The sequence below is a fragment of the Pimephales promelas genome, chromosome 24, assembly GCF_988280905.1.
Source record: "Pimephales promelas chromosome 24, fPimPro1.hap1.1, whole genome shotgun sequence".
NCBI lineage: Eukaryota > Metazoa > Chordata > Actinopteri > Cypriniformes > Leuciscidae > Pimephales > Pimephales promelas.
Genome location: NC_142792.1, coordinates 4,868,466 through 5,403,909, shown reverse-complemented (window position 1 = coordinate 5,403,909; position 535,444 = coordinate 4,868,466). Strand labels below are relative to the sequence as shown.

At 37.9% G+C, this 535,444-nt stretch overlaps 26 protein-coding genes and 7 long non-coding RNA genes across 63 annotated transcripts in view; 20 read left to right on the top strand and 13 right to left on the bottom strand.

The window, feature by feature from the left end:
* Window positions 1–2,876: 2,876 nt before the first annotated feature.
* Window positions 2,877–4,774, top strand: LOC148965148 (uncharacterized). The gene is made up of 2 exons (XR_016150036.1): window positions 2,877–3,330; window positions 3,542–4,774. It is a non-coding gene; the product is annotated as an uncharacterized LOC148965148 (long non-coding RNA).
* Window positions 4,775–21,958: 17,184 nt separating this feature from the next.
* Window positions 21,959–23,856, top strand: LOC120476718 (uncharacterized). Its single transcript, XR_016150037.1, has 2 exons — window positions 21,959–22,412; window positions 22,624–23,856. It is a non-coding gene; the product is annotated as an uncharacterized LOC120476718 (long non-coding RNA).
* A 3,116-nt stretch (window positions 23,857–26,972) lies between these two features.
* LOC120476715 (uncharacterized) lies at window positions 26,973–28,870 on the top strand. The gene is made up of 2 exons (XR_016150029.1): window positions 26,973–27,426; window positions 27,638–28,870. It is a non-coding gene; the product is annotated as an uncharacterized LOC120476715 (long non-coding RNA).
* A 2,894-nt stretch (window positions 28,871–31,764) lies between these two features.
* LOC120476563 (uncharacterized) lies at window positions 31,765–51,642 on the bottom strand. 4 transcript variants are annotated; one of them, XR_016149754.1, is made up of 6 exons: window positions 51,416–51,642; window positions 38,720–38,885; window positions 35,319–35,418; window positions 34,001–35,160; window positions 32,814–32,913; window positions 31,765–32,635 (listed from the first exon to the last, which is right to left on the bottom strand). XR_016149754.1 is itself a non-coding variant. In XM_089126666.1 (4 exons), the coding sequence occupies exon 2, from the start codon at window positions 46,721–46,723 to the stop codon at window positions 41,096–41,098; it is 5,628 nt and encodes a 1,875-aa protein (XP_088982792.1). In that variant the 5' UTR covers window positions 46,724–46,780; window positions 51,416–51,642; the 3' UTR covers window positions 34,951–35,160; window positions 35,319–35,418; window positions 38,720–41,095. The 4 variants fall into 4 exon arrangements, 2 of the variants coding, with proteins under 2 accessions (XP_088982792.1, XP_088982793.1); XR_016149755.1 differs by lacking the exon at window positions 38,720–38,885; XM_089126666.1 differs by lacking the exons at window positions 31,765–32,635; window positions 32,814–32,913 and having other exon boundaries at window positions 34,951–35,160; window positions 38,720–46,780.
* Window positions 51,643–55,416: 3,774 nt separating this feature from the next.
* On the bottom strand, window positions 55,417–78,476 carry ttll12 (tubulin tyrosine ligase-like family, member 12). The gene is made up of 14 exons (XM_039667714.2): window positions 78,256–78,476; window positions 77,905–78,053; window positions 75,904–76,102; window positions 73,792–73,951; window positions 66,193–66,326; window positions 65,932–66,008; window positions 64,587–64,703; window positions 64,131–64,325; window positions 61,979–62,090; window positions 59,296–59,447; window positions 58,817–58,898; window positions 58,669–58,737; window positions 56,484–56,622; window positions 55,417–56,126 (listed from the first exon to the last, which is right to left on the bottom strand). The coding sequence occupies exons 1-14, from the start codon at window positions 78,388–78,390 to the stop codon at window positions 55,975–55,977; spliced, it is 1,872 nt and encodes a 623-aa protein (XP_039523648.2). The 5' UTR covers window positions 78,391–78,476; the 3' UTR covers window positions 55,417–55,974.
* Window positions 78,477–78,892: 416 nt separating this feature from the next.
* pnpla3 (patatin-like phospholipase domain containing 3) lies at window positions 78,893–87,123 on the bottom strand. The gene is made up of 9 exons (XM_039667747.2): window positions 86,747–87,123; window positions 85,622–85,854; window positions 84,015–84,080; window positions 82,078–82,287; window positions 81,335–81,395; window positions 81,023–81,223; window positions 80,375–80,507; window positions 80,151–80,258; window positions 78,893–79,840 (listed from the first exon to the last, which is right to left on the bottom strand). The coding sequence occupies exons 1-9, from the start codon at window positions 86,931–86,933 to the stop codon at window positions 79,579–79,581; spliced, it is 1,461 nt and encodes a 486-aa protein (XP_039523681.2). The 5' UTR covers window positions 86,934–87,123; the 3' UTR covers window positions 78,893–79,578.
* Window positions 87,124–88,167: 1,044 nt separating this feature from the next.
* sult4a1 (sulfotransferase family 4A, member 1) lies at window positions 88,168–97,786 on the top strand. The gene is made up of 7 exons (XM_039667809.2): window positions 88,168–88,490; window positions 92,285–92,415; window positions 92,529–92,609; window positions 93,169–93,295; window positions 93,390–93,484; window positions 95,045–95,183; window positions 96,418–97,786. The coding sequence occupies exons 1-7, from the start codon at window positions 88,322–88,324 to the stop codon at window positions 96,528–96,530; spliced, it is 855 nt and encodes a 284-aa protein (XP_039523743.1). The 5' UTR covers window positions 88,168–88,321; the 3' UTR covers window positions 96,531–97,786.
* On the bottom strand, window positions 88,975–160,462 carry mpped1 (metallophosphoesterase domain containing 1). Of its 2 annotated transcripts, none has more exons than XM_089127063.1 (7): window positions 160,277–160,462; window positions 158,815–159,180; window positions 157,644–157,825; window positions 145,554–145,779; window positions 125,774–125,889; window positions 124,035–124,148; window positions 88,975–89,520 (listed from the first exon to the last, which is right to left on the bottom strand). In XM_089127063.1, exons 2-7 carry the CDS (start codon window positions 158,979–158,981, stop codon window positions 89,441–89,443), a joined length of 885 nt encoding a protein of 294 aa, XP_088983189.1. In that variant the 5' UTR covers window positions 158,982–159,180; window positions 160,277–160,462; the 3' UTR covers window positions 88,975–89,440. The 2 variants fall into 2 exon arrangements, with proteins under 2 accessions (XP_088983189.1, XP_039523741.1); XM_039667807.2 differs by lacking the exon at window positions 88,975–89,520 and adding an exon at window positions 121,785–123,483 and having other exon boundaries at window positions 160,277–160,460.
* Window positions 137,475–141,006, top strand: LOC120476729 (uncharacterized). 2 transcript variants are annotated; one of them, XR_005622248.2, is made up of 4 exons: window positions 137,475–137,721; window positions 137,853–137,975; window positions 138,062–138,227; window positions 139,463–141,006. It is a non-coding gene; the product is annotated as an uncharacterized LOC120476729 (long non-coding RNA). The 2 variants fall into 2 exon arrangements; XR_005622247.2 differs by lacking the exon at window positions 139,463–141,006 and having other exon boundaries at window positions 137,478–137,721; window positions 138,062–138,648.
* Window positions 160,463–161,057: 595 nt separating the features above from the next.
* On the bottom strand, window positions 161,058–231,140 carry scube1 (signal peptide, CUB domain, EGF-like 1). Of its 4 annotated transcripts, none has more exons than XM_039667668.2 (23): window positions 230,834–231,140; window positions 229,042–229,164; window positions 220,742–220,867; window positions 211,195–211,329; window positions 197,433–197,558; window positions 194,727–194,843; window positions 187,429–187,518; window positions 182,160–182,276; window positions 173,933–174,055; window positions 172,653–172,769; window positions 172,442–172,564; window positions 172,238–172,357; window positions 170,719–170,829; window positions 167,994–168,110; window positions 166,470–166,631; window positions 166,157–166,360; window positions 165,884–166,045; window positions 164,950–165,117; window positions 164,706–164,867; window positions 164,425–164,622; window positions 164,188–164,340; window positions 163,337–163,416; window positions 161,058–163,260 (listed from the first exon to the last, which is right to left on the bottom strand). In XM_039667668.2, the coding sequence occupies exons 1-23, from the start codon at window positions 231,042–231,044 to the stop codon at window positions 163,108–163,110; spliced, it is 3,198 nt and encodes a 1,065-aa protein (XP_039523602.2). In that variant the 5' UTR covers window positions 231,045–231,140; the 3' UTR covers window positions 161,058–163,107. The 4 variants fall into 4 exon arrangements, with proteins under 4 accessions (XP_039523602.2, XP_039523604.2, XP_039523606.2 ...); XM_039667670.2 differs by having other exon boundaries at window positions 166,470–166,628; XM_039667672.2 differs by lacking the exon at window positions 187,429–187,518 and having other exon boundaries at window positions 166,470–166,628; window positions 230,834–231,138.
* A 1,390-nt stretch (window positions 231,141–232,530) lies between these two features.
* samm50l (sorting and assembly machinery component 50 homolog, like) lies at window positions 232,531–239,696 on the top strand. The gene is made up of 15 exons (XM_039667748.2): window positions 232,531–232,703; window positions 232,904–233,014; window positions 233,355–233,456; window positions 233,799–233,886; window positions 234,221–234,327; window positions 235,161–235,291; window positions 235,409–235,496; window positions 235,578–235,706; window positions 235,785–235,856; window positions 235,995–236,081; window positions 236,914–236,984; window positions 238,025–238,092; window positions 238,171–238,317; window positions 238,657–238,798; window positions 239,092–239,696. The coding sequence occupies exons 1-15, from the start codon at window positions 232,683–232,685 to the stop codon at window positions 239,135–239,137; spliced, it is 1,410 nt and encodes a 469-aa protein (XP_039523682.1). The 5' UTR covers window positions 232,531–232,682; the 3' UTR covers window positions 239,138–239,696.
* A 1,052-nt stretch (window positions 239,697–240,748) lies between these two features.
* aldh1l2 (aldehyde dehydrogenase 1 family, member L2) lies at window positions 240,749–255,423 on the top strand. Its single transcript, XM_039667691.2, has 22 exons — window positions 240,749–240,968; window positions 242,050–242,194; window positions 243,488–243,722; window positions 244,091–244,256; window positions 244,340–244,441; window positions 244,532–244,621; window positions 244,774–244,908; window positions 245,022–245,147; window positions 245,228–245,319; window positions 246,446–246,713; window positions 248,133–248,260; window positions 248,417–248,567; window positions 248,651–248,721; window positions 248,810–248,915; window positions 250,071–250,158; window positions 250,462–250,555; window positions 250,648–250,747; window positions 251,456–251,554; window positions 251,643–251,808; window positions 253,913–254,018; window positions 254,221–254,420; window positions 254,503–255,423. Exons 1-22 carry the CDS (start codon window positions 240,921–240,923, stop codon window positions 254,556–254,558), a joined length of 2,772 nt encoding a protein of 923 aa, XP_039523625.1. The 5' UTR covers window positions 240,749–240,920; the 3' UTR covers window positions 254,559–255,423.
* A 346-nt stretch (window positions 255,424–255,769) lies between these two features.
* Window positions 255,770–257,433, bottom strand: nopchap1 (NOP protein chaperone 1). Its single transcript, XM_039667852.2, has 4 exons — window positions 257,276–257,433; window positions 256,891–256,962; window positions 256,647–256,780; window positions 255,770–256,547 (listed from the first exon to the last, which is right to left on the bottom strand). The coding sequence occupies exons 1-4, from the start codon at window positions 257,343–257,345 to the stop codon at window positions 256,353–256,355; spliced, it is 471 nt and encodes a 156-aa protein (XP_039523786.1). The 5' UTR covers window positions 257,346–257,433; the 3' UTR covers window positions 255,770–256,352.
* Window positions 257,434–258,015: 582 nt separating this feature from the next.
* On the top strand, window positions 258,016–282,818 carry slc41a2b (solute carrier family 41 member 2b). Of its 2 annotated transcripts, none has more exons than XM_039667731.2 (11): window positions 258,016–258,148; window positions 259,003–259,619; window positions 259,953–260,060; window positions 262,291–262,362; window positions 262,627–262,771; window positions 262,928–263,074; window positions 266,037–266,184; window positions 266,268–266,347; window positions 270,937–271,068; window positions 272,980–273,128; window positions 279,239–282,818. In XM_039667731.2, exons 2-11 carry the CDS (start codon window positions 259,122–259,124, stop codon window positions 279,260–279,262), a joined length of 1,503 nt encoding a protein of 500 aa, XP_039523665.1. In that variant the 5' UTR covers window positions 258,016–258,148; window positions 259,003–259,121; the 3' UTR covers window positions 279,263–282,818. The 2 variants fall into 2 exon arrangements, with proteins under 2 accessions (XP_039523665.1, XP_039523664.1); XM_039667730.2 differs by lacking the exon at window positions 279,239–282,818 and adding an exon at window positions 276,852–277,954.
* Window positions 281,754–322,033, bottom strand: chst11 (carbohydrate sulfotransferase 11). Of its 2 annotated transcripts, none has more exons than XM_039667788.2 (3): window positions 321,899–322,033; window positions 301,895–301,980; window positions 281,754–285,008 (listed from the first exon to the last, which is right to left on the bottom strand). In XM_039667788.2, the coding sequence occupies exons 1-3, from the start codon at window positions 321,999–322,001 to the stop codon at window positions 284,154–284,156; spliced, it is 1,044 nt and encodes a 347-aa protein (XP_039523722.1). In that variant the 5' UTR covers window positions 322,002–322,033; the 3' UTR covers window positions 281,754–284,153. The 2 variants fall into 2 exon arrangements, with proteins under 2 accessions (XP_039523722.1, XP_039523724.1); XM_039667790.2 differs by having other exon boundaries at window positions 321,884–322,018.
* LOC120476730 (uncharacterized) lies at window positions 291,090–321,884 on the top strand. Its single transcript, XR_005622251.2, has 3 exons — window positions 291,090–293,293; window positions 317,266–317,366; window positions 317,758–321,884. It is a non-coding gene; the product is annotated as an uncharacterized LOC120476730 (long non-coding RNA).
* A 2,281-nt stretch (window positions 322,034–324,314) lies between the features above and the next one.
* On the top strand, window positions 324,315–327,061 carry nfyba (nuclear transcription factor Y, beta a). 2 transcript variants are annotated; one of them, XM_039667838.2, is made up of 7 exons: window positions 324,315–324,418; window positions 325,114–325,207; window positions 325,308–325,441; window positions 325,658–325,855; window positions 326,121–326,199; window positions 326,378–326,457; window positions 326,560–327,061. In XM_039667838.2, exons 2-7 carry the CDS (start codon window positions 325,114–325,116, stop codon window positions 326,590–326,592), a joined length of 618 nt encoding a protein of 205 aa, XP_039523772.1. In that variant the 5' UTR covers window positions 324,315–324,418; the 3' UTR covers window positions 326,593–327,061. The 2 variants fall into 2 exon arrangements, with proteins under 2 accessions (XP_039523772.1, XP_088982860.1); XM_089126734.1 differs by lacking the exons at window positions 324,315–324,418; window positions 326,121–326,199; window positions 326,378–326,457; window positions 326,560–327,061 and adding an exon at window positions 324,430–324,576 and having other exon boundaries at window positions 325,658–325,993.
* An 816-nt stretch (window positions 327,062–327,877) lies between these two features.
* Window positions 327,878–334,826, bottom strand: hcfc2 (host cell factor C2). Of its 2 annotated transcripts, none has more exons than XM_039667704.2 (16): window positions 334,551–334,826; window positions 333,789–333,937; window positions 333,289–333,449; window positions 332,992–333,200; window positions 332,814–332,898; window positions 332,430–332,536; window positions 332,111–332,338; window positions 331,831–332,034; window positions 330,980–331,014; window positions 330,829–330,895; window positions 330,687–330,731; window positions 330,570–330,601; window positions 330,331–330,471; window positions 330,056–330,241; window positions 329,689–329,980; window positions 327,878–328,824 (listed from the first exon to the last, which is right to left on the bottom strand). In XM_039667704.2, exons 1-16 carry the CDS (start codon window positions 334,708–334,710, stop codon window positions 328,745–328,747), a joined length of 2,181 nt encoding a protein of 726 aa, XP_039523638.2. In that variant the 5' UTR covers window positions 334,711–334,826; the 3' UTR covers window positions 327,878–328,744. The 2 variants fall into 2 exon arrangements, with proteins under 2 accessions (XP_039523638.2, XP_039523639.2); XM_039667705.2 differs by having other exon boundaries at window positions 330,980–331,008.
* A 6,431-nt stretch (window positions 334,827–341,257) lies between these two features.
* avpr1ab (arginine vasopressin receptor 1Ab) lies at window positions 341,258–344,665 on the bottom strand. Its single transcript, XM_039667755.2, has 2 exons — window positions 343,432–344,665; window positions 341,258–342,264 (listed from the first exon to the last, which is right to left on the bottom strand). Exons 1-2 carry the CDS (start codon window positions 344,297–344,299, stop codon window positions 341,807–341,809), a joined length of 1,326 nt encoding a protein of 441 aa, XP_039523689.2. The 5' UTR covers window positions 344,300–344,665; the 3' UTR covers window positions 341,258–341,806.
* Window positions 344,666–345,721: 1,056 nt separating this feature from the next.
* On the top strand, window positions 345,722–372,186 carry LOC120476734 (uncharacterized). 2 transcript variants are annotated; one of them, XR_016150067.1, is made up of 6 exons: window positions 345,722–345,806; window positions 347,185–347,308; window positions 369,238–369,501; window positions 370,924–371,286; window positions 371,575–371,668; window positions 371,801–372,186. It is a non-coding gene; the product is annotated as an uncharacterized LOC120476734 (long non-coding RNA). The 2 variants fall into 2 exon arrangements; XR_016150065.1 differs by lacking the exons at window positions 345,722–345,806; window positions 347,185–347,308 and adding an exon at window positions 365,909–366,717 and having other exon boundaries at window positions 371,575–372,186.
* A 2,696-nt stretch (window positions 372,187–374,882) lies between these two features.
* srgap1b (SLIT-ROBO Rho GTPase activating protein 1b) lies at window positions 374,883–409,705 on the top strand. 2 transcript variants are annotated; one of them, XM_039667664.2, is made up of 22 exons: window positions 374,883–375,521; window positions 386,174–386,369; window positions 388,222–388,384; window positions 389,790–389,852; window positions 392,130–392,309; window positions 393,936–394,064; window positions 396,193–396,414; window positions 397,746–397,847; window positions 399,351–399,548; window positions 399,984–400,068; window positions 400,555–400,582; window positions 400,742–400,772; window positions 401,677–401,737; window positions 401,829–401,906; window positions 401,985–402,119; window positions 402,368–402,473; window positions 404,071–404,295; window positions 404,386–404,456; window positions 404,551–404,728; window positions 405,871–406,005; window positions 406,097–406,463; window positions 407,553–409,705. In XM_039667664.2, exons 1-22 carry the CDS (start codon window positions 375,455–375,457, stop codon window positions 407,967–407,969), a joined length of 3,237 nt encoding a protein of 1,078 aa, XP_039523598.2. In that variant the 5' UTR covers window positions 374,883–375,454; the 3' UTR covers window positions 407,970–409,705. The 2 variants fall into 2 exon arrangements, with proteins under 2 accessions (XP_039523598.2, XP_039523597.2); XM_039667663.2 differs by having other exon boundaries at window positions 374,885–375,521; window positions 404,386–404,465.
* Window positions 409,706–411,191: 1,486 nt separating this feature from the next.
* On the bottom strand, window positions 411,192–417,650 carry kics2 (KICSTOR subunit 2). The gene is made up of 3 exons (XM_039667753.2): window positions 416,997–417,650; window positions 415,495–415,783; window positions 411,192–412,461 (listed from the first exon to the last, which is right to left on the bottom strand). The coding sequence occupies exons 1-3, from the start codon at window positions 417,235–417,237 to the stop codon at window positions 411,642–411,644; spliced, it is 1,350 nt and encodes a 449-aa protein (XP_039523687.1). The 5' UTR covers window positions 417,238–417,650; the 3' UTR covers window positions 411,192–411,641.
* A 50-nt stretch (window positions 417,651–417,700) lies between these two features.
* Window positions 417,701–433,966, top strand: ipo8 (importin 8). Of its 4 annotated transcripts, none has more exons than XM_089127147.1 (25): window positions 417,701–417,899; window positions 418,807–418,888; window positions 419,072–419,228; window positions 419,305–419,463; window positions 420,292–420,448; window positions 420,539–420,628; window positions 420,707–420,801; window positions 421,207–421,291; window positions 421,413–421,547; window positions 421,626–421,725; window positions 422,454–422,530; window positions 422,979–423,095; window positions 423,183–423,269; window positions 423,728–423,893; window positions 425,544–425,704; window positions 425,783–425,908; window positions 426,043–426,118; window positions 426,508–426,633; window positions 426,856–426,953; window positions 427,043–427,138; window positions 427,720–427,940; window positions 429,031–429,236; window positions 431,384–431,605; window positions 432,418–432,547; window positions 433,389–433,966. In XM_089127147.1, coding segments are annotated over exons 1-25 (3,054 nt in total). In that variant the 5' UTR covers window positions 417,701–417,815; the 3' UTR covers window positions 433,390–433,966. The 4 variants fall into 4 exon arrangements, with proteins under 4 accessions (XP_088983273.1, XP_088983274.1, XP_039523615.2 ...); XM_039667681.2 differs by having other exon boundaries at window positions 417,702–417,899; window positions 423,180–423,269; window positions 426,043–426,109; XM_039667680.2 differs by having other exon boundaries at window positions 417,702–417,899; window positions 423,180–423,269.
* A 2,506-nt stretch (window positions 433,967–436,472) lies between these two features.
* tmtc1 (transmembrane O-mannosyltransferase targeting cadherins 1) lies at window positions 436,473–475,425 on the top strand. Its single transcript, XM_039667692.2, has 20 exons — window positions 436,473–436,910; window positions 445,688–445,865; window positions 451,416–451,489; window positions 452,239–452,415; window positions 457,621–457,702; window positions 459,172–459,275; window positions 459,661–459,739; window positions 459,820–459,930; window positions 465,011–465,132; window positions 468,041–468,208; window positions 468,526–468,639; window positions 469,428–469,571; window positions 469,645–469,753; window positions 469,847–469,949; window positions 470,127–470,262; window positions 470,367–470,511; window positions 470,792–470,929; window positions 472,454–472,576; window positions 474,241–474,318; window positions 475,157–475,425. Exons 1-20 carry the CDS (start codon window positions 436,597–436,599, stop codon window positions 475,304–475,306), a joined length of 2,649 nt encoding a protein of 882 aa, XP_039523626.2. The 5' UTR covers window positions 436,473–436,596; the 3' UTR covers window positions 475,307–475,425.
* On the top strand, window positions 439,774–442,987 carry LOC120479368 (uncharacterized). Of its 3 annotated transcripts, none has more exons than XM_089127084.1 (5): window positions 439,774–440,050; window positions 440,755–440,847; window positions 441,131–441,212; window positions 441,783–441,872; window positions 441,978–442,987. In XM_089127084.1, exons 3-5 carry the CDS (start codon window positions 441,186–441,188, stop codon window positions 442,248–442,250), a joined length of 390 nt encoding a protein of 129 aa, XP_088983210.1. In that variant the 5' UTR covers window positions 439,774–440,050; window positions 440,755–440,847; window positions 441,131–441,185; the 3' UTR covers window positions 442,251–442,987. The 3 variants fall into 3 exon arrangements, 2 of the variants coding, with proteins under 2 accessions (XP_088983210.1, XP_088983211.1); XM_089127085.1 differs by having other exon boundaries at window positions 440,755–440,851; XR_016150028.1 differs by lacking the exons at window positions 440,755–440,847; window positions 441,131–441,212.
* A 1,888-nt stretch (window positions 475,426–477,313) lies between the features above and the next one.
* ovch1 (ovochymase 1) lies at window positions 477,314–481,980 on the top strand. Of its 4 annotated transcripts, XM_039667727.2 has the most exons (13): window positions 477,316–477,473; window positions 477,558–477,620; window positions 478,015–478,201; window positions 478,292–478,367; window positions 478,450–478,639; window positions 478,723–478,862; window positions 479,874–480,027; window positions 480,094–480,132; window positions 480,211–480,430; window positions 480,494–480,648; window positions 480,713–480,817; window positions 481,577–481,713; window positions 481,790–481,980. In XM_039667727.2, exons 1-13 carry the CDS (start codon window positions 477,410–477,412, stop codon window positions 481,949–481,951), a joined length of 1,692 nt encoding a protein of 563 aa, XP_039523661.2. In that variant the 5' UTR covers window positions 477,316–477,409; the 3' UTR covers window positions 481,952–481,980. The 4 variants fall into 4 exon arrangements, with proteins under 4 accessions (XP_088983193.1, XP_088983192.1, XP_039523661.2 ...); XM_089127066.1 differs by having other exon boundaries at window positions 477,315–477,473; window positions 480,094–480,430; XM_039667726.2 differs by having other exon boundaries at window positions 479,874–480,132.
* Window positions 481,981–482,609: 629 nt separating this feature from the next.
* Window positions 482,610–494,185, top strand: lmf2b (lipase maturation factor 2b). Its single transcript, XM_039667703.2, has 14 exons — window positions 482,610–482,872; window positions 486,559–486,812; window positions 487,331–487,359; window positions 488,030–488,223; window positions 488,539–488,720; window positions 488,814–488,961; window positions 489,175–489,309; window positions 490,276–490,381; window positions 490,754–490,850; window positions 491,699–491,872; window positions 492,030–492,198; window positions 492,275–492,386; window positions 493,259–493,367; window positions 493,489–494,185. Exons 1-14 carry the CDS (start codon window positions 482,716–482,718, stop codon window positions 493,813–493,815), a joined length of 2,193 nt encoding a protein of 730 aa, XP_039523637.2. The 5' UTR covers window positions 482,610–482,715; the 3' UTR covers window positions 493,816–494,185.
* A 1,425-nt stretch (window positions 494,186–495,610) lies between these two features.
* Window positions 495,611–503,592, top strand: kitlgb (kit ligand b). Its single transcript, XM_039667814.2, has 8 exons — window positions 495,611–495,947; window positions 496,157–496,264; window positions 496,549–496,605; window positions 496,979–497,137; window positions 497,217–497,388; window positions 499,640–499,740; window positions 499,934–500,088; window positions 500,185–503,592. The coding sequence occupies exons 1-8, from the start codon at window positions 495,924–495,926 to the stop codon at window positions 500,225–500,227; spliced, it is 819 nt and encodes a 272-aa protein (XP_039523748.2). The 5' UTR covers window positions 495,611–495,923; the 3' UTR covers window positions 500,228–503,592.
* LOC120476631 (CD82 antigen) lies at window positions 503,005–506,464 on the bottom strand. The gene is made up of 9 exons (XM_039667784.2): window positions 506,302–506,464; window positions 506,056–506,154; window positions 505,751–505,829; window positions 505,424–505,539; window positions 505,253–505,327; window positions 505,034–505,135; window positions 504,767–504,931; window positions 504,573–504,656; window positions 503,005–503,593 (listed from the first exon to the last, which is right to left on the bottom strand). The coding sequence occupies exons 2-9, from the start codon at window positions 506,119–506,121 to the stop codon at window positions 503,210–503,212; spliced, it is 1,071 nt and encodes a 356-aa protein (XP_039523718.2). The 5' UTR covers window positions 506,122–506,154; window positions 506,302–506,464; the 3' UTR covers window positions 503,005–503,209.
* A 648-nt stretch (window positions 506,465–507,112) lies between these two features.
* On the top strand, window positions 507,113–509,386 carry lsm8 (LSM8 homolog, U6 small nuclear RNA associated). Its single transcript, XM_039667870.2, has 4 exons — window positions 507,113–507,271; window positions 508,765–508,805; window positions 508,885–509,012; window positions 509,122–509,386. Exons 1-4 carry the CDS (start codon window positions 507,241–507,243, stop codon window positions 509,210–509,212), a joined length of 291 nt encoding a protein of 96 aa, XP_039523804.1. The 5' UTR covers window positions 507,113–507,240; the 3' UTR covers window positions 509,213–509,386.
* An 852-nt stretch (window positions 509,387–510,238) lies between these two features.
* tymp (thymidine phosphorylase) lies at window positions 510,239–516,773 on the bottom strand. The gene is made up of 10 exons (XM_039667754.2): window positions 516,668–516,773; window positions 515,822–515,997; window positions 515,141–515,337; window positions 514,797–514,895; window positions 514,586–514,715; window positions 514,396–514,514; window positions 512,747–512,909; window positions 511,955–512,182; window positions 511,613–511,753; window positions 510,239–511,104 (listed from the first exon to the last, which is right to left on the bottom strand). Exons 2-10 carry the CDS (start codon window positions 515,955–515,957, stop codon window positions 510,971–510,973), a joined length of 1,347 nt encoding a protein of 448 aa, XP_039523688.2. The 5' UTR covers window positions 515,958–515,997; window positions 516,668–516,773; the 3' UTR covers window positions 510,239–510,970.
* A 2,005-nt stretch (window positions 516,774–518,778) lies between these two features.
* Window positions 518,779–535,444, bottom strand: part of shank3b (SH3 and multiple ankyrin repeat domains 3b) — a 28,541-nt gene continuing 11,875 nt past the window's right edge. For 5 of the 9 annotated variants that reach the window (XM_089127098.1, XM_089127097.1, XM_089127102.1 and 2 more), the window contains 16 exons: window positions 533,986–534,063; window positions 533,426–533,492; window positions 529,624–529,876; window positions 529,067–529,230; window positions 528,180–528,293; window positions 527,738–527,813; window positions 527,366–527,448; window positions 527,142–527,266; window positions 526,228–526,363; window positions 526,014–526,094; window positions 525,658–525,678; window positions 525,100–525,236; window positions 524,501–524,597; window positions 522,445–524,320; window positions 522,217–522,246; window positions 518,779–521,551 (listed from right to left, as the gene is read on the bottom strand). In XM_089127098.1, coding sequence (XP_088983224.1) covers window positions 520,984–521,551; window positions 522,217–522,246; window positions 522,445–524,320; window positions 524,501–524,597; window positions 525,100–525,236; window positions 525,658–525,678; window positions 526,014–526,094; window positions 526,228–526,363; window positions 527,142–527,266; window positions 527,366–527,448; window positions 527,738–527,813; window positions 528,180–528,293; window positions 529,067–529,230; window positions 529,624–529,876; window positions 533,426–533,492; window positions 533,986–534,063 — 3,906 coding nt within the window. In that variant the 3' untranslated portion in view covers window positions 518,779–520,983. Of the gene's footprint in view, window positions 521,552–522,196; window positions 522,247–522,444; window positions 524,321–524,500; window positions 524,598–525,099; window positions 525,237–525,657; window positions 525,679–526,013; window positions 526,095–526,227; window positions 526,364–527,141; window positions 527,267–527,365; window positions 527,449–527,737; window positions 527,814–528,179; window positions 528,294–529,066; window positions 529,231–529,623; window positions 529,877–533,425; window positions 533,493–533,985; window positions 534,064–535,444 lie in introns of all 9 variants that reach the window. The other 4 variants (XM_089127105.1, XM_089127104.1, XM_089127100.1 and 1 more) reach the window with 4 other exon arrangements.
* LOC120476732 (uncharacterized) overlaps window positions 529,148–535,444 on the top strand; it is an 18,699-nt gene continuing 12,402 nt past the window's right edge. Inside the window, exon 1 of the long non-coding RNA XR_005622253.2 lies at window positions 529,148–529,279. This is a non-coding gene — a long non-coding RNA (uncharacterized LOC120476732). The remainder of the gene's footprint in view (window positions 529,280–535,444) is intronic.

The window sequence follows — 535,444 nt, the reverse complement described above, 5'->3', positions numbered from 1 at the left end:
ATGTGTGTAAGTGGGAATGCCTTTCAAGTGCTGGTTGGTTTCCCCATGAAAGCAACAGCTGAGATTTGAACCTTGATGGAGTGCAGGTACAATCAACAGTAAAGGGGAGTGTCCATAAGCCATGACAAAAGGGGGAGTGTCCACAAGCCACGCCCAGATGGGGGGAGTGTCCATAAGCCACGCCCAAAAGGGAGGGGTGTCCATAAGCCACGCCCAAAATGTTGACTTAGGCTTTTTGGGAAAAATTTTACAAGTAATTTTTCGAAAATTTGGACTCCTTTTACATAACCGCTGCTCGAGATTGTCTTGGAAGTCCCAGGGGGAGCGGTTGGGATATGTACTCCCCCCTTCGTGTCCTGCCTTCTCTCATCCTGGTCATGACCTGATCCGCTCAGTTTTGCAGCTTGTCACAGCTCACGACTGGATGTCCTTCACGCAACCATGCTTCACATACCAGGCTGGGGTTTGAACCCAGATCCTTCTGACCCCAGGAGGACATGCTCAGACCACTGAGCCACTGGTACTTCCACTCTTACTTATGAATTTTTGGTAATTTTGTCTTTTTTATTTGTTGAAAAACCATTGAAGCTAAACACCACAAGAGAGAGACTCGAACCTGGGTTGCCCACACCAAGATCAAACACTCAGACCACTGAGCCACTGGTACTTCCACTCTTATTTATGAATTTTTGGTAATTTTGTCTTTTTTATTTGTTGAAAAACCATTGAAGCTAAACACGACAAGAGAGAGATTCGAACCTGGGTTGCCCACACCAAGATCACACACTCAGACCACTGAGCCACCAGCACTTCTACTCTTACTCACCAATTTTTGGTAATTTTGTCTTTTTTATTTGTTGAAAAACCAATGAAACTAAACACCACAAGAGAGAGACTCGAACCTGGGTTGCCCACAACAAGCTCTACCGCTCAGACCACTAAGCCAACAGCACTTCCACTCTTACTCATCAATTTTTGGTAATTTTGTCTCTTTTATTTGTTGAAAAAACAATGAAACTAAACACCGCAAGAGAGAGATTTGAACCTGGATTGCCCACGCCAAGATCTAACGGTCAGACCACTAAGCCACTGGCTCTTCCACTCTTATCTGTCAATTTTTGGTAAATAAAAATGTCTTCATGTGGTGATTTGTGTGAATTACACCTTTGCAAATAGAGTCTAAATAAACTTAAAAATATTTTGCCCTCCTATGGTGATTTGTCTGAATTACACCGTTGCAAATCGACACGAGTCTAAATAAACACAAAAGTGTTTCACCTTCTTGTGGTGACATTACTGCAAATCGGCTTAACCCACCTGCCGAGATCTTCGTGAACTACATCGTCTAACGAGCTAGTGTAAATGCGCTACACTTCTGTAAGAGGGTGAGAGGAGAAAAACGAACTTCCAAACAGAACTATTTACACTATCTATGTTCCGTCCTGTCTTCTGTTCAAAATTCAAATAGATATATTTGCAAATAAAAACACCAAAACAATATAAGTCCAATGAATGTAAAAGTGTTTCGCCCTCCTGTGGTGGTGATTTGTGTGAATTAAACCATTGCAAATCGAGTCTAAATAAACATAAAAGTGTTTCGCCCCCCTGTGGTGATTTGTGTGAATTACACCGTTGCAAATCGAGTCTAAATAAACTTAAAAATGTTTCGCCCTCCTGTGATGATTTCTGTGAATTACACTGACGCAAACGAAGTCTAATAAACATTAAAGTGTTGTGCCCTCCTGTGGTGGTGATTTGTGTGAATTACATCGTTGCAAATCGAGTCTAAATAAACTTAGAAATATTTCTCCCTCCTGTGGTGATTTGTGTGAATTACACCATTGCAAATCAAGTGTAATAAACATAAAAGAGGGTCGCCCTCCTGTGGTGATTTGTGTGAATTACACTGACGCAAACGAAGTCTAATAAACATTAAAGTGTTGCGCCCTCCTGTGGGTGATTTGTGTATATTACATCGTTGCAAATAGAGTCTAAATAAACTTAGAAATATTTCTCCCTCCTGTGGTGATTTGTGTGAATTACACCATTGCAAATCAAGTGTAATAAACGGGGTCGCCCTCCTGTGGTGATTTGTGTGAATTACACCGTTGCAAATCAAGTGTAATAAACATAAAAGAGTGTCGCCCTCCTGTGGTGATTTGTGTGAATTACACCGTTGCAAATCGAGTCTAAAAAACATGAGTGTTGCGCCCTCTTGTGGTGATGTGTGTGAATTACACCATTGCAAATCAAGTGTAATAAACTTAAAAGAGTGTCGCCCTCCTGTGGTGATTTGTGTGAATTACAACGTTGCAAATCAAGTGTAATAAACATAAAAGAGTGTCGCCCTCCTGTGGTGATTTGTGTGAATTACACCGTTGCAAATCGAGTCTAAAAAACATGAGTGTTGCGCCCTCCTGTGGTGATGTGTGTGAATTACACCATTGCAAATCAAGTGTAATAAACTTAAAAGAGTGTCGCCCTCCTGTGGTGATTTGTGTGAATTACACCGTTTCAAATCAAGCGTAATAAACATGAAAGAGTGTCACCCTCCTGCAGTGATTTGTGTGAATTACACCATTGCAAATCAAGTGTAATAAACATAAAAGAGTGTAGACCCTCAGTGGTGATTTCTGTAAATTACACCATTGCAAGTCAAGTCTTATGAACATAAAAGTGTTGCCCCCTCATGCGGTGATTTTAGGCCTAACAAATTCAGTCTTTTTACCGCAAATCAGCTTAACCCACCTGCGGAGACTTTTGTAAACTCCGTCTAACGAGCTAGTGTAAATGCGCTACACTTCTGTAAGAGGGTGAGAGGAGAAAAACATAAGAACTTCCAAACAAAACTATTTACACTATCTATGTTCCGTCCTGTCTTCTGTTCAAAATTCAAATAGATATATTTGCAAATAAAAACAACAAAACAATATAAGTCCAATGAATGTAAAAGTGTTTCGCCCTCCTGTGGTGATTTGTGTGAATTACACCGTTGCAAATCGAGTCTAAAAAACATGAGTGCTGCGCCCTCCTGTGGTGATGTGTGTGAATTACCTAGTGTAGCGGATGGAAAACTGCGCTTCAGTTTCAATTTGACGAGTCTTTATTTTATTAGTGCAAAGAGACACAAAGTTGATTCAGCTTCAGATTGATTATATTACAAAGCGTCGCACATACTTTGACAATGAGACAATGACTTTGTGTAGTTTTGGCAGCAGATTCGTGCAGCACTTATAGTCAATCTTGGCTGTATCTTCGTCTGTCTGTCACGTGATGAGGAACCATGTTGTGAGGAGCACGTGAGTCTCTGGATCTCTGGACGCTCGTGAGGTATGGATGTTGTGAATGGAGGAGCGAGACTCGCTTTTACAGACTCAAAAACACAAAAATTATACTGATTTTACATTTATAGTAAAGATTGTTTAATATTTGGGATAAAATATTATTATTGTGGTAAAACAGCTGACTATAAATGTGTCTAATGGCCGCTTTTTACTGCCTAATATAACAGACACAGTGTCCTGTGTTTCTCTGCCTTCAGACAGACTCCAGCTTCTCTACATAGGACAAGTGTTTGGAGAATCCTGGATGGAGAGCAGGCATGTGTGCATGAAACCAGAGACCAGATTAATGTGTTCATGTACCCCACCTTGTGGACACTAAGTGTATCTGCATTAATATATGAAAACAGCATGAAGAGGAAAGAGATTTTAAAAAAAGTCCCTAATCCTGCTCCTGACGAGCCACTTTCCTGAGTTTATCTCCAACCCTGTAAAAAAACGCTCTAGCAGCTGAACAATAAATTGTTGTTTTAATGAATGCTGTTGCTAAACTAAAAAAACAACCACAATGAACCATATCAAACATCACAAATGCCGTGGCTCAGTGGCTAATCATTTGTCTTTCATTCAGTTCTTGGTCCAAATCCCACAGTTGCTAATATTTTTATCACAGAAAACAAAGCCCTCAATAAACTCAAAAGAGTTCAATAAATAAATGGTTGCGTTTGAATCTTAGATTGCCTATGTTAAAATGCATATCCAACAAACTGCACCAAACAACAGATGATATTGTGAAAGCCACGATGGTGCAGTGGTTAAACACAACACATTTTCCAACTCTTCCTAATCAATCACACCTGAATCGACTCATCAGCTCGTTAGTAGAGACTCCAAAACCAGACATATATGGGTCAGATAAGAAAGACGTCGAGGGGTGTGCAATGTTGGTGTGGCTCTTGGAACAGGTTTGTAAAATACTTGTAAAATATTTGTAAAATACTTGCAAAATACTTGTAAAATACTTGTATAGCTCGTAGAAGGAGTCTGTATGTTAACTTGTTGTTTTGGATTGACATCAAAGTGACATTTAATTCTATTTTGTAGCTTGATTGATATCTTACAGATGCTGTTGCATTGGTTTAATTGCTCATAAAATGAGCATGCGTTTTCACCTCCTATGATCTATATTTATTCTATAAACAATCACTTTGTTTCTTTCTGAGATTTGTAGCTTCCTAGGGGAAGTTATTAGTGAAATTTGAAGTGTTTCTGATTGTCTCACTGCTGTCTGTTTGTAGGGATCTCTTGGTTTGAGCTGCTGGAGGTCATGAGGAAAAGCAGTGAGTGACTTTGCATGGAGTATTTTGAGAGGAGCAACCGCCGAACTGTTATGCATCTGAGCCTTTTCCTGACTCAACCTGTTTCTGTTTTGAACTGGCATGTTTTTGACAATGATCTACTTAAGTTTGTGTCCAATAAAATGGTAAATGTGACATTTGTGTGCTGTTCATGATTTCCAGCTGATCTTGGCTTTCTAAACATCAAAACCTGCTGTTACTGACTCTGTTGATCAGTCAATTAACTAATTATTCAGATGATGTGTGGTTTAGTTTGTCTATTAATTTGGACAAGCTGTGACTGATTTGCAATTTAATGATTGCCAAGATAAAACAGACCAGTTAAGATTTCCTCATTACAAATCCAGTTTATTAATGTATTTGTAGTCTGAATTTTTCAGCATGTGTGTAAGTGGGAATGCCTTTCAAGTGCTGGTTGGTTTCCCCATGAAAGCAACAGCTGAGATTTGAACCTTGATGGAGTGCAGGTACAATCAACAGTAAAGGGGAGTGTCCATAAGCCATGACAAAAGGGGGAGTGTCCACAAGCCACGCCCAGATGGGGGGAGTGTCCATAAGCCACGCCCAAAAGGGAGGGGTGTCCATAAGCCACGCCCAAAATGTTGACTTAGGCTTTTTGGGAAAAATTTTACAAGTAATTTTTCGAAAATTTGGACTCCTTTTACATAACCGCTGCTCGAGATTGTCTTGGAAGTCCCAGGGGGAGCGGTTGGGATATGTACTCCCCCCTTCGTGTCCTGCCTTCTCTCATCCTGGTCATGACCTGATCCGCTCAGTTTTGCAGCTTGTCACAGCTCACGACTGGATGTCCTTCACGCAACCATGCTTCACATACCAGGCTGGGGTTTGAACCCAGATCCTTCTGACCCCAGGAGGACATGCTCAGACCACTGAGCCACTGGTACTTCCACTCTTACTTATGAATTTTTGGTAATTTTGTCTTTTTTATTTGTTGAAAAACCATTGAAGCTAAACACCACAAGAGAGAGACTCGAACCTGGGTTGCCCACACCAAGATCAAACACTCAGACCACTGAGCCACTGGTACTTCCACTCTTATTTATGAATTTTTGGTAATTTTGTCTTTTTTATTTGTTGAAAAACCATTGAAGCTAAACACGACAAGAGAGAGATTCGAACCTGGGTTGCCCACACCAAGATCACACACTCAGACCACTGAGCCACCAGCACTTCTACTCTTACTCACCAATTTTTGGTAATTTTGTCTTTTTTATTTGTTGAAAAACCAATGAAACTAAACACCACAAGAGAGAGACTCGAACCTGGGTTGCCCACAACAAGCTCTACCGCTCAGACCACTAAGCCAACAGCACTTCCACTCTTACTCATCAATTTTTGGTAATTTTGTCTCTTTTATTTGTTGAAAAAACAATGAAACTAAACACCGCAAGAGAGAGATTTGAACCTGGATTGCCCACGCCAAGATCTAACGGTCAGACCACTAAGCCACTGGCTCTTCCACTCTTATCTGTCAATTTTTGGTAAATAAAAATGTCTTCATGTGGTGATTTGTGTGAATTACACCTTTGCAAATAGAGTCTAAATAAACTTAAAAATATTTTGCCCTCCTATGGTGATTTGTCTGAATTACACCGTTGCAAATCGACTCGAGTCTAAATAAACACAAAAGTGTTTCACCTTCTTGTGGTGACATTACTGCAAATCGGCTTAACCCACCTGCCGAGATCTTCGTGAACTACATCGTCTAACGAGCTAGTGTAAATGCGCTACACTTCTGTAAGAGGGTGAGAGGAGAAAAACGAACTTCCAAACAGAACTATTTACACTATCTATGTTCCGTCCTGTCTTCTGTTCAAAATTCAAATAGATATATTTGCAAATAAAAACACCAAAACAATATAAGTCCAATGAATGTAAAAGTGTTTCGCCCTCCTGTGGTGGTGATTTGTGTGAATTAAACCATTGCAAATCGAGTCTAAATAAACATAAAAGTGTTTCGCCCCCCTGTGGTGATTTGTGTGAATTACACCGTTGCAAATCGAGTCTAAATAAACTTAAAAATGTTTCGCCCTCCTGTGATGATTTCTGTGAATTACACTGACGCAAACGAAGTCTAATAAACATTAAAGTGTTGTGCCCTCCTGTGGTGGTGATTTGTGTGAATTACATCGTTGCAAATCGAGTCTAAATAAACTTAGAAATATTTCTCCCTCCTGTGGTGATTTGTGTGAATTACACCATTGCAAATCAAGTGTAATAAACATAAAAGAGGGTCGCCCTCCTGTGGTGATTTGTGTGAATTACACTGACGCAAACGAAGTCTAATAAACATTAAAGTGTTGCGCCCTCCTGTGGGTGATTTGTGTGAATTACATCGTTGCAAATAGAGTCTAAATAAACTTAGAAATATTTCTCCCTCCTGTGGTGATTTGTGTGAATTACACCATTGCAAATCAAGTGTAATAAACGGGGTCGCCCTCCTGTGGTGATTTGTGTGAATTACACCGTTGCAAATCAAGTGTAATAAACATAAAAGAGTGTCGCCCTCCTGTGGTGATTTGTGTGAATTACACCGTTGCAAATCGAGTCTAAAAAACATGAGTGTTGCGCCCTCTTGTGGTGATGTGTGTGAATTACACCATTGCAAATCAAGTGTAATAAACTTAAAAGAGTGTCGCCCTCCTGTGGTGATTTGTGTGAATTACAACGTTGCAAATCAAGTGTAATAAACATAAAAGAGTGTCGCCCTCCTGTGGTGATTTGTGTGAATTACACCGTTGCAAATCGAGTCTAAAAAACATGAGTGTTGCGCCCTCCTGTGGTGATGTGTGTGAATTACACCATTGCAAATCAAGTGTAATAAACTTAAAAGAGTGTCGCCCTCCTGTGGTGATTTGTGTGAATTACACCGTTTCAAATCAAGCGTAATAAACATGAAAGAGTGTCACCCTCCTGCAGTGATTTGTGTGAATTACACCATTGCAAATCAAGTGTAATAAACATAAAAGAGTGTAGACCCTCAGTGGTGATTTCTGTAAATTACACCATTGCAAGTCAAGTCTTATGAACATAAAAGTGTTGCCCCCTCATGCGGTGATTTTAGGCCTAACAAATTCAGTCTTTTTACCGCAAATCAGCTTAACCCACCTGCGGAGACTTTTGTAAACTCCGTCTAACGAGCTAGTGTAAATGCGCTACACTTCTGTAAGAGGGTGAGAGGAGAAAAACATAAGAACTTCCAAACAAAACTATTTACACTATCTATGTTCCGTCCTGTCTTCTGTTCAAAATTCAAATAGATATATTTGCAAATAAAAACAACAAAACAATATAAGTCCAATGAATGTAAAAGTGTTTCGCCCTCCTGTGGTGATTTGTGTGAATTACACCGTTGCAAATCGAGTCTAAAAAACATGAGTGCTGCGCCCTCCTGTGGTGATGTGTGTGAATTACCTAGTGTAGCGGATGGAAAACTGCGCTTCAGTTTCAATTTGACGAGTCTTTATTTTATTAGTGCAAAGAGACACAAAGTTGATTCAGCTTCAGATTGATTATATTACAAAGCGTCGCACATACTTTGACAATGAGACAATGACTTTGTGTAGTTTTGGCAGCAGATTCGTGCAGCACTTATAGTCAATCTTGGCTGTATCTTCGTCTGTCTGTCACGTGATGAGGAACCATGTTGTGAGGAGCACGTGAGTCTCTGGATCTCTGGACGCTCGTGAGGTATGGATGTTGTGAATGGAGGAGCGAGACTCGCTTTTACAGACTCAAAAACACAAAAATTATACTGATTTTACATTTATAGTAAAGATTGTTTAATATTTGGGATAAAATATTATTATTGTGGTAAAACAGCTGACTATAAATGTGTCTAATGGCCGCTTTTTACTGCCTAATATAACAGACACAGTGTCCTGTGTTTCTCTGCCTTCAGACAGACTCCAGCTTCTCTACATAGGACAAGTGTTTGGAGAATCCTGGATGGAGAGCAGGCATGTGTGCATGAAACCAGAGACCAGATTAATGTGTTCATGTACCCCACCTTGTGGACACTAAGTGTATCTGCATTAATATATGAAAACAGCATGAAGAGGAAAGAGATTTTAAAAAAAGTCCCTAATCCTGCTCCTGACGAGCCACTTTCCTGAGTTTATCTCCAACCCTGTAAAAAAACGCTCTAGCAGCTGAACAATAAATTGTTGTTTTAATGAATGCTGTTGCTAAACTAAAAAAACAACCACAATGAACCATATCAAACATCACAAATGCCGTGGCTCAGTGGCTAATCATTTGTCTTTCATTCAGTTCTTGGTCCAAATCCCACAGTTGCTAATATTTTTATCACAGAAAACAAAGCCCTCAATAAACTCAAAAGAGTTCAATAAATAAATGGTTGCGTTTGAATCTTAGATTGCCTATGTTAAAATGCATATCCAACAAACTGCACCAAACAACAGATGATATTGTGAAAGCCACGATGGTGCAGTGGTTAAACACAACACATTTTCCAACTCTTCCTAATCAATCACACCTGAATCGACTCATCAGCTCGTTAGTAGAGACTCCAAAACCAGACATATATGGGTCAGATAAGAAAGACGTCGAGGGGTGTGTGTAGTACTCCTGTTAAAGACAAGACAATGAAGAGAAGGACGCATTTGTGATTGCTTCTCGTCTCTGCATTTACTACTAATCGATAAAAGTACATGCATATTACAGCTGTAAACATTTTGCATAATCAGGGTTTACAATTGCCAAAGTGACACCCTAATAGATAACTTTTATATACAAACACTTTAACTTTAGCACATATCCCCTTTATCTAAACAATAATATGAGTGATGATGTAACATACATTACGAATCCACTCCCTTTTCTCAATTTAGAACACATACAAGTCTGTTGTCTGCATGTTACATTGAATGACAAGACACGTGAAATTCACTCAACTACAGTCACTAAAATGTAACACATTACACAGTTTACAGACATAACCGCCGATTAACGACCACGTTTATAAACTAAGAATGATTTATAACACTAGACAATATTACCCCTTATGGATTAGAACAGTTTTTATACTTAAATCAGTTATTTGGCGGACTTTTGGCGCTAATCGCGGAGCATTTATGCTAACCATGTGCTCGACGTGACAAACTCATATAACTCATTATTCCTATAGCAAAACAGCTGCGTTAAACACACACACAACTCGTCCAATATTATTAACAGTGTGTTCATGCTTAAATCGGAGGTGGTATTTGCAGTTACCTGTTAAAGACAAGACAATGAAGAGAAGGACGCATTTGTGATTGCTTCTCGTCTCTGCATTTACTACTAATGGAGCATCACTGGCGCGTGCGCGGGTTACTATGCGACGCACGCGATGACGTCATCACGCTGGTATGCCAAGCGGAATTATTTATATGAATAAATGCCCATAAAACACACTCCTTTTTAAGCATAAAGCACAGATAAACATTATAACCATATTTAACAGTATTAGAAAATTAACAAGCAAAGAAAGGCCTATAGGACTCACTATTACACTCCCCCCTACAGGATAAAATGTCGTCCCGACATGTAAACACTTATGAGACAATAAACACATTCAACAATCCCTTTATATTTCCATAGATACTTATTATGCAATACTAATTAGTAGCGTTACTAAACAAATATCTGATTTCTGTATACATTGTCATTTTTTTTTTTTTTTTACATTCTCTCTTTTTCTCAGTCCATATCAATGGGATAGAAAATGGTGTAACAGTCCATTTGAAGCGTAGGCCGGCTTAACGTGGCTGTGTTCAGAGCCCTAAAACAGTCCATGTTATTTGTTCTCACACAAAAAATGGTAAAGAGATCTTCAAGGAAGAAAGAGATTCAAAAAATGTCAAAAAGAAAGTCTCAAAGTGATCCCAAGTGTCCACATTTTCAAACCTGCACAACAGTCCATTTTAGCAATAGTTTCTCACTATGGGCAATAACAGTCTCTGGGTTATGTCCTGTAAAGTGGCATTTCACGCCTTAGACACAGGGACTAGTTATGGGGGTGAAATTCGCGTGAGTGCAATTTAAAGTTAATAGCACACATATGACTGCTGGGGGCGACAAAGGGGTGTTGACCAGGGTGTCGCAGCGGTCAATCCACTAGATGCAAAGTGTGGGTAGTGGTTGTTGCCCACTATCTGCACAGTGTAGCATGATGGGGACCCAAGATTGTCATAGGTAAACTTTTTAGGCGGTCGTCGTTTCCTCCTGGTAAGCTGGTACCCGTTTTCCCCCTCGGAGGTCCTGTCTCTGGGCCAAGGCACTGCAGCTGTTTCATCAGGTGAGTCTTGTTGCGTTAGGTCAGCAGTTGGTTCATTTTCATTCGGTCCTTTTCTTACTTCAGGTACAGACTCTGGGAGGTCCATCTCTGACTCAGCTGGGAGTGACTGTGGCCTTGGTCCCACCACTGGAGAGTTAGATCGAGGCTCAGAAGGTACTAACTGTGGTGATATCGCATTTCTTTTTTCTAGGTAATCACTGCTTTCCTGTGGTCTCATCTGGAAGGGCTCCACTTGAAAGTAGTATTCATCCTCTTCGCTTTCATTATCGTCCTCTGACTCACATTCTCTTCCCCGGGCGGGCTTCAGCTGAGTCCCTCTGTTTCTTGGTTGCTGTCCTTGTTTTGGTTTAGTACTTGGGGCTGGTGTGATCTCTAGAGGTAGATGGTCACATGGAAGGAGAAGATTGCGATGTAAAACTCGTGATCTACCTTTACTCTGTTCAGGTTTTACTTCGTAGACTGGAGCGCCATCTGCCACCTGGCGTGTGACAACATGAACCTCATCCTCCCAGAAATTTCTCAGTTTCCCGGTCCCACCTCTTGGAGTCAGGTTTTTTACGAGGACCCTGCTTCCTGGGAACAGGTCAGTACACCTCACTCGTTGGTCATAATTCCTTTTGTTTCTTTCTGCACACTTGTTTGCCTGTTCTCTCGCAATCTCACAAGCTTCCTGCATTCCTTTTGTCCATCTCTCCATGTACTCACTGTAACTTTGGCAGTTCTTGTCGGATTCAAGCCCGAAGAGAGCATCGATGGGCAACTTTGGTGAGCGTCCGAACAGCAATTGGAAAGGTGAGAAACCAGTCACGTCACACCTAGTACAGTTATAGGCAAAGATCAATTTGTTCAATGCATCTTTCCAATTAGCTTTTTGTCTTTCAGTCAGGGTTTTCAGCATCTGCAATAATGTTCGGTTAAACCGTTCCACCTGCCCATTCCCCTGGGGGTGGTAGGGGGTGGTCCTTGAGCCGGCAACGCCGCTGTACTTTTTGAGTTGGGTGAGTAGCTGATTTTCAAATTCTCCCCCTTGATCGTGGTGAATTCTAGATGGAAACCCAAACTTCAGGGCGAAATCATTGAATAACCGGTCAGCTACTGTTTTTGCTGATTTTGAGGTGGTGGCATATGCCTGGGCAAATCGAGTGAAGTGGTCGACGATTACCAAAATGTACTCATAGCCCCCTTTGCATTTGTCCAGATGGAGAAAATCAATGGACACCAATTCAAATGGGTGGGTCGTTTTGATATTTTTAAGAGGCGCTCTTGTCTCACGACAGGGTTTTTTCTGTTTGATACAGCAGCAGGTTTTCAGAACATAATTTTCAATGTCTTTCTGCATGTAGGGCCAAAAAAAACGATCCCTAATGAGGCTTGTGGTGCGATCAAGTCCTTGATGACCCATCTCATCATGCATCTCTCTCAGAACAGTTCTTTTGAATTGTGTCGGTAACACCAGCTGTTTTCTTTGTGATGTCTGGCGGAACAGAATGCCATGTTCGTCTAACTTTAGCTTTTCCCACTCTCTCAGAAGAACTTTGGCTGGCGAGTTGACTGAACGCCACTGCTGAGGAGGTCTAGATCCTGCTTGTAAGTGTTCACTTATTACTCTGATGTCCTTGTCATCCTTTTGTGCTTGTCTGATTTCCTCTTTTGACAGGGGTTTGAGGTGTCCGTCATTTTTCTCCGCACTTGCCAGTACACTCTGACAGACTACTACGAAATTCACATCTGGATTCCCTTGGGACTCCACAGCTTGGATCACGGCTCCCACACAGTCAGGTGAGAACTGCTCAGTACATTCTCTCATCGTCGTTTCCAGATCCGCTGGCATTCTGGAGAGTGAGTCAGCATCTATGTTTTCTTTTCCTGGGCGGTAGCGGATGGTGAAGTGAAAATCTGCGAGCTCTGACACCCACCTACACCCGGTGGCGTTCAACTTTGCAGTGGTCAGGACATAGGTCAATGGATTATTATCACTGAAAACTGTGAAGGTTGGTGCATAGTACAGGTAGTCTCTGAACTTTTCAGTGATAGCCCATTTCAGAGCTAAGAATTCCAACTTCCCACTGTGCAGATGGTAATTTTTCTCAGCTGCCGTCAAAGTTCGAGAACCATAGGCAATTACTCTCAGCTTGCCATCCTGCTGCTGGTATAAGACAGCTCCCAACCCTTGGTTGGACGCATCCGTATGAAGGATGAACGGTTGAGAGAAGTCGGGGAATCCAAGGATCGGAGGTTGAGTCAAGCAGTTGATCAACCTTTCCAGTATCTCCTGATGTTTTTCTGTCCACTCAATTAGTTTACTCGATGGAACCACATGATTTCGTTTGTTATTTCTTGCTTTGTGTCTCTCCTTTCTCTGAGGTCCAGCACCTTCCGTGTTACTTTTTAGCAGGTCATAGAGGGGACTGGCAATTCTGGAAAAGTCTTTAATGTATTGCCGATAATAGCTGAGCAGGCCCAAAATCTTGCGTAGTTCCCCCACCGTGCTTGGTGTCTGTTCCTTCAGTGCCGTTACAGCGACGGTGTCTGCGGGATCAATACGACTGCCTTCAGCTGACACAATTCTCCCCAGATATCGCACCTCTTTCTTAAAGAGCTCGCACTTTCTTGGTTTTAACTTGACTCCACGGGACTGCAACCTCTGCAGTACTTTCCTCACCGCTTCCACTTGTTCATCGAAGGACTCAGTGAAGACTAGGATGTCGTCTAAGTACGGTATGCAAATTTTGTCTCTTAACCCCTCCAGGCTCTCTTCCATAAACCTTTGGAACGCTGCAGGCGCATTCATAAGGCCGAAAGGAATACGAATCCATTCGTATAGTCCCCACGGGGTTGCGAATGCAGTCAGGTACTGGCTCTCTGGGGACATGAAACCTTGATGGTAGGCCTTCCCTTGATCTAGCAGTGAAAACCACGCATTACCTCCCAGCCCGTCCAGGATATCCTGCACCCTGGGTATTGGCTGGCGATCAGGGATTGTTTTGCTGTTCAGATCCCTGTAATCGATACATAGCCTGAGGCTGCCATCCTTCTTACGGACGCAGACAATCGGGGACGAGTAAGGGGAATGAGACTTGGCCACCCACCCTTGAGCAATCAGGTCATGTAAGTAGTCCTTCATCTCTTGATATAACGGTTTGGGGACTGATGTGTATGTGCGGGCAACAGGGGTGTTATCATTTAGTAAGACACTCAAATGCAAACCTGGGACACAGCCAATATCGTCATCTGACCTTGAAAAAACGTGACACTCTTCACGTAACATCCTCTTGACTTCTTGTTGTTGGGGCAGAGTTAAATGGCTCACATCCACTGGAGGGTCCCATCGATCTGTTTCGGGAGATGCCTCAGTGATCTCTGGTAGGGCCTGTGTAACAGATGCTGTGGCTTCACACTGTGCATTTGACATTGGTAAAACAGATTTAACTGGCTGCAGAATTCCTAGCTCTGTTCTACCACCGAGCGTGATGTCGTGATCTGTTCCATTCTGCACATTCATAGTGATTATTGGGCGGGCCCCTTTTTCCAGAAGGAAGAGAGTGTCGAAGAGTTCAAGGCCATCTGGATACATCGGGTTAACGTGTGGCTCAAACAGTAGCACTGTATCTAGTTTCACGTGAGGCATTTTTACCAGACACTGAATTTGCATAATGGTGTGCTTCTCTATGTTCACAGGTTCCTTCCTGGTTCTTACTACGTACTCGCTGAGCCTCTCAGCAGTTACCAAATTGATGAAGGTATGTACACTTTTCTTCTTTATGCTAGGGAAAGCACTTCTGACAGTTTTGTACAGACAAGCATTAGTCACATCTAGGGATCCACTTCCGCTTTGTCTCATTATTTGTTCTATCACGTTATACCCGACGATAGGTCTGGGCAATTCTTGGCCCTTCAAAACAAGCACAGGGATGTTTAACTCTTTCTCATTGGTTACAGGGGATGCCAGTTTGAAAGTCAACTCCACCCATCCACTGTATGGCATGTTTGTTCCATTTGCTGCCACCAGGCGTAGACTGTCTGGTGCTTCGGTCGCCTCGGAAATATTTCTCAATGTCACTTCAGGTGCATGTTTGGTTTTCCACTTCTCGTCTATAATGCATACTTGGGAGCCTGTATCCCATAATGCTTCAGTTTTTTTTCCCTGTAGATAACAAGTAACAAGGCACTGTTTTCCCACTAAGGACGTGATGGCAGAATGCTGGTTTACTTGACAAGGGGCAGTTAAAATACTATTAAGCGTACTATCAAGTGACTGGGACTCAAACTGTCTCTGATGGCCAGTGCTACATTGCTCATGTTTTGGGGACTTCTCTGCCGCTCGGGTCACACCCTGTCCCTTGGGGGTAACCCGCTCCTGTTTAACGGAGCTCCACGCTGAGGTCTGGCACCTTTAGTCTTACAGCCAGCTGAGAAGTGTTCGCTGCTTCCACAATGGTAACAATGGGTGCAGGGTTCCTCTGCGTTGCGCTGCTGGCAATGGAAACATTGTCTGGCTCGTGAAGGACGGGACTGGCGGAACGGATAAGGATGCGGTCGGGGTGGCTCCACATACTGCTGTGGATAATACTGTGGTGCTGCAAAGTTTGACGGCTGAGTTACATAGTTGACGGACATGGGGTGCTGCTGAGAAGGATACATATACGGCTGTCCATGGTGCGTCTCTATCATTGAATAGTGTTGACGTGACTGGAGAGGATGTTCTGGTGGAACAGTGGACAACTGAACTGGGTTGGCAGGTGGGGGAGGTATTTTCTGTTCCCTCACCTGTTGTGGGCTTTGTGAAAACTGGTGTGGAGACATGTATGGGCTTCCCTGCCGTTGGTATGTGGTCGTCTCGGGTTTCCAGGTCTGATGCTCTCGGACTTGTGTCCATCCCGATGTCTGTTGGGACACTGCTGATGCTGGGTCTTTGTCGTAAACTGCAAAACACTGCTGAGGGACAGGTAAGGGTTGCTGGATAGACTCTTTAATCTGTATGATATCATCACTCAGGCTTTTTAGTTGTGACATTAAATCGAACTTTGACTGTTTGGACTGAAGCTTTTGTTCAGGGGCAGGCTCATTCAACTGTACAGCATGAACAGTACCACTTTTTTCAAATTTTCGCTTATTTTGTCTTTCAGATTCGTTGGAACAAGCTACATTGAGTTTCTCCAACAACAATTCGTCTGGAACAGCGGGATCTGAAAGGTATGGTTGAAGGTGGCTTTGGATGCGGTCATTTTGTAGCCCAGTCAGGACGGTGTGCAAGAACATATTCTGAACTAGGGCGGGATCATATTTCAACCCGGAGTCATCCTCCTGAGAAGCGAACAGAATTTTCTGTCTCAGGTCAAGAGCTCGAATTAGGAAGCTTTGTGGGGTTTCTCTAGCGTGCTGCACTTCTTTGGTGAGCTGTTTATATAATTCAGTCGCATTTTTCTCCTGATAATGAGAACGAAGTATCCGCCTTAGCGTCGGGAGTGTCAGCCCCGCCTTCCCCTCAAGATAGCTCCGCAGCTGCAGCCCTGGTGTGATAGCCCTGATGACAGAATCTACTATTTCCTGTTCTGCATAGCCCTTCTTAAGTCCACCTTCTATCTGCCGTGCCAGACTGGAGAATGAGAGGCGGTCCTTCTGCCCTAGATCTCCTATTAGACCAGAGATTTTGAAGTCTTTCTGCCATGTCGCGTTCACTTGTCTCTGATATGTGGGTGAAGAGTAAGCTGGGTTCTGCACTGCATATTTCTGTCTATCTGCTGTATTTTGTAATGCTGTGGGGCTAATATGCATGGTAGAAAACAAGTCAGCTGTACTCTCTCCACTTTCTGGTATTTTCCGATGGGCTGTGTTAACATCTCCCAGTTCAATTTCCTCCCTCTCTGTTTCAGGAACCTTACTTGTTATTCCCGTGAGCTGGATCAGTTTGTCATTTATTGCTAACAATTCAGCCATACCGCCATCTTCTAAATCCTCTAGCTCAGCTCTCAGTAAATGGTTACTAAGGAGGCGCAATAGGAATAAACGAGTCACGTTTGCCTCATCTTCTCGTGTTAGGTGAAGAAAGACACTGAGTTTTGTCAGTTTTTCCAGTGATAGTGTGCATAATTTATCACAAATTTCCTCTTGAAGATGTTTAAACTCCTCCATTTCTGCTGCTATGTGGGCCGGCCAATGAGAGTGGTGTTTCACTTACTGACTTGACTTGACCGCCGCTGGCATCAGATCACTCCAGCGCACGCACTGCTCAATCAGATAACTTTTTTTTTTTCCACCCGTCCTGAACGTCTCACACAGTCGCTCGCCTGGATCACTATAATGGGAATGATGTTGCTTAGTGGGCTCTGCCAGTCAGGGAGTCACTCCACCGAACATTCATCCCAGCGGTGCCTCCAAATTTGTAGTACTCCTGTTAAAGACAAGACAATGAAGAGAAGGACGCATTTGTGATTGCTTCTCGTCTCTGCATTTACTACTAATCGATAAAAGTACATGCATATTACAGCTGTAAACATTTTGCATAATCAGGGTTTACAATTGCCAAAGTGACACCCTAATAGATAACTTTTATATACAAACACTTTAACTTTAGCACATATCCCCTTTATCTAAACAATAATATGAGTGATGATGTAACATACATTACGAATCCACTCCCTTTTCTCAATTTAGAACACATACAAGTCTGTTGTCTGCATGTTACATTGAATGACAAGACACGTGAAATTCACTCAACTACAGTCACTAAAATGTAACACATTACACAGTTTACAGACATAACCGCCGATTAACGACCACGTTTATAAACTAAGAATGATTTATAACACTAGACAATATTACCCCTTATGGATTAGAACAGTTTTTATACTTAAATCAGTTATTTGGCGGACTTTTGGCGCTAATCGCGGAGCATTTATGCTAACCATGTGCTCGACGTGACAAACTCATATAACTCATTATTCCTATAGCAAAACAGCTGCGTTAAACACACACACAACTCGTCCAATATTATTAACAGTGTGTTCATGCTTAAATCGGAGGTGGTATTTGCAGTTACCTGTTAAAGACAAGACAATGAAGAGAAGGACGCATTTGTGATTGCTTCTCGTCTCTGCATTTACTACTAATGGAGCATCACTGGCGCGTGCGCGGGTTACTATGCGACGCACGCGATGACGTCATCACGCTGGTATGCCAAGCGGAATTATTTATATGAATAAATGCCCATAAAACACACTCCTTTTTAAGCATAAAGCACAGATAAACATTATAACCATATTTAACAGTATTAGAAAATTAACAAGCAAAGAAAGGCCTATAGGACTCACTATTACATGTGCAATGTTGGTGTGGCTCTTGGAACAGGTTTGTAAAATACTTGTAAAATATTTGTAAAATACTTGCAAAATACTTGTAAAATACTTGTATAGCTCGTAGAAGGAGTCTGTATGTTAACTTGTTGTTTTGGATTGACATCAAAGTGACATTTAATTCTATTTTGTAGCTTGATTGATATCTTACAGATGCTGTTGCATTGGTTTAATTGCTCATAAAATGAGCATGCGTTTTCACCTCCTATGATCTATATTTATTCTATAAACAATCACTTTGTTTCTTTCTGAGATTTGTAGCTTCCTAGGGGAAGTTATTAGTGAAATTTGAAGTGTTTCTGATTGTCTCACTGCTGTCTGTTTGTAGGGATCTCTTGGTTTGAGCTGCTGGAGGTCATGAGGAAAAGCAGTGAGTGACTTTGCATGGAGTATTTTGAGAGGAGCAACCGCCGAACTGTTATGCATCTGAGCCTTTTCCTGACTCAACCTGTTTCTGTTTTGAACTGGCATGTTTTTGACAATGATCTACTTAAGTTTGTGTCCAATAAAATGGTAAATGTGACATTTGTGTGCTGTTCATGATTTCCAGCTGATCTTGGCTTTCTAAACATCAAAACCTGCTGTTACTGACTCTGTTGATCAGTCAATTAACTAATTATTCAGATGATGTGTGGTTTAGTTTGTCTATTAATTTGGACAAGCTGTGACTGATTTGCAATTTAATGATTGCCAAGATAAAACAGACCAGTTAAGATTTCCTCATTACAAATCCAGTTTATTAATGTATTTGTAGTCTGAATTTTTCAGCATGTGTGTAAGTGGGAATGCCTTTCAAGTGCTGGTTGGTTTCCCCATGAAAGCAACAGCTGAGATTTGAACCTTGATGGAGTGCAGGTACAATCAACAGTAAAGGGGAGTGTCCATAAGCCATGACAAAAGGGGGAGTGTCCACAAGCCACGCCCAGATGGGGGGAGTGTCCATAAGCCACGCCCAAAAGGGAGGGGTGTCCATAAGCCACGCCCAAAATGTTGACTTAGGCTTTTTGGGAAAAATTTTACAAGTAATTTTTCGAAAATTTGGACTCCTTTTACATAACCGCTGCTCGAGATTGTCTTGGAAGTCCCAGGGGGAGCGGTTGGGATATGTACTCCCCCCTTCGTGTCCTGCCTTCTCTCATCCTGGTCATGACCTGATCCGCTCAGTTTTGCAGCTTGTCACAGCTCACGACTGGATGTCCTTCACGCAACCATGCTTCACATACCAGGCTGGGGTTTGAACCCAGATCCTTCTGACCCCAGGAGGACATGCTCAGACCACTGAGCCACTGGTACTTCCACTCTTACTTATGAATTTTTGGTAATTTTGTCTTTTTTATTTGTTGAAAAACCATTGAAGCTAAACACCACAAGAGAGAGACTCGAACCTGGGTTGCCCACACCAAGATCAAACACTCAGACCACTGAGCCACTGGTACTTCCACTCTTATTTATGAATTTTTGGTAATTTTGTCTTTTTTATTTGTTGAAAAACCATTGAAGCTAAACACGACAAGAGAGAGATTCGAACCTGGGTTGCCCACACCAAGATCACACACTCAGACCACTGAGCCACCAGCACTTCTACTCTTACTCACCAATTTTTGGTAATTTTGTCTTTTTTATTTGTTGAAAAACCAATGAAACTAAACACCACAAGAGAGAGACTCGAACCTGGGTTGCCCACAACAAGCTCTACCGCTCAGACCACTAAGCCAACAGCACTTCCACTCTTACTCATCAATTTTTGGTAATTTTGTCTCTTTTATTTGTTGAAAAAACAATGAAACTAAACACCGCAAGAGAGAGATTTGAACCTGGATTGCCCACGCCAAGATCTAACGGTCAGACCACTAAGCCACTGGCTCTTCCACTCTTATCTGTCAATTTTTGGTAAATAAAAATGTCTTCATGTGGTGATTTGTGTGAATTACACCTTTGCAAATAGAGTCTAAATAAACTTAAAAATATTTTGCCCTCCTATGGTGATTTGTCTGAATTACACCGTTGCAAATCGACTCGAGTCTAAATAAACACAAAAGTGTTTCACCTTCTTGTGGTGACATTACTGCAAATCGGCTTAACCCACCTGCCGAGATCTTCGTGAACTACATCGTCTAACGAGCTAGTGTAAATGCGCTACACTTCTGTAAGAGGGTGAGAGGAGAAAAACGAACTTCCAAACAGAACTATTTACACTATCTATGTTCCGTCCTGTCTTCTGTTCAAAATTCAAATAGATATATTTGCAAATAAAAACACCAAAACAATATAAGTCCAATGAATGTAAAAGTGTTTCGCCCTCCTGTGGTGGTGATTTGTGTGAATTAAACCATTGCAAATCGAGTCTAAATAAACATAAAAGTGTTTCGCCCCCCTGTGGTGATTTGTGTGAATTACACCGTTGCAAATCGAGTCTAAATAAACTTAAAAATGTTTCGCCCTCCTGTGATGATTTCTGTGAATTACACTGACGCAAACGAAGTCTAATAAACATTAAAGTGTTGTGCCCTCCTGTGGTGGTGATTTGTGTGAATTACATCGTTGCAAATCGAGTCTAAATAAACTTAGAAATATTTCTCCCTCCTGTGGTGATTTGTGTGAATTACACCATTGCAAATCAAGTGTAATAAACATAAAAGAGGGTCGCCCTCCTGTGGTGATTTGTGTGAATTACACTGACGCAAACGAAGTCTAATAAACATTAAAGTGTTGCGCCCTCCTGTGGGTGATTTGTGTATATTACATCGTTGCAAATAGAGTCTAAATAAACTTAGAAATATTTCTCCCTCCTGTGGTGATTTGTGTGAATTACACCATTGCAAATCAAGTGTAATAAACGGGGTCGCCCTCCTGTGGTGATTTGTGTGAATTACACCGTTGCAAATCAAGTGTAATAAACATAAAAGAGTGTCGCCCTCCTGTGGTGATTTGTGTGAATTACACCGTTGCAAATCGAGTCTAAAAAACATGAGTGTTGCGCCCTCTTGTGGTGATGTGTGTGAATTACACCATTGCAAATCAAGTGTAATAAACTTAAAAGAGTGTCGCCCTCCTGTGGTGATTTGTGTGAATTACAACGTTGCAAATCAAGTGTAATAAACATAAAAGAGTGTCGCCCTCCTGTGGTGATTTGTGTGAATTACACCGTTGCAAATCGAGTCTAAAAAACATGAGTGTTGCGCCCTCCTGTGGTGATGTGTGTGAATTACACCATTGCAAATCAAGTGTAATAAACTTAAAAGAGTGTCGCCCTCCTGTGGTGATTTGTGTGAATTACACCGTTTCAAATCAAGCGTAATAAACATGAAAGAGTGTCACCCTCCTGCAGTGATTTGTGTGAATTACACCATTGCAAATCAAGTGTAATAAACATAAAAGAGTGTAGACCCTCAGTGGTGATTTCTGTAAATTACACCATTGCAAGTCAAGTCTTATGAACATAAAAGTGTTGCCCCCTCATGCGGTGATTTTAGGCCTAACAAATTCAGTCTTTTTACCGCAAATCAGCTTAACCCACCTGCGGAGACTTTTGTAAACTCCGTCTAACGAGCTAGTGTAAATGCGCTACACTTCTGTAAGAGGGTGAGAGGAGAAAAACATAAGAACTTCCAAACAAAACTATTTACACTATCTATGTTCCGTCCTGTCTTCTGTTCAAAATTCAAATAGATATATTTGCAAATAAAAACAACAAAACAATATAAGTCCAATGAATGTAAAAGTGTTTCGCCCTCCTGTGGTGATTTGTGTGAATTACACCGTTGCAAATCGAGTCTAAAAAACATGAGTGCTGCGCCCTCCTGTGGTGATGTGTGTGAATTACCTAGTGTAGCGGATGGAAAACTGCGCTTCAGTTTCAATTTGACGAGTCTTTATTTTATTAGTGCAAAGAGACACAAAGTTGATTCAGCTTCAGATTGATTATATTACAAAGCGTCGCACATACTTTGACAATGAGACAATGACTTTGTGTAGTTTTGGCAGCAGATTCGTGCAGCACTTATAGTCAATCTTGGCTGTATCTTCGTCTGTCTGTCACGTGATGAGGAACCATGTTGTGAGGAGCACGTGAGTCTCTGGATCTCTGGACGCTCGTGAGGTATGGATGTTGTGAATGGAGGAGCGAGACTCGCTTTTACAGACTCAAAAACACAAAAATTATACTGATTTTACATTTATAGTAAAGATTGTTTAATATTTGGGATAAAATATTATTATTGTGGTAAAACAGCTGACTATAAATGTGTCTAATGGCCGCTTTTTACTGCCTAATATAACAGACACAGTGTCCTGTGTTTCTCTGCCTTCAGACAGACTCCAGCTTCTCTACATAGGACAAGTGTTTGGAGAATCCTGGATGGAGAGCAGGCATGTGTGCATGAAACCAGAGACCAGATTAATGTGTTCATGTACCCCACCTTGTGGACACTAAGTGTATCTGCATTAATATATGAAAACAGCATGAAGAGGAAAGAGATTTTAAAAAAAGTCCCTAATCCTGCTCCTGACGAGCCACTTTCCTGAGTTTATCTCCAACCCTGTAAAAAAACGCTCTAGCAGCTGAACAATAAATTGTTGTTTTAATGAATGCTGTTGCTAAACTAAAAAAACAACCACAATGAACCATATCAAACATCACAAATGCCGTGGCTCAGTGGCTAATCATTTGTCTTTCATTCAGTTCTTGGTCCAAATCCCACAGTTGCTAATATTTTTATCACAGAAAACAAAGCCCTCAATAAACTCAAAAGAGTTCAATAAATAAATGGTTGCGTTTGAATCTTAGATTGCCTATGTTAAAATGCATATCCAACAAACTGCACCAAACAACAGATGATATTGTGAAAGCCACGATGGTGCAGTGGTTAAACACAACACATTTTCCAACTCTTCCTAATCAATCACACCTGAATCGACTCATCAGCTCGTTAGTAGAGACTCCAAAACCAGACATATATGGGTCAGATAAGAAAGACGTCGAGGGGTGTGCAATGTTGGTGTGGCTCTTGGAACAGGTTTGTAAAATACTTGTAAAATATTTGTAAAATACTTGCAAAATACTTGTAAAATACTTGTATAGCTCGTAGAAGGAGTCTGTATGTTAACTTGTTGTTTTGGATTGACATCAAAGTGACATTTAATTCTATTTTGTAGCTTGATTGATATCTTACAGATGCTGTTGCATTGGTTTAATTGCTCATAAAATGAGCATGCGTTTTCACCTCCTATGATCTATATTTATTCTATAAACAATCACTTTGTTTCTTTCTGAGATTTGTAGCTTCCTAGGGGAAGTTATTAGTGAAATTTGAAGTGTTTCTGATTGTCTCACTGCTGTCTGTTTGTAGGGATCTCTTGGTTTGAGCTGCTGGAGGTCATGAGGAAAAGCAGTGAGTGACTTTGCATGGAGTATTTTGAGAGGAGCAACCGCCGAACTGTTATGCATCTGAGCCTTTTCCTGACTCAACCTGTTTCTGTTTTGAACTGGCATGTTTTTGACAATGATCTACTTAAGTTTGTGTCCAATAAAATGGTAAATGTGACATTTGTGTGCTGTTCATGATTTCCAGCTGATCTTGGCTTTCTAAACATCAAAACCTGCTGTTACTGACTCTGTTGATCAGTCAATTAACTAATTATTCAGATGATGTGTGGTTTAGTTTGTCTATTAATTTGGACAAGCTGTGACTGATTTGCAATTTAATGATTGCCAAGATAAAACAGACCAGTTAAGATTTCCTCATTACAAATCCAGTTTATTAATGTATTTGTAGTCTGAATTTTTCAGCATGTGTGTAAGTGGGAATGCCTTTCAAGTGCTGGTTGGTTTCCCCATGAAAGCAACAGCTGAGATTTGAACCTTGATGGAGTGCAGGTACAATCAACAGTAAAGGGGAGTGTCCATAAGCCATGACAAAAGGGGGAGTGTCCACAAGCCACGCCCAGATGGGGGGAGTGTCCATAAGCCACGCCCAAAAGGGAGGGGTGTCCATAAGCCACGCCCAAAATGTTGACTTAGGCTTTTTGGGAAAAATTTTACAAGTAATTTTTCGAAAATTTGGACTCCTTTTACATAACCGCTGCTCGAGATTGTCTTGGAAGTCCCAGGGGGAGCGGTTGGGATATGTACTCCCCCCTTCGTGTCCTGCCTTCTCTCATCCTGGTCATGACCTGATCCGCTCAGTTTTGCAGCTTGTCACAGCTCACGACTGGATGTCCTTCACGCAACCATGCTTCACATACCAGGCTGGGGTTTGAACCCAGATCCTTCTGACCCCAGGAGGACATGCTCAGACCACTGAGCCACTGGTACTTCCACTCTTACTTATGAATTTTTGGTAATTTTGTCTTTTTTATTTGTTGAAAAACCATTGAAGCTAAACACCACAAGAGAGAGACTCGAACCTGGGTTGCCCACACCAAGATCAAACACTCAGACCACTGAGCCACTGGTACTTCCACTCTTATTTATGAATTTTTGGTAATTTTGTCTTTTTTATTTGTTGAAAAACCATTGAAGCTAAACACGACAAGAGAGAGATTCGAACCTGGGTTGCCCACACCAAGATCACACACTCAGACCACTGAGCCACCAGCACTTCTACTCTTACTCACCAATTTTTGGTAATTTTGTCTTTTTTATTTGTTGAAAAACCAATGAAACTAAACACCACAAGAGAGAGACTCGAACCTGGGTTGCCCACAACAAGCTCTACCGCTCAGACCACTAAGCCAACAGCACTTCCACTCTTACTCATCAATTTTTGGTAATTTTGTCTCTTTTATTTGTTGAAAAAACAATGAAACTAAACACCGCAAGAGAGAGATTTGAACCTGGATTGCCCACGCCAAGATCTAACGGTCAGACCACTAAGCCACTGGCTCTTCCACTCTTATCTGTCAATTTTTGGTAAATAAATATGTCTTCATGTGGTGATTTATTACACCTTTGCAAATAGAGTCTAAATAAACTTAAAAATATTTTGCCCTCCTATGGTGATTTGTCTGAATTACACCGTTGCAAATCGACTCGAGTCTAAATAAACACAAAAGTGTTTCACCTTCTTGTGGTGACATTACTGCAAATCGGCTTAACCCACCTGCCGAGATCTTCGTGAACTACATCGTCTAACGAGCTAGTGTAAATGCGCTACACTTCTGTAAGAGGGTGAGAGGAGAAAAACGAACTTCCAAACAGAACTATTTACACTATCTATGTTCCGTCCTGTCTTCTGTTCAAAATTCAAATAGATATATTTGCAAATAAAAACACCAAAACAATATAAGTCCAATGAATGTAAAAGTGTTTCGCCCTCCTGTGGTGGTGATTTGTGTGAATTAAACCATTGCAAATCGAGTCTAAATAAACATAAAAGTGTTTCGCCCCCCTGTGGTGATTTGTGTGAATTACACCGTTGCAAATCGAGTCTAAATAAACTTAAAAATGTTTCGCCCTCCTGTGATGATTTCTGTGAATTACACTGACGCAAACGAAGTCTAATAAACATTAAAGTGTTGTGCCCTCCTGTGGTGGTGATTTGTGTGAATTACATCGTTGCAAATCGAGTCTAAATAAACTTAGAAATATTTCTCCCTCCTGTGGTGATTTGTGTGAATTACACCATTGCAAATCAAGTGTAATAAACATAAAAGAGGGTCGCCCTCCTGTGGTGATTTGTGTGAATTACACTGACGCAAACGAAGTCTAATAAACATTAAAGTGTTGCGCCCTCCTGTGGGTGATTTGTGTATATTACATCGTTGCAAATAGAGTCTAAATAAACTTAGAAATATTTCTCCCTCCTGTGGTGATTTGTGTGAATTACACCATTGCAAATCAAGTGTAATAAACGGGGTCGCCCTCCTGTGGTGATTTGTGTGAATTACACCGTTGCAAATCAAGTGTAATAAACATAAAAGAGTGTCGCCCTCCTGTGGTGATTTGTGTGAATTACACCGTTGCAAATCGAGTCTAAAAAACATGAGTGTTGCGCCCTCTTGTGGTGATGTGTGTGAATTACACCATTGCAAATCAAGTGTAATAAACTTAAAAGAGTGTCGCCCTCCTGTGGTGATTTGTGTGAATTACAACGTTGCAAATCAAGTGTAATAAACATAAAAGAGTGTCGCCCTCCTGTGGTGATTTGTGTGAATTACACCGTTGCAAATCGAGTCTAAAAAACATGAGTGTTGCGCCCTCCTGTGGTGATGTGTGTGAATTACACCATTGCAAATCAAGTGTAATAAACTTAAAAGAGTGTCGCCCTCCTGTGGTGATTTGTGTGAATTACACCGTTTCAAATCAAGCGTAATAAACATGAAAGAGTGTCACCCTCCTGCAGTGATTTGTGTGAATTACACCATTGCAAATCAAGTGTAATAAACATAAAAGAGTGTAGACCCTCAGTGGTGATTTCTGTAAATTACACCATTGCAAGTCAAGTCTTATGAACATAAAAGTGTTGCCCCCTCATGCGGTGATTTTAGGCCTAACAAATTCAGTCTTTTTACCGCAAATCAGCTTAACCCACCTGCGGAGACTTTTGTAAACTCCGTCTAACGAGCTAGTGTAAATGCGCTACACTTCTGTAAGAGGGTGAGAGGAGAAAAACATAAGAACTTCCAAACAAAACTATTTACACTATCTATGTTCCGTCCTGTCTTCTGTTCAAAATTCAAATAGATATATTTGCAAATAAAAACAACAAAACAATATAAGTCCAATGAATGTAAAAGTGTTTCGCCCTCCTGTGGTGATTTGTGTGAATTACACCGTTGCAAATCGAGTCTAAAAAACATGAGTGCTGCGCCCTCCTGTGGTGATGTGTGTGAATTACCTAGTGTAGCGGATGGAAAACTGCGCTTCAGTTTCAATTTGACGAGTCTTTATTTTATTAGTGCAAAGAGACACAAAGTTGATTCAGCTTCAGATTGATTATATTACAAAGCGTCGCACATACTTTGACAATGAGACAATGACTTTGTGTAGTTTTGGCAGCAGATTCGTGCAGCACTTATAGTCAATCTTGGCTGTATCTTCGTCTGTCTGTCACGTGATGAGGAACCATGTTGTGAGGAGCACGTGAGTCTCTGGATCTCTGGACGCTCGTGAGGTATGGATGTTGTGAATGGAGGAGCGAGACTCGCTTTTACAGACTCAAAAACACAAAAATTATACTGATTTTACATTTATAGTAAAGATTGTTTAATATTTGGGATAAAATATTATTATTGTGGTAAAACAGCTGACTATAAATGTGTCTAATGGCCGCTTTTTACTGCCTAATATAACAGACACAGTGTCCTGTGTTTCTCTGCCTTCAGACAGACTCCAGCTTCTCTACATAGGACAAGTGTTTGGAGAATCCTGGATGGAGAGCAGGCATGTGTGCATGAAACCAGAGACCAGATTAATGTGTTCATGTACCCCACCTTGTGGACACTAAGTGTATCTGCATTAATATATGAAAACAGCATGAAGAGGAAAGAGATTTTAAAAAAAGTCCCTAATCCTGCTCCTGACGAGCCACTTTCCTGAGTTTATCTCCAACCCTGTAAAAAAACGCTCTAGCAGCTGAACAATAAATTGTTGTTTTAATGAATGCTGTTGCTAAACTAAAAAAACAACCACAATGAACCATATCAAACATCACAAATGCCGTGGCTCAGTGGCTAATCATTTGTCTTTCATTCAGTTCTTGGTCCAAATCCCACAGTTGCTAATATTTTTATCACAGAAAACAAAGCCCTCAATAAACTCAAAAGAGTTCAATAAATAAATGGTTGCGTTTGAATCTTAGATTGCCTATGTTAAAATGCATATCCAACAAACTGCACCAAACAACAGATGATATTGTGAAAGCCACGATGGTGCAGTGGTTAAACACAACACATTTTCCAACTCTTCCTAATCAATCACACCTGAATCGACTCATCAGCTCGTTAGTAGAGACTCCAAAACCAGACATATATGGGTCAGATAAGAAAGACGTCGAGGGGTGTGCAATGTTGGTGTGGCTCTTGGAACAGGTTTGTAAAATACTTGTAAAATATTTGTAAAATACTTGCAAAATACTTGTAAAATACTTGTATAGCTCGTAGAAGGAGTCTGTATGTTAACTTGTTGTTTTGGATTGACATCAAAGTGACATTTAATTCTATTTTGTAGCTTGATTGATATCTTACAGATGCTGTTGCATTGGTTTAATTGCTCATAAAATGAGCATGCGTTTTCACCTCCTATGATCTATATTTATTCTATAAACAATCACTTTGTTTCTTTCTGAGATTTGTAGCTTCCTAGGGGAAGTTATTAGTGAAATTTGAAGTGTTTCTGATTGTCTCACTGCTGTCTGTTTGTAGGGATCTCTTGGTTTGAGCTGCTGGAGGTCATGAGGAAAAGCAGTGAGTGACTTTGCATGGAGTATTTTGAGAGGAGCAACCGCCGAACTGTTATGCATCTGAGCCTTTTCCTGACTCAACCTGTTTCTGTTTTGAACTGGCATGTTTTTGACAATGATCTACTTAAGTTTGTGTCCAATAAAATGGTAAATGTGACATTTGTGTGCTGTTCATGATTTCCAGCTGATCTTGGCTTTCTAAACATCAAAACCTGCTGTTACTGACTCTGTTGATCAGTCAATTAACTAATTATTCAGATGATGTGTGGTTTAGTTTGTCTATTAATTTGGACAAGCTGTGACTGATTTGCAATTTAATGATTGCCAAGATAAAACAGACCAGTTAAGATTTCCTCATTACAAATCCAGTTTATTAATGTATTTGTAGTCTGAATTTTTCAGCATGTGTGTAAGTGGGAATGCCTTTCAAGTGCTGGTTGGTTTCCCCATGAAAGCAACAGCTGAGATTTGAACCTTGATGGAGTGCAGGTACAATCAACAGTAAAGGGGAGTGTCCATAAGCCACGCCCAAAAGGGGGAGTGTCCATAAGCCACGCCCAAAAGGGAGAGTGTCCATAAGCCACGCCCAAAAGGGAGGAGTGTCCATAAGCCATGCCCAAAATGTTGACTTAGGCTTTTTTGGGAAAAATTTTACAAGTAATTTTTTGAAAATTTGGACTCCTTTTACATAACCGCTGCTTGAGATTGTCTTGGAAGTCCCAGGGGGAGCGGTTTGGATATGTACTCCCCCCTTCGTGTCCTGCCTTCTCTCATCCTGGTCATGACCTGATCCGCTCAGTTTTGCAGCTTGTCACAGCTCACGACTGGATGTCCTTCACGCAACCATGCTTCACATACCAGGCTGGGGTTTGAACCCAGATCCTTCTGACCCCAGGAGGACATGCTCAGACCACTGAGCCACTGGTACTTCCACTCTTACTTATGAATTTTTGGTAATTTTGTCTTTTTTATTTGTTGAAAAACCATTGAAGCTAAACACCACAAGAGAGAGACTCGAACCTGGGTTGCCCACACCAAGATCAAACACTCAGACCACTGAGCCACTGGTACTTCCACTCTTACTTATGAATTTTTGGTAATTTTGTCTTTTTTATTTGTTGATAAACCAATGAAACTAAACACCACAAGAGAGAGACTCGAACCTGGGTTGCCCACAACAAGCTCTACCGCTCAGACCACTAAGCCACCAGCACTTCCACTCTTACTCATCAATTTTTGGTAATTTTGTCTTTTTTATTTGTTGAAAAACCAATGAAACTAAACACCACAAGAGAGAGACTCGAACCTGGGTTGCCCACATCAAGATCTACCGCTCAGACCACTAAGCCACCAGCATTTCCACTCTTACTCATCAATTTTTGGTACTTTTGTCTTTTTTATTTGTTGAAAAACCAATGAAACTAAACACCACAAGAGAGAGATTTGAACCTGGATTGCCCACGCCAAGATCTAACGGTCAGACCACTAAGCCACTGGCTCTTCCACTCTTATCTGTCAATTTTTGGTAAATAAAAATGTCCTCATGTGGTGATTTGTGTGAATTACACCTTTGCAAATAGAGTCTAAATAAACTTAAAAATATTTTGCCCACCTATGGTGATTTGTCTGAATTACACCGTTGCAAATCGAGTCTAAATAAACACAAAAGTGTTTCACCTTCTTGTGGTGACATTACCGCAAATCGGTTTAACCCCACCTGCCGAGATCTTCGTGAATTACATCGTCTAACGAGCTAGTGTAAATGCGCTACACTTCTGTAAGAGGGTGAGAGGAGAAAAACGAACTTCCAAACAGAACTATTTACACTATCTATGTTCCGTCCTGTCTTCTGTTCAAAATTCAAATAGATATATTTGCAAATAAAAACACCAAAACAATATAAGTCCAAAGAATGTAAAACGGGGGTCGCCCTCCTGTGGTGATTTGTGTGAATTAAACCATTGCAAATCAAGTTTAATAAACATAAAAGAGGGTCGCCCTCTGTGGTGATTTGTGTGAATTAAAATGATGCAAATCAAGTCTAATAAACAGAAAAGTGTTGCGCCCTCCTGTGGTGATTTGTGTGAATTACATCGTCGCAAATCGAGTCTAAATAAACTTACAAACGTTTCGCCCTCCTGTGGTGATTTGTGTGAATTACACCGTTGCAAATCGAGTCTAAATAAACATAAAAATGTTTTGCCCTCCTGTGGTGATTTGTGTGAATTACACCGTTTCAAATCAAGCGTAATAAACATGAAAGAGTGTCACCCTCCTGCAGTGATTTGTGTGAATTACACCATTGCAAGTCAAGTCTTATAAACATAAAAGTGTTGCCCCCTCATGCGGTGCTTTTAGGCCTAACAAATTCAGTCTTATTACCGCAAATCAGCTTAACCCACCTGCGGAGATTTTTGTAAACTACATCGTCTAACGAGCTAGTGTAAATGCGCTACACTTCTGTAAGAGAGTGAGAGGAGAAAAACATAAGAACTTCCAAACAGAACTATTTACACTATCTATGTTCCGTCCTGTCTTCTGTTCAAAATTCAAATAGATATATTTGCAAATAAAAACAACAAAACAATATAAGTCCAATGAATGTAAAAGTGTTTCGCCCTCCTGTGGTGATGTGTGTGAATTACACCGTTGCAAATCGAGTGTAATAAACTTAAAAGAGTGTCACCCTCCTGTGGTGATTTGTGTGAATTACACCATTGCAAATCAAGTGTAATAAACATAAAAGAGTGTTTCCCTCCAGTGGTGATTTGTGTGAATTACACCATTGCAAATCAAGTGTATAAAACATAAAAGAGTGTATCCCTCCTTTGGTGATTTGTGTGAATTAGACCATTGCACCTCAATTCTAATAAATATAAAAGAGTTGCCCCCTCATGTGGTGATTGTAGGCCTTGCGAATTCAGTCTTATTCCCGAGAATCAGCTTAACTCATCAGCGGAGATCTATGTAAACTACATCGTCTAACGAGGTAGTGTAAATGCGCTACACTTCTGTAAGAGGGTGTAATTCACACAAATCACCACAGGAGGGCACAGTTTTTTAGACTTTATTTGCAACGGTGTGATTCATACAAATCACCACAGGAGGGCTAAAATAATTTTAGATCTGACTTTTTTTGCATTTATATAGAAAGACGATAGGACAACACAATTCACAACACACACACACACACACACTGATACAGTTGATACAAAGAATAACTTAAAAATAAAAACATTTTTTTATAAGAATAGATCTGAGTAGTCAATGAATTATTAATCAATGACGATAATCTTTTACATACGCTAAGAACTTTAAACTTGAAATCTAAAACAACATAATTGACTCACAGGCTCAGCGTATAGTTGTCAACCTTACCAACCAGAAAGTCCTGTTTCAGATCCATGTTTGTTAAAGTTATTCATCATTTAACACAAAACTCTGGATCAAACCGGTTGAAAATGCTCTTCATCTCAGCAGTCTCAGTGGCTCAGGAGAGAAAGAGTTGTGTTTCGATCACAGCGTCCTGAGTTCAAGTCCCACTATTGCTGACTTTCAATAGTTCTCATTAGACAAGGAGCCCCAAAAAACAGCCATAAATGTGAAATCCATGATGGGTGAGCGGATAAACACACACTCTCTGAGGACAAGACTGACGAAGACACAGGTTTGAATCTCACTTTAACTGCTTTATTGGAAACTCTCAGGATAACAGTGAAATATAAGTTCCAGCACATCATCAGTAAGAGATCTGTGGCTCACAGGTAAGAGCGCTGCCTCACGGGTTCAGAGGTTGCTGGTTTGATCCCAGCCAGATCTCCGCGATAGGAGTGGATGTTGTGTGAGTGGCGCGCCCAAAGGAGGGGGATACCAGTACGGCCTCCCCCCGGAGCTTCCGGGACAGTCAGCAGCAGGGGTTATGCTTTTTGGAAACAAGGACAAAAAAATATTTTTTTTTTTTATATAAAAATTTCGCCTCCTCGTCCCTTCCCCACCCGCTTAGGTTCCCATCATTTGCTTTTCAAAGGGGGAGGCCCTTCAAAAAGAAAATGATGGGAACCTACATGTTTAGCACAGTAAAACATAAGCATGTACATTACCTGTCCATCAGCAGAAGTCCATCATTACAGTCAATGTCTGTCCACACGTCCCACAGCTCTGCTTCTGATGACTGGATGTAATGGTCCAAACACATTCCTTCTGTAAGGAAAGACATGAAAAAAAAGATTTTTTTTTTTTTAAAGATTAAAAAGATAGTTTTAGAAATACTCTATATTATATATTCTACATCTATAAATGAGAATGTGAAAGTTAGTCTAAAGACTAATCAATAGAAGGAAATGGAAGAATTAAAAGTCTAAAGTTGTACAGTGTGAAAATATATAACTATTATATTAATATAGTATAGTTCAGTAAGGCTGTATCAATAATAATCTTTTAATTCAATTCAAATTAAAGTGTACTTTCCTTCAAATAAACACGAATAATTGAAAACAAAAATTGTATTGCTTAATGTTATTTTTTAGTATTTTTTCTTTATTAATATTCTTCATAATAATTTTTATATTATATTTTGAGAAAGCAGATTGTGTTTGTATACGTTTGCTGAGGAGAGATTTGGGATGAGCTATATTTAGTTTGCATAGAAGTATTGTGTGCAATGACACATCAATGTAACACAAAAATAAACAAGAAATCTCTTGACAAAATAACTGGTGTAGCTTCCGTGATTCAACCATAATTGGGACTAGTTTAAGTTTTAAATTTACAATAATCCTAAAAGGCTGGTTTCCAGCACACGGTTTTAACCCTGTTCTGTTCTGTTCTGGACTGTATGTATGATGGTTTTCATTAGAAGTAAAATCACTAAAGCTCTACACAAGCATGAAGCAGCAGAAACATCAGAGCAACTGACTCTATTAACAAACATCAATCCAGTATATTACCTACAGTAAGACTACAATAACAACACACATAAAAACAGCATTCCTCATCATTCTGATTATAAATGTAAAGCAACACCCGATTAATTTTCCCTTCTAAAGGTCTGAGAGTGTGTTGAGAAAAAAATACGAGTTTTTTCTCTTTTTATAGAAGACGCGAATGCTTTCATAAAAAGCTTAAACAACATTTAGTTTACAGACACCATGAACATTACACTGACGAGCCCTGCTATGATGACATTTCAGCAGAACGATGCATCAGTGAAAAATACAATTATACAAAACATAAAGCGTCGCGATATCATTTTACAAAAGAAATTCACTTTATGTCCAAAGTTACTTACCGAGAAGTTAAATGACACTCAATTCCCGCATGTTATCGGACTGTATGTCGGTTTATTTGCTGAAATATGTCCAGTTGTGTGTCTGTCATGTGCACATGTTGTAGCGTCTGTCATCAACAAGCGTCAATGTTGCCAAGGGCCCGAAGGAGTCGCTCTGACAGTGAGGCCCGCTCACGCCGCCTAGTGGAGCGGATGAAAACTGCGTTTCGGTTTCTGTCATTCTGCTAAATAAATAAACATAAAAGTGTTGCGCCCTCCTGTGGTAATTCGTGTGAATTACACCGTTGCAAATCAAGTCTAATAAACATAAAAGTGTTTCGCCCTCCTGTGGTGGTTTGTGTGAATTACATCGTTGCAAATCGAGTCTAATAAACATAAAAGTGTTGCACCCTCCTGTGGTGATTTGTGTTAATTACACCATTGCAAATTGGGTCTAATAAACATAAAAGTTTTGCGCCCTCCTGTGGTGATTTGTGCAAATTACAAAAAAAGAAAAAATACAGAAATAAATACACAAACAATCTTGCAGTTGATAAGTCGATAAGTTATCAATCAGCGATGACCATCTTTTAGCCAGCTTAAACATGGGTGAGGATGAAATACAAATTTAAATGATTGTCATTGCAGCACAGGTTCTGTGGCTCAGTGGATAGTTGACTCCCTTACAAATCAGCAAGTTCTGGTTCAAATCCCACATTCCCTGAAACTATTCATCATTTAACAGAAAGCTCTGGATCAAACCTGTTGAAAACGCTCAACACTTCAGCAGTCTCAGTGGCTCAGGAGAGAAAGTGTTAAGTTTCAATTGCAGTGCCTGGAGTTCAAATCCACTATTGCTGACTTTCAACTTAACTCATTAGACAAGGAGTCCTGAAAACCAGCTATCGTCGTGAAATCCAGGATAGGCATGTGGATAAATACACACAGTAATAAAGACACGGATTCAAATCTCACTTTAATGGTTTTATTGGAAACTCTCAGGATAACAGTGAAATATAAATTACTTCACATGAACTGAGAAGAGATCTGTGGCTCTCAGGTAAGAGCGCTGCCTCACGGATTCAGAGGTTGCTGGTTAGATCCCAGCTGGGTCTCTGCGAAAGGAGTGTGTGGTGTGTGTGAGTGGTGTGCGCCCAAAGGAGCTTCTGGCAGTGGTTATGCTTTTTGGACACAGGGGAAAAAAAGAATAAAAAAATGTAATAAAAAAATCCTTCTCCACCAGTTTAGGTTCCCATCATTTGCTTTTCATTTCCCTTCAAAAAGAAAATGATGGGTATCTACATGTTTAGCACAGTAAAACACACATTATATACATTACCTATCAATGAGCAGAAGTCCATCATTACAGTCAATGTCTGTCCACACGACTCAGATCTCTGCTTCTGATGACTGGATGTAATGGTTCAAACACATTCCTTCTGTAAGACATAAATAAAATAAAAAATCATAACTATATATATTCTACATCTATTGTAATGGCTAATTTTGCATTTACATTTATACAAGTTTCTTTTCTTTCATATATGATCTTTATTTTCTTTTATATGTTTTCTTTTATTTCATTAAGATGTGATAGATGTATGTGTAATTTTTACTAACGTTGGAGAAGATGTATTCATGAGCATTTAAAGGAAAATATTCATATCATCTAACATATACTCATAAGCATTTAAAGGGAGATGTTCATGTAATCCAAAGGACATTGTTAAAGATATAACAAGCTGTTAGAAATGCATAAGTTAGAGTAAGCTTAAAGGAGCAATGTGTGATTTATAGTGACATCTAGTGGTTCGGTTGCGAGTTTGCACCAGGTTTGCACTAAGGGCTCAGCCCACTGCTCACCCCTCCCTTTCGAAGAAGCTACGGTTGCTAAAACGGGACAAACATCTCGTCGGCTGAGACAGCAGAGAATAGCCAGAGTAAGCCAAGAGTGTGTAACATTGTCACTGTTTCTGTACCACAGTCCATTATAAACCACATCATGGATACTGTTTACAAAGCCATAGTCAGGTGAGGATCAAGGGTTTTAATATATAATTTAATATAATAATAGTAATCAGCTGATTGTCTCACAAACGTAACCAGCAGCACATTTCTCCACACATACTGTAGCAAACCCATAATACAGCGAGGGAGCAGCTATATATTTTTTCTAACAGGGTAGTAATAGTTTAGCTGGCTAATATGAGCTGTTACTGTGGCTGAGCTGGGACGCGTCCGCATCGCATGAGTCCAAAGGTCGGAAGTGCGCGCGCTGCTGTTACAATCATGTCATCTCCGCATCCCATAGATACTATTTACTACACACAATAGGCTTTTTTCTCTGATTTTGAAAACTCTTCGTGATCGACTTTAGTGATCTAAAAGTCTCTATCGATGGGTTAGTGATTCCTGTAACGTACTGTTTTACGGTCAATGACATGAATACTAATCATCAGCTGTCTCACGAACGTAACAGCACATCTATCCCCAACATAACAAACCCATAACACAGCGAGGGAGAACTAAGTTACATGAAACAATCCCAACTACATATTTTACACCACTCACAAGGGAAAAGTCACTACTCACGGAGTGTAAGGCTAGCTTCCAGCTTTCCGCTACTTCTCTTTCAAGGTAGTGATGAAACGCGTTCTGTAGCGCTGTTTGTTCGCGTTCGGCTACGGTAGGAATATGACGTCACAACATGGCGACCTTCATAGAAGGGGATTCCCGCGGTTAATGTCTCATTCTAAGGTAATAAATACATTACGGTTAATTAAGTAAGTTCTTTATACACCACTGAAAACATAGTTATGGATGTCATATTGCATTTCTGTTAATAGATACTCAACTTTTTACACATTGCACCTTTAAGGTATAACTAAACTGTTAGAAATGCATAAGTAATGTAAGCTTAGTGTGAGGACATAGTGTTCTGTGTTTAACAAAGAAGCAAGCAACATGGAAACATTTTAATAGCTCATTGTATCTCAAGTGTGAGTTATATTTGTGCAGGGTTTTGATCAAACAAAAGATAAAGCAGAAAGGTGTGAGGTCGAACAGAACTTGCAACCAAGAGATAAATTGAGCAGAAAGGTGTGAGGTCGAACAGAACTTGCAACCAAGAGATAAATTGAGGTGTGAAGTCAAGCTGTACTTGAACATAGGAAGATTAACACAAACGTCATTGTGCTGTCCAAATTAAATATACGGTCTACAAGAATAGTTAAGAGCAGCGCAAACATGTTTCCTTGCTAGATGGTGTAGGAGACAATCGGTAGCAAAACCAGACATAGCCTGCATGGTTTCCTGGGTTTTCAGGTATATAAGGATGATGAGAAGGACTAGCCTTCGCCTTCACATGTAGACACTGTTCTGTATGTTGAATGCCAAGAGATTGGATTTGTTTTCTTGCAAGAAAATAAACTTTTGATACTTTGACTTTTGAAAAGGTTTCCACTTGTCTTCTTCCTCCTATCTTTTCGAATAACAGAGAATCATTTCCACAACACTATAAATGAGAATATGAATGTTAGTCTATAAGTATATAATATAGTATACTTATATAGTGTATATATATATACTATATAGTATATAATATAGTATACTTCAGTAAGGCTGTATCAACAACACTCTTTAACTCAATTCAAATTAAAATGAGACTTCCCTTCAAAATCAACACGAGTAATTGAAGACTACAATTGTTTTGTTTTAATGTCATTTTCAGTATTGTTTTTCTTTATTAATGTTCATAATAATTGTTGTTATTTTGTGAAGTCAGAGTGTGTTTGCACTGAGGAGAGATATGGGATGAGCTATATTTTGCATAGAAGTATGTGTGCAATGCAACTTATGTGCCACTGATGCAAATATTTTCCAATGATGAAGTGTAAATCAACTGCTGGACAGTTGGCATGTTCTTTATAGGGAAAGGAATGTTTTCAACTGATATATATATATATATATATATACCATGAATGTAAACACTGAAGGACAGTTTTCTTTATAAGGAAAGTGGATTGTGTGAGCATGAGGCACACATTTATTTTAATCCAACATGTTTTCTACCTTACAAGGAATCAGTAAATTCCTCAGTGGTGTATATAAACTCAACACTTAGTGTACCACCCCAGAGAAACACATACAGCTGGCATGAGAGAGAGTGAAAGGAAAGAGGGGAAACACAGTCTGAACACACATCCTGAAAGGGAAACACACATCCTGAAAGGCTGGTTTCCTATGGTTTTAGCTCTGTCTGGTTTCCTATGGTTTTAGCTCTGGACTGTTTATACGATGGTTTTCATTACAAAACCATGAAGCAGCAGAAACATCAGAGCTTCTCACTCCAACTGACTCTATTTACAAACATCAATCCTGTAAATTATTACCTACAGTAAGACTACAGCAACAACAACAGACACACACAAACACCATTCCCCATAAATGTCAAGCAACACCAACAGATTAATTTGCTTTTCTGAAGGTCTGAGTGTTTCAAAAAAAGAAGAGCAACAAAGTCTGTGTTAAAACTTTCTATAGAAGAAGCGAATGCCATAATGTAATAACAAGCTTAAAATAAATTTAGATTACAGACATCATGAAAATGAAACTGACGAGCCCTGCTATGATGACGACATTACAGCAGAACGATGCATCGGTAAATATAATTATACAAAACATTAAGCGTCGCGACATTATTTTACAAGAGAAATTCACTTGATGTGCAAAGTTACTTACCACAGAGTTAAATGACACTCGATTCCAGCATTTTATCGGATTGTGTGTCGGTTACTTGCTGAAATATGTACAGTTGTGTGATATTAATAGCTGTCATCTGCTGCACGCGTCAATGTTGTCAAGGATCCAAAGGAGTCGCTCTGACAGAGAACCCCGCTGACGCCGCCTAGTGGAGCGGATGAAAACTTCAGTTTCTGTCATTCTGCTATTAATATTGTAGTTATAATATTATAATTATTATAATATACATATATAATATTATAGTAAGTAAACCTACTTAAATGTGGTCGGGGCAAGTGGATCTGTGGCCAGTCATAGGTGAGAGGGCTGAAATGTGCATGTTCATGTTTGAAAACTATAATCTATGGTTTTGTCAGATCAGCTCGCATTGTTTAAACTGGGATGCATTTGCAATTCCCTTCATGAGTTTTCTATTAATCTGTCTTGATGTTCCTTTGACACTCGCTACATTCATTACACGGCACCCAGTGGTGTAGTAATAATGAGGGAATGAATCTGTGAACTATTTAAACAAAATAAATCTTTTTAGTGATTGGCCAATTAAACTTTTTCTCAATGAGTCTGTTTTGTGGGTGTGAATGTATGATATATGTAACAATAACTGCTAAGTTGAATAATTTATGTGCAACATATTTATCTATATTTTTGGCAATCAGAACGAGTTAAGTTTTAATTGGTTATTAAAATATTTAACCTCAGGTTGAGGTATTTAAATACAATTCTAACAAAACTGTTATCTGAATCAATCAACATACATTCACCTAAAGGATTATGGACACCTTCTAATACTGTGTTTGACCCCCTTTCGCCTTCAGAACTGCCTTAATTCTACGTGGCATTGATTCAACAAGGTGCTGAAAGCATTCTTTGGAAATGTTGGCCCATATTGATAGGATAGCATCTTGCAGTTGATGGAGATTTGTGGGATGCACATCCAGAGCACGAAGCTCCCGTTCCACCACATCCCAAAGATGCTCTATTGGGTTGAGATCTGGTGACTGTGGGGGCCATTTTAGTACAGTGAACTCATTGTCATGTTCAAGAAACCAATTTGAAATGATTCAAGCTTTGTGTCATGGCGCATTATCCTGCTGGAAGTAGCCATCAGAGGATGGGTACATGGTGGCCATAAAGGGATGGACATGGTCAGAAACAATGCACTGGTAAGGCTGTGGCATTTAAACGATGCCCAATTGGCACTAAGGGGCCTAAAGTGTGCTAAGAAAACATCCCCCACACCATTACACCACCACCACCAGCCTGCACAGTGCTAACAAGGCATGATGGATCCATGTTGTCATTCTGTTTACGCCAAACCCACAGGACTGAAAGAATAAAGTAAAGAAAAAATCATTGTTTTCATAGATTTTATACACAAATAAAAACGGTAATTGCGACTTTTTTTCTCACAATTGCGAGTTTACTTCTCACAATTCTGACTTTATTTCTCATGACAAAGTCAGAATTGAAAGATATAAACTATCTGAGGGTGAAAAAAGTTAGCCTTTTTCCCCCCTTAGAATTGGCCTGATAACTCGCAATGAGATGTCAAAACTTGGACATATAAACTCGACATTGTGTTATAGTCAGAATTGCGAGATATAATGACAGTATTGCGTGATATAAAGTCAGAATTAGGTCATAATTCTAATAAAAATATTTGCTTGTGTGTTGCATTCGTTCTTATCATGCAGCCTAGACAGCATACACAGATAATGAAACACTGATCAGTTTTTTTTTTTTTTTTTTTGGAACTGCAAAAATAATTTCTAACAATTTGTACACTAAAAAAAAAAAAAATCACCTCTAAGGGATTATACAATAGCAGTATATTTTGAAACTGGATTTTCTGCATCATTGTGTCATTATTCTATACCAATCTGACTGTGTTGAAATTAAATATCATATATTATAGATCATAACTGCACAAAAAAAGTTATAAAGGAAAGGAATGTGAACTATAATGTTCTACGACTGAGCAAAATAAATAACCAAAGAAGCTCTAAACAAGTGGAAGAGAACATGTCATTTCAACAGATTTATTAAGTGACAGCTGCCTTTCCAGTAAACTGGCATGTATTTCCAAATACAAATGTTATATTTTACACTTTGTAACATCAAGAAGTACTTAAAATGATTATAAAAATACTCTTATAAAATAACAGATAGCAGTTTTTGCAGACTGAATTTTTCAGTCACATACTTTACAACGGTATATTACAATGGTGCTAAAATAAAGTTTTCTATTTTGCTTTCAATAACAGTAAAAAAAAAACATCCATCGCTGTCATCAACAGAAAAGCTATAACGTGTAAACATGTTTAAGTAAACATTATAAAAGCAATGATCAAGCATCTAGGTTAGCTTTGGATGAAAACCTGGTTTTCTAAAGTGATTAGTCTCTCTCTCACCACTGGACAGGAGCGAGGCTCTGTGAGTCAAATGGCTTTTTAATGCGGTCATGTTAATGCTGTCATGCGTTTTCTGTTTGTTTTTCTTCTGTGGTGATCTGGGAGAAAAGATCTGGGTCTTCATTTTAGGTATAAAGGTGCTGCTCCACTGGTTGTGAACTTTTTGTTTGGCAGAAAGCCCATCGGTATACTCTCTGCAGTTATCAGAGACCGTCAAGGTCACGGTTGCTGAAAAATGCCGCCCGGGAACATTGATCTGTTTTTCTCTGTTGGATCCAAACAAGTCAAATCTCACTTTCTTTGGCTCAGCGGTTTTAGTTTTATTCACTGACAGAATACCACACAGCTCAAGCTTCCTTTTGGACTTTTGGTGTGGTGTGTCCGGGCCGGGCACTTTCTCTGTAACTTTCTGTAGGTTTTCTCTATGGTGAGGTGAGGTTCTGTCAGGACAATCTTGTCTTTCTTGCCTGTGTTCTTTTAATTTTTTCACCTTGCTGCAGTCCTGACTCCCACCACTAGGGCGTTTTTTTGCAAACTTTTTAACCACAATATCTGGAGCGAAAAGCACAGAGTCATCGGAACCAGTCGTAGCGCGACCAAGTTTATGCTTTAAAAAAGCTGATTTATTTGGAGGTGGTTTGTTGCGTTGGTGCTTGGCCAATCGGTTTTTCTCCGTTTTATCATTTCTCTCCTGTTCAGCTGGCCTCTGAATTTCAGTCACTGATTTTACCTTAATGTCACTTTTTTGTCCTGTCAGTCCTTCATCTGCAATACAATCCTCTGGAGAAGCAACATTTGGCACCTTGACCTGTGTTTCAAGAGATGAACTACAATTTTGTCTCGGTCCTGCTTTTATAAAACGTTCACTTTTCTGTCCCATCAGTCTTTCATCTTTAGCGCGTTCCTCTGTGGAAGCAACAGATGCCTCATTGACTTCTAGTTCAAGAGATGGTCGACTACAATTTTTTCGTCCTGTCAGTCTTTCATTTTCAGTGCGTTCCTCTGTTGATGCAACAGTTGGCTCTGTGACTTTCAGTTCAAGAGATTGTGAATTGCAATATTGTCCCAGTTCTGGTTTTACCATGCTGTCACTTATTTGTCCAGTCAGTCCTTCATCTACAATGCATTTTTTTGTTGAAGTAACAGTTAGCTCCTTGACCTTTAGATCAAGAAATGGTGGACTACAGGTTTGTCTCAGTTCTGATTTATCCATAGTGTCTCTTTTTTGTCCTTCATTCTCAAAGCATTTTTCTGGCGAAGTAACCTTCAGCTCCTTGTCTTTCAGTTCAAGAGATGGCGAATCTTGACCCGGTTCTGATTTTATCATATGGCTACTTCTTCGTGTTGTCAGCCTTTCATCCACAATGCACTCGTTTGTTGAAGCCACATTTAGCTCCATGACTTCCAGTTTAACACATAGTGGACTACAATCTTGACCTTGTTTGCTTGATTTAGCAGGGGAGCCCAGTACATCAGCCTCATTTGTCATAGGAGAGCACGGCTGCTCTTCTAGCACCAGTAAAGGTGCCTGTTCCCAACACTGGAAGCAGAAAATATCAGCATCACTGTACGTCACATTAGTGGAATTGGATATTGCCATTTTGGTACCACAAAGAGAACAAATAGCTGGGCTAGGCTGACTGGGTACATCAAAGCATGCTACAAGATCTGGGTTGTCAAGTTTTGATGTAGTGGTTTTGATGCTGCATAAAGGTTTATCTTCCATCTTTTGGAAAAAAGTTTTAGCATCTTCAGATGATAGCACTGTGATTCCCAGTAGCAAGGGATCATCGTCCTTTGAATTTTCATCATTAGAAACATCTTCCACCACACATATGTCTGGGGAGTTACTACTAGTGTCCTTATTGCTTGGATCTTCACCATCAGAGATGTCCTCCATATGCCAGTTGTCTGAGGAGATAGGAAGAACCTCCCTATTTCCAGTGTTTTCATCATCTGTAATATCTTCTACCAGCCATATGTCCGAGCAGTTATTTAGAGCCTCAATATTGCCTGGATTTTCATCTTCTGAAGCATCTTCTACCAGCCCAATGTCCGAAGAGTTATTCAGAGCCTCCTCATTGCCTGGATTTTCATCATCAGAGATGTCTTCCACATGCCAGATGTCTGAGGAGATAGGAAGAACCTCCTCCTTATTTCCAGTGTTTTCATCATCTGAAATATCTTCCAACAGCCCGATGTCCGAAGAGTTATTAAGAGCCAACTTATGGCCTGGATTTTCATCTTCTGAAATAGCATCTACCAGCCCAATGTCTGAAGAGTTATTAAGAGCCTCCTTATGGTCTGGATTTTCATCTTCTGAAATATCGTCTACCAGCCCAATGTCTGAGGAGTTATTAAGAGCCTCCTTATGGTCTGGATTTTCATCTTCTGAAATATCGTCCACCAGCCCAATGTCTGAGGAGTTATTAAGAGCCTCCTTATGGTCTGGATTTTCATCTTCTGAAATATCTTCTACCAGCCCAATGTCTGAGGAGTTATTAGGAGCCTCCTTATGGTCTGGATTTTCATCTTCTGAAATATCGTCCACCAGCCCAATGTCTGAGGAGTTATTAAGAGCCTCCTTATGGTCTGGATTTTCATCTTCTGAAATATCGTCCACCAGCCCAATGTCTGAGGAGTTATTAAGAGCCTCCTTATGGTCTGGATTTTCATCTTCTGAAATATCTTCTACCAGCCCAATGTCTGAGGAGTTATTAGGAGCCTCCTTATGGTCTGGATTTTCATCTTCTGAAATATCTTCTACCAGCCCAATGTCTGAGGAGTTATTAAGAGCCTCCTTATGGTCTGGATTTTCATCTTCTGAAATATCTTCTACCAGCCATGTATCCTTGGAATTACAAAGAGTCTCAGTAGACAAAGACTCCTCAGAGTTTTTTACACCATCTGAAACATTGTCCTCAGGGCTAAGAGGAAGTGCCTCTGACACAGGCACATTGTGACATATTTGCTCATAATGATCTTGTCTGAATACTTCTATTTCATCACTGCAGGCTGTACGTATCTCTGTAGATCCTTCTGCTAATGGGACGTTCTCTGAAGGCTTTGTGTTAAAATTGTGGCTGTGTTTGATGTCCTCTTGTTTCTTGAATGTCTCTTTCTCACTGGAGACGCTGCCTAGAAATGTCTCATTCTCACTGGAGTTGCTGCTCAGAGATGTAATTCTAGACAGCCCTGCATATGAATGGCCATTGTTTTCTGTGGCTATTTCCTCAATGTCATTTCCTGACTGGGGTGTGAAAAGAGCTGTTGGTCTACACGTGTCTGGCTTTACACTTTTTTCATCGGATGAAACCATGGGCACATCTTTGAGGGAACTCACACCTAAATTGGATAAAGTGACAACAGTGTTCTCTGAAAATAACTGTGATGTCGTCTTGATCACGGTTATGTCATCCAACAGTGGTTCTGAAAGCACCTTGTCAATATCAGCTGGCTGTCCATCAACATTTAACCAAGAGGACCTATACTCCTCAGACGATGAATACATCTCATCGTTGAGATTGTCGCAATGAGCTAGCTTTTTTAGGTTTTCAGTTTCAATACTTTCAAATACCACAGACTCATAATCCCTTACGATTTCTACAGATGAGTGCAGTTCTACCTCTTGTTTAAATGATTTCAATGCCTCCACAAGATTGGCCTTATTCCCATTCCAACAGTGTTTCAAAATGCTCTCAGATATCTCTGCATATTCATTTGATAATTCCGTCATCTCTAAAGACTTCACTAAGTCCATTAAATTCCCTAGTGTGTACTTAACCACTGGCACACTAGATAAGTCAAATGAAGTATCACTTGAATCACAGTCACCTTGCTGAACATTATTTTGACATTCAACTGGGCTAGTAGAGCATATATCAGAGTCTGCAATGTTGCTTGTAGTCTCAATTTCTTGGCTTTTGTCCTCCTGTTGGGCAGTTGGTGAGGGGGATTCAGACAACTTGTCACCTGCAGTTTTTTGTGCATCAGACTCAGCAAATGACCAAACAGAATCAATCTTTAACGGTGGACTGTCAGCTTTTTTGGGGCTGGTATCAGCCATCTGTGCAGTGTTTGAGGTCTGCTGGGAAATGGGTGGAACGATGGCTATTGCCTTGTGAACTTGCTGTGAGACTTTCTTTAGCGCAAACACCGCTTCAAGACAGTCCGCCGGGTCCGTACTGTACTGTATGTTGTGTTGACTCATTTCTTTAGGTCGGTTCTTATTGCTCCCTGTCTGATGGGTACCAGGTCGGACAGATTGCACTCCAAAATCATTTCTGTCTTTGGAAACCCTTGTTTCTTTGTTCCAATAGTCTCTCTGAACCACAGCATTCTCCATAACCTTACTTGGGGGTTCAACTGCACACTGTACACTAGGTTCAGAAAAATGTGAATGGTGATCAGTCCTGTTGGTTGCACAAACCTCTGACTGTTCTGAACAAGTGTTATGATGTGCATTTCTTTCATCTGGTATTAGCTGCTTACCAGCTTGTTTATTGTCTTTTGAAGTCAGTAATTGATATATTAGCGAATTATTAAATCTATAATGGGTCTGAGGTGGGGCTTCATTAGTCCATGTCATTTGAGAGGCCTCATTGTTATATGTCCCACCGTTTGTGCCCTGAGACTGTTGCTCAGTGCTTTGATTATTCTGAGAATGGTTTGTAGATACATCTGGACCTGCATTTGACCTTAGTTCTGGCTGGTTATGGGTAACAGGACTTTGGTTTAAGTTATTGGAAGGCAATGGAATCTCGCTCTGTGCTCCAGAAGGCGGTGTCGTAGAGTTGCATGAGGTATAACTTGCCACCATTTGGCTCTGAGCTTGATTGTTGGAAATTCTCTGGGAAACTGCATTGTTATCGGCCCAAGAAGAGGATTGTGGATGGTGTCCTTGTGTCCGGTGGTGGCTTTTATGTTTTTTGCCTGAGTGTTGTCTAGAGAACTGTTGTTGTTGATGATGATGATGACGAGGAGCCGTTCTAGGAGGTTGAAATTGTTGCTGATTGTTCATGGAATAAAAGCTGTGACTGTTGTACATGTGGAAATTCCAACTCCTGTTGTTAACCACAGAGTTGCCATGGTTTGACTGTGGAGACCGATACATGTAAGCTTGATTACGGGCTGTTTCTCCATAGTTATGTGGGGAGGAAACGTTTGATTGTGTGCCAAATTGGGCATGATACCCATTTGTGTTTGGGTTTTCAGATGGGTAGTGCTGCTGTGTGTTGGAGGCTGCACACGGGTATTGGGGATGGGCCTGGTTTGTCTGCGGATTATATCCATGCAAGTTTGATTGAAAAGATTGGCAATGATTTGAAGCTTCTTGTTGTCCATTGGAATATCTTGTCGGTGATGTGGTATAATGTTGAGTGTTGAACTGTGCCTGGAACATATTGGATTGTTCATCCCTGACATCTTGGTACTTAGGCGGGAATTGTTCTTGGTACCGAATTGAAGGTCGTTCTTGGTACTGAGGTGGAGGTCGCTCTTGGTACTGAGGTGGAGGTCGCTCTTGGTACTGAGGTGGAGGACGTTGATTTGAACTCCATGTGTATCTCTGCATGGTAAAGGTTCCTCAATGGCTGCTGCCTTGGCTCTTATGCTGAGTCACTCAAGTGTTCTAAACCAAGAAAAATATGTTAATAAAAGCAATTATGTAAATCGGGTTACATAACAATAAAAAAATTCAAAGGAATAACACTTAGGTAGGAATTTCCCTATCTAATATGCAGAGCTATGGAAAAGGGGAAACGGTTTGATAACTCATTAAGTGTGTTCAACTAGAAGCAACGCTACACAGATTGATCAGTTAATGACATCTAGGGCCGGTCCAAATACCATTTTTTGAGCTTCAAAGCTTCGTTAGTAATTAATATTGAATATTCGAAGCTTCGGAATCTCTATTTGTCTGTCTGTCCGTTTGCATTTTGATTATTTCGAGAACCGTTCATCCAAACGACTTCACAAGGGAGTGCAGTGTCATATTTGGTGCAATATAGACAGGTGAGACACGACACGTTCAGAATTAATAAACTTTAATAAACTACAGAATAGCGCGAACGGGAAGCGGCGCGCCTCACGCGAGCAGAGCTTATATACTCCGAGAATGGACACTGCACTGGTGATATAACACACACACACACAAAGGTCTGTTAACTTAAGTAATGTTTTTAATAAGGTAGTCTAATATTTTTCTCACTAACAAATTACTGACAAAGTTGGGTAGATTTAAATAAAGAAGTGGCACGCCTAACGCGAGCAGGGATAATGCTCCGGGAATGGACACTGCACTAGTGATATAAAACACACACACACACACATACACAGGTCTTTTAACTTAAGCAATATTTTAATAAGGTATAGTCTTATAATATTTTTCTCAATGACAAAGTAGGGTAGATTTAAATAAATAAAAATGAAATTTAAATTAATAAAAATGCCCTGAGGATGGTTGTATTACCGAAATCTTGGCATTAAATTTTGCTTTAAGGACTCAAGTGTGCAAATAATTTATTTATTTTTTGGGTTGTCAAGTGGTATCTGTCTGGCACCTTGTTTGCCGTGAGTGCGGTGAAACTCTTTCAAATTTCAAACTCTTTGTGCATTTATAAGTTGTAATGCATTGATGGTGCGACCGACCCGTTCCTCAAACACTGGCAGCTGTTGTACAGTAATAGGATGCCCATATTCCTTTTCCCTTTGACCTGTGAGAAGTCATGACTTCTCAAAGGCTGTCTAACTATAGTTCAGCATTCTTTTTAGTGTAATATTAGGCTTCAGATTCAAGCTGTTTTCTGCGTTCAATATGTCATTGCATTTTATAAACAGAGCCTACAAACACCCTCAGCTGCATTTTAGCATTTATTGTAAGACGGATTTAACATGTATTCCTCCATTTGAATATTACTTGTACTTTTTCTTTTAAAAAGGAATTAAATATTGAGGAGTATTTTTTACAAGTCACTTTTCATTAGATACTAGTACTCTTTCCAATAGTGTGACTATTGGAGAGATACTAAATTTGTCACTAATAGTTAGCTAATACTTAGACTGACAAGTAACTTTCCCATTGTTACTGGTATACTGCAGTTTTTTGGGGGGACCAGAGACTAACTGAATATACTAATTACTAATGAAATAAGTATTAGAAGCTGATGAAAAAGTAGCACTAATATTTTTAGGGGCATGTAGGCAGAGGTGGATATCACTATGTATGTGTGTGTTTTTTAATCGCATGTTAACACACGTTTTTATTTATTATTATTTTGAAAGTCCTTTGCTGACTGGCTCTGAAGACACATAGGCCTACAGTCAAACCATGGGTCACAGGGGTGGGATGTTGGTCAGCCAGGCTGGCATGTGCGCACAACCACGACAGTTTCACTGGAACGCACCTGCTTGTCGCTGCACCTTGTGCCTCACTCTAAAAGGGAAACTTGCTACTGAACATAGTCTGTTTCTGCCGCTCCTTGATTAAAGATACATGATGAAAAAAACCCAAGAAAACAGGACTCTGACTGTAACTTGTTTTAACAAGCTAGATAAAAGGCAATGCCCAATAGCTTTGGTTTAAAATTTTATTACATTAACGTTTAAGTTGAGATTTACAAGAAATATTTTATTGCTATTGTGTAAAGGGAATACTGCTGGTAAAAAGTACATTAGGCTGTTTGTTAAAAGTTTTTGCAAACCACATTATTGCACTTTTGTGTATATATACCAGTACATTTAAATCAAAAGTGCACAATACCAACATGACATCATGACTTTTGCGTCAACATTGCGTTATCTATACGCATTTTGAGCTATCCACGTGTGCGTGTATGTCTATGCCGATAAATGTCCGAGCGAAACGAACCAAAATGTAGATCTACCTCTGATCTTTGGACCTTTTTTCTATATATAGACATGTACAAGGACTCTAGGTGTTTCTCCAACACCCGTTCTTTTCTCATGTCTCCCCTCATTCTTCAAAGTACACACTTATGTGAGACACACATATGGGGCAGTAGAATTCTCCAACACGTTGGATTAAATCATTTACTAGATTAATGGTCAATCAATGAACAAATTAAACTCACCCATACTGTCATAAATTATAAAACGTCATTCGAATTTGACAAATAATCAATTTTCTTGTCCCTAAAAGTCAACGTAATGCACTATTCAAATTTGCACTTAATGTAATTATTCGCAAAAAAATCATGCGATTAATTGCATAATTTAATCGTTACCCAGCACTATTATATATATATATATATATACACACACACACACACACACACATATACAAATACCATACTGATATATAGTAGTAGTAGTAGTATGTAAAGTAGTGGCCAAACTGATGTCCAGCCTAGAAAAATTTACATATTCACCGATTTTTTAAATGTTATTAAAAATGAGTTATTTTTAACCATATTATGTAGTTCTACTGTATATCACACAACATACAACATATCCACACCACGGTATTGATATATGGTCTTGAATTCGGCAGCAGTTCATTCTGCTCATTTTTCTCTCAAACCATATACCACAGACATATTGGATTCTAATACAAATACACTAAAATATTTTCAGGGTCATGAGTCTGTTTTTCCCTTACGGAAATTAACCATGGTTTTATTCCACATACATTTTTGGTGGATAAATTACCATTTGTATAATTATGTTTAAACTGTGGTTAGTGTAGTAAAACCATGGTGGTTCATAGGGCCTATGTGGTTAACATAATTTAACTGCAGTTCCCATGGTTTTATTTGTGGTAAAGCTAATTTGTTGTTGTTTGTCTGCCCTAGCTCACTCTAAACCTATTGTAAAGCGATGTGAATATTTGTCTGCTAAATTACTACAGGAACTTTACAATAGATAATGATGTCCTAAGCATACAGCATTTGAGTGATGATGGTAACGTTAGTAATGGGGTGCTAATGGTTAACTCTGCAAGCAGCAGCACTTTAATGCTTAACTAAATAAACAAAGACAAAACTAGCCGATTTTACAATTTTACAGAGGAAACTGACCTGCACTGAGACCTGAACAGGTCAGTAGTTGAGCTGCTTCTCTCGTTGCTCTCATTCCTTTCTCAAGTCTCAAACTCAAGTCTCTCGCTCTGACTGAAGGAACCCGTCTGGCGGATAGTGAGCGCAAGCGAGGCGAAGGCGTTGCCAGCCAGTCATGACTAACCGATTCATGATTTATTTTTGAATGGCGAATTCGGAAATAATCACTTTAGTGCATTCGGCAGGCAACAATAATAATAGTATACGATAATTTTCGTCAAGTGATGTTATAAGTTACATTTGCCAGTAATCTGCCCAACTATCTTTAAGTTAAATCGGCTCGTGCGACGGACAGCGCTGCTTGCATCTACTAATTTTTAAGAAAATACTCTCTAACTTAGTGATTAAAAGCTGGGTTAATAGTGACATACTAGTAAGTTCAAATGAATACACGTTTATGACTCGTCATACCTGTAAGACGATGCAAAGCAAAAATAAATAAATAGTGTCGAGGCAATCAGAAGTCTTGATTCAACATCAGCAGAGTCAAATCTGAATAGAAATCTGAAGAAATCGTGCAGAGTCGAGGTTTCAGGTCTCAGACAGAAGAATAACTTTATTGAGCAGTTCAACAAAGTGAGAAGTTGGCCATCGCATCTGAAGTTAAGTCGGTCTGACTGTCCAATTGGTGCCTTTACTCTTATCTCTTCTCTTCTGCTCCACCTCCCTATTTCGCTACCATTATTATTTAATCAACGTTATTTCTGTTTTACTTGTGGCGAAGCATCTGCTCACATGTTTTTTTTTTTTTTTTTTTAAAAAAAGCTAATGTATACATTTTATTTGCTTAACCATGAGCACCTAGGCACATTCTGTTTACATAACTGTGAATCTTAGCACATTTATTTGCATTGAGTCTATCTATGGGTACCATGGGTACGGCCTTCCGTCCCATGACCCTTGCCTTGCCCCTTGCTTTTAGGCACTTACACAGAAACAGACATGTGTACTCTCTTTTAAGGACTATGACAAGTACAATTCTTCAACAATAGCTAATTACGTAATATTATGCATCTCATCAAAACAACATGTGTGGATTAAGAAAAAAAGAAACATTTCCAAAAAACAAACTAGACGTTTTTAACATAGTTTCTAAACCTTTATAGGTCTACAAAGACCCCACCATTTAAGTGTAACGTTAAACTTTCCCAACTCCGTAGGCTATAGTTAGAGAGGCTAACGTTACTCACAATTTACAGTGCATCTCCGACATCGACTCCGTGTCCACTTTTGGGTCTCCAAACTTATCCTGCTCAAAACAAAGATTTAATCCACATGAGAATCCCGGACGCTCTTGGTTTTAACGCATTGCATTAAACTTGCAAAACGTCTATCGCACATCCATAATCGTCATGGAAGTAACTTGAGAAGCGCGCGGGTGGATCTCAGTTCGCGTTGTGAGACCGCAACCCAAATGTTGAATGTGCACATTGTGCAGTGGAAAGGGGCTGTCTTAAGACATCCTCCGCCCCGCCCCGCCCCTCACTTATCACCTATGAAAAAAAGCATATGCAAATTTCCACATGTAAGCAAAGGGATTTGTTTATTGTTCTTTTAAATCGTTATCTTCTTTCAACATAGTAAATAAACAGCAGCATATGCACACAGGAGCGTAAAGATCGATCACTATTGACATTCACGAGTTCACACTATACAAGAGGGGGTAAAGTTTAATGTGCATTTGGCTGAATCTACCTCTTGATCGCTGAGTGCTCCATCCGTGTTCTGAACGTGCTCCTCCCGAACTTTGTTAATAAAACATAATTTATTTTAATCCATAGCCTATTTACTAATAACTAATGCAGAAGTATGTTTAACTGTTTATGCCTCAATAATACAATCTAAAGGATGCATCATGATCATGCATATTTTAATAACAACGTTTTGAGAAATCGTTTTGCAAAAATTAAATGTCACGTTATTTTGTCTTGCTGTGTCACGTGATGTAACTGTTCTCTGCTTTAAACATGTCCTATTAGCATAATAGCATTTTTTTTAGCATAGGCTATAATACCGAATTGAATTGTAATGTGGTGTGTGAGCATGCACTAATTGTATGCATGTAAAGGGAAATGAGGGTGAAAACCACTACATCCTGCAGATGCAGACAAGCGTGTTCAGTGATGTAATCACAGCCCAGAAACATCAACTGACAAGTGACACAGCACCTGTGACTACATCATCCAAATCTAAGTCTTGCAAAAGAGCAACAGGATCCCAACATAACCAAGGATCCCAATATCTATCTATATAAAGAATAGAAAACGTCTGAGCATTTTAAAAGTTTTCTGGACAATTAGGCCACGTAAATAATGAATCTTCTTACACATGTGAAATTATGAGTAACCCAAATCTAATGTGTGATTTTCATGCATTTTGCTTTCAGTGCAATATTCTGCATGGCAGGCATGTTATTTTTAGTTTAAGATGTATGTGATAAATATGCAAACAACGTCCTTCACAACTCTGCTCACACATAATAATGCTTTCTCTTCAGCCTTGAGCACCAACTGAGCCCTCATAATGCATGTCCTCTGGCCTATTACTTACTGTATTATACTTACTGTTGTTTGTGCTGCTGCTTTTGGTGTAAAATCATATTTTATCCGCAAAAAATCAAGAAGTTCGACATGCCAAAGATCATTGTTCCAGTCAACAGAGTTGAGATGTTAACAATCTCAATGAAGCTTTCTCTTTTGGCATATGGTTACTTGCCCACCCCTATTGCTTTTTTCACCATTATTTATTAACTTTCTCAGCCACTTTTTAATAGTGGCGCACTGCCAGCAAATCTCTTTTTATAAACATTTGTCAAAAGAGCATAAACAACATTTAAAGCATAGACTATTGGAAGACTAATACTGTCAACCAACCATATACAACTATTAAATCAAGACAAATACTCTTGAAACTTTAAACCATGTTTTAGAAATGTTTTTGCTTGCATTCCTTTGTATGTATCTGTTTTATGTTAAGGACCCTTAGACTGCTGAGAGAGAGAGAGAGAGAGAGAGAGAGAGAGAGAGAGAGAGAGAGAGAGAGAGAGAGAGAGAGAGAGAGAGAGAGAGAGAGAGAGAGAGAGAGAGAGAGAGAGAGATTCAGTCCTTCCTATGTATTGTGTATTACAGAAGCATTTTCTAGAGGAGATCTGACCGGATATTTATCATTTATAGAATTAGTTGCTAAAAGCTAGGTGCTGTAAGCATTCTTTAGAAATGTTGGCCCATATTGATTGGATAGCATCTTGCAGTTTATGGAGATTTGTGGGATGCGCATCCAGGGCGCAATGTTTCTGATCCACCTCATCACAAAGATGCTCTATTGGGTTATGATCTGGTGACTGTGGGGGCCATTTTAGTACAGTGAACTCATGTTCAAGAAATTTGAAACTTCAACCTTTGTGTCATGGTGCATTATCCTGCTGGAAGTAGCCATCAGAGGATGTGTACGTTGTGGCCATAAAGGGTTGGACATGGTCAGAAACAATGCTCAGGTAGGCTGTGGCATTTAAACGACTCCCAATTCCCAATGCTAAGGGGCCTAAGGCATGCCTGCTGCAGGAAGACAACAAATGGGCATATAGGCTATTTATCACTACCATTAAGAAATGCATGAGTTTCTATATATATATATATATATATATATATATATATATAAACATATGGTGTAACAGAAAAGGAAAAAATATATATTCCTCCTGTTTGCTTTTTATCAAATGAGCAAACATATTGGGGAATTTCATTTGTCTCGTCTAAAAAGTCTAGATGTAGCTTTTTGCAGGTCATTAAAAAGCACTGGAAAAGGTTAGCAATATAAAAATAGAAAGAAGGCACATGTTGCCTGGTCTGATGTGTCTCGATTTCTGTTGAGACATTCAGATGGTAGTCAGAATTTGGCGTAAACAGAATGAGATCATGGATCCATCATGTCTTGTTACCACTGTGCAGGCTGGTGGTGGTGGTGTAATGGTGTGGGGGATGTTTTCTTAGCATTCCTAGCCTGGGTCCAGATGGGGGTTGGGCGTTAACATTCTTCAGTCGCTGATGGTGATGATGATCGTCTGGTCTCAGCCATCAAAAGTGAGAAGTAGCTCTTGTGCTGGCGCCATTTTGTCGCTAAATGCTCTTTCATATGCTTATGAGCCGCAGGATCTGCACATTGACGGCTATTTTAGATGATAAATAGATTTGTGCATGATTATTCGTATTCTCGAATCGATGCAACCGTTCAATCTGGTTAAAGACTTGCTTATTTTTTCTTATAATTAAAAAGTGATTATTACTCATGAAGTAGAATTTGTTTTATATCTCGTTTTGAGGTTTTATCACTTAATCAAATCTAACCAATCAAATCTTAAGTAACCATATAGTTTATTGTGTTTCCTATTATTATTATCATATGAAATGTATGTTTAATGCTCTATCTAAAGTTTCCATTAGACTTATTAAAGTGCTGAGATGTATTTTTAAATACCATGTAGGCAGAGAAAACATCTATGAGGAAAGGCAAACGCAGCTCTTGATACTGTATGGATTGAGACTAACAATTTTCTTTCACATATGGTCCAGAATGATATGACAAACTACCAGTTAGGTAGACTTTTGTATTTGTCTGGTGGGCGTACCTTGTTCCAAATGTACTACAACGAAAAGGGTAACTTGGCTTTGCTCATCCAAGTTAACTGTATAGGGGAGACAAATTTTCTGTATATTTTCCGAATAAATTAGTCTACATGCTCTTTTACAATCTGTTATAGATAGAGAGCTCTCGACCACTTTGCTTTTCCTTAGGCAAGAATATTTTTACACTAAGATTTTATTTAGACATATTATAAGTGATTTTAACTGTTCATGTTATGGTTCTTTATTAAACCTTAATTCCTTATTATTCCGAAATATTTTCTCTTTTATTATTTTATCATCTGCCACTGCCATAAAGATCTCACAGCATCAATAAATAAATGAACAACAAATGATTAATAATTTGAGTCAACGGGAATCAAACTTTTTAGTAAATTGAAGGAAAATAATACAGGAACTTTGCAGAGTAAATATAAGTAAGATACCCTGTGAATGAAGGGAAACACAAGATATCACAAGAAATCATTTGAGCCGATTCTTTTCAGTAAAGCAGTCAAATCGTTTTTGAATAGTTTTGCGAATATTAATTCAAATGGCAAAAGATCCCTGGATATTATTAAAAATAAATAAGTTTTATTTATTGCATATTGCTTTTTTTTGCATTAAATCATAATATACACTCTGTATGCATGTATTTCATCTAGGAAAGCAGGATGGAGTAGAGATTTTCCATAAAAGGACTTTTTATGATGTAATGTATATTCTTATTGGATGATCACCACACCACCCCTTGAACATGTAAAAAAAGCTTGCTTAAATGGCTAAATCTCTCAGCTGAATCATTCCTGACTTAAATGACAAAACCGAAATAAAGAAAAGATCTAACAAATATTAATAAACATACCGTTCTCATCAAACATATTTATATTAATATTTGTACTTAATTTCCCTCCGTTTCTGATCATTATACTACATTTTGCATTACAACACTAAAATCAAAGTTATCAGATTCAGGAGTGAACAATCCACACATCCTCACACAAGTGATTCATCTGTGTAACTGCTACATAGAGCACAACAACCTGATGACATATAAACACTGTGTTAAAGTGGCTTAAGTCATCTTTATTTACGGTGAAACGTTATTTTAGCACTGGAAATCTGGTTGGTCATAAAATCTGAGTGACAGGACACTGTTCTATCTGATCCAGGAACAGTGTTTGGAACATGTGGTTGTAAAAGCTGGGATGATAACGACAGGCCCGCTCACAGTCTGGGCTGAAATTAACCTCCAGTATCTGAGGCTGCATCACACGTTCTCCTGAAAAAAGAAAAATCATTCAATTTAACCAATGTGAGTCCTTTGCATTTTCACTTACAACTACGTTCCACTTCTTTTCCCATGACGCATGTCCTCGCTCTGAATTTATTTTGGCTCCGGGTCACAATGTTTTGTTTATGTTCATTATGTTACCACTACAAAACAAGGCAATTCAAATCTCACGGTCAAATTATTTTCTGCTGATTACACGTGTATTTAGACTAAATAACACCTTCATGTTTTTTTGTTTTTTGTTTTTTTGTACTTCTCTCCAAAACAAAAAAGTAAAAGGTGTTCTAATCTGAAATATATGTAGCATTAATATAGGGGAGTGTGTTTTGAGCGTCTAGGATGTACCTCCCACCGTCTGGTCCCATTTCAGCATGAGGTCAATGGCGTATATGGCTCTGGAGGAGGGGTTCGCACAGATCCCGTATGGAGCAGGACGGCAGGAAGCTGCTTGGAAGAGCTCCGAGAACGCTTTAAAGACATCTGCCTGCAACAAACAACATTCAAAAGAACAACAAATAACTTTGCACAATGACACTTACACTTACACCACAATTTAAAGTCCCTTTTAAACATAAATGCGTCCAAAACGAAAGAACTAATTATTGATTTTAGGAAACAGAGCCCATGTCTCCCCCTCACTATCATTGATGGCCAGCCCATCGAGGTGGTACAGGAATACAAAGTACCTTGGTACAACAATTGACAGTAAGCTATGTTTTGATTCTCACACTGACGCTGTTTGTGCTAAAGCCCAGCAGGGAATGTATTTTCTTCATAGATTGAGGAATTTTAACATTGACCCACTCTGATGAAAATGTTTCATTCTTGTTTTCTTGAGTCTGTTTTAACTTTATGTTTTATCTGTTGGTTTGGTTCCTTGTCTGCAAAGAACAAAAACCGACTAGAGAGCATTGTTAGAACGTAGCAAGATTGCAGGTATTAACTTCCCTCCCCTCTCCCACATCTACTCCTACTATTGCAGCTGACCCCAGCCATCATTTGTCCTGCCAGTTTAAGCTACTCCCCTCAGGTCGTAGGTACTCCATGCCCAGATGCAGGTCAAATAGATATAGAAACTCTTTTATCCCGACTTCGATCTCAAAATTAAATAAATTGTCAGAACTGCTTTAATGTACTTTTATAATGTACTATGTATTTTTAGAGACTATGTGTGCTTTATACCTTGTGGTAATGTTGTGCCTTGTGTTTTTCTGCTGGCTGTACAAATAATTGCCCTTCGACGACTCTAAAGTAACCTTGACAACAACTTTGACTTTGATTGGTTAGTTTGTTACCAGCGACACCCATGATATGACAAACCATACTTTCCCCCTAGGGACCACTAAACCACAAAGGCCAGATATCGGATCTTGCAGTTGTGTCTGGTGAGGTTATCTACTTTCAATTTGCAATTGAAAAAGGAAATTGGTTTTGCTCATCTAAATGAACTGTATAAAAAGGAAGAAATATTTTCTGTGTATAGTCAACCCTCTTTTAGACTCAGACCGTAGCTCCTTTACAACCTTTTCTTTGCAAGAGAGATCTCTCGACAACTTTGTTTTTCTATAGGCAAGAATATTATACTCGGAGTGTGACTTATATTTTATTTAAAAAGTATTAGAAGTTATGTTTCTTTATTAAACTCTTACTCATGATTATAGATGAAATATTATTTCGATCATCTGCTGCTGAGAAATAAAAATTGATTTTATCATCTGACTGGATCTCCTTGCATCAGTTGTTTTTTAATTATTTTGTCTCTTCTAGAAGTGCTATATGAACTTACACACACCCAAGTATGCACATTTTCTTGCGTTCACTGATTTAAGTGCTTACGATCACAGGTCAAGATCTGAGAGACTCCTTTCTAGTTTCTTCCCTTCCCCATGTGAATGTTCACTGGACAGATAAGGGCAGATAACAGTAACTGTCTGGAGTAACTTCACCTTGAGAGTTGTGTGTGTTTCTCTTCCTCCCTATTCTTTGTTCTATTCTTTCATTTTGTTTTAAACATCTTAAATTCTGAGGTTAGCTGGTGGCCTGAAATGAAAAACAAGGGAAATGAGCAACTATGTTGACCCTCTCCAGATAAACACTGCCATTGTTCATGACCCCTCCCCAAGCCCCAATTGGCCCACTTTGGACTAGAAAAAGTCCATAGTCCATAGTCATACCACGTGCCAAAACCTCCTTGAAAAGGCCCAAACAAGCCTTGGAAGTGACCATTGAAACATGAATGACTAATTTCATAGATCCTAATATACTAAATGAAGCAAGGGTGTTGAGTTACATCCAAGATATTTTAAGGCATGTTTCACAGGAAAAAAACATTTACATATGTAATTGTGATTATCAAAGATGACTTTCATTGGATACAATTATTGAATATTGGCTTCAATATGTTCATAAACGGAAGAATTAGGAAGTGAAACCTGAAGTGGGAACACTGTGTAGGATGTGTAGAATTTGTGTAACCAATCCTGAGCATATTTCACAACAGGACCACTGTATGGAAAATGTGAAGTCATACCTCAACCTGTTTCCATGGATATTGTGGATACTGGCTCTCAAACATGGGGATAAATTCATCATAGTGAATCTGATGGGAAATAAAAACATTGGTCATCTGAGATTAACCTTACAGACCTAAGCATAAACCCTGAGGAGAGTTTTTGTACTTGTTTGAGCTGCACGTCTTCGGCGTAGTTCATCACTGTGTAGTGTTTTTGATAGTCGTCAAAGTGATCCAGCGAGAAAGGCCTGGACAGAAAGACAAGCATTGTAATGCAGTGACGTATGAAAATATGCAGACAGGATGCTGTATGATTAATGTAAACGCATAGACATGTTTGCTGATTTCATGATGAACTAAAAGTACAAATAAAACACAATCACATATAATCAAATATTTTTCAATACCTTTATACTTTCATTCTTTCACGTTTTCTCATTCATCAAGCTAAATTCATGGTAAGAATCAGGACATACAGCTCTGTTATCTCCCTGACCGCGTTAGGTGACCTGGTTTCCCACTGTTTTTGGAGCTATTTCAACTGTCATAAAATACTTAAGCCACCTGCCATTTATACGATTAGTTCTGAACAAAGGGTTTTCAGATAAAGGATCTAAAGGATGTCGAATGTGTGTGGAGGTTTACTTGTTGGCAAAACGCAGCCAGAACACGTCATATGCATAAAGACGCAGCGGTTCCACAGAGCGCAGCAGCACCATGTAGCGGATGTCAAACTTCACCATGCCCACCTCATCTCTGTGAAACAGCACGGGGTCCTCCAAATACTTACTCACCACCTGAGAGAGACACACACAGGTTCAAGTCATCATAGGTGTGAAGGAACATAATGTCATCAGATGTCATTGCTTTTGCAATTTTCACAGACGTCTACATCAAATCACACTAGGCTTTGTTCACAACGCCAGTTTTTAGAGTGCGTTTTGAGTCTCCAAATATTCCGTTCACACATTAACTTATAAACGTGCAATAGGAGTCAAGCCTGTCTTATCTTATCGGTAACCAATGATCGAGAGTAATATCAAAGATGGCGACATCCATAAATCTGAAAAGTCTTATCACTTTAGATACGTCAAGAGTCCAATCGAGCCGCGAGTTCATCTGTCAAATCGTCTATACCTGACAGCAGCTTTTATTTCTGGGTGGGGAGTGGAGCATGTGTAGAACACAAAACCGATGGCAGGAGGTCTGGTAGTGAACAGTGACTGCATCTAAAATCTTCATGTAACACAAAACTCATATCTCCATTGCTTTAAGTCACCGAAACCACATATGAAAACCCGCAACACATAGCACACACACATTTGTGCAGCACAGAGCGAATCTCACACTGTACGAGTAACAGAAAACTAGTTGTCCGGTTCGGTTCACACAGCAAGGGGTTTCTGAGAATGCGTTTGTCCTGAAAAAGTACAGGTAAGGGTTTGGTTGTAGAATGCATTTGTCACTACTGTAAATAACTGAACAATGTGTGAACGTAACGGAATTAAGGACTCATACAGGACTGACAACTGTATTTGTTGGAGAAATCTACTTGTCTTAGTCATTAAAGAAGAATACACATGTCTGTTTCTGTGTAAGTGCCTAAAAGCATGTGAAAGGCAAGGGTCATGTTTGTGTAAGTGCCTAAAACCATCTGAAAGGCAGGGGTCAGGGGATGAAAGGCCGTATCCATGAATCCACTCATGTTATACAATTAAACGTGCAAGAATGTGCCTAAGTGCTCATGGTCATTCGTTTTTATTAGCTTTTTAGTTTTTATTAGAACATGTGAAAAAAAAAACATTTTTAAAAAACATGTGAGCATATGCTTCGCCGCAGTTAAAACAAAAATAAGGTTGAGTAAATGATAATGGTAGCGAAATAGAGAGGTGGAGCAGAAGAGAAGAGATACGAGTAAAGGCACCAATTGGTCAGCTCCGACAAGGAAAGAGTATAATATGGGGAGTTCAGACCAACTTAATTTCAGATGCTCTGGCCACCATGTCACTTTGTTGAACTGCTCAATAAAGTTGTTCTTCTGAGATCTGAAACCTCGACTCTGCGCAATTTCTGCAAGACCAAGATCTGACTCTGCTGAATTGAATTGACATATTCTGCTGCTGTGTGAATGTGGCCGTAGACCCTAACCCATACCCTACTGTTCAAAAGTTTTTAGTGTCTATGAAAGAAATCCCTTTATGCTCACCAAGGCTACAAAAATATTTGATTAAAAAACAGTAATATTGTGAAATATTATTACAATTTAAACTTTTTTCTATTTGAATTTATTGTAAAATTTAACGTATTTCTGTGATGCAAAGCTGAACTTTCAGCATCATTACTCCATTCAGCCTTGTCCAATAAAGTCTTATTGACTTCTGGAACTCTGCATCTTGAGGATTACGTTTGCATGATTGAGAAGACTTATCTCCACAACAAAATGCCAGTTGATTTTGTCTTTAAAAATCATTTGCTATGTAGTGACCATTAATTTGGAGAACAAAGGTTGCTGAAAGGGCACAAGGTGGTAAATATGAAGGGTGAAAACCACAAGTAAAAGCAATGTCGTCAAATAATACAAAGAAGGCAAAAACAGCGTAGACGGCAAGGAGTGAACAACTGGTAGGTCAGAAAGAAGTTTCAGAGAATGATTCAATTATAAAAGAAACAGTATGGCAAGAGCCTTGTCTTTCTTTTTTGCATAGCTGATTTTATTCTGTGATTTCATTATTATCCTTATTTTGCAATAAATGTAAAGTAGTTAATTCTTCCTCAGGTCTGTGTGAAAGAGTTACTTTGTTTCAGTGCCGTGGGACTATTTGAGGTCCTGCATTCCAGCTAAGTCCAAAAGACATTTAACCCTGAAGGGCGAAGATACTGTTTTCTGTCTTATTCTGCCCGAAGTGACCATCAAATGTTTTATAAAGCACGTGAAAGAGACTAAGCCTTCAGGGGAGACTCATAGAGAGAGGGACTCCAGCCCTCCCATGACTTACTACCAGCCTTCTTTTCTGGAGTACAACAGGCCATCTTTTGTGCTGCTCTTTCAATAGACCATGACAGATTACATTTTTGACTGTGTGTTAAATTCATTGTTCTGTTGTTTAATTGCCAATCTTTCCAAAAGACTTTCAGCAGACTCCAGGTGTAAGTTGTCACACTTGTAACAACAGGCCAGCAAATGTTGACCAAATGTTTGGGACAACTCTCAAGCTGTATTTTTTTCTTTCAACTCTCAAGCTGTATTTTAATATCTAATTCTGTAGGCTCAGACTCAGTACAGAAAGTGGGATAACAGGCTTGTGTGTGTGTGAGTGTGTATGTATACCTTTGGGGTGCTCTCTCGCTGTCTGATTATGTAGTTGAGGTTGTTCGTGGTGTGTGTGTCCAGACCGCGGGCCAGGTTCCAAGGTTTGCAGATCCAGTGGTTGTCCAGGCCTCTGAAATTATCATCGACACATTATACACTACAAATAATAACAGACAATAAATGAGCTTGACTTCATCTTAGGACCATCATTTATGCAGAATTTCATATTGGACTAAAATCGATTAATAATGATCATTTGCTTTGTATCCAGTGACGGAAACAGAGAACGGTCGACTAGGTACCAATGTGTTATTAGACCAAAGGTTCATTTTGTGCCGGAGTTCTCCTTTAAGGTACCTTTGTAGTAGTTTAACACTTGACTTAACCCTTCACGCGTAAATGCGTGCAACTAACGCAAATCAAGCAAGTGTGCATAGCAGTGATGCGTGGGTTGATCCAAAATGAGCACATTTGTGTTATACGTTTATGGCTCAATGATGCTAAGATGAGCAACTACTTTTAAAAAATGCGGGTCAGGAAGCAGGTCGGGTACAATATTTTCTTTCTTTTTTTTCGGTCCGAGTTGCGGGCGGGTTAGTTGAAAACCGGGTGCGGGTTGTTTATGCATTGACCCGCGCATCACTGGTGCATAGGCCACGAAGTGTTGGCGAAATAACACATTAGCGGACCGGGTTTTTCTTGCACAAAATAAATTAAAAGCACTTTCAAGGACCTTTATCTATGCATGTTTATTTTCAAGAACTTTCCAGGGCCTTGAAAAAAAATAATAATCAAGACTTACAAACTTTCAAGGACCAGTGGGAACCCTGGGCTATATTCTTATGTTGAAAGTGAAATCCGATATTTCAAAAAGTATTGTGCAATTTTTAGGAAGTTCAAAAGGCCGTCTAACAACAGCCACAAAAGTAAGTGGAGCAAGATGCTTTAATTAGATCTGTTATATGATTAAGACTTTTGGAAGTGGCTAACAATGGGAAACTGTCGATGTAACCAGTCAAATAGAAGGAAATCTATTCTGCGCAATGTACGGCAGGATGTAGATTTTAATGAATTTACAAAAACACATATGGACTTATATGCATGCACACATTCAGAAAACCCAAGACTCGTAAAGGGAGGAAAAATGCACACTCAGGGAGAAGTGTGTCTGCTCAGGAAGTCTCCAAAGAGGAACTAGGAGTCGCATGACTCTTGTGTCGCAAGTGTTATCTGTTGGAAAAACCCAGATGGTCTAAAAGATTGTGTCACACAGCCAGTATAAATAAGGCTGCTTTTTCAGTGTTAGTTGTTGCATCTTGATTCAAGATTTTTGCGTGCATCCCTGAAGGTAATCATTCTTCAGTCCAGCTTGCTGGAAAAGCTTTTTGATCTAACTGCTTAGCTGTATGATGTTAACTTAACATGCTCTTAACAAGACAAGGTTAAATTTTCATTTGATGCTTGAACTGTGTATGCTAAAACCTTTGTGACTGAACCACTTATACAGGACTGCCCTGTTAAGTTGGGAGATACTGAGGAATTATAATCTGTAACCTTTTCTTTTGTTGCTACTATTACCACACATTTTGTAACCAGTGTTATAATCGTTTGTATAAATAAATTTTCATTTTATAGAGACAAAAGTGGTATAGTTTTTTACCCCACGTCACAATACCAGTTCTATAAGCAACAATAAGAGCATTAGATCAATTCTTGCGAGAGCAAGAGGTCACCAGGACTCCACGGAAGTATCTCCACGGAGGGTGAGTATGAATTGTATTAATGGTTGTTGTTAGTAATGAGTTATTGGTTCACATGAATGTAGGGATACACCTAGATTTACTGGTATAGGTTAAATGAGCTAGAAGGGATGTTTATCCAGAAATTCTGACCTGACAGCAAAAGGCACCTGGCCACTTCGATACCAGAGTAGACTTTTGGAAGTGGCTAACAATGGGAAACTGTTGATGTAACCAGTCAAATACAAGGACATCTATTCTGCGCAACATTGTAATGTGTGTGCGTTTTTCTGTTCAGTCAGTCGCTGTCTGAATAGACTCCTGGACGTTTCTCTTTTACCCTAGCACGTTTAGTCTGATAACATAGTTTGAGAGAATTACCACAATCTGTTACAAATTAGTTTTGCAGCACTGATCGGACAGACGCTCACCTCTCCTGTCTTTGCAGGTAATGTTGGATAAACTGAGGCAGCTCAGTCTGTAGATTAAAGGTCTTGGGGAGCCACGGAGCCCCCTGACCTCCCCTGGCTCTCCGTGCCACAGATGCCAGGCAGTCTTTAGTGGTCAGCACCGTCTCACAGGGGAACTGGTTGAGCAGCACATGAGGCCGTTCCTCACTCAGTTTCCTATTAGTCAGTTGATCAAACCAAAGTATTTAAGTGCAACAAGAAAAGTAACAGATCACCAATTGCCAAGGGAGACAGACTAAAGTGTGTGGGCCAGGTTTTGCCCAAATTGTGGAACATTTCCATCCTCAACAAGGGTAAAAAACACCATCAAGTAAAACAATGTCTAAATTAAAATGCAAAATTGCAGAAAATGTTTGCATGAGGGTTAGGTTTAGGGATAGGATCGAAGTGTGCATGTGTGTGTGTAAAGCTGCTCACCGATATTCTCGGATATGGGAGAAGGTCCAGATTATGTCAGCCTCTTCCTCGTTTTCAGTGAATTGGAAACGTGGATGTTTCAGAAGGTCTAAAACTTGCTTCATCTCAGTGTAGACCCTGATTTGTGCATACAAGAAAAGACAAACTGAATACTATGGAATATTTCAGAATGTAAATTAATCAGGTGCGATCAATGTGAATATAGCCATTTATGTTGAGTTGTTATTCTATTATATATATGTTTTTGACAGTATGTGTGTGTGCAGATGCCTGTAAGAGAATGCAATGTGCTCACATATGGTGACCTGAGACACTCATTCTGCTATTAAGAGAATATATGTGATGAGTCGAGGCCTCTCGTTCCCAAAACTGATGCAAGGAGGAGATCCAGTCAGAGGATTAAGTCAAATTTATTTCTTCACGGCAGACATTTCGAATAATAAATGAAGTAAAATTAACTAATCCATAAACAGGATTAAAAGTTTAAGAATGAACAGTTAATATGACTCGTAATATCTCTTAAGGAAAATATAATTCAAAACCACTCTTGAGTATAATATTCTTGTTTAAAGGTACGTTGTTTTAGAGAGCTCTCTGAGAAAAGACAGGTTGTGAAGGAGCAGGGTTAGGACTGACAATTACAGAAAATAATCTCCTTCTTATGCAGATGCTTCAAAGCACCGGACTAAGTTCCTCTTTTCATATGATAAGAGCATGTATGCTTGCAAGGGACGTTTCAGTCCCCTGTGGTTTCACACCAGGAAAGGGGGGCCAAGCACACATTGTCTGAAGGTGTCAGAAAATGTATAAATCTTCTGAGGTGTCAGAAATGCATCAATCTTAATACCATACACAATACAGACATGTCATTTCTGCAAGATGTTCAGCTAAGATACAATCAGCACCATTTATTCTAAGACATTTTGAACTCTTTATGGTCTGTCGGGTGGTGCATAAGGCTTACGGGAGTTTGACCTCTTTAAGAACAGTAAAAAAGTTCACCTTAGGTCATGCAAAAAAAAAAAAAAATGCCTGACCATTTCATTACCCTTTAATGCCATGCAGTTTTTGTAAACCTCCCTGGCCTTGGAGAATGAAGGATCTAGATAGAGAACTCAACTGCCCACACAGTGACCCAAGATTTATAGTCGTTCATGAAGTTGCATGCAGAGACATGTTCCAGATCCTCATTCTCGTTCTGACTCACACACACAGCTATTTAAATACACATAATGTATTTTATACTCTACAAAATAATGTAGAAATAATTATGAAATGGAAATAAGACTTTAGAGTGGCAAAGACCACAATGAAACAATACTTGACATTCAACATAAAGGCTTACTTTAAAACTTTTCCATCTGGTACAACAAAAGGCTGGATGTCCACAGGAAGCGTCTCTTTGTTCTCTTGTAGAATCGTCTGGAAAAGTTCAGTGGTGTAGAGAGAAAATGGTACTTTTGATTTTTTGGATCAAAAAGAGGTCCACAAAAACAGCGAAACAGTCTGACATATTACAAGTAGGAATGCCAACAACCAAATAAGATGCCACATAGACAAAGTAACACTTCCAAATAATATTTTTAAGATGATTAAATTCACTCACTTCATAGTAAAGGTCAGACGGTTCCCGGATGTCATCGCTCACTGCCTCAAGGTCATCGGGTAGCCATGGCAACAGACGGCATCTCCTCACTAAAGCGTCTCCTTCTCCGTATGCAAAATCACGCGTCACCTCCTCTGATTAATGTCACAAATGTCATAACTCTAATCAAATCAAAGGCAGAAATTTGAATAAAACATCTTTATAATGAAGAGGTGAATTAAAATCTTTTATTATTTAATGGATGGAAATCATAGTTTCCTTAAATTCATTGCATACATTAATAGCAGAATGTATGCAATGAATTTAAGGAAAATATCTGTATTTTGTTATCTGCCAGATCTTCAGTTTATATTTATTTAATCTGGCTATTACAGAAATATGCAGTTATTTTGTAATTAACGGATTTGATCGTCATGCAAATGAATCAAAAGTTCTAAAGTTTGATGTTTTATTCTTATTTTGCTGTTCTCATGATAGCTGTAAAGCTGTAAAATTTTATATTTCTGCAAAGATTTAATAGGAACTCATTCACATTTGCTTGGGCCCAGGGATAGTGATCACTTAAGACTGGAGTCGAAACCACATTTGTTGTTCAAATTTATCCTGCACCTTGACATGTCACTGCTAGACATTCACATGACCTTTAAAAAGTTACAATTATGGTTGAAATAATCTATGCTTTTCAACAGTGTCAAAATAGGCCCATCCGAGAATGGCATTGGCTGTGCTTTCTCAAAATCTGAACCTCTGTCTTCATCCAAAGGACACAATAAGAAGCCTGAGACAACAACCCTGTCCGAGTTAATAGAAGCTCTGAAGATTTAGATGCATTATTGTATCTTGAACTTTTAATCTTGTGATGTTGTCTGAAACATCCTTTCTCCTTCTGCATCAGCTATTTTCTACTAAGAACATTGCTCATTATGAAATATCCTTTTTTATTACTCTGCATCAGCTATTTTGTACATACCTCATGTCTGAGACAATGGTCTTGCTTTGCAAACATGTAGTGTGCTTAGAGGGAAGTCAGCATAAAAAGACTATAAAAAGAGAAAGGAAGATTCATTTCCCGCAATCAACACTTTGACATGCCAGCAGTTGTCAGAGGCGAGAAGCTTCAAGGCTAGCTAGTATCTATCTGTTAGTTAGTACTCATTTATGATCTGTAACAAGTAATAATTTTTTATTTGATTATCGTACTAAATTTTGCAAACTTTTATTATAATCATCTAACTGGACCTTGGATCATTGAAGTCTTCTCATAGGGACAGAAGGGCCCTTTCTGAAAACACCGATTTCAGTGGGTGAGCATTCTTTTGAGAGAAGAATAACCACTGTGATATTTGATTGATCAAACAGCCTAGCCAAAGAGGCACCATATAACATGTGTGTATGTATAAGGATATATATAACAAGTTGTTATATTGCAAACACGGTTGAAGAGTACCAAAAGGGTATAGAGGGGAAATCTATTATTTCAATAACAGAATACAAATTTATATAGACTGATCACCTAACTCTTGAGGACACGACTAAAGGATAGGCTCTTTAGTTACCGCGAGATTATATTAATATCAAGGACGGGATATTTTATCATTTATAACAGTATTAATCGTGAAAATCCATCACAACGGGTACTTCTCTGTCACATACTCTAGCCTAGTATGAAGTGTCTAGGTAGACGTATTGCATTCGTCTTCTTTGTTTCTTTCAACTTATTCTTTTTTTCTTTGAACTTCATCAACTGAGAAACAAAATATTTGTTGCATCAGTTTGAGCAATATATGGCTACATTAATATGGATTGAAATACAGGTTTGAGTCTTGAAATGTTCGATTCAGTTATAGAATGTGATTGTCACTCCTATAAACAACTGAACTGTGTGTGAACAACATAACTGTATTAAGGACTCAAGTACAGAAATGACAACCGTATCTGTTGCTGTGTGAACGCAAACATGTTAAAATGTGACAATGAATCTTAAGTAGTAGTTTATATCAGCTCAAGTTTGCTTTGTGTGGATGTATTGCCGTGTTCCAGTGATGTGCTGCCACTCAACCTTGAAGGAAAAAATATAGTGTCTATGTTTTATCTAATGTTGTGTCTACAGGGGTTGTATATGTATATGATAACCATGTGAGGATGTCAAAACAACAGCCTTCAGGAGAATCAGAGGAAACAGATGAGTATGTAAAATAAATAAATAAATAAATAAATACTATGGAAGTCAATGGGGCCCCATGAACTGTCTGGTTACAGACATATCTTCTTTTTTGCTTAACAGAAGAAAGAAATACATACATGTTAGAAACAACTTGAGAGTGAGTAAAAGGATAGTTCACCCAAAAATGAAAATGTCTTTAATTATCCACATTTTCAAATAAAAATAATGTGTACCGTTAACCTATGATGTAAACTGGCCTTCCATAAGGCAATAGGTACTGGTGTTTCTGTAAGCCAAGTTAATGAGAGGTGGCATCCTCTTATTTTCCATGGATTTAGGAAATGTGGAGAACTCACTATGAACAGAACTTTGATTCACATATTTTCATGTGTGCTGAGAAATATACTTTTTGCAGCAAAATATTTAATAATTTCTACCAACTAAACGTGACTTTTATATGTGTTATCTCATGTTAAAATCTGAATATCAAATCACATCAAGCTCATATATCACTATATCACTTTCACAAGCCAGGTTTTACTCGGACGGCAGACGGCTTAAGCACCAAGCCGTAAAAGACCAGTAAAATGGTGTGAACGATGATCTCCTTTGTTTCCTGTGGACAGTGAAAGTCAAATGTGTCGTTCGAATGTGAAAAGCCCACTTAACATCTGATCTTAATATTTGTTTAGGGTTGCCATTTCTCCCATTCTCACTTGAATTTCTGACTGGTGGACTCAAGTGAGCATCTTTGATCTGCCTTTTATCATGATGCGCAGACAAGTGAAGCATGCTTATCTTCACAGCCTAGGGGCAGCCTAAAGTGGCCTGAGTCATTCCACAGAGGTATAATCCCCTTTGTTCCCAAGGGAGCGTTAAGGTCATAGAGATTGGAATCTATTTGATCCTGTCATTCAAGAGATAAAAAGGATGAGGTTGAGCACCCGCTCACTAAAACAGCCAGTCAATAAAGACAGACGTGCCCATTAAAGATGTAAGAATCAACCAAAGTTGCTTGACTTAAAAGAGCCAGGAAAAGCAGAAAAAGGAACATTTCTATAGGTCTTGTTTATGTTTAATCATTTAATCAAATCTAATTAATCATATAGTTTGTTTATCATTATCATCATTTGAAATGTATGTTCAATGCTCTTTTTACTTATTAATCCTGATGTCTCTTGACTGAGAGTTCATTCTGTAGGATATGAGCAGAAGTCTAAAGTTTCCAATAGACCACAGTAGAACACATGTTTTTGTTATAGTGATTAAATATATTATCTTAACTATCATGTCTGCAGTAAATACATCTTGCATGTGGGACTAAGAGCAGCTTCTTTCCTTTATGCATGATGTATTGAGACTAACAATTTCCTGACACATTTGGCCCAGAACATGTACTGAGATATACGTCTACAAACCCACAAATCACCAGACATGAGTCAAAGTATATTATTATTTAATTAAATTATTATTATATGCTGATAATTTACATTGCCCTTCAAAAGTTTGGGGTTAGTACATTTTTATTTTTTAAAATCAAATAAATAGGCTTATCATTTAATATTGCTTTTAGGAGTATTATTATTGTTTTATTAATATTCATAAGTAGTAGTAATGATAATAGTAATAGAATTCATATAATTCTAATAATTCATAATAGTAATAGAATAGATAATAGAATTCATAATAGTAGTAATCGAGTCCATACCTAACAAAAAACGTTTGGTTGATCTTACAGAGACCAATTTCAAAAACAGCATCCCATAACTAAGCCAGAGTGAAACAAAAGGTGGTATGCTTGATTTCCGATCAGGAAATATTCTTCTCTAAGCCAAAAGGCATGCAAAAGCACATGCAAACTGAATAAATTTGATTATGAAAAATGTCTCAGACACAACAGCTACCAAGGAAAACCCGCAATCCCAACATGAACGGTTGATGAAACATACAGAGAGTGCTCCTGATGAATAAAATGACCAGAATACCTGCATGCAAATCCTTTTCAGAAAACATGATACAGAGAATAATTAGTCCATAAATAGGTTTCTGGTTTTCTTTTCCTTGTTGGCCCACAAATAATCCCCCTGACCCATCTTGCTATAATAAAGGAGGAGAGAATCCCACCGTCTTTGCATTTACCTCCTGCAAAAGTACCAAAACACTTTGGAAGCACATATGCAGATAACAAAAAACAGATGTGAACATACAGAGAGAGCGAATGGCATGTTCCTCGCTTCCATCTCGACGCAAATACAGAAAAGGTCGTAAAGAAACCCTTAGGTCAGTGTGCTATAGCCAGTGTAAGGGAACTGGCTATTTAAAATGTGCTGCTGTAAGAGGAGCTTTTGTTCTGTTCTATACATCTCAGCCATGAGTCATTATTAGTCATATGCATGAGGGACTTCCTATCTCTGGTCTCTTTCTAAAGGCATGTCGCTAAAGGCAGTTAGACACTAGCTATTTACTTATGTGCTTTGCAGGAACAAAATCCAGCCGAATTCAAGACTATATAAGAAGAAGACCAAGAGGGACTCTTCGCTCTTCCTTGCAATCCCAGTCTGACACACCAGAAGTCGTCAGATGCGAGAAGCTTCAAGAGTATCCATCTGTTAGTTAGTACTCATTTATGACAAGTAACAAGTATTCCTCTGCGTTTGATTCTTTTAATAAATTCTGTTGAAAATCTTTATTATAAAACATTTATTATAATCATCTCTGACTGGATCATTGAGTGCGAGTCACATTCTTCCTAGAACTAGAACAAGCAGATTTCCCCAACATAAGCGCATAACATAAGACTAGGCGCGAGAGAAAGCGCAAGACATGTTTGGTTAGGGGAACTGAAACCCTGTGTACGTGCAGGAGCCTTAGTCCCAAGATAAGAAGAGGAGGGGGATCTTTTGGGTATATGAACTCTGTAAAGGGAGAAGACTTTTGCCCTTCTCATATCAGACTCTGTCTTGCCTTTCTTGCAAGAAATAAATATGTATACTTATGACTTTCGAGATTTGTTCTTTAATTGTTATTTAAGATCTACTGTAGGTACAAAATGTCCACAACAGATTGTTAATTGAATTTGTTAAATCCCAAATGCTGATATTAATCAGTTCTGGGGATAAATGCATCATATTCTCATTATAGAAATCATTACTAAAATATATACACTGCAAGAGCAGAATTATATGGAACCATGTGACTGAGAAGACAACGTTGATTAATGTGATGGAAGGAGAAAATAGTTACACCCCCAAATAAAGACAATGTCTAATTGGTCAATTGGCCTTATTCCATTGAAAATTTTGTTTTGTAAGTTAAGTTTAGTCACAAAGATGTCCTATAACAAAGCTGAAGCCTCAGCACGAGAAGAAAAATGAGACCGTGGTCTCATGAGGTCACAAAACCCAGAACATCTGGAAAAGATCTAATCAGACGAGAGGGGAGGGAAAGAGAAAGAGAAAGGGGTCCTGACTGGAGACTGGAGATGCAGGCTAAACTGGAGGAAAGGAGATACAGAACAATAATGACAAAGCCAGAAAGAGTTTTGGGGAGATCCCAATCTGGGAATTGAGACATTTTATAAAATGTATATGAAAATGTAACAATTTGACCTCACTGAATAAGATACAAACATGTACGAATTGTCTTTTTTTTTCTTGCAAGAAAAGGTCTACAGAGTGCCTGCAGAGTGCGACAAAGAAGGGAGGGCATTCTTCCTTCTTTATAGTCTCTAAATGAAGAGACATGACCCATAACTAACACATTGTTGCATCCTCCGTTCTCTAGTTGTTACTTCCTCTATGTTATCATAAAAAACACGTTCCATCCTCCTACCCTTGAATAAAGGCCCTTTGTCTCAGTCACATATTAGTCGCACATTTATTTTTGTCAAGTCACGAATACAAGGTCACGGTTCATGTTATGTTTCTTTATTAAACTTTTAATCCTGATTATGGATGAAATATTATTTATTATTTGATCGTCTGCTGATAAGAAAATAAAATAGATTTTATCACCTGACTGGATCTCCTCCTTGCATCATAAACTTAAACTTACTAAACAAAAAATATTTTATTTCAGCATTATTTAAATTAATAGAAATGTTTTTAATAGTTTTAACGATAATAACCCAGTTCCCGAAACATAATTCATATTTTTTTATTTTCAAAGAATCACAAGATTAGAAGAAGCCAACGAAAAATGAGTGTGACACATTAGTGAATATATAAACCATTAAGAGATTCATCAGAAATGCCTAATATATCCAAATGCACATGACAAAACGGTGGTTCTACTTTAAATACTAAAAACTTTTCAAATCAGATATCAATATCAGTACAACAGATATTGGTTTATTTCAGTAAATGACTCTTAAAAACAAATCTTGTTCACTCTAATGTAGATTTGTCATTGTAATAAAAGTAAAGAGCCCTACATAAACACAGTCTAATTATTTCTGCTAAAATCCTACAGGGAGAATCCATCAGGAAATGCTGGAGAGAGCTGAATTATCCCACCACAGCGCGCCTGGCACAAAGCTACAAAATCATGCAGACACCTGGAGATTGAGTATGCTCTCCCTTAAGAAAACAAGTTTCTGGAAGCTTGTTATCAGTGTAGACAAAGACAGGCCATTCATACTAGAAAAAGGCTGTTTCCGAAAACTTGGCAGATCAATGCCCTATCAGGCGATGACTTCACAGTTCACAGAGAGCGTTTGTGCACAAAGGCACCTCACAAAACTCATTTCTGAGGCAGCGTAATGGTTTAATGATCTACAGAAAAAAAAAAAAGAGCAAGCTAGAAAACTGAAACTGAAAACTGGTGAAAACAAAGCAAATATTTAGATCCATTGCACCTCCTTCTAGGTTTATTTCTCCAATGTTTTTTTTTTTTTCAGAATCGTGGAAGAATCACAATCTCCATTATACACAAAAAAATCGTAACACTCAATTTATCCACAAATGAGCGTCTCTTTACAGAGGATTTGACTGCAGACTGTTTTGTTAAAGAGTCAAGCTAATTTACATACAGCATCGGGATCATTTGAATTGCATGTTCGTGTTATATATTATGTTGCAGAGGGAATCCTGCAAAACCATTACTCACTGTGAGAATAAAACACCTTCTCTCAGTGTGTGTTGTGTATATCATTTATCTCCCTCCCTTCTCCTTATCTATGCTGGAGACATCAGGCATCCTTGAACATTCCTTAGCTTTTAGCTCATGACCTAAATTATAAGACAGATGGTCTAACACTCATGAATAAATTTAGGAAAAGACATTTATATATTGTTTGGAGTGTGGTGTACTCTGTGTTTTGGTATCTAGCATCTGACATTACATTTATATTAAAGTATAACAGAAAGTTGAGATGCAAAACTATTCTTATATTGTTTCTTTGCTCTGATTTTGTACTTGTTTTAGTGTTTGCATACCTCCATTCTCCAGGTCTTGCAGTGGCCACAGCACGGAGTAAGCGATCTGTTGCGGAGAGTAGAACAGAGGAGCCAAACAGCAGGTCGGCTGGGAAGAGTGCTGAATCTGAGATCCAAATTCATCCATGATGTACCACACAGGCACCTTTTCTTCTGCAGACTGCAACAGCATTGTTATAATCAAATCACAATCAGGAGCAACATCATATCTCACACTTAGAGATAGATTAAAGGGGTATATGTAGAATTCAGAAACCCTTGTTCACCAGCATCATGTCTATATACAGTATCTGGTTATGCGACCGAGACTACTGTATAGTTTGAATGAATTCCTTTTCTTTGAATGACATTACAGAATGGCTATTTCAGCATTATCCTGAACATAAGGATTCATTGTGTGTGTCTTAGAACGGAAGAGAGGATCTCGAGATGTAAACATGATAAAACATCACATGCTTATGATTTTCAAGACAAAAACCCTTCACATAAAAATCAGTCTATAGGCTTTCATGGACAACTTAGAAAGTCGTGTAAGGTCTCGATTTTTAGGTTACGTTACAAGCTGTTCACACATTAGAAAAAAAAGGCTATAATTACACAAATTTTCTTACATATTGTGAAAATAGGCCTTTTTGAGGATGGCACTGTCCTCAATTTCTCTGAATCTTCAGCAGAACCTCTGTATTCAAACGCAGAGGTAGAAAAGTGCACAATAAAAAGCATAATGAAACTTGTTTAAGGGAATTGTCTGAGCTAATAGGAGCTATGAACATGTAAAATATATTACTGTGTTTTGAGCCTTTCCTCCTCAGCTATAGCCATTAATCATATACACTAGGGACCTCATATCTCTTAACCACTTGTTGCTTTCCACAACAGCGGTCTAATGCAAGCATGTTACTTATTATAGACAATAGATTGCCTAAGTGATGACGTCATTTTGGAGGACAACACGGAAGTTAGCGGCGCATGGGTTCCCTCGATCGAAAAGCTATGCATTTTCCACATAGACTTTTGGAAAAATGGCAAAAAAAAAAAAAGATCTGTGTTCAACAAAGAGTTGAAGAGTGACCCTTGCACGTTTTGTCTATGAAAATAATCTTTACAAGTTAATCCAAAATGTATACATTTTTAAGCCTATATAAAGACACAAGAAAAGCCACACAATAAAGTTTAAAAAGCACAAGCAGGTTATAACTGTGTGTTTTATGTCATAGATCAAAACATGAAAATATTTAGAGGCTTTGTTCACCACAGACCTTATTTCAGGCGATTTAGCAAAAACCCATTCAAAAATCCCATAGACTTTAGGGCGAGGGAACCGGAAGTGCTAAAATGCTAACTCACTTCCACATTTTGGCCTAGAAAGTGACGTGATAACTTCGGCACTCAATTAGTTGCTTTTAGTGCACTTAGAGGGGACAAAAGCCAGCTGCATGAAAAGACTATATGGAGGAAGACGAAGAGAAATTCTCGCGACCACCAACCTGACACACCAGCAGTTGTCAGGGGCAAGAAGCTTCAAGCCTAGCTAGTATCCATCTGTTAGTTAGTATTCAGTTATGATCTATAACAAGTATTCCTTTTTCGTTTGATTATTTGAATACATTTTGTAACATTTATTATAACCATCTGACTGGACCTTGGATCATTGAGTGAGAGTCATTTTTTTCTAACTGGGCCAGAAGGACCCTTCCTGAAGAGAACGACTTCAGAGGGTGATCATTCTTTTGAGAGAAGAATAATCACTGTGATATTTGATTGATCAAACATCCTAGCCAAAGAGGAAGCATATATAACATGTATACGTGTATAGGATACATGCACAAGTTGTTATAGTGCGAGCACGGTTGAAGAGACTTATAATATAAAGGGGGAAGTCTAGTATTTCTATAATATAATAAAAATTTATATAGACTGATCACCTAACTCTGGAGGACACGACTAAAGGATAGGCTCTTTAGTTACCGCGGGATTATATTAATGTCTTGAACAGGATATTTTATTAAACGATATTAAAGATGGAAATCCATCGCAATTGGCAAAAAAAGGCTATTATTAAATGAATTTTTTTCGTACATGTAGCCCCTTCAATATTACTCCTTCTCTTACCCCTTGGGAAAGCTGATATGTTTGGTTGTATTTCCACATGTTGTCCAGGACGAGATCCACGATGTCCGGATCGGGTGCCTCTCCGTGGAAAGGCAGACCCATCAGACTGGCCATACGGATCAGCAATCCGGGAATCTCCAGCAGCTGCTGTCGGGCGCTCTCCACCCTGTACGTCCAGGCGTGATCTACAAGAAACACACTACAAACCAAAAGACAGAAACTATTTTAAAATCAACCAAAAAATCCAAGCATTCCTGCTATTGTTCATAGAGAAGAGCAAAGGCAAGGTTATGGGTTTGATTCCAAGTGATCATAAAAAAGTTAATAAAAAATAATAATAAATATAGCTTTGATACATGCAAGTCACTTTGCTAAATTCATAACTGTAAACGCATTCAAACGTAACTGTAACAACAACAAAAATCAACATGTCTGCACACCAAAAAACTCTAAAAAACCTTCACCACTGTAATACAATTTTTTTTTTATGGATATGTACCATGGTAATCGGACAAGGTTGAGATTTTTATGGACGATCTTATAGTTGAACACCTCTGGAGGGACAACGCAAGGAGAGAAAGGCGCAGGAGAAGATGCTGCAGGCAGCAGCCACATTTAATTTTAAAGGGGAACTCATCGTTTGCCTCAGACACAGAAAATGTGTGAAACTAGAGAAAGGTCTAAAAGGCTGCGATAAAAAAAAATTACCAAATAAAGCTTTTGTGTCTGTGCTGCATAAAATGGGTGTGAAAAGAAAATAGATATTTTTTAATGTGCTTCTGAAAGCATATGTAAATAAAGGACTAAGATAAGTCCAAAGTTTTATCTTATAAGGGAATTGGCTGTACTATAGTGCAATTGCAAAGTAGAAGGCGCAATTCAGGTGAAGACTTTGGATTTTTTTTTTTTTTTTTTAAATAAAACGAAATCATGTTGTGATGATTCATAAAACGTTTTAAACAAGTCTAAGATTAATTTTTCCTAATCAATATTTCATGATTTTTATAATGAAATATTGGCAATGCCCAGTGCATTCGAATCCAACATTGAACTGGTTACAGGCACTGGCGCCAAGGACCCAGAATCGACATCTTGCGTCTTTAATCTAAAGGTAAAGGGGAATATTTGATTGCAGCAGATTATGGGAATGTTTTAGAAGGATCTAGAGTTTACAATGGGATACAAATAAATACAATATTTATCAAGTTGTTAGAAATAAAAGTCTTCCAACCACGAAGTGCCTTTTTTTCTCCGTCCTTTTAGTTGTGAATGAACAACACAAAGTGAAAATAACCTGCACTGGGGAGCCAGAAAAATAGCTTAGCTTTCTAATACTTGGCATGCAAAATATAAATTGGAAATACAGTGGGAGTTATACTCATCTGACCAATAAGATCAGAGATGACGTCATACAGATATCAAATATACGTTATATAATATTTATACAAGTCCATAGTCAATATCCATCTAAATTTCCACACACTTGAAAGGCTCTCAAATGTATAACAATGTAAAGGAGAAAAGAAAGGGGAGAGGGAGGAATGGAGGTCCTTGTTAATATAAAACAGATGTTTGACTTACATAACATTAAATACTATACAAAGGAATGTGTCGACAAAGCATTTACTCTGAACAAAGCTGAGAAATAGAAAAGACATTTCTTACACAAGTCTAGCCTAATTAATAGCCTCCAGAATATTTGTGTCCAATCCATATGCTCTCCCCAGAAAAAAAAATGCTACTCGCTCTTGTGCCAAGAAACTGTTGTAGATTAGATAAAACCCTGTTTTCATCTCTGGTGAACTTTCTCTGGTGAACCTGGTGAACTTTCTCTTTCCTATGTGGGTTAATGACACATCACGGTCTGTTGGGTAGTGTAGTGTGTATATAGTGACTAAACAAGAGAGAGTGTGAGAGAGGGGAGGGTTGGTTACATAACAGAAAACTGAGAGCCCAATATATTTAAAGAGTCTCCGCCAAACGACTCTTTGCTGTCCTCACCTGGTGGGATCAGCAGCCTGCAGGACACTCTCTTTGGTCACAATCACTTTATAACCCATCTCAGTTTGAGGATTGGCTCTGTGTTCATCATCCTCATCTTCCTCTTCTTCCACATGCATAATCCCAAATACTTCACCAGCATCAAATACCTAAAAGAGAAAGAATTTACCTCCCCATACAAGTTCAAATAACACTGTAGTCTTGGTACTTGGTTTTATTCATGTGACAGTAAGACTATTATTTAAATACAACTATTTATGAATATTTACAGTTTCATAAAAATAAAACTACTTCCATACGCTGTCAAAATGGCACATATACATTCACAGCAGTGGTGGTTGTGTTATTTACCTCATTGGCTAGTTTTAAATGCAAACTCTTCCAGTAAACCGGGGGGATTCTTGCCGCTTTTAAAGCGGGACTGTGCAGAGAGAGGAAGACCTGATACTCTTCATCCTCTTCTCCGTTCACATCACCGTTCTGCATCTTTCTTTGCTAGTTTTCTTCAGGTTTTCTTTCTGTCAACTTACATGTGTGTACTGTGCAGGCTGCGGTGCATTGTGGGTAAAATGTTTAAAGGGCCAGCACGTCTGATTCAGTTTGTTGAGAGGAAAGTCTGATAAAAATGAAGATTTAAATCAATTTAATAATTCACACATAAAAAATAATTTATTATCTTTTCAATTTTACTTTTAATTGAAAAAATACATTGAATAAAACAATCTACCCAGCAACAAGACCAATACCGAACTATTTCGCTTTATGTATTATCATTACAATAAAATCCAAGTTACAAATGAACGTTTATTTCAAACGTTTTGATGATTCGTTAAACTTCTGAACTTCTGTTAAATGTATCTATAAAACGTTTTATGCTCAAAATATTTATTATTGTTTCGATTGACCAATCAGAAGGAAGCATTCCAGAAATCCGCAAGCAACACTTTTTGTAAGATTACTTTTTCCAAGTTTTTTTTTTTTTTCAATATTTTGTTTACAAATATTGATAGTGAAATGACGATATGGTCAAATGAGACACATATTCACATTAAAATCAATTAAAAATTAAAATGTTGCAATTAAATAAATAAATAAAACTTTTCCATGCAAACATATAAAATACTAAAAGTGTCTTTTTTATACATACACACACATACACAAATGACATTATTTTATATATTGAACTTCTTTAATAACAACACATTCTGTCTTTTATCATGTTCAGTACTTTCTTTTCTATTTTCTTTACAAATGTCACCATTTGAGACAATGGAAGGCTCCTTAATGCATAATATAAGAAATCAATAATAATGGGCTCAAACGGTTTATTTGATTGTACACATTTGTGGCATGGACTTGTGTGGCACATATCAAAGTATATTGAGGTCTTAGAGAGGTACTAGCACCAATTATAATGTAAACTCTGACATGCATACACTGTCCACATCAGAAAAACACAAGGCTGATACAGCAGATCAAACTACAAAACACATCTTTGGTTCTGAATAGAGAAAGGCACATTTGGAGATTGTTCAAAATATCATGAGAGGAGTGCTTGACATGATATATTTACTCTCGGCGCTGGATTCCAGAGCATTTACCAACCCAAGCTCATCTCTCTCTCCTAACCCTAAATGTGATATGAATGACCAGGGCAGTCGGGTATATAGTTTCCTAAGCTGAAAGGTTTCTGCATTGGTCCATTTGCTTCTCATCATTACTTTGTGAGCCAACAACAAAGCACACCTGCTCAGAGGAAGGGCTTGTGTTGTTAATAGAACTGTCCGGTGGGTTTAGTGAAGAAGCCGCATTTAAGTCTCCTGGAAAAGTCCAGTTGTAGCCATCAAGGTTGCTGGCAGAATGAAGTATGTGTCCGTTGTAGTTTGTGACAGGCACCATTGGCGGTTCACTCACACATCTCCTCAAGGGGGCGCCACTGCACAAGAAAAAAGACGACAAGACATTAAATACAATTTGATTTTGGCTGTTTTGTGTAATAACATTGATCTTTCTTATTCTAGGTATAACTTATATTTCACACATCTATTCCAAACACAAAATGAATGAACTTGGATTTATTAAAATTTGTGTAATATAATTTAGATTATCAGCATTCAAATATTTTACTCCAATTCTACACTAAAATCAATAGATTACACATTTGAAATAAAAAAAAAAATCAGACGTTCAGCCAAAGGTTTGTGACGTCTGAGAGTAACAATTGAACAATTCCTGAGGGATCTCACCCGCTCTTCTCTGACGCTTCACCTTTCCAAGCCAGTTTGTAAACACCGCCTGCTACCTCAACAAGCCAGCGCACATCTGCAGGGACTTCTGGGATCCACTCCCAAAACCTTTCAAACATGAACAGCACACAACCGAAGTTCAAAAAAAATCATCTGGACACAACACTCAGACATCCATACAGATATCAACAGAGCCACAAGAGAGTTCAAGTGATGTCCCTGACCTCTGAGCTGCAGAGTACGCTGATTCCACCGGCAGCGTGTACGGCATCAGCATGTAGGAGGCCACGCGCAGCGGCAGCAAATCAGTCACCTGTGCCAGTAGACCATGCTTTTCTCTGCAGGCGTCGCAAAACACTGTTAACACATGCACATAGTATAGATAAAACTAATATAGTCACAGTCACACTTTAAAGTCATCGTCAGTGTCATCTCGGGTCATTGTATACATTGTTTGCGGTCAGCCATTATGCAAATTTGGAAAAAATGATGACTCTTTTCGGCAGTTCAGAATCGGTTCTTTCTTTTGGACTTTTACAGAGCTTTTACAAGAGATTACAAGAGGTAAAAACAATATAAATACTGTTAGTTTTCTCACACAAACCGCTCATTTCGTGTCTTAGGCCATCAATGTGTACTTACATTTACGATTCATTGAATCATGTTTAATTTGGACTTCTCTGTGCATGCTCTTTGAGGTGGACCCCATAGAACTCCATTATATACATATATATAAATAATGGAGTGGCATGAGAGCGTGAGAATTTGGTCAATTGGGTGAGTCTCACGCTGAATGCGTGAGAGTTGGCAGCCCTGCACTACATGAAAGCTAATAAGAGGAATATCTGAGATTAAGTATAATTCAGTGCTACCTTTCTTAATGGGCGTTGGCAGGTTGTCGACAATCTGTTCATCCAACCACCAGTGGTGTTTTCTCAAAAGGCGGAGTCTCCGCAGCACCCACTCTTTTGTGGTTTCTACCACGACAGGATCCTGATTGCCTGGGCAGCAGCAGGTGGGAGACGCCTGAATCAGAGCCATGTCTGCTCTAGGACACGCCGCTTGTAGCAAATCTATAAAGAGACATCACAGGTTATCTTCTAAACCGCAGCGCATATCACATTTGGCATAACGTCTGAATGAACATTTGAGATAAAGAGATACTGAAGATAAAAAGCACTCACTGTTTTCCTGGAGAAATCGGAAGGCGTCTTTATACCCACTCTGACACATCTCTGCCAGCACCTGCCAAACACATGCAGAGACCATGATTTAACTCATTATTAAAAATGAAATTAATTAGATAAATATGAACATGAGAGACTCCAATGAAATAGGAAATACGGATTTCCTTACTACACTTAATTTTGAACTCCATTTAAAACCGGATAGAAATGATCATGGAAAATTAAATGGGTGAAAACTAATAAATTAAATGATCCATCAAAGTGAGACTGCTAATCTGACAGTAAATAAGTTTTAGGGTAACAATAAAATCTAAATGTGATATTTCTTTGTTTTTATGGAATATTGTAGTATGTATTATAAATGATTTATTTGTGTACATCAATAATTTTTTTTTTAATTCACGTGCCTTTGTAATATTTCATTAAAACAACTTCCCTCCCCACTGGTAGCAACATTTAATCTCTTCTCTGATGACATGGACAAAACCAAGTCCTCCCCTACATTTTTTCTTGTTCGAGAAGCTGTTTCACTCAGATAGCCGATCAATAAGCTTTAAATTTTATGCTTATGTTGAAATCTGAAATTTGGAAATGTACATTGCATTTTCTAGGAAGACCAAAAGCTGCATCTAACAGCCACTGAGCAATAAATATAAGGCATTTAAAAGCACGTTTCTCAAAGGCATAATGTAAGATGGTGATTGTGTAAAGGCATGTGAATGTGTGCTTGGTGTTCTTACTTTGGGCTCTGGGGGGAATAAGGCTTTGCTCAGTCTGTACATGTTGTCAAGATTGACTTGTATGCTAGTGTTTGTGAAACGCAGTTCGTGGAAGCTGGTGGAATTGTCGTTTGGACAGATGTCACTCTCTCCTGAGAATGGAGAAACGGTGATGGTGTTCTTCAGCTCCGACTGGGGCAGATTATCACTGATGCCACCATCCACATAGCGCTGACGAGAAAGAAAAAGAGAGATGTGCTATTTTAGGTCTCTCTATATATAGAGACACACATATAGACACAATTTATGGCTTTACGTATCAGGAAATCATCTGGTTCTTGGCAGGTCTGAAAATCAGGTTAATACAATCTCAAATGAACTACAACATGACATGACATATAACACTGTGTCATTATTTATTTAACAAATGTAAAGCCAAAATAGTGGAGACCAATACCAAATTATTCTAGAATCAAATGTGAGCCAAAATCGGGTCAAGCAACAGGACAATTATCACAAGCACACCAGCAAATATACACTAGAATGGCAGACAAAGAAGAATCAATGCGTTGTACTGGCCCAGTCAAAGTCCAGACCTCAACCCAATTGAAATGCTGAGGCGGGACCTTCAGAGAGCTGTGCATAAACAGATGCCCACAAGCCTCAAACAAATGAAGAAACGTTGGGCAAAAATTACAAAGATGTGAGAGAATTATAAATCCCATAAGACAATGATTACATTAAGTTATTTCTGCTAAAAGTGTTTCTACAAGCAATTAAATCATAGGGCGTACTTAGTTTTTCACACATGGCTTCTTCATTCTGGCTTTATTTTTGTTAAATGTGTAATATGTTCAGACCAGATCGTGTTTTATTATGTCCTGATACTTAAAACCATAGATTTCAAAAGGGTGTCTTTTCTTTTTCACATGACAGTATATGTATGTCTACATAATATGTATTTGTTCTATATATTTATAATTGAACATTTTATGTATAAAATATATATTATTTTAAATAATATATTTTTTATAAAGGTAGTAGACTTTTTTACAAATTACAAATATTACATGCAGCCTCTCAATTAATGTCAACAAGCTGAATATATAATAATTAGATATTTTGTAGAATGTCAAGACTTTTCCTTTGCCTCTCTTACACTGTTGTTTTTAAGTTTTACATTTAGAGACAATAAAATAATACATATACATTTTAGAACCACTATTTTGATAAAAGACTAAAAGAGCTTTACATTTTTTCCCCATTTATAACATTAAATATTGATATATGATAGCTAGCCAGAAAGCAGCACTTTATTGATCCCTGATGGGAAATGTACTATTTGTAATGAGAATATTGCGAGATGAAGGTGGGATGATACAGGACTGGTGGTGTGATCAGACCACAAGACTTATATAACAGCCTTTATTTGTCTTAATAGGTCACCTTCACAGCTTATATTTACTCAATGAACCAGTCACAGCTTAATCTGCTTAAAGTTTTGATAGACCTTCATTAATCTGGCTTTATTTCTTTTTTGATTTTGAAAGTCATGATTAGTAATTGGAGTAAAATATCATCTGCATTGCCTGAACACAGTCCAGGAATATTGTTCCATATAGTAACTACAGGGCTGTAACTGTAAACAGAGACGAAGCTTTACAGGAACTGTTTGACCTCTCAGCTATTTCTATACATCGAATTCTCCTCCCCTTTCTGAAGAACAAGTACACAATGTACGGACTATAGAGAGGAGGGTGGTTTACTGTATTTGCAGACACACTAGGTCACAGTTCTACCAGAAGATCTTGATCAAAACAATAAGCACGTTTAATACTCTTATTCAGGCCAATGTTGGGTCAGTGTGCCCCAGTGACTGAATTCTTTGAAGTGCAATGAACTCCAGTTGCAATGTCCCAATTCTTTCATGCGAAATAAAATCCAACTTTAATACTTACCACACCACGGTAGGCAGGAGGGATTAAACCACAATATACGGGAATGAAGCAGCTACAAACAAGAGCCTGGGAATGGAGAGAAAACAGAAAGTGAAAATAGAGTTAAAGCAGTGTTATTTATTAGGGCCGGGTTAAAAATATTGATGTCTCTATTTTAATCGGTTCTCATTTTGAATTCTTAAATCCCAAGAATCAATCTTTTAGTCTATGCTGTTTTCAGTTGATGAATAAAGAAAGCTTTGTAGTGCCATCCAAGAAATCGCAATTGTGCGATTTCTAGTCTCAGATTTTAAATTATTGTTTAATGAAAATTGAACAATAAAGATCGTTTTGGCGCTCTTTAATGTGCCGTGACAGATCGCTGTAACACCTCAGATCAAGAACTGATCGGCTCTTTCTCTTTACTATTAGTCACTGCACGAAATAAACATGATGAACATCAGAAGGTATGTTGAAAGATACTGTACAGCTTACTGAATCATGTCTCATGTCTCATGTAATCGCTCAATCAGTGTTTCAACCGTTGGAAAGACATCAATAAAACAGGTTGTAAATGTGACTCAATATTACATTTACCTCAGATAAGCCATTCACATGAATATAAACGTATTAATCAACTAGATAAATTAACTCTCTTTTTGCTAAATATATTACATATTCATTAATCTGTTCTTTAATAATAATGTTTTTATGACATCCATCATTTAAATGTTTATATTTAAAAACATTAGTAGAAACATATATGTTAAAAAGTTTTCCTAATGTGTAAATTAAATGCAAGAAGCCTACTAATCAGTTAATTCTAACCTTTAATACTATAGTGATGTAACATGTTCTCTGTAGTTGAGAAATATTTTTTTTCCTTGAGGAAATTTGCCATGTACTGTACCTGACAGGCCCCAATTAATCGATAGTGAATCAAATCACACGCTTGTGAATTGTGACTATATACTAGAATAGTATGTATTATGATTTTGAATGAGCTTTTAACTTTATATTTTAATGAGGTTTTTGTTATTTTGTGCTTTTTAAAAAAAATTTCTATTTTGCTTTAATTATTTTTTATTTCAGTTCTAGTTTTAGCCATTTTAGTACTTCAACAATGAATTATTTCATTTCAGTTAATTTTTTTAACGCAGCATTTTTGTATTTTCTTTAAAGAGTTTTTTTTTTTTACTTTATTTCTGCTTTATTTAAAAAAAAACACTAGCTCAGCTAAAGCTATAAATCTGAAGTTATTTTAAAAGGCATTTTTGATATTTTTATGACCCAGGCAGAATCTGAAGCCTTTTTGTAATTTATTTTGCACTACTTTTGAGGGAATTCTGATTCTTAAATGTGTTCAACTGAGCTCTTTTGTCAGCTGAAATCGAACCTCAATATTCAATAATTCAATAATGAACAAACACTAGGATTTGCCTAATGATTCTAGGGAACTCCTCCAATAAAATTTAATGACATCATTATCATCATGAGAATTAGTGTGATGTCATGTTATGGCCCCATGAAACCATTTTCATATAGATAAAGGTATATAAACGTGGGTTATTAAAGTTACACAGAAACATGATTTTCTGTCAACACTTTCATTAAAGTGAAGCCCTAACCTGGATGAGTTCATCTTTGGAGCTGAAGTCCGACACCAGAACATTTTGCCCGTCCATGACCCGTGTAAGTGACACACACAGTCGCCCAGAGGCCAGCGTGTGCGCATTAGACGGCAGGTCGCGATCCAGGCCTCCGCGTAGCACCTTTACTATGTTGAATGTTGGATGCAAAGGGCCCAGATTACGCTTCCGTGCCTCCTTGGCAACGTTGATGACATCTTCACAACACTTCTCTACAGCAATGAAAAGAAACGGACGCAAACAGTGATGTAAGAAATATGAAAAGGAAGTCAAGAACATAAAATTAACAAAAATTATAACTGCATGCAATACAGAAATTGGTGATTATTTTTTATCTTTGCTTTCAGTAATACACATAATCTCTGATCCTGTAATAAACCAAAGGTTGATAAGCTCCTGAATCAGCTTTCTAGTTCAGATATAAACCGAAAGTGAAAGAATACAGTCAAGCAGATGATATCAAACAGACTTCCACCTTTGAGATTTACCAAACATGATATAATGGTTTCAGAATTGTTTCATTAACTGAATTTGATTATGCATGGCTTGTGCATTGACAATTCTTCGATCTGACTTGGATACTGCAACAAGAAAACTTTTTGCAAAATATTAAGGTTGTCAAATAACTGAAACGTTCATGCAACCACTGATTCTTGCTTCAATAACCAATATAAAAAGCTTCTGAATTACATACTCAGAGATTTTATTGCTTAGAGATTTCTCTCACATTACTCTGTAGAGTTTAGTCATTTTTAATACAGAAAGAAAGTAAAGAGTTATCAAATGAATGTAGCATTGCTCAAATATTTTGGTCTTGTGATGAGATAAAAAAAAAAAAAAAATCTCTTTGTCTAGTAGGAATTGTGTGACTTGGTGAGTATACCAGAAGTAGATGATTTTAGAAAACATTAAATAAAAAAAAAATTTAAAAAAAGACTAAATTCAGTCTGTTTATCATATTAAGCAATCCTGTCTTCTATTCATTTAAGGTATGAAAATGCAGAAATCCCCTAAAAAACTAAAATCAGCAAAATGACTCAAAAGTCTAGTAAGTTGCCAACAAAGCCAGCACTTTTGAAAGGGGTAAGCCGATGATCTGCATACCTAAGCCCGCCTCAGTAGCGAGCACGGATGCAGTGAGAGCCCCAGCGGAGGCTCCGAAGATCTTACTGGCCCCGCGGATCAGATACGGCGCTTGCTCCAGAAGACAGCTCGCAACACCGATGTGATAGATCCCTAAAAACCCGCATCCAGCGAACGACAGATTCCACCCGTCCTTTAAATCAAACATGACTGCGGCAAAATCTCAGGCTGTTACTACTCGGTTATAACCATACACTGTAAAAAAGGTTATAACCAATGGCATGTCTTCTGTAAAGGTGTTTACTTGTCTCTGAGCAGAAGTTGCGCTGTTGTTTAGGAGTTTTGCTCTCTCGAGTTATTGCGTCTGTCAGCAATGGAGCCAATAGGAAACTTGCTGCATAATAAAGGTAGAAAAGGGAGTAAGCAAGTTCCTGAATGGGCGGGGCTTGTTTCTGCAGTCCACACTGCGCCTACTCTCCACAACTTTGTCACGTGGTTTGCGTTATATATATATATATATATATATATATATATATATATATATATATATATATATATATATATATATATATATATATATATATATATATATATATATATATATATATATATATATATATATATATATATATGTGTGTGTGTGTGTGTGTGTGTGTGACAGTATATGACAGTATGGCCCAATTTTACAGACAGGGTTTACATTAGCATTAAACCAGGATAAGGCCTTAGTTTAGCTGGCTTTTAAAAACGTGCCTTCGAAAAAAAACATTACTGGTGTGCATCTTGAGATAATGCCTTTGCCATATTTTAGTGCAAGTTGCTTTCAGATAAAAACAACTCTGCATTTGTTTGAAACCAGGGGTTTGCAATTTAATTGAGACTGCTTAGTCTAGCCTATATATTAAATATAAATAGCCTACTTCTAATGTTTAATTTTTTTTTTAATAATTCTTAGAATACAAATGTCTCCAGGCAAAAATCATCCTGAGAAGTATGCAGCTCAATAGATGCTTTTGTTAATGCTATGTAGGCTATTCTCCTTATGCACTTATAGTCAGGCCTATCAGTAGCATTTAAAACACTCTTGTCTTTAGTAATTTGGTTTTCATATCATTAACGAACATAATTATGCATTACATAATGCTAAAAATAGCTTAGATCGTATGATATACTCTTGGCTATAATACACTTATGTAAGTGTAGCCTACATGCAATGTGTGCTATTTGACTGAGAAATCAGTCAAACGTGATGTAGTCTATTAAAGCATGAATGGATTCAGCTTTCTCACTCAGCAACCACAATTCTATCGTTTTACTTGTAGAAACGCGTTGTTTATTTACATAACCGATGAAGAGCTGGCGTGCTCGAGGACCCGCCCCGGACGACTGGTGCTGATGCTGAGCATCACTGAGAGAATCCTATTACATCATCTCTACGCCACCTGATTGGCTGAAGGTCAAGGCGCAAGCAAAGCGACACGTCTTACCAAACAATCAAGGGCTGGTGGCGGATATTTAATGCGTCCTCTTCTCCCCAAATCTTTTTTTTTTTTAAACAATCCCTACGAGCTTTTCGTGCTGTAATCGTTTGAAGGCATGGCGGAAAGCGAGGTGGACACGCCGAGCACCCCGATTGAATACGAGAGCAAATACTTCGAGTATCATGGAGTTCGACTCCCTCCTTTCTGCAGGGGCAAGATGGACGAGATCGCCAACTTTTCGTTAAGAAGTAGCGACATATGGATCGTTACATACCCCAAATCAGGTATGAAATCAGTTTACATGCGCACGCTTTTCCTTCATAGCGGATGTAGAGGTGTTTTACCAAAATAAACGCACGTCACTTTTTTGCATATTTATTTTTAGACAATATGATTTAGAATGCATCAAAGCATGTTTCAGATAGCTTGTGAATATAATAAAATACATAAAAACAAACATACTAATATGCATATTTATGTTTGTTTAGTGAAAATACCACTTTTAAAAACACGATTAAAAATGTGTTTACTTTGATGTGTCTCACCAATGGCCTGGATTGTATTGCCAATATTAGTATAGGCTACTTAATATATTAGTATTATAAAAGCAGCCTGGCCCTAATCATGTCTGGTCCACCCTGAGAGTCTGATGGCCATGTTATCTTAGAGCTAATGAGTTTGATGAAAAAAAAGGTGCAAAGTTGCTTATTTTAGACATTTTGTGTGATGTTCGGTTAATAAGAACGACAAATCAGAATTCTGGGTGCATGTTTCTATTGTGTGTTGATGTGAAAAACAGCAAGATGAAATGTTTGCCATGCCCACACGTGTTCATTCACTGCAGAGGCGCTGTTTCCTTATATATTGCTCCATCTCCCACGCATGCTTGTCAGTTTACTTGTGTAATTTACTTGTTGTCCTGCATCAAAAAAAAGCAATTTAGACCGGAACATGCATTACATTGCATTCAATGATTCAAACCTGCTTTCACTTGAGAAGCCATAAAGAAATCCATGCATGGCTTGTAAACAACATTAGGACGGTCTATATAAATGAAAGCATTTGTTTAATACGATGATTGCTCCGTTATAAAGAGAAGATTTGAGAAGTAGACAGACAGCAGTGAGAGAGTGAGAAGGGTCTGAAATGACTTGGCTTTGCAGAGGATGATGTGTCGCACCAGCATCTGTGTAATTGAGTCCGGAGAGCCGAGGAAAGGCTGAGCTCTGCTGCGTTACACACTGAAATGTGTCTCCAGTGGGGCCGTGATGGATGGCAGGTCAACAGAGTCGCACGTTGCACTGTCAGTCGAATCTGCAGAGTAAACAGACATTGTCTTGTTGATACTGTAGGTGCACTGTACTGTACAAGCTTGATACTTCTCAAATAAAAACAAAATCAATTGAGGAAGCTTGCATTTTGTTTTCAAGTCCAGTGGGAGGAAGTGGCCATCAGGAGGGTAATGTGACCCTGTTGGTGTGTTTTCTTGAAGCGGATTGATTTTTTTTTAACAAAATTGGTCGCAAATCAAACACATTCTCATTTTTTTTATCACTTTTATTTGACTGTCAGCCAGGAAAGGAGTAAAATTGATTTCAAATGGATTAACAAACCCACGTCATCGTTACACTGACACATAGACCTTGTGTTTGTAAGTCCTGGATTCATAAAATTAATTCCAGATCTTTCAAGTCGCTATTTATTTCTGTGTGTTGTTCCTTTAAAAGCAAGCATGCAGAATTTAATGTTCTCTAATCATCATTAATGATGTACTGAATCCAATCAATGAGAGTTCAATGTACAGTAATGTCAAAAGTGATTTGTTTTAATGACCCTACAAGTTCGATTGAACCATCAAAAAGCGAGGAACATATTTTATTTAAAAAAATATTTTAAATATGAAGGAAGAACAAACCCCTAAACATGGTTAAGGTGTTTATCTGGCAAAATGATTTGGCAAAAAAGGCAAAAACCACAGCTACAGTGCACAAACAGAATGCATTGGAAAAACGACATGCTCACAGGAAAAGCATACATACTGTACAACATGATCAGTTAATAATATTTTGTTAGTTCTCTCTTGTTTTTGCATGCGTTCAAGATTTATTTGTATAACAGCTTGGCCAATAATGATATCCGCAAAATTTGGCATGTTTCATTGCGTTATCACAAAAAAATTGAATCCAAGCTCAACTATGCAATATGATTACATAATCTTTAACACATTTTAAATAAAGGGTGACGATGTCAATTTTCACAGGCTAGACATCACTTTTGGCCACTACTGTATATGATTTCCCTCCCAAAACAACAAGCAAAAAAAGAAAAGAAAAACAATACATTTAATATTTAAAGCACTTAGCTAATTCTGATGTTATATACACAAAGTCCAACCTAAAAAAATGACTAACTATAACTATTCCAATAGCTGTAAATAGATCAAATGAATGGTTATTGAATGTTTAATGGAGAACCTCAACTGGATATATATCATGGTTGATACCTCTGTTGTAGGATATATATATATATATATATATATATATATATGAAGAGTTCAGATGCAAAAGCCTCTAAGTGCCATTTGAAATTTTCTTCTAGAATGATAATTTTTATCAAGCTTGTATATTTAAGTTCAGTAATTTCACTTAAATGACAATTCATAGGTAATCTTCATCCCCATTTAAGTGAAATTAATGAACTTAAATACACTAGCTTGATAAAAATGATCATTTTAGAAGAAAATTTCAAATGGCACTTAGAGGCTTTTGCATCTGAACTCTTCATATACACGTTATATGGTTAAATTATATAATTGCATAATACTCAAATACATAAACTTGCACCAGGGCCCTAGCTATGGCCCAGTATATGATTACATGAAGAGTTCAGATGCAAAAGCCTCTAAGTGCCATTTGAAATTTTCTTCTAAAATTACCATTTTTATCAAGCTTGTATATTTAAGTTCAGTAATTTCACTTAAATGGCAATGAAGATTACCTATTAATTGTCATTTAAGTGAAATTACTAAACTTAAATATACGTACAAGCTTGATAAAAATGGTCATTTTAGAAGAAAATTTCAAATGGCATTTAGAGGCTTTTGCATCTGAACTCTTCACATACATTTTAGAATAACTTGATTGTCCTTTTAAGAGGAAGGGCCTGTCAGAAAGCATTGTGTGTTTATTCTGTTATTTAATGAAGTTAATTTATACTTATCTGCTCTCAAATCAGCCAAGAGTAAACAAAACTGCTCGATGAGAGCGAAAGAGACGCATTATGATCATTTCAAGGTCATTTTTGCATTATGCCCTTGTTGTGTGCTCCCATAAGGCCTGAAAACTCATAAAGAAATATGAGTTCTGCTGAATTGGCAAAACAATCTCTTCTACTAAACAAGCTCAACTAAACGGAAGATAGTCACATGCCGGCCTGTTCATTTCATCGAAAATGGGCAAAAATAAGAAGTGAAAGAGGACACTGATACGCCTCCACACAAACACACACAACAAAGAGTGTGAAAATAAAATCTACTTGATTATATACGATCAGTCCACAAACTTGCATTTTTCAGGCTTTTTAGAGGATCCAAATAAAACTGGCCAGGCTTTAAAGGCTCTTTTGTCAGTTGTCTAATGCTTGTCATGTGTTTCTGTCGTCCATAATTACTCTTACAATTAATTTGTTATGGCTTATAAATATTTCATTTGTACATTTTGTGCAAGATATTTTCGTGGAATATACTGACCTACATCTTCCAGTTGGTCAGTACATTAAACAAAATATCCTTTTATTAACATCAAAGCTAAATGTCAGAACAAACTTACATAACAAATAGATAAATACAATTAAAATATCCTCATTAGCTGGGATGGTCAAAAATAGAAAATAAAATAAAATAAAAAAGTCAACCAAAGAATGGTTTTAAAATGGTTTTGGGGTTGCAGGTTAGGCTATATTCAGGCAAATGCATTAGTTTTCTAATACTCAATTCAGTTAAGTATAGCAGGCAAAGTCATCTTTTAACCATCAATAATACATCCGATATGACTTTCCTTCCTGCCTCTCACACACACAGGAACGAGTTTGTTACAGGAGGTGGTGTATCTGGTGAGCCAGGGTGCGGACCCAGATGAAATCGGCCTCATGAATATTGATGAGCAGCTTCCTGTGCTGGAATACCCACAGCCGGGGTTGGAGATTATCCAGGTAAACTCTCTCTCACATGCACACATTTACCAAAACTATGGCCTTCAGCATGAGAACGCTGACCTCTGACCTCTTTAAATGACAAAATGACAGTTAATTTTTTGTTTATGTAGGAACTGACGTCGCCTCGTCTGATCAAAAGTCACCTGCCGTACCGATTCCTGCCCACAGCCATGCACAATGGAGAAGGAAAGGTCAGCTGGAACACAATGCAACATGTTAATCATGTCTTCCAATCGTTCATTTGGGTCCATTCCCTCAAAACTTTCTCTATTATTATACATACCATTGATACCTTTATTCAGCAAGGATGCAATAAAGTGTTTTAAAGTGACAGTCAAGACATTTATAACATTACAAAAGATTTCTGTTCTGATTTCGGAGTTATTTTGATATTTCTATTCAATCAAAGCATCCTGAAAAAAAGTTCCAGTTCCCACAAAAATATTAAGCAGCACAACTGTTTTTAACATTGAAATAATTAGAAATGTTTCTTTACCAGCAAATTAGCATATTAGAATGAAGGCTCATGTGACACTGGCGATTTAAATTAAACTATGCCATCACAGTAATTCATATCATTTTAAAGGCTATATTAAAACTATTTTTGATCAAATAAATGCAGCCGTGATGAGCACAATAGTGTACAATGAATTGCATTTGTATTTTACCTTGCTTATGGTGTAAAGAGTCTTTTCATCAGTGATTCACTTTTTGTACAGATTTTGATATGAATATGAGTATGTCCTCTAGGTGATATATATGGCCAGGAACCCTAAAGACCTGGTGGTGTCCTACTACCAGTTTCATCGCTCTTTACGAACCATGAGCTACCGGGGAACGTTCCAGGAGTTCTGCAGGCGATTCATGAATGACAAGTGTGAGTGAGAGACATTACACAAAAGTGACAGATTTGCTCAAAAGGAAAGTGTATGAGAATGAATTTTTTTTGTCTGGTTCCCGTTTCTGTGCAGTGGGATACGGTTCCTGGTTTGAGCATGTTCAGGAGTTCTGGGAGCATCGCATGGACTCTAATGTTCTCTTTTTGAAATATGAGGACATGTACAAGGTACCACCTGCATTGACACACACACACACACACACACACACTATAATGTACTATTATAGTATTTATGATTATTTTGAATAGCATTCATTCAAGTTTTAGTAATTCTGGTATGTGATTTTATATATGTATATACATACATACATACTTTTTTATGTATAGCTTTTAGTCACTTAGAAATGTTAGTACTTGTACCTCAACTTATTTCAGGCATTTGCCAAGGCAATATTTCTAATATTCATTTAAGTTTTTAAGTTGATGTTTTTCCATCTATTATTTACATTTAATATTATTTCAAGTATCGAAAACTATTTTTTAATAGTTTTAGTCGACAATAATAACACTTTCGGCTTTAATTCAGTTTCCTGTAAAGTGTGATGCAGAGATGGAGTGTTCTGCTTCATGCAATCTTTAAAAAATAGTAGTGTACAGTATATTCAGTGTTCACTATTTCTTATTTCAGTAAGTGGTGCATTAGTATTGTATTTTGAACACGCTCTCTTCGAAATTTGTCAATGTAGTATCAGTACAAACAATCACACATTATTACAGTTGGTAACAGTTCCTGAAAAGTTTGATAGTAGTGTGATAGGTATGCATAGGAGGGGAATCACAGATAGTCAGTCTGCTTGGATATGTTGTTTCCATAATCTTTATGGTGTAATGCGATTAAGAGAGCTCAGAGTCCAGAAACAGACAAACAGAGACACACTGCATGTGACAGAGGCAACAGACTAATGTACAGAAACATATAGATAGATAGGACACCATGTTCCAGTAGTCTGTGAAGAGGTCAGAGACTATGCTGAACATAAAGGATATTATGTATGTTAATATAAATTATGGTAACACTTTAAAATAAGCCACCATTTGCATTAACTAGCATGAACTAACAATGAGCAATATATATATATATATATATATATGTAACCTTTATTAAAAATGTTTGTCAGTTCCTAGTGCATTAACTAATGTTAACGCAGATACAACCTTTGTATTTAATAATGTATTAGGAAATGTTGAAATTAACATTAACTAACATTAATAAATGCTGTAGATATATTAATAAATGCTGAATAAATAGTATTGTTCATTGTTAGTTTGATAACTAAAGTAGTTAATAAATGTTAACAAATAAAACCTTATTGTAAGGAGTTATATATTTAAAACCATGGTTTTCATTGTTTCAGCATTTCATAAGTAAAAGAAATATGAATTAGATTGCTATCATTGTTTAAAAGTTTAACATGTTTTAATAACATATAAACAAATAGCAAAAGTTGCACATACATGAATTGGTCGCTTTGCATAATGTACTTTAGGAATTTAGTTTTTCTGGACACAGAACAGCTGGTAGATAAAAAGTCAGCTGCACCTCGAGGTCCCTAAAATCATTTGGCAAAGTTAATTATGTTGTAACAGACGTATTTTTAATAAGCCTATTACGTGTTCATGTATTTATCTGAGTAAGACCAAGGTGTGAGTCATAATTACATAACTGAAAGACTGTCATTCTCTCTTTCTCTCCACCTTTCCTGCTGCCTGTAATTGTTGTCTCTGGAGGATCTGGGGACCCTGGTGGAGCAGCTGGCTCGATTCCTGGGTATCGCGTGTGATAAAGCCCAGCGGGAGAGCATGGTGGAGAGCTGTAACCAACTCATTGAGCAGTGCTGCAACTCCGAGGCCCTGTCCATCTACCGGGGTAAGAAACAGACGACAGGAGAAAAAGGGGGCGCTCGAAGGTATAAACGGGGGGCGTAACAAGGCTAAGGGTCGGGATAGTGTACATTCAGAAGATTGCTATGCAAAATAAACCTCTTCAGTAAGTAAATAATTAAACACGAAATATTAATTTGACATTTTATTAGCTCATAACGATGGTATGCTGACTTCAATGGGGAAGTCAATAGACCTTATTCAGAGCTGCGATATGACAGGTATGAAAGTGAGGCTGTGAGGGATAGTACCGTGTTTCCAATGGCATCCGCTGTAAAAAGCTGAATAAAGCTCCTAGATTACTTACAATTTTCCACAGCTTACATTGTCGGGAGTTTTTTGTCAACTGAAATTTCTTGGAAAGATATTTTTCCAGTGTTTCATGAGCAGAACAATCCGAAAACACATTAAATAACAGTACAGCCCATTGAAGAGATGCATGACCATCCCTCACAGCCTCGCTTTCATTCTCATTAAAAATCAAAGATGGCGCTTTTTTGGGGGGGCCGTCAACTGTCTTTAAGAGACTTCACATCACAAACACAAAGAGAAGCTTGTTGAAGTTTGAATTTACTTAAGTACTGTATTAATTGCAATGTTTCAAGCAAGGTCATGCCTGAGAGTGTCTTTATGTGGGTGCACGTCAGTGGGGGGCATGCAAATACTTTCCTGGGCCTGCAGAAACGGTTTGGGAAACACTGCCATCATGTGGTGAATATGCATGGTGCATCTTTATTTCTATGGAAATTGCTGTTGCTATCTGTTGTCTTTGTCCTATTATTTTGTTATTATTAAACTTTAAGAGGATTTGCCATTTATTTGACATTATTTTATAATTTGCACTTTAGTTTTCTGTTTTGTTGTTTTCTTGTGTCTTGTTCTGTTCTTTTAGTGCATGGATTCTTGGCTTGCCATGATGCTGACTACTCACTACATACAGTACACTAGGGAGTACTTATTATATTAACAGTGAACATGAAGATGGAAAATGTGTGTGAGAGAGGTACAGAAGGTGAGTCTGGATGATGTCAAGTCTTTAAGCAATGTTCTGGATCCGATTGCCATAATATTGGGGTAAAGGTAGAAGGGGTAAAGTTCAAAGATTTTGAAAACACTGAGGAACTGAGGAATGAATTATTCTCTTGTTTAACTAGTGTTGAAACCAAAACTGTGAGGTAATTTTAAAATCAAGAGCCTAACTCTATTTTCATCTGCTTCAGGTCGTTTTGGGCTTTGGAAGGACGTTTTCACCGTGTCCATGAACGAAAAGTTTGATGGTGTTTACCGACAGAAGATGGCAAAGTCTGACCTGACCTTTGACTTTAACCTGTGAGGAAGCGACACTGGACTATCTGTTAACCGCTCAAACAACCAACCAATCACCTGCTGTGCTTAATGTCACCTGATGGACGTTCTCCATCCAGATTTTATCTTTCCATCCCCGCCATCTCTTGCTCATCAGTGCTTTCATTGGCCACCCAAAAGTTAATTCTTAGTACAGTAACTAAGAGTCTTTTTTTCTCTTGTGTATTTGTATTAACATTGCATTAGTGTAAGCACAGTGCTTGTTGCATTTGCACATTGTACAGAGCTATTCCATATCCCAAAGGCGCTTATGAAATGTGTATTTATTAAAAATTAGAAATGAAAATGATTTAGACTATATTCTATGCTTAAGCCCTTACGACAAACTCTCAGGAGGATTCTTGAAATCATTGGCTAATAGATGCACCAAATATGCAGTCATCCAATCACAACTCAGGTTGTAAAAACCTGAGCCTCATGATGAATGCTGATTGGCTCCTGGCCAAAAGATCTTAACGTATGTGTGGAATGTCATTTCGCTGCTTCTTGTGCACCTCTCTTAGTGGCTTCTAGACTTATATGGTATGTATAGTATGGCTATTCATTGATACCGTAATGAAAAGTAATTCACATTGTTGTTATGTTCACTTGATTACATCTATATTTTCATTTTTGAGTCTATTTGCATGATCCCCCAGGACCATACACTCTGTCGAAGAGTAGGAAGGGGATCTTTTTAAAACATTTCATTTCAAATCATACTTTAATGCATCAGAAGTGTTGTTATGAGCAGATATGAGTTTGTATTTCATCATTATGTTTTGGTCTAGATGCGTAAGGTGAACTCAGATACCAGCACTCATAACAAAGTGACTTGTAACCTCACATATCCAACAATTGCTGTCTTCAGAATGGAATACTAGCATACTATGTACTATACAATCAACCTGAGTGTGTCCCAATCAACCTGAATGTACCCTACAGTATGCTATTGTCAAAAATGAGTATGTATGCATTATGCCACTAAATAGTTCAATCAGTTGTATGCCACATTGTCACATGACCTCATTAGGTGCATGTTTAATTCAGAGAGCGATGGTTGTGTCAGAAAATAAAATAACTATTTTGCATTTTCCGATCCCAAAAATCTCTTGGCATTCTGATCATATAATGACACGATAACATATTACATCTGGTTCATTTGCAACACATTTTGAATTGAAGGTTGAGTGCATTCTGTATTATAGTTTCAGCCATGGAATAAACAACATCATTTATCTCAAAGTTCTGACTTTTTTTTTCTCTTGCGAGTTTTCTTGCTCACAATTTCGACTTTTTTCCTTCTACGTTTATATGCCGCAATTGGCTTTATGCACAGCTGCACTACTTATAGCAGAAGACACTAGCAGGGTTTAAACCCCAGTTGTGCTGTTGGGGCATGTTGTGACACTGTGTTAATGTGCTCCTATTAGAAATATGCTATTATATTCTATACTTTTATGAATTCTATTGAGAAAACAAGAGAAACATAAATAAAGACTGAGAGTCAATGTTCAGAAATTATTATGTTTTGAACTATGCTGCATAGCTGTGTTTTCCAGTGTGTTTGTTGTTATAATTAGTATATTTTTAATTGTTTAAAAATGTCATTATTTTATATGAAAAAAAGTTAATAATTGTTAATAATTAATAATTTTATAAAGAAAATATTTTGGTTTGACTTGTATATTTTTTATTTATTAGATCAGATAACATTTTAAGCTGTCATATGTTGATGTTACAATGTACCCCACCTATGGGGCATGTTGTCACATCTCACTTCCATTCTTTCAGGGTAAATAAAGAAAAAAGTATACACTATGTATTAATAAAACAAAACCACATAATTGTACTAGACATGTGGTAAATTAATGTAGGGGGAAAAAAATTCTCTAAACCCTAAAAGTAAATTTACACAAATTGACAAAGTCAAAAAGTGTTACATTGTCATCGCCCTCCCCTAATCTGATATTTTATGCATACAGAAATTGTGCGTATACTGTATACACACTGTACTGTATACTATAGACATAGTAAGAGTATAGTATGCTATTGAGCACATGGCTGAATTTGAAATAGCATACTATTACAATTTCTCCCCATATAGCAAATAGTATTAGTGTGCAATTCCGAATTCAGCCAATCATTTAATTCAGGAGAGCGGCTGTGTTGTCATAAAGACCTGAAACATCACATCCAATCACGAAGCTGCATTATCACAGTCACTGAATTTATTACTCTACACACTTTTCTCTTTCTTCACACTCACATATCACACTACCTTTCCAGTGCTTAATGTCTCTGGTATTAGCCGGATTCCCCACGTCTTCACTGTGTGGGACTCAACAGAAACTCATTGGCTATAGCCTATGTATCATGCTGTTTGATGGAACTCCACACATTGGGTTTTTCAGTCTTGCTTGCTGGTTTATTAATAAAGTGACATCTTCAGGTCTTGAATTTCAGTATGCCTACTGTTTGTTTCTGCTATTTTTCTTGCCAAGAGCGTAAATACAACGTGTCAGTCTTAAAAAGACGGCTAACACAGAGGCTTAAATCTAAGATGCTGGATTAACAACAGTTGGAAACTGAAGCATGCTGAGTACAAAGAGGTTTCTGAACAATCACAGATGGCACCAAAGGACAAGTTAAGTTCCTATGGCAACAAATCATTGCCTCTGATATACATGTGTCCTTTAATCGCCAATCAGGCATTAAAAAGAAAGCAGTGTGAGCACCATTTTTAATGTTACACCAGTACATGGTCTCATTGAATAGTGTTATTAAAGGAATAGTGTGCCCCCAAATTAACAAATAATCATTTGAGGGTATACTTTACAAGAGACAAAAGCCCTCATAATGCATTAAAAACTATATTTTCGGTTACATTTCAGGGTCCGGTGGAATATAAAACAGTCATAACTTATCATTTTCCAACTAAAACCATATTGTATCTAATCAGTACCTTCTCATCAATGAGTGAATGGCTGCACTTTTGAATGTTACCATGTTAATTCACCCCCTTTTAATTAAACAAATTGAGAACTAGTGTCATGTAAAAAAATATATATATTTTTTAGCATTATTCCTGAGAATTTTTTATTTTAATATATTATTAGATAGATTATTAAAATTATACCGGTTGATTTGAGTATTTTAATTTATTAATAATTCCCCTTATCTCCTATCACTGCATTGGTCTTTTAAAAACAATTTTTAAATTGCATTCATCCGGTGAATAATGAACCCCCTGAAGACCTTGAAATGTATAATTGCTCAAACATCATCTTCTCATACATGCCAGATGGATACAAATGATACAAAGAAGGCTCCATTATGCATTTAAAAAATATTAATAAAGCATTTATTTGTAAAAGACCACAGTGCTCACCCCTAAAGTGACTAATAATTAGTGATGAAAAGTCACACACTCTCAAAGCCAATAGAGGGCAGTGCAGTCTAAAGGCAGAAATATTGCAGAAACAGATTTTACAATTGATCTTTTATCATCTGAAACAGCTTGATAAGGTTGTTGGGGCATTTTTTCGGTAAGATTTTCAACACGTAATTAACAATATTCATTGTGCTATCTCAAGCTAAATTAAACACACATCGTCATCTTTATTGGGATATAATTGAATAAGGTTAATTAAAAAACGTCCTCTGGGAAAGAAAGTTAGTAAAACTGGGATAGAACTGGGTGAAAAGTAGAGACAGAGTGTGTGTGTGTGTGTGTGTGTGTGTGTGTGTGTGTGTGTGTGTGTGTGTGTGTGTGTGTGTGTGTGAGAAAGAGAGATGTAACACAGTGATATTCTGTTTGCAGTGTCAGTCTGTGCAAGCGCCCCAGGTTGCCCACTTCTGCTCTCTCCACATCTCTCGCTTCTCTCATCAAACACAGTGAGTTATGACTGTCAGAAAGCTGGTTGCTGCAATATTGTGCTCTTGAGTCCTGCTCATAAAAACTGCACTGTATTTACTGGGCTCAACGGGAAGGGTGGCCTGATGGCTTGGGCCTGGGATGGAACTGTCACTTGCTATTGCAAACTTTTCTTGAATATTTTGAATACTTATTTTGTGAATTCTGCTGATGTAATAATGGCACCACATTATGCTGCAAGGATAAGGTTAAATGAGGTTTGTTGAAATTGTGACTACTGATAGTCTTTAGTTTAGATGGGTTGTATATAATATAATGAACTATTTGATGTAAACAATGTGTACTGAAAAATAAGTAGTTGTTTTAGATTGTTTGCAATTTCTAGCAAAAGTTCTTATGTTTATAGTTTTCAGGGAGTTACAATATCACAAATTCCAGCTATTATTGCAAATTATAATGTCAATTAATGTGTAATGAAAATTTTAAATAGATTTTTTTTTCCTGGAACTAATATAAATAATGTATAATGTTGTTTGGTGCATGAACTGTGTAAATAAAGACTAAATGAAATCTAAATAAAATATTTATTTCAGGTTTTCATTCATAACAGGCTCTATTGTGTAAAATCATGCCTCATGTCACAACAAAGAGCCCTGAAAAAACAGCTCAAGTTTTTTTTATAACAATTTTTAAAGAATATGGTGTTATTTAGCAGTGTAACATGGTCAATGGACTTAATTCACTTCTGATCAGATATAAATGATCAAATGATCTATTCGATGTATCAGCCAATCAGATTCAAGAATTCAATAATGACGTAAAATCTTACTTAATACACAACTGTCTTCTTCCTTTCCCCCTAGAGACCATCACCAATCCTACCAACCGAAATGAACACACACATACACACGTATAATTGCTCCTTTCATTCCCTATGAAAAAAACTGGAAACACACAATTTTACCCAAATTGTACCCAAACGTGACAATAAAACTCAATAGAACCCTTTTAATATCTGCTGACAAAGTTGCTGCTTAGAAAAAAGTTTATACAAATATTATTTAGTGGCAATATATAATCTATAAGAGCACATGGCCTGGTACATGTTGATCTCAAAAAAAAAAAAAAAAAAAAAAAGTTAACCAACATGTGAGAGAAAATTAGTTGACATTGGAAAGCAATATTTAAAACTTGTCATCGACAGTAAAAATCAGTGTTGACATATTCTTAAATGACTATAAAGTTGTGAATTTATAGCACACAGTTTCATTTTGACTGTAATTACTTTGAAAGTATGAGAATTAATACAACTAGATCTTTATAAAAAATGCAGCATTTTATTTATACAAAAATATAATTCCAAACATTGCCATATATCATTTATAGCCTGCAGAATATTAAAACCATTTTACCCGTAGCCCTATTAAAGAGACAATAGATATTAAATTGTCCTTTACTTGAATTGGCCCTACAAGATAAACAATTATTTTTTTTTTCTCCTTAAACTGATCTTAAGAATACGGTGGCAGACGGAATGAAGATTACCAAGTTAATTGTTCATTTAAGAACAATCTGGACTGGTTATAAGTCCCCCACTTATGCTGAACACATGCACACACACACACACACACACACACACACACACACACACACACACGGTTTCCTTTTTGAGGGTGACTTTTCCTTCCTATAAATTACAACTGGGCTAAACCATATTGCAGAACATCTTATTTGCTCCCCCTTAAGGTGTCAAAGACAGAGAAGAAATATTTCCAATTATGCAGGTTCAGGTGTGCAATAATTTCCCTCATCCAACCGCACAAGGCAAAATGTAAGTGCGAGAAGAGAGCGTGTGTTTAAGCGGCGCGCATCAGTGTCACGTCAAGTGTGTGTTTGTGTGATTCTGCCGAGGCTCTGCTGCACGGTCATAATTGTCTTTCTGTACGTCTTTGTTCCGTCTGGCCGCCTCCTTCTGACAGTTTGACTGCTCGCTTCAGTCTGCCTCTCCATACTGATGTCCTCCGTAATATCAGCCCTCCTCCTCCCCCGTCTGAGGGAAGTTGGGGAAAGTTTACTTTACGGGCCCATATCCTCCTCGCTAACGTTAACAGCTGCTGTGCTCCTGACATTTTGATGCGCGTTATTGGAATCGCTTTGCGCTTCGGGAATGACATGCCATTGGCGTCTTGTTTCAGCCTTTATTATTATTTCTTTGATTTTTATAGCTCTGTCTCTCATGCTGTCGGCACTCTATAAAAATTGAGAGCTGTGCACACTTCTCCACTGATCAATTATTTAACATGCAGGTCATTGCAATAGATGAGAAAAGAACACATGTGCGAATAATCGCGGTTACAGAGAGAAAAAGGATGAATAGGTAGGCAATTCGACTGTGGATCGCAACCCCAAAATCTGTTCTGTGCTGTGGACAAAAGGGGAAAGCAAGGCAAAATAAAAAGCAACAACATAGTTCAGATAGAAAAATAAATAAGAGGAGAACGTGCTTCTCATTAGCCTGCTTTAAACGGCAAGGTCATGGGTTCGGTTCCCAGGGAATTTGTGAACCGATAAAACTAAAAAAGTATGTCAAATGTAAATCTTTTCTTGTTGAGGTCATGTGTCCATCAAGTAGTTTTTTGCACAAATGATTTCAGAAGCTCAAACAGTAGAGCTAACAACGCCAAAGTCATGGGTTCGATTCCCTGGGAATGCATGAATTGATCAAATATGCCAAATCCATAAATTTAAATCTTTAGTTGTTGAGGTCATAGGTCGCGCAAGTAGTTTGGCACAGATTATTCCTGTAGTTTCAACACTACAGCTACACTCTCAGAAAAAAGGTACAAAAGCCATCACTATGGCTGTACCTTTTCAAAAGGGAAAACGTTTGTCCATTTTAGGTGCTAATGTGTAGCCTACATTTTAGGTGCTAATATGGACATTTGGGTGCTCATATGAACATTTTGATTTTAGGTGCTAATTTGTATATTTTAGATGCTAATGTGTACATTGTAGGTGCTAATATGTACATTGTAGGTGCTCATATGAACATTTTAGGTGCCCATATGAACATTTTAGGTGCAAATATGTCCATTTTAGGTACTAATATGTACATTTTAGGTGCAAATGTGTACATTTTAGGTGCTAATATGTACATTGTAGGTGCTAATGTAGAGATTTAGGTGCTAATATGAACATTTTAGGTGCTAATATGTACATTTTAGTTGCTAACATGTACATTTTAGTTGCTAATATGTACATTGTAGGTGCTAATATGTACATTGTAGGTGCTAATATGTACATTGTAGGTGCTAATATGGACATTGTAGGTGCTAATATGGACATTGTAGGTGCTAATATGGACATTTAGGTGCTCATATGAACATTTTAGGTGCTAATATGAACATTTTAGGTGCTAATATGTCCATTTTAGGTGCTAAATTGCTAATATGTCCATTTTAGGTACAAATATGTACATTAATATGGATATTTAGGTGCTAATATGAACATTTTATGTGCTAATATGGACATTTAGGTGCTCATATGAACATTTTAGGTTCTAATATGAACATTTTAGGTGCTAATATGTCCATTTTAGGTGCAAATATGTACATTTTAGGTGCTAATATGGACATTTTAGGGGCTAATATGGACATGTAGGTGCTAATATGAACATTTAGGTGCTAATATGTACACTTTAGGTGCTATTATGTACATTTTAGGTGCTATTATGCACCATTAGGGTACCAATATTTAGGTACTTTTGAAAAGGTACAGCCCCAGACAGCTTTTGTACCTTTTCTTCTGAGAGTGTTACAACACCAAAGTCATGGGCTCGATTCCCAGGGAATGCATGAACTGATTAAGCTGATAAAAAAATATATGACAAATGCATAAATAAGCATGTAGTTTAGCACAAATGATTCCTGTAAACAGTAGAGTTGCTATATGCCAAATTCATGGGTTAGATTCCCAGGGAATGCATGAATTACAAAAATGTAATCCTTAAATGCAAGATGGCAATATAGACAGGATGCATGATGTCTGCAACCTTGAAAATATCAAGACTTACATGGTAAAGAAAATATGATCCAGGTTCACTTGCACCAATAATAAACATGGTTTGCACAGTTTGTGCAATATTAAAACATTCAAATGATTTTGTTTACTTTTGTACAATCATTTTAAACCCATTTTGGCTTGTCACTTGATGTCCAATCTGGGTCCCGAAGCAAACCCAGTAGAGAAGCATCATACTAGAGTAAAATGAGTGTTAATGCATTGTCTTGTCAGTCCTGGTGCATCACTGAATGGGAGAGAGGCTTCAGTCAGTGCCAGAACTGCCATCTGCCGAAGTCCTCTGTGAATGCGCTAGTGTTAAGAGCCCAGCCCGGGCTCCATTAGCCACACACACATGCAGTAGATACGTGTTAATGAAAAACTATGCGCTCTATTATAGGACCCACTCTGACTGACTCTTCAGGGACTTCGTGCGGTGGATTAGAGCATTTTCAGGATGTAGGGCGCTTCATAGGAGACTGTGCTTTGATTATGCGTGACTGAAATAGGTGTCTGCTTGTGTGTGGCTTGCTTTGCTTACTGTGCAGCATGTGTGTTTTGAGGTTGAAAGCCCTGTCCCTGGGAGCAAACCTGCAAAAACAAGAATTCCCATGCGAGGCTACTCTTAGTGTTACCCAGAGTTCTTAATACTTTTTACTTCCGCTCTAGGATCGCACAATATACACAGGTTTAAATAAAGACATGTCAGTTAGGAAGTTAAATGTGCACTCAGTCATCTTAGACTTCTAGTGACGTGGATGCAGCATCATATCTTTGCCATATCAGGCAAAGACAAACAGCATGGCAGAAAAGCACTATTTGCAGTCAGCAATGACTCATTTATTCTGTGAGAGAAAGTGTCCAATAAGAAAGGGGTTATTATGATCAAATTTATTTAGATGGTCACATGGTCACACTTTTTTAGGCTATAGTGTCATGGCTGGAGTCTTCATCTCATGTCTTATTACTGAATGAGAAAAAACTGAAAAAAACTAGCTTTAAGAAAAAATGCTTTCGCCAATTTATGATCAATATCCAATTCAAAAAAGATAAAAAAATAAATTAAAAAATGACCTGCTTCTGGCCCCAAAACAGTTTAGAAACATATAATTATGATTTGATGTGACAATGCAACCTCACTTTGAACTACCCGTTTAATCTCCATGGAACAAGTTCAATTGTACAGTTGGTAAAATCATTTCCTGCAAATTACGAATTAATTTGAAAAAAAAAAAAGAGCGTGACTCGATTATCAAATAGCATTTTTGTGTCTCAGTTATTTTTATTCAAGGGCTAAATGCATTAATCTGCATCAGGCAGAGTGAGCCAGGAAGCGTAGGTGGTTTAAAATAATGCATTCATACTTTTTTTTTCTTTGTTCATGTTCCCGATATTAAGTAGGTTGTTTGTTTGCCGCATAATGAAATTGAGAAATTTACTAAATTAAATCAAAGTAGGCAAATTAGACCTACAGAGACACTCTTTCATTCTCCCTTTTACCACCTTCCACTCGTTCTGTCTCTGTTTATCCATTTTGCACTCTTTTTTCCCCAATCCCTCTTTGAACCGCTTGTTCAATCTCTTTCTTTGTTCTTTTTCGTTGCTTTCCAAACAGCCTCCTCCCTCTTTTCAGAGTTTGTGTATCTGTAACACCTTTTTCCTCTCCACCACCATCACATTTGCAGTATAAAAAACAATAAAACAGACATTTTCATATACGTTTACCTAGATAACTTTATAAAGACATTCAGTAGATTTCCATTGTATTTATATAAGCTATAACTACTATAACATTTTTATATATCAAAATCATACTATAAAATACAATTTTATTTTATTAAATTTTATTACAAATTAAATTATGTTATATAATATTACATTATAGTCATTTTTTTTTTATCTCCAAAGTCAATATGCACAAAGTAAGGTTTGTGATCTACCAAAAACAGATCAGTTCAGGATCACTAGCCACAGTGGCTAGTGGTTTTCCAAAGTTACCAGCTAATCAGCATTTTCACTGGCCACAATTTTGACCATCGATACCATGTGAAAAAACTGCAATATAGATACTTTTAATATCATATCATAATTTGGCAGCAGGTATATTCGGCTGCTGTCACTTTAAGACCCGACACACAGATTCATTATATTACAAATGCATGGTCTTCCTCAACTGTTTACGTTTACGACTGGCCTTTTGGTATTATTTTGTGGATTTGACAGTTTAAAGTTTAAACACAATAAGCTGCGAAAATTAAATCTGTGGGAATGAGTAAAATTATGCGCAATACGTGAATACATATTGGTTAAAAAAGACACAAGGTTAGGGTTAGGCAGAGTGTAAAAAGCATATATGCTTAAAAGAACGCTGACTTCCATTCATCTCATGATAAAACATATAAGATAAAACACAAGTTATATCATAGCAACATAACATAAAACATAACACAACAAACACTTTAACTGACTGATCAACTGTCATAAAACAACATAACAGCACAACATACCATAAAACATAACATACTATAAAAAGTAACATAAAACATAACAACATATAACAAACACTTAGCAGACCAATTAGCCGTAATAAAACGTAACAAAACATAACACATAACATAAAACCTAACACAACAAACAGACTGATCAGCCGAGCATCATCGCCTGTATAATTTATTGCGACAGTAGAGGTTATGTAGTTTATATTCAGCTCTCTGTTGCATTGTGGGACTTTGTGTTAACAGACAACACAACAAGCGCTTTCTTATGTCTCTGATGCTCGTAGACTAAAAAAATTAAAAAGCCCTGGTGGATTTTAGAAGAGAAAAGACAAAGAAAAAGAAAGTGAAGATCTATTAGAGGTTGCGTAAGCTGCAAACACACACATTTTGTCACAGATGCCCTGTACCCTTGTTCCTGTTTAATTATGGACGTCTAATTGGCACATGGTGACACTGGCGATAACACTCATGAAAATGTTTTGAGGTCTGGTGGTCCTCTAGCCATTCACACACACACACACACACACACACACACACACGCTGTAATAAGGCAGGACGCCAAGCTCAAAATAAAGCCAGTAAGCGGACGAACGCTTAATGGAAAGCTGGCTCTGCCGAGATTGCCGAGAGAGGGAGAAAGCTAAAGGGAACACATGCAATGGGAACGACAAGGGGATCAAATAATATAGATGAATAGAAATGAGATGGGGTCTCTATCTTTCAGCTCATTAATTGTTCAAGATATCCGTTCTTTTCTCCTTTGTGATTTGAACACACTTCTAATTAGCTCCGAATTCAGGAAGTTTAAGCCTTGTGAACTATATCTTTTTTCTCTCTTTTTTCTAAACCAACTGTTTCTACTGCTAATGTTTCCTGAATTGTAAGCTAACTTAATGCAGCTGTAATTGTCCAGCTTGTAGGATATGAAACGTTTTTACTCCTCTCCATGCTACTACAGACATTTGTATTCAAAATGGCATGGTGAAAACAAAAGACAGACAAGACGATAAAAGAGATGATCTTCCTCGGGCAATGTCTGCGCAGAGGTGAAACCGAGTGATGACGCAGTGATTCGATCGCACGAGCCCTCATTTAGTCTCCTCTGAGCCGCTAAACAGAAGTTTGGGCGGCTGGTGGCAGCTGAAGGCACACGTGGGAGGAGACTCTCGTTTTCAGAGCTTGATTTGGCAGCGGACCTAATAAGAGTTCAATTAAAGCAGAAGTTCTTTGGGCGACAGCAGGATGTGATTACCCAGGAGTCAGTGGGGTATATATAGTAGCTGTTCCTCTTTCCGTTCTCGTGCCAGGACCTGAGGGATGATGAGGGAGGTCCATTTGCACGAGGCATTATGACTGACTCCTTTCCCTCTGCTAAAAAATCTGCCAGGTTTCACAGGCCAACTGCAGGTGCCTTGCTAATGCACATCCCTGCAGCAGAAACGTACTCGCACAGTCATTATCTGAGGGAATTCACTAAGAATGAATGGATAGCGTCACATTATTTACTTGTTTGTAGAACCATTCACTATAGTTGGGGTTTTCAAACTGCACTCTTGAAAAAAGGGTTCATTGGGGTTCTATATATGAAACATAGGGTTCTTTACTCGACTCCAAAGGACCTTTTATGCTAAAAAAGGTTCTATAATGACAAGAAAGAACCCTTTTGGCACAAAGGTTCTTTATAGGATATTATTCATTCATATATTACATTATTCTGCAACATTTTGTAGTTGTAATTAAATTATTGTTTATTAAACTGTTGTAGTAACTTAATATCACATTTTAAATGCTGATAATTTACTCACCCCCATGTCATCCAAGATGTCCATGTCATTCTTTCTTCAGTCGAAATAGAAATTAAGTTTTTTGATGAAAACATTCCAGGATTTTCTCCATATAATGGACTTCAATGGGAACCAAACAATTCAAGGTCCAAATGAGAGTTTCAGTGCAGCTTCAAAGGGTCTTATCAAGCGAAACGATGGGTCCTTTTAAATATGAATAAAAAAGTTTAAGTGTTATAAGCACAAATGGTCGCCTTTCTCTGTTCTGTGATGAGCGTTCGTGACTCTCCAGTTCAAACTCGTTTATCGAAATGAAAAAATCTTTTTTCGAGTCATGACTCGAAGGGTCCTAGATAAGACCCTTATTCATCATCTGGTGTCGCTTAAAGCCCTTTGAATCTGAATTGAAACTCCCATTTGGACCTTGAACCGTTTGGTTCCCAATGAAGTGCATTATATGGAGAAAAATGCTGGAATGTTTTCATCAAAAACTGATGAAAACAAAGAAAGACATGGACATCTTGGATGACATGGGGGTGAGTAAATTATCAGCAAAAGTTTTTTTAAAAGTGAACTACTCCTTTAAATATAATCCTTACAAAATCATATAAAGTAATTCATTTATGCAGCAAAAAATATATATTTTGGTCACTTGCAAGAGGATGATATTTGGGAGTCCTTGACATCATGTTTGAAAACCTCTGTATTACAGGAATCATGTAAAAACATAATGGTGCAAAAAAAAAAAAAATGGAATTTGACATATGAGATCAATTCACCACTGTGATCCAGACACCAATAAGGTCTTTTAAAATAACAAAAATCTGTGCGTCTGTATAAATATATTCACTTATAATGCTCTTCTCCTTTAGATGATCTTTTAGATTAATTACTAGAAAACGTATCTTAACTTCTTCAGTTTACCACCTGCGTATCTTCCCTGTATCCCTCTCCACCCTAGCAAGTATTTGTCTGATAGAGTTGCACTCACGACTGTGATGATCCCTGCTCGTCCACGCTTTAGGGAGCAGGCTCCACGCAGTGAGATCAAGGCGTACACATCAATTGCAGCATATATTTTATGAGATGAAAGGGATGGTAAGGGTGCAGAAGTTCAGCAGGCCCGAGGCAGTTTCACGAGCTCCCGCCCATGTGGCTTTTTAACTTTGCGGATTGAAGCTAACCTAAAGGCAGTGACCGGGGCTCTCCGCCTGCTCACCTAGAACAAATATGGACACGTCCTTCAGCTCGAGCCGCTGAGGAGAATCAGGAATCGCTGTTTAACGAGAAAGAGATGGAGATGGAGTGGGAAATGTGAGGATTTAGGCTAATGAATCCAACAGCTCTTACACTTCGGTTCTGCGGGTCAACGCATTAGGACACGATCTCAACTGGATTGTAACCAATCAGAGATCAGGCACCAGGGTGATTATGACAGAAAATGGAAAGTGACAGAAAAACCCTCCTTTCCATCAAAGACTTTTCCCCCTAAACTTTGTGCCTGGCAGTCAAATTTCCTCATCAGGATTTTGATGAGACTCATGGGCATACGACGTGACAGGTTCATTTCTACAGCGTCTAATTGCTTTCAGCTTTCACTCAGCCAGGTCCCTTATTATTCTGCATTTAGCACACATACAGTAAACCCAGGCAGCCAGCTTCACACCCTATCCGACTTGTAAAAATGATACTGTGCCAGTCCCATTTTGAAATCTTTTAGCTCAAATACTGAGATTTACTGCAAAACAATATATAGTGAGAAGCCACAGAAAAGTATGTTAACAGTTGAATGAATCAAATGACTTGAAAAAAGATTTGTTCATTTTGATGAACGAGTTCGAACAGGAGAGTCACGAACGCGCATCACAGAACAGAGCAAGGCGACCATTTGAGCTTATAAAACTTAATTTTTTTATTTATTTTTGAAATGAGCGATCGTTTCGCTTGATAAGACCCTTATTCATCGTCTGGTGTCGTTTAAAGCCCTTTGAAGCTGCACTGAAACTCTCATTTGGACCTTGAACCGTTTGGTTCCCACTGGAGTCCATTATATGAATGTTTTCATCAAAAACCTTAATTTCTTTTCGACTGAAGAAAGAAAGACGTGGACATCTTGGATGATATGGGGGTGAGTAAATTAAGGAATGGTTTACACAAAATGGCAATTCTGTCATCATTTACTCACACTTGTTATCCAAAACCCTTCTGTCGAAGACAAAAGGAGACATTTTGAATGATGTACTGGTCATTCTTTCCTCTGCAATTACAATGAATGTATCCCAGACTTCAAATTAACTTTCATTATACTGAAAATGTGTAAGCAATGACAGTCGGCTTGTTTTAAAGATCCAGATTTTACATTGACAACAACAAATCCTTTCACGATTTATACTGTAGCTTTATTAGACACACATAACAGTATAGGGAAAGAACTTTCTTTTAAAAGTTTACTTGCTTACTGATTTGTCCATTTAGCAAATTTGTTTTCTCCCCGCTAAATGTGACCCATTTTCCCCTTAACTATGCCCTTTTAGCAGGATTCTGACTAAACCTTCAGATCGAACTAAATTTGAGACAGTGGGAGGTTACGCAGTGAAAAGCAGCAGTGAAATAAAAAGATATGTCAGTGATAAGAGTAGAAAGAAGGCAGAGCTTTTGCTTGAGTGACAGTTGATATAATGCAGCGAGATGAATCTGAACATGACTATCAGAGAGGAAAGACTCCAGAAAGATGGGAAGTCAGATAATGTCTTCATCCAGACACAGACTAAAACACACACACTGTTTTCATGTTTTATGGGGACTTTCCATAGACATAAGGATTTTTATACTGTACAAACTGTATATTCTACTTCAAGTATGTATCCCCTTAAATAAATGTCATCAAATTCTTTGCTTTATTCTGTCCTTCCTTTTCCTCAACAACAACAAGTTGTTTTAACATCTGAGCACAATGCATTCAGGTGCTCACTCCAACTCCGCAAACATTACCCAGGGAGGGGGCGGACCGCTTTGGGGAACTTGCTGTTGTCCGAGGGCAATTGAGTTGATTGTTTGGGCCAGGAGAGAATCTCATTAGAACAAACACACTGTTTATTAATTTCCCTTTTTTTACCCCACTCGATCACCCTGTCCCCGCGGTTAGCCACCATCTGGGGGCCCCCCTTGCCGCGGTCCCTGCTTTTAGAGGACAGAGGGGTGGAAATTGGCACTAAGTGAAGAGATGGCATGCGCGCAACAGAGGGAACAATTTTAATTAAAATGTTTGCCCAGAAAATAATCTCTCGAGTAGCCTTGTTAATTATGACTAATGCCTGCAAAGGTAGCACACGCGAAACGCACGGCGTGTGGGGGTGTTCACCATGGAAACGCGCACGGACGGTGTTTTATCCCCCTCAAACGGAAGTGGGACGGCTCTCCTCCTCCTTTTGTTCCTCACTGAAGCAGCTTGTTTGGCCACCCGGTGATGTGACTTTGTTGTTAATTGGGTCATTGCCTTTACTGCAGCGCGCTGACTCTTCAACCCTGATGTGAAACCCCAGGTGGGTTGTGGCGCAACACAAACATGCACTCATATACACACCGTCCATATGTACACATCGGCGCATTATCGGAGGAGAAACTAACGAGGAGAATTAGAGGAGTTAAATGCTGATTACAAGCTGAAATATTAATTCACGCTTACTGAACTGAGACGTCTGCGGGTGAATTTGTTATGTGGTTTATGCGGAAGGCACACAATCTAGTTAAACAAACTTGATTTTTCCTCATGAACCTCTAGGACAGTTGAACTCGTACTTTGAGTGTGTGCGTCACAAGGTGAATGCTTGTGAAGTAATGGGCCAACGATTTATAAGAAACTGAAAGTCATCAGAGCTGGTATATAAAACCAGATATAGTTTATAACATCCACCATGATTCAAAAGAACAGTGACGTTCAATTTAAAAGTCATGCAGAATAATCTTACCTCATTATTTGACTCTCTATTGAGCGATAGATTTAGCCTTAACAGAATTTTAATAAACAAAATCACATTTAATTAGATATAAAGTTGTTAGATATAGAGCGTCAAATAAAACATTCTGTAAAGTTGCAATTATGAAAGGTATTGAAAAAGTCACATTGTCAAAAATAGAAATCATAATTGGTCAACATTTTTGCAATTGTGAGAAAATAACAATCACAGTTAAAAGAAAGCTGAATGACTTTAGAGAAGAAATCTAAGTAAGATAAAAGTCATAATTGTTAGAATAAATTGCAATTGTAAAATACAAAACAAGTTAGAAGACAAAGTCAAAATGAGTTTCTCATTTTTTCACTCTCAGTATCTGATGAGAGATATGATGAGGGTAGATGACAGATCTTATTAATTCTTTCTGTGCGACACAAACAAGAAAAAAACAACAACCAAAATGTGAGACTTTCCATCTTTTACATGAGTGACATTTAGAGGTCAGATTTCTTGCAAAACATAACAAGAAGCCATTTCACTGAAAATTAAAGCATCTAAAAAGTTTAAAATGATAAATCTACAACATCTGTTTGTCTGTAATCTTTAATCTCACTGTCTCGCACGCACAAATCCACAAACCCTTTCTCCAAAGCACCTCAAATATTTATTCAACGGATTGATGTTCTTTCGCTTTTATGAAATAATCAAAAATGTTTAAAAAGCATGCACTGCCTTTCTCGGAGAGGGCGCTCAATAGCGGGCTGGCGCTCCTTGTGTCTTTATGGTCTGTAAAGAGTGTGTGTGTGTGTGTGTGTCTGGTATCTTGTCTTAATAGTAAAGCCAGTGAGCCGCAGATCAAACAGCGGTTTGGTGTTACAGAAGATCATAATGAACCTCGGCAGCAGGTCTGGAGTCAGACAGAGCCGCATGCAAACACCGGGGAGGAGAGCGCAGGGCGCCGGGACGTGCTTCGATTCCTGATATTCCTGCCTGAGTGTGTGTGTGTGAACAGTGGTGCATGAGAGATCTGCATATGAGTTAAAGACGGAACGCTTTACCTTATTCATCAGAGCAACACAGGAGATCTCAGGGATATTTAGGTGTCAGCCTCTTTCTTGCATAATTTTTTCTCCTTAAAATATTGCATATAGGGTTTGATTGATGTCACTTCCTTCTTTACTGAAGACCACCATACACACTATAAAAAAAACTAGGGCTTTCAAATGATTAATCGCGATTAATTGCATCCAAAATAAAAGTTTGTGTTTACATAATATATGTGGGTGCACTGTGTATAATTATTTTATATATATAAATACACACACACGCTTGTATATATTTATGAATTACATGTATATACTGTATATAGATTTATATAAAATGTATAATATATATAAATATTTTATATTTTTTCTTAAATATACATGCATGTGTGTGTATTGAAATATATACAAAATAATTATACACAGTGCACCCATATATTATGTAAACACAAACTTTTATTTTGGATGCGATTAATCATTTGACAGCCCTACAAAAAAAAAAAAAAAAAAAAACTGCAAATTTCCTGTTTGATTTAATGTGGTACTTGCTGTTCCTTTGTAATTGTTTGTGAAATATACTTTTTACCAAATTGCTTTGGTGTGCCAGCACAAATTCACATGAAAAGTTCAAAATAAAGGAACACTGGCACATGTAAAAGTCACATTGCTTGATTTAAAATAATTTTGTGAGATACAAAGAAGTGTTTATGAAAAATAAAAGTCACAAATATGAGATCTATTGTCACTATTGTCGATATAAATCATATGGTCACATGTCAGTTTAGTAAAGTTGGTAAATCATCAAAGCCATGCAGAGCAGGAGCTTGAAATAGTCAATCAACATTTGTTGTTGTTGCTGGTTGACCAAGTTGGTCTTGTTGTGCTAGTTAAGTATATCATATGTCAAACATCTCTCCATCATGTATTCGCATCAACTACATGCTCACCAATAAGTGTCAGTGAGTTTTCTTCACTTGGCAAGATGGAAAGGCTCAGTGACAAAAATGAAGGGTGGAGTGAATGGAGTCCTCCATCACCATCTGAAAGTGTGTATGTGAATGTGAAGCATAAACTGCTGTAAATGTATTATTTCATTTCCAGCTATCTTTTCTACTTTGCACATTTGCCAAAATTTGGAAAGAGATGCTGATAAAAATCCAACAACAATGCGACTTCCACAGAAAAAGCGAAGTTAAAGTTGCATAATACGCACAACACATGCAGTTCACAGTAAAGAAGGGGGACAAAGACTAACTCATGCAGTGGAATTCAGAGGTGGCTAAACCTCCCGCAGAGCTATGCAGGTGTGAAGAGCCTGATATCAACATTCAGGGCACTCGTTCTGCCTCTAGAATGTGCAAGGTTCTCTGGAGAGCACACACACACACACTTCCTGAAAAGCATCCCATTTCTTGCTTCATGAGTCATTGGAGAAATTATTCGCTGCACAAATATAGCTTACATGTTCTTCGTATCTCATTAGAGCAAACAAAAGAACAGAAACACTGAATAATTTTGATTTCTCGATGTTCCAGCTAATTATATTCTTTGGAGGCTGCCTGCAAGCAGCAGGACATCATTTTAATTTGTATCCTCTAAAAACCCTATTAAAAGAAAGCCAGACAAAAAGTTCGCTATGTTCACAGCACTTGTTTTCCAGATTGGAAAAGTGAAGCAAGGTAATTAAATGTAAAGTGGGCAGCAGTACTAGTTTTATTGTATCCGTTGTATTCAAAAGGCAAACACAAACAGAACTCCCCTTTACAAGTACATCCTTAAATTTGCCGCTCTTGCTTTGTAAACAAGCAAATTACAGCAACACGCAAAGTAAATATTGGTTATATTTGAGATGTAATATGTGAGCTATTCAGAGATAATATATTCATAGGAATCACTGTAGGCATTATGTGCGTGGGCTACAGTACTGAAATCTTTGAGCGATTCATTAAAGGCTTTCGATTAATTAATACCATCACGGTCATGATCCAAACATGACACTCGGGTCTGTTCTGGCATGCCCTCGTCACGGAAAACCAAAACAAGACATGGATGGATAGAGAGACGGACACTCTTTGTACAATATAATACCAATTTTGGTATTTGATGTTCAAAGTGACATCTATGTCCTGAAGCAAAATCAGTTAACCAATTATCTAAATGCTAAAAATTATTGCATCATTTTTGGGATCATTCCAAATTTAAAATGAATATTTCTTTCATCTTTTAAAACAGACTTATCAGCCTTTTAAAATCACCACGGAATTTAGTGTATCGTTCTCGACACAGAGCTGGAGATATATCTTTGATATGCAGAGTTATAAAAATATGCAAAGAAATGCACATTCCACGCAAATATTCATATTAATGTGCATCTGTGCAACTGGTGATGGTGGAAAATCAGCTCTCTTATTCAAAGTGAAGAGTCACATTAAAAGAAAGACCAAGCACGCACACTCACAGACACACACACACACGTTTAGAGTCATGCGTTTTGACAATCTCTCTGCACGCTAATCTGATGATGGATTATATGTTGGAGGATGTGATGAGTTTTGGCAGACCATCTTCACTGCTTTCCACTTCACGGACAGAGAATCCCAACAAGACTTGTAAGACAGTTTGAAGTGTGTCGCTAAGGAAACCGACTCGCCGCACCTGCTGGAATTCAAACCTGGCACCAGCCCCAACAACTCAAATCAAGAGCGTCGGCCAATCCTACGGCATCTATATTGCATCTAAAATACGCATGTGTGTACATGTTTACAAGAGCAACAGAGAATACGTGTGAGAGTAAAGTGTAAATGTCAAATACACTCGTTCAGATTTGATTCAATAAGTTTTCCCTGAGCGCGCATCAAACCTGTTACATCAATATCTCATTTCAGGATCTCAGAACAGATGGCTTGACATGTCCAAGGTCTGTCAGCTGCGCTCCTTCATATTCTGTCATCAGCACGCCTGTATAGTAGCACTCACAATATGTGCATTTGCAAATGACTCTATATGTCCTTTCATTGCCATTTAGTCTCTGACTATATTTATTACATCATACGGCAGAGTTGATGTCATTATTGATCATGATGTACATTAAATCTTCAAGTGGATTTTAAATGCAACATACAAACAAGTATTAGCATCTTTGAAAATGAAGTTGCAAGATTATTCTATAGGTAAAACAGGTTTGTTAACACTATTTCAATAGTCCACTTTAGACATTTTACTAACTATAAGTAACTTTGTCAACAAACTCTTATTAGAGTATTAGTACTGTCTGCTTAATATCTGCTAACTCTTTATTGTGATGGTCCGCCAACAGACATTCGACTGATAAGTAACTTTGCAAGTACATGTCAACTTATTCTACTAACCCTAACAGTCTACAAATACTCTGACTGTTAATTGATGACCAATTGAGCTTAGCTCAAAGCTCACAACGATTGTCTTAATCTCAAGAATAGATCAGTTGATAGGACCAGATTTTCTCTTCTTTAAGACTAGAAAGCATAAACCTTAGAGGAATCTTCAACAGGAGCCATGTGTTCATTTTCATAACATCACAGAGCTGTAATAATTAAACTATATTGGCCATTGCTGTCTAGTGAGCGATAGAAGTTGGATCGAGTTAATTATTTGTGCATATGTTTCTGAATAATTATCACTCACAGCACTATTTGTGCATATTGCAGAGCCCTTCCAGATGTTGAGAATGGATTTTGCTATGAAGTTTTGGTTGTGCTACATGAAATGAGAAGTCCATTTACCTGCACTTTAGAGAGACAGATACCGTTTTAGAAAGTAAATAATGCAGGGACACTTTTACTTACAAGGCATCTGTTTTCAAGGTGTTTCTGTAACAGGTATTGAGTTGTATAATCAATGTTGTAAGATGTCGAACTAACTAATCATTATTATGACCCTGTCCCACAAGCATGATGTCATTGGTCGCCCTGTAACCAGAAGCATGCGACTTAGCAGACCAGGGCACAGAATATGATTAATAAATTATGAACAATTCATATTGTCACTTAGTAGTTGAAGGACCCCAGAGGATTTTGAATAGTCCATATATATATATATATATATACACACACACACACACTCTAAACAATGCTGGGTTGTTTGAAATATTGTTTGTCAAATACGGACAAACCCAAATGCTGTTAAAAGTTAAAATTTTAACCCAACTTCAGCTTTCACTTTCAACTGTAAATTTAAAAAAATAAATTAACCCAACATTTGGGTTTGTCCATATTTCACCCAAATTTGGGATGAAACAACCCAGCATTTTTTTTAGAGTGTATATATATATTTTCATTCTTTTCAATAAAGTCAAACTGTCTCCTACTTTACATCCGTTGTCAAAAGCATTATAAAGAGACAGTGAGTCAGTGAAAAACAAAGTTTGAGAAGAGGAATGAACCCTGACTTTAAAGGCCGAGTTTGATTCTGACCAGCAAAACCTGTCAGGAAATGCATGCAGTGAATATGAATTTGTTGTATTCATCTCGTGAGTATTTAAAAGGAAGTATTTAAACATTCAGCTCCATGTTCATTACATTCTGCTTTGTTTCACATTTGGGTCCTCCGAACATAAAGGGCATGTAATGCTAAAAAAATGCAATGCCACAGACTCAAACAGAGGACATGATAGGACATGCATCCAAGATCAAGAGGTGAAGAGACGGTTTTGGTACAGGACACTTTGGACATCATCAAAACAGCATTAGTATAATGGTACAAATGCCCTGCATGTTGGTAAGAAGAGAGCGGGCACCAGATTGGGTAAGAACTCAGCAGGGACCTCCCACCCCGAGGCTCTGTTCCGACACTTTGCTGATGACAGAAATGGGAGTTTTCGTCATTTTTGGCATGGAGAAAGAACCATCGCAGAACAAAAGAGCGAGGGGGTGTTCTGGTTTTGCATGACTCCCTACGGAGTGAGTCCTACACGCCCTAAGCCATGCTAAAAGTGGGAGGGAGAGGCTAAACCTGGCAACCCAACCTAAATCTGGCATCTTGGCGATTCTTAGACTATTCGTGCTGCCTTATGAGCAAATGACTTAACACTGATGTAAATTGCAAGGCTTATCTATATCAAGAACTAGGCCATTTGTATTCTGCAAGAAATAAGATGGCTACTATTGTTCTTTGTCTGTATTAATGCCCCCTGAGGCGTTATGTTTCATATGTTAATGAAGCCAGCAATAGGACAATGCGTCTTGACCTTGCAAACAATACATTCTACTTCTTGAGTTATATAGTTCTTTATGTAGGTTATAAAAGTTTTTAATATAGGGTAACATTCAAAAGTTTAAGGTCGGTAAGATTTTTCAAAGAAATGCGTTTTGCTCATCAAGTTTGATTTGAAAATAGTAAAATCAGTAATATTGTAAAAAATATTTGTCTAATACATATTAAAATGCAATTTATTGTAAAATTCTCAATCATTTCACATTAACAGTTATGCTGCTTCATATTTTTGGTGGAATCTGTGATACCCCTGTCCTTGATAAGTAAAAAGTATTAACTTATTTCATAAATTGTACTCATTGAAGCCTTAAAACGATGGTCATAAATAGATAAAAATGTTTTAAGCCCGTACTGAGACTTTTATTTTTAATGTTTAACCCAATCCAGCTGAGATCAAAGCAGTAGTTTTTCATCTCTCTCACTTTGTGTGATTCAAGTTTAATGCAACTATTGGAATCCATAACTTCAGAGAGGTGCCGCATACTTCATTTTCAATTACATTTATGATCCATCGTATTGCTGGATCTAAATATTAAATATACATCAATAAATATTCATTACACACCGGATAGTCAACTAGAGTCAGTCTTACTTCAAGGGAAAGATGGTAGCATTTGTTTGAAGCAATAAGAATATGTTGAGCGGTAAAGAATTATATAGATTAAAAATTACGCATAATGCGTCCATGAACTTATGAATGCATAAGGACAGAAGGTATATATTTAAGCCCATGTAACATCCAATGTGTTTGACCATATGCATTAAACAGTATGTAAAAGGCCATTTAAAGCACATTCTCCAGCAACTACTTAATAGAGAATATGACTCAGGGCTAAAGATATTCGCCCCGGAGGACATGTAGTCATTAAGGATGACACCGTAGCAAATAACAGCACTAAGTTCCCAAATTTTAAAATCTTTCTTCATAGAATAAGTCAACCAATTTCTCCTTCAGGATATGGGTAATTCAAAGGCGATGAAATTTAAACATCTTTGTCACAACAAACATTGTTCATAAATAAGCAGCATATGACAGTAATCAGCATGCATTGTTGCGGCTAATTGTTTCGTGTTTTCTTTTCTCCAGCGGCAGTTGCATACGCATTATTTCCACTCGTATTCCTTCGACTGGCATCAAGTAGTTTTAGAGTGAGCCAGACGGCACACCCCGGGACGTTTAACAGCGTTAAAATGCAGTACACCAGGCCTTTTATTCAGCTTTAAGAGCTTGAAACGGCTGACAAGAAGATGTCGAAGATGTATTTGTGAGTTTATAAGAGACACACAGAGAGAGAGGACATTGCTGTGTAAAGCACACAAGTCGACAGAGAGACAGATGTTGATGATGCGTACTAAAGAGGATTCACAGGAGTAGATGGCACAAAAAGATCTAAGAAAATGGAGGTGGACACATAAGGAGAGTAATAGGGAATATGTAGGTAAAAAGTGGCCAGAGATGGGAAGGATAACAGAGAACAGAGTCTTTAATGGCATAGTAAAAGCCAGCGCGGAATAAATTACCTTCCATCCCGCAGGATTACTCATGTGATTATTTGAATGAGGGATTTCATTAGGATGTGCAGAGGTGTGGAAGAAGGAAGGCCGAAATGATACAAGAGTGCGGACAATTTTTACCAACATGAATTAAGTTTTAGACACGTGCAGATAATTGATATGAAATTCACAGTCCTTTGATTCAGACAAAAAAACATTAATAATGGGAATCTACTCGTCTCACACACAGCTAGAGAAAAAGGCCGAGATGAAACAAAAGAGAGATTGAAGAAAAATGAGGACATAACCGATTGATGGGGGTGAGTTTTAATTTAAGAGGCACGACGAGAGATTGATGGAGAGAATGGGATATATCATGGTGGTCGTGACACATCTGAAATTTGTGTAAATCATCTTTGAAGAAACTACACAAAAAAAGTGTGCACATGATCACAATTTACAAAACTGAAAAAATAGCATGTTATATGGGATATATATATACATTAACGCTCCAACTTAAAACACTGTGAACACTGTGCTTTACCTCTAGACCATCATCAGAAAAAAAAAAAAAGGTATTCAGACCAACAGGTAATGATGACATCATCAGATTACCTGCCCACAGGAAGTCACATGTGTACACTTGTTTTTAATTTTGTGTAGTTATGTACCATATACTGATTAACAACTGATATTAGAGATATTTTCATTTATCTGTACCAGTTGATATTGAATATTTAATTTTGATTTTTTTTTTCATATTTTGACATTTTTATTAAGTGTCAGATGTCAGCGAAGGTAAAATTAATCTTATAAAACTAACACTGTTCTATAGTAAATCTTAAAATTAACTTATATTTTTCATACTGTATTACTATATTGTGGTGCCTAAATCCACTTATTAAAATGATTGTAAGAGTTTTATTTTAATTTATATAGACAAAAGAGTACAGAATTGTAATATTTATCAGTTATTAGCCATTGGTCAAACTTTTTATATTCTTAATTTGCGTATTTCTGACTATGTAACATAATATGATGATTTTAAGGTATGAAATAATGTTAATATAAATAAACATTTATAAATCATGTAACTTCCTGTGGAGGTACCCTGATGATGTCATTATGTCTTCAATGTGAAATGAAGCCATTGAGACATGTTGAGTTTGAAACGTTGAGGATGTTCAATACAATTTTGGACCATTAATATCAGTGTGCAAATATTTACCTAAGTTCCTCCCATAAATGATCTTTTCCAGAACAAAAATCAGTTTCAACAGTGAAATTCCTCTCTCCTAGAATTTATTCAACACCATAACTCTTTAGATGGCATAAAATTAACTAACCAAAACAAAAAAATCTCTCAAATAAAGAAAAATGTTATCTTTAGCACAACACAAGTAATTAACAAACAATCCACCAAATCTGTATGGAAATTCAGAACAGCATTCTGGGAAAAAATTAACTGGAGCACAGCAGTAAACCGATGACAACGTCTTTAAAAGAAAGGCCCACATACGGGCACGAATGAATGGAGAGAAAAAACAAGAGGAAAGCCACATGACAGTGAAGCACCTCTGACCGAATGCAAACAAGTGTACAAACAGCAAGAAAGATGAGAATCCATCTCCCAGGCATCAGCTCATCCTTCCTTTCCAAGTCCAATATTTTTCTTTTTATCCCTTCGATCTCTTCGTCCTCTGATGCTTTTTTTCCCTGGGCTATGAAAGAGGAGCAATTGATCGCGTATCAATGCACACACACACACACACACACACGCAGAGTGATAATTTGTTCGATTAGCTTTTTATTCATCCAAATATGGAAGAGATGAAAACCCTCTGCACATCTCACAGAAGAGTCATATTAGGCCTAATGCCACACACAGTTAATGCTGAAGAGCTGTAAAAACACATGGGAATAAATTATCGCCAGGAGGAATGTTAATAAATTATAGCGGGGAGCATGTGGATCAAAGTGCAATGTATTCTTGTTATGCAAAAGCGCACTTTGCGCGCATGACGAGTCTTTGATATTCAGAGGGGGGACATTTACGGCACGCTTTAGAAGAACTTTTAAATATTTGACCTTAAACACTTCAAACTACTGTAAAAGTCCACACTGCTTTAGTAAAGGACCGTTTGCTTGAAAACACACTCACAGTTTTACACGTTTACAGTAAATCGAACAATAAAGGAGGAGTATAAAAAGTGGAGAACACAGGAAAATATTCGGACACATTTTTTTTTGTTACCCCACCCTCCCCAATCACTATTTTTAAACATCACATTCCTGTTTAGGGCAAATTGATCTCTTCCAGTGTATGGCCCCAGGTTCAAAAGAGCAACAAATAACAGAGCAGTTAGGAAAATAGTAGGATGAGAGACTGAGACTCGGATAAAGAGAGAAAGAAATGGTAAAGACCCTGAACAAACTTGTTTGCACCATAGCACTGTTTCCTCTGTAACTTTCAAGAGTGGATCCAGAGCAAAAGAAAAAAAAGATTCTCTCCCCCGAGTCAGAGGTCCATTGAGGCTACAAGGTTACAATGTTCCTTAAATAAGTGCCAGCCAAATGAGGAGAAAGCTTGGCTTCCATGATCAGAAGTACATGCGATTGTCACGCCGATTCAAGTGCAACACAAGAGTCAAGTTCAGAAAAAGACTTCAAATGTCTGTCAGTGAGGCAGAATGCCACTCTTTTATGTCTGAGGGTGGCACACGGCACAAAAATGGGTGGAAATATCCTTGAGGATATCCAGATCGGCGTCTCTCGCTCGCTCTATATACACTACGCAGCATCTGTATACGCTCAAGAAAGGGGCCCTGAATGAAAGGAGGCGGCGATGGGCCGGTCTCGGTTCAATCATGAGCTCCTGGGATTGGGCAAGTCGAAAACGATGGGCGCGTTCATAGGCTGGAAGTTCACCGTGCACGCAGAGGCGTTAACAAACGTGGTGGTTCCATCTGTCATCATACCGTAACCTAGCTCACACAAACATAAAGGACAGAGATATTACCATAGCTGAAGTTGAAAAACGTGATGTTGTAGAGAAAATATACGTTTAAATACAGGTAAACGGGTGAAAAACCAGGATGAAAGTGTTGGTGGTAAGTACGAATAACCATGCAGTGTGTGTGAGGGATGAATACTTTTAAGATTTTAACCACTAAGACATTGCAAACAGCAAAAAAATACACATAATAATAAGTAAACAGCTGTCATTTTTATGTTATGGCACAGAAATATGGCAGAGTCAAACACATACATGCACAACGCACAAGCTTACACAAATGTATAATGCAACCACATTGCACTCTTTGAGATTGTTTCCTCTATTTATTATGAATATGAATGTGAACTAGTTCTTGCTATAGAGCTGTCAGAAGGCAGAGCAGCATGGGACAGACTCTGCCTTGCTAACCCCAAAACAGGGTGGATTGACGTGGCAGCATGAACAAGATCACAGGGCCGTGTGGATTTTCATGCATGCGATTTATAGACAGTTGGGAACATCATCATGTGATGTGATTACCTTCATGAATGTGTCCAAATACATGCAGTTTGGGCTGAACTCTCCTCTGGACGGTGTTCAATAGCTCCATACAGCCAACACGCTGCATCTTCCTGGGCACCCAGTCCAAGAAACCTACAAAAAAGGAGTATAATTACTAATATGAAGATCACAAGTCAAAGAAAAATCACAGATTTGTTTCATTTAAGCTTTTTGGAGTTAAAGCAGGACAAATTTCAGAGATGTAACCCACTGTAAAAATATATTTTCAAGATTTGTTATCACAACATATTTTCTTTGGTCAAATCAACTTTATAATAATTTATTTAGTTGAGATAACTTATTATTTTGAGTTTCTGATGATTAAATGAATCTCCTTCATTGTATTAACTCACTATTTCCAGTTCAATCAACTTAAAATTTTAAAAGCAACCCAGGTTACTTACTTTTTTAAGTTAAACCAACAATATTTTTTTACAGTTTAGTAATCACAACATTTTTTCTTTTGTCAAATCAACTTAAATAATTTATTTAGTTCAGATAACATATAATTTTGAGTTTCTAATGATTAAATCAATCTCCTTCATTGTATTAACTCACTTTTTCCAGTTCAATGAACTTTTAAGGCAACCAGGTTACTTACTTTAAGTTAAACCAAATCAATATTTTGTTTACAGTGTAGGGAATCAAATCGAACTTAACAACTGTGGTTCTGATTCAACTTAGCGGTTTGGGTTGCTTAATGATGTTTTATTCATTTTGAAGAAGAAATTTGAGATGTGAGGTGCTAATTTAAGAACTGTACCAGGGGTAAAGTCTTGACTCACTGAATTTTAATTAGATGATGTGACTGGATGCTCTAGAAAGGTTACAGAACTGATTAATATTTATGAGCTAAGCCTTAGCCATAGTAGGATTAGTAAATACACATCCTGGATTTTGATTTCCAAACCTACAGAGCACAATGACTTCTTTAAGTTTTTGACTTCAATAAAGGGCACATTCTTATGTCCATCTGTATTGTTTTTATATGCAAACAAAAATACATTTTTGTGAAGAGGCTGATGCTGCGTCCGAAATTTAATACATTCCTACTATGTGAAAAACAGAGTGGTATGTCCAAATTCATAGTATGATCTACAACTTCAGCCGGGACTCTGAAGTACGCATTTAATGGACACTTTACTATCCCACGAGGCCACGGGAGAGGATTTGTGAACAGTGGTGAAGCGAAGCAACTGGTCACGAAGTAAGTTTCAAACTATGTACGAATTGACTGGATCCGAGGTGATCATTAAAGACCACAAACTTGACTTTACACATGTAGTGTGACGTCTCTACATACATAACGCACAGACTTACCGTGAGTCTTCAGAGACCTCATTTGAGGCTAATGATAAACGCCCACATCTGCACGAATGTATAGTGAGACACGTCTTTACCATGAGAATTACACATTGTCACAATCGCAAAGCCCAAAAGCTTATTGTTTTAAACCGCAGCTGTCTTTATGCACAAACTTCCACTCTCCGTACATATGACTGTGTGTGTGTGAGGGTTTTCTTATGTGCGAAGGGATTTGCTGCACTGCGAACAGCGTCTCAGCGTTGCATGCTTTAGCAGCCTGCTGTAGCAACTCCATCTGCCAAAGCCTCAAAGCAAAAGACTTGTGTGTGCGCAAGGATGAAGACAACATAATGGGAAATAACCATCACCGCATGCTTTTGTGCGTGTGTATTTGTGTGTGATTTAGGTCTTACCCAGAGGAGGGCAGTGTGTGAGAAGAATATCCGTGGAATCTGGGATCTGATTCCACTTCTCCAGCAGAGCTTGTCCACGTGGTAGATTAAAACCCCAGCCGTAGTACCAGGGCTGCCTGAACATATAAATAAAGAAGAAACACAGTTAAAGCTGATGTGGCCATGACCATTACTTTCAATGTCTTCACTTGTGCTTCACTGATCTTTTACCCAGACTGCCCAACCACTGATTAAGGCAACATGACATTTCCATTTGGATCTGTATCTGTGCGATATCTTAGGTTTATGATGAAGAATCCCCAAATCTCTTTGAAATGACTGTCACATCTTTTACAAAATGACAAAAGTTTAAATAGAAGTGAAAAAGAAGCTGTGGCGGGAGTTACAGGTACGAGGCCGGATAAGATAATGTCCTCATCTCTCTGCTGTTGACTGTCCAAAAAAGCATGGGCGTGAGGACGATTTGAAAAGCTCAGCTCATGAATATTAATTAGGTGATGTAACGTTCGGCTAGTAGTCCAAAACGATCGAAAAGGCTGGTAAGTGGGCGCTTCACATAGAGGATTACCATTTGTGCATTTGATCAGTTCACTGCCAATGCACTTGATTGGCAGACGCTTCTCCTTGGTCTTAAAGTCATTTAAACAAAACAAAGTAGGCCGTCAACAATGTTTCAATCCGATTAATTAATACATTTTATTTAAATGAATTAATTATTAAACAGTTCGAATCATTTAATATTGATTCATATTTTTTATGCCTGTATGCATATAATATGGTCACATATAAATATATCACTTTAGATTAGGGTTCAATTCTCATTATGAACTAACTCTTAACTATGTCTTTAGACTCAAACTTCTAATTAGCGCTTATTAATAGTTAGTAAGGTAATTGTTAAGTTTAGGTATTGTGGGGATGTACAGAAGAATATCTTCATGCAGATTAAGGCATTGATATGTGCTTAATATGTAATAAACAGCCAATATCATGTCACTAAATAGTGACAATTGGAAACTTAAGTGTTACCATTTATATTTGTGTGTGTGTGTGAGAGAAATAAGTAAAGATCAGAAAGGCAGGCAGAGAACAGGTAGAGGGAGACTGTGTGTAAGGACAGAGAGGGGGGTTGATGGTTTTGCCTATGCCCCATCACTTTGATTGCAGATGCACCAAGCTTGAGTGACGGTATAGAAATTAACATGTCACTAACAATCTGTCCCCAGATCCATCTTCCTCTGCTGTGGCGGATTTGCACATTCATGTGTGCGACTATGTTGAAAGACTCTGAGTGTGTGTGTGTTACACATAAAGCTTCCCTTGCCTCTACGTGGATTTTGTCATTTATAGAGAGCAGTCGCTTGAAACATTTACTTTTATAGCTGGCTGACGCATCAGTGTCCTGCACTGCAAACACACACACACACACACACACACAGACCCTTTGAGGAGCTATCTAGATCAGCCCTGGGTTCCATCATCTTAAGAAGGTCAAGAGGAAAGAAGGGGCTCATGGGAAAGCAAATGCTATTTTCATTTGATTTCAACTGATTAATATTCAAATCACTTCTATCATCAGAGTCTAAACATTTATGATCAAACATCCGAAGGCACATTGACGCAGTCTGATTAATTCACATCTCTAATCTTAAAACATTTAAAATGGCCTTTGCATATTGATGGTGCTATTTAAATATTCATTTCCATCTTTACACGGACGTCTCAATTACACTGGATTGAGAAAGTACTCATTATTGGTGTCCCAAACAGCTTTTCTAACTAAGTAGAGGGAGATTAATAAACAGACGGAATGAATGAGAGAGAGAGAGAGAGAGAGAGAGAGAGAGAGAGGGTTGCATGTGAACACAGAAAGGGAAACACTTTGAAAACTGCTTTAAGCATGATTCAATCATGAAATTCAAAAACTCTGGCTCAGTTTAATGAAGATTATTTCAAGCCAGAAGATCAGACGTACACGTGTAATTCCTTAAAATGTGACACGGCAGAGCCAGTGATGTATCAAACCATCAGGGTATTTATCAGTTATTATCGGATGTTTTTTTCATTTGTCAAGGTAAGAAGCAGAAACAGCTGTTTGCTTTCATGCCTTTACTCCCATGATGCCACACCAGCACGAAAGTGGGAAAAAAATAAATACTTTGCAAACTAGGTTTCAGGATTTTATAAAACAAATTAAAAATGTTGCTATAAGGTGTTCTGAGTGCTGCAAGTGTATGTCGATAAGTTGTTGCCAAGTCAAAAAGGGCTTTTGCCCCGGGTAGATACAGGAACTCGGTTATAGGAACTAGCCACCAGGGCAGTCCACTCCGCAGAGAACTAAATTTCCCCGGCTGCATTCGCACCAGCGGTAACTCTGAAGTGCCGACCGAGAGTGACATCATTTAAGCACGAGGATGGTTTTCCACGTTAGTGGAGTAAATATATGTAAACTGTGTTTACATGGCTTTAAAAAATGGCAAATGATGGTGTTTCGTATAGCATGTGTTTGACCAATCATGTGTTTGTCACTGGTAGTTCCTGTTGTGCTGGGTTTTGGCGCTTTTCCACTGCATGGTACGGTACGGTTCGATACGGCATGCTTTGGCGCATTTCCACTGCATGGTACGGTACGGCTCGGCTCGGCTCACTTATGGCGCATTTCCACTGCATGGTATGGTACGGCTCGCTTTAAGTGGTACCTGGTCTGTTGAGGTTCCAAGCGTACCGTACCGGTACTAAAATGTGATGTGAAACACTGCAGATCACTGATTGGTCAGACAGAATCGTCACTACCAGAGTCATTGTATTTGCGACGCGAGAAACCAAACCTGCTAGATTTATTTGACATTTTTATTAAAGAGAAATAGCCCCTTGAGATGAACCATCTCGTTTTCGAGGGGGTCCTCGATTCTAGATTCAAATAAAAAATTGACCTCACAGCAGCTGGAATTTAACATAACAAATAGCAAAAAACAAAACCAAAAAACAAATAACAAATACACAAGAAAAACAAACAAACAAAACAAAAAAAAACATGCTTTACAGTAGTACTATATAGCTAAATATATAAGCCAAAACCAAACAAGACATTCATTCACACAAGACTCCCAAAAGATGACACACTCCTCCCTAAACAGAGTAAACCATATCATTTGTGCCAAGACAATATCAAAACACAAGTAAACTCATATACAGACAAAAAATATATATATGTACCATGCCAAAAAAATAAGTTACAGTGAGAAATAAATATAATAAAATAAAATAATGCTAATCAAAAGCAATTGCATGTATTCTGAAGATGATGAGCTAAATGACTTTTAAATATTGGAAAAGAAGTTAAATAGCCAGTCACAGCCACCGCTGTAGCGACTGCTTTTAAACGAATCCCACCCACTTTAAAGCGGTACTAACTGCAGTGGAGAAGCAACCGAGCTAAAGCGAGCCGAGCCGTGCCGTGCCGAGTCGTACCACGCAGTGGAAAAGCAAAGCGAGACGAACCATGCCGCGCCGCGCCGAACCAGCAGTGGAAAAGCGCCATTAGACCCTTCTATAAAGTAGCAGCTAATTAAGTCCCCCCAAAAGGTATTCCTATAAGTAAAATCGATCCCAGTTCCTGCAGTGTGAACACTCCAAAACAACTGGTATTTTCAGCGATAAGCATAGGAACTATGAAAACTTTTCTCTGGTGAGAAAGCCTGTCATAGATTAATCACTCAGAACTAATCAAATAGTTGGAGTAGAACTGCAGTGTGGTTAATGTCTTTTAAAGTAAGTCTATTTAAAGTAAGAGAACAGTCTGGGTCAAATCAGTGAGTGTGTCTGCATGCAAAACCTCTCTTGGCCAAATGATATCAGTCCAGTTTCGCCATAAATCTTTAAACGTAAGGCTGGGGAGAAAAGGCTGTCAGGCCTTTTTTGCTGATGGTAAGATGACGCACTTTGAGTGGAAAGATAAAATGCATGCAAAAATTGGGGAGAAATAGATGGAGCAGAAATATGAAGTGTCATTCACAGGTCAGTAAAGTAAGTCCTTTTTACGTCAAGTGCATACACAAGCGCTCTATTCCAAAACCTTTCTGACTACAGCCTACACGGCAGCTGCCTTCTAAGGGTACATTTACACATACTAAATACTAAAAACAGAAATGTTCTTCCTTTGTGTTTTTCACAAAAAGAGGACAACTTTGTTAAAACAGTCCCCATTCACACGGATCTACAAAAACGACTAAACGTGTTGTATTCTGATGCCAGGCCAGTAGATGGCGATGTCAATTTGTAAAGAAACACAATCGCACCTATAGACTAAACACGCAATTCATCACAGTTCTTACACATTTGTAGTTTAATTGGAGATGATAGCGGTATGGTTTTCAGAAACATGCATTTTGAAACCCATCAAAAATTATACAAATAAAAAGTGTTCGTTTTTTTTTTGAAAATGGCGTTGTGTAAACGGCCTGTCCTGGTGTAAAGGTGCGACATCCTGACCATCGTGTTAAAACCTTATAAGTGAACGCTTTGAAACACTCTCCTCTGTTCTCACACTTTCTGACTAATGAATTTTCACTTTTCCAGTCTTTTTGAAAATATTTTTAGAGATTTCTTTTAGGTAAAGAAATCCTTTGAGAGTATATATATCACAGAACTTTTCCATGATTTGATCAACTTCCATGGCTTTCTAGGATGGTGGGAACTCTGTTTCTCCCTAAGCAGCAACTCGCAGTTTAAACGCAATTGAAATTCCTAAGATAATACAAATCAATTTTTAATTACACTGAACTATTTTTATCAACACTTTTCATGGGTGAATTAAATTTGTTAAAACAATCCCACAATTTCTCATACTTTATTCACTTAGCTTGTAGCAATGCATTCTGGGATTGTTCTATGCACAAAGATTACACTGCCTTAGTATTAGGTTAAAATGAGGTATATCTTAGGAAGCAGCTTAATTAAGTTGCCTACTTTGTGAAACAAACTTCAAGATGGAAGCACTCCAATGTACCTCCATAGACTGTGTGAGCTTCTGTTCAACATCCTCACCTGTGGCTGCTGTAATTACAGATGATGGTGGTTGCCTGATGCTAATTACAGAAACGATGTACACATTATTCTCTGTGTGTGTTTAAGATACTGTATGTGCACGGCACAGAAGCAGGTACGAAAGTGAATAATTAGTAATGCGATGTTTCTGACAATGACCCAATTGTGTGTACGAAGGAGAAGAGGTTGGGAATCTACAGGGATAAGCTGTTACATCTCTGAAGAGTTAAGAGGCAATATCAGACAGCCCCTTGACAGTGCACACACACATACATAACCTCATTAAGAGAGCGCGTTTCAATTAATAGCTTGCAGGTCACAACAGTCCACTGAGATATACTAGCAGCGCATAAGAAGTGCTGGTAACATCACACGTGCTCACTCACACACTTGCACTATGAACGAACAATATTAAAACTTTTCATGACATGAAATTCCCGAAATGGCTTATCGAACAAGAAATTCAATGAAAAAGTGAAATAAAAACAAACAAAGTAATTCATCTATAATATCTCAAATGATTTTATCAGTGAAATAAAAAAAACAACAACTAAGAAATAGAGCCAGACCGATATTATCGGCCGATATTAGACATTTTCCATAATATCGGTATCGGTAGTTATAAATGGCCGATAAATGAATATTTAAAAAATAAAATAAAAACGGATGAAACAGGCTTTAATCATCTCTCCTTGGCCTGTTATATTGAAAATGTATGTTTTACAATTTGCAGTATGATGTTATCTATTGCTAAATTATGGCTCATCATAGACTAGCTAACCACAAAGCTAATGCCACTATCATCAGTGGAAGACCACTAACGTTAACATTAATGAGCTTGGAAACCACAATGAACTTTTTCTGCCTAAATAAAGTAATTATTACTGTATTTATAACTAGCATATCTCTAGTTGTCTAGTTGTAATGCAAGTTATACTTGCGAGGAGCGAACATTTAGACATAGAGAAAAAGTATCAAACGTATATTGTGCAGAAAAGTTAGCTTTTCTTTTACACGTGTGTGAAATCCAACAATATTTAATAATAATAAAAAAAATATCGGCCGATATATCGGAATATCGGATTTTAAAATCCCAAAATATTTGTATCGGTATCGGCCTTCAAAATCCTTTATCAGTCGGGCTCTACTAAGAAATATAAATTCACACACACAAGAAAAACAATGTAGGTCAGGACTTGATTTTTTCGATTTTTTCGTTGTTAAATAAAATGAAATAAATAAATAAAATAAAATATATTGATTAATGTGTTTTTATTGTATTTTATCAGAAAATAAAAAAACTAAGAAACATAAATAAGAAAAACAATTTAGCTAGTCATCAGCTATTAAAAATAAAATAAAGTAATAAAATAACTGTTGGTCAAAGATAAGTCACATGCAAAATAAAATAAGCTGTGAATTTCCATTTAATGTCAACTTTAAAGATTCAAAAAAGCTAAAGCATTGCATGCCGTGGAAGCTTACACTGATCTGAACTAACTAGTTGACCTCACGAATCAACTAAAGTACAAGTTGATCACTGTGATCGAGTGTTGTATATTCTGCACAGTGTGCCGTGTTGTATAGTTGTATTTCAGGCAGTGTAGCTGCATTTTTCAAGCCGTGTTGTATATTTAGCACAATGTGCTGTGCTGTTTTGTTCTGGACTACCGGCTGGACTTTGATGTTTAATCTGAGAGAAGCAAGCGGTCCATTCACGCGGGGCTCCAGTCCGAGCAGCACAGCGGGAGAGACACACACTCCACACAACGACAGAGAGGGAGAAAAACCCTGGAAGGCAGAGTATATCGGTCTCTGACAATAAAGGGATTAGCCCAGGCTTGAGCTGATATGAGTGTGTATCTGTTTATGTTTCTGTCAGACATAGCTGCACACAACTCCACTGTTTGCCTGATTCCCCCATTCGGTCTCGGTGTTAACATGTGGTAAATATGAGACATTTGGTCCCCAGCTTGACGTATGCAACACTCAGCATGCAAAAGTGAAACCAAGACTACTGGCCATGACATATACACACATTCACAAACACACACACATTTGAATTCGGTATCTGATGTGGAATTTATATTAAAAAAAGAAAATAAACAATAAAAGCAAAATATTTAATTAAAATATATGACATCAATTGAATGAGCACCACAGCTCAATGTGAGCATGTGTGTTTCCACCAACAATTAAGGACTAATGATAGTCTTAAGTATAAATTGAGGGGTGGATAATGACTTTGGATCCTGGGAGAACGTTTCTGGTCCATTGCATGCGATCCGGACAGTCCGAGAACCAGCAGTAACAAACCCATCTGTGTAATGAGACATCTGCCCACACAGCTCGACACCTCTCTCAAACTTGCACACACACACACACAGACGCGCACGCACTGGCCTGGGCACACGGCAGACTTCAGAACAGCTGTGTGGACTCACACTCATCAACGGGAACATTCACAGCACTGATTAACATAACGAGCCAAGAGCAGGGACACACACAGAAGTGTTTGATAGCCGATGCAGTGCTTTACAGGAATGGATTGTGCATGAAAATGAACATTCTTCCATCATTTACTCACACTCATGTTGTTCCAAACCCGTATGACTTTATTACAGTATGTGGACTATAAAAGGAGAATCTCATTAGCACATTAGCATATTCAGATTTGTCGCGTGACATGACCATGCCAAATTTAAATATGCTCGAAATCATTCTGTGTCCCATGGAAGAAATTAAGTCACACAGTTTTGAATGATATGGATGTGAGTGCCCATGCTTTCTTAAAAGCAGTTCTTAAACATCCATGGTTGCATGAATAAAGACCTCTGCGTCTGCAAAGCTACATTCGGCATTCCTTTTGAAAAATCAGGCTTGATAAAGGCTTACTGAGAGAAAAAATCCTCAATGGACAACGTCTGCAGTGTAGGTGTATGTGTGTCCGCATAAGACGAAGATGATGCTCAGTTGCAAGAAATACCCAATTAAACTTCTCATTAAAAGACAAGTAAACTTAAACTTTCCAAAAGAATCCCCATGGCCCTTCACAAAGAAGAGTAGAATAGGAAGGAGAGACCAAAAAAAAAAAAAAAGTTGATGAAGATGATGACAAAATTAGCCAAGAGAAAGAAAAGCAGGCTTAATATTGAGTTCTTGCAATAATACACACAAAAGCAAAAGCTCACACTCACATTGATTTTGTCTGCTTAAGCACCCTACGGTTTTTCCATACCTGGACATCATGGACAGAGAAAACAGTCTGAAATATACCTGCATCAGAAACTTTTTAGCTATTCTAATCTTAGCTGATCTTAAAATACTCTGTAGCAACTGACCAATCAGAATCAAGAATTCCAGAAAGCCTAACACAGTCAATTATTTAAGTGCATAAACACTGCTAAACTGTACAACTGACCATATTCTTCCTACAAAGCTATGCCCGTTTCATGATTCTGGCATCACTCTGGTTTTTTTTTTAACATTATCTGCTTTTAAATAATATAACCTGAATCAATACATCATGTATATTCGCTTATTTGTCAAGTAGCTGTGTAATAAGTGGCATAATGTGTAATTCAGCCAACCGATACAGCAAAATAAAGCCAAAATAAATAAATAGGTAAATAATTAGACCCTCGGGTGGTTCCCGAGTCTCTGGATGAAAACTACTGATTTAGGATGATGCGTATTTACGTGGATATTATGATCATACCCCTGCTGATCACCATTTTGTCAACTCGATAAGTGGATTTTGTTTGTTCTAAATGCTGTGGAATTATCATCAAAATTAGAGGTAATATTTAACATGTAACAGATGCATAGACATTAGCTTGAAAATAACCTAAAACATTTCTACAAAAAATTACTTTTTATAAAGCATTGAAAACATCTTTACTGAATCTTCTGATAAAACTAAAGACAGTATCCTTGAGCAAATCTGAATGTTTGCGCAATCGGCCTTTAAACTACAAAGCACACAGCGTCTGGAGATTCTCCACTGAACGATTACTTCTGTTTCTTGCGTCGGGTCCCTTTGGCTTTGTCTCTCGTCCTTCTTCCGGGAGGATTTTAGGAGCGCTGAGAGATATGTGCGACTCAAACAGACACGTGCACGCGGCGCTAATGAGCTCCCTCTGGAAGCCCTCAAACACTCTGTCATACGTTAGAATTGTATTGGCAATACGTTAGTTGTGTGTTAGCAGTTTGTATATGGCGTGAGAGGACAGGAGAGAGCGGGATAGAAATGGAGAGAGTTTAAAAAAAGATGAATGAGTTGATATATCAAGGCTGTGTGTGTTTGTTTGTTTGAGAGAGAGAGAGAGATGAGCCGTCGCCAGGCCCCTCTAGTCTGAACTGTGAGGAGCAGGTGCAGGACAGCAGCATCAGTGTGTGTGTGTGTCTATGCAAATGTGTGTCAGTGACCAAGTGTGTGTGTGAGATGAGGTTTTCATATATATTGGCATGGAGCGATGCAAAGCTATATCCTACTGGGTAATAAACACACACACATATACTGTACACACACAAATGCAAGGTGAGCCTGTCGGGTCATAGAAACTTGCTCCTGCTGTGTTAATGCGCTTTGTGTTGGCTTACCAGCAAAGCCTTCAGCGTTTACACACCGATTCGGTTTCAGCTTGACTTTCTGCTTCAACTTGCCCATCTGAAACTTTCTGTGAGATTCTGGGAGCCATTTAAACATTGTTTCAATGAAAATGCTTTGCATTTTTTAAAAGCAGCGGCTATTTACACTAACTCTTAAACGTACCGAAGACGCTGGATTGTCAAAAGTGACGATAGTGTAGCAGTCAGGCGCAGGGCAGAAAGTTTAGATTTTTTTTTTTGCCAAACTCGCTCTACTACCTTTTCCCATCACATATCAAATCGGAAAGGCATTTATTTTCAATAAAAATGAAGAAAACAATCGAAAAGTAAAGTGTCTAACACGTGTTAATAATGAAATGTTTATCAGTTACAGGGTTAGGTGTAGGTATAGGGAGGGCTTTATTGTCTCAACAAGGCAGAATCCATTTAATAAGTTTACTAAATATAATAATTCAAACAATGTTATTATAGGATACCGTTTAAATATATAACAACACTGAAGTCCAAATAGTATCTGCCACCATTTATAACTATTAATAGCATATCTTATTGCAAAGAAAGTACTGCTATTTTTACAGTGTCTATCGCTACGGTGTAAATGAAGAGTTCAGATGCAAAAGCCTCTAAGTGCCATTTGAAATTTTATTCTAGAATGATCATTTTTATCAAGCTTGTATATTTAAGTTCAGTAATTTCACTTAAATGGCAATGATAATTACCTATTAATTGTTATTTAAGTGAAATTACTGAACTTAAATATACAAGTTTGATAAAAATCATCATTAAAGAAGAAAATTTCAAATGGCATTTAGAGGCTTTTGCATCTGAGCTCTTCAAATACACTCTAAAAAATGCTTTGGGTCAAATATGGACAAACCCAAATGCTGTGTTAAAAATGTAATTAAAAAATGACAGTTGAAAGTGAAAGCTGACAAAAATTACATTTTAACCCAACATTTGGGTTTGTTCATATTTGACCCAAATTTGTAGCCACTGCCTTTAAGTGTTATTATTTATAATAAAAAAAATGCTCACCTAATATTAGGTGTCTTTAACTATGTACATATAAATTCATCATTTGATACAATGCACTTATTGTGTGTACATACATGTTTTTACATTGTACTTATAATTTAAAAAATTTAAAATACCTGCACTCTAAAAATGCTTGGTTGTTTTAACCCAACTTTGGATCAAATATAGACAAACCCAAAAGTTGGGTTAAAAATGTAATGAAAAAATTTAACCCAATGGCTGGGTTTGTCCATATTTGACCCAAAGTTGGGTTAAAACAACCCAGCATTTTTAGAGCGTGCATGTAATTACATCCATAATTACACTGTTGACCCTTCCCTTACCCCTCTACCCTGCCCATAAACGCACCCATATCCCTCCTCAATAGCAGAGAAAGTGTTTCACAATACAATATGAACACAATAAGTACAATGCACTTATTTTTTGATGTAACATAGCAGTTAAAGACACCTATAAAGTATGACCCAAAGTATAATACAATTCCAATGCTTTTTTTTTAAATGAGGATCATAAAAATGTTTAATACAGCTGTGATGCATTTTTTAAAGATTTGTAGGTACTGCTCATACCCCAGATAATCATATTTGTGTGAATGTGCATCTGTGTAAGGGAATACAATTTCTCCATCTCTAATTGGTGGCAGAAATACTCGCAAAGTTTTGCCACATGGTACCACATTTCCTTCCTCCACAGCTGTGCGAAGGAAATAAATAGCCAGTACAGACTAGAGAGCAAAAGAGGTGTAATGAACAGGAAAATGTAGAAACTGAGGTGGAGTAGCAGAGGAAACGCAGAAGTGCTTGTCTGGGATTGTGGTGGTGTTTCTAAAAAATCAGCATCTAATTCCGCCTGTGAAACTGCTGGACATTTTTTTTTCCTCCCTCTTCCCTCTCTTTCCCACAGAGTGATAGTTGCCTTAGCAACCGTGGCAAATCTTCCTTTTCTCAAACAGATGTCCCATTTAGTTGGAAATTAGAATGTGTAAAAACCCAGGAGACTCAAATTATTTCCAAGTTCTCCGGGAGGAGGGAGACGGAGAAGAAAAGAGGAGCGCAGAAAAGAAAGGAGTGGCGAGGGATGGAGAGAAAAAGAGGAAAAGGGAGGGAGAGGGTTACATATCCTCCTCCTCAGGAAGTGTGAAAGTGTGTTGATTAGCCATCGCTGTGGGGCAGCTAATTCTGACGCCCGACCAACACTGAAGAGGCAGCAGACGGAAAAAGACACAAGAAAGGGAGGACAAGATGAATACAGGATGGGTATGAACCATCGTACGGTCCGTCTTTCGCTTAATACCGTGTATAATTTATTCTACGACTATGCGACTGCAAAGAGGGTGAAGTCATGGAGAAGGACGGAGATAAACTGTAGCATCTCGCCTGTTTTGCAGGTAAACAAATTCAGCGTTTAAGAAAACGTAAAGAAATTCCCAAGAGCCGTGCGTGCTCACATATGTGCGAAGACACGAGCCCAGTGTGAGCGAGGAGTTTTCGCCTTGGAGACCAATTTACAGGTAACATCCAGATCCAGCCAAGACATGAAGCCCCACATTCAGCTGCTTTTAATAAAAAAAAGCTTTCTTTTCTCTTGCTTTCCCAGACAGAATGATTGACACACAGATAACAGCCTGAAAAGACTGGTGCGTTGGAATACCCGGCCCTTGATTCGTGTCAACGTTCCCCATGTAATGCTTTCAACTGCACGGAGCATTAAGCTACAGCTTACCTATTGGAGCAATGCCATTTTTTAACGTTTCGCAAAAAGGGTAAATCGCTGACATTTCAAAGCACCGTCAATGATTATGCATATAAATTAGTGCCATCACGGTCATAAATTCAAAAGTGTTTGGGGCACAGTGCCACAAATTGCCCTAGATAATTAAAGTGTGGAGAAAATTTTTAACTGTGATCTATATAGATATCAATATATTATAATTGTATATATTGTTATAGCCATAATATATTATTCTAGGGCCATCTATAGTTCGTTTTTTTTTACCCTTTTAATTCATATGTATTATTTGACAAAAAATTAGGGCTGTCAAACGATTAATCGCATCCAAAATAAAAGTTTGTGTTTACATAATATATGTGGGTGCACTGTGTATAATTACTTAATATATATATAAATACACACACATGCTTGTATATATTTAAGAATGTATATACTTTATATAGATTTATATAGTATTTATATTTTATATAAATATTCTATATATACATTTTTTTTTCTTAAATATACATGCATGTGTGTGTATTTATATATATATATATACAAAATAATTATACACAGTGGACCCACATATATTATGTAAACGCAAACTTTTATTTTGGATGGGATTAATCGCGATTAATCATTTGACAGCCCTACAAAAAATATAAATAGACAACAAACAGATTTATACACTAAAACAACAAAACCCTCATAGTGTTCATTTTATTTATTAACAAGAATGGTCAACAAACTGGGTGTTGTGCATCATCAAGGGAAAATTTCCCTCATAAATTATGAATAAATAAAGAAATGAATACATTTCTGACAATGACCAATACTATTCTGTTGTTGACCATTTTAATTATTAAATTCAACTCAATTACTTGCACAAAAAAAGACAACAAACTGTGCATTATGTGTAAGAAATATTAATAAATACACTCTAAACGGTGCTGGGTTGTTTCAACCCAATTTTGGGTCAAATATGGACAAACCCAAATGTTGGGTTAAAAATGTAATTTAAAAATGTAACCCAATGGCTGGGTTTGTCCGTATTTGACCCAAAACCCAACAACCCAGCATTATTTAGAGTAGAAAAAACTTAAAAGAACAACCAAACAAAACGAAAAAAACCCTGGATAAACAATTTCTGAATCCTACCAGTACCATTAAATTTCCAATTCTACTCTTATTCTGTCCAAAGCTGAAATTTATTTGATCTTTTTCCTACTCTTTCACTATTACTAATACTGTCACACTTCCTGCTTTCTTGCCATCTCATAAAAGCCCATAACACCCAGGTTTGGAAGTTGAAGCACAAGACATGAGCCATCTAAAAAGACCTTTAAGAAGAAGAAAAAACCCAAAGCAGATGAAAACAGATAAGGTCGAACAACTTCTCGGAGTTGTCAACTCGTGTGTGAGCGTGCGCGAGGGGTCTACATGACAGGACTAGGCCGTTCACACACCCCCTCTCCCTCAGGCATCTCAGATGTTAATTGAGGAGGTCCTCCAGTGGCCAGCCCTACATAGCCGAAGCGGTGAGCTCTTTTCCCCGTGGGGAGACACGACTGATACTGTACTAATCTCTCCTCTCTTCTCAAATCATTCTCCACATCAGCCGCCACTTTAATTAATTCACACAGACGCGCTTGACAAGGTCAAGCAGTTAAACGCACTGTTTTATATATATATATATATCTCCACCACCACACCGTCCTCTCGATCATTAGGCTCAGTTCCTCCTCTCCTCCTTTTTAATCTTTCGCTTCGTCCAAATAAAGGGCTGTTCATTAGTAGCTTGTGCCGTGTCTCCTTCGTCAGTGAAGAGGAGTCATCAAAACAGGGGAGGCAGGTACACCAGATGAGAAAACACGCATCCTTTCTGTCTTTCACTTTACTTTCTTTCTCCTCTTTCTTTTTTGTTTTGTGTTGATGAGCTTCTTTAATTGGGCCACTACAGAGGCGAAGCAAATCCTCAATAATTAAAAAATCTAATTACGGAGTCTTTTGCATCTCTGGCAATAATTATTCCTCGTGGAGTCACTGGATAGTGAACATTTCTTCTATTTTCATTTCAGTTTTACAGGGGGAAAAGTCTGCTTTCTCCTTAATGCTTTATCCCTCCTCTTTTCAGTCTCGTTTCCTCCTCCTTCCCCTTTGCAGCTTTCTCAGGACAAACTTTTTGATGGCTGTCACTGATCTTAAACAATAAAAACACTTAAACACCCACATGCAGTACACCTACACACATATGAGGTGAGCAGCAGTATGAGTAAACAAATTAATAAAATCACACAATGAGTAACTTTACATCATGTTAACAGTAAATGGGATTCTATAATCTTTGAATAAAACAAAAATAAAACTATAAACTTTTATGTATACATTCTCTTATATACATAATCCATATGCTATATTACACTACTTATGTTTAATCCAGTAAATTAAATACTTAAATACCTATTAATGACCAGTTCTCCATAAAATATAGCATGGCAATGGGCACATCATGCCGTCATGCAAACCTATATATATTGTTGGCAACCAGGTGTTCAAGAACATTGACGTTGATCATCTGTCTTTGCTTATGTACACCCTGCTGTGCTTTATAACAGTGTAAGAAGCCCCCTGCTGCCCCTCAGAGCAGGAGAACAAGACTAACTGAAAGTGATTGACAAAAAATCTGTTACAATTAATGTCCTTTGTGGTGTTCTTGTAGGAGATGCAATTTTTAGACCAGCTTGAGTCATTTGCTGATCCTGTTCCACACCTTTGCATCATTTTATACTTTCACTGTACACTAACACTGAAAATGAAAAATAAAAATAAAAAAATAAAATCCTCTAGAACTCGAGACATTTTTTCCCCAGGTAAAAAAATAGTCTTACTTTCATGACCTTAAGAGATGCAATTTGCTAATTTTCTCTCCTGAGTAGCCCTGCAGTGTTACAAATTAATTTTACAGAACAAATCCAGATTCAGAATGAATTTAATCCCATTTTTCAATTATCCATCACAAAACAATCCATTGTTCAAAGTAGTTTTAGATGATGTATATAGCATGACATACTGCTGCCACTGCTTATAAACTATTAAGGCGAGACACGGCAGGCAAAAACAGTTTTAAGATTTTGGGCTATTTGTATTCAATAACATGTCGTCTTTCAGACTTGTGCTGAAAAAAAAAGTCCAAAATACACATTTAGGTCTTTATTTTACTACACTTTGTCTGTTTGCGTGTGCAGATTTCACCTAAATTCCTCAAAAGTTGTCTTTCTGAATCATCCCGCTGCTCGATCCGCACCCTGTCATGTCATTGAACACACCGTTCTCTCCTCTTCAATGCTGTCGGATCCAAATAATTTCCTGTTTATCAGCAACCAATCATGAAAGTAAAATGGGCCATATAACTCGAAATGCGAAATCCCATAAAAATCTTTAAAGGCCGTTTTCTCAAAATGAGTTTTTTCTCACACTTAGTGACGATTTTCCACTTCTGTAGCACCTACACGAAACTTTAAAGCCGTTTTCCTAACTATATTGTGAAGATTTGTTCAGAGGGATTTGTTGATATATCATTCTTGGCCTGATTTATATGACATTTTACGCCTAAAAATAGAGCGGAAATCTATTTTTTAAGACTATTGGCAGTATTTTCTGACTTACAGGGTAACAAAAGGAGATATTCATAATCCCCTCTGAAAATGTCTTTTCATTGAATATATCAACAAAATGCAATAATTTTGAACCTAGTTTTTTTTCAATGGTCAGATTCGTCACTTATGGAAATTGGTGCATATTTAATTAGATATAGCCTAATTAGCATATTTAAACATAAAATTACAGAAAACTTGCAATACATTTTTTTCTCCTATTTATGCGAGTAATTAACTGGCAAAGTTTCATGGTGACATCTGTAAGTTAAAAATTTTATCCTATTCACCTGCAGTGTCTCACTGAGCAAAAAGGCCAAAAATGTCACTTTTCACTTTGTACAGTTTGCACATACAAAGATAAACCAAAGGCAAAGCCCAAACCTTTCAATCTCCTGAGTTTAAATGCACTTTTCTCGATTACCTTCAAATTGCTCTTACTGCCGGTGCACACACATTCAGCTTTCCACCCCCCCGCAGGGCACACAAGATGTGTTTGTGTTCACCAAGCCTCATTGTACGCATAACGGTCCATAAGAGCGCACATACATGGGAAACTTTAAGCAGGCTGTGAGCGAGTGTGTTTAGCTGAGAGCGATATGTGCAGTGGGTCCTACACAATTGTTTGTGCTTCACGCTCTTCTGAAAGGGACAGCCATCCTTAATACTTCATCCACCCACACCAGCTCACACACACGCACACAAATAGGCACAAACGCACCACGCGTCTCTGCATTTGCAGATCTGCGGATGACAAATGACTTGTAAACTTGCATTAGCGTCAGCAGAACAGAAAAACACGCCACATGTTTCCCCCATGCAGGTCTTTTCATTCCAGAATCACCGTATGACAAATAGTCAGGATTTAGGAAAGAATGCAGCGTGCCAAGATCTCATTTAGCCCGGTAGAGGAGAGTGAGCATGTGTGTGAGCACGCAGATTACGAGTAGGGATGTGCAACAGCGACTAGTCAATTATAGAGGTCGACTAGTCTTCATGTTTTCTTATTTATTATCATTTCTGTTGAGGAATTTCAGTGATTTGAAGTATTAAATTAGCGTTTCAGGTGCACAAAACAACGCTCTCGGTGGGTTATTGTCATCCTAAACCTCGATTTTAACCCTGGAGCGCTTCACACTTGTAATTTAGAAGCGTAGCAGCACTTTTGCGGTGTAAACCCAGCATTGCGGTGCAAACGTGTGCAGTGTGAAACGATCCTGTGTTAGAATGTTACAACTAAACCAATCGTGTGCTTCATATTCACTTTGGACAGTCATGGAAACACAACACATTGTATAAATAGTGTCAACATTTGAAGGGAGAACTGTTAAATGGAGATAAAAAAACATGACAATTGCTGTTAAGACGAAACCGTTTCATTCCTCCCTTCAGGAAAAAATAGAAAGCAGTCGGGAATATGAGAAAGTGCAAAGCTAGAACCTTTATATAAACAGGTTGCATGCCTAGTTTGTCCAATCAATGACACTGACATAGCAAATATGCAAATAAAAACAAAAGTTTACCCAGGATTTAGTGTGAAACGAAGCATCTTTTTTTTTTTTGGTTCATTCAATGAACGAAACGAAACTAATTGACTCAGGAAAAGATTCGACTCAGAGTTCGAACAGGAGAGTCACAAACGTGCGTCACAGAACAGAGAAAGGCGAGCTTATAAAACTTAAACTTTGTAATTTATTTATTAAATGAGCGATCGTTTCGCTTGATAAGACCCTTATCCATCGTCTGGAATCGTTTAAAGCCCTTTGAACAGGGCTTTGGGTCTTTTGGACCTTGAACCGTTTGGTTCCCATTAAAGTCCATTATATGGAGAAAAATCCTGGAATGTTTTCATCAAAAACCTTAATTTCTTTACGACTGAAGAAAGAAAGACATGGACATCTTGGATGACATGGGGGTGAGTAAATTATCAGCTAAAGTTTTTTGAAAAGTGAACTACTCCTTTAAGGGTAGATATAAGGTACTAAAGGTGTAACTTTCAGGGTACTGTCCCAGTGAAAAGCATTTGTTCACCTAAATTTTATCTGACACATGCAGGTGAACTTTAAAGGCAAAAAAAAACATGAGAAAAGAGAGATGAAGAGATGATCTGATGGAAAACATAAGCTCTTTTCCAAACCTATAGCCTCCTCTGCATACATAGATATCTGCCTTCTAAGCTTCTTAACTGAATCCGAACCTCAAAATTGACTGATTTAGAAATCATTTGGAATAAATTTTAGGTTGTCTTTTCTTTGAAGAATGCATACAATAATGAGAATCTAGCCAAAACGAGGTGTCGTAGAAGGCAATCCAAATACATAGCCTACCATTTAAAACAGCCTTGACACTTTATATGTCTTTAATAGACAGCTTTGGGAACAGAGCGGTAGATGAAGCAGCAGAGATGAACGACTTTACTGAGAAACGCAGTGCTGCACAGATCACAGACAGCCATCGCCCGCAGCAACACAGGACTCGGCCCATAAATCCCGGCGACTTCACCACAACAAAATCTCCATGGAGATGAGAGTTTTGCAACTGTGCCCGAGTGTGGCAGAGCTTCTTCAACTCAACAGTGACAGGAGGAGAAAATGGAAGTAGGACTAGATGGACTGACAGAGAGAGATGATGATGATAATAAAAAAGAGAGAGAGAAGCTCACAGACGCACTTTCTGTCCACCTTCCCCTGTGGTGGAACGCTGTTACCAGATCTCAGCAACTCATTTTGAGTGTTTTTTTAAGTCTGCATGGTGTAAACACACACATACACTGGCATGAGATGAGGATTTCTGTCACGTCATATCGGAGTGGATTAATACTTGAAGGTTTTAATCTAGCTCATGAGTTCATGACTGTTGTAAACACCATCAGCGTGACAAGCCACACACACATGAATAAATGCTTATTTATCAACTTTGATGTAAGGGCTTACTGTGATATTTGCAGAAGCCATCTGCCAGTGAACAACACACCTTAGATGGGACACACACACATAGAAACACACTATAAAAATGAAAGTATATTATAGACCTCTATTGTTGTACCAAACCAAACCCGTATCCCGTATAATGATGATAATGATAATAATAATTATTATTAAAACCCTATCTCTTAAAGAAAATGCTTTGCAATGAATAAATTACTATTATAATTTTAGTTTTTTGATAAATTATGATAAACATTACAAATTGTTTATTATATATTTATTCACATTTATTGCTTTTAACATACACAAATTAAAATGACTAGAGACAAACTCGAAATTGCTCTTATTTATGAAAGAAAACATAGATTAGCCCCTATATGAATCTGTTTTTCATTTTAGCGACACCTCCATGTGGTGTCATTGTGTTTTACTATTCTTGTAAGGACATTTTTGCTCCTGCAAGTTTAGAAAATACACCCACACACACTATTGTACAGGCCAAATTCATTAAAAAAAAACAAATAATTACCTGGCATGCGTTTACAATACATTATACTTAGAATTCAGTGCTTGCAAGTAACAAAGTTATTCGCACACACTGGCACAAAGGTAAATCGCAGGACATGGAGGGGTGGCAAAAGAAGTGTAACAAGAGAGATAGACAGAAAGAGGGAAGAAGGAGCAAAAACTGAGGAAGACTAGAGGGGGAAGGGACAACACAACAACATATGGTGACAAACACGGTGACAGGAAGACTTGAGAAAGCGTGCGCGCGAGAGAGAGAGAGAGACTCACCACGGTGAGCCGTAGATGCGGAAGCCCCTGACGGTCACATCAGAGTCCTGCAGGTAGATGCAGTTGGTGAGCAGGGACTGCACGTTCTCGTAGTTCTCCGGCTTGAGTTTGGAGGCCGAAGGGAAGTAGTAGAAATCCTGCTTTATCAGGTCTGCCATAAACTCCTGATCGAACGTCAGCTCGTGGTTCCCGGCTATAACGATTTTTATCTCGTAGGGCAGAGTGCCTGAGGAAAGAGAAAACAGCTGTCATGACACAGAGCCTTCGTGAGGATTATGATATTTATTTTATTATTTATCATTCATGCAATGTTGCCACGATAAGCAACTGTGGGGATTCCACCCACGAAACAAATTTCCATAACTTTCCGAGTCATTTGTGGTTACTAGATAAGGACTCATTTTGAAGACGCTGCACTCAAAAGAAACTTTATCTGATCTGAGATACGAACAACTAGAAAATCAATTTTCACTACAGCAAATTCCGCGGCTTTTTTAGATTTTACTGAAGATTTTATTGTTTTCCAGCACTTTTAACTTCTTATTTAAATCCTTGTTTTAAAAAAAATAACAATTTACATGTCATTTTTTTTTTTATCTCTGTGGGAACTGGGAACCCTTTAGCGACAACAATCTATCTGGAGCAAAGTGTCTCGATCAAGGAGCAAGTGATTACTCCTTGTATGGTTCAGACCTGCAACCTTTCACTTACAAGCCTTGAACCAAACTTCAGAAATTTTTGAAACAAAATTTGAACTTTCTTAATGAAACGGAAGGAAAAAAATGCAGAAAACTTTCTGGGAACACTTTACTTGAAGGGGTGTGCATAAGACTGGCATGACACCTTCATAACCATGACATATGAAATAGGGTTTGTGCATGTTTAATGACAACTGTTATCAAGTGTCTTTCGCTCAATAATGACATTTTAAATGCAAATATGACATTGTTTAAAATCTCTTTGTTATGACATCTTGACATAAACCAATATATCATCACCTGTCAGTGTCTTTGTCATGACTTGACATTAAATTAAGTTTAAATTAATACGACAGCCAATGTCAAAACCAACCACCTGACAGTTTAATATAACGTTAACCAATAAAGCTAGGTGGTTTCTTAAGTTTGATCATTAATCTGCTATGTCATGTTTATGACAGGTTGTGTTGTCTTAGTAACGTCAAGTTGTCATGACAAAGACACTGACAGGTTATGATGTATTGGTTTATGTCAAAGTGTCATAAAAACGACATCTCAAACAATGTCATATGCATTAAAACTGTCATAACTGAGCGAAAGACTAAATAACAGTTGTCATAAAACTATATCCTTAACATGTCATGTCATGATTATAAAGGTGTCATGTTAGTCTTATGCACACCCCTTCAAGTAAACTGTTACCAACTTTCTTAATTGATCTAAACACAGTCAAATGTGTTAAACAGAGCTTAGCGAGACTGCACTTTTATTGGTACCTAAAAGCATAGTCGATTAGCCAAAATATTTCATAAATGAACACATAAGGGGAAAGGGGGATGTGTAAGCACTGTAAATGACAGTCAGAGGAAATCTGCGCTGCTTTCTGTGGGCCCAGATGCCACATGGGCCTGCCAATAAGGTGGGCTACATCATTCTCCTTGAGGTATTAAGTTGGTTTATATTGGCACTGCAAGCAGAATACATTGCAGTACACCAGAACATGATGCCGGACTCTCAAGAACTCGTTTTCGGCTCCTCTCTCGAACAATGCAAATTAATATAGCACTTCATAATTCTGACATCAATAAACGCACAAATATTATTACTCTTCGATCCATCTCCATTTTTTCACGGTTCTATAAAATTTCCTCCACACCGGGGAACGAACCTGTCCACGCCTGACAAACACAAAGACAGTCTGTCCCCACAAATCTCCTCTCTCCAAATCGCTCTCCCCGCAGCCCTGCGGATCCGAGGCGAAATTACGACAAACATCTGGAAATGTTCCCTTTATTTGAAAAGTGTCATAAAAGAGATGAGATGCGTCAGAAAGTGTAAGGTTTGAGGTGTGACGGAGAGTTCAGTCAGCCTGTGTTTTGACAATTACGCAGCCAAGCGAGTCCCTGAAAAGCGGCAATTAAATTGTGGGCGGGAAGGATGTGTGTGTGTGTGGAGGGGGGGTTCTGGTTTTGAGGACCTGCAAAAAAAAAATAAAAAAAATTGACAGAGCACACACACGCACACACACGCAGTCCCTCGCACATGCTTATGCTCAAAACGTGTGACTTAACAGCAATTTTCCTGACACTTAACACACGCACAATACTCCACGGCACCTCTCAAAATCTGCGTCCATAAGCACAATTTTACCATCGCTGGGAGATGATCGTAAAAGTAAGACATGTGCAAAAATTAAGAGAGAGTTTTATGTGTCCGTGGCAGATGCTTTACAAGAATCTTGCGGATTTAAAGCCTCCTTCCAGAGGCACAGCTCTGATATCTTTCATGTTTGCTCAACAGTTTTGTAATACGCAATAAAGAACTATCTTCAAGCTCAGTCGTTCGCTCTGATTTCATTTCCAAGCAGATTTGAGAGAGTACACATCTACTTCTAATGCATGTCAAACCCTTCATAATTCAAAATACATTTTTCAGACACCTGTTAATACACCCTCTATATTACAAGGAATAGGCTACTGCTGATTGGTCTTAGCATTGTACTTTACTTCAGTGGTTCTCAACTGATTTTGCTTCAAGACCCAACTTTATATTCAAATTGGTTTAACATGAAAAACAAGCGAATGTCTTTAAATCCAGACTGATCTCATGAAGTAGCGTGTGTATGACACGCCAATTCGTATTTCCATTTTTGCCGTGCTATCAAGACGCATTCAGCGTGTTTATGAACGCCGTTGACTTAACGTTATATAAATATATGACTTACCTCAACCCCGTCCCTAAACCTAACCGTCACTGGGGTTAATGGCATTTATGACTGTTCCCTTACCATCCTAGGGAAAAAAAAGATCACTCCTCAGATGTAGATCTACATTTTGCTTCGTTTCGCGCAGACATTTGACGGCGTGTACAGACACGCGGAATCACTCGGACGTTAATGGCGTAGACATACACGCGGATAGCTCAAAATGTGTATAGATAACACGCCACTTGACTCGACAGTGGCGTGTATGTTTACGCAAAAGTCATGCTGTTAAATAAATAAATAGGCATATAAGCAAAACAGACAAAAAATCGTTTATGTAACTACCTTATATCGATAGTAGAGAGATCTTATGGTCAATTGGGGTGTGTTCACACCTGGCATATTAGTCAATTAAAACGAACCTTGGTGCGAATGCTCTGTTAGTGTGGTTCATTTGGCTTTTTGGGCCGAGACCCCTGAAAGCAGCAGAACCTCATTTGTGTGTGTGATGGAGGGATTCCTGCCGCTGTTTTTACTCCTTTTCTTTAGTAAGCTTTTCATGTGCTCTCAGCTGGTCAACATACCATGTAAGCTACGCACATACAAGCGCATTTAGCTCAGCATAACAGCATTGTTTTGGCCAGCAGATGTGTCCATACATGTCCCATACCTTTAGGTTCGGTATCTTTAGTGAATGCTAAGCGGACTAGGACTAAGGGTGTGTTCACACTTGTAGTTCGGTTGGATTGGTTCGTTTGATCCACACCAAAAAACAAACAAACAAAAAGAAAAAATTTAGTCCTTAGTGCTCAGATTGGCAGTATTATCACCGAACCTAAAGGCATAGGGATATGTTGGTCTGCTTTTATGAAGTATTGCCTATTTTGAGAGGGAACTTATCGAACATCCAAACCAATATTGTGTATGTGTGTAGCCTACATATGATGTTAACTTATAAGGGATTATAACATGTGTAAAAAAGGAATACCCTCCCAGTCACACACACAAAAGAAGATCTGCTGCGAGGAGACGTAGTTACGATGCCTGTACCGAACTGTAACATTGCGACTATGGCAAGAAAAAATAGCATTCTGTCCTTTTTAGATGCATTGTATTAATTTCATTTTAGAATTGTTTTTCAATGCCATCCATAACCCTGTATTTTGGGATCATGACCCACAGTTTTCCTTCTCACAACATACAGCCCTTTGTTTATGTGCGTCCTCGTATCAAAAAAAAGGGAGAGAGAGAGAGAGGGAAAAAAAGAGAAATTCCATATTGTGTTTATGTTATGCGCCATCAGTTTCACGTACATGTGTAGGCACTGCAAAAGTGTGAAAATCTCCCGGTGCATATGTTCATCTACGTGTACTCATTGCCTTTCCTTTCTCTCCTTTTCTCTCTCATATAGATTCCTCAAACGACCAGACTCCTTCAAAGGCAGAATTACAGAGAGAATCACCATTTTACAATGGAGTCATTCTCTTAGAAATACAAAGCAAAAAAAAAAAAAAAAAAATTCTTTGGAAGCAATCAATCACACAAATACAAAACGCCAGCAAGAGGGAGGATGGAAAAGACGAGCCCAAAGCTTTTGTGATGAGGAGGAGCGGGAAATGGAAAAGAAAAAAGCACGCCGATTTCAGCCCAAAATGCCTAATCCGGACACACGGACGAGTGTGCGCTGCTTGTTGTTATTAGTTTCTATCTTCTTGGGCTCTTTGTCTTTGATTTCAAAAGCACTTTCAAGGCGGCAATAGCTTAAATTTCACTGTGAATCTGACAGACAGCTTCTGTTCTTTTCACTTCAAAAAGAGCGCAATTAAAGTGGATGAATGCAGGCCGGTGCGTGCTCACACAGAGGCAAACGTGCAGCGAGAATAGCATGTTCAACAACTTAAGACACACACACACATACAAATGTCTCACTCTTAACATGTCTTGTGTGTGTGTGTGTGTGTGTGTGTGTCTGTGCTGTGGACCATTAAAATAAGGGCTTTAGAGGTGCATAAGCCCAGAGGAAGTGTCCGGATTTGAGTGCTATTGTCATTTCTGTTCTGGTGGGTGGTCTTTGGACTTTGATGGAGCAAATCCTCCAACCTCCAAAATTCAGAGCTCATTCAAGAGGATTATGGAGCTGTCTCAGTCTCACACTGTGTGTGTGTTGCTGGAGACGTTCTGCGAGACGTTTGCCACCTACGTGATACGTGCACTTTCTTGTAAGTTGGCTGACTGAGAAAGTTTCTGCCAACGGCGTAACTGTGCTTTTTACACAAATTAAATTTAATCAGGGTGTGTTGTGAAATATAAACGGACAACCACAGATCTTTAGAGTACAGATTTTGACAATGTTAGGCAAAAGACAAAAATATTTCAGTTTCCATCTCATTCTTCAGGTAAAACCGTCAGGCTGTCATGTTGCGTTTTGCAGTGTATTCATTGGATAAATAATTCAAGTCACTGCAATGCATTAAAAAGAATATGAAAATGCCTGCCTCTGTACAAAGTTTCTGTTAATATATATCTTTCAATGGTTTTTAACAGACTTTCTTACACAATGACGCTCATTAATCGTTTGTTTTTCATAAATAATAATAATAATAAAATAAAAGATTTAAGAACAAACTGTAGATGGGATCAAAATCTAAGACCATGACTGTGGTAATGCTGATTGGTTGATTTATTTGAACCAATAAAATAAGCAATTTTCTTTAAACAGTATTTAGTTTTTCCCCATTAAAAGCTTTTTTGGCCTCAAAATCTTTCATGGCCAAAGCCTACAGTAAATTACATTGAAAAAATACTCATAAAACAATCTGTGTGGAAACGTGGGGGAAGCACACACCAAGTTTTTTTCCAGCTTAGTTTCAATAGACAGTCTTTTGGACTGCTTTCAGAAAAAAACTGTTAGAGTTCGTGTTTTCATAGTGCATCGAATGCTTTTATTTCACAAGATCAAGGAAGATTTGATTTCTCATGATATGACCCCTTTAAAGCATATTTGTAAAATTTGATTTATTTAGTTCAAGCTTCTCACTTGTTTAAACCTTTCGGTTCACTCTCTTCCTTCTTTTTTTAGTCCTTAATCCCGGCTCAGAAAACAGTGAACAGAAAACAGTGACGCTTTGAAGAAGTGAAGTGAAGAATCTTTGGGCCAACATGCACACACACAAACGGTGTAGGTATTCTTTGTGTTTCTTCATGTGCCCATGTGAAACGTAAACACACAGAATTATAACAAGCACACACAGCATTCACCGATGCATTAGTAATCAGTTTTTCACACAAACAACACACAATTGTCTTGCCTCTTGAAATTAAAATTTTGTATGCAGTAATTTTAATTCTATGGAGAAATCCATACAAATGTTCTAATCATGATACAAAATACCTGAAGCATTATAGTGCTTTTTTCCATGTTGAAACTTGACAGGTCATGGATACTGTCAAGAGCAACACATTCTTCAAAATGAGGAAAAAAATTTAATCATAGAGGTAAATAATTAATAATTTGAAAGAAATTAGCAAGAAAGTCTGTCACCATGAAATCAAAATGATCAATTCTTTTTTTTTTATGGAATATTGCAGTGTTTATTATAAATGATTGACCCGTGAACATCATTATTTTTTAAAATCATATGCCCCCATACTCTTACATCAAAATAACTCCCCTCCTTCAGCAACATCTCTTTTCTCCTCTGATGACTTCCATTATGAAGGCGCCTACATTTAAAATAACAAACTTGAGCGCGCAAAAGACGCGACATGTGAGCAGGCCCTAATGTTAGTATTGTTTTGTCACTATTAGTATTGTTTTGACTCGATTACGCCAACTCTGAACGAACTCTCTGCTCCTCATCACGGTGCGTCTCAGGTGCTGCGGTAATCACTCCGCCCAAGTAGCAGTGCTTCGGCTTCTGAGAATATAGTTCCCAATATTTATACGGTTAAAAGATGGCTCATATGACCTTGTTATTTGTACACTCTGTGACCATACAAATCACAACATGTTGATAGGAAAATGTTTGCATTATTTTGTCACTTATTTGGGATTAGTATGCTAGCTGTATCCATTTACATCCAGTCTTTGTGCTAAGCTAGGCTAGCGGTGGGTGCGTCAGACAGAGTTAGAGATGTATGGACTTAGCTAAAGTCCCAAAAAGTCAGAGTGTTCCTTTAAGAAAGCAATAAGATGAAAAAGATATTAATATTAGTTACAGTAGTAAACAAATGATATGCCATACACATAGATCCATAGATAGACGCACTGTATTCAGCCACAAAACTACACAAAGATTTAATCTATGGCTGAGATTGTGTTAAACCATAACACAGTGTGAAGTTTCATTGTTAATAATCTACAGCTAAACCTTCAGCTGACTAAACCCATGGCAGGGTGAAAAAAAGCAGAAAAAAAGAGCTTGAAGGAAGAAAAAGGGAGAGCACATTAAAGTTTCATGACGGTTTTCTCTCCAGATACAGACCAGAAAGAGAGAGAGAATGGAGGGAAAATTCCAAAGTTGAGAGGAGAGAGATTGGGGGGGTGAAGCAGTGAGAAAGGTATAAACTTTTCTCCCAAGATTCTTCCACCCCACACACTCAAACACACATCTCACACAGCCCACGCAGCTGTCACATCACCATTGGGCTAATCTATTATTCATTACGTGGACAGGACAGGACAGAACAAGACGGGGAACTACCAAACCTTCCTGACCTGACAGAAAAGTAAGGATAATATCTACTATAATATCTATGACTTACGGTGAGAAACAATGCACCAACAGATTCACACTTAAAATTCAGCCTCACCCATTGTCTTAATAAAGTCTCAGAAAACACCTGTGAATCCTTAGAGAGCTCGAACAAGCAAACTTCTGTAAGAACTGAAGATGAAGAATGAGCTACTCTCTGAGAGAACAAAGGAAATTAACATTTGAACTCACTCCGGTACACCATTCGAGACGCAAGTCTCACCTCAGAATCATTATCTCTTTCCCTCTCTCTCTCATGCTGAGATCACCTGAAGTTCATCCAAAATCTATATGGTTTTAATGTGAATAATTATCATACAGTTTTACACATGTTGGATATCATTTGAAATGTCTCAGTGCGACTGGTACAACGGTCTCATTCCCAAAGAAGTCAAACTAAAGGTAATACGGTTTTTAGGATTTTAGACAAACAAATGGTCTCCTGAGGACTATCACTTGTGATTACTGGGAATTCGTTTAAGATTTTTCCTTTTACACAGTTCTTGCAAGAAATGATCCTTAAGCATGTTCTCCAGCCGGTGTAAGGCCTAAATGATACATGGGGAAAGATACAAGCTAGGTTTGTCATGCTAGTACAGTTGTTCAGCAGGCAAATACAAATGATTCAAGACCAACACACACAGAGACCAGTAAAGATACAGATTTGTATTTATATTGATAAAAAAGGTACTGAATGGCCATTAACCATTTCAACAGTGGTTGATCTGTGGTCAAATGGTCAAAAGACAAATAACGAAAATATAATTATGAAGGATGTGAACTTTGTTTTTCGTAATACTTTTAATCCACGAGGATATCTCATATGTGACAGTAGACATGTTATATAAAGTAAATTTCTATTTAAAATAAATGCTGTTCTTTTAAATTCATCAGATTTCTGAAGGATCATGCGACACTGAAAACGGCTGCTTAAAATTCAGCTTTATATATATATATATATACACATGCTTAAGAAATATTTTCATGTATATACTGTATAATTTATATTATATATAAATATACATTTTTTATAAATAAATAATATATTTTTTTAAATATACATGTGTGTGTATTTACATATATACAAATTTAAAGGGTTAGTTCAACCAAAAATGAAAATTAAGTCATTAATTACTCACCCCCATGCTGTTTCAACCCCGTAAGACCTTCGTTCATCTTCGGAACACAAATAAAGATATTTTTGATTGAATCTGAGAGCTGGATCACTCTTCCATAGACTGCATAAGGGACTGGGTCTTGACGGCCCATAAAGTCATTAAAGAAAAGGTTTAAATATTCCATGTGCCTACAGCGGCTCAATTATAAGTTTATCAAGGGACGAGACTACTTTTTGTGCGAAAAAAACATAAATAACGACTTTATTCCACTATTCTATTACTTCCTTATGGGCGCATGCGCGAGAACTGAGACGAGGACGTTCTCATTCGTCTACTTTTTGTTACCGGCTGCTCACCGCTTAGGAGTTTTACCGCCACCTACCGTATAAGATGATGATCCATATATAAGGCGCTCCGGATTATAAGGAACACTGTCATTTTTTGAGAAGATTAAAGGCTTTTAAGTGCACCTTATAGTGCGGAAAATACGCAAATTGAAAAGCGTATGTACAGCGCGCATCTTCCTCTGCTTGTAAACAGAAAGTTTTGCGCTTCCAGCTATATCAGCACATCATCTTATACGGTAGGTGGCGGTAAAACTCCTAAGCGGCGCAGCCGGTAACAAAAAGTAGTCGAAGGAGAACGTCCTCGTCTCAGTTCTCGCGCATGCGCCCATAAGGAAGTATTGGAATAGTGGAATAAAGTCGTTATTTATGTTTTTTTCGCACAAAAAGTATTCTCGTCGCTTGATAAACTTATAATTGAGCCGCTGTAGGCACATGGAATATTTAAACCTTTTCTTTAATGACTTTATGGGCCGTCAAGACCCAGTCCCTTATGCAGTCTATGGAAGAGTGATCCAGCTCTCAGATTCAATCAAAAATATCTTTATTTGTGTTCCGAAGATGAACGAAGGTCTTACGGGGTTGGTACAGCATGGGGGTGAGTAATAAATGACTTAATTTTCATTTTTGGGTGAACTAACCCTTTAGTTATACACAGTGCACCCACATATATTATGTAAACACAAACTTTTATTATGGATGCGATAAATCGTTTGACAGCCCTAATATATATATATATATATATATATATATATATGAATATTCACAGAGAAAAGCCTGAAAATGAAGATAAAGAAACCACACTATGAAGACAGGTGGTAAAAATCATTAAATAGACATTACAAAAAGTGGATTTAAAAGACTTTAGTTTCTTTCCCTATCAGTGAACCAGAGTCTATCACTCACCTACAGTCCACCCATTTCACAATGTTTTTGTCTCTTTAAACACACACACACACAAGAGTCAAGACAGATATCTTCAATCGCTATGACACACTGTTCTTTCCCCATTCCAGCAGTGCTAAAACACACAATATAGTAACAACTAGGACACATAGCACCAGCTTACTAAGCTACTACGTAAACCTCTGTTGTAGGTTTCTATACATGCTTCCACACCTCCTTCGAGTTGCATTAATGCTGTATTGCCATTTACCACACCTACTTTAAGGTCTAAGGTGATGCTCCATTATTGAAGAACCCAAACTGACAAAAATATTAATGCTGACATGTTCAAGCAGTCTCAAAATCAGTGTCGAAGCGAAAGAGAAACATAAAACTGACAAGGAGGGCTTGAGACTACAGTAGGTTAGAGTTAAGAGCATCCCCATATGAGGAAGTCCATGTGATAGTGTGTGTGTGTGTGTGTGTGTGTGTTGGCACAGACTATAAAGTATTGTGAGGTAAAAAGTAAATCATATCTCTGAGGATTGTTGCTGGATAAAGGAAGCATGTGCGCAGCGAGTTCTCTCAGATACACAGGAGCAAAGACTCAGAGATGAGAAAAAGAATCACGTTATAAATATTTATACAGAGACAAACGCGAGAACAAACACGCGAACTTCCTTTTTGGCACAGGGACGGTGTGCCAGAAAGAATGAGAGAGGCAGGACAGCAGAGAATCAATAGCGGGAAAGAGGATGAGACGCACGAGCGAAAGTCTTAATCTGACTGGTGTCTTCTGCACCCCGCTGACTAACCTCCATCCATCTATCCAGATCTATGCTGCTTTCTATTCCCTCACCTCAAACGCCAGTCATCTTTCTTATTCGATTTATTACTGAGCCTGTCTCACAGTTTTTGGACATGCGTACAATAAGTTATGAATACAAAAACATGCAACACATGACCTCAAGATATTCTGCTTGTGATGAACGGACTTGAATTTACATTCAAACTCACTACAATATTCTGAAATTATTTTATCAAAGCTTGACTTTAAAAAGATTTCTCATAAGATCTCTGTGCTTTATTTCCTATAGTGATATTAACAATAAAATTATAATAATCTGTATAAAATTATTAGGGCTGTCAAACGATTAATCGCATCCAAAATAAAAGTTTGTTTATATAATATATGTGGGTGCACTGTGTATAATTATTTTGAATATATAAAAATACACACGCATGCATATTTAAGAAAAAAATATTATTTATATATAAAATATTTATAAATTATATTTGAATCTATATACAGTATGAAAATATTTCTTAAATATATACAAGCATGTGTGTGTGTATATATATATATATATATAATTATACACAGTGCACCCATACATTATGTAAACACAAACTTTTATTTTGGATGTGATTAATCGCGATTAATTGTTTGACAGCTCTAAAAATTATATAACATTTAATTTATAAAATTTTACATAAAATTGAAAATTTTAATAAATAAAAATGCTAGAATGGTGATAAATTAAATATTTTAATGTTCAATGCCCAATGCATCCCTTTTCTCAATTTTAATTCTGCTTTATTACATGGTGTGAACAGAGCAGGTCATACATCATGAGTTTATGAAGCTTTATAAATATTACAGATGACATGTAACAACATATAGATGACATCAGAAATCTGTAAAAGTTTAGAATTAACTGTTTCCAATAAGTCTATTTGGACTGGTAGACTATGTTTTCATTCATGTTTTCTAGTACATGAACCCCTTTTTCAATAAATCTAGGCTTCAGTAGAATTTGAACATGCATCATTCACACATCCCACATATCTTGCATGTTCTGTATTTAATTTTTTGTAAGACTGCAGTTCTCTTAGCTCTGCTTAACATATTTTATCACTTAAATCCACAGAATCAGTGTAGAAAATGGCTTAAAGATATGCAGAATTAGTCAAATGATGCAGTGATCCATAAAAAGTATTGCAAAAAATTAATTCTCCAATTTTGAATTAGACAGCTGGCAAAAGTGATTTAAGGAAGAGTCGAGAACAAACAAAAAAACCTCTCACCGAGCCAGTCGTTAAACTTCTTGACTTCGCTGGGCAGGCCGAGCTCTGTGAAGTCTCCAGTGTGCAGTAAGACGTCACCGTACGGCATCTGAATAGTGTCAGTGCGCGAGTGTGTGTCGGAGATGCAGACAAACCGCGTGTAGCCCGGGGGCTTGGGGGAGTCATGGGGTAACGGATCTACCCTGTGGAGAGAGAGAGAGAGAGAGGAGTGGGAATACATAAGGTTATATATCGTTCTCTCGCGGCTTAAACAGTTGCGTTGGCAGAAACGGGTCTCTGAGGGACACGGCAGAGTTTTGAATAAGAATGGCCCACTTTAGAGCATCTCCTACTGGGTCGACCACACAGACTCTACCAACAACACACACGCTCACAGATATTCCTAAATATTTGCGAATAATAGCTGTGACCTGTTTTCCTTTATAAAATGGCAAGAAAAAAAAATATGGCCTATCTGAAAAAAAAACAAAAAAAACAACCTCATGGATAAAAGCATGTGCAAAATCCCATATTTTCAAAAGCAACTAGTTGAACAATTAGACAAACTAGTCTATTTTCAGTAGGGCTGTCAAACGATTAATCGCGATTAATTGCAGAATAAAAGTTTGTGTTTACATAATATATGTGGGTGCACTGTGTATAATTATTTTATATATATATATATATATATATATATATATAAATACACACACATGTATGTATATTTAAGAAATTTTTTTTTATTTATATATAAAATATTTATATTTATACATAAAATAAAAGATACATAAATCTATGAAAATATTTCTTAAATGTATACAAGCATGTGAGTGTATTTATACACATAAAATAATTATACACAGTGCACCCACACATATTATGAAAACACAAACTTTTATTTTGGATGCGATTAATCGCGATTAATCGTTTGACAGCCCTACTTTTCAGGAATCCCTTAATAATTCATATTCTCGAAATTCACATGAACCCAACTTCATAGGAAATATTTGGTATCTTAAAAACACAACTCTCATGGCGTAAGCTGCTTAAAAACAGCATGAATTTTGACTTAATACCCAAACATGTCCATCAGTTAAAGCAAGTCATGCTGTCAGCGTGCAAATTAAAGTGCTGCTTATTTAAAAACAAACTAGTCCACCATATACTAAACGTGCATATGCGAGTTCCTTACATGTGGACGTGGGGCGGCTGGAAGCGACCCTGGTTGATGTTGTAGAAGGTGAAGGCTTGAGTTGGGTTGGAGCTGTATTCGTCCACCTCTACCACTCCTCTTCCTCCTCTTTGAGACTGTTGCTGCTGTCGTCGGGCTGCCATGATTTCCGAAAGTGTGAAAGCCATGGCAACACACACACACTATCTCTTCCCCTCTTACAGGCACGTGCTTGTCCGGTGGTGTTTGGTGTTTAATAGGATTCCACTTTAGCTAGGATCAGATTGTCTTGTGCAAGTCTTTGGGATGTCCAGGACCGTATTCAGTGGTTGGCCCACCGTATGCTGGGATAGAGAGCCTGCATGCTTCTCCTCAATAACAATACACCTGAGGGACAAAAAGGTACGAGATACAAGATAAAGGGAGATGTGAGTGGTGACAGAGGCTTATTATCAAAACCCACAATCAGACACCCGGTTGGCGGCGGTATGTCCCACTCTACTGTGTGTTAGCGCCGAGATCTTACACAAAGCCATGGTAACCATTCTGTCATGATTTCTATATCTAACAATAGAGTTCCCTGCACTTTCAAGACGGGAGGGAAAAAAGATGCGTTGCAAGAGAGACAATTGTTTGGGAGGAAAGAGGACACAAAGCCCTGTGAAAGAAAGGGGAGCTAAAATGTTGTTTTTGACCTGAAATAACAAGTAGGGGAAAAGCTGAAAGCTTTCTACTCCATTACCTGAGAAATACATAAGTGCTCAAACAATGCACAACCAGAAAAAAAAAAATGTGTGTGAAAAGAATAATGATAACAATTCATAAAAGATGGATGACTAAGCACACTAGTAAAACTATGTGGGACAAAAGCTTTGAATAATAGTCCAGTAGATGGTCGGAGAAAAAAAAAAAAACAGAACTAAACAAAAATATATTACTCTTGTAAAAATAAAAACATGTAATGTGATGGTAACATATAGTAAAGTGATGGACTCACGATGGCACTTAGATATATTTCATGGAACTGAATGATTTCCATATTGATAAGCTGTAGTATTTCAAAGAATATCATGGTATTTATCATGCTGGTCATAAAAACATTATCATGTCCAAAAATGAATACCCATATACTTGTTGCCACTTTTACTGTTACTGTAACAGTGGTTCACAAAAAGAGCCAAAACGAACTACCAGTTTGATGGGCTAGATTGCATGATAATTTGCTTTTCATTTCAGGTGTCCTATGCCAGATAAACATGATAAGCCATGGTTTAAATAACACGGAATAAAACCAACACATAATATAATAACAATCAATCACTCATGTTTAGCAAGTATTCAAGAATTGGCTGTATCTATGGTAACTGTCTCTTCTTTCCAAACAGACGAGCATCATTTATAACAGCGCACTCTCTTATACATATTAATTCATGCATATTCAAAATATATGCGGTGCTCATTTACATACCAGAGATATACTTACCTTTTCAAACTCAAGAGTCTAACCCAAATGTGTTTTCGAAGATGTGCAGGTAAAGACTAATACACAACCGGCAGGAGAGGGAAAACGCAGCGGCTACTGTTTGCAGAGGCTCGCGCTGGTTTGTTTGAACTGGAGTCGCGTGGTGCCCCGGTATGCGTGCGTGTGTGTGTGTGTGTGTGTGTGTGTGTGTGTGTGTGTGCGTTTGTGTCGCTCTCAGAGACACTCCCCCTAGAGCTGCTCTGGCTCTTTTTCCCCTCCTCTTGGCGAAGACTGGCTTTAGAGCTTCGGTCATGTAACTTCATTAATAATAACAAACATAACATAAGCCAACCTTTTACTTTTGCAAACAGACCAGTTTGTTAACACATACCAGTGCCATCTATATCTGTCTGTGCTGTCTTATCAAAGGTTGTATTTTTGTCTGACCTTGATCTGTAAACGTATATCAGTCTAGACCAGCTAGTTGTAGTTAAACATTTAATTCTGAAACATGAATAACACCCTTTTTAGTTTTTAAATTAGTTCAAATATTTTGAAAAGCTAAAATCTTGGTCCATACTGCCCCTTTGTGGGGAGAAACGGCATGATTTTTGATGATAGGCCTATATGACCACAAGAGGACGACAAATCATTCAAAATGACGTTAGGTGACATAAGGGTGCTTTTTTATAACTTTGCTAATTTTTCCTCTTTAAAAAAACGATTTATCTAATAGGTTTCATAAATAATGAGAATAAGCAACAATTGTTTCAAACGAAACGTAACACCACAACAAACAGCGTGAGATTTGAATGATTTATTAATAAAGTGAGGTCTTAACAATAGTTCCCATTCTCTTCTACACCTTCTGGGGTTGACTTCACACTGCTGAATTGTTCATTCTTCTGAAATGTGGTCATTCACCATGGTGGAAAGCATTTAATTTAACAGAGCCTTCCAAAACAGTCCTGAAAATGTCAGACTGTGACTGTGACCTTCCCCAGCACATTGTCTCTCCTTCTACTGTAAATATTAACTTTAAAAAAACAAAACAAAAACAAAAAAACACTAACATATGTACATCATTTACAAATCTGTATTCATAAAGCTAACAAATCACACCAGCAGCAGTCTGAGTCACTCTCTCCATCTGAGGGGAAAAGTACTTAAATCTGTGTGTGAAGCCATCGAGGTGTGTGTTTGTGTGTGTATTGTATTAGTTAGTTTAGCAGTGACACTTTCTTCATCTTTGCTAATGGCAACTGTTCCCCAAACAGTCACATATGCCGTTGTTTAGTAATCAAATGAGACAACAATATGTGATTGACACACACACACACACACACATGATCAACTACAACCTGCGGTTTTCTCACAAATCATAAATTACTGTACTAGCATATTTTTGGGTGTGCATGCATGAATGTATGATTATTTATGAGCGGATGTGTTTCCCTGTCCATATGTGGATATTACAAATACAAGCATTAATAAGTGCTCATATAACAAAGCAGCTTTAGAACGATCACTCCGCCCCTCCCTCCCAAATAGGAATATATGTAAAACAACGCAGAACACTGTAAAATGACAGGTAATATTATCTGTATGTCAGTTACGTTATGGCTCATCTAGATTTATGTGGTTGTGTGATTTGATTTAATTGTGATGGCTATTTTTCACATACTTCAGGTATCAACAAACAGCCTCTAATCTTCATCCACAGTTCAACAAGAGCAAAATATGTGTCTTTGTGCACAGCACAAAGGTGAAATGCAATAGATATGATATAATTATGTAATACACCATAATAAGTCTCTAAATCCAAGTTCTTTGTTGTTCTGAATAAACTCTTCACCATTTCCATGAGTTTTATGACACAACAAGCTCAAGGAACCATATTTACAATTTCTCAAAATCTAAATTGCAGGTTAATGACAAACTTGTTGCATCATGTAATCTTATACTGGTCAAGCTGACAAAGAGGTACAATGGCACTTCAACATTAATACTTTTCTGATATTAAACTGAGATTATTATGAAGTGTGTTTAGTTTTCAGGAGAGGGAGAGGTGAGAATATCTTTCTGTATCCCTGTAGAGGGGCAGTACGGACATTTCTTGTTTCTACAACCAAGGTAAAACATCTCTATACAACAAAAACAACAACAAAAAAAGCAACTTATATTTCCTTATTCTCTACAATATAAAATTCAAGTGCAGTTGAAGCTCCAAATACTAGTTAAACAACGTACACGTAACTCTAACTCTCATACTGACAGGTAGTTTTTGTCTTTTATCCTGTTTTTTTTTTTATCTTTATCTTGAATTTTTTTGTGGTCAGAACCGTAAAGTGAATCCTTTCTCATTAAGTAACCACTTACTTTAAGTGCACTAGGATATTAAAACCCCTTGTGCACATCAGGGGCATGAAAATAACCTTTTCCAAACAAGAATATATATATATATATCTGTGTGTCTGTATGTGTCCTTATAAGCTTCCACATCATTTTTGTACACACAGACAAGCGCACACACACACACACGCACACACACACACACACACACACACACACACACACACACACACACACACACACACACACACACACTTACAAATATATACTGTAGATATCAAACATCCAAAGAGGGCTTTTGCAAAATCAAGCACATAAATATTAGCAAATAAAAAACAAACATACAAAGACAAAAAGGGACAAATGGACAAATCTCAGACGGGAAGAAGGCCAAACGTCTTTATCTTCTTGCAGTAGTTAGGCCTTCTGGGAGATAGTGGAGAAAAGACAGGAAGAGAGATGGGGATAGAGTCGGGGTCGTGGAAGAAATGTTCGGGTTTCTATTTATACGGCCGTAGAAACCTGGAGACTTTGGAGCGTAGCAGCTTGATAAAGGAACGTGGAAACATCTCCTTTGATTCCTGCACGGTGTATTTAAAGTAGTTATGAGGGTGGGCCAGCACATCAAACAGAGCTTTAATCAGCTTCTTATCCTGAAAAAACAGAGAAACGGGTTATTAAAGTTATGTCTGACGACCGCTACTTACTGTAGTGAAAATAAATGCTCACTTTTAATATCTCTTGGTGGTTTTCTGAGGCGTAAAGTCGACCGTCTCGAACAATATCCTCTATGAGTTGCTGGTAGTCTTCTATAATGACAAAAACACAAACTGATATTAATAAATGTAGTATATTATTTATGTACACTAGGGCTGTCAAACGATTAATCGCGATTAATCGCATCCAGAATAAAAGTTTATCTTTACATAATATATGTGGGTGCACTGTGTATAATTATTTTGTATATATAAAAACACACACATGCATGTATATTTAAGAAAAAAATATTATTTATATATAAAATATTTATATTTATATATAATATAAATTATATATAAATCTATATACAGTATATACATGAAAATATTTCTTAAATATATACACGCGCGTGTGTGTATTTATAAATATAAAATAATTATACACAGTGCACCCACATATATTATGTAAACATAAACTTTTATTTTTGATGCGATTAATCGCGATTAATCGTTTGCACACGAATAACTTTTTACAATTTATAGAATGTTTAAAGTATCTCATTTGTGTAGTTGCTGTCTAAATGCCTGGCCACTTTATTGAGGTAAACTTTTCAACTTCTTGTTAACGTAAATATCGAATCAGCCAATCACAGGGCAGCTCAATGCATTTAGGCACACATGGTCAAGACGATCTGCTGAAGTTCAATCTGAATAAAGGCCTCTGAACGTGGCAGGGTTGTTGTTACTTCAGAAACTGCTGATCTACTAAGATCTCTATGGGTTTACAGAGAATGGTCCGAAAATAATGAGATTTCACGGGCTCCATTGAATGTAGTGTGTGAATGTGTGTGGCTACATGTTTGGACTGTATCTGCAACTTACCATCATAAGTGACATATGGAACCTGAAATCCCTTTCCACTGTTACCCTCATTAGATTTGAACTGGATCCACAGCTTGCGTGAACGGGAGGTGAAGGCGATCGGTCGCTCATAAGTTTGGCATGTCTCATAAGTTGTAATGGAAGTGGGCAGGGCTAAAAAGAGAGAAGAGGAGCTCAATAATTTGCATTCCTGCTTGCAATAACTAACTAGCATCCAAAATGACAGGTATACCATACCACTCTTCCTCATGACAAGAACATCCCCGCACTCATCCTCGATGGGCAGGAAGATCTCTGGTACAACAATAAGGATGCGCCTCTTGTTCGGAGGGTTAATGGTCCAAACACAGTCCACGTTAGATGGATAGTCACCGGGATAGTTGGGAGATTCGATGTAGCCCATGAAATCTCCCAGTTCACCGCCACATAGCTGATCTGCGAGGGATGAGAACAGACAGAGCCGTGAATTCACAGCTTATCATGGGATCTGTGAATGGATTTGCATATATCTGCCTTACTTTTGCAGTGAGATACATTGTTAGCTCCGTCAAAATCTGTAGTGGTGTTTCCAGGGCAGGTGATGCAGTAGTTCTGTCCAGACTCAGACTGGTAAGTTCCAGCCGGACAACGGATGCACCGGTGCGTGCTGGCATTGTAATGATGCCCAAGAGCACAGTGAACTAGAAATATGGGGAAGAGAAAATACCAAGTAAATATGGACATGCATGAGAAATGTGCCTATTTTGCAGTGTTGCATCATACCTTTGGCTTCACAGTCTCTAAAGGACGTGCTGGCCGTGTGTTTAGTCAAGAGACCTCCTCCACAGGGGAAGCAGAGCACACGGCCCGGCTCGGGCTGGAAGGTGCCCAGCGGGCACGGCTGGCACGGGCGGAAACCATCAGCAGAGAACTGACCGGCAGGGCACTGGCCTACAACCAGAGAATGGCGTTTTGAGTATTTTGAGTATTGTTTATTTTAGATTGCTCTACACTGTAAAAAATATTTTCAAGATTTGTTATCACAACATATTTTCTTTTGTCAAATCAACTTTATAATAATTTGTTTAATTGAGATAACTTATTATTTTGAGTTTCTGATGGTTAAATTAATCTCGTTCATTGTATTAACTCACTTTTTCCAGTTCAATCAACTTAAAATTTTAAGGCAACCAGGTTACTCACTTTTTTAAGTTAAACCATCAATATTTTTTTACAGTGTACCATTCAAGATGAAATAACTGCTTTCTAAGTTAAAGGAGTAGTTCACTTTAAAAAAAAAAACTTTTGCTGATTATTTACTTCAATAAAGTCAATTGATCCAGCATTATGACACTGCAACACAAATATCTGTAAACATTTCGGCTTGACATTTTACCATGAATTTATTACCTAATAATCACCTAATAAAGGTTTCAGTAATGAGGTGTGTTTGTATGCCGTCAGTCAAATACCTTTCAGCTGCTCAAATAGTTCAAATGAGCTGCTACCAATTGATCCAGACTTTGCTAAGTCCTTTATTGGAAATCTTGCATTTGCATAATACTGAGAAATTTGGGGATTTTTTTTTACCCTGAATTTTAAAATCTATTGATTAATTTGCAAAAACGTGGTCTTGCATTAATCAGCTCCAATAATCAATAGGTGTGTCATTACCATCACAAAGCTATTCATTGATTGAGCGTATCCACACACACACCTCCACACTCAGAGACGTTCTTGGCCCCTGTGATGCCCTGTCCCTCGGTGCTGGGGCAGGGCTCGCAGGACAGCTGGCCCTCCCTGTCCTGATAGGTTCCTGGCGGACAGATGACGCACTGTTCCTGTTCTCCGCTGTAGAACGTTCCCACACCGCAGCTGACTGGGAGACACCCGAACACACAGAAACGCACCCAAACACACAGATACAAGATTCATGAAAGTGTCTTCCACCCCAGATCAGAAAACAAAACCCTTATCCCAAAATACTCACCGCACTTCCCGTCAGTGAGGACCTGTCCTATACTGCAGGTCTCATCTCCTTCTGTCTGTCGCACGGCACGCTGGGCCACCTCGTACGCCGTGCCGGAGAACTGAATGTAGAATTGCTGTTTACTAATGGACTTCCTCAGTGTGCGCATGGCATTCTGAAGCCTCTGTTTGGTCTTCTCACGCACACAGTCCACATTACATGATTCTGACACATAAAGACATCACATTTACACTCTGAAGTCACAGATGGCATGACGTGGGAACGCGACAGTCAACAAGAGAGAACTGCTGTACACACATGCAGGCAATGTTACCTGAGGCTTCCTCTTCTTTCATTTCCATCTCAAACTCTGCTGTGATGTGGGAGACTTCCTTTGATGGAGACTTCCGGCCACGACGCCGCTTTTTGGAAGAGTCGCACTTCAGATTCACGAACGTCACCTGACAGTCGTCTGTGCAAGGTAACTGACCGGCTGCTGAAAGGACAGGAATGGGAATAAGGAAAAGGAGAATAGTAAATGAAACGGGAAATAAGAAAGAGAGGATTAGGAAAAGGAGAAAGAAAGAGGAGAGCAGAAAAACAGGTGAAAAGAAAAGAGAAAATGGGAAGTAAATGGGAAGTAAACAAAAGAAAAGAAGACAAAATGGTAGGGAGAAGGAAAAGGAAATAGGAAAAACAAGATTAAAGGGAAATGGTAAATAAAAAACATGAGGAAAAGAGAAACAAGGAAAGGAGAAAGGTAGAAGAAAAATTTAAATGAGAAGTAAAAGGTAGAGGATGAAACAGGACAAAGGAAAAAAAGGAAAGAAGGAAAGAAAAGTAAAAAATATTTCAAAATGAGAAGAGAAAAGAAGAAATTTGAAAACAAAAATATACAAAAGAAGAAGAGAAAGGAAAATGTAAATGAAACAGGAAGAGCAAAATAAAAGAAGAAAAGGAAACAAGAAGAGAAAAAGGAAATCAAGTTATGAAAAGCGAAAATAAAAAAGAAGACAAGTAGAAGAAAATGTGAAAGACATTAGAAACAGAAGAAGAAAAAAAACAGGATGCAGGAAATGAAAAGGAACAGGAAAAAAGAAAGAAAAGAAAATAGAAAATGGAAACGAGGAAGAAAAAGAAAAGAGAAATGGGAAAAGGTCAAAAATGAGAAAAAGTAAACAAAAGAAAAGAAGACAAAATGGTAGGGAGAAGGAAATGGAAATATTTCAAAAATGAGAAGAGAAAAGAAGAAATTTTGAAAAGACAGGAAAATGTAAATGAAACAGGAACAGGAAAAGAAAAGAAGAAAAGGGAACAAAAGAAAAGAAGATAAAATGATAGGGAGAAGGAAAAGGAAATAGGGAAAAAATATTTAAAAAACAGAAGATTAAAAAGGGAAATGGGAAATAAAAAACACGAGAAAAGAAAAAGAAAAAAAGAAAAGAGAAAGGTAGAAGAAAAATGGAAATGAGAAGTAAAAGGTAGAGGAAGAAACAGGACAAAGAAAAAAAAGGAAATAAGGAAAGAAAAGTAAAAAAAAAATATTTCAAAAATGAGAAGAGAAAAGAAGAAATTTGAAAACAAAAATGTACAAAAGGAAAGGAAAATGTGAATGAAACAAGAACAGCAAAATAAAAGAATAAAAGGAAACAAGAAGAGGAAAAAAAAGAAATAAATCAAGGGAAAAGTAGAAAAAAGTGAAAGACATTAGAAACAGAAGAAGAAAAAAACAGGAAGCAGCAAAAAAGAAAGAAAAGAAAGGGAGAAGTGTAAAGGAAAGAGGAAACCAGCAAGGAAAGGAGATGAGAATCCTTGAATGAAGAGCTATTTGTGAAGGTGTGTTTGGTGTGTTCCTCACCCTGCAGGCTCTGCTTCCCCGTGTCCCGGTGTTTCTCCTTGTTGCGGGGTCTCAGGTGGCACTTGGCGTCTTTGATCTTAAACCGTGCTTTCTGCTTCACGGGCTGGGCCAGCATCTCTGATGGACGGGAAATCGCAGGGTTTGGACAATAATCATGGAAAACACCAAAATATGAGGCCTTTTTCAAATCCAACAGTCAAGCACACTAAATCTGTCCTGCGGGCTGAGCGGCCCATTCCAACGCATTAAAAATATGAGAGTCTAGTTTAACACAAGAAGCCCAAAGTCAGCGAGGGAATGAAGGGAGACGAAGGGTCAGGAGTTGAAACGAGAACACACTGCGGTCGAGGACTTCAGCTGGTCTTCTAAAAGCATATCGAGCGTGTGGCGGTTTTGGAGCCGACAGCGGGAGGTTTGGTAGTGAAACTATCACCGAACAGTGAATGTGTGAATCAAGCGAACTGTCTGTTTGCTCGTGGAGCCCCTGTGGTAGAAGCCCGTCTGTGTATTTCAAATCTGTCAGCATAGATGTGCAGCCAGCACAGAGTCATTTACTCAGGTTCACAGCATTCCTATGTACGCCGTCCAAAACAAGAAGCGGCGCTTGTGTATGCGAGAGAATTTCGAAGCCGTCTGTCTGTCTGTCTGAGTCTTGCATAGCTGTCCAAAATCCACACGACGAACCACATGGGGAATGTCGAATTCTGAGAGCCGGGAAAGAGAGAGCACTGGGGATAACGGTAGCGTGTCTGCGACCTCGGCAGGGTTGAATGATGGGACCTGTCCTAATTGTCCTCACAGATCTCTGTATCTGCGCCCTTGCAGTGATCCAGAGTCTGTCATGCGATGTAATGGACTGGAACACGTCACGCTCGTTTACAGCTGTCCTGTCTGATCTCTGCTGATCGGGCCAAAAAAACACAGAGGCGTCCTTGCTCTGAGCCAACCGAAACGAGATGTAGGGAAAGGAAAGGAAAGGAGCGCAAAGGAAAGGAAAGGAAAGGAAAAGTCAGTGTGCGTTCTGGTAATTAGATTTTCTACTTAAAGGAGTAGTTCACTTTTAAAAAAAACATTTGCTGATAATTTACTCACCCCCATGTCATCCAAGATGTCCATGTCTTTCTTTCTTCAGTCGAAAAGAAATTAAGGTTTTTGATGAAAACATTCCAGGATTTTTCTCCATATAATGGACTTTAATGGGAGCCAAACGGTTCAAGGTCCAAAAGACAGTTTCAGTGCAAACTGTTCAAAGGGCTTTAAACGATTCCAGACGATGAATAAGGGTCTTATCAAGCGAAACGGTCGCTCATTTAAAAGATAAAAAACAAAGTTTAAGTTTTATAAGCTCAAATGGTCGCCTTGCTCTGTTCTGTGATGCGCGTTCGTGACTCTCCTGTTCGAACTCGTTCGTCAAAATGAACGAATCTTTCCCGAGTCAATTCGGTAATTTCGTTTGTGACACGAAAAAAGATTTGTTCATTTTGATAAACGAGTTTGGTTCCCATTGAAGTCCATTATATGGAGAAAAATCCTAGAATGTTTTCATCAAAAACCTTCATTTCTTTTCGACTGAAGAAAGAAAGACATGGATATCTTGGAGGACATGGGGGTGAGTAAATTATAGGCAAAAGTTTTTTCAAAAGTGAACTACTCCTTTAAGCTGAGCCACTGTATGTGACTATTTTAACAATGTTTTTACTAACTTTCTGGGCCAGCAGGTTTCAATTACAATAGAAGCCTTTGGAGGAGTGAGACAGCTCTCAGATTTAATCAAAAATACCTTAATTTGTGTTCTGAAGATGAACGAAAGTCTTACAGGGTTGGCACAACAGGAGGGTGAGTAAATACTGACAGAATTTTAATTTTTGGATGACCTAACATAAAACTAAAAATCTCAAATTAAACCGTTTTTATTTTTATTTTTATTACTCTTAAGTAGAAAATGTAATTACCAGAAGGTACACAGACCAGGACAAGCAAAGAAAACAAAAAGTAGAAACAGGAAACAAGGAAACAAGGAAAGGAAGAAAGAGAAAGGAAACAGAAAATCTGGAAAGGAAGGAAAAAACATAAAGTAAAAGGAATAAAAAAGAAATAAAACAAACACGAAGTAGAAGAAGAGAAAAGGGGAGTACAGAGCCAATTAAGGGACATGGTGGATATTTCAATGCTTTTTGTGTTCGCTCGCAAAAAAAACACACAAAAAAAACAAAAAAAAAAACACGTAAAAGTTTTGCAAGCGAACACAAAAAGCATTGAAATGCAAACTTTCTCAGGTGAACACAAAACATTTTGTAAGTGAACACAAAGTTTCTTTTGCGAGAGGACACAAAGTCACTGGCATAATTTTCCCTCCCATCTCATTTTTTTTTCCTTCACCGTGTCCCTTCAGGTGAAGAGAAATAGGAAAGAATGGGAAAGAAACAAGAAATAAAAATGGAAAAAGAAAGGAAAAAAAATAGAGAATAAAAAGGAAAGAAGAGATACTGGATAGGACATGGCAAGTGTTCGATCTACCGAAGATTGAGAGGAGATTTATTTACTAGATTTTGTAGTGAATACTTGTTGTTTTTTTATAGCATATACTATATTTTACAATGCATGTTAGCTGTTTTAATATTATAGACTACTGTTTGTAGTGCATACTTGACTGTAGTACACACGTTTGTGAGAGTTTCCGTGCAGATAAACCACAATTCAGTAATTCAGAGAAAAGACACAGTACCTGTGCAGGTTTGCAGGGAGCTACTGCTGGATGTAGTGACGTTCTTCTTCAGTGGAGCTTTACCTGGCTGGACAGGCACCCCGCAGCTCAGAGTGTAACTGTTCTCGGAGTCTAAATCACACACACACACACAGAGAGAGAAAGCTTTTAAACAGATGTTCCAGGTGCTGCATGCACCTGAGTATTGTCTCGTAGTGTGTGTGTATGGTATACTGTGTGTGTGTGTGTGTGTGTGTGAGTGGAGAGGGTTGGCTGTCATCATGACAGAGTACTGTGAAGTTGTCTAGAGAGTCATTGGCCTGACTTCGGCCTTGCCACAAATCGTCCAATGGCAGGCTGAGTATTTCTGTTGGCGAGCGGCTACAGAGCGCGGGTGAACAGGATTAAAAGAGGTTTTATACATCAGGCTTAGTGCTCGAACCCAGGGAGACCATTAACACACACGTACAGAGAATCCAAGAGTCATAAAGACACACACACACACATACTCATATACTCAGATTCGCATTGATCTAACTTACAGATGACATTTAGATTTTATTCACTTGATTTATTCTAGTATATACAAGGTCACATTTCTGATTTGTGCATACTTATTATTGTAGTGCATACTAGACTTTATTGTGCATATTAGCTTTATTAACACTGCATTGCCAAATTGTTGACAAAATTCACTATATTTAATATATATATAATGCACACTACTTTCTGTAGTACAAGTTTTCTATAAAAAAGTCTACAACCTTTAAAAAAATTGTTTCTCGTTTTAAGCGAAAAACGTCAAACCTTCAAACAAGCGAGAAAAAAAATGTATTTAATAAATGTTCTCTGAAAATATTTTTTTAATACAGTGCAAACTCACCTGTATATATGTTTTTTAGACCGTAGTGAGTGAGAATGTAGCCCTTGTGTTGGACCAAAGTTTAGTGAATCAGGACTTGTGTGAAAGTTACTTCTGGATATTAATATGTTTACGCACATTCCTCTTAACCGATGGCCCTTGCATAAAATTTGTCAGAGACAAGTTTTGGGCGTCTAACACCTTAATACCTTTACCAAAGTAGTCCGCGGAGATGATAGATGTCCTTATGAAATATCATTGCAACATTCTTTTCCAGTCACTTTCCCACAGAATGTCAAATATCACATTCACATGATTCCTCTGGTCAGGCCAATTGAACGTATCTTGCCCTTTTTTTTGTTTGTTTGGTTATCTAACAGATATGACAATGCTAGCATGTTCAACGTCATTAATAGCAGTATTAATATGACTTATTGATTTGATTGAACCGAGCATGCAAATTTTGTGATGTAAGGTTTGAACCACTAGAGGGCAGCAGAGGGCAAAGACTGTTTGAGCCAATAACCATATCGCGCTGCTTCTACTTGATTTAAATAAATATATTCTTTTCAAATGTATATAAGAAAGTGAACAGATTTACAATTTATAACGAATGTATCCAAACAACATTCTGTTCAACTGACTTCCAGAGAAATCCCAAAAAGTAAGGTAACTAACCAGCCAGGAAAAGGGCGTTTGATGGACAGGACAGTGAACACGTCTCTCCTCCACCGGTCTTAGTGCAGATGAGCTGAGCACGAGGTGCCGGCTTCCCGTTCGGGAGGCATTTTACCGCCTCTGAGGGACAAACGAGGTACAGTGACCATGGAAACGACAAACATTATGGGATATTTAGGGACGGGGAATGAAACGAGGACTTACCAACACAGTCTTTCTTGTTCCAGTGGAGCTTTTGTCCAGGAGGACACACACACTCGTAACTGCCCGGTGTGTTCACGCAGCCATGTTCACAGCTCCCGTTATTAATGCTGCACTCGTCAATATCTGTTACGCACAGATGTCAGTTTGTCCATCAAATTGTGATTTTTTGTTTTTGTAAAACCATTGTCTGGTAGTGAGATTGTGAACTCACCGCCACAGTGTGTGAGGCCATAGAGACTGTAACCTTTGTGACACACACACTCAAAGCTTCCCGGGTAGTTGATGCAGATGTGGTCACATGTCCTCTCAAAGGAACACTCGTCAATATCTGCAGAGGACCAAAACACACATTTACACACACAAACCCATCAATGTATTGAAATACATATGTTGACAGGCAGGTAGGACATTGTGTTGATTGGACGAACATTTTTTGGCCCTGGGACTTCCACAGAAGATGTTTTAACCTTATTGATCAGGGTGGAAAGAGAGTTTCCAATGTAACAAAAGTGTTTCTAAAACAAATTGCCATTTCTACCTTTAATATTATTGTTATCTCTACCTTTAACCTGCCACACCCATAGAAAAAACTGCCAGCTATTTTCCCTTGATGGATTTTCTGGTTATGAAGGGAATAGAAAAGTTCAAAATTAAAAACCAAAGATGTACCTATAAACATAGCGGGGATAATATACAAAGAGACAAGCGTGACAGAAAGATGGCACATCCACAACATTGCGCTTCACCAACACACCATTCAATAAAAACACTCATACACACCCCACACACTGATTAGCCAGGAATAGGGTGGTGTGGTGTTTTGGTTTAATTTCTGTTTGTACTCCCACTCGTGCTCCGACATGCTTGTAGGAATCCGCCACCATTCACCTCCAGTAAACTCAACTAAACACACACACCTCATACGACGCCAAATGCTTGCCAGCATCCCAACCAAACAACAGCCTGAGCACGAGGTGCTTCTGATGAAGAGGTGTGTGCTTCTAAATCCACATCTTGCCCAAATGGCTTTAAAATATTTATCCCCCAAAATTGATGGGGTCTTCCAGAAAGTTTAACTCTTTTTTCATTCAAAAACAAGTCAAGTTGCTTTTAAGCCGTACAATAGCTTGCTGTATTTTAAGTTTACAGCTGAGAATGGAGAGGAAGATTTTCACTAAACATTTACAGTTCAGTCATACATTTTTAGTCATTTATGGTACTTGACATTTTATGTAAGTATCAGTGCAGCCTGAACATTTTCCTAAACATATCCTTTTGTGTGAAACAAACCACTTGTTCACTAAAACATGGGAACAGGGAAACAAATGATTACATTATGACCCTGATTTAGTAAAACGAGGGAACAAACTCTTAATTAATGACCGTGGTATTTATTTTGTGCTGCCGGGGCTCCGTACCCATGTAGATGTAAAATGTTCATTTGTGTTTCCATCCAGAAAGCAACAATTTGTAGTGTGGAAAGTGACTCACCTTGACAGGTGCGCTCGTTGGTCAGGAGTTTGTGTCCTTTCTGACAGCTGCACTCGAAACTGCCCACCGTGTTCCGGCAGAAATGATCACAACCTCCATTATTCTCCAAACACTCATCAATGTCTGCAGAGAAGAGAGAGAGATGATGATGATGATGATGATAATGGTGGAAAACACTCATACGGGGGTGTAAAACCAGTACCACTATTCTCATAAACAGCTTTTTGGATATATAAACAGTTTTCCTAAACAAGCAGCTCCACAACATCATCTTAAATATATCAGCCAACCCTGGCACACCGTCCACAAACCCAATAAAAGCTAATCCCATCAACAAATGTGTAGGAAAACTGTGTGTGTGGAGTTTGGGGTTTCCTCTGCAGTTATTTCAGTAGCTGTAGCAAACACACACTGGCTAAGGTTTGCACTAATATTAACTGAACTGTGGGACAGAAAGTTTCCACTAAGCTTAAGACCACAGATACACATGCTACTGTAACTGAACACACTAACGATGCTTTTGGGAAACACACTCCAGATTAATAAGTCAGATTATAAATGAGAGACTTTTGGATCCCACTGTATGAAATAGTTTAGCACTTTAAACAATGCAATTGTGAAATGTTCAAAACATATTGAATGAATCTCATTCTAAAGCTATGCTGGGTTGTTTTAACCCAACTTTGAGTCAAATATGGACAAACCCAAAAGTTGGGTAAAAAAATAAAAAAATAACCCAATGGCTGGCTTTGTCCATATTTGACCTAAAGTTGGGTTAAAACAACCCAGCAAATTTTAGAGTATATGATGAGCAATAGGGCTTTCAATTAAGGCAAGATGACGCATAAACAGCATTTAATTGATTTGATTAACAAGGCAAGGGAATTTATTTATAATAAACCACAATTAAAAACAACGAGTAGTTAACCAATGCTCTGCACAATTCGTAAACATATACAAAGAGCAAACACAAAACACACAAATATTATACAGCACATCCATCTAGCTAAACTGTAAAAATGCTGGGTTGTTTCAACCCAAATTTGGGTCAAATATGGACAAACCCAAATGCTGGGTTAAAAATGCACTTAAAAAAATTAACCCAATGGCTGGGTTTGTCCATATTTGACCCAAAGTTAGGTTAAAACAACTCTTCAATAGGGCAAGATGACGCCTAAACAGCATTTAATTGATTTGATTAACAAGGCAAGGCAATTTATTTATAATAAAGCACAATTAAAAACAACGAGTAGTTAACCAATGTTCTGCACAATTCGTAAACATATGCGAAGAGCAAACACAAAACACACAAATACAGTACATCCATTAGGCTAAACTCTAAAAATGCTGGGTTGTTTCAACCCACATTTGGGTCAAATATGGACATACCCAAATGCTGGGTTAAAAATGCAATTAAAAAATTTACAGTTGAAAGTGAAAGTTGGGTTAAAATTTGAAATGACATTTTAACCCAACATTTGCGTTTGTCCATATTTTACCCAAATTTGGGTTCAAACAACCCAGCATTGTTTAGAACGTACTCACAGTAAAACAATAAGCTAACAACTCAGCAAGTAGGGTGAGGACTAACAGACACGTTCCAAGCTGTGAAAATCAAAGTGCAAATCAGTTTTCCTGATTTAAAATATAAATAATGTTTTCCATCTCAGTCTGTCTGAATCATTTATCTCTGCTGCTCTATTTCCCCTAAAAAGATAATAAAGAGAAAGAGAATAAGCTCTCTAGAAGTTTGCATCTAAATCATAATATCTACTTTTCTCATCTCAATCTGTGTGTTAAGCATCAAACCTCTCCGTCGAGTTCAATGGTTCAGACGTCTCCAGAATCAGAAGACCTATCCTGTCTAATAAAAGCAAGTGTGAGCCTGTGCCGTGAGGTCTGTCGGTCTCCGTGTCCTAAAGGAAGTGCTCCATCATCTCTGATGGTTTATTTCCTGTCTACCCGTCAGATGTGTGTTCAGGTCAAGACGTTCTACAATCCCTAACCCGCACATATATCATCCGAATCTTTGCATTGAAAAGATGCTTTCAGATAACTAATATAACATCATGCGGATTCATTAACAGAATAAAAACAAATTATAGCGCAAATGACATAATGGAATGTTTAACAGTGATTTAGCAATCACACTTCCCTAAAAAACACACTCTCTCACACACACGCACTTTATTCCAGTGGCTCCTTAGCGCAGGCAGGGGGCTAATGATATTCCACATAATGAAGTTTAATGGGACTAAATAAGCTTTGAGTTTAAGCAAACATTGGACATTTTTCACATCTGTAAACGATAAACAACTGCAGGGGCGAAGACTGAGAGGCTGAGAGGATTCATCTACATCGATTTTCGATCGGAAACGGGGAGAGCAAACGCTCACACAGCAGCCAGAGACGTGCTTATAAAACAAGTGCTACGCTAAACTTGATCTGATTAGAAAGAAAGAAAGAAAGAAAGCTTGCAAGAAGAATGTGGAATCCCCATGAGCTCTGGAGCGAAGGTCTGTACTCAGGGATGTGTGTAGCCTCACCAAATATTTAGAGAAAAAAGCAATTAAAATTAATACATTTGTGGAAACATGAACCTCTACAAATAAGTCAGGACAGAGTTTTCAACAAAAGGAGCGTTTTTGCAGATTGTTTTCAGGCTGCTCACCTCAGGCTAGCTAATCTCTGAGAAATGCGCCGTTGAGCGCGCCAGTGTATTTTTTGGAGATTTAAATGGCCTGTTTTATTTGCTTTGTTCATAAAGGGATTTTGCCATGTAATAACACAGGCGCTGCTTGTCCAGGGCCGCCAGGAAAAACCAGCGTGGTTTCGGCCCCGGCACTAAAACTCTTCGGAGCGCGCGGGGGTCCGTCGTCGGGCCCGGTGTCATCCGAGGTGATGCCGCCTGGCTGCTATTGTGCGGATTACTGGGCTCTGTGTGAATTAACACAAATAGAGCTCAGTGTCCTGACGGAGAGAGAGAAAAATGGACAACTGATGGAGAAAACAGGCCTGCTGTATGACCCTATCAGTTTGGTCTTGTCACAGTGCTGTTTGGTGACTGTGAGGAAAGGTGAGCTTGCTAAAAAAAAGAGTCTGATGTGTCTGATCGGCTAGCAATTAGTAAGGTATAATCAGTCTTACCGTTCAGATTCAAATCAGACCATTCTGTAACTCACATTAAAAAAATTAGATGACAAACTTGTAAGAATAGTCAGTTTAAGCAACCAGCCGCTGGTCCAAACATCTATTTTTACTTGAGAATCACCAGCTTAGACAGGAAGAGATTGCCTGACATCACAGATCATATATTAGAACAGCATCTTTGTAAAATCTTGTGCAGAAAACGTAGGAAAGTAGTGAAAAATGTGCATGGATTTTCAGCAATCCAAAATTAAACTCAGAAAAACAATGGAGAATTTACAGTTCTTCTAACAAACATCTAGTTGTTTTGCTTCTGTGCCTCAACCAAACCTGAATGCCTTTTAGATTTAAGTTATATTTGACTGGAAAACTAAAAGAAAAGAAATCCTAATCCTATTCATTTACATTAAATAAACTAAATTGCTATTAATTTATTAGTTTGAATACAAATATACACACACACATAGGAGACGCACATAATAGGGTTGTCAAACGATTAATCGTGATTGATCGCATCCAAAATAAAAGTTTGTGTTTACATAATATATGTGGGTGCACTGTATAATTTTTTATATATATAAATACACACACATCCTTGTATATATTTAAGAAATATTTTCATGTATATACTATATATATATATAATTTATATATAAATATTTTATATATAATATTTTTCTTAAATATACATGCATGTGTTTGTATTTATATATGTACAAAATAATTATATTATGTAAACACAAACTTTTATTTTGGATGCGATTAATCACGATTAATCACTTGACAGCCCTAATTTTTGTTTTTTATTATTATTATTATTATTATTAGGATAATGTAATAAAAAAATATGGATTGTTCAGAAATTTATATTTTAATTAATTAATTTAACACTCGTTCAAATCAGCATACAGTACATTTTTCCAAATAATGTAGAAATAATGCAATTCATTCTGAAACAAGAGAACCCATTTTGATAAATATTACAAAGAATATGAGTGTGCATGTACTTATATAATTACATATAATAAAAGATATTGTCAAAACCAGACAGATTGGTGATTGCAAGTCCATCAGCTACTAATACTAGAACTGTAAGCTGGAAGACAAAAGCTAAACTCCTTTCAAGCTATTCGAGTCCCAAACACAAAAGTATGCAGGCCAGCAGAGACGTGCCTGGGGTCCCATCAGCTGGACCGAGGAAACATACACACACACACAAGACAAACTGTTCACTCCCATAATTCATTTCCCCCGATGACACCGTACACACACACACCTTCTAATCAAACATCTGGAAACTGTTCGCAGTCATTTCAATCACTCTCTCTATCCTCCCTCGCTTGCAATCTTCCCGAGTGCGATTGAGCGAGTGTCTGTCAGCGTGCTGGCCAAGCTCTCCTGCCTGTCATCGCACATGAAGGGCCTTTTATCAAATTCAGGCATTTAAACATGTCCTAAATAGTTTATATTGAAATAATTACGTTACAGAGGCAAGATTGGGCAGCTCCCCGCGAGACCACTCACCGAGGAGGGGAAAGAAAGTGTGAGGGAAGTAAAGCGAAGATGACAGTGGAAAAAAAAAATGAGGAAAGGTCACTTGTAGACATTTACACACCCACATACACTTATTATAGCAGCGTGATCTCCATGTGATGCACTTTTTGTTTAGTCTGTGGTTAACGTTGGTATAAGCGCAGAGTCGCCTGGGTTATTACATAAGTGGCACTTGTGCCTTTTCTGTTATGCGTAACATTTACATCCCAATTACATATGAGGGCTGCAACACCTATCATTATCGTGCTTTCATCTGTCCTTGCCTCCACAGACTAGTAGATCAGATACACTGTAAAAAATATTGATGGTTTAACTTAAAAAAAGTAAGTAACCTGGTTGCCTTAAAATTTTAAGTTCATTGAACTGGAAAAAGTGAGTTAATACAATGAAGGAGATTGATTTAATCATCAGAAACTCAAAATTATATGTTATCTGAACTAAATTAATTATTTAAGTTGATTTGACAAAAGAAAAATGTTGTGATTACTACACTGTAAAAAAATATTGTTGGTTTAACTTAAAAAAGCAAGTAACCTGGGTTGCCTTAAAATTTTAAGTTGATTGAACTGGAAAAAGTGAGTTAATACAATAAAGGAGATTAATTTAACATCAGAAACTCAAAATAATAAGTTATCTCAACTAAATAAATTATTATAAAGTTTATTTGACAAAAGAAAATATGTTGTGATAACAAATCTTGAAAATATTTTTTTTACAGTTTAGTCTGTTAAAGATGTAATGTTAAAGGGATAGTGCCCTTAAACGGCTTTGTTGCCCATAATATCTTCTTTTGTGTTCAGAATAAAGAAATTCATACAGGTTTGGAACAACTTGAGGATGATATAGTTTTCATTATTGTATACATTTTAATTAAAAATATATTTTAGAAATTAAATAACATTTTTTTATAGTACAAATACTGGCCTACAATGCTGCGAGGGAGCCAATTCGTACGGATTTTGCGATGTGGCTAATTCGTAACAATTCATACGACCTCACTCGTACAAATTAGTACGATTTTACTAAATCGTACAGATTTTTTACGAATTGGCAAATTCGGATGAATTCGTACGAATGACCTACCCCTGACCCCGCCGCTAAACCTAACCATCACGTGGGTTTATACAAATCGTATGAATTAATACGAATTAGCCACTTTTTAATCACTCGTACGAATTCCTACGAATTGGTTGTGAGATCGGGTATGGGAGCCCCATATCAAATTAGATGGTCACCACTGAGCTCTTTTAAGCCTGTTAGGGGTGTGTCCTCCTATATCTCCAGCCAATCAGCTTTAAGTCAGATGCGTTAGCCCATCCACTCATATGTTGATACCGATGATCAAAAGAAGCTCTATAATCACTGCTACTTACACTTGCTCCCTAACTGAACAGAGACGTCTAGAGTGTCAGATCTAGCATTCACAGCTAGAGTCTAATGTAACATCCTTGTTCTTGTTTACTAAAGAGCTTGATTACAAGCTATTTTTACAGAGTTCACTAACAGGCAGTAATAAGTGGTCACTGGCACAGCACACCTGTGATAATTGACCCAAAAGTATGTGTGCGAGTGCATGAGTGCGTGCGTGATAAATGGTGTGTCAGTGAGCAGATCTAAGACCTTGAGCTGGATTTATGAAGGCAGACCCTGAGGCGGGCCTAATTATTTGGGCGGGTCACAGCCAAACCAGACCAACATCCATCTTATCGTACGAACGCAGAGATACCCAAAACACCCCTTTAAAGCCATCCCATTAAAACTCATCAAAAAGTACACTTTGTTGAATGTTGACAAAATTTCCTGGTCGGAAAAAAAAGTTTAAAACGGTTTGCTGGTCTTACCTGGTCTCCCAGTTGGTTGCAGCCCTCAAACCGTATTCACTTTTTAGCCCTTAATCCTGTAATTGTGGACAAATGTTGGCACAAAGGACTCTTATTTGTTCTAAATGTTATATCACTGTTTTCGATAAAGTTTTGTATATCCATTTATGGTGTTTTTTTTTTATTTTGGGGGTATTTTTGAATTTATTTACTTCAAAAAGTAGCATATTTTCTATGTCAATTATGCTAATTTTTATATTTTATTTTATTTTAACTACATTAATATGTCATTCCAATAAGTTCTTAGAGCTAAACCCTAAAGATGAAGTGACTTTGCTGTCACCTGGTGTCTTATTTTGGCTTATTTTACAATGCTCAGTTTTTCCCATTCATTTCTACAGTATGGGTGCCCATTTTTGACCCAAATACAAGATACAAGAGTTTTTTTCACCCACTTAACATTGTAGAATTGAGTCAAAAAAAAAATGTGTGTGTTCAGGAGGCAAACGTAGGAAAAGTAGCCAAGTCTTGTACCACTCAGATTAAGGAAAGTATTTTTTAAAAATAAATCAAAACTATTTTGCCCACATTTGTCCAGAATACGGTTTTAGGGTTAAAGAGGTTTCAGCCACTTATCAGCTGGTCAGGTAAAGACAAGCTTGACTATGTTGGGACACCATCATAAACCAGCTTAAAAACATGCAAACCAGCTCAGATTTTCAGCAGAGCTATTTTCTTTCAAGCAAGTACAGCAGATTTCTTTTACATAATTGGATAAATGAACATTTCTACTGAACAGTATTGCACTATAGAGGTGTTTGTCCAATCAAATTCTTGCTTTCAGTAGCAGATCATGCTCTCGGCTGGGCTGTGATGCAAACTAAAGCCCAAATATGTCCAGCCCAAAATGCATCTTTAAAAGAAGAAAGGTCTTTAGAGGTCTTCAAACCTCAGGATGGTGCTCTGCGTGTGTGTTTATATGTGTGTGTGTGGTTTTGTATGACATCCTCACTAATCAAACAGTGGTTGGTTTGTGGAGGCGTCTTGCTGTACGGCGCAGATGGGGCTGTTTTAGGCACATACGTGCCACATTCTCTTCCTTCTTGAAGAAGCGGTCACATGACCACGCCTCATCAGTATGGCACCGTCCCAGGGCCAATTTCAGACACCTTCTAGTAGAGTGACCCAGAGGTGCCCACTCGTTCATCAAATTAAGGTACTAGAAAAGGAAGCGATTAATCTCTAAGTTTCTCCTGGACCGTAGTGTGGTCAGCGAGTTCTTGAGTGTGTTTGTTTGTAGAGAACCCACCATCATCCCGTGCCAAGATAGCTAGGCGGCAGTTTTACTTTGAAACCCCCGGTCATTGACGTCAAAGCTGGAATTTCGGAAGGAGAAATGCTTCGCAGCCAAAGCAACAACAACACGGCCATCACCGACCCATTCCACACGACAGGACAAACGGACGTGAAGCCAGTTGGTCTTGGCTTGGGATCACACACCCCCACACATCCGCCGATACCTGACCATTTTGAGCAGAAGAATTCATCTAATAACGTGTCTCCAATTTAATCCGAGCCTTGCAGTCTAAATACAGGAAATCTCAAATTGTTCCCTGACATTCAGAAGCACACAGAGGGAGGAAATCAGGACATGCTCCTTGCAACTTTAAACAAGTCATATACAAACAACACGCATCCACACTGACCTTTGCAGGTCTTGCCGTCGGGTTGAAGAGTGAAGCCCACCGGACAACTGCAGCGCACCCCGGTGGCCGTGTCCTTGCAGGTGCGATCGCAACCTCCGTTGTTCACCGCACAGGTCTCTGGGTAAATAAACACACGGGATGGGACAGACAGAGGAAGTAAGGGAGCATAAACACAATTAGAAATCAAGTTTTTGAAAGTCACTAGACATGGTTGACTAAGAACTAAGTGAGGATGTGCATTCGTTTTGAGAGCTAGGCTTGACCGCAACTATTTTGGGGGAAAGGTGCATGTAAATAATGAATCCCAATGGATGCAGTTGGTAGCCTAGTTTAAAAGGAATCACGAAACTAATACAGCACTTTGCCCTTAAACTTAGTAGGATGACAAGGTTCGTGACAGACATGAAACAAATACTTCATGAAAAAAGCTGGATTTTAAATTATTTCTGATAACACCATCCCTCTGCCCTTCCTTTAGCCAAAGATAAAGACTTCCTTGGCTACTTTGTCGGTCAAAATGTGAAATTAAAAAGACAAACAAAAGGAAAGAGTTGTGATTTTTTTTCCTGGGGATAAAGTTAATAGAAGGGAAATCAGAAAACGGACAGCGTTTCTGAAGGTGGAGGGTGGAAAGCGGCGGGTTAGTCTTGTCACGTGAATGACTGTGGAGAGAAAGTCAAAATAAGCAGTTAAACTGGAAAACATTGTGTTTTACTCGCATTCAGATGCACACGGGCCAAAGACTGCTATGGAGGCATGAATTTGAACACGTTTTGATTATTAAAAGACTTAATATTAATCTTTGAGAGTTCCACCATCTTATATGTGATGTCATCACACATTCATTGTGTTCAAATATGAAAAAAATGCTTTATTGATTATTTTATGCAACAATAAAAAAACATTCACATATTTGGGTCTCACTTTATTTTAAGGTGACGTAGTTACACATGACATTACTACTATGTACTTACTATAGTGATCACTGTAAAAAATATTTTCAAGATTTGTTATCACAACATATTTTCTTTTGTCAAATCAACTTTATAATAATTTATTTATTTGAGATAACTTATTATTTTGAGTTTCTGATGGTTAAATTACTCTCCTTCATTGTATTAACTCACTTTTTCCAGTTCAATCAACTTAAAATTTTAAGGCAACCAGGTTACTTACTTTTTTAAGTTAAACTTTCAATATTTTTTTTACGGTGATAACAGTAAATTATGCATAACTAAACCTAACAATAAACCCTAACCATAAGTAGTTAATTATTATTACTCACTACTTATTTGAGTAATTACAATGTAACTACGTCACCTTTAAATAAAGTGTAACAGTTGTCAGTTGCTCCGCCCACTGTGGCATCTCATTGGTCCAAACTCTCATTGCACAAAGCTATATTAAACATCAGACATGTTCTGATTGGACCAGATTATATGCCCACATAATCACACCTGTGTCTGATTCTCCAGGTCACGTTGGAAGCCAAGACGTCCATTTGGGAACAGTTATGGGATCTTTGAGTCATCATGTTTGCTTTTTGCTGACCACACAGTTAAAGGCAATTTGGTTGAGGACACAAAAGAGTAAAGGCGTAGAAGATTCTCATCTTCAACACCACATTTTTTTTTCTTTCTGTGGGATGGGGAGTGGGTGAAGTGGCTTTCTGTTAATGATTTATTAAGCATGTCAAAGTCCCTGTTATTAGAGTTTTATGCTATGGGCTTTTCAACTGCTCCAAGAACAGCTGGACCGTCTTTTGCCCAGGGACATGTAGCCTACATGGGACGTGCGTACAGGGTTTGATTAAGTTAGCTGTGAATGACTACACCAAATACCGGCACCAAGAGTTCTCGAAAAGGGGTGTGGTAACTCTAAATGGGCGTGGCTTTCTGAATGATGGATTTGTATGTTTATATACACGTATATCACTCCACAACGAAAGATGAAGATTCCTCAGACATCATGATCGTGTTTCCCGGCTCCTTTTGGCGAATGGCCAGTTAAAACTAAAAGCCCACAGATGACTGGAGAGATTTTGACTGAACGTCCCAGTGCTGAAAAGAAGCCCTTCTTTGGGAGGTGAAGGAAACCACACAGACCTTCCACACATCCAGAGCTTTGGTGTCTACAACAACTTTCAGATGAAGTCCAGACTTGAGCCGAGAGACAGCTGCCCAGAGGTGTGTGACATTTATTTGGATCACGCTCCGGAGGTCAACGAATCAGAGATCAGCCCCTTTCCACATGTGCCCGACACATGGCAGGTTATTTAGATCAAGTGACCACCTTTTTAAAACACGGTGTCTCGCTTTCTCTTCTTCGTCTTCTTCGTCTCCAGTCTCTGGGTTTCCCATCATGCCTAGGTACAATAGCAGCTTTCTTTTTGACTCCGACTTTCCAGTTTAATATGTCAGGATCGGTCACATCCTGGTGCTGTTGGCCTCGGCTGTGACAGGAGGGCAGGATGAAGTGGGAACACCGAGTGTCAAATCTAGCGTTCTCCTGTGGCTCCTGTGTGATAGAACACACACACTTGCACAAACACTCACATGCAAAGCCAAGCAACTTGTGTGAATCTGTCATAACGGGCCCATTTGTGCGTTATGAAACTTGGAATATGATCTCAGACGGGTGAAATAATGAGGTCAGTGAGTAAGACGGTGATGACATCACATGTGACTCTCAAAACCCTTCACAACCTCTCCATACAGTACATGGTGTGATCTAGTGTGCATACAAGTGCTACAGTTGAAATTATACTGTGTGTATATGTGGAAAAAAATGAATGAAATCTCAGCTCAAAGGGGGAAGCAAACACAAACTGAAATGAGGTAGAAACAGGAGAGTTAACATTGGGTCTATCTTCAATGCAGCTACTACAGGGAGGGGAAAGAAATTCATAAACCAAAGACACTATTTCAGAAATTATCAAAGAATCAAGAAGGGGATAACGGGTGGAAAAAACCTCTGTATCGTCAGGTTCCCGGGTGTACCTAAAATTGTCAAAAGCAATCAGTGGTGAGAGATGAACTAAAAACTGGACGGAATATACTTTCATTTTTAACCTGATAGAATTAAATGTTAATTTACATTGATAAGTTGGGTTTCATGTCACACACATAACTTATTTTTAAGTTATAATAATCATTTGAAAATGTATAATCTTTAGCCACAACCTAAAAAAACTAGCCTTTCTATGCCTCATCGTTCAAAAAAAGGTGTCTGGTCTGTCCTCCCAAATACTTTACAAACAGTTTTCCTGCCATACAAAGGCAGATCTGTTGTCTGTCCGACAACATCTTGGCCTTGGTTCATGAATTCAAGGATAAATAGCTAAATGGCTGATATATTTCTGAAGTTCGAGTCTGTGTGAGTTATCTTCTCTCTCGTAGGAGAACTAACTGAAGCAGATGGACTGGAAACTAAAACTTTATTCTGCATTTCTTTTCCGCACCCTTAAACGATAACTCCTCCATAAAAGACACATTAAAGTCAACACAAAATCAAGAACGACCCTATATACTTTCAGAATCTGGTTTTAAAGGAGAACTCCGGCGCAAAACGAACCTTTGGCCTATACATCGGTACCTAGTCGAACGTTCTCTGAGATTTGTTTTCATGATTATTGAATGTATAGAGTTTTATCTCTAAAAACTGTTTAGCGTATACGCTAGTATATGGGGGCATATAATAAGTAAAAAGAAATCGCTAGTTTATACCACTAACAAGGCTCAAAACAGCCACACACTAACACAGTAACATAATGAGGGTCCCTACATGCAAACCGAAGCATTGAGAACTTTGTAAGTGAACAGACCGTTTAATAAGAAGATATTTTAAGAAGACAGTCGTGTATACAGACAGAAGCCATCTTTGGCTTCATGATCTTTTGGACAAGTCGAACCATGAACGTCGTGCTAAGTGATCTGAACTGTATGAACAGCATTCGTGGTTTGACTTATCGAGACTATTTTCCAAAGATGGCTTCTGTCTGTATACGCGAAGTGAACCGTCTTTATAACTTAACTTCTTATTAAACGGTCTGTTCACTTACAAAGTTCTCAATGCTTCGTTTTGCATGTAGGGACCCTCATTATGTTACTGTGTTAGTGTGGGTCTATTTTGAGCCTTGTTAGTGGTATAAACTATAGCGATTTCTTTTTACTTAGTCAATGCCCCCATTACTAGCGTTATACGCTGAACAGTTTTTAGAAATAAAACTCTTTAGATTCGATTATCATGAAAACAAATCTCAGAGAACAGTTGACTAGGTGCCGAGTTCATTTAATGTGAACGATTCATCTATCACTGCAAACTATCATTAAAATAAAAAGATTATTTCAGATTATTCAATTAGAAACACTTGCTTGCCTCTACAACTTTCTTTTTCAGTCAAGGGGTCAAGAAATTCACCCTAATAGTCAAAAGTCAATTTTCTCATGACCAGCAAATTCCCATTTGACAAAATCAAACCCTACATTTTTCTCACTGAATCTTGTTCAATTGGAAACGTTACATTACGAAAGTAAAACAAGTTTGGCATTTTATGTTGACTTTAAAAGAGGGGAAGCATTGAAAATAGAAACATTTCTAATGGTCACAGACACTACATTTATGGAGCGCAGATGACAGAAGATAAATAAGGGCAGACGATAAATGCCAATATTTAATTTTTAGGAACACATACTATTAATAGAGCGTAAAAATGATGTCAGGCATCTTCAGCGGTGGTTCACCGCAGCCCACAGCCTCCTGATGTGGAAACGGTCTGGACCAACTCTCAAGTCATTCTTTACCCATAAAATTATCTGGCCATTATTTGTTCAGTATTCAGCCCACAAATGTTCCTCCAGTTCAACTAATCACTGTCTAAAAGTTGAAGTCATACAGTGAAATGTTCGACTGGAAAAGCGGGGATTGGTTTATCATCCAGTGTAGAGCAATCCAGTGTTGTTTTTGTTTCCGTCTTTGGAAATGGGAGTGGATGGAAGCGGTCAGTTGTTAGTTGTGTTGTTTTGGTCAAAGAGAAGAGGCGGCGGCATTGAAGACAGTTTGAGGAGAGTGCAAAAGGAACCTTGTCATGTTTGAAGGGACATTTCTCTAATTTGTAGGAGGGTCAGACACAGAAATATCGAACGAGTGACCTCAGGGGGAAGGGCAAAGGAAAGGAAAGCAACTCAAACAAACTAAAGGACAGAAAGAAACGAGGGGGTAGAAGCACAAGCGCCATGGCAACACATAGAAAGAGGAAGAAAAGAGTTACCCATAAGTAGACGACGTTTCACCCGCTTGTCCACATCAGCTACTGACGTGGTATTGAATTCAGAGCTCTCAATTGCAGCCTCATCTTTCTCTAAAACACAAGTGACAGGGGACAAACAGGGAGGAGTAGGTTAATGAGAAGCCCAATGTCCATCGCCCGCACAGACAGCCCCGCTACAGGCTGACCCGCCTCTGGCGACACGTGGACGCCTGGACGCGGGCTGCCTGACCACCTTGGCGTTTGAGCCCAAACCAAAGCCAAGAGGCGTAAAGCCATGAAGAAGCGCAAATAACCCTGTTAGAGTGTTAATCACATGAACAAACAGATGAATATAAAAGAATATCAAGATCTCCCAGAATAGGGGGGGAAACGAACATGGGGACGTGGGAGGAGCTTAACAAAAGGGGGACAGGGATTGGACGGGAGGGGCAGAGATTGACAATAAGACGCTGTTTCCGTTGTAGTTCGTCTTCCATATCAAACAGCCACTCGTTTACCGCAGTAACAGAGAGGACGAGCAGTGGAGGAGGGAGAGAGAGAGAGAGAGAGACAGACAAGGGATACAGAAAAAGAAGAAGGATGGATACAAGTCAAAAGACAAACTGCATGATAATGAGATGATGACAAAACAGGACACAAAAAAAAGGACACTCAGTGACAAAGATAGAGCTGAAAGGAAGATGACACAAGAATGATGGAGGTCTCATGGTGGGGTCCATGAGAGGAAGGTGGGACATGCAGAGAGGTGGATGAATGACAGAGTCTGGGGCAGCGCTGGTTGCCTGTTTGTCTATGGAACACATTACAACTGGCTTGGACAGTCGAGTAAATGCAGAAAACCACTTTCCGAGCGTAGGGAATTGCCAGGCGAGTGTTGTGAGGAGGGTAATGGCTTCTGAGCATGCAGATACAAGCACAGAACTGGTGTTAGAGATGAAGGAAGGGGCAGGGATCGGGGACAAAAGGAGCCAATCCTGAATGGGTGGAGGGCCAATCAGGATGTGGATGCTTGCCTTAAAGGGACAGTTCACCTAAAAATTACAGGTCTGTCATCAAGGTGTTTCAAACCCATTTGACTTTCTTAGATATTAAGCAGAATGTTCACGCTGCTTAAATAAAAGGGGGCAGAGGCTGTCAAGCTCTAAGACGACAAATAAAACACACCATAAAAGTAGCCTGTGTGATAGCGGTGTTAGGAAAGCGGCAAAATTTAAGTCGCTATTTGCTGAAAGCAACTTATTTGAATTTGCTTACATTCAAATATGGTGAGATAAGATGCAGACCAGGTTTAATGCCATTGACATGGTCAACGTGTACATATTTGAATGTACAAGGTCAACATTTTGGAGTCTTGTGTGAAGAACAGGCTAACATTGAAGCAGCTGTTTGCTGAAAGTCTTTTGAAAGTGTGTTTTTGTCAAATATGGTGTCAAAATGCCATATTTGATGATGTGTACGAAGTCAACTAGTTTTATGGTGCTTGTTTGTCATTTTTGGAGCTTGACTGCATTTATCCCCATTTAATTTCATTGTGTGGAATAAAAAAGCAGCACGGACATTCTTCCTAACATCTCCTTTTGTGTTACATAAGAAAGACATGAGGCTAAGTAAATGATTTTTTTTATATTTGGGTGAACACTCCCTTTAACATCAGGCACTGAAAGTCTGTTTGTCCTCCCCTCTTTAGTCACTTGAGGACACTAGAAAATCAGTGTGTGTTTACAGAAATCTGCTATTTCTGTGTTAATGATTTGCATGACTTGGCTCTGACTGGCCTCTTTAGAGGACTCCACCAATCAGAGGTTGGAGTGAGTGCAATGTCGTCACGGAGAAATTAAATAAATAAACAGGAAAAGGAGAAAATAATCAATAATCCACTACCTCTTATGTGACTACGGTAACCATAAAAAGCAAAGGGGTTACTATAAAAAGTTTTTAAACAATGAAGAAGGAAAAACAATGAAATAGAACGATATTTCACACGGACAAAATCATGCAGGCGAATGACGGCTCGTGCGTTAGTGTGAGAGGACAGGAAGTGAGCTGATAAGAGTAAAAGAAGAAAGCGAGGGCAAAGGAAAACATGCAACTGGCATGAGGAGTGAATGAAATGAAAAAAAGAGTGACAGATGAGAGTGGAGTGGAGGCCAGTTTCGCATTGTTTAGTGACTCTTTTTATTCAGGGTTGCACACAGGGTTGGTTCATGCTTGTAGTGGGGGGACAAGAACGAGAAGATGCCATTGGCTGGCTGATTTCAGAGAGGTCAGGCAGGGGGCGGGACTGGTGTACAGATTGGCTGGTCAGAGAGGATGTTGTTTTCTGATTGGTGGGGGCTCTACCGTTGATCAGGCTGCAATTGAGAGGTGTGTTTAACCAGTTTTACCCTTTCTTTCTTGCATTCGTTAGTAGATTTGCTTATAAACCACTTTATTCCAGTCAGAATCACTCTTTAAATTGCAGACAAGACAGGCAATCAGTAACTTTCACCAGAGAAGCAGGAGGAAGAGCAGGGAGCCCATGAGACACGCCACACACAGGAGCGAAAGGGGGATCCTAAAGGAGCGCTAAACACAGTGAAAGACCATACCCACACAGCACAGCTAAACACACAGACCACAGCGAGGGTCCAGAGAGAGAGAGAGGGAGAGAGAGAAGAGGAAGAAAGGAGGAGGGAGACAGGGATGAGGTGGGAGCAGTCTCTACACTCCTCGTCTGGTCCCCGCGGCCGCTTGGTGTCGCTCCGTGGAGGCTGGAAAGGAAGAGTTGATTGAGTTTGACGGGAGAGAGTTTGGCTCCGGGCTCTAAGCTGCCAGAGAGAGGCGAACCAATCCAGTGTACGGCAATCAGCAGGTACAACAAAACAAACTTTTGCATTATTGCTTCTGTGGTCAGGGGAAATGTACGTGTACGTTGTCAGTTGACAGTGTAATGCAGAACATGATTGGTCAGGACACGATCATACAAAATAAAGCTGCTTAACAGTTTCATATTCATTTCAATGATGGTAAATGACAACTATTTAAAGGGATAGTTCGCCAAAAAGTCAATATTGTGCCATCATTTACTCACACTCTTCTCTCTTCAGAAAACTAAAGAAGATTTTCTTCTTATACAATAAAATCCTATGGGCTCTAAACAAAGACATTCTTCAAAATGTCCTCATGGTGAGTCAAGGAAACCATTTTAATTTTGGGGTGAACTATCCCTATAAATGTGTACTTTCACAAAATCTACAGTAGTATAAGAAAAAATTCAACTGAATGATTTGTGTTCATCTTGTACATTAAAGACAGCATAATAAAGGTTTCTGTACTCTACACAAAGTGGGTCACCTCATGAGCACCGCCATTTTGAGATCACATAACAAGCCGAAAAGTACTTATTTACCTTGGTAAACTACCTGTTATTGGACATTTTAGATTGCAAACAAATCAACCATGTATTACTATAAATTATAAGCTTTTGCATCCATACCACGATTCCAAAATGACTGACAGATTGGCACAGCATTTGAAAATTGCCCCTTTAAAGGCGCAATATGTAAGATTATGACATTAAAATATCCGAAAACCACTAGCACAGTGTTATATATTTTGTTCACTTGTGTAAATATATTATCCCAAATGTTTCCAACAATGTTTAAAATCCAGAAAAACTTGAAAGTTTAACCAGTGTAACATTGTGTCGCCTGCCAATGGCGCCATGTCCGCGTTATCCCCGGTTTCACCGCCATAGAAAACATGGAAACACAGTGAGTCTCATGAATAAATGCGGAAGTAGTTGCTTGCGTCTACTCGTCTAGCACGGCACTCTGTCGTTGTTTCGCACATTCGCACATTACTCATTATGATTTGCAGTAGGTTCTAACGCCAAAGAAAACTCCAAGAAATGTAAACGTACGGGTGAATCTAACTGTACGTTCACACCGCCGCCGACTTGAGCTTCCAAAGCGTCCGGAAGTCATTCATTTTCAATGGAAGCTGGCCTTTCTCAGCTGTAAGGAGAGTCAAATCCATCGGCGTCGCGTTTTGGGCATTTTGAGCGTCAATCGGAAAGTCGAAAGAAGCTCAACTTTATGGTAATGAGCTGTGACGCGGTTCAGCGGCAATCAGCGGCAAAACGCCAGCAACCAATCGGAATATAGACCTCCTTCACGCCGGCTGATTCAGGAGAAACTTTCGTACCTACCAAAATATTAGCTCCGTGTAAATGGAGGAGAAGCTAATAATCTCCGTTGCTGTGATTCCAACTGGTTTCGTATTACAGTATTTATGACATGACGTTGTTGGCTTAGGGACCACATGAGCGCAACTTTTATTTAAAATATTTACGAACACTCGTTTTAAAGCGGGAATGCAATTAATTTGCTCATGGTGACACCGATTTGACCGCAAATAACAATAATAATAATAATAGCTAACTATTTTTTCCCAACCAAATGTGACCAAAACGATTATAAAAATGCTTTATCATTATAAAAGGTTTCTTTATGTATTGCTTGTTTTTTTTTCTGTTTATTACATTTCATGTTGTCCCTGCAACGTCAGAACGTTCAAAGCGTCAACAAGCTTCCCCGTACTTTTTGACAAGCGTCCTTGACAGAGCGGCCAGAGCTTCTTTGACGCTCAAGTCGGCGGTGGTGTGAACGTACAGTAATGACCCAAGAAGAGTTTGGGACAAGAGGAGAAATAACACAAGAATCAGTTTTGGAGTGGCATTTACTAGATGGAGAGAGCTTCGCGATAAACTTCAACTGGACAGAGACGCTGATCTTTCGTGTGTTTTATTAGGTGAGCAACTGTTTGGATAACGTTTACCAACAGAAAGCATTTTATTGGCAGTGGAGGTGAAGAAGACTACAACTCCCGTCCTACCACGCTACTTCACAGCACCATTAAGCTACGCCTTTGTTATTGTTCTGAATGTGCGTGCCTTTATATAAACATTTAACGTCACTACAGCCACTGGAATTTCTTGGCCTGGGTGTGAGGATTTGATTGTCCACACTGCAGTGCGGTAAAACTCATGTAACATGGAGTGTAAATGCGTTTCCTGTGCGCTTCACATGACTGATGACCCTTCACTGGCTCACAAGCCCATGCGAGCCCACTAAACCCACCTGCCAACTACAAAGTCTCTATCCCCACATTTACAACGTTTCAGTCCCAGTTCATGTGCATACACCCTGTCTGGAAGGTTTTATGCGTACGCACACCTGGAGTAATGATCCAAACTGCTCTAAATGTTAAATTTAGGGTACATGTACTCTCGTAACTGAAATAAACTTTGTATCGGCTGATGTTGTGGTAGCTGGCCTTCAGTTGGAGGAGTTTGAGGAGACAGCAAAGACTCACGAGAGCCAAATTACATAAAAAAGATGATCTCGAAGGGTTTCCTTAACTCAAGCACACATGCTGGCATAACAAATTATAAAAGCAGGTCAAACATTGCAGAGGCCATGAGGTTCACTCTAAGAAAGCAAGCATAAAAATGAAACTTACCTGCAGTGGGTCATTTGTCTTCCCGAATTTCAAAAAGAAAGAGTGAGTTGAGAAAGAAAGAAAAAACATTTTCTTCTTCATTTCTGAAGTATTGCCCCTGGATGCAGCCGTACCCGCATGGCGTATAAAGTTTTCCCTTTCGGCAAATATGGCAGAGCTCCATCTGCCGACTGGTTGGCCTTTCCACCATTATCAGAATGATGAATGTGTTTTGCACACGGAGAGTTCAGCGATTAAATTTCCATCATCAAACACATCTTCCCAAACCGACACAAGCACACACATCTCTCTCTCTCTCTCACCCAACCCACCATTTTCTCTGGCTCATGCGCTTTTGCTAGAGCAAGATACATCAGAAGTCTCATTTTCTGCCCTAATAGTCACACAGAGCTGCGTGTGTGTGAGAGAATGAGAGCATGAAAGCCAGAAGAGAAGATGAATGACCAAATTAGCTGTGTCACTCCCTGAGTGTCACAACTAATGGGCTTTTCCATCATTGAATTAGCCACTAACTGCTAAAGCAAGCACTGGAAATTACCGCCATCCCTGAACCACAAGGATTTGATGCTTTCATGGCCAGGGGTTTGTAGTTGTCGTTTCCCGCCCTTATCACTGATGTCAAACCTGTCATATTTGAATGGACACAAATGCATTATTGAAGCTCTTAATTGTTTTAGACAACATATACATTTCTCTTTTCCACATAATGTAAGTGTCTGTTAATGGGATACTCCACTTTTTTTTGGAAATGGGCTCATTTTACTACTTCCCCAGAGTTAAACATTTGAGTTTTACCGTTTTCAAATCCATTCAGCCAATTTTCTGATGTTTAGACGAATATTAGTAACCACACAGTTTCTGGTCTCATTGACTTCCATAGTATATTTTTTTCCTACTATGGAAGTCAATGAGACCAGAAACTGTCTCGTTACTGATATTCTTCTAAATATCAGAAAATCGGCTGAATGGATCAGAAAACGGTAAAACTCAAATGTTTAACTCTGGGGGAGTTGTAAAATGAGCCTATTTCCAAAAAAAGTGGAGTATCCCTTTAAGCTACTGTACAAAATATGCAAAAAAAGATAATGATATTCTGGCTGATTACACTTCACATTCAAATATTGAGCATTAACCCCACACCAAGATCACATCAGATTCATTTGTGAACACAAATGAGATTTGAGACTATTGTACAAATTTCTGTTTGTAGCTCAACAGCTTCCAATCATTTTCATTGCATGGAAAAGAGACGTGCAAATCTCCTTCACGCAACACATACGAGTCATACGGGTTTGGGACAATATGAGGGTGAGTAAATGATGACAGAATTTTCATCTTTGGACAAACTATCCTTTTAAAGTTTTGCTTCATGAGTGGAGGATGCTACAATTGACGTGTGTATGTTTATAGATCCCTGAACCGCAAGGAAGCAGTTCGTTCCTGGATGCCACATGGGCTGGAGAGTGGGGTGTTCGTGAGGCCAATCTTTGGGGTTCGCTGTGCCAAAACCCAATGCACTCTCTGACCGCAGTGTACCGGGACCCTCAAAGCGGAAACCGTGATATGGACCATTCGAGCGGCCTACAAAAACATCTTCAACAAACATTCTGTCCAATCTGTCAGACACAGCCCTGCACTTATAACCCTGGTGAAGCTCACTCACCTCGCGCTCATTGTGTAAATACGACACGGCTGAGGTTTCCATGAAGAATTTGGTTAGAAAAGCTAAACGTACTGTATATAAACAACCAGGCAGTGTGTGTGTGTGTGTGAGAGAGAGAGAGAGAGTGACTTACCAATGCAGGTCTTGCTGTCCGAATGCAGGGCATATTTCTGATGACATCCACACACAGGCCCCACGTCGGTGTCATCGCACGAGTGTTGGCAACCACCATTTCCATAGTTACATGTCACTGGCAACACACAAGAACTGTGAGGAGGGCTAAAAAGAAAAGTGTACCGCCCTGGACACCCCTTTAATCAAGGTACACATACACTGTAAAAAATGATATGTTTTACAACATATGTTTTACAAACTTTTTAGTTCAGCTTATTTGTTTAAGTCAGTTTAATGTAATTTAAGTTGAATTTACTTTATTTCACTTAAAGGGATACTCCACACAAAAATGAAAATTCTGTCATCATTTACTCCTCCTCAAGTTGTTGCAAACCTGTATGAGTTTCTTTCTGAACACAAGGAAGATATTTTGAAGGACACAGTTGTTTGCCACCACTGACTTCCATAGTAGAAAACAAAAATACTATGGAAGTCAAGGGTGCCAAAGTTCCAATCATTCCTTTGTGTTCATCAGAAGAAAGAAACTCATACAGGTTTGCAACAACTTGAGGGTGAGTAAGTGATTTTTGGGTGGATTATCCATTTAAGAATTTAAGGCAGAAACTCTTTTTTTATGTATACACTTTGGTCATTGACAGATGGGGAAAATAAAATGTATATAATCTTGTATAGTTACATAGGGGGTTGCTGCGATGCTATAGAAGGTTTCCTTCAGCGAACAGTTCTTAAAAGAACCATTTTTTATGAACAACAGGGTTTAAGAATCCTTTTCCACTATAAAGAACCTTTTGTGCAATAGAAAGGTTCTATGAATGTTAAAGGTTCTTTATGGAACCATTAATGCCAATAAATAACCTTGTAGTGTAGCAAAATAAATAGGCTTAAAAGGACAAGTGAAGAGTTCAGATGCAAAAGCCTCTAAATGCCATTTGAAATTTTCTTCTTTAATGATGATTTTTATCAAACTTGTATATTTAAGTTTAGTGATTTCACTTAAATAACAATTAATAGGTAATTATCATTGCCATTTAAGTGAAATCACTAAACTTAAATATACAAGCTTGATAAAAATGATCCTTCTAGAAGAAAATTTCAAATGGCACTTAGAGGCTTTTGCATCTGAACTCTTCAAGTTCACTTTTCAAAAAAAAAATTGCTGATAATTTACTCACCCCCATGTCATCCAAGATGTCCATGTCTTTCGTTCTTCAGTCGAAAAGAAATGAAGGTTTTTGATGAAAACATTCCAGGATTTCCTCCATATAATGGACTTCATTGGGAACCAAACGGTTCAAGGTCCAAATGAGAGTTTCAGTGCAGCTTCAAAGGGCCTTAAATGACACCAGACGATGAATAGGGGCCTTATCTGGAATAGCGGTCATTTAAAAAATAAATTAAAAAGTTTAAGTTTTATAAGCACAAATGCTCGCCTTGCTCTGTTCTGTGATGAGTGTTCGTGATTCTCCTGTTCACCATCAAAATGAACAAATCTTTTTTCGAGTCATGACTCAAAGGGTCCTAGATAAGACCCTTATGCATCGTCTTGTCATTTAAAGCCCTTTGAAGCTGCACTGAAACTCTCATTTGGACCTTGAACCGTTTGGTTGCCATTGAGGTCCATTATATGGGGAATTTCCTGGAATGTTTTCATCAAATACCTTGATGTCTTTTTGACTGAAGAAAGAAATACGAGGATATCTTGGATGACATGGGGGTGAGTAAATTATCAGCAAAAGTTGTTTTTTTTAAAAGTGAACTACTCCTTTAACAAAAGAGGACAAAACACATCCAATATCATTTGTGGATGTCAAATGCCTTTGGTTGGACAAAGAGACTGTCCACATCTAATACATTGTGCAATACTTGGACGAATAGGAGTTTGAAGGACTTTGGTCCACGATTTTCCCACTAGTATTAAAAATAGAAGAATGACGAATCGTAGATGAAAGTTCTCCAGATGTTCAGGCCAGAGCCACAGCACTATAACTTACAAGTCCATGACAGATCAGTGGCTGAGGTGGTTTGTGTAAGGGGAGATCAGTATTAGAGGACAGACTAAAATCAATCTGTAAACCTGTTGTTTGGCTTTGATGCCACCAGCCGTTTTTCTTTGAGATGTATATTCAGAAGCCACTTGTGGCCATAAGGAAAAACTAAGGGATTTTTTATACCACTTGAAAAGAATCTAAACAAGTGTTGTTAACTTGAATAAGATCAATATATACATGATGACATTATAATTTCTAGCTACATTAATTATAATTATAATGTGGCCATTTTAAATGTACATCAAGCAGAATTGTTTACTTTTTACTTTACTAAAAAGTTTGGGATCACTTTAGTTTTGGGTCCAATTGTCACTATTAACTGTTGCTTATTAGCATGCATAATACTAGGATATTGGCTGTTTATTAGTACTTAAAGCACATAATAATGCCTTATTCGGCATCATCATATTTTACATCCCTGAACTATTAATAAACACTAATTATGAGTGTATTGAGGGAAAAAATCGTAAGACCAAAAGCCAGAAGAAATTAGTAGTATTTTTGACAAATGTTTTAATATGATGTACACTCACATCCAGTCGTATCGTGTCATTTATATTCTGGTTAGGGGTTACATAACTAACAGAGTACAATTTTTAATTTTAGGAGTCTGAGAGATGATATTAAAATGATTGTTTTGCTAAGTTGGTACTTACATTTGCAGTCACGTTGATTTTCCTCCAGCTCAAATCCCGGACGGCACTCACACGCCACACCACCTTTGGGAGTCTCTCTGCAGATATGGGCACAGCCATGTTCCTTATTCATACAGTTCATCCCATCTACCAAAAGAAAGACAGAGAGAAAGCTGAGTTACAGTCATGTAATCTCCCATTACAAACACTCCTCTGACAGGCTCCTGGAGATGAGCGTGTGATTTTTATGAGTGGTGTAAATTAGTTTAATGTTTCTGCCACAGGACCTTTTTTTTCACACAGAGAACAACACTGACACCGGCTGACCTGTGGAAGCGCACACAAAGACTCTCTCCACGGACGACATGCTCAGCAAACATCTACAATCCTGTTTTCTTCTGAGATTGCAAAATCTCTCCCCCTGTTTCACCCACAGGAATAATTCACCCACGAATGAAAATTCGGTCATCCTTTCCTCACCCTCATGTCGTTCTAAACCCGTATGACTTTCTTTCTTCCAGGGAAGACAAAAAGTGAAATTGTGAAGTGCATATCGATTTTTTCCAATGCAATAACTATTATTATTCAAAATTAGGCCTATTATTTATTATATATGCATTCTAAAAGTATCGTAAAAAAGTGGTCCATTCAACCTGTGCTCTATATTCCAAATCTTCTGACAGAATATGTAGACTATATGTGAAAATAGACCATTTAAGTCATTACTCTTATAAATAGAGCAATGTATCATGAACGAACAGTTCTAATTTCAATGAGTGGCCTGATCCAGTTCACGAATCAGAACGATTTAGTTCTTCAGTTCGGCTCAAGGCTCAACAATTTAATATGCTTTTCTGTCGTTTTAAAGATTAAAAACTCTGATTAAATGTAATTGCAAGGAAATGTTAGCAAATGTTATCTATAAAATAATATATATATATATAAATATTTGATGTACTATCTATCTAATCTATCTATCTATCTATCTATCTATCTATCTATCTATCTATCTATCTATCTATCTATCTATCTATCCATCCATCCATCCATCCATCCATCCATCCATCCATCCAATCTGTCTATCTGTCCATCCATCCATCCATCTATCCATCCATCCATCCATCCATCCATCCATCCATCCATCCATCCATCCATCCATCTATCTATCTATCTATCTATCTATCTATCTATCTATCTATCTATCTATCTATCTATCTATCTATCTATCTATCTATCTATCTATCTATCTATCTATCTATCTATCTATCTATCTATCTATCCATCCATCCATCCATCCATCCATCCATCCATCCATCCATCCATCCATCCATCCATCCATCTATCTATCTATCTATATGTCTGTATACAAACTACATATATATATATATTTAGGGCAGAAAATCATGTGGGTTTTTGGAATGACATGACGTTGCATAAAATGACAGAATGTTCAGTTCAGGAAATGACAAATTTCAGTTTGCTCTTTCCTCTTTCTCTGATCTCATAAGTAGAGTATAACGGTTATCTAACACAGCATCTCTCACCGTCCTGAGTGAATCCTCCAAGTTTCCTAAACAAAATGATAACATAAAAGCCCGGAATAAAAGAGCCAGACAAGGAATGACAGAAAGGAACTGTTGGGCTTCTCTAATGGACATCCTCCTCATCTTCAGTCCAAACAATGAGCAAAGAATGTGTATGTACACAAAAGCAAGTCTCCGTGGAAACATGGCGGGTTCTTGCATCTCTGCCCCCTCTGTAGCCTCTTCAGAGGCGCTAAGTGCTCTCAGGACAGAGCCTAAAGTAGGCTGCTTTTCTGTCGGCGTCCCAGAGGACACCTTGATGTGCCTAATTAACGTGGACTCTGGAGAGGTCATCAAACCTTTAAACGACAAAGAGATCTGCCACAATTCTCACCCAACGGTGTGAGAGCGTGAAGTACTATGGGACATTTTAAACACAAGTCTAGGTCAGTGATTGGCAGACTAATATAGTGAGAGACTTGATTGGGCTGCAAAGGGTTTGATAGGGTTTTAACTGGAAGTGCTGGAGATTAAACAAGACCTTCTGCCCGGCTAAAGTTTTAAACATGCCATCCAGCTGTCACAAGAACACAGACAGAAACAAAATACTGACCTCTTTCACCTCAGACTGTCATTCCTACATGTGTGTGTGTACATCCACAGCAGCACTCAGGAAATATGTGAGAGAATATGGGAAATTTTAAGTGAGTGCTTGTGAGAGAAAAAGACAGCAGGCTCATGCATACGTGTGTTTAATATCAGTATACACTCTGTGTGTGCATGCGCTCTGTTACTCATAAACCCACCACTTAAAATAAGTGCTCTAAAAGCCCCAAATGCAATGTCAAAAGAGAAGCCACCTTTTAAAGTCTAAGGGATAATAATTTATACACCAATTGCAGTACAGCTCAACCCGGCGTTTCTTCTGGGCCGACAAAATAGTCTCATATGTCCATAGATGGAGAGAATAGGATGGAATCTATCTTTGTAGCTCTGAACGTCAACATAATGTGGATACATATAAAATAAAGACCTCTTAAGATGGCAACTTTTTACAAGGGTGGAAAAGTTTTGTTTTAGCCCAGTGGCTCCGAATATGATTTAGCTTGCTTCTGATGTGTAGAAGTGTTCAGCATTTTAAAGGAGTAGTTCACTTTTCCAAAAACTTTTGCTGATAATTTACTCACCCCCATGTCCATGTCATTCTTTCTCAGGTCGAAAAGAAATGAAGTATTTTTGATGAAAATATTCTAGGATTTTTCTCCATATAATGCACTTCAATGGGAACCAAACAGTTCACGGTCCAAAAGACAGTTTCAGTGCAAACTGCAAACTGTTCAAAGGGCTTTAAACGATTCCAGACGATGAATAAGGGTCTTATCAAGCGAAACGATCGCTCATTTAATAAATAAATAACAAATTTTAAGTTTTATGAGCTCAAATGGTCGCCTTGCTCTGTTCTGTGATGCACGTTTGTGACTCTCCTGTTCGAACTCGTTTATCAAAATGAACAAATCTTTTCCCGAGTCAACTCGTTCATTTCGTTCGTTGAATGAACCAAATGACACGAAAAAGATTTTCTCATTTTCATAAATGAGTTTGAGCAGGAAGTGATGTAACTTTTTTAAGGTTGCATTCAAATCTTGGCACGTTTGGCAAAGTTTGACAAGTCTGTCATTTTATGTAACAAATGAATTTCAGTACAAACCAGTTCACTATTCATGAGTGCATACACCAACACGGCCTCAGGCCCCGCTTTTTTCCCATCTCTTGTAAATGCCATTTTAATTGAAATCTGTCAGACTTTCAATCTCTCTCCAAATGCACAATGCTATAGGTACTAAGCCATGAATTTCAATGAGGCTCTTTTTTCACCAGCAACCATTGATGTCCTTCAACTGAAAACAGCCTTTTCCAAAAACCCTCCCCAATCTCTTCTTCAAACACAAGCTTTCTTAACAGCTCGTCACAAGTTCTCTTTCTCTCTCTCACACACACACACACAAGCTTATTAATTACGGCTAACATTAAAGTGGGCCTTTTTCTGGAACCTTCCCCGGCTAACCCAGTGACCCTCATTGATGTCACTGTGACTGGAGAAAGAGACAGTATCCCGGCGTCTATGTGTGTTCCTATTCTTTCTCTATATCTGTCTCTCCCTCAACATGAAGGTTTACAAATAACTGGTGATCATACACTGAGCCAAACATACGCACTTTAGCCTTTACACCTCTATTCTGACATAACGCAGCTGTTTTCTTCAGTGAGGAAAGAGTCAGATAGCAAAAGTAGGAGAAAAAAGAAAAGAAAACAGAACTGGACATGTATCAGGACACCTCTAATCTTGCACACTTACCAACCGGGGATGTTATGTTAGACATGTTTTAGTTCTACAACATACTAGTCTACCACAATACATTATATTTTGAATGACTGTTAACTGTATGTTAAAGGAGTAGTTTACTTTTATAAACAACTTTTGTTGATAATTTACTCACCCCCATGTCATCCAAAATGTCCATGTCATTATTTCTTCAGTCGAAAAGAAATTAAGGTTTTTGATGAAAACATTCAAGGATTTCTCTCCATATAATGGACTTCAATGGTAACCAAACAGTTGAAGGTCCAAAAGACAGTTTCAGTGCAAACTGTTCAAAGGGCTTTAAACGATTCCAGACGATGAATAAGGGTCTTATCAAGCAAAACGATCGCTCATTTAATAAATAAATAGCAAAGTTTAAGTTTTATAAGCTCAAACATAGTCGCCTTGCTCTGTTCTGTGACGCGCACGTTTGTGACTCTCCTGTTTGAACTCGTTCATCAAAATGAACAAATCTTTTCCTGAGTCAACTCGTTCATTTCGTTCGTTGAATGAACCAAATGACACGAAAAAAGATTCGTTCATTTTGATAAACGAGTTCGAATAGGAGAGCTTGAACCGTTTGGTTCCCACTGAAGTCCATTATATGGAGAAAAATCCTGGAATGTTTTCATCAAAAACCTTAATCTTTTCGACTGAAGAAAGAAAGATATGGATATCTTGGATGACATGGGGGTGAGTAAATTATCAGCAAAAGTTTTTTCAAAAGTGAACAACTCCTTTAAGGAGTCAGGTGATCAAAAAGTAAAACAAGGATTTTATAAACGATTCTTCAATTAATATACAATATTATATCATAGACGAACAAAACTGATCCAGTTCACAAACTCAATGCTTCAGTTGCGGCAGATTCTCAGTGAAAAGTGACTTCAATTTGAGTCAGTACACAAAGTTGTAGGAGTTTAGAAGACTTTTGAACTACATGAGCCATAAGGACCACTTTTTTCCACTTTATAGAAGGATAATGACAGAATAAAAAAAATATGATCCACCCATTTGGGGTGAGAAGTCCCTTTAAAATGATTCGGCTTCCGGACGTTTTCTTCCTTTAAATCTTTGCATGTTTGCTTTGTATATTTAAACAAGTTTTGACAGATGGCCCGCAAGTCAAGGGAAAAGTTCCGGTTCTCCTTATAGCCAGTCCATCCCTCTTACCAACATGACTTCACCTGCCACAGTCAAACATCTTAAACTGAACAGGAAAAAAAAAAACATAAAGAAAAGCATAAAAACAGAGCAAAAGAGGAAACGGTTAAGGTTACTTCAGCTGAAAAGCTAATATTTAATCACAGTATTTATAACCAGCGGAAGACGGTGGGCAAGACCTTCAGTCCCACTTGCTGTCAGCACCTCAGCAGCATATGTGCATGTGTTTGTAAGCGAGTGTGTGGGTGTGTGTTTCGTACAGTTCAATCAAAGTTCTCCCACCCTAAAACTGGCCCTGCAGAGAAAATTTCGGCCATGAGACGACTGAAATAGTTTTCCAACATGCTACTCAAAACTCTTTATTTAAAGAGTACTAGTCGTCACTCATCACCATTTTTATGTAGAAAAAAAAACAAAAAAAAACATCATCTCTAGGACTACAAGCAAAAATACGCACATGCTCATGCCCTTTGACCTCTGCCGTGACCCTGCAGGATTCCACCGTCTGAGCAGGATGTTTGCTAGGGACTCAGGACAGGAGCGGGTGGCCGTGTGCGAGTGAAACGTCTAAGACACTTTACTCACACTTACATGTGTGTGTGCGTGTACAGTGGATTCGTTTTGCTCACTTCCTTTCCTCACACAATCCAAATAAACACCTTTGCCACCCAATGGTCAATCGGCTGTGTTTATCTTCACTGTTTTTTCTCTCTTAATCCCACCTTTTCTGTTATCCTTCACAGGACAGATGAAGGTGAAGAGAGATGTGACGTATTCACCACCAACTACAAGAAAGAAATCTCATTATGCTCACCAAATGGCTCACTGCCATTTATTTGATCAAAAATGAAGTAAAACAGTAATATTGTGAAATATAATTACAATTTACAATAACTGTTTTCTATTTTAATACATTTTTGAATGTAGTTTACTCCTGTAATGCAAGCAGACATTACTCAAGTCTTCAGTGTAACGTTCTAATAAGCTGAATTGGTGTTGAAATGTTGAAAAAGTCTGTATTTCTTAATATTTTTGAGGAAACTATGATTTTTTTTTCAGGATTCTTTGATGAATAAAAAGTTCAACAGCACTTTTTAAAAACGCCCCCTTTAGGAGAGGTCTTACTCTACTCCGACCAGAATCTGCTCGTGTGAAGATGTGATTATGTGTCTCTATCAATGTGTACAGAATGTGTGAAAAGGACTGTAGTGTGTGTGTGTGTGTTCATGTGTTTGGGTCGTATTCCTCTCATGTGCTCATAAATCATCAGCCGGCATTTCTCCACCAGTGTCTGAACTGTAGGGGTGGCGCCGGGGTGAGCCAATGCATTAATGATTTTCTCCCGACAGAATAAGAGAGAGAGAGAGAGAACGAGACAGAGAGACAGGTAGGCAGACCTAAAGACTGTTATGTCACAGGCGAGCATACATGCACACATTGTATGTTACATTATAGAACTTTTTTTTGTCCTTTTGGGAGCTTGACAGATGTGGTCACTATTCACTTTCAAAATTTCTCCTCTTGTTTTATGGGGAAAATAACAGGTTTGGAACGACATGAGGGTGAGTAAATAACGACAGGATTTTTAGTTTTGGGTGAGTTATTCTTTTAAATATTTAGGAAAGGTTCTGATTCATTCACACTACACTGCCAAACCCATTGGTTACTTCTACCTTTTGGAGTCTGGGCAGAAAAAAAGTAAAGTCCTAATTTACAACCCACCAACAATCGCCAGGATATCAGCGGTTGAGAAGAATTTACAGGGTTATTATTTTCACAACATGTGGGGACATTTGGTGCCATATTTAAAATCCCATCAGGGGCCAAGGCTTCGTTTTCAAACTGGACATCTCGGGCCAGAAGAACACGGGGACGGAACGGTTCCAGAGAAAAAGATCAAAATAAACGAAATGAAATGCAAGCAAATGAGTGATACTGCAATAATAAGTCAAAAATAAATCAGAAAAAGAGTGTACAATCTGATTCCCTCCAGAGCGGGAACAGAGATGACAGAAAGTGAAGGGTTTACATCCACTAGGTTAAGCTGCTCTGACTCTATCAGTGGCACTGGGCCATCTGGAGCAGAAACTCAGTTTATAACTGTGTAAACTAAACAGGGTTCCAAACAATAGTCACTCTTTTCCAGGAATGTTTGAGACACAACTATAAAAAAAAAGAATAGTGAAGAAAAAATAACGATAATGGAAACACATCCCTGACGACTCATAGCCATCAGGCTTTATTGTTTCCTTCTGTGTGTGTACTTACTATTTCGACTCTCCCTACGACAGAGAGACCGATGGATGGACAGACAGATAGATTCACTAGCAGATAGACAGATTGATGGATGGATGGATAGACAGAGGGATAGACAGATTGATGGATGGAGAGATAGGCATATGGATAGACAGACCAAGAGGTGTGTAGACAGACAGGTAGATAAATAGATTTATGGATAGATAGACAGACAGATAGAGTCACTGGCAGATAGACAGATTGATGGATGGATAGACACAAGGATGGATAGACAGATTGAGGCATGGATCAATACAGGCAGGCAGATGGATATACAGATTGACTGATGGATAGACAGAAGGATAGAGAGATAGACAGACAGACTGACTGATAGATAGACAGATTGATGGATGGATAGACAGAGGGATAGGCAGATTGATGGATGGAGAGATAGGCATAGGGATAGACAGACTAAGAGGTGTGTAGACAGATAGGTAGATAAATAGATTTACAGATGGATGGACAGACAGATAGATTCACTGGCGGATAGACAGATTGATGGATGGATAGACACAAGGATGGATAGACAGATTGAGGCATGGATCAATAAAGGCAGGCAGATGGATATACAGATTGACTGATGGATAGACAGAAGGATAGAGAGATAGACAGACAGACTGACTGATAGATAGACAGATTGATGGATAAATAGACAGAGGGATAGGCAGATTGATGGATGGAGAGATAGGCATAGGGATAGACAGACCAAGAGGTGTGTAGACAGACAGGTAGATAAATAGATTTATGGATGGATAGACAGACAGATAGAGTCACTGGCGGATAGACAGATTGATGGATGGATAGACACAAGGATGGATAGACAGATTGAGGCATGGATCAATAAAGGCAGGCAGATGGATATACAGATTGACTGATGGATAGACAGAAGGATAGAGAGATAGACAGACAGACTGACTGATAGATAGACAGATTGATGGATAAATAGACAGAGGGATAGGCAGATTGATGGATGGAGAGATAGGCATAGGGATAGACAGACTAAGAGGTGTGTAGACAGACAGGTAGATAAATAGATTTATGGATGGATAGACAGCAGCTTCACTGGCAAATAGACAGATTGATGGATGGATAGACACAAGGATGGATAGACAGATTGAGGCATGGATGGATACAGGCAGGCAGACAGATATACAGATTGACTGATGGATAGACAGATTGATGGATGGATAGACAAAGGGATAGACAGATTGATGGATGGAGAGATAGGCATAGGGATAAACAGACTAAGAGGTGTGTAGACAGACAGGTAGATAAATAGATTTATGGATGGATAGACAGCAGATTCACTGGCAAATAGACAGATTGATGGATGGATAGACACAAGGATGGATAGACAGATTGAGGCATGGATGGATACAGGCAGGCAGACAGATATACAGATTGACTGATGGATAGACAGATTGATGGATGGAGAGAGGCATAGGGATAGACAGACTCAGAGGTGTGTAGACAGACAGGTAGATAGATTCACTTGCAGATAGACAGATTGATGGATGGATAGACACAAGGATGGATAGACAGATTGAGACATGGATGGATACAGGCAGACAGATATACAGATTGACTGATGGATAGAAGGATAGAGAGATAGACAGACAGACTGGTGGATGAATAGACATAAGGATGGATAGATAAGTAGATGGAGGGATAGAGAAACAAACAGCCAGTAGGACAGACAGATGGATAGACATATTGAGGTATGGGCAGACAGACAGACAGCGAGATAGACAGAGAGATAGACAGATTGATGGATGGAGAGATAGGCATACGGATAGACAGACCAAGAGGTGTAGACAGACAGGTAAATAGATTTATGGATGGATAGACAGACAGATAGAGTCACTGGAAGATAGACAGATTGATGGATGGATAGACAGATGGATAGACAGATTGATGGATGGATAAACAGATTGAGGCATGGTGGATACAGGCAGGCAGACGAACGGATATACAGATTGACTGATGGATAGACAGAAGGATAGAGAAATAGACAGACATACTGATTGATATATAGACAGACTGATGGATGAATAGACACAAGGATGGATAGATAGGTAGATGGATGGATAGATAGTCAAATGACAGATGGATAGACATATTGAGGTATGGGCAGACAGACAGACAGCGAGATAGACAGATTTCTTTTAGATTTTATGCAGATGCTTATTGCATATGATTATTCATGCATATGTATAAACAGACCTAACAACTGCTGTAAAACTTTCATTAACTATATGAACTGTTATGGACATTACAGTAACAGTGACCCACACAGGTCAATAGACCTGACAGAAGCCTTAGTCAAAGGAACATGGCCTCTTATAGAGCTCTAGTTTTCCACAGCAGACAGACGGCGCCAATGTCTCACACACACTCACACACACACACACTGCGCAACACTGCGCTAGACTCAGGCCAGTAGGACACACTGGTGAGTGAAGAATTGTAAACACACAACACCACACATCTCTCTCTCTCTTTCTCTCTCTCTCTCTCACACACACACACAAACGTATACATAAGCCTTAGGCATGAGCCAATGGGCCATCCTGGTGACAGACTAACTGTAAACAAGAAACATACACACATTCACACACAGAGATACCCAAACACACACTATTGATGAGTGAGGGTGATGAAGGAAGGTGAGAGGTTCATTTAGGGTGAGATTAAACGTGTGAAAGCTTGCCTGTTTGTAATCAGTGTGTCTGACTATGAGACTATGGCAGATGAGGAAAACTGTACGCGGGCTTAAAGGTACAGCGTGTCATTTCTGCACCATTAATGGCCCCAATTAAAATTCCAAGTAAAGTTCTTCCTTAATTAAAATTATTGTGTAACAACTATTAATTATACAATTTAAGTGTATCATTTTTATACAATTTAAAAAATAATTAAAAATAATAAAATGTATATTAATTTAATAATAAATAATAAAAATAGTAAAATAATAGTAAATATTACCAGATATCAAAAAATAAAAAATGACAGGCAAAAGATAAAATGTATTATTATTATTATTATTATTATTATTTTTAACATCTATTCAGTGCTTTTATGTGAAAATATGTGGGTGGAAACCCAGCTACTGTCTGCATGCCTGTTTACAGCCTTTTGTAAATGTGTAAGAGGATCAATTTTGTTTTCCTATTGTAGGATTATTTTGTCTTATGTAAAGTATGTAAATATCTGTATGTCAGATAGTTTAATTTAAATAGTAGGCTACTAAATAAACAATATAAATAAATCAACTATAAATGAAAAATAAAACCCTAAATAAAAAAAAATACAAACTAGCTGACTTTGAGCAGAACAGTATTCCTCATAAAAATCATAATTGAAAAAGATACCCAGTCTTTCCAGTGGCAAATATCTGATTCATCTTTCTGTTTACAGTGGGTACAGAGCAGTGTGTGTGTGTGTGTGTAGCGTGCAAAGCCATCCAGGACCGCCACAGCACCATCAGTTAGCTATCCACAAAAACAACCATTTAGATTGTTTACAGACAAGTACACAAATGCACCACACACTCACTCACATGAAAACATACACTACTAGAGTATTTACTGAAGTTTTGCTTTTGAAGTAAAAATACTACACGCAGGAGCAGAGATTCACCAAAAGCAAATACGGAGCATTTCTGGACCCCTCCTCTCAAATACTATATTTTTCTGTCCAGCTCCTGACTGGCTCTATCATTTTCCTCCCTCGCTGATCTTCTCCCAGTGAAATGTAAAAAATAGGGAAAATTATCAATCATGATAAAAAAAAGATCAGTCAAGATTTGGCGTTTATTCTCTTTAGCATTTAGAGTAAATTATTTCACTCAGTTCCCTGATCATTCCGATTCAGTTTCAGCAAGAGAAGAACAAATTTATACTCATGAGTTATGTATTATGTACGTTATGTTCTCTGACAGACAGCATGTTGAAGTCGCTCAGGCCATCATTTTCTCCTTCTTCTCGGAAAGTGATAATGTAGTCGAAACATCCGGTAGTGTGTGTTTCCAGGAAATGCGTGACTACCATGTATTGTGCACATTATTTTTTGACTATGGCATTGATGTTGTGATATTCAAATGATGTGGATTATTATCGTAAGGTAATAATTATGTAATCATTAAAGTGATTGATGTCCATGAGTGTGTTAACCGACAGCCAGCCTAAGTTTTTGACAGGCATGATAACACGTGTGAGGGGTGAATTTTTGATTTTGGGTAATTATATAATGTTCTGGAGATGTTTGAAATGCTTTTTGTGTAGTTCATTATACTTATTTTATGGAATTAAGTTTATTTTGTGGCTTAAATAAATTTGGCTTGTCAAAAAGGGTATACAAGCTTATCGCAAATTGGTTGACTTGAGAATCAAGTTCATTTTTTGCTATGAAAGGAATGGTTTTGATGAACAAAGTTGTTTTTATTGTCTCTTATAACAAAAAAAAACTTTTATTTAAACTAGGGCTGTGCAAAGATGAATTGCATCCAAAATAAAAGTTTGTGTTTACATAATATACAGAGTGTGTGCTGTGTATAATTATATATATATATATATATATATATGCATGCATGAATATATTTAAGAATTATTTTCACGTAAAAAAAAAATATATATATATATATACACAATCTATATTATATATAAATATAAATATAAATTTTCTTAAATACATACCAGCATGTGTGTGTGTATTTATATATATATATATATATATATAAAGTAATTATACACAGCACACACACATATATTATGTAAACACAAACTTTTATTTTGGATGCAATTAATCGCAATTAATCTTTGGACAGCCCTAGTTTAAAACCATGAAAATGCATATCCTGTTGTAAATAATAGTGAAAAATCACTTTTTAAAACAGTTATCCATTATAACAGTCCATTTATATCGACATTTTAAGTACATACTAAATTGTATATAACACTACGTACACACACAGACATTCATATGAACACATCCTAAAGATCAGAGAGCCTATGAAAAGACTGCAAACATAGCCTAAAAAAGTAGGAGAGGATGAAAAGGAGGGGGCCGCACACTCCTCTCCACATTCCACACATGATTGTGAGGGACATCAAAGATGCGATTACGAAGCAACCCACTCTCATTCATGACTTTCTGTGCAAATTGCTCAGATTTGCGTAGTGTGCGGCAATGCATCCGCCTCGACACGGAGAAGCGTCATTAGTTAATTCTGACAGGCGGAATGAGAAAGCATGATCTACACACACACACGTCATGACTGATTTTACCATGCATTTAAACTGCATGCATGCCCCATCCACACACAAAGACATGCCCGCTGGCCGCCTGCGCGTTCTTCCACCTCTGACCCTCAGTGCTGTCCAGGGTCAAGACTGTCAGAAGTGAGATGCTGCTGAATTGGCTGTTCTGAACCCACAGCGAGAAAGGCAGAGTACACATGGACACATAATAAGAATAAGAAAACGGCCACGACAAGCTTCCAGCGGAGAATTATTCTTCTGTCATCCATAACAGCAAAAGTGGCAAAATGACAGACGTAAATCACAATGTACACAACTCAAAATGCATATGATATAATGATATACCTTATGCAGTTGGTAACACTTTACTTGAAGGGGTGTGCATAAGACTAACATGACACCTTCAAAATCATGACATATGTTATGAATATGAAGGAAGTTTATGCAGCTGTCATTAAGTGTCATTCGCTCAGTTATGACATTTTGAATGCAAATATGACATTGTTTAAGATGTTTTTGTCATGACAACTTGATATTAAATTAAGTTAAACTGTCATGTGGTTGGCTTTGACATTGGCTGTTATGAGGCCATTATAACTGTGTCATGAATATTTTTTGTGACCTCAACTACAGTGGTACTAAGTGAATTTGTCATTAAAAAGTTAAAATGGCTTCATGACAGCCGATGTCAAAACCAACCACCTGACAGTTTAATGTAATGTTAACCAATAAAGCTAGGTGGTTTCTCAAGTTTGATAATTAATCTGTAATGTCTTAGTAATGTCATTATTTATTTATGATGTATGATGTATTGGTTTATGTCAAGGTGTCCTAACAAAGACATCTCAAACAATGTCATTTTGCATTAAAAATGTCATAACTGAGCAAATGACACTTAATTACAGTTGTCATAAACATGCATAAAACTTCCTTCATATCCATAATGTCATGTCATGATTATGAAGGTGTCATGATAGTCTTATGCACACCCCTTAGTAGTTTTTTTATTCCCTAACATTTTATATTTTATTACGTACTTTTAATTGGCACACATTTATTTTAGACCAATGAGATTTGATGCAACAATAAAACTTCAAACTCAAGCTAAAAATGGAAATGTCTGGTTAGTTTGGGTCACAGCTGGCCCAGACAGTGCGCAACATTAGCAGGAGGAGACTCACCATCCGAGCGGTGGATGCAGGTGTGCTGGTTGTCACTCAGGAAGAACCCGTTTTTGCATTGGCACTCATAACTGCCCATAGTGTTGACGCAGATTTGCTGACAGCCGCCGTTGTTGTCCATACATTCGTCCACATCTAGAGAGACACAAACACACTCGGTCATTACAAGGCACAGGCATTCAAGCACAAGGATAAAACCATCATTCTCCGTCTCTCTGCGTAAAGCCGGCTCAGCTCAGGTATTTGCAACAGTGTTTGTTTATCCGGAGATGATTTCCCTTGATTTCCTCTCAGAATGTTTATTAAATGAGTAGTTTGTAACACATACCAGACAAATAACCCAGTAAACAGGCACATAATAGATTGAAATAACAACATGATAACAATATCTGTCATCCAAGATAAATTGTTAAAAGCATGAAGGATAAACTTTTTAAAGCTGTCTGGATGCGAGTATCATAAATCAATGTCCAAGTGTGTGTTTGCCCATTGCTGTGTCTTTGATAGCTCTATAAATGGCATTGTGGGTGAGTTGGTTTGAGTAGCAGTGTAACACTGGAGACCCGTAACACACATGAGTGAGTTTTATGCAGCCCTAACACAGCAACCTGCCTCTGTGGAGTCGGCAGCCCATAACTCTCTCTCTCAGGGGTGCTATTATGTCTCTGAGTACTACCACTGCCACTCTTCTGTCACACGTCACTTTTCCAGCTATGTGGCCTGGCATTCTCATATAGACCAGTTGAGATTTTTATCATTAAAATTAAAAAAGGTTTCTGCTGAATGTTTGCTAACATTTTCCCACCTCAGGCTAAAGTTAACGGGGACACTGGAAGACCATCCCGTCTGGAATTCATACAGCTATCGTTTGAATAGACAACATAAAGAAACAAAACAAAACGAAGAAAGAAAATAAAACATGCTTGGAATTTACATTATAGTTTGAATATACTGACAACATAAGTGCATTCTGGTAGTATTACTCAAACCTTAAACAAAACCAAACAAAACTAAATGACACTACAAAAACGTTGGAATTCACATATAATTTTAATAGACCACTTAAGTGAATTCTGGTAGTATTACTCAAACCTTAAACAAAACTAAATGCAACTAAACAAAGCTAAACAGAACAAAGCTAAACAAAACAGAACAAAGCTAAACTAAACTAAACTAAACTAAACTAAACTAAAGTAAAACTAAACTAAACTAAAGTAAAGTAAAACTAAAGTAAAACTAAAACTAAACTAATTAATTTACCTGTCATTTAAAAGGACAGCATAAGTAAATTATTGTAGTATTACTCAAAAATTGAAATAAAATAAAGTAAAATTTAAAAACAATTAAATAATTAAATTTTAAAATGCTTTATTAAATCGAAACTAAACGAAGCTAAACAAAACGAAACAAAGCGAAACAAAACAAAGTTAGTAAACTAAACTAAACTAAACTAAACTTCTGTAATTAATTTAGACAGCATAAGCAAATTATGGTAGTATTACTCAAATATTGAAGTAAAATTAAAAAATAAATAATTAAATTACATTTTAAAATGCTTTATTAAATCAAGCTTTAATATGGGAAATGTTAAAGACAAAAAGTGAAGAATAAAGCAATTTCTTTGCATGGCCTCATAAAAAGTACTGTAATACAATACTAGACATTGTAAGCAATATAGTAAACTTGCCATGTTTTTTAATTAATAAAGTTTAAGATCACATCGATTTTTCACCTCTGGCATTTGATTCTCTGAATCGCTTCACTACAGCCTGATTATTCAACAGAAGTAGCTTAATCTGTGTTGCTTGACTTCCCTGCATCCAGTATGTGTGAGAACACACGATCGAGTGTAAGAGTAAGCGTAGTTTAGAATAATCTGGTTCTGTTGTTTACAAGCCACTTTGCATTGAAAACTAGCATTGAATGTTGTACACATGAAGTCTGAACGAGCATCAAAGCTTTGGTAAATGAGGGGTTGGTTTCCTCAACTGTTATAAATGAATTATCAGCGCTGCATTCACAAACACACTCAAAGTGACTGTTGTGTACAGATGGAGAGAGATTGCAGTGTCTGTTTCCACACTGTGTCACATTTACATGTTGTGTGACACCTAATGTGGACGTGTGTTTGTGTTTACAGCCCTGGACTGTGTTGAGAGGCAGCGAGTTTTACGAGCTCTTTATTTGTGTAAGTTAAGACCTTTACAGCTGTTAGCGCCTGAGCTCGGCGGCACAAACGCACACTCATCTGCCCACTGGCTTCAACAACATCCCATGTAGTGAACAAGCTAAGAGAGCTGTGCTAATGGAGACCCACTTACGAACTCTGGCTTTGGCGTCCTCATTGTTTTGAACACTTTATTTGGGCTAACATTATAGCTAATGTACGGAAATTCTATTTGGTCCTTGTGATAAGTAATGATGATACCAAAATGCATCAGCCGAAAGACATGCATGAATGTAGGACATACACTCATCCACAACATGCAAACACAACCACTTTTCATGGTTTAATTTGGTCACAGTGGTTTATTATGTGGCTCCTGGGTTTATAACTCTTATTTTAGCATCCACAGGGGCATCTCGTAACACAGCCAGGACAGCAAGGCCTTTACTGTCCCTGTACACTTCGAGAGAGGGGGTCTTTATGCCCTCTCGTCCACAGAGCCATCCCTGTCTGCCAGGAACCGAAAGCTTTTTGTATCACACAGTAAAAAAAGAGAGATTTCTTCACATTGATTTAATCTAACTATGAATGATGTTACAAGCATAATTTAATTTGAGTTAAATCAAATTGATTTTTGCTTTAATTACTGCATGATCGGAGCTCAAGATGCATTAGCAAACTTTTAGGAATGAGAACAATCCCACTTGAGATCTCGTCAATGTCTCAATTTTTTGTCCTAGACAGAAGGGATTAAATGGAGAGCAAATTAAGTTTCCTGAATCCCATATGATTTGCTTTTTAAAGGACAAGTTTTAAACATGTTGACAATGGTGTCATTATGCGATCTTCATTTACAGTGTTCACAAGCATTTAAAGACTTAATTCAACATTGTGGTTGATATCTCACCTCGACCCTTCTAATAAAATGACATGTTGCTGCTATTTTGTAGGTTGTCACCTCTGTCTTTCCACTCTCGTTTTACTATTTTTCTTTCCTCCCTGAAACACGTTGACATCTATCTTTCTCCTTTTTTTTTTCTCCTGAGAAAAATGTCGGAATAGATGTAGGGAAATATCACATACAGTATAAGGCCACCCAGATCACAAGCTTTTACCTCTTTATTGCCGCATGTAACAATCCAGTCGTTGTGGCTTGCTTCTTATTTACTGACAAGAGCAATATTTGATCGGAGGGTTTGGAGAAGACATGCTGGCTGCCTCTCTCTCGTGTGACTCTATAGCTGCGAGCGTGTAGTGTGCCGTGTTTAATGTGCAAATGGAAACAGATATCATCAGTGTGACAGCACTCACTTGCTTTAAAAGGAGGGGAAAAAATAACATTTCAGCTGTCATCTCTCAATTAAGGCACTCTCTGCCAAAATTTAAACAAGAGCCCTGGCATCCTGGCCTGCGAGTTTAAACTAGAATGCTTTTGTTTTGTTTGATTGCTCTTGTGTAAACTTTAATTTGGAAAAGATCTAAGATGACATGACACAACAGGAGAGAGAGAGGATGAGGGAGGAAATTAAGAGTGAAATAGAGGACGGAATAAATAAATAAAAATGAGTAAGAGGTGAGAATAGGACTGAACAGAAAGAATAAAGTCAAGAGAAAGTGAAGAAAACTAAACGGAATAGAAGTAAACTGAACATGTCTATAGAATGGAGGGGGGAAGAAGTGAACAGAACACAAATTAAATGAACAGAAGTGAAGTGAAATTAACTCAACAGATGTAATCGGAGGTGAAGTAAACCGAAATGAACAGAAGTGAAGTGACATTAACTTATCAGAAGTTAACAGAACAGAAGAGGAAGGAACAGAACAAAATAGAAGTGAATTAACTCATTAGAATTATGAACAACAAAACAGAAGTGAAGTGAAGAGATGAACTGAACTAAAGCAAAGTTAAGCGACAAACAAAACAAGACAAAATAGAAGTGAAGTGAAATTAACTCAACAAAAGTTAACAGAAAGGAACAAAATTGAAGTGACATGAACTCAAAGGAATTGAGAACAACAGAACACGAGTGAAGTGAAGTGAACAGAAGTAAAGCGAAGTGAAGTGACAAACAGAAAAGGACAAAATGGAAGTGAAGAGAAATGAACTTTTCTTTAAAATTAATTAACAGAATTAACAGAAGTGAAGTGAAATTAACTCAACAGATGTAAACAGAGGTGAAGTAAACCGAACAGAACAGTAGCGAAATGAACAGAACAAGATGAAATAGAAGTGAAGTGAAATTAACTCAACAAAAGTTAACAGAACAGAACAAAATTGAAGTGAAATGAACTTAAAAGAATTGAGAACAACAGAACATGAGTGAAGTGAAGTAAACTGAACAGAAGTAAGGTAAAGTAAAGCAAAGTGACAAACAGAAAAGGACAAAATGGAAGTGAAGAGAAATGAACTTGTCTTTGAAATTAATTAACAGAAATTAACAGAAGTGAAGTGAAATTAACTCAACCGATGTAAACAGAGGTCAAGTAAACCGAACAGAACAGTAGCGAAATGAACAGAAGTTGAAATAGAAGTGAAGTGAAATTAACTTATCATAAAACAGAAGAGGACAGAACAAAACAAAATAGAAATGAACTCATCAGAATTATGAACAACAATACAGAAGTGAAGTGAAGTGAAGAGATGAACTGAACTGAAGCAAAGTTAAGCGACAAACAGTTCAAGACAAAATAGAAGTGAAGTGAAATTAACTCAACCAAAGTTAACAGAACAGAACAAAATTAAAATGAAATGAACTCAAAAGAATTGAGAACAACAGAACACAAGTGAAGTGAACTGAAAAGAAGTAAAGAAAAGGACAAAATGGAAGTGAATAGAAATGAACTTGTCTTTAAAATTAATTAACAGAAATGAACAGAAGTGAACAGAACACAAGTGAAGCAAAGCCAAGTGAAAAGAACAGCAGTGCCATGAAGAAGTGAAGTGAAGCAACACAAACAGAACTAAATAAAATAGAAATGAAGTTAAATTAATGCTATAGAAGAGAAGAGAACAGACGAGACCGGAACTGAACTGAAGTGAAGTGAATCGAAGTGAACACAACTCAACAGAACAGTATACTGAGAATTCTCTTGTTTAAAGTGACCTCAGTTACAACATCACCGGTGTTGTGTTTCTAACTACATGAGTTCTCTTCTCCCATTCTGATGTTGGAACGAGAGGGGAAAAGCAGCCAAAAGATAAATAAACAGCAGCAGCAATGCAGGCATTCATAAAAAAAAGGCCAAATGATCAACACATTGAGTCCAGCTGCCTGCACAAAGAGCGAAAACAAATAAGAATGGAAATGAAAAAGACAGAGGAACTGCAGTAAAATGCTCTTTAATCAGCTCCCCATTAGCCAATCTTAAATCAATTAAAGCTTTAACTTGTTAACATGTGGAGATCTAAAACCACTTCCTACACAATACAGCCCGGCAGACAAGCCACAGCGCTGATTTCCGCCCCATTTCAAAGAGCTTGCGGTTTGGTTAGCGCTCAGTAGGTTTGTTTGAACACACTCTGTGAATGTGTGTGTGTGTTTATGCAGAGAGTAATCAGTGGCACAAGCCACATTAAGGCAAGTATCACTATTGCTATTGCTCATCCTATGTGCTATTACTTTGGGTTGGGTATATGTGGAATGGTTTCAAACAAAATTACTTTTAAACCGAGTACTATTAATAGCTAAGCCCATTTCAAAACTTCATATCACTGCAGCTTACACAATACAACTTTACAATTTATGATAGTATACTTTTAAACTAACACCCTAGCAAGCACTTAAAACACTTTAATAACTGCATAGCAACCATCCAAAACATCCTTGTGATGCAAGTTTTGTATGAGCAGACACCAATCGCATTTTCATCAGAAAATGTACAAATCTAGTTAAAAGAAGCCATTAATTATCTAGAAGTGAGTTGGAAAAGGTTAAGCAATACATACTTGGAGAAAATTAAATAAAAAAGAGAATGTCAAATAGACAAAAAAGAGATTACAGGAAAAGGTCGTCATAAACATGATTCATTTAACCTTTCAAAAGTTCTAGTGGTTTCACTTCCATCTGAACTTGCCATAATGCGCACACATGCCAATGAGAAACATGAGGGGTGCTATGACAACACTTCATATGACGGTAAAGCGACAATGAGAATGAACGAGGTTTTGAAAGAGCAAACAAACACACACACAGATGATGTGTGAATGAGAAATCAGCATTAAGAAGACATAAGAGAGTGCATGAGGAGGACACATTACAAAGTGCCATATGACGACATTGAATGATTCGAGTTCGGCACAAGTTAAAGGAGTATTTCACTTTAAAAAAACTTTTGCTGATAATTTACTCACCCCCATGTCATCCAAGATATCCATGTCTTTCTTTCTTCAGTCAAAAAGAAATTAAGGTTTTTGATGAAAACATTCCAGGATTTTTCTCCATTTAATGGACTTCAATGGGAACCAAACGGTTCAAGGTCCAAAAGACAGTTTCAGTACAAACTGCAAACTGTTCAAAGGGCTTTAAACGATTCCAGACGATGAATAAGGGTCTTATCAAGCAAAACGATCGCTCATTTAATAAATAAATAACAAAGTTGAATGAATCAAATGATTCGAAAAAAGATTTGTTCATTTTGATGAACGAGTTTGAACAGGAGAGTCACGAAAGAGCGTCACAGAACAGAGCAAGGCGAGCATTTGAGCTTATAAAACTTAAACTTTGTTATCTTAAATGATCGTTTAAAGCCCTTTGAACAGTTTGCACTGAAACTGTCTTTTGGACCTTGAACCGTTTGGTTCCCATTGAAGTCCATTATATGGAGAAAAATCCTGGAATGTTTTCATCAAAAACCTTAATTTCTTTTCGACTGAAGAAAGAATGACATGGCATGACATAAATTATCATCAAAAGTTTTTTTTTTTAAAGTGAACTACTCCTATAAGATTAAAAGACAATTTTAGCCCTTTTTTAAACTAGACTTTATAATAGACTTTAAGCCACAAATAATTCATTTAACCTCTTAAACGAAGATTAAAGTGACTCTGATACTGCATGCAAGTCAAAGAAGAGAACAAGGAGAGTAAAATCTCTCTAAATGATTCACTTTTTCTGTGTCAATCTATTTCTAGGAAGAGGTGGAGGCAGGGGCTGAGACAAAGACAGACAGAAACAGATTATATCCAGGAGAGAGGACAAGACAGAAAAAAAGGGGACTAGAAAAGTTCGACAGAAAAGTGTAAGAGGAGGGAAAGGCATAACGAGAGCAGCCGAAGGAGGGGGGCTCGAACAGGAGAGCCCCCGCATTGCCGCTGATGGCCCTCTACGGCCTTGTCTTAGTTCCCAGAGCCATCATTTAGGCTTGTATTTGAGACATTCCACAATAAAGATGTCAAATAGAAGGCAAGTCTATCGCCTCTAGGGAAACAGCCTGGAGTTACTCCAAAGAGACCCACAGCCAAGATAACCAAGAAAATGCGGAGAGAGAGGGAAAGTGTGTGCAAAGACAGAATGGAAGAAAGAGAGATTTTAAGGAGAAGAAGGATAAAAAGAAAAGTTCGAGAAAGTAAAGAATGGTTTGATTAAGAAGAAAAGAGTCATAGAGATACAGCATAGTATTCTAAGAAATAACTTGTAAATATTACCGTACATGAATTTGGTAGTCATTAGATGTGTGTTGTGTAATGTCCACGTCACTGGAATCACCTTGTTTAAGGCTGATCTGTTCAAATTTATACCTACACTCTAAAAATGCTGGGTTGTTTTAACCCAACTTTGGGTCAAATATGGACAAACCCAAACGTTGGGTTAAAAAATGTCATTAAAAAATGTAACCCAATGGCTGGATTTGTCCATATTTGACCCAAAGTTGGGTTAAAAAAACCCAGCCATTTTTAGAGTGTATGAATTCAGAAAGCATAGAAGACATGCAATCAAGTGATTTTGTTCAGAATAACATGACTGCATTGAACTGCCTGATTTTCTTCGCACAATCGCAACAAAATGAAGAGCAAATGTTCGCAACAGTGGCTCAACCAGTTGTGTCAACATGGCATCATGACTTGCATAAACATACACAGCACTTTCAAGTCAAGTGGCGTGTTATCTATACGCATTTTGAGATTTGTCCCGTCTCTACTTCACTGTGATTGGACGACTGGGTAAAAAGGGACATTGATGAGCGCAGTGTTTTACTCAAAGTTGAATATTCTTCGACTTTTGACCGTAAAAACAAAAACAAAAACGCTAAGTGCTCAGCGTGTACTAGACACTCGGCACCTCGTCTGGCGTTTTAAAAAACACAGCACTCCCAAACTGGAACAATACACTAGCCTCGGCGGAAAAAAGCATTCATGGACACACATCGGTGCACTAGTACCATATTTACGAATTCTCACAAGATCGCGTTGGAAATTATACATACGTCACCTTTAGTACGCACTAATCAAAAACCATGGTATTACCGTCTGAAGTCATCACAGATCTGTTTTGAAATGAAAAATATTTAGAAAAAATATCTGATGAAATTGTGTAAGCTGTTGTAGCAAAGCAGAGGAGGTGCTAAAGGTCTCTGAAGGTCTGAGCCCTGATGTCCTGCTCTGGGATCCATCATCATTACAACATCTAATGAAAAATGATGACCTCAGCATCCTGAAACTCCACTCGGCACACATATTTGCTTTGGATTAAGAGAGCAGAGAGGAGATGAGAGAGGTTGAAGTTCTTATCTGCGAACACCATCGCTGTCTCTTGCGACACTCAAATACAGGGTCACAGTGACACTATAGAGCCACCACACTATAGGTTGATAAGTCCCTTTCGACCAAAGACACATCTGCACTCACTTAGAGCAATAACGCAGACAGACTCGCTGCAAAAAACACACTTTTTAACGAATTCCTGAATCCCCACAGCAATCCAGCAAAAACCATGAGACCCCGACCTAACTCTCCGGGTCATGGAATTTCATCTTTGAACTATTTCAATAAATATGAGATGCCAAGTTATTAATTTTCTCTCAGCCTTTTCTTCCCCTACTTCCATTTTTAACCGCTAACATAAACATCGGACCTGACTGCCGATTTCTGGGAATTGGAGGCGATTGCGCCACTGGTGACATTTGGGTGACATTTGTAAGAGATGAAAATAATCGCAAGGTTCCTGCTGGCGTGCTCCTGTCAGAACGGGGATGGGATACTGGCGCTAGACGCACCCGGCTGGCCTTTTCCGAGGCGCTGCACGGAAAGATCGCTGAGGCTGATTTGTTTATGTATGCGGAGGGGGGTCATTACAGAGGTCATTAGTTGGGCAAAGAGATGACTCATCTGTAAGTCCGTCAAGAGAAGCAACTGAGTGTGTGTTTTTCTCTCTAGCGTCTCACCAAGACAGTTGTGCCCGTCGTCTGCCAGCATGAATCCATCGTAGCATGTGCACCTGTAGTTCCCGGGGATATTGATGCAGTCGTGAACACACCCTCCGTTGTAGTCGTTTTCACACTCGTCCATATCTGAAAAAGACAGCACACACACACAAATGAGTCAGTAAACACATCACATTGAGTCAGTACAGATCAGACAAATGTCCATAACACAAAGAGCATGGATGAGTTACACATTGAAGTTTAATACTTAGGTTGGGGGTTGTTCAAACCACTAACTCTTAAAGGAGTAGTTCACTTTTAAAAAAACTTTTGCTGATCATTTACTCGCCCCCATGTCATCCAAGATGTCCATGTCTATCTTTCTTCAGTTGAAAAGAAATTGAGGTTTTTGATGAAAACATTCCAGGATTTTTCTCCATATAATGGACTTCAATGGGAACCAAACGGTTCAAGGTCCAAAAGACAGTTTCAGTGCAAACTGCAAACTGTTCAAAGGGCTTTAAACGATTTAAGACACGTTCATGACTCTGCTGTTCGTACTCGTTCATCAAAATGAACAAATCTTTTTTCGTGTCATTTGGTTGACGAAACGAAACAAACGAGTTGACTCGGGAAAAGATTCGTTCATTTTGATAAACGAGTTTGAACATGAGAGTCATGAACGCGCATCACAGAACAGAGCAAGGCGACTATGTTTGAGCTTATAAAACTTAAACTTTGTTATTTATTGAAACTCCCTTTTGGACCTTGAACCATTTGGTTCCCATTGAAGTCCATTATATGGAGAAAAATCCTGGAATGTTTTCATCAAAAACCTTAATTTCTTTTCGACTGAAGAAAGAAAGACATGGACATCTTGAATGACATGGGGGTGAGTAAATTATTAGCAAAAGTTTATTTTAAGTGAACTACTCCTTTTAAGACTACTAAAAACTCAAATCCTGTTAGTGATACTAAGCAGAAGTTAAATAGGAAGTTTTAGGAACAGTTGGCTTGTGAAACAAGCCTCCATGAGTCAGTACAGCAGACAGACGTAAGTGGGGACACTAAAATAAACACAATATTTCTTTCTCTTTCACTCACACACTTGAATACATTGAAATCAGAAAGTGTCTGTTCTCTGCCAGACAATGATAGCGGCCGGGTATCTGCTTTGTGTTCTGTAATCTCGGAGTGTGTGATTTAATAAACCTGGCTTGTGCTCTTGGAGACATACGGCACAAACTAAAAATATCCACATTATTTCCCACAAATAACACTCACGTTGTGCAACTGTGGCTTTGAGGACAGCGAGAACTGCGTTTAAGAATGCTTTGTTTTTCTTTGCAAAAACATACTATTCGGAGAGTAACACACATGCTCATGCCACAAACACAAATCATACACACACAGATATACACTCAAATTATGGAGGCATAAATACTTCACTAGTATTTTATTTGTTGTTTATTTCTTTTGTCTATCAAAGAGTGTCGGTTTTGGCTTATTTTGAGGGCCATCGCAGTAGACAAACCCTGAGCCAACTCATCATTAAAACATCCATAAACACGCTGGAGTTCATGTTTCATTACTGTTTTATCTAGTGAACATGCTCCTGAAGAGCGCTACATGATCCACAAGAAGGAAGGAAAAAAATTAGGGAAAAGACAGACGTCCTCTGAAGGTAAATGAGATGGAGGAATGACAGATCTCACCATAATAAAGCCCACTTTAAAATAACACGTTGAGTCTCATTCACTAAGTGTGTGTGACTGTTTTAATAATACAAAATCATGATCCACTTTCACAAAGAACTTTCAGAAACTCTAAACTTAGATGCAATTTAAATTCCATCATCTATATATACTGATCAATCTATTTTTCATCATTTAGGCTACAGTAACAGAGTAAGATCTGGTCTGTATTAAAGGTGTTTAATGTGTCTTGAGGATGGCAAACTTAGTGTTGCTTGAGGATGTTTCTGCGTGTGCTCTCAGGCAAGTGTGTGTCTTGAGAGATATACCTCAATCACATAGTCACTTATTTAAAATACTACAAATTCATTAAAATTACAACAAGGTAAAGCACAAATTCATTATGAATTCAAAATGTGTTATGAACTGGGTGGACATTTTTTGTGAGAAGATCAAATTAATCCACACAATTGAACTGAATGAGACACAATATGTCCGTCAGTGGCATTACACTATGCATTATCAAGGCAATCCATCCGAGAACTGTAAGAAGACGAGTGAGAGTCGAGGTGACAGTGTTTTTAGGTGTCCGTGCGTGTTGTGGTCGTTAGCAAGGGTAACAGGCTGTACATGAGCTGCCAGCGAAGGTGTGAGGGGGACGGGGATGTTAAAGAGCGGGACGGCTAGTTCGCCCCCAGCTGACAGACTTCCTGCCCCGGAGCTGTTGTTGATACGGGCCGGCAGCGAGCTGACAGGTCGGGCTGCTGCTTGTCGCCATTTCCGCCGTTGACACACACTGATCTCTAATTGAAGGAGAAGTGTTTACGCTCAACATCCCATCAGCCAGATTAAGCACCTCAGCAGGGGTGGAGCCCGCAGGAGGCAACACCTCAACACCCCTATGGCCCAACATAACACACCCCATGCCCAAATCCCGACTGATGAAAAACGTGCCATGCAGAGAGCAAAGGAAGGAGGGGTGTTGCAAAAAGCCCTTTTTAGAACGCAGGAAAGGGACAAACAATGACACCTTGCTAATGTGTGTTTTTGTAAAGTTTCCCACTCCTGTTATTTAGTACACTGTAAAAAAAAAAGTTTGTTTAACCTGGTTCAAATTTTAAGTTCATTAATACAATGAAGGAGACTGATTTAATCATCAGAAACTCAAAATATTATGTTATCTGAACTACATAAATTAAGAAAAAATGTTGTGATTACAAATCATGAAAATATATATTTTTTTAAAGTGTGGTGAGCTATTGCAGATAACACCTTACATTTTTGGAGGCAAGTAGATTTTGAATGCAACTTTTAAACAAAATGTTATACCTTCCTTCATAATTAATTTGCACGTTATTATAACTAAAACTTGTTTCAGAAATCACACATTCACAGTCAGGTTGAAACTTCGACATCAAGATTTTAGGTTTAGCTCCACGTGTACTGAATAAAGGGCAATGTCTGTCTCAGCTATACTGTAAAGCATAAAGGTTCTGTGAAACAAAACAGAAATAATTTTGTAAAAGTGAAAAAAAGTGCAAAATTGCATGCAGTCTCAATAAATATGATGCCATAAAAAGTATGTACATTAGGATAAGTCCCTTAACTTCATTGAAATGTGTTTAATCATCAGGAACTCAAAATATTATGTTATCTGAACTACATTATTTAAGTTGATTTGACAAAAAAAAATATTGTGATTACAAATCATGAAAATATTTTTTTAAAGTGCATTCGGTGCAGTTTTATCATCTGCCACTATAAGTGCTCGTGCTCGAGCTGTCATTGTTTTTCTCATTCATCAGCAAGAAAAAAATCATTCTGAAAGTGATTTCAGTGATATCGTTCTTCTGTGCCGTTATCGTTATAGTTGTCGTGTAGACTGCTAGAATGATTTTTAGAACTATATCTAGAACTATTCCATTATCATTATAGTTATCGTCATTAGTGTTGGCTGCATTTATTTGATCAAAAATACAACGTTGTCAGTGTCTCTTGATCTTTCAGAATTAATTCTAATATGCTGATTTGTTTATGAATTTTAAGGAGTTTTATCATTTTTTTCCGGATTTTTGATGAATAGACTGTTCAAGAGAACCGCATATGTTTGAAATATAAATCTCTGAAACATTGTAATTGTCACTTGATTAATTGAATTTAACAATTTTACTGATCCCAAACTTTTGAATGATAACAATTATAGAAGAATTTAAAAGAATTATTTGGATTAATAATATGTCACTCCACATGACACTGCAGGTATTTTCATTTTTTAACTGTCCTGTAATGATTTTATGATTTTAAGATTTTCAGTGTGTGTGTGCGCACACGTGTATGGTGGCACATAAAGCAGTAAAGAGACTGAAGTGTCCTGTGAGGGGAGGGTCAGGGATGAATGGTGGGCACCCTCAGACAGCCAATCAGAGGTGTCCGCAGACACCAGGCAGACAATGGCCTAGTAATGGCCAGACACCTCCATCTCTCATTCCATTTGTCTATCTCTTCCTCACCACCCCCATGCCCTTTTCTACCATTTTCTCATCGAAACATACAAACACACACTACACAGACAATCCACCTTAGTCTACACACTCGCACAGACTAGGGCACTTCTTCAGCAAAGCACCGACAATTACCTGACCTCTTTTACAAGTACAGATAAAAAGGGGATGGAGGGAATGAGAAAAATGAATGAATAAAAAGGCAGACAAGACAACTTTCTCCAGGTTAAACTGACTGACCCATAGTCCCGATGCTGAGTCATCTTTACAAGCTTTGTTTAATCTCTTTCTCTAGCCTGCAAACAAACCCAGCAGTGAAATCCCCACACTCGCCTCTGGGGATTTAAGATCTGTGGGGATTCCCTCCTGAGCTAAGCTCATCAATTAATCCATTTACATAATCAATAAAACCCAAAAAGCTCAGGAAGAAAGTTCTATGTCATCTCATGCCATAATTTTTTTATATATATAATTACAATCTTAATATGTCATTACTGTGTAATTCCAAAGTCACCAAATACAAATTTGGCTTTCATTAGTCAAACAAACCAATAGTCCCGTTCCCAACTTACGGCATTAATGTTGCTGCGTCATGCTGGTTGGGATGCTCAAACAAACAGAGCAATGTTTTTATACTGGCACAAAACCACTATGTTTACGTGTTTAGGGGAATCAACCTACGAAAGGCATTTTAATTGCATAGTGCCGTCTACTGTAGGAAAAACCATTAGATGCAGTTTACACCAGCCCTAAAAAACATCAAATACATCAGGTTTACAAATCACAGACAACATATCCCTTGACGTTACAATGACAGAAACATGAAAAACACAATTTTCAGAATCGCCCATGATAGAGAAGCAGCACTTATCAAATGTCACAAGCAGATGCACCTCAAAAACCTTGTTTTGTTGTGTCTGTATATCTACTCACCAGTTAAAGTGATGTTTATCTGCAATATCTTATACAATCTATGTTAAAGATTCAAAAAATAGAAAATATATTCAATAATTCTATGAGTAGCTACAAAGCTAAAAGGGCAATAATGAATTGGAGTGGGCTTGGGGACCAGCTGAATTTACTGAGTGTGTCACCACAAAAAGTTAAACTAATATTTATTTAGAAACCCCAAAGGAGGCAGATAGAAAGGGTGTAGAGCTATGAAATCAAATGAATGTGAATAGTATAGCTGATCTTAAAGAAATTAAATGAGAACAGTTTAGATATTTTGAAGACTTTGGTATGCTGGCAAATATGAGCACATAACTTCTGAAACTCCAGATGAGACACATTTGAGATTTCTGGAAAAATCAGGACCTGATTGGTGTATAGGAGATCCAACTGAGGCATTAAGGGGATCTTATTTATGATTATTGTTTTGTAAGGTGTTTTATGAGAAACTGCTGAGACAGAGGCCCTGTTTACACCAGCATGCGTGTGATCGATCAGATCACAAGTCGACGACGCTAAATACAGGTGTAAACCAGGTCTAAAACGTTTTGAGCTTGTCCGCTGTCAACTACTTCCAGAGGTAGTTGAAAACGCATTCGACTGGATGTCTTTGGTAGTGTAAATGCACATGTGATCGAATGCGTTTGAATGGCTGCAAATGATCTGATAAATTTACCCACCAGTAGACTCGATGAAATCAGAACAGAAGTGGTTGAAAGTGGACAAAAGAGACACCACGTGTAAATAGGAAAATCTCTCCCTCATCTTGTGATCCGATCGACCAAAACGCATCTTAATTACAGGTGTAAACAAAGGTATACATTACTGAAAGAGGTATACATTACTGAAACCGCTAAGCTATATCAAAGACCAGTCTCCGAGCAAAATAAATTGATTGGCATCTTGGTTAATAAGCATCACACCTGGATTGCTAGGATCTTTTCAGAGGAGAAACATCTAAAAAGCAGGAGACTTCAGCTACAAGTCTCCATTTAGCCTATCTGTTGTCTACAAGAAACAAATGAGATATTAAAGAGCATGCTCAACATGCAGACTTCACTAGCATGTAACTGACCACAAAGGCACTGATGTGCAGACAGACACAATGGCTGCATTAGAGTGTTAGCAAGCATTTTCTTAATTTCCTTCAAAGCCAAACACGCAGGGCTTTAATTAAAGGGTGGGTATTGGGGGTGTTAATGGGCTTTTTTGCTTCAGACAAAACAGCCCCCCCACTCCCCACAATTCACCACATTACACTGTGTGGACGGAATGTCCGCTCAGACAGAATAAGAGCAAAAAGAAAAGAAGAAGAAAAAAGAGAAGAGACGCACGCATAGTTAACATGCTACGACCAAAGCAGACCGGTCGGACAGCCTCAATGCCCCGCGACCGTAGACTGCGGTTTGAAGGTGGGAGGAAAAAGGCTTCTGTAAAGTCCAGAACATTCCCCGTGTTTCCTTAGAGAAATAAAGAGATGTTGTTCTAGCCCACGCTGTCTGGCCTCAGACAGGAGTATATCAAGCGCTAACTGAAGAGCAGTCTGGTGCAATGCCACTTCACATCCAGCTAATTCATTAATGCAATTGAGAATGGGTTTCGGGTTTCATAATAGGTAGAGAGCTCATTTCACCCTTTTCCTGAAACACAAGCTCCACACATGTGGGTGAACGGAGAGAGAGTGCGGCAAAACTAACAATCTAGAATCCACAGATGAAGAACACAGAGTACAATGACAGGAAACAGCAGCGAGAGATGGTTTGTCAGCTCTAAAAGTGTCCATCATGCACCTCAGTGATGCTCTGACACACACAAACTCGTTTATGTAGCTCGCAGTCTAATCGCACCAGCTAGAAGTCAGAGAAGTGTGTGTGTGTGTGTGTGTGAGAGAGAGAGTGCGTTTGCACAAATGGATAAATTCAAGATCTTTTGAACACAAATTCATCCTGGGTTAACTTAACCTGAACCTAAAAATCTTCATTACTTGATTTATCAATAACTGTACCCTGCACCTGCTCAGCCATGAAACGGAAGTGTGGAAATTGTGATTATAACATAAGAAATAGAGCATAAACTTTGAGTATTTAATTCCACAATATTAGAGGACAACCAAAGAAAATATACATTTTTAAAATAATCTATTCTAAAAATATTTAAATTCTGCTTTTCACTTAAAGTATTATGCTGATAAGATATTTTGTAAAGAAAAAAATATTGATTTAGAAAAAATGTGTGTCGTATATATCATTTTTAATATAATGCAAATATAATTTTAATGAAAGAAATGTATGAGAGAAAATGCATATTGCATATACATTTTTTTAATATGCCATTCTATAATTCTGAAAGAAAAAATATTAAATTAGAAAAATACATTTTGTATTTTTTGTAATATAATGCCAATATATAATCTTTTTTGAAAAATATTAAATTAGAAAAAATGCATTGTTTTCCATGTTTTGTAATATAATGCCAATATATAATCTTTATTGAAAAAATATTAAATTAGAAAAAATGCAAATTGTTTTTCCATGTTTTGTAATATAATGCCAAATCTTTATTGAAAAAAAATATTAAATTAGAAAAATTGAAAAAATATTAAATTAGAAAAAAATGCATATTTTTTCCATGTTTTGTAATATAATGCAAATATATAATTTCAATAAAAAATGTATTAAATTAGACAATCACTGATTGTTCTCCAAAAATCACATTAGCTATTAAATAACCTATAACGATCAACTACTAAATTGCTCTGTTACAAAAACCACATTCAGAACTTCCTTCTATGTATTTATGCCCCAAAGCATGTCCAGTCCCTCCTCAATAGATGTACGTGGCGTGATGTTAGTGTGTGTCTATGAGTGTTTCAGTGAATGTGAGTGTGATCCGCTCAGATCATGTGTGTGTGTGTGTGTGTGTGTGTGTGTGTTGGCTCCAGCTGTGCTGTGCTCTCGAGCAGAAGAGGAGAGGGAGGTGTAAAGACTGGAGCAGGTTTTGGCCTCCCAGCACCTCTCACCCTCACACTGCACTTCCTCCTCACTAATTAAGACCCACAGCAGGATCTAGAGAACAGCTGGATGACCTGACTGAGTGTGTGTGTGTGTGTGTGTGAGACAGCGAGAGACAGGGACGGAACGAGCGAAACAGAAGGAGAGCGATCTGTCTGGCCCACCTTCGCAATGCTTGCCATCTCCCTTGTAACCAGTCTTGCAGATGCACTTGAAGGACTTCGGAGTGTTCTGGCAGAGAGCGTCGATGTGACAGTCATCTGTGGCTTCGGAGCACTCGTCGGCATCTGTGGAGGAATCACATGGGATAAGATTTAGATTTAGAGTCAAATCAGACAGTGACAACAAATAAAAAAGAAGTCACTAGATAAAGATGCTTTATAAAGTGCCATATTTTGGTGTAAGGCAGCTGAAAATCTAATGCTTCAATAGTAGGTCAGTTTCTAAAAGCATGACACCCTCTCTATTTAAATCTGTACAATACAAATAAAAGAGAAGGGTCATTACATTAATGTTTCAGTTTCATTCATATTGGTTACAAAACCCTTCTACCATTAATAGACAATCCAGTCAAAGTGAATTAGATACACATTGACTTCAATTAAAAATCTGTTTTATGTATTTCTTTTGACAGGAGATTCAAGGTGTGGTAAATGTTACTCTTTGTCTGTTCTGAGAACAGTTTCTTTCTCTTATGGGGAACTTATTGCTGGTTTAGAAAGGTGAAACTGAACAGAACAGAATAAAAATGACAAAATCTTATTGAGACAGGACATGGGCGGTCCGGAAGGAAGAAGTTCAGCCCTTTTAGCCAATAAAAAGACGGTCCAATAAAGTGATATATTGATACACATAAAAAGCAGATATGCTCATTCATTCTCCAGATCCAGAGGTGAATGAATGGATGAATGAATGAATGAATGAGCAGACTGTTGGAAAGCTAATTTCGGAGATATTGTCTTTTTGAAGAGGTTAAGGAGGTGGTTTGGTTGGTTATAGATGTGTAGACTCAATCCTGTCACCCCAACAGTGACACACCACTGCACCCAAAAACTCTTCTTTGTCTTTTCATGAAATCGTTTGAATTCTTTCAAATTTACACAAACGTAAAAAGTCGCAGAATCCAACCGATCACCTTTTGCGCAACGGTGCGCTCTTTACATCCAACATCCAAGCCATAAATACACATGAAGTGTGTGTGTGTGTGTGTGAGAGAGAGAGAGAGAAAAACAGAGAATCCTTTCTAAAGTTTTGTTTGTGCATACCATAACTTAAACTGTTAAAGTAGCCTACTGTCTATTTAAAAAGACTGAAAAGTCCGTGATGCGCAATAGTCAGACTCATTTGGAGATGAGTCATTCATTTCGGTTTATTTGCAAAAGCATTGTGTTTGACCTAAAATACACACATGCAAATATAAAATATCATATATCATTCAGTCGTGTCGTGGTGAAAAAGAACCAAAAGACAGTTTTTATTGTTTGTATCATTATTGACTTTTTCCAGGCATTCATTATGGAGAGACACAATGCGTATTGATGGTGGTGGAGGAGTGAGGGTCGATAAACCCCCCGGACCGACCCCATCAGGGCGGCTCATGTTCCTATAGACCCTATGGGAGTTAGAAGAGCTCTCCTTAAGGAATATCAAGAGCATGAAACTGCGCTTTAAACGCCTTCAAATACGCATACGCCTTATTCCGTAAGTTTTTTCAGCTCTGTCAATTACGGGACCGCAATAGGCTAATTTAAATATTTTGACTCCATTTTTATTCTAAATGAATGCAATAATAGTTAATAACACATAATTTATATTGCAATTACACTGAAATAATTTGCATACAAACATGCAACCACTGAATTATAGCCAATATCAGGTGTTAAAAGTTTCACCCTATATTTCACAAAAAATATGTGAAAGATACAGAAAAAAAAAAGAATGGAACACTTAGCCTACCTGCGACTGCAACATTTCCCATGACATCCAAAGTATTTATGATGAGGAAAAACAAACAGACGTCCAAGGAGAAGCAGGAAGGACCCATGGTTAGAGGCTGTGAGTGAATGGACTTCTCCAGTTGTGCGTTTCTTTGATAAGAAGGATTTCTGCTGCTGCTGGCAGAGAGAGCACGAGAGCACCAGCCGCCTGCTGATTGGCTTGCGCACATTTGAGGAGGAGATGGGAGGTGGAAGAAAGGGGGACAGAGAGAGAGAGAGAGAGAGAGAGAGAGAGAGAGAGAGAGAGAGAGAGAGAGAGAGAGAGAGAGAGAGAGAGAGAGAGAGAGAGAGAGAGAGAGATCTCTCCGTGTGTGTGCGCGCGCCTAAATCTAGATAGATAGATAGATAGATAGATAGAGATAGATAGATAGATAGATAGATAGATAGATAGATAGATAGATAGATAGATAGATAGATAGATAGATAGATAGATAGATAGATAGATAGATAGATAGAGTCATTATATTTCATATGAAAAAGTACAAAAGCAATAACAGTCTGAATCATGGCAATGTAATAAATGTAACTGATAGCATAGCCTATATATAGTATTTCCCAGTAGGCAGTTGTTTAATTGACATTTAAAAATTGGCAACTGAAAGTGTTTCTCAGTTGGGATTAATCTAATAATCTCATAATGTTAAAAGTTGAACTTTATAGTTAAACAAAAAGAAAAATTGCTCTTGAGTTTTGGATGTAGCTGCTTATTTAAAGCCAGGTAATCAATACAATACCAATCACAGGAGAGGTCATACTGCCCCCTGGCGACCGAACTGCAGTACACACATTGTAAAAAGCACTGTGGTTTCCCATTGTACAGTGGCAAATTTATTTGAATGTCTTTTCTAGTTGCGTGTAATTACTGGATATGATTTTTGAATCTAATTGTATAAACATTGTATTTTACATTCACAAAAAGCAATTTCTAAATGAAATTTTTTTTTTAGAAAAACAAAAACAAAAAAGAACCCCGGATAGGCTACTTTATGACTTTTAAAAATTATATTAGGATTAGATTATAGACCATTTTGCAAGATGTAAACACCACTGGTCCAGAAAACACTTCCTGTTTCAGTTTGTAACTGTTTTCTTTATTTCACATGTAAAGAAAACATCTTAAAGATGTTTGTTTAACTTCTTGATTCAGTTTTATATGTTCTGTTGGTTTTTGTATTTTATCCCAGCTTTTATGTAGTGTTAAAAAACTGAAACAGGAAGTGCTTCTGGACCGGTGTTGTTTACATCTTTTTTTCCAGGCTTCAAAATCACGAATTCCCCGATATTTCCAGGTTTTATATGACCATAAAAACACTATAGCAAGGTAGGCAACTTATTTAAAAAAATAGAAGTAAGTTAGGCTACCATAGAAAAAAAACTTAGAAGGGGAAAAAGGTGTGAAGCCTCTTAAAGTGAGAAATAATAGTTTTTTACGTGACGTGACCTCATGCAGGGCACCAAAACGAAATCTTTGACGCATTATCAGCATTCAGGAAGACTTGAAACATGTCCACGATTTGCCTTTTTCACAAGTAAATACTGTGTTTGAAACGCGCTGCACATGCACAAGTTGAGTGAACGCGCGCGACGCAAAGAAAGGAACGCGCCGTCCGCGACACGTACAACGGACCCGCCTGTGTGTGACGTCACATAATTCTAGCCAATCGCAGTGCAGGTACGCCAAGCGGTTGCGTGTCATGGCGTCCTCCTTGAAGGGGGTTGGGTTCGCAAATTCATAATAACTGCGATATTTTAAATTCCCACGATCAGCGGAGCGGCTCTAACGCGTTTAGGATATTATTGCACCAACAATGGGGACTGTGCACGCACGGGTAAGTGTTTTCTTAAAAACGCAGGGTGAAATATTCTTGTTTTGCCTGTGACCTCTTGTGCTCAGAATTATTGTGCTGGTTTATTGCTTGTTGTTGTATTGTTAAAGACAGCTGCTCGTATTTATGTACATGACATTGGATATTAGCTATACATATGTGCAGAATATTTGCAATGTTTTTTGTTTTTTTTGTTTTTGTAGAGTATGGATTCTTACCCCATGTATGGGCGAGACCTGGGCGTCAACCCAGATGACATGGAAATGATGGAGGCGGTGCAAGAAACTAAGCAAGAGGTTTTAGAAAATAAAAATGTAAGTTTTGTTGAACTGATACTGACTAAATCGTTTTAAACTTATACAATGACACTACCATGTGTCTTTTTGTTTTAGATAATGATTATACCATGTATATTTCATGGTACATGAATTGTGAATACCACATGAATAACACTTTTTATTTCTGACTGTGCCACCCTTACAAAAAAAGTACCATAAAACTGATGCTATTAGATGGCAATGCCTTCGTATTTACATTGTATTCCAAAATACTTCCAAGAATACTATTGTGCATGTCCAAAAACCCTGTATAACCATTGTTGTATCATGTCCAAAATCTGCAGTCACACACTATGACATCTCTGTTGTCTTCTAGGTTGTTGTACAGCATGTCAACATTGAAGGGTTGGGCAGAACTAAAGAGGATTACTTGGGCTATGAAATCTCTGATGTCTTCACTGCCAGGAACCTGGTTGAAGTAAGTGAGCTGTCAAGAAGGTCAAAGTGTTTATTAGGACGGGTAATCATGAGTAGCGATAGACCAAAATGGTCCAAGGCGGATTTAGTGGACGGTGCACTTTAATTATTATTATTATTTTTTTTTTTTCAGATATATTTTTGCTTTGAATAAAAATGTCTGTGAATGCATAGATTGTTAGATACAATTATTACAAGTTATGTCTTATGTGCTGACATTAATTGTATGCAATGTATCAGCATTAAATAATAGGCCATAGATATCACTTATCAGCCAATAAGAAACCTTATTGTTCGATCACCAATTTAGTAGACAAGGTAACAAGCCCAGTCTTTTGTTAAGGTGATGAGAAAATCCCATGAGGCCAGACAGAGGTTGCTCCGTCTTGGCATATTCAAAGACGTGGAGGTGGTGATTGACATCTCAGAAGGTACGGCATCCATAACATCTTCATGCCCAGTTTAAAACGAACTAGACCTTCTGTACTGAGCTGTTGCGTTCTTCTAGACTTTCGACATTTACAAATTGTAGGCCCTACTTGGAGAATATTAACCTACACCAGCTCATTTACATACTCATAAAGACAGAAAAAACAGTGGGTCCAAAAGTCAGCCTTTTTATTAGCACTATTAAATGTGTGTACTGTTTATATACAATATACAGCTTTTTCATCTATGAATTTGATTTCATAGAGCAATCTACCCTGCATTACATTCAGCTACAGTGTTGTTCATAAGATTATGTCTTTCTGATCTCCTCTTTAGGAGCCAATGCTCTGCCAAATGGACTCGATGTTACATTTGAGGTTACTGAGCTTAAACGACTTACAGGCAGTTATAATACCATGGTTGGAAACAATGAAGGCAGTATGGTAAGAATCATTATACACAGAAATTACTGTACTTTGCATCCTAACCAGATGTGACGTCTGTCCACATGGTCCACACTGAAATAAAAAATACTGTATGACCAACAGCCAATTAGAACCAATGAGATTTTACTGTGGTCATGGCTACACATTGCAACACTGCAGAAATAGTACCAAAGTGATGTGTGAAATATCCTTTTTGAGCATTGTTGTTATTGTTGTGTTTTCGGTGACTGAAAAAAAAAAGCTAAAATAAAGTCAAATATAAATAGTGGATGAAAAACAAACTTGAAAACTGAAATAAATTAATAAGTGCTAAAATGACAAAAATAAAACTGCAATTATATAATTTAATATAAATTGAAGCCAGATTGCAATATTAAAAACTAATAAAAATCATGAACATTAAAATGAAAACTGAAAATATATATTAAAAGAAGCTAATTCAAAATATGAATAAACTATATTGGTATTATACATAGTACTAAATTGGCACTTTTACTCTCAAATAAGATTTTCTTTCATGCTATGAATAGAATAATATTTAATATGAATAATAATATTAATATTTATAATAGCATTTACAGTCAGTGTGCTATTTTGCTATATTATCACTAGTGCTGTCAAATCAATTTATCACGATTTATTGCATCTAATTAATTAGATTAATTGCATTATTTTTAATTATTAATTGCAATTAATTGCATCTTGTATGTATATATATATATATATATATATAGCAATTAATCAATCTGACAGCTCTAATTATCACTCTTTCTTAGTTTTTCTGTGTAGTTTCATTGTGTTACTGCATTTGTGTATTTGTACCTCTAAAGGTCTTGGGTATTAAACTTCCAAATATGATTGGCCGAGGAGAGAAGCTCACCTTTCAGTTTTCCTATGGAACAAAGGAGACGTCCTACGGCCTGTCCTTCTTTAAACCACAGTCGGGATTTTATGAACGCAAGTATGTTTTCTGTAAACAGCGCAAAACTTTAATTTCTTCGGTTAAGATGCACATGCACATTTTAGCTTTAAATGTAGCAGTAACATTGAATAACATTGGCTTCTTTGCTTTGTGTAGCTTCACTCTAAACCTGTACAAAGTCACCGGCCAGTTCCCGTGGAGCTCTCTGAAAGAGACGGACAGGGGAGTTTCTACAGAGCTCAGTGTAAGATACTAAATGTGACGTGATTTTAAGGCATTGGGTGTACTTAATGAAGAAAGATATAATCCGATATGTGTCTTGCAGTTCCCTCTGTGGATGACGGATCACACTCTGAAGTGGGAGGGTGTGTGGCGTGAGCTGGGATGTCTGGCCCGCAGCGCCTCCTTCGCAGTGAGAGAGGAGAGCGGACACACTCTTAAATCCGCCCTTTCTGTAAGCTCTGCTCTCTTGCGTTGCTGTTTTGGCTCCATGCTTTCAGACTGATTTCATGGATTTCTTGTCTCTTACAAGCACACCATGGTAGTAGACACCAGGAACTCTGCCATCCTGCCCCGAAGAGGTGCCTTACTGCGGCTCAACCAGGTGTGTGAACTTGAACATCAGCCCAGAACTTATCACTAGCTGTTTTGTATTTCTCCGCTTACCCGTTAGTTTGCCTCACAATGTCCATCACTGATTAAAACGGTCTGGACAATAGTTGTGTTGGCTCTGTTGGTTTAGGAGCTGGCAGGATACACCGGAGGAGATGCCAGCTTTCTCAAAGAGGACGTTGAGCTGCAGCTTAACAAACCATTTATCTGGGGATCGGTGCGTGTGGTCTTCATTCACGTATATTGTTATAGATATTTCTGGTTTTGACATTGTTTATCCTGCTCAATAACACTTTACTTGAAGGGGTGTGCATAAGACTAACATGACACCTTCATAATCATGACATAACATATGTTTGTGACAACTGTCATTAAGTGTTATTCGCTCAGTTATGACATTTTTAATGCAAATATGACATTGTTTGAGATGTCTTTGTTATGACATCTTGACATAAACCAACACATCATAACCTGTCAGTGTCTTTGTCATGACAACTTGACATTACTAGGACAACACAACCTGTCATAAACATGACATAGCAGATTAATCACAAATTTAAGAAACCACCTAGCTTTATTGGTTAATATTATATTAAACTGTCAGCTGGTTGGTTTTGACATCTGCCGTCATTAAGTCATTATAACTTTTTTATGACAAATTCAATGTAGTTGAGGTCAGGAAAAATATTCATGACACACTTATAATGACCTCATGACAGCCAATGTCAAAGCCAACCACATGACAGTTTAACTTAATTTAATATCAAGTTGTCATGACAAAGACATTGACAGGTTATGATTTATTGGTTTATGTCAAGTTGTCATAACAAAGACATCTCAAACAATGTCATATTTGCATTCAAAATGTCATAACTGAGCGAAAGACACTTAATGACAGTTGTCATTTCATATTCAAGACATATGTCATGTCATGGTTATGAAGGTGTCATGTCAGTCTTATAGAAAGTTGCTATAAAAGTCTCTTTTAAAGGACTTTTGTGATATTTGGACATTTATTATTAAGTAGTTCTAACGATTTTCTCTTATAGGTGTTATCCGCATCTTTATGGGGTGGGATGCTCTTTCCTCTTGGGCGTCAGCCTACCTCTATTGCTGACAGGTGTGTGTTTGTTTGCTCCATTGTTCCTTGAAAGGTTTTATAGTTATAATTGGATATAATTTTATAATTATGCGCTAATATAAACCATCTTGTATTGTTTAAATAAACATTTTATAACGATAAAACCACACTATGCTCAACATGGTTAGACTAATTTAGACACTGAATTAAAAGGATACTCCACTTTTTTTTTTTTTTTTTGGAAATAGGCTCATTTTACAACTCCTTCATTTAGTTTTACCGTTTTCAAATCCATTCAGCCGATTTTCTGATATTTAGAAGAATGTCAGTAACCAGACAGTTTCTGGTCTCATTGACTTCCATAGTAGGAAAAAAAATACTATGGAAGTCAATGAGACCAGAAACTGTCTGGTTACTGATATTCTTCTAAATATCAGAAAATCGGCTGAATGGATTCGAAAACGGTAAAACTTGAATAGAATAGGTTTTCATGCTTAATCTCCACATATAAGGTTACAACACCTCTCTTCTATTGGTCATGTCAATCACAGTTCTGATTGCCTACACCAAACACTGATCTCTAAACCTACCCTTCACTGTAACCTTAACCAATATCAGGGCGGGATTTCTGGTGAAGTGGTTTGGGGGAAAATATCGCGCCAGTCAGTCAGTAACACTTCGACAGTCAGTCAATCACTTCGAGAGTGTTTCAGGTCCGGAAATGTCACGCCCCTTACGATAACCATGAGTTTCAGCTTCTCACATATTACTTCCCAACTGCTAAAAAAGTATGTTTTATATTAATAGTAAGAAGGATGAATGTAATTCGGACAGTTTCCCTGCTTCACTGACGCTCTCAAATCCTCTCCTCAAATGTGGACGTCAGAATCTCGATGGAAGTAGTAGGTCATCTGGGAACTTTGTAGACCTTTTTCATGCATATCAGCAACATTACACACTAAAGATAGCCTGAACATGTCTAAGACAGAGAGCCATCTCTCATAGGCTGATTGGTGCATACAGGTCTTATGTTTATAGCATTTTATAAATCACATCGTGCATGTGTGTTTTTCTGTCAGGTTCTACCTGGGCGGCCCAACCAGTGTCAGAGGTTTCGGCATGTACAGTATAGGACCTCAGAGTGAAGGTACAGGTGTATGTGTGTGTATATGTGTATAGGGTATGATCACAGTACACCTTATGATTGTTTTCCTTACCTAATCAGGTGATTATCTGGGTGGGGAAGCGTATTGGGCTGGTGGGCTTCACCTTTACACACCCCTCCCCTTCCGCTCAAACAAGGGCGGTCTGGCCGACCTCTTCAGGACACACTTCTTCCTTAATGCTGGAAACCTTTGCAACCTCAACTACGGTCAGTAGTCATTTGTCATTTTTTAGTCTTGAAAAATGTTATTAGTTTTATCTAAGGAAGCGCAGTTGTCTGTTATTGTTAACTAAAATGAAAAATATTAAAAAGTAATTCAGAATATTAATAAAAACTATTACTATTAATAGTTGCTATAACACCGTTCTGTAGTCAGTGAATGAATTGAAGCCTTTTGTCCACATGGTGATGCTAATGTACCAATGAAACTTTAGGATGACACTTTCAAGTTAGAGACTACAGTGGGCAGACTATTATGAAAACTTCATGTGGTGTTTATCCCTTCACAGTAGTATTAGCCTGTAATTCTGCACTGTGTTTGTGTAGGAGAGGGACCACGTGCACATCTGCAGAAGTTAGCGGAGTGTATCCGTTGGTCTTACGGCGCTGGTTTAATTCTACGCCTGGGAAACATTGCTAGGCTTGAACTCAATTACTGCTTCCCCATGGGTGTTCAAAGCGGAGACAGGTACATATACAGTACACATCCACTGAACCATTTTTATGCATAAAGGTTGCTTTTCATAAACACTTTTGGTTGAGACTCTCTTCACTGATAGCAAACAATAATAGAAGTGGTCTGAATATTATTATTTTTTTACATATAACTTCTGTGGAAGTCTCGGGACCAAAAAATATTTGTCCAATCATTGCATTGGGTCCTTTCCTGTCAGATTCAATAGTTTTTATATTTTCCCAACATTTAATAACGGCACTGTAAGCACTGATTTGAATCCTAAATTATTTTTTGTTACCTGACAGGATATGTGACGGTGTTCAGTTTGGAGCAGGCATCCGTTTCCTGTGATCTCTTCAACTGCTGTCCTACTGTTGCAGCAGGGATTTGTGAAATAGCGCATACGATTTTTGTAATATTTTTGGATGTTAAACCCAAATTGAGGGATCCCTACTGCATGCACGCTCTGAGGATGGATCTTTAAGACAAAAAAGTGGTTTTCCTGCATACCTCTCTCATTGTTTGAATAAGTGTCCAGTGTTAAGTGAACCATCTTATCCAGTCTGCAAGGAGACTGCAGGTGCTAATAGAGTGAGGCTTTTACAGTTGTTTCCAATAAGGAGAGCTTTAGTGAATATTCATGATCAAGCTGTTAAACCTGAGATTCAAATCCACACTACCGTCCACCCTTATGTGTCCTTTGTTGGCCAATGTTTCAGCCAGTTCAGTCATGCCACACTAGATAATTGAATTGATTCAAACTGACCTCACGGAATGAGTAGAGAGTTGATGTCCCCTTCGTGAAATCCACCAGCAGTGCTTTATTAATAGGACACTTTTTATTATCGTTTGAACTTTAAAATTATGTTATATTGTGCACAAAAAATAAACCTCCTGGTTCTCTAATGCATTTACTCTGATTTTGTCATCATTTAAGAAAAGAATTAAAATATTGTATTGCATGAAACGGCCGAAACTGAGTTGTCAAACACAACAGATTTCTATAACAAGGGATTTCTTACAGGCCGATGTACGTGTGAACCGCAAGTCGAAAGAAAATTAAAGGGTCTGCTGGAGACATTACTGGGTGAGCGATAAACATTTGAGGTTGAACAATATGAAAGATGAAAGATCTCAAAGGCTCATGTTAAACTACTTTTTCATCTTGTTACAAAACTGTGGTTTTAGTCCCTTGAGTGCCAAAACACACATCAGAACAATTGTTTCTGTCCAACAAAGGTGACAGGCTCATGGAAAATAAACTGAAATGTGCCACTAAACTATTTGCAGCATTCCTCCAGAGCCGAGTAACTGACCTTGAGGCAGTGGGGTAAAGTATTTGAGTAAATGTAATTAGTAACTGTATCTTTTTGGCTATTTTGTAATTTGACTAAGTATCAAAGATAAAAGCAACTTTTACTCTGAGTATATGTACTTTTGTAGGCTACCCCAATTTGCTACTCATTACATTTTTGCATGGCACCTATCCTTTTTCAGCTGCAGTTATCAACATGGCATATATCTTGTATATTTTTACCCTTGTTCACCCAAACTTGTCAACAAGGCTACATAAGCTTCATATATGAGATGAGGCCGAAACCAGCATCCAGTGCAAGTAATTTTACTAAACATTATTTTATTTATCCATTATATTTTATTTATACCTTTATGAAGGAAGGCTTGGCTTAATCAATGCCTTGTCTGTAAATCCAGGGTTTTTAATCATTGGAATTGGAGACATTTTCACTGTAATTTAGGCTAACGTTATCTGTACTTTTACTAAAGTATGTTTTTCAGGTACTCTTTACACCTCTGCCTTGAGGTAAAGACCAAACTAGAAAAAAAGTCTATTTAAAAAGAAGCAATTCTTGTAAATTTGGGGTTTGCTTCTAATAACAACTACGCTCAGACGAGTACGCGCATCTGTTTAAAAAGCCGCTTTCTTTGACGTATGGAACGGGAGCGCGCACGCACTGAACTCGCTTGCGCGTCGGGTCAGCCTGGTTCTGCTGCTACAGCCACACACTAACCACATACACCGCAGGTGTGAGTTTACAGTACCGCATGTTCCCAGCCCACCACCCCGGACTTTAATCGTGATCTTTCTTTTAGTGTTTATAGCATTTTTTTTACCATGTTGTGGACGGCGAACACGATCATGAGGAAATTCTCCTCGAGCTCTGTGAGTAACCGTATCTTCTGCATTGTTGGGTTTGCCATAGATTTGAATGAATGAATAAACTCATACGTGGAAATGTGCTGTATTGAAGGTAGACACAAGCATACACCCTTTAACCAAGTTTGTATATGATGGTGACCTCTTAAATAGCATTAAACAGGGGTTACCCATGTAACGTTACAGTGATTGTAAGCATGCTGACAGCTGAAATAACCAAGTGTCTTAGTGCAATGTTGTAGGTTTCATTCTTCGCGATATATGCATACTATATGCATGTTAATTAGATTTAGTATTTAAAACTGTTGAACCGATTGGGGATCCCGTTTTTGCCACGTTGCTTGGTCGGATTACTTCTAGTGGACAGATCCGTGGCGAGTTGCATCAGCAGGGGGTCGAGAATATGAGGGCAGATCATATTACTTATGTCACTATTACTAGAACACTATTCAACTGCAAATCACATGTGCACTGATAGATAAACATATTGCAAGCATGAGTAATAATAACATTTACAAGCAAACAACAAGACCTGTTTGTTTGTAGGCAATGCTTGAGCTGTTTATGTCTCCATTAGATCTTCATTTTTACACCCATTGTGTTGCACAGTTGAAATTACAATTTCAAATTACTTTATTGACATGATTGTTTTGCAAACAACATTGCCAAAGCAGCAGTATATGTACACACAAAGCAAAAAGTGTGATTTAAAAGAAAAAAATACGATTAATAATAGTATAGAATGTAATGGAATAGAAGTAAATAAAATAGACTTTCAGCGAGATATTTGGATCTATTGTGCACTCTTTTTAGTTTATAAAATAATAATAATAATAATAATAATAATAATAATGAAGATTATTTACAGTTTAAAACCATTTGTCCTCCTTTTTATCATCTTGGACATTGCCATTGACCCATAATACACATTTTGTTGTACAGACAGTTTTAGAGAACAAAGGGCCCATATAGGACTGATTATGTTTCATATTTTAATGTTGGTGACACACAGTTTACGTTTAACCATAAAGTTTTGTCTAGTCTCCTTGTTTTTACGTATTAACATTTTTAATATTCTTTCACACAGGCTTACTACCAAAATAAGCTGAAGTTGGCCCTGATTGGCCAGAGCTTGTTTGGACAGGAAGTGTACACAAACCTCCGCAAGCAGGGCCATAAAGTGGTGGGCGTATTCACAGTTCCTGATAAGGACGGCAAGGCGGACCCACTGGGTAAGTGTCAGATGGGTGGGGGTGGGTAGATTGGAGCTCTGAACGTTTTTTGTAACTGTAATGTGTCATGGGGGCTGGGACGCTCCACATGTGTGGAAATGTTGTGGACCTTAATTTTAAGTGCCATAGAAGTTGAAGTGAAAGATGAATCCCTCTAATCAAAATTAAGGCCATCATTGTAGTAATGAACTCTAACAGGAAGTGAGGTTGAACACCAGTGTCCTACTTCAGTCACAACAATGAATTCCTGAGCAGCACATTGGTTCAAAACTGAGTGTTTATGTTTGTGTGAGGCGCAGGGTCAGAGGAGAAGTACATCCCGCATAATGATCGCATTGTTTTGGTGAATATTGGTGTGAAGCCATGTGAGGTGAAAAGTCCACCAGTAATCGGAGCATTTGTGATCTATGTGAGAACAGAGTCTGTATCAAGTGACTCTGTGTGTGTGTGTGTGTGTGTGTAATTTGTTAGTTTTTGCACTTTATATGTTCTATTTGCTTATGCTGTTTAACTGTAGAAAATTGATTATTGTTTGATTACAATTTTTGTCAATGCAAAATATATTTTTTTTTCACAAAATAGGCAAGGAAATGTAAATTTAGGTGGATGAAACCCAGAAACACAATAAACTCCATTTATATATATATTTATTATGATTATTATTGTTGTTATTATTGCTAATGTCTTGGTCTATTATACCATCTCCAATGGTACACATAATTATGTAATATGCTGATTACCATTTTAATAACCATATTCAGATGATGAAAAGTACCCACGTCACTATAACTTTTGAAGTTAAAACATTTTATGACTGATACATTTAAAGATTCAGATATAAAGGACAAGGTCCGTTACTCAAGTATGCATATATATATATATATATATATATATATATATATATATATATATATATATTTATATATATATATATATATATATATATTTATATATATATATATATATATATATATATATATGTTGGTTGCACTTTTCTTTACAGTACGTATAGTTACACTGCAATTACTTAAGAAATGACTGGTTTAGATAACAACATGAATTAAGGATAGGTTCAATATTTGTACCTAGTTATTACCCAGTTGTTGTAATAACTATAAGAAGTGCATTGTATGTATATATGGGAACAGGACTAAAATAAAGTGCTACCTATAGCACTTGCTCTGGGTCTTTGTTCATTGAAGTTTGCTAAAGTCTGAATATGCCAGGTTCGACCTGGTTTTATTTCAGAGAGCTTATATAACCTTTCAGGACCAATCTTTCTCTGACCTTCAGCGGTGGTGGCGGAGAAGGACGGGACACCGGTGTTTAAGTTCCCACGGTGGCGGGTGAAGGGCAAACCCATCCCAGAGGTGGTGGAGGCGTACAAAGCTGTTGGCGCCGAGCTGAACGTCATGCCCTTCTGCTCCCAGTTCATTCCTATGAATGTGATCGACTTCCCCAAACATGGATCCATCATTTACCACCCCTCCATCCTGCCCAGACACAGAGGAGCCTCAGCCATCAACTGGTGAGATGTTACTAAAGTATCACTCTGAGATCTTTATATGGACTTCATATCTTTATACCCTTCAAATTATTTTTTTTATAAAATATTTAAAGTTAGACATCAACCTTCTTAGTAGTATTCCTCAATCTATTTATATATATATATATATATATATATATATATATATATATATATTAAATCTGCTCAAATTGAACCCTTCCAAATTCCAAAAGTAAAAAAATATACTTTATTTTAATCTTTAGTAATTTATATTAAAATTTCAGAAGATCAATCTGTGTTAGATATAGATCCGGGTCACTAAAGACCCAGATATGTAATAATGATTGTCAAAACATTCATGCATTTAAGGGTTGCATTCCTGTATGCAGGACACTAATCGAGGGTGATAAGAAAGCAGGATTTAGTATATTCTGGGCTGATGATGGTTTGGACACCGGCCCCATCCTACTGCAGAAGGAATGTCCCGTAGAGCCCAACGATACAGTGGATACACTTTATAACCGCTTCCTGTTTCCAGAAGGCATCAAGGCCATGGTAACTATCAATGTGACCTGTTTTATACAAGTTAAACATTAGATTTTGAAGCTGAGTTTACTTAAAAAAGTGTGTTCCAACAGGTAGAAGCTGTACAGCTCATTGCAGATGGCAAAGCTCCCAAGATCCCTCAGTCTGAAGAGGGAGCCAGCTATGAAGGAATCCAAAAGAAATCCAATGCTAAGGTGACACACAAAAACAATTATGTAAATCAGGATTTGTAGGGCTCCAAATGTTCAGGAAGTGAACACCAGTTTATCGGTCTCTTTCTCCAGGTGAATATGGCTCAGCCGGCAGAGGCCATCCATAACTGGATCCGTGGTCACGATAAAGTTCCGGGTGCCTGGGTTGTCATTGATGGAAAGGTGCGCTTTCTAAACACATATTTTGTTTAAATGATGCACTTTGAATAATGAATAAAGTGAATCTGAAGTCTCACTGAAGACTAATTCTGATGATCCTACTATAAGATGTTTTTACTGGATAGTAATGAGTGTGTGTGTGTTTTGTTCTGTAGCCGGTAACGCTGTACAGCTCGTCGATGCTGAGCGGGTCGTTGCCTGCCGGTCAGCCAATAGAGGTGGAGGGGGCGTCTCAGCCTGGGCTCATTACCAAATCTGGGATTGTTCTTTTCGGGTCTGATGGGAAAGCGGTTCGTTTTTATTGTTTTATTAACTTAGCTTCTAAGCTTTTAATGCATTATATCTGTGCTACAAATTCATCATGAAGATTATGAATAGCTTTAATATAATATCAACTGTGCAGCTCCAGGTGAAGAACCTGCAGTTTGAGGATGGAAAGATGATTCCTGCATCCAAATACTTCTCATCAGAGGAGACCGCCAGTTTGGATCTCACAGACGATGAGAAGAAAATGGCAGAGGAGATCAGGGTATGTGTGTGCCTCAAAATGCATTTTAGATATATATTTGAGCAATGATGCCATTTGTCTTTTGTTTCATACTTGTCTAGGCGATATGGAAGGGTATTCTGAGTAACGTTCCAGGTATTGATGAAACAACCGATTTCTTTAAGTCTGGAGCTGCTTCTATGGATGTAGTCAGGTGGGTCTGACCTTCATTTATCTTATTTACGTATTATTGATTTTTATTAATCTTATATTATTTATGAATATTTTCAATTAGCCTAAATGTTTTTATTTACATGCAAGCATTACTTTTCTATCTATAATTTATATTGAATTTCAGCTTTATTTCAATGACCATTTATTTCAATTACCATTTTTAAAAATAGTTTTAGTTTACAGTAACAACACTGAAACTAAGTGGCAAAAACTTCAAACCTGTTGTGATATTAACGCGACAACCATTATCACATTAAAGGAGTAGTTCACTTTACAAAAAACTTTTGCTGATAATTTACTCACCCCCATGTCATCCAAGATGTCCATGTCTTTCTTTCTTCAGTCGATAAGAAATTAAGTTTTTTGATGAAATCATTCCAGGATTTTTCTCCATATAATGGACTTCAATGGGAACCAAACGGTTCAATGTCCAAAAGACAGTTTCAGTGCAAACAGTAAACTGTTCAAAGGGCTTTAAACGATTCCAGACGATGAATAAGGGTCTTATCAAGTGAAACAATCCCTCATTTAAAAAAAAAAAAAACAAAGTTTAAGTTTTATAAGCTCAAATGCTCGCCTTGCTCTGTTCTGTGATGCACATTCGTGACTCTCCTGTTCGAATTCGTTTATCAAAATGAACATGTCATTTGGTTCATTCAACGAACGAAATGAACGAATTGACTCGGGAAAAGATTCGTTCATTTTGAAGAACGAGTTTGAACAGGAGAGTCACGAACTAGAGTTTAAAGCCCTTTGAACAGTTTGCACTGAAACTGTCTTTTGGACCTTGAACCGTTTGGTTCCCAATGAAGTCCATTATATGGAGAAAAATCCCAGAACCTTCATTTCTTAATTTTTTTCCAAAAGTGAACTACTCCTTTTAACATCATTTACCACATATACACATCAATGTTCAGTCAGTGCTCAGCACTGAAACTAAAATATTTCAAACTCATTTCACATGTAAAAAGGTTAGCCAGTCATAGCAGAGGTCATTTACATATAACAGTGTGTTTAATTGTTAGGAGGCAGTAACTATTTTTGTATAAGGAGACCTCGATGAACATTCCGAGTTGAGTGTGTGTTATTGTGATTGTTTGATTTAGGTTGGTGGAGGAGGTGAAGCAGAAATGCGGAGGAGTGCAGCTTCAGAATGAGGACGTCTACATGGCCACCACCTTCCAGAGTTTCATCCAGATGTTCGTCCGACGCCTGCGTGGAGAAGACCAGGAGGAGGAGCTGGTCATCGATTATGCAACAAAAGATGTCAATAACATGACTGTGAAAATGCCCTATCAGTGTTTCATCAATGGCAATTTTGAAAACGCAGAAGATGGAAAGACATACAACACGGTGAACCCCACGGACGGCTCGGTGAGTTCAGTCGCCTCAAACACACCACACCCCTATTACTCTAATGCAGTGTTTCCCAACCCTGTTCCTGGCGGCACACCAAGTCCGTTTCTCAATATGCCTTCTTGTCTGTACTTGTGTTCTTGTGGACTTGTAAAACGCCATCAGTCGCGGCCCAAGTACTGTCCCAATACACAAGTTTGCATTTAGGCAAGAACGGTTAAAAATCCCGCATGTGTTCTTGACACTCCCATTTTACCGAGGATGCATCGGTTGGTAACTTGTGTGAACTTGACGGCAGAAATATCCCGGCATTCGCGGAAGGAGCGGGAGCCAGGTCAAAAGTTACCTGAATATTACCGAATATTACCAGCGTTTTTTCCCGCCGTTGGCTATAGCGGTGTACACAAACAAACAACAGAAGCAGAATTAAAATGAGACATGTGTTACTTTATTGTTATGAATATACATTACATTGTAGTGTATGCAGAGTAATGCCTTAGGCTTGGGCGATAAAGCCTGGCTGTATAATAATTCTCGTTATGTTTGGGCACTGCAGACGGCGTCTGTGCGGGGGTACTATTGCGCAATACCAGCAAGAACACATCGTCTCAAACTGTCTGCAGCGTTCCGTGTGCTCGTCACCTCGTGAGTTCGTTCTTCCAAGAACAACTAGCAAGAGCTTTCTTCCCAAGAACGCAAGTCTGTTCGTTGCATTCTTGGTTTTGAGAAACGGCTTTTGTCTCCCTTATCAAACACACCTGATTCAACTCGATGAGCTATAATGATAATGAGCTGATGAGTTGATTGGGGAGACAAATGTTTGATTAGGGAGACAAATGCTGCGTCCCAATTCGCTTACTTATACTACGCCCTAAAAGTATGTACTCTTTTTGTGAGGAAAAAGTACATTTGAGTGTGTAGCAAAAGAGTAGGCAGTCTTTGGGACATACTAACGTCATCTTTAACGGACAAATGCAATATAATGTGGACAACATTGAATAAATTCATTTTCGTCAGGTTAGATACTGATAATTAATCACTCAAAGCTCTTTATCTAAACCTCTCTACACAACCGCGGGGACTCGCGCGTCCTCCGTATCGACTACGTGTCTGTAGTTTTTTAACACTTTTCACTCGTGTTTGTAGTTCTAACCGAATCCTCGTCCGACGCGCAATGGTTTGTGGGCAATATCAGCCGTTAGAGTGTGCATCGATCTACACTTCGGATTCTGACCGGAAAAAGTAGACCATCCGGGTATCTTTGAAACACTAATTTCAACATACTACGATTTGGGACGTACTAATTCTATTTTCGAATACTATTTAGGACGGATAGTATGCGAATTGGGACGCAGGGAGTGAATACGAGCAGTGTTGGTGTGCCGCCAGGAACAGGGTTGGGAAACACTGCTCTAATGGTGCGTTGTGTTTTTTCAGGTGATCTGCAAGGTGTCATATGCGTCAGTGGCAGATGTGGACAGAGCGGTTAGTGCAGCCAAAGAGGCCTTTTATAACGGACCCTGGGGTAAAATGAACCCCCGTGACCGCGGCCGGCTACTCTACCGGTAGGATGGAGAGAGTTTGTTTAGACTTTTGTTGACATATGAATGAAAAGCCAAACACATTTTCTAAGTCTAACTGTAACCCATCATTTGATCAAGAATTGATTTCACAGAGAACTTTCTGTTGGGCAGTATTCATACTTTGTCTTTTGTGTGCAGTGTGGCTGACCTGATGGAGGAACACCAGGAGGAGTTGGCCACTATTGAAGCGATTGACTCGGGTGCCGTTTATACCCTGGCCTTGAAAACACACGTTGGCATGTCCATTCAGACCTTCAGATACTTTGCTGGCTGGTGTGACAAGATCCAGGTCTGTGTGTTCACTGTGCAGGCCTTCGATGTATACATTTAATAGTTTCCTGTCATTGACGCATCATATCCTGTTCCTCACAGGGCTCAACGATACCCATCAATCAGGCCAGACCCAATCGCAACCTCACATTTACAAAGAAAGAGCCTCTGGGGTTAGTCAGTGAGTGTTAACGTGTGTGTGTGTGTTTATGTGAATTTGATGATCATAAATATGTGACACGGTGTTTGTGTGTGTCTCAGTGTGTGTGCCATAGTGATTCCCTGGAACTACCCACTTATGATGTTGGCGTGGAAGAGTGCAGCCTGTCTGGCGGCGGGAAACACACTTGTCTTAAAACCTGCTCAGGTAAAACTTGCAAACACACATATACAAAAATATTAATAGTTCAGATTTTATCTATCATTCTATTTTATCTATCATTCTAATATGTTAATTTGTTGCTCAAGAAACATTTATTATTATTATTATTATTAACAGTTGTGCTGATATATATATATATATATATATATGTGTGTGTGTGTGTGTGTTTAATTTAATTGTTAAATTACTTAATTGTATTATATATTTACTTATACTATATGTATATATATTAGTGCTGTCAAATGATTAATCGCAATTAATCGCATCCAAAATCAAAGTTTGTGTTTACATAATATATGTGGGTGCACTGTGTATTATTATTTTATATATATAAATACACACACATGCTTGTATACATTTAAGAAATATTTTGATGTATATAGATTTATATATAAATTTATATTATATATAAATATAACTATTTTATATAAATAATATTTTTTTTCTTAAATATACATGCATTTGTGTGTATTTATAAATATATACAAAATAATTATACACAGTGGACCCACATATATTTTGTAAACACAAACTTTTATTTTGGATATATATATATATATCACACACATAAGTAATTTAACAATTAAATGTATTAAAATAATAAAAATCTACAATCTAAAAAATTAGAATAATTAGTTTTTTCTCTGAAAACTACAAAAACTGACAAACTAGATGATATTTTCTTGATTGTTCCAGTTAACTGCACTAAAGTCTGCTGTGTATACAGTATATATAAATTGAAATATACAAAAATTGTAAGAACACACACACACACACACACACACACACACACACACACACACACACACACACACACACACACATATATATATGAAGAGTTCAGATGCAAAAGCCTCTAAATGCCATTTGAAATTTTCTTCTTTAATGATGATTTTTTATCAAACTTGTATATTTAAGTTCAGTAATTTCACTTAAATAACAATTAATAGGTAATTATAATTGCCATTTAAGTGAAATTACTGAACTTAAATATACAAGTTTGATAAAAAATTATCATTAAAGAAGAAAATTTCAAATGGCATTTAGAGGCTTTTGCATCTGAACTCTTCATATATATATATAGTATAATATATTTTACTGAATACAAACTAGATGGATATATTCTTTTGATTTTTCCAGGTAACCCCGCTAACTGCTCTGAAGTTTGCTGAGTTGACAGTCAAAGCTGGAATTCCGAAAGGAGTTATCAACATTGTTCCAGGATCAGGTGAATACATTAAGGGATATTCCAGGTTTAATACAAGTTAACCTTTGTGAACAGCATCTTCTGTGGCCTGTTGCTAAACACCACAGAAAATAAGTGCATCTTCCGAATTAATTTTGTTTCTCCCAAAAATCTAATTTACAATAGAAACCTACAAGACAAGACATTCTAGAAGGGTTTAAAAGCAAAAAGTGTTTGTTATTTTCCACCATTATATTCCATACAAAAATGTGTTATGTGAGCTGTGAAGATGTAGAAGTGATTCGGAAGTGTTAAGTAATGACTGACATTTCTGTCATCTCTTAGGTGGTCTGGTCGGGCAGAGGATGTCCGATCATCCTGATATCCGTAAGCTCGGTTTCACAGGCTCTACTCCAATTGGCAAACAGATCATGAAAAGGTGAGTCCCATTTGTGTGAGTAACCTATTATTGCTCAAATAAGTCATGTGAATCGTTAAAACTTAAATACGATGATGTCCATCCTGTTGCAGCTGTGCGGTCAGCAATTTGAAGAAGGTGTCTCTGGAGCTGGGTGGTAAATCTCCCCTCATCATCTTCAGTGACTGCGATATGGACAAAGCCGTGAGAATGGTGAGAAAAGACAGCCAGTGCCTGAAAATACAGAAGTCAAAGTCTGCTAAAGGGCTATTAAATGTAACAAATCATCTACAATCATGGATCATCTTTTATTGGAAAATTAAACAACTTTTTTTTTTTGCAACTTTGAACTTAGAAGATAATGATCAAACTACATTTTATAAAAATCACCTGTCAAGTTCATTAAATATAATCAGTATCTGAGAGTCAAAACACAGGGATCTCTCATCAGTTCATCTATGGACAAAATTGGTGAAGTGATTGATGCCCGTATGTTTTCAGTTCTAATATTTCAACCAAGTCTTTAAAAGACGTGATAACACGCGTGAGGGGTGAACTATGTTTGTTTTTTGGGTAATTATAAAACGTGCTGGAGATGATCAAAGCAATGCTTTTTGAGACTGACATGTTTGGCTTGACAAAAATTATGCATTCAGCTGACGCAAATTCATTGACTCTTGAAAAATAAAGTATATTTTTTACCAGGAAATGAGTGGTTTTGATGCACAAAGTTGTTGTGATTGTATCTTATAACAAAAGTATTTTATTTAAACCCATGAAAATGCAAATCCTCTTGTAAACAATAGTGAAAAATCACTTTTTACAACCGTTGTTTCATTATTACCCCGTAGCAGGTTTTGACTCGTATACAAATGCCAGATCTCCTCTTGAACTCACTGCATGTTCGTATGTACATTGCAGGGCATGAGTTCTGTTTACTTCAACAAAGGAGAGAACTGTATCGCTGCGGGCCGGCTGTTTGTTGAGGAGTCCATCCATGACGAGTACATCAGGAGAGTGGTACGTGTTCCCTCATGCATGGATTGCATCTTAAAGCATGCGAGCTGCTACTAGATGAGGACATACTAATGTGTGTTTGTGTGTTCAGGTCGAGGAAATCAAGAAGATGAAGATCGGAGATCCTTTGGACCGCTCCACAGATCACGGACCTCAGAACCACAAGGCTCACCTGGACAAGCTGGTGGAGTACTGCGAGATCGGCGTGAAGGAGGGAGCCACACTCGTCTGCGGTGGGAGACAGGTGGACAGACCAGGTGAGACCCCATCTAACCAGACACCCATGCTTTAAAAGGGTTTGTCAACAGAAATGTGTTCTGTAAATATTTTTTTCGGGCATAAATCTGGCAACTTGGGTCATGTACAAGCATTATTCCCAGTTTTATGGTAGTATCATTTATATACTATTATTTTGTTTATTACAGTTTTTCTCGATTGCTTAAACGCATTTCTTGAAACTATGCCTCTTATTCTCAAAACAGTAAACACAAATCCATAACGTCTCACCCAGTTTCCCAAACAACCTATTTTCAGGTCAAAATGAAACTCTACATTCAAAACCATTCACTCTTGCTGAAAAAACAAACTTTGCCCTCAGACAGGACACACAAGCCCTCAAAATAACACACACTACAACATAGTCTAACACACTGGTCCAATAAATTCAAAACAACATTTCCAAAACTGGTAAGTTATGTTACTTGTGGTTCCCCTCCTCACAAACTTTTTCACATGACAAAAGACACAACCAATGGATACATTGGCGCATTTTTATTCATTCATGTACTACACAGTACCACAAAAAAAAAAAAAAAAAAAGATTATTCCACCTCAGCCTCCTGCCTTTGGTCTGGGTCAAGCCAATCACATCCACATCACAGGCTATATTAGCCCTAGCCCGGCAGCAGAGGTAAAATTCTTTTGCCTGACTCACCCCTGTTTTCCTGTTTTTCTCCCTGAAATTTCTGATGATGGAGGCGAAGGTGAAGTGACTCAAATTAGGCTGTACTCGTTGTCCAGCCTCCCTCATAGTCATGCCATGGACAAGGACATGATCAACTCAAGTGGCTCTAATTTCATCTGAGACTGCTTTTCTCCTCCTGCTTCACCACCATCTCTTCTACCTCATCCTTCACCACGTCCCCCTCTTCCTCCTCCTCTCCCTCCTTCACCATGTCCTCTTCCTCCTCCTCTCCCTCCTTCACGATGTCCTCTTCCTCCTCCTTCACCACGTCCTCCTCTTCCTCTTCTTCCTCCTCCTTCACCACGTCCTCCTCTTCTTCCTCCTCCTTCACCATATCCTCTTCCTCCTCCTTCATCGCATCCTCCTCTTCCTCCTCCTTCACCATATCCTCTTTATGGTGATTCTCTTTAAAGAGGATTCACCATATCCTCTTCCTCCTCCTTCACCATATCCTCTTCCGCTCCCTCCACGTCCTCTTCCTTTATTTCTTTGTGGATCCATTGTTCCAAAACTCAGATGAACTGACTCTGGCACTTTTAGGCACCTTGAAAGTTCTGATTGATGTGTGTTAAATTGTGACTCTCAGTGTTTTCATCTGGGTAATTGTGTGCTAAGTGAGCTGAAACTATGCTGACTTGAGTGAACAATATTGAATGCTAGTGCTTTCTAAATGACCACATGGTCTAGGCAATGAGAAATTAAGGGATTTGTGTGTAGAGTTTTGCAGTGATTGTTCAACAATTCTGATTCATGTGTCAAAACAGGGAATAGTGTTTATAGTTTAGGGAAATGGGTGTGCTTTTTGATAAATGGCATTATGGTTTTGAAATTTTAGTTCAAAAGCCTGGTTATAGTGTTTAAGCAATTGAGAAAAACTGTAATATTTTGAATTAGATTTTATTGGTAGATTTGAAGGTGAATTAATGTTGTTATTTTCTTTTGTAACTAGTAATTTTCTTCAATACTTTAACTTACACTCATAAAAAAATTAGGGCTGTCAAACGATTAATCGCATCCAAAATAAAAGTTTGTGTTTCCATAATATATGTGGGTGCTCTGTGTATAATTATTTTGTATATATATATAAATACACACACATGCATGTATATTTTAAAAAAATTGTTTTATTTATATATAAAATATTTATATATAATATAAATTATATATAAATGTATATACAGTATATGTATACATGAAAACATTTCTTAAATATATACAATCATGTGTGTGTATATATAATAATTATACACAGTGCACCCACATATATTATGTAAACACAAACTTTATTTTGGATGCGATTAATCACGATTAATCGTTTGACAGCACTAAAAAAAAACATAATAATAATAATAATACTGATTATTCCATTTCTAATATAGAGCTATTTCTGCTTACAGGTTTTTTTATGGAGCCCACAGTCTTCACAGACGTAGAGGACCACATGTTCATCGCCAAAGAGGAATCATTTGGCCCTGTTATGGTGGTATCCAAATTCAAAGATGGGTAAGCTGCACTTTTCTCTCTATAGTAAGGCTTTTTATGGCTATCTGACCTGCAAAATGATCTAAATCCAAGTCAGAAGCTCATTATGACAACATTTGAGCAAGATATCAGCATTCTTTAGGCACATATATTATACTGTGTGCCAGATATTATCATTAAGGAAGAGTGTATCCCTGCTAATACCGTTGTTTTACTCCATCAGGGATGTAGATGGAGTTCTGAGCAGAGCAAATGACACCGAGTTTGGTCTGGCCTCTGGAGTCTTCACGCGTGACATCAACAAGGCCATGTACGTGAGCGAGAGACTGGAGGCAGGAACCGTGTTCGTCAACACATACAACAAGACTGACGTGGCGGCTCCCTTTGGAGGCTTCAAACAGTCCGGGTTTGGGAAAGACCTTGGTAAGAGTCAACAAAACACACTGTATTATTAGTCTGTCTCTATAAAGTGATGAACATGAGGACCATATGCATGTGTATGCAGGTGAGGAAGCCCTGCACGAGTACCTGCGGACTAAAGCTGTGACGGTTGAGTATTGAAGGGAACCCGGTACGGGAAAGACTGCATGGCCCGTGACTGCAGCCCGAAGTGGCCGAGCTGTTTCGCTTTGGCTTGAAGCAGGTTTGATAGGAAATCCAGAGCATATCCTGCCATGACTACACTGATGTGCCTACATTTTATATCACTCTTTTTTTCTGGGAATGTTTGGAGCGGGACAAATGCTGGCTTGCAAGTCTACACGGGTGAACAACATTTTTAAAAATGGGGAAAAACAAGACAAAAGACCTCCAAGTGGACCCAAGGACACAGAATTATTTTTATCTAGTAGATATTGAGGTGTCATTCTGACTGAGGTCAAGTGAATGATCAAATTAAGTTATTTTCAGGAAGTAACCACAATAGTATTATGACTTTCATAACCATGTTGCCACTGCCACACTGAACGTGAAACTGCTGCACGATGCTGTTTTGCCACAGAAATAGAAACCAGAAATAGTAACCACAAAATGTCCTGTCGCTCGTCACATCACAACTGCTCATTTACACTACCGTTCAAATGTTTGGGATTTTAAGTTTCTGAAAGAAGTCTCTAATGCTCACCAAGGCTGAATTTGTTTGATCAAAAACACAATAATATTAAATCTATTTGAATATTTGTTAAAATGTAATTTATTGCTGTGATATTCAGCATCATTATTATAGTCTTCAGTGTTACATAATCTTTCAGAAATCATTCTAATATACTGATTTCATGCTCAAGAAACATTTATTTGCCATGCTGACAAATCTGTAATGAATAGAAATGTCAAAGGAACAGCATTTATTTGGAAAGTAAGTCTTTTGTAACATAAGTTGTCAATAATGTAATGCATCCTTGCTAAATAAAGTATTTATTTCTATTAACTCATTTGTTTACTGACCCCAAACATTTAAACGTGGATGAAGCATCACGTTTTTTTTTGTTTTTTTTTATTCGGGCAGTTGCAAACACTCACACGACCTTAGTTTTATATATAGTCTAATATTTAAAAGCCATGTCGCATCACTGCCACTTTGATATCTGTACCATATTTGTACAATTTAAGGGTTTTAATACGTGTAGCATTTTCACATAATCACTCATTTTTATTAGCACAACTGTATATATTTTATTAGAGGATTTGACAAGTCTTATTTTATATATTTAATTATGCATTCCAGACAGCTGCAAGATAATTGGGTATGTTGAAAGGGAATAACAAACTTGCTGTTATCTTTGCGAGGAAGTTATTTATTTGTACAAAAAAATATAAGACATGCTTTATGTAGTAACTTATACTCTTGAATTCAGTACAATGGGAATTATTTACATAATATCTGTTGCCAAGTGTTCGCCGATGATGCTTTTGTTACACACAATGACATGCATTGTGTATAAGCTGTCAATCACACAGGATGTGTCATATTGTCAAACACACACAACGGTATTTTAACTTTACATCAACTACAAACTATATTAAAGGAGCGTTGGGAAACTCTGTTTCAAATAAAGAGTGGAAATAGCAAAACTTTGTTTTTGGTTTTTAGAATATTTTGAATGAAACAGAACTTTTACTTTGTATATAGGTAATGCATAATTTTTTTCAAGTATATTCAATTGAGACTGAGTCCCTCCCCTTGATAAAACATCTCCAAAATTGTAATTGAAATGAAATGTTCCTCATGAGTCCGTCAGCTCAACAGGACATAAAATCACTGGTCTGTGCTCATCCCAAACAAACACAGACTTGATGTGGTCATGCATTTAATCCATAGGCACAGAAATGTCTCCCAGAGTTCCAGTATGTGCTCTCTCACTTGCCCTCTTTCTCCAACACCTCTATGTTGGCCTTTTTCTTTCTGTCTCCTGGAAGTTTCAGTGTCTTTGCAGTGACAGTTTGCAGCTCTTCCTCTGAGCTGTCTTCCTCAGATGATGATGAAGACGATGATGATGATGACGATGACTCTTCGCTGCTGTCTGATTCGTCAAGCTCAACCAGAGCCACATCCTGCAGGGTAAACACACCCAGTTATTATGGAGGAAATTAAATATTGTTACATTTGGACAATTAATGATGAACTACTGCTGGTAGTGTGACCAGACGCACCATCTCAATGACTTTCTCTGCATTCTCCACACACTCGATGTCAAAGAAACCGGCGGGAGCCTCGTCCATCTGATGTCTTAGGGACTCATTGGCCTGGGCCATTTGGGGAAGGAAACTCTGCACTTTATCCAAGACTAATGCACAGAAACACAATAAATATATGCAAGAGAATAAAGGAGTTATGCATTATAAATAACAATCCAAATGTATAACCTGCAAATACAATTGAAGACATTGAACTTACCACCACTTCTAGAGACCCTTTCTGTCTGGAGCGAAGCACTTTTAGAGCTCAACAGCAGTTTCTCGTGGATTCCTGGAGACAACAAAGTTAGTAACTATATAATGTGCATCTATTTCTATATACGTTTACATTACATGTATACACAATCACAAACATACTTGTTTAGATGAATGCAACTGTTTTAAAAGTTTCATTCCTCAAGATTTAAAATAGTCACAGTAACATGGAAGAATCACCCATAATTTATAGCAGACATTTAATAACTGTTTATCTAATCACAAATGCTAATCGGATCACATCTGAACTGAGTTTCTGGATTCATCTGATCGGCAGAAAAGATTCTCAAGGTATTTTAAATATTTTTTTTTTTCAAAGAATGCCTCACCTTTTCCGTTGCCACAGGTCAACAAGTCTCTAGAAGAGGTTTTCTTGATACAGTTTAGTGTTTGAGCCATGGCTTGCTCCTCACATGTACAAATGCAGTCCTATCCACATGCGTAGGTATTTACCATAGAGGTATTTACACAACATAACTTCCGCGTTGAAGGGTCGAGGCACTGTTGGCGCCCTCTGGAGTTTCGGATGTACGTTAAAAGACAGGACTGTGGAAGTTAAGTTACTAAAATAAAATAATTGTAAACATTTTAGTGTTGAACCTCAAATAATATTACGTATTTGAGTTTCAACACTTAAGTGTTTACATACAATAAAATAGCATATTCAAGTATTGCAACTAAGTTAATAAAATAAAATAATTGTAGAAATTGCTGGTATGTTTTGTCTGTTTATGTATTTATCTATATATACACATACAGGTTATCTTAATTAAGTTAAATTAATAAATAAAATAATTTTATAAATTGCTGGGATGTTTTCTATATATATTTATGCAGGAAAATCTGGATTCCCTCACAGGAATTCAAGCTGTCATGCTTGTTTGACAACATTTCCCTTCTGTCTGCGAATGCGTATGGCAAAAAGAAAAAGGGGGAGAAAAGCGTCTAAGATAGTGTTAATGTGACGGTAATGTAACAAAAACAGTTGAAGAGAGTAGAAATGGGTTTTAAGCCCATAGTTGAAGAAACACCAGTTTGTTGCACGGGCCCATGTGCTTTTATTTTGAAATGCGCGCTCGCTCCTGCGTCTGTCGCAGTGCACGGCAGTGGTGACGCGCCGCTGTCTGTCACACACTCAGAGCTCCAGTCCTGTAATCCGGGAAGAAGCTGAAACTGATCTCGACGGAGCTTGAAATATTACGGTAAATATATGCATTATCATCTTTTCAACCTCCAGAATGATTAAAACAGCTTTCACTCATTAAGTAAAAGCTCTGGTTTAATTTGACTGGGTTCGGAGTTTAAATTATTACGTTAATTAGGAATGTTTATTAGGCAGCTGTTCAATATTTTTTAAGATGTTGTGGAATGATTCCAATACACAATTCACCTAACGTTACATAAAGGTAAAGACATACAATTGAGTATTTTTTGCTAACCACTTCTAAAACTAGGCATATATTCTTATTTTGTCTGAGAGGATATGCAATTTGTCCGCTCCCTGCTGCCACTGCATCACATATAGCACTATAAATATACAATAATATAAATTATGAATCAATTATATGTAGTTACTTACATTCATGATGAAGTGTTGTTCTGAGAACGACATTACAGTTATGTATTTGTTTATTTCCTTAGTACTGAGAACACCCATTGTTGAATTGACTTTGTTTACAAACATCTTCTGTGCAATGTGTGTTGTTTGTTGGTTTGTCTGTTATAACTATTGCATCTTCTTACATATGTTTATGTCAAATTCCTCGTTGTTGACTCTAATAAGAATATGTCATACAATCACTAGACTCCTGTACAATAATAAAGGAGATTTCCCCCCCAATACGCATGTAAAATGAATACTAAAGTGGTTTAAAAGTTTGTTCCAACTTCCAAGTATGGTGTACTCAGACTGTGTACTAAACATTGTGACTGCCAACTCAGCATAGATCAAATAACAACTAAAAGCGCATATTGATAATGTGACCTTGAATGTGTGTGGCAGTGCAAGTACACTTTTGTTGTTGATGGATGTTCCCTCTGTACTTTTCTTCATTAGGTCACTGTGACACTATCAGGTCTTCTTCGTAGCTGTCATGGATGCCACCTGCTGGTTCTGCTGATCTACTGCTCTCAAAGTTCAGAAGGCCATGAGCCCAGTCAGCTCCAGTCTGCAGAATGAGCCTCCGAACCATAGGAGGTGGTGTGCTCAGTTCCCTGGGCCCTAGTCTGGCGGTTCAGGCTGGAGCACCCTGGAGCTCCATCTCTTTTAGACCCATTCCCTCCTTGCTTCAGACCATGGTACCTGCCGGTTACACCGCTTTACAGGAGGAACGGCTGGCCATGGTGGACCTCAGCACCCCCAAGCCAGAGTCCCTCAAAAACGGGTTCCACCGCGAGCCCCGCCGCCACTCGGACCGCAGCAGCAGAACATCCATCAGCCTGTCTGAAGCCGGAGACGGGCGCTATGCGGAGACGGAGCCCATCCTGCCCGAGGGCAGACTTTCGGGAGAAGAGGCCGACGAGGAAGAGGAGAGCGATGAGGAAGGGCAGCAGCTCGCAACCAGAAACATGCCCAAAGAGTCACCCCTGGCCATGGCACTGCAGATACTAGTTCCCTTCCTTCTAGCTGGGTTCGGGACGGTGTCAGCCGGAGTGGTACTGGATGTAGTACAGGTGAGATTCTGAGCGTTTACTCACCCGTATGACTTTCTGGAGCAAAATAATATATTTTGAGCAATGTTTCAACTGTTTTTGTCCTTGCAATGAAAGGCATTGTGGTTGATAATCACATTGGACTCAACTGTCTTTAATTTTTTGAACAACAACTACAAAGACAAAAAAACATGAACCGTTTTGGCTCCCATTGTTCAAGGCGATATTTGAAGGCCCTCCTGTCTAAGCTGATATGTACCTCTGGTTTAGTTAATTAAGTTTATGTAAATATAACTATAAATATTATTTTTTTTTAAATCCACTGCTATAGTCTATCCTCTTTTTTTCCCTCAGCATTGGGAAGCGTTTAAGAACATTACAGAGATTTTCATCCTGGTTCCGGCTCTTTTGGGTTTGAAAGGAAACCTGGAGATGACCCTCGCTTCCAGACTGTCCACAGCGGTTAGTATCCAAACTAACTAACAAACCAACTACAGGTTGCATGTCGTAGCATCTTGCTTTAGTTTGGGTGTGCCTGTAATTTCTTTTTTTTTGACGCTGATGTGGTTTGTGATGAGATCTTGGCTCCATTTGGGCATGCTCTCACCTGTCAGGACCTGACAATTCATGCCTGTGCCCATCTTCATAGACTAGGGCTGGTGGTAAAAACCATAGACCTGTGATAGAGTGACTAGCTAGCCTGTTATTATGGTAATGACTCCATAGGTATTTCCAACCCCTATATGTCTGAGGAAGAAAAACACACATTCATTATATTATATATATATATATATATATATATATATATATCACATTATATATTTCATCTAATAAAAGTTTGTAAATATTTATTATTGCTGTTAAATTGATTAATCGCATCTAACAAAACTTTGTGTGACTCAATGTGATTAATCACGATTAATAGATTTGACACACACACACACACACACACACACACACATATATATATATATATAATAAATATATTTTATATATATATATATATATATATATATATATATATATATCAGGTTTATTATAGAGTTAACTAAAACTAAAACCAACTTTTTTGTTGCTTGAAATAAAATAAATGTTAACTGAAATAAAATTAAATATAATTAAATAAAATGTATGTTATTTTATTTCAGCTAGTTGTTAAATCAAGACATCTATCTTTTTTTAGTTTATCTCGATGTATTGAAATAACTAAAACAAAAACTGAAATACTATTTTATAAAAACTATATACATATATTTAAAAAAGAGCACAAAAAAACACAATTACTAAAACCTTAACTATAACTTTAATAAAATAAAATATACAAATAAAACTAAATCAAATATTATTAAAATCTATAATAGTATCTCAACGACACTAAAACAACATTATATAATTAGTTAATTCATTAATCAAAGAGTAAGTTAATAATATGATTATAGAATATAATATTTAAATTAATTATAGCCGAATTTTTGCTTCAATATGCTGCGTTTTGGGGGCATTTTTGTCACTTTGAGTGACATTTTTTGCCATGATCAGCATCATCTGCCGCTGATAGTGATTTCTTTGTTCGCACTTCAGAAGTTAAAAGTGCCATTTCGCGTTGACCAACATTTTCTGTACTTTTCCTTAGACTCAGGTATATCTATATATACAGTATATATATAGATATAGATATACCTGAGTCCAAGGAAAGCTATATGTAGCTTACATAAGCTAATTCATCAACCGATGCTCTTTTCTCCTAAATGCTGGAGTCTCAGCTGTTATCTGCTGACAGAGTGGTTTTATTTCTTTTTTGGTAGCTACTGTTATTTTTTTCTCTCCCCTCTCAGTCTGGGACTCAGACTCAGACTCAGAGCTCAGAGGGGTTTCAGCTCATGCAGTATAACATCTAGTGTTCTCATGGCAAATCTGTCGTCCCCCCTCGAGGTGAAAGAATAAACAAACCCTGGTGGTGTGCACCGAGTGGAGGAGCGGGGCTAAAGTACAGGCCTTCTGTTCACCCTCATGCAGCTGGGGAAAAAAGAGTCTATTGCCCACAGACGGCTCTCTCCTACACGCTGCTCTTTCACATTTACATTTGTTTCCTTTATTTTCTTAAGCACACACACTTGCGCACACACTGGCTCATTGGTTGTGGAGTCGGCCATCTTGTTACATTGCGGGCAGAAATCCATTCCAAACCCAAAATATTATTATCTTTTCCTCAGATGGTTTTCTTTTCAATGTAAAATGTCCGATGCCAAAATACACCACTCAGAAGGAATTTGGTCTCATACTATTATTTTTTCTTGTTTTAGCTTTTAGGTTCACAACATGTTTTACACCAAAGTCAAAAGATTGAAAGAAGACATTATATTTTAGATGAATCCTCCCCTTTTATTAATATGAATTAATCATGATTAGCCTATATACAGTAATATTATCATGATATATAAATATGTTACAATTAATGTAAAAATTGTCCTAAAGTCTTAAAAGTCCTAAATTAGGCTTTTTTCCCCTCCTAATTTTGGTGTGAACGTGTTTAAAATATTTACCATTTATGTGTCAACTTTTCAATTTTCCACCTTTAGTTTTTGCTTCAGGGATTGCAAGAAAAGTTGTGACCACAGTTAGGGTGACTAAATGCAGTGAGGGTGAGAGGGATAAAAGGAAAAATAATGTTCATGAATTTTGTCATCCTTAGGTAAATGTGGGCAAAATGGACTCACCCATAGAGAAGTGGAATCTCATTATTGGGAATTTGGCACTGAAACAGGTAAGGGCTTACATGTATAACATTAGCTTTAAAACAAGCGAATGCAAATTAATTTAGCATCAGTAACCCAGTAAATCTAAATTCACTAAAGTATTTTTTTACTTGGAAAAAGGAACCAAGATCTTATCAGGATAATGCGTTTGTGTATTTACACAGACCCGAATAAAGAAGTACTAAATAAAATCTATATAAGTGTGTGTGTATATTTATATTTATAATTCTGTTTTATTATTATAAATCTCAGCGCCTCTGTCTCGTTCTCAGGTGCAGGCCACTGTAATCGGGTTCCTGGCAGCAGTAGCAGCTGTTGTACTGGGTTGGATTCCTGAGGGAAAGTTCCAGATCGGTCACGCTGTTTTGCTGTGTTCCAGTAGTGTCGCTACAGCCTTCATAGCATCTATGCTGCAGGGTACATACTTCAGATTAACCTCTAATACTCTTATATGTAGCTACTAAAGCTGTTCTTTTCACAAAATATAATGTCCTCGTTGTTGTTATAGCACATTTACGAATCTCCAGTTCCTAGTGGGTAAGGTAACCGATGTCTTTTTGTGCCCTCTCTCAGGTATAATAATGGTGGGTGTAATTGTGGGCTCTAAGAAGACGGGCATCAACCCTGATAATGTAGCCACGCCCATCGCCGCCAGTTTTGGTGACCTCATCACGCTGGCTATCCTGGCAGGGATCAGCCAGGGCCTCTACAACTGCCTAGGTGAGAGAGCATTTCTGGGCATCATAGGCTCACAGTATGCTTTTTAAAAAGTAAGTTTGACAACCTGAAGGGTCACTTTCAGTTCCATTTTGGTTAGGATGCTGCATTAGAAGGTTGCTGTGTATGTGTCCTGCATACAGTGAGGTGGCTCACTAGGAATTGTAACAGAGCCAGAAAGACAGTTAATTGGCCCTCATTTATCAAAAGTGCATACACCAAATTTCCAGCGTACACCCAAAACCACGGTGACCTTGAGATTTATCAATATGGACGTTGGCGTACGGCACGCACAAATCCTACACCAGCTCAGAAGGTGGTGTACGCACGTTTTGAATTAGTGCGGAAATGCGCAGAAAAACAATTCCATAAAAAAAAGATATGATATATTATGACCCACTGTAAAAAAAAAAAAAAAACAACAACCCACAAACATAGTAATTATAAACTTCAGTGTTTATTTTTGTGCAACATGGACTTCAATGTTCAATGTGTGACTTTACCAAAACATTTGATTTGTAGCCATATGTATTCCTTCAGTTGCGAGCCTGAACATGCTTTCAGTTTTCTGCCACAAGAGGGCGCACAAATCCCTCACTTTAGACTCCAGCCTTGAGTAAATTAAATTTAGATACATTTGTCATAACTCAGCGTCTAAAGAATAATGTGAAATAATTGATCATATTTCAGACTTTATCTGTCATATTAGAGTGGGACCAATAATATATCTTAAACGTAGCTGCACATTTCACACACTCGCACTCTATTGCAGGTTTCAGCAGATCATGTGAGGGGTGTATATCATGGTTTATGGGACCGTGGGGTTGATATGTTTTATGGGAAGGGTCACTCTGCTAATGAGTCTGGCTCAGGACAATGAGAGTGTTGTGACGTAGTGCATGACCTCTCTGTGTCTACGTATCCACATTCTCATGAAACACACACACTATGCCTCTCTCTTCCACCTTTCTTGAGCTGATACTCCTGAGTTTGGGCACGACACTGAAACATTAATAAAGTTTTTAATAACACAGAAATTAATTTCGTATTCTATTTGTATTCTTAGTTGTATATTACTGGTTTGGTATTTATATATGTATGGATATAATAAATTAAGAACACATTATAAATTTGTACATGTATATTTTAAAATTCTGAAAATATTGATATATTTTCAAATATTACTGTTAGAATAGCCGAATAATTAGAAATGAACTTTTTTTGGTCAAGTTGTGTTAATTTAAACAAACAAATAAAAAAATGAACTTTCTTGTCAGTTCTTGTCAAATCTCATGTACAGTGCAAAGCCTAGTGAAAATATCAAATATCAGACAGTTTATGATCCTGTCAAATATTGAGGACCATTTTAAATTTGGTTTTTAACATGCTTCTCTGTTTGTGGGTAATCTCTCACGCACACAAGTCACACATGGGCCGTCCCGAGCAGTGTTCTGGACTGTTTATGCTGGGTTTAATGGGGCTTTGCTCTCTGATGACTCTTTGTTATAACCCCCAATCTGAGCGCCGCACTCCAGTTTTAGACTTTCCTTTTTTGAGAGAGGTGAAGTGAGGTGAAGGCAACGCAAACGGCACCACCGTGCCATGCCAAAACCATATCAGCCATGCCAACCAGCCGAGACGAGAGGCTTCTGCCATCATTAGCGCACACCGCTGCCCTGTCATGCCCATACCACTCTAAATATAGTCACAGATGTTGCCTCTATGTTTGGGATTTAAAGATTTAGGCAGTTTAGTGTGTGATGAAGAGTATTTAGCAAGAAGTGAAACCTTTTTTGGCTTCTCTGTCTGCTTTAAAAGATTTAATTCGGCTTTTAAGAAGATCATATTTTTCTTCCTCAATCTGGTTAAATCCAATTAGAGCCAGTCAGCACGGCTACATTCACACAGCAGCAGAGTATGGTTCTCAGTCTCGATCGGGGACCACGTTGAGATTACCATGAATGATTTTGAGTGGTGGTGCAAAATAAATTGTGAATCAGGTCGTCAATCGTGAATTTTGAACCGCTTTGTATTAATTGTGCTGCGTAGAAATGGAGACTATAAAAAGAGTCGCACACGAAACAAAAAAACAGAATGTATTGGCATAATCTTTGGGAAACTTATTGGGAAAACATTTCTTGTGATATTCACAATGCAATTGTCAGCAAAATCATTGTGAATCATTTTAAATTAATATTCTAAATATTTCCTAACCCCACATAGAAGTCATAACTGAATTCTGAGAGCTTGATTATTGTGTGACATCTGAACAGAACCGCAGCCGACGACATGATGTCTGTCATCAACAAGATGTTGGTCATGGTTATTTTCTTTCTGTCAATCTGCCATTACAGCTGTCAACCCCTTCCTAGGTTTTGAAAAATGGGTTATAGTGTGGTCCGAGGGCAGGATAACACTCCTGTTAAGTTTTTGGTTGGATATTTTAACTTGAATACACTACCATTACATTTTTTAAATGTTTTTGAAAGAAGACTCTTATGCCAAAACTGCTTTAATTTTATAAAAATTACAGTAAAAACGGTAATATAAAATTTGACGCTTCAAAAAGTAACCATAAAACTAATCCATCATATGAGTTGAGTGGTCTAGTCCAAATTTTCTGAAGAGACTCGATCTCAAAACAAATTTTATCCACATATAAACATAACAACAAGCATTCTTGAGCTTCTGTTTACCATATCTGATGTATGCGTTGATGAACGTTTACATGTGAGTAAAAGCCTAAATTCAATCTGTTCATCATATAAAGCAATCGAGTCTCTTCGGAAAATGTAGATTAAACCGCTCAAGTCATATGGATTCGTTTTACGATCTCTTTATGGACTTTTTGAAGCATCAAAGTGGTAGTTGCGTAGCTGTCAATGGAGGGACAGAAGTAACATTGAACTAAAACCTTTAAAGTAGCTTTAAAGACTACCTATATTCACTCTGTCTGTTTTTTTAGACTCTCACCCATACGTGTCATCTCTGGTGTGTGCCTTCTTCATGTGTCTGACTCCACTGTGGATGGTCATCGCCTCCAAACACCCTGCCAGCCGTCAGCTGCTGTACTCCGGCTGGGAGCCCGTGATCACTGCCATGTTCATCAGCAGGTGTGATGCACACTCATACACACTGAAAAAAGCATGTGGCCTTCCTTTGGTGCTCTAAATAATCAAAATGTTCCCTATTTCAGCATTGGAGGACTCATTCTGGACAAAACTGTATCTGATCCCAACCTTGCTGGGATTGTGGTTTACACGCCTGTTATCAATGGTGAGATTTATTTATACAAAAATATTCTATAAAGCATGCACTTTTTATCTTCTGAAAATTACAGATGCCCTGATTTCTGATTTTATTGTGTTAAGTCTGACCTGTCGATACCGATTTTTGCTGATTGCGATTTTCTTTCAAGAGACTATAATTGATATACAAAATATATATATATATAGTAAAGTAAAAAGGTAATAAATTAAGAACAAATAAACTAATTTCAAACAACATAACAAATAAATGCAATATAATAAAGAGAGATATGAAATTAACACGGCTTTAAGTTTCTCAGGTGGTTATACAGTATATTCAGGTAAGAAATAGCCTACTACAGAAATTAATCAAATGTAAAAAATAAAATAAATTAAAAAACAGTATATAGTCTTCATTGTAAAAATTACATATAGATTAATGCTTACAATTAGTTACAAAAGTTATTCAGTCAAGAGCAGAGAGTAATTTTTTTTTGTTATTTGTTCTTTTATTAACATGACAGACATCAGCAGGTTTAGTAAGCTGCTGTCACTTTAAGAGCTTATGCACTGATCCAATATACTGATACACAACTTGTTGTCTTTCTAAACTAATTTGATTCCAAAACTGACTGTGTTTAACTGAATACCTGCCGAAACGGACATTTTGACATAATTTTGTGTGTGTTAACCGTTTAAGTGCAGGAAATCACTCATTTTGGTACTTGTGACTCACAAGCTGCTTGAGACTGAGAGGCAGCTTGTGTGCATGAAACCTGCGTAATAAGTAAAATAATGTGCAATACAAGCACTATTTAAGAGCGAAAGAATGAGTGAGCGGAAAATAGGCATAGTCGATCTGTGCATCTCTGCTGAAAATACACAAAGTACAACACTTGTTACTGCTGGATTATACTTGACACTCTTGGTCTTGGTATTATATTTTGTGTAATAGGCCAAACAACATCAATATCTGAATTTTAAATGTCTTATTTGTGTCTTGGAAGGTTTAAGCTTTTAGATTCTTAATTTGTAGACCTACGCCCCCATGTTCATGGCACATTTCAGTCCCCTTTCAGACTTTTTATTACCTAAAAAGTACCGTCTCTGTAATAATCGCCCTCATTTAAAGTCACGCAAGAATCCTCGATGCAGATATAGGCACTTTTTTGTGATTTTTTTTTTTTTCCATATTGAGGAAAAAGCCAAATGATGGAATATAGCTAAAATAGAGTTGGATGTGATTGAGCCGTGGGGTGAAGTCATTAATTGTGGCAGTTGAATTTCTTGTGGTAACAGGAAAGGAAGCCAGGACCATGGCACCTCCACAAAGAGCTATTCGTTTTTTAATTAAGGCACGCTAATGAGAGACATTTACGCTGTCTGCAGTCTGTCTATGCTCTCCCGCCCAGACCACCAGACAGCTGTTTGAATCTCTGCGTGTGTGTGTGTGTGTGTAAGAAGACTGTTTATGTCAGAATATTTAAAGTTATATCCAAATATAACTATAATTCAGAATATCAAAATCAAAGGTTTTTATTCTTGATTCTTAGAGCAGAGTTAGTGAGAAACTCAAAAGAGAGTGATAGGATGAGTAACAGAGGCTTCTATATAGTTTGTCTGCCCAAACAGGAAACGAGTCAGGGAAGGTAATTTAAATGATTACAACACACACACACACACACACGTGCCACTTAGGTATAGAGAAATAGTTTCTGTTTTACATAAATAGAGCCTCAGAACTCTCTTATTTGTTACCCGCCAATTAGTGTGGTTTAAGTTGCCGTGATTTAATTAGTGTGCCGTGCTTTAGCAGTAAATCATGCATGATTAAACCCTCTCTGAAAAGTTGCATCTTTAAATTCATCCAAATTAATATTACAATATTACATTCAGACAGACTTTTTTGGCTGTTACGTTGCATCGTATGCTATACTTGGAGACTCTCACTGCAAGACTCTGCAAAAAAAGATATTTGCACTTTTAAGGCTACACGACAAGAAGTCAATAAAAAAAAAAAATTAAAAAAAAATTTGTCCATCTTTCTGTTTTTGAATGCAAGAATGAAAATTCCCTCCAACAATTGTGTCTGATCAGGATCAAATGAACTATACAAGTCTAATAATTATACAAGCCTTATAACAAATAAAAAAAAAGAAATGTAGAAATGTAGTTCTGTACATACTGGAATCCAATCGGACCCATACTCAAGCCCTGCTGCACACTCAGCCAAAGTCTCATCAGCTCTATGACCCAGATTAAAGTGTCCATATATGTTAATCCCGCTGCTTGGACAGAAATGAGGTTGCATATCATCTCCATTTCCTGTTGGCAGACAAAGCTAAAAAAAAAAAAAAAAAAAAAAAAAAGCATCGGATTAATTGGACCTCGATGCTCTAGGAAAGGTTAAAAAATTCCCATACACTCTTTTCTCATGCCCTCAGCCCATATCCAAAATGTCATGTCGTTGCTTGTTTGTGAGAAGATTAAGAAATGTTATACCTGTCCAGCTAATCTGAGCCACAAACACTTTCCCACACTATCATCCATACAGTTGGCGTCTCTCCAGCACTGCCACAGGGACTGGCACAGTGTGGCATAATGGTACTTGTACTTGTTGGGGCTAATTGTTCAGAGGCCTGTGCAGTGTTAAAAGATAATCGTTCTCATTTAGGTCTGCTCTTTAACGATGGGAAATATTAATGTCATTATGGGCATGAATGCACTAACATATGTAAGAAATAGATTTGCTGTGTCTTATTGTAATTCAGATCACGGATTTCCTGTTTGGCTGTGGACTGAAAGTATATTTTAAATAATTTCCACTAGTATTGACTGTCCTCTTGCAGTTACTAAACATTTTGAGCTGAAAAAACAATTTCAGGTTGTTTTCTGTGGAGTGGCAGTGCATTTTTTTTAAAGCAATTCCCAAATCCACAACAATTGTTTGGATTGTACAGGGTCTTCTTTCACTAAAAATTCTCTATCTTTTATGTTTTGTTCTTTTCTGTTTCATTCTTTTTTGTTCTGTTCTACTTTGTATATTTTATTCTGTTTTGTTTCATTGTTTTGGAGATTCTTCTTTGTTTCTTTGAATTCAGTATAGTTCTGATGTTCTATATTTGTATTCTATTCAATTTAATACTGTGTTATTTAGTTCTGTTTTATTCTGTTCTTTTCAGTTAGTTTTTTTGTGCTGTTCTGTTCCATTGAGTGTTCTATTCTATTCATTTTCTATTTCCATTTATATTTTTGCAGTTATTTTGTGTTGTTCTATTCTGTTTGATTTTGTTAGTTCTGTTCCACTCTAATGGACAAATATTCTATTGCATTCTATTCTAATTGGTTCTATTTGAAAAGCAGATGTTTTAGTTCTGCAGAGTGATAAAGCAGATGGTGTAAAAAGACCAGATAATGTGTATGTTCTGTCCGTCTCTGTGTTGTCTGTTCTGTCCTCTGTCTTTCACTCTCACTCACTCACTCACTCACTCACTCACTCACTCACTCACTCACTCACTCACTCACTCACTCTCACACTCACTCATTCACTCTCTCACACACTCACTCACTCACTCTCTCTCTCTCACTCACTCACTCTCTCACACTCGCTCACTCACTCTCTCTCATTCAATCACTCACTCTCACACTCACTCACTCACTCTCTCACACACTCACTCACTCTCTCATTCACTCTCTCACTCACTCACTTATTCTCACACTCACTCTCTCATACTCCACTCACTCACTCACTCACTCACTCACTCACTCTCTCACACACACACTCTCTCACTCACTCACTCACTCACTCACTCACTCACTCACTCACTTGTCTACTCCCAGAACTGCTAGACGTGACTTATCATTACTGCAGCTCTGTACACTAGTCTACTTTACTCAGGAGAGAGATAGAGAGAGAGGGAGAGAGGAAAGGCTGTGCGTGTTGTGCGAGAGGGAAAGAAAGAGAGAGATAAAGAGGCGGGGGACAAAAGCAGAGTTAGTACTGGTGACTCATGGCTGCCAGTCTGCCAGTGAAAAAATTAAGCCTGTATTCATGGATTAAAAAATGTTTTCTCAGTTGAAGCTTCACTGACGTGAGAGTTAAGGCCCGTTCACACCAAGGATGATAACTATAATGATAATGTTATAAAAATAGGTTGTAAGTTTAAAATAATAGCACAGTCCACACCACGACTATAACGGCACAGAGTAATGATATCGTTGAAATCACTTTCAGAATGAAGTTTTTTCAGCCGATGAGCCATAAAAATAAACAGCCACTCAGATCCATCCTGCATTAAAGAGCTTGAGCATTTAAAGCTGCAAACCTCAGCACACCCTTAGAATAAACAGAACGATATCATCCGCTGGTGTGGATGGTAATATACAGTATATCTATAAACTATATCTTTATAGTTATCGTTCTTGGTGTGAACCGTGAAAGTCTAAAGGTGATGATACACGTGGCAACTTTTTGAGCAATGTTGCAGTCAGTCTTGCTGAGCGATTGTTGCCTGGGCTCAAAAAGTTGCTTTTTCCTCCTTGTTTTTGATTACTGTACATTTTTAGCCCTGTACTCTCAGTATATATTTGTCTGATGTGGGTAATATTATATTGTAGGTATCGGGGGAAACCTGGTGGCTATCCAGTCCAGTCGGATATCCACCTACCTGCACTTTCACAGCACCCCTGGAGAGGTTCCTGATGAGGCCAAGGGTTGCTACTGCCCCTGCCGAACCTTCTGTGGCTCAGGTGACCCCGAACACTTCCCCAGTGTGCTTCAAATTATACCAAATTGTGTCACAATACATAACAAAGTAGATAGAGACAAAGTAGATAAATTACATAAGAAATAATGAAGGAATGCGGGATTAACATCCTTGAATGCCTACAAATTTAAAGAGAGGGACTTAAACACACATTTGAGGTCAGTTTTTGCTTTCATAGCCTGTGTTAAAGGAGTAGTTCACTTTTGAAAAAACTTTTGCTGATAATTTACTCACCCCCATCTTGTCATCCAAGATGTCCATGTCATTCTTTCTTCAGTCCAAAAGAAATGAAGGTTTTTGATGAAAACATTCCAGGATTTTTCTCCATATAATGTACTTCAATGGGAACCAAACGGTTCAAGTTCTAAAAGACAGTTTCAGTGCAAACTACAAACTGTATAAAGGGCTTTAAACGATTTCAGACGATGAATAAGGGTCTTATGAAGCGAAACGATCGTTCATTTAATAAATAAATAACAAAGTTTAAGTTTTATAAGCTCAAATGCTCGCCTTGCTCTGTTCTGTGACGCATGTTTGTGACTCTCCTCTTCGAACTCGTTCATCAAAATGAACAAATCTTTGTCCGAGTCATTTGGTTCATTCAACGAACGAAACGAACGAATTGACTCGGAAAAAGATTTGTTCATTTTGATGAACGAGTTCGAACATGAGAGTCACAAACGGGCATCACAGAACAGAGCAAGGCGACCATTTGAGCTTATAAAACTTCAAATTTGTTATTTATTTATTAAATGAGCGATCGTTTCACTTGATAAGACCCTTATTTATCGCCTGGAATCGTTTAAAGCCCTTTGAACAGTTTGCAGTTTGTACTGAATCTCTCATTTTGACCTTGAAGTCCATTATATGGAGAAAAATCCTGGAATGTTTTCATCAAAAACCTTAATTTGTTTTCGACTGAAGAAAGAAAGACATGGACATCTTGGATGACATGGGGGTGAGTAAATTATCAGCAAAAGTTTTTTCAAAAGTGAACTACTCCTTTAAAGAGAGTGAGAACAAGTAACCAGTGTTTAGAGCAGCATCACTTGAAAGTGCCTTCAAGTGTGTATACATTAGCTTTAATGGAGTGTGTGCAACGGTGGTTTGTGTATAGCGATCCATCTTGGAGAAAAGCAGAGAACGCTTCCTATAAACAACAGAGGTAGCGTGTTGATGCCGGAGCTTTGATGCAGGGCTTTTTCTTAGAGACACAAGAGGACTCTGGGGATAGAGTCCAGATGCCCGAGCACATGAGGGGCACGGTGCCCACTGCAAGCTTAGCAGTGCCATCTGGAAAGATGGGCATAAATCTTCCTCCTTCAAGGACTCTGAGTCTGAACGCACAGGGACGCCATACTGCGGGGGTTCAGAGGGATGCTAATGGAGTGTGAGAAGTGTAGTGTTTGTGAATGAGATGTTTACTGTATGCATATAGACTTCTAAACATAGAATAAATCCAATATACGAACACCTACACACGTGCATTGATCACACGTGGAGGGTTGTTTGAATTCTGTGGTGTTTGAAGCAGAAGTCGACATGACAGTTTACAATAAGGTTTCATTTACTAACATAAACTTACAATGAGCAATAGATTTGTTACAGTATTTATTCATCTTTGTTAATGTTAGTTAATAAAAGTACAGTCGTTCATTGTTTGTTCAAGTAATGTTATTGTAAGTAAATGTTGAAACAAACATGAACTAAGATTAGTAAATTCTGTAGAAGTATTTACATTCTTAGTTCATGTTAACTTAAGTAGTTAACTAGTGGAACTTTATTGTAACGTATTACCATATATATATTTACACACAAATACTGTATCATCATTATTACAGTAGATTGTATGTATTGCTTTCAAAAATTAACCTTTTCTCTCTCTTTTTTTTAGGGGCCAATCACAGGTCAGCACAGGTACTGCTGTTACTGGTCGTCCCTGGCCATTTGATCTTCCTGTACACTATTGACCTGATGGAAAGAGGTCACACCTCACTGACGCCCGTCTTCATGGTTGTGTATTTGGCTGCTGCTCTTCTCCAGGTGAGCGAGATGTTGTTGTCACACTGACAAAAATATCAATCCAAATGAGGCCTTCTAACCAGATGTCAAGGCACTGACATATTCATACTGTTTTAATAACCTGTCATCACTATATATTTTTATTAAATCTGACAGCTATTTGAGGTTCAGGTGTAAGCACTCTTTCCTTTAGCAGATGAAAATGTCAGCCCATAATCATAAAACCAGACACCCATTTTACGATACCGGTCTGTGGAATCTATTTCATCTTCAGCTTAATCGCGATAAATGTGCCGCTTGCCGCCCACATGTAGCAATGTTACAACATGCCGTTTTTTCCCATCGTAAACCTACAAACCTTTTAGAAAATCCCCAGAGCTTTTAGACGGCCCATTTCCCCTGAAAATAAAACCGTGATGACATTAGGGATAGTGAGCAGGTGTTGTTTGTGTGTGTATGTGGGTGTTGTATGTATCTGTGAGTGTTTGGTTATTCCTAAAGGGTGTTTTCATAAATTGTTTAGATCGCAATTAAGATAGATTACCCTCGGAGAACCTCAGTAAGTGCATTCAGCGGCTGGCATGCGGAGGCATGTTGCGAGTGGTGTAATGTGTGGTATTTTTAGGAAGTTTGTCTGTATGTGTACAGTGTTCGTGAAACGTCCTCCTCGCTAACCTAAACACACACATCTTTGAGATCAGCAGCCATACTGCTTGACTTCAGACCTATTTGAAGAATCCTTGAGAAAAATGAGTGGAAAAATGAGTGGGTCCATTTATTGCATTACTGGTCTGCTCAGTCATTTCATGTCTTTTGAATGGTTTGTGTACATTAATTCACCGAATTTTAAGTACTATCCTATTTATGTAACTGAAAAAAAAAATTGAATTTAGAACTTCGAGTCAACTATAGTAATTAATAATTCAATTATTGCATAATACATTTTAACACACACATACACACACACACACACACATATATATATATATATATATATTCACTGCTTGAAAATCAACTACAATAATACAGTTGCAAATATATATATATATATATATATATATGCTGATATTTTATTTGTACTATTATTATGTGGGTTTTTTGTTGCTACTATTAATACTATTAACCTTCTTGTCACAACTTCATTTATATATTTGAATATATAAATAAAAAATTAACCACAGCTAGCTGTGCATCAAACGATTTTAATGCACAACGTAGAGGCAAAGCATTCTGTTTAGCAATAGATTTAGCATTCTGTCTGCTTTAATTCAGACAGAGATTAAGTACATTTATTTGATTTAATTATAATATTTATTTGAATGAATTAGCCTATCGGGAGGGATAGAGATAGATAGATGGATGGATATGTACGTGTGAATTACCTGAGTCTGTGCAGTGTCTCTCTACTAGAAATGAAGCTCAAAAACAATGACTTACAACCTCCTTGCTGAATAATATAATGTAGTAATTCGTTAGCAAAGTTAATCTATTAATATAAGTTGTGGGGCAGCGTTGTTGACAAGTTTCTGTGTTTGCGCAGGTCAATCTCCGATCACTGTGTGCGAGTGACGTAGCGAGTGATGTGTATATATAGTGATTATAGGTGATTAAACTGACTTGGAACTACATGTGCCTTAAATGGTTTTATTGAACACCTTCCAGCCAATCAGAATAGAGTATTCAGACAGTACATTGTATCAATTATTTTGTTATATATATATATGCATAAATTGGCAACAAAAAAATCTTAGATCAAAAAACAAAATCTGTTAAACAAAGGTTCAGCCTATAGCTTGCCTTGTTGAACATATGTCAGGTGCCCTGAGAGTGGCCCCCTGACCTCTGACCTACACGGGTCTTCAAATACAAAGGCATCTATAGAGCTCCAGAAAAAACAGTCTGCTTCAGAGGAAGACATTCCAAGGTTAAATGTAGTACTTAGCTGGTAAGTATTTTTGGTGACGTTGTGCAGGAAGTCTAAATTGGACGTTCACTTTCCTCTCCAGGAAAGTTTTTTTTTTACAATGAGGCAATGAAGACATAAACCAATTTAGATGAGAAAATAATCCACTGTACAAACATTTACACACACATTTATATAGCTGTGTGTGTCTATATATATATATATATATCATGTAAATAATTTGAATCTTTTTTCATCATCATCATTACAAGGGTTTACTGAGAATTTGATGACTAAGAGGGTAACTATTAAAAGTAAACAACATGTAACAATCAAACGATGCACAATATATTTTTGGTACTGTAGTTATTATTTTCAAGCGCTGATAATGTCTGTCTTGTTGACACTGTCTGGTTGTTTAATGACAAAATGACATGCTTTCAAAACAAGCAACAGCTGTAATGTGTTATATTACAAACAAAATCATATTGGTTCATGCTACATTTAACCTTTTTTCCACTGTGAACCTAAGAAAAGGACGCTGTGTTAACCTTTGCTTTTCAGTGGGTTTGTGAGTTCGCTAAATCCGACAACCTTCTTTTGGGCATGTCCTTAAAGTAGGGTTTAGGGTTTGGGTTAGTCCATAGTCAATATAATTAGCTTTATTTACTGTACTTCTGTTGTTTTATATGGGACATTTTAATTTAGATAGCTGTAAAAGTGTGTGTGTAAGAGAGAGAGAGAAGGTGTGAATGCCATGCAACATCTCTGACTGCTTTCTCTGTCCTTTTGAGTGATGGAAAAGTGTGTCTGTGTGTTTGCGCAGGGTGGAACTACAAGTCTAATCTTGTCGGGTCTCAACAGCTTGTGTACTTTAGCAAACCATCACTTTCCTCAGCTTTTAGGATGGCCCCTGCCTAACTGTGTAATCGTTAATTGATAAAATCCTTATATAAAGAGCGAAAGGCAGAGAAAACGCAAGTGGAAATCTCCTGTGGAAAGGTCGTCGTTCTGATATTCTCACACACGGAAACACACAAGGTTAATTATCGAAATAATGTCACAAAACTCATCTTGCCTGGTAGGCACAATTAATAGCCTTTAAAATGGCCATTTATTTCCTGCTGCCTAAATTGAAGTTTGAAAATCTGCGGCATAGAGCGAATAGTTTTTTAACCATCTTGCGCTGACCTTATATATAACTGATATAAATGAACGCCGCCCAGCCGGTTAACCAGAGCGTCAGACCTCCAAATAGAGTTTCACACCGGCCCGTCAGCCTGATTAATGGGCAGGCCTCATTTTTATTTCGTTTAAATGAAAGTCTTTCACTCTCGCATGCACAGGAAAGCGAAGAGCCTTCAGGTATTGCCGCGGCCCATCTCTTTGGCTTCCAATTGAATGCAAGATGAAGATTTCAAATGTTACGTCTCCATTAAGCAAACAAACTGGCATTCAAAGGGCCGCACTGATCCAAAAGAGCATTTTAATAGTCAGCAAAGGCAAACACAGGCCTCGTTTGCTGATGTTTAATGAGCTGCGCGAGATGAAAAGCCCTATGATGTGTGATCTGAAGCCGTTTCGGATATTTGTCTTAAATGTGAACGCCGCTTTTCAAAAGAATGGGATCTCGTTTCATTTCCGAGACGAGTCTTTCAAAGAAGCTCCATAAACAAAAACATTGCGTTACTTCTGGAACCGTTCCCTTCGTCTCTTTCTGATTTAGAGCTTCCTGTTGTGTGCGTGCTTGGGAAAGTTCATCCAAAGGTACAGCGGAAGGGACTGTGTTTTTGTCAGCAGACATTTAACGCAGTCTTGGGTGCGTTCTCTTTCCCTCCCAGGTGTTCTTGTTGCTTTGCATAGCGGACTGGATGGTGCACTCCATTTGGAAGAGCGGGAAAGATCCGGACAGTTTCTCTATCCCGTACTTGACGGCGCTGGGCGACTTGTTGGGAACGGCCTTCCTAGCTCTCAGCTTCCACTTCCTGTTTATCATCGGAGACCAAGACAGTGATGTGGGTGACTGAGGTCATTCTTTGATCCAAGTATATCATACTTGCCGTCCTCACTTATTGCCTTGAATGGCTGCTTGTCGGATCCAATGGCATGTGGCACCTTTGCATTTCTCTGTCGGGTTAAAACATTTTTGTTACTCTTCTTAAAGTGCCAGATGATTTATAAGAAGCATCGAGAGATTCAGCGCATTCAGTGTGCAAAAACTGTGATTTCTTGTGCATCTGAAGTTGGGACTGTACGAAAAGCATCTTAAATGCTCTCTCCTGCCCTGTCAGTTTTCCTTACCAGCACTATAGCAGTGGAAGGACCAAATACAAACCCTTAAACAAAATATATAAGATTGTCCTGGCGATTGTACTTTATTTATTTGCCACTTTTGTCGTTGTCCTTCTTTATTTACTTCTTTACTCATGTTTTTTGTTGTCTCTTTTGAGACACAACCTTGTTGCCACAAATCGTGATCGGACCTTATTACAAGTATAGCCGCACAGTTTTACTCATTTACTCAACCAGTGCCAGGTCAATTCGTCTAAACCTCTGTAATGCAGTTTGAAAGTTAAAGTATCGCTTAATAGTGTAGAATAATGAACTAATATATATATCTGCTTTGAGAAAAGGGAATAGCTTTTCAACGGCTCATTCAAGAAAATCTTGAGTACAGATTGACTTTAGCTCATGTATGCAACCGAAAACAATATGGGGTGAATGTGCAACAGAGACACTCCTATACAAGTCTATATTTCTGTGTGTGTATGTGAACTTTTTTTTTGTACATTGTTATGAAGGTGCCATGAACAGCGATTTTTCTATTGGGAAAAAGAGAGTTTCTACCTGCACCAATGGAGGACTCTTGGTGTATCTTTCTGCCATGCTTTTTTGATACTCAAAATGTTTAATAAAGATTTAATAAAAGTTTACGTCCAATATCTGTCAGTCTGAGGTTTATTTTTTTCCTCCTTAAGTCTCCTGAGGGCCCTAATTTAACTCTGTCGATTGTTATTACCTGCATTTGATGTCTTTTGAACAGCAGGGATGCAGCGCAGCCCCCACTTATTGGTTTAGAAACCTCTTGCGCTTTAATGAGAAAGCTTTACGTACATTCAAGCGGTAGGTATTTGCTTGCTGTGCGAGATTGAGAACAATAAAGCACAAACCATAAAGGGTTTTTATTTGATTACAAAAATCTCTGCCAAAAAATACATCAAAGTGTGCCCTTAAAATGTACGCTTTACACAACCTTTCAGCAGTTTTGTCAAACTGAGCTTTTTTTCAATGCAGTAGCCAAGCTTAGAAATTGATATTCACAGTAAATGCAATTTGGTGGCCTGTCCATAATTTCATTCACGCATTAGCATGGCTTCTGTGGACAGATATTTACTGTATCACCTTTTATACAGCTCATTATAGGCTATTAAATGCGAACTCTTTCCAGACGTCACTTATCACTCAAAGTTTGTGCATATTATTGTCGACAGTCTAAAACAAAAGACCCCTGTGTGCGTGTTCGGGAGTCTAGACGGATCGTGTTAATGCTGGCCGTTGAACTCCCCTGTCTTCAGGGTTTAATGGGGTTATATGAGTGTTGTGGTGGATTTGGGGCCCTGAAATTGGAGCCTGCTCATAAACGGCCCCCAAATCGAGCCACAGGGACCCTGCTGTTGTATATTAGCACTCTATAAAAAAAAATGGACCAAAAGCTCCAGTGCAGCCCACAGCCTCTGTACTATGATCCCTAATTTTCACCACTAACAACAGACAGGTCATCAAGCCAATTTACTGTTCTTGTGTAGCTAATCGGTGCGATGACTTTCAAAATTGGCTTTGATTTTGTGGGTTTATGTTGTTTCCTGTTGGAAACACATTAAGGTGGTAGCTGGTTTTATATGGTCTCAAGCTGGTCTGAATAGTTTACTACTGTAGCTTGACTACCAAATGGGGGACCCGGTTTTTGCCTAGTAGACCTTCGTGGTCAGGTTGGTAAATTATGGTAGACCTCCTCGGATTAGGAAAAAACAGCTACCCCTTTGTGTGAGGCATAAACCTTGAAAATGCAGTTTGAGGTGATATTTTCCCTTCAAGCTTTGCCTGACCAGATTGTGATGTTGAATTTATTGTTACAAATTGGAAAACACTTTAGGGCTTTCACTTTAATGATCCAAGACTATTTCACTTTCATATAACAACATAACCTTGCCTTTTTCTGACACTATAGGCAGCACTGAACGATGGAAATTAAGTCGGTCTTAAGTCGACACAACGCCCACTCTTCCATCACAACCTTTGCCATCCTAATCATCGAGTAAAGATTGGATTTGGAGTCGTCCCCTGGCACGGGCGTGAGAGATGAAAGTTCAATACAAGCCAAAATGATAGTTTAGACTGAAGGACATCATCCAAGAAATCCACTTTAATCAGTTCTGAGGGCCGTTGGACTGTACAACTGCTCTTTACTCACTGTGGTCACTTTTATTTCTCCATTTGGATTTATCCAGAGCCATTCTGACCTGAAATGTATTCAAGTTCAGGAATATTTTGAATGCATAGTTCACCCAAAAATGAAAAGTTGTTTGCTCACCCTCATGTCGTTCCAAACCTGTACACGTTTCTTTCATACGTGGAAAGCAAAAGATGATATTTTGAAAAATTTCTCTTTTGTCCATGTAATAGGGCCCCATTGTTTTGGAGCCCGTTGACCTTCATTGTGTAGACGAAAACAATCAAAATATTCTCTAAAACTTTCATTTTTTTGCATTCTCCTGAAGGAAGTGAGTCAAACAGGTTTGGATGGAAATAAAGGTGAGTAAAAGATGCCAGATTTTTATTTTTGGGTAAACTGTCATGACTTTAACATAAATCACCTGTCTCGATTTTGTCAGTACTTGCTAAATTCAGCCATGAGAGAGAAAGATGTCAGCGAAAGTTGTCATTCTCTGTCATGCTTAGGTGCCAACGGAGAGCGGTTTCTGCCATTCAGGTGTGAAATTCCTCCTCGACTGAAGTCAAAGCAAAGGGTTGAAGGAGTTCAACTGTCGTGCAAATGGATTACTATGGATTAATCAAGTATACAGCACTGAGAAACACTTCTTATGGAAATGGATGGACGGAAAATCTTCTAAGCTGTGATTGAACCACAACCAATTTCATCCTTGGGAATTAAGGACCACTTCAGTGAAAACTTTTGGTTGGCTTTTAGAGCTGAGAGATTATACCAAATGATAGTGGTTTTAAGCTACGCCTGCATATTAGCAGTAAACAGTGTAGCGGTCCCCAAGGGAACAACATCTAACTTCCACGCAACATCATCATTTCAACCCTTCATATGTTGGATAATGACAGAGAACCGCTGCCAACTTGACCCTGCACGTGTTCGCTGAGAACAGTTTGCTGTGCCAAGTTTGATGTGGCCGAAGGACCCGGGTTAATTCAAAGGATGAACTCCCCCCACAATGGTGTATTCTCAGCATAACCGAGAGGTTACGGTGGAGGGTGGAGCGGAGGCTTCTGGGAGGAGACCAAAACAGGTGTGGTAGCAAATTTTCATGAGAATTGCAGATTCAGCAACAAAAAAATCTCAAAGCTCAGGGTTTTTGATGAGACGGTTTTGGCTGCAATCTCGCTCTTGACACCAAAGTGACAACCCGCTACTGAAGCGCAAAACTGTGCATGAATCTTTCTTCACAGTGGAGTGACATACATTTCTCTGGCAGCCCAAAATGCTGATCTATTGCACCTATGTGACACAAAAGCTTGGCACGCTTTTGCGTTTCCTCTCGCATCAAATCTTCAAAGGTCCCACTTTAAATCTCGCTGGGATATAGCAGGGCGCTCATATAACCAGACACATCTGGACTCACCACAAGATCTGAGAGGCCCTGCCAGCACCACAAGGTCAGCAATATTGTCAAATATTATAGTCTTCCAAAACCACACATTTGACAGTTAAAGTCTTGAGTTTGAAGCTTTTTCTTGAGTTTGAAGCTTGGGTATCATTCAAAAATTGTCTACCAATACCTTCCTGAACGATATGTTTTTTAGATCAATTTTACGAAATCTGTTTTAATAAGAGTAAGTGATTCAGAGTCAGTGTTGACAGTTGCCATTGCTGACTCATCATTGCACAAACTAGTGATATAGTACTCGAGTCTGGTCTCTTGGACTCTTCTCGGACTTGTTCCTTCAAAGACTTGGTCTTGACTCGGTCTCGACCCTTCAAAGACTTGGTCTTGACTCGGTCTCGGACCACAGTGGGAGGAACTTTTATTGACCGATACATTGGCGCATTCTTATTAGTTCCCATGTTTACTTTTTCAGGCATAAAGCTGAACCTTGGCATTACTGGCAACAAATTCAACCAGTTGAGCTACAGAAGGCATAAATGGCTTTAAACTGTACTATAAGCCCACAGACAGACATAAATGTTGTTTATCCAAAGGTGAGGGTTTATATTCAGCCTCTGTTTATTTTGAATAAGTCTCGTTAAGTTTTGGGGATTTAAGGAACTTTGTGATTGAACAAATCCCCTATAAGAAACTGTGAGAAGGGCCGTGCGGTGCAGGGTTCAAAGAAAGATTTGATGTTCTCCAATAGATCGTCTTAGCATAAAAACGCCAGAAACCATGCCAAATGAGGAGGAACAGCTGTGTTAAAAAGATCACTTAAACGAGTGACAACATTTTCAATCGAGTTTAATGATTATGTGGAGACAGAGACAGTGACAAATTGGCCACTAAGGGGTTCAGTTTCAGCTTTATTGAGAAAACAGGAGAGAAAAAGAGATAGAGAGACAGTGTGAGTGCGTTCTCCAGGGAGCGCATTGATCTGACAGTTCACTTGGTTTGTATTTTTCCCATTTACAGTGCGAGGGTCCAACCTGTGACCCTCCAGAGTCCATCCTGAATACCGAGGAGGAATAAATAAATAAATTAGACTGTGAATGGTTTAAAAAAATGTTTGAGAAGAAAGTGAGCGGATTCTCAATGCAAAACAAATATGGAAACATTAAACCAAACATTAATTAAACAGGCACATAGAGAAACAGGTAAACCATGTGTGGATGGTGGGCCACTGTACCTAAGTGTGAAAAATTAGCTAAATTAGCTAAATATGATAACCTCAGTCTGGGAATGTCCTCAGCTGGATGCATGAATCATAAATCAAGCAAATCATGTTTGTTTTTTTATTTCTAAAAATGCAAGTTGCATGCAATGAGCGTGTGCTGTACTACATGTGATAGAGTGACAGTTTGAAAGGCACTGTGCCTGCTAATGTGGGCGCTAATGCATGTATTAGTGTGGCTGCCGTGTGGGCGCTAATGAGGCTGTACCGTGTTTGTTGTTACAGAACAAATGAAATAAACAGGTTTGAAAAACTGCGAAACCATTCTGGCACACTTTGTTTTCTGAGCTGATGATTCAAAAAAAAGAAGTTCAGACTTGAGGATTAATTTCCTGCTCTGGCGAAGAGGTTAGATGAGATTTGAACAGGCATTCGAAGAACGACTACACAAAGGGTTTTTGTGTCTTTTGTGAATACGCTAAATTTATCTACTGGAATCTCTTGCATGTCTATCTGAGTTTTTGTCCTAACCAGCCAATCAGTTGCGATAATTACTAGATGACAAGAAATGAGTTTTGTAATTATGACTTTGACAAATCCATGAACGGTTTTACTGTTTTCTGCATGAAGAGGAAGCTTAGGATAAGATTTAGCGTGAGAAAGGAACACCAGCAGAAATAAAGTGAATTGAGAGGGGAAAAGAGAAGTTGATAACGGTAGCTTGGGTTTGTCCGTTTTTTTCAGGCCAAAAAAACCCAGGACTTTTCCTAAAAAGTAGAGAGATGTGGGGAGAGAGAAAGCTGAAAGAAGCCTTTTATCCGTTACCTTTGCCAGTCAGAGTCAAGATTTGGTACAAAGACATTGAGATAAAGCACTTGGACACACCCACTTGTGGCCATCGCGCACATAAACAAGCCGTTTTTACCATTTTTGTGCAGCGTCAAAGCAAATCATGGTCATAAAAGACAGCTTGCTAAATTAAAGGGTGTTCCTTTAACCTTCTCAAATTGAGAAAGACGTTTAAATCATCTAATGGATGGAACAGATTTGCCTGCATTCTCTCTCTCTCTCTCTCAAACGCACACAACTGTGTGAAACTTTCCCATGAGAACAGCCCAGAAAACAAAGTCCTGCCCGTTTCCATACAGCCGTCACAAAACAACCAGCGAGGTATCCCAGCAACTGTGCACATGAGGCAAGAAGAAATATGAACAAATTATAACAATTAAACCTCTAGCGCTAAGCTGATTTCCTTTCCTGGAAACCAAATCTCTATTTCACACAGTAATTCAAATAATATTATAGCGTGCTGCTCGCAGCAACTTTTTCAATTATAAACAAATACAAAATAAAACAAAACTCCCCAAATCCTTACATTTACCGAAGACCTACCAAGGGAGGAGGGGTTGTGGGAACAGTGTGCTTGAGGCCAACTCGCAGTGACCTCTGACCTCCTGACTGCTACAGACGCTCCCTGACTGACCCAGTAGGCGGAGCCCCTCCCGGTCACTCACAAATGGATATGCCCCTTCAAAAAGGCATCATTCAATGCCTCGTTTTTTGTCATTCTTATTTTAGCGTGCATCTTCAAATATGCACCGTATAAATACATACACACAAAGGCCGTCTGAGTATGGGGGAAAAGAGTGAACTTCCAAAGGGAACACGAAATTAGAATTGGGGAACTGAAGTCTGATTGTATCTCAAGTCTTATTATTAGTCTAGCCGCTCCTTTCTGTGAAGCTTCGACAATGGCGATGGCTGGCAGAGTATATTAATAGATAAACCAGTTGAGCTGGTACAGCTCAGAATATGTCATATTGCTTTTGATGTTTGGGAACAGGAGCCTTTACACTGATAATGTACAAATACATCAGGACTTCAGTTTCAAGTGTGGTCCGCTTTACGCGTTTGCAGTAGACCGACGGCTCCTTGGTTGTTTGGAAATAATGCAACCATCCCAGCGGAGTTAAATACAATTTTACATTTAGGAGCTTGGTTGATTTCCCCCCCGCCTGTGTCTTTCAGCCATGGCCATTCTTCCGTTGATCAATCTCGTTGGACGAGTTCGTTTACTGCAGTTTTAGGTAGCTGGGAATGGAGTAGTTAAACATAAGAAAGTCCAGTTTGTAGAGTTGGTAGAGTTGGCTTTGCTGCTGGGAGCTGATGTTGTTGAAAAACATGGCCGCCATTTGGTCGGTGGTACGGGTGGATTTGGCGTACGACGGGAAGCGCAACGAGTCGCCCACCCCTGCCAGCTTGAGCACGTAGTTGGCGTCCTCCTCCAGAGTCTCGTACTTGCCCACCAGGTCGTAGTGGATGTGGCAGGGGTGGCAGAGCGAGTAGACTGTCTGCCAGTGTTCGTTGAGCGGAGCTTCTCTATGAGTACTCGGGTCCACCAGGTACTCTGCGAACTCCTGGAACTTGACGTCGGCACCGCTCTGCAGGGCCTCGGCCGTGGCGTTCTTGCGGTACCGGCGCACAATCTTTGTCCCGTAGCGTTTGTGGAACGAGGTGTTGTAGCGGAGCGTGAACTTGTTGCGGTAGGCCGACACCAACCGCTCGAAGGGCTCGCGCACGAAGAGGAACTTGAGGTAGTTCTTGAGCCGGTGGTTGATATCAGGGATGCTATACTGGTTGAGGGTCTTGAGGTTGGAGGGGATGTGGGCCTCGTTGGAAGGAATCTCCATTGGGTCGCTGTACTTGCCCCGACTGCTCAGCACCATCATGACCCGCTTCCAGTTGGTGCAGGCCACCTTGGGCACGTAGCAGTAGATGAGCTCGTGCTCCTCGTCCACCACTAGATGCTTGAGGTCGCTGGGGGTCAGGACGCGGCGCTTGCGGCTGGACGCACTGTGGGCGCGGCACGTGTCCGCCACCTGATCCCGCCGGGACTGATGCAACACCGCTGCCGCTGAGTACTCAGCCTGAGAAAGAGAAGAAGAAGAGGGTGAAACAGGTAAAGTAGCTTAAACAGTAGAGCATAGCACTAGCAACACCAAGGTCGTTGGTTCGATTCCTATGGAAGGCATTAGACCTCCAATGCAATTGGATAAAAGCATTTGCTACATGCATAAATGGGAATATAAATGTAAAGGCTAATTTCCCATGTGCCATTTAAAGCCCTGTGAAGACTATGAATCAGCAGGCTGCCATAAGAGGGAAAGTTTGGCACTAGACAATATCATTAAAATCTTAGCTTAAATCCTCTACAGCAGGGGCACTTACAGTAATTCTGCTCCTGGAGGTCGTCCACCCTGCACAGTTTAGTTTTAACTCTTGAAAGTTTTAACACAGCATCGTGTCATTTCAAATATAAGCTGTTTAATTAGAGTCACTTATCATCATACAGTATCCCGCGAGCAATGCTATTTCGGGTTGTGTATCCTATTTAAGAGTGCTCCTAAAATCCTGAACTTCTTCCACCCTATAACAAAAGCAGTGAACAAACACCACATCAAACAAACCCAAGACTCGTGAAAGGTTCTGCTGAAGGCCTGAGGCAGTGAAAGTGAAATCTTGCTGAGCTGTGTTGACCCTTCCCTCAATCTGCTCAATGGAGTTCAAAAGTTAAAGGTCAGTCTTACAGGTCAGTGGTGAATTTAAGACTACCAATGCAGTATTTAGCATTTATTTGGAAGGGTTTCTAGTAATTCAGATTTGGAAAGGAATGATATGTTGTCTGTCTATCTATCTATCTGTCTGTCTGTCCGTCGTCCGTCCGTCCGTCCGTCTATCTATCTGTGCAGCATTGTATGGAAAGGAGCATCATCTGCTAAAATTGCTTTTAGGAGAAAGAAGGTCTCCTGAAGCATGTTTCTAATGATGAGGGTGAGTAATTAATTTTACATGGTCTATTCCTGTTTGAAATGTTCTTTAGTAGATAAATTAGATATCCTTAGCTTCACTGAGCTTTATCAAGTTTCTGCATGTTGGATGCGATTTAACATTTAAAAAGGGAACAGCACTGTTCATTTCTCCAAAACCATTAGGCTATTCAAACCTACAGCCACCCACAAACTCAGTCTCTCTCTCTCTCTCTCTCTCTCTCTCTCTCTCTCTCTCTCTCTCTCTCTCTCTCTCTCTCTCTCTCTCTCTCTCTCTCAGCCTTCTTTGCTCTCGTTTATACACACCCACTCTTATTCGTTTGAGCGCTCTGTTTCAGTGGAATTTCCCCAGAGTTTTGTGTACAGTATTTAAGACTGTTTCAAAGATTCCTAGAATATGCGTTGCCTTATGGGCATATACATTCATATGTAAACTAAAAGCATGTCTTTGCATAAGTTTAGGTTGTGTACACATTTATTATTAGTTCGCCCAAACATTAAGATTCTGTCCTGTAATTCCAATCCTGTATGGCTTTCTTTCTTCTCCAATTTCTTTTTTCATTCCACTGCAGCTTTAGAAAAAAATATCACAATAGTCTTATTGATAAGATGGATTGTACTTTCATGGTGCTTAGTGTCATTTTTCATTTTGCAGATGGGTAGGATTAGGTATATGGATATCTGGATCCAACTCCTCCCCCCTGGATTTTGTATTTTGCAGTGAGGACCTTCTCCAAAAAGGTGCCAAGCAAACTCTACAGGCAATTCATTCATCAAACTCAAACATGCATTATCATTTATAGCCTAAGGTTAGCCACTTTACATTTCTCACCTCTCATTCGAACATTAACCTAGATAAATATGTGCTATAATTAGGCGCATATCCAAGTGTTTGTGTGTTTACTGCGTGACGTTTAAAATGGCGTGCATTTCTCTCCATTGGCGCATCCACTATAATGAAGAGATTAAGAGCCAACGGTTCAGAAAACACTATTATTATCATAAATGTGCTATAATGTCGACTAATGGCTTCAATGAATGACTACCAGTTGACTAGGACAAACTTCGGAATGTTGCATGAACTATTTCAGTACATTTCTATGCATTTTATTTGGGTGTGCTAGAAATGTGTGTTTCAGTTTCAGCACGCAGTGTTTTAATGTCTTGAGTCTAATGAAAGAATTCATTACAATGAATAGTGAAATGAGTTCTCTCTTACACACTCAGTAGCTCAGTTAAATTGCTAAAACTCTACACAGCGCTGCATCAGTAGCTGGCGAGTGTCTGGCAGAGCCGATAAACGCAGAGAGCTTTTCTGGGAATCTTCATACATATACAGCTAATGATATAGTGTCCACTCCAGTTCCTGCAGATATATGTCAGGACATTGGTACCTTGATATAAAAGCTTCTGCTGGTTTTCCTGCCATGATGCCATCGGCCCTGAACTCCATTATGCAGCGGTTTAGATAGGAGAAATGGGGTCATAAGCGGTAAGAAAGAGAGATGGAGAGCGGTAAATGTGAGGAAAATGAAGGTTCGGTGACTCCTGGTTTAGCCACTTTTTTCTTTCCCTGAAAAACCTCTGCAGCTATTTTGCGGTCCATTTTCTACAAGCCTGTTTCTGCTTTCTGCTCCTCTTTCTCTGCTCTGTAACACAATCGACCATGGCATCTCCACATCCGTAAGTCCACAGGGCCGGTTCGGTTTGTGATCGTGAGCTGTGTGTTGAGAGGTCTAACAGCAGCTACACATATATCATTGACCAAAAATACATTCACTCAGTTGACAATTGTATTTACTAACAGATGTGACTCTGAAAAAGACATCTCGACATCATCCCTACATCTCGAATACTGTCTGTATTGATCAACAACTCAAGCCCCTTTTCTATTGTCACGACAGCTATGAATAATGACTGTAATCATAGTGACAGTGATGGGAGTTGATATAAAACATGATGACTTGCGTAATGCCAGAAAGTAGTGGACGACCAATATATCACCAGAGCTGTCACTGGAGAGCAACTTTCTTATTATTGTCAAATACATTTCTTACAGATTTATTTTTCAAAATTAGATTTTTTTTTTTAATCAATTGATTGAAATTATGTGGGTAATTATTATATAAAATATTCATTAGAATAATTATTTTTCATGTTGATTGATTATGAATTATTTCAAAAATGTTCATGTTTTATTTTCGTATTATGTAAAATAAATATACAGATTATTGCAGCAATGTTGTAGAAACTATAAATATTTGTACATATTTATTTTTATTCAGTTATTATACATTTAAATATACATTTTAATTAAAATAAAATCTAAAATATATAAATATAGTTTATATATATATATATATATATATAGTATAAAATAGCTGCATTTATGTTGTGCATCTACAATTTTTTTTAACTTTATATTCATTATTTATTTTATATTTATTAACTGTTAAATTGTGCCTATTAAATTGTTGAAATTGCTGACTGTTTTTTAGCTATGAAATTGAATTTTTGTGTGTGTGTGTCTCCTAATTAGGGTTTATTAGTCACAGAATGCAGAATTATTTATTTATTTGTCTGTTGTGTATTGTGTCTGATGGTTGTATTGGTAATAACCTTATAACCTTGACTCTTGATGGCTCTGTTTCCAGAGTAAAATGAGGAACCTTGGAGTTATTTTTGATGCTTATCTGCATTTGATTCTTTCATTCAGAGTACTGTTAAAACGTCTTAGAAACATCGCTAGATTGCGGCCAATGTTAACCTTTTCTGTTGCTGAAAAGCTGATAATATACATACGAGCTATAATAAGCTTTTCAGACACTCACCATAAATAACATTGATTGACCATTTGTAAACAGAAGCGGTTTTACCCGACTATCTGAGGCTACGTTTCACAGGATTTGTTATCTATTCTTGCCTTTCTTTCTGCTGTGCTCACACAGGTCCAGCATCAATCTTTTACACACACTTTCACCTCGTTATCGCAGAGCAGACAAGGATGCTAAGATATATGGGCTTTCTCTCGTCCAGTCTCTCTTTGTTTCTCTCTGCCTCCCTCAGTCTCTCTCTCTCTCACACACACACACAAACACACGTTCACGTGGTGCTTCTGTCAGTCTGTAGACACCCTAAGCTCATTTATTCCCAGCACACCAACACAGCTATAGCTGCTCTCCACTGCAATTAGATAGCTGGAATGCATCCACATTACAATAATCCCAGAATGACACACACACACTTGCCTAAATTCTGGTAGAGGTTTGTGGGAAGGAACATATTTGCATTCAGTAGTAAGATGCATTAACAAAGGATCAGCATGCTGCAGTTCAATTATTTCATAGGCGAATATGTCGAATAATGGGTTTAAAAACATATTTTTCCAAAAGTACCCCTAATTTATTTGTTAAACTTTAATGAGGAAAAAATGACCACGCTCACCTTTAATGAGATTCAAATCCCACAGTAAAACACAGCTGGCAGTAGCCTGCGGTAATTGTAACATTTTGTCAAGTCGATACGCAGCGCTGGGAGCCGATGTGTGCGAGTGTGTTTGTGTTTGTGTGCGCTATACACTGATGAGCTCTCATTTATCTGCTCCACGTTCAGACTTTCCTGAAATAGAGAGCCTGCGAAATACCATAAGAAGCAAACATAAACAGTACCAGGAGCAACGCATTAATAATCATATATTCAGAGCGTCTGTATGCCCACCAGAGAGAGCGCAATATGTGGGCCCTGTGGATTTTTAGAAAGTAAACTCTCTTCAAAATACTTTTCACACTCACATTTACCTAATTTGTCTACAAATAATATTCAGCCTTGGAAATAACAGACATTTTTGTTATGAAAGTCATTATGATTTCCGCCAATGTCATTTTTATGTCAAATAATGTCAATTATTTTTATTTAATTTTTTAATTGTTCTAGCTAAGCCCAATTTCGTAATTAACATGTTATATAAACACATTAATAAATATTAGATTTAAAATGAATCAGTCAACTTGAAATACAAAAATATTCGGTTCACATATGCCTTGAAGTTTTTGTTTGTGTGAAAATGATACAAATCATTTTCACAGCATAAATGTTGGAATGTTTTAATGATTCAGTTTTATTGTTTGAAATGTTTTATTCTGAGATTTTCATAATTTAACATTGAAAGTCTTGTTGAAAGTTGCTTTTATTTTGTTACTATTTTAAAATTGACTTTAAATGTCTATTTATTTTTTATATATTATGTATAAACGTATATATTCAGGTTTATTTGTAGTAATAATAAATCAGTTTTATTTAATTTTATATTTAGTCTTGTTGAGTCAGCCTGTGCACTCTAAAAAATGCTGGGTTGTTTCAACCCAAATTTGGGTAAAATATGGACAAACCCAAATGTTGGGTTAAAAATATAATTCAGAAAAATTACAGTTGAAAGTGAAAGTTGAAGTTGGGTTAAAATTAAAAAAAAAAATTTTAACCCAACATTTGGGTTTGTCCATAATTGACCCAAATTTGGGTTAAAACAACCCAGCGTTGTCTAGAGTGTGCATGTAGTTGAAGAAACACCCTGTCTCATTCAAAGTTTGCATCTTATGCTTTTCAGGAGATTCGTTCTCAGTCTCTCAGTCATAAGCAGGTTGTTATTTGACCCTGCAGTGACTGCGACGACCTCAGAAGCTTTTATAGAGGCTAGCTCTTATAAGCGTGAGATGAATTATTAAAGAAAGTCAAAGCCTTCCCTCCATCTGTCCCCGCACTGAGGTTTATCATCCATTTATATGAGCTCAGAGAGAGAGATTAGCACACTCGATGCCCAAGTTTAACTAGAGAGTAAATTTGATGTCCTTGCTGGAGAAATCCACAATTAAACAACAGACTGAGTAAAATTTTCTGAATTTATTTATAGGTGTCCTTGTTATACATTTAAGTACTGAGTAATATTAATATTAACAACATGTAGGGTTTGGGTTTGGAAAAGAGATCGGTTTGGGGTTAGTTGCATGTAATTATGCATAATTTACTGTTATTACAACAGTAAGTACATGTAGCCTAACATATAACAAGGACACTGTAAAAAAATACAGTGTTGCCTAAACTATGCTGTTCCAAACCTAGAAGAACATTTATTTGTTTTTACAAGCCTTAAAGGGATAGTTCACCCAAAAAATGAAAATTAGCCCATGATTTACTCACCCACAAGTCATCCTATGTGTATATGACATTCTTCAGCAGACAAATACAATTATATAAACAAATGTCCTGGCTCTTCCAAGCTTTATAATGGCAGTGAATGGTTGTTTCATAAAAGTGCATCTATAAACGAACTCCTCATGGATCCGGGGGGGTTATAAAGGCCTTCTGAAGTGAAGCGATGCGTTTGCCAAACAAACATACGCAGTCTACTTGCGTCTAAACCGCAACTAACACAACTTGTGATGTACTTACACAACATACAACGTTGCGACTTACACACCCTCATGTCGTTCCAAGCCTGTAAGACCTCCGTTCATCTTCAGAGAACATTTTAAGATATTTTAGATTTAGTCCGAGAGCTTTCTCCATTGAAAATGTGTGTAAGGTATACTGTCCTTGTCCAGAAAGGAAATAAAGACATCATCAAAGAGTAAACAATGTTTTGAAGCATCGAAAATACATTTTGATTGACAACAGAACCGGAAGACAATACAATGCTGAATAAAGACGTAGTTTTTGTTATTTTCGGAGATGCACTTATATGATGGATAGATGCACTTTTATGATGGATCGATGCACTTTTAATGATGATACAGTAGATGCACTTTTATGATGGATAGATGCACTTTTATGATAAATAGATGCACTTTTATGATGGATAGATGCACTTTTATGATAGATAAATGCACTTTTATGATGGATCGATGCACTTTTAATGATGATACAGTAGATGCACTTTTATGATGCACTTTTATGATGGATAGATGCACTTTTATGATGATAGATGCACTTTAAATGTATACAGATGCACTTTTATGATGGATAGATGCACTTTTATGATGATAGATGCACTTTAAATGTATACAGATGCACTTTTATGATGGATAGATGCACTTTTATGATGGATAGATGCAATTTTATGATGCACTATCTATCTATGTACTTTTTGTCTATCTATGCACTATTATGATAGATAGATGCACTTTTATAAAACAACCATTCACTGCCATTATAAAAGAGCCAGGATTTGTTAATATAACTCTCTGATTGTATTCGACTGAAAGAAGAATGTCATACACCTAGGATGAATTGAGGGTGAGTAAATCATGGGCTAATTTTCATTTTGGGGTGAACTATCCGTTTAATAGAATCTGATAGTCTTAATCATATCTAGCAGAATTGTGCCCGTTCCAGGACAGACCCGCAGCCGCTGTTGCTGTGCCGATGATGATGACTCATGCCTGCTGCGCTGTGGTGGTGAGCGGCCAGCGAGTCCAGCTGAGCACTGCGCTAGTTCGAGTGTGTGTGTGTGCGTCTGTATTTGCTCTGTAAACACCAAACTGCATGCCAGCTCTCAGAGTCCTGCGCTGCGAGACAGTTAATACCTGTCTGTGCACTTTTTAGACATCGCATACACACATTCACACACACAGACACACACACGCGCAGTGCTGATAAAGGTGTCCTTGTGAGTCTCCCCCTCACACTCCCAGCGCTCCCTGACTCACGCGCCACTCGTCTTGACGGATCTCTTGTCTATCTCTTAAAGCGGAGGGTTTGATTTAGTGCTGCCGCAGGAAAATTGATCCCGTGTCAATGAGAGGAGGAGAACGAGGCGGACGCTCTTCTGCCCGCAAACCCTCGTGCACAAGAGACTTTATGAGACCAAATCAACTTTTCCGAACTGTAAAAGCTGAACCAACTTTTCCATGATTTCGCTAACAGCCCGCACAGCAGGGATGATCTCGTTCTTTCTCATAAAAAAATAGCTCTGACACTTCAGTTTAACAACCTACTAAAAAAGGTCAAGCCACTGTAAGACGATGTCACTCCGGTGTTGCATCATAGCATGACTCCATTATTACATCATTCCACAATACAATCAATCCTTTCAAAAAAAAAAATCCAATAGACTTATTACAGGAAAGGCCAAAGATTAACGATCAAGCATTTTCTTGATATACTGAATAGATGATTTAAAAAGGACATTTTCTGGTGCAATTAATCATGTGACTTCCTTTGACCTCTTCTGACTATCTAATAGAGCCTCGACGCGAGGGAGGGTGAATGGAGCAGCCAGAGAGATTGAGAGAGGGGGTGAATGGGCGCAGTGTCGAATGCCCTCCTCACTAAAACAGGAAGTTTCCACTGGTTCTGCCCAACGCTGCCAATGTGCCCTTTCTACTGCCCAGGTACACACACACACACACACACACATGACCTTACAGGGTTCAGCATTGAGAGGTTGGGTAAAAGGGCAAGGGAAATGCTACCATGTGCTTTGGCAGTGTGTGATAGAGGATTGTGGGATACATCTAGTGATGTGTATGTATTGTAACCTGTAAAAAAGAAAAAGAAAAAAAACTTAATTTTGAGGTTTTATATTTCAGAATATTATGTATAATATCTATCTATCTATCTATCTATCTATCTATCTATATATATATCTATATATATATATATTCTGGTTTACATCTTACAGTATATTTACGTATATTTACATATATATACATTTGTATTAATAGTTGTTATGTCTAAATAAATATGGCTATATAGTATATTTATTTATAGCTATATAGCCATTGATTTATTTATTTCAGTTTTTGTTTTTAATTATTTATTTGTTTGTTTTAAAATGAGAAATAAAGCCTTGGCAACTAGCTTAAATAAAATAGATGTGTGTGTTTTTTTTTTTTTACATTTTATTTTAAGTAATGAAAATGTATTGTTTAAGGGTCTTGAGAGTTTAAGGGTCAGTCCACCCAAAAATAAACATATTTTTGATTAAACAATGAGAGGAAGGCCCAGAAAGGAAGTAAAGATATTTTTTGATCCCCATGAGGAAAACAGCTTAGAAATCAAAAGTAAAAGTTTTTTCGAAAATGCAAAATCTGTGATGGGTATAGGTTTAGGGGACAGAATATAAAGTTTGTAGTTTGTTGTCAATGGAAAGTCCCCATATAACATGGAAAGCCAACATGTGCGTGTGTGTTTGATAATCTGGTGAAAGTTCAGACAACCTTTCATTAGGAGATGTATAATCAAAGCATCAGATGTCTAGTGTTTCCCTCAACAGGCAGCAGGAGCACACAGCGCTGACATTAGTTTGTGAACTCGCTGAACTGAACTCCTCCGTGCCACTTGTCTCTGTAGCTCAGTGTAAGATGCTATTCAGGTGCGAGTGGTGGAAAATCACTGGCTTGACATTGACTTCTCAGGATCTCTTACTCTCAAACGTGGCTCTCCCACCCACCCTCCCTCCCTCGCTTCTCCTCGTCCTCTCTTTGAGTCTCTTTCTTTCGAAACGCGTGGTTTTGTTTGTATATCTTAAGGCAGGTTTTTCAGGTGGGGTGGGTCGGGATAAAAGAGGGTGTGTGTCTGTACAAACACTCTGTGCTGGGGAATCACTAATGAAAAGCAGAAAAGCTGCTAACTTTAATACATTTTTCAAGTCTAGTTCATTTTAGTCCGTTTGTTCAGATGATTGATTCTAATCAACTGGCTCTCCCATATTTCTGTAGTGAATATTTAGTAAAATATAGTGTTTATGTCTTTTTTTTTGATTCAGGTATATATTTTTCATATTCATATACATAGACTAAATGTATAAATTACAAATTATAGCAGAATAAGATGCAATATTATCAAATGTATATTATCAAATCATAAATGTATAAAAAACACAACACAACATTTCTAAAGCTTTAACTATAAAAGAGAAAACTGAAAATATAATAATGAAAATTCTGGTAACACTTTACAATAAGGTCTCACACTGTAAAAAAAATATTTTCAAGATTTGTAATCACAAAATTGTTCTTTGTCAAATCAACTTAAATAATTTATTTAGTTCAGATAACTTATTATTTTGAGTTTCTGATGATTAAATCAATCTCCTTCATTAAATTAACTCAATCAACTTTACGGCAACCAGGTTACTTTTTTTTTTAAAGTTAAACCAACAATATTTTTCACAGTGTATTTATTAACATTAGTTAATGTATTAATGAACTAACAGTGAGCAATACTTTTTTTAACAACATTTATCAATCTTTGTTATAGTTACTAAAAAAACAAATACTTTATCAAATAGATTTTGATAATGTAGTAACCAAAAAATGCTGTGGAAGTATTGTTTATTATTTATCCATGTTAACTAATGTAACTAATGAAACCTTATCTTTAAAGTGTAAATTACAATATATCTCAATGATAAAAAATGACTAAAATCTCAGCATACAAAAATAGCACAATGAGTTAATTTATTGGTGATCCTGAACCTGAATCTAAAGCCATAAGTGTCCTCTCTGTGCTCGCGTCCCAGAGCAAAGCCACATGTCTGTAAACATCTGAATATGGAACGCCGCAAATGACTCTAACAGTAAAAGAAAGCAGCGAGGATTTGTAAAGCCTATGAAACTGATCAGACGGGGCATTCTGGGTTGCAAAGGAGAGATGAGAAGAGTGTGAAATGCATGTGTCAGTTTGATGGTTTGTGAGTCAGATGCTCTTTGATTTGGTATGTCTCTGTGCTTGTCTGATCTTGCATCGTCTCCTGTTTGTGTAATCGTTTGTGACGGTCGGGGTGTGTGAACCCCTCAGGTGCTCTAGTCTAGCGGATAGCCATCACGATCACACACACATACTGTACTGTACCGTCATGAAATCAAGCAGAAGAGTGTGAGCCAACCTCCATAGATTCATTCCCACGATCCCTCTCCAACTGACATGCCAGCGATGCCTTTGATATTTGATAAGTCATTTCCGTAACATGATCTTGACACATGACAACATTTAATATGAACGAAACTATACTGTATAGCTTTGTTGCAAAACCTCCTGAGTTTAGGTATTAAAAAGCAATGCAATGCATTCCAGGGTTGTATTATCTATTAGGCTATATTTATATATGTATATTTATCATATACCATTTATAAATATTTTGAAGTAGCTTTCATTTTTATATATTCATTTTTGATTTTAGTTTTGGCAATTTCATTACAAATTTCATTTCATTACATGAAATTACTATATATATATATTTCATCAAGAAGTCAAGTCTCTTAAGAAAATTTGGACTAAATCACTCAATTCGTTCATTTTACGATCTCGTCTTTTAATTAATCAACTAACATTTGTTGTTCTCGCAGGAACAACATTCCTACACTGTAAAAAAAATATGTTCATGATTTGTAATCACAACATTTTTTCTTTTGTCGAATCAACTTAAATTATTTCTGTGGTTCAGAAAACATAATATTTTGAGTTTCTGATGATTAAATCTCCTTCATTGTATTAACTCAATTTTTCCATTTCAATGAACTTCAAATTTTAAGGCAGCCAGTTTACTTCATTTTTTAAGTTAAACCAACATTTTTTTTGACAGTGTAGTGTAGAGTGGAGCTCAACTCTAGTCTACATTGATGGGCGGAGTAGTGGGAGTGGCCTGTGAAGCTGAGCATTGCAATGCACTATGGGGATTGTTGTCTATAAGCACTAAAAAGTCATTTTCTGCCTTTTATCGGCCAAGAAGGACCCAAATTAGAAATTTATGATACTATTCTACATATATGAACCACTTTCAATATTCATGTCTCCACCGGTGGAATTACCTTTTAAAGCTTGTTCTTGGGGGAAGTGCTCTGAGGAAATGTCGAGGACTCTCCCGGACGTGATTAAAGCATTTAGAGGACATTGCTCGTGTCTGTTTGTTTTATTATTGCTGCGTAGCAAGCTAGTATAGGGGGACATGTTTTAGCACCTAGCTGGTGTCGACTGTAGACGCGCTAGGGTATAGGGTTAGACTCAGCCGACTTTGACTGTATGGTATAGGGTTAGACTTGTAATTAATGAATTAATATAGTATTTAATATAGTAATTAATGACAGAATTTAAATTTGGGGGGGGGGGGGGGGGACTATTACCTTTAATATAAAAGCTGATTGGCTTTATGAAACCGTTCAGCCTCCGAGTCAGCGGCGAGAGACATATCATAAATTACAGGAAAGTTGCTGACCACTAAAATTAACTTCATCTTGTCTCGACATTCCCCTACAGGATAGCGACACGTTTGCTCCACTGAGATGAGGAAAGTCTCATTACCCGGCAGAGCCAGTAAAAGCCGAACAGAGGCACATTACAGCCCGACTAAAGAGCTTTGCTCACAGAGAACAGCCTATAAAAGAATAAGAGAGAGAGAGAGAGAATAATGCTATTATAGTCGGTGTAATAATTTTAGTAGCTGGTGGAATAATAAAAGCTGCATTTTACTGCATGCTGTTTGCATGCTTGTTGAACATTAAAGGACAACTCCGGCGCAAAACGAACCTTTGGTCTAATTACACATTGTTACCTATTCAACCGTTATCTGACATTTGTTTTCATGATTGCTGAATGTAAATAGTTTTATCTCTAAAAACAGTTAACAGCTAAATGTTCCTACAAGGATTGTAAAACCTGAAATTCACAACGTGAGGAGCAGCCAAAGAGAAAAAAACAGCTATAAACCAGTAAATAATCTCTAAATGACAATATAACGGGTGCGTGCAGATAGGAAAGAACAGGTAAATAATCCAACAGGTAGCGATCCATACAATGAACACAAACACCATAGTGTTAACTATACCGGACAAAGAGTGCAGGATAAGGTGATCTATTTATACACAAACTCAAATAAGATGCTTTAACTAACACAACTGACACGGATGAACTAATATTGACGGTAACCAAGGAGACTGATGGTGACATGAATCAGGACAAATGAAAACAAACAAAATGGTGACAATTCCAGGTTAATACTTAATAACATTTGTAGCATGTAAAATTGAGGTTGCGGAGAGGCACTTTTAATGGAAGTGTATAGGGACCATTTTGGATTACATAAAAGCAAGAAAAATAGACTTTTCAGTTAAACGTGTGAGCAGTAAACCTATATAAATCTTAGTTGTTACTGTTGTTTTGGGGGTTTATGGTGTTCTGTCATCATGGTAACAAAGTTGTAAATCTGGATATGTTTGCATATAAAAGCTTAGTAAGTGTTTTCCCCACACTAATAACACTGATTGTTTATGTCAGACTATTCCAGGTTCAATTCAAGCTCAATCAAAGTGATGCATTTACATCGGAAGGGAATGGGGCCATTTTTTTGAGGACTTAAAGGCATATATAAGAAGCTTATATTTTTATAAAAGCAGCACTTAGATTGATTATTCTGTTAAAAGTCGTGTATTATTTGAGCCGTAAAATAATGTTTACATTCGTTTTTGGGTTTTAGGGTTAACGGTGTTCCATCGTCTTGCAACAAATTTGTAAAAATAAATATATAAGTCTACACATAAAAGTGTAAATAAGTGATTTTTCATAACTAAATCATGTTAACGTTAATTGTTTACGTATACTATTGAGAATTGGCCCAATTCTCCTCTATAGAGTGCAACAGTCTGGTAAAACATCCATTCATTTTCTCTTTAAGAAAATTGATTTTGAAGGATAACTTTTAAACTATTAAAGAAATACCTACTGTGAGTTACGAGGATGTTCATGCATGGCATTCGCTTCTGCTGAAGACGTCACCCCGCATTATTTCAGCATTATTTCAGCCATCAGCAGCCATATCACCCTGTAGCCCAAGACTGGTTGCCCACTGAAGCTAAGCAGGGCTGAGCCTGGTTAGTACCTGGATGGGAGACCTTCTGAGAAAGCCAGGTTGCTGCTGGAAGAGGTGTTAGTGAGGCCAGCAGGGGGTGCTCACCCTGTGGTCTGTGTGGGTCCTAACGCCCCAGTATAGTAATGGGGATACTATACTGTCAAAAGAGCACCGTCCTTCGGATGAGACGTTAAACCGAGGTCCTGACTCTCTGTGGTCATTAAAAATCCCAGGATGTCTTTCGAAAGAGTAGGGGTGTAACCCCGGCATCCTGGCCAAATTTGCCCAGTGGCCTCTGTCCATCATGGCCTCCTAATCATCCCCATCTATACCAATTGGCTTCATCACTGTCTCCTCTCCACCAGTAAGCTGGTGTGTGGTGAGCGTTCTGGCGCACTATGGCAGCCGTCGCATCATCCAGGTGGATGCTGCACACTGGTGGGGGTTGAGGAGATTCCCTCCTCTATGTGAAGCGCTTTGAGTGTCCAGAAAGGCGCTATATAAATGTGATGAATTATTATTATTAATTATTATTTTTAAAATAGCAGAAATTGTGGTGAAAAACTACATTACCCATGATGCCGAACAATCAGTCCACCAATCAGAGCTGAGAAATTTTTTTTAGCCCCGCCCACTCCCATGAAACATCGATCTCCCTACGCTTTCAAAATACGGAAATGTTTGCTCTATATACATATATTATTTTGCAATTAACTTATATTGTTTTTATTCATATAATCAACATTTTTAAATAAGTAACGTTGCTTCGATGTAGTTTGCAATGCTTGATGGGACTGTAGTTCTTTCCCTCACTAAAGCCGTAAAGTACAAAGTCTTGTACCTTTGTCTTTTTGTCTGATTTTCGAATACTTTTTTGCTTCAAATCAAAGTTTAATAATCAACGAAGACTATTTTTAAATACCTATGGGAACAATTTCCAACCAGTGCCGCTTAAAATGGGGACTAATGAACTCTAATAGAGTGCCGAAGTTAAGACGCCACTTTGTAGGCCAAACCGAGGAAGTGAGTTAGCATTTTAGCACTTCCGGTTCCCTAGCCCTAAAGTCCATGGGTTTATTTAATGGGTTTTTGCTAAATCGCCTAAAATAAGGTCTGTGGTGAACGAAGCCTCTAAATATTTTCACGTTTTGATCTATGACATAAAACACACCAGTTATAACCTGCTTGTGTTTTTTAAAATTTTATTGTATTGTTAAAAACTTTAAATAGGCTTCAAAATGTATACATTTTGGATAAAATTGTAAAGATTATCTTGATAGACAAAACATGTAAGGGTCAAAAGTCTTTGTTGAACACAGATCTTATTTTTTGCGATTTTCCAAAAGTCTATGGGGAAAACGCATAACTTTTCGATCGAGGGAACCCATTCGCCGCTAACTTATGAGTTGTCCGACAAAATGATGTCATCACTTCGGCACTCTATTGTTAGTGTCATTGTAACCCAAAGGAGAGACAAATGGAAATGTATTTTTGTGGTAATAAGCATTATGCCACAAATGTTGTTTATTGAGCTTAACTTGTACTGAACCCAGAATATTCCTTTAAGGGATAGAAAATATCATTGGCTCAGTATAAATGCATTTGAAGTTGATAAAAAGACAAATGTGTGTTTGTAGTGCCAGACGAGACCACCTACTGCCTGCTTGTGCTGTGACATTTGGAGTTCTCCGCTTTTTTTTACGTGCAAAACGCTCTGACAGCGCTGAGGCTGTTTGCTCAAGGTGAAAGAGTTTTTGAACATGAGATGAAAACAAACTATTACAGATACACTCTCTTCCCTTGCTTTCTGGAACGCTCGGGTGACAAAGAACAAATGGGGTATACGATCAATCACAAAAGGGTGGAGGTGGCTGAAAACGTGCAGGAAGGTGAGCGTGAGAAATAAAGACAGGGAGAGGGGTGAAATTAAACCGGATGAAATCAATCCTCGCATAATGTTCGCTTTGTGGTCGAGTCAATCTGCTCGGCTAAGCTCTAGACCTGCGTGTTTTACATTGGAAATGAAATGTGAATGTTTCCATAGTAACGTGCTCAGGCATTCCAGTGACGGTCCAGAGGTTATTCTTTCCCGCTGACCTCGATGCAGAGAAGACCGAAACTTATAGACCCGTGAAATCAAAACTGACCTGATTTACTCTCTAATACGTGACTGGCATTATTTTGAACCATTCATTGGTGCATGTTATTCCAAGATCAATTCTAGTAAAAATGTATTTAAAGATTGGATAGACTTGATACACCCTACATTTTTCTCACTGAATATCCTTTTTCACTAAATCAGATTTCATTAAAATTGCCCCCTGATCCCTAACTCCACCCCTAATCCTACCCATCTCCGCCCCCTGATACCTAACTCCACCCCTAATCCTATCCATCTCCACCCCCTGATACCTAACTCCACCCCTAATCCTATCCATCTCCACCCCCTGATACCTAACTCCACCCCTAATCCTATCCATCTCCACCCCCTGATACCTAACTCCACCCCTAATCCTATCCATCTCCACCCCCTGATACCTAACTCCACCCCTAATCCTATCCATCTCCACCCCCTGATACCTAACTCCACCCCTAATCCTACCCATCTCCACCCCCTGATACCTAACCCCACCCTTAACCCTACCCATCTCCACCCCCTGATACCTAACTCCACCCCTAATCCTACCCATCTCCACCCCCTGATACCTAACCCCACCCTTAACCCTACCCATCTCCATCCCTTAGATCTGGATCCAACTCCGCCCCCTGGATCTTGTGTACTGCAATGAGGTGCTACTTCTACTTTTACAGAGGGGTAAATATATATATATATATATATATATATATTTTTTTTTTTAAAGCATCAAAGCGATTTTGTCAGGGCGAATGATGAGGTTGAATTATTACTACAAGTGACCCTGGTCTATAAACTGTAAATGTGCATTTTCAGGCCCCCAAAACACAGCTGTTGCGTAAATGAATGGGCAAAAGTTTAGCATTTTTAGCTGAAAACACTGTCATGTATAAAACGGCCCCTGATGGTGCGGTTTATTAGCCATGGTTTATGCCAGACCACTTATGATGAACTCATTGTCCCCATATTCTTATTTAAACACTGTCACCACATTTCACTGTAATGAACTGATACCTGTGTGGGGTTGTACAGCTCCTGTAGGGCATTTCTAGAGCCTTTCCGACAGCAGCCCTCCGTCGCGAACGGGTTCCTCCTCATAACTGAAGAAAACAAAGAAAGAGAAAGAGATGTTAGAAGAGCCAATCAGGCTGGAGCAAAAGAAACATAGACAAGGCAGGTTTTTGTTGAATCGATAGTGCAGTGTTCATATGGCCACTTGAATGCACACACACACACACACACACGTTCATTTGTCTGAATGGATGCCCTCATTAAAAAGGCATGTCTTTAATAATGCAAAGCCATCCAACAAATCTCCATATAATACATTCAGTTGCAGCACTGTGTTACAATGAGTGATTCAATAATTGAAGCATGCTGATGCCTGTAGACGCTCTGCCATGTTGTAACTGACAGTAATAGTTTTCTACAGTTTGTCTCTCAGCAGCGAGTCCGCAGAGAGTGACCGGCACTGCTGAAATAACACTAGATGAAAGCTAATGACCAGCTCTGCTGAAATGGTGCCCAATGAAAGCAGTCTCTGTGCCACGCTGCTTATAGCAGTGCGAGCTCTATACTACATTCGTTTATTCGCACACACGTAACGTTATCTTGACTTATAACATGTATTTGTGTTATGTTAAGAGTCATTATGTGTTTTCGCACAAAGAGAACTTTGTTTAAAAGTGTGTTAATGACACAGCGTTCTCAGAGCGTCTGATGTCTCAGTCCAGCTCGAGGTAAGGGATCCGAATGAAACCGAGACTGCTGGGAATGAAAGGATGAAAGGAAAAGCAGAATGACAGAGGACGATGTGTTAATGAGGAATAGAGAGGCTATTGGACGAGAAACAGACCAGCAGGGTCGACAACCTGAGGGGTCGTCATTAGCGCGCGAGTGATAGCGAGAGATGGTTTATGTGATTTAATTGGTCTTTTAGAAATGTTCAAATCCCTCGCATCCGCAAGCCAGTTTATCACTCACTCATCTAAGTAATCCTTCTGTATAATCTTGCATATTTAGGTATAAATGCCCACATGGAATACTAGCCCGCAGAATTCGAAGAGCCGTCATTCAGGTTCTTATGTCGGTGTTTATGAAATATTTTAGCTGATTTGATCTTTTTAGCGTGGAAAAGTGTGCAGATTCCATTTGAGCCAGTTATGAAGCCAAAAAAACTGACTTTTTTTTTTTTTTCAATTTTCATGATACTTCACGTCAAAAGGGTTGTTTTAGGGACAGGTCAAAAACTTAAACAAAAGGAAAGTACAATTTTTATTTTCAATTTACTTTAAAATGTAATTTTGTGATGCAAAGCTGAATTTCCAGGGTCACATGATCCTTCAGAAATCATTATCCTGATTAGAAACATTTCAATGTTGAAAACAGATAAATAGCTTTGTAAAATCCCTGATACACTTTTCTATTCAGGATTGTTTAATGAATAAAATAGCAGTTATTTGAAACAGAAATCTTTTTGTAACATAATAAATCTTCACTGTTACCTCTGATCAATTCAATGCATCGTTGCTAAAAAATAAAAGGATTAATTTCTTTAAAAAAAAAAAAAAACCTCAAATGCTGAACTTATCTTGTCTGCTTCACTATAAAAATGCTGGGTTGTTTTAGGAGAGGGGGGGGGGGGGGCAGGTGCTGTGCCACTGTCAGTTGTCAGCATATGGGAAATTACAGCAGGTGTCCAATGGACCAATTTAATAACAGCAAGATCCACATGGACGCAGGTGGGATAATTTTAGTGGATGTTCAGGCAGAGCAAGCCCATATTCAACCCCAAACACACACACACACTTTGTTTGCAGATCATTGTTTCTGAGTTACACTCTAAAAAATGCTGGGTTGTTATAACCAAATTTTGGGTCAAATATGGGGAAAAAAATTATAAATTGCATTTTTTTCATTTCATTTCATTTTTTGACAGAAAAAAATGGGTTAAAACAACCCAGCATTTTTTAGAGTGTAACTCATTACAACCAGAAACTAATCTGCAAACAAAGTGTGTGTGTGTTTGGGGTTGAATATGGGCTTGCTCTGCCTGAACATCCTCTAAAATTATCCCACCTGTGTCCATGTGGATCTTGCTGTTATTAAATTGGTCCATTGGAAACACACCTGCTGTAATTTCCCATATGCTGACAACACCGCTGACGGTGGCACAGCACCTGCCCCCCCTCCGCTGAGTGACCTTCAGCTCACCCGCTTCATCAGACAGTGAGCCATTGTTAGAGACAAACCATGTAGTGGCCAGCTTTATGAATATTAAACTGTGAAGATCTGAGGCTGTACATTGATGAAATGTCTCACTGCTGATAGATTAGGATCTAATGGTAATGTTTTATTCCGGAGAGCCGGGAAACTAAAGAACCCGAGGCACAGAGATTTTGTTTAGTCCTATGGGAAATCAGAAAACTAAATGAGCTTTAGCCTCCTAAACACAGTTTACAGCCAATGAACAGCACTAATATATAGATACTGAAATAGCTGCATATAAAAACGTTGTATTATTAGCTAGCCCAGCTGTACACATGACCTTGCACTGCTCATTCGCAGCAGGCCGAGCCACGATCACACAGTCATCCATCAGCCGAGGATTATGGTATACCAGAGGATTAATCTGTTTCTATCTACCCGTAACATACTCTAAAACACATCAGTTCCCTTATCACCGATCTGAGCACACAAAACCATAAGTCAGACTACGACTAAAATGCACTCACTCTTAAACTCACATTCACAGTAATAAAAAAGATGTTTTTAGGCAATAAGGATGACAGGGCTCCATTTGGACAAATACAGGCCATCAGATCCCCGCCAGCGCACAAAAACAAAGCCAGATTTTTATTTGATGTTGAACCATTTCCCATTAGCAATAGAAAACATATAATTCTAGGTCTCTCAATCAATTGAAAGTTAAATTTAATTAACATGGATATGCTGATTAATTAATAAAAGAGCATAAAAAAATGATTTATACAATATTGCATTATTGTGGTAGGTGAGTAAAGCCCTGTTTTTTGGGTTGGAGGGTTTTTTTGTGTGTTTTTTTTTGTTTGTTTTTTTCACTTGTCCAATGGAAAGGGCATGTTTTAGTGGGTGGGACATATCCCATGGAAATACCATGTTTTTCTTAGACGTCTCATGGACCTGCCTTCTTTTTTTACTTCTCCAATGGAATTATCTTTTGAGATGTCCAATGGAAACGCCATGTTTTTTTAGGCCTATGGAAATGCCATGTTGTAAATTCCTTTTATTTTGGACTTGTCCCATGAAAATGCCATGTTTTTTTTTTCCATGGTATTCTTTAAAGTACCTTGGAGTATCATCTAAATGCTATACAGTACATATATATATATATATATATATATATATAAGTAATATGTCTTTAACATCTGATACCCTCATGGTGCATTGCTTTTTTGTAAGATTCCAGTTTATTCATAATTTTTTTCCTTGTGGAAAGAGACGAGGCTTCAATCTCATTATGGTTTGAATGAGCTTTTTCTCATTTTGAATTAGCATTTTCTCATTTCTCTTTTGCTAAAGCATTTAATTCTCTAATTATAATTTTGCTATTTTTCAAATAACAATTATTACGCTGGCAATGAGAGTCATAAAAGCAAGCAGAAAATGAATTATATATTTGCATTGCAAAAAGAAGAGCAATGAAATGTTCCATTTCATATTTTCTTAATCTGATAAAAACAACTTAAAACACATTATTGAAGTAGTCAGAAGTGTGTGTGGGAACTTAAAATGAAACATTCTGACTCACTGCACCCAGACAACCACAGGAGGATCTTTCCCATTCACCTATGACCTAATGAACGAGCTTGAGTGTGTCCGTGTCCGTGTGTGTGTGTTGCATTAAGCTCTTTTGTCATATAGGTTCAGCCTAATCCACTTTTACAAAAGTGAAAAGTGCTAACAATTACTAGACAAATGCTGTGTTGTTCTTAAAGGGACAGTTCACCCAAAAATGTAAATTCTCATTTACTTACCCTAATGTAGTTCCAATTGTGTATGTCTTTCCTTCTGCGAAACACAAAAGAACATAATTTTGAAACATATAATGAAAGTCCAAAACAATAATTGACTTTCATTGGACAAAAAAAAAAAAAAAAAAAAGAAACAGACACTTTTGTGTTCCACAGAAGAAGGAAAGTCATACAGGCCTGGAGAAACATGAGGGTGAATGGTGAATTTTTGGGTGAACTTTCCCTTTAAGGCGTCTGTAAATACATTCAGAGTGTTTCATTCACCTCAGATGACTGATTCAGTCAGAAACCACAAAATAAAGAGTGTCTTCACCCAAATGTCTGGCTATACACTTAGTCAGACCAGTTAAGATGTGTTTGTCATGTTCTCCTACGATATTTCATCAGAGGGGTGTGTGAGTTGGCGTGTGGGTGAGTGCTGTAAAAGTGGTCTAGAACCAGGATAGTAGGTCAAGAACATTGAATCAGAGCTAAAAAGCTGCAGAGATTGGAGTCGAATAGCCCATGTTTGTTTTTTTTCTATCATAGTGGGGACTTCCATTGATTTCTATTGTTGTTATACTGAGCTAATAATGTTTTTATCCCATAACCTTGACAGAAAACCTCCATTACGGCATTATTTAGTCTGTTTATTTAGGCGTTTTCCTCATGGGGACTGTTTGCTTGTCTTCCATTGTAGGCGATTAGAAGTTTTACGGTCCTTGAGGGGATATTTGTTCCCCACAATTTAGGCAAAAGCCGACCTAGAGTCGTGAATATGACTGCTAACTGCATTATACTTCACAGGACCTCTGCTGTGTGTGTGTTTGAGTTGTTTGTGGGGCTTTTTATGAGTGTGTCAGCATCCTGGCGTGGTGATGCCGACACAGCACTCTAATTGCATACTGAATTTGGACTCACACACACACACACACCAGTATACATTATCCAAACTCTTTCTTGAGACTATCGGGACGAATCTGCATCCTTTTATCTCCTGTTCTGTCCCTCTTCATCTTTGTATTACTGTCCTTGTGCAAAACGAATGTAAACACGCTTTCTCTTTGGCCGACCCAGGCTGTCATTATTCATTCGTCTCGTTCTTCCCTCTGCGTCTCCATCCGTCCATATTGTCCCTCAGATCACATTACATCTGAAACTAGCCGAGGAACGTGTCACCTTGAAGACAGGCAGAGAAAAATGGCTTCACGTCCTTCAAACTCACAAACAACGGGATGCGGATGTCACCGAAAGCACTTTCGTATTCATATATTTGCAGCAAGTTTACTGCATCTGTCCTGCAACTCTAGGCCAAAAACAACAGCGTTACACAAAACAGAGATTATTCAAAAATCCAAACACACATTCAGACTTAAGCTTGGCACTAACTCACTGCGAATATGAATATTTTATTATTTTATTTTATTTGTTGAATATTTAATTTAATTTTAATATATTATTTAATCCCAAATTAGATAGCCCCAGTGAGTTTAGCATAGGCTAAATTTGCGACCCTTTTGATGACCCATTTTGATGTTTTCATTTATGTAATGTTTAGGCTTATTTCTTGAAAATAATGAAATCCCACAAAAAAACGAGTTATATAGAAACTAACATAGCTCATAAAATATTTATGAGGTGAACAAACAACATTTTTTGAATGCTAAAGCTGTAGTGTGTAATTTGTTAAAAAAAAAAATCAAAAAGTAAAAAATCAAAGTCATTGGTGATGCCAGCCCAGTAGCACAGAAATTACACACTTGACCAAAAAAATAATAATTTTTAAGACTTCTTAAGCTTTATTTTGTACCCTACTTGTGGAAAGCGCCATTTAGTAAATGAAAAGGGGAAACCCTCCCCTCAATTAAAGAAATCGACATGTTGGTGGTCTAATGCACTGAGTTGTGTCAGTGTGTTTGTGTGTTTGTGTGTGTGGACCCCCTGGTGTGTGATAACACGTCTGCAGGCTGGAGAGCCATCTGCCACTCAAAGGCTCCATCCATCAAAACAAAACACAAGAGACAGTCAAACAATAGAGTCCATTCCCTCACACTCACAGACCACACACACAGATAATGACGAGAGGTTTCCAAACACACACTGACCTCATAATATAACAATAAGACAACATAGGTGACCTTTTGTGTTCTGCGTATGCAATTATTCTCGATCCAATCAGCCGAACCTCTCACCTCAAGAAAGACTATGATATGACTTCCCACATTTGATTCATTCTTTCCCTCTTGACTTTGCTGTATAACCTCATATAGTTCCTGAGGTTAAGAATGATTACACTTTCTGACATCATTGATGATGCAATAAAGCTTAAATCATCGCTGGGTTGTCAATAGCGTTTCCAGGCCAACGCTAAGCACCCATGTGGGTAATTAGCTAGTCTCGGAGACGGAAGGAAGTGCTTGCGTCAGCTAAAGAGAAGAGAGAGGGGAGAAAAAGATAGTTGAAATGCGGCCTGTAGTCATTGTTCACATCCCATACAGCCAAAGCATTCCCATAGGAACAAAGACATCCTGGTTTGGAGAATAGGAAACAGACACTCGTCTACAGCCGCTGTCATTTCAAATGCGAGAGCTCAGAAGCTGCATTTTATCTTGCATTCTGTATAGCGATCAAAGACTTGTGCTTGTCACACAAAGCTTTGAAGAGTTAGTGCAGGTTATACAGTAAGATGGAACAGTTCACCCAAACACACATCTAAATATGAAAACTGAATCGCACGTAATATGCTGCCTCGAGACGTGAAAACTATGGCAGAGGAGAAGTTTTTCTTTGGCTTAAATGAATGCATGATTGACTCTCTTAGTGAATCACTGAATCATTTGCTCAACATATTCATTCAGAAACACTGAATCATTCAGAAAAGAAACTGTGGCTGTCTTTATGAGTGAATCATTGAATCGTTAGCTTAATAGATCCCTTCAAAAAATGTAGATTCATTCAGAAACTAAACAATACCAACTTTTGCTGTGTATCGCTTGTAAAACCTAATATTGAAATAGTGAATCACTTCTGAGTCACTGAGTCACTTAACCGTTTCATTCCACAACTCAGAAACAAAGATATATTTCTCAATATACAAGTATTATTTGACAATATTTTTCATGTGTCTCCATATATTGTGATATTTAGTAAGATATCATTATGATATATTATATAATAATATATCAAACGATTGATCTCGATTAATCGCGATTAATGATTGATCGATTGGGCTGTCAAATGATTAAGCGCAATTAATCGCATCCAAAATGAAAGTTTGTGTTTACATTATATATGTGGGTGCACTGTGTATAATTATTTAATAATATAAATACACACACATGCATGTATATTTAAGAAAAAATATTATTTATATATAAATCTTATAAAATTTATATAAATTATATATAAATCTATACACAGTATATACATGAAAATATTTCTTAAATATTCAAGCATGTGTGTGTATTTATTTATATACAAAATAATTATACACAGTGCACCCACATATATTATGTTAACACAAACTTTTATTTTGGATGCGATTAATCAGGATTAATCGTTTGACAGCCCTAATATATATATATAGTTCGATATTGCAATATATTGGACAATACTGCAATTATTGCTGTTTTCATATGTTGAATAAATAAATGTGGAGTTGTGTCAAATATGGACAAACCCAAATGTTGGGTTAAAAATGTAATTACAAATTGTAACCCAACTTCAACTTTCACTTTCAACTGTTAATTTTTTAATTACATTTTTAACCTAACATTTGGGTTTGTCCACATTTGACCCAAATTTGGGTTGAAACAACCCAGCATTTTTTAGAGTGTACATATTTTTTTTTAAATATATAAATATATAGCAGGTTGTCCATCCATATATTGTAAAATATTTTCAAATATATGAGGAAGTTTCTGATACATTGAAATATATTTTCTAATGTATTGCAATACAAATTCTAGTATATTGCAATATATTTTTGTTTCAGACGCAGCAAATATGACGGTTATTGAATCCTTCTCTGTTTCGTTCAGAAATTCTGATTCATTGGCTTTGTTTGCTCAGTTTTCCACAGAAAAAGAAAGTCATGTGGTTTTAGTAAATAATGTCATTTTTGAGTAAACTATTCCTTACATGAACTTTGGTATTGCATTCTCTCTCTTAATCTGATGCAACTTCTCCTCTCTGTAATACTTTTTTATTTCTGGTCACTGTGGACAATTTTGTTGGGAAATACAACAACTAACCACATCTGACAATGCTCCGGGTGACATCAAGCTGCAAACCTGGCAGATGGCAGACGTTTGTTTATACCAGGGACTCTGAAATAAAATGATGGATACTTAAGCTCTTTGAAGCAAAAATGAGCTATCTGATAAACTCTCTGAAGTGTTTACGCACCATAAGTTTTAGAGTGGAGTGCATGAATGTGACCCTTTAATCAATATGCCTCACTCCAAACATATCCATCTCTCACCAAATTTGCTTGCCTAACATGTATAACCGCCCATCTCAGTGGCTTTTACAGATTAAAAATGAGAAATTGAATAAATCACTTTAAATGGGTGTTCAGAAAAAAGCTTCAAAATGTAAATAAGTCTCTCAAAACTAGAGTCAGCAATTAAAATAAAAGCATCTAACTGAGATGTATAATGTTGTGGCGTGTTAGAAGAGTATATGGTCCCCATAGGCACTAAAAAGCATTTAGTCTCCATTTAAGGATGTTCTGTCATTAAAGAGATATACATTTTGTCTCCTTGTTCCCACATGATGGATTGAATTTCAGTGTGCATAGTTGGATGCTGATTTTAATTACATTGTGTTAAAGAAAAAAAAAGCTTTGTATTGTTTAATGTGGTAACATCTAAATTAACTTAATCCTATATAAATATAATAATCCTCCGAAACAACGCTGATGTCACTTGCATTTGGTTGTGTTGGCAATTAGATGATATCAACCATTTGACAAACTACTTCATGATCCAATCACTTCCTGAAAGGACAAAATCCTACATCCAATTAGTCCCATCCTACATTTTTTCTTGTTCCACTCAAAAACATGTCGCATTATGGAAGCAAAAAATCATGCTGACAATAACTGCACATTTTACAATCTACCTTCATTTCTATTCATTATTTGACAGAGTGATTAACATAAATGTCCAAAAAAATAATAAAAACAGAAACAATATACAAATGTAGGCAGGAACACAGTATATATAACTATATATTATATCTCTTTTTGGCTCTATTTATAGCAGCTGTCAAGAGTTTCTCAAGAGTTCTTCCACCACAAACCTCTAATTCTGTATGACACACCCTTAAAGAAGGAGGAGGAGGAGGAGGAGAGAAGATAAGCAAACGGAGGCTGCAGGACAGAAAAACAACAAATAGAAACTGATTCAATTCAAACCCGCAGTGTCCAAATGTGAAGCTAACCCCCGTGTTAACTGAGACTGCACCATTCAGAGCAGCAGGAGATCTATAATCAGCAGGGACAAGTGGAGGTCTAATGTATGGGTAGATATGGAGAAGCAAACAGCCGTCATCCAGATGCTCACTAGACAAATGACACTACAACACTTCAGTCATCACCTCTCTTTTCCTTCTGCAGTGTCAAAGCATGACTCAATGTATAGCCGTAATACACAGTCTCCTTCGCCGCACTGTAATGAGAGGATACGGCATGCACACGTTTACAATCCTCACAAGTGTTGCAATCCTTTTTGTTCTTTATCACACGTTTTTACACACACAGCTTTCCTGCGATCAGCCGTCAATCATTTGGAACTCGTTTTACTGTAAAGCAGAACAGTAAAACACTGTAAAAAAATAAACCATCATTTTTACGGTAAAATACCGGCTGCTGTGGTTGCCAGATCTTTACCGTCAAAAATATGATAGCAATGTTATTGGTTTTACAGACTTAACTTAAAATTTACAGTAATAAACCGTAATTCATTATCAGATATAATGTTAATTTAATGACATATTGAAGGATTAATATTTGTTTTGTAATACACTGAAAACCACCAAATTACAGAAAGGATGAGAGTCACATGATCAATCAAAGTTCATCTCAAGCAGCTTTTCCACAAGAAAGTTAATACTATTTTATAGAAGCTTCACAGTTTAATTCACACAAACATTAAACACACATGAAATGTAAAAAATGCAATAAACACTAATTTAACAACATTACATGTAACATAAAAACCTAATGTACACAACTGATTAGAAAAAATTATGAAGAAACAGTTATTTCAACAAACATAAATCATGTTTACATACATGATTACAAACATAAATGTCACACAGGGAATTGTGGGGATATCAATTTACGTTTTTTTTTTACTGTAAATTATACAATGAGTTGTTCTTTTTCACTTCCAAAAACTGTAAATCTAATGGTATTTTACAGTAAAATAACATTAAATGTAACATTAGATCTATCACAGTTATTTACCGTATATAGTAAGGAAACTTTCTGTTAACCAATTAACAGTTTAACTGTAGCATTTTTACAGTATTTTACTGTTAAAATCACGATCATTTTTAATGACAGATTGTAGTTGGCTGCCTGCTTTTCATGTGTGTCAGATGTTGTCTTCCTGTCTAAGTGGTCATGCAGGGAATTGTGGGGATGTCAATTTACGTTTTTTTACTGTAAATTTTACAATGAGTTGTTCTTTTTCACTTCCAAAAACTGTAAATCTAACGGTATTTTACGGTAAAATTACATTAAATGTGCCATTAGATCTATCACAGTTATTTACCGTATATAGTAAGGAAACTTTCTGTTAACCAATTAACAGTTTAACTGTAGCATTTTTACAGTATTTTACCGTTAAAATACAGATCATTTGTTAACGACAGATTGTATTTGGCTGCCTGCTTTTCATGTGTGTCAGATGTTGTCTTCCTGTCTAAGTGGTCATGCAGGGAATTGTGGGGGTGTCAATTTACGTTTGTTTACTGTAAATTATACAATGGGTTGTTCTTTTTCACTTCCAAAAACTGTAAATCTAACGGTATTTTACAGTAAAATTACATTAAATGTACCATTAGATCTATCACATTTATTTACCGTATATAGTAAGGAAACTTTCTGTTAACCGATTAACAGTATAACTGTAGCATTTTTACAGTATTTTACCGTTAAAATACAGATCATTTGTTAACGACAGATTGTAGTTGGCTGCCTGCTTTTCATCTGTGTCAGATGTTGTCTTCCTGTCTAAGTGGGCGGCCTGATGCTATTAGTCACGGTCTAACTGCACGAGACTGGTACTGATTTGACCCGAGGAACCTCATGAATGTTTTAGACTGAGAGTGGCAAAGAGGAAAAGATAGAGTAACCCAAATAATGTCCTCGCCAACCGATCCCACCCCAGAGACACACAACAGTGATCCATGCAGTCCATTACATGGGAGCGTACCATTACTGCTCAGCGCGGGGTGGGGGGGTCAGACTGATGGGCCTCTCACATCCACAGTCCTTCTGTTTAGAGTGCGCTTTGATTAGATCACCCACTTACACCCCTAATTAGCTTCATTAAATCAGACAACCTTCAAATTACAAGTGTGGTTCAAGCATTTTCCAGTCTGAATCTCCTCTCCCTCTGGTGCTCTGCTCACCTGACAAATGTTACGGTTATTGTTCTTTACAGTGTTATCAGTTATATAAGGCTATGTGTGAGCTTTTGAAATAACTGCAATTTGTTGTGGACTTTACATTACAAACACGTATAGCCTGAAATCCACAATGATTGCCTCAAAACACTCCATTATAGAAGATGTGCGGCTCCTTTTGAATGTTTTAACATTCATTGTGAACCCAAAATGCTCTTGTTTAACTTTATTTCACAAGCATCCCAAATATTTTCAGCCTTTACAGGTACGGGGTAAGACTAATGAAAAGCTATGTCACAAAAGTTTGTTAATATTAATAAAATGACAATATCATTTAAACATTATTATTATTAACTATCATATTAATAAACAATATTAATGAAAATAATATCACTTAAAAAATAATAATCCAACACAATTTTTAAATATAAATATAATATTTTAAATAATAATTTAAATATAAAATATATAATATATAAATCATAATAATAGTTATTTTTTACTAAAATCATAACAGACCATATTAAAAAAATAATATTCTAAATTGCATTAATAATAATAATTTATTATCATATTTAGGTTGGCTAGGTTCCAAAAATCATCATAGTGAATTATTTAGTACATTTCATTTTTTTTAATAATTTATTTGTTTGCAAATGTTTGATTATGATAATTCATACATTTCATATCCTAGATGTAAATGGCATGAATCATTGTGATATTTATTCATATTTTAATATTTGAATTTTAGTTTATTTACAATAAATAAATAATGTAATTGTACCCAGTGCAATATTTGTTTGCAAATATTTGATTATGAGAATTTATCCATTTCATTTCATACATTTAAATGGCATGAACAAAACGACAATAAAGAATTAATCACAGTATTTTGTATTAATCCTCAGTAGAATTCGTTCTCAGTGGAAAAGTCATAATTGTGAAATTGAGTCAGAATAGTCTACTCCATGAAATAAACCTCAGTGTCTTTTAGATGATATTAAACAATGGCTGCTTTTATGAGAGAAAATCAGAGAACAATCAGCTTTATGTGAGTGAACAGCCGTGCGATGCGGTCTGTGTGAGCAGTGTTTCGCACTGTTTTGGCTCTTTGTCTTGTGTTACTATTTGGAGCATGCTCAGAAAATCAGGCCCGTAAATCACCCGCAACCTCTTACCAAAAAGCCCCCATAAGGGCCACTGCAACTACTGTTGCCATGGGAACATGAAAAGGAAGTACACTTATGGGATGTCTTCATGTCACGGCCAAGGGCGTACTTTTGAAGCCAAGATAATGTACAAAAAATGTGAATTAGAAAAGCGAACAGCAACAGCACTGAGACTTCTTAATAATCAGACTTTGTCCACTAATGCTGTGAGTGAGACGCTCTATACAGCACTGTTATTCACTCAAACACACACACTTCCACGTGCAATATGATCTCTTCACTAAATGGCATGCATGTTACTGCTAAGGTTTCTTTTCCTTCTTCTCAAAGCAAAATGCTATGGTTTTAAAGTAACTGAAATACACATACCACAAAATTACAGACTGGAAGAGGACTATGCAGAAGTGAGATCTTAAAATAGCCATGTGTGTGTGTGTGTGTGGGGGGGGGGGGGGTGACAGTAGTCAAACCAAGAAGAGTCACTCACACTCCATGCAAACAGTGCCAAAAACACACACATTCTGTTTATTATAAGTATGCACTGCAGTTATCTCTACCACTCTGAAATGCTCAAGCAATTTAAAGTCTTTAAAGCTTATATTGATCTTTAAACTTTAGGTGTGGTCAAACACGCTGATTCATTCAGGATTCAGAGTGAAATGCTACTTTTATTTTTGTGAAGATGAGCAATATAAAAGACAAAGTAACTGCCAATATTTTGTCTAAAATCTAAAACGTACTCAATATTACTTCTTTGTTACTAGAACTGGCGTATAAAAGCAATGGCGGTGTCTCTTTGTTACTTAGAAATTTGCTGTTTAACGTGATGTTTTCAAATTATTAATGGATGCTTAGACATATTTTTGGATGTTAAAATGGCTCAATCAATGAATCGTTAGTTTGGGGGTGGGACTATCAGTTTGTCCAACCAATGGGAGATGAGGGGAGTGATTGGGGAAACCTATTTGAAAACAGTCAATATTGTTTAGTGACAAAAAAGACACATTTCAAATGCAAAAAAAAACAAAAGTAATTTGAAATGGTGGTAAAATATACATTTAGCCTACTTAACTAGTAACCTTTTATTAGTTACGCACATTAAGTTAAAAAATCATAAAAGCCGAGTATATGTGTATGCTTATACCCCCAATGTTTAATGATTCTTCTATCCCAACAATACAGTTTACGCTGCACTACACACTCTCTTGATTTCTGTTTTGCTTTCTCTTTTTCACATCCGTCCTGCACTCATAGCAACTGTAATGTGTCTCTGCAATTGCTCACTGCTTCGTTTTATTTCAATGCAGAAGAGGAATTAAACTGGATAAAAAAACTTTGTATTAATAGCCATGGATTCTCACTGTATCCCCCCCATCATCTTATTATTCAAGGGAGTGAGCCTTCATATCAAAATGCTTCAAGAGAAAAGCATCCACACTACTAACACACACGCACACGTGTGAACACCTGTTTACACTCTCACACCCCATCCCTTCAAAACACACATCATACATGCTGCTGTTTCCATGGTGATCGCTTACACCCTGTGAAATGTGGTATTTCTCCACCGTCGCATATTTTCTCACTCGAGTTCTTTGTCTCTTTTTGGTCCTCTGTCTTTCCTTTGTCCTGCAGGACTAATAAATATGTTTTAACCAATGGACAGGATGAGCTATTAAGTATCGCTAGAACAAATCAACCTCTTATGCACGTATATAAATGTGAGAGTTTAAGACAAGTATGTTTGTTCAGAACTAGCGGATAGTGATAGATAACTCTCATTTGGCTATTTTTACACCATAATGAGGAGAAGTCTGTATAATACACACCCCTCCTAAAAGCATACATGCACAGTCAAACCATTGCCATTATTAAAAACCATAATTCACTTTAGCTCTGTTCAAGAACATAATTAATTCGGAATAAAACCCCTACTTGCTCAGTCTGATTGTGAAAAACTGCACCCGCAGCGTTGAATTTCACAAGGAAAAGTGTGGGTCGTATTTCAGAACCAATAATTAAAAGAAATCATTGTAAAAAAATCTTTTCATGATTAGTAATCACAACATTTTTTCTTTTGTCGAATCAACTTAAATAATTTATTTAGTTCAGATAACATATAATTTTGAGTTTCTGATGATTAAATCATTCTCCTTCGTTGTATTAACTCACTTTTTGAACTTAAAATGAAGGCAACCAGGTTACTTCATTTTTTAAGTTAAACCAACAATAATTTTTTTTACAGTGTAAAAAAATAAATTATGAATTGTGCCATTATTTTCTTGTTTAGAATTTTTGCATTGTTTGCATTTTGCATTATAATGAGAATTAGAGGGGGAATTTATTGTCAAGGAAATGCAAAATATGACCCAGACATGTATTTAACAAGCTTTATGAGATTCACCCAAAGAACACAAAAGGAAATCAAGAAGCTTTTTGAAAGAAATGGCTTCTTTTATATTTGATATGTGTGAAGCATCAATGATTCCAATCATGCATAACTTCAGTTAATTGTGTCTTTTGCATGTGTGTGTGTGTGTGTGACATTCTTAACCCTTCATTGGTTTCATTGTTCTTTCTGTCACAGATGAAACATCTTCCCGTCGTCATGGTAACGGGCATAAATAATAGCCAGATGTGGTTAGGGACCCTCTTCTCCCATTAACAGCCTAGAGCTCAAGTCATACGGTAAGATCAATGCTTATCAATACTCTCGCCAACGAGACACTCAATTCAGCACGCGCTGACACTCCACGTAGTGCATAATGACTACTATAGCTATAGCAGGCTGACAAAGGGCCTAATGAGACACTCACACACACAAACATGCACACACTTTTCATTATGCCCATCGGAACAAAACAAATCTAATTTCTTTCTCCCAGAAGTCCTGCAGAACAAAAGAACCCACATTTCTTTTTCTTTAAAGTTATAAATATCAGCACACTCACTCAGTTCATACCTCTGTACTTTTATATGGCAGCAATTGTCTCGCCTGTGTCTATATTTATTTCCCCTACGGACCTTTAGTAAAAGATTCAAGTCCACGTCACTTATATATAACTTTATCTCTCCTCAGCTATAAAAGAGCAACCTCGGAGCACTTCTTCTGGGATCTGCACACACCATGACCCCACAACTCTGTAATTATCAAATTCGAAAAAGGAGCAACACATAATCACGCAACACAAACTCACTTTACCAAAATATTTAAAGCACCGGCTCCTAAAAAAAAGCTACGTTATTATGGGATTTGGGATATAATCGTCCATCCATACGCAGAGATCTCTTCATTCTTCCAGCTTCCTCCAGATGCGGGTGGCTGGCATCCAGATGTTGGATTTGGTAAAAGACACTTATGCGGTTTTCCATCATTATGACACGGCTCCTCCCACGACAAAACTCCGCAGACGGTGCAAGCTGAGCTTAATGAGACTAATGGGCTGACTCATAAACCACAAACATGTGCACACCTTTTATCTCACGCACATGGCTTCAACAATTAACCACCGGAGAGACGGAAAGGGCAAGAGAGAGGCGGACAGATGTGCAGAAAGCACGAGGCGGTCCGTCATACACGCGTGGCTTTTCACATCAACAAAAATGAAAGAAGAAGGAAGACATGCAGGGTATTCCTATAGAGTTGGCATTCTCAGAAGATACAAGCTTCTCAGGGCATGTGTGGGCCAGGTTTCATGGCAGCAGATGTTCGCATGCCGACCAAAATCACAAATCAGGAAGTGTGAGCCACAAATTCAATCCGTTTCAGCAGATGGATATCGACCAAATTGCTTTGGTGGGCTCCAATGACACAATCTCTGGCTCGAACACGAGGCTCAGCGCAATAACAACAAGTGCAGTGAAGAGAATGTGAATTAGGCCCGTTAATCAAACCTTATCTCACTTCTACATTTATGTTACAAAGGCTAAATAACTTAGCTTGAAGCTCATTTGTATTATGTATCTGAATAACACTGATTCTCAAATGTTACTCCAGCTGTACAAGTGTCCACATTTCTCCAATAATATTATTTTAATTGCTTTATAATTATGTTATTATAGATTATTTAATAGTATATATATTGTGTGTGGGTGTTTATATACTGTATTATTGTAATTAAATACAATTATTACAGATATATTATAAAAATGTTTAATGTTTTTTTTATTGATTTTAATTATTTAATTATTACAATTAATATAATTAGGGCTGTCAAACGATTAATCGCATCCAAAATAAAAGTTTGTGTTTACATAATATATGTGGGTGCACTGTGTATTTGACAGCTCTAATTATAATATTTGCCAATTCCTAAAATAAGATTATTTAAATTAATTTATTATTAGTTATATTATTACAAAAAAATATATTAAATGTTTTTGCAATTAAATAAATTTAGAATATTATTGAACATTATAAGAATAAAGAAAGAAAGAATTATATTATAAAATACTCTTAATTAAAATTTGTAATGTTAATTATAATATTAATTAAATAAATTACAGTTAATGTATTCGTTGTATTATTACAGAATTTGATACATGTAACATTGTTACAGAACATTATAAACATGTATTCTGAAATATTCATTTTGCAGCTGTACCAGTGTCCAAATCTCTTTGGGACCAGCGTGAGCATGTGGGTGTGAGTAAGCTGATGGCTTGGAAAACAAAGAACCGACCCACCAAGATCACACAAACAGGATATCCACTCTCCCAAAAAATGGACACGGAAAAAAACAACAACAACAATGAGCTTGGAACTGGCAGGCAAACAGTCGGTGTGATTTGAGCTTTGATATGCCATTTGTTTCCATGTTGACGTGACCTTTATCATTCATAGACATCAAATGCCAGGCCTCCTCAACAGACTCGGAAGAAAGACTGCTGTACGTCAGGGAAAGTCAGTCACACAGATACAGAAACGGCCTTATCTGAGCTCTCAGGAAGAGCCGGGACTCTTTGGTCTGCTGGTCTGAGTCCCCGTCCCGGTCCCGAGTAACCAACCCTTGAGGAATGTTGAACTCCCTGCAGACATTCCTTATCTCTTTTCTTAAGACAACTCATTTTGGTTCCTTTCCACGCCTATAATTCCCTCTCTTTTCTATCTCTCCAGTCCTGCCAAGAGGAAAGCTGTCACACTCAAGAGGTTACTCTTATCAAGGCTTCTCAGTTATTCTTCATTTCAGTAACTTTTCCCTCTGATGTGTCTTCTAAAATTCCTCAGGAGAAATAAAAATAGAGACAATTGAGCTATAAAATGAACGTGGATAGCATTGACAATCAACTTTAACATGGAGGAATGCGATCTGGCTTTTGTTTTTGAACATCGACAAATCTGAGCACAGAATTATGTTAAAGAAAATTTCTATAAATATAAAATTATTAAATATTCTATAAAAACGTATGCGTTTTGGCCATTTATTAACACAGAAACAGTATTTCGGGGACAGTGTTTTTATTGTGTTTTGCCTTTTTTATGAAAAGGTGGGATTTATCATTAATTTTTGTGGAAATCAACATTACGCCGCAAATGCTGTCGATTGACCTCAACTTGTATTGAACCTGGCAAATCCCTTTAAAAGATCTCATTTTCCTTATGGTTGTCCTCATTCTCTGTTCATCACAAACACACTGGAGCATGACGTCAGCCCTGTCACTCAACTGCTCAGGTCCACTTGAGGCTCTTTCCAATGTGAGTGTATCTGTGTGTGCGCCAGTGTGTTCTCGGGGTATGTTTGTAAGCTTGAGTGCAAAATCAGGTCACACAGGGGGAGGAAAGGACAAAAGAGCAAGGGCATGCCGCCATAGACACACACACAGAGAAGAGGAAACTGAAACACCTGTCAAGCCAATGCGGAGCATAAGGGAGACTGTTGTATTTTGTTCATAAGCATGTGGGACGCACAGCTGCTTGCACCACCATGGAGAGAAATGCCTGTACATCCCAGCAGACCATGGGATGCTGTTGACCTGAGTGTTACATGTCATGATCTTCTCTGGATGAGTGTGCATGAGCTCATCAGTTCCTCCGTCTCGTTTCAGCATCCCGTTTGTGTATGATGATGATGATGACACGGGCATTCCAGCGGACTGATGAGAACCTTCACATGCCGGTGACGCTGATGACTCACCGCTTCCAGAGACATTCCAGCATGCCGGTGACCACAGCGCTTACTGACTACTGCACTATACACAGGTCTCATTGTCCTTATCTGGATCTTCCATCCGCAGCGCATGGGAATTCCCCCAAAAAGCAGGTGACATGCTACATGCTTTGGACAAGATGAATCAAACCGGTGGGCGGGACAATGGAAAAGTCTTGCAGACACATGTAATTATACATCCAACATCATCTATCAATAGAACTTCCAGATGTGTGTATGTGTTTCAGTAGGTGTGGATGGATGGATGGATGGATGGATGGATGGATGGATGGATGGATGGATGGATGGATGTTTCGGTCAAACATGGACAAACCAAACCGTCGGTTTACATTTAAAAATTACATTTTGATAGATAGATAGATAGATAGATAGATAGATAGATAGATAGATAGATAGATAGATAGATAGATAGATAGATAGATAGATAGATAGATAGATAGATAGATAGATAGATAGATAGATAGATAGATACTTTCTATTCAATTTCACAACAAGGCTAGATAGACACTACTTTCAATTTCACAAGCCACGGCAAATCGGCAATATAAACAACAGTTATGAACAGAAACAGCAGAGGATGTGTGTCAGCTGTACGTCAGTATTGATGTATGGATGTGTGTACAGTGTGTCAGCATTCAGTACACTGACTGACTCTACTGTACCGGCCACCGGAGACAATGACCATCCCTCCACAACACAACCCTAAACAACGGACCTGGGCTCTACCCGTTGTGCTTCATATAAATAAAAGATTAAAACGCATAAAAGCGGACGGTATTATTGATAGGCTACGGAGAGCTGGAGCTTTGATGTGAGTCAGTAGGCTACATCACCGACTCTCTCTCTCTCTCTCTCTCTCTCTCTCTCTCTCTCTCTCTCTCTCTCTCTCTCTCTCGCTGCTGATGATCGATGCGCTCTTTCAAACAGCTCATTGATTATGAATGACATTCTTCCACACTAAATCACCAAGTCGGGGGCTACAAAAGAGGGAACGGAGCATCTTAAACCCTTTAGAATGAAACCATCACGAAGTCCTACCTGGTTGGAACATACTTTGGAAATAGAAGATGACCAGAATAAAAGATCCTAAACAAGTGGCCAGCACCATCCGGCAGATCCTACTCATCCTCATGAGGTCCAGTAACGTCTGTTTCATGGCTGGGCACGGAGAGCCGGAGGGACGGAGGGAGGGAGGCTGCCGAGCCCCGTACAGCGGGTCTGTGTTTGATGCTGATGCTCTCGCTGCCTGCGTCCGTGTCTCAAAGATCTCCGTGATCTCCCTGAAGTGCGCTAGCTTCCTCCGCACAGTAGACTACAGTGGAGAAGCCCCGCCCTCTCTGAACGAGCGCGCCCACGCTTTCATCTTTGTTTCCATTTAACCTTTCATTTCTCACATTTCCTTTTGCTTTTCGTGAGTTTTCAAAGTTGAAACTTGTTTGTCTTCAACAGCAGTTAAATAAAAAGGTCAAAAGTGTACCATGATGCTTTATAAATTTAGCCTAGATTGCAATTAAGCTTACAGTTTGTATTCTGTAGCCTACAGTAGGCAAAATATCATTATATGCACATATTTCAAACTAAGGTATGCCACTGAATGGTGTGGTTATTGCATATATGAAATTTCATGACTAGGCTACTTATTTTTTCTATTGTAAGTCTGATTCAAACAAAGCAATCTTTATTTATTTATTTGTATGTATTTTGTTGTTTATGAAGGTCATTACATGGCATTTTAGATTAAAGTTATGGTAGCTTCTGTTAAGGTTTTATAATAATAATAATAATTCTTATAAATATTATTATTAACAATTAACTAATGTATGTGGTATTGCTACTGCCATTATTAATAATAGCCTAACAAAATGTATACATTTTATTTATTTTTTTAGATATAACTACACTGTAAAAATATTGTTGGTTTAACTTAAAAAGGTTGAGCTGGTTGCCTTAAAATTGTAAGTTCATTGAAATGGAAAAATTGAGTTAATACAATGAAAGAGATTAATTTAATCACCAGAAACTCAAAATATCATGTTATCTGAACTACATAAATTATCTAAGTTGATTTGACAAAAGAAAAATTGTTGTGATTACAAATCATTAAAATATTTTTTCACAGTGTACATATATAGCCTACATAAATAAAATAAAATTGTAATTAAATGACAAGAAATGCAAAAAAAAAAAAAGAAAAGAAAAGAGCAAGTTCATCACAGCAAGGAAATACTGGCCTAAAAAAATCCCAATCTACATTACAAATCTGTGGTCAGGTTGGTGAGAAATATTTCCATATGCTGGTAAATAATGCAGAAGCTGGAAAGACCAGAGGAAGAAAAAACAGGTAGCCCAATACATATCACCAGATGAAAAGCCATAAATGAACACACTGCATAGATAAATAAAACTGAAACCTAAATACAGAAACCCCGCAGCTAATTGAATTTTAACCTGCTATGACAGTTAGATCATAAAGCCTCAGGCAAACAGTGCTGCTGAGTCGATGCCACCCTGTGCTGAGGCGTGGATACAACACTAAGACAATCACAATCACGGAAATGTCTTTTGAGATTTAGAGAGGAAACTAATCAAGAACTGAAAGTCTAATGCAATGTTAATTATTTATTAATGACATTGTGGCATGCATAGATGTTCTACATCATTTCTTCCTATAAGTTTCTTGGTTGGGTGCAGAAGATTTTGTAGCAAAACCTAAATTGAAAATTAAGTCTTAATTTATAAGGATATAAACTGCCACAACATTTCCTGTCGCTCATTATGCATTCAAGGTCCTCGGCCTGCTGAGTGAAGCAGAAACGTTTAAAATTCATGAGTGATTTTGCATTCTGGACCTGCTGGATTAGAGGCAGTTTTTGAGGTGTCCATTCCCAAAAGGGAATTAGGCCAGAACTACAAGGTCATGTGTTGGTGTCCTCTAAGGGGAGTTTTTACTGTACAGCTAAAATTACTACATAAAATGAATGGAAACTCCTGGTAAATGCAGTTATTTGTGGATTTTGCCACAAAAACGTGTAGTGTTTATTTAGCCTACTTTTTCAGGTACATCATTCAGTCACAAAGCAAGAAGTCAAAATATGAAAGCAATTAAATGCAGAAAAAAGGGAAAGTTTTCACAGTTGGAGATGATACGACTGCATTGGTGTTTGAAATTCACCTCATTCGGTTTCTTTGTCAAATTGAGCTCTAGCATCTTTACCTGAGACCTGTAAAAGGGGAATGAATGGGAAATTAGAAGAAGTATGTATTTGATTTACTCCTAGTTAGGCCTACATAAAATTATATTATAATTATCCACATGTATACAGGCCTATGGTGAGCATTAATCTTATCATATCATCAAACCAAATGAAGAAAAAATACAGTTTTAAGATTAAGGTCATTAGAGAGCATTTGCTACAAGATGTAGTTAAATGCACTGGATTCTGTAGCTTTAATTCACAATCTACTCAGCGCGCCCTCTGGTGACCGATATCCACGCGTGCCCAAGCGCGGGCACAAACTGTCTCGCGCAGGCCCATTTCCGTCCAATCAAGTTGCAGCGCGAGCACGAGTCAGGTTTGTATTTGTAGCTCCGGTCAAATGATCCGCTTCAGCGATAATTCTCGTGTTTAACGGGTAGAAATGGATGTTACCGGCAGGCTTTTACTGGTTTTACCGGGCCGAAGGAGCAGTTAAATGCAGGAAGTGTTGAAAGAATGCATGTTTGAGGATGGGTAAGGGATTATTTGAGTGGAGAGATGGAGGCTAAATGCACGCGAGGCCCCGAAGCCACATTTAACCACGTTTAATAAACAGCAAGTTTATTTGACAAAAGAAGACTGTTAGTTTCTGGTTAAAGTATCCAAATGGTTCACAAATGAGCTATTTCTTCCTGTTAAATGAGTGCAATTAGTTAGCTTGAGCTGGTGTGATGCTAACCTGTGCTAGCTGACTATCAAAACAAAGGGCTGCTAGTACTAGAGATGCATACAAACAATTATACTAATAACATATCCACTGCCACGTTCCACACATTTATTACGTATTTTTTCTATAACAGTATGTTTCGTAAATGTATATTATTATACGTATTTCTAAATATTTAAAATTCTTTAACCCAATGTGTGCTATTCATTATACATTTTTTTCATCATACTCTGGGGGAGTTATTTAGATGTTCCTGGGCCATGAGTGTATTCTTGCACATTATGAAGCTGTAACTGTAATAAATGTTTTTAACACAACTCTCATTGTCTTATTTGTTTATTTAGATGGACGGAGACAGCAGTACCACAGATACTTCTCAGTTAGGAATAACTGGAGAGTATATGACCGGAGGGACGTATGTCTTACAGACCCAGGATGGTGAGGACATGGACATCATTCACCTGTGTTCGAGATAATTAAGAAAACATTTATTATGACGTAAGAAGCAGCATGTTTATTGTACATTGTATGTGTGCAGATGATGGGGATGAAAGTTTTAATGACCATGAGGATGGCAACGGAAGCAAAGACAATTTCCGAGAGCAAGACATTTACCTCCCCATCGCTAATGTCGCCCGTATCATGAAGAATGCCATCCCGCAGACTGGAAAGGTAGATCTTACACTGTTCCCATGTTATTGGAAAACCTATACAATATCAGGGAGTTTAACTTAAAATGTTATGGACTATGGGGAAAAAAGTCAGCATGAAACGAGAGTTGCGATAAGATGTATATCCAAGAGAAACAGCTAGAAGTTGTTTGTCTCTTTGAATGTCCTAAACTTAAATACAAGTAAAGGCCTTTTTATCAACTCTTTTTAATCTCAGATAGCCAAGGATGCAAAAGAGTGTGTGCAGGAGTGTGTAAGCGAGTTCATCAGCTTCATCACATCTGAGGCCAGCGAGAGATGCCATCAAGAGAAACGCAAGACCATTAATGGAGAGGACATCCTGTTTGCTATGTCCACTCTGGGTTTTGACATGTACGTGGAGCCTCTTAAAGTCTACCTGCAGAAGTTCAGAGAGGTATTATTCACTCACTCACATATATATATATATATATATATGCACACACACACACCAGTTTATCTAGATCATGGTCTTAAAAACTGCTCCATTGTCTTAACAGATCATGATCTAAAAATATGAATGTCCATCCATATAAATAATTGTTGAGAACATGTATTTGAGTGAAACAAAATGTCATGAAATCGAATATTCCAGGATGTCAATGTGTTTTAGAGCACAAATTGTGTTTGAAAGTTACAAGTAACATGTTCATGTTTCCAAGGCAATGAAGGGTGAGAAAGGCATCACTCCGGTTTCAGTCAGCGAAGGCCTTGGTGAAGAACTAACAGATGACTCCTTCAGTAAGTTGTATTTCCCTTCAGAGTCGACATATTAGACATTCAAACTCTTTAGCAAGTGCCTTGTTCAGAAAATTTGATGTCATTGAAACATACCTCACCCTTCAATTTGTCCTTATTTACAGCTATTGGCGTTTTAAAGGGTTTCAATGATGAATTAATATAATACTTTCACTTGTAGCCGGACAGTTGCCTGCAGGACTGATCACTGCAGATGGTACGCAACAGAACGTGATGGTATACACCACCTCATACCAGCAGGTTAGTATGTTACCCCACAGATTTTATGACTGAAGATTAGACCGACTGGAGGTTTTAGTTATGCTCATTATTTAAACCGTCTCTCTTTTTCTACTCCTTTAGATCCCTGGCGTTCAGCAAATACAATTCTCATGACTGAAGAACAGGCCGACTATATCTAGTGGCCTGTCCAGTTTCCAGACAGACTTATCTCTTGCCTTGCACAGTGTTCAGGTCAGTGCTGGAAGACCAAGAGATGCCTGGTTACCAGAGCAGGAACAAAAGTGCCTGTTGCCAGGAGGCTAATTTGATCTTAAGTGATGTCTTGTAATTAATTCAGTATTATATTTAGACCAGTGTGTTTTGATTGGTCTGCTTGGTACAGGGCATACCAAATTGTGTTTTTGTTCTTATTAGTTTTTGTCCAATTTTTTTTGTTCTTATTTGGTATTTAATCATTTTTAAAGTTTGGGATGGGGCAGTGGGAAGACAAGGCCATATTGACCATTTAAATACCCACAAGTAAGGGAATTCTAATTTGATGTCATTTGATCTTAAATAACCTCATTAACTGACATTGTTATGCTGAGTCTTTGAATAAAAATGTGATCTGTCTTTGTTTGAAGGTTGTTCAGCATGTCCTTTAATTAAAAAGTCTATATTTATATATATTAAGAAAAACATTTATAGAAAATAAAAAAATGGTCAAGATCAAAATTCATTTGAATGTATGGATTTTATTGCAATGCCCTTTTTAGTCAACTTTAGCTTATACAAAAAGACTTAAGAGAATGTGACAAAAATATATATTTGACTTAAATGTTGTGGAACAAATATAAAACAAAACAAAAAACAGTCAGTTCAAAATGAATGGAAAATTGGTTTAAAAATGGTCAAATATTTTCTCAGATAATTTGCCATCAAGAAAGGGCACTGGGTGTTCCAGAGAATGCACACATAGTGATAAGTGTCTGTAAATGAAGAAATAGATGTTTTTAAGAGCTCAGTTTGAAATGGTGCAATCTGTGGCATTAATACTCTTTGTAGTTTTCTAGATTAGTGAAATGTTAAAGGAACATTAATACAGATACAATCTCCAATGTACAACTGCATAAGCAATTGTATAAATGGGATATTAAAAATCCTCCAGAAGTCTGATAAGTAAAACAGGCTTATTACTATGTATAATGCACTGAAAATTTACATAATCAAGAAACTTGTGTTTTTGTGATGTTAACAAAACTTGATCATTGCTTGAATTATTCTAATTAAAGTACACTATGTAATTTTTTTGTTCAAAATCAACTCAATTTATACAAAGTCAATACATCCTCAAGTCTTCTTTTAAAACATTTGTCTTAACCTGATTCACTTTGGTAAACCTATTATAAGTGTTTATATTTAAGACCCGTCTGGATGGTGTTTGTGGGAAATTGCGTCACGTCACTAGCCGCTTTTTTTTTTTTAACTGCTAGAGGGTTAGAAGTTATATTGTATACCTTTAAATTGCACTGTTTTATGTATAATAATAACGTTTCCTCCAAGTTATTCAATAAAATTCAGTTTAGAGTAAGAATTTGATGGCTTTTATAAAAAGGGAAAAAAATGTCCAAACTGCTAGCAATTGGCTTTATGCACAGCTGCACTACTTCCTGAACTTCAGCCAGCTCCTTGTTTCCTGTCTACCATTACTGATTAATCCAGGTGTGTCTGACATCAGTAGTCACGGCAACAATAATCAGGCACACCTAAATTAATCAGGTTTGGGCTTAAGAAGTAACCAGGCGAGTGTGTGAGGAGATGAGGTGGTGGAAGGATGCTGAAAAACTGTCGAGGAACATTGGTGAGTCAAATGAATGTATGTATATAGATATAGATATGGGTCTCCAACTCAAGGTGATTGGATAGACATGTTGATTACTGATTGTCGACGGCTGGTTGGAATGATGTGATGATAGGATCAATTATTTGAACGTGCTCCTCCCGAACTTTGTTAATAAAACATAATTTCAAGAGAGATGGAAAAAAAGTGTTGCCAGTGGCTACAACAGTTTAATAAAACTATATTTATGAACTCAGTATAAAAAGTGTTAAAGTAAAATGTACATGACTTAACAGTAATAATGACCCAGTAGGGGTATTATTTAACTAAGTGTAAACAATGCCATGACATTAAAAGTCAATCAAAGCAGTGGACTGAGGTCACTAAATGGGCTATATTTAAAAGGCCTTGTGTAACGATAGAGTAAAATGCAGTCCTGAAGTATTATAGCCTCGGCTGTCAGTGGGATCCATCAGGGGTGAGAGTTCATCTGCAGGTGGTGTCAGGCTCTGCTGCTGGAGCACTGGAGTCGGCCTGCGTCACTGATGATTTCAGTTTACTCGTGTCTGCAGGACGACACAAGCAGCTGTTAGGACTGTACTGCATGTTGCATTTGACTAGGACACATTTAATTGATCAAATATTACAGTACAGACATTTATAATGTTGTAAAAGATTCTAAAAAAATGATGGCGCAGTGTATAAGACACATGCCTTTGGTGTGAGAGGCCCAGGTTCGAATCCACTGTGTCCCTGAGCAAGACACTTAACCCCTAGTTGCTCCAGAGGCGTGCGACCTCTGGATATAGCAATTGTAAGATGCTTTGGACAAAATTGTGTAAAATTGCACAAAAAATATTAAGCACCACAACGGGTTCAACATTAATGCATATTAGAATGCTTTCTAAGGGATCATGTGACATGATGCTAAAAATTCAGCTTTGCCAATACAAGAATAAATTACTTTTTTAATGTATATTAAAATAGAAAAGTTATTTTTATATTGTAATATTTCACAATATTACTGTTTGTACTGTATTTTGATACATAAATGCACCCTTGCCAAGCATAACTTACTTCAAAACATTTAAAAAATCTTATCGACCCCAAACTTTTGAACAGTTTACGTTGTATTGGGTTAAATGCTGAACCATTCGCAAATTTGAAAAGGCCAATAAACATCAACAATGCCATAAAAGGTAAGTTGGCTATAAATTTGTGTTAGAAGAAGCTGCGATTCCACTTTGCATGGACTTCAAAGGAATTGATCCAGAAAAAACTACGGCACCGTTACTGTTTGTCTGCCTAGGAGTCCTGCCACGAAATCGAAACTGAATTAGTTTGAAATTTGCTATTTGGCGATTTCTGGAAATTCTTCAAAATGGGGAAAAAAAATCATGCTAGCCAAAGCTTCAGAAGCTCATGCACACCTTGCAGCCAGCGGATCTGAGTGGCGGGACCGTAGCCCTGTTCGTTCTTGGCAGCGATTCGGAAGACGACGGCAGGCCGTGCCGAGCAGTCGATGTGAGCGTTGCTCAGCTGGGCTTCAGTGACTGTGCATGACGTCTTGATACCGCGGTAGATTCGGATAAAGGCCAGCTCCCCGGGTCGCTCCACGCTGTTCCCTCGACTCTTCCTCACAGCCAGGTACATTGAATACTCCAATATCTTCCCGGACAGAGAGGTGGGAGGCTCCCAGGTGATGTGCACAGAGTCAGAGTCCTGAAATGGTGACATAGCATCTAATCAACCTTGAACACAAAATGTTTTTGTCATCACTGAGAAGAATGATTGTACCTTGGTGATTTTCACAGCAGACGGAGCGCCGGGAAATCCAGGCTGGCAGGTTTTAAACTCGCTGACGGGACTGAAGTCGCCCAGGCCACGGCTGTTCAGTCCGGCCACCCTGAACTTGTACGTGACTCCTGAGGCCAGTTCCTGCTTCTCGTGACCCGTGAAACTATGAGGACCCGGCAACATCCACTGTCAGACGGAAAAAACGGTGACGTAAAACACACTGACATAACTGGAAACCGTTAAATGTAGGTGTGTGTAGTGTACCACAGACAAACCTCACTGTCAGATGAGTTTCGCGAAGACAGGATTGAGGCCATGTCACCATTCTCAGAGGGCAGGAAGTAGTGTGTAACCTCACAATACAGTGTTTTAAACACACCCACATCAAACCAAACAGACTCTTTTGTAACCTCAGACTGTCAGGGCACAGAGAAGAAATGTGTGAGTGTGTTTTTAGGGGCTTTATACACATTATATGCTCAACAAGTATAGAGACACAACGTAACACTCTTACCTGTTGGGATGGGCTTGAAGAAATTTCTCGTTCTGTGAATGAGAATAGAAACAGTAAGCGAGGGAACCCGTAGACACAGCTAACTAAAACAGTGAGTGTGTGCACTATTTAACTTACCAGCCTTATTCATGTCTGATTGCATCACGGAAACACCTTTTTGATCTTTGATAATGCACATTAAAAATACATTATCAGGTATATGTACTTAACTAGATGTGGGGAAAAAACATGCATATTGAAGCAGTTTTTGCTTTTCTACCTTTGTCCCCTGTTGGTCGAATGTCTGCCCCATCCTCACTCATTCCTTCTGGCCTCAAAAGGCTTTCCTGAAATGAGAAAAAAAGAGATTTATTTATAGATATACATATAGATTATATATATAGATTCCACTAAAATGCAAAAAATCTGACCTGTGATGAAGACTCTTTCTCTCCTTTAACTTTGTCTAGACAGATGGAAAAAAAAAAGAAAATAACATAAATATATATAATTTGTGTTCTTGCGACTTTTCCAAGGTGCATTTTTACGCTTTTCCAGCACCTTACAGCTGTAGTGCATTACATATGTACATGCATATACGTACTACTTCATCACATTGATATGCAGAACTCCATAGCATTGTTCAGATATACTTCTTTTGATATTTTGTTTAAAAAATAATTTGTAGTTTTTGGAATGGGTGTAATTTTTAGTTAGATTTTATGTCATTATGTATAATTTAACGTTTGAATAATATTTACAATATACATAATATGTATATAAAATTTAAGTTTAAAAGTAAGTTTTAGTAAGTGTATTTTTTTTGTCTTTCATAACAATTTAGACAAATTAAATGGATAAAATAAAAACTAATAAAACAAAATGGTAGAAATAAAGTGCAGCACATGCAATGGCTGTGGTAACTTTAACAAATAATACTATGTCAAATATACACAGCTTTCTTTATTCAACCTGATTTTTTTTTTCTCCCATGACTATATGATTGACCTGAAGAATAAAAGCTCTCATATACTTGAATATTTATGAGCAATATCAAGTTCATAGCCATGTGAAATGGCTTTCTATTGATTAAAGATTCTTTAATCAATAAAATGAAACACTATTTTGTAATATAGCCTATTGTCTTTCAGTAATTCAAGCACTTTTCAAGAACCTTTTCATAAATATGACTGTTTTAAAGCGTTTTCCAAGACTTAAATCTCAAAAAGTCATTTACTTCAAGCACCTCGTACAAACCCTGTGAATGTTTAAGTTGTATTACCTTTTTGCATAGGCTCCTTTCTGTCTCCTGGGTCTGGTGGAGGAGTTGTTGAGGACTGAGGTTCAACTGAAGCAGAATGAGGAGACGTGACCGGCTGCAGTTGAAGCAAGTAACACTCGGCTGCAGGCAAGGGCCGCCAGGCGACATGCAGAATACTGATGGTGGACTTCACAAGAAACACCGCACCAGGAGTGGAAGGCCTCTCTACGCACACAAAATGACACAAATGTTCATTGAAATGTCCAAAAGTGTACAATGATGGCCATCTATCTTTTCTCACCTGTTTCCAGGTACCACAGATCTTTGCAGCAGACTTGGTAGTTATTGTACTTCTTGTATCCGTCTCGCCCGCTCCAGACATACAAACGAGTGCCGACGGTTACTGCGCAGTGCCCGGCTCGTGCTTTGGGCCAGAGTGCACTGCCCTCTTCCTGTTCCACCGACTGTACGCCTGAAGCCAATCCCTGCTGGTGTTCTTCCTGACTCAGGTTATGCCATGTCAGTGTGTCTACAGTAAGCAAACCATACCAAGAGCTTATTAGTGAAGCGATTTCTCAGATTATGTAGCTGCAGGATCATTGTAATATTCTTGATCATACCAAGGTTTAGTATGGAAAGGGAGTTGGTGCAGATCCACTTGACTCCATCAGCAGCGAGCGTCTCTTCTGCCTCTCCGACGGGAACCCATCCTCCAAACACGTATAACCTACAATGAAGAATCAAGAAGATAAAGAACGTGAGGGAGGTAAGACAATATAGATGCAGTTCAGTTACCAAAACTAGACTTCTGACTGAACATCGTCATCTCTGAACATCTTGACTTTGTTGAAAGAGAGCGGTTCAGTCATGACGCCAATATCTAGGCTAACCCAGGAGGCTTATAGTAGCGGTTTTATAAAAACATCTCAAATGCAAATTGACATGAAAATACTAATTATCTTTCTCGTTTTAGGCCTCTAGAGCAAATCTAAGTTTCCAATTACTTGTTTCCAATCACATTGGAGGTGTGCAGACTTCTGGGTAGTGGTGGTTCCCCTCTGGTTGGAGGCAATGACCAAGTCATAGTCTCTGAAATGATTAAGACATCAGCTTGAACCAATTGAACTCTTTTATAAAGAGATACAGGACGTATGGATTATTTTGTGAATATGAAGGTCTTACCAATGTCTAACTGCCACAAGTCATTCAGTCTGTGCCCACACATGCCCCCAAATATGTATAGCTTTGGGGCACTGCCACCCTTGCCACAGTACACCACAGAACTGTGGGATTCCCTGGCTGACGGGCCTCCACCTTTTGTTTCAGGAATGCTCCAGCCTTTAACCCCAGATTGGGCCTGCAGCTCCAGCTCGTAGAAGTCATCTAAATACCTGCGGAGAGACACAAATATACATGATCCATGTAAGTATGAATGCGTTTTTGAGTTTGGCATGAATATTTCCGTATAAATATGCACACCGTGGTATATTTCCATTTGGGTCTTCGCTGTCATTGGCCATTCCACCCAAAAGATAGCACTTATTAGCATGAAGAGTGAAGCTGTGGCCTATTCGTGGGCATGGAGGTGATGCGTTCCTCGGTGGGCGGGGCTTCAGTTTCTTCCACAGCCATCGACTGGCCTGAGAAGAGATTTGATATCAGGGCCCTCCTAAAACCATGTCCTATCATCATAAACTATTAAGATGCAGTAAACGATTTCTGATAAACGCTGTTGAAAGTAAGCATTAAGAGCATTAAAACACACCTGTAGCCAATCAGCAATAAGGGGAGTGTCTAATCGTGAGGGGGGAGGTGCCTAGTGTGTTTGTGAATTTGTGGGTGGGGATATCAAGATAGGGGTGTGATCCTTTTGGGTATGGCCGGCGTGTTTGTTTTAAGGATTTCAAATATCAACAGAGAAATCGCTTACTGCACTTTTCATTTAGGGATGACTATGTTATGATGGCACAAGTGCTCACCTGCAGTTCATAGAGACTGTTGGTATACTGGCCAAATTCAACCATCCCACCAAACACCAGGATCCGTGTGCCTTCACAAGCGAAGCCGTGAGCGGCACAACCAGGTGGGATATCACCTCTCACTGCTGGTAGGAACCACTGCTTGGTCACTAAAATATAAGGTTTATAACTTACATTAACCCTCCTGTTACCCTCAAATCTGATAACACGTTTTACCATCTGGGGTCAATCTGACCCCAGTAATTTAAACCTCCACAATATGTTTATTTATTTATTTATTTTTTACAAAGGTTTGTCTCAGTTAATTTATGTCTTTGTTGACTACTTAAGTAACTTTTTAAGTTGACCCCATTAAATTAGGAGAAGTCACTGAATTTGAAGCAAAAAAAATAAATAAATAAAATTGTTTTTACAGACGTTAAACATTGAATGGGGTCAAATTGACCCCAATGATAATAGGATGGTTAATAAGTTTCAAATTCATTATGTGTTAAAAAGGGCATTTCTAACTATTTTACTTAACAAATCAGCATTACAACTGAATATGTAAACATAATCAAAGTTTAGAGGCATTTCTAACTATTTTAATGTATGTTTTGTTACAGTAATCCAGTGCATTCATTGCTGGGAATTAACGTTACATGCAATTTGAAGTCACGTCTGAATATTTATATGGGAATGTGCATGCATTTCGTTGTTTTTAACAGTGCATTGACTGTATTCTGTAGAATTAATGCAGTTGGTGTTTATCTAGTGCCCTACCAGAGTTATAAACATGCAGATTGGTCGCTATTCCCTCGTTTCCACCTCCAAACACAACCACCAGCTCTCGTATGGCCACGGCCCGGTGCCCATGCCTCGCTCTCGGAACCGGTCCAGCGTAAGACCGCACTCTTTTCCATAGAGGATCCTTGTTAATCATAATGGGTTATCGGTATTTTAGCATAGATTTTTGATTTTGCACATGCACAATTGCATTGCAGTAAAGGCTGACTACAGTACATGCAAACAGTTCGTAGCACTTCCCCGTGCGTGAAAACAAGTCTGTGATTGGCTTGACGTGTCACGTGATCAAAAGACGGAGCATTCTCGACCAATCAGAGCCGTTTTTGGTTCTTAGGCTCCACCCATTTTTTTAACAAATAAAAAATAAGCCCCGGGGCGCCGAGGACAGTAAAATTAATAAAAATACTAAAAAAAAAAAAAAACTAAAAATAATAATACGACTTACGCATACCATGATAAAAATATTATTTGAATGAGTACTGTAAACGGTTAAATAAATTAATAGAACGCCCTTAATGCATTTAAAACAATGTACTATGATAGCATAATTATTATATATCTCTCCATTGACATAGTATAGCGCCGTCATTGAGACAGAACAGAATAATAAAATAAATTATTACATTTTAAATGTTTGAATACAATATAGCCTATTTATTGTTTGTTTGTTGTAACAAATAAGTCCGGGTAGACATTAACATAAATAGAAATTACAAAATAAGTATAATAATTGAATCTAGTTTGCCTAATTATTGTGAATGTGCAACAACAGGTAGGTTATTGATTTAAAAATTTGCTAATATGGGAGCTATCACTGTTAATCTTTACTTTTTTTTATCCAACAAGTTTTATCTAAAGTTCATGAACTGTAATATCTTTGGTGAAAGCTAGAGGTCAGTAAAAATCTAGGGCTAGGCTACATGAGGGTTTGTGGTTTTCAGAGGCATAGCAAATTGAGGAATGAATTTACAGACATGCCATAAACGCTAGACGTTATGGGTCATAATAGGTTTAGAGAAAGCTATTTGTTCAGAAAAAAACAATTTTACCTTTAATAAAACCAAAAGACCCTTTCCTGCCTGAGGACAGTTTGACTGTCACAACGTTGTGTGTTTATGTGCAAGGTCAAGGCAGTTCATGTTAAGGTTCTCCTACCAAACGATTTTCTCTGGGACATACAGATGTGATTGTGCACATGCAAAAGCACATTTGAGCCTTTTTAAATGGTGTTTTACATGTAAATGGCATTTACATGCAAGACAACTCTTCACTCCATCAGGCCTACTAACTTTTAAAGTTTTATGAGAAATAAAAAATATAGCTACGACACTTTATAGGCTACCTTCAGAGTTCAGAAAACATCGAGACTATAAGAACTGACTTAATTGGCTGCCGTAGCCGTAGTCCGTAGGCTAATTGAAAAAACTGATTCATGCTGTGTCTATATGAAAAATGAAATTGAAAAAAGAATAATGGATTAGTGCGGTAATTACAGCTCTTCTCCAAAGTGAGTTTACATTTCCAGCACTGATGTTAGAAAGATGAAGAGAGAGAAGCGGTCTCCAGGTCCTTAACTTCTTGTTTTGAATAAAATATTAGAGCTATACCTCAGAAGTTTATGAATGACAATGAAGGAACAGATAAGAGACAAATGTAAACTGTTATTATAGCCTAATACTGAAATAATGAAATTGCATGCTTTTTCATATCCATGTCAGCAACTCAGCAGAAAAGGAATGAATGGTTACACAATATTCCAGACAGTGCTGGGAGTCTGTGGAAAAATAAACATGGAGATGGCTATTCTAATTTAAAAAGTAGGAGAAAGTATGATGTCACTTGCGAGGGGTTGCCCGAGAGAGAAAGGAATGAAGCGAGGGATGCCGGAAGAGAGGAATCGTTCATTAGTTTAAACGTTATTTATACAGTTTGTTCTTGTCCTGATTTGATTGGACAAGTGGTGTACCGAGCACTGGAAAGTTTCACTATGTGTTTCACAATGTCTGTTGCTCAAGACTGACCTCTTGCAATGTTGCAATACACCTTTAAAAATGTATTGTGATCAATGGTTCCTGGAAACTTTTACATCCATTGCAAAAAGGTTCTTTGTAGGCTTCTGTAAACAATGGTAGTTGGTTGAACTTAAAATTAAGTTACCTTGCCTTAGATTTTTGAGTTTGTTGGAATAAAAAATTTGAGTTAATACAACGAAGATTTGTTTAATAAATATAAACTCAATATTTTTCATTTTCTAAGTTGATTTGACAGAAAAAGATAGCAGATTGGTTCAGAAATGGTTCTTTTAAGATCTGTTATCTGAAAGGTTCAGGAGAACCCAAAATGGTGATTCTATGGCATTGCAAAAAAAGATGCCAGATTGTATTGTTCCATTGTGCCTAAATTGTATTTCATGGAAAATAATGAGGGGAAACGTGTTGAGTGGGAGAGATATGGAGATGTGAGGTGAAGAAGATGCAGACAGCTGGAGAGGAAGGAATGAGAATTACTGATACCGTATGTAGACTCTGGTTAGGAAGTCGTCCCTCTGCATAATGAAAGTTGTTCTATTTTTGATTCTTCCCCCATTAATGGTAAGCTAAACGTCCTGTCTCAAACAATGCACTTTCCTTCCGGGTAACCTTGCAAAATAATTTAACATATTGTTTAGGTTTGAGCCAAGTTAGAACAACAAACTGATTGTGTTAAAAATGAGTTAAGTTCTTTGAACACTTGTGTTGTGTTTGTGTCAATGGGACAATGCATGGTTCACCATTGAAAATGAAGAGCTGAACAGTTTTGTGTTTATTTTTATGAAGTAAAACATTTGCTGTGTTGATTTTACAGCATGTCAGATATAAATAAACCCGAATATTCCTCCAGTCCAGTCCTCAATCAAATCTAGAATCAATGTGAAGAGAGAAAATGACACCATACTTCACCTGAAATAATCTAACATTTCTTTGTCTTTCAGGAGCATGTGAGGACAAGGGAGTCGCTGCGAACACAATTACACCCACTGACAGACCTGGGGACGTCAGAAAACTAGTGTTTGAAGAGAAGGTGACACATTAATGACAATCTACATGAAAAGGCCTCCTTCACTCTATAATTAAAGGTAATGGGAGCATTCATTCAGGGTTTTCACTCCAACGCCATAAAATAATCATTTTTGGTTCCTCAAAGAACTTTTCCGAGGTTCTTCATGCATGGGACCTGTTCGTGCCAATGAACGTTTCACCTTCAGATTATGGGTCATGTATTTTAAGAGTCAAAGATAAGCCTTGGATCTCCTTCTGGATCTAATTTTGATAAAGCGTGACCAAGGCAAAAGCTCTAAATTCTGTAAAAACATTTTTTTAGCCTATACTTGATGAGAATAAGTGCATTGTGAAATTGTCTGTTAAAACGTCACAGTTGCTAGAACATTATGACACTTATGAACTTATATTTACAATAAACAAAATTATATATTTTTTACTAATATACCAACCTACTTAAATCTCGGTTGTGCCTTTATAATACTGACAAAGCTGGAAATGAGAAAACAACATTATGAATCACAACTGAGTTTAATAGAATGTGCAGGATCGTGCAAAACATGATCAAATATTAATTTAGCAACATAAGATGTAACACGACACCTTAATGTGCATGGCTAACTGACAACGAATAACTTTATTTAAATGAAAAATCACCAAATGTGACGTCACACATGGAATTTAACCAAAATATCTATTTATTTCAAAATAAATTAAAAGACGACATGTTCTTTTTCTCTTCCCAAAGCTGTCAACTTAACAGTGTTTTTTGTAAAATTACATTAAATGCCTTGTTAGACTTATTACAGATATTCACCATGTACTTTACAATGTGATAACGCATATCCCGGCGTGATTTATTTGTGTGTGTGCGTGCAGTTTTGATGGAACCTCCCTCCCGGCTCTTTTTATATTTTTAATGTCTTTCAAAGTCCACATGGCCCTTGCCGTTATTAGATTTGCTACCTTAAAACAACGAACCTTTCCTGTTTGACTCATTAACAAGCCAGGCTTTGACCGTCAGCAACATTTAGTTTAAAAGATGAGCCTGGCATCAATTGGGTTACAATCCTATAATAAAACGCCGATCGCCAGTGGTGTACAGATCCAAAGATGAATCCCGCATTATGTGTCCAGCTTAGCCGGAACATACCTGTTGATAAGACTCAGATTGAGAGATTGGAGCCACTTGGGTTTTCATTTTACGCAGATAAGAGAAAGCTGTGGGAGATGATGGGAGTTTAAATGTAAACCGCACTGAGATTGAAGCAGATGTAAAGGATCAACTTTTCACATGCATATGGTGCGTTATGCCAGATTTTCTCACAGTCACGCACAACAGTGGCCCCAAAATACCTAAAACAAAATGTTATTGCGTTAGATAATATCCATCCAAGTGGTATTTATTTTGAATAAAGATAGTTTTTTTTTTCAAGTTGTAATTTGTTTTTTGAACCAATTGATTGTGTAAGTGCAAGATTTCTTTCAAGCCTGTGTTACAAGTGATAACCGCTTTGAGTTTTGTGTCTAGAGTTTTGAAAAATGACATCAAGTTTCTGAAAATAGTGATTGTAGCAGATGCTTTTAAGCACATTAATTAAATTATGATGAACATCACATGCAATTTTTTAAGGAAAACATTTCATAAAAATACTTTTGTTATACTATAAAACAGTACATTAGAGCAATAATAATGGAAGGTCATAGTAAATATGATGAACTACGGTTACTCTTATCCTGGTAAAGCTTAGTGAGTGAGTGTGTGTGATTGTGCACATGTGTGTGTCTGTGAAAGCACCAGTTGGTAAAAACAAATCAATGCAATAATGACTCAGTAAAGAGACGTTAGTTCTAAGTAAAACTATAGTGCACAACAGTTGGGTTACAGAAGTAAAACCCTTTTCTAGATAATCTCTAAACCTTTAAAGACAGACCTACTGTGAGCTGAAAGGTTGTAAATCGATGGTATTTGTTTTTGTTGAAGCTCTTTGCCCACATTATTTCAACTTATTCTTAAAATAATCATGTTTAACAGAGGAATTCGTCATGAAAACCACATTATCCATAATAGGATATACATAAAACTCCACCAATCAAAATCAAAACACGGAAAACTTATTTAATTGCAATAGCCTATAATATATATAATCAACATTTAAAAGAGTTTAGATTTCTCCATCCCTTTTAACTGGGTTATGATGATTGTGATTTGTGGGATTTTAGTTATTTCCCTCACTAAAGCCGTTAAGTTCACAGTCTTGTACCTTTTGTGTTTTTGTCAGATTTATTGCTTCAAATCATCTTATGATTTACCTTGTATTTGATTGACTTGTTTCACGATTTAAAGGATTAGTTCACTTTTAAAAATAACTTTTGCTGATCATTTACTCACCCCCATGTCATCCAAGATGTCCATGTCTTTCTTTCTTCAGTCGAAAAGAAATTAAGGTTTTTGATGAAACCATTCCAGGATTTTTCTCCATATTATGGACTTCAATGGGAACCAAACGGTTCAAGGTCCAAAAGACAAAAGTGTAAACTGTTCAAAGGGCTTTAAATGATTCCAGACGACGAAAAAGGGTCTTATCAAGCGAAACGATCGCTTATTAAAAAAAAAATAATAATAAGTTTAAGTTTTATAAGCTCAAATGGTCATCTTGCTCTCTTCTGTGATGCATGTTCGTGAGTCTCCTGTTGGAACTCGTTCATCAAAATGAACAAACTTTTTTCGTGTCATTTGGTTCAATTAACGAAAAAAATGAACGAGTTGATTCGGGAAAAGGTTCGTTCATTTTTGATAAATGAGTTCGAATAGGAGAATAGTGACTAACATGCATCACAGAACAGAGCAAGGCGACCATTTGAGCTTATAAAACTTAAACTTTGTTATTTATTTGTTAAATGGGTGATCGTTTCGCTTGATAAGACCCTTCGTTTAAATAGTTTCGACCCTTCGAATCGTTTAAAGCCCTTTGAACAGATTGCATTGACAGTGGCTTTTGGACCTTGAACGGTTTGGTTTCCACTGAAGTCCATTATATGGAGAAAAATCCTGGAACGTTTTCATCAAAAACCTTCATTTCTTTTCGACTGAAGAAAGAATGACATGGACATCTTGGATGACATGGGGGTGAGTAAATTATCTTAATAAATAAAAGTGAACTACTCCTTTAACACTTAAACAAATACTTTTTTAAAAACCCCTATTAGAGAAGTGAATAAGGGACAAAATACTTCCTGAACCAGCGCCACTGAAAAAGTGGATGGGCGCTAATGCACTCTATTGGCAACATTTGGTCTCAGATGCCCATGGTTTGATTATTTTGTTATGTAATGCAATAAAATGTGATACATTAGACGTCATTCAGTTATGTGTAACAAGAGAATGTTCTGGTTCTGCATTATGCAACCAAGATTGGTTTCCACTGTGGATAATTATTCCCACAGCTCTCCGGGACGGTAATAACTTAATTAAGTTTATATTTCATCGTTCTGTGATCTCAGTGTCATTTTTACCAATAAAGTACGTCTGAATCTGGAGGAGACCTGTCAATCAAGCATTTTTTCTGCCTGTCTGTTACAAGTAATGGGTAATGTGTTAACCAAACGAGTAGCTTCAGGCATTGAAACTTGTCCACACACACACACTGTTTGTAATTTGCATGTTTTATTTGCTTTTGTTGAGATTTGTAAATATTTACACATATTGAGATTTATTCTCTTTACCTGCTTTTTGACACAATAAAATTCTTTACATTTACATAAACAGTTCGCCAAACACCAGACAAGCTCATAGTTTGCTCGGGTAAAGATTGGCACGACCAATACAAGATACAGCTCGAGTTATACAGTGCTAATATCAAATGATATTAAAACAGACACCTAAAACGTACGCACTTACGAGACACTCTTTTGCTCCCACCCAATCAAAAAGAGCTTTGTGTTACCGATGTAAACAAATAAGACACACATCAGCCTAAGAAGTGAAGCTGAGGTTCTCACCAATAAGTCACAGACTTTAGCCATAAAGGAAAGCACAACACAACATGATGTGCTGTAAAACAAATGATTCATTTATAAGAATGATCTCGCAGTAGATTCTCATTCATGGTTTAATGAAGTTACTCTACTTCCACCATGAATATTTCATGTTTTTAAGTAAGGAACCAATATACAAGCAGAAAATGAGCTGACTTAATGTGTGTCTTTAGTAAGGAAATCCTCGTTATGTGTGATAAAATGGTTTACTTGTGCATTTATTTTCATGTCGCTATTCATCCCCATCCCATCGGGCTGCATAGAACCGCTCTGACTTGATTTGTGCGAGCAGTCGAGTTGCAAACACTGACTGGACTTGCGGGAATAGTCTAAACCTACGGACTGACTGGACTTTCGGGAGTTGCACGGGTCTCTCCAAGAGTCGAACCCATCTTTGGTCCGGGCAGCAGTCAGCTTGGACAGGAGTGTGTTCCTCCTGAAGCTGCTGTCCGAGTCCTCTTTGTGCAACGTGTTTTGGGGTTTGTTCCAGCAGGAGAAACAGCCTAAGAAGTCGTAGAGGAGGTGACCGCTGAAGAGCATGTAGATCCACGGGTTACAGCAGCTGTTGAGACTCGCCAGCAGGGCAGAGAGGGTCACTGCAGCATTTTCAGAATCTGAGAAGAAATAAGATGGCGTTAGCCTAGATTTGGTCTGATAACTGGAAGGTTGCCGGTTCAGACCTTGCAAAAGGTTTTGAAATGTATTTTGTCATTTTTAATGCGTTTTATTTGTATTTTCTCTCTAGTTGAAGCACTAGCATTGAAAGGAAATCTGTGTTGACTCATAAAAGAATCAAATCCTGCACTGTAGTTTTGTGCAATGTGATTATGCAGTTCTCCTGAATAAAAGGTAAATGCCCTCTCAGACTTGTGATATTAGGTAAACAATCGTTTTTTTTTTCATGTTGGAAGGTGCACTTCCAATTGAACAATATTAGATTTATATAAGGAGCATTATGTAATGGTGCAATATATAAACATTGATAATAATGAAAAACACAGTAATACAAGCCCCATATCCTTTAATCTTGAAGGAATGCTAATGGAATTCAAAAAAGAGCCCTCTGAGAGAGATAATATCTTCCTGAATAAACTGATATTCTGACAAATACACTGAAGCAAAATGCAGTATGATCTTAATCTAATTTGCATGGTTTGGTCAGGAGTGCAATTGTTAATTTTTAAAGAATTCCCATTAGTAAGGAAAATGAACAACATGTAGCCAATGCAATTTTTTTTTTTTTTTTTTTGGGGGATATTATTACGGTGCATTTTATGCCAGAATTAGGATTTGAAAAACGAATTACAATTGGAAAGGGAATATGGGCTTTAAAACCCTCAAAATGAAATCAAAGAAAAAGATAAGTGGGTCTTAAAAGCATATTGTTTATTTTTTTGTTATTCTTTTACATATACATAAACATATATAGTTTTTTTTTAATGTGTCTGTTTTCCGACTTGCACAGAGTGCGCAAAATGTGTAGGTTTTGTTTTTTGCGTCACGTAACCATAAGAGCTGCTCGATCCCCGTGCGGTTTGAACCGTAGCATACGTCGAAAAAACTTAAAGTTTGTCAATTTTGTAAGGTTTTTCTAGAATTACACAAAACATTTATCATGAAAAAAACAATGTAATAATTCACGGTTTGTTTAAACAGCTCAAAAAAGACTAACTTTTTAACCATCCAGAGAAATACTTCGACCACCTGAAAGTCTGCGAGTAATTTGTAGCTACACTTAATATTGTGTTTAAAAATACATATGTAGCTCTATGGCATCTTACCATCCCAGGAGAAGTTTTCATCCCAGACTGACCACATTTGCACGATGAAGAACGGAGCCCAGCACACAATGTACGCCAAAACAATCACAAATGTCATCTTCACCGTTCTTAGTTTGGCTCTTGAGATGATGGTGACGCTACTGACAGACGCCTTTCCAATCATCCCGTTCTTCGTGTTGTGTGGGGAGCCTCTCCTGGTCTTGCACTTGAAGTTCTTCCAGATACTGTGGCAGATGAACCCGTAGCAGATCATTAGGATGATTACAGGGATGAGGAAGATGCCCACGGTGATCCAGGTGATGTAGGCTCGGATGCCCCACGGCTCGATGAAGTGTCCCCAGCAGTCATACACATCCGAGCCGTTCCTGATCTCGCTCAGGGAGAAGATGAAGTATTGAGGGGTGCTGAGCAACAGGCTGCAGAGCCAAGTGGACCCGATCATGATGTAGGCGCGCTGCGTGGGCTGCTGGAGGGTCTTCAGAGGGTGGCAGATGGCGATGTAGCGGTCCAGGGTCATCATCACCATCATATAAGTGGACGCGAACATCCCCAGGACCTGGAGATGCTTGACAATCCGGCAAAGAAAGTCTGGTCCGTAAAACCTGAAGGTGATCTCCCAGCAGAGCTGTGGAAGAACCTGGAAGAAAGCCACCACCAGGTCCGCGAGACTCAGGTGCTTGATGAACAGGTGCATGCGCGAGCTCTTCTTCTTGGTGTTGTGCATGGCCAGCAGCACGCACAAGTTTCCGATGACCGCCACGAGGAAGGTGACGCTCAAAACGGAGATCTCCATTTTGGCCACGTCTTCGTTCCTGCCGTACGGGTCGGTGTCGTTGCTCGCCGCGATTTGGTGCGACGTGTTGCTCATGGTTGGGCTTGGAAACGAACTGTGATTCCCATGCGTAAAAGCGCGTACGCTGTCTATGTTGAAGCGCGCGCGCGTTCCCTCATGGGTTTCATAGCGCACGGACGCTTGTGCGTAAGAGGCAGCCGATCGGGAGTCCCCAAGTGAGCACACTTAGACTGGGGAGGACCGAAGCATGCATTTAAGTTTCAAAGACACGGATCATATTCTGGTAGTCCACATAACCGTGGCTCAATTCTGACTCACAAATTCTGACTCGTGATCTGACTCCCAAATGGCATGAGGATTGTCTGATAAGTGTTGCATTCCTTAAATCCAGCCCCCAATATAGAGGCTGGCAAGCTCAAGAGCCGCCTCTCTGTCCTCAACTGCACGCCCCCAAACAACAGGAAAACAACCTGAGCACCAGATGTAAGTATGCGCGCCGCGCGCCCTAATTGGAACCAACCGAGCGCGTTACGTCTATTCTAAGTTTTCATTTAGCTGTACCATCTGTACTATTTATAAGTAGCTTTATATAAATCAAGGTGGTTTGCCATTTTCGAAATTGTTTTTCACTTGTGTTTTTTTTCTGTGGGAACCACGATTGTTGGTAATGACAAAGGGAAACCATTTAACAAATTCTCTAATTTGAACTAGTCATGTTCGAAATACAAATTTAATATAGTTAAGGAAAAATGCTCTCAGATCTTGAACTGATGTCAGCTGGCAATCTTACAGGGACTTGTGTAGTCAGATTTATACCAATCATGCATGTGTATGAGAAAGCAAGAGACATTTGGATCCAGTTTGGCATTACTCACTATCAACAACTGGCCAGAAAAAAAGTGAGACACTACACAGCTCAGTCCTGGATTTAATTTTGATCCGTTTGTGTCCAAATTGTAGGGGAACTACCAAACATACTTGAAAGGATATGGAGACTGATACTGCACAGTATCACAGAACACAGCTGTGATTGTGAAATACTATAAATTACGCTTACATTGTTGTCACATGATCTCACTGCATTATATGTTAATACAGCAACAGGAATCCAGGCATATATATATATATATATATATATATATATATATATATATATATATATATATATACTATATATTAGTACAGTCAAACAACAAGTTTGAACATAATATAGATTTTTAATTCCATTTCAGATAAATGTTCAATTCGAATCTGACCTTTGGGGTCACAACTCAGCTTTATATATAGCCAGAGCATCAATGTGTGTGTGTTCAATAGAGAATGTGCATTATTGTGTGAGCCCGATTAAACGGGTAAATTAGAGTGCAAGGTGGGGTAAGTATTAAAACTGTAAAATACACTCTGATTTTGGTGTAAAATGTTTACAATGCATACCTAATTGCACATTTAAAAAAATTATGCCATCAAATTTTGCAACTTGTACTGATCCATGTTATTTCAGATGCAATATTTTCAATGATGAAGCAACCAGCAGTTTTCATGAGCCAGATGTGGTCACTTAGAACCAGAGAAGCAGACAAAGGTTTGTACACAATACTTAAATCTCACTTGTTATGCTTAAACACGTATAAAAAATAAAGCTGAGTTCAAAACCACACGAGTAGGTGCTACATTTGAACATGAATTTACTTCGCGGCCATCTATATAGTGTGAATGTGGGTAGTGTGAAATTTAGACGTACTACATCCGCCATGTTGTTATTGTCACGTGCCCTTTATAAATCCTCTCCTGTGGCCTCATGGGATAGTAGTGTCCATTGAATGCGCACTTATTTTGGAAGTTGTAAGTCATTCGGGGACTTTTTGGCATACTGTTTTTCGCATACTACAGGGAAGTATTCGATATCAGCAATAAGTCTATGATGACAGTGATGATGTCAGAACATCTCCAACAGTGCAGTTAATGAGGATTACCCATGATTCACACAGCGATTTTGTCATGATCCTGGTTCTTTCTCTCATTCCCACTCTCACATTACACTATTTTCTCATTATCACACCCCCCCCTCGTTGTCCTCATTTTCACACATCCCCTCTTCACCTGAATCCTTATCTCTTTATTAGAGTCTCTATTTCTCCCCTCTCTTTCTACCTAAATAATCATCAACCCATGCCTCTACTTGTTATCTTCTATCAATACCGTCTCAATTGGGTTGTTGTTTCTTCAAGTAGAGACTTTATTTGAACGTAACCCTTCTTCAAGAAGCTCTAAGTTCTTAGTGAGGATATTTTTGTTGATTAATGACCTTTCTGGTTCGCTCTCTCTCTCTCTTAATTAAAGTACACTATTTCTCTGCACCTGCTGTCTGGCTCTCTTACCTCCATGACAGATTTATGCAGTTACTGTATGATTATGAAGGATGTTTGCTTGAAGCACAAATAAGAGTTAAGCGAGGCTCTGATGTTGAATCTGCATTTGTAAAACTTGGTGAAGGATTTACTAATTTAGAAAGTCCTAATACGTAATTTAGAAAAATGGAAAGGAACACATTGAAATAAATGTGATATTTTGAAGAAGAAAGACTCCTCAACTTTAAGACGAAGAAATGGACTCCAGTAATATTTTTTTTGTTTGTTTTATTTACAACTTCAATTTTATTTTATTCATAGATGCATTGTTGGTTGTGTTGGTTCTCTCATTTGGTAAAATGAAACAAAAAATATTTATGACTCATCCTGCACACATTTTTGTCCAATCAAATGCTCTCTGGATTGAGAATAAAACGTGCAACTGACTAGCAAGTAGCAAATTATGTTTTAAAAAGCCTATTTGACACTTTCTGTCCAAAACGTACTGTTTCAAAACATTTTTTGTCAAGCCATTTCATTGGATATGATTTGTATCAATGCTAAGTGGATACGAAAGCATTCTGAAAGACTTCTTGTCCTCTTATTCTGCAGATCACTGCCGTGGAGGTTTGGTGGGAAAACAGCCATGCTAAATTGCTATGCAGAGTGGTGTTTACTTTGAACACTGGTGAAGAGGCAGATTAACTAAAAGGTTTCTGCAGTTTTATGGCCTGGGGTAAGTACCTTGAGCACTTGGTGGCAGTTCAGAGGACGATTTAGGGTGTTTCCAGATAGGACAGGGGTTGGAATCGAGTGGGAGTAACTGTTTGTCTGTCTCGGATGCTGATGCGCTTTAGTCTCCTTTCCCTGATGAGCCTTCATTGTGGACAGATGAATTCAATAATTCTCCATGACGCATACATTGACTGCAATCCCCACTGTGTCCTAGGGCCCTTAAAAGAGGCACATTTACATTTCTTCAATATAGGTGATGCTTTTATCCAAAGCAACCTGCAAATGAGGAATACGACAGAGCAGGTCATCAAGAAACATAAGAAGTGCTGTAATAGAAAGTTCAAAGATTGTTCAGAGGAATACAGGCTATACACTGTAAAAAAATATTTCTTTTGTCAAATATTTCTATAATTTCTTTTGTCAAATCAACTTTATAATAATTTATTTAGTTGAGATAACTTATTATTTTGAGTTTCTGTTGGTTAAATTAATCTACTTCATTGTATTAACTCACTTTTTCCAGTTCAATCAACTTAAAATTTTAAGGCAACCCAGGTTAATTACTTTTTTAAGTTAAACCAACAATATTTTTTTACAGTGTAGTAATCACAACATTTTTTCTTTTGTCAAATCAACTTAAATAATTTATTTAGTTCAGATAACATATAATTCTGAGTTTCTGATGGTAAAATTAATCTCCTTCATTGTATTAACTCACTTTTTCCAGTTCAATGAACTTAAAATTTTAAGGCAACCAGGTTACTTACTTTTTTAAGTTAAACCATCAATATTTTTTACAGTGAGATAAAATATATAGTGAATATAAAGAATTAAGGCTGGTTCAAGAATGGTTAAAGACATCCGTTTTTGAGGCCACTAAGTATGCTATCAGAATTACTGTCCTCCCAAAAGTAATAAGTACTGATTATTTCACATAAATTGAAACAATCAGGGAATAAACAACTGTAAAAAAAAATATTGTTGGTTTAACTTAAAGTAAGTAACCAGTTTGCCTTAAAATTTTAAGTTGCTTGAACTGGAAAAAGTGAGTTAACACAATGAAGGAGATTAATTTAATCATCAGAAACTCAAAATAATAAGTTATCTCAACTAAACAAATTGTTTAAGTTGATTTGACAAAAGAAAAAATGTTGTGATAACAAATCTTGAAAATATTTTGTTTTACAGTGCGGTAAATTGACTTTCACAGACTCAATGGCCACCAAAGCGCTTTACATATTGCCTCACATTGTCATTCAGAAACATGGCTTTTCCTATCCCCGCTATGCTGATGCCAACGCAATCTCAGCCTGCCTGACAGACATTTCTGCTTGGATTAAGGCCCTTCACACACACACACACACACACCTTCAACTTAAACTGGAAAAGTTCTCAGCCAACCCAACACTTCTCCATTCAGCTAGTTTTGTCAAACTCCTTCGAGGACAGCTTTACTTTTTTATACTAATACTATTGTATTTAAAAGAAAGACTAACTGGGACTTATCAAAGCACTTGCATCTTGTTGCCTTTTGTTGATTTGACAGCTTTCAGAGGCTGAGGCTATTTCTTTGTAATGTTGGTGGTAATGTCACTTGTGAGATTGGACTGCGCAGGTCATTATATCTAAGGCAAGGCATAGTACACAAATTGCAGTAGCCATTTCAACAAGGATATTCAGATCAGGTGTTTATAGTTGTTCAGAGATTAATCGTGCGCAGATGAAGTGTTGGATAGGGAGAATCTAGGCAGCACTATAGTGTGCACCGACAGATTAAAAGAAATGCGTCTCCTTATGAGGGCAATCTTCAGATCTAAAGATCACACATCCCTGTCTGCATCTCCCAGCCCACATTTCCTTTAACCTTGTTACCGTAGCTTGGCTTGTGTCTTCCCTCAAAACGGCAGCTGTGAAGCCCATTTGTTGTTTATTGTCATGAAACCAAGTAAGAGAGAGAAATATGCATTAGTGAAGTTATGGAAAGTACCTTGTTAAATAAACAAGAATTTTAATTTCTGTCCTCTTTCACAGTTTCGTAATGTTTAATGTCCAATTTATATGCATAAAGCTGCAGGCTAGAGATTTGCCTTTTTCTGAGGTTGGTTTAAATTTGTGGTTAATGCCATAGTTTCGTATTTTTAAGAAGTGACAGTTGTGATGCATGTGTTTGAGTACATGAGCCTACAAGGGTTAATGCTCACAGAATAGCAATCATTTATCAACAATGGGCTTTTCCCCTCATACTCTGTAAATGGGATGCAAGTGTTTGAGTGTGAGCATGTGTGTAAGCATTTTCAGGAAAGCAAACATGCCATTCAAAGTATAAACTATGTGTTCCGGTGCTGTGTTTGTGTGATTGAAACTGCCTTGCATGAACTATAATCGATTTAAAGAATGTGAGAAACCGAGAAAGTGAAAACAGAGAGCATGTAGGGTGATTCTGGGCCAAAAGAGACACTTTTGAAGGATGTCGTTGGCAATTTCCTCGTATTCATTATTGCTCTGAAGCAGACAGATGTAAAGACAGATTTTAAATTTCATTAAAGCTCAGGGTGTTTGAAGGTTGACATATCTATCTCATTAAAAAGGAGAAAGCAAGTGAAATATAAGTTAGAAAGTGTAAGTTGTGTAACCTGTTTTTTACCTTGTTCTTATGTGAAACCCAAAAAGAGTTATTTTGAAGAATGTTCACCGTCATTTTTTTCCATCGCGTTCTCATCCTAGGGTGTCATATAGTGACGCTTTTGAAATTTCGCATAAATCCAACGCACATGGCACCCTTTAGCGTCAATATAACACACTTTGGTTATGGGTAGGTTTAGGTCTGGGGTAGGGTTAGGGTTAGACCACTAGGAGGCGCGTTCTGGCCCATATATATCTGCGTCTCATATTGACGCTAAAGGGTGCCATGTGCGTTGGATGTAGACGAAATGTCAAAAGCGTCAGTATTTGATGCATTGGGATGAGTGGAAGTGAATGGGGACTGGGTCTGCACTATAAAGGAACCATAAGGTAGTTTATTTGACTATATTTCAGTTATTCTGAACTTTAAGTTGCTATAAATGGAAATAGAAAATCTTGTTTGCTTTGTAACCTATCCGTAAAGTGCTACGTTTACAGACACAAATGAGATTAAACTACATAGATAACAATCGAATTTTGGACTGTTCCACAAACAACTTGGGAAAACGTGAATGTGACACAGAAAACAAACGTCTGAGTTTGACAGTCTCTGGTAACTATAGGGTTTCATTGAATGGAAATGAGCAGTTTGTGCTGTAATATTATTAACTGCCCTATGTTTTAATGGCACCACTTTCTTGATAAGCTAATTTAGGATTGGCAGATCGTGAAATAGGAAACTAGTTCCAACCCGTTCCAAAACTTTCTGTGTCATGACTTTTGCTGTATACAGTTTTTCTCTGTCAAGTCCGTCTGTTTTGTGTCATTCTGCCCTGCGAGCCCAACAGCCTATATGATGGATGTAGTGATCGTCCGAGACCTTAAACTGACCTCTATTTCCCTTAGGCCTTGAGAGAGAAAATTATGTCATTAAAGTCTCATTCTAGAAGCAATGGTATGAAGAATGTATTTTTTTCATGGTTTTATTATTACCAAAGCTTTGCAAAGTCTATCAAAAGTGGGTTTTCCTGCGATCCACAAACATTACAAAACTCTTATAACGTTTTTCATGTTTTTGAGGCTTAATGGAGCTTTGTTTCTCCAGAAGTAGGCAAGCAAATGTACATGAACCATGCAACCACAGGAGAACTGTTTACTTGGAGCGATTAGCAGAGCAAATAAGCAGTTTTGCGGCTGTAATGTTCGCTGATGCACTTTATGAAGCAAACAAGACTCTGAAACAAGTCTTGGCCACATTTAATTCTATGCTTGTGGGATATACCTTAATATGATTTACCTAAGTAACATGGTTGTCGTTTCTTTTCAGTTCACATCAAATTCTTTTCAAATTCAAATTTGTCGACTTCAGCGTCACAACAGAGACCATCTATTTTCTAATGTGTTTCGGTTATTTTTCCTTCCATTCTACCCTTTTTACTTTCTGTGAAGTATGGAGCCCACAGAATAAAAAGTAAAATATATTTAAAAAAATTAAAATTATCTCACAATTTGAACTTTATAAATGGTAATGTATTAGTTCATACATGAATTGTTTTTAATTAAATTTGTAATTGTGGATTACTTCCATAATAACACATTTTTTAACTAATAGTGTTAATTAATATGTTAATTTCCAGAATGAGCCAAAGTGTTGTATTTCCAGATAATATGACAGGTACACTAATATGCATTAATACATGATTAATTACTTCATTGTTAGTGCAAATTCATGTGCAAATTACTACAATTACTAAATGACTAGTTAATAATGATGTGCCCCCACAAGTAAAGTCATAATATAATGATACCTTTGCAAATCATTAGCTAATGATTAATTAAAGCAGACAACTGGAAGTTGAAGTGCATAGCTTTGACTAATTGTGGTAATTAATTTATTAATTTGCACAATAACACATTAATTAATACACAATGACACATTGAATTAATAGCAATTCATGTATTACTTAATCTATTAATACAGACTCTTTATTAGTTGCTAATGCAGTAATCATTAATTAATGGTTTAGTTAGTTCTTTAGTTATACATTAACTTATGATTATCTTTGCATTGGTTAAGCATGAATTAATGCATATTAGTGCACATTATATGTCACAATTCTGAGGGCAAAAGAAAATAAAGTCAGAATTGCAAACTCACACGTCTGACTTTTTTTTTAAAATCTCGCAATTCTGACTTTATAAAAAATGAATTGTGAGATTATTTATTTTTTATTCTGTGCATGGTGAAATCAAGCTTACATTGTGAGCCACACTTTTACTAGACATTTCGAGAGACCTACCAGACCGTTAAACCTGTAAGTAATGGGTTGACTGTGATTCAGAACATTTGAGAGTAATTCACATCTAAGAGGAAATGGCCAATCAAGACATGCCCATTTTTATATAACCAGAACGCACACAGTTCTCTGGCTTTTCACAATATGTTATATTTGAGGTTTTCTTATCAGCAGAGCTTGGCTGAGTGACAGAAAGACATTTAGCAAAATACTTCACCAGAGGTGCTTTGTGAGTTTCATTTAGCATGTCTCAGAAGCGACTGAAGAATTAAAATGGATATTTCACCCAAAAAAATGGAAATTCTGTCATCATCCTGATCTTCGTGTCGTTTCAAACCGCTGTGACTTTCTTTCATCTGTAGAACAGAAACTTTTCAGAAATGTTAATGCTGCTGTCTTTTATAAGTGACATGCCAAGAGTTTTTAAGAAGAATATAATGCTCAAGTCATATTAGATGAGTAATACTTAGAACTATTTAATACCTGTTCAATATTTCATCCTGTTTTGATTTTTGAGTTATGTACATGTAGGTTCATGTGCTGGAGTTCATAACCTTCCTGCTATAATCTTTAGTATGTTGATTGTCCATCTTTCATTAATGAAAGCCAATCCACAATAAAACCCAAGCCTTTACACTCACTGCACATTTCACAACCTCTCCCGTCCTCTCTTCATCTCGCTGAGCCGAAGCATGTGGAGTTTGTGTGCGTTTCATATTAAGTCTGTTTATACTGCCTGTTGAAATAAATGAATGTATTTGATCAGAGAACCCCAGCATGCCGGAGGACAACACAGTTTATTTATTACCCTTTTTTATGACAGAATGCGTTGTGACAATCCGTTTTAATGGAATGAAATTGGGACACGTTTGCTCAATGCACAAGTATCTCTTCGCCAGTTTTCTCTTTTTTTCTCTCTTTCCCCCGCAACCCTTTCTCTCTCCCTCTCTATTTCCCTCTGAAATGACCAATCTTGTTTGAAATTGAAGGGTTGGGGCTGGACCTATTCCCGGATATCAAAAAGGTCTCTCGGTGGGGGGTTGTGTGATGGAGATGTGTAGAAGGCTTTTTCTGACTTCTTCTATTTTCGGGTAATGTGTTCTCGCAAAATGGTACACTTTAGTGACCAAAAAACAGTAAAACAAATACCACATGTTTTTTTTTTTTTGTGTGTATGTAAGATACAGCTGTAGTTCTTCCTTTCTTGTCTAGCCAGCAACTGAAATTATGGGAAAAAATGACATATTCAATTCATAGTTCAATTAATGTACCTGCATAGCCATAAAAATACCCATGTGGCATTTTTAATTTAATTTATTTGATATGCCTCTTTTGATTATTTAATGTTCACTGATTTAGTGTGACATTTTGTGTGACTACCAGTGTTTTAATTATTCTCATATTTTGGTAATTGGGTTGCAAAAATGAAACGTAAAAAGAAATAAAAAAAAAACAAAGAAAGTAAACTGGCTATAATATTTAGTTTGACCTCCTGAGGTTGACTCCACAACGCAGCTCTTGTTTCCTGTTCATGTAAAGTGTCAGTGGTGCACTTTATCTCAGTGCACCGTATAATAGAGTATGTAGCACATGCTATCATATTTCATAAACACACTCATCTCTGGTAGTTTTCCCAGATGGTGTTTGAGGACTTAGTGCAGTTAATTTCTTTGTATGTGGAAACTCTTGAATATAGTGGTTAATAAAAGATCTATAGGCCCATTCTTCCATTTACAAGCTCCTCCAAAAGTACACTTTTACATCATGGAGACACTTGGTGGATTGCGGTTGGCTCAATCAATTAGAAAGAACTGAAACTGTTCGATCTAAATCTGATTTGTTGGGAAATGCAATATGTGCAATAGTTTTACGCAGTCACGTGGTCACTCTCACCGTATTTTTAAAGGTTTGAAAATGTGTGTTGTGTTGTGTGTAATGGTTTTAAATGGACCGTCCTCCTCATTGTGAGTGACTCTTCACACCTGAAAGTCCGCACCAAGGTCCGAACCAAAGTTCACGTTTTGATACATTTGGTTTGGTTTCACACTGCAGTTATGCGAGCGCACTAAAGACCTTCATGTGACATACTTGCGTCCTGTCGTCATCATCTATGTTGGCTGCATCTTGACTTTGATTGGTTTAGTAAATGGACGTGCATGTGTCTGACGTCAGCGTGTTGTCAATAGAGAGCGTAAGTCCCTCCCCTTCCGGTCGACCACCATGTTTATTTCGGAAAAATATTGTATGGCAGTCAATGGCGAGAGACAACAAATATTTTGATCTCGTTTGAATTGTGCCCTGAATTACACATATGATGTTTGTCAATTTAAAAGATACATTTTAAAGTAAAGAAAGTCACAGTTTGATGTAAAACCGTTGAGGTATAAGACAATACGTAATTACAAAGACTACAAACCCCAAAGGCGCACATTTTCTCTCAATGAATGAAGCTAACTTTACTGAGGCTAATGTCTGTCATTGTTTCTATAGTCTTACATTATAATCGTAACGTTACGCCGTCATGCCTGAGTGTTTTGTACCAGACTGCACACACACGAGCAGCGAATCTCGCTCGTTGTTTCGCTTCCCGAGAGATGTAGTTCATTGAGCGATTTTCACATAAAACGAAATGTTTCTCTTCTGTTTTATGACAAACTGACGTTTTTGACTTTCAGAATTATCTTTTAAATTGACAAACATCATATGTGTAATTCAGGGCACAGTTCAGATGGAATAAAAAGATAAGTTATCTCTGGCCATTGACTACCACACATATTTTTCCCGAAATAAGGTCCCATGAGTGAGTCGGAAGCAGAGGGGCGGGACTTAGGCTCTCTATTCGGCGTGTAACTTTGACAACATGAATGAACTGACGCGTATCGTTGCAACTATTGTTATTTTTATGGCATAATTACCTGCAGCACCAACTATACACAACGCTAGTTCAAATTAGCCAAATGAACGTCCTCGTCGCGCAAACATTTTATCGTCGCCGGCAGGAAAGGAGGAGAAGGCTGCAAGGTTGACTTTTTACGTCGTCAGACCATACTTCAATTAAAAAACTCGTCTCCTCCTCTCCCCATGTGCCACCACGGCTCATTTCTCCTGCCACCTTCTGGTTTTTTTTTTTCGGCTTTTTGGGAACCACCAGAACTTCCTGTATAAAGGTCTGAAAGTCCGAACCATACAGAAATTCTTTCACACTAAACGAACCAAACCTTTGTTCTGGTTGATCCAGGCCAAGACTACCTCTTTTTGTCGGACCAAATTTCATTCAGTTTGGTTCGGACCGTGGTCTGAGGGAGGTTTCACACTTGTAATTTTGTTTCGGACCAAACTGAAAAGTCCGAACCAAACAATGTTGGTGTGAAACGGCCCTAAGAGCATTTTCAGAAACCAAATTACGTTGTCCTCAGGGGAGTTACGTTTTTTTTTTTTTGTCTCACAGCCACCAATAGCTGGACGATGACGTAATATTTGCATAACTGCTTTATAGACTAAATGAACTAATTTAATAATGAATGATCTTTACAACAAAACTGAATTAACACTGAACTGGAACACTCAGGGCTGCGTTTCTCAAAAGCCTATTGAGGAAAGTTGATCGTAGAGACCATTGGTTTTAAGATCTACTTAAGCTAATGAGGTTTGAAACGTGGGCCTGAGCGAGTACATCACTGTTTTCTCCAGAGCAGCTGTATACTTTATAGATAAATGAACTAAATTACTTTTCCCAACAAAAATGAACCATCAGTGAACTTACTTAAACTGGACTATGATGCTATTTTCTCAGATCTGCTGCATTATTTTCCTGTTGTCACTACTTTGAAACAATCTTGTATACAGCGATAAAGGTGACGACTTCGACTTGACTTGACTATATAATACAGATAAATGTAAATTCAAATGCAAGGAAGGCTATTTTATTATGCTAGAATAAAAAAAAAACATAATGTAACTATATAATTCTTCTGATAAACATTGGACAAAAAATGTCTACTAAATCCTCAAATGCTCTGGTGTCAAAAAAATGATACGATCAATAAGTTATGACAACATATGTTTTCACATTGCTTTAACTCATCAAAATAACGTGTATAACTTTGAAGTTGCACAAGATTCAACAGTCAGTTTGATGTAATTTAAATTGAATTGACTTTCAAAGTTGATTGTACTTAAAAATAAAAAATAAACAAAAAAAAACTTTTTTATAGTGTACGTAGCTGTATTTTGCAGGACAGGTCATCTACTGTATGATCATTTTCTTTCACCATCGAGCTTAAGCTTGTTTTGCCTTATGCCATTGAACACACTTGAGAATTGTGGTTAAAGATCTACAGAGGATTGTTGATTGCATTTGTAGTATTGCAGATTTATTTTGCTTCATTTACAATGCCTGTAATTTTAAACATGAAATCCTTAAGAGGCTGGTTATCTCTTCGAGCGGTACTTGACCTTGATCTAAATTTGTGCATTTAACCATTATATTGCTGTTTAAATACATGAAACATATGTTTTGTTCTTTCTCGAGCTAAGCTTTAATGGCTGGTCAACTCTAATCAGCATAACCCTCTCAATTCAACATGACCATATAGGCACATGACATTCACATGTCAGAGAAATGTGTTTGCATGCTAGTTAGCAGAAGAAAATCAGTAATTTTAGCTTTCAGCATCGACCTGTTTTTTTGAACCCTGTAGATCCCAGTGGAGCTGTTGGTTTGCCCTGCCAAATACATAATATGGTTTCCTGATGAATTTATTCATCTGCGATTGATGCTAATCCAACTGAGCGTTGGATAATAAATGAAGAGTTCAGATGCAAAAGCCTCTAAGTGCCATTTGAAATGTTCTTCTAAAATGATCATTTTTATCAAGCTTGTATATTTAAGTTCAGTAATTTCACTTAAATGACAATGAAGATTACCTATGAAAAGTGAAATTACTGAACTTAAATATACAAGCTTGATAAAAATGATCATTCTAGAAGAATGAGGCTGAGTGAATAATGAGTAAATGAGGACTTTTTTGCTGAACTAACTTTTTAATCAAAGTTCTGGACTCTTGTACCCCGCGGGATGCGCTACAGAAACTCTTAGTAGACTTTCTTTCTCTGAAGACCATATATGAGTTTGTTACCAACTTTGCTTAACTTCAGATGAGGGTTTTCATGGATAGTACAAAAAGAATTCAGTTTGTTCTTCGTAGAGAGAGTTAGTCGTCATTTATTCTCCCTGGATGACTTTTGGTTTTACATGAAAAAACAAAAGATGATGTTTAGTAGATCTTGAGTTTTAATGTATGCTTGCGCTTAAGATTTGAAATGACTCACATCTTTAGTGTTTTAGGGCACTGTTCTTTGGGTTGCAACTTGCATGTTTTAGAACTGGAAAATATTCTAGAAGCAGGTATTTCTTTGAGCTTTTTAGGGGGGAAAGGGTCATGCAAATTTAACATGAGGCTACGGGGCTTCTTCATTTCTGTGATCATATTTTTGGCAGATCTGCATTCCTCTAAATGCCTGATAACCTGGATTATTTCTGAGAGGCTCAGTCCATCTCTCTCAATGCATCACAACACTGTTAAAACTGCATAATGCTGGATCCAAAGTGATATATTTGATAGTATGTCATGAATGTGCAATTAACTTCTTCGATTACTGCAATTATGAAATCCCAGCACTGATATCATCAGTTAACTCATACAAAGGTCTTCTCGCAAGACGCTTTTCTCAATTTAGCTTGTTTCATCAGCCAATTTTTGCTATCAAGAAAGGCCTGATCTAAACTCATCATGAGTTTTTTTTTGTTAATGGTCACAGTGACCTATATCCGAATAAGAGTGGAATTACAGAGGGTTTGGGTCATCTGTCCCGGATAATGAAGGCTGGAAAAAAGTGTGTTAATTCACACCATTGCAGAATCATTGTGGGTTCCTGATAAATAAATAAAAACATTTTGTTCGCAGCCTTTGACTGAGATTAGTCACTGTCAATGGGCCACTGATTTAACCCATCCTTTTATAAAAGCTGAAACTCAACACATTTAATGTGTTTTATATGTTCTCTTTCATTTCACTAATTCACTCTGATCCTGCATGGCTTCTGTTCAAAACCGCTTTGTCAATTCTTTTAAAATCCATCAAAGCCAGAAACACGATAAAAACAACATCAGAAATGACTCTTAACAAAGGAGAATCAGGGTTAAAGCTCTTCGGCATGTCTCAACTTGCAACCTACCATTTTGGTGGTGAAAATATATGTAATTCAGGGTTAGCATGAAAGGTCCAAACAGTTGAAGTGATTTGTTTATTTGGACAATCTGGCGATGGTGTTGTCATGGCAACAGCAAAATCTATGTATCGACTTGGGAGAACAGACTGACGCCAAATTCAGGTTCTTTCTTTCTTTTTACTTTCTATTGATCAACCATGACTCTCAGTAATCTTTTAATCAGCATTAGTAATACCTGCCATGAATCAATCATGTTAAAGCAGGTTTCGAATTTCAACCAGCTATGCGTTTGCATGTGCACAGTCTTGGATGAGTCATGTGATTAGGGAGATTAGGTGATTACTCTCATCGCCAGGTTAAGCTGTTTATTAATGCCCAGTGAGTCACAAGGTGAGAAGATCACACAAACAGGCACACGACACACACGCATATACAATCCAACAGTTGCATCTTTCAGACAGCATAGCATAATTTATTATTTATGTAATATTTATGCCATATAATTCTTTACGCAATTGTTTTTAATATACCAAAGCATTTGTACAAAGAATTTGATGTTTGACGGTCATTATTTGGATAGAAACTGCTAAAACACTTTAAAATAATTTATTTCGTGTTCTAAGAAAGAAAGTCATAAACGTGGTTTGACGACAGGAGGGTGAGTAAATGATGTCGAAATTGTATTTGTTTGCTGAACTGTCCTGTTAACATTGATAGCACTAGCCAGTGACTTTATAATTTTCAAAACATTAGCAGTTTGAGGTGACACGAGTTATGGAGAATTCATTCGCATGCAAATGCGCAGCTACGTAATTGGTCCAAATCTCCACTCCATATAGATGTGTTCTGAGTGGGTGTGATTATGTTGTCTTGCATTGTTTTTGCTTTCAGTGACTTCTCATTCTCAGAACATTGATATTCAGCTCCAGACAGCCTGAAAGACTAAAAACAAATGCATATCACCTCTAAATCAAATTTTAGGCCACTTGAACCCCCATGCGTCCACTAAAGAGCTGTCTTTTAATTTAAATCATAGTCAGACACATTTAATTGTTGTCCAAAGACAGCAATGCATCTTAATTCTTTAGTGTTTTTCTAACCTTAAGGACAGGTTGGGAGTGTATATATTTGCGCCGGTAGGAACTCCCTGTTATTTTAGGCCAGGACATTTCTGTAAAAGACATTCTTAATTATTTTTGTCCTGGTTAAATAAATAATAAGGATATACAAACAGCTTAATGAAGTTAATGCACCAGGCAAGAAGGAAATAATTATTGTAAATAAAAGCAGTCTGCTCTGACATGCCCTAGAAGTGTTTACACCAAAACATGGATGATGTACCCAATTTTAAAAGCCAATTTGAGGGCTTTGATCCCAACCTTTTTCCATTAACAACCCCTAAAATTATAAGGGTGAGAATGTTGATCAATACCCAACTGAACTGTAAAATCTGATTTGTTAAAGTGCCGCTATTATACTTTTTCAGATATTACCTTTCATGTAGTGTGTAATATAGCTGGTTGTGAATGCAAAGTTTCAGAGATCAAAGTGAATGGAGTTATTGTCTCCTGAAAGAAAGAACCGATTCTGAACTGCCTGAGACGAGTTGTTCAGTAATGTCAGTTTTAAGCCCAAATAATAGCTACTTTGTTTTTTTGTAGCCTTTCAAAGTATTCTCCATTTGATAACTGCATGAAGCAAACATATGGGGTGGTAATGGCACAGTGGATAAGACGCATGCCTTTTGTGTGAGAGACCCGGGTTCGAATCCACTGTGAGACACCAATGTGTCCTTGAGCAAGACACTTAACCCCTAGTTGCTCCAGAGGCGTGCGACCTCTGACATATATAGCAATTGTAAGTCACTTTGGATAAAGGCGTTAGCTAAATGAATAAATGTAAACATATGTGGTCTACACATTTTATTTTTCGCCAGAAGTTATGGGCTATAAAAATATGTTTGTATTCTTTTAAACTAAAGTTGTGGCTATAACTTGCTGTCAGTTGGTCCTTACAATCTGCTCGAACCTACGTAGATTTGCAAAAAAACTGCATAATGCCATTGGCTGCCGGCGAATGTCTGCTTTGATTTGCCCTCAAACACTGCAGTTGTAGCCGAGACTGGAAGAGTTTGGTTCATGTTTTCGACATGTCAAGAAGACGCTGTTTTCTGCTGAGAAAGCAAATCCACTTTGCTGCACTTCCAAAGGACGAGGTCTTGAATTGATTGACCAATCAGAGCAGAGTAGACCAATCACAACAGACTGGGCCGTCTGACCAACCACAACTGACTGGGTCATCTGACCAGTCAGAGCAGAGTAGACCAATCACAACATACTGGGCCGTCTAACCAATCAGAGCAGAGTAGACCAATCACAACAGACTGGGCCATCTGACCAATCAGAGAAGACCAATCACAACTGACTGAGTCGTCTGACCAATCAGAGCAGAGTAGACCAACCACAACAGACTGGGCCATTATGACCAATCAGAGAAGACCAATCACAACTGACTGAGTCGTCTGACCAATCAGAGCAGAGTAGACCAACCACAACAGACAGGGCCATTATGACCAATCAGAGCACTGGGCCATCTGACCAATTAGAGCAGAGTAGGCTCTCGGACAGGAGAGGTTTAGAGAGACTGAAATCGAATCGTTTCAGACACGAAAACAATTGGTGATGCTGCAATGGATATTACGAGAAAATTAAAGTGTTGTTTGACCCTTTGGTGCATTTAAACATATTGTAGGAGACCTCCAAATCAAATTCAAGAACCTTTAAAATGGCATGATTGTCCATGGTCATAATATTGTTGCAATCACAGTCACAGTGAATGCCTGGCCATCAGGGCCAATCCTCATGTGCAAAGATAGGGGTCAGTGATCCTGCTGTACTCTCCCACATTCTGGCTTTCCCAGCTCAGGGGTTAATGCATCACCGAGCTGTTGATGTGGGAAACCCTGTGAAGGAAGTTGACGTACTGTATAAATGTGGGACAGAAGCTAAAGGAGATAGTTGAAATGAAAACGATAGATGGACAGATGGGAGAATGAGGAATGTTTCGATGTGCGTATACCATTTGGGTTTGATTTAGACTTTGAAGAATGAGAGTCAGATCCGTGGGGAGCGCAATGTCTCACATTCATCATCTACTCTCAGTAGGGAGTTACAACAGAGGCGGTCACGTCCTGATCTCTGTGCTGCTATCAAAGCATGTGTTTGGTGTTCACAATAGAATAAAATGGATTCAAATCAGTGTGCAATTTGCACTGATTTTGCCCACAGTTTATCAGATTGATATTTAAGAGCCTCTGAAACACTTAAAAATCAATGGACCTACAGGTGTTTATGCGCATAAACGTGTCGAAATTAGTATTGAGTCGATTTTTGAGTCAAAACTGCAATTGAAGGTGTGTTATTCATTATTTGTTATTTAATTGCGTCAGTCCTGATAAGGTCCTCTACATAATTGTTTCTGGAATTGAACAGTGTATGTTTTACTGCAAATTCCTTTAATTAAAAAACAACTGCAAGCTATAACTTTTATGAAACGTGACTCTAATGCAATAAATGAATGCACATGCACATATACCTAGTGTGTGCATGTTCGTTTTTTAATTTGATTGGTGGAATGTGTGTGTGTAGCATATAAAGCAATCATGAAGCATAAAAGTCAATGATTTGGAATGATTTCAAGAATGCATGATTTTTTCTCATACTTGATGGGAAGAAAACCACATGCATGCTTATGAGCGTTATAGATATGGGCTCTATATATACGGACATCCTGCAATACTTAACATGAAAAGGTTTAACATGGCTTAATATTTCATTTAAAACAATGATCAAGAATAGCCAAATTGTTCTTGAACAGTAGTTATACTACCAATACTGGGGTCGCTATATTTTCTATCCCCTAAACTGTTTTATATTTTCATTAAGACATTTTTTAGTGTGTTTATTCCTCTTGGGGACTGTTGACTGCTCCTTTATGTATGATTTCAGATTTGACTGACATTTGGACTGCAGAATGTATACCTGAGCCAAATACACTCAGACGGTTTTGGACACATGCATGGGATGGTTTTTTATTTTGATAGTAAGGATAGTACGTAAGAATGTGTAGTGTAAATAAGCTGTGTGAGAGCTCTTCAGAGTCTGGTGTTCTAGTCCATGTGATGACAAGCAGGTCAATTGAATAACGAAACAAACACTGACCCTTTTCCTTTTCCTCCTGATTTTTGATGTTTATGACAAACCCATTTCTACCACAGCAAATAGGTAATTGTGAGATAAAGTGTAATGTAAAGTATAAATATATCATAGTTTTTTTTTAGTCTTCACCTCCTAAAGTCTTCACAGTGATATTCTCATATGATTTAAATGTTAAATTTCATTAATTTAATTAATGTTTAAAAATTGACCCAAAATTCTTTAATTGAACCAACCAGAACTATTATAGAGCCACCAAAACATCATGTTTTTTTCTTGAAATTTCAATTTCAGTAATAAATGCGTAATTTTCCTATAAAAAGCTTTCCTCTTGCTTCTACACACACACACTTATACATACAGTATAGAGACCACCTTAAATGGCAATAATTGGTGTTCATTAAAATGTGTATTTCCATAAACAATGAGATTCAGCAGCACGCGAAACAGGAGATATGTTGAAGTTTGTTTATAATATGCTGCCTCTGGTTTATATGAAAAGAATTGATCCCATGACACAGTTTAGGATTATTTACATTTACAATAACTCTCCTCGGGGTCTGTTTATCAGTTATGCGTCCAGTGAGAATAATATTGGAGCTAGACTTGTAATATTCTGTTAATGGTCGTTTATAAGAATTGCTGGGGTTTCGGGTGGCCAGCTTTCATCAAAGATTTACCACTGATTCTGCTCTCTAATTTGATCCCTGTTTTATTGCACAGGCTTTACGTTCAGAGACCTCCTGATATTAGCCTGGATTACCACCTTCTTTACTGCTCTCGCCCCTCTGCCACCTCGAAATGCATTGTGGGTTTGAGTTAGGGATACTGACCTTATTTTTCAAAGCTTTTTTTTTTTGTGTGTGTCAGTCGGTCAGTTGCCATTTATTTTTGTGTAAAGCTCAGTGTTTCCATTGTATAAATATTACAGATTAGTTTTAATATTTTCAACTTTGTTATAATACAAATATGTATACATTTATTTATTATTATTAATAGTTTTTGTTTTGAGCATGTGTGTGTACGTGTGTTAACTCTCTGTTTAAAATAATAAGAATAATGCCAATAGCCTACACATAAAATCAACTTGTGTAGGCTTATTGTAGTGTTTGTTTAGTTTGGCCGGGTTGCTTGTTTGTCTTGTGAGATGTGGCTCTGCTGATGAAGCTCCTTCAGTGTCCTTTAGCCTGGAGCTGCTCACTCATTATTGCTTCCTATCTGACCGACAGGAACAGCAGTGCTGTGACCAGACTCTCAAACACCTCTCCACATCACAACATGGAGCTGGTCACACATATATTGATCTTAGTTCCACAAAATAGTTGCAAAATGTGCTGCAAAAGCTTTTCTGTAATGATTTATTTATTTATTTATTTATTTATTGTAATGTTATGCCATGTCATGTAATGTTATGTTATAAGTTAGATGTTATATGTTAGTGATGTTGTCATAACATGACATAACATAACATCACTAACAAATATTAGCTAACATATAACATAGCCTAACATGACATGACATAACATAGCCTAACACAATATGAGATAACATAACACAGCCTGACATGACATGACATAACATAACATAGCCTAACATGACATGACATAACATAACATAGCCTAACATGACATGACATAACATAACATAGCCTAACACAACATAACACAACATAGCCTGATATGACATAACATAACATAGCCTAACTTGACATGGCATGATATAACATAACAGCCTAACATGACATAACATAATATGGCCTAACATGACATGACATAACATAACATAGCCTAACATGACATAACATAACATAGGCTAAAATGACTTGACATAGCCTAACATGACACGACACAACACAACATAACATAACATAACATAACCTGACATGACATGACATAACATAGCCTAACATGACATGACATGACATAACATAATATAACATAACATAGCCTAACATAGCCTAACATGACATGACATAACATAACATGACACGTCATGTTAGGCTATATTACGTATGTCATGTCAGGCTATGTCATGTTTTGCATGGGGCATTTCATTACTATATTGCGCAACTTTGAAGGTAAATCAAATAATTACATGTATTTTCTTTTATTAATGATTCTCCTGTTGCATCAAGGCACAAAGTCTGGTTCTAACTGTCGTAGTGTTTAGGAGTGTGGATCCTCACCCTACACAGAAACCCTAAAGGTAAAGTTGTTTTTATAGTTTCTGCTTTATGTTATGACTGCAGCTAACGGAAAAGCTCTCGGATCATCGCAGGGTGGTCTGTGACTCAAAACAGACCTCACTCACGACGAACGTGCCTTTTTAGGAATATGGATGTAGGGAGAAAGATGACAAGAGATGAGAAGGAAGTTTTATTGGTTTTGCATTCCTAAAATATTTGACTATTACCAAGACGGGATGGTTTTTGAAGTCTTTATTTAAGGGAGAATCCTGTTGTTACTGATGCTGCTTCTCACCGCAAATGCTTGTTATTGCAATAAAAGTTACAATGACAGATGTCTGGGGTTTAGAGCACTTTGATCATCATGACAAATGAACCTATGCACTAACAAAATATTTCTGTAGTTTCTCTTTAATATGAAGGGTCATAGTAACAGCTCATCCTGCTGTTTGAAGTATGCATAAAAACATTGTTAATAGCAGCCTACTAGATTATACCTGAATATATACATGTCTGAGTGTTATTAAGGACAGATCTGTCAGGTTGGTTTCAGAAGCAGAAATGCTAAACGTGTCAGTAATCGTTTCCAGACAGTATATAATTTCTTTTGCAGCCAGTAGTAAATTCCCAGTTTATACTTCTTGAGTCCTCGTAGGCTCATATGTCAATCGATAATTACATTGTGTTTATTTACATTCCATAGCACTTGTGAATGTGTGCAGTGGTTTAGGAGCCAGTCAGCAGGGAATGTGACATCAGATATGACATCGGTGAGGAAATATATCTAATATGTGTGCCATTTCTTTTGTTGTATTTGATTTTTTTTATTCATTTTTATATATTTTTTTATTTTATTCATGCAGACCTCTTTTAAATACTTCTGTTATATACTTCTTGTCGCATCTTAGCACTTTGTTCTGTTTCATTTGTTCAAAAAAACTTATTTTATAGCCTATACTTTGCATTCAGTTTCATCTCTTCTTTTCATTATTTATTTTGTATTTCACCTCACAATGTATTTTTGCCTCTTCTCTTTGCTTTACATCTCATCTCTTCTCTTCTTGTCATCTCATTTACTCTTTACTTTTATTCTTTTGTCTTTTCTCAACTTTTATTTCCTGTCTCTTTACTTCTCATCTCATCTCAGCTTTCACCCCTTTACATTCCCTTCCTGTCTCAACTCATCTTTCCTCTGCACTTCATCTCATTTCACAGACAGACATTTGCAGACAGCACTCTATCTATTCTGTCATGTGGTTTGACATGTGACTGATTCTTTTCCTTGTTGTTTCACAGCCATTTATGTGTGTGTGTGTGTCATAGGGACTGTGTGACACTTGATCCCTTTTATGCAAACAGCTCCTTATCTCTAACCCTGAAGCCAAGGTCACATATCCACACATGTCTTACACTGGATGCAAAAACTTGAACTTTAGCTTTAGAATGAAACATGTCCACAGACAATTTAGAGTATGTTACATGATTTCATGAAAGAATGATGTATTGCTTCATCAGAAACGAAAAAAAAAACGAAATAATGACTATTGTTTGACGTAAAGCAGTCGAGTTTTGTAGTTCTTTTCGTGCTTGGGTTATTACCCGAACCCCGAAGTTACGTAGTGTCTGTAAACAAATTTTTGGGTTGATTGTGCTGGGTCAAAATGTTGGGGTACTGTAAACACATTCTTGGGTTACTCATGCTGGGTAACATGAGTTGTAAGGGGGTCATTCACAAATAAACATCTTGTTGGGTTATTTTGACCCAGCAACAGGTTACTTTTTCATTCTTTGCGGAACTTTCTGGATTCTTCACTTCTGACTTGAGGAGCACGACGCCACTCGGATCGGGCAGTGTTTTATGGTAAGTTATTATGAATATTTACCAAAAAAATGCTGGGTTGTTTTAACTCAATTTTGGGTCAAATATGGACAAACCCAAACGTTAGATTGAAAATGCTATTTAAAAATGTAACCCAACGGCAGGGTTTGTCCATATTTGACCCAAGATTGGGTTAAACCAACCCAGCATTTTTTAGAGTGCAAGTTATGGTAACAGAAAGCCAATTTCACTGTTCAACATTCAGTCTTTGATATGGAAGTGTGAGGGGTAACGTATTTATTCTGTAAAACATAAAATAGCCACAGCTAGCCGGTCAGATTTTTTGACAAAATGCTGCGTTAGTTGTAAACCAGCTATATCAGCTACTTCATGAAATATGCAGTTTAAATTGTAATTTCATCGCGTAAATATCGTATTTATTGTGGACGTTTAGTAATTAAAAGTGAGGAAAGCGTTTCGAATGAAACTATAGTGACCTAGCGGCATGGTTAAGTTTGGGTTATTTTTAACCCTGCATTTTTTCGAGTGTAAAAGCGAAGGCATGAAGTGCCTTTCACCCTGTTACGACTTGATAAGATTTTGGAAACATTATTTCAAGGTAAAAAATGTTACATAGTGTTCAAGGAAGAAAAGGAATAGTCGAATAAAGCCGTTATTTTTGTTTGTTTTTTCCGCATTAAAAGTATTCTCGTCGCTTGATAAACTTATAGTTGAGCCACTGTAGTCACATGGAATATTTCAACATTTTCTTCATTGACTTTCTGGGCCGTCAATCCCTTAAGCAGCCTATGTAGCAGTGATCCACCTCTCATATTTAATCAAAAATATCTTCATTTGTGCTCCGAAGACGAACGAAGGTCTTATGGGGTTGGTACAGCATGGGGGTGAGTAATTATTAATGACTTAATTTTCATTTTAAGGTGAACTAACCCTTTAAGGCAATGAGCTCTGTACTAATATTGACACAAACAGGAAATCGATCAGCCGGTTGAACGAGAAGCTCTTCCTCTTTTAATGAACTTGACATTCCTCACAGATAGTCTCCATGTGCTTTCTCGTTAGTGCGTGTCTAAAAAGCAATTGCTGTATATCTTTAGATGAAAAACATGTCCATTCTCGGATAGGTCCGGCACACAGTGTGACACCCTAAATGAGAGCTTTCAAAAGCATTTAAGTAACAGCAGCCCAGAGATTCTTCTGTCAGCGTTAAGATGACCTGTCATTTGTGCGTGTGTGCGAAACAGAGAGAAAAGCAGAGAAAATACTGATACCCTGTGCTTGCCTGACAGCGCATAATTAATTTCCTTGAGAATCAAAGCCCAACCGTTTTGTTTGTGTGCTGTAGAAGTTCATGCACTACCTGAAAGAAAATGATAAGGCAACGCGTTTTTATGCATTTTAAAACATAGCTTATCACCCTCTATAAATTATCTACCAAAGACATTTAATGCTTGGTTCCAAATATAGTGAGATGCCTCCTCAGTAGGCAGCATGTCAGGCTCAGGTGCATATTAATTATTCTGCCTCCCAAGATGTGTTTTGGACAAATGTGTCATATCAGTAATGTAATTAATTTTGTGTTTCAAATTTGAATCTTTTGTTGCATAGAAGCATACATAAATTTAACTTACACTCTTAGAAGAAAAGGTTATAGAACCTCAAAAGGTTCTATCAGCGCTACATATTTAGAACCCATAAAAGTTTCTATACAGAAGCCTTTTTAGGGGTTCAATATTGAGAACCATTTAGGGTTCTTTGTAACCAGGAAAAAGGTTAGGTTCATTCATTATCATTTGTTTTGTCCTTTCCGGATTAAATATTTCATATTATTGACGAACATCAAGACCCTAAAATGTATTTATGAATGCATGTGAATGATCACAAATTCAAGAGGGTTAGAAAATCTATATATTTATATCATTTTATGTAGTTAATCAATATCACACGAAGAGTGCCAGTTCAGTTTTTCTCCTCCAAAAATCAGCATCATTAAAAAGTTACTGCAACAGTTTAATAAACAATCATTTAATTGCAACTACGAAATGTTGCAGAATAATGTAATATATGAATGAATAATAGCCTATAAAGAAGCTTTGTGCCAAAAAGGGTTCTTTCTTGTCATTGTAGAACCTTTTTTAGCATAAAAGGTTCTTTGGAGTCGAGTAAAGAACCCTATGCTTCATATATAGAACCCCAATGAAGCCTTTTTTTCTAGTGTCCTTTGCTTTACCTTTTATCAGTTCCATCACATTCGACAATTTCCATTGTTTATTTTTTAGAATTGTGTTTTTCTTTTGGTCTCCTATAGATTTAGAGAGAAAGGCTTGTGATTTATGTTGTGAAGGAATGCTGAGGTGGTGCTAAATATGAACAATGCGTTGATCTGAAGGCCACAGAGTTGTTGTTGTGAGTGATAGATTAATCCATTAATGACTCTGTGGTGACTGGGTTCAATGATACACAACCAGGAGGGCCTTGACCGTGTCAGAAACAGAGGCCAGCATGTGAATGAGCTTTAACCCTTGTGCTTTTTGACCCCAGCAGGTCACAGACAGTCTGAAACACTCCAGACTCTTGCTCAAGAGAAGACTCTCCAGATGCTCCAGTGCAAGTGAGTGGACCGAACAGTTTTCATAAATCATCTAAAGACTCGGGGCAGTGGTAATGAAGGAGACTTTGGCTCTGGGTCTGCGGTGAGCTCTGTCTTCGGGTCCTCAGCGGGCTGAACTGGCTCTGGGTTCGGGGTGGACATATGGAGATGTTGACTGTTTTTCGGTTCTGGGTGAGCAGGGCAAATGGGCAAAGGTAATGTCAATGGATACATTCCAGGCAACGGAGAATGGCTTTCTGCCATGTAAAATTCTCCATCTCTGGCAAGTCCAATCAGGGCATAATAATGAGCTCTCTTATCATCGATCTTAAGATGCTTTTTTATCTTATATTGAAAAAGGAATACTTTTGAATTCATTACCAAATGAATAGTGTCCGATAGGGAGGTAACTGAAATAACATGAATGATTTTGTCGTGTAACCAGCTCTATGTAAAATTAAAGGGGTGATGAAGTGAGAAATCAAATTTTCCTTGAGCTTTTGACATCTAAGAGGTCATCATATTATATCCTGTAAGTTTCAGAACTGAAACGGCCAGAACGGCCTTGTTGTTGTAGCACTGGGCTAATCTTGGCCATGCCGCAACTCTATCCCTCTTCTCCTCTTTAATTTCCTGCTGAGCTGCTGTTTCAGTGAAAGATTATGCAAAAATCCTAAATCCAGACGTAAGGTTTATTTTCTCACCTTTATAAGATTTTCTATAGAATAATCTGAAAGACACAAGACACCCTTTTTCTGGGTGAATGACTTTGTGTGGAGCACTAAACGGGGAAAAATGTACATTTACAATCAATATTGATCCTTTTATGCTATTCTTTCTTTCTTTGCTCTAATTGTCTTTTTGTAAAAGTAACATTTTATTGCATTTTATCCCTTTTACTTTAGTGTAAAAAAGCCCATGTTTAGTTTGTGTTCATTTATTATAAAGGCTATGCAGGTTTTATGTTGGTCATTGATTTGAATGTGATCATATTTTTCGGTTTGGATCTTAAACTGTAGGGCTGTCAAGTGATTAATCGCATCCAAAATAAAAGTTTGTGTTTACATTATATATGTGGGTGCACTGTGTATAATTATTTATAATATAAAATATTTATATATAATATAAATTATATATAAATCTATATACAGTACATGAAAATATGTATTAAATATATACGTATTTATATAAAAATGTGTGTATTTAGATATAAAATATATATATATACACACACACCATACCACTCATCTATAGGGGACCTTCATTTTTCCACATTCACTTTTTCCACATTCACTTAATGCAATTGTTTAAATGAATAGTTTATTTACATGTTTCGAGTGCATGGTGTTCTTCTTGCTGAAAATATCCTGGCTCCCTCTGCTGGTAAATAAATAAAGGGCACTTTCAATGCACTGGGAACTTCATTATTTTATCGAGTTTAGGCATTCTTTTGCATAATGCAACAAGTCTTATGTAATTAATTTGTCGCATGACATCAAAATTGCCAAGTCTTGATTTTTTTATTCTTTGTTTTATTCTTGATTATTGCAGCATTTATTATATAGGCTATGATTTATCCATGCAATTAATGTGCCCTCATAATCTTTAATAAAAATAACTTCCCTTCCCTCTGGCAGCAGCATCTCTTCTCTTCTCTGATGATGTGTTACTGGCGTGAGGGCGGGTCAACCTGTCAATCACATGAGATCACAGCAAATGCAAACCACAACCATTCAATCAAATCCCCATGGAAAAAGTCCCATCCTGCAGTTGTTCTTGTTCGAGAAGCGGTTTCACTGGGACACGCGTCACAACAGGGAAGAAAAGACTATTGTAACTTCTGTTTCATGCCGACTTCAAGCTGTCTTTAGTGACAGCCGCCAACTTTTGACAACCGCCAATTTCTTTACACAGTGACAAGAACAGCATTACGAAGTGGCCCTTCCTGCTGAGCTGTAGGATTTCTTAGCCCCCATTGTCATGGAAATTGAGGACCACAGGTGAGTCCCACTAGGAAAGGAGATATTGAGGTTGCACAGCTTGAAATGGTTGTATGGGCGAATGAAAGATATGGACGGACTGCCAGTCATGGCTGATGATCTAATCTGACATTTATAAAACTGGCATCAAACCTGGTTTATGCACCAAATGTGAATATGCACCAGTAAATAATAACTTAAATTTCATAAGCATATGACTTCAAATGGCTTGGCGTAAAGTGAAACTACATGTATGGTGTTTGATTGGCCTTTTTTTTATTTTGATGTCTGTATGATTTCATTGTATAGAAAAGCAACATGGATATTCAACTTGCCTTGAAGTTCAACTGAAGAAAGTTTGGAATGACGTGAAGTTGAGTTAATGACAGTGTTTCAAAACGAGGTCAGTTCTTTGACAGCACACATACAAAGCAGTAATGATTGTCAGGTTTGCCAGTGCGTGGGAGAACCTCACTTTGGAGACCGAGTAAAAGTGGCAAAAAGAACATCACATTCTCGACGTCATCCTTTTTAGAGCCTCTGTCTGAGAGGAACAGAAGGTTCAGGAGAGAAAAAACAAGGATTGAAGAGGAGAAAAAGCCAGAACTGGAGGAAATGTTTATGCCTGTTCCCCCACTCCAGTCTGACAAATGAGAGTGGTGTAATTGCTGACTGGATGCTTCAGATGTTTTTCCCATGTCCAAACACAGTTTGCTTTAGCAGGAACGTCATGATTTACAGATAACTGATCCAATCTGCCCCCTTTGAAGGTCCTCCTCCATACCAGCCCGTTCTCATCCCAAGGCGTCATCTGACTGACGCTTTTGACCATGCATCAACATCCGACGCACATGGCACCCTTCAGCGTCAATATGAGAAGCGCCTCCTAGTGGTCAACCCTACCCGCGTCATTTAACTGACGCTAAAGGTTGCCATGTGCGTCGGATTTAGATAGTTACGATAGTCACTGTGTCAGATTACGTGATTTTGACTCATAAAATCTTGTCGTGTCGTGGTTGAGAAACATGTCAGACTACACGTTGCTTCCTGACCAGTCATTGTGTACCGTCTTTAACGAGGTGCGTGATGTCATCGAAAAGGCGAAACTAGTAGCGAGGTAAAATATTGTTTTCTTATATATTATTACTTTTAATTTTAACGTTAGCACCATCGTCTCTCTTTTGTTTCGCCATTTTTGAAAGTTGTGCTCGGAAAAGCTTCTGTGCTCCTATTGGTCAGCCTCATACATGTGACGGAACCGTCATGGACGACCGTTAAAAAAATTGAACATGCGCTAGTCTTTTTGTCGTGATGTTGTGAAGCATCGCAGACGCGACGTAGGTTGTCGCCCACTATGACACACTATACGAGATGATAGGATCAAATCTTGCGTCCCGATGCGCGTTGTCGTTTACGAACCCCCACGACACCCTACGTCAAACGGATCGTGCCAAAATCGGGCTAAAATCATGTAATCTGAACCAGGTATTAGATGACGCCCTAGGATGAGAATGCGTTGTCCATACGGACCACAGGTTTTGGAGTTTTCTGAAATGGACCTGGAATGGGAACCTCGAGACAAACTCACTCAAGTTTCACTTGAAGTGCACACTGAACTCTAAATTCTTATGAAATATTATCATATAGATGAGTATTGACATCTCTGATGACATGTTTACTGGTTTGAGGGCGGGACAACCTGTCATTCACATGACATCACAGCAACAGCAAACTACAACCATCCAATGACTTCCCGGTGTACCAAACCAAGACCCGCCTACAGGCTTTCTTGTTCAAGAATCTGATTCACTCAGATATAGGGAAGCAAAGACTATCTTCTGTTTCATGACGACTTTAAAATTTATTAATTTAATTGCATATCTAATGAAATATCAAATAACACTGTCACTTGTTAAACCACATACATTTTGTCATAAAGTTGATTTGACTAATTAGATTTCATTCAATAATTCTATTGAAATTATAACTTTAACATTATTTTGATGAAAACTACTGCAAGCAGACTCTTCCTAGACAAACAGAAATATTTATTTATATCATTACCATAAATCATATGCTTCAAGGGAAAAAATCAATCATGATACACTCTTAGAAAAAAAGGGTTCATTGGGGTTATATAAGAAGCATAGGGTTCTTTACTCAACTCCAAATAACCTTTTATGCTAAAAAAGGTTCTATAATGACAAGAAAGAACCCTTTTTGGTACAAAGGTTATTTATAGGCTATTATTCATTCATATATTACATTATTCTGCAACATTTTGTAGTAGTATTTATATTATTGTTTATTAAACTGTTGTAGTAAATTAAATCACATTTAATCATGCTGATTTTTGGAGGAGAAAAACGTGTGATATTGATTAACTACATAAAATGATATAAATATATACATATCTAACCCCCATATCTTGAATTTTGTGATTATTCACACACATTTTTAGGGTCTTGATGTTTGTCAATAATATGAAATATTGAATCCGGAAAGGACAAAACAAATGAAAATGAATGAACCCAAAAGGTTCCATATAGAACCCTTTTCCTGGTTACAAAGAAAGAGTTCTGAGTAGAACCTTTTATGGGTTCCAAATACGTAGCGCTGATGGAACCTTTCTAAAACCTTCTATATAGAACCTTTTCTTCTTCACGTGGTACTGATTTATACTGATTGTGTTCTTGACAGGATGATTTCTCTGCAGCACTGTCCTGACATGATAGGTACATTTAAATGAATTCAAATAAACTTTGTATTTTTTTTAAACTTTATTTATTTAACCTGATTTTACCCTGTATTTTCTTCAAAGTATTCCGAAACACTAACTATTCTCTGTTTGCTATTTGAGCTAACCTGAGATCAGAGTTGCAGAATTGTTTCCACCTTCTGGTTTCCTCTTCTCTGTCTCCCCCTGCTGACTCTGCGCAGTGTTGTCGTGTGTGAAGGTGAGTAAGTGACCCACAAAGCGCCTCCTATATCATTCAGCCACTTATGTCTAAGTGAAGAATGGGAGTCATTGAGAAGCCTTTTCATTGTGTGAATTATTGCTCTGTTTTGTAGTTGCACAGTTGCTCCAGTAGAAGTCAGACTGGTGCGTGTTTCAATCCACCAATTCAATTCAACCCGATGTAAACCTGGCATCGCGCATTTGCACCGCATGATACGTTTGGACGTTTGGCTCGACTTTTTATAATAATCGCTGTCACTTCGCGAACGGATACACATATTGCGCACTCTTGCAATTTAACCTCTGTGTTTTCTAAAATGTTTTGAAGTGCTGTCGAAACAAACGTGCATGCATAAGTATAAAAAATTATCTCTCTCTGTCTCTCTTCCAAAGTTTTATCAGACTATATTGCTTACCAGAAATTATTTTACTGCAATTTCAACAAATGCCATCTGTCAACCCTATGGGTAAGTAAATAGTCTGGTAAATCTAGTCCATATCCAGCATTTTGAATTTCTCCGTTATCTGACACACCCAGTTCAGGTCTTGTATCATCTAGCCTACTAATAAGCCGATAATACAAATCAGGTGTGTTAAATAAGGGAACCATCCGAAATGTTCAGAACTTGGGTATTCAAGGTCCAGGACTGGAAACAACTGGATTCGAGGTTTCCTAAAATAGTGTGACTGTCAATTTTATGTGTAGGCAATTGCACGCGTGCACACACTCACGCCCCAACCCGCCCACCAATTGACAGTAGCGTGGAGAGCGCGCGCATGAGAAACACGCACACCTAACGATTTTTTTTTTGCATACACAATCAGATACTCTCACACCTTAGAGTGAGTTTAGATGAGTTACAGTCTCTGTCACCTCTAGACGCGCGTATCTGTTCCGTTAATCGCGTGCGCACTCAACCTGTGCGTAATATTGATGCGGCCACTTGCATCTCCAATCGTTCTTGCGCGTCTGGCGATGCGGCTGTAACGACGCGCCCCCGTGGTTCACGTGCCACTTTTCAGGGGTCTTTTGTCTGTGCAGGTCTAATAATCCTTGATGTGCATGGTTGAATGTCATCACTTTGCTTTACGGACTACAGTTTCCAGCTGCCGGATCACGCACTGAACCTGTGGTTAGATATGACGCATCGGGCACAGTAGGGACGCGTCTCGGAGAAGCAGAAAGGTTTCAGACAGAAGGGACCAGCGGATTTGGACTACACAGGCGTCATGTCTAACACGATCAAGAGCAAAAAGGAAAAGGAAATCATTACGGAGTATGAGAGCCAAGTGAAAGGTAAGAACACTCGCACCTGATGGGTACCTGGAGACTTGTCTTTCATCTGATGCACCTTATACGAACCCTGTGTACGCGTTAACATAAGATTCCATTATGCATTTCAATTGCATTATTGCTTCCCATTTAGTTTGAATTGTTGTTTTTTTTTCATTAGACCACTTAATTCTGCTGGAAATCCATGTTAAGGAGGTTGTGTTTTAAAACATGTTAACTAGCATTTTTTAGCTGGTTAGGACTAGTAAACCATCTTTGACCAGCTGGTCAAGATGGTGTTGAGAACATACTGGTCAACCAGCTAATGGGCAAGCCTAACTAAAAACCAGTTGGCAGCTTTTTAAAGGGGGTTGAGATGGTTTTTGCAACACGTTAACTAATCTACCAAATTATGAATAGCTAGACACCAAAGGTGGTTAAGATGATGTTTGAAACATGGTAGCTGCTGGTTGACCTGCTAATAAGAATCCAGCAACCAGCTGTTCATACAAGCTCAATATGGTCCAGATGTGCATACTGGTCAACCAGTTAGAAACCATCTCAGTGTGATCAACATGGTTTTTGAACCATGTTAGGCAGTTTACTAGCTAACTAGCAGCTAACCACCAGCTACCAGCTGGTCATACCTGCTCATAACATACTGTTTAATGACCAGCTTGAAATAGGCTAACTAGAAAGCAGCTGTCAGCTGCCTTTACCAGCTAAAGGAAGTTGAGATGGTTGCAACGTGGTAGTTGTGGACGGTGGTTAAGATTATTTTTGTAACATGGCCAGCTAATCAGCTATCAAGATGGCCCAGATGGTATATGAAATGTGGTGACTGGTCAACCAGCACCTCAAGGTGATCAACGTGTTCAACTTTTAAACAATGTTATGGTTGACTACCAGCTGAAAAAAAAAAACAAACTAGCTAGCAGCTCTACAGTAGGTGACTATTTCACCAGCTTGGACTATCTAGAAACCAGCAACCGTGCTCCAAAACAAGCCTAAGGTAGATTTCCAGCATAAGTGAGGGAGGTACAACATATACAGGCATCTTTTGATTCAAGATATGCAAAATCAACATAATAGTATATAAAATGCACCCTGCTTGATTTGTTTGCCCTTACAGCAGGGCGGGCGTTTGTGCACGCGCACTCGTTTAACAGTGTGTAATCGATGAGATGGAAAGAGAGAGAGAGGTTGAGAGAGAGAGAGAGAGAGGCTCCAAATCTTGTCTCCAGCGCTCCCACTGTAGTCAGGTGAATGTGTATGGCTCGTTTAGATCATAAAATGGGAAAAAATCTGGAAAATGAAGCACCATATTTAAATGTAAGGAGCCGATTTGCTGTCTCAGCTGCTATTGGCCAATGGTGGTGAGAGTGAGGGTGGTCTCTAGGCAACTCAAGGCATGCTAATAGATTGGTGTAGTATCAGGGCCGCTGCGTTTGTGCTCACACTCCCGACATATGGACGTCTCACGGTTGTCAAATGTGTGCTTAGGTACACTCCTTTTTCAACAGGCTCTTGCTGCATTGTACATGTTTCCATGGATACTCAACCACCAGTCTGTGTGTGATTGTCCAATGGGGATGCGATGGGTATCTGGCTCTGTGTGTGTGTCAGGGAGCAAGATCAGGGAATCCTCCTGCCGCAGCAGTGCTGTTTAGTATGGACCGCACGTACGTCAGTGTGTGTGGCATACAGTAGTGTGATTGAGACAGATGAGTGATTGATGGTCAGAAGGGACCGCCACTTTTCTCATATACAGTAACAGCAAACATAATTAATTTTCTTTTAATGTTTAAAAAGTGTTTAATGTTTAAATGCTCGCACTGTAAAAAATGTTGGGTTACAAACACATGCACAAACCCAAATAAAAATTTGACTCAAACATGGGTTGAACCAACCCAGCATTGTTAAGTGTACTATGTGTACAACACTGTAAAAATTATTTTTGATTATTGGAGTATGTTTTACAAGACTAGACTGTCGTTCTACTTCAGAATTTCCTTTAATGTTTCTTTGGAATTAATTGTGAAATTGACTATTTCTGAAATTTGTTTGTATGCTATTTGTTTTGTCAGTGTATGCTTGTTTGAGATTTTATCCTATTACAAAAATAGGTTCTGAGAAAAAATAATAAAAAAAGTCCTGCTAGAATTTGTCGGCGTCCACACAGGAAATGGTTTTCTCTGAGGGAGGAAGTTTGAAGGAAAGCGAGGCACATGACCTTGACCGTACCTGCGTGCACACACACACACACACTAACTGAACTACACATTTATAGTGATTCAAAGTGAGTCCGTTTAATGTGGAAAACATTGGTGTGTGTGTGTGTGTGCACGCATTACACAAAATATTTTGCTTCATCAGCAAGAAACGGCACTCGAGCGAGTGGCTTTTTCTGTCCTGTTGGGAGCTTGTGCTGTACAAAAGCTTTACACACACACATGCAACCAGAAACACTACTGTAAACCCCACCCTCATATCATCCACTGATATGTGTGTGCATGTGCAGTGTGTTCTCATGCAAGGCTCAAAGAAAACACACAAAGATGGAGCAAACAAATTGATGTCTTTCGTTTTTAGTCTGTTATTCTCATGAGATTTGATGTCGGGTTGCACTTCTGGCTTCCGTCCAGTCCAGCCACAAACACACACACCTCATCGTCCGAGGCCGCAGACTGACTCACTGGTGTACTTCCTCTGCCTAGAGAGACTGTATGAATCAGATTTATTGCGGCTCAGGGGATCCAATCCGCTACAAGACATTTCATCTGTTAGTTTAGAGTCCCACAGACATCCAAACATCCCTTTAATAAACGTTCAGAGGCAATGCAAAGTGACATAAAATGGGTAAAAGAAGCATTTTTAGCGGGTTTGTTGTGTATTAGATTTGTGATTTTTCAGAAATTCACTATCCATTCACAGAAACAAGACATTTTGTGTGTTGCTACGTCACATTTTAAATTATGCAATTTTGCGTTTTTACAGTAGAGGGAAATGTTCTCCTCCTTTAACCCTTGTATTATTTTCGTATTGGGTTGGAATTTTATGTTGCTGGTCAAATTGACCCTTATTGGATCCAGTCAAGTCCAATACACAGAGAATGTTGGTTTTGTCTGTTTGCCATCCTTGTTGCTACATATGCCAATGGCGACTGATCAAAAATGGGAAAAAGCACTTCTAATGTGTGTCCCCCGAAGTTTACATGCCTGTAACTCAAGAAGTTTCAAATATCCTTTAAGATTTTGGTTCTTAACAAAGTTTTCTTGGTCTTCATTTTTAAGCCCCAATATGGTGCATAAAGGGATTTCTATATTGCTCAATGAGTAAACTGTTAAATGGTACACATTATCAGGGGTCAAAGGTCCTGTTTACACCTAGAATTAAGATGCGGTTTGGTCATTCAGATCACAGGTGTAAACATGGTCTAAATCTTTTTGAGCTTGTCCACTTTCGACCACTTCCGAGGCAAAAGAGTGCCTGTTTTTTCCTTTTATTTTTTGTAGAAATGGTCACTAACGACCCGAGGTGTGTTACATTTAATGTATTTTTTCAATAATTGAATCTTTGATGACTGAATAAGTGCAATTCACCTTTATTACACAAGCTGGAAATGTCTGAAACACAATGATGAAGCGATTTTCACTCATAGTTACCGCAGGCAGAAAACAAAAGAATAGGAAGCATCATCAGCAATACTTGAAATGGCTCAGAGCAAGTACTGAACGCAATCAAATATTAGTGTCACTGTCCCTTGATGCTGGATCTGGTAAAGATGCTGTCAGCGATCAAAATAATGATTTTGAAGATGTTAAAAATGATTGTTTTTTGAGAATATATTTGTGATGGTGAATATGAGCCAGATGCTGAATGTACTGGGAAATGAGCTCTGACGAGGACAGCGATGATTATATAAAACATCTACTCAAACTGAACCCTTCCAAGCACAGTAAGATAACAAAATATGCTTTATTTTATGTTTCTGTTATTGTAATATCAGAAGAGTTTTATATTATCGTGACAGGGGGAGATCCATTGGTGTTAGATATAGATCCGGGTCACTAAAGACCCAAATATGTAATAATGAAACATTCATGCGTTTAAGGGTCAAATTGTTGGACTAGTTTGCAAAAAGCTGTACATTTCAATTAGTTTCATGTCCAAGTATGCAGTACTTTAAAGTGTGCATCTGATGACACTTGTTGAGGGATCATCATATATTTGTGAACGTTGTGAAACGGCAACAAGACTGACGTCTATTGTAGGTTACATGATTTCAACATGATGTAGTACGTCCTGATTATTTTCGTTCTACACAAATGCAGAACATACATTATTAATGGTCAAGAAGTGCAGTCTTCATCAAACGGAGTATGCGATTTCAGACGCAGCCTATGAAACGTCCTCATAATAAATGTGCATGTGGTATTGTAATACAAGTAAGGTGATGGCAAATGCTGAGAGGTGGACAAGGACCAGATGTCCACTACGTGTGTACACTTTTATAGTGAGTTGTGTGTAGTATCGTCCCATTCTCAAGTACCCCCTTGTAACGTTTCAAAATAATGATTGGAAACCACATATGGCCTCACTTCCTCTGTTTAAGAATAGACAGCGAACAAATAGCTAATTTGGTCAAAGCTGAATTCTTTGTATCAGAGTCGAGACCAGACAGATTTCCCAGCCACCCGCCGCATGTATTTATAATAGGAGCCCTGTAAGTCTCATTAATCAAGTATAGATATCGATCCAGTAATCTATTTAAGACAACGGCGGAGAGGACCACATATACTGCAGCACTTACACTAAGGATTGTGGGTCTTGAAGCCTGTCTTTGCCTTTACTCTTGGGTTTAAAGCTGAAAGCTTATTTAGCCAGGCTTGTTTTACAAATTATCTCAAGTCGTATTTTCGTTTAAAACAACTGAGATGTGTTAATGGAGCTTCAGGACTCAGTGTAGACATATTCATAATCATGTGAAATAAAATATTTAGTTTGAAAGATGTTTTGCCTGTCTAGCCCTCATAACCTCGTTTTCATTTGTGTTGAATGAAATATTTCGTGCACAGGAAGTCTGGTGTGGTGTTGAGTCATTGTCTTTCTGTTTAGTCCTTACACGTACTCTTCAGCAGTTCGTATCTCCTGACCTTGGATCCGTATTTTCTTGATTACATTTGTTGTGTCTTGTGTACTGGATGAAGCCTCACCTAATCTTGACTTCTCCTTGACACTTTTTTATGTAAAAACCTTCATTTCATCTGTGTGGAAATGTACATGTACAGGTTTGGCTATATTTGTGAGGGCCAAATGTCCCAACTTATATTGTGAAATATTATGACAACTGACTATAGAGGACATTTTACTGGTCCACACTAGTAAAAAAAATTCTAAAATCTAGTTTTTATTTTATTTTTATGTTTTGCATACATTTCTGTGATGGGTAGGGGTTGGTTTAGGCCACAAAAAATATCAGTAACCTGATATAATATGATTGGAAGTCTATATATTGTGTACAGAATACACTCACAGAGAGACATGTAATATATGTAAATAAAACAAATAATATATACATTACACACACATTATGTAAACTAAAAGTTTTATAATAGATGCGATTAATTGAAACACTAATATTTATATTAGACAGTATATATATATATATATATATATATATATATAGTATATAATACACAAGCAGGTGATGTCTCAAAAAGTCATTTGTTCTTTTAACTGCATTTATTCTTGCTGTAAAATTGAGATATTTTGATACATTGATGATTCTCAAGCCTTTTAAGCAAAGATTCGGCAATGCTAATGAGTTTTTTAGACTGAGAGGACTGGGAGTGAAAAGTAAAGGCTAAAAGAAAAAGCTTAAGAAGTAAATTTGCTTTAGATAAATAGAAGAGAGTGTGTGTGAGAGAGAGGATGAGATGCAGATTAGAAGTAAGCAGAAATGGAAAATAATTGGGAAGTGGCAGAATAGCGTTTAGCTTGGTGACGTATGTGTTGTATTTTTAGGGAAAATACGTTTGAGTTCCCTGTCTTCCTCATAAATGTGATATTTTTATTTTTGTGGAGGGCATACATGTGTATTTTGGTGCTATTGTGGTTTGAGTTCCCATTTTTACACATCATGTGAATATGTGCAGTGCTGTACAGCATGCCTGCGCACTCCTCACGCTCTCAGGTTGCTGAGCAGAAGCCTTGTTGCCATGGAAACAGTCTGGGTCGGGCATATGCCGCAGGGTATCAGACATTCTCACCGCGGTCACAAGTTCAAAGGTCAAATATGAGAGACAGTGACTTGTGAAGACAAAATTGGGAATTGGGTGATTATTTTAATAGTAGTGAGTGGAACAAAGTGTGCACGTTATACTTGTTTCCCAGCAATGCTAAATGTCCATATCCACATCCTCGCAAACACAGCATGATGGGAATTTTATGTTTTTTTGCTCCATCCATATGGACAAACAGTGCTTTTATATTGTTATAATTAACACTGTCTGCCTGTTTTGAGCTTCAAGGGCTTGTGGAAATGAGTCACTGTCTATTTATTTGTTGTTTGGATGCCATTTCTATTCACTTCCAGTTCTGCAGTTGTTTCAAGCTGGTTTTTGCCAGTCAGCTCTTTGTAACTGGTTGGAAACCTGCATGGACAGTCTCTGAATGTCCAGATGACAGATGAGCATAGCATCAACATGAGTGCAGGCAGGCGATGGATGTGAGGATGCGCTCCGTTGCAGTCGGGTGTTTTCTCCCGTCAGATGTACAGCATTGTCGGCAGCATCTGGACTAGTAAAAGACTTTGGTAATTTGGTCATTTTAAGATAAGGATCTCTGCTCACATGGCAGGTTAATAGGTTATACACACAGATACACGTTTATACAGTATGTATATATGCATATACATATGTGGGTGGGTGGGTGTATGTATGTATGTATGTACACTCTAAAAAATGCTGGGTTGTTTTAACCCAATTTTGGGTAAAATATGGACAAACCCAGCCATTGGGTTAAAAATGTAATTTAAAAATGTAACACAATGGCTGGGTTTGTCCATATTTTGCCCAAAATTGGGTTAAAACAACCCAGCATTTTTTAGAGTGAATCAATCAATCATTGGATTAAAAACATATTTTAAAATTTAACCCAATGGCTGGGTTTGTCCATGTGGTTTAAAAAACATATTTTTAAAATTTAACCCAATGGCTGGGTTTGTCCATGTGGTTTAAAAAACATATTTTTAAAATTTAACCCAATGGCTGTGTTTGTTCATGTTTGACCCAAGGTTGGGTTGATATATACATATACACAGGAAATTAGAAGAATATACATTACTGTCAAATCTAAGTTGGCATTACATCATCTTTTATTTTCAGTCTCTCTGAAAAGCCTGTATCTTATATAAAATCAATCCGCAGAAACATGAAGTGAACAAACGGTCTTACTGAAGTCCATCCACGCATTCTTAATGTCAGGATCACAAGAATGGCAATGCAAAGACTGTGTTTTTTTCATAACTTGGCAATGCAAAACGTCTTTTAATCCTCAGAGGCATCTCTATCCCGTGTTTGCGTCGTACTACATGACATGCGTGAATCAGTGGGCGGGCTAAAGAGGTAGAAGTAGAAGTACGCACGTTTCTTGCTTGGTTTTAATAAAAGCTGTTTTTGGGCTAACAAGGAAGTCTTGAGTTCTGAAACTCACTGGATATGTTTTATAATAAATTGTCTTCTTAAATTATACAAAAGAAAGGAAAATTTGATTTCTCATTTCCTCAACTCCTTTAAGATTCTGCATTGAACCAGTGTAGTTGTCGTTCCATGTTAAAATTGCACAGGCAGTGGCATTTCATTTAGGCTATCGCATTTATTTGTATACATCACCTCTGATTCTCTGCTGGATTACAGGCATTTCTTATATTGTATCAAAAGAGTCACCTTGCTCACCATGCCACCATCACTGATGCAGAACACGCAAACACACACACACTTTTCCAATTCTCACAGTCCCTCCCACCCTCCTACACACACACACACACACCCACACAGAGCTCATGCCAAGCCTGCTGTCTCATCTGTTATTTCGAGCTGGAGAGGCAGTGTGACATTAAACAGTTGGTCTGTGGAGAGAAAAAGAGAGGGGGAAAAGTGTAAGGGAGAAGAAAAGGAGGGAGAGTGAGCTGCTGAAGGGGAACAAGAGAGCGTTATTAATAAAAGCCGTTATTAAAGAAATAGTCTGAAAATGAAAATTCTGTCATTATTGAATCATCCTTATGGTGTTTAATATCCAGGTGGGTTCAAGATTGGGGGTAAAAAATGTAAGAATCAACCATTTAAAAAGCCACGGTGGCCTGAATATGTTGGGAGGATTGTCCTTGGGGGAATTTTGGGGTGGTTATGGCACTGTTTCAAACCCGTATGGCTGTCTTACACTTTCCAAGCAATTACAGTTAACAGGCACTGAATATTTTTTAACTTTCAAAAAGGATGCAAAAACAGTCCAAATGGTCCATATGACGTATTCGCATATATTACAAGACATCCGATAGCTTTGTCTGAGAAACATACAGTATCCGAATTTAAAAAGTAATTCACTGAAAATCTCTCCTTCTTGAACAAGGTTTGAATTTGGGAAAATTCTGGGAAGATACTGAAATGTGCGTGGGGAGCGGGAGTATGGAGCCCCTGCAGGAAAAAATATGAGATGGAGGAAAAATTATTTGTCAAAGCTTTTGCGCTCTCTTGCAAATATTTTCCGTTCCCCCAACAAACTATTGTTCCCTTTTCGGAAAGCATTCCTCGAGAAACTTCCAGGGAGCTCAAAAGGTTTTGTGAACGAACGCAAGTTTCTCGAGGCAATGCAAAACATTTGCGAGAGAACGCGAAAGCGACTTACTATTTTTCCTTCCATCTCTTTTTCTTTCCCTTTAGGGGCTCCGTATGAGAGACAGAATGACTCGTGGGCTCCAGCAAAATATAATTATCTAATTAATAACAGCATGAAGATGTCTATCACTGAAGTGTAGTGTGTGTAAATTGTAAAAAAAAAAATACAACCAGACCGGATCCGAACTGAAAAATCAACGTAGACCTCTTCCTTACCGGCATTTGTTGGGAGAGAACGGGACAAAACGTGAAATTTTCGAGCGGGATAAAATATTACATATTTTTGGTGGAAGTGGATGGGAGCGGTACATACATAATCTTGTGGGATTGAAAAATCATCCCATGCAAATGTAACCGGTCTTACTCAACCAGCTCCGAGCGGTATTTGAACAGGGGTCCCAGGTGTAGAAAGTTGGCTTGCTTACAAAGATGCTGAAGACTGCAGCGTCTAGTATCAGTCGCTGGTGCGCTTCTTGAGATCAGGGGAGTGAGGTTTACACACACAGCTCTTATTGGCCTATGCCTGTTATACTCAACCCCTAAATCTCACTCCCAAGCCCGGGTCACGGCACCAAATGTAACCGGCCCTACTCTACTCGCTCCAAGCAGCTCTAGCGAGAAGGCTAAAGACCCCAGTTCCTAGCGTCAGTCGCTAGAGGCCCTGTCCCTAATAGTCATATGCACTTTCGGTTTTGTTGACTTACAAGTCCATGAGACTTGTCATTTTAGGTTTCAGAAGGGTTCTCGCGAGCCTCTTGAGACCAGGGGAGTGAGGTTTACTGGCTTACGACTGTTACACAGGCCTCTAATGAGAGAAATAGTGATAGTCTGAATCGTTCTTATGAGTCTATGGAACTTTTCAATGAATAAATTGATCAGGTTCACAACACGAGAATGATTCGTTCTCAAATCTGACTCGTGATCTTAGATTATTTATACCGATTATTAGATATAAATAAGAGCTTCGTTTTTAGTCTATTCCTCACACAAAAGCTGTCGGTTGTCTTTAGAAAAAAATGTTAATTTAGTTAATGACAATAAATAAATTAAAAATGTTCTGATGATAATAAGAAATGCTGCCCTGGCAACTAAAATGAGTTTAAGATAAAGAACTAAAAGAACTGAAAGAGACTAAAAGAAACACTAAGTAAATAAAAGACAAATATCAAGAGCACATAACAAAATCAAAACCTGAAAATAAAAATAAAAGCTAATTCAAAATAATAAGTACTTTTAATAGTATGCAAGTAATACAAAAAAAAAATAGATTACCACTTTTATGATACATTCTGTTTTGAAATGAGTCGTAACAAGTCACTATCCACTGCCTTTACATGGAAAAGAGTGTTGGGTTTAAAAGGACATGAGGGTGAGTAAATGAAGGCAGGTTTTTAATTCCGAGTGAACTATTGCTTTAAGGAAAAGGAGGAGTTTGAGGAGAAGTGGAGATGAGAAGTAGGATGGAGAATACGGAATACCTCCTCCCATTAAACACACACGCTAATCCTCATGGGATACTCCACTCCACTACCTGTTGTCTTGGCAACGGCAGTGAGTGTGATAACCAGTGTGTTGTTAAGGAAGAATCCAGACCGCCTTGTTAGGAGGAAAACCTCTGGTTCAGAGAGCACAACTTCACCCATCAGTGCCCACATTGTGTTCAAGTCGCTCCCGAACCTGTCATGTGATGTCAGTTACACTGCAGTGAAACACTGTCATTTTAAAAGGCCCTTATTAATTAGCTAACATCATTTTGTGTGTGTGTGTGTGTGTGAGCAGAGATACGGTCTCAGTTAGTGGAGCAGCAGAAATGTCTGGAGCAGCAGACGGACATGCGGGTTCAGCTCCTCCAGGACCTGCAGGATTTCTTCAGGAAGAAAGCCGAGATCGAGAGCGAATATTCACGCAACTTGGAGAAGCTCGCCGAACGCTTCATGGCCAAAACCCGCAGCACCAAGGACCACCAACAATACAAGTGAGTGGAGAAGAGATTGTATGTGTGTGCCACGATGGGAATGCACATGAATGATTAAAGATTAATTTTCTTGAGCCGGATCAGTGGCGAATCATTTTCGTTCAGGTGCCTTTCGTTCACCTTCAAATGATTTCTCCCTCCCCGTTTTGTTTGACTGTGGCTTGCAGTGGATTAGGGAGACGTCTGGAATATTTTACCCATGATGCTCCGCAGCTTCATGCTTGAAAAATCAGAGATGGCAGAGGAGTGGCTATTGCTGTAGTTATTGTGTTTTGTGTGTGAGTGTGTGTACAGGCATCTGTGTGTTTGCTGTCTCATTAATGCAGATAACATTCTGCTGGGTAAATTGAGTGATGAGGGATGGGTGAGAAAGAGAGAGAGAGAGTGTTTCACAGTTTCTCTTCTGTTGCATATTTCCCCCTTCGTGCTGGGCACTGTTAGTGTTCTGGTCCTCATGGGGCTGTCCCATCAGATGCCTGCTGAGCTTTGTGATTAGTCAATGGCTGCTGAAGACATTCTCCTCTTTGGTCCAAAATGGCTTCCCATTGTCTTTTCGCTACAGCCATTACTAATATAGAAGATCAAGTGTGTGAAACAAAATGGCGTCTTTTACCTCACCTCGGCAGGTGGTTAAGCCATCCTCACTTTCCAAAATAAATGTGCAATTTGCACAGACAAAGATGCTCTGTGATGTTTAAACGTAGGTGTATATACTGCCGTTCAAAAGTTTAGGTTCAGTAAGATTGATTTTATTTAAAGAAATTAACGGATGCAGTAATTAAAAGTGTATGTATAATGTGTATGTATAATGTTACAAAATATTTCAAATAAATGCTGTTCTTTTGAACTTTTTTCATCAAATAGTCCATGGTTTCCACAAAAATATTAATCTGCGTAACTGTTTTCAACATTGATAATTGATAATAATATGAAATGTTTCTTGAGCAGCAAATTGGCTGTAGAATGATTTCTGAAGGATCATGTGACACTGAAGACTGGAGTAATGATGCTGAAAATTAAATTATATTTAAAAATGTATTAGCATAGAAAACAATTCGTAATAAAACTTGAGAATATAACTTTCAGGTTTACCGAAAAACCCTTTTTGGGAACTCAATATTTGTTTGAAAAGTATATTTGTATATAAGTGTATATTTGTGTTGTCTTGAAAGTTATATTTCCTTATCTAATGCAAATACATTTAGACATTTTAGTGTGTCTTAATTTAGTTTATTATTCAGTTTGTGAACTCATGCATCAAAAATATTATGGGAAAGCTTTAAGTAAAAATAATCATTGAATGAGATTCAGAGCAGTAACTACTGTAGTCGTCAGTGGCTTGTACAGTATGTTGATATATTCACTTGGTCATTCATAATATATATTTTATGATAACTCTATCTAGCTTACTTATGGATTTTAAGGGTTGTGGTACATTTGCTTAACAGCCCAATTCCTGGAAAGAACGATCCTACCAAGGGCAAACTAGCCTATTCATTTAACTTTAGTTGAAATCTTCACCGAAGCCTTTCGGTGAATACATTCGGAGAATAATTAAGAAATGGTTCATTAGTGGATTTGGATCATTGCTTGAAAAAAGCCACAGAGCAGCAGTCTCAAAAACCGCTCATACAGCAAAAAGAGAATTCCAGCAGAAACTAACAAAAAAATCACCAAGAGCTTGAGATTTAAGAGCTTGATATAATATTTTAATGTGAAGTAGATCACTTGATATGTTCTATTTCTGGATAAAACAAAACATTTGAGTTTTATCTTCTTGTATTTGGATTTTCATGAGTATTGATTATTTGTCCATCGACATCTTATAAACGCACATTTTCGTGGCTTTCAGGAAGGACCAAAACCTCCTGTCTCCCGTGAACTGCTGGTATCTGCTGCTGAACCAGGTGAGGAGAGAGAGTAAGGACCACGCCACACTCAGCGACCTTTACCTCAACAACGTCATCACACGCTTCACGCATGTCAGCGAGGACAACATGCGTCTGCTCAAGAAGGTGAGGTCAAACACAGGCCGTCCCTGCAATGTCACGGGATGCACAAAAATGAAAGGTGGAAAAAATATGCATTCATTAAAGGAGAACTCCAGTCATTTGTACATGTGGAGTGCTGTCAGTACAGACAAAAATGACAAAAATCGTTGTTGCCTACACCGTGTTATCGTCTTTTTAATATTCGCACCCTGTTGACTTCAATAGGGCATGTTCTAAACCTGCTTTTAGCCTCTTAACATCCTTTATTTGTCATTACGAGTGCACAGCCATGTGAGGAGTGTTATTAAGAGTGACCACAGTCAATCTGACTGCAGTAGATGAGAAAGATATTAAGAAAAATGATGTTAATTCAGCCAGCTCACATACCTCTATTTGCTTCCTGTTTTCAGTCGAAGCCACAGTAGTCGATTGTCGAGTTCACACCCGCGATCATTGGTGAATATCATCTCAAACCTACCACTGTGTGGCGTTCTGAGAATATCAGCTCAAATGGATAGTTCATCCGAATCAGATGTTGGACACACAGAGGAGGTTTGAGATGATATTCACTCATGATTGATCGCGCTTGAGATCGACAATCGATCGACTACTGTGGGCTTCGACTGACAACAGGAAGCAAATAGAGGTATGTGAGCTGGCTGAATTAACGTCGTTTTTATTCATATCTTTCTACTGCAGTCAGATTGACCATGGTCACTCTTAATAACACGACTCACATGGCTGTGCTCTCGTAATGACAAAGTAAGGATGTTAAGAGGCCTAAAGCAACATGCCTCATTGAAGTCAACAGGGGGCAAATCTTAAAAAGAAGATAACACGGTGTAGGCAACAGCGATTTTTGTCGTTTTTGTCTGTACTGACAGCACTCCAAATGTACAAAAAATGAGCTTAATGTTAAATTTGACCTGAGTTCTCCTTTGATGGGAGATGAAAAGCTCTTGATTAATTAAAGTACATTTGTCATTTGGATAAACAAACTTCCTCTTTAGTAATTTTGGAGAGTTTGCTACCAGTGGTTTGTTTAATTGTCTGTATAATTACCACAGTCTTAAACTCACAGCTTTCTCAGACTGCGTGCGTGAGTTTTATTGTGATTTTATTTTATGTGGATTCACCATTCATTATTCAGTCTTTGTCTCTGTAGAATCCAACACTGTTGTGTTTTATTTATAGTTACTGAATTTCTTTCTCTGCACAAGAACACTTTAGTAGACCGGCACTAATGTAGATTAGAAAAGGCCTACGTTCACACTGTCCCTTTGAGTTGTTTTGATCTGTTGTGTTAGTTCAGAATTGACAAAGCAAGGACAGCAATTTCTTGGGTGTATATCTGAGTTTGACCCAGCTCGGCCCTGTCCATTATAACCCACCTTGTGTTTTTTTTTCTCTCTCTCTTGTTTGCCCACAGAGCAAAGAGATCATTTTCCAGCTGCAAGAAGACCTGATGAAGATTCTTAACGAACTCTACACGGTGAGCTTGTCTCTCATCGTCCGCTCAATCTCTTTTTGGATTACTTTTTCATCCCATCACTTTACTGGTGCTTTTCTCTCTCTCATTTTATCATTCCATCAATATATAATTCACCTCTTCTATCACTGACACTCTCTGTCTCTCACTCGCCTTCTTCCAGAACTCGACCGCATCGGTTTCATCTATCTTACATGTACTCGATCTCGCATTTCTGCATTACTCTTTGCTTTGTGATGACAATTTTCCTTTTGTCTGCAACTTCTGCAGTTGTGAAGTTTTACCCGATTCTGTAGTTTCTGGAAAGACCCGGATTACATTGACGTATATGGGATATTTTACCCAACTGCTACCTTTGAAGTGATTGTATCACAAGAACGTATATCAGTAGCTACTATCTTGAACTGTGATTTCGTGCATCTCCAGACAGAGTAATCAGTCTCAATGACATTTAACTGTACAGCTCAGTTGATATACGTAGTATGCAAAAAAGGATTTGAGGGAACACCTCTCTTCTGAGTCTGTCTGTTTAGTTCCTGTCTCTAAGCCCCTCCTTTCAAAAAGCAATGTCCTCTGATTGGTCGGCTGGACCAATTTTTTTTTGTGATTGGTCAACTACTTAAAATGTGTTTGGGAAATGTCACTCCCCTTACCATAACTGCAAGTTTCAACACACTACTAAGTAACTGAACCAGGCCCCGCCCCTTTATTGTGTATTCTTTGGGCGTTAATTATTTAAATGTGTAATATTGTGACGTGATAATTCCTACAAGACTACATTGGTGGCGTTTCAGGGATTTCAGAAACGGTTCGCTCTGATATAGAGAAGAAATCCCTTTGAGTAACTTTGCAGTCCTTTATCATGCTCAAACAGCAACATTACTCACTAAAGAAACTTAAAAATGCTTTGATTAATAATTCACAATAAGATTAATAAGAGGCAATTAGATATTGAAAATTGGTAGGCAGTTTCCATGTTAACCAGCACCTAAAATAGACATTTTGCTCGTCTGTAATTGTTTTGATGTGCAGTTGTGAATATTTGACCTGAATGTAAGCTTGTCTGACAGGCCTGAAGTCTTAAAAGCCAGAATCCCTTGCATAAATAACCTTGATAAAACAAAAACACACAGCACACATTAGGTCTGTCAGCTTAGCTTACCGCTAACATGAAGAACGCACACTGAAAACGAGATGAATTCTCTGAACCGAAGTATTCAGAGTTCAGGAAGTTTCCACCCCACTGCAACCCTCATGTAAGCAGTTTTGTGTCCTTGTTGAGATGGATTTACATCAGAGTACGACGTACGAGAGTGGAGCAGGGAGCATGTTGCATGATTTAGCATGTAGCAAGGAGTGTTTTTTTTTTTTTTGTGATAATCTTGGCATTTTCTGCACCACAGACCAAAATACAATTGAATATCTGCATGAATTCTCCTGTTAACACTGTGTTTATAGACTAGCAGTCCGAATAAAAGAAATATGCAATTTGTTAAATTTTACTGAAAAAACAACAAACATAAATTCAAAATCCTGTCAGATTGAAGTCACTCCATTACAAACATTTATGAACAGACATGACAGACATTTATGAGTCAGATTATCTCAATAGAGTGCAACACTGTTGGTTCCGGGAGTATTTTTTCCCATTAATTTCACCAAAAGGGCTTTTAAAAGTCTTTGTTAAAGTGTTGTAATCCATGAACCAAAGCTATGAGGTGAATCATAATAACATCACAAACTTTGATTCGAAGCAAAAAAGTATTTGAAAATTGAACAAGACTGACTTAACGGCTTTAGTGAGGGAAAGAACTACAATCCCATGAAGCATTGGAAACTACATATTCGAATTAAAACTATGGAGAAATATAAAACTACTAATTTAAAAAATATTTATTATATATAAACAAAAAAATTTAAGCTTGTTGCAAAATATGTAAGTATTTTAGTTGTTTGTATTAAAGTGGGCGGAGCTAAATAGCTCTTTTTGTTTGTCATGACTGATTGGTGGAATTTTCTGTCCAGCATCATCATGGGTCATGTAGTTTTTCAGCCTGATTTCTGCCGTTGTACATTATTTTAAAAATAAGTTGAAATAATGTGGGCTAATTAACAGAAGCAAGTGCCATCAAAAACAACGAACAGTCTATCTTTAAAGGTTTTATAAGTTAAAATCAGTTATGGGGAAAATGAATGTTTTTAATTCTGGAATCTGGGAAGGGTTGCGTTCTTCTGAGGGATTGTGGGTAATGTAGTTCCTGGCTGCTCTGCCCCCTGCAGGTGATGAAAACATATCACATGTATCACACTGAGACTCTAAGTGCAGAGAACAAGCTGAAGGAGGCAGAGAGGCAGGGCGAACGACAAGGCCGAGGCGGAGAGGCCGTCTTCAGTCTGCGCACCGAAGATCGCCACCAACGGCGCAACGCTGCTCGCAAGATTCAGAAGATGAAAGAGAAGGTGTGTTCCAAATCTTTGGCTTTTTGCATTTTTCTGTTGTTGTTCAAAGATTTTTATTTTTTTTTATTTTATACCTTGTTTGAGATTTGAGTAACACTTTATTTTGTTGGTCCTTTTTGAACATTCTGTTGAATCTTTGTAACTAGATGTCAACTAACTCTCATTAGAGTATTAGTAGATCGTTAATATCTGCTAACTCTTTATTGTGATGGTCCCCCATTACACATTTTACTGACTAAGTAACTAATAATAAAACATATTCTAACCCTAACCCTACCAGTCTACTAATACTCTACTATCACTCTAATGAGAGTTAGTAGACATGTATGTGCAATGTTACTTACAGTCAACAGAATGTGTTTGGGACCATCAAAATAAATTGAAACCGAGTTTTGTTGTTGAGTTTTGTCACTATGCAAATGAGATTCCTTGAATTTTAATGTGCCAGATGCGTTTCCAGAAATAGAGAGCAAAGTTCATTTGTCTTGATGAAATACTGTGATCTGGAGTTCTGGAGTAATTTGGGGGACATTATGAGGGAATCATTTCTGATTTATGGACAACCAACCGAAAAACGAGCCTATTTTGTTCGTCTTATTGGTTTAGGTGATTTGATGCTTCACTAAAATGTTGCTTCTGAAGATTTACTGACGATTGCATGGTTTATTTAATCCTATATATATATATAAATGTGGTTGAGCTGAAATACATTTTAATGCCAATATAATACTAATACTTTTTATTTATTTATTTATTTTTTTTTTTATCTATCCAGTAGTACAGATACAGCATGTGCAAGAGGAACATATTTATAGAAATGTTCACTGGGGAGAGAAAAAAAAACAGGAGAGCGGCCATTTTGCAAGCCATTCTCTATTTGAAAACCATGTTTAGGGCACTAAAATGGTTATTTCACAGTTTCCACATCAGTATACAGTAAACTAACCCAGGTGACTATAATGTCAGATTGTGTAAATGGAGCAGGAGTCTCTCTTCAGATCATTAATTTTCCAGCACACACTCCCCATGGCACACTATGTGTTCACTACAGTTTGATACTGCATTCATTTTTCTTTTATTTCATAAGAGGGAAGAGAGGTTAGAATGAGCAATGGTTAGGCGGACATGATATCCCGATGGACAGTGTCAACAGTGTATGGCAAGTGTATTTCCGATCATAAAACCGTTTGGTTCACATATATCATAAATATATATGTACTATTGTGGTTAAACATTTTGGGGGCCTGAAAAACACCCCAAATTCGAATTGAATGCAAATACAACAAACTGCTACTGTATTGACACTTCAGCTCTGTACTGTTGATAAAGGACTTGAATGCTCAGGATCGTTGCTTGATTTAATGATAATGTTGCTTTAAAAGATCTGTGGGTTTAACCAACAGTCGTGGACTTTAATTAAAGGAGCAATTACATTCACAGAGAAGCAGACGTAAGCCAAGCCTCGCTGTGAACACACTGGCACTAGAAACAAGTTAGTCGATAGGCTCTCCATCCGTCTATAAAATCATTTTATCTTCTTGCCTTGATGGAGATATAGCACTTACTCAACACTTTGTCCTTCTCTCTCTCCTTAACCTCTCTGTCTATCTCTTTTTTTCCCCCCAGCGGCAAGCCAAGTATTCAGAGAACAAACTGAAGGTTATGAAAGCTCGGAACGAGTATCTCCTGACTTTGGAGGCCACGAACGCTTCTCTGTTTAAATATTACATCCACGACCTGTCGCATTTGATTGACGTGAGTATCTGATTATGAATCCACGGCAGGAAATTGCCACTGCATGAAGGGCATAGTGTTATGGCTGCGTTTATTTGCTTTTTCACCAAGCATAGTAATGAATTATAGTCCTGATTAATAATCACTAATTAAGGCAGCCTCCATTGCCTTTAATTAGAGACAAACGCGCCCTGTAACAGACAGGATGGGATGGAGATTAAGCCTTTAATTACAAGCACACATTAGCACATTCTGCAACAGGCCACGTTTGGAAGGGAATACTAGCATGCTAGTTACTGCTTTCTGCACAGTATAAGGACAATTCACACAGACAGCTGATTACAACACGTCACATCTCAGACATTCAGATCCAGCCTGTTCAGTCTGTCGGTGAAAGCAAGCTCCGACAGGGGTAACGCACTGATCCGATAAAACCTGACAAAGTGTCTGTTGCCGTCTGAAATTATTGTCCTGAAATTATTTCAAATAAGTATGCAGAGTTGAACATGTTAAACAGTAAGATCCTACATTGTCACATGACCGTAGCACATCAACACGATGTATATCACACATATTATGCACCATATAATATACAACACAGAAATTACACACTCAGTTTATCCCATATTATATACTGTATACCATTTTCCATCCTTCCATCATTCTATCTATATATTGTTCTATGGATTTATCCATCATTTGATCCATCTATCGTTTCTTTTATAGAACGCACACAGAGTATTGTTATTAGACTCCAACAACTATGCCATACTGTATATACAAACTGTATAAATCATTAAATACTATATACTGCACTATATACAGTATACTGCATATATATATATATATATATATATATATATATATATATATATATATATATTAGGGATGTCAAATGATTAATCGTGATTAATCGCATCCAAAATAAAAGTTTGTGTTTATTAATAATAATATATAATATATGTGGGTGCACTGTGTATAATTATTTTATATATATATATAAATACACACACATGCTTGTATATATTTAAGAAATATTTTCATGTATATAGATTTATATATAATTTATATTATATATAAATATAAATATTTTATATATAAATAATATTTTTTTCTTAAATATACATGCATGTGTGTGTGTGTGTGTATATATATATATATATATATATATATATATATATATATATACTGTATATATTATGTAAACACACATATATTGTGTAATACATTATACAATATATTATGTATTATATATATTATAATATATTAATATTATAATTAATATATTATAATATATTACACATATATTATGTAAACACAAACTTTTATTTTGGTAATTGTTTGGTAATTGTTCGATTAATCATTTGACAGCCCTAAATATATATATATATATATATATATATATATATATATATATATATGTATATATGTATATATACTGTACATATATATGCCATATTATATACTAAATATGCACACACTGTATATTCTACAGTATACATTGAGATATACACTATATTGCAGTGGATTTTTTTGATTAATTCATCACTTTGTGTGCATTGCATTGTGGGATAGAGTGTCCCATGTAGTGTGCTCTAGTTGTATACTGATTATTTCAGTTCATCATAAAATCTGCAAACAATGGGTTAGCTAATGCATACTAATTTACAAGATACTGTTGAGTATCTTTGCACACTCGATCTAGTGCACAGTGAGGCCAGGAGGATCCTCAGTGGGTCAGAGAGGAGCCATTTCTCACTGCTCCTCGGTTTGCTGTGTGTGTTGTTTTGCTCATTAGAGTTTGCAGCAGGCTGATCGTGGTCAGCAGTATCTGGCCGATCGGAGCGCTGCGTCTCACTGACCTTCACAGAGGTCAAACCTGCACACACTGAGATAAAGACAGCAGGAGAACCTGTGTCCGTGGGTGGCTAAAAGAGAGAGAGATTGTGTGGGGGTGGTAAGAGAGATACGTTAAAAGCCTGTTTGAAAACCCTTCAAATTAACCCTGAGAACAGAAGCCGTGGAGGATCATTTCTAGATAAGCGTTTTAAGGTTCATAATCGCTTTTGAGTGACAGCTCTACACAAATCCACACTATTCATGTGCTTTTCTCTTTGAAAAACGATTGTGTGTATCTGTGTTTTAACAGTGTTGTGACCTCGGCTATCATGCGGGCCTGAGTCGGGCGTTGCGGACCTATTTGTCGGCAGAATACAGCATGGAAACCTCTCGCCACGAGGGCCTGGATATTTTGGAGGGCGCCGTGGAGGGACTGGACCCCGGTAGTGACCGGCAACGCTTTATGGAGACTCACCCCACAGCGTTCACCCCTCCTGCACGCTTCAACTTTCAGCCACACATGGGAGACCAGGTCACACGCCACCTAGTGTCCTCTGAATATTTGCATTCACACACAAAAAAAAAATCATTAGGCTACTCTTCTGTTTAGGAATGTAAATAATATTATTATTATATATCATATTATAATTTCCATAAATCATATGGGTCTACACTCAAAAAAATTATATGTTAGCTTTAATTAATTTTATTTCGTCAACAGGTTCCACATAACTGGGTTACGTTAAACAAACATGATTTGTTAATTCAACTTCAACATCATGAAATTAAGTAATTTTAACCGACCCAATTTATGATTTTGTCTTTAACTTTTTAAAGGCTTCCTGACATGATTCAGGTATTTTTTCATATTCATTAATCCATTAATATTTCATTTATTTTATTGACATATAATTAAATTGATAGCCTATAGCTAGCTATTTGTTAGCAGTAGCACATATTAGCATGCTAATGCTAAGTTTTACATGCTCCTTCAACCAAAGCAATAGAAAAAAATTAAATCAGTAGACAACCAAACTCTTGGTAACCCACTGTCATTTAAATGGTTCTAATAATTCCGATGTAATTTTACATTAAACACAATTACACACTATTAAGTCTTCGCCTTTTCTAAATTTCTCAAAAAAAGGTAAAATAGCACTTAATTTTTACATTTATTCTCTCTTAACCATATGCAAAGCATGCTGGGAACTAACAAGCACTGCCAAGTTTGAGTTAATGCAACACAAATCAATCATGTAATCCAACACAAACGGATTGAGTAAACTTAAATTGTTCATATATTTAAGCAGATTGAACGCAATCAAATTAAGTTCGGGCAAAATGGTATTCGACTCGGACTATACTGCCACCCTCTGGATGTATGAAATTTTTTACTTAACATAAATGGTTTGTGTTTAGACAAAGGAGGATTTTTTACCATTAAGTTGAGACATAATCACATCGACTTTAATAGAAAAAAAAAACATTTCAAGTCATTTCAATTATTATAAGTAAGCTAAATATAAATATATTATGTAAAGTGCACAACCTTCCTAGTTCACCTTTTTTAGTGTATTTGATTATATTTTGGAATTTTATAAAATAGTAAAAAAAAAAAAAAAAAACGCATTAGGCGTACACAGTAAGTTACATGAAAAAAGAAAAGCTTCAATTTACAATTCATGGTCGACTTTTTTATCCTGCGCCGTCTTCCTCTTCCTATCGTTTTCTGCACTTTCTTTCCATCCACGTCCTTGAAAATTTCCAAAAGGCCGAAATAATATTTCTACAAAGATCAAATGATTTGTTTGTTCTACCGAGCGGTTTCTGTAATGTGTGTATTTATGCATGTTGATATTTCAGGTGAGTCAAATCACAGCCCTGCCGCAGGTGCAAGCCGAACTCCTTCTCCGGTTCCAGCAGCTGCAGTCGCGCCTCTCTACACTGAAGATTGAGAACGAGGAGGTGAGACACACACACACACACACACACATCCCTTCCTCTCGAATGAGCACCTCAGCAGCTGCGGTTCCCCCACTGTGGATAAAGAATGAGATGACAGGCGTACACACCTTCTCCATTTCTCCATTCCCCTTTCCTTCTCTCTTTGTCGTCAGGCACTGCATAGCAGCTCACTCCTTCACAACTACAAGCACATTCATACATATTGTTTCCATCTTCTCCGTCTCTGTTGGAGTGCGGGGTTGTTTATCGCAGGTTGTTGGCAGGCCAGCTGTTTCCTGCAGTTCTCAGCATGTGAAGGACAGAGCAGAAGTGCTGATGAACGCTGTATTACTGCAGTGAGTTTCGACTGTAGAGACGGGGACAGTGTAGTGTGTGTGTGATATTCCTCTATCCCTGCTTCGCTAGATGGCTATGGACCAATTACTGATTACAGTGTGTGATTGTCACAAAACAAGAAGCACAACTATTGTACCATTTAGCTTGGTTGGTTGGACGTGATAACACTAATTTGTTTAATCAAACATACCCGTACTTATTTAAAATAACTGTTTTCTGTTTTAATTTATTTTATTATGTTGCAAAACTGAATTTGACTCCAGTCTTCAGTGTCACATGATCCGTCAGAAATCATTCTGATATGATGATTTGCTGTTTAAGAAATATTTTTTATTATTATCAATACTGAAAACAGTTTTACGGCTTGATGTTTGTGGAAACCCTTCTCTGGATTCTTTGATGAATAAAAAACAGCATTTATTTGAAATAAAAATCTTTTGTTACATTTGATTAATTGAATGCAGCCTTGTCCAATTAAAGGGATACTCCACTTTTTTGGAAATGGGCTCATTTTACAACTCCCCCAGAGTTAAACAGTTGAGTTGTACCGTTTTTGAATCCATTCAGACGATTTTCTGATATTTAGAAGAATATCAGTAACCAGACAGTTTCTGGTCTCATTGACTTCCATAGTATATATTTTTTCCTACTATGGAAGTCAATGAAACCAGACACTGTCTGGTTACTGATATTCTTCTAAATATCAGAAAATCAGCTGAATGCATTTGAAAACGGTGAAACTCAACTGCTTAACTGTGGGGGAGTTGTAAAATGAGCCTATTTCCCAAAAAAGTGGAGTATCCCTTTAAAAACATTAATTTATATTTTAAAAAAATACGGACATCAATCTTTTGAAGAGTGGAATGTCACTGTGTGGGGAAAAAATATTGCTTTTAAATAGATTTAATTTAAATTATTTTAGATATTCTCTGAAGAAATCTATCATATGTAAATGAACTCTTGATTTAACAACACTAAGTCAACATGAATACATTAGCTTACATAAATCTAAGGGTTTGAATTTGCAGAAATGCTCCTTGTGAAAAGTTTTGGACCCCATTTACACCTGTATTTTGACCACTTGGTGTTGGATTGAAATGAATAAAATGTGCTAACCATTCAATACAATTCTATACATGGCGCCACCTCTCTATGTTCCGTCTGAAGGTGAAAAAGACGTCGGAGGCCACTCTCAGCACTATCCAGGACATGGTGAATATGGAGGACTACGACGTGTCCGAGAGCTTCCAGCACAGTCGCTCCACTGAGTCGGTCAAATCCAGTGTATCAGACACTTACCTCAGCAAACCCAGCCTGGCCAAGAGACGCGCCAACCAGCAGGAAACAGAGCTCTTCTATTTCACAGTAAATGCTGGCTCACACACAATCCACAATCCTGTTTTGGAAACATCCCTGTCTGGCTTAGATTAAACCAGGATTAGGCCTTAGTTTAATTAGGGCATTTCAGTAGCTTCTGCCAGTGCAGTTAAAACGTCTCAAACATGCATTTTAGTCTAGGACTAGACTTAAACCTTGTCTGTGAAACTGGGGATAGTGTTTAATAAGAGATATGCTTCAGAGCCCAGACACAGTATTTATCCTGCTTGCTTCACACTTTACAGGCCATGATCTGTTCACACTGTAGTTTTTTAGCAGTGTGACCCCTGGATCAATGGTCTCGTTTTAGTCTTAGTCCTTAAACTTAGTTTATGGCTACTGAAGGATGACCAGGACTAATTAGATCATTAATTCCCAGTGTAACTGGATGGTTATTGACTGTGTGCATTTGTTTGGCTGCAGAAACTGAAGGAGTATCTGGAAGGCAGTAATCTTATCGCTAAACTACAAGCCAAACACGACATGCTGAAGAGAAGCATAGCTGAAGGTGAGCACTGTATTCTGCATGTTATTTTAAGGCACGGTGGATCAGAGTTATGTTTGCGTACCCCTTCTGTCACCTCACGTACCCCAGTTTGGGAACCACTGCCCCAATTAAGTCCACAGTCCGATTACATTACCTCAAATGTGTAATGTAATGGATTATGTTGCTAACTACAATTTATTTGTTATTTGGAATCGGTAACTGACTACAAATTGTAAGTAATCTACCCAGCACTGAATATGTATTTAAAGAGTACAGTTTTACATGTCGAAATAGCAAGTCATAGAAATAAATTGTACTGATTTAACAATTGCCATAAAATGTGTATTGTTTTACCATTCACACTAGTCAGATTTATATGAAAAGGATCCATCTGAATAAAAATGTTTTAAATAGCATCATGAAGACAAAGTGCCATTGTTTGAGATTTGAGATGTCTTACGTTCGTGACAAGTGAAATGTCGTCTAATATAATATCTATGTCCGCAGGATACAGATCAGACATCATGACAACCAGGTATATCTCCTCATCTGTGTCTGACCTTCTTTTTAATGCCCTTTTTTACATCTACTGCTCTGAATCACAAGGCCCTTGTGATATTTGTAAAGGTTCTCATGACCTTTTTGAATGCTAAAGCTGGTTTCAGTTGTCTCTCACTCTTTTTTTCCCACTCAGCCGCCGACGAAACTCCCACAGTAGGCACCAGGTAACACGCTTTTACCAGCATGCATGTTTCCCATTAAAGGGATAGTTCACTTTGAAATTAATTGTTGGTATGTTTTAGTTTACCTCAAGGGCATCCAAATTTCCACAGTAGTTTCAATTCTGATATTTTTAGGTCAAACCGTTCTTGTCTGTCAGTCATATAATGGAGGTCTATGGTCACCACCTCAAAGAGCATGCACAGAGAAGTCCAAATTAAACATGATTTAATGACTCGTAAATGTAAGTACACATTGATGGCTTAAGACACGAAACGAGCGGTTTGTGTGAGAAAACGAACAGTATTTATATCGTTTTTACCTCTTGTAACCACAGCCACGACCAAGTGATCTGAGGACGCGTGCGGCGGAAATGATCTCTCGCACGGTTGCGAAAAAAAAATCAACGTTGTCTGTTGATGTATCAAAATCGTCTTCCATTCCAATTTCCTGTATATCTAAATATGTTTAGATCTTCACAGTGAAGGGCAACACTTCTGAAATCTGTGTGTAAACAATGAGTGACGTACACACGCAACCGAAGCGCCCTTAGATCATTTGGATTTTGCTGTGGTTACATGAGGTAAAAACAATATAAATACTGTTCGTTTTCACACACAAACCGCTCGTTTCGTGTCTTAGGCCATCAATGTGTACTTACATTTACGAGTCAATAAATCATGTTTAATTTCGACTTCTCTGTGCATGCTCTTTGAGGTGGTGACCATAGACCTCCATTATATGACTGAGAGACACAAACGGTTTGACCTAAAAATACCAAAATTGAAACTACTGTGGAAACAAAGACACCTACATCTCAGATGCCCTTGAGGTAAGCTAAAAGTGAACTATCCCTTTAAGTCCCATGGGCTTCTTTGTGATTTTTTGGATGTTTTTATCTGCACACAGGATTCTGGGAAGGCCATTCCTCTGATTGTAGAAAGCTGCATTCGCTTTATTAATCTATACGGTAAGAAATCTGGTGAAAAATGCACAAACTCAATCCATCACACACACATATACTGTATGCATCCATGTTGTGATTATTTGTTTTTTTTCAGGTCTGCAACACCAGGGTATTTTCAGGGTTTCAGGGTCACAGGTGGAAGTCAATGACATCAAGAACTCCTTCGAACGAGGTTTGTGAACACAGTCATCGGATCAACTATACACACACACACCATGGATACGCTCTCATCTTAGTGACTGTTTCCCAGGCAACGACCCCTTGACTGACGAGGAGAATAACCATGACATTAACTCAGTAGCGGGCGTGTTGAAAATGTACTTCCGCAACCTGGACAACCCGCTCTTCCCCAAGGAGAAGTTCAACGATCTCATCGCCTGCGTCCGTGAGTGCACGTTTTCCCCTGCGTTCATATATGTGCATGTATGTGAATGAAGCAGGATGGAGGAAGGAAAGGTGTGTGTGAGAAATGGTGGCACAGGCATTCGGGAAATGACAGGGTGCTAAGTACTCGGGTTTCCTGGGGAGTTTGGACAGCTGGTGTCTTTTCATGCATCTATAAAAGTGTTGTGAGCACATGGGATGTCTGATTTTCCTTGTTTATGATCTTGCGTGTTCACGTGCCTTCAACAGGAACTGAGAGTTTGTACGAGCGTGCCCTCACCATCCGGAAGATCTTGACCATAACACCGCGGCCAACACTAGTGGTCATGAGATACCTGTTTGCATTCCTCAACCAGTGAGTATTCCTGCGCACATTCATGTTTCCAATCGAGGACATGCTCTTGTGGAAGATTTGTTTCCATCACGGAATATAAAATAAAAAAGGTCATTTTGTATTTTGATTATTTCTCACAATTGCACGTTTATATTTCACAATTCTTTCTCTATTTCTCGCAGTTCAGAGTTTATAACTCACACCTTTGAAGATTTTGAGGAAAAAGTCTGAATTCATTTAGACTCGAGATATAAACTCACAATTCTGAGATTTTTTTTTTTTTTTTAGAATTAATTATGAAATGAAAATTGAGAATTATGAGGTCGTAATTACCTTTTTTATTTTGTGGTGGAAACAATCTTCCATATAGACGTATGTATAATTACTAAATATGATATAAAAGTATAAATCAGTTTTATTTTAGTAGCATTGATCATCATTAAAATTTAAGTTTACTTAGTTTTAACTTTTATTTTATTTGCATTAACGCTTATTTTAATTCATTTATATAGTTTTTTTATGAGATGAATTTAATACACAAACACATATGCAACTTTTGAATGTGTAATAACTGTTTAAAATGTGATTTAATTTGCCAGGGAAAATACTAAAAGTAAAATAAAGACATTTTACAGATATCTACTCTAAATCATTGTTTATTTCTGATTCTGATTAAAAAAAATAAAAAAGGTCATTTTGTATTTTGATTATTTATCGCAATTCAGAGTTTATAACTCGCACCTTTGAAGATTTTTGAGGAAAAAGTCTGAATTAAGTGATACAAACTCGCAATTCTGAGCAAAAAAAGTATAATTAATTATGAAATGTACTCAGAATTATGAGGTCGCAATTACCTTTTTTATTTTGTGGAGGAAACAATCTTTCATTATAGACATCTGTAAAATTACTAAATATTATAATTTAGTATAAATCAGTTTCATTTGAGTATCATTGATATGCAGATATGTTTCATTTTAAGTTTACTTAATCATTTTATTTGCATTAACACTTATTTTATTTCATTTATATAGTTTTTTGTGATTTCAATTTAATACACAGACACATATGCAACTTTTGAATGTGTAATAACGGTTTAAAATGTGATTCAATTTGCCAGTGAAAATACTAAAATACTAAAAGAAAAGGAAAATAAAGACATTTTACACATATCTACTCTGAATCATTTTTGGGATGTCTTTGGATGTCCTCAAAGGAATGTATTGCCAGATATAGACTTGTGTTTACAGTTTTGTCCCTAAAGTGTAAACCCACATGCACACTTCTCCATCTATATACTTAGTATGAAATATTCATCAGTATTTGTACTCGCGCATGAACACAACTCACTCTTTTAGCTGCAAAGCTCAAGTGTCTCACTGAAAAGGAGAAACGCAGCTAAAGTAAGCATCCATTTTCACACCGGAAATTAAAAGCTCTCCCACACCTCCATGCCGTGAGAGACAGACAGAGGGAGGGTGGGAGCGTGTTGTGTAAAGGTGCAAAGACAAAAGGTGCAACATGGAATTTATGGCTCAATCTGATTGAGGATGCATACAGTAATTATAGCAACCAACTCGGGAGACAACACAATGCAGCTTGGGTTTATTTCCCGTCACAGCTTGTCCCAGTATAGTGACGAGAACATGATGGACCCTGGAAACCTGGCCATTTGCTTCGGCCCGACTTTGATGCCGACCCCGGACCTTCTGGACCAGGTTTCATGTCAGGCGCATGTCAACGAGGTCATCAAGACCATCATCATTCACCATGAAACCATCTTCCCTGACACCAAAGAGCTGGAGGGACCCGTTTATGAGAAATGCATGAGCAATACTGAGTACTGGTGAGTGCTAAACTGAGTACCAATATTAGTATTGACATGGTTTAAAGTGTGTTCCAGCATGCTGATAATCTTTTTCCTTAATCGTCAAAGTGAAAGTCCGTACAGTGAACCTGGAGCGTTTGAGGAAGGGGAGCAGGATGGAGGGACGGAAACACAGACGAGTGAGGAGGGTAATTAAAATGCTTATCATCACTTATTTTTTCTTATTCCCAAAAATGCTCATTTTTTTTTTTTTTCCAAATGTCTGTCTTTCAGAGGGTGAGCCCGTGGAGGCGATAGCCAAGTTTGACTATGTGGGACGCTCTGGACGGGAACTCACCTTTAAAAAAGGCGCCACCCTGCTGCTGTTCCAGAGGGCGTCCGAAGACTGGTGGGAGGGACGTCACAACGGCACTGACGGACTCATCCCGCACCAATACGTCACGCTGCAGGAGTGAGTTCATACTGGACACTTCATCTGCAAAGTGATGGCAACAAAATAGATGGAAAATCTATCATAAATGTATCACTTTTTTATATTTACATATAACATTCCTTACAAAAAAAAAATACAATAGCAACCAAAGATTGTTGTATTATATGTCGAATAATACGGGAGCTCCGTTGTACAGTTTGAGAAGTTGTCTGATTAGTTATTATTATAGACCATTTCACAAGATGTAAACAACACTGGTCCAGAAGCACTTCCTGTTTCAGTTTGTAACTGTTTTCTTTATTTCACATGTAAAGAAAACATCTTAAAGATGTTTGTTTAACTTTTTGATTCAGTTTTAAATGTTCTGTTGGTTGTATTTTATCCCAACTTTTATGTAGTGTTAAAAAACTGAAACAGGAAGTGCTTCTGGACCAGTGTTGTTTACATCTTGTGAAATGGTCTATACTTTTTTTTTTTTTAACAGTGGTGACTAATTTCCACTTAATCGTAATGCTCTAAAACCATAGAACATTAACATGGTTAATTGGTATACACAATGCTAGAAGTTATTTTATTTTTATGTTTCATGTTTTTATTTTTATATTTTATTTTTCTTTCAGGGTTTATTACCTCATTTTTATTTTACTTTAATTAAAATTGTATTTTATTTTATTTAATCTTTACTTTTTATTTTACTACTTTACTTTTGTTTTGCTTTATTTATATTTTTATTATATTTTCACTTTTCTTTATTTTTTATATTACCTGATTTTAAATTTTATTTTACTTTACTTCACTTTATTTATTTTACTTTTACTTTACCCTTATTCTACTTTGTTTTAAATTTCATTTCATTTCACCTTACTTTATTTTTATTTGACTTTATTTAAAATTATTAAATTATAGTATTTTATTTTATTAACAGTTTTGACTAATTATTTCCTCCTGTTACTGCTGCATGGTGACTACAATTAATATTTACCGCATATTTATTGTAGTAACAATGACTAATTGTATTTTTATCAGGGTAATTTTATTATATGAAGTTTGTTCTGTTCTGTTTATAACAAAAATGGCATGAATTTCCTAATTGAACGAAAATAAATTTTGAACAAAGGATCAAGCTTGATCTGGATAAACTTGTGAATGCCATATTTCAGGGATGAGGCCATGTCAGACACTCTGAGCCAGAAGGCAGACAGTGAGCTCAGCACCACACCTTCAGATGAGGTGAGCTCCAGGCGATCGCTGACGTCCCCTACTGAACCAAGAATCCCTGAGACCTTCATCAGCCGGTGAGCACACACACACACACACACACACTCTGTCTCTCAGTCACTTTTATCACAGTATTTCACTTTATTACTTCCTCTTTCCTCTCTTCAGACACCGGAAGCGGACGGAAGCCCTCCTGCGCCGCGTCCCTGGTCGCCTAAGCGACGGTCACTGCCACGGCAATGGGCTGGAACGCAGCTCGCCCCCTGTAACGGTGACCGTAACGGGGCATTTCAGCCCGCGGGAGCTGTTACGCGGGAACAGCTGCGCCCTGGACAGTCCTGAGCACCACAGACGCACAGGACACAACGCCAACTCCAACTCCAACGGCAACGTCACTGCCAGCATCAGCAGACACGAGTCTCTGCGCAGGGAGAGAGAACGAGAGAGCCCTCCAATACGCCAGTCACCCTCCGCGCTGCATTGTGGGATACCTATTCAACGCTCTCAGACGCTGAACCCACACACGATGGCACAGGTTTGATTTAGGAACATTCAGGAACATTCAGGAAAATGGGTGACTCTCATAAAAACACACCATTATCAAATTTAGAAGGGAAAAAAGTGTGTTATTTTTTTACATATTCCAAGTGATGTCTCTCTGTAGAAGTTTTTTTGAAAAAAAATAAGATTTATTGCATTGACGTTATTTTTTGTCAATTTCCACTTAAATTCTTGAATTTAATTATTAAATCAGTTACATTTATCAAAAAAAATATAAATAAATATAAATAATCAGTGACCAAAACAAATAATGATAAATTATATATATATATATATATATATATATATATATATATATAATGTAACTTTAAAGTAATATCAATTATGATAAATTATTAGATATTACAATATCTGTATTTAAATGTTTAGATTCATTATTTGTGTATTAAATGTAAAGTCAATTTATATTAATTAATAATTATAATATGTAATATATTTATATTTTACAATATTATATTAGATTTAAATAATTGTGTATTAAATGTATTATTTTTATTTTATTCAAAAATATATATAATATATATATTATTTGTTAAAAATTGATTAATATAATGAATTGGCAAATTAATTAACTGATATAAATTGATAAATTATTAGATATTATAATATCTATATATAAATTGTTTACATTTCATTATTTGCATGTTGTGTAAACAATTTATATTAAATAATAAAATTAATAATCAGTAAAGTGACAAGATATTTATTCAAAAAATATATTTTTTTTTATTATAATATATATATATATATATATATATACTGTATATACATTAGATATTAATTTCTAAGGTATTATTGGGAAAAAAGAGTGATCCTAAAAAATAGGATTTATTTTCTTTATGCAAAATGCAATTTTTTACTTGTTTGCCTTGATATAAATTATGACCCGGATATGTCCATGACACGTTTCATGAGATTCACCCAAATTCACCCAAAACTCATGCACGTGCAAGTGACCCAACTTGTTGTTATAGTAATACCCGTACAAGCTCCCTCTCTCTCTCTCTCTCTCTCTCTCTCTCTCTCTCTCTCTCTCTCTCTCTCTCTCTCTCTCTCTCTCCAGGATATAGAGGAAACTATGAGTCTGGCCTTGAACGAGCTGCGTGAGCTAGAAAGGCAGAACGGGAAGACCGCGGCTCCTGACCTGGTGCTGGACACCCTGGAGCAGGCGAAGAGCAGCCCGTCCTGCCCATCCGGCTCCACCCCCTCCAGCTTATCCAGCCCGTCAGATTCCCCGAGCCCCCTGAGCCCCATCAGCCCCCTTCCACCTCTCCCTCCACTGCCCGGCCCTTCGTCCCGCCGCTCCAACGACCCCGTGGCCTCCTTCAAGCCCATCGCCTCGCCCCGCATGGGAGTGACGCTGCGCCCACCCGCCCTACGCCCCAAACCGCCCATCCTCCCCAAAGCCAACCCTCCGCCATCCCAGCAGCCCCAGAATGCGCCTCCGAGCCTCGGCGGGGACAAATCCGGAACCATGTGAGTCTCAATGGGTCCAACCGAAGGAAACAGGGTTTAAGACTTGACGATTGCTTGAAGAACGTAAACAGGGTTAATCTCTTAATAATGACATGATTGTACGGCCGATAGCTAGTTCACGTGCAGAACGGTCGGATAGCGTTAGTCTACGATATTATATCCATAAATGTGTTGTGAGGGTGGTGTGTGTGTGTGTGTGTGTGTATTCTCAAAGTGAATAGGACTTTATCGTGTCTGTGTGTAGATACATTTATGAGGAACCCATTCAGAGACAGCGGAGAGAGACTGGCTGTACAGGAAGTACCGTTGTTTTTTTTGGGAAAATGACGTTCCATTGAGTTGGTGCAATGCATTTTGAGTGCTTTGATTTGTTAGGCCTTATGTACCGTCGCAAGAGGGATGTGTCGAGAACGCCATTTTTATGAGTTGCTGCTGCTTCGGTTCGAGTTACAGGACTACCGGTGCCTCTTGGGAAAATGGTTATTTCACTTGTCGGAAGTTTGACGGGGAATGTAATTTAGTTTTTTTTTTTTTTCGGTTTTTCGAGCCTTTCCCGAAGAACACAGAATGTATTCCATGAATGTTCCACTTTTGTTTCTTTTTTTCACTCGAAAAATACCACACTAAGCCTTGATCACCAGATAAACCTCCCCCTTTACCGTGGAAACCAAACCCTGAAGCCTGATTGGACGACGTGGGAGGGACGGAACTGGTGACATTCCGAGGGCGAGCATGAACTAAGCTTTAATGAAACGCAAAAGAGATTTGATTGTAGGTCTCGCCCTCCCTCAGTTCGTCCGAGTACAATTTCCACTGCTGCTCCTCTGACGGACCATAATGGTGTTCGATCCTCGATTTTCAACGTCCCCTGTGCTTCCAGTGTACGTGTGTTTGTACGACATGGTCAACGGCAGACTCTTTGGAGCACACTAACCATACATGGCTCTCCTGTGTGTGTGTATGTGGGGGGTTTTGCATGATGAATCGCGGTTAGAGTAGTGCAGAGTACTAGATGATGGATAATTCATGCTTGTACATGGCAACTTAAGTGTGTGCGTGTGTGTGTGAGTTAGAAAGAGTGCACTACACTTGTAGACAAAGTGTGTGTGTGTGAGATAGAGAGAGGGTGTTTAGTCTGGTGTGTGAATACGCATGAAGGTGAGGTGAGTTGTTTTACGAAATGAATGGCCTTGGTTCACTTTTTGTACACTAACAATGGTTGTTTTTCCACTTTTTTTGACTGCTGCTCTAACGTTTTTCTACCTGTTCTAATTTTTTACCTACGAGGATTTATTTCTTACTGGTGCTCTTTCATACGACCACGTCCACTTGTCGCCGTATCCGACGCCCACCTTTTATCCTTTTACGAGCGATGTGCATATCTGACGCCATCGCCCCACCCTCCCACACACAAGCACACACACACACACACACTGTGTTCACATGAAAGTGCCTTTCAGGATGCATGTTGAATGCAGGAGCCTGGTCTGCCAAGGGTGTGTGCTCCCGTCGCTCTCTGAAGAGTCGTTCCCCAAGTTAAATAATAACAATAATAACGCTAGAGCTCTTTCCAGATATTTAATAACCTAAATGAATAATAAATATGTACATTTAATCCATTGTGATGTCGCACTTTCATGTATAGGACTGTATTGGCATGTAGCATTAAATCATGTTCCAGTGCATTTTAAAATGTGTCGAAACTGAATGTCTTTGAAATAAAGGAAAGTTGATATGTCCAAAAAATGGCGTTGTACTTTTTGTTGATGATATATTTCAGTTTGCAGTGCTGGAATGATGTACTAAAACGTAATGGTGAGTGACACTATTTTGATATAATTCTTATACCAAATGGTCCAAATGGTTTTGATGGTCCACTTTAGACATTCTAACTTTGCAGCTACATGTCAAATAACTCTCCTTTATTTGCAACTACATGTCAACTCATTCTTATTAAAGTATTAGTAGACAAGGTTAATAGAATAAGTTGACTTGTAAAGTTACCTATACTCCTTGTTGTGAGTTAGGTAATCGGATTACTTTTTTCAAGTAACTAGTTAAAGGAGTAGTTCACTTTAAAAAAAAAAAAAAAACTTTTGCTGATAATTTACTCACCCCCATGTCATCCAAGATGTCCACGTCTTTCTTTCTTCAGTCGAAAATAAATTAAGGATCTTCTCTATATAAGATTCCAGGATTTTCTCTATATAATGGACTTCATTGGGAACCAAACGGTTCAACGCACAAATGAGTTTCAGTGCTGCTTCAAAGGGCTTTAAACGACACCAGACGATGAATAAAGATCGTTTAAAGTTGCAAAGTTACTTCATCTAAAGTGGAATTTCGAAATGCTGTTACCTTATTTTTTTAAATGTAAAAGATTTTTTGAGTGTACTATACTTTTAATGTCCCTCAATTTTCCTTGGAATGTTAGAATCTATGTCCTTTACACACATGCACTAATAATAACCTATGCTTTTATTTCAGTCTTGCTGTTAAAAATGTAGGAAGATGCAAGGATCCTTTTATGGCTCACGCAGAAGTGCACAATGGTGGACACAGCTTCTGCCTTTTAGCAAGGAATCATTTCCCATCATGCACCTTAACTTGGCAGACGCTGAAGAGGAGGTAAAGTGATAATATAATGGGAGCTAAAAGTCTGAGATCACTTGTGCAAATGTTTTGTTTTAGAATTAGATAATTATAATTGAACATTACTACTATTTAATGTGACTATTATTAAATTTAAGTATTTGGTTTATTTCTCTTTTGCTTTTGATGATCGTGTTCTCAAGCATGATTTAAGATGATCCGAGCATCTTGAGCTTCTGTGGAACAATCTCTCTATACAGTCACATTTACTTCTTTAAATGAATAAGAAATATTTCAGCAAAAAGACACTAGTCAAATAACATTTCTTTGTTCATTTTAAATTGGATTTTCACACCACTATGGTTTTTCGATTTGTGGATGGGGCCTGTTTTCTTTGCCTTGTGTTATGGGTTTACGCCTATCAATCTTTAATGTTTTGATTTATATTAATCTTAATTTTTCAAATGCGAGGTGGTACATCCTTTCTGCCGTCCTTGAGCACAGACGTCAACTCTCATATGTATAGCGGTGACCTGTGTTTCATTGGGTTTGCAGTAAACCATAACAGAAAAATAATGAATTTTCTAGCAGGACAATGACCTTAAATACATTAAAAAAAAGCAACAAGTGTCGGTGAAGATTCACAACTAATTTTATTCCCTGAGACGAAGAAGTCAGTAGTTAGTATGATACACATTTCTAGACTTTATTTCAGAAGTGAAAATGTACATAATAGGAGGAAAAAAACGTCAAAACATTAAAACCAAAGGTTTAGCTATTAAAATGTGTTACACATAGCAAATTAACATTTAAAAGGGCAATCAAAATTCTTTGCAATAGGTCCCTTTCATATTCAGTAAAGCCAGTCCAATTGCTAAGCCAACATAAAAAAAAAGACAAATGTTCACAGCTGTGATATTCGTCTTTGGTCTGAAAGTGTTTGAATCATGAAGCGTTTGGACCTCTTTAATAATTGTTCAAAGGATAAAATGGTTTCAGCAGCAGCACAGTGAATAAAAGAGCGTCAGCAACCGATATTGACCTGAAACATCCTTTTAAAATAAACTGTATTTGGGTTGAAAGTTCATCCCTTGGAGCCGGGTTTGAGCGTGGTGAAGGGTTTGGAGTTCCTCAGCGATCCCGTCAGCTCCTGCAGGAATGCCACGATGTGCGAGTCCCTCTCTGACTTCCTCCCGTCGAAGATCACCACCACGGTGAAGTGCGGCTCGGGTCGCGTGAGGAAGTAAGTGCTCTGGACTTTATCGTCGTAAAAGTGGACCACCTTGTCCAGAGCGTTGAGCTCGGTGGCGCGGTCGCTCATGATCATGATGACGTTGGGCCAGTGCGTGACCGGCCTTTCTCCGCCTGGAAGCGACACGACGGCCGGAAACTGGTCCACGCCTTTGGGGGCCTCGCGGTACGAGTGCGGGTGGTGGTATCCGTGTCCCTGGAAGCTCTCGGAGCCACGGTTGTCGAAGACCAAGGAGACGTTCAAAGCGTCGTGCTTGCGAATGAAACCAGAGATCTTGCCGAAGTAATCGAGGGAGGTGCGAGCCGTCAGGGTTTTCATTTCGGACGGTGACGTCTGCCGGTTGAGAGAATCATGGAAGTAGAAACTAAACTTGGCTAGGAGTGTCGCTTGAAGGCGCTGCAGCCACAGGTAGAGGTGCGGCGGCAGCACGGCCTTCTGGGATTGGCCCCCGAAGAGGTGTTTCCTGGTCTCTCGTTGGCGTTCGAACACCTGCCCCCATGCCTGCAGTTTGGAATGGGCGCCGTGCAGGTTCTGCAGAGATGGAAGGAAATGCCACGCGGAGATCTGGGCCTGGCATCGCAGGAGCTGAGTCAACACGTCCACCTCCACCTGGAAGCTGTTCTCCAGACGGCTCAGGATTGGATGGTGGAATCTGAAAGAAATGATATTGCCATCAAGGATTACAGATGTAACCTCCCCTCAATCATCAGGCTGTGCGATAGATTTTGAAATAAAATCAATGACACTGATAACTAGTCAGTTGACGTCACGGCACACATTGACTGATCAATGGCTACCGTCAACAGGTTACAAATATTCTTTAAAATATCTTGTGTTCAACAGAAGAAAGAAACTTGAGGGTAAGTAATGACAGTTTTGGGGTGATTTGGGGCTAACTAATTCGTTGCCAGTTGAGGTAAGCGTGGCACTGTTCATTTTACACCGTAAAAAAAAGTATTTTTGTGATTTTAAGTGTCTTAAAAGAAAAAACTGGATTCATGCCATGTCGTAATAACCATAATTACGAGATGACAACCTACCTGTGAGCTGTTCATGTCCTCAGACACTGAATTTTGTGTTTCTATAGGCCTTACTGTGTGTAGCTCCGCCCCTTCTCCACAGTGCGAAGGTAAGATCTTACGGACCTATGAATGAAGAACTTGTTTTAAACTATTCCCGGTCTACTGACGTTTGATGTGACGTCCTTATTTTAGTCTTTCTCGTTAAAAACGTTGTGTTTAATTGAATGTTACTTGTTACTTTGTGAAAATCGTTTCAAAGTAAACTGCACCAATTTTTTTTTTTCAGTACACGCTTAAACAATCATTAGCAGTGTCGCGCGTCACTCTGAAACTGGCAGTGCATATATTTCCTGCTTGGCAAACCACCAAAATAAAAGTTCAATTTTTTAACATCGAAAAATATGAGTATTTTAATTTTACAGTACGCTATAAAAATGTATCCAAAACACTATTTTTATTAAATACTTATTTTTTACAGTACAGTTGTTTTATCGTAATTTATTTCTTATTTTTAATATTTTAATTAATAATAAATAACAATAAAAATAATTTTAGACATTCAATGGGTCAAAAACTGTGAATGCGGCTTATGAAAACACGTGGAAAGTTCTTGTGGATGGCTGCCCACATTTTTCAAGTATTTCCCAAATTGTAAAACCATAAAAGGATGGTTTGCACTCAAAAAAAAAATTTTTTTAGATTTTTACAATAATTTTAAATTCACTCCTCCACAAAATCAACTCATTCAAGAATGAATATTTCAAAAATAGCTAATTAATTCATCTTGAGAATTCAGTATTTTTTCATACCGCAAAATATATCAGAAACCCTAAATATCGCATCGTCAGACTTTCCAATATTGTACAGCTCTACATGTAATGGAACTCAATGACACAGATTTGAGACGACGTAAGATGGTGGACGATTGTCAACATCTCTGTAATCCTGCAGTCTGTGTGTCCTGTTTGTGCTTGAGCTATCGACGCTGTGCCAGATTGTTCTCTTTGCTCATTAGCTCTGGAGAAAATCATGAATACTGCAGGGTGGCATAGAGCTCATTACATCTCCTGCATTCAGCAGCAGCGTGAAAATTCTTCACCCCTGACTGATCATTAATTACATGTCTTAGCAGGCAGCCAGAAAGAGAGCATGAGGAAATGACTGAGGGAGAGAAAGAAATTTCACAGAATAACACTTTCTATTTCAGTTTAATCCAGAGACTAGTCTGGTGTGGTGCTAGGAAGTGCGGTGTGAGTTTGGGGCGGGTCTATCGGTTTGGCTTCGATGAAAGATCGGGAGTGTTTGAGGAAACCTGTCTGAAGACGATCACTTTTGCAAACATGAATTCGTATATAATGCTTTTTCTTTGTAAGCCAGCACTCGAGAGCTTGTCAAGGTCAGCCCCGGCGACCCTCTTAAGCCGAGAGCTGAATCTGTGCTGAGCCGTCGGCTGACTGATTCATTGATCAGATAACATTTGGGAGATCTTGTCTCTTCTACTCCAGCGATGACTCAACATTTGGCATCCTTCTTTCCGTGAAGTGCAGAGTTCACCTTGAGCAGTCAGTGGGAGCGCACTCAGCTTCAGATGTCAGTAACCTCACGCACTGCTTTATCAAACATCATTTCTGATAGAACAATATGGGTATTTAAAGGTGCATTTAAGGTGGTTTTCCACTTTAAAAAGAAATCATGGGTGAAAAAAAATTATATATATATATATATATATATATATATATATGAAGAGTTCAGATGCAAAAGCCTCTAAGTGCCATTTGAAATTTTCTTCTAGAATGATAATTTTTATCAAGCTTGTATATTTAAGTTCAGTGATTTCACTTAAATGGCAATGATAATTACCTATTATTTGTTATTTAAGAGAAATTACTGAATTTAAATATACAAGTTTGATAAAAATCATCATTAAAGAAGAAAATTTCAAATGGCATTTAGAGGCTTTTGCATCTGAACTCTTCATATATATATATATATATATACGATATATATATATATATATATATATATATATATATATATTATTTTATTTATTTTTTTTAATTTATTTATTTATTCACGCACGTAAATGTGGTTTACAGGGACTCTCCATAGACATAATGTTTTTTAAACTGTACAAACTTTACTGTATATTCTATCCCTTAAGACTAAACCTAAGCATTACAGAAAACGTTCTGCAAATTTTGACATTTAAAAAAAAAGACATTGTGTTCTTGCATATATGGTTTATGAGGACACACATGCATTATATATTTCTTTGGATGTCTTCATAGTCCAAAATTTAATTATATATTAATTCTGAATTTATTTATTTTATTTATTTTAATTGCACCATTACATTTAGCACATTTTTGGCATTGTTTTAATGATTTCATCAGTTTCCTTTGAAAGTTTATTTTAAATAACCTTCATTTATTTTACTCTGAGTTGGAAATGGACTTTCATAGCTTTCTATTACACATGTAGACCTTCTCGCCAGAGAAACAAGCGCCCAGCCATCTTTAGAATATTGTGTTTGATCTTCAGTTTTTTTTTTCAGATCCATTCAAGCACACCATTGATTTGATAATAGTTTCTCAGTATAATGAAACTAAAACAAAGTCATAACGAAGAATCTACACCACCACACACTACTCTCCGTTTCTCACCTTGAACTGTACTTCTGTAAAATGGTCTCCAGCGTGCTCACGAGCTCCTCAGAGTTCACAGTCTTCTGGCTGCCCAGAGAGTGCATCTTCTCGTAGAAGTCTGCGATCTCCACCCTGGCCTGCGTGAAGTGACACAGCTGCTCGGACAGATGAGACAGGAGGTCCTCCAGGTTGGGAGACGGGCCTCCGGATGTGTGGCGGCCCATGGAGACCACCTTCTTCAGTTCGTTTTGCAGAGACGTATATATGGTTCTGATGGAATCCTTACGGCTGAAGAATGACTGGCCACCTGCAACGACACGCATTCATTAATATGTTTCAGCTCGAATATGAAGCCAATAACAGACCAAACGAATGGTGATGTATTATGTATGGCCACATGGCGCCATCTGCTGTATTTAAATGATACTGCTCTCTCTTCACCATTATGACATTTTGGATTAACTGATACATGCATATTCCAGTGGGGGTTTTTTTAACGTGTACCAGGGTAATAACACATGTTTGGCATATTCAAAAGCATGACAATTGCCATGGTTACATGTACTCTAAAAAGCTATAACTAGGGCATCCTAAAGACAAAAAGCAAGTTGTTTTGCCAAAAACATAACATTACCATGATGTTACTGAATGATTAGCATAATAAAAGTGTGTAGTGTTAAAATCTGATACATGTGGAAGCAGATTTCCACCACATAAAAATGATTTGGTAAATCTAAAATATGACATAATAAAGTCAAGCCAAATTATGAGGTATACCATATAATCTCATTATAATGAACAAAAATGTGGAAATTATTAGATATTAAGTCATTATTATGAGACAAAACCCCATAGTTGATAAATCATGGTACAATTATGTATAATGAAAAAGTCAAACTATTTGTTATAATAACAACTGTCATAATTTCGACTGTTTGTCAATTGACTTGACATAATTTTAACTTTTGTCATAACTGACATTTTTTCTCAATTTCAACTTGTTTTAATTTTGATTATTTCATAATGTGTAGACTTTTTACAATAAAAGTATTTTTTTATTTAATCTCTTATTTCAACTTTTTAATGTTAATTTCTATTTTATCTAAAGTATGACTTCTCTTCATTTAATTTGTCATAATGTTACTTTTTATCACATAATTAAGAATTCTAATAATTACAACTTATAACTTCTCTCATCATTTAAGACATTTTATAATAATAATTAGGTGTTTAATCTCCATTATTATTTTTCTATTTCTTTACCATAACTTTTGTAACATATTTTAGACACTTTATAGTAATAATGCAGTAACTCATACTTTATATGTTTTTTTATAATTTGTTATATTGTCACTTTATCTCATAATTTTTTACTTTTTATCAATAATTTTGTCATGATTAAAACACCAAAGCATGTTTTGTATTTTCTTCTTATGTGGCGGAAATGGGCATCCCAAACAGAGGTTGTTGTTGTTGTTGTTGTAAGGAATAAGGATACAGTAGAGGTGCTTCCCTCATACCTAGTTTCTGGCCGAGGAAGGTCATGTTGTGGTAGGCTTTCTCTGCGGCTGCCAGGTGTGCGAGCGCGGCCAGCAGAGACGCCCAGATGGCTCCTGCACTCTTACTGGAGTCCTTCTCCTTCTCCACATAATCCTTCGCCCTGTCAAACCAGAACATCCCGAGCTGTGTGAAGAAGCTCTCGAGCACGGCTCTCTCTTTAGGAACCGGCCGCAGTTCCTCATCGCGCTGCGTGTCACACATGATGACAGGGACAAACCAGCGCACTTGCGCTCGCAGCTGCCGCACATTCACGCGAAAGCGTTATTTAATGAGCGCTTCAACTGTTCGACGTGCGCGTTATGTTGTGACCGACAGTCGCGGTCGCTAGAAAAGACCATAACAAACCACACCAACGAGTTTGAATGACTCATTCTTGGTGAAAATGCACATTCTTGGTGCTAAAGGCCACAATGACACTTTTCAATGATAACACTACGGCAAGCCAAAGGAGACAAATACGTCTGTATATGAAACGCGAATCAAATAAAAGAAAATAAAAGTCATTCGACATAATATTCTATATATTCATATATTTCACAGTCATGGTTTTTGAGTGAGGTCCTATCATTTTTCAGTACAAGAAATCGTGTGATCAGTGGTTGTCATGCCAGCCTCTGCCGTAAAAGTTTTGCTTCGGCTTTGTTCTTTGCGACGATGACAGTCGCTTGACGGCAGACTGGGGCAGGGCTGCCTGGTAAGATCCGAGACGTCTGATGATCGTCCGCGCATCTGTCCGATAGTTCAAAGTTTATTCAAATTAATCAATCGAATCGGGCCTAATGGATCCCAATCGAATCATACAGGCTCTGAAGGGCACCATAGACCCGAATCTCAGGCTAGCGGCTGAGAATGAACTCAACCAGGTCAGTGAACCATCTAGAGAAGTTTCTTTGGGAAGCAGAAGCACCAAAAGACCAGAGATGCCTTTAGTGAATATGCGGTTGTAGGGCCTGATTTTAATGCATAGTTGCATACGACAGGATAATGCTTAATCTATCTGAATGAGTCACTGTTTATTCTTTGCTGACTATTTAGATGGTTGATTTTGTATGTAACGTTATTGGGTTGCAAACTACTTGCATCGATGGCATCAGTGTGCAACAATAGATAGAGATGCGTCTTCTGACAGTCCTTATGGACTAAATAATAGTGATATTTGTGCCCTGTGCCTTTTTATTTTTAAAGATCTGATCCGTTTTTATGCAAAAGAGTAGTAGTCCCATAATACCCCTATTAATGATGTGGTATGTGCACTACAGAATTTATAGGTCGGATGTTGTATTGTGTCCTGATTCTGCTGCATGTAAATTTCCATTGCTGCAACTGATGCAATTCTGTGAAATTCACACTCTGAAAGCGCTCTATTTAAAGTCTGTTCTCGTCCAGATGAACTTGTATGTGTATTTGAGAGAGCTGATTTAAAAAAAAAAAAAAAAAAAATCAATCCAAATAGTTCATTTCATCACATTTTACCCCCTATCCCCGGTTCTTCGTTATATTTGTTATAGAGAGTATATAGCCCTTTTAAAGTCACCATGTAATCAAAATGAACAATTCTTAATTTGATAAGTTTCTTAAAGTTAGATAATTTATCCGTGCAGATCATGTATCATGCTAAATTGGGTTGTGACTTGCTGTATATAAGTTGAGAACCACTGAGAACACCAACACACGAATACATCTAAATCAGTCAGGATTGCAGATTGATTTTGTTTACAAAATATAAAACTCGTCAACCTCATGATTTTATATATATTGGTTTGTTTTCAGTCCTACAAGATCATCAACTTCGCCCCGACTCTGCTGCAGATCATTGTGTCGGACCAAGTGGAGTTTCCTGTGCGACAGGCAGGCAAGAGCTTCTCTTTTCCTATAGTGTTGTGATGCTTTTTGAACCATATGAAAATACTGATCAATCAAGCTGAGTGTGTCTGATTCAGCCAGATCATCATACCCAACTGGATGAGTCTGGGATGAGATTTTTCCATTTAAATTTTGTGCATTCTGATTGGATGATATCATGTTCTTCCTCTAGCTGCCATCTACCTGAAGAACATGGTGAGTCAGTACTGGCAGGACCGAGAGCCCACGTTGGGGGAAGTGATGTTTCCCTTCAACATCCATGAAAACGACCGTGGACAGATCCGAGAAAACATGGTGGAGGCCATTATTCGCTGTCCAGAGTCCATAAGGTAGGGCAGTTGTGTGACTAATACATTGCTTAAGATTTACAGGTGAGACAGATTCTTTGTTGTTGTTGGTTGACAGGGCTCAGCTGACAGTATGTTTGCGTGCCATAATCAAACACGATTTCCCTGGACGGTGGACGGGCGTAGTGGACAAGATTAACCTGTACCTGCAGTCCCAGAACAGTGGGAGCTGGTACGGGAGTTTGCTCGCTCTTTACCAACTCGTCAAAAACTATGAGTAAGTGAACCATATGCTTTCTTTGACATGAAATAGAAGTTGTGATAGTCTTTTCTTCCCTGTTGTGATGTATATACGAGTGAAACGACAACAAGGAAAAATGTAGGGCACAAATTGATTGGATGTTTGGATGGTTGTGAAGTTAATTTGATTAAAGATAAGGAGGGAATGTTCATTTATTATTTTAATTTGAAGAGATAAATCATTTATAATAAATATTGCAATATTCCATAACTACAAAAATAATTGTCAATATTGACTTCATGGTGAATTTAACGTTGCTTACCTTGGATAGTCCATTTTAACATCTCATTGTCACCATCCAATCAGATTGATTTCGGTTAAATCCAGTAGCACCTCATTGCAGTACACGAGATCCAGGGACATGGGTAGGGTTAGGGATCAGGGGTTGGAGATGGGTAGGCTTAGGGGTCACGGGGCGGAGATGGGTAGGCTTAGGGGTTAGGGGTCAGGGGCGGAGATGGGTAGGCTTAGGGGTTAGGGGTCAGGGGCGGAGATGGGTAGATCTAGGTGCGTGATTAGGGATCAGGGGGTGGAGATGGGTTGGGTTAGGGGTGGGGTTAGGGATCAGGGGGTGGAGATGGGTTGGGTTAGGGGTGGGGTTAGGGATCAGGGGACAGATATGGGTAGGTTTAGGGGTGGGGTTATGGATCATGGGCAGAGATGAGTAGGATTAGGGGTATAAGTAATGTGGATCCCCCTGGATTTCGTGTTCTGCAGTGAGGACCATCTCATTAAATCAGAGGTTTATGAAAGATTAAATGAAATATGTTTGAAAGCTGATCATTATGGTTCTGTGGTGGGCAGGTTTAAGAAGGCCGAGGAACGGGACCCCCTGTTGGCTGCGATGCAGATCTTCCTGCCGCGGATCCAGCAGCTCATCACTCAACTTCTGTCTGACGCCACCTTCATTTCAGTTCTCATCCAGAAGCAAATCCTAAAGATATTCCATGCACTTGTACAGGTGTGTGTGACATTTGTTTAATTTGTATACCTGATTAGTCCTAAGGTGTCATTGCTCAGCCTGTGTGTGTGTGTGTGTGTGTGTGTGCAGTATTCCCTCCCCCTTCAGCTGATCAATAACACAGTCATCACCCACTGGATGGAGATCCTGCGGACAGTTGTGAATCGGGACGTCCCAGCAGTAAGTTTGTGAAACAGATAAGAGTTAAGATATTATGGGCAGATATAATATTACAATTCTCTGCTGAATGATTCACAGGAAACTCTGGAAGCTGATGAGGACGATCGACCCGAGCTGATCTGGTGGAAATGCAAGAAATGGGCACTACACATCATCACAAGGATGTTTGAAAGGTGATTAAACAAGCCAGACCACAATGTGGTCATAAGTAATAGAAAGAACTATTGATCCTCTAATAGGAAATTCACTTTTCACAAAGGCTGAGTAAAAACAGAGCAGCACCAAATTATTATTTTTTTCTTAATAACTTGGGATATTATATTGTATTATATTATATTTTTGTATAACCATTTTATATATTTTTGTATAATTACATTCATTTCATTATTTTTCAAAATATCTTGGAATATGATATTATGTATTATATTATATTATATTTTGTTACATTTTATTAAATTGTATTATATTATGTTAAATTGTTTGTATTTTATATGATTAATTACATACATTTTTATCACAATAACTTAAATTATATTATTTGATATTATTAATTGATTCATACTAATTTGTATATCCAGATACGGGAGTCCAGGAAATGTCACAAAGGAATATGTCGAGTTTGCTGACTTCTTCTTGAAGACTTATGCTGTGGGGATCCAGCAGGTATAAACAGCTTTTGTAGTGTTGAAATTGATGCCTATTGTTGTGGTACCATGGTACAGGTGATGGTATTTTCATGCTACTTCAAATAACTTGAAACCATAACTGTTGTTTGTGCGTGCAGGTGATGTTAAAAGTGATGGACCAGCACAGACAGAGGCAGTACGTGAGTCCTCGTGTCCTCCAGCAGACGCTGAGCTACATGACTCAGGGCGTCTCACACTCACTCACGTGGAGACAGATGAAACCACACATGCAGGTGGAGGGAACGGCTGAGGAACAGCATCATAAGGCTGATGATAACTTTTATAATATCTTAATATCTGTGTCTCTGCAGACTATAACTCAGGAGGTGGTGTTTCCTCTGATGTGCTATAAAGACGAAGATGAAAGACTATGGCAGGAAGATCCATACGAGTACATCCGCATGAAATTCAGTCAGTGTGCTTCGTTATCATTTGTTTAACGTGCTTTTTTGGCTATTAAGTTTCCTAAAGATTGCGTTATAATTGCACTAATATAATAATTGCATCAATTTCAAATTTATTGATCGAATTAACATCATCACCCAAAAATATATATTGCATACATTTTTTCGTAGAGTCTTAATTAAAAAAAAAAAAATAGATCAATAAAAAAACGCGATCAATAAAAAATGATTTAACTATATTTTTAACCGTACCTAATGTAAAAGTTTGTAAATAATATATGTGTGTGTGTAGTATATATACTCACATATATACAGTTTATAAATCGTTAAATGTGTTGATTTATTTTCCACTCTGTTTTACTTCTTGCATGTACCATGTTTATTCTAATTGACTACAATTGCATTTTCCCCCACATGTTTTTAACTTTTCAATCATGATATAGCCAGTCCAATAAAGGCTTTTTAATTTTCTAAAGAAGAGTGCCTTGGATTACCTTCCTATGACTAAAATTGATGTTTGGTTGATTTATGGTTCTCTTGATATGTCTTGAGTCAAAAGGCTGAAAAATATTGAGAAATATAAAGTTAGCCCTAGGCCTACTTGCAAACAGAAACTAATTTCCTCTGTCAGTGAATCCTGTTGCTTTTGATAATACTGTTGCATAACTGATTGAGTTATGATATTATTGACTGACCTGTGGTCCCTTGTGTGTGTGTTTTTGTGTGCTGCTGTAGATGTGTATGACGATCATGTGTCCCCTGCCACGGCTGCTCAGACTCTATTGTGTACGGCAGCCAGGAAGAGGAAGGAGGTGAGTCCACCCTCAGACCGCTCTTTAACTCCACATTCCCATTCCAAAGAAACACTCCGAACTTCCAAGAAACGTATTCAGATTTAATCTAAATTACTTGCTAGAGATACAAGGAGTTTTATTAACAGCAATGGAAGAAGTGAAATAACTTTAAATGTTTCATTGCAAATGTTGTTTTCTGCTGAGGTCACATGTGATTTTGGAAGTCTGAGATTCTGAGATTAAAAAATGGTGCTGAAGCCCCCTAAAGAGGTTCAATCATTGCCTGTGGGTTTGTACTCGTAAGGCCCTGATATACTCATGGCAAAGTTCTACGTTCATCGCTTGGGTGAAAAACAAACATGCGAGAAGCGGCAGACTGTTAGCGAACATACTGACCCAAATCCTGTTGAAATGAGTTTGTTCTTCAAGTATATCAGCGTCTTTAGTCTATCGATGTCCTTCTCAGGTCTTGCCCCAAATGATGGAGTTTTGCCATCACATCCTCATGGATCCCAGCGCTGACCCCCGCAAGAAGGATGGGGCGCTGCATGTGATCGGCACTTTGGCTCAACCCTTGCTAAAGGTAAGTTTTATTAGCAAGAACTGCTGTGTGATCCCAGTTTCATTACAAGCTTTCTGCATTTGTGTTTCACATGTCCTTGTCCAGAAGCGGGTGTACAGGGACCAGATGGAGCTCATGTTACAGAACTATGTGTTTCCTCTGCTCAACTCTAATCTAGGCTACTTGAGGGCCCGGGTGAGTGTGTTCACAGTGTTTAACTGTGTTTAACTGCTTTACATCTTTCTTTCTGTCTTTTTAATTAAAATTTAGAGATGCAAGTCATAACAAAACCATCAGCACAGTAAAACCCTCTCAGAGAAGTAGTGTCTTTAAAGTGTTACAGCCATCAAAGCGCCGCTCCTCAACAATAAATTGCAAGACAATTATTGTCAAACTACAAATCGCCTCCTGTCAGATTTTTTCCTGTTATTATGTGTAATTGGCACAGCAAGTCTTGTTTTCTTGTTTTTTAAGGACTATAATAGTTTTGTTTAATTGTCTTTTATTGGTCTGTGCTCATAGTCCATATAAACCATCTGAGTGGTTTCTGGTGGACATGATCAAGAAGTCCCTCAAACAACTCATGACTAATTTAATTTGAAAGTACATTTTGCCCATTTTCATGGAGATGTAATTGTGGTGTGTGTGTGCAGTCGTGCTGGGTGCTGCACACGTTCAGTCCTCTGAAGTTCCACAACGAGCTGGTCCTGAGGAACGCTGTGGAGCTGGTCAAACAGAACCTGCTGGAGGACAAGGAGATGCCGGTCAAAGTGGAGGCAGCCATTGCACTGCAGACGCTGGTCAGGAACCAGGAACAAGGTTTGATCTCAAACACACACACAAATGCTTGCAAATACACACATATTACACATTCTCACACTCACGGCACCTCACGATTCAATTACGATTCAGAGGGCTACACTTCTGCACTTCAGACTTTTGTATTTTTCGTTCTGTCAATATTACGTTATTATAAATATACTGTATATCTAAAAAAAACATTTTTTTTTTTTAAAGCGATTTTTGACATTAAATCGATTCAGAATCGTCCACGTCCGCATCGCAATGCGTCGAAGAATCGATTTTTTTCCCCCCCACCCCTATCACACATACACACACACACACTCACAGTGAGACGGAAGAGAACAGTTCTTTTAGACAAACGTTAAATGTGTTTGACAAGGCCTTGATTGGAAGTTTAAATTTGTTTCAAAATGCAGAGCACCTAAAGGGTTAGTTCACTTTGAAATTAATTTTTGATATGTTTGAGCTTACCTCAAGGGCATCTGAGATGTACAGGGGTTGGACAATGAAACTGAAACACCTGGTCTTACAACACAATAATTTGTTAGAATGGTAAGGGCCTCATTTTGCATCCAAATACAGCACCAATTGACAGATAGAAGTCCTTCACAGTGACCAGAGGGATTATGAGCCGTTCCTCTTCCAGAACAGTGTCCAGGTCACTATATGATGCTGGTGGACTCGCTCCTCCAAAACACCTCAATAATATTCAGATCTGGTGACTGTGCAGACCATGGGAGATGTTCAACGTCACTTTCATCTTCATCAAACCCTTCTGTCACAAGTCTTGCTGTGTGTGTTGGTGCATGATCATGCTGATACACGGTTTGAGCATCAGGTGCTCATGATCCTCCAGAAGGGTTTGGTAGTCCTCGGCAGTGTCGTGTCCATCAAATACAATCAGGATTGTCATGATATTGGAGCTCAAACCATCACTGATCCACCCGTGCTTCACTCTGAAGATTGGCCGCCAGGCATATAGATGTGAAACCTCCAACATTGGCCAGTGTTTCAGTTTCATTGTCCAACCCCTGTAGGTGTCTTTGTTTCCACAGTAGTTTCAATTTTGATATTTTTAGGTCAAACTGTTCTTGTCTGTCAGTCATATAATGGAGGTCTATGGTCACCACCTCAAAGAGCATGCACAGAGAAGTCCAAATTAAACATGATTTAATGACTCATAAATGCAAATACGCATTGATGGCCTAAAACATGAAACAAGCGGTTTGTGTGAGAAGACGAACAGTATTTATATCGTTTTTACCTCTTTTGTGTCTTAGGCCATCGATGTGTACTTACATTTACGTCATTAAAGTCATTAAATACATTTAGTCATTAAATCATGTTTAATTTGGACTTCTCTGTGCATGCTTTTTGAGGTGGTGACCATAGACCTCCATTATATGACTGACAGACAAGAACGGTTTGACCTAAAAATATCAAAATTGAAACTACTGTGGAAACAAAGACGCTTACATCTCAGATGCCCTTGAGGTAAGCTCAAACATATCAAAAATTAATTTCAAAGTGAACTATCCCTTTAATATGCATCAAATTAATTTAGCTAAATTGAATTGATTTGCTATCTGTAATTGGTTTAAGAGAGAAGTGGAATAAACTAATTCAGTGAAAGGCTGTACTTACAAAACTCGCCTGTTTTTGCAGCTAAGCTTTACATCCGTCCGTTCATCAGGCCTGTGATGCAGGAGCTGCTGCACATCATCAAAGAGACCGAGAACGACGACCTCACCGGCGTCATTCAGAAAATGATCTGTGAATACAGTGAGGAAGTGGCCGTCATCGCTGTGGATATGACACAGAACCTGGTACTGCACTCGTCTTTTCCTCGCTTGGTCGTTGGTTAAAACATACAGCTTCATCCTAAAATAGGTTCTTGTGCACAGGCTGAGATCTTCAGCAGAATCCTGCAGAGTGAAGAATACGAGGAAAGTGAAGATAAGACTGTGATGGCTCTTGGTATCCTCAGCACCATAGACACCATCCTCACAGTCATGGGCGACCGAAAAGAGGTTTGGACGCATGCTTGGGACTAGAGATGCACGATTCAGGACACATTGAGAATCACAATGTATTTTTGTTTCAATGATTCTCCTACAATTCTGAACAATTTGAACAGGTTAATATATTTTTATCTCTGTCTTAGATAAGTCAACAGCTGGAGGGAATATGCCTGCAGGTGATTGGTCTCGTCCTCCAGAAACCCATCATAGGTATGGCAGGTGTGTGTGTGACACTATTTTCTAGTTCAAAATAATTTTTCACACATTTGAAATGGAGTTAAAGCACAACCCAAACAATGTTCCTCCGCAAAATGCCACTAGAGGGCCAAAAAAATGACATAGTGTACCTTTAAGGTGTTCACTTCACGCTGACAGTGAATTGCAGTGACAAAGCAAGCCAAAGTTGAGAGTTGGCGAAAATGTGAATTATGCAAATATATTAGTGGTGAGAATGTCAAACTCCCGCAATTGAATTGCTGTCAGTGTGAACACACCTTTCAAGAAGCTCTGATGTTATACTGTATATACTCTATTTGTTTTTAACCGTCCTTAAAACTTCCTGTCTCTGTTTCAGGAGCGATCAGTCACGTTCCCTCTGTCTTTTTCAGAGTTTTATGAGGAGATCTTGTCGCTGGCGTTTGGACTCACCTGTTATTCCATCTCCCCTCAGATGTGGCAGCTGTTGGGGGTCCTGTACGACGTCTTCCAGCACGACTGCTTTGACTACTTCACAGGTCTCAGACACACATGTAGCTCAGATACCACACCTAGCACGTAAAACGCAGCCGAAAACCAAGCCCAGACTTGATCTCTCCGCTCCACCTTAAACTATAACTCTTGTCATGATTGAACTAGGTTGAAAGCGTCATTAAGTTGATGGATGTGCGTATTTGAAAATGATTGTGGTGATATTGAGTGCTCGCTTAATGATGTGATTTATTACCCTTTTGATGCAGATATGATGCCCCTCTTGCACAATTATGTTACTGTGGACACAAATACGCTGCTGTCAGACCCCAAGTACCTGGAGGTCATTTACACCATGTGCAAAAAGGTCTTAACATGCATTTCTTCCATTTCAAGTTTATTTAGTTCCTTCTTATGCATTTGGAAATTTTAACTTTTGACCTTTCATCCCCTCAGGTCCTAACTAGTGATTCTGGAGAGGACCCAGAATGCCATGCTGCCAAACTTCTTGAGGTCATTATATTACAGTGCCGTGGACGTGGCATTGACCAGGTCTGTCATGTTTGTGTGTTTTTTTTTTTTTTTTGGTTTAGTGTGTCAGAACCAGTGTTATACCAATATATGTGATTCAAACCAAACTTGGGTCTCCAGCCAACAACGTTTAAATCCCGTCTGGCTAGCGCTTTCCCCGTAATGTTAACACATCAGTTCAGTAGGCGGAGAGTAGACGCTCTTTTGTGGTTGTTTGAAAGCAGTTCAGTCGAATGCGTTTTTAACAACCGGTTTGAAGTGGTCGAAAGTGGACACGCTCAAAACATTTTAGACCCCGTTTAAACCTGTGTTATTCATCATCCACTTTGATCCAATCAACCAAAATGCATCTTAATACCAAGTGTAAACAAGGCCAAAATAACGTCCACTCCATTTTGCGTCAACATCTCTTCTCTGATGACATTTACTCGCATGACATCACAGCAAAAACAAACCACAACTATCTAATTCTCTGGAAGCAAGTCTCAGCCTTCATTTTTTCTTGTTCAAGAAGTTGTTTCACACGGATATGTCACAATAGGTAATAAAAGACCATCGCAGCTTCTGTTTCATGCCGACTTTTATGTGTGTGTGTATTTTAGTGTATCCCTCTGTTCGTGGAGGCCGTGTTGGAACGGTTAACACGTGGTGTGAAGTCCAGCGAGCTGCGCACCATGTGTCTGCAGGTGGTGATTGCAGCTCTGTACTACAACCCCACCCTGCTGATGCACACACTAGAGAACATCCGCTTCCCACACAGCCCGGAGCCAATCACAGCACAGTTCATCAACCAATGGATGAACGACACAGAGTTCTTCGTAGGGTGAGGCTGTTCGCCTTTCGTTTAGTTCAGAAGGTCACATGCACTTTATTACCAGAGATTGATTTAGATTAAATACCTTTTTAAATACCTTATTCTGGAATTTGAATTGAATTTGAATTGAGGTAGTAAACTGAATTTGAATTTTGAATTCATATACATTAATGTAACAGCTTTAAATGGTAACACTTTACAATAAGGTTCTTTTATTAAACATTAGTTAATGTTTTAACTAACAAGAACTAACCATGGGCAATACATTTGTCCCTGTTTTTGTTAATCTTTGTTAATGTTAGTTAATACAAATCCAGCTGTTCATTGTTTGTTCATGTTAGTTCACAGTGCATTAACTAACTAATGTTAACAAGATTTTAATAAAGTTTTAGTAAATGTTGAAATTAACATTAACTATGAATGAACAATACTACTTCCGCATTTGTTAACCTTTGTTAATGTTAACTAATGTAGTTAACTAATGAACCTTATTGTAAAGTGTTACCCTTTAAATAATATCTGCTGTCGGTTTTCAGTACGATTAGTCATTAACAGATTATCATGCCTTCATTATAGTATTTCCAGAAACTTTTGAATTCAGATTACAATTCAGTTCTAAATCACAGATTTTGACATTTTGAATTACCAGTTCTGGTTTATGAGTATGATTATCATCTTTTTAGTTCTCATGTAAATCTTCAATCATCGACCCTTAAAGGGATAGTTCACCCAAAAAAAAAAAAAAATCTGTCATCATTTACTCACCCTCAATTTGTTCCAAACCTGCATGAGTTTATTTCTTCTGTTGAACCCAAAAGAAGATATTCTGAAGAATGTGTGTAACCAAACAGTTTTCTGGTCCCCATTGACTTCTATAGTATTTTTTTTTCCTGCTATGGAAGTCAATGTTGCCCATCAACCTACATTCTTCAAATTATCTTCTTTTGTATTCAACAGAATGGGTTTGGAACAACTCGAGGGTGAGTAAATGAACTATGAACTATCTCTTTAAAATTTAATTGAATTGCATCATATTTTATCAAATGACGTATTTAATGTTTATAAATATATGATTGCTTGTTGTTGTCGTCGTCCACAGACTACATGACCGTAAGATGTGCATCATTGGTCTCAGTGTTCTTATGGAGCTGCCCAGCCGCCCTGCGGTCCTGGAGGAAGTGACGGGTCAGATCGTCCCCTCCATCCTCCTCCTCTTCCTGGGTTTAAAGCACATTTACGCCTCCCGAGTGCTCAACAAACCAGAGCAGCTGGCCAGAGCTCAAGGCTCCGAGGAGGAGGAGAATGGTGAGATTTTGTGTGACATGTTATGAGAGAGGGGTAGTTCACCCAAAAATAAAACTTCTATCATTAGTAACTCACCCTTATGTAGTTTCAAACCAGTAAGACTTTCATTCATCTTCGGAACACAAATTAAGATCTTTTTAATGATATCCAATACAAAATATTAATCTTTTTATTTCGTGAACAAACTCCACTGGAGTCACATTCGAACGAAATACTTATGGGTTTGGAACGACATCAGGACGGAATTTTAATTTGTGGGTGAACTAACCCTTTAATGTTTTAGCGTCTGTATCTTTAAGACTTCTATATGCAAATGACCCAATTTACATATAGAACCCTTAAAGGTACAATAGCAATGATTTTAATTCTAAGGGTCATGTGAGAGAGTGGAAAATTGTCTTTTGAAAAGCTTGACTGGTGCAATAAATGGCCACTTTAACAGAAGATCAGAGCAAATAAAATGTCATTAATGGCTCTTTCAGACTGCACGATTTTCAAAGTAGTCAGGTCGCTGCTCTTTTCACACTGCATGACTATCTTGGCCAGCATTCAGTCGCTGCTGTGTTCACACTGGACGATGGATCGGCGACAGAAGGTTTCACACTGCATGACTTTAGAAAAATCGCCGACAGACTCTGTCTAGCACGCTGCACGCAAACTACATTTCACAACAAACACGCGTGAGATATGAAAAGGAAACAACGCGCGACACCACACGTGCAAGACCGGAGTTCTCACGTGAGACTTTTTTTTTCGACCCGTGGTACAGCTGGTGAAACAGACACGAGTGCTCCTGCCAAATTTCTACTAATTTTTCTTCCATTTATTGTGTCCAAATAAACCGAGAAGAAACTTTTTTTGTTGAAACAATGCCATATCATGTTGATATGTGATCTATAACTCCTCCCCGAACTCCCTGCTGCTCTGTATATTGCTCTCTCACTGGCTGCCGGTGATCGCCGATGTAGTTTTCAGTCAAAACACTTTTCACACAGCAGGATTTTGAATCGCCGACAGGTCCAGATATTTAGCATGCCAAATATCTCACGGGCGTCGGCGACTCGTCGGTGATTCTCTCAGTTCGCGTCTTTGTTCATTCACACTGCGTGATTGTCACTCGCGTGAACGAGCGCCGATTTGCCTGTGATTTCGGGCATTTGTCGGCGATTTCTCAAAACCTGTCGGCGAGCCAAAATCGTGGCTAAAATCATGCAGTCTGAACTCGGCATAAGACCTGTCAAGTCTGATGTTCTGTTTGTTGTTGCTTTCGGTGGTCTTTATGATTCTATTAATCTCACCGCTTCAAGTCACATCTCACTTCACCTCAGGTGAACTTAATCCCTGCGCAGGAAGTACTATTTCTGGCTTATATAGCTTCAGGTTGGTCTTTAGTCATCAGGCTTTACGGACGACTGAGAACTGATTGCATCTCTCTAACAGGGCCCCGGAGACATGGGAAATGGAGGAACGACTGCGCGTTAGTTTAACATGATTCGGAACCTTTGGGCATCGAGCACTTGACTCAAACGAATTCAATTGATCTTCACGACACTACACCCCTGACCTGAATTCTGACAGCATCATACTGTTGGAGTTATGGATCTATTGATACTATGATTCTGGTTCCTGTGAGACTGACATCAGATGCATGCCAGTTTGCATACTTCTAGTATTATTTTTAAGCTTAAATCTAGCCAAGTTTTTTTAATCAGGAAAAATTAACATACTTCAAGAGATATTGCCTGAAAGCAAGCCTTTATATCTTATGTGGTTTTGCTTATTAACATATATACAATATGATTCTATTTTTTATTGGAAAACTTGGAGAAAATACTGTTTAACACCCTTTTTTTTTTTTTACAGTTTTCACTTTGATTTGAGACGCACTAATAATCCCTAATTTTGCATAATGTATGCTTTGGATACTATGCAAATTTGCATGCAGCTATTGTTCAATTGTAAATCGTTAGTTCATGTACAATGAGCTTTTTTGGCTTCATACTTGTGGGACCGGTAGATTCATACTCTGAAAATCTCTATATTTAGAAGTGACCTTTACTTTAGCAAGATCCAGAATTCATCACCAAACCCCTCCTTTTTGCTGCACTGGAAATTGATTTTGGAAATTGGTCATGTCTGTTTTCCAGAGGAGATTCCTAGCGATGAGGATGAGGTCGGAGAGAAAGGGGTGGCCCTGCAGTCGTCCGGCGCTCCCACTGGGAATGACAATGACGATGAAGATGATGAGGATGATGATGAATACTGGGATGATGATGCTCTTGAGGGGACCCCATTAGAGGAGTACAGTACACCACTGGACTACGACAACGGAGAGGACGAATATCAGTTCTTCACCGCCTCGCTGCTCCGTATGCACATTTTTCTATACCACACGCATACATTTACATAATACATTTACAATATATAAGACATGTCACACTACGCCATATTTGCATAGGGCAGCCACACCCACAGTGAAATCTCATTTGTCCAAAATCCTACTCCATATTCATGAATATTAAATAAATGGGTTGTTGAATTCATTTTTAATCTTTATTTTTTTTTTTTCAGTTGCTTCCACTAGTTTATTTGAAATAGTTTAAAAAAAATACAGTTTCTTAATTTATTATTATTTTAATTATATTAATTATTAAAGATTTGAGATAAAAGATTTAATATTAAAGAACATAGCATGTCAACTCCCTACATACAAATTGTTACTGTGATTTTATTTTTATTTTTATTTTTCTTCCTTTGCTCAATATTTAATATTGATTTGAAACTCTTTTTTTAAGACTCTTTATTTTGATGTTCACAAAAACATTTTTTTTCTGAGCATATTTTATATTATTTTGCTTACTACACTGGTTCATTTGAAATGGTCCTGTGGTGTGGCAAATGCATTTTTTATTATTAATAACATTCCATGTATTTTCTCAATTATGTCAGTTAATTAAATCATTAAAATTGCATGTATAATAATTTTTATTTATTTATAACTTAAATTAATTTATAAGTCAGCAAATAGTATGATGCAAAGCACCTTCCTTTTTTTTTTTTTTTTTTTAAGCAAAATCTCCCTTTTTTTATTATGTTGGATTTTTTTTATATATATTTTTATATCAGAATAAATTCTGGAACTATTGTCCACAAGTGTAACCCCAATTATTTCCTGTTGCAGGTGTTCAGAGTTCAGATGCAGGCTGGTATCAGTCCCTCACGTCTCCACTGAGCGAAGACCAGAGGAAACAACTGCAGGAGATCTACAGCCTAGCCCAACAGAGGAGGAGCGCAGGAGTCAAAGGACTGTGGTAAGTGTGTTTGTGTGCGACCTTTTCAAAGACACGGATCAGCGGTGACTGCTCTGAGACTCCACAGGAAGCATGGCTTCTCTTCAAATATCCTCAACAACGTGGCATTGGCTTATTTATCTTACACAAATAGGCTCATTTCACTCTAGATGTTCACACTGTCATCTTTTGGGAATTTGCAACCACATTTAAATGGTAAATGCACCAATTATTTATTTGATCAAATATATTTTGATTTGAATTTGATTATTTGATATATTTATTTGATCAAAAATACAGTAACAACTGTGAAATATTATTCCAATTTAAAATAACTGTTCTACCACATAATCAAGAAATCATTTTAATATGCTGATTTGCTGCTCGAGAAACATATCTTATTATCAATGTTGAAAACAGCTGTGCTGCTTAAAGGGATAGTTCACTTTGAAATTAAGTTTTGATATGTTTTAGCTTACCTATCAAGATGTAGGTGTCTTTGTTTCCGCAGTATTTTCAATTTTTATATTTTCGGGTCAAACCGTTCTTGTCTGTCAGTCATATAATGGAGTTCTATGGTCACCACCTCAAAGAGCATGCACAGAGAAGTCCAAATTAAACATGATTTAATGACTCATAAATGTAAGTACTCATTGACGGCCTAAGACACGAAACGAGCATTTTGTGGGAGAAAACGAACAGTATTTATATCACTTTTACCTCTTGTAAAATTAAAAACGGCACCATTAAGACAGTGCTTGAAGTATTGAAAACCATCATTGGTAAGCACATTTACATTATGTTATTTATCCGTCTGAAGACTGCTGTTGTTACTAATAATTCAATATTTCTCTCCCCATAGAGATGTTCCAGTTGTCCCGAGGCAGTTCAGAAAGACCTGACACTTTGGATTTGAATCTTTAAAGAGTTAGGACAACGAAAAAACAACCTGAACTCTGGATGCTAGAGACATCTCGGTCAAGATGGGTGGGATTATTAACCCAGGACTCTTCAGATCCAGGACTCATAACAGAAACACTGAGACTGATCTTTAAAACTGGTCAGAGAGGCCTCAATGAGGTTGAAAAGGTTACTCTGGGTCACCCTTTCCCTGAAGCTGTGTGTGGGTGTGTGTGTGTGTAAGTAATTGAATGTTATATTTTCTGTTTCTCTCAGTCTCTCCTCCATTTGCAATGAGTCAGTAAGAAACTCGAGCAAGACAATGAAGTGAGACATGTCAAGACACGCCAGAGTTGCCGTGTTGGTCAGTGCCTTCAGAGATGCATTGGCATATTTTTGCCCAAACAGATGAAATGTGCACTGGCTAGATGTCCGAAGGGGGTGTTTATAGATGTCATATGTTTGTATGTTTCAGAGTTTGTTTTTGTAACTGTCCATTTTCAGATTTAACTTAAATCATAAAAGTTAATTTAACACTAATCATTTGCAGGCTTTTTTTCACATAATTTTTGGGATTACTATGAAGATATTGTGATAATCTGATCTATTTGTGATTATATTATCTGTGGAGGATCATATTTCACTCCAAAATCAAATTTAAAAATATATATATATTTTTTACATTTTATTTTTTAAGATATTTTGCCAATTGACATACAGTATATATATATTCAGATACTATGAATATTATGCCTTTTACAACAATATTATTTATTGTGTTTTTTCTTTTTTTTTCCATTGCTACTGCTATTGACAGTTGGTGGAGAGGATTAAAATGTGCTTGATTGTCATGAAAATTATTCCACAATGCAAAACAGCACCGTCAGAAGTTTTGCTGTTTAATCTGGTTGCAAGAGTGATTTGACTGTTGGGAGCCATTAGATATATTTAAACAGCCCCCCATGATGGGTCATTTTAACTTTTCTTGCATAAAGTCATGTTTAGCCAGATGTTCACCCGTCAGTGAATCTTCAAAAGTTCATTTATCATCATGATTCATTATCGCTGTCTTCCTGTTCCATTAGCAAGTCCAAACCCAGAGCAATTTGCTTATGGCTGCTTGTGAGTGGAAGCCCAGGTCACGGTCAAGGCAGTGCAATCATTGTGTGAAATATCCCACAGCTCTTTATTGATTACCTGCCTGCGCTCTCTCTCTCTCTCTCTCTCTCTCTCTCTCTCTCTCTCTCTCTCTCATTCGCTGCATGATTTGCATTTATCTCTCTCACATTCTCATTTTCTCCTCCAAAATTTCACAGGACAAATTGTAAATAGTAGCATAATCTTTTTACCTTTAAGCTGTTTAACTCAATTTTACAGAGCCCCTCTTGTCCCACTTTGGTAAAAAAAATTAATTATAACTATCTTGTGGCCTCAAGATAGTAACTCGTGGCCTCAAGATACTAACTCGTGGCCTCAAGATACTAACTCGTGGCCACAAGATAGTAACTTGTGGCCTCAAGATAGTAACTCGTGGCCACAAGATAGTAACTCGTGGCCTCAAGATAGTAACTCGTGGCCACAAGATAGTAACTCGTGGCCACAAGATAGTAACTTGAGGCCACGAGTTAGTATCTTGTGGCCACGAGTTAGTATCTTGTGGCCACGAGTTACTATCTTGAGGCCACGAGTTAGTATCTTGAGGCCACGAGTTACTATCTTGAGGCCACGAGTTAGTATCTCGTGGCCACGAGTTAGTATCTCGTGGCCACGAGTTAGTATCTCGTGGCCACGAGTTAGTATCTCGTGGCCACGAGTTAGTATCTCGTGGCCACGAGTTAGTATCTCGTGGCCACGAGTTACTATCTCGTGGCCACGAGTTAGTATCTCGTGGCCACGAGTTACTATCTTGTGGCCACGAGTTACTATCTTGTGGCCACGAGTTACTATCTTGTGGCCACGAGTTACTATCTTGTGGCCACGAGTTACTATCTTGTGGCCACGAGTTACTATCTTGTGGCCACGAGTTACTATCTTGTGGCCACGAGTTACTATCTTGTGGCCACGAGTAAGTATCTTGAGGCCACGAGTTACTATCTTTAGGCCACGAGTTACTATCTTGAGGCCACGAGTTAGTATCTTGAGGCCATGAGTTAGTATCTTGAGGCCACGAGTTAGTATCTTGAGGCCACGAGTTAGTATCTTGAGGCCACGAGTTAGTATCTTGAGGCCACGAGTTAGTATCTTGAGGCCACGAGTTACTATCTTGAGGCCACGAGTTAGTATCTTGAGGCCATGAGTTAGTATCTTGAGGCCACGAGTTAGTATCTTGAGGCCACGAGTTAGTATCTTGAGGCCACGAGTTAGTATCTTGAGGCCACGAGTTAGTATCTTGAGGCCACGAGTTACTATCTTGAGGCCACGAGTTAGTATCTTGTGGCCACGAGTTAGTATCTTGAGGCCACGAGTTAGTATCTTGAGGCCACAAGATAGTTATAATTATTTTTTTTTTACCAAAGTGGGACTAGAGGGGCTCCGTACAAAAAACATAAAAACATACAAAAATAATTGTGTACTATTTACACCATTAATATCAACACAAATAGCTGTAGATTTGTTTTCATTGCATCCAACTCCAATCATTGAATATACTAAGTAGCAAATAATATAATAAGCAATAATATTAAATAAGATAGCTATAACACATCGTTTGCAGACGATGTTAGACCTAGCTATTCTCAGCTGTAAAATATATTTCTCCAGTAATCACAAAAAAAAAATGTAGTATAAAATAATGTGGTAAAATATGAGGTAAATGAAAACGTTGAATAAATGGGAAAGTAAAAAATTCAACTATTATTTTCAAATTGATTATTTACTCTCTATCTCTCCATTATATTTCCATTTATCTCTCTTCCATCTGTTTTTCTCTCATGCTCATTCTTTCTAATTTGCATCTCTCTCTCTCTCTAGCTCTCTCTCTCTCTCTTCTGCGCATGCGCAGGTAGGCGGGTTACATGGATTTCAACACCTTATACACATTCTCACTCGCTAATATTATACGCATTCCGAGCTGATACGCTGCCCGGGCTCCAGTGCAGCACGCGGGCTATGGAACGGGACGCGTCTCCTCTCTTTCACTTCCACGAGCAGCATGCGAGACTGGGACCGACATGACAGCGAACAGCCGAGGGACCAAAGCCGCTCCTCCCCGTGTGCAGCGCTGGCTGTCCGTGCCGAGGCCGGGAGCGGGTGCGGGAGTCCGGCTGCTCCGGTACGCCGCGCTGGTGGCGGTGTGCGCGCTCTGCTACAGTAACTCTCTCTGGGGGGAGTTTGTTCATGATGATATATGGGCCATCTCCAACAATCCAGATGTCAGACCGGGCTCCAGTCTCCGGAGCATCTTCACCAATGACTTTTGGGGTAAACGGATGGCTGATAACACCAGCCACAAATCCTACCGTCCGCTCTGCATCCTCACTTTCAAGTAAGTCCATCATCTTGTGCAATGATGAGACCTGTCCTGGAGCCAGTTGCATAGCCATTATGTTAAGACTGTCTTAGGAATTAGTATGGCCAACAGTTAGTTAAGGGTAATCCTTCTCACTTTTGGGTATCAAATTAGACCAATCTATGTTTTTATGTAACTGACTTTAAAAAATGTTAACATGACTAACTTGTAAGTTTTCCAGTTTATGAAACTTTCCACAGAAGTTGCTTTTCATCGCACGAGCAGGTTTGAGTGACCAATATTTACTTGAGTTTAAAAGGTCTAAATATAGTTTTTGATGACTTTTATGCAAACTTTCATTAAGAGACTTTTACATGGTTGGAGTCACATGACAAGAGCTGTTTAATTACATTTAGAGTCTCTAAAAAATATATATCGGTCATAAAACATGATGTCACAATACAGATAACATATTTCATGATATTTGGTATGAGCCTCATTTTGCACAAGTAACCGACTGATTAAGTCGAAAGCATCGCTTTACTAAATGAAAGTAAAAGTAAAAAGGAATGTAAAAGAATGTATTTACTTTTCCCAGTGTTAGTAAATACATTTTTCTCACTTAAAATATACTCTTTTAAACTTAAAGAATGTGTAAAAATGTATGTAATTGGGTTATTGTTTATTATTTAACAATAACTTTTTTAACTCATGTAATTTAGTAAGCTTACTTAAGTCCACGATCACGTTAAGTCTTTGACATTACGCAGTTGTTTACACACAATGCCATTGCCAGCCAACACTTGTTGCGCAGTTTAAATAGCTGTTTAAAGTTACTCTTTTCTCAAAGAAAGTGCACCAAGCGCAACGGTCATTACAAAAATGTGCTCGTAAATCGTCAAATTAAACAGACTAGTACGAGTCTATGAGTTGCAGACGGTCAGACAGTCCGAGATAAGCTCGTGTGTTTTTTACTCCAGATTCAGAACGAGGGGCGTTGCCTTCTCTCGGATGAGGTCATAGCCCATATGGCGCGCGCGTCTGACAGCTCTGCAACATCGCGAGCGAGCCACATTCACACCAGTGTTAACACAAAGAGAACGGAGGAGGACTTTGTTCCTTTATAGTTGGAAAAGTAGGCGTTGTGTATTTATAGCAAGGCAATTAACAGCCTACTCTGCTCCTCATATTTTATCTCCTTTATTTTTGGAGCTGCCAGACACTTCCTGCTCCCTCCTTTGGCTAGGCTAGAGCTGTCTCTTTTTGTTAATAGACAGCAATTTGAGCTCAGTCTTGTTTCAGCACCAAAAGACCTTTTGAATATTTATACATAAATTATATTTAATTGGAAAGACTTTTCAGTTTTTCTGGTAAAAAAATGTGAGTGGTGCCAAACGATAAATGGTTTCCAGGGTGTTGCTATGCAGTTACTAAGGTGCTCTGAGGGATAATAGTCAACGACAATGACAACAGAATATGGCCATGTTTTAGCGTAATACATGTACTGTTCAGACTTAAACAAAATCTTTTAGAAAGTTTTGAGAAAGGTAACCCTTGTATTTTGGTGGCCATCAGTCTTAAAACATATCAGTTGTGTCATGTATCACATCATGAGAGAGCGAATGGGTGCTGCTCGGTCCCCACTGTATGTGTATGAGTGAAAAAGAGATAAAAAGAATACCCTTGAGCCCAGAGGCGTAGATGTGCGAGAGCAAGAGAGAGCTCTGAGCTTGCAGGCTGCTCTTGTATCTCAGCATGATCCTCATGTCTTTTATCTGCTCTTTGATGCCATCTTGACAGGCTCTTGAAAAACTTCAGCTGTCTTTCCCAGACGTGAAAAGATAGTTGGAGCTTAGCGCAGAGACTTTAACACAACGCGAACAGATATAGCTAGAGCTGCCTCCAAATTAGGAGGATTAGTTGCACAATAATGACATTTCCGCCACTATTAGAATAGAATAGAATAGGAAAAATGGATACGCAGCTCTTGGTATACGACAAGAGATCTGGTTGCCATGGCTGCTAAATTTTAAAGTTGCAGTTCGCAATTTCTGAGAAAAGCTGTTGATATTTGAAATCACTAAAATAAACACGCCCCTACCCAAAAGGATCAAGCCCCTATCTTGATTGCCCCATCCAAAAACACTTTATGCAGCACAGCCCCCTCCCCCCTTATGAGGGGACATGCCCCTTACTGCCGATTGGCTACCAGTAATTTTGGTGATCGGCCCAATCCACTTTCAACAGCGTTTATCAGAAATCACTTACTGCACCTTTAGGGCTCATGACATGGACCATTTTTATTATTTTAGTATGTCCCTTGAGGTTCACCTATGATTTTAATAGTTTTTTTGCACAAAAACGAATATATATATATATATATATATATATATATATATATATATATATATTAGGGCTGGGCAACGATTAATCACAATTATATATATATTAGGGCTGGGCAACGATTAATCACAATTAATGCCATCCAAAATAAAAGTTTGTGTTTAAGTAATATATGTGTGCGTAGTGTGTATAATTATTTTGTATATATAAATAATATATATTATAAATAATATATATATATATATATATTTAGGTAAAACTTAAAATTATTTTTAATATAATAAATAATGTTTTAAAATTTTAGTTTAATAAATATTATTTCTAGCAAATATAAAAATACATTGCAAAAAAAAATATTATTCTTTTGTGCTGGGGCCATTGCAACCGTGGGCAGTGTTAGTATATATTGGAAAAATATATACAAAATCAATTAAAAAATAAAAATATGTAATATAGAATAAAACAAATTCAACAAAATTTTTTCTAGGAAATATAAAATTACATTGCTAATATATATAAAAAAAAATAGTATTTACTGTAAAAAATGATCGATGCAAATAGTTGTACAAATGAGGATATACATGTTGGATCAACATAATGGTTGTGTCAAAAAAGAAAAATATGTTTGGTCAATGATTACATGATTTCCATGACTGTACTACAAAATGTTCATCAGGAGAAAATAAATAACGGTGTTCACAGAATTTTTAACATTGCACAAAAAATATTATGTTGGCCGAGCAAGAGGGAACAGCGTCAATCGTCTGAGCATGCGCAAAGGAGTTCTACCAGGCTTTTGAATTTCCCCCGCCACGAGTCACGACATTGAATTGGTGGTGAGTGAATTTTCTTTATTTGTGTTGCGAGCTAATTAGCAAATTTAGGTTAAGAATATATCTTGTGAGTAACGTTAAGTGATTAGCATTCCTTTCCAACTGGCATGCGGTTTTAACGTTGAACCACACGGTTAAGCATCGCATGGGTTGCCACCTGTGCCGGTTTTACCAGGATTGTCATTTGTCCTTCTTTTTAATAACTTGCCTCGGGAAATTTAAGCACTCGTTCGTTTCCGAAACCGAAAGGCTACGTTCAAACTGTGTAGCGCGCGGCCGCGTGCACGGCACAGAGGGGGAGACCTCGCACTCGACATGTTAGAAACGCATGTAATTCCCGGTGGGCGGGTTGTCGATATGTCCCGGTTTTTTATCAGACATAGGTGGCAACCCTATGTTCCTGTTTAATATTTTAAATGTTCAATATTTTTAAATTCCAGTTGCATTCTTTATATATGTGTGATAATTGACTGCAACAGACAGCTAGTCTTGACAACTAACTTAGTGCTTTTGCTATCACAGAGTGACTGATCATTTAGGCTAGCTCTGAGTTAGTTTCCATTCAAAGCGCGTGTGCCATCGTGTTAGCAGCTAGTACTTTGCACAAGTACTTTTTAGAAAACTCTAATACATACTGAAGGTTGTTCTGTGTATAGAACTATGTGTTATTTATGCATTTGTAACGTTATTTATTTGTTTTTCAGGTATTTGTTCAGACTTAAAGCTAAATGCAGTGTCGCTATTGTACATTTTCACATCTGCAGCAAGACACAGGCTACAGGCTTCATCATTGGCAAGTAGGTAAATGTTCTTTTCCCTGCATTCATCCAGACTGTGTTTGTATTTTTACAACACATGCGCACACACACACTAATGACACATGATTTGGATATTTTTGTGTTTTTTTTTGGAAAAAATGGGATTAAATGGGTTAATAATGTCTTATTGATGACCTGTATTTTTGGCAGACCACAGATCTAACTATTTATAGGTTTGCTGTTCTTCGTGGTCTTCCCCTGTACTTGAGAGAGCCAACTTCAATTTCAAAGACTAATTTTTATTTTTTTTATTTTTTTTCAGACTTAAAGCTAAATGCAGTGCTGCTTTTGTACATTTTCACATCTGCAGTGCACATATGCAATGCTTCATCATTGGCAAGCAGGTAAAGGTTATTTTCCTTGCATTCATCCAGACTGTGTTTGTATTTTTACAACAACAGGGCCCTTAAAAAAACATTTATGGAGAGCACATCCTAAAATAGACTCAGCCCACTCAGACACACACCCCAGACACATCACGCACCCAACACACTCAAATCACGCACACCGCAACACACCCCGCACGCACCCCACACACTCACATCACGTGCACACCACACACCCCACAATGTACACCACGCACGCATATCACACACCCGCACACCACAAACCCCACACTCAAATCATGCTCACCACACAACGCACACCCCACAACCCTGCACGCACGCACGCACACCCCACACGCACACATCACACACCCACACTCACCCCACACGCGCGCACACACACACCCCACAACCCTGCACACACACATCACACACCCACACACACGCGCACACACACCACACAACCCTGCACGCAAGCACACCCCACACGCACATTAAAGATACTTGATTTGGATATTTTTGTGTTTTTTGCAAAATTTGGGATTAAATGGGTTAAAATGTCTTATTGATGACCTGTCTTTTTGGCAGACCACAGATCTAACCACTTATGGGTCTGCTGTTCTTCGTGGTCTTCCCCTGTACATGAGAGAGCCAGCTTCAATTTCAAAGACTATTAAGGTAATTTGAATATCTTTATGGTATTACTCTTTGAGATGCAGTAATGATTGCATAAGACATTATGCTTTCAGTCTGACACTTAGTGTCATTTATTGTGTTTCACAGAATACTGAGGCACTGGGGCCACACACAAAGGCCATGAAAATGGGGATCCTGGAAGTGACTGACAGTTCTACCAACTCAGGACCATATTCCACAGTGGTCAATGTGGCTGTAGTACTGGAGGAGGAAGTTGTCATGGACAATTTGGAAGACTTCACAAATGCCCTTGTGATGCTCTTTGGTCTGCTTTATGCTGTAAAATGGAGTAAGGACTTAAGGTACACATTTGAGGCAGTCCAGAAGATTATCTTAAACTGCTGCTCTGGAACTTGTTGATCAAATAAATTGATATTTGATTTGTAAAGCAGTAGGGATGGGCAATGGTTAATCGTGATTATTCGCATCCAAAATAAAAGTTTGTGTTTACTTAATATGTGTATGTAGTGTGTATAATTAATTTGTATATATAAATACACACACATGCATGTATATTTAAGAAATAGCATGTATATACTTTGTAGTTATACATAATTAATATTATATTTGATATATTAATAACATTTTTTTCTTAAATATATACATACATGGGTATTTATATATACAAGTTAATTATACATACTACACACATATTATGTAAACACAAACTTTTTTTGGATGCGATTAATCGTTGCCCATCCTTACAAAGCATTCATCCCTGAGAAATATTAGAATGTTTAATTTTTTAAAGTAGAGATTTATTTTGCCAATAGAACTGTTTTAATGTACATAGTGACATATGTAACCTGAAAGTAGTGGGCAGTACTTTGTATTTTATTTTTTCCATGTAATGTACAGTAATTGCCCTTAGTCTTAGACTAACAGACTAAAAATGTCATATGTTTACAGGCAAAGCCACTGTCATGTTTTACTGAGTAAAGCAGATATTTGTTGTACAGCTATTGACTAAGTTATATGCCATGCTTTCTTGAACTCTCAGATCTTGTTTCGGCACTATTTGAATACTTGTGTAATATTTTACTTGAGACTAACAGGCAAGTCTTTTGTATTTTAATAAATGCATAAAATGTACTCTATCAGAGCCTAGTGTGTTATTTATTTGAAATAATGAAAAAGAGACTTTTTTTGACCAACATTAATGAAAAATAGACTTTTTGGCCAACATGAAATATTTAATTAATACAACATTTTATTTCAATTTGAGTCTGTTCATTGGCCCAACAAGCTGTTTAGTCAACAGAAAATATTTAATTGACAACATTCTATTTCAAGTTAGGTCGACATGCAGGGGTAGTCAGCACAACACAAAAAAGTTGGTTTCCGCAACTTAAATTGGGCCAACTAAAAATTTTAGGTGCAACGGGTCACTAGAAATTTTTATGTTGGAGAGGCATATATTTTTTTACAGTGAATGTATTGTTCTTCTGTGGAAGGGCCAGTAAAATAGTTGACAGCAAGGGTAAAAATTGGAGGTGCTTGATTGGTCGAGCAGAAAAGCCCTGCTGTCATGATACATTTATAGTGCTTTTTGGAGGTTGTTGGAGCCTCACAGCCCCTATTCTTTCGACTTTTGTGTTCCATGCTGTGGAATGTCAGTAATTCAACTATTCCTTTCAAATATTTTCCTCAAATCAATTGGACTAGCTGCCCTGCTCTCTGAGAGAATTGCAATTAGCTGATGTTAACTGTGAGCAAGAGTTTTCCTTGGCTCTGTGATTGCAGAATATAATGCTGTTCGACTGCACACTCAGTATGGATGCCTAGATTTTTATCTTCATCTCTGATGAGGCTTGAAGACATTTTCTTGTTCTTCTATAGAGACTGTATTGCACACACTCACGCCTCGATGTCACATTAATCAGAGGTGGTTAAACACAGGTTTATTATTGCCTGCAGATGTACAAACTGTTTCACAGTCATTATCGTTTTCCTTCCATCATTTCATTTAACTGTCACCCTTTCGCCCTCATTCAATTTCCTCTCGTTCTCTAACCTGGCCTCTGAACGTCATGCTCAGTCAGAGCTAAATATTAAGTGACTCATAGAACTTTTTATGCTTGCGTAACAAAGTATGCCGTCCAAGTATAGGCCTTCAAATACTGTGATCTGGAATTCGTCCCGACAAGTCTTAGAACTTGTTTGTTTTACAGTCCAATGGGGTAGCACTCAACAGTCCCTCTAAAATCATCTCTAATTAAAGATTACATATATTTTTTTAGTTACTGGCAACAATGTTACTTGTGTTCATTTGACATGACAAAGAATACATGTGAGAATTTTTTATTTCATACATTTTCAGAATATAATATATTTTTATGTGAAGAAAAATACAAATCAACCCTCAGATGCATGTTGACCACTACAGATGTGGGAATCATTTAGAAATATTAATTACCTATTATTATTAGATCTTGGAATAATTATCTTCTTATTTTGAAGTTTAAAAACCCAAAACATTAAGATCACAGTTGTTATTGTTAACTAAAAAAACTATTCAAAATAGTTGTTAATTAAAATAAGATTAAATATTAGGGCTGTCAAACGATTAATCGCGATTAATCGCATCCAAAATAAAAGTTTGTGTTTACATAATATATGTGGGTGCACTGGGCATAATTATTTTGTATATAAATACACACGCATGCTTGTATATTTAAGAAAAGAATATCATTTATATATAAAATATTTATATATAATATAAATTATATATAAATCTATATACAGTATATACATTAAAATATTTCTTAAATAAATACAAGCATGTGTGTATTTATATATGTAAAATAATTATACACAGTGGACCCACATATACAGTATTATGTAAACACAAACTTTTATTTTGGATGCGATTAATTGTTTGACATATATATATATATATATATATATATATATATTAGAAGAGAAACATATATAAAAACGAGAAATGTTGAAATAGAATAATTTTTCTTACTAATATAAAAAATGACTAAATCTAAATTGAAATAAATAAATTGAAGTCAAATAGAAATATTAAAAAAGTCAAAATACAAAATAACGAAATTACTAAAACTTAAACTAAAATTCAATTGAAACAGAAAATATAAAAACACTATAATAGTATAAATAATATTAAAATAACACTGGTGAAAACTTTTTTCCAATATCGTTCAGCCTAATTATAATGTCTTTTCATTTTCCTTCAACCATTTAAAAAAACCCATAATGTGAAATCTAAAAAATAATTTTAAAGAGGTGATTTTATATCTGAAAGTGTATTGTGAAATGAGTGTATTATGTTCATCTTGTTCTTGGTGCTCTTGCTAAATTTTAATGCAATCTCTCCTGCAAGTCAAGGTGACCATGGACTCTCATTAATGTTGCATTATTGCTTTAGGCTAATTGTCCCCTTCTCTCATCTCGCTCGGCCCCTTGCTCTCTTTCTCTTTAAGGGCTTCCTGTGCTACCGTATCGCAAGGTCAAGCAAATGTATTTACTGAACATCAGAGGTTTTTCCACAGCCATGTCCTTTTGTTTTGCCATGCTGAGACAGACTTTCTGGTGTGATACTACAACTTTCTTTACCAAAGTAATTTGTCTCTGCATAGTAAAATAAAGAACGTCACATCTGATTCTGATTATACAGATGTCCAGCAAATGCAGCAAAAGTACAAGCCAACACAATTGTCCTGTTGCCTGTTAGGACAGAAGCTATGCAATCAGGTTTTATCTCTCGTCTGCGTGGTGTTCCTCATGTCTTGTTAATGACACTGTTTCTCTGTTTTTCACTCTCGCTGCAGGTTGAACATTTTGTTGGGTGGCATGACTCCATTCTACTTCCACCTGGTGAACGTGTTCCTGCACTGCACGGTGACGGCGCTGCTCATGCACACCTGTGAACAGTGTGTGTTTGAAGACAGCAACTGCTCTTTCCTCACCGCTCTGCTTTTCTCTGTCCACCCCATTCACACCGAAGCTGTGAGTCTCAATGCATCTGCTTTTCTAATCAATTCCATTCTCGGTCCGTCTGTAGATGTTTGATCTATCTATCCATCCATCCATCCATCCATCCATCCATCCATCCATCCATCCATCCATCTATCCATCCATCATTCTATCGTTCTATCTATCTATATCTATTTTTCGTTATATCGTTCTATCTATCTATCTATCTATCTATCTATCTATCTATCTATCTATCTATCTATCTATCTATCTATCTATCTATCTATCTATCTATCTATCTATCTATCTATCTATCTATCTATCTATCTATCTATCTATCTATCTATCGTTCTATCTATCTATCTATCTATCTATCTATCTATCTATCTATCTATCTATCTATCGTTCTATCTATCGTTCTATCTATCGTTCTATCTATCTATCTATCTATCTATCTATCTATCTATCTATCTATCTATCTATCTATCTATCTATCTATCTGTCCATCCGTCCATCCGTCCATCCGTCCATCCATCATCCATCCATCCATCCATCCATCCATCCATCCATCCATCCATCCATCCATCCATCCATCCATCCATCCATCCATCCATCCATCCATCCATCTATCTATCTATCTATCTATCTATCTATCTATCTATCTATCTATCTATCTATCTATCTATCTATCTATCTATCTATCTATCTATCTATCGTTCTATCTATCTATCCATCTATCTATCTATCCATCTATCCATCCACCCATCCATCCATCCATCCATCCATCCATCCATCCATCCATCCATCCATCCATCCATCCATCGTTATATCTATCTATCGTTCCATCCATCCATCAATGTATTCATATATTTGAATGATATATTCAGGATGTCTATGTTTAGTGTTTTGTGAAATCTGAAGGTTTTGTGGGCTGTGCATTGAAGATTTATCTCGGAGTTTTCGAGTGAACGGCAGAGTTTGTTTACAGTCGAGCGTTTGCTGGTTCGGTTGGAGTGAGTCCATGCCGCTGAGCCGGAGTCTGATCATCAGCTCTGTGTAAACACCATACATCAACAGCTTCACTGCATCCCACCAGCATTAATGAGACACACACACACACACACACACACACAGCACGGGAGGTGCTGTCCTTCGAGTTGTGACTGATTAAGCAGAAATATAATTAGTCTCTGGATAAATATGAGAAAGACAAATAAGAGGATCTTTACCCAACTCTCTCTCTCTCTGTGTGTGTGTGTGTTGTGACCATCACAGGAATTTACCGTCACAGGAATGCGCTACATTTTAAAATATATATATTTTGAGCAAATAAATGCCGCCCTCCAGAGCTTTCTTTCAAGAACATTATTCCAAACTTTGAGCGGTAGCAGTGTGTATATACTGTGATGCTCGTGCCAGTGAAGCGAGTCGAGTCAATATCATAGTAAATGATATCCCGCGTCAGGTTGCATCAGATCCTCTCTTCGGCTCATTCGTCTCCAGCTTGCAGCCGCAGGTTTGTCCTCCCAGCAGGGAGTCAGTCGGCTAGTTGTTAGTCGAGAGGAGCATCACTTGACAGGCATCAGCAGGCTCCCGATGGAGGATGAAAGGCCTCGTTCACTGGCGTTCTGTCTCTCCCCGGAGACTGTACTGAAGCCTGCCGCCAACCTGCTGACCATCTGTCGGACCTGACATCCAGCACCTCGCGCTGGACACTGACCATGGTGTCTTGTAATTGAAAAATACATTTCGTCCTTGCATTAGTTACACTTTTCTCTCATTCTATTCAGTTTGGAAGCTTGACTCATATTTTCCTGATCTTAACTTTTGTAGCGCACTCACACACTGTATTCTGTTTGTTAAAAATCAGCTGTGCGATAAAGTGTATTTGTGCAAGTTTCTCCACAAAATCTGTCCCTTATTCGGGTTTTTGAAAGGTGTGTGAGTGGAAAAACTGTTGATAGATTTGGTTTCGCAGCAGTGGGACAGCAGTTGGTGCGTGTGCCTCTGTGTTGGCAGGGCAGGGCTCGACTGCAGCTGTTTCTGAGGAATTCCTGTCGAATTAGGTAATTGGCTGAAATGAGGTATAGCTGTGGGTCTTTCTGAGAAGTGCAGCGTTTCAGATCTCCATCTTGATTTACAATTACCCTACAGATGTGTGTGTGCGTGTGTGCATTTAAACGCCAATCTTAGAAGTCGCTATTGAGGGGGGAAGAATTCGCAATTGAGTCCACTCCCGTGGAAGGGTCCTTAGAGATTCATGGATCTACTTTCAGGACCAAATATCTTAAGACACAATAGATCAGGAATGCGGTCCTTTTAGATTAGATTGGATTGGATTGGAGTTATATCATTCCAGCAGTACAGTCGAACGAAATCGAAATCTTTAACTAGGTTTGCAGTGCATTTGACAAAAATGACTAACATTATAAGGACACACGGTATGTAATACAATTACCTCACTGTAAACAATACACCGTTCATATACAGTACTCTCTGCAGGGTGTCCAGGGTGACATTTTCCATTTGAGGAGTCATGATTACAGTTTGTTGGGGATGGTAATTGCCTGTTGAAACAAATGTGTAGGAGGACAGGCGACAAATAATATAAAAGTTCATTGGAGTGATGGATAATTATAGGGTAATTCAAACTTTTGTACGTAAATACGCAAACTGGAAAATAGCATTATGCACACTGTAAAAAAATATTGTTGGTTTAACTTAAAAAATGAAGTAAGCTGGTTGCCTTAAAACTTTTAAGTTCATTGAAATTGAAAAATTGAGTTAATATAATGAAGGAGATTGATTTAATAATCAGAGACTCAAAATATTATGTTATCTGAACCACATAAATTATCTAAGTTCATTTGACAGAAGAAAAAACGTTATGATAACAAATCATGATTTTTATTTTACAGTGCATGGTCAGGTGATTTTTTTTTCTTCTTCTTCTTCTGTGTTTGTTAACTCAAGGCATGTCCATCTAGTAATTTCCTAGTTACAATCACATACATTGGTAATTACGTGATGTGTGCATCAATTTATTTTGATAGTCAAAAATGCTCAATTTGTGACTGCGACGAATTCGAGAATTTGATCAAAATAAATGTGCTTCCACTATTATTCTCAATTTTTTATATGTATGTGTGTATGTATATATATATATATATATATATATATATATTAGGGGTTTAATGATACCCTCAAGTCACAATTCGATACATATCACGATACTGAACTCAAGATACGATATTATTGCGATACTCCAAGACATATGATAATAGGTTAACAAAAAATGTACTGTTGATTTGATATTACATTGTGGGAATAACAATATTCATGATTCTGAAGCTGAAAATATAGAATTATTTTAGACGAATATTCTTTTTCTGACTAGATATATTTAATATATTTAGATATATTTTAAAATAATGTTGGACACTTTTTACTGGTCAAGTTACATAAGTCATTTAGCATTATCAGGACCCACAAATATACCTTCATTGCATTATTATCATGATTATAATGTATAATAATCATAGACTGTAAAAAAATTTTTACAGTCTATGATTATTATACATTATAATCAACATTATATAGTAGTTGTAGTACCGAGAATTTTTCCTCACACAGTAATTTTTATTTTGGGAACTATTCACGATACATATTGTCACTATCGACGATACGTATTGTTGCATTTTTGTATTGCGATGTATTGTGGCACGATATATTGTTACACCCCTAAATATATAATGATCATGTTAGTTAGAAAATCCACATCTTTTTGATGTTTTAATAATGGATAATACAAGCAATATTCTAAATGAAAAACATATGATAATGGAAGCATTGCCCAGTTGCTGCATCCATTATGACATTAGGGTGGCGTTCATGTGCGCTTATCTCATAAATACTATTATTTCAAAATGACCCAGAGGCAGCATTTAGACATGCTTTTAATGGATGACTGCTTTATTACTGCAACTGTGAAAGTCTGGCGCTAAATTTACTGATAGTTCCACTGACTAGCAAGACATTTACATCTATATTCAGCCCATAAACACAACAGCCGGACCGTAACACCACACAGACGCTGAACTGGAGGAAGGGCCAGTGGGCTTTTTATATGTTTACATTGAAGATGTCTCGGAGCAGTGCAAAAACACACACACACGCTCCCTGTCCCTCACCAGTGGTGCATGTATGGTCTGTTGCTCCGGGGTGTGTCTTCTGGAAGTGTGTGTATAATTCCATGGAATTCTGAATTCTGCCTCTGGGGGGGATGGGCTTCAGAAACCCTCCAGATGTGAAGTGTGGGATCATTTTAACATTTGTGCCTCTGGCAAAAACAAGGAGGGAAAAAAAGTGCGTGCAAATAGATTGGAGAGGATAAGCGGATGGATGTTAAGGACGGTGTGCGTATTTAGGGGGATGGGACGATAAAAGGACGGAGCGGACAGCGCCAGGGAAATAAATCTCTCTTGCCCTCACGTTTTCTTTTTCTCCTTCCCGCTCTTTCTTCCCCCTCATTTGAGTTTTGTGAAACCATTTGTCCTATAAAGATATGATCATTAAATATCTCTGCCTCATTGCAAACAAACACACACCTAGATTTATTCAGCCTTTCCTCATACAATTTACACTTTTACATCACCCTCAATAGCAAAGCTGCCACAATGGAAGAGAATTTAATGATACACTCTTAGAAGAAAAGGTTCTATCAGCGCTACGTATTTGGAACCCCTAAAAGGTTCTATACACTCTTAAAAAAAGGGTTCCTCTGGGTTCTATATAGAACCCTGGGGTTCCGTACTTGGCCAATAGAACCTTTTTCCAAAAAAAATGTTCTTTATAGAACCATTTTGGAGTTCCATATATGAAGCGGGGGATGGAACCATTTCTGGTTCTAAATAGAACCATTACTTCTAAGAGTGTAGGTCTGTTTTCGAGATGTGTGTGTGTTTGGTATTACAGTCCGGCTGCTGCATTTATGGGGTGAATTTAGATGTAGATATAGGGTACATATACACAACAACGATTTACTAAAAACAAAAAAGGTTTTCTTTTGTGTTTTTCTCGTACAGACGACAACATTGTTAAAACGGTCACACGGATTTGCATAAAAAAGAGACTAAAAACGCTCTATTCTGTTGCCAGGCCAGTTGATGGCGATGTCACTTTGTAAAGAAGCAATACGTGCCTATAGACTGAACACGTAATACGCGTTTAATGACATCACCGGTTTCACAAATTCACGTTTTTAGACTTATAATAACCTAAGGGTATTTATTTTATTTTTTTAAACGTGCACTTTGAAAAACGTTTTCAAAAGTTCGCATTTTTCAGGCCCCCAAAATGCCATTTTCGTGTACATGAATGGCTAAAACGCATAAAAAGTTTTCTGTTTTTAGTTGAAAACGTGTCATGTAAATGGCCCCATAAATATCTGGACCTGGACTGAATCTGCAAACCTAGTGCCAGACAGTTGCTGTAATAAAGATAAAATTCATGCAAGTTTGTTGATGATCTGATGGTTTTATTACTTTAGCACGATTATAAATGTGTCATGCTTGTGTGTTTCAGGTGTCTGGGATCGTTGGGAGAGCCGATGTGTTAGCCAGCATGTTGTTCCTCCTGGCCTTTCTCTCCTATATTAGGTAACAGCTGAGTATCTTCCATTAGGGTGTAAAAGACAGATCTGTATTGAACATGCAATGCATCCATTACTGAACTGAATAATTGATTATAATTCTAAAAATAATTAGCGATTAATTTGTATCCATTTGTTTAATCTTATCAAACCAAACCTTGACGCAATTTTTGATTTCATGATGCGTTTGATTGCAGTTTTTTTATTGTCAGTCTACGCAAACCAAGTCTGTTTTTTTCTGCCATAACATCTTTCTGAATTGTTTGTCGGTCTTAGAGGAAACTATTTGCATACTGTCCGAGTACAGTAGTGTTTTCTCTGATGCTCACCAAAGCAAAATAAGTAAAACAGTATTATTGAGAAATATCATTACAATTGAAAATAATTTTTCTCTAATTTAATATATTTTGAAATGTCATTATTCCTGTTTTGCAAAGCTGAATTTCCAGCATCATTACTCCAGAAATGATTGTGATATGATGATTTGGTGCTCAATAAATATTTCATATCATTAGTATTATTTTATCAATGTTGAAAACAGTTGTGCTGCTTCATATTTTTTGTGGAAATAATTTTATTCAGGATTCTTTGATGAATTGAAAGTTCAAAAGAACAACATTTATTTGAAATAGAAATCTTTTGTAACATTATAGATGTATTATTTACTGCTATTTTTGATCAGCTTTATACATCCTTGCTGAATAAAAGCAAACTGACCTTGAGTTGTAGCGTAATATGACTTTTTTTCTCTTCCAGGAGTGTGTCAGCGAGCAGAATGGCGGACGAGTTTCCCACTACAGTGTCAGTCTTGTCACTGGCTCTCAGTCTGTTGTTGGGCACCTGTGCCATGCTGGTGAAAGAGACGGGCATCACTGTGTTTGGTGTGTGCGTCCTCTATGATTTCCTGGTGCTCTGCCGCAAGCCGCTCATCTTGTAAGTGTCAGTATGCTCACTATACTAGATTATTTGCAGATGTTAATTATTATTGTCTGGCATTGTCACTGGGTGTCATTGTGTTGATGTTTTTACATTCAACAAGCATGACAACATGACGTTATTTATATCAAATTGTATCGTATTTCCACAAATCCGTAATTGTTTTTGATTTGCCGATCGAGTTTTAAGGTCATCTTTTTCATTTTGATCTGAAATGGCAACCGTTTCTATCATATCATATCTGTGTGCTGTGGATGGAAGTGGCATGTAAAGAGCTCGGAGAAGGCCGTCTGTGTGTGTCTATAACGGAATCTTCCATGGAATGTTTATGGAGAATTCCATTGTGTCCAGGGCATCGGAGCCGCCATGTGCTTTCAATATTCAACCCATGGCTGAGACAGTCCCAATACACATTCGTCACATGCAGTCGGATCACATAGCACACAAACTCATTAAATTCATTAGGAGGCAGTTAACGATCGACGGCCCCTAGACAGACATTGACTGGTTGTATGTACTGTCTGAAAATAAGCTTAGCTCATCAAAACATGTAAATGCATGCCGAAGCACAGTCTGACCGTGGGTCTTGTCCTTTCATGAAACTGCTATCGAATATTCCCAATATATTGACATGGATTTTTTTTTTGCCTGTATAAGAATTATTCACATGAATAATGCATTTTCTTTTGAGCCATTTCTAAATTGCATGCCGTTAGGTTACTTTCACGTTAAAAAAAAAACAAAAACAAAAACGCGGTGGTAGGTTCATTTCTAGAAATCAGTGCAAAAATAAAAGTTTGTGTTTACAAAATATATTTGTGTGTGGTGTGTATAATTATTTTGTATATATAAATACACACACATTCATGTATATATTTAAGAAATATTTGCATGTCTATACTGTGTATATATATTTATACATAATTTATATGAAATATAAATTGTAATATTTTATACGTTAATAACACATTTTTCTTAAATATATACATGCACATGTGTGAATTTTTTATATGCAAAATAATTACACACAGTACACACACACACACACACATATATTATGTAAACACAATTTTTTGGGATCCGATTAATCGTTGCTCAGCCCTAATTAAAATATATTAGTAAACATATACATTTAACAGTTTTTATTTAGTTAGCATTTTTTACTACAGCGCATGTTGGGGCAAGTCGATACAAACATATTATGGCTGTGTTATAAAGATGTTCCTAAATATAAAAGAGACACCCCTACCCCAAATAAAAAAAAAAATATATATATATATATATATATATATATATATTGCCTACTGTTTTTTTTTCTCCGCTAATTCGTTTTTTTTGCTTCTTTAATCGTTTAAAGGACGACTTCTTGTTTAACTGGTACCAAACAAATTGTACGAGCAGAGAATCTAGCCAATGATCAGCGCAGATCTGCGATGGATAATACACAAAGCAATCTCCCAATTACAGCTCGGCACTTTCGTTCAGCTGTGGCGGTAATTGGCATTCAAAGAGAGTCAATCAGGCGAGACAAACGGCAATCGCACTCTCAGACTCAACCCAAACTCTCTCATTCTCTCTCTCTCATAGTGTGAACCTCATTTGCTTCAATTACAGTCTCAGCTACTTAAAATGTGCTCTGTGTCCAGTGGGTCTGCACTCTCCGAGAATGTGAAAAGCTGAACAAAGGGGCTCATCAGTGAAGTGGGAAACAGAGAGGGACCCCTTGACTGGCCCTTGGGTTCTCATTACTGAAGGAGACACAGGACTGAGATGCCAGACTCATCCTTGAGTGCTGTGTGCAAACATACACACATTTACACACAATCCCATGCTCATTCCTCTCTCCCAGGCTAAGTTGCCGGACCATCTTTGCAGTTTTGATAGTTTAATGAAACCCCCATTTCATGCATTAGGGCTTATATGGGTATTTAGAAGAGGACGACATTTATTTTCTAGCTAATACTCGTGGTTATGAGGTGTAGTGGTTGTCAATGCGTGGTATTAACTGTCCTAACAGCATTTGAACCACTTCTAATGCCCTAGAGACCACTCAGAAGACGTTTGCAAATAATAGGGGAAGTTGTGTGGCCAACTGCAACATTTGTGATGCATCTTGCATATTTATCACTGTAATGTTGTCTAGTGTAATACATATTGCTACAGCACCAATCGGTTAAATTATGTTCAGTGCCAGCTTTGTTTGTGGAATTGAGTCTCTCAACGCTCCCATGTGTTCTGCAGAGATCAAAAACACAAGACATGCATCTATTCCTCAGCATTAGTCACAGACAGACAAACATTACATCTAACATCCTGTAGCAAAAGCACGGTTTAATCCATTATTAAGACATGATGTGTGTAGTGTTTATTTGTGGTTATGTATGAGCATGCGCCACATTCTACAAATCTGGAATACTTTTATCTATTTCTTTTAAAGCAATAGATTCTGTTGTAAATCTGTTGGATATGTTATATAATTTATTTAATACTAAAATATAATATTTAGCTTTACCAAATGATTTAATTTTTAAAAATTTTTTAGTACATAACCCTATTTAAGCCACTGCGTTATTGTACTATAAAACTTTGTAAAAAGAAATATATATAAATAAAGAAATTATAAATGTAGTATTTTAAAAATATGTCCTTTATTCAATGAAAATCACAAAATAACAAATCATGTGTTTCATTTAAACATTTCATTACAAACTTATGTGAGTTCTCGTAAAGGAGTAGTTCACTTTTGAAAAAACTTTTGCTGATAATTTACTCACCCCCATGTCATCCAAGTTATCCATGTCTTTCTTTCTTCAGTCGAAAAGAAATTAACGTTTTTTCTCCATATAATGGACTTCAATGGGAACCAAACGTTTCAAGGTCCAAAAGACAGTTTCAGTGCAAACTATAAACTGTTCAAAGGGCTTTAAACGATTCCTGACGATGAATAAGGGAAAACGAACTTATCAAGCGAAACGATCGCTCATTTAAACAAAAAAATGTCAAAGTTTAAGTTTTATAAGCTCAAATGCTCGCCTTGCTCTGTTCTGTGATGCACGTTCGTGACTCTCCTGTTCCAACTCGTTCATCAAAATGAACGAATCTTTTCCCGAGTCATTTCAATCATTTCGTTCGTTGAATGAACCAAATGACTCGGACAAAGATTTGTTCATTTTGATAAACGAGTTCGAACAGGAGAGTCACGAACACACTTCACAGAACAGAGCATAGCGATCATTTGAGCTTATAAAACTTAAACTTTGTTATTTATTTATTAAATGAGCGATCATTTCGCTTGATAAGACCCTTATTCATCGTCTGGAATCGTTTAAAGCCCTTTGAACAGTTTGCAGTTTGCACTGAAACTGTCTTTTGGACCTTGAACCGTTTGGTTCCCATTGAAGTGCATTATATGGAGAAAAAACTTTAATTTCTTTTCGACTGAAGAAAGAATGACATGGACATCTTGGATGACATGGGGGTGAGTAAAGTATCAGCAAAAGTTTTTTTTTAAGTTTGACCTCCTCAGGTTGACGAGCTACATTTTTCCAGTGATTGAGCACCTTATTGCACTAACCATTTGTTGAAAAACTATAATTTTTAGATTAATTTAAAGATTTTGAATGCTGTACCCTTTTCAGTGAGCATGCCACATTAGGTAGATTATTAGATTGAAGGAATATTTATGAGCTTATTCGTAAGTTAACAAACACAGCTTCAGTACACAGAACATCTGTGTCATTTCTTCAAACGGAGTGACGCTGGCGGGCATGAACACACTCCTCAGCCTTGAAGAACAGCAAAGGTTCCTCTCTCCGGCTGCGTCTCCCTCTGGGGAATGAGGGCTCTGGCTTTATTTGATTTTCAAAAGTGCCCATAAACCTTTCCTGCTACCCGTGACCCTGGGGAGGACACGAGACACAAACCCCCTCACACACACACACACACACACAGAGAGTGGAGTGTGTGATTGTGACTGATAGTCATCATAATGCCTGTAGACACGCTGTCTCTCAGTTTGGGTGAGTGTGTGTTTGCAGTGAGGGGGTGAAGTGTGTCCTGTGGGCTTTGTTATTATTAAATGCATAAGCTAACACTAGTTTTCTCTCCTGTAACTCTACACCAGTGCAATATTCATAAGAGTATCAGTTACTAACTCCTAAGTAAATGCTCCCAGTTCCATTAAATTCCATTTATCTGCATTTGCAAACCCATTTTACTTCCCTAAAGTGATATATTTCCAAGTGAAGGTATATTGATTGTGGGGGGAAAAGTCATTAATTAGCATGCCAGTTTGCATTTTGTGTAGGACTCCTCCCCTTCTGAAGCACGACCAGCCCTCATTGGCTGAAACTTGGTGGCCTTGGTGAAGTCATTTGAAAAGTTGTTTCAGAGGCAGAGAAAGTGTTTATATTTTAACGAGATCTACATTTAATTTAATTTCTTTGGAATAGCACGCACATATGAATCGATTATTCGTATTAAGATTGAAATTAGGTGGTCATCAGAATGCACTGATGAATTGATCACAGTAAGTTAATAAAGTAATGAACATTTTTTTTTACATTTTTGTTGGGTGCAAAACCTATCCTCATTTTCTTTTAACGAAAAAAAAAACCTGTAGAAAAATGAAAGTAGCGATGAAGGGCAAGAATAGAGGATTTTTAATTCTGTGCTGTCTTACGATCCCTGGAGTACAATACGTTTTGAAAAGCACCGATGCGCACACACACATTCACGCACATAGTCATTAAGCTGAGCTCTCTCCAACTCTTTACTGAATCAATCAGCAGAAGTGCGATGTACTGCCTGAGCTCCATTCCTCCCCCACCTCCTTCTCTCGCCTCTTCTTTTCTTTCATTCATCTCACCAGTCACAGCTGTCATGGTGTCATGTCACGCTGAATTAAAATTCACTGTACATCCCGGCACTCTCAAAGAAGGATGACGGCGTTCCAGTTTAGAGCGGCGTTTTAAATTCTTCTAAAGAGGGCTGTGCGAGTGTTTGTCTACTCGATTTCTTGCAGCTCTGTTTTCCAAGATGTAGAGGTAATTAATTGAGAGCAACGGTAAACGGATTAATACACCCCTAAAGTAATTCCCTGATGGTTTGATTAAGTCGTTAATGAACGAAGATGAGTCCATCAGCTGATTGAGTTATGGAGTCTGTAAACGACTGTCACATCTGGTTATGCTTTCGTTCCAGGCATCTGTCGGGCTCCGGGTTGAAGGAGCTTGTCAGGATCTCCTGCCCGTTCGTCAAACGTGCTTGCGTCATCTCGTTGCATGTAAGTAGCTCAATTGTTACTGCCCGTTCCAAATATTGCAATGCTTTTTGGGTGGGATCAGGGAAATGTTTATTTTATTTAACATTCATGCTTTTTTGTTGTTCAATGAAAGAAGCGAACGAATAAATCAGTCAAAAATGTCATTTGTGTGCATGCATGTCGTCTTATGACCAAACAAAATGTTAATATTTGTTTATGAGACAGTTTGCATAAAACTGCATAACTTCCCATGGAAAGTTTCCGGAAATTTACCAAACGTTTTCTGCCGCTTTGCAACCCTAGTGGTTAAAGGAGTAGTTCACTTTTGAAAAAACTTTTGCTGATAATTTACTCACCCCCATGTCCTCCAAGATGTCCATGTCTTTCTTTCTTCAGTCGAAAAGAAATTAAGGTTTTTGATTGAAACATTCCAGGATTTTTCTCAATATAATGGACTTCAATGGGAACCAAACGGTTCAAGGTCCAAATGAGAGTTTCAGTGCAGCTTCAAAGGGCTTTAAATGACACCAGACGATGAATAAGGGTCTTATCAAGCGAAACGATCAGTCATTTAAAAAATAAATAAAAAAGTTTATAAGCTCAAATGGTCACCTTGCTCTGTTCTGTGATGAGCGTTCGTGACTCTCTTGTTCAAACTTGTTCATCAAAATGAACAAATCTTTTTTCGAGTCATGACTCGAAGGGTCCAAGATAAGACCCCTATTCATCGTCTGGAATCGTTTAAAGCCCTTTGAAGCTGCACTGAAACTCTCATTTGGACCTTGAACCGTTTGATTCCCAATGAAGTCCATTATATGGAGAAAATCCTGGAATGTTTTCATCAAAAACCTTAATTTCTTTTCGACTGAAGAAAGAAAGATGTGGACATCTTGGATGACATGGGGGTGAGTAAATTATCAGCAAAAGTTTCTTTTTTTTTTAAAGTGAACTACTTTAAAGATCTGGGCTGGATTATACATAGATTTTAAACCCCATTAAATCATAATGAATGTTTTGTGGCTTTTATTTCATGTCTGTGAGCTTTGATGTTTGAGCATCTATATATGATAGCAATCTACTAAAAGCTGGGAAAATTGACTCTTAGTGGATCAGGGGTCGTCTTCTTCAGGAATATTGGTGCATCTTGTTTTCAGGGGCGTATCCACATTTGTCCCTCCCCCTAATATTTTTAGCAATCCAGTAACATAAACCGTTTTTTTGTTTGTTTTTCTTTTCATGTGAACCATGTTTCTTTTAATAAACGTTAACCTTTCATAATATTGTCAGTTTTACAAGGACCTATTTAATGTTCACATTTATTACTTTTTTAATATAATTGATTTTAAAAAATACATATATTTTTTATTATTTTTTTATATAACTTATTTTTATTTCATTATATGAATTGATTTATAACATTTTTATTTCATTTAAATTAGCATTGACATTTATGTCATTTTTGTTGAAGTCTTTATTGTGTTTTTCTGCAGGTTACAGTCATCATGTCTTTCCGCTTATGGTTGATGGGTGGATCCATGCCACTCTTCTCAGAGCAAGACAATCCAGCATCCTTCTCTCCATATCTGCTCACCAGGTCGGTCTGACTGTCATCACTCTGTTACGGTTATGTTCTTTATAGTTCTGTTTGATTGGCTGCGTCCAAAATCACATACTCGTACTAGGGCTTAGTTTCCTCAGTTGATTGCTCCGTGTCTTCAGTGTTATATGTGGCGGGGTTCTCCTGCGTCATGAGAAATATGTTCTCATCCACTGATGATATATAAGCGAGGGGTCTGATGTGGTCTGGAACGTACATAAAAGCAGGATAACCTTGACATTTCCTCCTATTCATAATTGTTGCATGATTTTATCTCTTATAATTATCTTATGTAAGAAGAACCATTAATATTTTCTGTGAATGTATAAAATATCCATAACAGAAAACATTTCACAAAACACAAATCTTTGTGTCTTTTTAGGTTTCTTTCATACTGCTATCTGCTCTCCTTCAATGCCTGGCTCTTACTGGCTCCCATAGTGCTTTGCTACGATTGGCAGGTAAATGAAATCAACAGAAACACACTGCGAAAACTACTTTCTAGTAAACATTAGATAATTGCACGAGTTGTGATTGACAGGTGGGAAGCATTCCTTTAGTGGAGTCTCTGTGGGACGGACGGAACATTGCTTCCCTGACTTTGGCTCTCGTCATGCTGGCACTGAGCCTTAACTGTGTTACACACCTACAGGTGAGCACACACACACATTTCCTCATGTCAAGACAACCGCTGAGACCTCGTCTCCCGTCATAATTTAAGAAAAGCACACTTCGAACATATGAAAGCCTTCACTCATGCCGTCTCACATCCCGCTGTTCTGTCATTCTTCCCTCCTCCCGTGTGCTCCCAACGCAGTTCTCCACGACTCATCGCCATAGCAACCCGTGAAAAATAGCAGCTACTGTGTAAACGAGTTCAAACGCTCACATCACGTGAAGCAGATGTTTGCCTGTGAGCTAATGCACACGTTCCTCACGCAGGTCGTGCATAAAGCGAGTTGTTTATTTATCAGGTTATTCAGTTCTCCAGGCCATTATTTCTGCGTATCTCAATCTTGCAAATTTTTGTGAGGCACATATGCTGACGGTGAAATTCATAGATCATTTTCATATGCCAAATAAAAGTACTTTCAGCATCACAGACCCTGGAAAAATTCGCAGTACATCAAAACTGCTTGAAAATCTGTATTAGCATTATTATAGTTTAAGACGAAGAACATTTTAAAGGAGTAGTTCACTTTTAAAAAAACTTTTGCTGATAATTCACTCACCCCCATGTCATCCAAGATGTCCACGTCTTTCTTTCTTCAGTCGAAAAGAAATTAAGGTTTCAACATTCCAGGATTTTTCTCCATATAATGGACTTCAATGGGAACCAAACGGTTCAAGGTCCAAAAGACAGTTTCAGTGCAAACTGTTCAAAGGGGTTTAAACGATTCCAAACGATGAATAAGGGCCTTATCAAGCGAAACGATCGCTCATTTAAAAAAATAAATAACAAAGTTTAAGTTTTATAAGCACAAATGCTCGCCTTGCTCTGTTCTGTGATGAGCGTTTGTGACTCTCCCGTTCGAACTCGTTCATCAAAATGAACAAATCTTTTACCGAATCAATTCATTCATTTCATTTGTTAAATCAACCAAATGACACGAAAAAAAGATTTGTTCATTTTGATGAACGAGTTCGAACAGGAGAGTCACGAACGAGCATCAGAGAACAGAGCAAGGCGACCATTTGAGCTTGTAAAACTTAAACTTTGTTATTTTTTTTTTTTAAATGAGCGATCTTTTGGCTTGTTAAGACCCTTATTCATCGTCTGGAATCGTTTAAAGCCCTTTGAACAGTTTGCAGTTTGCACTGAAACTGTCTTTTGGACCTTGAACCGTTTGGTTCCCATTGAAGTCCATTATATGGAGAAAAATCCTGTAATGTTTTTATCAAAAACCTTAATTTCTTTTCGACTGAAGGAAGAAAGACATGGACATCTTGGATGACAAGATGGGGGTGAGTAAATTATCAGCAAAAGTTTTTTTTTAAAGTGAACTACTCCTTTAAAATAGCGGGTAGTGTGCTTATGATAAATGCAGGTTCCGTTTTTCTACAGATTTCTATGCACTGAACTAGCTCAAAAAAGCCTATGAATTAGAATAAAACCGATAACAGCAAAGCATTCAAGGTTTTATGAGAGCTTGAAAGCTCCAGCCACCCAAAAAAACATTTACAGGTCTATTTTCAAAAAACATTTTCTGAAACTGCGAGAGGATGTCAGTGAGGTTTTGTCGACCCTCAGAACGGTTTATTAGTTGTTTATCGCTGTGTTGGCGGTGTCCTTGGGGATTCTTTTAGAAATGCTCACATTTTTCTACACAGGTCGGAAATAAATTGGCAGTGCTTTTTCTCGTTTCTAGAATGGCTGATCCGACTCCACATAATGAGACTCGGGGAATGGGAAAATGAAAGAGAAAGAGAGAGAGAATATTCCAGTCCCTGTTCAGCAGATCTCATATCTACTGACTGAATAATTCATAGTGTGTGTCTGAGACAAGCTGACAGACCAATGTCAGTAAACCGCCTGCTCCTTTTACTGATCGAGTTGAGGTGTGTGAATGTGTGCAAATGCTTAAGAGTGAAAAATCCTGGTTTTCTCATTCCGTTTATAGAGACAACAATCTCACATTTCAGATTCTATAAATGTTTCACAAGTGGACTGGAGGATCAGTTCAAACTTTCATGTGCCTTTCGAGGTCTGAGGCGCCGCTGAAAATCTGGGATTTCACATTTAATTTAAACTTGGCAATTTTAGGATTTTAAAAGAAACATTATGACAAGAGTGTGCACTATTCGAATGCGAGGATCTGTGTTGTTATTGTAAACTCAAACTATTTAAAACTAATATGAAAATAAAAGCTAATTCAAAATATTTATAAATACTTTGTGCCGACTATCAGATGCTCTTTGAATCATTCTCAAATCATCCTAGACACATGATACAAATTTTCACTCAAATTGTAATGCTATTATCACACAACTAACCTTCTTGCCTCAGGAAGGGGAAATATTATAGAAAGGAATTGAAGAACTGAAAAAAAGTGTAGGTGAAAGAGAATAAAGGAAGGGCTGAGGGAAGTGCTTAATTTGAGCCGGATCCTTTTCTGGAAAATGTCAGATTTGGGATTTTCTTGGGATTTCTTCCTTCAGTCGAAAAGAAATTAAGGTTTTTGATGAAAACATTCCAGGATTTTTCTCCATATAATGCAATTCAGTGGGAACCAAACGGTTCAAGGTCCAAAAGACACTTTCAGTGCAAACTGTTCAAAGGGCTTTAAACGATTCCAGATGATGAATAAGGGTCTTATAAAGCGAAACAATCGCTCATTTAAAAAAAAAAACAAAGTTTAAGTTTTATAAGCTCAAATGCTCACCTTGCTCTGTTCTGATGCTCGTTCGTGACTCTCCTATTCGAACTCGTTCATCAAAATGTACGAATCTTTTCCTGAGTCAACTTGTTCATTTCGTTTATTGAATGAACCAAATGGCACGAAAAAAGATTCGTTCATTTTTAGATCAGTCTTAGATCGGTCAGAATCAGAAAGCGATGTAATGGAAAAGACAACGACGTCGGTGGTGAGAGAATATCACTGATCAATTGAATAATATGTGTGTTGTACGTGACAGAATAACACACCGCTAGGGCTGTGCAGAAACCTGTGAATGATGCTCTTACAGTTATGTTCTCACTGTTTAGTGACTTAAGTTGCATGGTCCGTGTCGGTCACAGCGACTTTTAATTTTGATTTATTTACAAATTAGGCGCTGACTGAGAGGAAGAACCAGCAGGAACGAGCAGAGTTGAGAAAGAGGTGTTAGTCTATAGAATGTCATTGAATGGGTTTTGGCCCAGTGACATTTTGGGACAGACTGCGGATAACCTCTGTTTGTGCTGCCATGACAACAGATGGCAACTGGCGAAAAGGATAATGCCAAAGCTATCATCATGACCCAGCTTTAGCCCTCTAATATTTCCCAGAAAAACATAAGCTTGTAGGCTCTGTTTTTATGAGTGTTGTTTGGTTTGTAATGGGGCATATTGATTTTTTTGCTGTTTTTCCACAATTATATATAAGTGGTAACGTTAACCAAATATTTTCTGCTGTTTACTGAATTTTTTTAGCAGTGTTGGGAAAAATCTCAAAGCTGTTCAAGGCTGTATCTATTGAAACATGTACCTGTAATGCCCACACCTGTCCAGTTGGTGGCAAGTGCACATAATAAAAAACAAATCATTTACATATCAGCACCTATTTAGGCTAATGACCATGCGAAGATCAGCCAATCGAAAGTCAGTATTAGCAGTGTTGCTATTGTTAACAAAAAAAATATTAATAAAACTTAATAAAATAAAATAAGTTCTAGTAGTAAAATTACTAAACCAAAACCTGAAATAAAAACAACGTAAAGCTAAATAGAAATAAAAAATAATTATTATTATAAAATAAGAAACTAACTAATAAAAATGACAAAACACATAATAAATAAAAGCTAATTCAGAATATTAATAAATACTATAATACAATAAAAATAAGACTGATTTGACTTGAACTTAAAATGCATAGCTTACCCTTTCACATCCTTGGCCACGCCTCTATCATCCAACAATTCACCCTAATGACTTTCCAATCTGTCTCTGCAGGAATGTTTACTAGGCTAATTGTCTCATGCAAAACACAGACACACACGCAGGCCCCAGAGTGGGTCGATTTTTCTGATTTGTGACCGTGAATAAATGTCATCAGCACATTTAGTATATTTCTTGATACAGCGTGTCAGAATGTCTGCTTATTTGTTGCTGAACCTGAAGTTAATTAATGTTTTTGATGTACTGGAAGGCATAAATCAATACTAATACATTCATATATCATCTGTGGAAATGAGAATGAGACTGCAGACAATGACTGTGGTAATGTTGTTTATTTCTTATAAGCGTATCAGCCTACAGTATGTAAAGCAAACCGAGCGTGATACAGTTATGATTTTAACCCACACCACCACTTCTCTCGCTCTAGCTTAGATTTAATATCCAATTCATATCTCTGTATTGACCCATCAATCTGTCATATTTAATGAACTTGTACATCGATAAAAACAACCCTAGCTCATATTTCAAGTATACTCACTCAAATAACACTAATAAAGATATGGAAGCTCTGTAGTGGAGTATAAAAGACCATTTTCCTTTGTGTTTCCTATGCTTATACTTTCCTATTATGATTTTCTTTTGGCAGATGAAAAAAACATTTACTCAAAACATACTCGGAATACCTGATTACCATAGCGACCTCAATGCAACAACCTAAGCAACCACTCCGAATGCCATACCAATATGCCTTAAACACTTAGCAACTTCACCCTAAAAACCTAAGCAACACCCTAGCAACCTCATAGCAACTGAGTTAACCCCTAAGAATACAATAGTGACATCATAGTAACGTGCTAAACACAATCCGAATGCATTAGTAACTTCATAGCAACACCTTAGCAACGCACTTCAAAACCATTCAGAATACCATATCAACCAGATAATAATACGAGCATCTTCATAACAACACCTTAGCAATGCCCTAATATTGTGCCTAGGGGTTTTGCACGGGGAAATGCCACTGGCATTTTCTGAAGGAAATGTAGAAAATGTTTGGTTTTGTTTCGTTATTGTATCTGGTTTCTCTCTCCACTCTGGTTTCTCACTTTTTCTCTGTTTCTCTTTCTTTGTGTAGAGGATGAAAGGGAAGGAGGTGTTAGTAGGCGTGCTGTTCCTGGTCTTTCCCTTCATCCCAGCCAGTAATCTGTTCTTCCGCGTGGGATTTGTGGTGGCGGAAAGAGTTCTCTACATGCCCAGGTTTGTGTGTTTGCCTGGAAAAATATATTGCGACAGCCAGAGAAAATGTCCTTTAAAAACATTCCTTGCGCTGCAAAATACCTTTTTTTTTTTAGAGCTTTACAAATTCAACCCCCATTTTTCTCTCCCTCGTTCTCCTTCATCTCACTGTGGGAATCACACACCACTGATAACGGTACACAATCTGTCTTTAGCCCCTGCTTCCCATAATGCACCAGAGATCTGGTGTGTGTGTGTGTGTGTGTGTGTTTATGTGAACTGTAGAGATTAACAGACAATGAGGCGAGGTATTTAATAGAGGATGTTAAAAAATTATCTCATTAGCTCAGAGTGTAGCGGTGACCCGACAAACGCCCACATACACATAAATACACGTACACACTGCATTACATCCTTGAGTACACTTAGTTATGAGTAATGAACTGTTTCTGCTCAGTGAATTTAATGGCCTGTGTTAGGATCAGATGGGCACTTTAGGCAGCCATTCTCTATGCATGCTGGGTAAATATTAGTAGCATCGCCAACAACAATAGTGATCAGACACGTGAGAGCGGCTCGGAGGCCAGCCATTTACTCAGTCTCAGACACACACACACACATCAGCACAGCTATGAGAGGAATGTGAGGGAATCTAAGGCTCGGATTCACTTGTCTGTGGAGATTTTAAAGAGTATATAGCACACACTTTACATACTTGTCATACTTTTGAAAATGAGCGCTCATTGTCACAGTTGAAAAACACGACAGCTTTCTTCTTCCATGAGGGGGTTTGGCTTCAAGACATCATTATTTCCAGGTGGACACACACGTCTCTCAGACTCAGAGTTAACATATGTTCACAATTTCCCTCATTCGTGTGTTGAGTCAAGTAGTGATGCTGGGAGCAGAGAAATCTATTTCGAGCGCCTTATTTTAATTCAAATATCAATGTTTGGCAATGGCGTATCGATTCTCGTATCCACAACGATATATTTGCCTATTGATATTTTGTCCCACCCCGAGTCATAAAATAAATAAAGGATGTACATGAATCTTTCACAAGGTCAGTAACATGCATTTAGAAAGTGAATCGGGATTTTTTTTGTCCTTATTCATGGTAAAATATGCATAAACAATCCAAGGGACTTAAATAGAAGGAAAGACCTAAACCATATCTGGAGACCAAAGTATCGTAACACTCATCGAGTGCAAATGGTGTATCTTCAACAAATTAATTTGAACTGTGAATGTTCCACATGTTTCAGAAGTGTGAATGTGTGTGAATGTGTGTGTGTGTGGGAAGAAGTGAAAGTGTGTGTGAAGCCGCAGGAGTCCTCATATGTTCAGTTTGTGAGAGTGGGTGTTGACGGGGAAAGGGAGGTGTTGCCTTCCGAAGAAACATTTCCTGTGCGGCAAAGCAGAGACAAAGAAAGAAAATGAAGCTGGAAGGATATTGGGTCACACTTAAGATTAGGGTCCAGTTCTCACTATGAAGACGTTTGCCTAATTACTGCTTCTTAATAGTTAGTAAGGTAGCTGTTAAGTTTAGTTACTAGGTAGGATTACAGGCTTTATAAGAACTAATAAACAGCCACTATCCTAGTAATATGCATGCTAATAAGCAACGTTAATAGTGAGAACTGGACCCTTAACTAAAGTGTTACTGGATATTGAGGTCAAATTCAGCCCTAAAAACACTCCAGCATTGAATAAGTAACCACAAAAAAAACATGAACCAGACATTCCCATTTTTATCTTGCTCTTTGCTTCGTCACTGTGAGAGATTGATGTAATTGTGTTTGACTTGAGCCGTTTTTGATACCAGCGGCTGAGGATAAACATTGTGATATGCGAAATCGGATCAGCCGCTTTTCTGTGGCCAAAGAATTGAGGCTTTTGTCCTTCTCATGATTACCTTTAAATATGCACATTCACAGATGTGCTATAGAGACTTTGAATGTGCTTTTGTATCTTGCTAGACAGTGAATGTTTTATCTTACACAGTAATCAGCAATGTTCAGTGTTTGATAATAATACTGCAAAAAATTACATAAAATGTACATAAAATTACATAGTAAATATATAATTTATACATTCATAATTTGATATTTATGAAACATTTTTATGCTGTTATATACTGTGTGTGTATATTTATATATATATATATATACACAATTTATATTTTATAAAATTATAATATTTTGAATATTTACTATCTCATAGTATGTGTGTGTATAACAGGAATATTTTAAATGATTATTTATATTATAAAATATAGTATTATACATTTATTCTAAATTATTTTATTAATTACAATGTCTTATTTAATATGCAGAATAATCCATGCAAAATAATATTTTACTTAATTTTCTATTAATATATTCATTAATTCATTGGAATTCAATTTTTTTTAATTATTTCTTCCTTGTGTTTTTTTTTTTTTTTTTTTTGTGAAAAATTGCTCCTGCACTTTTAAATATCAGTGTGTATTTTGTCATTCAGCATTTGACAATGATACTACAGATAGGTTCAAAGATACTTTCAAGAATATGAATTTTAGCGGAAGTCATTTGTTCCCAGTCTTATTTTAACTATTGCCTTGCACACACATACGATTTTAAGGGTATCATATTACCATTCGTCATGAGAGTTTCACTGTCTGGCCCTAGGAAGTAGTTCATATCTGCATGTGAAGTCTAAATATTTTCCAGTTGGTTATCACCATCTTTGTTTGTTTGATTTAGTCTGAAAAAAGAAAAAAAAGAAAATGCATTAGCAACACCCATATGGCATTAAATATAACATTTCTCCACCCTCAATACTTTCTACATTACATCACCTGTTATACACAAAGGCCTGTTTAAAACCTCTGCAGTGTTCCTCACATTACAAAGATTTTTCTCTAATAACGCTTTGTGTGTGTGTCCAGTATGGGTTACTGTGTTCTGGTGGTGCACGGGCTGAACAGACTGTATTCAGTGGTCAGTCGGTGGGGAGCGGCCGCTTTAACTGTGTCCATGCTGGTCGTCCTCCTCCTCTTCTCCTGGAAGACCGTCCAACAGAATGAGATCTGGCTCTCCAGAGAAGCCCTGTTCAGGTGTGTATATATTCAGTGCTGGAAGATCCACAATAAACCAGTTTAAGGGGATTTTAAGCTGGGTTTTGCAACACAATTACTAGCTTGAAGTATATTGTGGCCCTTCAGACCATCTTGATCTAGTTTGTAGTTTAAAAAAAAAAATATTACATTTTATGTTCCCTTATTTGCCTGTCATTATTTAAGTTTTTAATGCAATTAGCATGAAATGGATCGAGTTTTGCATTCGTTGGATTTTCCTCCTAAACAGTGAATGTGAAATGTTTTCTTTCTCTATGCCTTCTGGGTCCTGAACTATTTTCTTCCTCCTCCGTCAGGTCTGGCATTCAGACTTTACCTCACAATGCTAAAGTTCATTACAACTATGCCAACTTCTTGAAGGACAGAGGGCGAAACCAAGAAGCCATTTACCACTATAAAACAGCCCTCAGGTACTGTGTGTGTATGTGTGTGTGTGTGTGTGTGTGTAGGGGGGGCATACTATAACATACAATAATAATTAGCGCTGTGAAATGATTAATCACGATTAATCGCATCCAAAATAAAAGTTTTGAAAAGTGTTTACATAATATATGTGTGTGTAGTGTGTATAATTATTTTGTATAAATGTATAAATGCACACATATGCATGTATGTATTTTAAGAAAAATGTGTTATTAATATATCAATTATTTATATTTATGTATAAATATATACATGCAAATATTTCTTAAATATATATACATGCATGTGTGTGTATTTATATATACCAAATAATTATACACACTACACACACATTATTATGTAAACACAAACTTTTATTTTGGATGCGATTAATCGCGATTAATTGTTTCACATCCCTAATAATATTTATGGTTTAGGGTCCAATTCTCGCTATGAACTAGTTGCTTATTAGCATGCATATTACTAGGATATTGGCTTTTTAGTAGTACTTATTCTGCATGATCATTTTCTACATCCTACACAATACCTAAACTTAACAACTACTTTACTAACTATTAATTAGCAGTAATTTGTAGTTTATTAAGGCAAAAGTAGTGGTTAATAGTTGTGAATTGGACCCTAATCTAAAGTGTAACCATAATTATTTATATATTTATACAAGGTTTTTATTTTTATGAATAAGACTTTTTGTGTGTGTAAAATTTTATTTTTATTTAATATTTAATACTGTATCAGCACTTTTGATTGTTAATGTAAATCCTCTGTGTTTGTGTAGACTGTACCCTCGACACGCCAGTGCTCTGAATAATCTGGGCACTCTGACTCATCAGGCCGAGGAGGCTGAAGTTTATTACAGGAGAGCACTGGACATTAACCCTCAGCACAACAGAGCTCTCTTCAACCTGGGAAATCTTCTGAAGTAAACACACATCACTTGTATATAGAGTCTCTGTGTATATGAGGAGGAGTATGATGGTGATATTGTTTTCCAGGTCTCAGGGGAAGGAGGAAGAGGCGGAGAGGATGTTGAAGGAATCGATTCGGTTCGGTCCCCATTTCGCTGATGCGTACTCCAGCCTCGCCTCTCTATATGCTGACCAGGTCTCGCTCTCTCCATTCACTTAATGACACATACAAAGTGCATTTTTTGCAATTCCTTAATTTTTGGTACTTTTCTTGTATGTGTGTGTGTAGGGACATTCAAAAGAAGCAAATGAAATTTACACCAAGGGTATTGAGAACTGTCCCGACAGTTCTGACCTCCATAACAACTACGGCGTGTTCCTGGTGGACACGGGTACGAAACTTTTTTCATTTTAAATGATTGAAACTAGTGTTTTTAATTGGTTGCTGTGGTGTTAGTACCTAAATATCTAGTGATTAATAACAATACGACACATATACACGTGTCATGTTTCACGCATCATATCAACCACATATTATTACACCTACATATTGTCTGTGTCCCTTTTAGGTCATGGGGATCGTGCAGCATTTCATTACCAGGAAGCAGTGCGTCTCAAGCCAGCTCACTATGTTGCCATGGTGAACCTGGGCCGTCTTCTTCGCTCGTCCAATGAAAATAAAGAGGCGGAGCTGTGGTACAAAAGGTAAGATGAGATCAAATGAAACTGTATAGACTAAACAGTGTCTCCAGCTTACACAACTGTGAACTAAATAACAAGCGCTGTGTGTGTGTGTGCGTCTCACACAGGGCCCTGCAAGTGGTTCGTAAAGTGGATATCCTGACCCCTCTTGGGGCTTTATACTACAACACGGGTAGATACGAGGAGGCCCTGGAGGTTTACAGAGAGGCAGCCACACTGCAGCCCGACAGTACTGATATCTGGCTCGCCCTGGTGAGATTACAGTGACTTTTTAGTCCAAAAAATGTCCAATCCGCCCAGTTAGGCTTGATGTGGTTATAACTGTCAGCGTCCTTGGAAATAGTTTGCTTGAAGAGTTTTAGAGCGTATATCGTCAGCTTAATTAATCCTCCACAGAACCATCACTGTGATTCACATCACCGCCTAGAGAAACAAAGGCCGCAACCTCTCGGGTTCCTTTCTGGACGCTCTCTCATTCCCTCTTTCCTTTTTTTAACTCGTTTTGTCTGTTCGTATCTCTTTGTCTCCACAGGCGCAGGTTTTAGCCATGGCAGGTCGTTCTACAGAGGCAGAGAAAATGACCCTGGGCATCATTTCAAAGACGAGCAACTGCATTGAATGTTTCCGCTTGTTGTCTGCCATCTACAGCAAACAAGGCAACCACACCGAGGTGTGTGTGTGTGTGTGTGTGTGTGTGCGTGTGCGCTCCCGTTTATTGCCCTGTACTAGGGCTGCACAGTTAATTATTAAAAGATCGCAATCTCGATTCAAACACCGACACGATCTTCTTCCTAAATGACAACGGTTCACCCGTGTCTGTTAAAGGAGTAGTTCACTTTTTAAAAAAACTTTTGCTGATAATTTACTCACCCCCATGTCCATGTCATTCTTTCTCAGGTCGAAAAGAAATGAAGGTTTTTGATGAAAACATTCCAGGATTTTTCTCCATATAATGGACTTTAATGGGAACCAAACGGTTCAAGGTCCAAAAAACTGTTTCAGTGCAAACTGCAAACTGTTCAAAGGGCTTTAAACGATTCCAGACGATGAATAAGGGTCTTATCAAGCGAAACGATCGCTCATTTAATAAATAAATAACAAATTTTAAGTTTTATAAGCTCAAATGGTCGCCTTGCTCTGTTCTGTGGCGCACGTTTGTGACTCTCCTGTTCGAACTCGTTCATCAAAATGAACGAATCTTTTCCCAAGTCAACTCGTTCATTTTGTTTGTTGAATGAACCAAATGACACGAAAAAGATTCGTTCATTTTGATAAACGAGTTCGAACATGAGAACAGACCAAGGTGAGCTTATACAACTTAAACTATGTTATTTTTTGTGTGTGATCGTTTCACTTAATAACTACATAGTTTATTGTATTATCATTTTTGTGTTTTAATATATTTCATATAAATATATGAATATATTCATAGTTAATATTTGCATATATTACAATTTTTAAAAGCCCAAGTATACATATAAAATTCATAAGGAAAAAACTTGTAAATAATAAATCAGCTCTATTGCAGATTCCAGGTGATCAAGGGCTTAGGGCGTTCAATTTAAACACATCGCAAGGGTTCCGCCAGTAGTGCAATGACGCACATCCAAGTGAACGAGACGGAGGGAAGTTAGTGAGGGAATGGGATAAAAAATTTGACTTAAACGCAGCCCAAGTGAAATCTTTATGAGTGAGACATTGAATCATTCATTCAAGAGATTCATTCAAAAACGCTGATTGAAAATGCAAGGAAAATATTTTTTTTACATTTTCATCCTAACGAATTAAACAATTTTAAATAGACAGCAGCAAATATTGTGTCAGAACCTCTAATAATTTACCTGTTACTTTATTTTGTTGTCTGTTCAGAATCCTGGGAGAATCGTTATTTTCATTTTATCCAGAATCGTGGAGCTCTTCCATTTGTCCCCTTAATTTGGTCCTCTGTGAATCCTTTCATGCAGGAGCTTTATTTTGCATTCGGTCTAATTCAAAAGAACATTTTATTGAATCTCAGTGAGGCGTCTGACTTTTTTTTTTTTTGGTGTAATTTCCTTTCATTGCACATGCCTTTACTTATTATTACTTGAGTTTAACAATTCTGCGCCTCAAAGAGAAATCTCAGTGCTCCTGAGAGCGCTCTTGCAAGAAGTTCATCACTAGTATTGAGCGTGTGTGTGTGTGTGTGTTTCAGGCGTTGGATGCGTTGCAGACCGCACTGCAGCAGGAGCCGGCAGACCCTGTGCTGAAGGCAGAGCTGCACTTCTCCATGGGTAACCAGCTCAGAGAGATGAACGAGCTTGATCGAGCCTTCCAGGTAACGTCACCTGCAGCTGTCAGGCCGAGAGAACAGCTCTTCAAATATTCCCTTTCAATACAGTCCTGTTTACTACAGAAGGTTGTAGTTTGACAACATACAGTTCACAGACCATAAAAACTGCAAGAGCTTCACCCAAATGGAAAACTCGTATTTAACAGGGTTGTATCAGTCCTCTGAGAAGCATTATTTTTTGTCTTTTAAATATGAAATTCATACTGAAAATAACTTGAAAACATCTTCTATGATGATATAATATTTTTCATAAAGGAAGAAATACTTTGCATAAAGAAATGAAGCCTTTTAGGATCATAAATAATTTTCATGACAATATAAGAAAAAGCTATTCTGATTGCTGTAAAATAATATAATGTAAAATTAAAAATTTAGAACTGAATGTCATATGTCAAAATAAATATAAAATAAAATATGAAAATGTCCTTTCAAATGACACATTACTTGCTGAATTTTGGACAATTTTTATCACTGCATTAAAACAGTGATATAAATGCACATAAATATACATAAATGCAATTCATATAGACAGTCACTTGAATACTTCATCTTCTTTGATGAGCGTGCTTTCCATTTATGAATTAAGATTCATTTAGATTTTTTTTTTTAAGTCTAACAATATTTAAAGATTTCGTTTTTTTATCATCTTAGATATTTGTCATTTACAAGCGCTTCTGGGGAAGAACTAAATGCTAGATTTGCCAACATTTACCAGGTTCATGGCATCAATTTTTAAAAAATATATATTTAAGAGTAATACTAATTGAATGATATATTAAATATTACCAATATATTTGTGATCATTTTCTAGTGATATAAAATTCAGCAATAATGAAAATTGCAGTGATTTGATTATTTTTTTTTTGCATTTTACCATTTGGCCACCGTTCTGTTTTTATGAGACTTCCGATTATGAGAGTGTTGAGAGATAATTGAATAGTGTATTATTTAAATAGCAATAACAATCAACATGAAAGACTGTAATTGGTTGTTTGACGTCAATCAGGATAGTCATAATAAGCTGTAGTATAAAACCTGTCTACATGTTCTCGTCTGCTTGCTTCTTCTCTCACCTTCACACGGTGCCCTGATACTGTCATAGAAACATCAGCGCATCCTTTCATCTCCAAATATAAATGGTCCAGACTTTCTCGTGCTGGAAGCTTTCTTCTTAGCCTTGTTTGTTCTCTGCCTTAAAAGGACTTAAATGAAGTTTATTCGACAGAACGTCTGCCTAACTCAAGGACTGTTATGGTTTCATTCTGTGTTCCTGGACTCGTTCCAGGTCTCCCGCTAATATTTGGCCTGTAGTCCCACATTTATTTTGACCACAAAGGGACAGAAGAGAACAGGCTGGTCTCGGGTTCACACAATGCTGCTATCCAGTTCAAAGCTCAATTATGAAGGCTTAAACAAAAAGGCCTTTTGTGGTATTTCAACACCACATCTGCGGAGGAGCCAGACTGTTAAATTCACCTCCAGTGTTTTTTTTTCTTTTCTTTAATGGATCATGTTTCTTACACAGATCAAAACGTTTATAAAAGGTTCAACCTCGCCGGTGGTTTAATACTGTTGACTTCATTCATCATTGGCTACATATTATGTTTATTACATGTATAATATGTCATGTGTTGATCTAATGTTTCCAGAGCTACAAACTTGCTGTCGAGCTCAAACCTGACCAATCACAGGCCTGGATGAATATGGGCGGCATTCAGCATATCAAGGTATGTCGGCAGAGGAAAAGGAAAAATATATTTCGCATGAACAAAGAAATTGTTTGCATTCAGAAAATGAAACCTTTAATTATAGTTTTTATGATCATTTTTCTCAGTAACGTATTACTGTAATGTGAAGAATCAATAATGATATATTATTTAAATATATAAATATGAATAAAAGCTATAGTTAATAGAATAGATATGTTCTATTATAATTAATGATATAAATTAAATATGCCAAAAAAATTATTATAACAATAATTAGAAGTTAAACATTATATATATATATATATAATTATTTTTAGATAAATATATGCAGTGCACATTCTCAGAAATGGTGTTATGAAAGGTAATTTTAGTAAGAATATATATATACATATTATTATATATATATATATATATACACTGTATGTGTCTGTGTGTGTAAACAACATTATATAAGATTTATTTTACATTAAACATTTCTAAATAGATTTTCTTAATCCAAAATTGCATAAAATAATTAGACTTCTTTTCAGTTAATTATATCTTATATTTTTTTTTTCAAGCATAAAAATAATGCTACTATTATAACTTAGTCACATTACATTAACCATATTTTTTTTTTTTAATTTGAATTAAGACTTTTTTATGACTGCATTACAATGATAATGAGAGATTTTTTTTCAAAGTAATCATTTTGAGGGAAATGTGCTTAATTAAGAAAAGGCACAAAATCATAATACTCCCTAATATTTAAAAATATAAAGTTGTTTTTGTTGTTGTTTAAATCCTTGTGATTAGGTGAAAATGACCTGGAAATATCCTCATGAGACTGATCCAAGCTCTCTTGTCTGTCGTTTAGGGAGACTATGCAGCCGCACGAGCGTACTACCAAAGAGCTCTCGTCCTCTCGCCCAGCTCCAAACTGCTGAAGGAAAACCTGGCCAAGCTGGACCGACTGGAGAAAAAACTACACGGAGGAACAGGGAGTCCTGAACCATCGGCCAAATGACGGAAGGATGAAGCGAGGGAGCGGATAAAGACATGCAAACACAGTTAGGACTCAGGAGATGATTCATGACGACTGCTTCCTTTCCCCTCCAGAGTTTACAGAGGATTGAAATAATCCAACAAACCGGCATTTTGCAGCCTCTGCATTCAGAGCTGGAGCACACCGATACCGCTGACCTCAGATTTCAGAAGTTTTCATCATTGTTCCTGTCTCTAAAACCACTCAACGACTACTTTAAAGTGCTCAGAGCGTGTTCTTGCATTAATCCTCACCATCAGACATGGAAGCAGAGGTGCCATCTGAGACTGAGAGGGATTTTTTGGGGATGTGAAGCCGTTCCACTCGACTCCGTTCTGCTTCGATGATTTCTAAGCCCGGGAACTAGCGTTTCGGACAAATGCTGCAAATTTTCTGATGTGACTGGACATCTACTGTGTTCCATGAACACGGCAGATCTGATTTAGCGATTTAAATGAAGGACAAAAAAATGACAGGCTCGTTCATCATGCGCTTTCATTTTATCTTTTATCTTGTACATGCATCAATATTGTGGAATGTATCTTTGACTAAAGGCGTTTTAACCTGTGCAGTGAATTACATATCATATTTTTCTCCTCATAAGCTACAAGCGAATATGATACATAACGCCGTATCCTTCAACTGGGTCACCGTGACAGTAAATGGATTGGAGTCATATTTTGGCTGGCCAGAGTTTGTCATGCAGTACTCTTGATCACACCGTAATCTTTGCACTTACGTTTCGTTGCCATAGGAACTGTTATCAAGAACATTTCTTGAGTTGTGCAGCGGCCGTGCTGAACATGTCATAGCAGAAACCAATGTGAAGTAATGTATGATTATTTAATAAATATTATCCAATACTTATGAATGTGCTCTTGTGTTTGGAGGTGTTGACATTGCTCTGGGTGGGCAATTGTGTGCAATCACTTATCAAAATGACAGGCCAGGTGTTAAAATTTCCCAAATCAACCGCTGCATTGAATTCTGTAATTGTTTTTACATCCCATTGTTTAAACATAATCATTCAAAAGCACACAAAGCTGACAGATTAGATATAGAAACACTTTCTCCTACTGAATTTGCAATATTATTCAAGATTAACCTAACAATATTTTTAATTACACACGTTGGTACATGAATGAATGCTGCATTATCTTGAACAAGACAAACTGCATTTTCATATTTGAACCCTTAGTTACACACATATATATATATATATATATATATATATATATATATATATATATATATATATATATATATATATATATTATACAATATATAAAAACCATAAGGTATGTTTCTTTAGTATACATATATATGGTGTGTGTGTGTGTGTATATATATATATATATATATATATATATATATATATATATATTTAATCGCGATTAATCATTTGACAGCCTATATATAACATAGATTCACAACATATATATAGATTCACTGTATGTGTGTGTATATGAATATATACATACACAGACACAAGCATATATAATACATATATATATATATATATATATATATATATATATATATATATATATATATATATATATATATACACACATTATATAAATAAACATTGTGTTCAATGTGATTAATCATGATTAATAGATTTGACAGCACTAATATGTTATAAAATTTGATTAAAAAAATAAATAAATGATGCAGTTTGCTTGAATGATTCGATAAGCATATGGTAGGCTTCACTGTATGAAATACATTTCTGAGTCAAACAATTGAAATGTGTAATACAAAATTCAATAAAAAAACATTGTTTATTAAGGGTCGTTAATTATGATTAAATAAAACATTTAAATTGGATTGGATTGACTCTACTGAATTTCTGTACGTGTTCTCGAAAGTAATTGGTCATTTTATATTTTATAACAATCGATTTTTCACAAAGATCGTGCAGACTGCGTGTATGACTCTGCTGCCCTCTAGTGGTGAAACTGAACTGCACACTCGGTTAATTAAGCGCTGATTGCGCCTCACAGGTGTCACGGGGATTATGTTTGCTTGTAAAGTCTTTTGTATTAAGTTTCTCCGGTCATTTTAACTAACAGATTTGTGATCATGTGTAAAAAATATTTATTTATTTTAATAATTCTTTCTCTTAATTGGACTAAGGCTGACCCTGGTGAGCGGATCTCGATCATGTTTTGTTAGCTTTGTAAGATTTGAATGATGTGGTTTATTATTTAAATCGTCGTTTAAAATGCAGGAAAGGATCACAATGCTTCAGCTTCAGCTGAGACAAACTGCGTCTTTGGCAAGGGATGTTATGGTAAGACAAAGTTATGAATGCTAGTAGTTCACTTTAAAAAAAAAACAAAAAAACTTTTGCTGATAATTTACTCACCCCCATGCCATCCAAGATGTCCACGTCTTTCTTTCTTCAGTCAAAAAGAAATTAAGATTTTTGATGAAAACATTCCAGGATTTTCTCCATATAATGGACTTCAATGGGAACCAAACGGTTCAAGGTCCAAATGAGAGTTTCAGTGCAGCTTCAAAGGGCTGACACAAGACAATGAAGAATGGTGTTGGTATTGTTTAAAGCCCTTTGAAGGAAAATCCTACGCTACGCTAGTCTCAAGTCTGTGGCCAAGAGAAGGCTAAGCTCCTCCAATGTCTGCTGGATTGCTCACACATATGATTCCTTGCACCATGTTTTTCAGACCAGGCTGGCATACGCTCCTTCATCCCAGAGCGGGATGAGGAGGAGAGCCGGATTATAGGTGGGCAGGAGGCCTGGGCACATTCGTGGCCTTGGCAAGTGTCCCTGCTGTACTCCGACCTGCCGGCCTGCGGGGGGGCCATCCTCGACCTGTGGTGGGTTATCACCGCCAGCCACTGCTTCAAACGGTGAGCCCATCATCAGTGGTCCATAACCCCTCCGACTGAGTCCAGTCTGTGTATGTAAACCACAATCCCTCCCTGTGTGTGTGTGAGCAGGTATAAAAAGGCGTCAATGTGGACCGCAGTGGTTGGAATGCACGATTTGGAGAATGCGAGTGAATCATGTCGTCAAGTAAGTGTCTGTGTGTCTATTTACATCTCACTATGTGATCTTTGATTTTTGCTATTTGAACTCTTGTGTATTTTATTTAAAGACTGTAATGGTGGAAAAAATCATCTCCCACAAGGACTACAACCAAAAGACAAATGAGAATGATATTGCCCTTCTGAAACTACGGAGCCCGCTGCGGTTTGATGAGTGTGTTAGACCTGTTGGCATCTTGAGTAATGAGTTGGGTCCTCAGGAGAACTGCACAGTCACGGGCTGGGGCGCCATCAGAGAGAGTACGGCCTTTAATGAACCATGTGCTGTTAAACCTGTGTAAGAGCGGTGGTTATGTGAGTAGATGCTGTTTGTCTCTTTGTAGATGGTCCTCGTGCCTCCAGACTTCAAGAGGTCAATGTTACTGTTTTTGATCGAGAAACATGTAGCAATTTTTATGGAGGGAAAATGTATAAGTTTATGATGTGTGCCGGGAGAGATGCTGGTGGAGTGGATGCATGTCAGGTAAACATTTGCAATTTAGCTTTGATTCTGACACACTCCACGAGAGGAATTATTATGTATTTCTTGATGTCTTCATATGGTCCCAATTGGTTAACCCTAAAACCGTATTCTGGACAAATGTGGGGAAAGTAGTTTTGATTTATTTAAAATATATATATATATATTTCCCTTAATCTGAGCGGTACAAGACTTGGCTACTTTTCCTTAGTTTGCATCCTGAACAAACACAATTTTTTTTTTTTACTCAATTGGTGAAAAAAACTCCTTAATCTTGTATTTGGGTCAAAAATGGGCACCTCTAGAAATGAATGGGAAAAACTGTAATTTAGACCATTCTAAAATAATCCAAAATAAGACACCAGGTGACCGCAAAGTCACTTCATCTTTAGGGTTTAGCTCTAAGAACTTATTGGAATGATATTTTAATGTAGTTAAAAAAATAAAACATAAAAATAAGCATAATTTTTGAAGTAAATAAATTCAAAAATACCCCCAAAATAAAAAAAAACACCATCAATGGATAGACAAAACTACTTTCTTCAACCACAAAAAAAATATGTATACAGATGATTGATTTAATAAGAGTATTTGAAAAGAAATATGTACAAGTAATTTAGCATAATCCTAATATGTTATATAAATTAATATGTAATATTTTAGATGCATGTGTGTGTAGAAATTATAAAAAAAAAAAAACAGGTAATGCTAAAATAATTGTCAGGTACACATTTGCATTTTTTTATGATTACTAGACGAGTATGTGTATGTTTATTATTTATTTAAAAAAAATTATCAAAGGTGTTTTGTGTGACAAACATGCATGAGAACATCACACAGGGGATATACTATTGTTAATATTAAATTAAGTCATATTGATAAATTTAAAAAAAACTTGATGTATCCTCATTCTTTGTCACAAACCAATTGACTTTTATGCAATGTAAGTTTAGGTTATAGAAAAATTTTAGAACAAATTAGTTTGACGCATGTGTGCTGTGGATGTCTGTTCAGGGCGACTCTGGCGGCCCCCTGTCGTGTTTCACCGGCGAGAGGTACAAGCTAGCCGGGGTGGTCAGCTGGGGGGTCGGGTGTGGTCGAGCCCAAAGACCAGGGGTTTACACCATCCTGTACCACTACAAACAATGGATCGATTCTTCAATGCAGGGTATGAACTTTCAGATTTCATATCAGAAGGCTGATCTAAAACTGCTTTTCCTCTTGTATTATACAGGTGAAGCCGTTTATGTTGACTCTGCAGCAGATTCAACTGGTAAGACTCTCTTTTCATGCTCCGTATCAGTCGTGTACCTTTTAATTGTTTTGTTTTTCCATCATGTCATGTCTTCAGCCCAGTGTGGTCAGTCCAAGATGGGTCCCTGCCAGCTGCCCAGTGGTTTGGCCCAGGTGGTGTCCACTGAGGATGGCACATTCAAGGTGGAGAACATAAGCGAGGCGTGCCCAAACTCCTGGCCATGGCACGTCAGCCTGCAGAACCACGACACGCATTACTGTAGCGGCGTCCTCGTTCACCCGCGCTGGGTGCTGGCGCCACGCCACTGCTTCGCCAAGTAAGACAGGATTTGATCATCTGCGTTTCTCTGTTGTTCCTCAACTGACAGTTTGTCCCACAGGGCTGGAGATGTGGTGATCTTGGGAGCTCATGACCTCAACTTCATGTCGGGTCAGACCGCAGCTGTGGAGAGCGTGCAGAGTTTGGCTCACGACGCCACATTCCCACCGGTCTCCGATCTCTCCATGATCCGCTTGTCTGTCCCAGCTCGAATAGGTATAGGATCTTATCTGTGTTTTTCATAATCGAAGGTGTACAGGTTAACGTGTGCTCCATCCAGGGTCGATGATATTTCCTGTGTGCTTAACGGATGTCGATGATGAAATGGTGAATGAAGACAACTCGTCTTGTGTGACAACTGGTTGGGGGACAAGAAAATCTGCATGTGAGTCAACAGGGTTTGATTTGATGCATGCATTCATAACCTCTTTTACTTTGTAATTTCCTTGGTGAAATGAGCTAATCGAGAAAATAATGTAGAGCGCGACTGATTTTATCCATCAATAACTAATTGAATCGGGAGCCATTCCTGTTACACACCAGAATCCTAGAGCTAGGTGGTTGAAGGAAAAAAAGCTTGTTTTTTTTTTCATCCATTCTCCAAACTGCTTATTTTAAACTGCTTGACCTGTGTAGAGCCACAGGAATGCTGGAGCCTTGGTTGCATGGATGGATGTTTTTTTGTTTTTGCTCTATTTGATTTATTGCAGCAACGTGCATTGTTGCATCATGCACAAGAAGACCAAAATCATGTTTTAAGTAGTAAATTGGATGATTCTTAAGTTCATGTGAAGAGTTCAGATGCAAAAGCCTTTTGAAATGTTCTTCTAAAATGATCATTTTTATCAAGCTTGTATATTTAAGTTCAGTAATTTCACTTAAATGGCAATGAAGATTACCTGTTAATTGTCATTTAAGTGAAATTACTGAACTTAAATATACAAGCTTGATAAAAATGGACATTTTAGAAGAAAATTTCAAATGGCATTTAGAGGCTTTTGCATCTGAACTCATGTTGACTTTAAAAAAATGGAAAATTGTATATTTTGTTAAGGAATAAATCTTTTTCCCCCTGTTGCTACTTTGTATCTGCTTCCTCAAGCACATTTCTGGGGAGTAGTGATGTTTTCTCTTCTCATAATAGTGGATCTGCATGCTGATATCATGCATATGGCCAGGGTTAAGCCTCTCTCTGAGAAAGCCTGCAAGACCGGCTGGGGTAACAGTTTCAGCATGAAATTCCTCCTGTGTACGGATGCAGCTGCTTCTACCTCCTGCTTGGTACAGTCTTATGATTCTTCAATACAGATTTGTTGAAACTCCTATGTCTGGGTCACCTAAATTCTTTCTCTTATAGGGGGACTCGGGCGCACCCCTTATGTGTGCAAAAAATGGTGTCTATTACCTTGTAGGACTAACAGTGGGGGGCGGCAAGAAATGTGAACCTCAGAAACCAGCTGTTTTTACTCGAGCGTCTGCCCATCACTCCTGGATACAACATTTTATAAAAAATGCCTAAAACCTTTAATAAAGCATCTATTTTCTGTGGCTTATTGTCTTGTTTGTTTTTTGGCAAAGTAATATTTTCTTTTATGATAATTTTTTTTAAATCTATAAACAAAAGAAAATTACCCATTTAAACATGTCATTGTTATTTTGAAGTTATATGAATCAATAATTGAAGACTTGCTTCAATAATAGCAATTGATCTTGTGACGCTTGGCTGGATGTAATTGTCTAAAATATACTCTGTTGAACTTGTCTTGTTCTGCTTTCAAAATGCTATTGATGTTCCACAAATTCAAGCTAGTGAATTAATCGTTAATTTGAGTCGTTTCTTTGAATTAATCAATTGAAACGGTTGATCAAAATGATTCGTTTTCCGAGCGGCTTTTCTAATTTTTTTTATTTTTTTTTAAAGTGTATGTGTAATGTTTAATACTCGTATTCATACAAAATGTATGTAGCTTGAATAAAAAAAAAATCTCTTTTGGGGTTTCTGAACTCGAATTCTAAATCGAGTTGGTTTAATAAACATTTCAGTATTATTTGTAAATTAATTTTAGTATGGTCAAAACCAGAGCCATGTGTCAAAACCATATGTAAACATAAATATAGATCTTTTGGAACGTTTCGTTTGAATCTCGCGGACCACGTGCTATGATTACGTCATGACGTAAAAGAACTGAACAAACAGTTCAAAAGAACCGATTCGTGGACCTGAGTCGGACTTCCCATCACTAAATTCAAACTCCACCCCTGCTACTCCACTTCATTTTTCCAATGAGCATCAGCTCTCAACGCCCGAAACAAAGTGACACCTCATCCCTGCAGCAAGCCGCCAAGATGGGGGAAGTAAAAACGCCCAGACGAATGTTCTTGATCAGCATTGCACTTATATACGTGTGTGCTTTTTCATCCATCTACGTACAAATACCAGGTAGGGAAGTTTCTCCTTCTGAAGGTGGATATTTGACATTATGATGGTGGATTTTGGGTGCGGCATTAATGAATGGTTGCGCATACACTTGAACTTGGGAATGTCGGTGTAAACAAAACGTGTTTCCTTTAACGTTAGATCATTCATTCATTAGCGCTAACAGTTCGTTCTCCAGTCACGGGGGACCAGTTTCAGTTCAAACTTTTGAAGGACCTCGTGCACAAACCGCATCCCCATGGAGAACGACGCATTCTAGTTGATTTGTCTATGTAATATTTAACAGGATTTCGATCTGACTGGACACAATGCCCCTATGAATAACCCAGCTTTGCTTCAGTTCCTCCACATGTGCTGATTTAGGAACCTCGCCAGTTAGTGCTGAGTCCGCACTAGTGACCCGTCATCACTCAGGGGCCTGTGAGCTTTTTGTCCCTAAAATGCTCTATGCGTATGCCATGTGTATGACGTATTAATCAGGGACGTTGGAACTATTTTGTGAGAGGGGGGGCGGAATTCCCGGTGGTGGGGGGGGGGGGGGGGGGATTACGCACCGTTTCAAAATATTGGTATTAAATCCATTTTCTGAGAATTTATCAGTCAACTTGTTGATTAAAATAATTGATTAAAATTAAATACAATTTATAAAAACGAAATTCTTTTAAAAAACATAATAAGTCAGAAGTACTGTGGGCTATGTCTGACTCATTCCATGTTTTCCGATATGGTGACTCTACTGATGGACCGCTTCTGATCCATCAGTGCTTGAGTCACCATATATCGGAAAATAAAACGTTTTAAACATGAATAAAACATATCCTGTTAAGCAGAGCATTAATTTAGTTCGTTTAAATAAGAGATCTAGCGCTAAAATGTTTTGTTTTTAAAATCAAGAGGAACGCTTGTTGCCGCTGCTGTCAGTTGTAGGCTTTGTTCTCTGTGGCGCGCAGTCTTCACTCGGACGCGCACTTTAATCGCCTTTACGTCGGAGACTCTATTCATTCCGGTAAAATCACAAAATAAATGTGTCCTATGCTTGATATTGACTGTAACCACAGATGGACATATTCTGTTTTGATGAGAGAGAGAAAAAAAACTGTACCAAGGCCGGATTAGAACCCGTAACCTCTGGCACTCTGGGGCAAAAGAGCTACCACTAGACCATTCAAACGGTCAAATGAAATCTGGCGGATCGATTTATTTATGTATGGGTTGAATAGAAAGGCTGCACAGTTTGACAAGTTTGTACCCAGCACTTCCGAACGTGTCTCTGTGCCCAGCAAATTTCAAACTGACGCCCGTGCGTGCTTAGGTGAATTTAGGGGGCGGCCGGGGGAGGGGGGCGGCCATTCGAGGGGGGGCGGCCGCCCCTCCCGCCCCCCCTGTTCCAACGTCTATGGTATTAATAGTGAAGGCTCTTTCCCCCCCCCAAACTAATTCCATGGCATGTACCAAGACCTTTAAAAGTCTCAAGCTCCTATGATCCCATGCAGCAGCAAAGTTTTAACAAGCTTTCATCTCTTTACCATTGTGACTCATGCTTTTGCAATTGTTGCCAAGTGCAGTATTATGCAAGCTGTCTCTAATCTACATCCATATTAGAGTTGGGTGTAATGCGTTTCCACAAAGTAATACATTACTGTAACTTTCCTGAAAAAGTAAAGTGATTACTCTATTAGTCTTCGGTGTACAGTAATTGATTTGAATGCAGTATAGACTATAGAACAGTTCTGTATAACAGTGGATTTAATCTAACCTTCTCCCTTTAAATACTTTAGTCCGTTCAAGAATAACATATGCACTTTTTATATTATTTATTTGAAACGATTGAAAGAGCAGTTTCACGTCGATCCTTGTATTGTGTGGTGAAGATTGCCAAATCTGGCCACCAGCAGACTGTGTTTCCCACAGATAAGGGAAATCATAAATGCACTTAATAATAGCTCTATTGCCATTTGGGTTGTTGGTGGCCCAGCTGCATGTTTAAAACTTGTTCACAGAGTTTCAGTTCTTTTGAAAATATATATTCCAGTCAGGGCTCCGTGAGCGATAGCTTTACGATCCATGATGCTTTTGGGAAAATCACACACATGGCATGAGATCCTCAAGGCAGTGTGCCTGGAGGAGCCGCTTGGGGCAGAACTGGGTCTTCAAGGAGCATTCAAAGAAGAGAAACCATGAGTCATACGTTGGCACTGGCACAATACACGGCCTGTTCTCTAACTCAAACCAGCCTGCTATATGCGCACTCTTGCTGAAAAATGTGACCATGCAACTTTGCACCTCTGCTAACCGCCTTAAGATTTCAGTCAGTCACATTAAAACCCAGCTCCGTTTGTCAAAGTTCTGCAACAAAGTAAAGGAGTATTTCCTGATCTGTCTGAACTGATTATCAGCTAGTGTATTGTTACTTAGCAATCCGCCTAAAGCAGTATTTCACACACAGTGCACCTGTTTGCATCCAGTGTTTAACACTTCTGGAACATCTGGGGTGTCTGCTTGTTTTCAGGCGTTAAAAACTCACAGGACGGGTTTGTGTTTTCCTCATTGTCATGGCAGTGTGTGCCTGTATTCTGTTGAATGAATGTTTACACACAGCTTGATGCTTTGTGCTGCTACTACCGCAAACAAGCACAACATGCTGTATTAGTGAAGTGTGTGCAGAACATGAGGGCACTCTGTCACCACCACCAATGTTTCTAATCAGCACAGCACCTGATGAAGTATGACCCTTTTATACCTCACTCGTCAATCTTTAAAGTCAAAATGAAATGGCCTTCACACGACCTATTTTACTTCCTGAATTTCTCCCATTATGGAAATAAAATGGGCTGGGTCCCATGTTTCCTATTCATTTGTTTACAGGAGTATAGTTTTATCAAAATAATGTGCCTAAATATTTAATAATGATGTGCACAAGTATAGTCATAATAAAATAGTTATAGTCTTTTTGACAATTAATTAAAGCGTTAATTCATCTACAAATAAAAAAAAAGTTGTTGATTAATGATTATTCAACCTTAACCGATTTTTGTTCATCTTCGAAACACGATTGAAGATTTTTTTTTAATGTAATCTGAAAGCTTTGTGTCCCTCCATTGACAGTCTATGCAACTACCACTTTGACAAAGAGATCGCAAAACTAACCCATATGAATTTAGTGTTTTAGTCCAAATTTTCTGAAGAGACTCGATTGCTTTACATGATAAACATATTGAATTATTATTTACACACAAACATTGATCAGTGTACTGCACATGAACAGAAGCTCAACTGAACCTGCTTGACGCACAAGAACAAACCTCACTGGTTCTTGCTGAAGCTCACAATCACAAGCTTTACAATCTTTTTATTAACGAAGAAACTCGTCAAAGTTTCAGTTGCGTAGAGTAGACTGTCATTGGACAGACAGAAAGCTCTCAGATGTCATTAAAATATCTTCATTTGTGTTTTGAAGAAGCACGAAAGTCTCACAGGTTTGAGTAAATTGTGACTTTTTTTCATTTTTGGGTGAACTAACCCTTTAAAGAACCATCTCATTCATTTGTGAATCATGTATTATGTGTGTATGTCTTTATTGAAAAGTTCAGATTAAGCTATTGTGTTTTCTTGAGTAATGTTCACATCATGTACAGCAAGATGGATCACATTGACATGAAGCGTGCCTCTGTTTGTGTGTCTCTGGACAGGGTTGTATGGAGATGAGGGTATTGTTCCTGTGCGCCTGCAGATGCCGAAAGTGCAGCGGCCCCTGCTGGAGCAGCTGGAGGCCTCCCCGTCCCTGCTGTGGTTGGGGCCGTCTCTGGGTCTGGGGCCCCAGCAGGCCCTGGAGCTCATCTGCCTGCTCGGAGTGGTGCTGAGCCTGGGTGCTGTGCTGTTGGGGCCCCTGAGAGACAGTCTGATCTACCTCTGCCTGTGGGCCCTTTACCTCTCACTGTATAATGTTAGTAAATGCCTCCTGTCAGAGTATTAAAATCTATTTAAGTTTATAGAACTATTGTGCACTGTCAGGTGCTTCTTTAAGTGCTTTTATGATTGTGGCCTTGGTGGAACCACAATGGGCTATGTGCACGCATAAGTTCCGCATTTGACGCAAGGATGCTCGTCCATTTCCGGTTGTGGAGATTAAAGCGGAGAAACCGAGGAAAACGGAGTCTTCAAAATTGACTGTCCTCCCGTCTTTGAAATGAAACGTACATGCGTTTAGATGTAATTTTATATATAGTTATGTTTATTTACTATAATTTTAAAAAGAAGCATAAACACAACGAGGGGTGTCTGTTTTATCTGTTTTTGTGACTAACGTTTCTTTAGTGTAACCATGGAGTATAAAATTCAATATAAATTCTCGGTATTGCATTGGACTCTACGATCGGCGGAAGTTATCGAGCATCCTTACACCTTCACCGGAAATATCGCCGTGCATAGAGCCCATTGAGACAAATATGTTTTGTTTTCTAGGTCGGTGGAGACTTCCTCCAGTCTGAATGGTGAGTTCCTCAAGTTTTCGTATGACTTGCGGGTTGACCTTGTATGTGTTGTTTGGTATAACCACTGCTTGTTATTTCTCCATTGCTGTTGAGGCTCATAATTGGGGCATTTGCAAGTCAGATTCTCTGCAGCAGAAAAATTATGTTTATGAGAGGGAAAACTGGCCACAAACTGCATATTATGTGCTTGCCCATTAAATTTAATGTGATTACAGTCCACTAAATGACTAATTGGTTAGCGGGCTGTGCTTTAACTTTTTAAACGAAATTGACCAAATTCTGAATCCTATTTGAAGAACCCAGCCATATCTAGGAACAAGAATATAGAATATATTTCTTAAAGAAATTGTTCACTTAAAAATGAAACTGCTGAACACAAAGGAAGATATTTTGAAGAATGTTGGGAACCAGACAGTTGATGGACCATTGACCAAAAAATACTGTGGAAGTCAATGGGGTCCATTGACGGCTTGGTTTCCAACATTCTTCAAAATATCGTCCTTTGTGTTCAGCAGAAGAAAGACTCTCGTACAGGTTTGAAACAACTTGAGGATGAGTAAATGACAGAATTTACCTTTTTAAGTGAACCATTCCTTTAAGAAATGATGTAAATCTAGTAATGTTTGTAATTCCGCGTGACCGTTTCTAATTCATTGTAATGTTCTCATAGGGATATGCTGCTGTTGGAGGCTGGGTTTCTGGCTGTGCTTGTAGCTCCTCTGGGTTTGCTGCGCTGTGGCTCCTCTCACAAGTACCACGACTCTGTGACCTTTTGGTTGACCCGCTGGCTGTTGTTCCGGCTGACCTTCTGCACAGGTGCGAGTAAGCTGGCCAGTGGCGACCCTGCGTGGTACGGCTTGTCAGGTGCGTTGAATCATTTTTAACATTATTCATTCATTCTGTATTGGTAGAGATCAGTTCATTTGTGCTCGTCATGCCGCCCTCTTTTATTCACGAGGAAATCTTATGTCACTCATCAAATAATTTGTTATATAAAACAGCCATTGGTATATGGATTTGAAAATTTAGTGACGTAAATACTTTAAAAAAGGAAAAGTCTATGAATTAATTAATTTGAATTTGCATTTGCAACTGTGCGGCAGACAGCACATCTGTGTGGGACAAACTGACTCATCTGTAGATTACACTGTTTTGAAATCTCGAGCATCTCTTTTGCAGCACTGAGTCATCATTTTGAGAACCAGATGAGTCCCACTCCTTTGGCCTGGTTCGTCCATCAGCTCCCTGATTGGTTGCTGAGATTAGGAGCAGTGGTAGTGTTGCAGTGCGAGATCACCATTCCTCTAATGATGTTCTTTGCTCCCATTCGCCGCTTGAGACTGTTCAGCTTTTATGTTCAGGTTTGTTTTATATCTATATTATCAATATCTAATATTGTGTATGGGCAAGTCTTTTTTTTTCCACTTATACCTCTTTTTATACCTTTCTGTCAGCTGTTTCTTCAGCTCTTCCACATCCTCACTGGTAACTGTGGCCTTCTGAACCTGCTGAGCATCGCCCTGAGCGTCTCGTTGCTGGATGACGAACACTTCAACTCCAGTGCTATTCTGAAGAAGAAGGGCCAGGAGAAAAAGTCCAAGGGTATGAGCTCTTATCTTTAACTTCTGTTTTGTGCAGTCATATCTGGTGGGGTTGTAGCAGAATATGCACTTTAATGATCGGATTATGGGGCTCATTAATGCAATCTCAGTAAAAATTAATTGAAGGAGGTCTTTTTGTTCTGCCAGTATCAAATCTGTGAGGATCCCAACACGCTTGAGAGCTTTAATGTGAGTGTTTGCCTGTGCTTTTCAGCCTGCGCACAGTCTTTTCTCAGTGTTTTGACTGTGCTGGTGGAGTTGGCCGTCTACGTGTTCATCCTGATCAGTACAGTTATTCTCTTCGAGCTGCAGATTAACTGGGAAAACAAAACTCTGTCATCCAAAACCAGTGAGTCTTCAAGTCTGAATATTTAAAACTGATTTGCCAAAATGTATCTGATGATGCTTGCTTTTTAGTTTGGTAACAGATTTATAAATATGTGAATACAAACTTAGAATTGCATTGTTTTGTAAATTGTTAGGATGAAGCTCATGAAGATATGTTGAGGTTTGATTATTTTACTCTAGAACTACTAAATGATTAATTGCGATTAATCGAATCCAAAATAAAAGTTTGTGTAATATATGTGGGTGCACTGTGTATAATTATTTTATATATATAAATACACACATGTTTGTATATATTTAAAAAATATTGTCATGTATATACTGTATATAGATTTATATATATAATTTATATTATATATAAATATAAATATTTTATATATAAATAATATTTTTTTCTTAAATATGCATGCATGTGTGTGTATTTATAAATATACAAAATAATTATACACCGTGCACCCACACATATTAATGTAAACACAAACTTTTATTTTGGATGCGATTAATCGTTTGACAGCCCTAATATACTCAAATTAGAAGTGAATGTAGTATATTTTTCATTAATAAAATGTTTTCATGTGGAGGGAAAAATAACTTTCTTTTATTTATTTTGTATTACGTTAGTGAGAATAAGAAAAGTTTTAGGTAAGAACATGTTAAAAAAAACTTTTTTGTGAAAGGTTTTTATTCAATGAAAATGCTAAAAAAATGGCAATACAATAATTTTCTGTATGCAAGATTATAGTTTTTCTTTTGAAAGTGGGGTTAAATATGAGCCAGGCATGTGTTTGGTGGCACATTTTGTGAGAATCGCACACTAACCTGCCTTGCCATGAACTGGTTTGTTTGTTTTTCAAGAATGTTTTGTGATCTGAAACTTATTCTGCTATGTCAACAAGGCAAAGTATCACCAACAGATGCATCAGTTAATTGAATTATTTATTTATTTTTCATTGGTGCTTTCTTTCAGATTTCTCTCAAAAGGAATTTGATGAATTTCTGAAGCATTTTCAGGGCCTCACTATCTGGGTTGGTGTGCTGTCGTTCACCTGGGAAGCAGTGGCCGCCATGCTGATGTAAGCCCCGTCAGGAATGCTTATGAGAATCTGATTATTTTGTGTGTGTGGTCCTGGTAAACCATACATTGTGGGGACAAAATGAATGCCAGTGATGGCTATTGCAGACATTTTTGGCCTTTTTGAGGGAAAATGGTTAATGAATCATACTACAAAAATCCAGGTTTTCTGAAATTGGTAGGTTTGGGGTCTGAATAATGCAGTTTGTACTTATTAAAAATCATTGTCTATGGAAAGTCCCCATTAAAAATGAAAACCCAACGTGTGTGTTTGGCAAAATCACAAGCAGAAATTCTGAATCTTTACTTTTTGTACTAAGTCCATTGTTGCAGGAGGCAAGCCGAGAAATCTCACATCTGTTTCCTTTGTCAGGTGTGTGTGCACACGAGGCTTGGTCAGCAAGGTGTGGTCCCTCATCCAGTGGGCTGTCATCACGGCGGCTGCTGTGGCCATCTTTGCCCTCAGTGTGGTGAGCTACATGTCCTACATATGCAACCTAATAACTCGTATGTGATTTAGGAGGCTTTGCATCTCATACAGTCATGTTGAAAATGCTTTGCATAACTGTTTTAAAACTCAAATGCTACACAGTTGTACTAGAGACTTTGCATTTTTTTTGCATTTCCTGTAAAGAAAAACCTATATTATTGTTATAACAAAGTATATATAATTTTTGTTTCCTTTTAATTGCTTCAGTTTTTATTACACACAAGCAATACACTGCCCTCTGCTGTCCGTAACCATAAAACATGATCTTTATAGATCAGTGATTCTTTACCAGGGGGCGATACTCTGTACAGTTCCAAAGGGGGCCTCAAGATGGCGTAAAATTATTTAAAATAATAGAAAATGTGCTTTAAAATAAGAAAGCTATAGGACATTTCTATAACAAATATACATTTTTAAAATGGTAGAAATTGCTGAGAAATGACTTTGTAAGTAAAAAAGTCTTAAATCACAAATGACGTGAGTCATGTAAATTCACTATTAATCATGTAAATAAATAAACATACAGTTTTTTAACTGCTTCTGTAATTTATGGATTTAAAAAAAAAAATGTTGTTCAAAAAAATTCAATTAAGCATTTAATTAAATTGATTTATATACTGCAAGTTTCTGTAAATAATAAGGTTTGAAAATGAGCAGGTTTTTCCTTTACAACAGAAATCTTGGGTGGCCTTCAATTATTGTCTTTGACAATGGGGAGATGTAGAAGCACTGTTATACACTCTGAACTGCTGCAATTTAACAATATATATATATTTTTTTTTTACTGCCTCTGTAAGTAAGTACATGTGTGTTGATGTTTCCTCTCAGGTTCCATACACAGCCATGACTGGCATACCAGTAATATCTGAAGTGCGGGACTTGTACAGCGCCGTAGAGAAGTTCCAGCTGGTCGGGGCATACGGGATCCAGCACAGAATAATCTCCACTGAGGGCAGGCCTGAGATCATTTTAGAGGGAAGCTATGATGGCCTGACATGGACGGTGAGAAACACAATGGGGAAGGATGCCATTCAACAACAATCCAAATCTTTTTTACTCTCTGAGTAATGACCCAGCCAGCCATTGTTTCCATGAAGTATTCATTCAACGGAAAGGTTCAAGTTTATCCTCAGTGGACTGTATTCTTTTCCTGTTGCAGGAGATGAACCCCATGTATAAACCAGGAAATGTGAACACCGCCCCACCCATAGTAGGACCTTACCAGCCCCGGCTGGAGTGGCTGATGTGGCAGGCGGCTCAAGAGGGGAGCGATCAAAGCCCCTGGTTTACAGGCCTCGTGCAGCGCCTCCTACAGGGCAAACCAGAGGGTGAGCGACCATAGCAGGGGTCACTACTTATCAGCCTACATTTGAGTTGTTGTTAACCTGTTTTTCCCTCCTTTAGTGTTTAGTCTGCTTCAGGTAGATGAAGCGCAGTTCCCCTTCAGTCAGAAACCACCAGCACTAGTCAAAGCCAAGCTTTACAACTATCACTTCACAGACCCTGCCAAAGACAAGTGAGCTCCATTACTTTCTATTTTACACCCATTCACATTAGGATATTGTGGTTTTATATTAGTGCTAGATTTTGTGAAAATACTTTTTGTAAATGGAGAGAATAATTTAACTGGGTAACACTTTACTTGAAGGGGTGTGCATAAGACTGACATGACACCTTCATAACCATGACATGAACATGAAGTAGGGTTTATGACAACTGTCATTAAGTGTCTTTCGCTCAATAATGACATTTTGAATGTTTAATATGTCTTTATGACATAGTGACAAACCATAACGACTTGACATAAAATTAAGTTAAACTGTCATGTTATTGGGTGTCATGAATATTTTTTGTGACCTCAACTACAGTGCTACTAATTGAATTTGTCTTTAAAAAGTTATAATGGCTTCATGACAGCCTATGTCAAAACCAACCACCTGACTGTTTAATGTAATGTTAACCAATAAAGCTAGGTGGTTTCTTAAGTTTGATCATTAATCTGCTATGTCATGTTAATGACAGGTTGTGTTGTCCTAGTAATGTCAAGGTGTCATGACAAAGACACTGACGGGTTATGATGTGTTGGTTTATGTCAAGTTGTCATAACAAAGACATTTCAAACAATGTCATATTTGCATTAAAAATTCCATAACTGAGCGAATAACACTTAACGACAGTTGTCACAAACATGCATAAAACTTCCTTCATATTCATAACATATGTCATGATTATGAAGGTGTCATGTTAGTCTTATGCACACACCTTCAAGTGAAATGTTACCTAGAACTGTCTGGGGAGAAATAGAAATAATAATAAACATTTATAAAGTCGCATACCGGCCTGAATCCGCTCTCAGTTTTACTGTACTCGTGTTTGTTGTTTTGGAAGGACTCATCTGCAGGCTTGGTGGAGGCGGAAGTACAACGAGGAGTTTTTTCCCATTGTGAACCTTGGTGATCCGACGCTTGAGAAACTGCTAGATGAGTCTGGACTAAAGGTAAAGTAGAAGACTAGCATGAATCTTTCACAGTAATATGCATTGGGAAAGCAAATAGATTAAGTTAAGTGATTTAACTTTGACTACAAATGAATGCTGAAACATGTTTGTGTGCGTGCAGGAGAAATTCCCAAATCAACCCAGCTCAGACACACCTGTATGCCAAATCCTGAGCCAGATTCGGGGCCACGTCAAAGGCCTCTCGGGGTCCCTGGTGCTTTCAACACTGTTAGCAACTTTGGTCGGCATTTTCCTCGTCAAAGCCGTCTTTTCCTGGGCTTCAGGAGGCAAAAAACCCAGACCAGCTTCAGCTGATCACAAAACTAAGAAAGCCAAAGAGCCCGCGGAGAAAAGCCACGCCACGGCTTCTCTGTCCAACCGGGGCGGCAAAAAGGACTCTGAAGAAAGAAAGGTGGAATCAGAAAAGAGCCCCCGCAAGAGGAAATGAGCTCTTGCTGTCACTTTGTGCCTTTGTTTGGCCAGATGCAATGACAAATGATTCTTTCTCAGGTGTACCTTTTTTTTTTTTTGAGTCTTTTGATTTCCTTCATGTTACACACCTCAGATTTGTGTTTGCCACTACACCATTTTATCTCTTTGTGTCAAAACCACTCAAATGTCAAATGCACAGTATGCATGGTAGTCGGTGTAATTGGCTTTGAACATTAACCGAATCCATTTTTAAGCCGTCACCTACGCCCTTCTTTATACGCCGTGGATGTCCCAAAGATTACAACAAAAGCAAAAAGCACAATGCAACTTTTTCATGCTGTTTATCTCATTAAATGGTTGTTAATAAATATTGTTCTTTAGTTGTTTTTCTAATCTTTAATATTTGTTCAGATACTAAAATCAACATCCAAAAAAATGTATTTCACCTTAATTGAATGTTGAAAAGGTGCCTCTTTATAATGACATGGCTGGAATGTTTCTTGGATGAGTTATTTAATTTTAAACTTCACCTTATATTGTTTCTCAGGTATAGGATGTACCTGTTCTGTCAACTTAATCCGCCTGTCAATCATACTTTTCATAGTTAATTGCATACCAGTTGTCAGTCAGCACTAGATGGCAGTGTAGATCACTGCACACTTGGGTAACGTTAATGGAATGAAATTTACTGAAAATATACAACTAGACAGGATTTTAAATGTTAAAGTGGGTCATATCTAATTAAAGGAGTAGTTCACTTAAAAAAAAAACAAAAAAAAACTTGCTGATAATTTACTCACCCCCATGTCATCCAAGATATCCATGTCATTCTTTCTTCAGTCGAAAAGAAATTAAGGTTTTTGATGAACACATTCCAGGATTTTTCTCCATATAATGGACTTCAATGGGAACCAAACGGTTCAAGGTCCAAAAGACAGTTGGGTGAGTAAAGTGAACTACTCCTTAAACTGTGAGGCCAAGTGTTTCATAATTTAGCAGAATTTACAGTATGCAGATTGCATTTATTTAGAATAGAAGTTTGAGGATGTTGAACAAATATCTAATGCTTTAAAGTTAACAGAAACTTTATTTGAACAGTGTTTTGAATTATATTATTACACAAGTGTTTAATGAATCATTAATACACAAATATGTGTGTATAATAAGTGTATTAATTATAAACCACATTTTAGGGTTCATATCACAGTGTATTCTTTGTTTACAATGGTCATTATTTAATAATAATGATGGATTACATGTAATCGTGCAATCATTTTGCGGATCATCTTGTAATTGCGTACTGTTATTACCGTGTTTAAAAGAGAAAATTGAAACCCGTCTTTGCTGTTTAAGTTGTCTTGAGTTTGACTGCTGGAAAGTGCCCGAAACAACTTTAAAACCAAGTGTTCAGATAGACACACCAAACCATTTCAATTTAGTCGTATATTATGTGTGAACGTCTTATCTTTAGCCTGAGCTGCTCTGCTAACCTGGTTAGGGTTTTTGGGTACTTTCAGCTTGTCAGCCTGATTTTTGAGGGGATTTGGGTACTTTTCAGTTGGTTTATGTTGACTGGTTTTCAGGCTGTACAGGTTCGTTTTAAGGCACTTTTCATCTGGTCACGTTGGTTTTAGGAGGAGTTTTTGGACACTTCTCAGCTAGTTAGGCTGGTTGTAAAGGCATTGAGGTACTTATTAGTTGATGTAATTGGTTTTAGCTTTGGAGGATGGTTTAAACTGCTTTTTTCTCTTCTTCTTCTGTTTTTAAAAAAAGGCCACACACCAACCTCACTTGTGACTGAGTTTGGATGAGTTACCGAACCTCCTTTGAATAGTTTTTTCTGTATTTTACACATAAAAGTGAGTCAAAGCGCCCTACCTATTAAACACAGAGGACAGCTCCATCCGCCCCCCATTCAATTCACAGAAGCGCTTCAGGGCGAAATTACGCACAGGCGTCGCGCGCTCCATCGAGACCGTAGGAGAAAGACACGCCACAACCACTCATCCCGTCCTGTGATTATCTCTCCATTCAGATGAGCAGGCGGAAACATGCCTGCATTCCGCTGCCAGGGAAAGCGAAGAAAGTAAGGAGACCTACGGCTGATTTGTTTTTAATAATCCCATGTTCCACATGAGGGAGATTAAGGTGAGTACACGCACTTTTGGATACGCGCACGCACACAGCGTAACCAACTCACTTTCTATGCAATCGTTTATTACTTTTCATTACTTTATTGGGGGTGTCTTGTAAATGATTATGATTAAGAAGAACACGATCCTGTGATCATGTTCAGACTGGATAGGCGTTATTACTGTCTCTAATACTGTAACTACATTGAGACTTTTTCGTTACAGATCGGAGAAAGCATTTGTGTATTAGTGTTGCTTTTTTCTGGGCTTGTGACGTGCTCAGGTGTTTTTGGAAGCCCTTTAACTGATGATGTGGCCACGTTGGAAACATTGGTAAGATCTGCAACAGAGTTTTTATTCAGGCTGGTTTTAGAGGGATTTTAAGCTGTTTCTCGTCTGGTCACGCTGAAGGACTAGTTGAAGACCAGCTTTGCCTTCTTGGAGACTAAACCATTTTAGGCTGATTTTTCAGCAGGGAAATCAATGACATTTGTACATTTTTTTCTACACTAGTCAGGACTTTGTTTTCTTTTTTCTTTTCTTCTTTTGTTTCCCCTATTGACTAATTGAAATAGTACATTATACAGCCAACCTATTCTTGTTTTTCAACCCATCAGAGTGAGAACATTCCCAGTGACTACAGAATCCCTATTGACTTCATCACCAAGGATGTGGTTAGTTTGATACATGATACTATTTGATGATACGGATGGATCTACAGTGGCCCAAAATCATATTTGGACAATTGAGCTGCGCTTAATGAATGAATTTAATTGCATTAGAGGATAAAATTTCAGACCCTTATGGCAAACAAATGATGCAAAGCTGTTTCATCATGTAAACCTAACACTTTTTATCTGGAATCATGCATGTTTCTTTGAACTAAACGGCCCAAGGTTTGAAATTTTGATATTTGGTGCAAGTGTCCAAATTAACTTTGAGGCCATCAGCAGATAAAACATTATGTTTCACATTGGGACAGATTGCTTGTGGTTTGTGACGGTTCCAGGAGTGACGCCTAAATATTTTTCTTTTCTGATATTCAAGGGTGGAGCTTGCTGGCTATATGTAAACCTGTATAAAGTTGAAAGCAGTTTAAAAACATTGGCCCTCAAGTTTGGCAACCTGTCCACCAATAAAGCAAACATCACAATTTTTATAACAATGCTGCAGGGTTTCCGTTTTACTCTGGAGGGAGAGGAGCTGGTAATTCATTCTCATTTACATTCATATTCTTTGAAACGTTGCCATGGCTGTCGGCTCACTCTGGTTTGTTTGTCTTCAGGAGGTGATGATGCAAACATTCGAATGTCACTACAAAAGGGTAAAGTGGCCATCTAGACGTTACTTCAACCATGTTAAAGAGGTTCTTGCAGTGGCCGGGTCCACTCTCGGCGAGTTTCGTCACTGCACACCTCCCCCCTGCCAGACCCCCGCACCCCCGCCTTTCACACCAGGTGAATGCACAAAATATTGTTTTGTCATTTAAATGATGCATGAGCAGGCCTTGATGGAATCTGAGGTTTTTTGGAGGGGAAATATCTGCAGAATGGATGTAATTCTGCAGAATTGATGCAAAGATATTAAAACAATGGATACCGGTATGTAAAATGTCCAATTCTGTGGAAAACTGTTGATGTTTTTCAGGCTTCCAAAGAGGCAGATTCCATCATGAGTTTGTTTAAACTTGAGTACATGCATGCAATTTGAGCATTTGTGTGCAAAACACACACTATAGCTGGTAAATCAGTAGTCTTGATGTTTGTAAAGCAGGAGTGTAGCGTTAACCAAGCATGCAGTGACTTTCTCGAGAATTGTGTGAAAGCATTTTTTGTGGGGTCCTGTATAAGAATGTTCTTGACCTCCATAAAGATATGATTTACTGAGTCTGGTGTGGTGGAACTTGACAGGCCTCTACAAAGGCCAGACCTGTTTTTAACTTAGACTTTTGTCTTGTTTTTTAAAAATGTAAATGTGTAAAACATATTCTTTAAGTATTCTCAATATAATGTTTAGTTTTAGTTGACATAAAGTGCTTAATCAATTATTAAAACATTTTAATACAATATGTATTCTGTCCTTGTTGTGAGAACGAGAGCTCCTAAAATACTATAGTATTATGAATTATTTATGCTTTTTTAATTCATTGTCTGTGTTTTAGCGCATGAAAAGAAGACCGTATTCACAACATGAATTCGGATTAGCACGTAACTTTTATATATGGTTAATCAAGATGCGTTTCATTTTACCAATAGTCATTAGTTTCAGCTTGCTTATTAAATGGATAAATGCTGCTAAAATTACAATACTTAGTTTCTAAAGGTCTTGGGGTTTGTGAGGGAACTGCAGGGAGTTGATAAAAAAAATGAAAATTAAAACATAATTTTAAAATGAAAGCATTTATAACAAAATAAATGCTTTTTAAAAATGATTAAATTGTTGTTAAATCCAATATATATATATATACAATTTTATTATATTGTTGTCTGAGGTTGTATGACGTTCGCTTAGTTTTTGCATTCAAAAACATCAAAATGAACAAGTAATAGGCTATTTTCTACTCTAGTTTTGAATCTACCTGAAAAACGCTCAGTTTTTATGGGTGTTTCGCACTGAAGACTTGGAAGTAAACGCCCACTGCTGTGAGTGGATAACAGTTTTGCATATTATAATGAGTTTCAACTCACACGTCGATGAACTTGGGGGAAATTGTTTTGAAAACGTCCAATGTTGTAAAATGGCAGCCGGAATGATTCACCTATACATGTTCGACCCAGAGTCCGTGTGTTGCACAATTCCAATCAGCTGGAACGTCATTAAAAATAAATTTTATCCATGCAGTCCTATTGGAATCCAGAGGAAGCTTATGCAGCGACTGTCTTCTTCCACAACCAGGCACTGCACAATATTCTGTATTGCTCAGTATGCGTATAATGCGTGAATCGGTGGGCGGGGCTAAACCGGCCGTGTTGAAGTAGGCGTTGATCTTCTTCTGCGGGGGTGGTGTTTTATCCTCTTTGTCGTCATAGTTCCCCACTTTGAAAAACGAGTCGTTTACTCAGCCTGGTGTCAGTAAAAGCTTTTATTGGACTAACAAGGACGTTTTCAGTTCTGAAACTTACAGGATATTCTTATAATATGATGACCTCTTCGATGTCAAAAGCTGAAGGAAAATTTGATTTCTCAGTTCATCGCCCCTTTAATATTAAAGGTTTACTGTTTTTTTTTATTTCTACCTGAATCCAATTAGGGTCCATGTAAACCGCAACATAAAAACCTTACCCAAAATTTGAACATAAAACAAGTTTAACTACCATTTTCATTAGTAATTTCATCGTGGAGATTAACACTGGCTCACTGATGCGCTTGTGTTTGAATGGAATCAAATGTCCTAATTATCCCCTAGGGAGGATAATGATTTTTTAAATGCTTTTGAAATGAAATTCTCAGCAAACAAACACAAATGGGTGTGGTGTTGTCCACATACTTCTTTCTATATAGTCTACCTGTCCTGAAGGCACCCCAACACTGTTTTCTCTATCTCCCTAATCAAACACACCTGATTCAACTCATTAGCTCATGAGATGATGAGTTGAATCAGGTGTGTTTGATTAGGGAGATAAAGTGTTGGGGTGCCTTCAGGACAGGTTCGGGAACCACTAATACACCCAAGAACTAAAAAGGGAATTTGCTTTTACGTTCTGGCAGGCAAAAGCAGACAGCAGAACGGTGTGAACGGAGCGATTCACGGGCTCCTGGCGGTGCTCATCATCCCCTGCATGGCCCTTCTTGTTCTCTCTGTCAGCATGGTAAGTTAGTACCCTTATATATAATCACGTTTTATCACCAGCAGACATAGCTTTTCCCTGCGTCACGATAGTGAGAAAGCCCTGAAGGCGTTCAATGAAATTTTTGCCATTTTTGCATTGACATGCTTCAAAAACACCCGTGTCTCACTAAGGTCAATTATGATAGAAAATACAAAGTTTTCTCAATCTGCAGGTATTCAGAAGAGGAGGCTGTTGTTCACAAAGAATGCATGAAGTTGCTCTCAGTTTGCCTGAGGCCCAGGACGGAGCGGAAGAAAGCAGAACCGAGCCCCACGGCGGAGCTGCGCGAGGGGATTCTGGTTCCAGCTCCAGCAGTCAACAGGACAGGTAGGAGTCTGTCAGTTGCAACCAGTCTTTGTCTTTTTACCAGTTAACGAGACCTAACAAAGCCCATTTTTCCATCACCATGTGGCATCCTCACAGGGCGTGGCTGGATTCTTTAGGGTGTGCAGACACGGAGGTTTAATCAAAAATGCATGAGGGAAACCAATGGAAACAGCAGTATTTTTGTGGTCGAAATAACCGGATATATGAAGATGACAATGAAGGGAATATTTTGGCGGTGACAGGAGGAGTGCATCAGATGTTTCATCAAGCCATTAACCAACCAATGAGAATCCGGAATGCCATCCTAAAAACAGCCATGGAAAAACCTTTATGATTTCATCCGACAGGAAGTGTATGTCTTTGATGGGCTGGTTGGCTGCAATGCCCGCGGCAGCTCGTTGTTTAGAGGAACGCTACTGGTCCTGTAGGCCTCTGTGCAGAGGATAAATGGCTTTTTTGTGCCAGCGCCCCATTGCATGAGGACGGTGGTTAATGTTTCACCAGAAAACGTCTCTGGAACAGAGCATGGGCTTGTCTAGAAACACGTTTGATTTAGAGCGTGGACAACAGTGCTACGATTTTTGGCGTTTTACTACTCATTTATTCGCTGATGGAGGGGATCTTTAAGCCCTTTATGCGTGTCTGTGAATCCTCACAAGATCCGGTTCTTCTGTAGCGGGAGGTATCCGACATCACGCCCTTGTTTCATCCACTTTGTCTCTCTCACACAAACACACTCCAGCTGGAAGAATCCAACGTCTCTGTCCCTCTTGCGAGGGTCTGTAAGACAGGTCATCGGTCCGATTGCGTTGAATTAACTAGCTTGGCCGTGTACACATGCTCACACACTCTGGCGGCTCAACAAGAGCTGATTGTTTTCGAGACAATATGGGGAAATCCAGAGAGCATGAGAAAAGAGCTCAAATGATAAAGATGTAACATCAACATGACTCATGTCCCTTAATTTAATCCCACTTGCTATAGAATCTCTCGCTCGTTCTCTTCCGGTGTCTGTTTTTCTTCTCACTGTAGCTAAATAATATGTCATGAGATTAAGGTCTACTAAGTAGATTAGAATCGATTTTTTTGTGTGTGTGTGATTAGAACACCATTTAGAATAGAATTCCATTTCGTTTTTTAAAGGGGTAGTTCACCCAAAATTGAAAATCGTTTACTCACCATGAAATCGTATGACTAACTTTCTTCCATAGAACACAAAGGCGTTTTGACGAATGTTCTGTCTAATGGAAATGCTCATTGTTAATGTGAACTACACCTGTTCTAAGACACCTTTGAGAACTGACTTCATAAAACACCAGTTAGTTAAAAGTGCAAATTTGCTTTTTTGCACTTGTTTTTGTTGATACCCCTTGGTTTAATACTTTGAATCTAATGCAATTGAACTCATACAGTACATAATATATGTGACTTAAGAATCCAAATACATTTTGAAGTGCACTGATGGGCATTAAGTGAACTGCAGCCAACAACTTGTGCTTGCATTCATGCACAGGTAACGTACAAGAGACTGAACGTGATTCAAGGCCCTGATATACTCAAAGCAAAGTTATTTTTAATTTTTTGTTTAGAAGGTGAAGGTTTCGGTACAAGATGTTCACACATTGGCAATAAACAAAAGCCATTAATATATGAAAATTCTTACATACAGCCCCTTTATATTTCGGTTTATTGTGCACAAAGCTGCCTTAGAATATTGTTGAATGTGGACTACATTTAGAAATTTATTTGTTGCTTTCTTTATTTTTGGAGTTTGAATGGCCATTGTCTTAATATAAGTGCAGCATGGACATTCTTCAAAACATCTCATTTTGCGCTCCACAAAACGTGGATGCATTAATGACAGGTTTTTTTTTTTTTTTTAGATAAACTATTTCTTTAAAATATGACCCAAAACAACCCCTTTATGCTATTTTCGAATAGTTTTTGTTGATAGTCCTGAAAATCCCCCATTGACTCATTGTGCATCACTCTGTCATTCTTCCAGAGTGGAATCAGGTACTGGCAGTGGAAATCTCAAGCTCCTCTCCATGTAACTTTCTCTGTTGTCTCCATCAATGCGTGCGCTGTCAACTGTTGTCGTAAAGCATGACTGCCAACTCATAACCGCACGAGGTCGATAATGTCAGCCTGGTTATCATCAACCGCAGAGTGACCGTAACAAAGGGTCCTCTCATGCGGAAAGAAACGCCGCTCTTTATGGTCTATAGTGAGTGTCGTCCATCAAACTTCAGTCAAAGCCCACTCTTGACTCGCCGACTCAGCTTCCGACACACACACAGACACATTCACACACTGAACGGCCCCCAGTGTCATTGACATCCAGTCTTGACTCATAAAGCAGGTCTGAAGTGTGTAATGATTTACTAAACAACCCCTTGAATCATCTGAATGTCATCTCCGTGGCACGAAAGCAAAGAATGATTAATGGTTTACGCGCATTTTTAAATATAGTTTGTGTGTTTTTTGTTCTCTATTGATTAGTAATAAGCAAAAGAATGTAAATATATAAAACGTGTATAGTTTAAGTAGAAAACAGGTAGATTTTTTATTCTTTATTTAAAAAGAGTAACAATTGTGTATTTTATATTCATTAATATTTTCGCTATATAACAGTGTTGTAAAATTAAATAATAATATTCTTGCAAGTTATATTGTGTGGATTGTCTCATATTGTCTCGATTGTGATTTCAGGTCAGTATTTTTTATATAATTACACTTAGGCAATACATGTAAACTTGTCATGGGACATTCATTCAAATAAAATGGAAGCTCAAGATAACATCTTTAAAAAAAATTAGTAAAATGTCTGTCATCGAACCCAAAACAGACTTCTACAGAAATCTGTTAAAAACCTTTTGACCTGAGAGGTCTGGAATGAGTTTTTTGAGAAGCCGATGCTGGTTGTCTTTAAAATGACAAACGATACCCCTGGGAACAGGCACAAACCTGAACTTAGTGAAAGAAAACAATGGTCTTACGAGAAGGTTTTAAGTTGGTCAGACATAGACCGCAGCTTGCTCTTTGTACAGCACGTTATTTTTAAAACACCAAATTAGCCCATCCCAATCTGATCACATTACGCCAGTGAAGAAATCTGTCTTTAGTAATCATCATGATTGTAGCTCTGATGGTAGTTCTGGTGATGCACATACCCCTGATCATAACTACCATTATAGCTCTGTTGGTGTTGCAAATTATGAGGGCGAGAATTGTAGATTTGACTGTTGCCCTGTTCGTAAAATACTGGATTGTTATATTGATCGTTATTCTCGTCAGCATATGTCCTGTGAGGATAGTTCCCAGTGTCCATTTGAGGGTTAGGGGTTTGAATTTCAAACTGGGGGTTTTCTGCACTGTAAGGCTGGTGTTCAGGCTCGGCTGCTGGGTTCTCCTCCATGTCGTTTAGCAGATTATTGGGATGCAGTTCCTTCGTTTTGCGGCCAATGCATTTGTAGGTCTGGATGCCAAAGATAAGCTGAAGAATCTGAGCATTATGAGACAAAACGATCCAAATGCATTAGATTTGTGCATGTGTGTTTATATTAAAGGTAAGACTTTACAATAAGGTTCTATTCGTAACACATTAGTTAACATCTCAGCTAACAACGTTTGGTTCCCAGAACAGATATACTAACGTTCTCTGTTGGTTAGCCAGAATAATTTTCTTTACATAAATAGAATGTTTCCTGTTGGTTTGGAGAACATTCTCAAGTTCTCGGAATGAAGTTGTGTTTTGGTGTTTTGATCTATTGTTTAATCATTAGAAATCATCCAAGCACATAAAGCGTTATATGGATGATGATTAATTTAGATTCGATTTTTCCATTAAAATGTAATATTTGAAGAGTTCAGATGCAAAAGCCTCTAAGTGCCATTTGAAATTTTCTTCTAGAATGATCATTTTTTATCAAGCTTGTATATTTAAGTTCAGTAATTTCAATTAAATTGCAATGAAGATTACCTATTAATTGTCATTTAAGTGAAATTACTGAACTTGAATATATAAGCTTGATAAAAATGATCATTCTAGAAGAAAATTTCAAATGGCACTTTTGCATCTGAACTCTTCATTTGTAGAGCTTGTATGTACCACAATAACTCATATTTGTATTCAATTACATTATAATATGTACAATTGGAAAAACAACTATGGGACATCGTCGTGCAGCAGCAAGCATCATAATCTCAAAGTTGACCCAGGTAAATGTGTGCAAATATATAGGTCCCCATTCCTATATTTTGCCTGGGGCCTCTAAATCACTAAATCCTCCCCTGCAACTGCGAATAGATTTATATAAACGCTCGTAGCATCGTCTCTGTGTATCTGTTACATCCATAAATCCTCTAGCGTATTTTACTTTAGCTGTATAAGTCCAAGATGTCAACTTGTACTAACCCAGAATACTATTTTAACTGGGTGCATGTTGTGTGAAAAATCATTTAGTTGTTTGCTCTCTCTTTACCTGGATCAAAAGAAGGCCAGCCTCCATCCCAAATATTACGATTATATTCATCTCTAGCCAGTCCACAAGAACCTTCTCACAGCCCTATCACCAAAAAAAAAAAAAAAAGGATGGTTTTAGTGTGCATGTTAAATCAACAGGGAATCTTTTATGAAGTAAAGATTGGGATGATGGGAAAAGGCACCACATGTTACCGTTTTATAAATGTCTGAACCCTTTCCAAAGCTGTGTGTTCCATCCACAATAATTGGGCAGGTACCATTGAAACAGGAGCACGGGTAGATGTCAGCCTCTTCCAGGGATTCAATAACTGTGTTATTCCTCCATTCATTTGAGGTCAGTCTACCACAGCATTTTGCCTACAGCAAATATAATAAAAGTACCTCTTTCAAACCACCGTGCTGATTGTCAGAAAAGACCGTTGCACTTAGAATCAGTAAAGGTGCAAATCATGCACTTACAGCAGTCTGCACACTGTCTAGAAGTTTCCAGGACATTTGGGTTTCATTTCCTCCATACTGCCTAATGATGCCGTCCACATTATCCCTCAAATATTGCCCAATCTGTTAACATCCCACATATGCGTTAGGTTAGACAATTTGTTTAATCGTTATATCAAGCAGTTACTTCCTAGCGAATGTCTCAAGTGAATTTGAAGTATTAATAAAGCAAAGACTTGCCGTCTGCTTTTGTATTATTAGCACTAATGTGATGAAAATCTGACCCAGTATGATGACGATTAAGAAGCACAGATACTGAAACAAAAGCAGAAAAGAATAAATGTTAATGGTAAGCTTTTGTAAAAGTTATTATCAGTGTCTTTGTGTGCATGAATGTACAGTCATGCTTACAAATATGATGGAACATCTGCTCTCAAAATAGGCACCGGCACAACCCAGCAAAGACACAGCAACCACAAAAAGTCCGATGAAAAAGAGCCCCCCAGCCACCACCTTTACTTCTTGTTCTGAGAGACCACACGTTTCGCTTAACACCACAAAATCAGATTTAGGACAAACGCTCACTCTAAATTGGTTATGAATGGACTCTTTTTTTTAATGAGAGACAACATTTTGCCTTAAAACATTATTATAGGTACTGTGGTGCAATTTGCAATAAAAATGTGTAAGATAACTCATGTTGTGTTGAAACATAATGATAGACTATCACAAACTTACCTGAGCTGAGAACACTTACAAAGCTGTCTGTGTCAAACAAAATCCAAGCAGAACACGCAAAAAGGCTGATGCCAAGAATCTGTCGAGATTATTTAATTTGTTACTTGTTTGTACATGTCATGGATGCATGGAAGTCTATGTCTTTATTTACTGCTGGCAGAAAACTAGCACATCACATTATGGGCTGAATGTCAATGTCCACTGTATGATTCATATATCTGATTGCTGTCCAGAATGTAATAAACATAAAATGTCTCTAAAATTCTTGCCAATAACATACAGATCTATCCCATATTTAATCTTACCATAAAGACGGTATTGACAAGCATTAGAAAGAATTTCAGGATCTGAAGTTTGTCGTCTGCTTTCATGTTGCCTTTAACTGTTACAGCTTCACATGAAACCTAAAAGAGGTTGTTCGAAAACGGACACAAAATTACAAAAACCCATAGATTTCACAAAGAAATTAAAAACAAAATACTGAATAACACATCAAATCTATACTGTCAACTATACTGCCACAGGAATTCACTTTCAAAGGTTTGAATTACCTGTATTGCTAAACCAGTTTTCCTTGTTATTTGTCCAATTTGGAATGGTAAACGTCTAAACCGTCTGAAGTTTTTACATTATATATCCATTTTTCTTCTGTGGTTCAAGTATGTGTATTTCATACCATCTGGTAACATAATGGTTTCCTGGAGTTCCCATTTGCATCTCAGGCTTAAAGTTCACTTCCTCATAACAACATGAATAATTAACTTTAACAATCACTTGTGTGCTTTTACACCTGTGACCGGTGTTTTGTTTGTTTAATTATGGGTTTTGACAGGGTTCAGAATGTGAAAAAAATGATTATCTTATTTCATTTTGCTATATGTGCAATCAATGGTGTAGTTTGTTTCACCAGTTTCATAATAAACAGGTAGCTAGAAGTAACATGGTTTGAACTGTGACTTTTGGACATGAAACCACTGACTATTTTGGAAATATGTAATGGTAACTTGGACTTGTTTCCTGCCTATAATAAAATAACAATTGAACTACAATGTAATTCCATTAAATAGCATAATTTAATAGAAATCTAAGTAGAATCTGATATATTTTGTGTTAGTGCCATCGCCATCATCATCATCATCATCATCATCATCATCACCATCATCATCATCAGTACATTGGTCCAAACTGTGACATTGAAACAATTTGCCTTTTCAATAAGAAACCCTATTAGTGGATATGTATAGACCCTACTTTTTTTTAAGAAGCAACCGGAAGAAACCTATAGCTTGCGCCATCTGCTGGACTACATAAATTACCATATGTTCTATTGCTCCTACTCGACTAGTACTGCCTGAATAGTACTGAGCTTGATAGGTCATCGGCTACTCAAGTCTCTCCGTTTACATTTCCGGCACAGGTCGCAGCTGTACGAATGTGTTTCGTTGTAGTTGTACTGGAGCCTAGGTGGATTTAAACACGCACCAACAGAGATGTCTACCGCTCTCGAGAGTTACATTAACCGTATCCTTTGAAGCATTTTATTATAAGCACACTGACAGTGTTGTGAATGTGGGCATTTTTATGTTTTAATGGTTCTGTTTCACTGGGCGCGAGATGTGGCGCGCGAGCAAGCGATTTAGCATGTAATGAACGTTATAAAGCCATCATCGCGTTTTAGTGTGCATTTACTACATTACAGTACTGTATTACAGTGTATATGCATAATGTAGGTATGTGGACATTTCAAAAAATAGCGGCCGCCATTGTGTTCCAAATCTCTGTGCCGGATTTTCCCGAATCACTCTGAGCGGGTCTCCTAAAATGCGCTGTTTTCATTGACTTGCTGTGGGAATCCTTGATTATTTTTAGCCAATCACATCGTTAGCGTTTTCGACTGCACATTTGTTTTAAATTTTTTCTAGTCAGGCTGCATTTTCCTCCTGAAAGACGATTTCAAACAATACGGAAGAATTCACCTGTCAAGAAATTATTTTTACCCACTTTGGACACTTTCCAGAGGAAGGTAGACATGAAGAACATATGTTTGTGGTGTGCTGTACAAAATTTCGTGGCAATTTAAACTCCCCCTCTTTTTTTTTGACTACTGCCACTGAACGTTACCTGCAGAAAAGCTGTCAAAATGCAGCGCGTCGTGTAGGCTACACTCAACATTTGTGTGGTCTCCTCCACTTTCTTTCCTCCACCAGCATTAGTATTGTTAACTCTATATTCTTACACAACTGGAAATAGCATGAATCAACCAAAATCCATCTTTTAAATTAAGGATATATAATTTTCCTTGAATTGTTGTTTTCCATTCAATTATTTGTATTTTCAACAACTGCTCATCAGAAAAATACTATAAAAGATAGGCCAAATCAGTCTTTACGTGTGTTAAAATCAAGTATTGATCCAAATAACTACATGAAACCCACGTTAGATCCAAATAACTATATGAAACCCATCTCCACAGAAAATTTCATTAAGATATCTTGAATATTGAGAAAGTTATGAGCATTTTTGTGAAAAAACAACTTGTTTTCGGTCACACTAAATTCTATTGTTTTCACCTTAGAAATGAGACAAAAATAGGCGCTGATTACTGAAATATAAAATGTTGTAACTTTCTTCATACTTGACATATTTACCTTTTTTTTTTTTTTTTGTAAAGGGGGTACCCAGGTCTTTCCACATATGCTATCCATTTGTCTATTTGTTGAGTTTTAATTTTTTGTCCACATACCTACATAATGCATGGATAAATTGTGTCTGGTAATGTGTTTGTACAATGTATACTAGCATGCATGTAATATGTCTGATTATATATAATTGATAGAAATGTGCTATTTAACCATGTATAACTAAGCTATTTGAGTCTGTTCGTTCAGTGTACTCCATTATATGCCTTCATTTAATATTTATATGTGAACTGCCTAAGTAGTAGTGTGTGAGAGAGATAATATGTAATATGTAGCTTTACTACTGTATTTATAAGCCTGAACTGACATTTCAAGGGACAGTTGCCATCGTCACATCAGATGGCAGGATGATTGTGGTGAGTTCTTCTCAAGTAAACATTGTCTGTGTGCATTAATAAAGGAGCCTGCTTATGGAATTTATTGTCTTGATCTTAGGGGACGCTAAAGGGTTTCGATCAGACAATCAACCTCATCCTGGATGAAAGCCACGAGCGGGTGTTCAGCTCTTCCCAGGGAGTGGAGCAGGTGGTTCTGGGACTGTATATTGTCAGAGGTGATAATGTGTAAGTATTATGCTCCTAGTGTTTCTCATACTTGTTCACATAGTGCAAGACTTCATTTGATTTTTTTAAAGCAATAATAGTAACAGACTTGTATGTTTATTTGTTTAAGGGCTGTAATTGGTGAAATTGATGAAGAAACAGATTCTGCGCTGGATCTTGGAAACATAAGAGCAGAACCGCTGAATTCTGTGGTGCACTGATGCCTCCCAAACAAGGACAGAAAAATCCACATTTAGATGAAACTCCCCATCTCTTACCCTAGGAAATCTGCAGGCATCGAAAAGCAGCTATATTATTTGCCATTTTTAATCTTGAAGAAAATAGACTGAGTGCATATCCTTTTTTACATGTGTTGAAATAAAAAAGTGGAAATTTTTTGATTTAAATATTTCTTTATTTCTGATTGAGGGGGAAAAGGTGATGAAGTATCCGATTCCTGTCAAAATTTTAACTTTAACTTTATGAATCTCTCAAAGACATATCCAGGTTATATTTCCACACAAAAGTCATAAAGAAAGTGAAGCATATTTTTAGGGTCAAAATGTTTTTATTGGTTCCCACGGTTCCTTGAAATCCTTGAAAGTTTGTGAATCAGAAAAAAATATTTAAGGCCCTGGAAAGTTTTTGAAAACATTCATAGATACATGTCCTTGAAAGTGCTTGAATTTATTTTGTGATGGAAGTTTTCTAGAAAAAAAAATCCATATTATATTATTCCAGTCTGCTAATGTGTTATTTTGCCAACACTTTGTGGCCTATGCACACTAGCTTTGCTTGATTATAATTAGTTACGCACATTTACGCGGTACGTTAAGTGTTTCCTACGTGGGGTACTTTGTGTTGTACGTTGCCTTGACGTTCACGCATGGACGAAACTACTATGATGGTACCTGAACGTTTATTGTTGGACAAAACAAATGTGTCCCCACATTAAGTTAAAAAAATTGAGGTTATTGGACCTGGAAAGTCCTTGAAGGTCCTTAAATTTGAAGTTACCAAGGTGTGGGAACCCTGTATAAAGGTAGTTACTATATATATATAGATATATATATCAGCTATTTCAGAGAATCTGCACATTACATAAGGGGTTCTGTAGGACATGATTTGTACCACTACATGGCAGCAAATAACACCTTATCTTACCATCTATACAACCTCATTTTATTACAAAGAAAAATATAATCGCTATTAGTTGGTCTGATTAAATACACAGAGAAAAACATAAATGAAGCACCAGGATTATGCTTTATGGGTGTTTTGAAGAGCAAAAAAGTGTGAAAATAAAGTCAGCACAATCATTTTGAAAAACCCCAAATAGAATTCACTTTGTGGAATCGGATTCCTTTTACCTTCTGACAGAGACATATCTTAGGGTATCATCATGGATGTTTACAAGAAGAACAAGAGCAGACCCTGTTTTCTGAGAACAAGGTAAGAGCTGTGCGGTTTTAGCCCCGAAATCACCAACAAATGCCGAAAAGACAAGGTGCTTGTTAATTTGAGTAACTGATCATAGATGTGGTCTGTTATGCTGCAGTTCATCTACTAGTCAGTGGTGGCAGCAGTCATCTACTGTACCAGTGTACTCAATCCTGCTCCAGGAGATCCACCTTCCAGCTCCTGATCCAACACACCTGCCTGTAATCTACAGGTTCAGTCTGAAGATGGCCTTGATCATCTGCTTTAGGTGGATTAGAGCTGCCTCTCAACTTTGCAGGAATCTCCAGGACAGGATTGAGCAGATCTGGGCTACAGGAATATTTCAGCTACTGGTAAGCAAGTATGTTTAAAGATTTTCCAGATGCAGAGCTCAAAGGTCAGTGTCACTCTTTGTCTGTCATGCTCTTCTTGTAAAACCGCCCTAGTGCTTCATGTAAAGAGTATTGTTTCTAAGGATCAGTACATTCAGAGTGAAAGGTACTTTACAAGCTTTGCTAAGATTTGTTGGGATTGTTTGGTCAGATGAATTCTGCCACACGTGACAATGCCTTGTATTCCCTGATGTTGCCAATGACCAATGCTTTCTGCAGGACAGACTGGTGTACACTCAGATCATCTTGGCTTTTGTGATGAATCCTGATCCATGATTCACCTGCCAATTGAATCAATAGGGTTTGAACATAGATTTGTCATAACCCCTACAGAGATTTAGGCTGTGCTTGAAATACAGTACAACTCATAATTTTTTTTTTTTTTTGCTGCAAGTATACTGTTCACATCATACAAATGTTCTATAAAATATTTTTCACATTTGTGAAAATGTTTATAGTACATATACAACCATAGCACACCATCGTGGGTGATGTTTCTCACATTGCAATTTGTCCTTCCAACCAGGAGCAAAATTAAAATAAATCTTGACTCATTTGATAGGATTGCCAAAAGTCTTATGCCACAGTTAAAAATGCCACATTTCTGAGATTGCTGAAGTTAACATGCAATGTGGTAATGTCATGTGATGTTTTTAAATGTTGCATATTAAATACATAAACAATTTCATAAACCAGTTTTAATAGTAGCCTGTATGCTATTTAGTAAGCAGTATGTTAGTTTTTTGTTGCATACATAATGATTGAGATAGATCGAGTTTCGAGACTAACCTTTCTGTACCTGCTGTCCCATCTTAACCAAGATCTCAGCTCCCACGCTATGATCTATTTTGTCTTCCGATTTAGTAAGTCCCGCCCCTAACTTGTGCAGCACTTCAGCCAGGGCCAAACCATCAATGTCCAAAACGGCTCCTGTCAATCAAACGGTTCACACATACACACACACAATGGCTGCTGCTGAGATAATGGACGTGATGATTGCATGCAGATGAATAACAGTGAATATTAATAGCGGGCTCTGTGCAGTCTGTTTATAATCATGCCTGTGCTGTTAGTGTTATGTAAAATAATTAACATATTTGATTCTCAAACGAGAACATGGATCATAATTACCATTATCTAGCACCTTAAGCTCTGTCTGATGTGCTGCACGGCTCATGTGCTGAAAGTAGTCGGTCTCGTCTGAGCACAGGGAACGTGCAACTTCTGCAGACACACCCTGAGCCTCCAGCATCGCCTGGAACTTTTCCAGGGCTTCTCCATTCTTCAGCTTTAGAGCGATTTCCTTTGTCCCACTCTCTACAGTAAAGTCGGGGCTACACATGTCCAGGAGATGTCCACCTGAATATAATGACACTTTAATGCTTCCTTATCTCTGACATTTGTGGACAACTTAAGAACATCACAATTAGACATTTGGTTTCATTATGTCATAGGGTGTGTTCACTCTGAACTGTGGTCTCGCTCCGCTTCTGAATGAAATCTGATGCGGTTTGACTAAAAGATGAACAAAACAGGGACCAAAGACATGTAAATTAACCAAAAATAAGAGGTTATGACTCTAAATAGGACAGAATTCTGAAGCTGAGCTGTTTTTTCTGATCATAGGAGAGAAAATGCAGATCTTACAGTTCGGTACAGGCATCAGAAACGCAGTCTCTTTTTAGCGGATCTTTATTTGTGTGGAGGTACACACTTGTTCTGACACCTTTACGCATTGCAAAATAAGTTTTGTGTGTGTTTGTTTTTTGTATCATTTGGTTTAATCTTAAAAATGATAGTGTGAACACTAAGCGAATCAGGACTAAATGTATTAGTTTCCTTTTTTGGTCTGAACCAAGAGAACTGAAGTACAAGTGTGAACAGCCTTGCAGTGGGAAGTTTAAAAATGGTTCTTTTCCTTACCTAAAATTGTAACTAGTTCTGTGAGATCATCTGGCCCTCGTCCTTTAAGGCACTCAAGAGCCTCACACACCTCAAGCGCATTTCCTACAGTCTGGCCAATAGGAGCGTCCATTCGGGTAAGCACCGCCCTTGTCTTCACACCCAGCTTGTTGCCTGCAGTGACCTATTGGAACATGGACACCAGGATTGTGTGACATTCAGAGTTGAATTTAGAATGGCAATTCAAATCATGAACTGGTTTGAATTTGATTTAAAGGAGTAGTTCATTTAAAAAAACAAAACTTTTGCTGATAATTTACTCACCCCCATGTCATCCAAGATGTCCATGTCTTTCTTTCTTCAGTCGAAAAGAAATTAAGGTTTTTGATGAAAACATTCCAGGATTTTTCGCCATATTATGGACTTCAATGGGAATCAAACGGTTCAAGGTCCAAAAGACAGTTTCAGTGCAAACTGGTCAAAGGGCTTTAAACGATTTCAGACGATGAATATGGGTCTTATCAAGCGAAATGATCGCTCATTTAAAAAAAATGAATAACAAAGTTTAAGTTTTAAAAGCTCAAATGGTCGCCTTGCTCTGTTCTGTGATGCATGTTCGTGACTCTCCTGTTCCAACTCGTTCATCAAAAGGAACAAATCTTTTTCCTTGTCATTTGGTTCATTCAACGAACGAAATGAACGAATTGACTCAGGAAAAGATTCGTTCATTTTGATGAATGAGTTCGAACAGGAGGAAGTTCCCAATGAAGTCCATTATATGGAGAAAAATCCTGGAATGTTTTCATCAAAAACCTTAATTTCTTTTCGACTGAAGAAAGAAAGACATGGACATCTTGGGTGACATGGGGGTGAGTAAATTATCAGCAAAAGTTTTTTGAAAAGTTAACTACTCCTTTAAGTTTGCAAACAAGACGCGATATTCTCTTTTGGCACTCAACGAAGGCGGTCCAATTTTCTCTCCTTCCCCTGCTTTGCTCCTCTCGTCACGTCTAGTCTACTGACTTGTACTTTGTGAGATTCTCTCTCAGCTGTGCTCTCCAAACTAAGAAATCATGGATCTCTGAACGCAATTGACACCATCTTCTCGACGAGAAGCTTGGGTTCGTGGGAACCCGACTGCCCGGCTGGAACATTAGCAGCTGGCTACACGTTTTGGGAGAGGTGGCGGGTCGTGTGTCTGGCGGTTCTTTCCGTGGAGGACGTTGAAGATCTCTACCTATTCGGAACCATGATAACAGGTCTTCTGCTGATTGGGTTAGGCCTGGTTGTCTAATTCAATCTAAATTCACAATCATGAATTCTTTATTTCTGAATATTGCTCATGCCTAATGGACATTAAGAGCATCATATTTTGAATCAAGTTAATTTTGGATGCGACTTCCAAAAAATAAATGGATAAATTGCATGATTATTGTAAAAACGGCATGTCAGAAATCACAGTTATGTCTAAATTTGGTTAGTCTATGAAGTTCCTCAACTTATGACTTTTCCCCCATGGAAAGTTTTCTTCTCTTTGGTCTTCTCTTGTGAGCACGTGGGCCAGGACTGCTTCTGGAGCCCCTTCAAAACTGTCTGCAAGATGCCACTAAATAAATATACAGATCGTTTTATTCTAAAGGCATGCACACAGACAGAAGAAGCTCTCTTACCAGTGACTGAGCAAGTTTGCGAGCACTATCCAGATCTTTATACAGAGCAGCCCTGCCAAACTTCACATCTAACACAAGAGCACTCAGACCTTCAGCTCCTTTCTTAGAAATGATGGAGCCTGTACAGAAAATGGACAAAATGATCAGGAGAAGTATAGGGTTATCACTGTGATGTCCAGGGTAATCTTACCAGTGATAAGAGGAAGACTATCAACCGTGGATGTGGCGTCTCTGATTGCATAGAGAACACGATCTGCTGGCACCAGACTCTCTGTCTGTCCCACAATGCAACAGCCCACATCCTGTAGGATCTTCTCCACCTAGAAGAATAATATAATATTGCTAAAATTGAGCTGACCATCAGTTCAGGTGTAAACAAATCCCGCTTGTTCCCACATTACCTGTTGAATGGATTGGGAGACATTAAACCCAGGGATAGACTCCAGCTTGTCCAGGGTGCCACCTGTATGTGCCAGTCCTCGTCCACTTATCATGGGCACCTAGAAAAACCCATACTTATATTTAGGTTTTTAAATGCCATAGTTTTCTTTTTGAATGTCACGGATTAAAATAGCCTACACCCACTGTGCATTGGAATTTAAACTTGAAATAAAGTTTTGTTCTTCAACATGTTCATTTTAAAAATTCATTCATAAAATTACTAAAGATTATTTCGTTTTCATGTTGTCGAATGTGGACCTTTTAATATTAGGATATGGACAATTGGTCGTCATGTTTCCCATACCTTACAGCCACACGCAGCCAGAGCAGGAGCGAGTGGAAGACTGACTTTGTCTCCAACCCCACCGGTTGAGTGCTTGTCTACCACCCACCATTCCTCCGGCCATTTTAACGTATCCCCGGAGTTCATCATCTCTCTCGTCAATGCCAGCGTCTCTTCATCAGTCATGTTCTGCTGCCATATGGCCATTAGCATAGCGCCTGTGCAATTACAACACAATTGTTTTTGTAAAATTCCACACAAAAGTTTTCTTTGCGTGTGTCTTCTTAAAGGTAGGGTAGGCAATTTGTTTTATTCAGGCATGAGACATGAGCTAATTTAACGGCGTCTCTCGTCTCGTGATGCTTTGCGGACTCTGCTGTGTGTTCATGTGTTTTGGTGAAGGTGTGGCTTTGGGGACGCTCTAAATGAATGGAGGCATATACTTTCAAAACTAGCTTGCTATTGCTAGCCTCCCGAAATTGCGTACCCTACTTTTAACGTATTTACTGAATTTAGGTGATAATGGTCTTACTGATAATAATCTCGTCAAATCCACTGCGACACCATTGTGTCCCTGAGCAAGACACATAACCCCTAGAGGCGTGCGACCTCTGACATAATATAGCAATTGCAAGTCGCTTTGTATAAATGCGTCAGCTAAATGAATAAATGTAAATGTAAATGTAATGTAAATGTCTTTACCTATTTGACTCTTCTGGATGGTTTGTGATGTGACTCCTTGCACAAATGTTTGTATCTCTGCTGGGCTGAGTTGGTCACCGTCTCGTTTCAGCTTTATAAGCTCAGGGAAACTTTTTGTGTTGTCATTAGATGACATCTTTACTTCAGATTAGATGTCTTCTCCAGTCAAGAGCTTTCTGAGGCATAAAACAGGAATTTTTCGTAAAGGGTTAGATTTTACTCTGGTTGTGCGAAAGTTGATTTCATTTTATAATGATCCTTGTCCAGCTCTTAAAATATTGCAGTTTATTGAAGTTATCCATTTACACAGTATAACGATCTAAATTATAAAGTATTCACAATGGAATTAATATTTATAGTTTAATAATTATAGTTTCAAAATAATATAAAAACATTTTTAACATTCTATTTTAACATTTTTTTTTAATGAGATGCTTTTTTTAATGATAATAGATATACTCATGGACATAATATAACCGGTTTAGAAATCAAGGTACTGTAAATGAGATTAGAGGAGTTGGGATCTCGGCCAATCACAGTTCACTGCAGTATAAATGAATGATCTAGAAAACACTGCACACAGAACATTGTAAATAACAAAACAACAACAACAACAACAACAAAACCTTTGTAAATTCAAAAGTGAAAGTGACAAAACCTCTTATTAGGATTTGCAATTTCTGATTTACCTAAATCATAGCCTATGATTTATTTCAATGTTTCTTTAAAAAAAAAAAAATCTGTTAACTCCGACATCATAGAAAAGAGTATAAAAAAAATAAGACTGCTTTGTATTCAAGCTCAATATCTGATTGCGCAGATAAATGTGAACAAGCAAACACTTACCGTCTCTATCTGCGTGCCGAGTAAATAGCGGTAGAATAACTACGTACACTCTGTCAGATGATCACGTGTCAGTGACACATTAACCAGTCTCTTCTGAATATCAGTGTGTCATGAACGTGAAACACTGGCTTCCATGTGGACACCCGAGGCTATAATGTGAAATTACAGCATCGACTGCCAATAAACTCCAGTAGTCATTTTATTTAATAATGCTAAAATATCTTATGTCATAAAAAATAATTGGTAACGCTTCATACTGAAAACAACTTTCATGAATGAGAATAATTGCTATTATAAGCTTTGGTATGAGGTGTCCATAATGTTTCATAACTAACTTTAGTATATAATTGAGCTTTTCTTTCATTCATATTTTAATGTATATATTTTATGCATTAATGAGTTAGCTGATCTGCATTTTTTATGGAACAGGGCTAGTTGTCAAGTGGAGAAGTTGTTACAAGAGCCTTGTGTCAACCAAAGGCTTTGAGTCAAAAGTCCAATTACATGCTTGTTTTCAGTTGTAGGTGGCCTCAAATGGTTCAAACCTGCATTTGGACTCTTTTTGTGACATCTGTCCCTCTAAACATAAATTACAATAGCCTATCATAATAGTAAATAGCCTGTGGTGCACTCAGATTTTTTTTTTTTTGTTGTTGTTGTAATGTTTTTGGTGGCCCAAACAATTTTTTGTAAGTTAGCTACAATTAAGATTTATTTATTTGTTTATTTATTTGCTGTTTTTTTTGTTGTTTTTTTTTTGCGGTTTTATAGACTATTTATTTAAAAATTGTCAAAACTGTTGTTATTATTATTTTTTATTAAAGCTAGGTAAAAAAAATATATATATATTTTTATGAACCATCCCAATGAATGAAAAGAACATTGTGGCGCCTCCCATCCAATAAATTGCAATGAGTATTATTACTTTTGATATGAAATAAAGCTTTACATTTTAATTCTGTACATTTTAAATAAATACATACATTTTGGCGCTCTTTCATGACGAAGAGAAGACACGTGAACTGATCGTCTCTTCCGTTTTACTAACATTACAGCAAGAAATACACATGAATGAACATCAGAAGGTAAAGATACAGTAAAACTTACCTAAATCCATATTATGTCTCATGTAATCGATCAATCGGTAGTTCAATAAAACCGCCTGAGAACAACGTAAATTTACCTCAGAAAAGCCACGAATGACCTAACGTTAACTCATTTGTCAGCTAAAAAAAATGTAGCCTACTCTAGAGAGATTTTTGCCAAAATGTTCACCATATTACACACACACATACTGTTCTTCAATATTTAAAGTAGCTCGTGTTTTGAATAAATCAGTCAAATTTTGATGATGGCTCCCATTAAAATGTTTAAGATAAATTTTAATGGCATATTAATAACAATAAAAAAAATGGAGTAGAAACAGAATTATGTAATTATAAAGTTATTCTAACTTTATTTTTATAAAAACTGCTTTGTGTGTAATTTAAGTGTTTTACAAATCAATTAATTTTAACATTGAACAGTAATGTAGTAGCCTACCAATTGACTCCCTGTGTAGTTTACAGCATTAATACTGTAGACCTACATCAAAAATAATTTATATTGAATTGAATTGGAATCAAATCAAACGCTTGTGAATTGAAATAGAATCAAATCGTGAAATTTGTGTAAATACCCAGCCCTATCATTTAAGACAAACAGGCTGGAGTATCGCTGAATATTAATAATTATATAACATCTTTCCATGCAGCTCTTTAATGTTGTATATTACTCTGATTTCTCAATTATGTCATGCTTTAACCTTTGCTGTGTCTGCAGTATAAATATATTGGATTTGATTTACTCTCAGCACTTGGATTGTCTTTAAAAAGTATATTTTATAAGTATATTTATGAGCACTATTACAGTAACTAGCATTTTCTTACATATCTTGATTGGTATTCAACATAGAAAGTGTTTAGAATTAATTTGGCTCACAAAAAATGTATTTAAAAAAACTGGAAAATGTGTGTGTATACATTCTAAAGTTCTAAAAATGTATAGAGGAAAAAATCCGACCCTCTTCTTTTGCTCCAGAAGAATGATGTATTATTTGATTAATCCCCACAGCCTGAGAGATGATCTTTAATAACAGACAAGTCAAATTATATTTTTTTGTTTACATTTTCTCATTTTAAAGCAAACATGTCCAAAACTTGATCCTCAAATCACTTCATCCAACAAAGAATACAAAAAAGGTGTCAACAATAGAAGAGAGAGCTCCTAAAAGTAGTAAACTAAAAGAGCATGGCTGCAGTAATTAATTACATAATTGTCTTTGAGAGTGGAAATGAGTGAGGATCGGAAGAGAGGGAGAAGGACAGGGACAGATGAGGGAAGTACAGTAATATTTTATGCAGATGGCTTATAAACAGTAGCACCCACATCTTTGTGCAAATTGACCAACCGGAGGAGAGACAAGTGTGAGGATTTTCCCCCTCTGTTGGCAGAGTTTAACTAGTTAAAAGTGTAAACCACAGCAACACCTACTGTTCCAGCTTTAAAAAAAAAAAAAAACACAATAAACCAGTCAAGCTAGTTACCAGATAATTTTGACACAATATAATCTCAACATTTGCTTGATTATATGACAATCTTGGGGATTGAAAAAAATAATTTTATATTCACATTTCACAGTAGATATGATTGTAGTCAGAATCAGATTACTTCTACTAGAAACAAAAATGTGTTTGCACAAAGGGGGTCATGAGGGTCAGGGCCACACTGCTGTTTAAGGCCCGTAAGCATAAGCTTTGCATGTGCCACGTTATTACTTTAAGTTGTAGATTTTCCTATAACTGGGGATCAGACAAATTCACGAGTTTAGCAGTCTGCATTGAAACAGATTTTTAATAACACTGTTTAATTTGTCTGTTAAAAGCCCTTAGGTAGCATATTTTGCTCGTAATGTTCTAAACTGAAAGCCTTGGTAAGAATTAAATCCCAAATGAGTAATTCCACAATACGTAACCAAATAGACCATGTCAAAGAAATGTTGTTACGTCTTAAATTCACAAATTGAGCATGAAATGATAAACTGATTATTATTAGTTATCATATACAAAAGGTAACAAATAAATGTATACTTAAATCCCCTGGTATTTCAAATCCTCTGTTTAAACAAAACAGTTACTCTACATACAGACTTACCGAGCATTTATTCATAATAGACAAAAAAAGGTCCGCCCGTAGTTATGAAGTTCTTAAATAACTGACCGTGAACTAGTCCAAAGATTATGTTTATAACTCACAAATCACAAGTTATACCATGGGGAAAAGAGAGTTACTGTGTTTGTGTTAGGGTATTGGTTGATAATTGACAAATAAAATAACAAATATAAAGTAAGACCAAATATGACACAATCTCACAGGGTATAAGACAAGTATATCTCACCTTATTCTCATACATTCTTTTTTGAATATATACTGTATATAACTCCATATATATCATATACATATAAAATTGAATGTACTGATTGAAAATATCTATCTTTAGCAAATTTTAGATGGCGGCAGTATTACCTCAAGGCCACACTTGTATTGTATTGGGAGAAGTTTTTTTTTCCCCTCCTGGTTTAGGGCAGATTGTCAGATCCTTTCTTACTTGGACATGTTGCATTCACATGCCAAGTCCAGTTGCTGCAATGCATCTTACAATCACCATTAACATGGCTATCTACTGTTGCGTTGTAAAATGGTCTGTGAACATATACTGTAAATTCCGGGCACTTGGAAGCATTGTTATTGTTTACAGGAGAGGTCTAAACTCTTCCATTTTCTTTCATATCCAAGTTAACACTGCTTTCTAAAATTCAGAAGTCACTCTCCTGTAAGCAGGAAATGCACACAATTGCAGATGGTGAAGATATTCCTATACTGTTAGAATATGAGAGCAGTCAGTGGGGTTTGCCACACCTTCCTCATCATCATTTGACTGTAAAACATGGCATGAGAAGGAAATGGCTGCTTGCTGGCTATATCATTTTTTATTGTGTAGAAACATGGCCAGTTCGACCTGTAGCTGAAAATAGCAGATATTGCGCAGTAGGTCCACACTCCCATCCAGCATGTTTTGTTTTTACTCTTAGTAGCTGACAAACTGGTGAAGACACATGGTAGATTTTGTGGGTGTTGAATCAGGGGTAAAATCTATATTATGTAAGGGCTGTGCAATGCTAAAAAAAGTGGGTTGGAATCTATGATTTTAGACTTTGGAACAAGTTAAATTATTAAATAATTTTATGATGGAACTATATCCTGCATTTTGACTCTCTTCAACTCTCTAGCAACTGCTTCAGTGCACGTTCGATGTTCATTCGGTGTCCCACCCGCGTAACCCCTAATTCGGCCAGATCGTCCTTGGTCAGGGCAGGCAGGTGGGCGCCTTCAATCTCGTGTTCCAAAAAGCGGGCACGATGTTCCCCTAATCCCACGCTCTCTAGCCACTCTCCCACATCATACTTACTCCACAGTGCTAGGGGGCGCTGTCTGAATGGTCGCAGGGCCAGGAGAGGGGCTCCTAGTACCGGTGAGGGGCAGGGGGAGGCGCATGGCGAGGGGGATGGAGAACGGCTGCGGGCGCGAGCGCTGGCGCTCCTCATGACGAAACGCACCTCCTTGGGCTCCTGGGGCAAACTTAGGCTTGAAGACTTGAGTATAGTGTGATGATGGTGATGAGGGCCGAATGTACGGACAGGCCCCAATGGTTCACTCCGTTCAGGGGTGGCTCCAGGGCTCGGAGTCCTACGGGTCACTGGGTATCGGCTGCCAGGCCGGACTGTGAAGGTGGTGCCGTAACTCCTCTGAGAGATGGTGTGAAGCTCCCCTAAACTACTAAAGAGTCTAAGAGAGAGAACGGAAAAAAAAAATGAACCCAAATAAGAGAGAGGAAGATGTAGCGGAAGCAAAAAAAGTGAACAGAGAATAAGTTTTTAAGTGCTGTAGCAGCTTTTGGGAAACTACTGGGATGCTAATGTGAGAGAAAAGGAAAGTGGATCCAATGCTGTAAGCATTTGGGGTTTGTGATAATTTAAATAGTGCAGAGCATGCAGTGAGAACTTAATGCAATAAAATGACAGTTAGAGCAGTTAATATAAAACTGGAGTCCTCAGAAAGGGTATAAAGAATTGGTGCATTAGCATATCACAGTATTTCCACCACAGCATGCTTTTGGTATTCGTTATGTAAACATCCAAAAATTGCTGCTATAAACTTACCACAACCAATGCAGCAATATAAACTAAATGTAGAGCTAACTAATGTTAGTTTCATTTACTTTTTATTAAAAAGCAATTTGATTGCCCCTCAGTGGTGCACTGAAAATTCCAGTTTCGTTGCGCAAAGACAGACAGAAGCTGAAATGCCTCAGTAACTGCATAATGAACTACCATAAGCCTTCAAGACAAGCTCACAGTAGCATTTGCAGCTTGATTAACGGCTGCAGTAAGGGGTTTAGTGAAAGTTAGTTAGACAAGGAGTTGTTTTTACCCACAGAGCTAAAAACCTACGATTTACTCTCTCCTCCAATCTCCTCACATCTGCAAGGACATACAGACACACACACACACACACACGTGTGTTATGGAAAGGCAGTCTAACCAGGTGTGTGTGTCTAAGGGTGTCAAAAATCAAGTGGGTGTATTGCTAAATTATACTGAAAGTTGTGCTGTGTTTCATGCAGGTGTGCAAAATGTGCTGCTGTCATGTTGGTAAAAATATGAACAGGTCTTTCCTACCTGGCACCTCCCACAGGGGATCTCCTGCCAGGGTCAAGTGGTGCTCCCATTGGTGGCTCCTCCCCCAGTGAATGAGAGTCTTTGCCTAGCAACTCTGCTCCCATAGCAGCAGGCCGACTTTCATCAGACCCACTCATCTGGGCCCGGGGCTCCTCCCCCCAGAGTTTGGAGCGTCTTTGGAATAGGTAGCGTGGACGACTGGGGCCTGTGCTGGGTGGGTGTGGAAGCAGCTCACTGTCTGATGACTGTTTAAGCAGCGGGTCCCTGAGATGGGCGGGGCGACCACGCCCCACCCCACAACGTGGTTTGCTTGCATGAGCGGAGTCTGTGCTCTCTGAAGACAAAGTGGACATGCTGGAGACTGTGGAAACAGTACTGGTGGTCTCCATGTGTGGGTCTTCAACCCCAGAGTCTGCCGTCGAATCGCTTGCTTTCCCAGAGGAGGTCTTGGCAATGGATGGACGTGATCCACTAGGTGAAATGCTTAGAGTGGCTTTGGGTGTTTCTTTAATTAGAAGGCCATTAGCAAAGGGTTGAGGGGGTGGCACGAGGCCTATCTTCCGAAGCTCCTCTCTGGTTTCCTCATCACTAGATGAGAGCAACGCAGGTGGAAGTGTCACCGTGTATGGCTCCGCTTCCTCCTCAGAGCTCATTGTCAGACTCCGAGCAGTCAGATTTGAGAGGGTAGGGGCAGGGGAAGGTAGAGTGGGTGGGACTGCCGGTGGGGTATGTTCTGTATCCATCAGCGCAGGTTGAACACCTTGCACACTAGGTGCGGCAAGTGCATCTTCTAGGCTTCGTCCAGACCCAGGGCTACCGCTAGTCACTTGGCTTGCGGTTTCTGTGATGCTGACCGGTTCGTCTCTCCAGGAATTAGATGGAGGAGCCTCGAGAGGAGCAGGTGGTGTCGCTCCTCCTTCTGTCTCGGGTCTTTCTACTGCTCGGCCTTGAGTGGGTGAAGGCGTAGGCGAAGGTGTGGGAGTGGGTGTATTCCGGCCACTAAGGGCACGTTCTCGTGCAGCCAGTGCAAGCGCTAAAGGTGAGGAAGGATCCAGTGGTCGACCTGTTAGAGGGTGTATAAAAGTGGTCCCCCCTGGTGGTGGGCCAGGGGAGAGCATTGGTGCCGGTGGAGGCAACTCGGCCAACTCATCCACTGAGTGGGACTGAGAAAGCAATGGGGTTGTCTGCGGCTCTGTCGCGCCCCCTTCTACAGATAGGAAAACACTGGGTCTGCGTCGGGCCCCAGGGGGTACGATTCTAGCTCGCTCAGAGAGAACCTGCTGTTGGAACTGCTCTGCTCGGCTGCTGTGGGGAATCCGTAACCCTCCCAAAGGAGAAGGATCTCTACTAGTCTGAGCAGCTGCTCCCTCCTCAACTGGGCCTTGTTTGACTAGTGGGCTCTTTCTACGCTGGGGCTTGGTAGGAGTATAGACAGCACTTAGACGACCTACGTTAGCATACGGATTCTCTACAGGTGGTCCACGCCTACGACCACGTTCAGGAGGAACCGCTCCAGAGGTAGGCGTTTGCGGTCTTGCAATAGGGGCAGGCTCCACTGGCAAATGGGCGGTGTCCTGAAGAATGATCATGGAGCGTGTTTTTCGCTGGCGGTCTGTCGTGACTGGGCCATGGACTTTGGGCTCTGCCCCCGGGCGGAAGCTTGAACGGCTCTGGTTGGCAGCGCGAGAAGGGGGCGGAGGTGGAAGAAAGGACGGAGGTGGGCCTGAATCAAGAAAGTAGGGAGTTGGAGGTGGTGGAGGAGCTGTCTGTGGGGGTGGTGGAATACTATCTTGCCTAAAGCTGTCGGTCATTGAGGAGCTTCTTGGAAAGCGATGCTCTCCAATCAGGGCTGAGATTCTCTCATCTTCAGGAGCACCTATAAAACAATTCTCGATGAGACAGTGGCTGTATTGTTTAGAACAAAGATCAGAAGAACTCTGGTGATCAATATATATAGCTCTTTTTATGTTGGTGTATCATTAGTTTACATTTATGAAGAGGAAAAAATTGTAAGATTGTTTGTATTTGTGTATTTGCCTCCCAAATGACACATTACCAAATGACTTGGTTCTTGACATTCCCCGAGGCAGCTGCATGTGACTTTTGTCCACAGCCAAGGATACTCCACTTAAACCCTGCCTCTCTAACAGAGACTACACACAAAAACAAAAACAATACATAGTCAAATATTGGCCAGAATACAGTTACTGTCAGAACAAACAAAAAAAAAAACACACACAGTTTTTCTGATTAATCAGCTATCAAGGCTGAATTTGCAAATGAATTTTTTCTAACCTAAACACAATATGCATTAAAAGCAAAAACTGATCGGCAGCCAAATCTTTACGGAAACAACTTGGCTACTGTGCTACAGTGGTGATGTGTACCATCTGTTGCAAACAATGCATAGTATGTCAGAAATGACCTATTGTCATAACAAGGGCTCTTGTTCTGGTATATTATGTTGTTTTTTAAAAGGTTATTATGACCTTATATTAATGGTTTTGTTTTGTTTTACAGAACATTTTATATACGGGAAGTATTTTAATAATTACAATACTTAAAGAAGGTTATACATATTATTTGGTAATATTTACGTAAACCAAATAGACTTTTGATTTTTAAATGGTGTATGTTTATGTGTTTCAGACTCACACTGATCTCAGCCTGTGTGATGCGGCGACTTATCGGTCTCTGTTTCACAGTGGCTGCTCTGGTGTCCACATCTGCAGGGCGTGGCCTCATCACTACAACCGGTTCTTTGGGTGAACTCAACATCTCATCCAACTTCTCTGTGAGGGATACACACAGATGCACACACATACAGAAACACTTAATACACATTCCTGACCAGTATTCCAGTCCATCCTCTGATCAAATCACAGAAGACCAAACACAATCACCAACTGCATCCGAAAATACACATATCCCATGTGTACAGTATACATAGTCTGAACTGAACGAAAGATAAAACAAATATACACTCACAAATACATCACAAAACACATACATAACAGCTCAGCTAGTTTGTCACCAATCCACAAAAAGAAAAACAAACATACACACTTCTTTGACTTTACATTTTTTTGCAGTCACAGGCAACAACACACAAGCTAAAAAAAGTTAGATAAATCCATTCATGACATCACATGCTAATCAGCATATAGAACTGGTAAATGACATCATCAATGTGAGACTGGTTTCATATCTTACCTCCCCTCCTTCTCCTTGACGCTTGTGGGCAAGAAGGACAAATCTATAGTTCCTGATTTAGCTCATAGATTTGTGCATTTATGGTCACTTTTCATTAGCAATGAATGAGCAAAGCTATTACTGCACAATCATTCACACTCCCTTTTCATTGTTGTCTAATTTTCACGAAAAGAAAAACTATAATTTGAATATAACATTTCTCCATTAGTGTTCCTGGGGGAAAAAAGGATTTGATCGAACTTGTGCCATGCCCTCAAAGATAATGATAGCATCTGTTTTAACTTATCTGAGACCAAGCATATAGCAAGGATGTGTGTGCATCCATGCTTGTTTGTATGTATGAGCATCTGTCTTACCCAGCTCCTCCAGTTCTGCAGTCATGCTTTTTGAGCGCAGGGTCAGGCTGGTGCTTGGGTCTCTCTTGGGAGGTGGTGGGGCTAATTAATTATAAGGAGGAACGGGAAATACAATATCTAAATTAGCATTTTCTTGAAATTCTAGTCAACTAAAAAGAAAACTGCATGGTGTGCATGTATTCATGCATTTATGAAGTGAGTTGAGGATAAGTACCTTTCTTGCGGACAACTTCTCCAGTGTCAGGTTTGCGTGTGACCGAAACCACCTTCATTACTAGCCGACTTCCACCTTGCCGAATCAGTGATACCACCTGCCTATGTCCCACCTTTACTACGCTCACCCCATTTACCTGACAGATATGGGGAGAAATAGAGAGAGAGAGAGAGAGAGAGAGATGTAACACACAGCCTGTAGAAACCCAGCAGATAAATGACAACATTATTAATCCATGCATATGTACAGACTTTTCTCTGATGACGTATTCTGGACTTCTCCAATTATTTAGGGTAAGTTTACACAACAACAATGTACTAAAAACAGAAATGTGTTTCCTTCACATTTTTTTTGCGTACAAATGATAACATTATCAAAATGATCACCATCCACACGGATCCGTGAAAATGAATGCCAGGCCAGAAGTTAGCAATATCACTTTGTAAAAAAACACTAATTACCTATGAACACGTTAAATGTCACCATTTTAACAAATTCACATTTTTGTAGATGAAAACGGTTATCGTTTTCAGAAACTTGCACTTTGAAACCTGTTTTTAGGCTGTTGTCTTGTAAATGAATGGCAAAACGCATTTGTTTTCCATTTTTCCCCCATGTGAAGGCCCCTTTAGCAGCTTAAACTCCGCCCCTTTCTTACAATTGACATCAGATTCACATTTAGACCTGCCTCTATCCAATCAACAACCAGTAAATAGATCCAAATCCCCACCCTTTTTCCATAAGCAAAACACACACATGCAATGATGTATAATGTAAGTAACATTAATTAAATTACACTAAATGTTACCATAATCAGTTAATCCAATGCTTTGGCACATACAACTCTCAAGTTTCTATCTGTGGTGGTGAAAGAGCTCCTTTTGACTGTGAAAATCCAAAGTTTTCATTTATACCTCTATGAGGAAATCCCCCGTCCTTAACCCTGCCCTCCATGCCACCCCCTCCAGGTCAACCGACTCCAGGTATTGCAGGGCAGGAAAAGCAGGAGTAGGTGTGAACTCTTCTATGGGTGTCTCAGCTAATAAGAGAAGGCTTATTACTGCATCTGTATGTGAATTTTGTTGATGGTCACGTGTGTGTGTGTGTGTGTGTGTGTGTGTGTGTGTGTGATTCAGACCTTTAGCTCCCCGAAGCACAAAGCCAAATCCTTCGCTGTCTCTCTTCTGCAATGTTGCACTTTTTTCTTCTATAACATAATCACTGTGGATTTACAGAAATCAATAGTTAGATGTGCTCCCCTGCCAGAATTCACAGATTCCTCCTCCCGTACCTATAATCCCCCACACTGGCACCATGTTTAAATAAATCAGGATAAAGGAGAGAGAAAGGCATTGGTTGGAAAAGCATATTACCACACTACTCATTCTATTTCTGAAGTATGTATACTGTGCCATAATGCTGATTGCCTGCCCTAAAACACCCAGATGATCTACTGCATATGGAAAATGTGCAGTATACAACATCTTAAATAATATACTGTGTAGTGTACCTGTAAGAGGTATAGTTGTCATAGGAGCCAACAGTGTAGTGCCTAAAAAGTCTCTTGGTCCGATCCTCTCTTGTCTCTGAGAAACAGAAGAGTGGCCACATCAATAACATTATTTTAACATTATAATGCAGAATTATAAAATTATGCTTTTGTGCATACTCTGAATGCAGGTCTCTCTCATTCTCTCTCTCTCTTTTTGTGTAGTTTGTCCTACATTATGAAGACCCAGAAGTCCTTATATTCTAGTGCGTAAGGTTTCAGGCCACGCCCCCTTCATTATGAGGACACGTTGATGTAGTTTATAAACATATTAAACTATTTTTATTAAAAATATAATTATGAGAAAAGGTTTCTTTGATGGGTAGTTTCAAGGTTAAGGGCTAGAAAATGTCATGCCTATGGAATGTCCTCATAATAATTATAAGTGTGTGTGTGTACTGACCGAGTCTTGGGTCATACTGTCTCATCTGGACTTCCTCTACACAGTGAGCAGGAAACCAGCCAGTTCGTCCTTTCACTGAGCCTTCCCAGAATCCTCCTTCTCCTATGCTCAGCACTGGTGGAGGCAAGTAAAAACTGTAAAATGTTGTATTTTGTATTGTTCTCCTTTCATATATGGATGTTTCTTCAACTGCAGGCACTTTTAGTCCCAGATATTAAGTTAATTGTTTTTCGATTTTTATTTTGTTATTTGAAGATCACATTGCACTTTTTACCATAGTTTGTTACTTTTAAAAAGTCTTTATGTGTAAATATTTTTGTTTTACCCTTTGTTCCAAACCCAGACATCATAATTATCTGAGAAAAAATCACTTAAAAATTCAATTTTACAACTTAAAAAAGTAAATATAATTAAGAGTCAAATAATTATAAACCGTGACATATAAATGTTTACACAAATTAAAATTTACACTGTTTCTTTCCTCAAAAGTTTGTACTTATTCACCAAGCAGACAACAGTGAAGGACGTGCCTGAGATAAAATATCAAATGTGAAAACAAAATTAAGTCCATAATTTCCAACCAATGCATAATTTTGTAAAATTATTTATTTATGTATTTAGGATAAACAAAGTGGTAGTTATGAAATGAGCCTTTGCAAGACAGTCCAAAAATGTTCATGATGGTTCAAGAGGGAAAAAAAAGACTTGCAACACATGCACTTAAACATTGAGAGTGAACAAATTCAATAGAATTTGAGAATTTAATTTCTAAAAGTCCACAGGACCAAAAGTGCCCATAGTTGAAGAAGAAACACTTCTATTCAGAATGTCAACCTTCAGCATAAAAAAAGTGATCTTTTTGCTGCATCTCACACAGAACGACTGACCTTTGACCCTCTCTCCTCGGTTCAGTGTGATCTCACCCTCGCCCTGTGGCGAATGAGAACTGACAGCGATGAAGGTTCGACCGGGCACCGCACTGTACAGCCGTCGCTTGGGCCCTCGAGACACGGCAGGAGGACTCGGCTCTCTCTGTACAGGACTGCCAGGACTGCAGTGTGCAAACGTATGTGCAAAAGTGATTAACAACCAGCTCTGAGGTCAGTATCCTCTTCTATGTCCGCTTATTAAACAATACTTTTATTAATTACCATATTATTATTGAATTATTTTAATTATTAATATTATAATTATAATATTCATACGTTAGACAGCTATTGGTAGACAGCTACACAACTACCACTTTCAAGCCCCAGAAAGGTAGTAAAAACATCATTAAAGTAATCCATGTGACAGAATTTTCATTTTTGGGCGAACTAACCCTTTAAAATCAACGTTAATATTATGAAAAAGAGCAGTGTGGGCATTGTTCGATAGAAGAAAAAACATATTGGTTTGGAGAAACATTTCTTTAATACGCTACAAATCAAAGCCGACTCCACACCTGAGGTGTCCTCCTGAGCGTGTGTGTCTCCTGAGGCTGCGAGTGTGTGTGTGAGCAGCCTGCGGGCTGCGCTGGGACGGCCCGGTGTCGTCGGGCTCCAGGGGGGGCAGGCTGCGAAGGGAGGGGGCCGGAGAGGGAGCTGGCAGACTCTCATCTAGAGCGTTATCACTGGCCGATCGCATTAGAGAGCGACGTGGGGATATGCAGACCGCACGCCGCCGAGACGAATAAGAAGGAGTCTCCCTGAAAGGCACTTTTACAGGAAGACAGTGGCACGTAAATAGTTATACATTCTTCCGAAAAACACAGAGCCAACTCGCATCTATATTGCTATATTTTGAGAATTCTCCATGCTTATAATATAAAACCATGTAAATTTGTGGAAGATAACAGACATGCACATAACAAAAGATTAACAACACACAAATCAATTATGGAAAGGGAAATAATAAGTATTTTGTACTGTGACAAAATTTGGCTCATACCACTGCATAAAGTGCACTTTTATTTTTGAATGTATTTATATACAAGGCCGTAACCACCATTAGAAATGGCCCAATTGCTGGTTAGGATGACAAAAAGTTTTAAAAGTTGCATTTTAGGCTGGTCTGTCTCAGCGGTCAAACAGCTCTGATCAATGTCAACATGATCGTGATGGCCAATCAAATCAAAGAAGGCGGGGCTTACTGTTCACAGAAGACTAGTGCGAAATTCCAACGCAACACTTTAGTTTTAACAGTGAAAGATTGTGTGGTGAGCAGCCAAAAATGTAATATTTGACAACTGTTTTACCATAGAAATATTCAGCGACAGACAGTAATATCCAGTCATGTGCTTTTTAAGGAAATTTGGGTGTTTTGAATTGAAAATATGCTATCATTTACATGACTCATGTAATTCGTAATTGAATATGATGACAAGAAACATTATTGCTGTGTCCGAAATCTCCACTCAAACCACTACTCCCTACCCCCTACATAGTAGAGCACTATATAGTGAGCTCACCCGCATAATAGAAACACCACTTTCGGACACTACTCGATCGATTACATCATCTGTCAGCTGGTGTCGAGCCGGCTCTGGGCTAAATATATTTTTTAAATAAATACATTACATTATATTGAGCTTATTTCTCCGAAATTTCTGGCCGTTTCTGTTATAATGCGCTACTCCACACATGATTATAACTTATTTTTACAATCAGCGCAATGCATGATGGTATGTAGGGCTTGGGTTAGTGACCATCGGTTGTACACTACTTTTCAAAATGCATTCAGGGATTCATTGAGTGGAGGGTATAATAATCATCACTATACATTCGGACACCACTACAAAATGGCGAGCTCACTATATAGTCCACTATATAGTGAGAAGTGGGAGATTTCGGACACAGCATTTGTGTTTTTGACATGACACGAATGAGAGTGCATGTGTGTCGCAATTAATTACTTCGGAGCTACAACTTTCAATTAGAGCGTGAATAACACATTTTACTATTCTTTATTCCCTTAAAGAAGAAATTTGGTCCCTCCAATGTTCAATGGTTACTGCCTTGTTTACACACACAACAACACACACACGCACACACACATTTGCATCCTTAAACCGAGAACCATTTGGAAATTGCAGTCCTTTTGAATATCCAGTTTTTCTAATATCCTGTTGTGTCAGACATTCAAACTAAGCAATGTTTTGATAGAAATGGTGTTTAAAATTTTGGGATAAAAGGACAGAAAAAAAACATGATGAAGAAAAGGACACATCTCAAATAGATCAAATGGGGTGCCGTTAAGAAAGTAGTAGCCTAAATCATCGAAAAATCAACTGTAATGGATTCCTGAAGAATCCTATCAGTTGTGAATAAAACCCATTTTCGCATTTCGAATGGATCAAGAGCGCTCTCCAGGATACTGGAATGGATATGTCTGAGACTATCATAAAGAAAAGAACTAGCATATTAACCTCTATCAGGATGGGATGGAGAGGAATCACTCATCAGAACCCAAAGCCTAAGAACCCCATCAGTGAACCACAGCTTAGACGCATATGGCTTCTGTTTAAGAATAGATGTAATGCGTCCAATTCATTTGAATTCAAACAGAGGGGAAATGTATTAAAAGGACTGCCATCCCCTTGATGGTTCATGCTTTATGGATGTAATATCATAGATAAAGTCAGACTTTATTAAAGAGGTCATATCACACCTAAAACATATCAATATTCCACCCTATTTCTGACTCTTATAATTAGCCTAAATGAGCAGTTTTGCTGCTGTACCTTTTAAGGCTTGGATGTAAATATGGGCGAATAGGTTATAGGCGGTTGCCCAGAAGATGCTATTATACATCAAATATTTATATGATTACACACCATTCTTAATAATGTGTGCTGCCTGCTTATGTCAAAGGTTGTTTATAGCCTTTAGAGATACAGTAGTTTCTCCCTGCCTACTGTTTTTTTTACTAAATGCATTTAGGTACCGCGAGTTCTTGTTTTCCCAGCATGCTCTGAGCAGCTGTGGTTGGGAACTCAAATAAAGTGGTGCAGGTGTGATGACGGCCAAACCGGAAAATTGCATCACCCTGTTTCCTCACAAAAACACAATAGGATCTTTCCATTGACTTTTGGATTATTGCAGAAATTATGGTCTGTGATTTAACAAAAGCTTATGATTCTTTCACGTTTTGTTCATCATGATAATCTTCGCAAATGAACACAACTTTTATGAATTTTGAGGTGGAAATACAAATAAAAAGCTAATCGAAATACACCATGGTCACATGAATTTAACGTCACCATCAATAATCTTCTGAGAACTATTTCAGACTTTGGTTAAAAACATTTATCTTGAAAGTTATAATAGTTTGATATATCTTTGGGTAAAACATGAAAATATCTTGAGTTTGAGACCTCTGGCATTCGAAAAAACCCCATTGACTTCAGGACGATGGAACCGGAAGTGCTACAAAAACATATCATCCCTGCATCACTTTATAATATGAACGCAACTGTGTTATCTGATTTACATCAGAAAAGTTTTCACAGTTCTGTTTCAATTAATGGTCTTTTTGGACTGGGAAGGATGTTTTCCGTTTGGAAAGATGCCGTTTTAGAATACTGAATGAAATTTTGATTCCTCGTGATATGACCACTTTAAACCAGATCACATTTAGCATTAAGTCAAATCAAAGCTGCAGGTGTATAGAGCCACAACCTGTGGGGTAAAAAAAAAAAATAGACAAAGGGGGGATTGCACTGGTGAGTTAATACATCATGAAGACTGGACACAGAGATCAGCACATGAAACACACTTAGATTACACATAAATTACAGATGACTCACAGATTACATCACAAAGAGCATGACTGAGATTTACAAAGAGAAACACACACAAATTATAAAGAGATTAGCCCACATATACTAGTTTGACAAACAGTTTACATCACGTATTGTAAAGAACACTGATAGAAACAATGGCCAGATCAAAATCTTGCATACTCAGACTGACTGGCTGTTTTAAATAAAGAGATATCTAATTATGGATTGTTTTGACGCATACAGAGATTCAGTTCCTGCTGCTTCATGAGATAAAACGCTCTTATGTCATTTCTGCTTTTACTCTGAAAGGAGCACTTGTGCTGCATCTAGACTAAATAATGAATTGTGGTTTTATCTGTAATGTTACCCAATAATGGATTTGGATTTGATTGAATGGACAGCCTTAGTTTATGACGGTGTCGTGTTGTGGTGTAGAGTAAAATAGACCCAAGATTTAAGGCCTGATGTTCCTGAATCAACTCACCAACATCTGAGGTTTTATGGATCTTGATGATTTCTGCCAGGTCAAAGTTCCCTGCGATGATGGCAACCTACCAGAAAAAGCATTTAACATGTCAAGAGCACTTGATTTAAGAAATAGTATAAGGACCTATCCCATTAAAGACTGTGGGCCAGATTTACTAACAGCTTGTGCCAGCGCAAACCCTACGGTCAGGATGCACTAAAGAGACGCAGTGAAAAATTTGTGCTGTAAAGGTGTGGACAGGGTTATTGTTGCAGCTTACCTTACGGCATATGCATTTGTAAGAGTTTCCTTTTCAGGTGCAAAATTTATGTGGGGAGAGTATTTAAATGAATCATACAAGGTGATTTACTAAGTCAATTTACTGGTTTTTGCGCCATTATTTACCACCCCAAAAAAGCATGCCTTAAAACAGACACTAATTTTTTGCGCCTCGTCAGTAGATCACACCCTTTCCATTTCCGTCTGCACTTTTTGGGAATTGCGCTCTCATGCTAATTTTCCCTGTTGTTTAGTAAATCTGGCCCCGCTGAGCCAAAACATTAGCTGAGAGACGTTACCTGAAATGCTGTTTGGTTGTTGTAGTTCTTGATTTCTTTATTTGCTCCTCGAAACAGGAGAACTCTAGCACAGCCTTCCTATAGATATGACGGAGGGAACAAAGAAAAAGCAGCTGAGTGCAAAGGAAACCGAAGTGATTATAGCTAACACCCTGCAAATGTGTATGTGATTTGATGCCCAGCTGAGTTTGATAACTATAACTGTGAAGTATGTATACTGACTACAACTATACTTTGTGAAAGAGTTCCTCTAAGGAAGCAAGGGAGGTAACAGTAAAACAAGTATTAAGAAATATAAGTATTTTTCTACAGTAACACTGTCTGACAAGTTTCAGAGGCAGGCAGTGTTTTTTTTTTTTTGCCTTCTTTGCGTTCTTGTTTTCATAGAGGTCCTATAATGTGAATGTGAAGGTAACCGTGAAATGTCACATTAGAGGAGATGGTGCCTCCACATCGCTGTGATTGGCGAAACCCTATCAATGCCTAATCATGTTCACAGCCGCTCTGCAAATTGTCCTGAATGGGTTGAAATGGTGGAAATGGTTGGATGAATTGCAAAGTAAACAACTTGCTCATCAGAAATCGGTGTCACAAAATCGGCACTATTCAGACAAAGTAAAACATGGTGTAATGACGGGGAGTGAGGGGGTGGTCATTTAAAGGATTTGAATAATTGAAGGATTAAAAGTGATTTAAGGGAATAAATAAAAATAAATAAGAACGGTAAAAAGTTCTATGAAATTTTCAATGTAAACTATTTACAATAATATTCTATTGTGAAATATGCACACATTCCCTCTTATTCATATGTCGAATGTCAAAAACGCAAAATGTTTCTGGTCACATTCAGTGCATATTTTCAATTAAAAATGTCAAAATTTCATAAAGTGGAGTAGTTTGGATCTCTGGATATTACTGTCACCATTGAACATTTCTATTGATGTCAAATATTAAATGTTTAACTATACTTGCAACTCACCACGCACTCTTTCACTGTTAAACGGAATTCACACTAGTCTTCTGTGAACGGTAAGCCCCGCCTACTTTGATTTGATTGGCTATCATAATCATGTTGACATTGATCAGAGCTGCACTGTAAAAAAATGTTTTAAAGATTTGTCATCACAACATTTTTTATTTTGTCAAATCAACTTAAATAATTGATTTAGTTCAGATAACTTATTATTTTGAGTTTCTGATCATTAAATCTATCTTCTTAACTCACTATTTCCAGTTCAATCAACTTAAAATTTTACAACTTTTTTAAGTTAAACCAACAATATTGTTTTACAGTGTGTTTGACCGCTGAGGCAGAGCAGCCTAAAAATATAACTTTTCAAAAAAATTTTTGTCATCCTAACAACAAACAGAGAAGTGTGTAATAGAGTGCAGAAGGGCAGCATCAAGAATATCAAAAATTGGGCTGGGGGACAATTTTTCAGAAGCTGTGTTTTGAAGA

Coding starts and splice junctions, on each gene's coding strand:
- LOC120476631 (XM_039667784.2), bottom strand. CDS start 506,121: ATGAAAGCAGACGACAAACTTCAGATCCTGAAATTCTTTCTAATGCTT. Junction 505,830..506,055: donor TTGTCAATACCGTCTTTATG/GTAAGATTAAAT, acceptor TAATCTCGACAG/ATTCTTGGCATCAGCCTTTT. Junction 505,328..505,423: donor GCAGATGTTCCATCATATTT/GTAAGCATGACT, acceptor CTTTTGTTTCAG/TATCTGTGCTTCTTAATCGT.
- mpped1 (XM_039667807.2), bottom strand. CDS start 158,981: ATGGCTTTCACACTTTCGGAAATCATGGCAGCCCGACGACAGCAGCAA. Junction 157,826..158,814: donor CAGCCGCCCCACGTCCACAT/GTAAGGAACTCG, acceptor CTCTCTCCACAG/GGTAGATCCGTTACCCCATG. Junction 125,890..145,553: donor CGCATCTACGGCTCACCGTG/GTGAGTCTCTCT, acceptor TTATATGTTCAG/GCAGCCCTGGTACTACGGCT.
- nfyba (XM_039667838.2), top strand. CDS start 325,114: ATGGACGGAGACAGCAGTACCACAGATACTTCTCAGTTAGGAATAACT. Junction 325,208..325,307: donor TGTCTTACAGACCCAGGATG/GTGAGGACATGG, acceptor GTATGTGTGCAG/ATGATGGGGATGAAAGTTTT. Junction 325,856..326,120: donor ACCTGCAGAAGTTCAGAGAG/GTATTATTCACT, acceptor CATGTTTCCAAG/GCAATGAAGGGTGAGAAAGG.
- hcfc2 (XM_039667704.2), bottom strand. CDS start 334,710: ATGATTAACAAGGATCCTCTATGGAAAAGAGTGCGGTCTTACGCTGGA. Junction 333,201..333,288: donor CCAAATGGAAATATACCACG/GTGTGCATATTT, acceptor GTCTCTCCGCAG/GTATTTAGATGACTTCTACG. Junction 329,981..330,055: donor CTGCTGTGAAAATCACCAAG/GTACAATCATTC, acceptor TCACCATTTCAG/GACTCTGACTCTGTGCACAT.
- kics2 (XM_039667753.2), bottom strand. CDS start 417,237: ATGTGTGACACGCAGCGCGATGAGGAACTGCGGCCGGTTCCTAAAGAG. Junction 415,784..416,996: donor CTTCCTCGGCCAGAAACTAG/GTATGAGGGAAG, acceptor GTGTCGTTGCAG/GTGGCCAGTCATTCTTCAGC. Junction 412,462..415,494: donor TTACAGAAGTACAGTTCAAG/GTGAGAAACGGA, acceptor CATTTCTTTCAG/ATTCCACCATCCAATCCTGA.
- scube1 (XM_039667668.2), bottom strand. CDS start 231,044: ATGTGCGCAAGCCAATCAGCAGGCGGCTGGTGCTCTCGTGCTCTCTCT. Junction 220,868..229,041: donor AGATGGCAAGCATTGCGAAG/GTGGGCCAGACA, acceptor TGTCTTTTTCAG/ATATGGACGAGTGTGAAAAC. Junction 197,559..211,194: donor CTGCATCCACCGCTCGGATG/GTGAGTCTCCTC, acceptor TTCTTTTGGTAG/ATGGGATGAACTGTATGAAT.
- LOC120476563 (XM_089126666.1), bottom strand. CDS start 46,723: ATGCAGAGATACACATGGAGTTCAAATCAACGTCCTCCACCTCAGTAC.
- nopchap1 (XM_039667852.2), bottom strand. CDS start 257,345: ATGGCTCAAACACTAAACTGTATCAAGAAAACCTCTTCTAGAGACTTG. Junction 256,963..257,275: donor GACCTGTGGCAACGGAAAAG/GTGAGGCATTCT, acceptor TGTTGTCTCCAG/GAATCCACGAGAAACTGCTG. Junction 256,781..256,890: donor AAGGGTCTCTAGAAGTGGTG/GTAAGTTCAATG, acceptor TCTGTGCATTAG/TCTTGGATAAAGTGCAGAGT.
- samm50l (XM_039667748.2), top strand. CDS start 232,683: ATGGGGACTGTGCACGCACGG. Junction 233,457..233,798: donor CTGCCAGGAACCTGGTTGAA/GTAAGTGAGCTG, acceptor TCTTTTGTTAAG/GTGATGAGAAAATCCCATGA. Junction 238,318..238,656: donor CCTTTGCAACCTCAACTACG/GTCAGTAGTCAT, acceptor GTGTTTGTGTAG/GAGAGGGACCACGTGCACAT.
- srgap1b (XM_039667663.2), top strand. CDS start 375,455: ATGTCTAACACGATCAAGAGCAAAAAGGAAAAGGAAATCATTACGGAG. Junction 401,907..401,984: donor CAAGAACTCCTTCGAACGAG/GTTTGTGAACAC, acceptor ACTGTTTCCCAG/GCAACGACCCCTTGACTGAC. Junction 404,296..404,385: donor ATGAGCAATACTGAGTACTG/GTGAGTGCTAAA, acceptor TAATCGTCAAAG/TGAAAGTCCGTACAGTGAAC.
- avpr1ab (XM_039667755.2), bottom strand. CDS start 344,299: ATGAGCAACACGTCGCACCAAATCGCGGCGAGCAACGACACCGACCCG. Junction 342,265..343,431: donor TGAAAACTTCTCCTGGGATG/GTAAGATGCCAT, acceptor ATTTCTTCTCAG/ATTCTGAAAATGCTGCAGTG.
- ttll12 (XM_039667714.2), bottom strand. CDS start 78,390: ATGCAGAACGGTGATGTGAACGGAGAAGAGGATGAAGAGTATCAGGTC. Junction 64,326..64,586: donor TCCCATATCCGAGAATATCG/GTGAGCAGCTTT, acceptor ACTGACTAATAG/GAAACTGAGTGAGGAACGGC. Junction 56,127..56,483: donor ATGGGACCAGACGGTGGGAG/GTACATCCTAGA, acceptor TTCTTTTTTCAG/GAGAACGTGTGATGCAGCCT.
- tymp (XM_039667754.2), bottom strand. CDS start 515,957: ATGTCATCTAATGACAACACAAAAAGTTTCCCTGAGCTTATAAAGCTG. Junction 515,338..515,821: donor CATCCAGAAGAGTCAAATAG/GTAAAGACATTT, acceptor GTAATTGCACAG/GCGCTATGCTAATGGCCATA. Junction 512,183..512,746: donor AGAACTAGTTACAATTTTAG/GTAAGGAAAAGA, acceptor CATTATATTCAG/GTGGACATCTCCTGGACATG.
- lsm8 (XM_039667870.2), top strand. CDS start 507,241: ATGTCTACCGCTCTCGAGAGTTACATTAACC. Junction 507,272..508,764: donor TCTCGAGAGTTACATTAACC/GTATCCTTTGAA, acceptor TGACATTTCAAG/GGACAGTTGCCATCGTCACA. Junction 509,013..509,121: donor ATTGTCAGAGGTGATAATGT/GTAAGTATTATG, acceptor TATTTGTTTAAG/GGCTGTAATTGGTGAAATTG.
- ovch1 (XM_089127066.1), top strand. CDS start 477,410: ATGTGTAAAAAATATTTATTTATTTTAATAATTCTTTCTCTTAATTGG. Junction 477,621..478,014: donor CTTTGGCAAGGGATGTTATG/GTAAGACAAAGT, acceptor CATGTTTTTCAG/ACCAGGCTGGCATACGCTCC. Junction 480,818..481,576: donor GGGGACAAGAAAATCTGCAT/GTGAGTCAACAG, acceptor TTCTCATAATAG/TGGATCTGCATGCTGATATC.
- kitlgb (XM_039667814.2), top strand. CDS start 495,924: ATGTTCCACATGAGGGAGATTAAG. Junction 497,138..497,216: donor CTCTGGAGGGAGAGGAGCTG/GTAATTCATTCT, acceptor GTTTGTCTTCAG/GAGGTGATGATGCAAACATT. Junction 500,089..500,184: donor TCCAGCAGTCAACAGGACAG/GTAGGAGTCTGT, acceptor GCATCCTCACAG/GGCGTGGCTGGATTCTTTAG.
- aldh1l2 (XM_039667691.2), top strand. CDS start 240,921: ATGTTGTGGACGGCGAACACGATCATGAGGAAATTCTCCTCGAGCTCT. Junction 243,723..244,090: donor GGAGCCTCAGCCATCAACTG/GTGAGATGTTAC, acceptor TCCTGTATGCAG/GACACTAATCGAGGGTGATA. Junction 248,722..248,809: donor ACAAAGAAAGAGCCTCTGGG/GTTAGTCAGTGA, acceptor TGTGTGTCTCAG/TGTGTGTGCCATAGTGATTC.
- ipo8 (XM_039667680.2), top strand. CDS start 417,816: ATGGATCCCAATCGAATCATACAGGCTCTGAAGGGCACCATAGACCCG. Junction 421,726..422,453: donor GTACATCCGCATGAAATTCA/GTCAGTGTGCTT, acceptor GTGCTGCTGTAG/ATGTGTATGACGATCATGTG. Junction 426,954..427,042: donor TTTACACCATGTGCAAAAAG/GTCTTAACATGC, acceptor TCATCCCCTCAG/GTCCTAACTAGTGATTCTGG.
- slc41a2b (XM_039667730.2), top strand. CDS start 259,122: ATGAGCCTCCGAACCATAGGAGGTGGTGTGCTCAGTTCCCTGGGCCCT. Junction 259,620..259,952: donor TGGTACTGGATGTAGTACAG/GTGAGATTCTGA, acceptor TTTTTCCCTCAG/CATTGGGAAGCGTTTAAGAA. Junction 266,348..270,936: donor TTACACGCCTGTTATCAATG/GTGAGATTTATT, acceptor ATTATATTGTAG/GTATCGGGGGAAACCTGGTG.
- sult4a1 (XM_039667809.2), top strand. CDS start 88,322: ATGGCGGAAAGCGAGGTGGACACGCCGAGCACCCCGATTGAATACGAG. Junction 92,416..92,528: donor CGGGGTTGGAGATTATCCAG/GTAAACTCTCTC, acceptor TTGTTTATGTAG/GAACTGACGTCGCCTCGTCT. Junction 92,610..93,168: donor TGCACAATGGAGAAGGAAAG/GTCAGCTGGAAC, acceptor TATGTCCTCTAG/GTGATATATATGGCCAGGAA.
- chst11 (XM_039667790.2), bottom strand. CDS start 322,001: ATGAAACAGACGTTACTGGACCTCATGAGGATGAGTAGGATCTGCCGG. Junction 301,981..321,883: donor CCAAAGTATGTTCCAACCAG/GTAGGACTTCGT, acceptor TGTTTTCTTCAG/TTATGAGGAGGAACCCGTTC. Junction 285,009..301,894: donor AGCTGTACAACCCCACACAG/GTATCAGTTCAT, acceptor TCTCTTTCTCAG/GCTGAGTACTCAGCGGCAGC.
- tmtc1 (XM_039667692.2), top strand. CDS start 436,597: ATGACAGCGAACAGCCGAGGGACCAAAGCCGCTCCTCCCCGTGTGCAG. Junction 452,416..457,620: donor TGCCGCAAGCCGCTCATCTT/GTAAGTGTCAGT, acceptor CTTTCGTTCCAG/GCATCTGTCGGGCTCCGGGT. Junction 470,263..470,366: donor GCGGAGCTGTGGTACAAAAG/GTAAGATGAGAT, acceptor CGTCTCACACAG/GGCCCTGCAAGTGGTTCGTA.
- lmf2b (XM_039667703.2), top strand. CDS start 482,716: ATGAGCATCAGCTCTCAACGCCCGAAACAAAGTGACACCTCATCCCTG. Junction 482,873..486,558: donor CATCTACGTACAAATACCAG/GTAGGGAAGTTT, acceptor GTCTCTGGACAG/GGTTGTATGGAGATGAGGGT. Junction 486,813..487,330: donor TTTACCTCTCACTGTATAAT/GTTAGTAAATGC, acceptor TTTGTTTTCTAG/GTCGGTGGAGACTTCCTCCA.
- pnpla3 (XM_039667747.2), bottom strand. CDS start 86,933: ATGTTTGATTTAAAGGACGGGTGGAATCTGTCGTTCGCTGGATGCGGG. Junction 85,855..86,746: donor CGCTACTGAGGCGGGCTTAG/GTATGCAGATCA, acceptor TCATTGCTGTAG/AGAAGTGTTGTGAAGATGTC. Junction 80,259..80,374: donor GCGTACTCTGCAGCTCAGAG/GTCAGGGACATC, acceptor CATGTTTGAAAG/GTTTTGGGAGTGGATCCCAG.
- LOC120479368 (XM_089127084.1), top strand. CDS start 441,186: ATGCAATGCTTCATCATTGGCAAGCAG. Junction 441,213..441,782: donor GCTTCATCATTGGCAAGCAG/GTAAAGGTTATT, acceptor TCTTTTTGGCAG/ACCACAGATCTAACCACTTA. Junction 441,873..441,977: donor CAATTTCAAAGACTATTAAG/GTAATTTGAATA, acceptor TGTGTTTCACAG/AATACTGAGGCACTGGGGCC.